Source organism: Paralichthys olivaceus, chromosome 20, assembly GCF_024713975.1.
Source record: "Paralichthys olivaceus isolate ysfri-2021 chromosome 20, ASM2471397v2, whole genome shotgun sequence".
Classification (NCBI taxonomy): domain Eukaryota; kingdom Metazoa; phylum Chordata; class Actinopteri; order Pleuronectiformes; family Paralichthyidae; genus Paralichthys; species Paralichthys olivaceus.
The window spans coordinates 13,442,412-14,012,500 of NC_091112.1; the positions used below are offsets into that span (position 1 = coordinate 13,442,412).

The 570,089-nt window shown below is 41.3% G+C and overlaps 4 protein-coding genes and 2 long non-coding RNA genes across 15 annotated transcripts in view; 2 read left to right on the plus strand and 4 right to left on the minus strand.

Annotated features, from left to right (window-relative positions):
• Positions 1–8,780: 8,780 nt before the first annotated feature.
• Positions 8,781–28,281, plus strand: angpt2b (angiopoietin 2b). The gene is made up of 9 exons (XM_020090571.2): positions 8,781–9,797; positions 15,237–15,392; positions 16,038–16,159; positions 18,121–18,353; positions 18,803–18,927; positions 21,550–21,651; positions 24,155–24,321; positions 27,343–27,473; positions 27,710–28,281. The coding sequence occupies exons 1-9, from the start codon at positions 9,480–9,482 to the stop codon at positions 27,868–27,870; spliced, it is 1,515 nt and encodes a 504-aa protein (XP_019946130.1). The 5' UTR covers positions 8,781–9,479; the 3' UTR covers positions 27,871–28,281.
• A 76,099-nt stretch (positions 28,282–104,380) lies between these two features.
• Positions 104,381–129,469, minus strand: LOC109631700 (uncharacterized). The gene is made up of 3 exons (XR_002202859.2): positions 129,415–129,469; positions 108,626–108,942; positions 104,381–104,425 (listed from the first exon to the last, which is right to left on the minus strand). It is a non-coding gene; the product is annotated as an uncharacterized lncRNA (long non-coding RNA).
• Positions 129,470–144,910: 15,441 nt separating this feature from the next.
• On the minus strand, positions 144,911–148,331 carry LOC109631585 (homeodomain-interacting protein kinase 2-like). The gene is made up of 8 exons (XM_020090432.2): positions 148,024–148,331; positions 147,680–147,871; positions 147,390–147,571; positions 146,410–146,533; positions 146,192–146,305; positions 145,990–146,076; positions 145,695–145,873; positions 144,911–145,529 (listed from the first exon to the last, which is right to left on the minus strand). Exons 1-8 carry the CDS (start codon positions 148,237–148,239, stop codon positions 144,998–145,000), a joined length of 1,626 nt encoding a protein of 541 aa, XP_019945991.2. The 5' UTR covers positions 148,240–148,331; the 3' UTR covers positions 144,911–144,997.
• A 2,520-nt stretch (positions 148,332–150,851) lies between these two features.
• csmd2 (CUB and Sushi multiple domains 2) lies at positions 150,852–386,754 on the minus strand. 2 transcript variants are annotated; one of them, XM_020090893.2, is made up of 72 exons: positions 385,852–386,754; positions 369,277–369,493; positions 348,536–348,648; positions 317,815–318,009; positions 313,023–313,230; positions 277,438–277,550; positions 275,499–275,576; positions 272,094–272,181; positions 270,909–271,033; positions 266,766–266,887; positions 264,095–264,198; positions 261,145–261,257; positions 256,169–256,351; positions 255,106–255,296; positions 254,809–254,944; positions 251,809–252,003; positions 249,750–249,888; positions 248,266–248,453; positions 247,408–247,596; positions 246,721–246,837; positions 246,022–246,237; positions 244,717–244,905; positions 243,207–243,376; positions 242,512–242,668; positions 242,158–242,349; positions 238,005–238,131; positions 229,474–229,676; positions 229,104–229,295; positions 227,208–227,346; positions 226,913–227,100; positions 222,860–223,054; positions 222,072–222,188; positions 219,556–219,669; positions 213,681–213,776; positions 212,869–213,072; positions 212,046–212,170; positions 209,631–209,727; positions 207,916–208,020; positions 207,649–207,767; positions 205,617–205,686; positions 203,777–203,893; positions 203,395–203,604; positions 201,145–201,333; positions 199,230–199,407; positions 197,317–197,462; positions 197,141–197,221; positions 196,422–196,535; positions 187,967–188,155; positions 186,945–187,091; positions 184,568–184,756; positions 183,611–183,796; positions 183,194–183,388; positions 182,729–182,902; positions 182,441–182,614; positions 181,560–181,733; positions 177,568–177,756; positions 177,085–177,258; positions 175,741–175,923; positions 172,631–172,807; positions 170,320–170,499; positions 169,692–169,865; positions 169,379–169,552; positions 167,648–167,721; positions 166,795–166,906; positions 166,301–166,480; positions 164,802–164,867; positions 164,417–164,578; positions 161,880–161,992; positions 161,110–161,197; positions 157,670–157,802; positions 156,334–156,511; positions 150,852–155,968 (listed from the first exon to the last, which is right to left on the minus strand). In XM_020090893.2, exons 1-71 carry the CDS (start codon positions 386,024–386,026, stop codon positions 156,352–156,354), a joined length of 10,806 nt encoding a protein of 3,601 aa, XP_019946452.2. In that variant the 5' UTR covers positions 386,027–386,754; the 3' UTR covers positions 150,852–155,968; positions 156,334–156,351. The 2 variants fall into 2 exon arrangements, with proteins under 2 accessions (XP_019946452.2, XP_069372359.1); XM_069516258.1 differs by lacking the exons at positions 275,499–275,576; positions 277,438–277,550; positions 313,023–313,230; ... (2 more) ...; positions 369,277–369,493; positions 385,852–386,754 and adding an exon at positions 272,565–272,691.
• Positions 386,755–387,690: 936 nt separating this feature from the next.
• LOC109631586 (uncharacterized) lies at positions 387,691–416,329 on the plus strand. 9 transcript variants are annotated; one of them, XM_069516261.1, is made up of 9 exons: positions 387,691–388,012; positions 389,421–389,607; positions 389,763–389,997; positions 391,057–391,189; positions 392,762–392,904; positions 394,130–394,264; positions 395,922–395,968; positions 401,949–402,017; positions 416,190–416,329. In XM_069516261.1, exons 1-9 carry the CDS (start codon positions 387,768–387,770, stop codon positions 416,217–416,219), a joined length of 1,224 nt encoding a protein of 407 aa, XP_069372362.1. In that variant the 5' UTR covers positions 387,691–387,767; the 3' UTR covers positions 416,220–416,329. The 9 variants fall into 9 exon arrangements, with proteins under 9 accessions (XP_069372362.1, XP_069372364.1, XP_069372367.1 ...); XM_069516263.1 differs by having other exon boundaries at positions 389,805–389,997; positions 394,124–394,264; XM_069516260.1 differs by having other exon boundaries at positions 387,692–388,012; positions 391,057–391,191; positions 392,770–392,904; positions 394,124–394,264.
• A 41,665-nt stretch (positions 416,330–457,994) lies between these two features.
• Positions 457,995–570,089, minus strand: part of LOC138405957 (uncharacterized) — a 117,775-nt gene continuing 5,680 nt past the window's right edge. Inside the window, exons 2-3 of the long non-coding RNA XR_011239620.1 lie at positions 513,683–513,809; positions 457,995–458,142 (exon numbers count right to left, since the gene is read on the minus strand). This is a non-coding gene — a long non-coding RNA (uncharacterized lncRNA). The remainder of the gene's footprint in view (positions 458,143–513,682; positions 513,810–570,089) is intronic.

Genomic DNA, 570,089 nt, shown 5'->3' on the forward strand with positions numbered 1-570,089 from the left:
CTCAGGCAGATCTTGTACGATAACACGCTTCAATTTCAAGCTTTAACCTGTAGAGCTGGTGTCCTCTTTTACCCCAGCCAACTTTTTCTTCCTTGTTTGGACCAGTGAACTCTTCGGCTCTGCATCGCTACTTGTCTTCATTTGCGTTATCGCTGACCATCCCCATTTTCTGCCTTCTGTCCAGCTTCATCCATCTCTTTATCTTCCACTCTTTCATTCTTTGTCATTCCTCCCTCTTCTCCCAATAACATTCAACCTTCAGAGCTCCCACACCGTGCATTTGTCACTGACATTTTGGACATGCTGAGTTGCCATGGTTGATTAAAACCCTCTGTGACTAGTGATCCATATTGCTAGCAGCATTTTACTTCAATACTTATATCTGAGGTTGTTCTTCCTTCATATAAAGACCTGGGTGGAGCAGTGACTCCCCTTAGGTGACTAAACTGTGGTATACATGTTTCTTCAACATTGCTGATTTCCTGTGATGTAAAATTCATTAAAAGTCGTATAAGCAGCTGATATAAAATATAAGTTTCTTGTGCACTTTCTAGGAAAATGAACACGATAGTGTAAATTAACTTTTGTTTAAAAACAATCGTAAGGTCTATTCTAACCAGGCTACTCCTGTGTGCAGAAATGAAATCGATAGCATTTAATTTGTCCCTGAATTTAGAAAAGGAAATTGTTCATGATATCAAAACAATTTTATATGACGAAGGTATTTAGTTCTACAGTCTCAAGCAAATCAATATTCAATCAGTGCTGATAAGCTACAAGAGGCTTCATTTCATGTTTGATAGAGGGGCCAGGGTCTATTTCATGGCACAAGTCATTATAATGAGCTTCCATTATAGCACACATTTATGCATGCATATTTAAGGGTTTCAGTGCATAGTTACTTGCTTCTTCTCTGTCTTGTATAGGTAATGCTGACATTGACCTTTCAGTTCATGCAAGTCTTTGGAACCCACGTGATGTTAAGGTCACTGGACTTATAGGGAGCTATAGGGAATAATGAGTGAACAAGAAAAAACAAACCAACACAGGCCATTTTCTCTATCAGAGCAGTCGAGAGCGGTTATCAGTGTAGGAGAGATCTCAAGCCCCCCCTCATAACCATCAATCTGTCTGAATGACTCTGTCTCTGACGCATCTCCACCGCTGATGTTGCTCGTCTATTTCCACCACACGTTTGATCTCCCTCTGGGCCACATCAACACGTCCCTCACTGGCTTTCTCCCTCTGCAATTCCTTTGTTTACAAGCACCCCCACCGTTTTCTTTACCATTCTGCTATTCCTTCTCTCCATTCTTCCATCGCTCTCTCTATCTGCCCTTACCACTAATTCATGTGCATTTCTCCCCATCTCCCCCCGCCCTCCTGTCCCTTGATGAGACTGTTCAATGACTAAGTGAGCCCTGCAGTGATGGATAGCCAAATGGGAACGGAAGGAGCATTAAAACCATAACTCACGCAGACATAATGTTCTAAGGATTTCAGTGAGATCCACTCGAGATGGTCCTGTATGTGTGTTTGTGTCAGAGTGCGATTATCTGTTTTCACTACACACGGCCTTCGATCTGAATAAAGTGTTTGAATGGGCATGGAAAAACCTGATATGTGCTTTGATTAAACACATGTTAGATGTTGTACTTCAGTATCTTATTCAGAAATCACATTAAGAGGAGCATCAGATTTTAGCAAAAGCCACGTCTCATCGAGGCAGGAATTCACCAGCCTCTGCATGTGCCATTACATAAATGATAAAGTGTGATATATAGTTTTTTCACCTATCTGTCTCACAGGCTAGAGGGCCGGCTAGTGGTGAGCCACTAGTCGCCACAACTTACCTTACCCAATCAATAATGCTCTGCTTTACAGGCGTATTTGGATCTAAAAAATACAAATTTGAATACACCAACTTGTTGATATTGCAGCTCATCAACTTGCTGGGAACAAAAAAAAAAAACTAGACATGGTAATAGATAATTAGCTTAACAGTAGCTGTGTCCCAAAATTCAGGGGTTTGAAGACTGCTTGCAGCACGTCTAGGCTTTTAGACGGCTCCTTCAAATGTGTTCTTTCATTCCTCAGCAACTACGGATCCAATGGGTCGATCGTTCTTGGGTTCACCTGTCATAGGATTCAATGAGCACCTCACATGTCAAAGAGGCCAATAATACAATGGTAAGAGTGGGACAAGCTGGTGATGCAAATCCACAGTGGACCAACTCTGAGGCCACACCTTCGTAATATGAGTAGCCTCTGAAATGGGACACAGCTGCTGCAACAGTGATGGTAACTCCTGCAAGTATTGGTGACAATTTTTCATAGAAGACAGCTTTGTATGTGATATGTATAGAAATTTAAAATAATATAAATAATGCTTTTTAAAATTGCTCAAACAGTTTGCAAGAAAAGACCAAAACTGATATCCATTTCTGTGGTTAACTCCTCTTTGCAATTTGAGGAGAGGGCAGTATATTGAACAACATACACATAGAGGCAAACGTTAATTGCACACACAGCCGTACACAAACAACTCTATTAGTGAGGCTATGTCCTGTGAAAGGCAACAAACTAATGAGCTCCAATCAGTGACCATGTTACCGCTTTCAGAACCAGACGCTATGGGCCTGTGCTGTGTACACACACACACACACACACACACACACACACACACACACACACACACACAGACACACACACACAGACACAGACACACACCTATGAACAAATACAAAGGATACCCCCTGGAGTGAAAAAGTGGAAAACTGCACCCAGGTGCTGGTGTCAGGAAAAGGAAATTGTCATACTGAGTGTTTGAGGGGTCTAAGGTCATGTTGCACGTGTTCCATGTGAAACCTAATGTAGGTACAACAAAGCTATATGCAGCTTCTCTCCTAAGCACAGAAAGAAAAACACACACACACACACACATACACACACACACACACACACACACACGGCTGTTTCTTTACTGCAACTTACATCCTGATGCTGCCACTATCTCAAAATAATTCCCTTTCAATAATCCTCAACTGGCAGATTGAAGCATGCATAGCTGTAGGTTCACATTTTTCATTAGCTTGGAGTATAAAAACGACTATTGGTACAAGTGCGGACTTCCTGATACTCAACACACAACAGAGGCCATGTGAAAACAGCTGGGGAAAAAGCAGCTGCTTCCAATATGTGTTTCAACCATAAAATACTTATGTAAAATTACATTGCAAAACAAGAGAGGTGCCTCCTAATCATGCACACACAGCCATTCTCTCTCACCCTCTGCAGTTTGAAATCACATGTGAAGCAGATTACAGGCCTTTATGGTTGTGGAGCCACTGAAAATCCTTTTTTCAAATTTTACCGAAGGGTGGAAAGAGAATGGAAACAGACATGTTAGAGGAGCAAAGGTGACGTGAGCTGTGATTGCATGAAGCAGATGATTTTCCCAGTTGCCCGCAGTTAAGCCTCTGTTGTGACAGGATAATTTAATATATGTGCATTAGCTCATTCGTTGCCATTATCACACCCTCACCCAGCATTACAATCAGTTCTATTATAATTCTGCACAAGTCATCATTAGGCAGGAAGCAGCAGTAGTAAACACACAGCGCATTACAGTGTTCATCGGTCAATTCCTCTAATGAATAGTGCCCAGGCTTCAAACTGGTTCTTGTGGTGTTTTACAAGAGACAGCTTGCTATTAATAACAGTATCTAGACTGCGTAACAGGCAGCTCTCACATAGCAGACTGTATGTGTCACAGATGTATAGGAATAGCAATTTAATGAAATTTACAAAGGGCGAGCTCCAGGAGTGAGTCAGGACGTTTTTCATTCAAGAGAAGTGGATCAAACGGATGAGGAAGGTCGATGAGAGACAGACGTGGATCTGGACCTGCTTTGCCTAATGTTCCCTTTTTTATGAGGGCTGTTAAATTGTCTATGTAGAGTGGTTGGCAAGCCCGACTGCACACTGAGAACCACATTCTCACAACCCCTCACCTGTCTACTTTCAGCATTCGACAAATGCTGGCATTGAATTTGGGAAACCTTTAGTGCTCATTTGTCAACGCCATTTTTTTTTCTGTCTGACTCAGCTTCAGTTAATTTCATAGAACTAAATTTCTTGGTTTTTACTTGCAGATAGGTTTATAGCAGTTTTTTTCCTGCCAGTGCAGGAATTTCCTTTTTGAAATAGCTTGGTTGCTTTGAATATCGGGTCAGGAGAGGTAACTATGCTTTGTTGGGGGGCAGAGGGACACCAGATGCTCTATTTGCTTAGTCTCCATGGAAATGAATGCATATCATTGTGGGTCCATGGATGAATCACTCTCCATGGCATTTGAATTCAGTGAATCACTCTCTTGAATTTAGTCCCCAGCTCTAAAACCTGGAGCTATTTGTTCTGGACATGTCTGTTTGTGATTATGTCGTTTTCAAGCACCTTTAGCCCGAGTGATCTGACCTGCAAGTGAGGGTGATCACATCAGGAGTTTGATTTCGTTGCCCCGCAGAGCCTTTAATGAACGCAGACTACAGCAGGGCTTGTCTCACTCTTTGGTTTGTCAGATGTGGTTCATTCGAGTTCATCTTATTTCCAGTTAAAATTGGCGAAGCTAAACTTTGTTTTCTCCTCTGAACAGCTCCCATGGGCTCCCTGTTGCCTGGATGCTTGGTTCTCTCAGAAACATGCATGAGGGGGGGTAGGAAAGCTATGCGAACATAATCATTGTTATCATAATTGTTATTAACCCACTGCAGTCTGAGCTGGGCACTTCTTACATTTCTCCCATTCTCTCCGAGAACACAGACCTTACACAGATGGTCAGTAGTGACAGCCCGAGTAGATTTAAGTGGATGAGGGTGTTAAGTGTTTCGGACAGGTTTTAAAAGGAGGAACTTTTAAGGGGAATCTGGGGCAGTTATGCTCTCTCTCTGTACTCTTTCCACCCTGCCCAAGAGGAAGGTTTAGATTGCTGTGCGGAGTGATGGGTCCCACTGCGAGAAGCTGCAGTGCAGAGTGGATACGCACAACCACTCCATAAGAATAACAAAAGCTCTACGGATGGATTCCACATTGTGAAAAGTTTGGCAAGTTTGGTTTCTAAAAATAAAACAAAAATTATTCAAGTAATCTCCTTAAAAATAAAACAATTGCTCTCTGATTAGTTTTGTGCAGTTTTGTTTCTGTGGCTTTTATAAGGTTTGCCTCGCGGGACAGGGTTGGGTGACAAGTGGGGCAGATGAGGAAGAAGCTATACCCAGACCAGAGGGAGGGGAGGCTGAATGTCACCTTCAAATCTAGCAGGCGGATTGATTCAGGGCCTTTGGGGAGCTGCGGGAAATACCTTAGCCTGACAGGAGACACTAAACTAAACAACCAACATTCCCCAGGGAGAATGTTTAACTGCAGCTCGCTATGAGTTATGGCCCCGAGGCAATTTCTTTTAACATCATACTTTGTTTTATATGGCAGAAAATGTGTTTATGTTTGAAATGTACATTTCAATAAACACAGCACTTAACCTTATATATTAAATGTTTCCTTTGAATGTCTGTGACAAATTTAAAAACAGTGCAGATGAGTAATGTAAAAATATATCAACAGGCTTTTACTGTGACACATAATGTATCTTGTGAAGAATATTTACAAATGTCTCATAGCAACTTCTATGACGATCATCTGGTATGTAACAATGTTTTTTTTAATTCCATCAGCCATTTTCAAGGTTTTTCACAACAAAAAATGTATATAATTCATGTAATCAGTACATGATAAAGAGAAAAGCCTGTTAAAGCTAGGGTTGGTAATCCTGGAAAAACTAGCATGAGCATGCAACCGACACATCCAACCTACTCTCGTTGTCCCTTTCTGTGACTCACTCGCTAACCTCTGGCTATTGTCTTTGCTTTAGCGGTGTATGTTTCTGAAGAATCCGGTAATTCGGTCCAAAGTAAATGATTAGTTGTGTTATTACAGTCATGCAGGAGCCACAGATGCTATTTTTCTTTTTTTATTGGATGCTTTCAGAATGTGGAAAGGATTTCAACAAATTAGACAGTGTTTTAGAAACATCTTACCAATCCTACCTTTAAATGTTTGCTGCAAACCCGCATATTCAATTATAAATAAAGTAAGTAAGTATGATCTGTGGCTTCATGGTAATTTATCGGCCATCAGACAAAACGAGACAAGGCCAGATAGGGTGTCTTTAAGTTTTTAGCTTTCTGTGCCTGTCATTTGAAGTGTACACGAGAGTGTACTGGGCTCAATAGCCTATCAAACCCAATGTAGTTAATGTGCGTTCATACCCTATAAGTAATCGTAAAATAATCCATACTGGGTTTAGGGTTCTCCCACCTGCCAAATCCCACTTTAACTCCTGCCTGCATGTTTAGATATATTTTATGTGACATACAAAGAGCATTTGAGAATTGGGACGTTGGCGTATTTTATGAGGAGATACTTGTTTTATGAAAGAAAACTGGACCAAAGTCAAACTCCTCTCTGCGCACAGGCACAACCACTTTTCACTCTCACTCCCATTCCGTTGTGTAACTGAAAGCAGACTCTGTTTAATATTTTGCTAATATTTACCGTCATGTTGTGACTGAACACTGGAAACAGACCAATGATACACAGTCTATTTCTGGACACTTAACCGGCAAGAGGCAGTTTGATTGTTTTAGCCATCTCCATGTATAACCAAATCCATATATCGTCCTCCAACTCGACACGCTGAGACTGCCACTCAGTTGATGTCTGCTTGATGCTGTTCTCTGCCAAAAAGATCTAATCCCATCTTCCTCTTGATCCTGTCTTTATATGAAAAATGGAGTGCAATCAAATGTGTGTACTCCTTTTATTCTCCAGAAAGAGGCCACAAGGGGATAAAAAGTCTCCCTTTGGATATTACTTGTCTTGAAGTTTCCAGATTTGCGCAATACTGGGACATCACAGTACACGTACTGACATCTGGTAATTACTCATAGAAAAACAGATTCTGCAGGAAACTTTTCCCGATGTGCACAGTAGTTCTAAGTCAATTAACTTTATCAACATAATGAAATTCAAAAAACATCGTAGTTCGAGGATAAAGTAAAACGTACTTTTGATTTTCTTCTTTTGAAGAACTGGGCAATTATTCCTGTGAAACCATCATTTAAACATTGAGGCTGATTCCGTATGACAATCGGTCAATAAATCGTGCTCAGACAGGTGGGTGCTGTATAGCCACTGCATGCATGTATGCTAAGTGGTGGGGCCACACATTGGGTCTTAAAGCCACCGGGTCATTAAGCGTCCACACAAAAGTGGCAGCGTGGAATGCTTAGGAGATAAGGGTTACGACTCCACAGTGCATGGAAAGTATATGCAAGCTTAAGTGACTTTTATACCCACACCCATCCTCTAATGCAATATCAGCATGGGAACGAATGAAGCAAAACTGAGGAAGGAAGAAAATGTTGAAATTTGAAAGTATAATATGGTTTGTTCCTCTTTGGGAGTATTGATCCCCGGAAGCAAACAAATAGCCTTCAAGCTGGATGTGTGGCAGGACAACTTCCTCCCTTATTATCCTTGGAGAGTGTTATTTTACTTGTTTGAGTCAGTGTGACAGGAAGGTATTGAAAAGAAGCAGGATGTGCTGAAAGCGAGTGTGTTGCCCTGCGGTGACTATGTACATTCAGACTATGATTAAATGGACGATCCGTGCTGTGTGGCCTGAATCTTATATTTCACATTAAGAGATAAGGCTGGTAGGGCCTTTATGTTGCGTCGGCAAACCGCAGCAATATGAATTTTACCATGATTCTGAGTGACCCAAGAGGGCCACTTAGGGGGTAGATATAAAAGTCTTGTCAAAGCAAAAGAAAACACAATGATAGAAATATTTAAGCATCGGAACAGCATGGTGGGTAATGACAGCAGAAGTCAGAACATATATACAAGAAAAACTGGACTCAATCAAAGAAAAAGAATGAATGAGAAGACTATAACTCAAAACCCAACACAACTACTGTAGATGAAGGAAATGGATAGCAGTGTTTTGTCTGACTGTCTGCGTGGATGGTAACAAGTCTTTGTAGAAGATAGAGGTCTTTTGTGTTATTCTTTTTCAGTATGAAACTGTGGTGGAACAGTATTGCAGCTTAGATAGTTAATGGTATGTGAGAGACAGAAGATTGGTGCAGCGCTTGCCGAGCTGAAATTCTAAATGATTTAATTTAACTAAATGGTGGTTTAAAAATAATGAATTCCACATTAACAAACTAAATTATAAAGTGCTTGTATGAGTGAAATAAAACACAATGGGGCAAATCAGCGGCCATCTTTCTACAAGCAGCGAAAATGGCTTCCAGACAGATGTAGGTGTGTGAAAAAGACAATGAGTTTGCAATTTGCAAGGTGTGTTAGCTCTGATGTAATGAGAACACTTTTGTGCCATTAGCTGTGGAAAAATACTTCAACCTCCAGGTTGCCTCAGTACCTTCACTAGCTTTTTCCAGTATATCTCACAGACTTTTAAACAATATGATTAAGAAGCTTTTGAACAGCTAGTAAGTGAAGCCTGAAATACTGAGATAAGAGCATTTAATCACAAACCATTTGCCATCTTTTCTATTTAAGTTCCAAAATATTAGACTTTTATTAGACTTCGAACATGTGTAATACTGGTCATGCCAATAAACCAACAGAGTGGGAGTGAGAGAGAGAGAGAGAAGAGGGGGGAGAGTGAGAATGGGAGGGAGCAGAAAGTTGTCAGAGAAAGTTTTTGCTCTTGTAGTGAGCTGTGTATATTTTTGTAGCTTCCTACTCCAACCCCCGCAAACAGAACAGGAGGGCTACAAGAAGGAGGAAGAAAGTGAAAGAGGGAAGGGTGGTTCAGTGATTATGTGCTGGAGGTGTGTGTGTGTGTGTGTGTGTGTTTAGAAGAACGCCACTCGCTCGCTCTCTCGCTGTGCTTTAAGAGCGTTACCACTTCAGCCAACATCCTGGAGCGGGCCACTCCTCCTCTCCTCTCTCCTCCAGAGCGACGCATGGACTCCAGCAGCTTGAAGAGAAGACAGTGAGGAAAGCAACATTTCAGGAGAGAGATAAATGGTGGGAGGGCAGTCTGCTGTCGGTTTCCTGGACTGAACTGCACGTGCTGGCTAAGTGGTGGAGTCACAACTATTTTTTCCTGTGTGTATATATATATGCAAATATATATATATATATATGTGTGTGTTTTGTGAAGCGCTGGACCACGAACTAGGTTGAAGAAGACTTGTGGATGCAACAGCAAAGAGGACGATAAAACGAAAGAAGTGATAAAACGCAGACAGCAGTGGCAGGGATTAGACTAGGGAGACGGGAGGTTAGCGATAAAGAGGAGGAAAGTAGAAACCCACCATACCTGACACTTGTCTGCTCTGCCAGTTGGAGCAACCTCCTTCTCCCCCTCTCCCTTTCCTCCCCCTGACATGGGCCGCCTGCAGGCCCTGACTCTCGCCTACCTGGCTCACCTGCTGGCCGCCGCCATCGCCTCGGAGCGCCAACAGCACCGCGTACAGCACGGCCCGTGCAGCTACACCTTCGTCCTCCCCGAGGTGGAGCACTGCCATCCCTTGAAGGACTTCCAGGTCACCAACACCCTCCAGAGGGACTCCCCGCCTGAGCCCGAGCCGGACTCGAGCCAATCCAAGCAGGGCAAGGCCCAGAAGGAGAGGTCTTCCTGGCAGGAGAGTAAGCTGGAGAGTCTGGAGAGTGCGATGGAGAATAACACCCAGTGGCTGCAGAAAGTAAGACTCCTGAACTGTTACCTAAAATAACTACTTTCTCCTCTGTCATTTCATCTTTCTTACTCTGAGTTTTGCCTGAGTCCCCTTAGCCTGGTAGGGAAATAAGGACACGACAACTATCTGATGTTCAGTGCTTAGCTTGGATTTCCTGGATGCTTTCTGTATGCACATGTGGCTCCATGACAACGCCTGGTGTACGAGTTTTGATCTGAATTTAAGACTACTGGGATGCCAGAAGTCCCTGTTGCATGCGAGAGGAGAAAAGAAAAGATGAAATAAGTTTACTAATGTGAGGAGATGCCAAATACACCTCACACAGCTCTAAATGATTGCCCCCCCCCCCCCCACACACACACACCCAGGCAATGAGTACACATAAACATCACTCTGGACTCATGTTTCAGTTGATTTGTGAGCGGAAAAAAGAACTAAACTAAAGTTAGTCAAAATAAATATATAACATGTTTCCTCTGTGGGGAAAAAAACCTGTTTATCTTTGGGAGACACATTGCAGCATGTCTCTTTGCTGGGCTGTTGGCCTTTGCAGTTCTATTTAGCTGAGATTATGACTGACTCAAATGAAATGATGCGATTAAAAGTGGCTTCACAATAGTGTTTTCATTGCTAAGGTCATCAGGGCACAAAATCAGTGTTGGGCCATTGTCTAAGACTGACTGACTGACAAGCCACCCCTCTCCACCCATCCCTCTATTCTTCTCTGCATCTCTTTCAGAATATTTATGGCGGACGCTAATCCACGGGTTGATTATGAGCGTAATGTTTAGGTTGGCCGACTGAAAGCAAACTTGCTGATTATATTGCAGAATTTGAAAAATGGCTAAAATGAATGCCACGGCTCTCCTGTGATTTTTTTTCTTTACCTTCCCTTCCCCAGTTCTCCTTTTTTCTTTTGACACTCCATTCCCCTCTATCCATCTCCTTCACTTCTGGACACATCTGGACTGCTCTGCTGCGCCGGGATGATGAATGTCTCTCATCTCACACCTCGACTCATCGAGCATCAGATCTTGAACTCTTTGTCCGTCTTGTTCGTGCTCTCCTGACACGCAGTCTAAGACGCACGTATGAAACCACACACTCAATTCCCCTGTGTGCATTCTGTCTGATGCTCAGCCTGAGAGCTGGAGACCTAGCTTCCACGGGAGGCATCCCAGGAGGCCAAACTGTATGTACATGTGTGATTCAGAGATGGAGACAGACAAGATAAGGGAGAGAGACAACACACACTTCCTCCTGCACACAGTATATTGTTCATGCATAGAGCCTGCAAAGTGGAGGATAAATTGTAGAATAAAAAAGCTTCACATACAGTACTGCACTAATCTTGGGTCTCTTCTCGTGATTAAAACCCTCTTGCCAAACTTCCTCCGCACAACGTTTGGAATGAGCACAAAGTTCATACCTTTCAACGTATTGCCCCCACCAAGCCAAAGTTTTCCATAAGTTATGGCAGTGTAGGTGGGATTTCCACAAAAAACACAGCATCACCTTTCTAACCTTTGACCCTAGATGGCAAAGCCTTTTCAGCACCTTGTGGAGCTCATTAAGCCCATCTGCATAACTGGGGGTGAAATGGGTGACATGCATGCGGAAGAGCTTGAGGCGCGAGTATGTCGGTGAAACTCTGTACGATCCCACTCAGATCTCCTCTGGGATGTTGTGAGGCTTACTGTGAGCCTTCCATCCAAATATAGGAGCACGCACACACACACACACACGCACACGCACACACTAATCCGCCATGTTCCACAGAGGAATCTTCAATTGGATGAAGTGCAACAAGGCTGCATTAATGTTCCATTTAACTTATTTGCTGTTTCCAAGAAAAAATAGGATTTGTTTTCTTCTGAACTAACCCCCAATGCAGCCCCCTCCCCATCTACTCCCTTCCGCCTTCCGATGCCCTGAGGGCTTGGCAAAAGAGAAGTGTGCATGCCTTTGTTGGTACTTTTAAGAGGCTGTGGAGATTATGAGAAAGCAGAAATTTGGGCTTGGCCACCCTTGGTGACCTTTATGTCACCCACATTACTTATGTTACCATTATCTAAACAGTCTTTATTTCCTTTCCTTTTTTTAACAAGTGCCATTTTTTGCCACCTTTAAAAGTCTCAGAATATGACATAGACCTCCTTCTTCACTAGAACCAAACATGATTACTGAGTTACCTCTCTTGATATATTGAAACATGGATACATTTAGCTTTATTCAGCTGAGGTATTGCTTCATCTCTGAACATTTACATTGAAACAACACTCCACCTATGCTAGTGGCTCCGTTGGCCTGTGTGTGGTGACTGCATGCTAACATACTAATATTTAGCTTGACTGAGATGATGTTCATCATGTTCAGTAAATACATAAAAGTTCTTTATATTAGCACAAAGAGTCACAAAGTGCTAGAAATGTTAGTTTAGCAAAGTGACACGAAACACAAAATACATCTGAGGCTGTTGGTAACTATATGACTAACACATGTGGCACATATATTGGTCAAATTGAAATGTTGCAATGATGGTGATGGAAAGTTGAGGTATTAAGAATCTTCCGGAATGACTTTATCAATTCCATCCAGAACCTTCTGATAAATATCAACCAAAACCACAAATGTCTCGTTAAGGTACTAAGAAAAAATTCAGGGGAACTCCAAAGTCATTAGGATTCATGCTTCTGGGCTGAACTGTACTTCCAAAAAATGTGGCCTGTTATTAGCTCTCGATGAGAAGTTAGAGAATTACAAAAATGATAAAAAATCCCTTCAGGATAAGTTCACATGTGAAAAAAAAGACAATCCGTCGAATTTTCCATCGAGCGACATGTTAAAAAGCTGTCTCGACCTTTGGTGGGATCTGATGGGATGAAATTTTCAAACAGCTATGGTTCAGGAGGTTGAGCAGGTCGTCCACTGACCACAAGGTTTGTGGTTCCATTCCCATCTCCCCCACTCCGCATGCTGAAGTTTCCTAAATACTGAACACTGAATTCATACACTTTGCTGATGCATATATTCAGATACAGTCTATGAATAATATGGATGGCAAAACTTTACTTAAAAGCACTTCAAGAGGTCATCAAGACTAGAAAAGTGCTACATAAATACAGACCATTTACCTTTACATGGTTGTCACTCAATTTAAAGGTAAACATGGTAAACATATAGTAACAGCAAGTTTGAAAGTCAAATGTCCTTGACCTAAAACTCTGAGCAATACATGTGCAAAGTCTGAATTTGATCAGATGAGCAGTTGTTGAGAAAATTGAAATACAGAGACAGAGATTTATAGTTCGGGGCCAAAAGAGTGGACTGACTGACATTGCCAAAAATTCACCAGCAACATAATCCAAACAACTGGTGACCTTCTTGGTTTCTCCAGATTTTACCCACAGTCAATGCTGTCAACCATTTTCCCAGAGACAATTTCTCAGACAGAAAAGGAGCTGATTGTGAAAGAAATGAAAACTGCCCACTGTGACATCTGAGGATTGTCCAGAATAATTGAGAGAGAGAGATGTCACTGTTGATTTCTCTGAATGCCATTTCTGCAGGGCTGCCGACACCACAAACAAAATTTTTATCCTCCCTCGTTGAATTGGGTGAAGTTTTCATCAAAAAATGTTAATTCCCGTCCCTCACAATCATTCACATCCCGGTGTGCCTCAGTCCATCAGTCATTTTCCCCACAACACCCGGCAGATGTTTTTTAGCATTTCCTGTAACTGTAGCTGAAAACAAATGTGGCACAACAATTAAAATATAACAACCCTCTCCTCTGTCCCTCATAGACACAATGAAACAGAATTATGCTACATCCCAAATGTGATTTATCTGGCTGCATACTGCAATTGGCAGTGAGAGATGGAGTGTATCAAGACCTTGGGATTGAGCTCTATTACAGACGGTTGTAATGGGAACACTTTGGACAGGCAGCAGATAGTGGTTTCAATACACAAGGCTCAAAATCACGCTGGGATCTTTGGTTCTTCCTTTGGATTTGGCTTTAATCACATTTCATTATTTATTTATTTATTTATTTATTTTTCTACTGCATTAGTTCTCCTAAAGTAGAAAAATGTGAGCGATGGATTTACAGACCATAAGGGAGGAAAGAGGGGAAGTTTGATAGACAAAGAGGGAAATATTACTCGCAGGGCAAACAATTAATTGCTGATTCATCTCTATGTGTCGGCTTGGATTGGTATTTTTATAAAGAAATTGAAACTCTTCACAGTTGATGATCATGATCCCATTCCATTCTGTGATGGATATTTGTACTGGAAAAGAAAAACAGTCTTTGTCTCATTTGAATACTCTGAGATTTCTGTGGATAGCCGCTCATTAGCTGGATAATTTTGAATGCTTTCGCCTCAGAGACTTCATTTTCCAGTCATGTGGTTTAATGAATAAATCCTCATCTTTTCTCTCCCAGAAAAGTCATAAATATTAATGCTCTCCCCGGTTCGATATTCTACTTTCCCTTATTGCAAAGGCCCAGGACCATTGACCGTTAAAACATCAAACAAAATTCCATCGTTCACGGCAGGAAAAGCAGAATTTGTCTTCCTGGTGCCATTTGCTCAAACCGACCACATTAATAAGAAAATCTATTTATTGGAGCAAGATGAATGCCAGCCTATTTTTACTTCTGCTGTAACACATGATGGGTTTTTGCCAATGTGTCTTTCAGTGAGCTTGTGATTGATTCGAGTATAAAAGTGAATATCCCCGAAGTCCAGCACATGAATATAATGATGTCAAAAACCCCAGGATGTAAGATTTCTGCTCCTCTATCGTCACAATGAAATGACTGTATATTGCATCATTTTTATTATTGCCAGTTTGATATTCGCCCGGGGAACACCTGCAGATGGATGGATGGATGGATGGGTGGATAGATGGATGGCAAGGCATTGGCAGTGCCCTGGGGATAATGAATTATATGCCTTTGTCACAGTACCCGAGAAGATTGATGTGACAAATACAGATTAAGCTTACATCTATTTTGGTCCAGACCTTCAGGCTTTTCAGTTTAGTCCAAACAAATCTAACAGGTGAGAAAGGTGCATCGGAACAGGGTCCAGACCAGTGGACTAAAATAAGGTTCGGATCAGAAAGAGATCTCAGTCTAGATCAAACTGAACCATGGTTTGGTTCGTTTGCAGTGTGAAATCACTTTTTTGGATAGTTCAGACTTTCAGACCAACTGCAGGAAGTTGAGACAGCATTAATAATAACAAGCAGGATACTGACTGTAAACAAATTAAAACAACGTGAACCTCGGTCCAGACGTTCCGGTGTGAAAACCCCCTCAGGGTGCTGCATCAAGTTGTGAATCATACAGAGACGTTATCTACTAAAACATGATTATGAGAACAATCTGACATTGTGGTTAATATTCCCAGAGTCTGTTTGTTGTCTTCACAGCTGGAGAACTTCATCCAGGAGAATGTGCGCTCTGGGATGGAGGAAATAAAGAGAACTGCGGTAAACACCCAGACAGCCGCCATGCTCGAGATGGGAACCAACCTCCTCAGCCAATCAGCGGAGCAGACCCGCAAACTGACAGACGTCGAGACTCAGGTGAGCCCATCCGAGGGGAATGGAGTAAAGCTGCGGTTAAGAGCTTGCAGCCAATCCAAACACACCCATACAAAAACAAACACTTACGACATAACTTGGCAAATAGTTAATTAAATCAGATGTATCCTGCTGAGAAGCCATGCCCAAAGGTCGTGACAACAGCTTAACAACAGCTGGTATTTGGTTCTACGGGCTCTGATTGACACAATGAGACAAGCCCGGCATCTGACAACAAGCCAATTAAAACATAAAGCTCGGTAGCACAGCACAGATGTGTCTTCAATCATGCCACAGAGCTGTTATTACAGACCAGGCTTGTTTTGGTCCTCGTGCTTTCTTTTTCTCTCATCAAAGTTGCTATGAAGCGGCAACCTGCACAAATATCTGAGCTGCTTTGTTCAAGTTTTTTGTTTCATCCGCAACTTCAAAACATGTCGCAGGTGCTTGGGAGATGATTCTTCCTAAGTGTTGATACTAACATCAAAAATGAGCTTTATGAGCCGTGTGATGTGCTGTGCAACACTGCTTATCTGCAAGGGTCCTTTTTTTGTGATCCATCCGTCTCTTCATCAGTATTATTCATCACTCCCATCCACCTTTGCTCACTTTGATAAAGTTATTCTTTCTATTTTTAACAATCTGTAGGTGTTGAACCAGACAAGTCGCCTGGAGATCCAGCTGCTCGAGTACTCGCTCTTCACCAACCGGCTGGAGAAACATATTCTGCTGCAGACTCAGGAAATCTCACGGCTCAGCGATAAAAACAGGTGAGGGGGTCACACTCCAAAAAGATTATACAACTACATTGTAGGCACTTGAAAACTTCCAAGGTGATTGTACTGGAAGGTACAGGCACTTTATTTTCAGGCTGCATTAGTGTGTGTTAGCGCAGAAGCTGGTGTAAAGTGGTTTTAATCTTTAGACACTGTGACGTCATGTTATTGCTGCCGTTGTTTATGCTCTTTGCTTCCCAGACATCACCCATTAGTCTAGACCTGTGTCTGCCATGCTTGTGTTTACCTTGGATTCTCTCTTAGAGCTTTAGTGACTGTAGGTGGCGCTATTTTCTTTGCATGTCTAGCTGCTGTATTTTTCTTTCCTGATTGCAAATGAGCTGGTGTGGCTGCTGCAGGAAACATAAAACGCATCGCTTCCTGTGCACTAAACAAAGAATGTATTCTCAGGAAAAAGCTACTTCACGCAACATATCAGAGGGCATCAAAAAAGGGAGGCATATCCCTCTGATACAGTGTGTTGAATGACTGTGACCGACGAGAGCAGCAGGGCACTTAACGACAATATAATGCCTATTGTGTACACGTGTGCATTTTGTGTGTAAGCCCCTGCACGATAGGAGGGGTTTCCCATTCTTCTTTCTAGGAACATGAGGTCATGCAGGGGCCAGCAGAGGTTAAGAACAGGCCGCTCAGCAGTGTGAAAGGGAGTGGGTGTTTTCTATCTTTGTATGTGGTTGTTGATCATTCCATCCATCCGTACCATAGTGTGACCAGGGGAGAACACAGTGCCCCAGCTCCAACACCTGTTGCACATCTGGCCCTGCGTGGCCCCGCTCTGCCCTTTGGCCCTCCTCCTTCAAGTTGGTTACATATGTCTACCATGAATACGTCTTCACGAGGGTAAACACCATGACGGGAGACGTGAAATTAGAAAGGTCATAGTAGATTTGCAGCCAAGCAGCTGTAGAAGAAAAGGGAACGGCGGTGTCTGTCGGGGGCTACTGCTGCTGAGCCTGCAGGGCATGAAGCCTGTTTCTGAACTGCTGCCAAACTCAAAAGAGAGAGTGACATGTTTGTTTTCATAGGAACCACATGTAAAATAATATTGGCAGGAAGTGTAGTGCAGAGACAGCAATATCTGGATACAGTAACAATAAATAGCGCAAGATCATAAGCATGAGGGCTGAACAGCCCAGACTGGACTTGTTTCCAAATATCATATACACCACGCAAAAAAGCTTTGTTTGGGGGGGAACAAATTAATGCACAATTTGTTTGCTCGCTATGCCACATTTATTGAGCGTTCCACCTCAAAGCAAAAAAGGGAAGTGATGATAAAAAATGATTTGAATTGATCCGCTGTTCCTTCCAGGCCACATACCTGGAAGTTGTTGCCCCTTAAGTGGGAGATTGAGGACCCAGGTTTAGTGCGGCAGCCGCATGTGCACGGGCCTGAGAAGTAGCTTGTTCAATCTGGGTCGCTGGATTTGTTTCAATAAATAACGGTTGCAGAGTCATTAGTCAAAGCCATAAAGATCAGGCGGCAGGGATTTATGATCTTCATTTGGGAGTGGGGGTGTGGCAATTGTGCACACACACACACACACACACACACACACACACACACACACACACACACACACACACACACACACACACACACACACACACACACTATGAGATTGTTGCCTCCATGATCAAGAGGCTTAGCATGCAGGCCCATCTGTGAGCACTGCTGCAATACAGGTGTTTATATGGTGTTAGCCCAATGAGGCTGTCGTGCTGATGCCTATTAGTCATCCTCATGTAAATGTGCATATTTATGCAACCTCCACTGTGAAAGCTAAATGCTGAATGAATGGATTCTCCACCTGCACCCTCTCCAACATGCACTTTAGCACTTGATATAATCTCATGTTTTCTTTCTTTTTCTGCAGTGCACTGAAAAGAAGTGAGCAGAATTTTCATTGGAATTGTTTTTTGTTTGACAGTTTTCTGGAACAGAGGCTCTTAGCACTGGAGGCTCGGTACGGGAGGGAGCGGCAGGGCCTGCAGAGCGAGAAGCAGCAGCTTCAAGAGCTCCTCGAGAGGCAGAGTCGACTGGTTGGTCAGCTGCAGGGCGAACTGGGCAGCTCCACGCTCAACAGCACCTTGCTGCAGAGGCAGCAGGCCGTGCTCACCGACACTGTTCAGCAGCTGCTGGCTATGGTCAACCACTGCAATGGTAAAGCTGAGGGATTAATTATATTTGATTGAACAAATTGTTCTGCCAACATAATTAATTTTAAACAAAAGGAACCAATATACATAATAGGAGAAATGTTGTGAAGGGATAGAAGAGATTAACAAATATTGTAAACAGAATTTCTGTTGCATTTCAATGAGGCATTACCTCCTCAGGGCCAGAAAGACTCATTTACAGTATCAATAAACCAACGAAATTCATTAGACAAAGGGAGATTTACACTATTTCAATTAATCAATTTAACTAGAAAATAGCACCTAGAGCAGCATGTAATTCCAATCTCACACACACTATGTACATGCATCCAGTACATACTCTTCCACCGGCTTAGGTTTCCCGAGAGCTTACATATGTGGTCAGGATGTGTGTGCAAAAACCCACAGAGCTGCCTCCTGTAAACACATGGCTGCCTGTTTTTTTCCCCACAGAAATCTCCAGTTCCCCCAAAGAGGAGTCTCTTCATTTCAGGGACTGCACGGAGATCCTGCGATCCGGAGTGACAGAGAGTGGAATATATAGCATACGCCTCCCCAACTCCACCCAGACTGTGAAGGTAGTAAGGCTTTAAAGGTCACTGGCCTTTTCTCGCAAATATCACATAACAGACTGTGACATGAAACTTTTTTTCATCGATTTGTCCTGTGGTATTTAGCACTGGGATCATTTCACCTGTATTAACTTTGGGTTTGGCTCAGACCGCGTAAGGGAAAGCTTGCTCACACACACACGCTTATTGTCACACACACTACATAATGACATTCAGCGGGCTTATATTATGTTTTTGGACTGCAGTAAACAAAGGCAAGGACACGCTAGTCTGAGGTAATGGCAGTTTGCTCTGCTTTTTTGGTACAGAGGTTGATGGAAGTGCCACGCTGAGTTACAGAGATAAAATAATAAGCAACAGGAGCATTATGTCCTGCAGGCTTCACAGTGAGTGAGTGTACGCTGCTGAATGCAAAGTCAGAAAAGCTTAAGAAGAACCGCCGCTGACATGCAGTAGCAAACTCAGCCATGGCATCGAACAGCGGGTCATCCCCTCTATGAATCACAGGGAGCATTCTTGGCTGGGATCTTCACACTCTGAGCTTACCAGGGTAGAAGAAAGATAACAGTAGCATCACTTTCAATCGAGTTTGCTGGTTGGCACCGTCTCCTACTGCTCCTGTTCCCCCCCCCCCCCCCTGTTCTTCCTCTTCATTTCCTGTGGGCAAGGCAGCGATGTATTAGGCACTGGTGCCATGTGTTTCCTGCCAACAAGGGCCAACACACATTTCCTCTGGTGCAAGTTAGCGCTCACCAAATCATTGCTGCTTTCACTCTAATTCATCCGATTCCAGCGAGGCGGACGAGCTGGGTGGCTCGCGATAAAGTGGGGCAGATACATATTGCCCTATTTTCGAAGCAGAGAGAGCGGAGCTTCCTCACTTGGAGCGGAGACAGAAGGCGCACACATGTCTGATCTATTCACGTTATCCACCCTTCCAACCTTTAATTACCACGGATGTGAATAATGACGCCGTTCAGCATCTTTTTACATTTTTTACGACGTGGTTATGCATACTGCATACTAGAACTACACATGCACAGGGCTCATAAAGTGAAACACATTCAGGCTTTTCTCAAAACTGATTATAAAAGTAATTATTTTATCCCCAGGAAGCTGCCTTGAAAAAAAAAAATCACATTATCTTTAAAAATAATAAATAAATAATGCTTAAGTTGTCTGCGTGTTTGAATTTTATTGTAATGGATTTGGCTCGAAATAACTCCTTGCTGGCCAGTAATAAAGTGTGTTTGAAGTATTAAATACAGATCTGGTCTAAATCCGAGTAACAACCACATTTTGGGAAATGACTTGAATTGAGAATTCCATTTCATATCCAGCGTGACACACTTAAGGCCATAACATTGACTTTATGTGCCAGACGATTATCACAACATTTCCAGTCTGCAGTGTTTTCTAAGGTAAAAGTCCCAACTGCCTTTCAACCTTGATACAGCTTTGCTATTCATGGTGAAAAGTGCTGGAAAGTCTCATTTCATTTCAAGCTGAAAATGGCAAAAACAGAGAGACCCTGTGGGATTCTGTCCACGTACCAGCATCAATACTGCACGACTCTTGAGACCGGTCACATGGGTTTGTTTGATGGACGAAATTCAAGCAACCAAGCAAATCGATTTAGGTTCATCAATTATAATCCCCTCCGCAGGTTGTGGCGGTTGTTGAAATGTCAGTGCCAAAATCCATAATCTGAGGTGACAACATTATAGAGACACGCACATATAATAGTCCAGTGCTGAGCTGGGCTAAGTCCATTCACTTGTTTGATTAAAGACAAATCTCGGATACAAAAAGCATCTAATCTTACCACCCGCAGGAGCAATTCACACAGTCATTAAATCACAACACTTCAGGGAAGCTGGAACGTGTCCAGTTTAACACCTCGAATATGTAGAACAAGTCCCTAAACAAGTCTAAATTTCATAAAGTTCATTTTCTGATTCGCTCTTCCAAACAGATCTGCATATGGCAAAATGCTCGGCCAAGAAATAAAGAAAACAGCGTGTGTAACCAAAAACGCAGATGCCTCCTCCTCAACCCCCCCACTCAGGGGGATAAGAGAACATGCTGATATGTTAGTTTTTCCTTCCCACCTGGGTCATATCGTTTTCGTGACACCCTGGACACCCCCCCCTTCAAATAACAGAAACTGTAGTGTGTTTTATTTCTTCTCATCATTCCTTCTTTCGTTAATCAAATTATTAAATCCTGCTACTTTCATCTACAGAACATTTCTAAAATCAAATCAGTTCAAACTCTCCTGACTTAGAAAATCTCCTGCTGTGTTTGTCCAACATAAAGTCCAGAGAATGTCTGGGCCCAATTTTCTTGACTTCATGTGGAGAGGAGCTTTTCAGCAGTAGGTCATACAAAACCAGACTCCAAATCAATTGGATCTGCAGACCATGTACAAATAATATGAAAAAGGTTTGTGATGAAAAGTTAAAAAATATATTTAACATTTTGACACAAAAAAAACAACAGTTTCTGCTGCAAAGTAAAATTATTTCCTGATTTGAAGCCGGAAAAGTCCAAAGAATCAGACCAAGCGTTCAATATTTGAATTATTTATGTTACAGCCGATTTAGTTCTTGTTCCTTATGTTTCCAGGTGTTTTGTGACATGAAGACGAGAGGTGGCGGATGGACGGTGCTGCAGCGTCGGACCAACGGCTCCCTCAACTTCCACCGTGGGTGGAGGGACTACAAAATGGTGGGTTCTTCAGACTGTAGGGTGAGGGTGCATCATTGTCGGTGTATTAGTGGGACAGGAGGTTCCAATAACTATCCACAGGCGGTTTGGCACGGCGAGGCGTGGGAGGCGACTGGCCTGTGATCCCAGGTGACCTGTGGTTGTTGTATTTGGCCGCCCTCATGTTCTCTACCACCCCCCATGTTATTGCACCTGCTCTAACTCCCTCTCCCTGTTAATTCTCCCACACACACACACACACACACACACACACACACACACACACACACACACACACACACACACACACACTGTGTACTTCAGTGACCGCAGAGCACTGGTTGTATCCATTCTTTAGATCTCATTAGCTTTCTTTCAAAAGGAAGTGAGTGTGATGATGACAGTAACATTTCCAAATCGAAAACCTATCAGACTAAACATAAAACATTTATCTTACACGGGAAGTTACTCCAACACAGAATCAAACACACACCTTTAGATTTGTTTCTCATGAGAAAGATTTCTCAATAGAATCAATGTTCCATTGAGCCGCAGAGGAAAACAAACACTTTCAGACTGTGTCATATTACACACACAACAAACGAGCAAGGCCAGTTTGGGTTTTTGATTGAGCGCTGTAGCGATTCATGTCTCACACACACACCGACAAATCAGTTGCCACAGCTTGGATTGGACATGAAAAGCAAAGCGGACTGTGATAAAGAGCGACAAAGAAAACAAAACTCTTTCAAGAACAATATTTGTACAAGTGGATGATAAATATTTGGCTCCAGTTCTGGCGTGGGAGCACAGGGGCCCCCCGTAGATGGCAGATAACATATGAACCAAAATGATTCACTGCCCCGGACCAACAACTCTCCACAGTCCCAGAAAGTCAGTGTTGATCAGACGATAAAAAATGCTCAGAGAGCGTGACAGCGAGACAAAGTGGCTTAGAGGTAAACAAGGACAAAATGTTTCTTTTCATATGATAAATAATTATCCTGCTATGTTACTTCACATAATTGCACTGAATGCTTATAAAGCTATTGACTGTCAGTTACCTTCTCTAATTCATTTGGCCTTCTCACACCGACTTCTTGCATCAGTTTGCGTCGACTGAAGTGTTATTTTGTACTCGACAGCCCTTTGAGATCCATTAATCAATGCCGCATGACGCCCCTCCTCTTAGGCCGCCTCTTTAAATGGAACGCTGCGTGGCATTATCATTTTCCTGAAAGGAAAACATCCATTCCCTCTGTCATAGCCATCACTTCCACTGTACCCGTTTTCATTTAATCCAGCAGTAATTCTTTGTGAAATCATGGTAATCTTGGTATCACTGCACCTTCTACATGTTTGCATCTTTCCAAATCGCAGATCAACAACTCTTGAGCCTTTGAAATTTCTCTGTTATATTCGATCTGCTGAAAACATCTAATACAAATGTAACACATTGATAATGGACTCATCAGAAATCAACTGTGTCACAAACAAGCATTTCAGTCAACAATTCAAATTGCACATTTAATAGTCACTGTCATGTAGTCTTCCACTTACGTTCATGATGACAAACTCCTTTTAAGTCCCACTTTCCAATTAAAGCTAAATATAGTGTCTCTATTGATCCTATCGACATTAATGTTATATAATATAACTTCACAGATCGACACAACAAGCTGCTAATCTCTGAATGTCCACAATCGCCTAATGTACAGACATATTATTGTGACGCTGTATAGACTTACAAGTGAAAGGATGTTTTAACAATCATTGTTGCCGTGGTGGCTGGGGAGGGGATGCACTGTCGAAAGCACTGGAGTAAGAATTTTTCCATGTTCTCCTCATGCAAAAACATTGTCAATTAGGGTATATGTCAACTCTGAATAAGTTTGAATGTGAGGATTTGTTTATACATATCAGCAACGTGATGAGACTGGTGGCCCTCCAGAGGATAAGCTGTGTAGCTGAGGGATGGACGGATGCTGCAATAGCGGTGTTCATATTCTATATCATATCATAACCTATCCGTGTGACCTCCTGCACAATACTGATGTATCTGCATTTCTTTCACCGGCCTGCATCTTTAACCACAACACCACTAAATGTCTGTCTTATTTCCTATATTCTTAATCATGATATTTAGGGATCATTTATTGTAGTTTTTCCTTCGCCAAAAATTTGACAGAAGACCTATTTGACTGCCAAGCTCTGAAGTGAAAAACAAACAGTGGATCGGTCCACAAAGCCAGTTTTTATTTCACTCAAGTGTTGTGGGTCCAGGCGAAGCCATGATGGAATATTAGGCTAAATTAATGTCTCCACTGACCTGCCCCTGTGCTTTGGGAGAGAAATATCAGTTGACTACCTCAGGCCATCAAAATGATAAATGTGGCTTTTTTAAATTGAGGTCCATTTTTATAGTCACTCCAAAAAAACACTTGGCAGGTCTGCGGTAAAATCAGCCCCCCTTGTTAGAGTATGTTCTCCTTCTATTGTTTCCTCGTCTTTGTGTCTAATCCAGGGCTTCGGAGAGCCGTCTGGGGAACACTGGCTGGGAAATGATATCATCCACAAGCTGACGAGCTCCCAGGAATACGGTTTGCACGTCCAGCTGAGAGACAGAGAGGGGAACGAAGCCTTCTCGCATTACGATCGCTTCTACATAGACGGAGAGAACCGCAACTACAGGTAATCACTCAGCCCGACTTCTATTATTTGATTTTTCTCTTCATAACTTTATTTGCAGTATTTGTAATAATGTAATGTTTGGATCAAAATCCACTCCTCTAATTATAAAATTAACTAGTAGGAATGTGAAATATGACAAAATTCTAAAAGAAGAACTTATTACATTCTTCAATTCTTCTACTTTTTCAGAAATCTGAAAATATGAATAGGACGATAATGAGGGTGCTTTATTTCAGATAAGTGTTTTATGAGGAGCTTTCTACTGTGAAAAGTATAATTGCGATGCAATAACTCCCTGTCAGTTGTTTGGGTGTAAGACTCTTAAAATCACGACTTAGATAAGAAACCGTTATTAACATTTCAAACTCCTTTCTTTCCTCCGAAGTGTTCCTATCTCCGAGCACTGAAGTTAGAAGGAACCACTTGGAACGTCTTTAAGAATGTCATTCAAAATAATGAGCTCAGTAAAGGGGCATGCTGCCACTTTTTTCGCCTGCCATCCACAGCTACCACTGCCCCCTGAAAATTCCCCCAAGGGGAGTCACATCCACTGGAATATAACAGAAGTGCTCTGCAATACCTGCTCCTGCCAGGAACTGACAACACAAACAAAGCTCCCCCAGTAAACCTGCAATCATTAACAAGATTATGTGTGGGTGAGCTGAAGCCACGCTACCTCCAAAACAGCTGGGGAAAAAAAAATGGAAACCAAGAATAGTTCCCTGTTTAGATTTCATGTAAATTCACAGGGATCTGCCCTTGAGACTGATGCGCAGAGAGATGACAAATCATAATCATACGTGGGTGTGTGCTTTCCAAGATCCCTAATAGCGCAGCAAATTGCATTAGCCTGAGTTTGTTCCACATAATTAGCACGATGAAACTGAATGTTTCACCATTCTGCTGTGGGCTACACTGTGTGAGGTGAAGCACCTGACTGAATATAATCGCCTGTGTAGCTGCTACCTCTGACATCATGTTCTGCTTAACCAGCTCAAGATGTACCAGCTTTACTAGCGTTCCTAACATGCCGGCTTCTTCCGAGGGTTTCTGTTAATAATCCCGAACCACAACTACGGTGCTGTGAAGCCAGGCGGCTCCTCAGCTGCATCCAGTGCGCTCCCCGCAGCAACACGGAGGTCTTCACCTAAAACTCATTAATATTATTCATTCATTAATCATCGGCATGACAGACCACTTTCCCCTTTGAGTTAGCCAAGAATAGCTGTTGTTAAAGTAAAACAATGGAGAGAATTCCTTTTAACGTAATAGATTTTTTACCGAAGGATAAAATAACAATAAAAAGCGACCGTCACCTTGAGTAGGATTGACCTGTGGTCTGTGGTGTTGGTGGAGTAGCTGAACCAAATCATCTGGAAGTCATCGCTACTGCAAATGTATTGGGGAGTAGAATGAGAATGAGTACAGTCCACAGGCCAAACCTTTCCAATAGGATATCCTGTAGCCCTGTGGTTGCCATGGTGTCTAATTTGATAGCTTTTCATTTTCTGCACAACGCCAATCCATCATGAAAAGAAAAGAAAACGTTCTCAGAGAAAATATCCCTTCCTGTATAATTCCACTCTCTCTGCTCTTCCATCATTATTCCCGTACACCGGTGCTCTCACTCCAGTTACTGTTAGAGTTTATGTCCAGTTGCCCGGCAAATTTACAAATTCAAGATGAGGATTTTTCATTTGAAGGACAGCTTGCCCCCAAGCTACAGAAGGTGGGGGGTGGGGGGTCACATGACTCAGGGAGAGTACTGTCCTAACAAGACAGAACAACTGGGCAGAGGAGAGGAGAGGCCGGACAGCTGGGCTGACCTCCACATCCACTTTCTTCAAACCAACACAGACACACATGGTCAGACAGATGGAAACATATAACGTGTGAGTTGGGGCAAATTAATTTAACGTGGGCAGAGGTTGTTCTCAGACTGTTTGTTGCAAATGGACCAGCAGGGAGGCGAAATAATGACAGGTTCTTAAGGTTAGTTTTGTTTGTTGAAGTTTGGCAGCAGTGAGGAACAATTGGGGGATGGTACCTAGTATTTAAATGTATTTTACGTAACTTAGGCTATGATCTCTGACAATCGTTTACAGGAGGATATAATCTTTTTTTTCAACTCAGCTTTATTTATCTTTGAGAAATAATATAAAAATTAGGGTTGGTTAGATGTTTCAGAAACACTTTTGATCGTATTTGTTAAAATCCTTATCACATTGATAAAAAAACCAAAATTAAATTAATTTAAAAAGCTGGTGTCTGTGGGCCTTGCAGGAATTAACATGACCAATCATTGTCTTTGGACCAAATGAAATGATTGGATGGTGTACCTGTCACATGACCTGAGTCTTCAGCTGAAGAGATGTACACTGCTGGGATTGCAGAGACAATAGCCAAAAAAATGGCAGAGAAAGTGCAGGCAAAATCTCCCAGTTCAATTACACAAAAAACAACTTCCACTGCAAAACCTTACAAGAAAAGTGTGCGTTCATGTTTTGGGGCCTAGCATTGACGAGTGGGCTGATGGGAGGGAGCGGGATGAATTGGTTGTAAATTTGCAGCATGCTCTTGCTAGCTTTTCCAGGATGACCAACCCTAGCTTTAAGATGATTTACTGTTTACCAAAATGACTCGTTACATAAGAATAAGACAAATCAGGAAAAAAACAACGAAGGTTTCCAAACAACACCATGAGCGCCACAGCGACAGAAAGTTGCACTCACTGACTCTCATCCCGCCAGTATCCCGTGGTCTTAAGGACTCGCAGATCAGTCTGTTTGGTAAACACGATTGTGTTGTATTCACTTTACAGCACAACATTAGATGATTTCAGAGACGCTGAAGTTCAAAGAGTTTTCCGGCAGTAACCAATCACTGCCATTTGAAGCTGCCAACAAGCAATGTTTCCCACCACAGCTTTAAATAATGAATAGAACTGCCTGGGGCTGAGTGTTTTTTAGTTTTTTTTTTTTGCTAAAATTCTTTGCACTTTTTCTCCTCCCCGAAAACCAGCCTGCACGCTGAGGGCTTCGGCGGCACAGCTGGACGGACCAGCAGCCTCACCCACTCTGGCACCCAGTTCAGCACCAAGGACAGAGACAACGACCACTGCACCTGCAAGTGTGCACAGTTGGCGTCAGGAGGTACACGGCCTCCCTCCACTCATCCCAGTCTGTCTCTCCCTGTAACCCGCCTTGTTAAACATTTGTAACCACCCCCTTGTAAATCTCCCAGGGTGCGTTTCATTTTCCCTGTGCGCTTGTATAAAGTTACTGCGGACTCACAGCTGTACGTTTGGGTGTTACATTTCATGAGCTCAAATTCGATTACATCTGATTTTTCCCTTGAACTCTCTGGCACGTTTCCCCCTCCTCTCCAGGTTGGTGGTTTGAGGCTTGTGGCCCGTCCAACCTGAATGGCATTTACTACCCTGCCTCGTCCAGCGTGGTTCGCTACAATGGCATCAAATGGTACTATTGGAAGGGTCCAAATCTGATGGCCACTATGACAACCATGATGGTGCGGCCGGCAAACTTCTGATGGCGAAAGCTAACTTGGGATGTCAGTCACCTCAAGTGAATATCAAGGATAATGCCCAGAAAAGTGTATTCTGGGACGAATGAGACAACTTCAGTTTCTGGACATCTTGGATGGGTGTTTTAGCAACTGGTCGGGGACACACAGACTCTCAGCAGAGGACTGTTTGGGAGATTCCAAAAGTGAGGAATTCCACAATAAAAGGTGCCCAGACTATATTTTGATAAGGACTGTTGCTGAGAGTCCTCAGCTAAGAGAAGAAGGATATAAAGTGTATGAGCTTCGCTACAGATGACAACTTATCACAAAAACAAAAATCTAATTCTGCAGTTACACATTACCAGTTACTCAACCAAATCTTTATCCAATTAATAAACTGATTTACCTATTTTGTTATTAAAATATAAAACCTTGTGTTGTGTATTTGTCTATTTGCTGTATAAAGGGTTTTTTTCGGCAACATGTCACCACTGCATATATTCACAGACACCTATGTGCATAGTTAACAGAAAGTTATTTAATTGAAATATATTATCGACAAAAAATCTTAACATCGCACTTGATACTTTATTAACTTTGATATGTAATGTCTGTTTTTAAACCATTATTCTAACTGATTACAGATTTATTCCAAGAGACTGTAAAGTATTTGTACTTTAAATCTGTTCAATTCATACAAAATATAACATTGAATAACCTTCAGTGAGTTAAAGGGTTACCAGTTTTTATAAAACAGCAAAAAGAACAATAACAGGCTTTGCCCTTTGCTGTATCTCCCAAAGGGCTTTTCACAAGGAAACATCCCCGATTCTTTACAGTCACAACTCTCGTAAAACTGGATTTGTGAGAGATTTCGCTCATAAAAGCACATCATACACTCTAACTGGTGTAATCTGCTTTTCAAAAAAGGAAAAATTTGTTATAGCATCTGGGAGCAACAGCTGTAAATTCATTTTTTTGCTTTGATGAAAAAAATAAAAATTACATACAGTGTTTGGTGCCTGTAACCCTGCAGTGCCAGGCGCATGTTTCCATGTAAGTTATGAACTCAAACTTCAACGAGTCCGACTCAGGACCTGCACTGCAACATTGATCTGATGAATCATCCAATAGCACTGGTCCCAGTGGTTCCCATTAGAGAGAAGGTTTCCCCTCAACAAACAGTGACCTGCGTCTGATGGTAAACACTGGCGACAGCAACTGCTGGAAGAAAACACAGGAGTTGACTGGCTATGTGTACAGATAGACTGCAGACAGATATATACGTCAGACATATACAGTAGATGACAGACATATAGACAACAGACGGACTAGATAGACAGATAGACTACAGACATGCAGAGAGACTAGACAGACAGACATGCAGACTATAGATAAACAGACAGATTATAAATAGACAGAGAGGCTAGACAGACAACAGACAGATATAATAGAACTACAGAAATGCAACACTATGTGTAGAAAGAACTGTGAGTCATGCATCTGTGTTTTCAGCATCGCAGATTCTTAAACTATGAGAGAAAAACTATTTTCTGTCTGATTATTGAAAATATATACTACACAGCACTGCGCACGGCTCCATTCGGTTTGTAAAGGACTCATCCAGGCTCTTATGATTTACTACTCTGTTAGGAAACATGCAGTTGCTGCTGAAGATGATAAAACTACTCGAAGGGATAACAGCGCTGCTATAGTGGCCGTCCACATCTCAGTGTGTGTGTGTGTGTGTAAATATATGATGCAATCATGCCACAATCTGTGAGGAAACGACAAATATCATCACAAGTGGACGGTGCACCAGTGGCTATGAATATATGATGCGCTGGTCGTGACGACAGACCTGAGCCACTTATTATGAAAGCACATACACACGCACACGCTCCGCTCGTATGCAGTGACCCCATTGCTAAACAAGTTTATTACGACCTCCAAGGGCTGGAAAGGCGATAGATCACAGCGGGGGAGGCCAGGGGTGAATCCATCAAAGCGACTTTAATAAAGACCACTTGATTTGGCCTGCTGGCTCAACAGATGAAATGGCTGTGTTCAGGTCCAGTGGAGCAGACAGGAGTCTGGGCCGCATTGCATCTCTACTTGTCCCTGTTTATTAGATGGGTTACTTGTCAGCACAGAGGCAGAGAGAGACACAGAGAGATTTAGAGCTGTGTTACAAGAGTCTCGATACTTGTGACTGTATCTTATTATTATTATATATATACCAGCTCTCATGACAGGGGGATTCCTGGAAAAAATGAGGTATCGTTCATTTTGCAACTTTTACTATCCCATAAACATAAAGTATAAAATGACTTTTTTAGCTCTCTTTACACCTTTTGCACAATCTTATACTTACACTACTTTTTGGCAGGTCCATGGCAACAACTCCATGTGGCTTAGTATTGCTCAAACCCAGGCGACTTGACTGAATTCTAGTAATAAACCAATTTTCAAACATCCAACTTATGCTATACAAGTAGAAACCTCTTATTAGATCAAAGTAAACATGTTAAAATCCCTTTTATCAAGATGTTTAAATTTTAAATTATTTATTCAATGTTAGATGACTTGAATGAAGCAATGAAAATCAAGAATAAACATTTTATGCAGTTGCATAAAATATCACTTTTTATTTTTAACTTTCCATTCGTTTGTGGGCGGCTGGACGGGCAGAGGAAGGGTTGGGGCGTGCACACGTCCTTGTATACATTGACCAGGTATGCATATTAGCTGATGTGAACAGAGTGTAACCCAGGGACTTTCTGCCCTGTCGGTGCTTTAAACCTCAGCGGAGGATTTATCATCTGACCCGGTCAGACAGATAGATGCAGAGGAGGAGTGAGAAAAATGTACAGACTGCAGGAGAGGCAGAGCCAAGTGCTCATAAGTCATTGTCTCTCTGTACTTCTGCTCCAGTGTCTTTGATTCATAAGGGGTATGATAGTTGGCCAGGGCAAGGACCAGGTTTGGTGTTTTGGCAGGAGGAGGAGAAGAGGCAGGGCTGGGGGACTGATTTGTAATAGTCGTCCTTGCTGTGTGGTTTACTGTGTCAGCACGCAGCCATTTAACGGTGGTCATCGAAAAAGCAATACCGTACATAAATCAGCTTGTCACGTGAGATACATCAGCTCCTACGTCTCCTGAGTTTTTATAGAAAGAGAAAAGGCAAAGCGGCAGTCGTCATGTCATGTTTGAAAAGGTAAAGTCAGGCGGACAGGAGGGGAGGGGGAAAATGCCACCTCGGGCCACTTGGGGGCACTGGTGGCACAAAGAATCCCTTTCTCTCTTGTCAAAGAGTTGAGGTCTTTCCCCCTCCTCCAATAGCCTGGATTATATAACTATATATTCATCAACACACCTTCTGCCATGTGCTCCTTCCCAGCAGTTGGTTAACTGAAGGCTGTGGAGGAATTAAAGGCTGGGGTGGGCAGCTGGGTGGGTGGGTGCGGAGGGCAACCTCAGGAAAAGCACATTAGGATTGCTCATGAGGAAGAGCCCTTTAATTTTAACTTAACCGATGTTCAATGAGTGCACGTGTTACATTTTATGATGCTTCAAAAAAAAGCGAGACAAACCTTTGCTGTCAAGAAAATGAAGTGTTGCAGTGGGTATACGGCTTAATAACTTTGGTTCTCTTGTTTTGCTTTAAAATAAACACAATGGCTCTTATTGAGGATAGAATCCAATTATAGGCACAAAAAAATGGAGCCGTCTGTTGTCATATCAGCTTGCAGGCGATCTCTCCCTCTGTTTTTCTCTCTCTTCGTCTCTATCTTTCTATCTCTCGGAAAAAAAGAAGAACCTAAATAGTCTCACTTCATTCCCCCCTTTCTAAAGAGCTTATTTTCCCAGACTGAGTGATGTGATAATAAGACATGAGACAGACAAAGTTGAGGGTGTCTGTTTCTGTTCAGCTAAAGGTGGAATGGGAAAGACGTGACACTAAAGTTGCTCAGAGTACGGTGCCTTCATTAAAGACGACGGTGCTTCCGCAATCTGAGAAGCAGCCGTTGTGGAGTTTACAGAGGAGAGGCACGAACGAAGCAAAACAAACAAAAAAAAAAAACACCTGAAAGCGGCAGCAGCTGGGAACCAAAAAGCATCATAGGCGACGGAGGAGAGTGGCAAGGTTTATCTATGTGTTGACAAATGTCGACTCACATTGTAGAGGTGTGATGTGCACAAGGATGTCTCCGAACAAGCACAAGCATCGTAGGTTCCTCTCCCATCAGCTACAACTACGAGATAAAGCTCATGATGTCTGCAAAAGCTGGAAACAAGAAAAATGTCCCAAAAGAAAATCCAGTAACACTTTACATTAGGGAACACACAAAGTGAACATATCCAAGCACTTGATTGTAATTCATGTACAACAACATCCTTATTTACCATCAATAAGCAGTAATTAGGAGGTTATTAAGGGAAAACTGTTAATCAATGGAGTAGTTGCAGAATAAGGTCATGAAGAATAAGGCATTAATAAGTGCTTTATAATGACTAATAAAGAGCCAATATGCCTCTAATATCCAGGCTAATAAGCAACTAGTTAATGGTTGATATGTGTTCCCTAATATGAAGTGTTACCGTCAATCCCATCTCACGGCGTCATCATTTGAAGTGTACTCCCAGGTTATCGCTGACCAAGTTCACACATTTATTTCCACACCATCTAATCAGCATGGGCCGAGATCCCCGTGGAAAGTTTCCAGCTTCTACTCTGAATCAGTGCTGCAAGAAATTCAAGGAAGCTCAAGGGACAAGTAGCAGTTTTAGCCTTCAAAGGAAATACAAAAAAGACCAACAATGTGTGTTTAGCCAAAGCCTTGTATTAACCTGTTGAACCATACAGCTCCACTGTTTAACATTAAAAACACAACCATGATCCACATGGCTGCACTGGCTGACATGATGCGTCATACAATGAAGATGAGCACTGGAGGTAATTAAGCAGTGGAAAAAAAGATTCCCCCAAGCGAACGCACTTAGTGACATTGTTTTAACTTACAACACCAAGCTGCCTTTAGAACATTTAGTTTAGTTTCCAAATAAAAAGTACATATATACAGTATTTATTATTTTCAAATCACAGGGTCAGAGACAAATTACCATTCACACTAACACTCACACCTACAGGCAATATCCTAATCTGTGTCTTTGGACTTTAAATGAGGTTTATATACCAACTAATTTTCCATTTCTTTATTGAAACAACCAGAAAAAAAACCTGGAAAAATATTTCAATTTGTCAGTGCTCTCTTGACCCCTTGAGTTTGGGTGTGAGTTATTAATCAAAACAGGGGCAAAATCAAAATTGAAAGTAATGATTTAATAATTCATAAGGGCGGTCGCCATTTTAATACTGAGCATTCACTGCTCACAGAACAATACTGTGGGCAAATAAGAGCTGAATATTTAACTCAGTTAGATCTTCAGCAATTGCAAGTTCACATACCAGTGTATTAATGTCTCTCAGGATATCTACCATTATAGTCAAGCCATGTATAGATGCACTGTGGATATATGCATATGCATATTCTGCCTTAGTTGGTGAATTTAACCTCGGTGCCACAGTATGTGGGAGCAGCAGCTTGTCTCTCATGCAGCATGATAGTGTGTGTGTGTGTGTGTGTCTGCCCAGGTCATCTAGTATGTGGGCAGAAAACAGACGAGCTGCTTTCTGGAACCATCACACCACTGACAGTGAAAAGAGTCACCGTTGAGAAAACGTGGCACTTTTAGAAAACTGTTTGCTGACGGATTCAGGCTTGAATATATCCAAAAATAGAGTTTCTAACAAGGCCACCAAACATTGTTTTCATACTTAACGCTCCTGCTTCATTTAGATGTTTGTGCTTAGTTACTTTTCTGGTCGGTTTCGATGCATTATGGTTATTATGATTCTGTGTCCCTCACTGTTCAGTACCTGGCCAGACAAATCAGAACAGGTTTCTCTCCCCATACGGCCAAATGCCAAGAGCTCTGCAATTACTGCTGTAATTGGCTTGGATTAGCAATTAGTACTGAGTCAGAGTCCAAAACACAGATCTACAGACAGATGTGAATTCAATCTAACAACCACAGTCCCTCACTAATGCACTGGATAGAATGAAAATGTCAGTCCTCTGTTCTTTCAGCTCAGAACACCTTGAGAGGATACAAAAACAGATGAGATGTTTGTAACTTTAACTGCAGCAAATGTTTTCAGCAAATTTTCCGAGTTAATTAATTAGCTTGACAATCATGGTGGCGCATGTCAAAATTTTAGAATGAATGACTATGGAACAGATTGTCTTATCTTTGCCAGGGTTAATTATTTTCTTTTATTCTATCAACGTGTACTGCCAACAGTCCCAGACAGTCTTCATGATATCTAGCACTTGTAATCTGTCTTGCTGGACGTGCTGGGCAGTTTGTCATCGGTGCTCGGACATAACAGGCGTCAAACTGAGTTGCCCGGGATCGCAGGATTGTTGGTAGTCTTGCGATGCGGTTCTCTAGAATTTTGACGAATGGGCACGAGGCACTCAACAAGTGATCAAAAAAATTTTTTTAAATGGTGATTGCTTTTTTTGAATTACGCAGTATCGACAAGATGTAAAAAAAAAAACTCCATTTACACAAAGCTGGCATCAACATAGTGAAATAGAAAAGAGATGATGCAGTAGACTGGACTTTGAGGACTTTTTATAGAAAACGAAAAACACAGGGACACGGACTCCCTGATGCAAAGCTCTCACAACCTACAACCGCCATGTTGTATCATTTAATTGCAGAGCTGCAGCTCAACCAGTTTGAGACCCGGGGCCATAAATGCATGAATAAATCAGACAACCATGTGAAACTGGCTAACAGCCTAAACAAGCAATGCTTTATTATTTATACCCTGTCTCCTGTTTCATCCCCGCCTTATTATATCACGTGTGGCTCGAGACAACCGTGTGTACTTATGTCTAAAGTGTGTCAGAGGGACACATGTTCTCACTGAATGATTTTCAGTTCTATATAAATACTAGTGTATGTCTGGTAAGTGTTATATACATGGTTTTCATGCTTTCACATTTCTATCTGTGGCTCCTACTCATGAGATTATCTATTGTAAAGATTATTAGTTTCTATTAGTTTGACACAAAGCACATATTCAATAGGTAATATAATTGCAATTACCAGTTTGGACCTAATATGCAGACATAATAAATAAATAAAATAAATTGACTGATACAATAAACTATTTTGATAATAAATCAATTTCATGTTCATTTTAAAGTTGTCATTTAAAAAAAGAATGCTTTCAGTTTCTGTCAGTTTAGTGATATTACCCTGTGCTATAATGATAATTATAATAATAAAGAACATAATAAATGCAGGCTAATGATGGTTCATCAACATATGTAAGCCGCTGTTACAGGCCTGTTCATATTAGCATGAAAATACTGCTATAAAGTGTATTTTTTAACATACGAGTGTGCATGACACTAATAATAACAAACATAAACTAAATGACATGGCATTTGCAGATTGAAGGTTAAATAAGAGGCCATGCTCCATATTAAAAGCAGTAACACTGCATGAGGTTAATTCTGCTAGAGAACAATCCACTTGTGTCTTTTTCGTCCATTTCCTCTGCCATTACACGTTACTTTCCTTATAAATTAAAAAGAAAACCCATTATTGAAAATAATTCACATATTTCCATAATACTGAGCTGTTCGCCAATGAGCCAAGCAGCAGAGACACTGCAGTGTATGATTTACAAGTGCTGGAGCTGCTCCAGAGTCAGTTAATAATAGAACAAATCCTGAGACAGTATGACAGCACCCACTGTGATTTACTGGGCTATAGGAAGATACTCAGATTCAGCCCTACGCTCAAATAAAACTCATTTGAATGTAATATTTCTAAAGTAAAACTTCGATAAAGCCATGGAGCCAGTCACAAGTTCAGTATCGGTGGAGCATTGCCAAAAAGTGTCATGTGGTGACATTCACTAAGTTTACATCGACACCAATATTCCAATATATACCTGATAAAGTCAATAGTCTCACTAAGACACTGCCAAAACCTTAACCCATATAAGGTCATACAGAATGATCAAATTCAGACATGTGGAGTCCGACCTTGAAATTAGTGAAATTATGTAGACATGCATACATCTAAATTGCATTTAAATATCCTGTAGGACCCATACGGGCAGTTTTCATCTGCTGGACGACACATTTGATTGCTGGAGCTACTAAGAAATTCAATTTCTATGGTTCGGGAGTAATCTTAGTTATGCTTTTTAAGGGACATGGACATTATGAAGTGTTTGGATGGACGCAAACATCACAATGAATGGAATATTCTATTAGCAGCATTATAATCAGAATAGGGTTAATATTGGTGTTTCTGTAAACATAGTCAATATCACTTCAGGTTTACCAGTTTAAGAAGAGAGCAGTGTGTGTTTTTGGCCGTTGAACTTTGATTCAAATGTCGCAGCAATGACAAAAAAGGACTTCATATTTAACATTTCACTTAGCAGAGACCACAGTAATAAAAAGATAAAGAATGCAAAAGTTAGAGATGCTAGAATTTCTCAAAAGAACCCACTCTGTCTTTTTCCCTACAGAGAAAAAAACCTTAAACAGCCACAATACTCTCTCATTGTTTACGTCAAGCGACATGAGCACTTTTCTTTCCTTTATCCCTCAGTCTGTTTCTTCAGCCTCTTCTCTCCTTATCTGTATGCCCACTTTTCTCTGCCACACAGACAGCAACACACTACGCACAGAAACCATGAATCACACTACACACTTGTGACTCTTCGCAGAGCTTTATAATGGCTTTGATCAATAATTGATCAAGGGGGGAATCTTCAAACTGTTCAAAGAGTGTAAGGAGCATATGTATGCAAACCATTTTCACTTTCTCCCCGGATCCACGTAAAAAAAACGAGGCCAGTCCGTCACGCTACCACCAGACGTACAAACTGGTTCCACAGTAACAAAAGACAACGTCTGATGCGTCTGACAGCTCGAGGACCTGCCAAGTCATATACATCCGATTCCAGACGAGCGGGCCGCCGCAGCATGTCACCTACAGGGATCTTAAATGTCTCGGGAGCTGAGATTTAAAATGTCAAGGCCTCTGGGTTCAACTGCTTTCTGATAGCAAGGTTTTCTCAGGAAATCTATCCAGGTTCAATGGTTCGTCCGTGCTGCCGCCACTTGACAGCTCTATTTTCTGGCCCATGAAAAGGACAGGTCGTCTCCAATGGTCATTGCTTGCGTGTCGTGTTGTTGTGTGTGCACGGATACAGAAGTGATGCGAATGGCGAATGACAAAAGTGAAAGATTTTTTATAGATTTTTCTTGACTCTCTCTCATCTGTCGATCTTATCTGTGAGACTTTGCTTAGAAAGGATATAATCATCTCTGCTGTCTTCTCCCTTTTAACCACAAAGTAAAGTAATACAAAGGAAACTCTTTCATGAGCGCCGGCTAGGTTAGGTTGCGTGTCTGTTGAAGCAGCAGTGCGAATGTCTGCAACTCCAGTGTGTATTCGCTCCTGCTGTCATGTGAGCAGAAAGGATTCCTCTACATCCCTCTGCCCTCTCTCCACATGCTCGGCCTCGGGGACCGAGAGAAAAAGGAGAGGATGGAGAATTTGAAAAAAAACAAACAAAAAAACCCCACAAACACTGAGAAGTAGAATAGCAAGTGCCATTGTCTAGGAGCTGTTTACTCCATCTTCAGGCTAGATGCTGTGTTTGAGTGAATGTGCATGTGTGTGTGTATGTGGCTCTGTGCTCTTGTGTTCACTCCCCCTGCTTGTGCGGGCACCAGGTGTGCTATCACAGACCGAGCAAGAGACAATACGTGTCAGTGAGAGGACTAGGGAGAGAGAGAAAGAGAGAGTCAGAGCGAGAGAGTGAGATAGAGAGAGAGAGCGAGAGAAAGAGAGAGTTGGCGGAGGGAAGTAAATGAAAAATTCATACGGCTGCAGGTCCCAGAAGCCCTTCTGTCTTTGCCAGGAGTCCTCAGCTTCAAACTGCTGGGCAGGGGCGGAGGGACTCTGCCAAAGAGATGGTGGGAGCGTGCACACACACACACACAAAGTAAAGAAGCTAAGGGGCCAGCAGAGGTGCTATCTAGGAATAGAGAGTAAGCTGAAAGGATAGTAAACAGCACAACAGTCAACATTATCCCTTAACAACAACAGGGTGTTCGGGACAGCATCCTAATAGTCCTCTGGATCTTTTTATAGTGGCAGCCATTACAGCCAAACCCCACTCACTCCTGTCACTGAGTGTGGTGCATTGTGTCTGTCTCCTAACCCATAGTGCGTGCACCGAAATAAAGTTAAGACCTTTGCTCTTTACGACAGACACAAAGAGATTTGATGCAAATTACGCTGAATGAGAAAGTCACTGCTGAGGAAAGTCATAATACAGGCCTACTAAATAAATCACAAGATAAGGATCTTTGTAATTATAAAGACAACATCGAGATGCATAGCAAGGACACAGCCTTGAGCTAACTCACTCAAAATAAAAGACACAAACAGGACGAAAAAAGCAATTGAGGAGGAGAAGAGGAAGAAGAAGCCTCCTCTTCTTTTCTCGCTATACTGCAGCGTTGCCATAGCCACTGCTGCATCCTTAGGATGCCAGGGCAGAGAGAGTTAGGAGGAAGGAAGGAGGGAGAAGTTTTACAGCTTTACCTCTCTCTCACTGTGTGAAAGTGGGTCAACAAACACACACACACACACCCACATGCTGACTCACACACACACAGAGAGTATCCGTCATTTTTCCAAACTCCTCAGCTCTTACTCATCGCTGTGTTCGGATGAAGCACACGCATGAGGTAGGGTCTTGAAGAAATCTGGCTTCTCTCCATGGGCACATGAAACCGAGCAGAGAAGCAGAAGACAGTGTTTGACATGGATTCTCTGACGCCTGTGAGATGTACATGAACAGTAAATCCAATCAGGCTTGTACACACACTCTGCATGAGCATGTTTGATGAATTTTATTTTGTTGCACTATTCAGGAAATCCATTTTTGGAAGGAAATCAATACTTTTGGACCGAAATTGAGTGTCTTGATATATAAAGGCTTTTTAAAAAAAAACAGTTCTGAGCTGCTGTCCTTGTTTTATGTTGTTTAGGCTCAACGGGAAAATCTGGGACCTTACTCTTCTCTATGTTTTCTGCCAAATTGTATGAGAGAGTGTTTTGGTGAAATCTGGTAACTTGAAGAACCAATCATGGTTTAATAAAATAAGAGAAATGGCTCCTTGTGATTTTCTGAGTAATCTGAGAAACAATTTGCTTGTTTTGAGACAGAATAAATACAAGCAAGATTCTGACATGTTATTGTTTGTTTTCTAACCTCTTAGTTTACTCTTGTTTTTTTCAGTCACTGTAAATTAGGAATAAAAAGAGTTCTGTTTTTTGTTCTTTCCTTTGAATTTGTGAAACCATTTGTTTTGTTGTGAATGACAGTTCCAAACCAAAAGGTATTATAAGCATGTTTCATATACAAACTCACATGACTGAAATCAGAGCTGCATCTTACTGAATCTTATTATTCAGTTAACCAAGGCAGCTCAGTCATTCTTTCCATCTGTATTAAACATGTGTCTTTGTTTGTTCTGGGTGTCTACGGGGGTTGTGAGAAAACCCCTGAAACTAGAACTGCACAGTGGATTTGTTTTTGATTTATTTCACTTTCCATCAGGGCACTTTTTGTGCTGCACAACTGAAAGTTGTTCTTTTCTCCCAGGGGGAAAGTAGCTCCAAGAGACAAGTCTGCAGCTCGTGGTTGGGCAGTAACGCACAGTCTTCACAGAAAGCTGTGGGAGATATATACTGGAGCAGGAGGATAATGGATAGCAGGTTAAAGTCAGAGTTAAACTACTTCAATAGCAAATAACAGTAGCTACTGCATATAAGGCACAAATGCACACACAAGCAATTCTTATCTGCAGTTGTGTAGGTGTCTATTCAAAATGAAGAAAATCTAGGGTTTTGGTTATGAAGGGCTTAATGCACATATGGTGATTAGAATGTGGCCAGGGAGGATGAACTGGACTTAAGAACTGGCTAAAATTAAAAAGAAGACAGTCGTGATCTCGTGAAATGTGAAACTCAGATGTCACCACAGGAGCAGTGTGTTTATTTTTCCATTGTTTCTATATGTTTGAAGAAGTATAGCATCGATTGCATTGGATTTTGCTGCACAAGTGCTTTCTGGACTCAAACCCTCACCCACTCCTCCATTGGCATAGTGGTGAGCAGATAATGACTGGATTCTCCCTTTAAAAGGAAAAAAAAAGAAGACAGTGCCCCAATCCATAGGGCACGAGGGTTCACTGAGGAGCTTCATCAGTATGAAAATTATGTGAATCATTTGCCATGACCTCAACCCACTAGAGCTCCAGAGACTTCAGTAGAATCAATACAAAGGCACATGGAGGCTGATCTGACAGCACATGGTGGCCCAATACCTTACTGCCTCACTACACTACTAGCTTTACACTAGAGACAAACTGCAGCAGCAAAGTTGGGGACTGCATTCAACGATGCAGCGAAAGATATCCAACAAAATGTTATTGCATCTGTACTGTGTATCGGCTGATACGCAAAGTCCAGGTATTGTTATCAGGAAGTGAAAAATCAGCCCATCTCCCGTAACGTTTACTTCCGTGACCATCAAATGCTAATTGCTAATATCATAGCTTTTATCTTGAAGAAAATCTGTCTGCAAACACCTGACTTATATATCACACCTGAGGCATGTTTAGATCCGATGTACACTGTGGGTATCGAGCGGTGAAATAAATAAAACCCTGTCCACAGTCTTGCCTCCCCAATACCCAGCACCGATGGTCATATGTAGGTCATGAGGTCCTTCCATCACCTTGAGTGTGGACATCCCTCTGCAAAAGACGAGCGGTTTATCCTCGTGGTCAGGATAGTCATTTCTCTGTCAGAGAGGAATCAAGCCCTGGAGAGCCAGCGGGACCATTTACCAACAGTGTAAGACATATGGCACATAAACGCATGACTACTCTCATGTGCACACACATACATAAACACTCAAGTCATTTGCCAACATGACACAAACACAAGAGTGATGAGGACAGATCCAGATGTGGGTACGTGTGGGTTTATATGTGTGTGTGTGTGTGTGTTCGCAATTCTCCAGCGCCCACATCTCTCTCTCTGTGACATGATGAGCATGTGACCGAAGCAGGGGAGCACTGAACTGAGTCATAGTCTCCAGGGGGTAAGTGTGATGATCAAGAGGACCTTTGGGAGAGCAACTGAAGCTTTCCCTAAACAGCCTTCCACTCGCTCCCACTCATCTCCTTTACCGCTCACTACCACGGCCCCATAAATTCACAGGCCCCGTCCCCGTGGACCCATACTTCTGACGGACGTCCAAGAGAAAAAGTTATCATAGACTGTTCGCCTGGTGGGACCGGTGGAAGGTACATGCATGTGTGATTTCAGGATGTGACACAGAGCCAATATAGGCAAACACATTCTCCTTTGTTCACAATGTTCTTTGTTACTCGCTTTCATTTTCCATCACCCTGTTGCATTCATACGCTCCTGTGGGCTTCCTCTGTTCTATACCACCATCACAGAATCTTCCCCGCTTGCCTCCCATGACCCCCCCCCCCCCCCCCCTCCAGACTCCGGTGCCCACAGTTGCGGCCTAAAGCCCGAAGCGTGCGGCAGGCACAAAGACAGCAGCTGTGCATGACACATGTTCACCACAAACTGCTCTCTTTGCTTCATTTCATCCTCCTCACTCTTCATTTCACTCCTCTTCTTCAAACTCAATGTTTCCTATCTCCACTGGCCCCTACCAGTCCATTCAGAACAGGTGATCCCCCAGAGGGTCAGTTTTACACCCTTCACTAACTCTTCATGCTGCATCCCCCTCCTCCTCCTCCTCCAGCTCCAACTGAAACCCTGTTGTCAGTGACAACCAGAGACATCTGTCCCCAGAGCCGGCAGCACAAATTGAGGAGGATGACTCAAGGAAAGTTCCAAACTCGGTGAAAGAGTGAAAAGAAGCCGAAGGGCAGCTGCAGAGGATGATTCTGTGAAGAAGACAACTTTTATGAAGCATTGCGTTTGTTCATGCAGGACACGGAGTCATGTGGTCAGCTGTCAGCTACCGTTAGGTCTATGGGTGCTCGTCAGTCACCCACCAATCACAGCCCATTCTCTCGTCAAAGCGTTCCCTTTAAATACGACCTCATCCTCACTGATCCCTGCTCAGCTACACTGCCACCCACGCCTGCTGCCGGCAACTTGCCTCCACCACCCCAGCCTCCACCTTTTTAGCACCGAGTCCAAACACTGTTGTGGTAAACGATATTCATCTTAAACAAACGTACATTGCCTGCTACACCCAAGAGGGGGTTCTGCATATGTTCCCTGTTTTATCTTAGCACACTGCTCGGCTAATCCAGGGAATATCCAAAGAATGGAGCCTTCAGTGCCAATCATAACTGTATCCCCATTTGCAACAAATGGGTAAATCTTGACAAAGTGTTCCTGACTGAACAAATGTTATTTGTAGAAAGAGTTTGACAATGTTGTACAGCATGCTACTGGGTCTAAAAACCACACTGCATCTTGAATAACTCTGGATGTGGAGGCACATACTCAATTCAACAGGAAGCAATACATAACACATAATTTTTTTTGAGTCATTAAATTATAAACACATTAAAACTGCTTGATTAAAAAAAATACAACAGTTACTTAACATTTAGAAAAATTGTTTTTGAAAGAAATAATGCTGTTTCCTGGAAATTTGACCAATTAAGGTGAGACATTGCACAGAATACATAGGTGAGGGGTGGAGTTAAAGGACATTGGCACAGGCCTATGAGGCATGTTTCTTTATGTCCCACATGTTCATAGGTTTGGGTTACTGGAATACTCTCCTAAAGCATGAAATTGGGAACTACATTTCCCAAGAAAAGACCAAAACCTACAAAGAGTTTGTTTGTGTTTATACTTTCTCAGCCTGACTCCAATTCAAAGCCAATTTGCTTCCCAATTAAAGCTAAATAATTTCCTAAAACAGCTGGGTGCTGTAGTTTCAGCAAACATTATTCCAACAAGAGTAAACTGTGTATTCATGATGGGCTGTTTTCAGCAGGATCAAGTGCTGTATTGAGCATCAATGGCAGTACCCAGTGTATGTATGACTGATGTTCACTGCAATGATGGAATATGGCAACAGTGTGACTCATTGATTGGTTTTAATCGTATTTGGAAAACAAGATGGGAGGATCAGTTGCTTGATGGGCGTTTTATGGGATTTGTTAACTATAAGTTAAATACAGAAACAGATAAACATTTGCTGTTACTGTTGTGATGGGAATTCATGGAAGAAAGAAACATAAAACAAAACAATTGTAGTTTAGTTCATTTCTATATTACGACTTACATCCTGCCCTTAAACACAGTGAAACCTGCATTCCCTCATGAGCTTCAAGCATCGACGTTATCAACATTCAATTAATGACTTTCAGTATTCCTAACATTTACCATGAATAAATTAATATTTGCTTAATTTGCCAGTAGGGCTGTCACGTTTTCCAAAAATCAAATCTGAACTCAGGACGGCTTTGCTTGCTCGTGTTCCCCCTGTTCATACCATATAACTGTAACACTAAAGACTTACTTTACTTACAGGTCAAGAGGGCATGCAGTAGGTCAAGCTGACAGTGATCGCCCTTCAGATGGTCTGATGAAATTCTAAACTGAATATTTTAAATTTGAACAGGTCATTAAAGTTCAACCCTGAACTTTTCCCCCCATGTTCAACTGAATATTGGGATTTCGAATAGAAAGTGACAGTCCTAGTTGCCAGGACAGGATACTGAGTGGAGATTAATGAAAAAAGTCACATTTTGCAGATGTAGTATGACATTTTACACCGACACCAAGTATGCTGTCACATTTAGTTAGGTTTCCATTTTATGTTTTACACAAAGGTCCTGTTCCTTGCAAATGTCTTTTCCTTATCATGTTGATACATTTAGGAAAAGTCCATTAGTAGTCCATATTCAACCCTGTTTATGATCGACATCACACTTGAGTTGCACAACAGCATAAGGAACGTTTGACTGGGATTCTGTATCAGAGAGCTTCATCAGCCTGAAGGTGCAGAGAAATGAAATCCATCAGGTCTAAATCTAACTTCGATATCTCTCATCACTGGGCCCCTGACTCCAGCAGTTTGTTCCATTACCATTCCAGCGGGTTTATCTAGAATATGCCTTTTCCAGCTCATTATGCCCACTTTAGACTCCCATAAGGTCATTAATCCCAATCACTGTGTTCATTTTCACACATGCCAAACCATTATTCTGCACTCTGCATATCTTTTTACCCTTCTGTAAGACTCTCACTCACACACACACACACACACACACACACACACACACACACACACACACACACACACACACACACACACACACACACACGTATCACCACAGCTTCCCTCTACTTAGACATTCTGTTTGCGTCGCGCTGTCTTTTGATTGCATAAAAACATAAAATACAGTTAGGGAGGGGGATCATAAGATGATAATGATCAGAGGAGATCTTGCCAAATACAGACTTATGGACTTGAAATGTATCTGTGTCGACACGTTGTAGCACGTCTCAATACTCTGAGTTAGATTAGTGAAGCAGATTGTAAATGAGTCGCCCTCATCCAGAATATTTCTCACGTAGAGGAGTTTTACAGCATCAGCGCTCGCTGCCTTGTAGATATTGTTTAGAGAAGCAACGGATGTGTTAGGGCTCTTTCACACAGGGAAACAAAACTATTATTGTTTCTCTATTATCTTTTCACTCAATTGTCCACAAATGTATCTTTAAAAACAATGGGAAGTAATGCTAATAGAGCAATGCCTTATAAATATCACCGGCTATCCTCCACAGCAGCAAATAAAATATTCTAGGTAATGTGAGGCACATGATTGTACTGTATCTTTTTGCATGCTTGTACAAGTCCATGTGCGCATACGTTTATGCCTTTGAGTCTCTGCATTGTTGGAAACCTATATGATCAATGACAGGGTGCTGAGCAGTCCATTGGGGAATCTGTTGCCAGGGGTTGTGGGGATGCTAATGAGCAGAGCAACAGAACGGGGATCAGAACACACAATCAGTGAAGGAAGATAAAGAGGGAAGACGATCAATGAGCGTTATTTAATTTGAGACTTATAAAATACGTGCCAAAGTTCTCCACATGGGGATTCATCTCTCATTCAGGGTGCATTGCAGATGGGGTAGTGGTAGCAAGCAAGCAGAGTGAAGGCTGTAGAGTATTGTCGCTCTTTTAAAGTAGCATGGCAGTCTTATTCAAACCTTATTGTCTTTCTCTCTCTCACACACACACGGACACTGATGCTGGCATTTTAGTATTCACACAGGACCCCGTGGCTGTGGAGGGAATAGCCTTGCAGAGGGTGCAGAAGAAAAGCATAAAAGAAAAACTCATTTGAAGGGAACTCAGAAGCACGGGACCACATTAAGCTCAGCCGCCGGCGTGAATGAAAGATCATGTCGAAGTCATCACGGTGTTTGCTGGTGCGGGGGTCCGCGTTCACTCACACTTGAATGTTGAAGTGGGACCCCCACTGCTTATGTGTGTGTTTGTGCGAGAGAGACTGAGTCAGTGGCTGAATAAAAATAGTAAGAATGTGATATGAAAGAATGAAAATCGAATCAAGGGGTGGAAAAATAAGAGAGTAATGTATTCTACACCGTCCCCTGACTTGAGATTTCCTGGGTGCGTTTTCCATCCTTCATTCAATGGATTTCACAGCTTGCAACTTTTAACAGACAAACTGTTTTCCTGCAGTTTACTCCACAGTTTTAACAGATATTGATTCCTCAGGACAGAAGCATTATGTATTCGGCCCTGGATACAAAAAACTCCTGCTGGATTGTTTTCACTCCAACTTACTTACTTAACTTTTACTTGGCCAGCAACAAAAGTTCTGTGGCTGAGACAGCTCGTGTAAAAGTGAAGTGATACCACACGGCAGATGAAATCTTGTATGCATCACAGTGTCTCAGATCACGATCCGGCTTCTTGCCAGACAATCCCCCATGTGAATGTCTACGTCCTCCGCAACCCTCGGTCAGGGGGGCACAGCCTCCAATTCCACAGAGGGCATTAACCTCCTCTTTTTTCCTTCTGCTTTCTGTCCCTGACCATACAGTCACAGATTTCAGCCCATTTTCTTTTATTTCGTCAAGGTCAGACAGGAGGAACACTTGTGAGATTCACCCTTTAAAAAAAAGATTTGTACTTTATTCTTCACTTCTTCTGTCCCCTTCCTTCAACCCCTATTTAGCCAAGGTCAAGGAGATTTTTGCGGGCACTCCCCTTTTCCCAGTTACTCCACATTTCCTATTGTTTCTGAAATGTCAGAGCAGGGGGTCTCTGAATAAAACATCAACTGTGTCTCACTGGTGCTGAGTGAACTCTATAAAGGGAAATTCTCGTGACACGTCCGCTCTGAAAGTGTCTGACCCTCTCAGTGACTTTTGAAACATACTCAATCACAGTAAGAGCTTCAGCCCAGGGCAGCAATGCAGCTGTAACATGCATTTTACAGCTCACACTGCTCTTTTCAGCTGCTAGTCACACTTCTGCAGAACTGCGACATCTTTCTGAAAAATTTGGTGTACCTGACTCAACCTGACTAAGTATGTTAGATCTGACTGCAAAGAAGTTGGCAATGGGAAGCTTTAATTGATCTGTTCCTTTTTCATTTATTTAATTTATTGAGCTCAACAAATAAAAATATAAACGACCAAACTAAGAAGAAAACCTAAGAAAGAAACAGAAGAGCAGTCACATCAAATCCCAGAGAAATAAATTCAAGTAAGGATGCTCAAAAAGGTAGAACAACAACATATCTTTTTCTGTTTCGAGGATAAGCTTTGTGGTTGATGATTTTCAAAAATGCATTTTTCCAGGTATCTTGTGTGGATAGAAAAATAATTTATGGTCAAATGGTGGAAATGTCATCATGACATTGCTGAAAAATAATAAACATAATACTTTATGTCTTATAGTGTATTAACTTCTGCAACCAGTACAATCGGAGAAACAATATAGTTTATTTTGATGATCACTATATAACTTCATTATGAAATTCCATTATACTAATCTAAAAGTGTTACCATTGCTTGATCGAGGTATTTACAGCACGCTCAGAGTATGCATCGCCCCTCAGATACTTTTATAAGGTTTGTTTGTATTTAGATGTTTTAAGTCAGAAAAATCCTGTGTACCACCGACAACACTAATAATCCACCAAAGTAAAATCTAAACATAATAACCATTGCAGACATCGACCACTTCATTGAGGTGGTGCCTCTCCTGACCAAGAGCGTGTCTAGAATGATGTGTACTGGAAATACTTTTTATAGCAAACCACAAACCCGGGATACATTACCAAGGAACAAAATAAAAAAACAGTGCTGGAGATACAGTGCTATCTGGTGCTTCTCCATTAAAAGAAATAAATCATCTAAAAAGAAAAGCTTTATTTTAAAAACAATAATGCAGAGTACTGAAAAATTAAGTTTACTGTAAATGCACATTGCATCTGAATAAAATAAAATGAGACAGACTTTTGCTCCTAGCAGCCAAAGGAATATGCACCTCTACAGTATTCCAATGTTCACTAATCGATTAGGCTGAGTTCACTGCTGTTACATGTTTTCCCATCCATCCTCTCTCAACAGCTGCTGCTTAAACTAAAATTAGGTCTTAAGGGCGTCTAACCACATGACGTGGAACGAGTTTGAACAATCATTTCCAGTGGTGAGTTTCTATTGAGTTTTAATCAAGATTTCTACTTTGTTCCGTCTTCTCTCACGGTTGCCTGGCCTGCAGATTTTACAGGTCAAGGAACCATTCAGAAAGCTTTAATTAGCTTTCTCAAGCTAATGAGTTCTCAGGCATCATACAAATTGCTCTGTCAAACCCTGACTTTGAGCCAGTTCTTGCCAGCTTGGATTGTTTGGGTGTGAGCTCAACAGAATAAAAGACTTTTAATCATGTTCAAATTCATTACCCTTCAAATGAGTAATGTTTCATTCTCCTCGTTTTGCGCCTTACTCGTGGTTAAAGCTGCCCCTTTGCCCGTGACAGACACCGCCGGCCTGTTTAGTGCGACTTCCATCATCATTACACTGGATGGATCCATCCCCACACATATTTAAGGGGAAGTTGTAATAACAAGTCGAGGCTGATGGACTGAGAGCAGGAAAAGGAGGCGACACAGAAGAAAGGTAATTTCGGACCTGGGAGTAAATTCAAGCAGCGGGTGCCTTCGTGGAGACAGTGGGGCAGCGAGGAATCTCAGACAAAAATATGAGCTTTGGTTTAAAGATGAAATATGGCCCTCTGACCCCATTCCCTTCTCCACAGATCCAATTCAGCTCGGCCTAAATGGGGATGGGTATTGCCTAATCTGATAACTTGCCAGACCTGAAGTGTCTTCTCAAAACCAGTTGCCGCTGGAACTGAATTTCAATCGTGTGTGGCAGTAAATGAGGAGGAGATTTATGTGTCCGCGTGTGGGAAAAAGATCCGTGTGACAAGGCGGCAGCAGCAGCAGTCACTTTGTGCTTTGTCACATTTACAAAGACAGCATTAGGGCTTTGGTCCTCTTCATGCTGCCATAAGAGTCATTCTCCTCATCATTGTCAACTTCAGTCTCAATGTCATATATATATCTATAGATATATATATATATATCTATAGATATATATATATATATCTATAGATATATATATTTTACACCAAGGTTATTATACTACCATTAAGCTTGTGACTTTTTATACTTGTTTTGGATTTCAATGTCCGGGACATATCAAGCTTTTGAGGGGGTTAAAGAAGAGGAGACATACAGCAAAACATCTAGTCGCTGTTTACCTCTCTCCATCTCTTTCTCCCTGTTTCTCATCCCTTTTTCCCCTCACCAGCCTCTGATGTGAGAGTGATAGAGCTTGGAGCACAGCCACTCGCTGTCAGGTCCGGGCTAATGGAATCAACGTGGTTGACGGATAAACCCGCCGAAAATAAGTTGTCAGAGCTGTGGGTCCTTCATCAACCTCACTGCCATATGTGGCACTGCCTTGACCCCTCCCGACGCCACATCAGGGGGGTGTTTTATCTTCGGCACACTGGAATTACATTTCAAGTTTTTATTTATTAATGTATACTTTTTTGTTTTTTGTGACATCAAGAATTGGGTTATGGTTGCACTCGGGGTCAGAGAGATGTTCTATGGGATAGGTTTATGTGACATTTCTCCCCTGAAGACTTGAGTTTAATTATAGAGCTGCAACTACAGATTTGTTGGGAATTAATAGTTTGGGGAATGAACTCATTTGCTTTCTTGCCGCGAGTTAGAGGATAAGTATAATAAAACTAGCCACAGCCAACAGTTGGTTAGCTTAGCTTAGTATGTATAGCTTAAGTATGTCTAACATTGAGAATATCCACCTAACGCCACCCTTATCTCTCACTAGTTTCTGTCTTATACTCTGTTTGATTTGCTCTTAAACAAAGTTAGGGCATCAACTGATTATTTTCATCAACCCTTAGTCTGCCAATTAGTTTCCCAATGAATTAATAAATCTTGGTTTGATTTTATCTGTAAAAAAAGTCTTTGAATGTATTTTCTCCTTTAATCAATTATTTGAAAATGTGCTAAACAGAAAATACAGCAAATGACTAAAATGAAAAACTGTTGCCTTTTATTTTTTGGGGTCAACAGACTAATTGATTAACAAATAGTGACTAATTGTTGCAGGTCTATTGGTTTGACAGCAGCTACGTGCTGGACTCTTTCTTGGCCTGATTTCTTGGTAGCCTGGTCATCAGTGACAGGAATCCAGCAATTTAGTCTTTTGGTTTTGTTCAAATTAAATAAGATGTATAAGATATAATATGTTGATAAGTGAGGTAGGTGGATTTCATTTCCTCAAATGTGCTGTTTCCAAGAGAATGGAATCAAATTTCTCATCAAACTCTCAGTAAGAAAGCGAATAATTGAATTTCCAAAATGAGGAACTTTTCCTTAAACAGTGGGACGTGCTGAGCCAAAAAGTTTCTAAATCCTAACTTTAAATACTCAGTCTGACTTCAGAGAAAAAGATAGCGAGTGTGTTGAAAAATAGAAAGAGAAAAAACAGAGATTTAAGCCAATTCACACGAGGACAAATTTACATGGAAAACTCAAACACAGGTAAGATAAGCAGAGTCAGGCCGAGGTAAACCTGAGTTCAAATACTGAGAGCATAAACAAACAAACCTTGTGTTTGCCCAGTTAAATAATTCTAAGTCTTCAGTGTGTGATGTGTGTCTTTCACCGGGCAGTGCAACATTCTTCAGTCCACCCATGGCCAGAAGAGATAGAGGGACGAGGAGAAAATAGAGACTTCTGAGATACAGAGACATGACGACCTGCTGTGTCCTCTCTCCATAGAATAAAGCAAATGTATAGACAATGCATCTCCCGCAGCTGTCCCCTAGAGACAGTGTCTGCAGTGTTTGTTGCATGTAGCTGCTTACACAAGAAAAGTCCTTCTGGATAGATTTTTTTTTGTTTTAAAAGATCTCTTTTTCCCTCCCAGATCTACAACACGGTATGTTAGACTTTTTCTCTGATGACGCAACCCCTCACCCTGTTGCCAGAATCTATGAAAGCAGTTGTGCTCAGTGCCAGCCTGCCGCTCCGCTCTCTCACTCAGAATCGATGGATCTGGGCTAATCTGTCAAACCGGGGAGGGCGGCTCCAGCCTCCCTCGTCCACCATTCATTTTGAGGAAGGTCTACTAGTTTTCCAAACAAGCACTGATTTGATTAACAAGAGAAGCATGCAAGAAAAAAAAAAAAGGAACTAGGTCAAGGGTTTCACACATTCACTGCATCCCCGAGCGGCTCGGTTCACTTCCTCGGAGCTCCACCAGGAGCCACTGTAGATCCATCCGTGCTGTATAGAGACAGACAGACAGACGGATATGAGTGGGGGGCATGCAGGGATGTAAAAAGAGCTCAATGTATTAGATCAGCCACCCCACTGGCTTTGTATACCAACAGCTGTGCTCTATAACCCACTTGACAAGATTAAAAGTCCAAACATATAAACAAATAGACAATCTGCATCCTGGCTTGGAGAGGCTCAGTCATCGAGCCGGGCCCCCTCCCTCCCTCCCTCCCTCCGTCTTCTTCTCCTGCACCTTGTGAAATGCAGATGAGACGGCGAAGAGTGTTGGCATATAATTTAGGGCTGCTTATGCGATCACAAAATGTGACCCACTTCAATGTTGCGCTGACTAAAAGACGCAAGATTCTAATAATATTTCAGGAGACACTTCATAAATCCTTAATAATATCCCGGGCATGCAGATAGATACAATCCCTAACCCTCCGCGCTCAGCTTGTGCAGTTGTTTGCAGACAGAAAGAGGAAAGAGGATGTTAGATGCAGAGAAATGACTGATGACAGATCCAGCTGCTCAGCAGTACATCTCTAACTACACAGCCGTGCGGCCGATCCTCCTCCGAGCGAGGGCATCCATCCATCCGTCCTCTTGCTCGCTGGCCCTTTGTGTTTTTTGTTTAGTTTGTTCTGACATGTTAATGGGACAGCTGATGGACTGGCAGCCTGATCCAGCTAGAGGGGCAGGGGTTGCTGGGTTTATTTTATTCTGACAGCGAGAGGGAAGGTCAGCCCGCTCATAGCTCACCTGCCTTCTCCTCTCTTTCTCTCTGTCTGCGTTTCTGCTCCCTCCCATCCCTCCAACCCGATTTCTGCCTTTGTCTCATTTGCTTCCATCTCCCACGGTGTGTTTACGGGCTTATCAGTCTCAGCTCATTTTCTCATTCTCTTGTTTTGAGCCCCTCTGAAACATTTCCCCCGATGATTGACCGATGGCTGCGAGGGAAATTGGGACAACAAATTAGGTGAACTTTGATGCAATACTGAAAGTAATACGCTGCAACAAAAGTAAGAGAAGCTCAAATAGCACCTTCTGCAAGGGGGAGAAAAAAAAAAGCTAAAGGCAAGAAAAGCATTATGAAACTCACAGGACTAATCTCTAGAAGAGTTTCTACAGCCTACAGACTGCCAGGAGGAAAAATGTTTTGAAAGTAAGTACACTGAAAGAAAATACAAACCAAACACAGAGAGAAGCAGACACTGGATGTGCACCTGTACTGCTGAGTTTAAAGTTGCTCTCTTGGAATAGTTTAAACCCTTAAAACTCCTAAATCATTCCACAAAATTACATATTTCGAAGTCTTTTTCAACAAAAGAATCCCTCCATGGCCTTTAACATGGTTTGGATGCAACTCTACACCTTTGCATCATTAAGTTAATGTAGATCTATGAATACGCAAATCAGCCCAAGCCTCCACCCGCCCACCCACCGAGCTGCTCATCTGCAGCTCCAACTCCACACATCAAACACTGTTATTCTAGCTTCTGCTTGCTACACAAGGCTAGGTGGGGGAATATAGGAGTAATTGAAGCACACATGTACGAATGACAGATGTATATAAAGATGGACGACATAACGGCTCCTAAAAAGTGAGGCCAAACTCTCTCCATCGGCCCATAATGGCTGGCTGAAGTACAGGCCATAATCCCCACCTCCTCCGTGTTGGACCAAACTAAAAAAGTCCAAAATACACTTACAATATTTTTTAAGCTTTGGTAATGTTGCAGGTTTAAAACAAAGATACTTTTGATTATAACTCTCTGTGCTTTTCATCTATTAAACATAGACCTCTGTCAGAAAATGGGTCAGTATTAATGGCGGAGCAGGCGGTCCTGTGTGCTGCATGCCACCACAGGCCCACATCACATTAGGGTTAGGAGTAGTAGTAGTAGTAGTAATAGCACTTGATGATGTTGAAGGGACTGAACAAAATAAATCGAGATCTAGATAATTCAGTGTGGTTTCATAAAAGGTAGTTGGGCCTTGGTGGAGGTATGTACTCTGCTGAGTGTCCTTCTAGTTTATTATGAGGTATTCATTACTCTTTAATGGTTTAAAATAAACAAGAGTTCTCCTTTTAGTCTTTGATTTACCAGGAAGCACAAACCTTCTGTGGTGTAATATCATGTAATGCTAAAAGATGAAGAAACATCAGAAATATTATATACATTTCGTTACATTACGCATAGGGAGTGGTTCATATATTCTATTTTTATGACTTAATTAGAAATGAAAAGTCTACATTTAGGCTTAATGGTGATTTTAAGCTGATGGTTAATTTACACATTAGGAACATTTAGTTGGGTTTTTGTCAAATGTGTCAATCAAATCTGCACTCAGATATGACTGCAGCTGGTTTTTAAGTAGTAGAAATCGTTAACTAATGATTAAGTTATTGGTTCTATCATAGTGCATATGTTGGACAGTATTTTAGATAGCCAGTAATAAAAGTCTGATTGCTATCCTGGGAATCATGAGGTATTGAGTTTCTGAAAATTTGAAACAAGTCCATAAAAAGAAGAGAAACTGTGCTGTAATGTAGCCATCAACCAGACCATTAGCAGCAGCCAGTAAACTTCAAAGACATGAAGCTCGATCATGTGAAAGAAGCAGAAAAAGTCAATTATAACAATAAACAGGTTTAAGGAAGGAAGAGAGAAAAGGAAGGATGGATGATGGTAAAAACAGAGCAATGGAAAGAGAAAAAATGAAATGAAGAAAATAAAACTGGTTTTCTGCCAATCCTTAATTATCTCTCTCCATGTATTTACTCCCCATTCTTTCTTTTAAGGCCACAGGGCCTTTAACACCCTTAATCAACCTCTCTCCCCAGCAGGGCCTGGAGCCATCTTCACTCGCCTACGTAATTGACTCTTCATGTTTGAGAGGCAATAAAAGTTTATGACTATTAAACATAACATCAAGCGTGCTGTCTTTTTACCAAACTATTAGTGGGGGGAAGGCATGTTGTGAACCAATAATTAATTGCTTACTCTGGGGATGCCTAATTACCAATTGTTGGTAGTATTAGCTGATTAGTGGGTGGATTTGACAGCCCTGAAAGGCTGTCAGTTGACAGAAGAGAGGATAGGGCATCCATTGGTGCTTGGAGGTGCCAACATAATTGGTCTTTAATTTTTGAAGTATGCAGCTTGCACATTCTGATGACGGGCGGAGAAGTGACAGAGCTCTTGTATGAATCCCAAGGCTCTCGGTTGATAAAAAAAAAAAAGAAAAAAAAAAGCTAAAGGATAATTAACTGCTTGCTTAAGCCCCGACGACATGACTCACATGTTAGATTCTTGTGTGAATCGTGAAATAAGTAAGATGTATGGTATGCAAGTTGACATTTATTCAAGTGTTTCCCCCTCATTTCTCCACAGACAAGGACATTCTATATTCGACACAGTCTCAGCCTGGTGACACCGTGAGGTCAGAACATATAGAAACAGACAAAGGGCGCTTTCTTCCCCTCTGTATAATTGAGTGTATTTTTAGGGTTTGGCTTGAAATTGATATGGGAGACAGGGGTGTTGTTCAGTGATCCATCCTTTGGTGCCAACCTTGGTGGCCGCAGTGACAAATTTAGACATAGAGGGTTCTCCTCCACCAAATTAGATCAAGCCAATGGGCCATGAAAAACCTGTCTCCATGTCCCTGAGAAGAAGGAAGCCAGAGCGCTAAAGAAATTAACTTCCCAAGTCAGAAACTAAAGCAAGGCGTCTACACTCAACTATATTATTACAGTTTATAAACCTGTCAAGTAAAGAATGTGGAGCTACGTAAACATGAGTAACTGACACCACACACTTTATCTAGGAAGTTGATTCTATGTTGTTATTCAAGTTAAATGTGTACTAACTTATTTCTGACCCTAACCCACACATTCATACAGAGAGAGCTTACCAGATCTGTGTCTTGGACCACTTCCTTGTTCGCTCACTAACTTCTGCCTGTATAAGTTATTGAGTGCTTATTAATTATCATCAATTTTGGTATAATGGGAATTTGTGAAGGCAAGTATATAAAGTATACAGCACATATATCACTTAGAATTAAAGCGGGTAAAATAAGTATAGTTAATAACTGGTGATTTGCCTAATTTAAAATGAATTCTGTCCAATTCTTTTTTCTTATGACTGTTTGACAAATTATGATAAATAGATAAATGAACATCAAATATACATTTTTGAAAATTCTCATAAACAAATATCAGTGGTACACTTGTGTAAGTTCTGCCACGAAAGCTGAAAAAGATTCATTTAATTTTTAAGGAATGCTTGACATAATGTTATAACTCTGGTTTTTATTTCAATAAAGACATTTGAAGATGTCACCTTGGGCTACATTTTGATGAATTAAATAATTACATGAAACTGAAATTGTATGCATCACACGATTAATCAAGCAAATTAGCTTATGAACTATATATACAAAAAAATAAAATAAATTACAATGTTGCATTCCTTTCCATCACACAGCATTTGCACCAAACTGCTTGGGTTTCACTTCTATCTACTGAAAGAGCAACATTAGCCCTCTCTGAAAGAGATACTCAAGGAAGGAGGGCTGGCAACAACAGGAGAGAAGGATGCAGAGAGAAAATAATCATAGGGTGGGAGACATTACTTTTCCATTTTAGGATTAAGATAAAAATAACTTGTTGCATTACTGAACCAGGGAATAGGAGGTCCTACTAACTGCTACTCTGCTCCGATAGATTTTAGTTGGCAGAAAGAAAGTGGTGAGTCATTCTTTTCTAAATTCAGGAAGGGAGTGAGTGCAGGAATTATTTTTGACAGAGGGATTGGGATCTGACTGAAGCTGCCTTACTATCAGTTAGTTAAACGGGGACAAACCCTATCATTTCAAAGCAGCTAATTTGGCACAGTGGCAGCTTTGATAGAGCAACACTGGGCACGATTCAGAGCAGATTTGGATCACGGATGTCATGTATGCAGCTGGATACAGAATTAAGGTCGAGAGCAATACTTTGTATGTGAGGCAGCTGCATGTTCACATTAGTAATGTTTAAATCATATTACATTTTGATGGTTTTAATAGTTGGGGATTGAAAAAAATTTCATTTTTTAGTACCAATGAACGTTTCAGTGACTTGAAAAATGCCTTTAATATTTATAGCTGCAAGTACAGTCAATAGTGTAAAATGCAGTAGAAATATTCCATTTAAGCTTTGAGGAAAGTGGTCAATATGATCTTCAGCCTGTGTCGTCCTCTGTGTCTGATACAGTATATCAGAAGACGTACATGTCAGGTATTGGTCCCTGACAACGTTGCCTTACTGTTTTCATAGCCTTAGCTGCAGAGCACTGTGAGAATAATTTTAGAGGATGGAATATTGGGATTTTTGTTTCGCATTTGCTCAGTGTCTTTTGAAGGTTATGGTATTTTAAAGATGCAAATATATGCTCACTATCTGAGATAAAAGATTTAATGGTAAGTTCACGGCTTTCAGCATCCTCGCAGATTTTTTTTTCTTCACAACATGTGGTCACCTAATTGGTGCATTTAAGCATCGCAGGTTGAAAGTGTTCTCGATGATCAAGGCATATCTGCCTAGAAAACTTGTTTTTATGATGGTAACAGTTTGCCCTAAGGCAGGGTTAAATACTTCAAATAGGGGTTTCTGGTTTTCAAAGTTTGCTAAATATTGTCTGCTTCTTTTGAAAAAGAAATTGAGGATGCAGAATTCAAAGAAAAGTCAGTTGAGAGCAGAGAGAGAGGTAATTAGGACCTGGACTGGATAGGAACAAGTTTGGATTTTTGTAGCCCTGATAGCCATAAACCAGCAGAGTAGGACTACCTGAGGGAGCCAAAGCCCCAAGGGCCATGTCTCTTCTCAACAACAGTCGCAGTCAAGTTCAATTACCGTTAACTTACAATCAATAAGATGACCTATAACACATGAGTGGAACTTGGCTGACTTTGCTGATGCCTCCATTTTGGCGAAAAAGAAAATCTTCTTCTACTATAGATTTTCCCCTTGTCCTTAGGCTGGTCAATTACATCAATAACTCCCAACAACAATACCAACAGAAAGAAATAAGGTGAAGGAGCTCCTCTGTGAGTTCAGTGGTGCTTCTCTCTTGACGTTCTGCCAGGCAGGTTGTAATTTTTTTTTTTTTTTGTTCTCCTCTGTCCCTTTCACAGCCTTCGTGCAATTTTGTAGCCGTCAGAGCCTGGCAGCATGGCAGTTTTACTGCACTTCCCTCACTGAGTATCACAAGATGGAATCACTGCCTAAAGGTTGGCAGCCAGTGAGACATGGCCTGTATGGTAATAGACAGCATAGAGGGTGGGGGGCATAGGGCTGATGATGGCTATCTATACCCAAACAGGGTTAGCGCCAAGCCCCCATGCCAATGTGAGTAGCAGTTTGTTGAGCAGTGGGAGGTCTCCATGTAATCACCTCACTTTGTATTCAGCAGAAAGTGAAGTCACAGGAAATCAATTTTTAAGTTAAGTTGATGAATCTGAAGTTAAAAGGAAGTGGGTGTGGTGGAGCTGGAGACTCAGAATGGTATCCCATCATTCACAGGGAGCTGTAAAATGTTGGCGTTCCTATTTGTATTAAAACAACCTGCTGCGAGAGTGTGAGGTGTGCTCGTTTTAAAACCTAGAGGTTATGCAAAAGAGCAGGATTAATAAAATCAAACCCATAATCAAGTGCCGCAGAGGTCAGATACCTCAATGGAGGGGGCTTCCCTGCCGTGCCTTATTAGCATCCCTCGTTACTAATCCCTCGATCCTCGCCTCGGTGAAGTTAAAAGGAAACTCTTAAAGCAGCCCACTTTCATTCATCATTGATAATTTCTCCTTTGTGGTTCTTTCGAGATGATTTGCAATTGTTACTAAAGTCAAAGGCTGTGCAGTGCAGAGCTCGGACAAAAGGTTTGTCGGAAAAGTTCAGCCCGACAAAAGACTAAAAGCGCGAATGAGATGAGTGGTGAGAACGTGGTTTGCTGCAAAGAGAGAGACAATGTAAGGTCTACCATGCAAAACAGGGTCTGTCTGTCAGCTCATGAGTTGGAACTAAAACTTGTTCCCCAGACAGGAACATCAGAGGCACAGGGAACTTTCAGGGATATTTGATGATGCAAGTCATGTGGAGAGACACTGGAAAATGCTGTGAACACTTAATGAAACTTGTTATTCCAACCACCTTTGTTTCTGCCTGCCAAGCAATAGAATAGGCAGATAGCTATTGATCAGGCTGTCTGTATGTATCTTAGTTGATAGCACCGACAGCACCGGACTGGGGCCTGTGTAATGAAGCAGCAAGCAAGTCTGAGAATCGTTTGGTAGATATTCAGTCTCATGAAGGTAATAACTAACTGTTCTGTCAACACAGGACTTTATCAAAGATGATGAGCTTTGTGTGGGGAGAAAAAAAAAAAGAGAGATATTCACAAGTCCACTCGGTTAAGGGAAAATATGACCCAAACTCTGACAAGAGTTGGATAAGGTCGTAATGCTACTTTATCAAATCAGGTAGTGCATGGTCTTGTTTTACTGCTACGGGTCTCTGATTCAGTCTGTGTGTTAATATGCTCAGTACCGAGGCAAATTAAAATGAATCAGAGCACATCATGATCACATCTGATCATCTGGGAACCAGCAGTCCATGTTAGAAGTGCATGTTCTGTTGGAATTCAATTACTGAAAAGGATAGAAAATGGACATCTTTGGTCTGTTATATTTGTATAACTGCACAACATACAGCTGTACTTGTTTTTCAAACATGATTTGTCATCAGGCTGCTGCTCTTAGTAACACATGACGGTGGTGGGGGTGTCACCTTCCTGTTGGGGTCTGTTTGGGTCAACCACATTTTGAATCAGGCTTAATGATCCTCAGGCCTCTTTAAAGTTAGACTGTCCTCAGTTGTTCTGTATATTGGTGATTTCTTTTTTTTCCTCTGCATGTCACATTCTGATCCGTTCCAACATCTTGGATCTATGAAAACCTCTAGTTGCTTTTGCATGAAATCTGGAAGGAGGTAAAAACAGAACTGCTGCTCCTCAAAATATCACACCAGACCCTGGGGTAGACCCAGAAGCATGCATCCATCTAGCCTGGAAATGCCTTTCCAGTGGAAGCAGTGGAGGTCTATCAGGGGATTTCTTTGCATAGACTATTGTCTCTGCAGCCAAGACTCCAAACAATGGTGGAAAATGGACTGAGGATTAGGTCGTGCAGAGCCATCATGGCTGCTGGACTATCTATACTTCATATGTCACCAATCACTCCCAAAACAAAACTAATTGGTTGAGCACATGGCTCAAGGATGCTGACCAACTTTTAAGGTAACCTGGTTTCATGTGAACAAGGTTTTCCACTAGTGCATACAATGTCCAGCTGGATGAGAATAGCAGCCAGCTGGTGACGGGGGGTGGGCTCCTGAAGCTGCTGCTCAACAAGGTGAGATACATTTCTCTATCATCACACACGTTTGAGGCCTTATTTTTTTAATTTAAAGGACAGATCGTAATAAACTAATATACCATTTAGATTTACTTGCATTCTAACTTTCAATGAACATTTGATATTCCCTCAGCGATCATTGTTTAGGAGAGGCAGCGGACTGTTAGCTAAGCTGCCACTAACATTAGCAGGAGCTGAATAATACGCAGAGGATTCCGTCACTCCAAAGAACATCGACAGTTTCTCGGACACTCTTGGGCGGACAGAATACAAAAGGAGCGTCTGCAAGAGGAGATGTCTGATGGTTAAGATCCTTCAAGGTTATGAGGTCACAAAAAGTGATGGTGACGACTTAAAACATTAAGAAGGTAGTTGGCTGGAAATACTTTATGTCTGGCAATCAGGACAACAGCCGGGATTTATGGACAACTCTGATGCGAATGTACTGTACTCAGTGTTAACAAAATGAACACTGATTGGAATGATCTAGGAGCTGCGATAAATGCCCCTTTGTGCACGAGAAATGCACTTTACACTCACAAAGTGGTTCATTTTCTCAGTCTCAAAGCCATCAGGATTCAAATGAGAGGGGAATGCTCTCTAAATGCAAACAGTCAACCTGCGATGGTCCCACTGGCTTCCAATCAGCGCAATATCCAAATGAAATGAATGCACGTTATCAAGAGCAGGCAGCGATGCAAGGACAATTCCTCTTGCCTTATGTCAGAGGTGATGAAATGAAACAACGGACATCAGCGGAGCGGATAGATGCTGGCAGACTTGTAAGTGACACACAGTGGAATTATGGAGCTGGCTGGCAGTGGCAAAGAAATGGAGACTGATCTGCAAGCCCAACGATAGATTGTTATCCCCTGACTCAGTTAAACACAACCCTTCATCTATATGATAAACAGCTGAGTTGGAATCCCTGCTCTTGTCTTTTGCTTTCCTTCCATCCTCTCCCATTTAGTGCTTAGCTGTTGCATTATATGTCATCCCTCTATCATGTGTATACCTCTTTCCCACTTTTCTCTCTCTTGGTTTATGTGTCTCCCCGTATCAAATAAGAGTCAGATGGAGAGGGCAGGAACCATATTCAAAACTTACCATCTAATTGGCGTCATGTAGCGCTTGCAGACACTTGAGCTGTGGGTTTCTCTGAGTTTTACTCATGTTAACATGTGGCATGGCCTGTGGGAATGAGAAAAAGTGTGTCATATTTGTGTGCAGATTGTTGGTAGTCATATGAATTTGTGTGTGTCTGCGTGTGTGTGTGTGTGGGTGTGTGTGTGGTGGGGGGGTTCTAATTAACACCGCTATGTAAATTACTATGTCTGCCACACACAGTCCATACCCCATACAAGCACACAGACCACCTCAGGCCATCTCCCGTCGAGTGTAATGTGACCATTGCAGCCCCCTGCACAGTCATGAATAAGATTATATTAAGTTGCATGGAGTCATTTACACACAATGACTAAACTAGACTGCTGTGAAGGTGAAAACACTGACACAATGCCAAATGTGATGGTACTGCCAAAATCTTACTGAAGAACATCCAGGTTCATTCATGTGTGGGTGTATGACTGTGCAAATGTTTTTTTGTCTGTGCGATGAGGGAAAAATAATTAAAATATATTCTCTATTTACTGCCCACTGCAAGCACATTTTTCTTTTTGTTCCTTTACTGTGAACTTTAATAGGCTGACAAATTACATTCTTGCACAGCACTCAAAAGTGCAGAAAAATGTGTCCTGAACCTCTCACCCAGCACAGCTAATGAATCATGAAACACACACAAACACGCACACACACACACACACAGAACATGGTGAAACAGACGAGCTGAGAGAAAAAGTCACATGAAGCACAGTTAGTTCAAGCATTGATTTGAGCCAGTGCAAGATGTGAAAGGATACAGAGGCACAGACACGAACAAAAAAGAGGATAAAGTCACAAATGTGCACACATCAAAGTTGGAGGAGTTCCTAAACCGAGGTCTTGAAGAGTACATTGCGCATGCACTGAAAAAAAAGACTGAAGAAGTTGTACATGTAACACACTGTGATCAAAAGTGATGGGTCACATTTTCAAAATATAAAAACTTCCATTTGGTGTGCCGACTATACCCCCTGCCACCTGCACCCACCCCCACCCACGTCGCCCAGTGGCCCCCAGCCCTTGTGATTTACAAATGCACGGTTGCTTGATGTTGGCTGTTGAAATAATGAGGAGCCTTCTTCCTGCACAGCACCTTTGATATGTTAAAGCACTCAAATTCACCAACTGGTAGCAGCATCTGAGCCGAATATGCTTTACCTTCTGGAGACTAAAAAGGGAAGAGATGGAGAGACATCAACAGAGGGGTGGAGAGAGAGAAGGAGAAAGAAGGAGAGCAAGGTGGAGGAGTGAAATAGGTAAAAGAAAATAAGAGAAACAAAGGGAAACAGGGGAGGAAGGGGCACTAGAAGTACAGTGTACCATTATTTCCTCATTCAAACCCACTCACGGATGATTGACAGTGCCACTAGCATGGAATTAGATTAGAATAGCTACAAAACTCCCGACAGGCAGCTTGGCAGAGGAACTCCCTCTGGGTGAGTAATTGGAGAGGTTAAGTTGAGATCTGGCTCGCTGCCTCACCCAGTAAACCAATACTTGAGGACAAATCACGAAGGTGGACCTCTCTGCTCCTGTGAAACAGAGAGACAAAGCCTGACCCCTGCACTTCCATATTTTTACTCTCTTTCTACATTGTGACAAAGGCAGCACACTTTTACCTTAAGTTATTATTTAACAATGTCTAATCTTGGATCGCCACATATGCTTTTCTTAGAGGAGATAATGAAGCCAGAGGTGCCGCTGCCAGGGGGATGTAATGAGAATATCATCTCATGCTTTTAGCCAAGCAATGTGTTGCCTTTGGCTTAGTCATTTTTAGCTAGTTTTCTGACATTAATCTCCATGATTTTAAAAGATGTAACCACACTGTAAAAAGTGCAAGATGTCAGATGCAAACGATTTGCCTTTTTACTTCTCTGGAAATGGACCTTCCACAGTCGGACCCCAACTGGTGGTGGGAGATTTTTCCGTTATGTGGTTGCAATGGGTGGTTTGCGAATTCCTCAAAATGGTCTCAAGTGATTGTTATCTGCGTTATCTCAAATAAAAACCATAATGGTTGTAGCATTCTTTTTGCACCAGAAATCCACAGCCTCTGTGTTTCACCTCATCATTTTTGGTTGCGTGTGGTGCAAAATATTGAAAACAGAAGAGTAGTGAGAGAAGAGAAAATATGAGCATATCTAAAACCCCCATAATAATTCATATATTCATTCAATATTGTATATATGTTTGTATATTCAGAAATCAATATTTTTTGTTATTCAACGTTTAGTATGATTTCCAGACTTACATGACCGTTTGGCTTAGGTTGTATGAGTTTAGAGATATGAGGCATTTGACGATAGTCCAAAAATGACAACAGTAAGCAAAAATACCAATGTAGGCACTGGAGGACCATTTCTAAGGTCTCAGGGTTTATTATGTGATGAATGCGGATTGATTTCTTCCTATAAAGGCATCTTTTCTACACAATTCAACTGGTAACCTGACGTTCTAAAGCAAATTTAATGCATAAAAGAAAAATGTGATGAAAGTCATAAACTGATGAATACATGTGCCTGTGCGTAAAGAGAGATATCAACAAACAACTTAAAAAAGCATCTTCAAAATTGATGCATTCATTAACATACTTAGGTTTTAAATATACATTTTAGGAAATCTGAAGATGATGATTGCTCATTAGTGCAGCAAGTGGTAAGAGCTTATTTATGCTGCACTTCCCATATATTTAGCTTTAACACCGGGGTGTAGCTGTGGTGGCAATCATATCTGATTACGGCTGTCCTCAGTGAGGCTCAAGTTCCATTAGATGCTTTTAAATCCCGTCTCAAATATATGTTGCACAACACATTTATAATTTAAGTACAGGGTTTTTCAGAACATTTGCAGACTTTAATATAATAACTATATATTAACCAAAGGAACAGGAGGAGAAATATGATGAGAGTTCTGTAACACAAATTCGGACTATTCAAACCTAATAGGCTGAACAGCTGCCCATAAGTTGGTGTTGTGTACCACTGCGAATCTCTCCACATCTACAAAATCTACACTTGTTCCTCGCACTCAACCAGGTAATATCCTAGCTTACAAACCCAATCTCACTAACAAGGCATCAGACAGTTTGCGCCACTACCCGCCCTGGCTGCTGCCGCTATCATCAAATCCGGCTAGCTGGATAGTAGCGTGCATGTATGGGTTAATGTTTCCTACAAATTATTCTTTGACCATTTATTTTTTATAACAAACTTGCAATACCCCCATTTTTTGTGGAAGTCTAATACTAGATTACCATGACCTCTGTCCATATAGTGAACTCTATAGCAATAAACACAAAATTGTGAACAACCCATTTGGTCGTCTCTTTTGACAATTTAGTCTTATATCTGTATTACTACATGATTTAATAAGACGATGAGAGGATTGTGGAGCTGCTCACCATAACACACTGCAGTTAGGGTACTGGCACTTTAGAGGATGTGACACGATATTTCAAATCATGTTTTCGGTTTGAGAAATGTTACACCCATAATGTTGGGAAGTATGAGGAAAAAAATGATGTTCTCTATAGCTATATACTCAAGAGGGTTTGGGGGCGTTAGTCCCTTCAAAATGTCCCAAAATTTATAGCTTAGTGAACTCCCTCTTAACTTGATATTGAAATTACCCTGGTCCTGTAAAAGTGTTATTTTACCTATACATTTGAACAGAAATAAACTCTTGAAAATAATTGCGAATCATCCAACTCTCCCACCACAAATACCACAGAGCTCACACTTTGACTCTTAAATCCCAAAATTTAAAAGAAAAAGTTACACTTTTAATGTGAGGCTCTGAGGACGTGGCCTTGGAAAAACAATGGAGTACACATTCACTCTCTCCCTCTCTTTATTTCCCTGCTTCGTCATCCTGTCTTCCCTCGTTTCTTTCTCCCTTTTTCACCTTTGTTTTCTAATGCTTTGCCCAGGGAAGTGATGAGGAGAGGGAACAAATGATACAAGGAACAGCCGCCCATCTCTTGGCTGATACAGTATTGATCCGAGGCTCCCATCAGGGTGAAAAGTAAAGACCCCTATGTGTGGATTCATGCAGTCCATACACACTGATGGAAAAACATACACGTCCACGTAAATCTGCTCGGGGAAGAGCTGGCACTCTAACAAGCGCACAAGGCTCGACTACTTCCTGTTCAATTATTTTTGGTATACGTGTGACACATTCAGATGATTCTTCTCTGCTTGGTAAAAACATTGTCAATTCCACTCATCGTACTTCATTGTGACAAGTAAGAAACCGTATATACGATATCTATAATACAACTCTGACCAGTGAAAACAATATCTTTGATTCTGTTTAGACGAAAACTAAAATATTTAACTTTACATTTTTCAAACTACTTTTGACATTTATGTGTATGGGATTTCTCATTATAGATATCTACAATTCAGTTGAATAATTAGTATTTTTAATTCAATTCTAGAATTTAATTCTGACTAGACATAATTCAAGGTCATGATATCTCTAGCACCATTCTGACTGCTTCATATTTAATTTAAGGTATCTTGAACTGAAGCAAATTAAAGGTAGCTTGAACCTGAATTATAAGCAGTCAGAATTTCACTGCAGACGCCTGAAACTCATAATTAACTTGCAGATATCTGTAATCCATGTAGAAAGACCATTGCACAGGAAGACAAGCACATTTTTATTTGAAAAAATGCTGGAAAAGATTAAAATGCAGCGTTTGTCTTTTCAATTGATTAATAAAAGACTGAGAAATAATAGAATGAAAAATGGATTATCAAAATAGCTAGCTCTGTTTTAAACTGAACAACATTGGACACCTCTGGGTGCTGGTGAAAACCTCACAACAAAAAGGTCACAAACAAGAGGATGGCTGTGAATGACAGTTGATAATTATATTGAATATGTGGCCATATTGCAAAACCTCTCTAAAGGTCCTCATCCGCAGCCTCTCTGCAGTGGAGTTCATAGACAGAATACTCAGGTTGGTCTGTGACGCAAACAAGTGTGTGAGTGCAGCAGTGAGCAGTATCCATGTGTGTGTGTGTGTGTGCTATCTGAATCTATCCCAAAGATGAAAAAGACAAGGAGTGATGAGTCATATCCACCTCATAAAGTTGGCTGGTGTGTTTGTTTGTCTGTGTAGCCTAAGTGTGTGAATCCTCAACACACACACTGACTTCCTTCTCGCATGGTACAGTGGTTTTGTCACCGTACTGTGTTGTAACCAGCCCGTTGTGACACTTTAATTATGTCTACACGTTCTTATGCTTCCAGTCAGTGCACTGACAGCATTGATTTTAAATGACATAATTCTGAAAGGATGCAATTGCCCTAGTTTTAAAACTCATGGCAGTCGGGCCGATTAAATTTGACTACGGCTGGTTTTATACGTCTGCAGCAGCGGGTGATGACGACTGTTTTGATTTAATCTTAACTCCGAGTGAGGTTATTACTGTTATACTTCAGCTTTGTGGTGTTTTTCCTCAGCGATTCAGTAACTGCAGTTTCTCTCCTGACAATACTACACTTTTTTGCTCTCAGTGACATTATATCTAAAGTGGGTCCAAATGTCAACCTGGTATTCTCAGACTGAGCCCTGCTGTTACCTTCATGTTCTTTCCCTGAAGCTGTTTTTTGTCCAAGCTCTGACAGCAATAGAGTAAAAGCTTATTCTGTTTCTATCCAGGCTGTCGCTGTTGGTGGTGCGTTCATGGATACACTGCAGTCACTGGGAAGAGAAATTAGCAGCACAGCGTAGTAACCATAGACTGTATGGTAGTAACAGATGATTTTAATATTGTAGAAAAAAAACATTTTGGTCTGTCTCTGTCAATTTTTCTTTTCTGTTATTAAAGATGTGGATCATTTTGTTTATCCTTTTATGCTCTTCATCATAGGACAATTATAAAAGGTAAATGTATTTTGTCAAAATGAACAACATTAATAGCTGTTGAGGGTAAATGCTATGTATGACCTAACTATTATTCCAGTTTATTTCAGAATGCGCTTCACTTGGAGGGATCTCAACGTTTTATGGGGGGGTTCTACAGATCTTGTCCTATTCTTACCTCAGATTGCACATTGCTGTTCCTCCAATTTAAAGGGAATCTCTGAACCACACTACTGTAATTTCTACTTTTCTCCTTCTCCCCTCTTAGCGGTCATCTCTCTGTCCAGGGTTTTTTCTTGCAGTGGCCCCCCTCCTCTCTTGTCTCCATGCTCTGTTTCCCCCGCTTCATATCCGTCCACTTCATGACAACTTGATTGGAAAAAAAAAAAAAACGAACTGCTCTCGGAAGGGTCAAGCATCAGATAGGTGAGGTTTGTATGACTCAGTGGATTGCTGTACAGATACGCTATTTTAGTGGTCACTTCAAGTTGACTTATTGTAACACCGACTGGTGAAAGGCACAGCGCTGTATATTTTACAAATCACGCAGCTCATTTCATTATTGTTCAGTCCAAGTCACTGATATATTCTGAAACTTGTTAGACTACTTCACCTTAGTAACATTACTGTTACCTGTCTGAGGATCTTGTGGTTGTGAGCAGGTTGCTCTTCAGAACATGTCATATTACATTTTAGTCCTTGTTTGCACACCTTCAACTTTTCACTATCACTGAAACCTGTCTGTGTGCTACAGAGAAATACTGCAACTGCAGAGGGGGGAAGGTGAGAGCGTGGTTAAACTGTCTTGTCCAGGGAAGATGTCTGTCTATCTCCTACAGATTTTTTTACCCAGTCCTGCCAAACACCCACAGCGGAAGGGATCTTAAAAATCCACCTGCCAGATGTGGGTCTACTGAGACTGGACAACGTGTGATAATTGTAACCGTAGAGGTAAAGACTGACACGGGGAATCATGTAAGAGACACTCTATGCAGCACAGTGAAACTGCATTATAGCTGCACTATCCCATAAACACTGGGGTACTATATCGCAAAACAACCTATTTTGTCATTTAGATATGAGAATTTGAAGATAATAGAGGCACTGGTGTGTGTGTGCAGTAAACGTAGCAGTGGATTGTGTCATTACTTTGGGTCCATCCATTCATCCGTCAACCTCTAGCTCCCATGTAAGATTCTTTCTCTGTGCTCTGGGTTCAGGTGGAATAATGGTGGAAAGGAGCATACAATTCTAGTCTTTCCATTACATGCCCTGGACACACACACACACACACACACACACACACACACACACACACACACACACACACACACACACACACACACACACACTCCTCTTCTTGTTGTAATGGAACTCTGTAAATAGGGCCATTCCGAGTTGAACAAGCTTCAGGATGAATTACACTATATAGGCTCCACAAGTCAAGGCAGCAGTGTAATGGATTTTTCCTCTTTTCATTTTTTTTGTATACCCGTCTCTCTACAGTGTTATGTATTCTGCCAACCAATGCATGTAGTGTATGAAGAGGTTGAGGTGTGGGAACAGAGGATTAGATAAAAAAAAAAAGGGGTCTATTGCTCTGAAGGCTAATAAACTCAGTGTTTCTGTTGGGCAGAGGAGAGATAACTTTGTCCTTGGCTCGCTCATAACCTCATCAGAATCGCTCAATGAATCACAGCGTGCCATAACTCAAGGCAGGGGCAGTTGGGATACAGTTAAAGAATACCCTTGGTAGTGGGGAGAGTCGGGGGTGCACCTCGGGTGAAACTGAGGGAAGAAAACATGTTTGAAGGTACAAATAAAACAAAAGCTTTTATTTCTTTTGCATATTGGTTCTCCGGATCAATTTATGACATGGAAACATACATATACAGTCACATTCAACTAGAGGAAGGCAAGGTGAACAGATGAAAAGTTGATCCTTACATATTTGCACCAATCTCTATGAGGGAGAGATAATACTTTAAATTCAAGCTTGTATTATTATTACCCAGAATTCTAAAAAACTAAATATTAGAGCCCAATAGATTTAGTGACTGGCGAATGATGTGAGCAGGTTCCAGCATTAATATTTGCCAAGATGAAAACTTATTTAGAGAATAAATAGCATTTATTTTTACATTTTATTGTACTAGAATTATTGCTTATTGGCCGCAAAAACCCACATCAGTCAAGCCGTAATTAATTACTCCAAACTTTTGATAGAAAACAATAGGAGACAACAAAAATAATTTAAAATTATCACCTATCACAAGCTATAAAAATAGGTGTGAAGAATTGTAACTTTAATTATTCATCACACATGGCTTAAAAATATATAGCCGCTGACAGTTTACAATTGAACCTCAGTCTTCTGTCATGCCACAGCTCAATTAAAGGCCTAACTGTGTCTGTCCGAAAATAATCTGTTATTCCTGTGCTCAGTACACACTCACACACACACACACACACACAGACACACAGGTAATGTTCCATGTGAAGACTTTCCAGCTTAACTTGTCTCAGACAAACTCAGTAGGGGCTGAGCTCTAGTTGTGGATGAGAACTGTGCGGCAAACAGACTTACATTGTGAATTAACAGGATTAAGTGTTTTAAGAGGCTTGTCAGGTAAACCTGGACCTGCCTGCCTAAAGACTGAGGCTGTCTCTGAGCTACTTTCAGCCACTTTGAAGTCTCAAACTATCTCATCCATGACTGGCATATCAGAGAGCCAGTACAACACAGCTACACAGGTACAGCACTGTGATTTGGCATGCACCAGTATCAGCACAGTGCAGCGAGCAGGAGTGAAGGTGTGCAACAGCACGCTCACACATACACACACTCAGATGAAACACATGCAAACTCGAGGTTTAGATACTCCTAGGATGTTTGACATATTGCCAGGTTTCAGTTGTACAAAGCCAAAGATTTAAATTCTCCCTGAAAAGACAGAAAAAATGTCTACATTTGAGGAAAAAGTAGTTTTAATAACCGGCTGCTACATAAATTAAATTACACTTTTTTTCTTAATCATCAAAATGTAAATAATTTTGTACAAGTGTCACTGCTCACATTCTTCCACGTATCCTTTACATTGGCATGGCTGTTTAGCAATATATCCACTATATGGCAGTGCAGAGCCAAGGCTTTCTGACAACATGTCGACGATGAAGGTTAAGATAATGTTATAACAGATGCAAAAGCAGCAGTTTGTACCTGCGCCCGGGCAAAGCACCATATTCTTCGAAAAGTTATGCCATTGTTGAAATGTCTTCCTCGTTACCCATAGTCCTTTCGCTTGAGCTATTGGCTCTACCCCAATGTTTTTACGGTGGTACTGCTCCATTTTGTTCGTTTTTGTCACTAAGCTTTTAAAAGGTGTGGGCAAAATACAGACAACATGAACACATGAAAGCTCCCTCTGTATATGTATCTAATCCAATACATCAATACCCTACATTACCTACAAATCACATTATCACCAGTAACAAGATAGAATAAGGTAATCGCTCTACTATGTCTGACTTTGATTTTTAGAAGTATGAACCCTGGGATGTAACAGACTGAGAGGTGGATTTCTGGAGGCAATCAGAATCACATGCTGCTAAATTAAATGTAAACTTCAGGGGTCCCAGGTCACATTATTGAGAGAACTGAACATTACTCTGCAGTGGTCTATAATGCTGAGTTCTACCAAAATAGCTTAAATCTCCCACGGTGGTGATGTGTACACAAACTGTTGTCTAACAGCATAATTAAAATGACTATTCCCTCTTGTGCCCTACAACAAACAAAGTTAAGGACATGTGAAGAACACCGAGACCAAATGGCTTTGTTGAACAAACATCATATCGAGTCAGCATCACTTGGTATTTTGCAGATAATTATGACCTGATCTTTCAAATTCTGTCCGACCCAACTCAGCAATCCAATCACTTCTAAAGTCAACGTTGTATTTTATTTGTGAAATCAAGACAAATGTCATTATTTATTAAAAAAAAACTTTTCCCTAATGTTGGCCTGTTTTGTGGAATCACAATCTGAATTTTCACGAGAAAATGTATATATGACATATTTGCCTTATATCATACAACTGTGGGAAAGTGTAAAACAATAATAACAATACAAAAAATCTCTCCCATTCATTAAAGACAAAAGCTACAACAAATGGACAATTTACAACATAATGCCTTAAAAATCTACCTCATCAATTTACAAGAGCAAGAAAGATAGAGGACTTGACTGGGCCTGTTTGACTGACTAGGGCTGAACTCAACATCTCAGCCATCTTGGTGACAGTGTTAACGCAAGTGAGGTTGCCTCAGTTTTCCTCAAATCTTTTAAAAGTGACACATTTGCTCCAACTTCACCTCAAAATGAGAACAAGTAAAAGGTACCCAGATACAAAAGTTTCAAAAAGCAAAACCTGTTTGTTTATCACATTTTGGCCACTTTAAACCTCAGTTATGCATTGCTCATGCAAATACTGTGTGTGTGTTTACTTCTTGTTTTGCACTACAAAACTCTCACACACCAAAAGAGAGAGCATAGAATTATGGTTGCATGCTGGTTTACCCCTATGATGCCACACTGTGGAGGTTTGATTGACAGTTTAGTTGCAAAACAATCAAATGGAAGAAAAAGACATGTAAAAGTTATCTTCATATATTTTTACCCTACCTGTGAGGACACGTTGTCACGCAAGAGCCTCTCAGTTTTAGATTCTGGATAGATGTCCACATATAAGGGGCCATAGTAGTTCATGGATAGAGTAAATCCATGTTTAGTCAAATGACCACAGGCCCATTTAGTTTTACTTTATGCAGAAATAAGTACAGTCAGAGTGGGGGGGGGGGGGGGGGGGGGGGATCAGGAGGCCGAGTATTGTCATAATCTTGGGTCATACAGAGCAAAATACAGAGTTATTCACTAAATTACCACAGTCCCTCATTTTGAAGGACTTCAACATTGAACACCGCAGTCAAAAATATTTTAAATGCTACCGTTACCCATTAAGCTTTGCAACCAGAAGTTAGAGTCTGCAGCAGACTTCGGTAGTTGCTATGGAAGCACATTATGCATGGTTTAAGTATGAATAAAACTAGCCCTGCAAAACTTCACCTTAACTGATTTTCTTGACACATTTTGAATTTCAATCACATAGGGAACCTCACTACTTTGCTTGTGACTGCATGTTATTACTGTCCCTTCCTCCCTTGCATGTTAAAAACTGATCTGCCAACGAAAAAGTTTGAACCTGGATGTACACAGGATATTTCTAACACAAAAGTTTGCAATAAGTCACTCAGCTCAGTGACAAAGTAAACACACTTTTGCTGCTTCACCATAAAAGCCCTTCAGTGAGCGTTAATGGTTACTGACACAGCATTAGAGCTGATTACAGCATGGGAAAGGGGAGCAGGCCAATCAGAGAGCGATGGAGCTGAGGGCAACAAAGAAGCAGGAGCGACAAAACTACTTGAAGTTGAACATAGGGGGCCATTTAAAATACCATCTCTTTAAATAGCCACATATGTTGAGTCAATTTACCGTGATGCTAAAACTGCTTGGATGAGAGCAGGGACCATCAGAGTCTAAAACAGAAATAGGTTTGCTAAAGCATGACATGCAGAAGGAAAACTGCAGTGCAGCCCAAACAGGGACTCTGGCCCCCAGCTGCTCACTGTCACTCCATCACTAAATTGAAATCTAAATGTCCTGGTACAACAGCTGTTTGATCTGTGAAATGTTTCAACTTTACCAATATTAAATGAATTTGGTTTTAAATGACAGTGGGATGTTTCTGATTTGACTGTGACATATTCAGTAGCATACTGTATAATGCTTTTACTCATGCACACAGTGAACTTTTCTTGACTTTACCTGGAGGAGATGAATGTTAATGTGAAAATGGTGACGTCCAACCCAGCTGGACTGGACATTAAACTGACTTTAACCTGTCGGCTCCTTGTACAAAGTCCATTTCATATCCAATTGAGCCTATGGGTCAAGACCAGAGTTAATTTCCATGAAAATACCAACAAAAATGTCTAAAGTTAACTCTTTTTAGAGTTTCTAGTAGATGAAAACATTCTCCTGTTAAGTGATACATGTATGGAAGGGAAATCTGCATGTATCTGCATATGTCCAGAGAGTCAGGCCTCAGTTCACATAAGAAAATGGCTGTACAGTACGAGGGCTTTATATCAGAGCAAACCAGACGTGATCTTCTCTTGTGGTTTAAGAGAAACTCAGCACTGAATCACAAACAGGGGAAAACTGAATTGTGGACTGAATCTGAAATGAACTTCAGTGAAGCCAAAAAAAAAACCTCCTGTATCTAACACACAGAATGAGGCACAGCAGCGTTTTCTCCTCCCTGTGACTTGATGCTGATTTACCCTTTAAAGGCTCAGTATGTAGAATTTAATGACATCTAGTGGTAAAGTTGCATGTTGCAGCTGAATACTCCTCACCTCACCAACCCCGACCAAACATGGAATAGAACTTGTGGAAGCCTTTGTTGTCATAAAAGCTGTTTGTCTGTTTGGGTTGCTGTAAGAACATGGCTGCCTCCGTAGAGAGGACTCGCTCCCGATTTCAATATAAAGTATTCAAATATAAAGTATTTAAATATAAAGGGCCCATTCTAGATAACGAAAACAACAACTCGCACAATTATTTAGTATTAAATGTATGCCAATAGATTCCTTTCACCTTATTCTTACACACTGAACCTTAATGGACATTCTGAGAATAATCTATGAATAACAATACTCTGAAGGGGACATAAACAGTTGTGGGTTGGAGACGAACCCTGTCCCATGCTCACATGACAGTTGAGAGACGCATGAGCCAACAGAGCCATACACAACATTCAACTCATTAAGACCCTAGACTTACCAAATTAAAATCAATAATTGCTTGTGGAAATAAAACAACTATGAACATAGCACGGAACCTTAGAAAAGGTGGTGCTACAGTCGAGCTACAGGGCACAAAGTTAAGAAACTGTCTGGAAAGAAAGTGGCAGCTCAGCCACTGAGATTGAGTTTAAAGATTAAATTTGAATCAAAACACATTATGAAATAATTATTTTTCTTCTTTGAAATTAAATTAAATTAAAGCAGCTCTACATCAAGCGCATGAAGATACATGTACATGGTGAGAAGATGCTGCCTTGTCTGAGAGGTTGCTGTTAAGATGTTCTGGGGTCATAGTTTCCCTGGAGCCCATGATGCACTTTGCTAAAGTTTCAATTAGGATACAGAATAAATTCAAGAACACAGAAACTAATAATACCTGCATTTATACCAGGAACTAGAGCCTGACTGATTTTGGGCAGATGTTGATTCTGATATTATGGAGTGAAACATGGCCGGTTCATTGGCAATGATTCCTAAGAGGTCGTTATCAAACATTTATAACAATGAAATTTGTAAATGGGACTTATATATTTTAAAGTTTCACAATACACTTTGTCATGATTAACTACAAATAACAAGAAAGCACAAATTCAAAAGTATTCAATAACACACATTGATACGGTCTGTGAAAGGCTCATATCAGCTGATTTTTATCGGTCAAGCTCTACAGCTGGACCAGCTGATGCTGTTGCCAGAGTTTTGATTGTTTCACTGCCCAAGACGTCTCCTTGAGCGCCATTACAATTTAGAAGTTAAGTTATCGGAAACACTTTAAATTGGCAGAGGCGTGGAATCATGCCGCAAGGCATCTTTGACTTTCACCCTGAATTTCTCAACAAGCCTCTAAACCCAGAGTGACACAGAATGTTTGGCCGATGATAGGCTGTGTTGATCCAGTAAAGGTGGTCACCTTGCTAAGGCTTTTGGACCCTGATGCTTCTAGTTGAAACAACCTTGTGATCTATGTTATTCGTATTGCCTGAGGAGTGGGTAAGATTTGAAACTAATCCACAGACTGTGATTTCCCTTGGAACTGCTGTTGTAAAGGCGTAGATCACTTCAGAGCAGAAAAATAACAACTTAACAAAGACAAAAGGAAAACTGTTTTCTTTAGAGTGTTACCCTGGGCTTGACCTCATGAAAACAGAGGGTGGGATTTCAAGGTGGGGTAGAAGAGGAGCAGAGTAAATGTGACTGACAGTGACATATAAAATCACTTAAGGACAAGTGAGGAGTATTATTATTGGTATAATACTGAGAAGTTACTAAGCCTGTTACAAGGACGAGTTATAGACACACCCATTTACCTCTGAAGTACAGCAGATCTAGAAGAGAAGAAGAATTATAGGAAGTTGTGACCTCAAATACAACTCAAATGAGGGCTTTATTATACCAGGCTCCCGACTGAGCAATCAAAGAGAATGAGAGTGCTTTTTATTTTCAAATGTTACAACTTATTGCCTGCCTGTGATTTAATGTAGTTCTGCAGCACAGTGTGAGCATTTACAATTTTAAACACCTAAAAGCTGTTTATTCCCACATCTGTTCTAGCGCGTGCCCCCTCTCTGCAGACTGGATCTTGTCTAATTTCTATTCAACTGTATCGCACAACCTCAAACTGCCCGTCCAAGGTATATATTAATGTTAAAAGCAATAAAACGGATCTGAAAATTGCCGTGTCAGCTGCGAATGGAAAATTAGTTTCACCCCATTTCTATTCCAGTCTGATCAGTTGGCAGAACTCTCATATTGCAGCTGCCTGGAGATCAGGTGTCAACAAAAGGCTCCTCTTAAAAGAAGGGATGATATACCTCTACAGTATCTCCCACTGTTCTCTGTATTGTATCACCGTGGCAGGACTGCTTTACTTCTCCTTGTGTTTTGATGTCAGCTGATGACAGAATAACTACCATGTGAAAGATAGCTTTTATATGCCTCTCCGTGCCTCCGGGGAGTCTCAATCGGCAGCATCACCGCAGCTCGGTCAGCTATCAAGAGTGGAGGATGACACTTCAGACACCCAAACTGATTTTGCAGTATATACACTGAGATGACATTATTGATTACTTCAGATTTTACAACGTGTGTCACAGTTGAAGTTTTTATGAGCGAGAGTCTGCGGCTGAAGAAATACGTGGCGAAGCAGAGGTTCAAAGTCGTAACAGTCTGGTAAGACACTTATATTGCCATGTTTTTAATATAGTGATCAACAAATACAATTTTACAAGATTAACAGTTAAGCTTCCATGTTGTATTGGACTTTATATTATAAATCAGGATTTCCCACTGTGGTGGCTCGCTAAGATCAAATTTGTCCCGACACAGTTTCATCATGATCCAAAAGACTTTTTCACACTGAACATAAAAGATTCAACAAGTGTTTTCTGCTGCTGCTTCATTGTTAAATTGTGTGCACCGCCCTTTGCCCCCCTCTCTGATGGACTGTCCTTGGCAGACAGACAGATCTCAGCATAACATCGGTAGCTTCCACTTCATTTAGGTGCAAATAAGAGCGTGCTGCGTTCACTGGACAATCACTGTCATCGACCTGACACCAACCCCAACCCTCCCAGCAACTACTGCCACTTAAGATACGAATGGAATTCTGTGGGAAGCAGCAGATCTGGTTCGAGTTATACAGAGTGTAAAATGTATAAAAGTCCACTTATACTAACAGCAGTAAAGCTGTAGTCAGTATATTAATATCTAAATCCAGATAGTTCATAAATAACTGTATTGGAATATTTCTAAGATATGTTTTTTTTTTTTTAAAACAACAGCCCAAATGGGAACAATTACCGCCACACAAACAAACACACATCGAGGCTAGACAGCCGGGTTGTATCCTTGGGTTCGAGGTAGAAAGGGAGGAAGACAAACTAAAGCAAGAATACCTCTTGCCACCTTAAGGACAACATTATTAGTCACTGGTAGTCGGGGGGAGTCATGCACTGCTGAGTGTTATTTTTCTCCCTCCTATCAGCGGCCTCATCTCTCTGTATCTCACTTCTAACCTGACTCGCTCACTCTTCTCTGGGAACTCGTTATCTCCTAGCAGAGAGGTCTTTGGTCTCACAGAGGCCAAGGAAAGGATCATTGCTTCCAGTAGTGTGTGTGTGTGTGTGTGTGTGTGTGTGTGTGTGTGTGTGTGTGTGTGTGTCATATAAGTGTTTGAAAGGGAGAGGTGTGATGCCATAATAAAAGCATTAGTGGTGAGGTGAGGGTGGAAGGGCTCAGATAGGATGAAATACAATGTCAGGAGAGCCAGAGATGTGTGGAGGAATTCTTTTTTCTACTCCAGCTCCTTGCTTATATATTTTATATCCTCCCCTCCTTCCTCTATGTCCTTCTCTTTCTTCCATCTTATGCATATTTCTCTTCTCCTTCCTCACTGCCCTTCTCTCCTCCCCTAACAAGCCGTTCCTTCGGTCGATCATATTCGGCCTCCTTTTTTTCCCATCTCCCGCTTCTCTCCGCACTGAACCACAGCAGGAAAGCTAAATACATCGAGTGCCAAAGAAAGAACAAATAAGCAGGAGATTATATTCCCATTAAAATCTTGGCTGCACTCATTGTTATTGACATGGCAGAAATCCTTGCTCCTGGAGGACAAACAGGAGAGCTCGTGCATGAATATGCGGACGCACACATTTTTCAGCACGGTGTTGGTTTCAGCGATGGCTGTCTGCTCTGTTCCAATAACACATACACCTACCTAGAAGGTCTGGCTTTGTTGGGCTCGCTTGACAGGCCCCACTATCCCCTTGTGTTCCTATGAAAGTATATCAAAGCTCTGGAGCTCCCTTCGGATCACAGGGAGCCAAGTTGGGATACAGAGGCAGCTGTGTGTACATGTGCACACTGAGACAGTACGATGTAAGTAAATACACCCAGCAGGCGCAAACAAAAAATTGCTGCAAGGACAAAACAAACAAAAAAAAAAAAATAACACACATAATTGCACATAAAGTACTTACAAGCACAAACACACACCGCCTTCACAGCCAGCAGAATTCACCATGAAATGGAATGATGGGCTGCTGTTCCACTCGATGGTCTCGCAGTGTGTGCATGTGGCTTGTGTGTGAGAATGAATGCGGAGTGTTCTTGCACATTTGCATGCAAAATATACACACACATCAACTCATAAAAAGTACGGCGACGCTTCCCTCAGTCTCCTGAACACATTTCGAAACAGCTGGACTTTTAAACTACATTCAATCTGCTCTAAAACATTATGCCTTACTTAACAATAACACGACCAAACCACATGATGCCAATTTTATTCTGACGTGTTTTTATTGTAAGGTAAATAAAAAAGGGGGTCATCTGCTGCCTCTGTCCCATTGTAACTTTTATAATCAGAATAAACACAGATACAACATCTGCTGGTTGAAATCTTTATTCTCTCTGTGAGGTTTGTCACAGTGATGCTTTTAGAAGCTCTAAAATTAGTAATGTTCAACTAACTGGGCAAGTAGAGAGTTTTGCTTTTGATACCAAAAATAAAAAAACATTTCTTATTAATGAATGCTCTAATTTTTCTTTGCCTTTCTTTTCAGGTAGCTGTACAGGCGTGTAAGAAAATAATGGTACACGTGAGAATCGCAGTGTTTTTATCGTACTATTATTCTCAAAAACACTATTAATTTATTTTCAATTGATAGTTTACATGAAAAGATGCATGGCAGATAGTGGTCGATTTTGGGGGGTTCTCGTAAATATATATTCTAACACTCACAGTGAAAAGATGAAGTTGTAAGAAGTACATTGATTTTAGAATACTTCCTAGTTTGTTCCCACTTTTGCTTAATGACAGCACAAGCTCCACAAGCCTGTGTAACACCTGAGTTGACAACATGGCTTCTTGCCATGTCACAGTACGCCCGGCTGTCTCAGTTTTCAAGTGTCCCATAACGATCCAGAGGGTTGAGGTCAGGTGACCTGTGGAGGACACTCAGGTCTCCTGGGTTTTCAAACTGGTCTTGAAGAGCTTTGAGATGTGCTTGGGGTCATTACCTGCTGTGGTGTGAATCTTTCTCCACAATGATGTAAAGCAGAGGGTTCAGTGTTTCTCTAATAACAGAGTCATACTTCTCTCTGGTCAGCGTGGAGTCGAGTCGGCTCAGGTGCCCTTCTCCAGACTTTCTGTCAGGTTGTGTCTAGAGTCTTAGTCGGCCTTGTTTCCAATTCTGAGAAGTGGTTTAGAAACTGCCATCCAACAAGACCACTTTTGGTGCTTTTGCTGATTGGAGTTTTGGGTTCTTTGTATCTGTGATGAAGTTACTTTTCTATCTCTCACGTTAAAAAAGATTGATGTATTGACTCAGGTCACTTTCGGTTTACCTTAATTTGCTTTGGATAAAACGTAAATCTTTCACACATAGTTCCTCTTTGTATAAAATCTTAATTTAGACTTCTGATACTTTTACTTTTCTAATGAACATGAGCATTGATTGAGCTTGAAACTTGAGCTGATCAATGACCCAAACTTGCGACTCATTAATGTTTGATATTGTCTTTACCTGACATCACTTCTGGATGTAGCTTCTGTTAAATATTTGTGGATCCTCAAACTAAAAAAATATTGGAGATCAGCGCTTTGGACCCCACTGCACACGTAAGTTGATTAAAAGTGTTTAATTACTTTGTATTTATCTGGCAAATGTATTTTTTATGATGCAAATATAAATGTATTTCCTCAAATTGCACAGAGAGTAGTGCTATGAAAAATAATAATCTCTAAGGTGAGGTGTCCTTTGTCCTACAACTGTTTCCCTAGATTAAAAGAAAGTATATAGTATATATATAGAATCGTAAACTTTATATCATGACATATATCGTATCGCTAGATTCTTCCCGATATGCAGCTCTGTAGCTATATGGTGTTTATATGTGTGTCTGCTAATCGGTTATGGCTGAGCCTGATAGCATGAAATATTGATTGGAGGAGTCCCACACCATGGCACCTGGGGAGTGTCCAGCCAGGCGGCAAGAGGGCCGACAGGCTTTCAGAGTGAAAAACACTGCATATCGCACTTGTATCCCTGTCTCATTTAGACGGTCCTCAAAGGCCCCATCAGCGCTCCTTTTTATCTCTCTCTTATCGCACCATACGGGCTTTCAGGCTCATTTGTGACAGGGACGCCGCACACTCTTCCTCGCTTTACTCGTTTGTCTACACAGTCTTTGTGTCTGCAGGGAAAAGCTGCAAGTCCACAGCTGTTTTTTTTAGACTTTGGAACTGCAGATGGTAGTTGTATAATAGAGGTCATCCGACTCTCCTGCTACATACAGGATGAAGTTTTATGTTAAATAAACGATCCTAAATTCCATTCATCATGCCGTACTGTTGTCGGCCTGGTTCCTCTCGGACAGAAAAAAGGCAATCAGAGCTGCACTCTTTTCCACACAGACGAGCCAAGTCAAACCAACCTATCAGAATTGGATTTATTTAACTTTAATATTATTGGGCTTCAGTGAGCAGCTACAACTTATGCATACAAGGAGTTTTTAACTGGTTAACGATTTCATTTTAATATCGCCGCCTCTTTATGACCTACAACAGCAAAGGAGATAATCAGGGAGAAAATTGGCTTTTTCTATAAACTATTCACAATGTCTGTGGTTCATTCAGACCACGGGAGCATCATCAAAGCAAAAACATTACAGAAATTACAGAAAAACTAGGAAAAACGAAAAGTGCTGGTAAAAAAGCACGAGCGAAAGGATTAAAAACCAATCCTTAATGGCTTTCTTCCTCCAAAATAGCTATGTCTTATGTTCAGTTTATTTGTGAATTGCAAGATAATGACATCATCACTCTGCATCCAGGCCAGACCGAAGTTTTTCCGACAGAATACAGTGACACTACCGCTTTTGTCCACAGAGGTGCCCAAATCAAGGAAAAAGAAGAATTCCTTGTAGGGGCTTCAAACTGAGTTGTATGAACTAAAATTAAAGCATGCACGTTTTCAGTAGAATTGAAACTAAAATGAGCACTGGTCTGCTTCCTGCCATCTGAATGAGACTTGTTTTTGATTGAATGTGATGATACAGAATTAAGCTTCAATCCTTTTTCAAACACAATTTTTTCCCTGTGCTTCGCCTCTAACTATTATTTCTAAAGTCTGTCCTGTCCTGTGGTCAGTTTGTAGCAAATGTGGAGTATTACATCACGTAACCACCACTCGTGTTTCTCCGAAGCAATAAGAAGAATTGGAGATGAAATGCGTAACACATGTCGGAATTCACGTGGCATAAGTCGTTGACTTTTTATGCTCTCTAGCTCTTAATGACACTTGAAAACTTCACAAAATACACTTGATCTTAAATACACTTGAGCATAAAATGCAGGGACTAGAGAGCACAAAGAAAGTGAGGTGAGGGGGAAGCTTTATAACCCTGCACTCGCCCTCTGTGCCTCCTATACTTTGACAAGACTTCAAAGCAGAGAAAGTGCCCATCTGCCTGGGTGTATCAGCGGCTTCTGGCCTCGTAGGTCCCCACAGAGAGATAACCATGCGTAGCTCTAAACACCCCCAGACAGACCCTTATCCCTCTGGCTTAATGTCCTTGCGGCTAACGGTAATGCAGAGAGATGGATGGCTCCGACCTATCCCTCCACGCCAGGGTCCCTGGCTGTGAGATTGCATGCCTGATACTATCCTCCATCTCTCCGTCTGTGACAACCAAACTCCAGCTCGCCCCCCACGCCCCCACCCCCCCAACCCCCCACCAACCCTCTCCGATCGATGCGGCTCACTGATGTGCCGTCCGTCAAATCCATGGGCTAAGCAATACACCACCTACCTACGAGGAGTGATGTGTGCGAGACAGTGCATGAAATGGAGGTAACAACCACACACACACACAAACACACACGGAAACACACGGACACACACGGACACACACACACACCTATATGTGCCCACCAGTTCCTGAAATGGATCGCTCAATCTGGTGCCAAACGATGAGCATTTTTCCTGGCTGTTCTGCCATCTTTCTCCCTGGCGCTCCGTCCCCCAGCTCTCCCTCTACTCACATCCTTGACATGTCATGATCAAATGGGTGCTTTTAGAGTTCAGCAGTTGACCTGGACTCCAAGAGGCCGCCGTTCCATCACGTCCCCCCCGTCTTCCGACTTGCATTCTTTTATCACTTCATCCCTCCATCACCCCTCCATCACCTTACATCCTTTTCTCCATCAACAAACCCGAACATTTCTCTTCCACTAGGGACGGATAGTTTCCATATCATTCACCTTTATGTGAACGACCACCCCCCCAACTCATCCTCCCATGCTCCACAAGGTATGATAACCGACTGGCTGAGAGGGTAATGGAGAAATGGGAGCGTGGCCACAAGCATGAAATGAAAACATGGGAGATCCACGAAAAGAAATCTATCTTGAACAGATGCCAAGTGGGAGCTGAGCACCGACATTCCACCGCAGAATCCTCAATGTTCCAATTTCACAGAGAGAATTACAAGTTACTATATTTTATGTGTGTATTAATTTTAGAGAGCAAACATTCCCATGAGAAACACAGCATCTAACGCACACTTAAATGTTCTGTGCTGCATTATTGTATTGACCGCAGACTGTGAAAAAGTGAAAGCCTAAGCATCTCTATCACCCCCTGGTGTCTGACTGCGATACAGGAATTTTTCTCAGAGGGTTTCTGTCATTGTAGCTAGTTCTTATCTCGCTAATATTAATTCAAGTGTTTATATTTATGGTAAAATTTTGTTTTAAATATTTATTTGATTTGATTGACAGCTGAGAATGAGCATGTTTGTGTTTTTGATCATAAAAAATAAAGCATAATTTTTCGTATTGGATGTGTTAATACCATGTCAGATTGTCTGGTTATACCAAATAGATACCAAACCATGGTATGGTTATTCAAAGGCAAATTAAAAAGGTTTAAAAATTGGCCAAAAAGCCCAGTACTCATGAAAGTACTTCAGAATATGTGCAGAGCCACTTTATAATAAGAAATAAAAAAATATATAGAGTTGTGTTCCTAATTAGACAACTTCTCCCTATACATACATGCACACACACACGCACGCACGCATACACACAGGCAAGGATAACTTTTTTAATTTCCTTATGTTCCCCAGTCGTCTGTCACTTTAAAAAAAAGCCACCACTGAAAGCAGCATTTAATTTGTATGTGCAAATTGTGGTTAAAGTTCACTCCTCCTCTGAATACAAATTCAACCACTTCAAATGCATGCCATTATTGATGGAAGTGGATGAACAGCAGCAAGAACCAAGGCAAATGACCCTTTTGTTCCACAGATCCTCCCCAGCAGTCGCACTGTGGAGTGAAAATATTATAACTTCACTCCTTCATCCAGATTTTACCTTTTAGAGTTTGTTTGCGGACAACAAAAACTAACAGGACGGCTGCTCTAGTCATCGTACATTTACAATAAACAGAGTTTTACGAGATCCTGCGATTAATGATATGATACACAGGCAGCATGCCTCGTTTAAAGTCGGCGCTGCATATGGCAGGGGACACGAGCTGTGGTTATACGGGCCTCTGGTTGACAGTGGGTGGCCGGACTTATACGTGAGGGGAACCGGTGCAGCAGTGTAAACGCGGGGCCCTGTGTGAGCAATAAAAGATATATTTACTGTAAATCTTTGGCAGCTAGGGGAGCGATAAACATCACAAAACACAATCAGCTGCTGCTTTAGTGCTGCCTACGCATCTGTTCTCCTCCTGAGGAGAAACAGAGTGAAGGAAGCTGAGGAGAGGGAGCTGACTCTGATTGTAGATTGGATCTTACTCAATTGGTCAAATCTGGACTATATCCGATAAACATAGATGTTGAGTCCGGAAGCTAAAGGTTCATTGAATTAAATGTGATCTGAACAGAATCCAAAACAAGTAGCCAATCATTTGATCAGATCATCACAGTCCAAGATGCTGGACTTATTTTAGATCACTATAATTTCACTTAGTTGTCACAGGTTAAGAATATAATCATCTTTTCCTCCACTAATTCATGTACTAGCCACCACACAGTTATCATGATACAGATTAAACTAGAGGAGACATTTTAAATTAACTTAAAACAACTAGTATATTAATTTGATTTTTAAAAATGTGACTGTTTTTGGATTTTGATTGCTGAATTCCTGCCATGTTTTTGATAAGACCTCCTCTACTTCAGTTTTTCAATATGTCATTTTAGACTGTTATCTTTGGAGATTTGGACTGAACTAGATATATTATTTTCTGCATGTCAGATTTGTTTTGTCTAAAGTTTTAATAATGTTTATATTATTTGTCATTTTTTTATGCATTTCTTTTAATCTGTGCTGAATAAAAACTTTCAAATAAGCAAAAAACGAATAACAAAAAATTATTGCATTCGTACTAGTACATATTAAATGGTACTGCAGGCAATACAAATCTCAGGGTCCCTCAGCAGAAAGCTAAATAACATTGCAAGCACCTCAGCCACTTCAGCAGCAGGAAACTAGGCCCGAAATGAGAAAGCAGCAAGGAGTGAGTTGAGCTCACTTACCAGTATTTGGAGACGTCCACCACATTAAATCATGGCACAGTGTTGAATAGCATCATTGTGTTGTGCTCATTTCCAAGTAGAACTGAGGTCCTCCACCTCCACAGGTGTCCACTCTCTCCTCAAGGCCTCCTCCGGTTTCCTGTGAAGCCTCTGCAAGGTGAACAGATTCCATGATGAAGCCCAGCAGCTGCTATTATCCCCAATACTCTCAAAACACTCCCTCTAAAAGATGTTATTACTAGATTCTCCTGTTGTTTGTCGACACATGCAGCAGCTTCCATTGTTGTCAGGGTTTGCCACGAGGTCTGGAGTCGGTGCACTGCCGCCTTTCACCACACAACCTGAGTAGCACTGTTTCACCTTTTTCAAAACACTATAAAACCCCTGAATTGAAATGCATTAAGTGTTTAAAAACAAAAAACAAGCAGACCCAAACAATTAATAGCTTTTGCTGAAAGGGATTTTTTAAAACGTTTCTTATTTATTTCACTAATGATTTAATCATTTCTAAAATAAATAAATAATGAGCTGTAATGACAGTACATTTTATTCAAGCTATTGTTTTTCATAGTAAGAGACCAAAGCATTTGCTTTATTATTCAACATTTAATGAATATATAGGGTGTCATTTAAGCAATCAGAATGTTTTTTTACCATATACCTGAGTGCAGTGTCACCATTTCCAAGACACTATAAAACCCTGAACTGACACTGGACACCAACCTATAACCCTTAAAAAAACAAACAGACCTAATCAATGAATAGTTTGTGCTGATTGTGAGTTTTTTTAGAAATCAGATTTCCACCAATTTTACTGATGGTTATGCTGAGTACAGTTTATCCAAATCATTTTTATAAACTGACTTTGGGGGGTGTCACTTAAGCAATCAGAATTATTTTTCACCATTTCTCACCAAGAAGAAGAAGAAAGAAAGGGTGGGACTCTGTGGGACATGATCAGAGGCTAATATACTTTTTACTCCGTAGTAATCATTATATTTTGTATTACTGGAGATATACTGCAGATATGTGCAGGCTTAATGAATGGAAAAATACCTAATTTACTGCAAACTGTGATGACTGATGCCCTCTAACAGCAAGTTTGCAACGACTTTTGGTTGAAAAAACTTCAACTAAAAACCAATCCAAAGAAACCCTTAAATTTAATAAAAAATTCAAAAGAAATTAATTTTGTAAAATCCGAAAAACAAATATGACACCACATTTGAACCTGTGAAGACTGAGTAGACACACAGCTACTCTATGAACACATGAAGGATGTGCGGAGGTCATGTCAGGCGGCTCTGGTGCCAGGGCAGAGACTGTAAGAATGATGAGAGTGTGCCATCTGTGCGCTCTCACAATTTCTCACCTCACTGATGCACAGCACCTCAACTCTACTCCTTCTCCATTCTACTTCCCACCTTCTCTCTGTCTGCTGTCAAGATGGCCTCCATTCATCTGCAACCAGCCATACGTCACACTCCATCTTGTTGCTCTGCAAATTTGCCTGCACGTGTAATTTCCCTGCACACTGCATACTTACTCAGACGCTGAGAAAAACATCTTGAGGAAAACGAGTAACTGTTGGGTCTCCTAATTGACTAGGAGAGCACTAACATCAGTTGACAGTTCTCTACAGTATCAGAGCTGGAGAAATCACTTTTCAATTTTGCGGCAGATCGAGAGAGAGACATGAGGTGAAGGTGGGGGAGAGAGTGACCTCAGCACAGAATCCCACAATCACTGATAAACATCCCTTATGGCAAAGAAGAGGTCAGCACTCAGGGATGGGCGGTGAGATTTTATCAGGAGAGTAAACCTGTCTAGGAAAGAACTGAGAATTTCCTGAACAGACATCCATTTACCAGAAGCAGTGGAACGGTTAGAGAAAAGTGGAAATGGGCTCAGGCAGACAGAGTGAGGGATTGGGGAGAGAGAAAAGGCAGGAATCAAATGAAGGACATAGAGATTTCACACTGGGTATGGAAGAGTACAGGCAGTCTTATGAGCAGCCGAGTCTTAGAGAGAGGAATAGAACTCGCAGAGGAGACACACTCCAAGATCCTTGACTGACCTAAACAATCCTCCACCAACATTTTGGGAGCGTAGACTGAAAATCTTTAAACCCTTTCCTGTCAGCTACCAATGTTCTCTCCTTACCTGTGTTTAAATGTGAGCTAGAAAGCAGAGTATGAGCAGAAAGCATATAGACTGTATATAAAGATGGACGACGCAGCTCTTCTTCCTCCCATAGAACAAAAAAAAAGCTTAATTATCACAGATACAGAAACACTTAAGCAAACAGTGGTGTACTAATAACTACCTAAAATGACAGGAACCGTCTGTAAGAGAAATGTATCCTATATCATGTCCTGTGATATTTCAGTTTGGTCCATGCACCATCCACTGATGCAAAGGAGGAGGGGTTCGTGACCTATAGTGAAGCCAGCCACCAGGGGGATGATCAAGATGCCTCGGCTTCATTTGTGGGGAAAGGTCATGTCATCCATTTTTATATCCCATTTATGATCTAAACCATACACTAAACATTTTATATGTGCTTCCTCACTAATGAAACTACTTGTTGGGTCTATGGCGACTACTGAGATAACATGTCGGAAAAACAACATTAAATAGGTTGAAAAAAGCTCATCTATCTTCTCTTTAATAGAAGCAACCAATTAAACAACAATAGCGATGTGAGTGAACCACAACATTTAAGTTTTTGAATACAAACAACCTCCAAAAAATGAGCTGCAGAGTCAAGTGAAAGCCTAATTCTCTGTAGGTTCATAAATACGAGTGAAACTTTTCAAGTGAAACTCTTTACACTATCACATTGTTTTCACTTTGTCTCTTCAGTCAGACAATTCACTTTTGAAATGTTTATTGCTGCAGCAGAGGAGAAGAGTTTGGCGTACAGACCCCGACTTCATCACTTCCCCAGATATTAAAAAACAAAGGGAGAGATGGGAAATCTTTGTAGCTTATATTATATTGTGTATTATAGAGGACTGTGGAGAATGAAGAGTGTCAATTGTTTAGAGCACTGCAGCTCGAGCAGACTGATTGAATTAGCTCGCAAGTGTTGCTCTATTTCATCTGGTGTCATTTCCGGGTTGATGACCTTTACCACAGCCAGCCACCAGGGGGGGAAAAGAAATGGTTGGCTTTTAGGATCTGTCATGTCATCCATCTTTATACAGCCTACAGTTTACAGTAGAAGGTTGTCAGCTGATGATCTCTGAGCATAATTATACTGATGAAATGCAGAATGCATCAACAGTATGTGTATTAAAGTGTAACCCCCGATGCTAACTTGTGCCTTGGCTTTCTAAAAGATGCTCTGCAAAGTAAATATTTAACATTTTAAATAAAAACAACAACATGGGGATACACAGAGATCGGAAAGCTTCTCTGTTTAATGACGGCTCTTCAGGCAACAAAACATTTTTGGCTAGAAACGAATAATGGCAGGGGGGCAACTATATTGATTTTGTGTGGGTGTGTCTTTTTTTTGGTTGCATCAGAGCGTGTAACATTGGATCTCTGCTTGTGTAAAGTTACAAAGCCTGAAGCACCCAATTATTGCCAGGCACTGTCAGCGGTGCTCATAGTGTTACATACATATGCTGGGGAAGTTCAAATGAATCAAATGTGCTGTCGCAGAACAAAGACAGTCTCCTTTCCTGTGACCCCTTTCATATGTTTGCATTGTAAGGATCAGTAAGACATCGAAATAGAATATCTATACTGTGATATGCCTTGTTTCTCCTCTGCACTGCACTAACAAGACATGAAGCCGAGCCACAAAACAAGATGTGTTTGTCTCTGAAGTACAGATCAGGAGTACAGAATCCAAGTGTGGCTTCTGATCACTGGATGCCTTCATGTAATGTGAGTTGTTCCTTTACAAACTCCCCACTGAGAAAATAAAATACTGTGCCATCGTTACAAGAGTTTTAGGGATGAAATATTATCCATTTACTCATCAAAACCGACGCAACTTTCTCACCCGGGCAAACGTGCCGTTAATAAATCGCCCAACTCTAACAGGGCATATGAAATGAAACTTTTTCAAAATGTTTTCAAATGATCATAAATCCATCTTTGAACAGCTTTAAAATAATCCAGAGTTGTGGCCAGTGGTTACGAGATAGACATGATTCAACGACCCACAAGCCGGCCTCCCTGCATGTATCTTCAAGGTTACTGCTGAGCCATTTGTTGCACGTTAGATAATTGACTCTTAGATGAGGGATAACCATGATTTATGGACAAAGAGAATACATATTCCTCCATATTTCAGTGGTGATTTATGGCTGGATAGAGCCTCAGTGATGGCCATTTTATCTGATTGTACGTCATGCAAAGTAGTCGATCAAGTTCGTGCCATCAGTCACACCTCGTCCCGGCTAAGATGACAGGGGATGAGAGGCAGGGGCTTCTCTCTCTGGATTTCTTTGGGCTACGTAAAGCTCTTCCAGGCAAGTGATGATATGCATAGCTGGGTAAGCCATGGCCACCTAAATCACACCCACTCCAAACACATACTGACCAGGTGGTGGGATTTATTCCTTGTACGACGGATAGACCTGTGGCATCGGAGTGGCATTCATTTCATGCAGGAACAGTCTGCAAACATATTTGACCTTTTCATGTGCTTATTTTATTTTTCTGCTCTGTAATGTAGCTTATTGGCAATTTTAAATCTTCAAATTCATTTTATATGTGGTTCTCTTTATCATTAATCATCAGGTAGAGGGGCTGTTTCCCAGTGCTTACATCATTTCTTTTTGAGTGGCCAATTCATTCCCGGCTGCAGTAAGCTGACTATTGAGCCCTCTCCGTCTCAGAAACTCAATATTTAATTTGGTCATAAGTAACTGACGAGGAAAAAAAACCTTAACTCCCTCTTGACCTTTTGGATGCAGATCCTTAATACTTGCTCAGACACCGTATGCATGTGCGTGTGTCTCGGACAAGTGTGTCTGTGTGCAAGCGTCGCGCCATCAATTATTAATTCTCTATATCTAATTCAGGATCCTGTCAGGGGAGTGCTCTCCTTGTGTTGGAAAAGAAATGGAACTGTAGGTATAATAAATGCTCGTGTCCTCGTGGAGACGATTCGGTCCAGGTTCCTGTCCTCTCTGATTTAGCAGTGGATTTTTGGCAACCAAATTTAAAGGTTCCATATTGTAGAAAGGGAGATTTTTATTCCTTCCAAAGTTTTGCATCAGGTGCTATGTAAATATGTAAAGTATTAAAACCAATCCACAGAGAAATGCATACGAGCCATATTCAGAAATCAAGGTTGTGATGTCACAATGGTACAGTCCACCTACACTCCCACTTTTGTTGTTGTTGTTGTTGTTTTAAACTCAATGAACAATACAACACAATTCTACAGCGAGCAATGAATCTACAAGACAAATAATAATAATATGAATTATTATTTTTCACAAATATAAAAGAGCTGATATAATTCCAGCCAATAATCAAACATAAATTGTATCTTCCTAACTTAAAGTCCACATCCTCCACTGATTTCGATTTAATCCTACCACCTCTGGCTGTACATCTCTCCAATTATTTGTCATGTGAACCTTTGCCTTCCCTCTGGCTTCCCCCGCCTCTGTCCGTACCCTCACACATTGTTTGTTTGACTTCACTACCTTTGTTTGGTTTATGTGTGTACTTCCCAGATGCAGTACTCCACAGTTAACGATTCCACAATATCCCTAAAGCAGACAAATCCATAATGGATATATCCTTGCTCAAACCCACATTCTCACTGAAATTGGCACATCTGCTCTAGAGGTGACTTCAGTATGTGGTGAGTGATGAGAGGATTCACAGTGGGGGAGCTTACTATTCCCTTTACCATGACAGGTTGTATAAAAGAAAAGCGATGTGATCAAAGTGGACGCAGTGCCTTCATTACTTTTGAGCAAATGGCGGTGGATAGATTACTACATGTCCACACAAGGATCGCGTGGTTCAGCTTGGGTTCACACCGTGTAGTTGTGTGTAGCCCTTGGCTCTTGTCAAGTTCTTCTACTTCCATGTGTTGCAGTTCAGACATGCAATGAAAGGAAGAGAGGAATGAGGTGACAGGGATGTGTTACATTATCCTGGCAAGCTGACAGTCAGTAAAGGATGAAGTAGGATTACACGGAACCTGCTAAAGGGAAGCACCGCTCCCCAATGATTTGGGAAATTCTTCTCCATTGTGGAAACATTTTACCCACAATGTTGCCTGTTCATTCATTTTACTGGACTCTGTGGATTTGACCTGTATATTTGAGATGGGAAAGAAGTTCTGAGTTGCCAAACTAGGAAAAAGCAATGATGAGTTGATACTGATTAATAGTTAGATGGTTTATCATTATGCAATGTATTCAGGCCCTTTGCCAATAGCTTGCTGCAATTTGTGTTTGCCACACATTATGTATTGAATAGAGGAATGTGTTATTGGCTATTTTTAGCCACTTGTTTTTGCGCATGTCTTGGATATACACTTTCAGTTATTCTATTCTAAGGTACTGGATCTTTTTATTTATTTATTTAAAGAAACCGTAAGTGTGTTTTTAAATCAGGCATGTGTCTCTATTTGAAGACATTGTAATTGGAATAAAGTATCAAGGAAGGTCAGGTCAAATCTGCATCTGAACCACTAGTGGTTTTCAGGTGTATTTTAATAGTAACCACTGATATCGCCACAAATAAGTAGACAAGAGGTTTGAGTCTATGAAGCCACCACCATGTAAACCAGCCATTATCCATGAAATAAAAGTTCAACAGAAGGTAACAGTTCATTACAGGTCAGGATGTCCACACTCTCATTCTCCCCTGTTTTGCTTTTCCTCTCTGGCTCCTTATTGACAGGCTTCATATAAATGTTTTACTCTCTCAAGTAAATACTGCAGGGAAGAACGTCACAGTGAGACAGCATCCACAATTTTTAAAACCTTGGCACATAACCTGTGTATACTGGATATATCAACATAAACAAGCAAAGACATGAGCAGTATAAACCTCATGCATACTGTATATATCAAGACCCACAAGGATCGACATGACGACCTGTGCTGAACAATCACATTCTTACCCAATATCCCATGTGCTTCCTCTTGCTCACTGTGATTGACAGTTTTCCAGTCCAAACCCCGGCAGATATCATTTTCTGGTTCGTCTGCCCACATTGTCAAGTTCCAGTGTTGCTGAAACAAGAAATGAGACCTCATAAACCAAAAACCAAAGTATTGGACAAGTGTTGGTAGCACTACATGAGAGGTTAAGGGAATGCCAAAGTTATTGTACATCATCCAAAGGGGAAGGTGAAGTGTGCAGCAAATGTATTGGCAATAAATCCAAAAGATGTGGGTAAGATACTGATAAATACAAATGTCATGTCAAACTCATGGTTGCATTAGAGGAACAGTCACTGAATTACAGTAAGTAGGCAGGATTGATTGTCAAACGAATATTGAATACCTCTTTATTCTGGACCATAGACTGTGTGATGACCCTTATTCATCCCAATAACTAGAAATGAAGCAGGAATAGTCCTTTTACGAAAGCTGCCATTTTGTAAATATGGAGCCGGTAGCGATTGAGGGATGAGGCCAGAGTATTCACCAATCACATGTCAGTCTCAGCTGTCAATCATATACTGTAAATGATTAAAACCAACTGTTACATCAATGTGATAAGAACTAATTGAAATTACTAAACAAAATCTTTCAGAAGAAAAGATTTGATGCATGTCCTTTCCACTAATATGGAGGAGTTAATGACCTATGACTGCAGCCAGCCACCAGGTGGCAATCAAGACACTTTGGCTTCACGATCACATCAGCCACAAACCAGCACAGGATAGTTCCAGGTGTTCGTACGTGTGTGGTTTTTTATGTCAACTCCAAAGACTTGTACGGAAATTACACACTCAACTCAGGCAGCAGTCATGCCTGCGGGCGCCCGAACAAAAGAAGTCCTCGGTCATTTGACATGTTACACTGTTGACTGCTGCCTCACTTTCACTCGGACTCCCATGACCATTATGAGCGGAGACTTGACAGTATCCATCTCTCTGTGCTCCACTGGTGCATTGTTACATTTCAGTGTAACCACTTAGTGCATTCATCTTGAATTGATTCTATTATAACACGAGTTTTAAATCTTACATCCACCATTGTTTCTTTTTGTTAGGATTTACCCCATGAAGTCACTACAGTCTAAGCATTAGAATGTCTAAACACACAACACGGTGTTTTCACACCTGTCGACTTGTTGATAAAGTTCTATGGAATCTGAAATCATAATGGCATGTTGTGAGTATCCTTGCTTGGCCCAGCTCAGTTAAGTGCTTATTTTTAATAATTCATTATGACGCTTATGTAATTATCCCCACTTTATTTTATCCATTAATGACATTTATAAAAACACAATGTGTGGACATGACTAATATGAATCATAATGTGGCTAATAAAAAAATATGTTCAACTTCAGTCTTGATATTGTCTTATAATACCATATGGGTGATGTGCTGAGGAAGAGCTGGGATATTTGAGATGGTCCATGCGTCGGTCTGTCTCCTGTGACTTTTTCTTCAGTGATAAATGTAGATAAAAGTACAGCCGTTCTGCCCAGTGAAGAATAGAAAATAATATTTGAGGACCCCAGGCAACCTTTCATTGAATCCATCTTTTCTTTTGTTGTGACTGCAGCTTTTGTTTTCGTATGAATCATAGGTCTGTGAGTGTTCATTTTATCAGTATATAAGATAAGAATACAGAGGCAGGCCAATTGGTCAAGAAATCTGATACCTGGCTGGGATATTACTGTGTCTTATTTTTTGGAAACTAATACTGCCTGAATATCAAACAGGAAAATAAGATTTGAGAACCATCTGCTAAAAACACACATTCAAATATAAGGGTTTTGCATCAGCCATGAAAATGCCATAGACACATAGGGCAGAGTCACTGCTTTTTGACCTGTGCTGCACTTCTGCCCCCTCAGCTATCATCAAACCGTTATCTTCCACTTCACTGCAAGCAGCAAAAATACTATTGAGGTGACAAAAGTCAGCCAACATTGAAAGTGAGGAGACAGTTTAGTTACCGATTATCTGCCCAAATTATCCTGAAGTGTTTACAAAATGATCTTAATGATTGAGTCTGAGCCTCCCCGATCTCAGATCTTAAATATTAAACATGTTTGATCGGCTCCCGACAGAAACTCACAATGGTGAGAGAGAGCGAGAGAGCAAGAGATCGTGCTAACCAGAAAGTGTCACCAAATAGATGTTGCATACTTGTACAGCTGGGACTAAAAACAACACATTTCCAAACTGTTTCCTACTTATGGCCAGTGTGTGTTGTTTTATAAGATTATAACATTAAATGTTGGTTAAATCTGTAATTATGTTTGTGGCCCTTCCATGTTTTTAAAATTGGTCAAGAGTTTAAATTCCTGGAGTGTGCAGCAGCCCTTAGACAAAGGTGAGACTAAGGGACATGGGACTGCAGGTGCTGAGAATGTGCACTCACACATGCACTCACACAAAAGCACACACACAAACACAAAGCCACCTAAGCCTCATCTGTCAACAAGACGCTACACAGACTTTTTTACTGTGAGTGTTGTGTTTTTGAGACCTCAATTTGAATGGATGCTCCAGAAATGAGTTTCCTGATTGCAATCGTGTCTATGATCCAACAGGTTTTCATTCACAACCTCACGCTTTTGTTAATAAACATAATAATCTAATTATCACAGAATAAACAGTGCAGCCGTCATAACAGCTGTTTAAGTGACAAGCATAATAACTTCAAGTGCTTCATTCAGCTGCTGTAAAAATTAAATGTTCCCTTTTTCCAGTACAAGGCAATTATCCAAAGTTAGACTTTCTAATCGGTACTTGAGTCACACTTAATTGTACTAACTAGCATACATATTAGGAGTGCTAATGTGTTTATATAAATCTTTTTCCTTTTTCTCAGCTATGTGTGTCCACATGACCTTTCTCCCTCATTTTAGTTATTGATTTAGCAGCGAGTTTTGGAGGCCTGTCCTGCACTGTAGACCCGGACCACCCTGCCAGAAGCAATGCTACTGTGAACTGAACTGTTGGTACTGTAGCAGGCGGCAAGTGCTTTCAAGATTTCACAGTTTACTGTGTTTTAGTCAGACAAACTGCACTTTATTGAACTTTCGTCCTCTAGTATCTAGCAGCCAGACAGCTGGATCTGTTAAAGTAACCTCAGACAGACAAAGAAGTACAGTTTTGGATTGTGTGCATCTTTTGGGGGGGCTGTGTGATGCCGTTTAGCAGCACAGATATAGCAAAAAAGTCAAATGAAATGAAAAAAACATGGGAAATTTTTCCTCAGGTTAGATCAACTATTAAATGAACCTCCATCTCCTGCAGAAATAGTGAAATATTTAATCTGTGATGTATAATTGATCCCTCTCTCCTTTAAATACATACCTTGCAAGACCCCACACTGCAGTGAGCTCCCTGAGATTTGTTAAGCCTATCCATGACCTAGTTCTGTGTTCTGTCGGCTATGAATATTTGGCAACATTGGACTCTACCTATATATAAAGTTGGTGACACATACTTTTTTAACTTGTTTTCATTCAGCTGGCAGGAATTTGATGTCCCACAGCAAAAGCTTTTATCTTGTCACTGCAGAATTCTGCATGTGTCGATCATGCTTACTCGGAAAAGAGAATGAAGAGCAATCACATAAAAGAAAGAAATTGACTGTGATACTAAACTGCAGGCTACCTGGAGCTGGGAATTCTCTCAGTTCAAAAAATACAGCTTCACAGTTCTGTTTCATGAATGTGATCACTTTACTTCCAGACTCATATTGTCTTAAAAGCATTCAGAAAAACACAGTTCCTCAAGCATAACCTCCTTTCCATCATTCCTAATTGTGTCCTGACGGCTCCTCATTCTTCCTATCAGCTGTGTGCCACCGGAGGCTTTCAGCATAGGCAAGGTTTACTCAGTGTGATGAGACTGTTTTTCATACTATGCTTCCCCGTAAACAAAATCAAACATTTATGAGAGTTTTATGCAACGCATCAGAAGGACCCCTGTCTGCGGCTGGATGAGGGATATAATTTGCCTCTCCTTACCCCATCCAACCTCCTCCTGCTCTGGGCACTGGGCTGAAAGCAATGATGTCTTGTTAGCTCCCAGCGAGAAGTCAGCAGGTCAGCATGGCTGACAACATACCCCCTCTCCAATACCAACTACTGTGGGGCTGAGTACATCTTTGATCCAAGGAGAGCCTCTCTGCGTCTCTTTCTTTTTATATACGATTCCTGCATCTATGGCAACATTTTTTCATCATCCCATCTTTCCATTTATCTTTCCACCGAGGCTGTTGTGGCCAATACTCAAAAGGCATTTATCTCACAACGCCCAACGTGTCGGAAACAAAACACGAATGTCAGAGTGAAATGATCTGTCCAATGGTCATAAACCACATAATTTAGGTGCTTAACTCCAAAACTGATATCAGCAACCTCAGTCGAAGAGGCTGAGGACACATTCTGTTTTTTGGCACAGATCCTCCGAGTCCAACCAGCTCCAATCCATCCCCTCCTCCGTTGGGCCAAAGTTGATACAGAGCCATCAATTCCATTAAGCACTGGCCTGATACACAAAACTAAAGCTCCCCTTTAGAACAGGTCTCTGAACTCGATAAGAGTTGGCCAGGAAATAGACTGAGTTGTAATTCATGATATGTCACGTCTCAAAGTTTCCCTGCCCACCTTCTCCCAATAGATAACTCCAGACAGTTCTACTTTGTGACTTAATTACAGAATGTGGCCTAAGATAAAGTCATCTTTTACAGGGGGGATTTAGTTTGTCCTAGACTGAAGCACAAAAATAGAAGGTCTGAGCAAATACTTAATGTCCCTATTGATTTCTGCAAATTGTCGTAATAAAAAATACACGGGATTTTCAAGGTTTCTCATCCACTGTTTTTATAAAGGATTTGTCTCAAAGTAGCACACTGAGCCAATTCTCTGTCTCAAATAGTGTTGGTTATGTGAAGAACAGCGTATCTAATACAATCCAGACAGCCTGTTTGCCAACTTGCAGATGCCCTCCTGTAAGTACACTTGTGTTTTGCATCGCAACAAATGTGGAACAGCGTACAATGCTGGCAGACAAAGGCCTGCAGCAGGTTGGCTACTAAAATGTTTTATGATAAAGTTTCAGAAACCTTTTGCATTTCTAAAATCAAAAGAATATTCCCTCTCAGTGTAAATTAGATCAAGATAATGCTGATGACAATCAGGTATTTGCTAACACTCGCTGATCAGCAGTTCATACAAATATACACAAAACTACAGTTGAGGCTTTAACAACATAGCAATAACCTTCAGCTCCCTTTCAGTAGTGTAGTAGAGGAGTTCAAGGTCACCTGACCCAGAGAAGTTCTGCTCTACTGGGATTCTGTGATAGCAAGTTCTCCTCCTTAGGTCAGAACAGGAAGGTAGTGTTGTGCCCAGGAGGATAGGTCAAGGCTGAGGAATAGCATCCTGATGAGCAGTGGATGGGCTGGGCTTGAGAGCAGTTCAATACTGTGTTACTGTAAAAAGAATTCTCAGAAAGCAGGATGGGGGGGGGGGGGGGACTCGGTACAGCAGACTGATGGAGATCTTTAACATGAACGCCTGTAGCAAATTTCAGTGCGGTTTATCCAATTGTTGAGATATTTCACACAAATCAAACCCATGTGGCAGTAGAGGTGAGGTCAGGGATTTATCCTTTGGCAGCAGTGAATATCTGTGGAGTCTAGAATAACAGTTATATGGACGAGGAGAAATACAGAAGTCCCTGCACATTGATCAAAATCAACTTACTTCAGGTAGATATGAACTGTCAGCAACATTAGAGTCAGCCAAGAAAATGTGTCAAGATTACTAAGAACTTTCAGAGTTTAAACCAACAGTTGCCACAAACAGACAATTAAAGGAGTCATATTATATTCATATTCAGTACCATAATTTTGATCTGGGTTATTTCCCTAAAAAGTTTACATGCGCCAATATTCAATAGACACAATACTTTCCTCATACTGCCAATTGCTGCAGCCCCTCTTTTCAGCCACCGTCTGAAATGCTCTGTTTTAGCTCCTGTCTCTTTAAGGCTCCCCTCTCAGTAAAGCCCAGTCTGCTCTGATTGGACAGCTGTTGTCATTAGCCAAATGCTTCAGTGCATGTAGGAAATGTCATTTTGTCAGGGCTGTGCCAGTCTAGCCTTTCAGTGTGCATTATGTAAATGTAGGGCCCAAAGCCCACATTACCATTGAGTCTGGGCTTTTTACTTTGCGGACCTTCTACATACAAACAAAACCTATATAACATACAGGAGGAAAGGGAAAACTGAAAAGACATAATATGTGTCCTTTAAAATTCATTCAAGTCAAAGTGTACATGTAAAATAAAATGTGTTTCTTCAGCAATCCTCATTTTACTATAGTGGATAAAGAAATAAAATCAATCAGGGTACACTTTAGGCTCGAGGCAGAGAAAATAAAAGTACCAAATGCCCAAAATTACTGAAATCACACTGCTTCCTACTTTAAACTTGAACAAGCATGTCACTTTGCAATATCCTTCCATTTCCTGTTCTTTTATCTAAGAAGTCACAAACCTGCAATGAATGTGAGGGAATCATTAGGAATAACATTTCATTTCAGAGTACATACACAAGCTGAAATGTTTTCCGCTCGGTTCTTGAATATATTCATCTGAAAGAACAAGAATCTTTACAAGTAACTGGTGGGAGAGATCACTAAGAAAGACTCAGTAACACCGGCCAGTACAGTACACAGTGCACAGGAGGTTGATCACACTGTAACAAGTACATGACATTACAAGAGGCTGACGAAACAGAAAATAACCTCTTTTCTCTTCTATTCAACAAATACAAACACTTTCCTGTTTTGTTATGGCAGGGCCGCAGTCCAAAGAACTGATTGTTGTCTACTTGAATACTCAGGGAGTTAAGAACTTTAGAGGGGAAATGCTGGTGTTTATGTGTTGTTATGTTTCAAGGTTTGCTGTCAATAGATGCACTCAGAGGAGAGAGAGAGAGAGAACAGGTTGAAGCTGGATGTGGAACACAGTGTTCCCAGCACACAGCACAGAAGTGCATTTGATATTCTCGCTGTTGGAACTTGTGTACAGATTGGTCTGTTGAATAGACAAAATGTACTGCTGCAGAATTTAAATTTAAAATGATGTTCAGCTTTTTAAACTTACCCCACAACATGGAGCCATTGCTTTATTTATCTACTCTGAAATGCAAAAGGAGTAACCCCAGTTAGCTGTATGCTATTTCTTTATTTCTGAAACATGATATTTATGCATGCGCTTTCCAGGAAAGCTCACAAAAAGTTCGGATGTTGCTATTATGTTTTGAAAGGTCAAAAAATTCAAGTACAAAAACGAAAGTGTCTGCTTCCAGTGGCTCATTATATCAGTAATTATGCCAGTAAACAGATTCACACTTGGATGAAAATGGACAGCAACGAAACTGTGTCCAAGTTCACCAAATGTTTTCCCTCACCAGCTTCATCTTGCATTTTTAGTTGTGGGTCAGACACACTTTCCCAGGCCGCCTTTTGCAGATGGTGATTAAATCTTTAATTGTCAAGGGGAGGTGGGACTGTGGAGTGCGAGGAAAAACTGGCAAACAGATTTTTAATTATGGCCCACTAAATTAAGATACCCAGATTCGGTCCCCTATCTCCGGCTGATCTATTCCTCTTCTCCCTCTCCCCCACTCGAATGCCCCATGGCTCTGATTGTATTACTCATTCAGAGAGATCATCAGTCATTTCCAGTCACTGTACAACATGGCCACATATCATAACGGCCCAGGAACGAGAGAGGGAGGGGCAGCGAGAGAGATACAGAGTGAGGGAAATTGGAAATGGCCAAGAAAGAGCAAATATTAAATTCATACCAGGGGATACCTCCTCTGTTGCATCTTGCAAAAGCTCTTGGTTAGATGAGGAGAGTCTTCCAAGAATTACCACGGCTGTGTTTAGCTGAACAATTACACTACAAACAAGACCATGTAAAGTAGACGTAGCACATTTGTTAAGACAATTGTAATTGAATGTTGAGCAAACACTTAGGTCTAGGGCTCATTTATCACTTATTATGGAAAAGAAAAAAGAGTTATTTTAATTCTCTGAACAATGTGCGTTATTTGTTTGAACGTCCATGGCTGCAAAAGTGAGAACTCACTGTGCCTCACTCAACCCCACAGGCTGGATATACAGTAATTACTGAATAGTGTTAAAATATGTGTAAAAATATAATATCCTGAACAGAGTGTTTTCATCATAGACTCTATATAAAGATGTACAACCCATCTTAACTTCCTCTCACTGTGTAAAAACGAAGCCAAAATATCCCAGGTCAGTGCCATCTTGTGCTGGTGATGTCATTTGGAGGCAGGATTTGCACATAAACCCGCTCATCCAGTTAGCCCTCCCAGTTGTCACTCATGATGTTTCACCCCATTTTTATAGTTTAAACTGACTAGAAAAATGAACTTGACAAAAAAATAAATACAGAAAGCATGTTTGAGAAACACATGCATTTTGAATTTTTGGTTTGGCCAATGCCCCATCCACTAACATGGAGGAGGTTGGGTTTAAAACCCACAATGCAACCAGCCACCAGAGGACGATGAAGATAGTTCAGTTTTGTTGTCATCTTTTTATAGTCTTTGCTCCAAACGTGTATATGGTAATGTGTGTGTGAGTTTGCACGGCAAGTCTGGAGATGCACATACACATTCACTTATTTCATAAATGGCAGCAACACAGAGACCACAGAAGTGCAGTATTTAAACTCAAATATAATAATGTTAATCAGTCAACCCTTAGAACTCAAAATCATTTTTCTGAAGAGCAAAAAACAACCATCCTCACATTTATTTAAAAAGAAAAGCCTCTTTGAAAAAGGCATTAGCAACAGGCACCACTTCTAGTTTGAAATCTACAATTTTATGTCTACACTGTCCTATTTTTAAAATGGATTTCTCTTTATTTTATTTTACATGATGTGAATGAAGTTGAATTCCTCGTAAAAACTACATTTGTGAAGCTGGATGGCATCATTATTGCTTGATCTATTTACAATAAACAGAATACTTGTTCACTCATTTTATGACACCCACCTAGAAGTGCAGACAAACAAAATCCACCATTTTGCTCTCAGCTGTCACAGAGGCGGCAGAATACGAGAGGAATAAAATGTTTTAAACAGACAGAGTGAAGACAGGCCGCTGCAGAGTTAGGGCCATCAGCGTGGTCATTAAGCAGACTGTAATGGGCCATGATAGAGGCTCTTCTGCTCTGGTGCCGGGTCGGCGGACCTGCAGATCGCGCCGCCATTATCGGCCGACGGATCGCACCATTATGCCCTTGATGGAGGAAAACTCTGGATGTGGCTGGAGGAGACAGAAAATGGTCCTGGTGGTACGTCTGCAAATCAAGCAGGTGTGAGAGAGGGCACATTCATGTGCATGTGCAGTAACACACTTTTACATGAATCATGTCGACATCCTCTTTATGGAGTTTTGTATCTTCATATGCATTTAGTGAAATGTTGTCAGGATCACACGCCACATATAATTTTGTTATTGTCTGAGAAAGTTATTTTTATTTATTGAAGTGGTGGCTTCTGGCTCCAGCCCATCCTCTCTACAGTTTCATACCTTTGTGTGTGAATTCACTTCCCTTTTTTTCTCCTTATTATTATAATTCATATGGCAATGCTAAAGGTCACGGACATCTGCATGCAGCCTGGAAAAGTTGAACGTGAGGGATCGCGGGAGGGGAACGAAACAAAGATGGTGAGTGAGAGGATGACAGAAATGCATTCACCGCTACACAAGCTAATCACAGTAAATGTCAGCCCAGCCACTCACTTCTGCCATTCCTCCCTTATTTATTTCATTTCCTGCCACACATTTGTCTGTCCGGATGACTTCCTGACAAAATGAAATGCGTCTCTCTTCATTCGTCTACATGACTAATGAGGCAGCCTTCTTAAGACGCCAAGGAATAAAAAATAATAATACAAAATAAAAAAAAAATCGGTGAAACAAGATTGACTCGGGGAAAGAAAATAAACCAGCAACCCTGAGCTGCGGTCTTCTTGTATTCTGGCGTGCTCCATCTGCTCATTATTTCTTTGCCCTAACCAGCATGTGTTGGGTTTCTACTGAAATACCGTGTCCTAGGAAGGAGCATACATGGGTTTTCATGTTTTATAGAAATCAAATGAATACAGAGCACTTTCTTCAGTGACATTCAGACACTGATATTTTCTGTAGGCACAGCTTGAAAAAAACTCTATCCAAAAACTTCAATACACCCGCCCACCCGTCCCCCTCCGCGTCCCTTGAACTTATCTCGTGTCCAAGTTTTTGATGGCCAAGCATGTAGCCAGCAGACATCGCGGCACTCATTAATCTTAGAGTGACTGTCCTGGTGGGAGTTGGGGAATTGTAGCCTGTTATGTATCTCTCTACATCTTACTGAGTGCTCAGTCCCGCTGCCAGCAGTGGTCCGAGGCAGTGAAGAGGAGCAGGAGGAGGAGGCCCGTCTCAGTAGAGAGGAGGGATGTGGGCAGCGTAAACCCACGGTGGCTGTAAAACAACAATCGTGCCGTGCGGCAGTTAGCCAGACAAACAGCGCTTAGAGTTACACTCGCTCAGCTGGTTTTCCAAACTCATGTTCAAGACTCATGGGGGGGGGGGTTAATTAAAAAAATTGGAGTATCAAAACGTGGTTGATTTCAATGTTGGAGATTACTCCTTTCATCCTCCCTTCCCTCGTGCAATCTGCTTCATCTGTTCTCCTCTATGTTTCTCATTGGGTTTTCACAATGTGCACGCAAAATGTTGTTTCTGCCGGCCAACCAATCAGAGCAGGGGGTGTGGACATGCAGCAAATCGTGGTCATTTGGCCAACTCTTCAGCTGGAAGGCAACAGGAAGGAAGTTACTGTTGCAAATATTCAAAGCCACAAAAAAACCTTCCAACTTCATAGACAAGACAAGATAAAGACAAAATATGCAACAAACAGGGATCTTAATGTTAATGTTAAAACCTACAAAATGTAAATAATTGAAAATATTTTCCATAACCTTTAACCTGCAACCCTTATTTCAGGCTTCCCATAGATGTAAATATACATTTAATTTGAAATAAATAAAACAAAACACTCAATATTATTTTCACAAATTTGCACTCGTCGTATAGAAACATTTATCATGCATGTTTCTTTCAGTATTCAGTCACAGTGTTTGATTTGTGCGTCACCAGCAGAGACACTCAAAGGTGAGACAGCACAGTCCCACCATGCTCTGGTTTTGTGACCTTTCAGTCCGTTGCATCGATTACCTCACAAACCTTACAAACGCACATTGCTGCGTGCAGGTATTGTACGCATGCACTCCTATATACATTCTTAACACAAAATGATTAATGATTAGGCCTGGGTGGGTTCACTCCGCTCACATGAACTCTTGTAGGGATGCAATGTTTGCAGAAAAAAAACAGCCTGTGTTGTACTCAAAATGTTCGGCTTGCTGCAGAGTTACACATGGCAGAATAACCCGCAGTCTGATTTTAACATTTTTTGACGTCAGTGGGCAACAAATTATAGAAAACACGTTCGGCTTATGCATGGGTTAGCAAATGTTCCACATGAACACAAATCTTTCACTCTGCTAAAGGAGGAGTCTAAATAATGAGCAACTGAGCAAATGACTGTCATATAAGAATCACTTGTTATGAAGAATCCATTTTGACAGACGTCTATCCAGAAATCACATGGCCAGACATCCCATGCGACCCCGGGGTAGTAACTTTGTCCCTCTGGCTCAGGCTATACTGTTTGCTTCACCTGTGTGTGACGGTTAGGCAGCTATCATGAGACGCTATCTGAGGGGCAGGTCGAGCTTCATGTTTTTGTGTTGGAAGAATGAATGTCTTTGCAATGACTTTGTGTTTTCCCAAAAGGAAAATAAAGCCAAGTTAAGTAGCTTCCCTGCTGATGCATTGCTTTGACCCTTGGAAGTGAGCACACCGTGTGTACTGTGTGCCATATTGCTCATGAAGCGCAATTTGAACTTAACTAGGAATAGAGTAATTAAGAATTAAGACCACTTACACTTAAAGGTAAATACAGATGTTGAGAAATCCAAAGCAGCCTGCTGTGAAAGGCCCACAGTCCGTAAGTGAACCTTCGGAGAGTCTCATCGAGGAAGCCATTAACTGAGCTATGATGCTTGTCACCCTGCATTTGATCAATGCCTGGATTTTAAAGCCTCTTTTAAAATGTCACATCTACTTAATATCACATTATTCACCGGATAGAGTCCAGGCCTTTAAGGTTTTTCATGCCGTCTAAAGCGGTGGCCTATTCCCTCTCTTGTGGAAAATCTGCAGGCAAATGTCACCTGAATGGTAATTTGTATATTGAGCATCAAAGACTTTAAATGCCCATTCAACGCGCTATATGAAAAAAGCTCTTGAGGGTTTTATCCAGGAAAATTGCAGTCGAGCCCCTATGTTGTGTGTCACAGTTTGCATATTCAAAAGATCATATAACTGTTCAGCTAAAATGTGTGGGATACACAAACTGATGCAGTGTGCCGAGTTCTTACAAAACCACACAAACACAATACCGAGCCATTATTTTCTTCTGTTGTTTTATCCTCCTTATCCCAGTACATGAAACTAGCACTTGGCTTAACACTAGAGGGCTCACATGCATTGCCGTACTCTTTGTTTAAGCATTGGGGAGGTTGTTAGAAATCTCCCGCTCTCTCCCACGGATAACTGTCCAATCTATTATTGATTATGCTTTATTGTAGTGAAACAACCCCTTTTTTATGGCTGCGGACAAAAAAGATACTGAGTAGGTTGAGTATAACATAACATCTGAATTCATAAGCAGGACTGCGTCGCATATCATGGCACCGGAGAGCAATATGAGGACAGAGCATAAATCAGACGGAGGAATTTTTTATTTATTTGGTCAGAAATCTAGATGAATTTATAAAGGTGAGAGGAGGGTGAGTGGGTGAGGGTGGAGAGAAGAAACGGGAGGAGAAATCTTAGTGGTGCTTTTTTTTTCGTGTGTGAAAAAGTTTTAGAGTTTGTGCTTCCGTGTGCACGCTCCATCTCACTGCCGAGTAAATCCTGCGTGGCGGCGACGGCACATGCACGAAGCCGTCGCAGGCTGAGCAGCTGGTCTCCCCTGTGGAAGTCATTAGCAGTGAAGCTCATCCTTTTGTCACACACTCCAGTGTCTGTCCCTCACCTCTCAGCCCAACCTCAGGGCCCGTCGTGCACCCCCCACTCTCCTTCCGCGCACCTGCCATTACTTCCTTCTTCTTCTTCTTCTCGCCGACTTCAAGGCTCCCAGGGCTGGCTGCTCCCATAGAAACTGAGCTAGATGAATAGAAAAGAAGGGGAGAGAGAGGGTGAAATAGCAAGATAAAGACATGCCGGGAGAAAACAGGAACACAGCATGAGGGGGGAGAGGAGCCGAGGGAGAGAATGTGGTCTGTCAGCTCTCCGCAACCTTTTATCAGAGTCCTGGAGGATGCCCCCCCCTCCCCAACCTCCCCAAACATACCTTTCCTTGTACACGAGACAAAAAGAGAGTTCCCTCACTCTTTCTTCCTTTGCGCTGGTTCACATGTTATTTTCTTAAAATCCCTCGGCTGCCTCATCCGTCTGTCCTTCTGGACTGCCTGCTTGCCTGACTAGTCTCGCTGAAAGCCTCTTCTGCCCTAATCTCAGCACGGCAGAAAGGCCGGAGCTGGCTTTTGAGTGAGACCCCCCCTCATTTGCTCATAGTGACTGCTGACAGTATTCCAACACACACACTCCACCACCAGCTCCAATGCTTGTCTCCTTTATGGCTCGGTCTTCTGACCCTGCTCAACCTTGCATGTATTCATTAAGATGTAATTCAAATTGTTTGTCAGGCCTTCCTTGTGCGTCAATGTAATACATATTTAAAAAATGCATTGGGGGAAGATAGGGACTATGCATGTGGTTGGAATGTGTTGCAGGAATCAGTCCCCTGCGTCATCGATATCAAGACAGAAAGCGAAGTGCAATTAATTCCAGGGGGAAGAGAAAAAAGCATTTTTTTTCCTGGCAGGCTGCTGACTTGGAAATACTACTGTCATCGCCTGGAATTGAGGAAAATGAACTGGATTCCTAGTCATGCCTGTCTCACTTGGGATGGTTTAGGATTCCTCCCATGAGGACTGAGGCCATCCCTCACCGGATCCAGGCGGAGGTAAGAGCAGATTGGGAATGAACTCCCTTTATGGATTTTCGCTCTGAATAAAGTGGCTCGTTGCCTCCAAATGGCCGTGACCCCGACACAGTTAACCTGGCGATTTGTCATTTTCAAGGGCGTCCACTGGGAGTTTGAGGAAATTGTCCAACTTGTCGTCATCCTTCACTCCCTGATCAGTAATGAAGGCGAGATGATGGGAGCGATTGAGCATAACCCACGCGTAATACCCCTCTTTTTTTCCTCTTCTTGTTGGTCCTTTTCTCTCCTCATTTTGTTTAGATGTTTTTACAGATGGCCTGCAGCCACAGCTTTTTACTTAAGTATCCCTGAATGTGTTCCTTTACCAGCAGTTAATCACAACTGCGTCTACTGCATGTGGAAGCAAAGTGACGTGGGCTCTCCCTGCTGGATAAATGAAAATGCCATTGATTTCCTATGAAGGCACGGTGCCAGTGCACAGGGTGGATCAGGTGTTAATGAATATCAATGTTAATCTAATAAAGGAGCAGAAAAAAAGACAAGAAGAAAGGCAGGCTTTGATCAGACTGTTAAGATGAATCTTGAAAAGTTAGTTGAGAAGGTTAAATAATTGAAGACCTCAGTCAGCTTTACCTGAGGAGAAATTCAACTATATAAGGACATATCTTATATAGTATTATATAGTGTTGTTAGATATTGTTCAATATAAAAGTTGAATGTCTGTTTATAAAATGTTGTATTGTCACTGCATGTTACTTGAGGGGTGGTATAACATCAGTAACTGGATATAAACATATTGTGGAAAAAGAAATTAAAGACTTTTGTAAATGTTACATAAGAAATACAAAAATTTCATAGTTGTCATTTGCTGACGGAATAATAGTTCTTTAAAACTTTTGGGATGGTAGTATTGATCTACATGTGTGCTTGATACTGTAACAGTTGCTTTTTGTGTACTTTTATTTGTGGTACTTTGTAGTTTTTAAAATGTCCCTTTCACATTTTTAAGTATTTTGCTTTGTCAGAGTTTAAAAGTCAAAATACAGGCGAAAAAAAAGTCATCCACTGACTAATGTATGGAGACAGGAGTCCTCCTGCAGAGGACCGGGTTCAGTTGTGACATGGCCCTTAAGCCTCTTTTTGCACTTTTTGTTTATTGCTAATAAAGGCCATTGTGCCTTAAATATAAAAAGAGTAAGTGAGAAAGTAAGAATTGAAAACTGGCCGTTTCAGCAACTTCAGCAGACGAGATTTGGGCTTTATAGCAACCTACTGACGCAGCATGCTTGTTTGAGCATTTGTAGTCATTGTTTTGTTCTAGTCACGACGGAGATGTTTCGTAATAACAAAGGTTTTGAGGACGGAGATATTTTAAGAAACAGAGGGGAAAATATCTGCAGGAGTGTAGACATGGCATAAATGATGACTGACTGAGGATCAGGAGGTACACAGGGTGTGCGTTTAGTCGTGACGAAGCCATGGAGATGATAAGCAGGTAAAAAGGTGGCATTGGTCTTAATAAAGCGTCGATTTTAATGCATCAGACCAAAGCAAGTGTCCCAAATACAGCACACCTGCTGGGTCATGTGACCAACAGGTGCATGCTGTTAGCTACGTTGCACCACATCTTCACTGTTTGTGACGATCCTGTCTTGACTGCGGAGCACAGTGTGACAGGAGAGGCCACCTGGACTGGTTGTATTTTACATGGAGAGAGAAGTTGTCTGAACATGGTTGTTATAACTTACTGTACAGGGCATCAGAAACTGCTGTGTCTCTTTGCAACATAGCTGGTTGTCAGCTGCAGCCACTGTAGAGTTTATTTTCTGCTGTTTTATTCTACAAGAGTTGGCAGCTTTTTGATTTATGAAGGGTATTAATGCCACATAAAGTTTATGGACAGCCACTGTGGTGCCCTGGTGTTACTATTATTTTGTCCACCTCATTTGTATCAATGAAGGTATCGGCCAAATAAAAATCTCTGTATTACATACAAGTAATACTGTATACAACTCAACCACACACACACACACAGTCACTCGATTCAACTCTCTGAAACGAGTTTAATAAAAGATGAACATAAGCTTAATGAACTTGTATGTTGGACCTGCATGCTGGTGACCTATACAGGGGGCACCCACTCTCATGCCCAGTAACCACGAGGATTGGCTCCAACCCACCCATGCAACCCTCAAAAGATAATTGGTATAGGTACAGTCTTCTTTTAATCCCTGTATAAATATAACACATTATTCCACTGTATTATTAATGTAATTCAACTTTCCCACTCCTAATAATCACCTTGTTTTCCCCAGCAACTTTCCCTCTACCCAGATACACAGGATCTTTTTTACTTTATCACAGCCATTCCTTTTTGGCATTATCCCACTCCAGTGGAGCGATTATTGGGCGGCAGGGTGAAGCCTGCTGTCTCACCACACACCGGGTCAAAGCAGACTGTCCTCCCCTTGCTCTACTACCATTGTTAATTCTCTCCTATTTTACACCATTGATCTCCTGCCTCCGAGCCCAAACATCCAGGTCTTTGTGGAGCTGTTAAGCTGCTCCACTACTGGACTTTCTGCCCCCTTGTTGCGAGCAGAATATCGATTTCCAACTCCTCATGAACTGCCAACTGGGTAAAAAAGAAATGAAGGAAAAGTGGGGGGCTCGGGGCGACATGTGGGACAATGTTAATAAAGAACACTGATGGCATTTACAGATAAGGCACAGTTATGTATTTATCTGGTTCACTTTTTCTGAGATATATTAAGTATTTTGCAGAGTGTAATCGATATCCCCCTCAGTTGCTTTTTCTTGTGTGCGAAAACAAAGTCTATCCTGCCCTCGAATAACTTCTTGCCTTGCAAAGACCCCCAAACAAAAACACACACTGACGAATGACAATGTTTGAGAAGCAACACATTTTACAGGATTAGGGAATGGTCACACATAGGCAAATGTTTCTGTGGCGAATTTTCACCTTCTGATAAGAGATTTGTTTCCTGTGCTGAGGCAATAAAACATTGCTTCATAGGTGTACTAGTAATCAACTATAACTTTGTGCAGCATGAATGGAACTAGCTGTGTTTGTTATACATTTTATCCTTGACTTTTGTTCTGTCAGACACTAGATGTTCCTGTTTTCAAAGTCAAAAATGAACCTTCAAGCTGAATGTATTTCATGCTTGTTTTATCCCATTTTAATTTAAATCACCCAGAGGACTGACACAAACGAATAAATATGTGAATACAAATCAAACACTGGTGAACAGACAATAAAGGAGATAAGTGAGTCTTTGTGGAAGTCAGCAACCCTGGAGAGTACTCCATCCCCCCGCTCGACCCTTTCCTACCTGCGTATGCAAGTCAGCGCTGCAGCAGCAACAGGGAAATCAGAGCAGTCCAGACATCGTTCTGCACGGCGACGTCCTTCAGCTGCCTCCTGGGGGACATCCAGGTACTTCCAGGTCAGCTGCGAGATGTCCTTTCTCCAGCGTCTCCTCGTCTGCCCTGGGATCCCCTCCTACTCAATTGCATCCACAGTGCAGTGGAAGGGAGACGGCGGGGAGCCATGCTTACTACCTCATTTGGCTTCTCTCAGTCTGGAGGTGCTTAGAGGTGCTCAGCGGTAATTAAGGTCGGGCCGATCACATCATAGTCTGAGATGAGACTGTAAAATAAGCCCCAGTATTAGTGGACAAATTGACCAGGAGTGTAAACGGTATACTGCTGCTATTAAAGGGTGCTATTACCTATTGGCCTTATGTTAAATTAATAAAGATGGAGGATATCAGAGCTCCCCAAACTGTAGCCAAAAGATGCAATTTGTTGATGTGTGTGCTATCTATCTTTAATTACAGTCTATGATTAACACTAACTAATTCTACCAATCTAATGTTCAGCTGGTCTGCCACGTTAACTGTTTCATTTTAGTCAGTAAACTAACATTTACTGATTTCAACAACAGCTGGAGTAAAAGTAAGACATCACCAAAGTCACCAGAATAAATTCTCTAGGAATCATGAATGTCTGTAAAAAAATTTACGATAATCCATCCAATACTAATTCACTAACTTGACTAAAAGCCAGGGGAACACCAAGTCAGTTGGGTTCATCCTCTGGGGACAATAAATATCAATTGTAAGTTTCTCTTCAAGCCATGAAATCCTGGTACAACATTGTATTAACAACTGAAATCCACCATCACTGCCATATTAATTAACAATAACTAATATCCATCTCCCCCATTCCGCGTGCCAAAGTGTCTTTGGGCAAGATACTGAAGTCCAAATTGCTTCTGACAGCTGTGCCAGCAATGTATGAATGATGTGTCATAGAGAAAGTGCTGCAAATAGATGCATTGTATGTGTCTGTGAAAGGTTGGCAAAACTGTACTGTAAAACACTTTGAGTGGTCATCAAGACTAGAAAAGTGCTTTATAAATACAAACCATTTACCATTTGCCTGTCATGATAGAAGATGTGTGCAGTTTATAATAGAGATCTATCTAAAAAAAACACAATCAACCTCCTAAGTATCAAAGCCTCCACTGACATCTAGCATAATACACACACACACGCACGCACGCATGCACGCTCGCTCGCTCTGTGCTTCACAGATCAGATGTTGCTTTGAACAGATGGCAATTAGGTTGAAATGCATTCTTTTAAAATCTAAGGTTCAAAAAAGTCACTTTAGACATCAGCACAGAACTTGCAAGAGACAAGAGACAAGAGGCCCGGCCTTGTAGCATTGATTAATGCTATGGGTTTAACAAGAGAATCTGTTATCCTGAAAGGCTTCACAGGATTGTTGGTTCATGGAGATGAGGATAGAGAAAAACTGCTGTTGCATCTTTATATATCGCCTCAAATCCTTCATAGTGCCGAGGGACATTTATCAGCATCTAATTTATGAGAGCATGAGATTTTCTATGCTTTACCTTGGCAGCCTGATTTTTATCATTCAATAACAACAGGAGCACTAGCACTGTATATATCTCATCCAGCACAGTTTGTGCTGCAAATCTAAGTTTCCCATTAAAGCTGAAAAACTGTGAGACAGTTTGCAGTAACAATAAATAAATAAAATTGATACACCCAAAAACTCTGAGGTCAATAATTCTATTCTGTACCTCCTACACCCCCTATGCCCCAACGCACATCCACATGTCTGCATTAGCCTAAGCCAAATTCTCCGAGGCGGGTAACATGAGCCTCTGCAGCGCGCCTCATGTTTCATAAAAAGAAAAAAAATCCTAAAAATACCCATTGTGTGTGAATATATTGTCAAGCATGGGGAGAGGTACCTACAGCCTATAAAGTCAGACGTTTTTTAATTCCACCCACAGATGTCTAAGTAAAAGGAAGCAGGATCAGGCACTTTCACACCTTAAAGTGTGGACCATGGTCTGAACCAAGACTTATATCTCTGTAACATTGTTTGCATTTAATCTGGTTAATTTCCATTTCACATTGCACCCCAAAGACTTTCGTATGATATACCTATGTCTTATCATCATCACATTCTGGGGCTGCGTCAACCTACTTGACATTGAGCGATTTGTAGAAGGTCATGCATCTGATGTCGCCTGATGTCATGTTTTCAATTTAGTGATTGTATTTGCTAACTTTTTGCAATAAAGTGCATAGAAAATTGATGAACAGTTTCACTTGGTTCATTTTGTTGCCACTGTAATATCATTATGGTATTAATATTAGCAAAATGAATGTCGTTGTTGATCAAACGCTGTACTGTCAGAGGTGAAGATTTCAAGCAATTATTTAAGTCGTTTCCACACCCTTCTTCTATTGCCATCTCATCATCCTGCAATTTGTCTGAAAGTCCAAACTATCTAAAAAAATGCTGATTAGAACCATGTGTCATTTCATTTGGACAAAGATCACCTCTTTTGATCTGACTCTTTCTTTCGAACCATGGCCCGAGGAATAAGCTAAAATCCGTATCTGGACCAAAAAAGGTTTAGTCAAGCCTAAGGAACGTTTCCTGTGGCAATCTGAGCAATGTCATTGAGTTTGAGCTCTGTATTTTTTCTCTCTCCTTCTACCCACAGAACTTCAGAAGATATCTTCTCTGAAGATTGATCCCTTTTCAAGGTTTATCCTTGAACATGTCAGCTGTTAAACTCTTTATCGTCTCTCGTTACTAGCAAAGTCATCTCTCCAGAAAGTCTATCCAGCCTGAGGTACATTTTAGCCGAATATAACTTTAACGTCTTGCATTGTTCTGTGTGGGATCACGTACTACAGCTTAAGAAGGAGAAATATGTCAACAAGTTTTCTGCTGTCTTGACACATCTTAGATACTGTTGCTAAACAGAAGTTGATCCTTGCAGGGAGGTCTGCCTGCCCCTCTGCACACACAAGGCTGCGGCACAGCGTGGTAAGCTTGTTTGCGTTTCTGTTTTTATCCATGCATGTAGAGTATCAGGAGTACAGCTGAGAGCACACACACACATACAGACTAATTGGGGTGTCTGTTGTCATACTGACTCTTGGGCCAGCAGCTATTGTATGCGCATAACCTTAACTTCCATATAGCTTGTTAGAGAGAATGCTTGAGAAAGGGAGGTGGACTAGGGAATGTTTTGGCTTTGAGCAAGTATTGCTTCTCTCTCTCTACACTTTTAATTTCCCTCACAATATCCAGCACTCCTTCAGTTCCATAAAGAAATCAAATCTTTTAAATGATTAGACAGATGGAACGAGACAATGGAATGAGAAAGGCAACTTAAGTAAGACAACAACCTGGCTTTGTATTTATATATTTGTATTGCACCAGGTGAAACAAGGGTAAGGCGGCAAATCCAACCCAACATTAATAACTCCTTAAAAGTGACTAGACATCAGGATTATCAGCAGCAATCAATAACACAGTGCTGACACTGTTTCCTCACTAGGAAACATCCAATACATTTCCACATCCTTGTAATTGTTATTTCAATTTTTTTAGTATTTTACAGACCCACTGACACAAACAAAAGAATGAAAGAAGTAATGACATATTTGTCCATACATACACACACTGATGAAGAATATTCGTGGATATACACCTGCTTATGTACAAACCTATTCTCAATTATATGAAAAATGTAATCAAAAGCCAATTGTTTTTTTTGACAATGGTCAATTATACTATATTTAAAGGACGCTCCATGTCATCAACCAAGTATTTGTTGTATACAAAACTGCACTGGTCTTTAATTATTATATGTGCCATCACTTCTTTTAACCCCTTGTCTCTAGCATTTGACTTATTGAAGACAGTGTGTTTTGATCAGTGTTATACAATCATAAATATGTATAATGATAACTTAATACAGTCCTTAGGTTGTGTAGGGATGACTATGGTTAGAGAATCTAAGATTGGTATCAATAATTCCCTAAATTATTGATCAAATAATTTGTATAAGTTTCCTTATTTGTCTTGTGATCACTTTTACAAGGGACATAGTCTTATGTGAACTTTTTTCTTTTTAGTTGAAGTTTTCCTAGACAATCTCCATTTTTCTTATCTCCATTATCTCCATAGTTCTGAGCTTTTTGTCGCTGTGTGATAAAAGCAGAATTAAGATTAAGTTTGCGTTCATCCTCCAGGAGTTTAATTTATAATTCAAGCTCCTTTTTTAACTTTTCTTCGCAGATGCATAATGGTTTCACTTCTCTGTAAAGCTTCTTCTCCTCATAAGGTGATCTCATTGATTTCCCCCTGTATCATTTAGTTCAAAGCAGTGTTTCTTTTTTTCTTTAAAGTTTAATTCTTGTTGGGGGGAGTTATTCATTCGCCATATGTTTCCTTTGTTCAAATTGAGCTTTGCCTTTAGGGTAACATTCGCATGATCACACACTGTCCTTGTTCCCATAATACATAGGGTAATAAATGAACATAAAGCAGCTATCCGATCTTCTGTAAGTGAAATGTCTACTAGAGATATGTGTATAATCTTTGGTTTGTGGATGCAGTGCTCCATACATCTATTAGTGCTGTCTCTGGACATATTCTCCTGAGTATTGCTGCTGCCTTACAAGTTCCAGCTGCTGAGTCTACATTTTGACCCATTCAGTTCCCTGCCAATAATAATTATTCCTTTCCCTAGTGTCATAAATTCTGCCTCTTCATCTGCGGTGTAGTAAACATTCATCACAGATAATTAAATTGTCTCTATTTTCCTCACAACTAAGTAAACCCTCCTTTTTCGTCCTGTGTACGATTTCTCTTTTCAGAAGGGAATATGGGTTCTCCCCTTCTCGCTGATCTGTATAAAGATGAAAATACTTGCACATTAACTTTGGCTTTTGAGTCGTTTTTTCTATCAAATTGGTTTCTTGGATAAACACCATATCTCTGTTTTCTTTCATCAACTGTATAAAAACTTTTTTCCTCCTAGTTCTGTTAAGTTTACACATGGCTTATCATAGAAAATAAGGAATATAGTATGTTCAAACTGGTTGGAGTCCACTTTAGCCTGACAGGGAGTTCCAAGTAAAGTCCATGGTCAAACATTTCCTCTTTTAATTTAGAAGTTTGGTTTGAAAGACAAGAATCATGTGTCGTGTATTTCTTGAACAGCTCCTGACTCTGATGGTCCCGGGAGAGCAGACTGATGAGATGAGCTGGACATGGCTGAGTACTGAGCTGAGCAGTACTCAGTTTGAGTATGTTTTCCTTATATACTACTACAAGGAAAACTAACAAAGAACAAGGTTTACTTAATGCACAGGTTGGCCATAGATATACAACTTAATGTGACTGAGAGATCTGGTGAATACAGGGTTGATAAGCCAGAGTTTGAGTGCTGCCAACGGGTGAGCGGTGGATTAGATGATGTGGAACAAGTGCGTAGGAGAGTCTGGTGGGAACCTGACCTGAAACCATGCCCGGACACTGCATATACTTCTATTCATTGTGGATAGCCAAACCAAATCCCTAACCATGGCCAAATTCCTCCCTAACTGTAACCTAACCAAAATTCAGATCTTAACCAAAAGCAGGCCCTCAAAAATGATATATTGCCTCATTAGGACCAGGCTCTGGTCCCCATGACGTCTGCTAGTCTTACTAGGTCAAAGTTTATGCTAAGGGGTCATAAAAGAGGTAACAAAAACAAACCAAACACTACCTTCCAGTTTGGTCCATCCACTCCTCATTGTATGGTAAAGTGTACAAATAAAAGCATTGAGCAACATGCATCACCTCTTCCTGTTAACTCACCTCTTCCTTTTTTTCAAAAGCTAGCTTTAGATGTCTCTTAATTTCTTTTTCTCACCCCCTCTCTCCATCCCTGAGATAGAGACAAAGAGTGAGAGAGAAGCCAAAGTCGATTAGAGCGTTATCAGTCCCTAAGCAGAGATTCTGAATTGGCAGAATATCTCTTAACTGCATAAATTAAAAAAGCAGAGGCAGATTGTGACCAGGCACAGGCTGAGTGGCCACAAACTGCCAATCAAACAAGAAAGGCACAAAAAAAAACCATGGCTAGCAAAAAACTTTTGTTACCGAGAGGTGAGGTGATAATAGGAAACCTTCAAATTAAAACATTATGTCCCATTCATTCATTATTCTCTCAATCTTCCGCCTCTTCTAATCAGCTGATTGTAGGGTGTTTACAGCAATCCAATCAGATTTAGCCATGATCTCAATTAGCCAATCATGTCTTTGCTGCCAACCATTAAATCTGTTCTCTCTGTAGTTGTTAGCGATAATTTCAGCGATTCAGTGACCCAAACACTCTGTTTTATACTATATGTAGACACAGATACACAGAAGCTAGAGTTATTAAAACAAATCTGTAATTGTAATATTCTCTCCCTTTTTTTTTGCATGTAGACGAGAGGAGAAGTTGCAGTGAAAGTGTGTTTTCAATTCTTCACCATTCTCTAGATCCAATCAACCACCACGATTGTCACCAGGGGGTTTTCTCTACTATGCACTGCCTAACCCCACAAGGATCTGACCACCACACAGACTCTCATTTATATCACATCACATTCTTCTTATTGTGCATGGCAATACATTTTGTTTATTTTTCAACTGAAGTCTCTCCTGAGAGACATGACATCTGAAAATTAACAAATACCCCCTTCCCTCTCTTGGGGGGTTATTAGTGCCACTTGTTATTGTCATTCTTCTTCCTTTCAGGCCTCTGGATGCCTCCTCTGGGCCATTGCAGGTTTTAGATCACCCCATCTTAGTTGAACACTTTCAGTATCACTGGAGCGATGGAGCTGATATTTTCCTTCCTGAGTTGGTCCCTAATCGGCTTACACAGGCGTTGCCTCATCCGTTTCACCTTGGTCATAAACTCATTGTCTTCCTGTTAACTGTAACTCCTTCTTTTATCCACGTGGCCTGTGGATTTTTATTTCTTTGTGTCATAGTTCAGGAAGGCAGCTATAATTATAGTCTTGCTTGATCCATGCTCTCCCTGAAGATGCAGTGGGCCTGAGTGATATTAAACCCCTCCGGTAATTACATAATTTTGTCTTCAGCTTTCTGCATATATTCGTCTTCCTTCTGGTCCATTTTGTTTGAGTCGACCAAAAAGCAGACAAAACAGCAGGACAGGTATGGTGTGTGCAAGCAAACTAATGAATAAAAGTCCATAATACAGCAAACAATGAAACAAAACCAGCAAAACTGAAACATGGAGAAATCCAGGAAAGTTAAACAGAAGAAGAGCAAAGGGCAAAGACACCATACACAAAACCAGACAAGGACAGGAAGTCAAACATGAGAGACACAAGCATAAATCTTCAGTCTTCAACTCAGAGTGCAAACAAATATATTAATATCCAGATATTCAACCAAAGTCCAAACACAAGGACATTATAAGTCCAAACTGAAAATCAAATTACCACCGGATGAAAATGTAGTTTAACACAGAGCTTCACAAAAAACGAATGAAACGTCTGCAGGGAAATCAAAAGTCTTTCACCAGGTCCAACAGGCTCTTTTACAGTATTTTACAACACAGTTTACAACACACTTCCACTTTTTACCACACCGTTTTATGTTTGCTTTCCACTTCCTCCTCTTCTTTCAATTTCACATATTTCTTTTCCCTTATTTCCTTATCCTCTTTTACAATGACTTACTCTCTCACTTCTTTTTTTACTGTTCTTCCCGTTTTGTCTTTGTCCACTTTGACATTTTATCTTATTCTTCCTTCACCTTCACCTGCATTTCAGCTTCTTGTATTTTCCTTTCCCCTTCCCCATCTTCGTCTTCATTTCCACTTTATTTTCGATGCCCACTTTTTCTCTGTTCTTCCTCCACTTTCTGAACCTCATTCATTTCTTTGCTTTCAAATTCCATTTCCTTTCCTATAAAATCAGTTCCTTTTACACTATTACTTCCATTCAGCTGATTTTTTCCACTTCCCTGTCTTCACAAACACACACACACAAGATACATATCAGGTTGGGTGAAACACTTCTTACATTCTGCTAGTGGTTGCAGCCTGATAACAAATTATAAAGTTCTGGTTGGCACAAACAAAGCATAGACTTCTGTTTGACAGGAAACAGATTATAACAGCCGGCACAGACTCTTGAACTATTTCCAGTCCGTACGGATCTTCTCCAGACCTTCGTCATTTGGATTTCTATCAAACCAAAGTAGGTTTCGAGCCATCGCTTGCACATCATGCTAAATGGGAAATGGATGGAAAAACATTACCGCCCGCTCGACCTGCCCCTCCAGTCCAGCGTTTCATCTCTCAGTGTGATTAAATGGGAGACATTCACACTTGATTTGTTAATTCATCAAAATGGTACCTTGTGGGATACAAGGGCTGTATTAATCACATTTTGGGCAAATACATGTTGGTTTGCATAAAGCTCAAACAGGCGCACATTACAGATTAGTCTTCTGGAGGAGGTGCCTCGGCAGAGACTCGTCACATTAATATACTGCGCCAGTCAAAAAAGTGTGAAGTGAGGAAAAATGAGAGGGGAGTGACAAAGAGATTCTAAATGTCTATTGCAGTTATACTGTGAATAGAGATGATGATACTTAGAATATCAGCCCAAGATCTATGAAAGTGTTTTTGAGAGGCAAAATCAATTTGAGACACTATAAATGAAGTTAGAGATATGAAACCTGCTGATTTGTGGAGTTTCCTCACAGCCCTGTCCACTTTAAATAGATTGGTTAAGAGTGAATTGTAATCAGATAAAGAAAAGCAGCACTGTGTTTGTAAGGAATACTGTTTAAGGCTTGCAAGGGAAGAGGAGGTGGGCGGTTGCTGGCCATCTTGTTTTCTCTTCCTTTGTCATCTAATTTGTCTCATAAGCACAAGGTTTTATAACAGTCGTTAGAAGGTAAATCCCCTTGGCTCAACCTGCCACAGTAAAGCACTGGCATTCAGAACTTGATAAATGGACACTCAACACTGGTTATTATGATGAATGGGAATTCACAGGGCTAACCGTGCCAGGTATGGAAGGAAAAAAACCCTGAGAAAAAAAAATCCTCTCAAAACTGCTGCCAATGGCAAATTGGAAACTGATGCCTACAGGGTCAGTTGACATTCACAGTATTGGCTTTTATTGGATTGTTGGACTTGCTTGAAGTTAGGCCAGGGTGTAGGAAGGCACTTTGAAAAAACAAGATCCATTTTTTAAAAAAAAGTTTGAAAAAGAAGTTCAATACCTCTAAGGTCAGTTGGGGGGAAAGAAGAGTAAACAAACAGATTATATATTATCATAGTGAATGTAGGTTGGTGATGGTCCACAGTAGTTTCACCATCAGTTCACATTGCTGGGCCTTGTCCTGCAGGCATGGATGTGGCCAACCACTGCATTACAGCAACTGTATTATCATTAAAGAGGTATAAGAAAAAGAGAGGTGTGATGTTGCAAACTACATTCTGCTCAATGGGGTATATGCAGCAGCCGAGAGAGGAGGATGAGATAGAGGGAGCGGCAAGAGGCAGAGGTACAGAACAGGGTGATTTAATCACAACCATCGCGGCTGGATAATAAGAGAGGAGCGGGAGAATATAAATAGTGAGCGAGAGACTAATGGAACTCATTTTAGGAGAGTATTTAACCTATTTCTGAAAGAATCCAGGGTAATCAATTACAAGCGCTTTTAGCCTCGGCCTCAACTTTAATTACTCTTCAAATGTGATTATTCTCTGACATGCTACCTTCGTCCTAGAAATAGATATAATATTAGCTGCATTAAACTGTTGGCTCTTCTAGGTGGCAGCTCACTGTAGAAAATGTAATCAGCATCACTGTGGATTCCTTTTCAAGCCTGATAAAAATTTCCAATGTAAATGAACATATATGCACCCAGCAGTGCACTTTATTATTTCAGCTGCCATGTGTAAGCTCTTTGTATATGTTATATATAGGACTATCTTTTTCCATTTCAAGATCATGTTTGAATAACTTTTTCATTGATAAGTTGATGGACAGTTTGGACAGACTGTTGTGATACGCAATTAGGACAATACTCATTCTGACAACCAAGATATGAGAAATTAAAAAAACTCATCTGCATTTAGATTAGACTTCCTACGTGAAAGGATGTTTTTGATGAGTTTATTTTAATAATATTTTAAAAGAACTTTAGTCCTGTTAACTATTCAATCAACCAATGACTACAACAAAAGTGATTCGGAGCTGATGTTAGGTTGGTCACAAAATAGGCATACACTCAGAACTGCCAACAATTTCAACTGCCTCAACTGCACTTTGTGTTTTTTTAAGATGTCAGCATGCATACAAACTAAACACGGTAAAGAAAACAGTACATCAGCATGTTGATCTTTTCATAGTGAGGGTATTATTGTGCAGATGCTAGTTTTTTAGCTTTTTTAAGAGGGTAGTGCTCTCTGCCCTGATTGACACTGTGCAACTTACTAGCATTTCCCTGATCTGAGGAACATCTCATTAAAAACAGACAAAAATAAAAGAATAACAACCAACATCAATAACCTGTGGGTGCTGTTACAGCCTAAAATCCTCCGTCCTCAGACAGCATCAGCAGTCAGTTAAACCCTTGGCCTACAGGTGTTCAGTCAATATGTGCTCACAGTCCCCATGACACAGAGGAGGTCTGTTAGAGTCACAGTGCCAGTCCAGCAGTAGGCCTGTTTGTTTGACAGTCACCCGAACACTAATCCACTGAATCACTCTCCAAGTGGAGAGGGATAGAAATGGCTGGAGGGCTCCATCCAGAAAATATGCAACTCTGCACTCACATTTAGTTCCAGTGAGACTTAGTGTGATGGGGCTGTTAAAACACACACACACAAAACAGAACAGGGGCTTTGATTTTGAGCTGTTAGCTATGTTAAGCTTCCTGTCATCTGTCAAATCTGATAATGTAAGAACAGAAATCATGCTATGGGGCAGTCCTTCCATTTTTTTTAACAGTTTTCGTGCAAACCCAGCAGGAAGAATGCTCTATATCTGTCACAGAGGACATTAATTGATGGCAAGTGCGAGTGAATATTCACAAAAAACACAATCAGTGTTCCTGATATTGGGTGAGAAGGGAAAAGCTGAAAGGCACGCAGGAATCTTCTTGAGTGCCAAAAGGGGAAAAAAAGATTGAGTAATGGGAACGTATCTATTTCACATGTTAATTCAAAAGGTTTCACAAAAATGTATTAATAACATTTGTATAAACAGTTGGTAACCTTGCATTTTTCCTTTTAAGAGCTTATGTCAATTTATGTTTTTTATCCCTTCTTCAAATGCAGCATTCCGTTAAACAGATGCAGTAACAAGTAACAACACAGCTAAAACCACAAAGTGGCTTAGACAATAGGCTTTTATGACATGTCATTATCAATTAATGCAGCTTTGCAGATAGTTGAGAGCATTAATCGCTGCATAAATATTACAGTGATTAACTTTTGTTGGATTTCTATTAGAGCTTCTATTAGAAATCAAGAGTCCTCGCCTCTCTCCTCTGGTGGCATGGCACGGGGGCTCTGTTGGCAGCATGCCGAGGGTTGGGGTTGGTGGGGTCTACCTCCCTCTCCTAAAATCTCAAAGAGTGTCACTCCTCAATGGACAGACTCCCTCCCAAATGGTCTAGGAGTGGTCAAAGACAGGATGAGGCACTAGATCTGCATGGGCAACACCTTCCTGTGGTCCTGGGGCTCAAAGCAAGATCTCCCCCAAAAGTGAATAGATAAGCAAATAAATAAAGGTAGGCTCACAGCTGGGGGGACAGGTAGGAGGGCCTTTGCTTGGACTCATGCAGACATCACCCGTAGTGGCAGACTGATCAGGGACGCTCCTCGTAGGTGGTTTAATACTGAGATCAACAAAACTAAGTTTTCACAGGAAAAACTCTAGAACCCATTAAAAAGTGATCATCAATCAACAACAGTCAAAGTTAGCGGCTGTTGAAGACATTAGAACATTTCACAGCTAAAAAGACAGATGGTTTCCTCAGGAATTGTTGGACAGAAAAACAGATTGGAGCTGTACTCAGCATGACAAAAACATGACTGGGTAAATTCAATTATATCTTTGTTTCTGCTGGATGGGTACGCGACTTTGAACATTCAGCTTGATATGATAGTGTTGTGAGCAAAATTTCTGCTGCCAACAGAGTGGTCAAAGACTTTTCAATATATAGGTTGAAGCAAACATGGCTTGATGAATCCTGGTATTGACCAGGATGTTCCAGCTGTTTCTGCGTGTTATGAAAATTGGGATTAGGTTAATAGAAGATATTAAATTGATCGTAAATGAGATGATTGTTTGTCTTTATATATTGTCCCTGTGATAGACTGGCGACCTGTCCAGGATGTACCTCACCTCTCCTCTCACCCAATGTCAGCTGCTGACTCCAGTCTCCCTTAGTGAATAGATGGAATAGATAATGGATGGATGGATGAGTAACAGCTACTTTGAGCAAGTCAAGATAAACCATCTAGTGCTGGTTCTACACAAATATCTTTTAGGGGCAAATTGTGTTTATAATGGTTCCATCTATGATGGATGCATGGTTCGCTTGAGCCATTCCATTTTTAAGTGTAGCATGACCTTTTCTTTACCCTCTTTTTTTTAGTCTGCAATCCCTCCAGCTTTGGGTTGGCTCACTAACACTCCTCCTAAATCTGATTCGAGTGAACAACCATAGCTGCAGACTCACAGCTCTCCATACGCATCCCAGTGGATGAGCACTCTGTGACTCAGAAATGGCTCGACAGATGGATTATATCCCTGTTGTCAGTGCCTTGCTGCCGGCCATGAGGCAGAAGTGTTGATAAAGGCATGTCAAAACAGTTGTAGAGTGCTTGGACTATGAAGTCCACACTAGGGGGCCAAGATTATGTCAGCCACTGATAAGTTTCAAGCATGACTTGGAGTATTCAGAGGACAGAGGAGAGAAACATCACATGTATATATCTGCAAGGAATGTTTTTTTTGGGGGGGATTCTAAGAAAGCATAATGGTGGTACTTTACGCGGTGCCTTAGAAAAACATGCTGACTAACTGTTCCTTGGCGACCTTGCATCCAGTTTGAGTGTGTTTGCATGTGTGTGGGGGTGGCAATAAAGAAAGGTGGGGGCGACTATAGACGCCGCGCAGCTTAAGTTTAATTGCTTGTGGTGGCAGTCAAAGTCAATATGCTGGTCAATGGCCCATGCATTCCGCAGGTTCATTTCCCCATAATTACTCTACAAGCGCCCGGCCAATGCATAAGTCTGTCATCATTAAAATAATAAGAATGGGTTGGGCACAGAGGACTGCAGGAGGAATGGAGGAGCAAATACAAAAGAAATGAATGCATCAATACTACAATGAGTCAGTACGAGAGGAGGAGATGTCCTGGCACAGCCGAGGCACAGAATTAAGTGGTGGGCAGATCTGTGGTCTCTCCTACAGACACATAATCACATGCTCACACATGTTCATACAGGACATGCATGATGAAATGTGGCCAATGCAATATTTTGAGCAAACTTTTTAAGTGAGCTTTTAAAATGTAAATCAAATAAAAATGCTAAACAGAAACAAGAAATACATCACTAAGGAAATGGCTTGAATGGAAGAGAGGTTTTTACGATGGCTGGCTAATTCCATAGTCCTTCGATATAATCTGTTAGTGGCTGCATATATTTAAAAGAAATGCATACAGCAAAATTGAAATGCACAAACTAACATCCAAGGCAATAATCATGACTGTAACGGAACATCTGACAGCAGACACTGAATATCAAGGTTATGATAGACTTCTATGTGAAAGCAAACGTTTTCTTTTGTGCAATTGCAGAAATTTGATCAGAATGGCCTTTTCCATTCAGCACTCCTAATTGAATTCATATTTTTGGACCAAAATGTTCCTGGATGGAAATCCAGTTATTGACAGAAACGTAATAAGCTTTACCAGCAGCTCGGCTCATCACCCCCCCCCCCCCCCCTCCCCAACCTGCTGGACTGCAGCGTTACGCAGAACTCATATGAGGTGTGTGTGTGTTTGTGTGCATCTGTGTGTGCGAGGTTGTGTGCGTCCTCTGCGGCGCGGCCATGTGTTCTACAGTTGCTGAGTGTAATCCACGGCCTTTACCAGCTGCCCACAGGTCTCTCAAAAATGTCTTACTCAAATTAAAAACAGGTGGACACAGTTTGATTAGCTTGTTAAAACACACCTGCTACACACACACACGCACACACACACACTTATTGGAGCCTCTGGAGCTGAGGTTATTATTGTAGAAGGAAATATTAGTTGCATTAAAAGCTTTTCACAGGTAAAAAAAAAACCTGCAGTGATCAGCACCCTAATGCCCCTCTGTGAGGAAAATACTAAAAATAGACAAAATGCAGTCGACTGTTCTAGCTCACAATCATTACCTCTTTGTTAGACACTGAAATTATTGGTGCTCATCTTATCCAAAATGGCTTTTCTTTTGAAATATGACGGCCATATAACCCACCGCAGTTCAGTTTTATCGCTCCTTTTTCCTGTTACAAGAGGAATTTGCTTCCAGAATACAAGCTGTCATTGCGTTAGTATGGTTCCGCTGAGAATTAAAGGGAAGAGATAAAACAAATTACACTGACAGTTACAAAGCTTTGAAAAAAACAAACCAACGTTTTGTTTTAAGCAATACAACAGACTTAAAAAGTTACTAAGAAAACTGTAATGCTGTTCTCAGCAAAGCAACATGCATCAATGCAATATCACAAATTGGACTCAGAAGCTCAGATATTTTTCCTGGACATGTTCAATGCTGTTGTTGTCGAGGGAAAAAACCTTTCTATGATAAGCACTGCGTAAAGCTTATTTGGAGTTGAATAAGCCGTTAGAATTTATTTTTGTTACGCTCAATATCCTTTTATGAATTGAGGCTGTTTTTGTGTATTTATTGGACTGTGAAATTTAACTTACTCATTCGCTCCAATTTAACTTTATTTCATAGCCTCCTCATATAGTCTCGACTTTTAATGTGTCCTTAACTGTAACTCAGTAAAATGTGCATTTAGAAACTGCAGGCTTTTGCTGTCGAATGCATCGTAATCTAAACGGCAGACACTGATTTCTCAGAATTGGTGGCATTACAATGCAATAATTAAGCTATTAGACAGCCTAATTATTCAGCAAGTATCTCACAGTTTTATAGTTGAGCTGGGATGTTCCCACTGGCTGCTTTATAAAAGGCACCGGAGACATTCTCTGCAAAAGCATTTCATAGTATGCCAGCAGGTTAACAGCTATTTGAAAGCCCATTGAGTCGCTGTTACATCTAAACACATGAAGCGTTATATCCCTGTGTCAGCCTTTACTTAAGTGACCAGCATGTAAATGTCTCTCAGTGCATGTGTGTGTGTGTGTGTGTGTGTGTGTGTGTGTGTGTGTGTGTGTGTGTGTGTGTGAGAGAGTGTGTGTGTGTGTGTGTGTGTGTGTGTGTGTAAGGGTCAGCTGAGCTTACACAGTATTACGGAATGATTCTCCACCATCACCAATGGGACAAGGCAATCGAACTCTGGCACTTCATGTTTTAAAAGGTCATTTATGCATCAAACGTACCTCTGGTAGATAATAAGACACCATTATAGATTTTTATGAAAATGCATTATGTTGGGAGGGGGGGCTAGTGCATGTGAACCCTCTTCCCTTCCCTCATCTCACCCTTCAACAAATCCCCTCTCCAGCAGCCATGCGCTGGGTCCATAAAAGTTATTCATATGAATATTTAATGTACAACTCATGTAATGCAAATTCGACTTTGTTTTATTTTTCTCCCTGTCCCCTCTATTATTCTGCAAAGCCCCGAGACTCACTGGTGAGAAACCAAAGGCTTCACTCATGTGCCACCATTACCTCCAAGACCTGACTTCAGTGTCCCAATGCAGACCAAACAAGGAGGCTGATTTCATGCATGGTTGAGCATTCTCTGAATTGGTCTGGTGCTAATGGAGACCACATGTATTAATTATCATCTAAATGCTTTTGGGGACGTGGGAAATAGGACAAAGACAGTTGTAGTTTTCAGGAGCAACAGCTGCTCAAATACGAAAGCACATAATAAACACAAGTCCGTCTGTTACGTCTGTGTGACGAATCTGAGTCGTCCAGGTCAGATGACAAATAGTTGGGCCTTTTTAAAGAAAATGGGAATGGTCAACTTCGTTCAAGTCTCATTGCCAACATGGGAGAATTGGTATTGTCATGTATTTAGTTGAAACTTTTAACATCATAAGCATTTTTGGTTTAGAGGCCAAGAAAACGTAACACACTGCAACTTAAACAAAAGCAAATTAAGAAAAAAATAAAAAATGACAAGTTTTGGTTTCCTTGGGAGTTCTGTCCTAGAAATATTTCTTCACCTAGCAACGTCAGGGTGACAGAAAAGCTGTTAGAAAGTCAATGAGTGTGTCTGCTTGTAGTTTTTCTGTCCAGTTTTAATGAAACCATGCGAACTTGCGCCCACTTGATAGGGCTGTCAGTCTGTCATTGCTTTCATCAAATGGAGTCGGCCATTGTTTAATCTAAACTGGGTTAGTACATGCAGCTTGGCCAAGAAATGGCTGTATAATTAATTCCACTCTGCCATTCATCTTGACAACATAATATTGAAAGTGTGGACTCTAGACTGTATCTGAAAGATGGATGACACGCCTCCCCACTCCCTCTCACTATCCAGAAACTAGGTCAAAATAACCTGTGTGAGCTTGAGGCTGTGTGGTGGCAATAGTGGGAAGGTGCGAGATCCTGCCCCCAATCGGTCTCAGCTGTCAATCATGACATTTCCCTAATATGCAAATTAAAACCACATTTATCAGTAAAAATGAACCCTTGAACATACAACAGTGTGATGGGATCAACCCTAAAATTTATCTAGGGAGACGCTTCACTTTTGGGGAGTTTTCATGTCGCCCATCTTTATATACAATCTACTGTGTGGCCGACTGAAAGTGAGGATTTGTTCTACTAATGGTGGATCATAATAAAATCATTTACATTTTCAGTAGCTGATTTGTTCAAGTAAATTAAAGACAAATTCACTCAATGTCACTAAATGTCTCTGAAGGACTCTCTGCTTAATCCCTGCTCCCACTTTGTGTTACATAAACCTACCAACCATCTCTAGATGGATCAGATGTGTTATTTAGGTTTGTTGTTTCTTAAATACGTAGCTTTTTATCATATATCAGACCCTGATGTTTCACATGAAGAGGAAATGTGCCAAAATTACTTGGCAATTAATGATGTAAATACAATTATGCAAATCAATAATCTAGTATTTGAGTTAGTTTTTTGTACTGTCACTGACAAATCAATGACACTGACCGATCAATATATGCTTTGCGAGTGTGGTTTCTAACCTTCTACAATCCACATATATAATTCCATTATCCATAACTCGGAATTTGCAGTCTGCGAGCAGGTGAATGCAAACGACAGAGAGCTTGCATTTATATGCTTGTCTGCTGTTATGGGCTTTGAAACAGCAGATGGGCAAAATGGTGGACCCAGGTCTGTCCAGGCCCCCAACCCTCCCCTTTCCCTTCTGTGCCAGTGTTGCATTGCCAGTTTAAGAGTGCCAGAGTGCTAGCCCCTCTCTCCCCCCTCTAGGGCTGTCTCTGTGTGGGGTGGCAAGGACTTGGCGAGGCAATATGTGAAGCATTTGTAGGAGAGGTCAGCGTGTGCGGTTAGCGCCCCACGGCAAGTCAGCGCTGTATCCAAACCTCTGCCTGTTTTGGCAGAAGAAAAAGAAACGTGACGGTGGGAGGGGGAGGAAACAGGACTGGCTAGAGACTGCAAGAGAGAAAAATACAATTCCTTTCCCAGTAAATAAAACATGCAAATCAGGAAACCTGTTGAGGTTTTTAAAGGGATAGTTAACCCAAGAAAATGCAGTCATTATTCACTCACCACTATGCAGAGGGAGGGGTGAAGTGTTTGAGTCCACAGCGGTGGAGTCTCAGCGTTGCAGCCAAATCCAATACAATTGAAGTAAACAGTGACTTCTTCTTAAAATGTATTGAATGATTTTTTTTTTTTTTAATTGTCTCCATACTGGTCCTTTGGTGTCATCCAAGTGTCATTAAGTGTTTTGTGGATACAGACACTTCACCCACCCCTCCATCGGCAAAGTGGTGAGTAGATAATGAGTGAGTTTTCATTTTTCTGTGAACTATTCCTTTAGCAAAATGAGAATACATAGACACTAACGCTTCCAGCTCAGCCGGTGTCTATGGAAGAGAAAAATGGATTTCATTGTGTTTCATGAATGTATTGATACATTCACTGGAGGAAGCCATCTCTCCGATCTTTCTCCCTCTCCTCTTTTTCCTCATGATCACTTACTGCAAATCTTCAATGAGCAATTAGTGTTTGAAACATAATGTGAACACCACTTGAGGCTAAAGTGCTGGTCATCACTTTGTAGGCACATTTACCTGAATATTTGTATGCATGATTCTGAACCCTACCCCTCCTCCACAATATCCTGCCATCTGCTGCCACTTGGGGCAAAAAAAAAATTCAGCAGGACGCCTGATCTGCTGTGTAATATCTGCAAGACAGTGTGTGTTTGACAGAGGGAGGTGGGGAGAGGATTGATACGACAAGAGCCAGCACCATGTCTGAAATTAGATCTATGCTAGATAGCTTTTCCCTTCACAGCACTATGCAGAGATGCATCAAATGACATTTTAAAACACTTCACATTGCAAATCGTTCCTTGGTTCCCTCTGACTGTTACACTGAGTGCTGTTTGCAGCTTTAACAGATCGGTTTTGTTGCCGGTGGAGATTTAGCAACAATGCTTTTGAAGTTTCCTCCAGCTGCCCTGAATACTGACTTTACTGCAAGAAAAAAGAAGAAAAATCATATAAAAAAACAGTTGTGCTCCATTCCAATTATTCGTAAAGCGAGTATGAATGCTATTTGAAGTATTTGAAGTCATTAGTGTAATGATTTAATTATTTATGAGTGCCTAGGCATAACTTAGGATGGGGAAAAGCTTTCAAGATATTATTGAAATGAAGTGCAAATGGTTTTTTGCTCTGTGCATATAAGGCCTGCAAAATAGGTTTTCAGTCAGCTGTTTCCCCCCTCTAAGATGAGAAGAGATTCTCAGCTTTGTGTACATCCTCCATTGTCCTATTTTTGCTTTTTCAATTTTTAGTTCCCCTCCCTCTTCTCTCCATATCATACTGAAAGCCTGTCTGTGCATTTTCCTGCCACTTCACCTTACCAACGCAGTTCATGTCTGTCTGTACATGCTATGTCTACTAGATTAAAGCAACACGGGACAAATTCAACAAACAGAGCAGGTTGGACAGACGTGAACCTCAGCACAGTGTCAGCATAAGAGAGATTACATTTATTGAAATGCAAAGAGAAGCAGCGACTCTATTATGTCCTTTTGATTTCCACTGTCTCAAGTGGAGTCTTTATCACATGGACAGACACTCTTTGCCTTGTGCTCTTCTCTGATATCATTCAGTTTTGTGCTGTTGCCAGGTACTTTTATTCCCGGGACTATGGTGCATTTACCAGCCAGCCTGTGCGCACGCTGATTCCTTGGTTTTTTAGCCCATTCACGATTGAGCACGGGGCATAATCCTCACAGAGTTTTGCTCCCAGCTCAATCATCTGGAATGACAGAATTAGAGAGGAGGCATAGCAAAGTGCCTGCAGGGAAGAGCAGTTACAGTCATATAACGTTGGCTACACCTGTGTATGAATCTGTTCACCACTCCCTATATCTGACTATCGCCTCTAACTTTTTATTTTCCAAGAATTATAAAGATTTTACCTTTTGGGTAACGCCAGCATAGCTTACTCCATAATTTGCGTTGATTGCCTCAACTACTTCTATGAGTCAAGAGTGGCTGCTCAAAACAAGTTAAGAGCGATGAGGAGGTGAAGCTTGATTTGTGTGGAGGTCAGAGTGTGCACGGTTAATATGACAAATAGCTTAATTTCCACATTTTCCCTTCCTTGTTGTTGGAAATCCTGATGTGAAAATGGGATCTTGAGTACATTTGCATTTAAACTAGACAAAAAAAATGACTGCCTATAAAGTTATTAGCACAAAAGTGGTAGAGAAAGTATTCATAACATTATTTGCTAGTTTTACAACTTGAAAATATAAGAAGCAATATGCAATGTATTATTATATTTGAAATGTAACAGAAGTATTAGCAACCGAAGGTCCTTCAAGGTATTTCAAAGTATGTTACTCATTTCTTGTTTGGTCCGGAACTTCTAAACTTTTTAGTTTAGTCCAAACCTAAAAAAGAGGTGTGAGAGGTCCACAGTCTGGATAAAAGGACCAACATTTAGTCCAGATAAAAGAGGTTGTCTGGGCCTGGATTACACAAACCCTGGTTCAGATTGTTTGCAGGACTTTCAAACAAATTGCGGGACATTGCAAGAGCCTTAAACAACAGATGAAAAATAAGCACTAGGTGATTGTGGCAGCCACATCAACAGCTGCCCACCAGTATTAGTATTTATTTAGATTTGATTACATTATACACCCAAACATTTCAAAATAATGACGCAAAGTCCTTTGTGTTCATATTTAACACTTTTTTTTTTCAGTATGATAGTTTGTTTTCTAATTTTGGTGCACACCATTGCATTAACATTCTGTCACGTGGTCTTTTGGAGTTGTTGCACTTACCTGTTTGTTTGTCTCACTGAGCTCCCCTGGTAAAAAAGCCGGAAGCCTGGCAAAGATGGCCTTTTAAAGACAGCCCACAGGAAGTGGAGGAGGCCATCAGAGAGAGAGGTGGGGGGTGGTACGGCTTTGATTTAAGATTTCTCAAATTCTTTCTTTTTATGGTTTCTTTATCATTTGCTTCACACTAAAATGTCTTTGTAGATAGGTTTCTTTGGATAGATTATTTATGTTTGCACATCTTAAGTTTGTTAGTAGTTGGTACTTCCCCTTTGTGTTTGTCCACGACTAGTCCATGTTTCTAAATCTACATTCTTTATTGCTTAGTTCACCTCTTATTGAGTAACTGCCCTTCATTTCGTAGCTCTTTTCAAGTTTCTTATGTTAAACAGAATTTATTTACTTTTGTAACTTGCTAGTAGTTTTGTAACACTTCCAATAATTTAAACCTTTTACTAGTCCCTGACAGTGCCTGCAGGATTGCTCTGACGATTCCCTGTTTGAGCGATATGAACATAGTAGCTAAATATTGTCTACCTGACTGTAAATTGTACTTAAATCAGGAAAATGCAAAATGACTGAGAGTAAAGTCGTATGTCCCAAGCAAAAAATCTGTTCAAAATTCATGCGGAAGACATTTGAATAATAATAAATATAATTATATTGCAGTGTGATGCTTGTGAGAAAAATACATACAAAGCTAATTAGTTGGGCAAGCTAACGTTTTTGCATTATATGTTAGAGCAATCAAAGATAATGATAAATCCAGTCTTTATGATCTGTCTATCCATATAAACATACACACACACACACACAAACTCACACACACACACACACACACGATATGTATATTAGTTACTGAACACTTCTGGGAATGGCCGTGTGCTGGGCAAATACTCTTGATTATAAGGGAGTGGAAAAGGTCAGGCCATTTGTCACCCACATACCTGGTCATTACGGCAGCACCAGTGGAAACTGTGACAAATGAACCTTTCTCACTTTAATAGACTTGGCATTCTGGTATTCTGAACGCACTCGGGAATCACCAAGCCACATTCATTCACTGCAGCGAGCCGGATCACTGGTAATCTCTTCAGCCAAGAACCAGATAGAGTTAACAAACACCTGCTCAGAAGACGGGATATGTAACGGAGGAGGACGTGGGTGGAAACGGATGAATGAGCGAGCGTTGTGATGTTATGCAACCTTGTTAAAGACACTTTGTGGAAGTAGAGCGTGGGAAGATCCTATACTCCCCTCCTCTGTTTCTGTGTCTTCTTGTCTTAAATGTCCATTGTTGTGTGATTTCGTGCATGTTACTCTGAGTACTGTTGTGTGGGCATCTGGGGATAAGCATGTCTAATGCTTTTCATGCTGCAGAACCACAGAACCCACCTTCACCTAGAAATATTTGAAAATAAAATTAGGCTACTGTAATTTTGGCTACAACTCAAGCTGTTTGCACAATGGGAGTGTTATCAATGAGGGGAGAGAGGAAAGCGGCTCCTCCCGGGACCTTGCATTTTCCCATTGACAGCACACTTTGCTCTCTGGCCGAGCCCCAAACACAAGAGCGAGCCCCCAGTGGCAGTAATTACTGCACCACTCAACCGAAATGACAAATGAACAAATGTCACCATACCACGGCCTGCTCGCTCCCTCTTCGGCTCACAAACACACACACACAGACACACACACACACACAGACACACACACACATTAGAATCCAGAAACCGTCTTTCCCTCTCTTATCCACACACTCGAATAATGAAAGTTTTACTGCAGGAAGACAATCAAACAGAGCAGGTGATGGCTGTGACAGGTGTACACACCCCCTCTGTGGAGACAAACTAAGAGATGGCATGAAAAGGAGAGGAGAGCGAGGATGGGGGCCTGTTAGATAGCCTGTCAGAAAGCGGGCAGCTATGTCTGTAGCTGCAGTGTCGTACACCGAACGCTAATTACATTGATGAATGGCGTTGGCTGCGCGTCCCTCTACCAACGATTTACGGCCTCTGTGACCCTAACTACCACCATACGTGAAGGACAAAGCATGCAGGATGCAGAGAAAAAGAGGGAGAGGAGGGAGAGATAAGCTCCTTCTCTGAAAACCAAAAGATTTGATGCTTGTTGACATTAGAGTCTGTGTGATCACCATTTCATGGCGCTTACAGCACTAATTGAATCTGCCCCTCCACTGTGCACTGTACCCTCTTTACAGCTGGCAGGACCACCATCATGACACTTTTCTGGTCCGACCTCACATTTAAAACATGACTCACTTAAACACACACTGACTTACACACAGAAGATGGAACACACTTGCACGGCTTCATTCCCAGTGTGTGTTGTGTGTGTCACATAGGCAGAACGAGGAAAGAGAGAATATAGAGAATACTAAAAATAAGCAAAAGACTAACATGTGTATGTGTTTGCACGGTTCTCTGTGTGCGTGCTCGCGTTTTTGTGCGGTAGAGTGAGAGCAGGGCTGCCCTGTGATTGATTCTCCCTCCGTTTCCCATTGTACGCATCATCAAAGGGAGACATGGTGATCTTGAATACAATTAGGAAGGCTCAGCCCTGACACTACGGTAATAAAACAGACCTGGGAGAAGGAATGAGGACGTCAACTCTGGCTGCTGCATCTGCACTTTCATCTATTGCCCTTTTCCCATCCTTTTCTGTTGATGCGATGGATGTGTGTACAAAGTGGGTTGGATGACAGGTCGAACTTTTCAGGCCGGAGTCTTCTTGCATCATCTCTGTGCAATACCACTAAAACACGAAGGGTCAGAAATCAAACATTCCGAATGGTTTGCTTTTTGCAAGTTTTGTGAAAGCCATTAAAGTTTATTATATTAATATTAATCTATTATATGTAATTATATATTTAATTATAGCTACGAGCTATTCTTATAATTGAGCAGCTATTAAATATGCAGTAATTTTGGAGACGGGTTATGACAGCTCGTTGAAACATGGCAGTTTAGGTGATATAAAAAATGTGTCATTGTAATAAGGAACTCAAAAAAATGGTGATCCATCTCAGCCCAACATGGGACAGCCTAAAGAAATAAAAGTGACAGTACAGTAATAACACTTTACATGTGAAGAGGAGATTTCACTGCTGGATTCCTTATCTGCGGAAAATCTTTCAATGATATGTATGTATTCTAAATCCTTGAAAACTTGCAAGCTACTTTTACTGTTGAACACAACAAAAGATACACAAGCGGACAAGCTGAAGTTAAAGGGTACTTGGTAAACAATTTGGTGGTCAGAGGGATAGGGTATAATTTGGTTTCTTGGCCATATTTTTGATCAAATACAAAGGGACAAAAGAGTTTGAGAAATCTTGAGATCTGAGGGGTTTCATCTTCAAGTTTTTTGTGGCAGGAATAGTATTGCAAAAATCACAGAGTAGGGTCGACCGTCTACTTCCAAAATCTATCTATGCCACAGAAACCCATTTACAGGACACATTACTGGCTTAAACAATGAGCTGCTCAGGCTTCAACACATTCCAAATAACAGCATGATTGACTTTTACTGCAAGTGAAGAGTAAAATATCACAGAGAGGATATTTAGCAAAATGATCTGCAGGAATACTAATACTAGAGTACAGCTGGCACAAGAGCATTCAGAGAAAACTATTTTTAAATCTATCAGGAGACAATCTTCTTGGCTCCACATGGCCAACATTTACATATGAAAGCTATAGTCCCCTAAAGGAAGACTAGTAAATATTGAAGCATCTATCATGATTAGAACATTTATCTGACAGAAAACAAGGCATGTTTGTTTAAGTCTAAAACTACTGGGAGGTGTAAGATGTTCAAATGAAGCCATATTTAAATTTAGAGGCTCAGAATGAAGAAAATGCCATTATTTTCAGACAAAGGCAAGAAGGTAATTCACAAACAGGGACCCAAACAATGACAAGTTACATGAAATCTGATTACTGCCAGTCACTCCGATGTCAGTTCAAGGTTCAGTGTGTGAGATTTAGGTGAAATGGTTCTATTGGCAGAAATTGAAATAATAATAATCCTAGTGATGTTCTCATTAGTGCGTTTCATCTAAATGGTGCAAATTGTTGTTTTCTTTACCCTAGAATGGGTTTGACATTTCATGTTGCAATCTGTAGGTGTTTTCCTCTTATTACATCCCCAATATTAGCATTAACCACTGTTCAGATCACTTTCTCATCACAAATCACTGCAGTATCCAGTCTGGTCTGAGGAGCGCTGCTCAGAGGTGTAATATGACCCCTTGTCTTACAAGTACAATGATGGTGAAAAATCTTGTCACGTGACCATCACCACCAACTGCTCCTAGCAAGAAACCACATTCAGCAGCAGAAAAAACTTACAGTGCATCCATTAACATGGAGGAGGCAGGATTTGCTGGCTATACTGCAGCTAGCTGCTAGGTGATGATCAAGATGCTGTGGCTTCACTTTTGGGGAGCAGACATGCAAGCCTGTTTAGGACATTCACTGGGCTGCACAAAATACCACAGACTATATAGGCAACAATGAGATGCCGATGCTACTGGGAATCATCTATAGAACCCTCAACAAAAATCCTCCTCAATATACAGGAGGACAGCCACATTAGACACCGTCTGAGATTTCACCACAGTAACAGATTCAGAAGCTCTCTCTTTCCTTTGCAGAAGAAAATCTTTCAGTGGAAAAAGAGACTGTATCTTCATTCACTGACCAAGCAAGAAATAAAGTAAATACCCCACAATCTTTGAGATGTCTTTGCCTTGTCTCTAAACTGCTCATCCAGTCGTTGCTAAAGCACAAGACAGCTAGGCCACATTGGCAAAGTATAGGACATATAAAACAGCAATAATGAATGCATTTAATTATCAACACAAATAGCCACAATTAAATCCTGAGTAATAGATTTGAACATTTAAGACACATTTAAGTTTTCAGAAAACTTGAGAGGTTGTTTCACTGTATAGGTGGACTTTGTGCAGGGTGTGGAAAGTGTGCACATAGCTGCTTACATTATGAGTTTAATAGACAAAAGGAAATGTGCACAGATGCCTCAGCGCAATGCGTTTTAATATGGGACTCTGCTTGTGACTTGTGTAGCTGCTCTGCAGTTTCTGAGAAACCCTTTCAAAGCTCTATTGTTACCATCAAATACATTCAAGCTGCTCTGCTGTAACAACTTGAATGATGACTTGTATTGTTATGAAGAGAAAAAATGAACTTCAGGCCGATATGTAGAGAGTCAAACATGTTAAAGGTTCTCAAACTGCAGACAAAAGATGAAAAACATTTCTTTGAAATTGTACAGCTTTTGTTAACTGAATGCGATATATTACCAGTGTTTCTATCCTTTAATATTTGATTGCAACACATTCAGTTAGACATGTCATGCAGTTCAGCTACGCGTTCCTTCATGCTTCTCCTCAAGGGGAGGCCTGTTGCCAGGCAACAGCCCAGAGTGTATGATTAAAACTTTGATTTCCAATCTATCACCTGAGAGACTGATGTGGCTCCTTTCCTCTGATGCTCTGCAGAGCAGCTGGGATGGACTCATGCACAGCCGCTCCACACAAGCCAAATGAATCTCGGCTGTGAAATGAAACATTTGGTTCACATAGTGTCGGGCCACTTCATCTTAAACCAACCTGACATCGAGCTACACCTTCAGAATGCCATTTTGGACTGCAGGCTAAACTTGTGGCCAACTAACTGCTTTCATTTTAACATTTATTTATTTTTTGAGGGAATTTATTTCCTGCTGCTGCACACAGCCCTTAAAAACCCTGCAGGAAACAAAATTTCGTCAGTGTGGTCTTTTGTCCATCAGCCTCGACTCCAGATAAAAGTAAGGTTGTTAGTGTGTGAAACAGATAAAAGGATGTACAAAAACCTCATTCATGTCTGCTTTGTTGAATGACGACGGCCACACAGACGGAGGTGTTACACCCAGATTTCATCATGATGACTGATTCTAATCTGTCTGAGATGCTCTCATGTTCCGGGTGCCAATTTGAAAGCGGAATGGAGGAAGAGGAAGTAGAGCATAGGTGTGCGTGTGTATGGGTATGTGTATGGGTGTGTGAGACAGAAAAAGAGAGAGCCTTTCTAGGTTCCCAGATGATGAACAGTGTCAAGGCACCTTAACAGTTTGGCTCCAGGCAGTGTAGTGATACATGAATGACATATTTATCCCTGGCAAGGCACGTCTGTCTGTGTGTGTGCGCAGTGTACAGGCGTTGAATATCTATGTGTGTGCTAGCAATGTGAGATTCAACTAAATGCTTCCCTCTGGCATCTGTGGCATCCCAATAGGTAGGAAATCTAATGTACAGGGCAAAGATGATAAGATGGTTGCGCAGAGTTGCAGGAGTGGGATGAAAAAACACAGATGAAATGTTGAGCTAAGAGGAGAAAAAAGAGGGGGGGGGTTAGAGAGAGTCACGAGTTGGAATGGAAGGAAGAAATGTGAAAGATATTTTGTAGCTTCAGGCGACAGATGAAAAAATATAGAGGCCTGAGATTGGAGTGAGGGAGGAGACACGAGGGGACTTGACAATGGCCACCACATTTAAAGCGAAGATAGGGCGAAAAAGGAAAGTGGAGGAGAGATGTTCCGAAAGATGACAAAAACAAGCATCTGTCAGTGTGACGGGCGAACCATGGCGAAAAGAAGCATTTTATGACCTCCAGGTCTTTACCCCGAGGTTAGATATAATGTGCGAGCTGTTTAGACAGCATGTGACATCTCATAAATCAACAAGCGGCTCAATCAAAGCAAACTGATATCAAAAATTTTGAGAAAATAAATATTTCACTACAATTTTCCCATTATAGCTGGACTCTACATGGCAAGTTTTTAGCAGAGTGACGCAACGAGAGAGCTACCACTCACACATTTTCTGGGATGCCTCACCCAGCAGCTATAACATGAAACAACATGGAAGTGTTTGAACAGCAGTGTAAAGGAAACCCTCACAACATAAATATCAGTCCCCCTAGACATGCCTGACTTTGTCATCAGAGCCATGAATTAGCAAAATAAATCTGCCTTCTGATCCAAATCAATGTTCTTCCCTGAGCCATACTGCATCCTTCCACCAAGTTTCATGGTGATCCTGTAATAACAACCACAATGAAAACATGGTGAAGTAATAAAACCTTCAGATTTGTTTTTTGCCTTGCAGTTCCATCCCTTGTCAATAGGGGGTACTGTAGTCCCCTCAGCATCCCCTCTTTTCCAGCATCCCAGAAACCCCCCAGAAATGAAGCCTGAAAACTACAAACAACTTTGTAAGGAACAATATTTATTCACTATTCTGAGATCAGATTAGTGAAGATAATATCAGATACTTCAGGGATTTGTCAAGACCCCTCACAAAAAAGTGTTCCTGTTTTTCACGTTCTGCAGATATGACCTGGTCACACTCCACCTGCAAGAAATATTCTATTTCTATGACCTTTAGAGATCTGAAAACATCTAAAGGCTAAAATGATCTGTTAATTCACAAGAAAGTAACACAGGGAAAACATATAAAAGGCAAGACATGTTTGTTGGAGAAATCTTCTTTCTGCTTCTCTGTGCTGTTAATCATCTTGCAATTCTAATCTATGATAGATCATATCACTGGCTAATAATTAACATTGTCATTTTATCATAGAATATTTTACTCACCTATTTTCTTACGACTTTGTTGTGTAAAATTGTAGTATTTGCAGCCTTAGTTGCAAATGTATTTTAAAATCTAAGTATTCAACTGAACAGCTAACAGTACACATCAACCAAAGAACTTTTTTATATGTAGCTTTGTTGCTAGGCGACAACTGTCATGGCTGGAAAGCTGGTAACGCAATTAGAAGACCAGACTGTCTCATTTTGGTTGGGCCGACACTGTGAATGCTGCTGTTGGAGGATGCAGTCGACATCTGCTGCGTAGACCAGATCCTCTGCTGAATTGAGACATAGCATTTCAAAGATGGTACGTGTTGTCACCATAGAAACCAAGCAGCCGGCCTCACAAAGCAGGATTACTCTGTTACCTGTGTGACTTTGCAAAATACTACCCACAACTTTTTCAAAGCTGAAACACAGGCTCAAGTAAAAAAAAAACTAACACTGCGTTGGAAGAAAGATTGAGTCATATTTTCATTCTTTTAAAGAAAACCTGGAAAATTATGAAATGGTGGTTAGGTCAGTGTGGGCTGTTCAAAAAACAACTGACATTCTGCTTAGTCAGACTGATGACGGCTTTGACCTTGAGAGACAGTATCTGACCAAAAAGTTTTTTCTCCCTTAACAGCTGCACATTGATCTGTCCGACACACAGGGCTGCAAATATAAGTGTGTTGTTTGCTCTTGTGGAACTGAACAATACTCACATTTTACAGGGCTGTAAAATTTATAGATTTTATTTCTGCATGACAACATTTTACACTTTTTGAGTGAATATCCCTTATGAAATCATGCAGGTGTAACCAAAAACTTCTAGAAATCCATAGCACAATATCTGAAGAGGTTTTAGTTGGGACTGGTTAAAGGTCCAGTGTGTAAGATTTAGGTGAAAGGGATCTTTTGGCAGAAATTTAATATAAAATAATACTAGTGATGTTTTCTCTAGTGTGTTTCATCTAAATTGTACAAATTGTTGTTTTCTTAAAATGTTTTTTAAAGTTGCCTTGAGTGGACAAACTTGACACCTTTTGAGTTTTTGTAACAACTGAAGGCTACCACAGGTTCTCTGGTGGAGGGTATTCAGATGCAACATACAACTTCACTGCCAGATGTCACTAAATTCTACACTCTGAATCTTTATATTGAGAGAAGAAGAAGAGTAGGTGGTGGTATGCACCCTGGGGCTGTTTGATAAGCAGCTTTACCCAAATTATAATAATCATCATATACTAAAACAAAACTTATCGTGACACATCAGAGGTAAAACGTAACTTATGTATGTTGCTCTTCGATGTGGGTTTAATTTTCATATGAATCTATGTTGTTAGCATGACGTAGCATGTTCCTCAGTCCTGATGTAGAGTTTGTATGTTTTGTTGATATGCAATTTCGTTGGTGTTTGGTTTAGGTGAAAATGGTTGTTGTGGGAGTTTGAGGAGGCATAGCGTTTCCACATTGACAATACATTACTTGTCATGTTGTAGTTATTTATTTAGTTATATAGTCACAACATGTTGGATGACTTTTTTTTCTGTTGGATTATACATTTAAACCTTTGATTATTTTAGTGTCTATCAATGATACAATGATGAAGCTACGCATGAATTCAGTTTGACGCTTTAGTTTTTATCCAAACATTTTCCCCTTGACGTCTCCTGCCGGGTTGCTGACGGCATTGACAGGCGATGTTAACTCACCTAAACACTAGCAGTTTCATCTTTAGCTGCACAAGCTCCTGCAATGGTCATGCAGTTCTCGGCAGGCAGGCAGAACTTGGCAGATCCCTGACTCTGGAGCTGAGAAGATCAGCCAATGGGAATGACATGCACCCCCTGATGAGGTAATAGCAACTATTACTCCTCAGAGGAGGAGCAAATGTGAACATTTCCACACTTTGCCAGCCAAACAGTGGTCTCCTTCACTCACTTACAGACATTTGCATTTTTAGAGTTGATTACCACTGTTGTGTTGCAGCCAAAAAACATTATTCACAGCAGTACAAGGACCCCATTCTGATTCCAGCTGTAATATATTCCCCTTCATCCACAAGGCATTCTGATCACTGAGGTCAAAGGTTGAGTGTGTGGGTGGTCATAAATATACATTTGCTTGCTTCATCTTAACATCAGGGGCCTTTAGTAAAAATGTGTTTCATGTAAGACCAGCTTAAAGACTTTGATACATCAGATAAACTCCCTCTCTTTGTAGCTGGCAGTCAAGTGAGCAGCCATGTTATCATCCTCTAAGAAACAACTTTATTATATTTATTATTTTGTGCACCTGAAAACTTCCCTTATATGATTTAGAGTCATTGTTTTCCTTATTTGGCGACTCATTGGCAACTTACTTTAACTAATAACAGAAGGATGTCATGTTGCCAGACTAAAATAGAAAAATATCCTTGGAAAGCACAGCAGTTGGTCGTAGTGTTTCTTTACGTGCAGTGAAGTATATAAAGAGAGACTGATGCCTAGCAATAATTTAATGAGGATAGTAAAATACTGCTAGATTAACTTTATACCACTATAATTAAACTGATGAGGATAGTATAATTAAACGTGACTTTAACCAGTGTCTTTGACATCGTATTTCTTCACCCAATAACATGACAGCTCAAAAAGTGAAGCCAAAATATCTTGATTAGCACCCCGCTCGCTGTTTTCAATAAACCCTGCCTCCTCCACGGTAGCAGATGGGACATTGGATATTTGAGGCTATAAAATGGGGTGGGGTGCAACTTCAAGTTTGACAGTTAGAAAGTAAAATCATTGTTACTCTGAGGTAGGACATGATTTTCGTGATTGCGGTTAACATTTCCATGGTAACAGTGCGCTCCACCAATTAGAGATGTCGCTATTAGAAACAAGGATTGTGGGAAGAGTTGTTCTTCTACTTGAAATTCACAAGTAAAACATTTTTCTTTCTCAAAAGGCAGTTGATATCATAAAGACTTCTACAGAAACATGTGACATTGTTTCACAAAACTATTTTGGCTGATATTTAAAATCTCTGTTCAGAAAATGGATGGGACTTTTACTCCTGGAATCAAACTGTTGAGCTCTACATCATACATCATCACTTCTTATTCCTTGATGTTTTGTTTCTGAGGTTTAAAGTTACAGTGTGTAGAATTTTGTGATATCTAGTGTTGAAATTGCATGTTGCAGCTGAACACCCCTCCCCACACCCTCTCCTTCCAAACATGAAAAAGAACCTGTGGCAGCCTTCAATTTTATAAAAACTCAAAAGTTGTTTAGTTTGTGCAGTCTGGACTAATGTAAAAAAACATGGCGGCCTCCGTAGAGAGGGTCCCCTCGATGTCTATATAAAGTATTTAAATATAAAGGGACTTTTCTGGGGTAAAGAAAACTACAATTCATACAATTTAGATGAAATGAACTAGTGAAAACATCATGAGGATTATTCTACATTCAACTTCTGCCAATAGATCCCTTTCACCTAAATCTTACACACTGGACCTTTAATAAAAATATAAAAAGTCATGGTAAGGCGAGAGCTGCCTCACACTGGTCTCAAAATAGATGACATACAACAACAAAGTTGGTGTTTGCTGCTGTGAGAGTGCAGTAAGCCTGGTACAGAGATAAAGAATGATAGAGGGTTTTACAAACCTGTCTACTAGGAACACAGAGGGACGGCTTTCACTCTTGGTCAATCCCTGCATGCGGGGAAAAATCCCTGTGTCTTGAGGCCTTTGCTCAACATTGGTGCAACCACAGCAGTGCTGTTGAAAAAGATTTACAAAGCAAGTGGTGAAAAGGTGTTGATCCATGTGTAGAAAGGCCAAGAAATAAATTTGTGCCGTTTCTCCTTGTATCTACCCCTTCTGCAGACCTGTTGCTTAATAACATTAAGGAATAATAATGATGAAACATGCCTTTACTTTTGAGCATGGCTCGGGTAGAGTGATGGGGTGTTTTCTCACACTTGTTCAGTATTTGAGTGGATGTGCTACTGCTGCTTCATTTATTCCAGGTCTGACCGCTGGCAGAGTATGATTGAAGTGGAGTGACTAATAGTTTGATTTTACAAATACTTGAGGAGCTGAACAAAGCACCATGTCCAGCGGACGTTGCACCCTCTGGGATTGGTGTTTATGTGACCGGGCCCCGTCAGAAGCAGCTGGCTGGGAGCTTTTTCATTATGGAGAGTGTAGTTGATTGCATTTTCTCATGCACTCTTTGTAGTGTCTAAATGGAGCCACTATGCACTCATCGCCTTGCCGCCATCTCAAGAAGCTGCTACAGATCTCAATAAATCCAGTCATTTTGGTCAAGAAATCCCAGAAAATAACGTTGTTCAGACCATCAATTATCTCTTTGACCAGATATGTCCTTGCAAAATGCCATGTTGGTCTTCGCACAGTACTCAATCTGTCATCAACATTTAGATACCTGTGCTACAGCAGAAAAGACAAACACATAATCACAGTTTAAAGGCAGTGGGGAAATAAAGTCTGTGTAGCTTGATTGATGTGGCTATGTGTAAAGAGTGTAAGGACATTAAACTGTCTCTTGAAGTTGCAATACTCAACGGAAAACCAGCTGATTAGATGAATCACAGAGTGAATTGAGAAAAAGAGAGAATGGGGACTTTAGTGGTGGTCAAAAAGTGACCAGGAATACAATCAAGCCATTTTAAAAGCAAAAGAATGAGTGGGGAATGATGGTCTACTCACCCAGTCAACATCAGAGACTTATATAAAGATGGACAACACATCTCCACTTTTGGGGCAATTACAAGACAGTTTCAGCTATCACTCTTGATAACCAGTTGAATAAGCATTAGTGTGATAAGATCTGCTTAAAATTGCATGAAACATTTTTGAAAAAAAAATCATACGATGTCGACATTGTATTTTGGTCCATGTCCCATCCATTACCATAGAGGAGATGGGATATATGGCCCATACTGCAGCCAGCCACCAGATGGCGATCAAGACTTCAAGCTTTGGCGTCACTTTGGGGCGCCTCAATGTCTTTATATAATCCTTTTATTCACTCAATGAGACTGCGAGGAATCAAAGTGATTGAAAAATTCAATCGATATTGTCCATGAGTTGTTGAAAATATAACAACTAAGGTCAAAGAGAGGCTGCATGGGGTAAAATGGCTTTTATAAAACAGAGGCGAACATGTTATTGTACATGCAAACTGCTTTTGTTTTCCACCTTTTTAAATGCTCCCTGCTACTCCTCCTTTATTACAATAACCAAAAATAAACCGTAGCTACAGGGATTTCTGGCAAATACCTTGAATCAGCTAAATTTAATTAGAAGTGTCGCAAATAACCCCTAATCTCCATAAATAAGTACATGTTTTATGGATTGCTCATTCATAATGTATCTTCTCTCCAACTCCAAAGCAGGGGGGGGGGGTTCAAGTGCTGAACAATCCTCTATTAACAATGGGGCTCATCTGATCTTGTTAATGACCCCACACAAAGCTGATTACTTCCCCCTCACACCGTTCTATTTCCGCTAAGTCATGCATTGCATCAGATGATAGGGGTCACAGGATAAAACACTGAGAAGGAAAAAAATAGGTGGAATCAAAGTTTCAGCTGTTTTTATGGTGTCAAGGACTTTAAGGGTAAAGTGTGTAGAATTTAGTAAGATCTAGTGGTGAAGTTGCATGTTGCAGCTAAACACCCCTCACCTCACCCTCCCCTTCCAAACATGAAAAAGAAACTGTGGTAGCCTTTAGTTGTCATAAAACTCAAAAGGTGTTTAGTTTGTCCAGTCTGGACTAATGTAAAAAAACATGGCGGCCTCCGTTGAGAGGACCCCCTCAATGTTAATTTTAGTATTTGAATATAAAGGGCCTTTTCTGGGGTAAAGAAAATTGCAATTCATACAATTAAGATGAAACAAACTAGTGAAACATCATGAGGATTATTCTACATTAACTTTCTGACAATAGTTCCCTTTCACCTAAATCTTACACACTGGACCTTTAAAGCTCTGTCAACGTGAACACACTCTTTGTATTTTGAAGTAGCAAAGAAGTTATATATTTATGTTTTTAGTTTTTTAATAATAATACACCAGAGACTAAAGCAAACAATAATATCTCCTCTATTTTTTATTCTAAATAGTGAATCATAAATACCTCTGTATCAAATTATGTTTGTCTGCCGTGCAGTAAACAAAAGCAGTGATACACTGAACAAGTGTCTCGCTGTGAGCTAGGTGTTGTTTACCTCAGTTCTTGGGTCAGTGTCATTCTTTAGTATTTCCATTAATGCAGAGTGAACACATATCCCAACAAAGTTGCAAACATTGGTGGTATTCGCTAATTTTAAGGTGGGAAAGTTGAGGATGGCTCAGAAACGTGTATTTGATTGAAGAACATAGTTTGTAGGATTGGTAGGAAACATACACAGAAGCTACAGGCCCATTGTGCACACAGAGAAAAACACATGGTATTATATGAATGGAAAAGTATGGAAAGGTCAATCTACCAAAATATGTGACACTGTTAAGATCCAGCTTGTACCTCCAGGAACGTTGCACTAACAGTGGATGACGGTATTGCAGCTTGACATTGGTTGCCACCCGCTAATAAACCGGTCAAAGAAGAATAAAGAGCTTCACCTCGATTTTGATTCATGTAGCTTCATTCTTGACCTCTTAAATTTGTATGACTCTTCTTACACATGACACCTGGTCATTACCTCTAATCTACCTAAAACACCAAGATAAAAAAAAAAGCTGTTTGTTTTGTTGACAATTCTTCAACTTCCATTTATAAGATTCTGATATTTACCACCAGGATTTTTCAACCTCCATACATGTCAGGCTTTATTTCGGGCCACCAGTGAATGCAGCATGGCAGTGTTGTGTGATGTTTCAATTCCTTTGGACTTTAATAATGCCACTCTATTTCTTTTTTCTCCTTCTTCTCCCCCTAAAGGTGTCTCTTAGAACTTAACAGAAGATCGCCAAGCAGAGTGACGTGTGTCTGGTAAACACAAGGAAACTGTTTCATCTGCCATGTAGCAAAGAAAGTCACGGAGAAGTAGAATTGTTTTATCAATGTAGTAACTTCACTTTTCTTACTTAAGAATAGACATAGGCAGACACAAGTAGTTTGTCCTCTCAAAGTAAAAATGTTACAAAACTGCCATAAAAATCAGCAGCGTAAGATCGCTGCTAACGAAATTACGGGACAGAGTGTTTTTGTCACTATGGCAACGTAACTGTGGAAACTCTCTTGTTAGCGGAGCTATTTTTCAATCCGGCAGTGAAGTGGGACTTGGTGGTTTGCAGTGGTGCCTCCATGTCGAGTGCTTATTACCTGACTGAATGAACAGACCCTTGCCATGTCAGAAATGTTAAAAAGAGCATAGCCTTCTGGGTCAAGGGATCTTGTGTCATCAATGAACTCATTCTACTTTCTTGTGATGGCGGACAAATCCATATTAGCAAAGGTTCAAAGGTTTTATTTGTCATCTGCACAACAGATACAGCGTACATGTTGGCAATGACAATCTTAAATCCCAGGCACCTCAAGCAACTCAACATGCAAGTGTCAGAAAATAAGAGTAACTACAAATACAAATACCATACACTAGTGCAAATGAAACAATAAGTACAAATGTCAGTACTTGTGCATGGACCTTAAGTCTGCAGCTGATGGTTTCTGGTGCTGTTGACACTTTTGAGTCTGGAAGATTTCTATAAAGATCCCCTGATGTAAGACATTTTCAGGTTTTCATTCATCATTTTGGAAAGTTAATACTAAGGACAGATTTGGTTTGCAAACCACCCAAGAAGAATCAAGATTTCATGATCATATACGGAGAAAAAATATTTATTGAGATACTGATTCACATTATCCCCTCCATTTTAGTGGTGAAAGTCTTTACCATGAACCATCTTCTTCTAATCAGGACGTACGCCGGGGTGGTGGCTGTATGAACTAACAGCAATCATACAGTCATACATCCGTCCAGTCATACATTTATCAAAAATATTGCAGTAGTGGTGGTTGTAACCAGCCGACCTGCTCCTATATGCATACTGATTGACATTATCCACTCTTTTGTAGTTGTGAGAGCCAGAGTCTTGACAAGAACCCGTCTTCATCTTATTTGAAGGATGCACGCCAGGGTAGTGGTTGTAACCAGCCGGCCTGCTCCTATATGCATACTGATTTATATCATCCACTCTGTTGTAGTAGTGAGAGCCAGAGTCTTGACCAGGACCCATCTTCTTCATATCAGAAGGTTGTACGCAGTGATGTAGGTTGGTGTGGTGGGGCTGCACAAAGTTTCTCTCCTCAACATGAGATGGACCATTCTGCTGGATGGGGTTGTTGGTTCTAAAAGAATTCTGTGACCCACTCCCTGTCTGACTGTCAGAAGGCCCAATGTTTTTCTGACATACCTTCATCATTTCAAAACACGACCAAACACTGCAAGAAAATCAAACCAGTCATCAGCCATGTTTATCATTCATGTTAGATTATTAAGATATATGACATGTTTAATGACCTGAATATGAATTGCACCCATCCACAAATATACAAGCGGAAAAGTTGTGGAAATTATTATATGTTTAAAACTTCACATTGACTTACTGGTGGCTGTGGTAGTATCCATTGGCAATGTGGATCATGCTGATGAAAGGATGCTCCAACACCTGTTGGGGTGTGATCCGTTTCATGGCCTCAAGCTTAAGCATGCCCTTCAGCATGTTCACAAACATCAGTTTATCATACGAGTCGACAGTTTTATTTGGACAACTGATGTCCCCGACCTAAAACATTAATGAAGATAAGGGTTATTTACAGGCACCTCCTGAGTAGATACAAATGTCTCTTGGACATTTTTGCATGTGTAAGCTCATGTGGAATGATCTAAAACAAAACTTACATCCAGGAGGTCATCCAGAGAAGTGAAGAAAAACTTCCTGTTCTCCTTCGGTTGGATCCCTGTGTCATAGCAGTACATTCCTGTTGTCTGTTAAGAAAGTTTTCTTGTTAGCATTAATATTCTCTGTTCAAAAACAGAGAAGGATCTTTAACAGCAAGGCAGAAATGTGAAAATAACTCATCAGGTTGTTGTGGGTACAAACTTTGAGTTTCCAGAAAGTGTTGGTGGAATCTCTCCAGAAAAACGTCCTAGTTTTCAATCCATGGTCGAGCATGGTATCAGGTAGCTGACCCTGAGTTTCCACAATGTACTTTATCTGAAAATACAACACAGCTTATAAAGTCCAAAATTTTAACATAATAATAATTTCAATAAAGCATGAAACCAGATTCTAAAAAGTAATCTTTAAATAATGTGTACTGTTTCATATTCACTCTTCCCAGGGAAGAGTAGGTTGCCGAAGTACAGCGTAGCAGCCATGCAGCCCAGAGCCCACATGTCTATGGCCTCTGTGAAGGGAAGTCCCAAAAGGACCTCTGGAGACCTGAGAGAGAGGAGCAACAACTATGATCACATAACTATTGAATTGGTTTGAAAGACATTCTAACTGTGACTTTTACAGAGTAAAATGCTTCACATTTGTGTGAATGTTATGTTGTATTTCCCTTATTCCCCATATAGCTGCATGTATTTATAAATGTTGTAATAGTTTATTATACTGTTGTGAAAATAACTTCTAATGTTATTTTATACTAATCCTTCAGTGATTACCAATGGATGATCAATATTTCCATTATTCAATTTCTGTCTTACATGGTTTTATCAATTGGTTTTCCATGCAATGAATGTTTATTGGGTCACGGAGGAGATAGAATATGCATCCTCGCCCTTTAAACATTAGGTTTCACAATTAAACAATGCAAAATCACTACTTCACCTCCAAAAGAGAATATCACAGTGTGACCAACCCAGATCCTTTGACGTTCCTGAGGCCTGGGTAATAAGTCAAAGGCTAGTCACACCATCTTTGACTTACCCTTCATCTTCACTTCTTTTACTTAACTCATCTCTCACTATCTTTTCTGCGCAATATTACATTTTTCTTTAAGCCAAATCAACAGCTGCTGATCAGAAAAATACTGGTCCAACACCAACCAATCAAAAATATGCCAACTCCAAGCCTTCACCATCAGTGTGAGATCGAGCGACTGAGAAGACAGTCCAGAGAAGAGCCCTCAAAGGTGTGGCCCCTGGCAGAACTCCCTGCGTATGGAGCATTATTCTTATCTTTATTCAAGAGCCTGGTTTTTAAGTTTGAGAGCATGACTTGTTGAATTCAGCCCAACTTTTCCAACAACTAGTACATCACCAAGAGATATGTTGTGGATCCAGGTACTCACCTGAATGGAATGCTCTGAACACAAGAGCCCAACTTGGCAGCTGACACGTCACGGGCCAGGCCGAAGTCGATCACTTTCACTCTGAAGGGCTCCCGTTGCTGATCAACCAACATCACATTGTCTAACTTGAGGTCTGTATGCATAATCCTGGCATCCTTCAAGTGATTGAGTGCACTGGCGATCTGAAATGTGATATACAAACATTGATATAATTAAAATGCCAACAGCGTTTCACCAGTATATATTTTTACATTGTTTGTTAATGCGGAGAAGAAAGCAGTAGGACACACCTGATGGACAATGGGTCTGATCTCTTTCAGAGGGAGAGGACTGTACTTTCTTTCTTTCATGAAATCATGAAGACTTTTGTCCAGGTGCTCGAACTCCAGGCAAATGTGTTCTTTATCAATGAAAGAACTGTACCACTTAACCAAGTTGCATTTGTCTGGGTCTAGTGATATCATTTTCTTCAGAACAGCCACCTGCAGATACATGACGGGTCAATGACATATTTTATATAAATACATGTAAACTTAAACAAGCCAGTACAAAGGTATAAGTATTTCTCCAAATAAAGAACAACTTTATAAAGCATTTTTTTAAAGATGGTATAACACTCAGACTTGTTTCCTACCTCTTGTTTCGCTATTTCCACATGATTTTTCTTAATCATTTTGATGGCCACAGTCTTACTGTCCTCCATCCTTGTGCATTTTGCAACTTTTCCAAACGTGCCCCGCCCCAGGACACACTCCACCGAGTATTTAGAGTACCTGGAGGAGAGAATGTCTCCTGTGACCAATTGTGCATCTTCGATAGGTTGCTTGAATGTCATTTTGGAAGTCATCATTGGATGAAAAATATTTACTAAAATAAATCTCTTCTTCTTCTCAGGTTATTGTTGGGTGGCAAACAATCTCAAGGTGCATCCACTGGATCTGCCTCTTCTTTGAACCATATATATTATTTGCTATGATCTGTGACAACATTCTAAAGTTGGAAGATCAAAGTAATAGTTCTAAGTGATGTAATACTGAAATGGATGGCTCTAATGTGCATTGATGTTGGTTGCCACAGGCCAACAAACTGCACAGTGATGAAAGCGACGCAGCTAATTGTTGCCACATAAACACATTTAAAGTAACTCTGAGGTCCTGAAAAATATTTCCTCCATTTCTCTTCCATTCTATTCCATTCTTCTCCCTCAGATTTTCGCTCATTGCTGTTAAAATGCCTGAGAGAGGTGTTTGCGTGGCAGAGTAAAATTAGATGTTGATGATTTGATGACCGGCTTCTGCGTACTAATGGGTGTATGTCAGTCAGAATTTAGTTGGGCCGAATTAGCATGTCATCCCATGGGCTCATGGGAGTGATGTCACAGAAACTGCAAACTGATTAGAGGAGTGAAATTCACAGAATGCGACGATGTACATAAAGAGAATTATCGGTGAGCAGTAACTACAGGCAACTTTACAGGAAACCCAAGAGGGGATCCTCACCGCAGCACTCAAGTCGATCTTTGCATTGCCCTCACATGGGGATAAACCATTACGCAGTACATTGGAGCACAATCAGATTGCACATGAGCTGCATTTTCCCAGCAGCTCATGAGTATTTCAAAAAAGAAAAAAGGACTGCGGGGCATGTTCTACTGTCATCATCATTATCAGTCAGCAGCAGCAAAAAAGTGACAACTGAGTGAAGTTCTGGAGGCGTACTTTTATACTGTCACAATACACAAAACATTAAATTATGAACTACAAAGAGGCCCAAGAAGTTTTTGTGACTGTAAAGTTGAGATCAGTGGTGCATTATTTAGTAAATGGCTTAGATTTAAAGTTTTTAAATCAAATATTTTGTACCCTGCTGTTTTCTTTAAAAAGAAAAGCATTTGCTCAAATAAACAGTATGAGCTGTAAAAGACCAACTATAATTACAATATAATATCAACAGATATCTTCTATCTATATGATTTACACCAAATGGAACAATAAAATAATTCAATGAGCTTCAACACGTCACTTTACACTGTGTTGGTCAATTGTACAACTCCAAATCCATTGATACACAATGATTTGATTTAGATTCTTCCATTATGGTTGATTCATACAGGTCTGTGTAGGCAATAAATCATTTATGTAATCTGTATTTCCTATCATCAAGGACTCCCACCATAATTGCACATCCTGGCATAAACACACAATGATACAATAGCCTCATTTATTTCATTAAGAAACTACCATGTTAACCTATATCCAGTCAGGAAGAGTATGTCCTGATTTACCCATTTGTAGCAAATGGGGATACAAAGAATAGAGCCTAATGATTTGGCGTTAGGCTCTATTCTTTGGATGTACCCTGGATTACCCGAGCAGCGTGCTAAGATAAAACAGGGAACATGTGCAGAACCCCCTGTTGGGTGTAGCAGGCAATGTGCCTTTCTTTAGGTTGAATATCGTTTACCAAGACCGTGTTTGGACTCGACAAAAAGGTGGAGGCTGGGGTGGTGGAGGCAAGTTGCCGGCAGCAGGCGTGGGTGGCAGTGTAGGTGAGCAGGAATCATGGAGGATGAGGTCGTATTTAAAGGGGCCGCTTTGGTGAGAGAATGAGCTGTGATTGGTGGGTGGCTGACGAGCACCTGTGACCTATCGGTAGCTGACAGCTGAGCATATGACTCCGTGTCCTGCATGAACTAACGCAAAGCTTCATTATCTGTAAATTCTGCTCCTCATTGGCTATACAACTACGTCAATGGCTTGGTGCTATTACAAACAGGATGAGATCCTTCCTCTCAACACAGACTTACTGACTATTGAACCCTGTGCACAGGACATCAAGCTACTAAGTGGTCAAACAGGGTGTCAGTATTGGGCCGGACAAATAAAGAATTTTAGCATTGTCGACTTCATTGCAAGAAAGTTCCCACTCTGAGACTGTGTGGATTTTGTGGACTCCAAATTGCCCAGAGGTGTGAAAGGTTGTTTATGTGTATGTTGGCCCTATATACGCTCGCAACCTGTCCAGTGTGTACACAGCCTCTCGCTCAATATTCTCTGGGATTGGCTCCATCTCCCCCTGTGACCCTCAAAGGATAAATAGAATAGATAATGGATGGAAACATAAGGATGTTTCTTTTCATCAAACTGCCCATCAAATTTTATACATAAAAAATCCTACAGCTGATGCATTACTAAGGTCTTCACAAGCCAAGGATGTTTGAATCAATAATTATATTTAAAATGGAGGTGCAACGTCCTTGTGTTTAGGTCATTGTGCAAGTTGTTGACCTCGAACTCATAAAGGATACGTTGCTCGTATGTTGTATGGAGGAATAGGAAACACTGGTCATATACAACACTGCTAATTACCCTCAGATCTAAACTGTGCATGTTTAGCTGATGGATTCTGACTTTTAAACACCGGGAAAAAAACTGTGTTCAATAAATTTCCCACGATTGAAAGTAGGTTTTATATTTTATTCCAAAACCTTCAAAATAAGTTTCAAGTTCAAGAAAGTAGAATAAGCTTAGACACAATGCAAAGCATCATATACAGACGGATAAAATACATTTTATATATTGCAGACAAGCCATGGTGGGTCTTACATATGTACAGTATGTATGTAAACTTTTATTTACAAACTTTTTTACATATACAAAAAGCCTTGTTTCTATTTTTCTTTGTATATATTTATATATATATATTTATATATATATAGATTTTCCATATACTCCCCACTAGCATTTGTACTACAATAATGAAAAAGAAAAACATTTACATATATGTCGATCCATTTTTTCTTTTTATATTACAAATGTATTTTCATAAAAATATATCTCTGTACAAAAAAGGTTTTAATTCGTTAACATATTCTCCTTTTCTCAGAGACACTTTCCCTCCGTAGTTGCTCTCTGTAGTATCACACAGTCTGCTCACGTCCACGTTTGACCATTTTCTTTACACGTATCCCTTTTGGTGTACAGCAAGAGAATGACACTCGATCATTGCCTGTTACTGTTTCGTTGGTTTATTGAGGCGTTTAGGGGCCATGTTGATCTTGCTTAGGTGCAATGGGCTGTCATGCCTTTCAGCCTCACATAGTGGAGATCTACTGGATTGGCATGAAATAATATCATGAGAAAGGAAAAGAAGAAAACTCGGGACCTGGCAATATCGTTGTTACCATGACAAACACACAGGAATGTAAAAGTCTCTGGTAATAAAAAGCAGCTCTCTGTAAATATTTTGCTATGTTATACACTATAGATAAATTGGACATTCTGTTTTTATTCCAAGGATGACACATACTGGCATTTTTTTTTCTCCATTACTGCACACAAACAGGGGAGCAGTTGACAGATATTGAACACGGTATAGATAGATAAATTCTGATGCACTCAGTGAAATGAAATACATTCAGTGGTTTTTCCAGCAATAACTCCGGCGACAAATCATTCCAATCCTTTCCATTTATAGAATAAAATTCCTCTAAGCTCCACAGCCTTTCAAAATACACCCCACCCCTCCTTGTGGTTAAGTCCACTAGACACGCTGAAATGGGCAGAATAGTGATGGCAAATTACATTGAATGGGCCTGAAAAACACCGGACAGCGTGGCTGTGATGCTGCAGTCAATAAGCAGTGACAATGACAAAAAAGAAAAGGACGGTAATAAATGATAGTTGATGCATAATATGTCAAACAGCATGACTGATGCATTTCTCTGGTTTTCGGTACATGTGCGATGCAGCCTTTGCTGAGAAGTGAGAGCTGCAGTTGCACAAAGAACCTGGAAGTTTTTGGTCTCGCCCCCCTCAACAGTGAGGAAATTCAGTGAACTCGATGGGAACTAAAAAAGACCATAGCCGTGATGTGTTTCATTATAGAAGAGATGGTGAGCAGGAGAGAACTCCCGAGCTGCGTCGGGCTGATAACGGAAATGAACTTAGGATGAGCGGAGTTTTGCTCTTAAAATATGCAAAGAGAACCGGGAAGTAGCTATCAAGAAAGACCGTCTCCCAGCTCTTACAGCAAGGCTCCATCCAGAACTCACTGATATCCATTTACACAGAACCGGACTTTCTCCGAGAACTTTATGGATTAACCCAGATAGGTTAGAAAAAAGTTTCTATCGGCCCATTAAATGAAAACCACCCACTGAATCAATTCTTAATCTTAATTCTGTTATTTTGTCTAATTCTTATTGGGTTGAATTCAGATTTTCTTGAAAGGGGGGCTCAGTTTTTTGAGTCAATGTGTGTCGGGGTCAGACTGGTGGAGCAGGCAAAACCAATCCAATCTTCATTTTTAATGATTGAATTCTTGAAAAAGAGCCACTGTTGCTGGTCCATCACATCACAGGGTTGTACCAAGGCACTGTAATGAACATAAAGTGCTTATAGGAGACTGGAGGTACAAAAACATGGGGAAAAAGTGTATGAGTCCGATCATTTAAAAACTATTTCTGAAATCTCTCAGCCTGAGCCCTTGTTGATAAAGAACAATCATAGTTGTGTGAATTGTGTTCGTCCAATCCAGTGTTTAAACAGATAGAATCACTTTTATCTAGGGGCCACCATCCCATTTGTTTGTTTAATATTCCACGCAGTTTGAGAAAAGTGTTGCATACTGTGTGTTAAACGATAAAGGAGAAAGACCATGCCAAAGTGGCCTCAACAGACAGGGACTGGAATTAAATGAAGCATACTCATTCTGCTCAAATATCTGGAGCAATTTCAGAATTAAAACAAAAAAATGAAAACGCAACAGGCGCTTAAATAGTGAGAACTGAGCACCGGTGCCTCAAGATGAATGAGTGCAACTGTTCCTCTCTCCTCCGTGAAATCTCCAGGGTAATTCAATCGTTTCCTAACCCATCAATTCACGACCGGAGCGGGCAAATGGCAATATTCTATCTGTAGTGTCGAGATAAGCGAGAGCTTTAAAAGTAATAAAAATGTAAAAGCAATTACCGACCCAGGGCGGAACTGATTGAAGGAACAATAGAGTGATTTGTTTCATTTGTTGAAATTCTGAGAGAAATCATGTACTGTGGGTGATTGTAAGGACTTCATTAAAAAACAGGTGCTGCGGAGGTTGATTCTGACTGTGAAAGACATTTATATCTATATAGATATATCTACTGTATATATATATCTATATAGATAGATATGTATATATGCGTATACATATATGGCAAAAAGTACATGGTAAATGGAGCAGTCTGGGGAGTAGACTGCTTTTTTGGGAGTCGGACATCACGTAATTGAGGTTCTGTCCTGTCAGTGGTAATGGAAAGATGAATTCTGTTTTCGATATGGGTTCGACAATGAAGCAAAGCTAAATTAAAGCAAATTGCATGTAATGTCTCAATTTGCTGCAGTGAAATTCGAGCACTATTCACCCCACTCAGCATCCACAGGATACACAGGTATGGGAAAGTGGTAAATAGCTGGGAGCAGCGTGTTTGAAATCCAGTGGGCTTCCTTCCTTCACACACACATTCTATGCACACATACTCACGTCATTGTGTTGGAGTACGGGTCTGACAACAGCTCCCTCCTGTTTGGCTATTTCAAAACACAATTTTCTTTATATCACTGCCCATTTGCCATAGATTTAAGGAGTGTTAGCATTAGAGGCATACATATCATATTATCATTTCCAGCTAAATGCATGGGTGGTAATCACTGTGGCAACCCTCCACATCATTTTCATGATGAGCAAAGACAAAACAAAGCCACATCACTCTTTTTTCAAAGGTCTGGAGCTGTCAGGAGTTACCTGGGGGGGGGGGGGGGGGGTCCACAGGGAAAACATCACTGTTTCCTTCATTCTTCACACTCCAGACGCCTCCAGGAAAACAGGGACGGAACATGACCGCTCTTTTGATCTTTTGTTTTCCTGAGGCCAAGTTCAGGCAGCTCGCTCTCTGCATCTTGATCCCAGAGACATACAAGCGTGTACCTTCAAGCCGGAGGAACATGTGAAGGGGTGGATCCGGGAGTAAAAGAAACTTGAAATCAGACTTGGAAGTCTAACTTTTGGAAATGAAACCAAAAAAGAAAAGAGTCAGGTACGATGTGGTCCCAAGACATTTGTTTGTCCATTGAGTTATCACAGTTGCCATTCCTGCTCGGACCCAGCTGATGTGTTTTTCTCCTCAGAGCGACAGTGGGTGGTTTTAACAGATGCCTGTGAAGCAAATCTGAAAACATCACCTCTTGATGAACATTCTGAAAAGTTATAGAGGTGGATTTGTGAACACACACATTCTCGTCAGTCTCAAATGTAAAGTGACTGCACTTCAATCACAACACAAGAGGAGGAGGATGAATGTTGAAGAAAGAGGCTGAAGTAGCCTTCAGGTTTTGAGCTCTTGCGGAATCTGTACACTGTCCTCAGTACTTTGTTTTTCATTGACTGGTGTCCAGAGCATCAAGGTAGACATATAGTGAAGCTCCTTAACCCACATCTTTGCATTTCTTAAAGTAAAATGACAAATACAGGAAGAAAAAAGGAAGAGATTTTATCAGATGATCTGACGTGTCTGGTTGAATCTTTGGGGCAACAGACAGGAGATATTTTGGGACAGACTGCAGCCACATGTGCAGAAATACACACACACACACACACATACACACACACACACTCTCTTCCACTCATTCCCTTTCCCGCATATACACGTAAATTCTCTCAACAAATTCTCACTAAGTGCTTTTTCAGCAGCCCTGGCTACCTTTTAACCCCCGCTCTGGACACAGCTGCCTCAGCAAACAGAATTTCATCCCTGCTTCCAAAAAAAAAGGACTGAGTCAGGCTTGAGAAGTAATGACAGAACGTGGTGTATCTTCAACATGGCCTTTGAAACTCACTGAATTTTTTATTCATCCTCAGCCAGAGACCTGGAGCCCCCCGTTGAAACCTCTTAACAACCTCTGGGAGCAGACAGTTGTGTGTGTGGGGGGGGGGGGGACAGGGTTCCAAAGTACTCATAGCAAAAAGCAAGCAGCGTATATAAAAAAGAAAGCAAAAAGAAAGCAAATGGAAAACAGAGATGTATGAATCCAAACAGTCTAGAGAGTCTCTTTCTGACTCGCACAGGCCAATGACTGCCTCACAGTTCACTTGCACGGAGATCTCTTTTAGCTACTGGTCAATTTCTTGACTCAAATTTGACCATTAAATACCCTTTGGGTTTAGGCGGAGGGCGGTGAGAAAAGTCATCACAGCTTTGCTTCCAGCAGGGACTCCTGTCGGCTGCAGTTTCAGGTGGAAGCGTTTCCTTAAAATATGGAACGATTGAGAAAACCATGTAAAAGTGACCAAAAAAAGCATTTTGCTCTTGGCATTTGTTGCAGTTGCTGTTGTCTTCACATGGTTTCTGCTTTTTTTATCTTCCAACCTCCTTCGAGTTAGAGCCTTTTCCACTAGAGATGTTTCTTGAATGTATTTCAGCAAATAAAGTAATCTTTGTCTTGCCCTCTGCTTAAGGAACGATGGATGGCCTCTGTTGGCAGGCAGGCGAAGATGTGGTGCACCTCTCCTCCCCTAAGTGAATCAAGGATGAATGAAAAGATCTAACACAGGATGTGGAAGACATGGTCACAGGGGAGGATCAAGGAAAAGAGTGATGTACATCGAAAATAGACCAAGTGAAAAAAAAAAAGGTAAGCAAAAAAACCCAGAAAGAATGGAGATGATAAAGATGAAAGAAATCACACAGAGGGAAGATAAAAGCATTAATGTGATATTCTCAACAGTATTAAAATAAATTATACATATTCTATATTTTTCAATACAGTATAAACAAACTAAATGAGTCATTTATATGAGAGATATAGATCAAAGGAAACTGCAGCATGAGAAATCCAATCAGATTTTTTTTTATCTGCAGAAAATTGTTGAGGGATTGGTTTGGGAAAGGTTTAGTGAGGATATTTACCTCTGGAGGAAGCAGTTGCTATACAGCTGTGCACACTGTGCTGACTGTGAACTCTGTCTCACTGGCCATGATGTCCGTGGGTTGGATGTTGCGGTCGTACATGGGGTTCTCGAACGTAGCTCGTCCATTAGTGTTCTCATGGCCCACGTAACCATTGAAGGGGACTTTGGGTCTTCTTCTGAAATCAAATGAATCGATATTTTCCACAAATGAGTTGTGTTCACATCAGAGTTGGACAATAAAGCTGTTATATGTACAGTGGAGATACAATATGTGTCACAATATGATGTAATGTTTTTTTTACAGGACAAAAAGCAGTTTTAAACAAAGATGGACATGTGTCGCTTTATCCTCCCGTTGTACAGAAATTACAAAATATCCTGAGCATGGCTGCCACCATCTTGCGCATTTGACCTTATTTGGAGTCTGCACAATAATGATGATGTGGAGCAGCAATATCCTGTCAATAGTCTAAATAACTGTATCATTACCAGAGTGTCTTGCCTGTTATAAAGAATTAAAAAGGAAAATGTATAAATGTAAGAAATAAGCAACTATAGCTATAAATAAAAGTCAAGATAACAATGGTAAATATAATAACAATAAAATGACTGACATAGATAGGGATGCTACATAATACATAATAAGAATTTGTGCACATTTGCAATTAGTGTATTTAAGTCATATGTTAAATATGATATGATATTGCATAATGTTTAAAGGTGACATCTCAGCTGTCAATCATGATGATTCACTATGTTTTTAAAGCATCAAATGACGAACTAAAATGAAACTTAATGGAAAAAAAACAATAATGTGATAAGAAACGAAGAAAGAACAGAATGTTTTATTTGACTTTTTAGTTTTGTCCATGTCCCATCTGCTAACACGGAGGGGGCAGAGTTTATAACCTATTCTGCAGCCAGCCATCAGGGGGTGACAGAGTTGATTTGGCTTCACTTTATGGGGGCTGCCATGTAGTCCATCTTTATATAAAGTCTATTGTTTTAATTGTGACAGTGTTTGGATCACACAAGGGAAGCACTGACTGACTCACTTATTACTGTTTTAATCTATTCCTCTAACTACTTTAATCTGCCTCGATAAGAGAATCACAGATAATAATTTCCTCATTGGGATCAAGAGGTGCCTTATCCAAAAAATCCATATCAGGTGAATGTATTTTGAAGGGCGAATGCAGAAATAAGAAAGAAAGAAATCAAGCAAAATTCCGGTTCTTTGCAGAGGTGATGTAACTCTTGTCTAACAACTATTGCAAAAACTGTTGCTGGCACATGATGTCGCAGTGTGAAAACACCAATGCTGTGACACTTACCTGTGTTTGTAGAGGTACAGAGCGAAGCCTGCAATGATCATGGCTATAAAAGGCACTAGGATGGCTGCCGCCACTGAACTGCTGTTGGAGGCGAAGTTGTAGCCTGGGGGTTCTCTGCTGGGATCTAAACTCTCTGCAAGAAAAACAGATTCGACATCAAGCCTTTGTTTCAGTAAAAAAATGACTGCCGATATAATACAGTATAAATACCCTATAAAATAATACAAAACAAAGTCCAAAACACAAAGTTCACAAAAGTGAAAGTGCAGAGAACTTGACAACCTGACAACAGTTAAAGACAAATAGTCAAGTAAAAACTCCAATTGTTAGAGTTTTACCAGTGTGTTTAAACATTTATTTCCGTGCTTTATTTTAATTTTCCTCCCTTCGAATGCCATTATCCTAACAATGACTCCTAATTACTGGCATCCAGGGCCCACAGCTATTAACTCATTTCAGATTCGTTCTCTAATTCATGGAGGTATGTCTCTGCAGCAGCAGCGACAGTGGAGGAGTGACAGTCCACCTGTTTACCGCAGAGTGCCAAAAAAGCTCCAATAAAGCACGAGTGACAAACAAGACGGAATTCAATTAGTGGGTTTTGCAGCGTTTGCCAATCGACCCCCTGCCGGATGAGCTCCAGCACACAGCACAGATGCACAAACACACTCACGCTTGCAGTCGCACCAGAGTTTAACACAACATGAAAAACGTCGGCAAATTGAGAAGGGTTGTTTCCAAGACGCCCAGCCCACCTCCAACACTCATATCTGTTACCCTGGCACCAGCCCCGGTCCTGTGTTTTAATAAAGAGCTGTTGGCTCAATCAGTGTACTGTGTGAGGGGAGGTGGGGGGTTGGAGGGTTCTGCACCTGCTGTTCAAGTACCTTTCTCATTACACTAGATTTTCACATCCACTTTCATGCAGCTTTCTTGTTGTATAAACACAATTAATCGATGTTAACAGCGCATACCTTCACGCTCAGTTCCAAATTCCTGCTCGTATCGGATCTGTGTTTGCACCGACGCTCCTGCACCTCAGTCTGTCATGCAGCCGAAAAAAAGGAAGCTACCGCAACCGTTGTTTTGTTTTTAAAAAAACAGATTTTGAAAATTACTAATTAGATTGATTTGATAATATAGAATCAATACATAATCTGAACATGAAAGCTTTCAGCAGCATTTGAAGTATAAATTTAGACACATAGTTCAACATGTGTACAGTCCAGGATCCCAAAGGGACTTGAAAACACGAGCACACATTTGATTTAATGTATATCAGATTGCTCTTCACTGAGAAGTGAGATGTAGGTAGAGGTTTATCCAAAAAGTCCAAAACTGATTGTGAAGTTGGAAAAGACTTGATGCCTAGTCAGTGGTGGATGTAGCATTATTCTAACTCAGGGGCCATAAGGGGGCCACAATTAACACAGAGGGGCCCGTTATATGTCCAACATCCATATGCAATTCCTGATTCAGTAAGGTTCACATGTATTTGTTGTTGTAGTTTGTATATTATTAGCAAGCGACAAGTTATTTTTTTAACACTACTGACAGGACAGTGACAGGGGCCAATCAGATTTCAGTTGGTGCCAGTGCCCCCCTGGCCCTGCCCCTTGATCCACCCCTGTCTTCATTACAGCATGGCCTCCTATGCTGATTTGCATTATGTGGTAGATCAAGTACATGTTTTCTTCATACATAGGGCTCCATTGACCTATTTAACATCAGTGTAACAGTGGGTGGCAGCAGTTAACCCGTGTTGTAAATGGTTTGTATTTATATAGCGTTTTTCTAGTCTTGATGACCACTCAAAGCACTTTACAGTACAGTTTTGCCATTCACCCATTCACACACACATTCATACAGTGCAGCACGTTTTGTCCTGTGAGTATAGTTGTGACCTGGCAACAATCATTTCAGAATAAGTACAAACCTCCTATTTTATTTTTGAATAATTACGCTTTAATTACAGCATTTTTATGCAGCAATGAAAAAGTGCATCAACACATGCAGATATAATCTTACACATGCTATAACCCTCCACCATGTGTGCCTTGTTAAGTGACTGTGATTAAAACAGGGCAATGAAAGTCTTTCACACACATATGCGCGCCCCAGGAATCTGGATCCATGGAGTCAGGATGTATGGATTTGCTGAATATATACTATAGCAAGAGGAAAAACCTCAGCGGGGTGGATGACGTGAGTGGGATTTCTAAGTCACAAACATGAAGCAGAATATACGGATAGCTGCAGCTTTGAAAAAAAAAAGTTCTGTACCTATGACAGCATAGTTTAAGTTGCAGAAGGAAGCAGAGAAGAATGGATATTTACTGTATCAAAACAGCGTGATGTGTGGTTACTTGATATTAAAAGCCGCAGATTGGAAAGAGTCTGTGTGGCTGTGCTGTGTGTGTGTGTGGATGTCATTTTATGATTATTAATCCTGTTTGTCATCTGTGTTTGCCTCTTTACGCTGGATTCACATCCTCCAGACGTCTTCTCACATTTGTAAAAGTAAATAAATGACAAATCCAACACTGCAAATCACATGCTGTGAAAGCAATTGGTGCTCCGCTCAAGGACTCCATATTCAGTGCCAACCAAAAGTACTGGCACAGTTACACATATTTTGTAATTCAGGCTCTTTGCTACACACGGAGGCCAAGACTCAGCTTTAACGTGGGTTTACATCATTATATAAATTACTTAGGGGAAGATATTACCTTTTTAACAACCACTGCCCAATTTGCAAGGATTCAAAAATAACTGGACACCTAGCTAGTAAATGATTCTTGTGCAGCTCAGTGGTGGAATAAGTATTCAGTCAAAGTCCAAATTTCAAGACTTTTCTTAAAGGTCCAGTGTGTAAGATTTAGGTGAAAGGGAACTATTGGCAGAAATTTTATGAAGAATAATCCTGATGATGTTTTCACTAGTTCATTTGATCTTAATTGTATGAATTGTAGTTTTCTTTACCCCAGAAAAGAGCCTTTATATTTAAATACTTTATATTTACATGGAGGGGACCCTCTCTACGGAGGCCGCCATGTTTTTTACATTAGTCCAGCTTGGACAAACTAAAACACCTTTTGAGTTTTTATGACAATTAAAGGCTACCACATTTTTCATGTTTGGAAGGAGAGGGTGAGGTGAGGGGTGTTCAGCTGCAACATGCAACTTCAACACTAGATATCACTAAATTCTACACACTGTACCTTTAATTAAAATGTTTTTTTTACAGCTGTAGATTTCTGTAGATGTTAGAGGTTGAGCTCACTTTTTTAACTGTTGGCTGTTCAATGTACTTAGTTACTGTCCACCACTGGTGCAGCTGTGTGTGTTGTCTAGTTCATGCAGTAAGAAGCTGAAACATCACTCCGAGTTGACTGAGGGTTGAGAGTTTGAGGTGGAGTTAAAATGAAGAGTTCACTCACCCAGCCTCTGTAGACCAAACTGGCCAAAGCCTTTGCCTCTGACAAATCCCTGGTACACAAAGGAGTTGGATGAGGAGATGTGGGACACCTGGGGAGAGAGGGGAATGGAAGACAGACACTTTATGTGTCACATCCAGGCTTTACAAAGGAGCGTATCATCTGAGTGTCAGAAGCCAGCGCATGCAGAAAATGAAATATCATGTCAAAGGAGCTGAGAGGTGCTCTTATGGCTGACATTTAATATGACGCCTTTTTCTGCTCAAGAGCACAAACATCAACACACTCAGCTGCACTGACTGCAAGCACACACACACACACACACAAAGCGTGTTACACAAGACGAACGCTCCACTTCGCACCAGATGGGCGTGCACGTACAACACACGCATTAAAATAACACACAAACACATACACAGGCGCGCGTTCACACACATACCCTGACCTGCTTTCTTAATTATATCTGGGGTGTGCGCTCACTGGAGGTGCCGGAGGTTGGGGCATAATACGGGAGAGAGGAGTGGAGGGGGAGGGGGCGGATGTCTGTCGAGTACTGATTACCAGGCAATGATTTAAGTGACATTTTAATTAAAGAGAAAACTCTTGGTGGGCCCTCCATCTCCCTAGAGTGACAAGGTGTATGTGTGCTTGTGCATATTTCACAAAATATGCATGCGTTCCTCTGTGTGTGTGTCTGTGTGTGTGTGATGTAACATCTCTGCAGCTACAAGAGAGAGATGCTGATTTGAGCCCGACCCTGAACATGCACTTACATGTCCGTCCAGGGCCCAGTTGTCTATTTTGAACTTGTTGACGAAGATCTCCACAGGCCCTCTGATCTGGTGGACCTGCAGCAGCAGCTGAGCCTCCTCCTTCTTATATGTACCTGCAACAACAAACAGTGGTTTAGGAGCAACAGTCACAATGACCAGGGTTCAGAGGTCGTCCCAGGCACCCGATTCAAAACTAAAGGTGAGGGTACTTTAGAAGTTGTGACTCTAACACTGTGGAAAACTCTCCCCATTGATTTACACTCTGCACTATCTATTGAAGCATTTCAAAAACAACTGGAAACCCATTTATTCACACTGGCTTTTGTCTCATAAATATAATTAATTTTTAATTCTCAAGGTAACTGTTGAATTTCTTTTTAAATGATTCTTCTTTTATCGTCTTATGTTGCTTTTAAAATGTGTCATGATGCCTTTTATATTTTATAAAGCACTTTGAAATGACTTGATGAAATGTACCGCACAAATTAATTAGCGTCTCCTTTGAATCCACGTGTTTTTATTGTCTTTCATAGTTTTTCATTGCTCATCTAGTGTGTATCACTAAATGTTGGTGTTCGGTTTTTTGTGATAGTTGGATGCAAAAAAAAAATTCTGATTGCTGTTGAAGTGAAAATAATTTTATACTTTGCTTTGTTTATGTTTATTGACATGACTCCACTGGTTTGTCAAATACAACATATGTAAATGAGATTCTTCTTTGAGGTTCATTCATACTTCCTGGTCATGTCACATCACTTGATAATGTTACATCTATCCTACAGTATGTTGGTCATGGTCACTTGACATGTAAACTTTTCTTTTGTTCATGTGAGGAAACAAACAAGTCTACAGTACATTACATGTAATTTTGCTGCTGCTTTTATCCAAAGTGACTTAGTGCATTCAACATTTATGAGGAGCCATTTTGGTGGGGATTCAGCATCTTGCCCAAGGAGACTTCAGCATGGACTGGGGTTTGAGCTACTGACCTTCTGGTTGAAGGACAACTGCTCTACCCCCTCAGTCTCAGCCGCCTCTTCATGAGTTATGTTTCGCCTGTCGTGTGTGTGTGTACTCTATGTAAACACTTCACATGTGCTTGTCTTTGTCCATTTCCTCTTACATGCATGCGAGAGTGAACACTGACCTAGCACAGTATTAAAGTACCTCAACTGAGAATCATTGTCTCTTATTCTCTGATTTTAACCTTCATCATGCAGTAGAACCAAATTTTGTCAGAGATACAACATTGAAGTCTGAGACTATCATTACTCGTATTTTCACAGTTCATTTTCACAGTTCATGATTCTTTGTAGAAAACGTTGGCAGAAGTTCATTGACTGACATGAAACTGTGTTACAAAATGAGCACCAAACATTGACAAATGAATATCAAGAACAGTGACTAAAATGTCTTATTGTACATTGAGAAATGAAGGCTAAGATGAACTGTGGAAGTCCAGATCTCTTAGAGCAAGAAAACTTTCCGAAGAAACTGAGCATCTGCTGTGTAGAGAAGCAAATTAAATCAGCAACGTGACGACAAGGCAGTAGCAGGAAGGTTGAAGTGGTGGATAGAATGAATGTACAGCTGGGGTCTACATAGAAAAATCATTGGCATGAGACCTTACCTGTGACCTCAGCTAACACAAGTCAACATCTGAATAAGCCAGAGTCGTGGAAGTTCTTCTCACTTCCTCTCTCAGGCTTTTAACCCATCGGTGCCTAAACTTCCTGTAAACACCTGGAATGTTGTGTTCTTCTGTGTCTAACAGCCCTTTTGTCCACTCGACTGAAGGTCACATACTACTGCATCTGAACTCGCAACTTTTGTTGACAATTTCACATTGTGGCACTTTGCCAGTAACAAAGAATATACCTCTGCATTTGTTGGGGACTATTTACAGAAATATAGTGTATATATGACTCTAATTAAGCTACAGTCCCCATACTCATGGTAATTGGGCAGCACGTCACCCAGCCACCCTGGCTGATGTCGTTTTAATGGGTTTTGGAATCTGAGATTAAACATTGAAATGTAATGTTTAACTTTACAATAAAGCAACGTGATTTTTTTTTTATACGCACACACAACAATCCAAAGCCTGAATCAGCAACATTACTTCCAGTAGAGAGTGTGGCACTTGGTTTGCAGCCGTAGAAAGTGAGTTTAAATACACCGTAATGAAGATTGATAGCACCCAGGTACAGCGGAGTGAAGTGTCCAAGCCGTTACTGATGCAAATTCTGTCTTAATGATCACAGCTGCACAATGATTATGCCACGGGGGGGGAAAAAATAAAATGTCTGCTGCTCTGTAACAGCGGCAATGATCAGCTCCATGCAGGGAGCACATTCACTCCTTGTCCTCACTTGAATGTGTCTGACAAAAGTCTGTTTGGATAAAAGGCGATACAGGGGGGCTCTCATGTGAGAATGATGTCTAATAAAAATGGAGAAGAGTCATGTAGAGTGTGTGAATGTGTGAGAGGTTTTTTGAAAGGGTTGACTATAACTTCTGGTTCTGAAAAAACCCACCTGCCAGTTTGAGTTCCACTCCGCTGTGGTCGATGAGTGTCCCGTTAACGCGATTGCTGAAGGGCTCAAAGGCAGTGATGCTGAGCATAGCAGGCTGCTTCTTCCCCAGGTACTCGTAGGATCCCCTCCACAGAGAGTTCTTTGCAAATACTCCACCAGGGACTAAAAGAAGGGAGGGAGGTGGGGGGGGTAAGCATTCACTTACATTTTTAGACATATAAAAAAAATGGACATTGATCAAGTACTACATATAACAGCGATCATTTACTATCATTATATACTGTAATAGAGATTAATATAAACCAATTAAAGTTCAGTAATATTCAATTCTTTTTTAAATAATTGCCAGAGCAAACATTTAAAAATGAAAAAGGACCTGTCTCACCTGGTAATTTGGAAGGTGGCTCCTGTACTGTCCCCACTGGGCTCTTACCACTTGGGCGGTTATCAGCTGCAGAGGACAATAACACAACATTAACAAAAGACAATACTTCAACTATTAATCCTTTTAACAGGTGCAGTGTGTTCGAACTTTTTAAAGACAACAGCAGCGGAAGGACGTCACCACCATCAGTACATTTCTCCACACCAAAAATACCCTGTGGTGCCCTGAGTGAGACGTGTCTGGGACAAGTCTTGCCCAGGTGTCCCTGCAGGACTACAGCTAAGTTAGAGACACAGTTTTGTAGCTTCAAGGAAAGTGCTTTAATAATGCCTTACAACTCACAGGGGGGCTGCGCTAGCAAACATACACCCACACGAACAAGCAGTGCAAAAAGAGGGCTTTACACACAACTGCAAGGACGGGGGACACTGATGGTAGTTTGAGCACAAACATCACCTTGGACGAAAGTATACAGACAAACACACACACTCCTCCAGCCTTCCACTTTATTAGCTGCCAGTCTTTTGAGCTGCTCCTCCATCACTGTACCCACAGGCGCCGTTAATGTCCCACACGTGCTAAGGCCAGTTCTCTTTCTTTCCTTTCACTTAATGGCATAGACATCGCCCTCTATATTTCTCTTTAAGCCATTAGCATTCGTCTACCCTAGATAATTGTGTGTCGATGACTCTATTTCTTTCCTATATGTATTTAGGCCAATGCTTAGGGATGTCTTAATGGCAGTCTATTTGTCTGCTAGACCTTGTTAACACCGCCTCGCCATTTATAAGAGGTACTTCTGCTAACCTAATCAATGGGATGCATTGGCCTAATCAGGTTTTGCCCCCTTGTTAATATTTCAAGTCTTGTATGTGTGTGTAGCTCTGATTGTGTGTGTGTGTGTGTGTCCATGCTGTGTAATTGTGTGATGGATGGGGCATTCTACCCTGGCATGTGTCTCAGAATAAGCAAGTGTTAACAGAGCTATTCATCAACATTAGCTGAACCTCCAATTTCCCAACCTGAGTCACCACTGAATTGGGCCCCAGTCGAGATCCCAGTGGTTTCAATGAGAGCTGCTAATAGAAACTGCACGTTGTAAACAAGAGGTGAAACGTTTTAGATTTTTAATACATCCATGTGCTTCCCTGGGAAACTGGGTGGCCGTGTGCACACTTTGTGGTGTGTGTTTCTGCCTGTATGTATGTGTGTGTGTGTTCCCACGCCAGCAGGTCAGACAATTACAACAGGCCTGAGTCAGAACCTTCATCTCCCCAATAAATGTTCACTTCACCCCTTCAGCTCTGTTTGAGTTCACTTTCCTGGATTTTCTCCTAACTCAGATTTTCTTACAATTTAGCTCCATGGCCTTTATCCAACCTACTAATGTTAATACTATTGTTGAAATAGAGCAGCAGCAAACCACAAAAGATGCATGTATAGACATCTCCCATTCTTAATATCAAATATTATGCTCCCATATTGAACCACGTCTGTACCTGCACACAGAGGTGGTTTCCCTGTCCAGCTCCCATCAGACCTGCAGGTTCTGTGCTCTGATCCTCCGGCCAAGTAGAAACCAGGCTGACATGTATAGATGAGCGTGTAGCCAAGGGATGGCAGTTCAATGGCTCTCACATCAGACTGGGCTGGCAGCTCTGGTTGGCTGCAGTGATGAGCTGGAGAGGGGAGAGACGGATTAAAGAGACCAAAGAAGAAGAGCTCGAGGTCTTAGAGAAACAGGTTCAAGTTGGGATGAGGAAACGAGCAGGGGGAGAGGGATCAGAGGCGTAAAAGACAAAAGAGAACAAATGCCGTGAAAGAGAAAAAGTGAAAAAGAGCTTAGAGGGGAAGATGTGGGGTCAAGATGAAGACACAGGATATGTAGGTGCCAGACTTTAAGTAATGCAAACTTTGGCTCAAGGCTTTGTCTCCCACTCTGCTTTATGTACTGTATAGTCTTTTTTGCACTATGAGCATATTGCATGCTCACCAATGCACTCGGGTTGAAAACCACTCCAGGTGAGGTTGGGCAGACAAGTGCGGGAAATGGAGCCCTGCAGTAAGTAGCCCTTCCTGCAGCTGAAGAACACAGTGCTGCTGATCTGTAAGAGGAAATACAGAAGGATGTGGACAATGGATTTATCTAGTGCAAGGTGATTTTGCATACACAGTTTAATGAACACATCATTATCCCACTGGTTCAAAGAAACATATGACCTCGACTTTCTGAGCTGAGGAAATATTATCTTAACTGTAGAGCAACACAACTGAGAGCAGTAAAATATTTGATAAAACGGATGAGTGCTGGTGGCCAATGTTCTTTAATTATTTTCTACATTATGCCTTAGAATTTTAAATACATACAGCACATCAAAAAGGGTTTTTGAGCAGTAAATTAAATTAGATGACAGTTTATATTTGATAAAAAAACAGTAATGCTGGTTTTAAAGTATCATTTATTACCAAATTTGTAAAAAAACTACATTCATGGGTTGAACATGGCTCATAACGCCACCTGGTGTTTTAAACCATCTTGGACACTTCAGGGCAGATGATTACTTAGAGTCAACCATTTGAGATTTCTCCATGTCACAAAAGTTTTATATATTTAGAAAGGTAAATGCTCTCTAATCAAAGGAGGGTTTGACACCCCCGCAACCAGCGACCACTCGTGAGTCAGAATCTGGAAAACTGCTGCTCGGCCTTCTCAATGTAAGGTACAGTGATAAGGGAAAATACCCATGGTAGTACATTGATTAAAAAAAACTTGCAGACTGTATAATTCGTTTTTTTTTTTTTTACAATATTTGAATGAAGTGTCCTTTGTGACCACATATTCATACCTGGTAGCCTTGACTGTTGTTCTGATTCCCAAAGAGAGGAGCGCCAGGGTCTCCACAGGTAGTGTGTGTGGGATCTGAAACAAACACACACACACACACACTTCTTTAATAACTGCATTGACTACTATGTTAAAGCAAGTCCTATTTTTTACACATATCACCAGCGCCTTGAGACATTGTGTGGGAAATATTCACAGGTCAGATGTGAAACACAGAGTACACGCCATAAATAACCCAGCACACACACAAGTACACACACATACAGGACCTGTACAAGTGGACATATGTACACACACACTCACATTCACAAATCCGACAGTCTTTAATTCGTGATCTGAACCTTCACTGAGTCCCTGCTCTGAGAGGCTTACAACACAATGACAAGCTTTCAGGCCTTATCAGTCCACACACCCGCATAATCGTTACATAATTTCCCCCACAACAACAAATGTATTATATTCACCACCTCAGGGTTAATAGTAAATTCTCACTGGCTCTTATTTCCTTTGCAGCCTACAGTGCTTTGGGAGGACAATCAAGGAAGCTTCAAATTCCTAATCATGACAATAAAGCTGTACATATACACCATTATCATTATATTCTAGTTACCAAGGCAGGAAGGACAGGATGAAATGTAACATTTCTCATTACTCAAGGGCTTCGTTTGAATCGAAAGCCCAAACAAGGGAATTTAGAGCTAATAAGAGGTGCTGCAAGAGTTCTATTTGTAATTGATTAAATCTTTAACCTTTCCCACGTGTCAGGATCTACAGTTTTCCATCAGTGTATAAACAAAATGACGCTGATAAATGATGCGTATAGGCAGAGGAATTATCAGTGACCCGAGGCTATAATAAATTAATGTTTAAACTAACTATTATCGGGTCAAAGGTTTGCATGTGTGCATATTTTACACCTTCCTCACTTTAACCCCAAATACCACAACGGACCTAAGGGCTGAAACGATGCATTTATTTTATGTGCGATGGTGTTTTTGTCGACGCAGCGAGATTTCCTTCAGTGCTTCGCCGGAGAGTGCTTCACAAATGATATTACTCTTTAATATTATGTTACAGAGGGCCAAGATGGAAGTATGAAATTTAATACGGGTGCCAGTTTCACAAAAGTGTGTTACAAGCACTTCTTTTATAAAATTCACGAATGGTAGCAAAGTAACGTTTAGTTTTGCAGGTAGGACATTGCAGATTAATCTGTGAGCTCTACAGAGGTTTTGCATGCTCATGCACAGATAGTTTATGTTATCAACTAAAAAATGTTTAAATGCACAGGAGAGGGATTGGTCTCAGTTTGGTGAAATTGGGCCCTTGTGCAACACCACATCATGTCTACATGGTAAAGAAAGATTTGGCTGATCCAGCAGTCATTCTGAAAGCAGCGTTCTAAGCTGTTTTAATTCATTAGACGGATAAATCGTTAAATCTTGTTTGCTGGGTTAAATAGTTTCTGCATGCTTTATTTCTTGATTGCAAAACACTAGGGAGAACATAAAGGGGTCAGAATGTAAGCAAGCTAATGGGGTGTTGGTACTAATAGTGTTGTACACATACAATACTTGATGTTCTTTGCTTTGCTTACAGAGGCCATAAACACTGATGCCAGCAACAGCCATTATCCTTTTGTATCTAATGTCTTCGGTTAATACACGAAATAAAGTATTCTGGCAAATTCAGTATGTTAGCCTCACTGTAAATGGATGCACAAATGACTTACCTATGCAAGAGGGTTGTGTGCCACTCCATGTGCCATCATACTGGCAGTATCTCCTGGTAGAGCCCACCAGGACAAGTGGAGGGTAGCAGGAGAAGGAGACAGAGGAGAGGTAAGTGAATCCTCTGTCCTCTCTCCTCCCCTGGGCTGGCATCCCCGGGTCTCCACAGAACACAGCTGCAAAGATACAGGAGAGAGAAACATATGTGGGGTGATCCACAAACCACATTGTGTTATAGTTGAAAATCTTCCAGGTGGGGGGGGGGTCTTGCATTCATACTGCAGGCCTACATATTATATCATCAATGGCACTTACGGAAGCACTGTGGCTTCTCTCCGCTCCAGTTGCCGGTGCCCTGGCATGTTAACACGGTGGGCAGGGACAGCTGGTAACCTTGGTTGCATGAGTAGCTGATGCTGGAGCCCCAGATGAAATCTGTACCGACGACCTGTCCGTTGGGGATGGCGGGAGGTGCACCACAAACGATCGCTACAAAGAGAGGCAGAGGCATTACAGGACAATGAAGTCATATTATTTTAACAACACAAAGAAAATACAGCAATTTGTGTATATATATATATATATATATATATATATATATATATGTATGTATATAGAGAGAGAAAAGTAGTACACACAGCATTTTCAATTTTTAAAGAATTACTTCACAACCCAGAACTCAGATTTCCCTTGCTTGCACCCCAGCCTACAGGGACGACCCCGTGTGATTTGGAAAACAAACGTTCATAAAATGGCAAGAACCATGGTAAACAGAAAACAAGACAGGAAAACAAACCAAGTGAAAAAAGTTGCAAAACTAAAGTTGATTATTGACCAGATGTACACTGCATTCATATTATTTTACATGGTGTAATCCATTCCAATCATCATAAGTATTAGTGTAATTGAGGATGATATCAGTACCATCCATTCACAGCTTTACCTTTGCAGAGTGGTTTGGTGCCGTTCCAGGTGCGATCCTTGGTGCAGATGAGAGTGGAGGCGCGGTCGGCGTCCATGGTGAAACCAGGAGAGCACTGGAAACTGACTGTTCGGTTGTACGTGAAGTCATTCCCTAACCTCACCCCATTGGCTGGAACTCCAGGATCACCGCAGTTGATTACTGCCAAAAAAATAATAAATAAAATAAAAACAAGTGAGAATAAATTCAACTGGCTAATATAATTGACAATTTTAACAAACTGAAAAGATTGCAACCTTGTCATGTCTCCACATTACCTGATGCTATAATTTCATTTCTACATGTCCCTGTGCTCGGTAAAGCAGGAACTCAACAGCACACACACTTAAGGTTAATACAAACAAGTAAACACACTATTTTAAATTAAACACTGCGTTGAGCTTTAAAGTTAATGATCTGTTATATGTGTTTGACCCAAGCAGTTCACCTCACCAACAAAACTTAATCTAAAAAGCAATGTAGTTGATGTGTCTTCACAGGCAATTAGCACTTCATTTATGGCCCAACCACTTTTGGAAGATAAACTTCTACCCTGTATGAGTTTAAAAATATTACTTAGTATGCAACTGACAGACTTTTCAATCATGATTTAATGCTTTTTATCTAAAAGCAGTGTCCTTGAGTGCTTTGGTAGTCTACAGTTGAGAGCTTTTAGGCTGAACAGAGACTAAATCTTGTGATGGGTATCCCTCTGCAGCCGCTCCCCCCCTGGCTCCACAATGTACCATATTTCTCCTCGGTTATACTTTTACATGCTGCAGGGAAAACAGTGTGACTGAGCAAAATAAGTGAGAATTCCACTGAGTGACTCAGCAGCATCGCAGCTCGGCTCTGCTATAAATGGAAAAGGAGAATCCGGGACAACTTGCACTGAGTTTCTTTGGGACAAACATAAAGACATTATCACTGTAAATGCTTATGACCAGCATTTCAGCATTAAATTCCCAGTAGGGTGAGGCAACTGGGTCTATTGGAACTGTAATGTCTCCCCTTGACCGAGCAAGTACTTGTCTGTCCCACTGGGCTGGTAAGCTGCTACGTCTATCTACCCTACAGGGCTGTGATGCACCGAGACGATAACATTATCACAGATAGTCATTGCCAAACAGTCCTAACCCTACCCCTGATAGTACAGATGCTAAATAAAACTTTTAAGTTAATTTTCCTCATGGTATCTGAAGCTACATACAGAAGTTTGAAAATGGATTAACTCTGCTACAGATATACCTGCAGTCCACACTAGGTTTAGAGCTTCTAGAACTGTGTCTGATGGTCCCATTTTCAGTTAGTGTTTAAATTTGGACAGAAATTGAGATATTTGGAAACAATAGACACAATTGTTTGCTGTTTTTTTTTGGTCATGATGTAGCTTTCGCTGACTCTTAAGAAAGCAGCCGACATCAGCCTCGGCTAACTAACATGGGATAATCAATTACAAGCGTTGCTGACCCTGTAGTCTTTGCAAACAGCTGTTGTGCACTTAAATTCTGCGTTTTACAATAATGCAACTGTTTAAATGTGTAGGAGATGAGCTATTATTCAAGCCCAAGTTACAGCTAACATAGAGAGGAAACTCTAAGTCCAAATCCCTTTTTAGCCTATAATTTTTTCCGGATTAGTAGAAATCATTGAACTAAAAGTGTTCCTATTCACATGTCCCCTAAGGTGTTCCGCTGAAGTGTGTCAACATATATCCTTTCGCTCCCCGTGGAGTGAGTGAGTTCTGAAATCCATAACGGCGCCACTCAGGGTTTTTATCCCCTCCATTGACGAGAAAAAGGTTCTCTATGTGACCTCTATTTGCTCGGGTCTCTCGGCTCTGTACAGCAGCTGTGCGTCTTTTGTGAAACTTGAGGACAAAGCGCTGTCAGTCAGGCCGGAGCCATTTCAGTGTATCATTCCACAAACCACAGCCGTTCATTTTTATAAAAGTAGCAGCTGTTACAAGTGATTAACATGCCCCATGACAGTCACTTGTCCCCTCACATTTCTGGCTTAACATTATATATCTTGCATAATATTATCTACTTAACTTGCACGTCCTGGAAATGTATTCCGATGGTGCTGCCATGTTCAACCAAAGCGTAAACTAGTGTTGCACTACACATAAAGAACAGATGCCATCAGATAAAAAAACCTAGATGCGTTTTAGCCATTAAAACATGAAACTATCCTATAACAGAGCATGAAGAAGTATTTAAATATGCACACAAAATATAAAAACTATATCGAGATGCAGTTTGGTTCCTTTTCTGTAAGAGCTGTTTATTACCTGAGCACTCAGGCATGTTCCCGGTCCAGGTGCCGTTCACGGTGCAGTGTCGGGAGAGCAGGCCGGTGGAGTAATACCCATCCCTGCAAGCGTAGCTGATAGATCTGGAAAACGTCAGGCCGTCGTGGATCAGGATCTGGGCGTTCCGTGGAGTTCCTGGGTTTCCACAGGAGATCACTGAAAACAAGAAAAGAGATGGCAACAGAATACGATGAGGAAATATTTACAGACTAAAGGCTGATTTATTTTGCCTTTATTTTCCAAAAGAGATAACATGAACAGGACATCATTCGACTCGCAAAGTTTTTTCGGAATTGTTTAAATTTCTTCCTCGTGTCCTATGGTTGTCCACTGCCCCCCCATGATCTCCCATGGTACTGTTTGGTTTTGTTCAAATCCCTAGGCTTTCAGAAGACGTGCACAAATGCAGACGGCTCCGTCTATTTCTGTGTAACAATGAGCATAATGTGTGTGTGTGTGTGTGATGTGGATTGGGGAGAACGATCACAGCTGAGTTTTGGAAATGTTCTTGTTTCACTTCTTTTATCCCTTCACTCATTTCTATTTAAATTCATTCTAACAACTTGAATCCCAAAACCATAAAGTTAAATTTTTGAACCTTGCAATGTTATATTCAATAAAGCTGGTTTAACTCATGCATAATTTCTAATGAGAGATCACTAAAGGCAATAAACCACTATAAGAAATATTGTATTGTTCTTCTGAGGGTATTTGAAGAATACCAAAGATTTAGTTTTTTAAAAGGGCTCTTTATCCCATAGTTTATCTTAATATATATTTTAGTATGACTTCCGCGAGCCATATTCTACTTTGTCCCTTTTATACTCCGACACCATGTGTCTGCTTTCCCCCTGTTTTCATCCTTCCACCCAAACACCACCTTTGCCATATTCCCCCGCGTCCTACTTCACAAGTAACTCTGCTTTGATGGACACATCTACTGCTCAGAAAAAATCCCACAGTGTCTGTCTGTCCGCCAGTGATGGTTCTGTTCATTACAGTCTCCAGCTTGCCCTGGGCCCTCAGAGACCCGCGGGCATCGCCCCGCCGTAATGACCAGATGTGGCCTGGCCCTTGAAGTCTGTGCCAACTGAGAACAGGTGGGCAACCTTGGCTGGAAGGCACAGCGCACGCCACAGAGGGAAGGAGACTGAGCGGGGCCATGGAGAGAGGTGGTGCTGGAGTGAGAGGAAGGGGTTATTTGCATGTGCGTTGCAGGGATGTGCTTGGAGCACAAGTGAAAACAGCGTGGGAGATTCTAGAAATAACACTGTATAAAATGAAGCAGAGCAAAGGAGCAATGCATTCAATCAGAATAAGAAAAGGTCAGGAGAAGAATATAATATAATATCACTGGTAGGTATCACCGGATGTAGGACTTGCCAGCTTGAAGGTGTAAAACTGCAACTAAGTTTATGGCTGGTTTTATCATTTTAGTGTTGCTAGGCGATGAGTAAAAACCTGCTGTTCATGCAGTATACCCTGACCTAATATGTTAGTAAAAATGGAAAAGGAACTTGACTATGGAAGCCAAAAAAATTGATCCTAAAAATGTGACAGCTGTGGAAAAAGCATAAAAAATAAGCCATGCATACTGACAGCAAATTACTTGATTATAATCGAAATCAGGCTATATTTAAATTTGTACACTATCACCACCTCAGAAAATATACTCAACAGCCCCTCTTTTATTTTAATGCAAACTATTTACTTGACAATTGAAACAAAAAGAAAAAAACAATTGTACACCAGTCACCACATGTCTAAAAAAGCAGCAAATGATTACACAATAAATGACTGTGAATCCAGTATTAAGCTCTTAAAAAACAAGTTAGCATTCATTCCAAAACATTCACTACGGCCACAGTTAACTAATGACTATTAATGATTTAATTAACCCAAAATTTACAATCTATGTAGAAAAAACAAATACAGTGGGAGTGGTTAAACTTCTAAACACTGTTAAGCACCAGCAATTAATGACGGTACTAGTTTGACTTCCTTTTTTTAAAAGATATTTCTTAAGGCACTTCTGCATTTCACCAATAGTAATGTTTGATTTTGATGTGTTTTTATAATTAATGTTAACTGGTGTTATCTGCTTGCTGTTTTTTTGTGATTCCATAAAGAAGCATTGAACATTTTTAAAAGCTCTATACAAATAAAATGTATTATATTATTATTATCATTATTGTTACTGTTATTCATTTTGCCGTTATTTATGGAACAGTAAGTGTGAAATGGGGAGAGAGAAAATAAAACTAAAACTAAAAATGCATCATTTCTCAGTAACGTGAAGTGAACACATTTTTTTTCTGAATCATTAAAACAGCAGTTTGCCATGTTGCTGTAGCTTAAGTTGCAGCATTTCTCTGATTTTAGCATCAGTGCACTGAAGCTACATTTAATGTAGAGTAACTGTTACTCACTACACATGTCAAGAGCTTTACCAACAATACATCTGAACAAATGAAGTAGAAATGGAAAATAAATCATGCACTGGTTTCCTCCAGCTCCACACTGAGGCCAGATGGGTTGTGTATCTTTTCCATAGTCTTGTGGCTCTGCTGCAGGGTCTCTAGCCGAAGACGTCCAGAATACTTCCAATGCACTCAAGGGGAAATCATCCCGATCAGATTCCTTAACAACTGACTGAGTTCGACGAACAGTTGCATCTGTTTTACTTCAAGCTCTTCCTTAGTATCCAGGACACTCACTGTGTACCCAAAGGGTTTGACTCTATGACAGATTCAACTTCAGCTCCCTTTCATCACAAATGAGTTGATATGGCACACAAGGCTCCTGCTTACATTACTTAGGGACCAAACAGGAACCATTACTCTCATTGCCACCTATTCTAAAAGCCACTACAGCAAGACATGATAGTTTTGACCAGGTGTATGAAAGACATGTGGACGACACCTACAGCCTCTCTGGGTGAGCAGACCAGACTGAAATCTACAATCATTTTCCTTCCAAGCACTTTGGCATTCATGTAAATGCTGAGCGGCCATCCTTCTGTATAAAGAGTGTGCATGACTTTTCAATTTTTTAACATTAGGGTCCTCCACCCCTTCTCCATTCCTTACCATGACACTCAGGTTGGGTTCCCATCCAGGTTCCATTGGCCAGACAGGTTCTCTCCGGGGAACCCTTCAGCATATAGCCGGGCTCACAGCTGAAGCGTACGACACTTGCCACTGTAAACTCTTCTCCTAGACGGATGCCATGCACGGGAACACCTGGATCTCCACACAGCCCGGTGGACTCTCCTGAAACAGCGAGAAGAACATGTATTCATGAATGTGACAAATGTAGCAAGAAAAAAGGCTCATACTTTTGTGGAGAACAGCACAGGTACTCCTGCATGAGTGATGTTTTCTTATTAAAACACAATAATGATAAAGAAAAACCCAGACCCCCTCCCACCCAATTGCCATCCACAACCATACCCCTCTGCCTCTGTAAGGAGTGATTAGCTCAGCAACTACATTAAGTTTCATTATGTCTATTTGTTCAACCAGCAGAAAATAAGCAATACGATTCATCGAGCCGACATATTTTGTGCTTAGCTACATAATTCCTTTTCCTGAATTGAAAACACTCAGACACTGTTTAGTACGGCTGTGTAGCGCTCTGACTCCGTCTTTTAAAAGAAGCTGGCCAACATCACTCTAATAGCGCTTAGCTAAGAAAGTCGGGCAAATCTTTATAAAGATGTTGTGTTTATTGCCCGTTGAAAGAACACTAGCAATCCCCTGGATATATATGAGTGTCATGAATTGTGACATTAAACTGTCAGCATGCTGGTTTATTGTCACACAGCTTATGGGACTGTGCGCACGCTGTAGTTGGTGTGTCTCTGTCATATCTTCGTGAATGTGCTTGTATTTGTGGACACGCGTGTCTGGACAACCCCAGGGCCTTTTGCATGGGAATCATATACACTAGGAATATTGAAGTGAATCGCTCTAAGGGGAGAGGAAGTATGTGGACCAATGTCCATGATGTTATAGTCCTTCATAACCCGGCTGAGGTGTGGACATCCCTAGTGTAATAAGAGGAGATTAAAGCAGTTTTATAGGGGGGACACTGTCTTTGCCCTTGAGGTCTTTGAAACAGACAGGCAGCTCCATCTTTGGTCCACCTACTTTGCTCATTACCTCTAACAGCTGCCAAACAAACAGTTTATTCTCCTGGCCTGGCGTTACGAGATCATCAGTGTGACTGGGTGGTGATATTACATCTGACTTGAGTAAGTGTAAAAGGCAGACAGGGGGAAAGAGGATGACAAGCTGGGCTGTACAGGACATTGCTCCAAATATTAACAACCCAAAGCTGTTTGTTCACAAAAAAGGGTTTTGTGTGCGGGTTATTTTCTCCTTTATTGATCCAAACCCTCAGTCAGTCAATCTGGGTGTAGTTTTCCGTACCAGAGCAGTGTGGCGGCGAGCCGCTCCACTGGCCGTCCAGCTGGCACATTCGCGTTGTGTTGCCGATGATGGTGCGCTGGCCGATACAGCTGTACCGGATGACTGAGCCTACTGTCCGACGGTCGCCGGAGATCTGGGCATAAGGTGGCATGCTAGGGCGGTCGCAAAGCACCACTGTTAGAGACGAGAAGAAGTGAAGGTGAGGGGTGAAAAGGTGATAAATGCAACATACATAGCATGCTGCCATGTTTTAGCACAATTATAGTTTACTGATGTTACATTGGATTTCTGTTTGTTAGAATTAAAGTATTTTGCAAAAATTATTCTTATTTTCAGACCTCATTACTGAAGTGACTGAAAATGTTGCAAATGGAAAACAATATTTCCTACTAAGAAGTCAAACCAGCAGGAGAGGATGCACATCTACGCATAGTAGCTTTGATGCAGAAGCCTGTATTGGGCTTCAGAAGTTGAGGTACTCACACAGGCACTTGGGAAGGGAGCGGTCCCACGTTCCGTCCCCCTGACAGGAGATGGAGCTGGTGCCCAGCAGGTAGTAGCCCGGGTTACAGCGGTACGACACAGTGGTCTGGAAGCTGTAGCGATGCGGCCCGCTGGACAGTACCTGCCTAATGCTGTTCTCCACGTGGCCCGGCTCCGTGCAGTTCACAACTGAAGAGAGGGATGATGAGAGAAAGAGAACAAAAAGGCATCTTGTGTCAGGATTTTAAGTTCAATTGAATGAATTATATGAATGTTCTCTTTGGTTGAAGACTTGTTGTTATGACCCTTTTTTAAAACTATGATGTACTATAGATACACTTCTCACACACATACACACATTTGGGAATGCATCCATGTTATAAGCAGTATTTCTCTTGCATTTACTCCCTTGTGTCTGTTAATTTCCTGATCTACTACTTCCACCCGTCCAGCATCCATCCATCCACCCCAAATGAAGTAGGAGGCAGACTCCGGAAATAAACATTTGCTTCATTAGAGCCAGTCTCCTGCTGGCCGCAGTGGTGCAGAGATGGTGATGGATGGAGAGCTCACAGCAAAAGAGGCACCATGTCAGTTTAGCACCAGATGGGGAGAGTTAGGGAAGACGAGTATGAGGGATGAGTGAGGAGCGAGGGACAGCGAGGGGCGGGTGTGTGTTACAGAGTTAGAGAGGAAGAGACCCTGATGGTGCAGAATATATTAAAATTCATGACAGAATGTCAGGCTGTGACTGCTACCAGCGCCAATCCGTCTCGAGTGTCTCAGATCTGGAGACGCAAAACCAAAAACGTTACATTGGCACAATTAAGTCAGAGTGCAATGAATTACAGTTAATGCTCAGTCTTTTTCTATATTGTGAACAGTCACTAAATGTGTACTATGAGGCCAAAACTCTAATGGCTTCTAAAACCTTCTGAGTCAGAGACTGCCCACGCAGCCATTTTGCCCCAGTTTGCCTTGCCAGTCTTGCCGTCCTCCTCGAGTGTGCCTTTGCCAAAGCCAAAAAGGAACCCATTGTATGCTAATGTGCCTAAAAGCTCTCTCGTTCCATGCTCCCAAGCAGGCAAGCACAGCTAAATCACCCCCAAAATACCTATTATAATGTATTCCTTCCAGTAGAGAGCTGACCCGCGGTGCCATCATTTACAACTCACTGCATAATAACACTATAAAGCGCATTTGAAGAAGTGGAGCTGCTTCAGCACGAGACTTTCCAAGCTCTGAGTTCGGCTTTGAATAAGTGTGCTCGGGCGGCGCGGGCTCAAAAGCGATCCAACAGTCATCTGAAACAACTGACCTTCTGGTAAATTTTTTTTGTTTGCAGCCCAGTGGGCTGTGAGAGAGGAAGCGAGGGGATGAAAGGAAAAGAGAAACAAAAGTGAGAGGCGAAGAAGGGCTGAAGGTAATTCATCTGTGTTCTGCCCAGAAGTGGGGACCCCGGTCGTCCTCTCCTCCTCTTGGTCTCCTGCCAAGTAACGGTACTGTAAGTGGTGTGTCAGAGGGTGTTTTTCCCCCTGTCCTGTGTCTCTTACCTTTTATCTCTGCAAGATAAATAAACACACTCAAGTCGTCCAAACAGGTTGGTGCTGTGGCTCTGTGACTCAAATTGGTAGTGATTAGAGAGGGATAGGGGACTGGCCCGGCTGGTGGTACTCTCCTGCTTCCCTGCATAATTGATGGAGCCCACAGACTCTTGTAGTTAAAATCTAGACGGCAGAAATCATTACCTTTCTCTGATTGACTCCTGCCCTGGCCTCACCTCTCTTCCTACAGTCTGTCTCCCTCTAAAAGAGGAGCTGATGGTTGAGCTTAGCTGAGGCTAAGGTGAGATGGATGAGGCAGACGCCGTCAAAGCGCTCCAAGTTTTCCACTCGAAGGGAGCAAGTACGTGGCAGACAGGAAGCCACGATTCACCAAATATGTCTCGTGTGCTGTAATTAAGGTGATAAATCTGATTGAGGATAAGACCTCTAAGCTACTTATGTCTCCACATCAACAGCGAGGATAATGTGCCATCAAAACAGACGCCCTCACCCACCCACGCAGAGAGTCTCCCGCAAAAATGCATTCCAGAGTCAGCATCTGCATGGAAACAAGGCCGATGCTAATACGATGTTACTACCAGAGCGTGGAGATTTAAGGCGTACGTCTGGGATAAAATCTACATGCTTATGCATGCAGCCGCCACTGAGGAAGGATTCCTGGGAGACCCGTGACCTCCTCATCCTCACGTCTGGAAAAAAAAAAAGCCAAATCCTTTTCTCTCCTCATTTAAAACAAAATTATATGTCAATCCGTCAGTGGTTCTGCCACCGCCTTATCACAATCGGGGCCCGTCCTTGCGAGCAGCCCCTTTTCTGTGCCTGTCATGACGCCTTCAGTTAGTGGGGACAGATGTGGATGTGTTGCTTGTCGCAAAATAACACTGCCAAATTAAAAGTCCTTGCTCTGCTTGTTCAAAGCGGGGCAGGGTACTTCTTATTCTGAGCCAAAGACAAGTCTCTCAAGAATCCTGTGATTGTTTTTTTGGCTGCGTCTGCATGGTTATTAAGCAAGTTTGTTTCCTTGACAGACAGGTGAGCCTCAGAGGCAAAGAGGAAATAACATCATATGTAAATAATATCTGGAACCTCTGAAGACAGTGAGGTTGAGACAGTGGTAATTAAAAAAATCCGCAGTTTTTCATTTCAATTTCTCTCCTAATATGTTTCTTTCAAACTCTTTCCCCCTCTGGGCGTCCATGCGCTTCACTTCTGAGCTTCCTGTGATTGGGGTCATTTGTGGTCAAAGAAGTTCTGACCTTGTACGACACAATAGGTAATTTAATACCTGCCCCAAATAAATGGGAGAGAATACAAAGAGAGCCATACTCCCACAGGCAAGTATATGGAAATGAGCACACGTTTAAAAAATGCTCCAACTCTGCATTTGGTGACGAAGCTTGTGTCATTGGCTTTTTTAGCCCCCCCACAACATGACAACTCTAGAGTTGCTCTGTTATGTCTATATGTTGCTGATGTAGCATCACATGTGTCATGATTCATCATCTCATGCCACTTTCCACTTTATCCCAGTTGCCTGCTCACCTGTCTCCTATACCCAATCACCTGAGGTCCCCTGCCCACCCACACACACCTGTTCCCTCATTTTCCCAGGCAGTGCTTAAACCAGCCATTTCCAGCAGTTTCTAGCCAGATTGCCTGCTTACATCCCAATGTGTTTTCCCATGTGCCCCCTGCCTGCATGTTTCTGTACCTGCCTGCCTGCGAGTTCATCCATTTGTCTGTGAGTCTACTTTGCTTCAAGTAAAGCTCAGTCACTGAACCTGCCGACCAGTGTCTACACCAGGGTCCTCCATGTTTGTGCAGCTACCCTCAGCTGTGACAGAACGATCTGTAGACCGAGCAGACCTTTATGTTTTCTGCAGAGGAACTTAATGAGGTGACTCGCCATATGCATGGTCTTCAACACTTCTGCCAATATGCCTCCAGCGTAAAGCAGAAAAATGCAGCTCTGGCATTGGCACAGAATCTTATGTTGTCGAAAGTCTTGGATGATGAAGAGTCCTTGCCGTCGCAGATTTTGTGGCCTCGGCAACCGCAGTGCTTGCTTCCTCTCGTTCCGGTACATCAACTCTGCCTGCATCCCAGTTGGCTAAAGAGTTTTCTGATAAATTGATGTCTCTCTCTCTCTCTCTCTATCTCTCTCTCTCTCTCCCTGACACACACAGGCACACAACTTTGTTTTCTGAATTCGCTCCTTCGTTAATACAACAAGGACACATCAACAATCCCTCTGAGCATGGTGGAAATCTAACATGTAACTACAATGACTTGATAGTGTCAACTGGATCCACTGGTAAACAGCATCTTGCATCTGTCCTGGTACTCTGCAGTTATCCTTCCGTTCATCTGTAGTCATTAGAGTGTCCAGAAATTAAATGTGCATCGACTGATGTACTTGACACTTACTTTTACACCTGGGGAGGGAGTTACTCCACTGCCCATTGGCCTGGCAGGCAGATTTTACAGCCCCCTGCAGAACGTATCCAGTGTTGCAGACAAAGTGCACGGCATCATTCAAGTTGAATTGGCTTCCTTGGGTCAGGCCAAAGGTAGGATTGCCAGGATGCCCACATGTAATGGCTGAAAAAGACAAAGGAGGAAAAAGAAAATCTCGTAAGTGCATTTGTAGAGCAGTTTGAGGGATTCAGAAGTTTAACGTTCAACATCTGGATAAACAAAGTTCGGATCCGAATAGTTACTGTCATGGCGATGCTTAAATAATTAGTTAAACACTGAAATTGAATGATGATCCAGACTTGACAGGCAGCAGGCTCCACCGTGGCTGAGCATGTCATTTTTCTCACCGCTGTGATTTGATTAATTGTGATTAATTGGATCTTTAGTTAAATGAACGTCTTGTAAAATTAAAGTTATCATAGAGGAACAAAGTCTTATTTTGGAATAATGCCCACATCTTTGAAAAAGTCATGGTAAAACACACTGGCTTCTATAGTTAGATTTTTATGCAGGTGCTTTCTAAAAAAAAACTTCAACTAAATTAAGTAGTGATCAGTGCCAGATGGCTCGAGTCTAATTGCACTAAAGGTCATCCATGGTGATCTTAAAGTAGCCTAATTAGAGCGTCCCTAGGTAATCACTGGAAAATATATTATCTGCAAAGCTATATGAGTGGAAAATATAGTTTTTTTCTGAGTTTTACATATTAGCTTGCTTACCAGTGCTCCATATAAAACACATTGTCTGATCCCCATCTCTGTGAGTGATCTATACTACCCATAGCTATACCAATAAGCTAGTTTTACTGAGCTTCATCACTGGGCACTTACGGACGCAGACAGGCGTGCGTCCTGACCAGCGGTGATCCTGTTCACAGATTCGCACCGACACCCCGATGAGACGAAATCCTGGATTGCACTGGTACACAACGCTGCCTCGATAGTTGTAGTTCTCCCCAATGATCTGTCCATTCACTATGGGATCTGGGGAGCCACAATGTCCAGCTGTGGTTGAATGAAGAAGGAAACAGTCAAGGTTGGACAAAGGTGTTTAAACATTTTGAAGCAAACTACAGGACTTGAGATTAAAATTGTATTTTTTGAAGCTGAAGATCTCACCGAGACATTGGACCTGCGTTCCACTCCAAAGGCCATTTGACATACACTCTCGTACCCGGGAGCCCACCAAGGTATAACCTGTGTTGCAGGAGAAAATAGCAGTGGCTCCATACACAGTCAGTGTTCCAATCTTGTTGCCATTTGGTGGAGTCCCAAGGTCTCCGCAGGAGATGACTGAAATGAGAAAACATGATTATATGAATATTGCAAAAAATTTATAATTTGTCTTGTCTGGGAAAATATTTACTTTAGTTTTCTTTCATTCTGTTTTGGTTATAAGATTCAAGCCTGTTTAGTTATGTTTCCTAATTTCACAGTGGAAATAAGATATATTTGGATGCAATTATATTTCGAGGCTGGTAAATTACTTTTTTGGCTGAGGTTTTTCAATGTTGGGGCAAATGAAGCAGTTAATTAAAACAGTATCAGGAAAATTAGTCGACGTGATTTGCAGTTTTCACTTACTGCCGCAGACTGGGCGTGGATCTGGGTAGTTCCAGCTGCTGTTGGCTTGGCAGCGAATGACCCTTTGACCCGTGTAGTAGTATCCTGGGTCACATATGAGCATCATAATGGCGTCGTATTGGTTTTGAGTTCCATAGATCAGTCTCCATCTCCCATGCTCCACAGCGGAGTGGCCGATATCAGGGCAAGTCACAGCTGAGGGTCAATGGTCAAACCAAGATTATAAGATTATTATACTTAAACTTTATGGTAGCAGTGAGCTGATAAATATCTGGTTAATATTTTATTGATTTATTACTGGATAAGAGTGACTACTTTCAATCTTAAACATCATGGGGACATTTGGAACTGGGGACAAGTAAAGAGATCGTAATAACACTACAGACAAACTGGTAGACAAAGAGGGGAAATACTCACGTATGCATCTGGGTGGGGCCTCAATGGGGCTCCACCTCCCAAATTCCTGACAGATCACTGAGGTGGTTACTGGTCCGGTGAGCAGAAACCCAGGGTTACACTGGTAGGTGGCTCTGGCTCCAAGAGAGAAGTCCTGGCCAACGACGCTGCCATTGACCGGAGGCACTGGCATTCCACAGGACATGACTGGAAGGAAAAAGAAATATCCATCAGGAAGGGACAGCGAGGAAAATGCAGTTGGTAGAATGAGAACAGAGGTAGCAAAGTATATTTTAATTAATATTATTATATACAGAGTGCCCGGCTCACAACAGGCTCCCAGTGCAAACACAAGCCCAGAGCCAGCCTTGATGTGCGGTAAACATTAGCTCGGGCCGCCATCTGCACAATAGTAAACAATCGAGTCCAGAGAGACCACATGCAATTCATGTAGCGATTACACCTGCTGCAGACTTGACCAGACATTGAATGAATGCACTGCCGCTCCCAGTTTTCACTCTCAGCTGATACTGTTGATGAATAAAAGAAGGGAAATCTGAAAGTGAAAAACCGTGAATGATTGTTTTTTTTCGATGGCTTTCAATTTTTTTGATTCATGTTTATTTTCATTTAAAAATACATTCAAACTCTCAATTGATATTTATGATTGTTTTACAGACCATTTCCAAAAACTCTGCGCAGGGACGAGAAAATAACTGTGAGAGCTTCCTTCAAACACTCAGGCTGACGGACTGTTGATGAAGGCACACTCTCAGCTTACTTGAGTCCCAAGTAAATGGATTCACTGATACTTTTTTCAATTAAATTAAGTCAGAAAGATGAAACTAACAAATTTAATTTCAACTGCATAAGAAATATATATATTGAAGTAAGAAAAATACAAAGTTGACTAAGTTTCTGTAACTTTTAACAACTTTCATCCCTTCTCATGACCTGCTGCTATGATGGCGCCCTCACCTTGGCACAGCGGCACTGGAGCGTTCCACTGGTAGATCCCCTGTGCGTTGCGGGTGCAGGTGGCGCTGCTCTGGCCAATAAGCCGGAAGCCCTGGTCACAGGTGAAACGCAGGGTGCTGCCCAGCTTCGTGCCTGTCAGACTGTGCACGGTGCCGTTCACGGGGTTGTTTGGAGGGCTGCAGTAGGCCGCTATGGAAAAAAAAAGGAAAAGAAATCGGTATAGATATAAATATGCATATAATAATGGAATGCAACAAGCATAAAAACCAAGTAATGATGCTGAGGAGGTGAAGGATTAATGTGCCTTTAGCAGCACAGATCCCCACATCTCTCCTGCATCTGTCTTCTACGCCTGGCATAGCAAAGGAGGATATGTATTAATACCAGCGCTACGATACAATCTCTTTAAGGTACAAACTGCAGACGAGAGACAAGAGAAATTGATTAAAGCAAAGTAATGCTCTGCAAAGCGAAACAGGAGTTTGTCAGCAGCCAGCAGAGGAGGATCATAAAAGTGATGGATACATAATAACGGGAGCAAAGTATCTGTTTTTGTTTGTTGGCTAAATTGGTGGCTGCAATAATCGTTCATCATCCGAAATGGCATCGGCAACAGGTCCGTGGTTTCCAAAAAATGGAGAACGCTTGGGCCTAAATTGCATTTCTGCACATCTGCGCAATAACATAGTTACTACAAACACGCTGGAGAGTTTCAGTAAAAGAATGCAGGATGTGGAAACATTTTAAATAATATGTGATGTTAAAGTATGCAGCGTTGGAGGGGAAGTGGACAACGGACACAAAAGACAGTATTATTAATTTACATTGAATTATTATGACCTCATTACATTTCTATAAAAATGCTTATTCCGACACACTGCTCACATGTGGTTATGAGAATTCCCTCACTTTCAAGTAAGTGGGAATTTTGAGCATCGCACGGACAATCAGATAAAGCTCTCTCACACTTAAGCCATGACGATGGTAGAATATTTATTCTGCGTGTATGAGATGAGGCTGCCTCACCTCTATCGCTCCGGCGAGTCAGAGAATTTGACACTTTTCTAGAGAGCTGACAGACGACTTAGTAGCACAGAAAAAATTGACATTGAGGTTCACTAAGAAGTAGATGATACACAGCAGGTGTACTTTTGTGAAGTGTTGCATTCGAGTGTGAAAAGGTTGTCATTGCCACAATCATCAAGGGATGAATGTCCTCCTTGATGCCTACACGAGTCAGGAATAGAACAAACCTGATGTTTAAATCAAATGATACTTAATACGCTCCTCCTGTCAGTCGCTGTGACTGGCGGCTCCTGAGCCAGCATCGAGTTCGATTCTTCACTTCTATCTGAGTCTAAACTCGTTTGCGCCTCTTTCTGTGTTCCTCGCTCTCTCCTTCTCCCTGATGCAGCTTGTCTCATTGCAATCAGCCCTGCAGGGCCAGAGGAATCAGGTCACATGAGCAGGTGACTGCATTGGAATGGATAATAGAGTGGAGAAGGGAGAGAGGGGTGGATGTAGAGAAAGGATGAGACACAAGCTTAAAGAGATAATGGTGAGGAAAATAGTGACAGATTGTAACAAGTGAGAGAGAAAGGTGACATGGATGGAGAGAATGACAAGAAAACTGACAAGGGGAGTTTTCTAGAGGAGAAGTTGGAGATGGAAGAGTGGCCCGTGGAGAGAAAAGATGGATTGATGAAGATTACAGCTGAATACATTGAATCTGCAGGCGCCATCTGTTTCTTCCTCTCCTCCCGTTGAAAGGCAACGCCACACTGACCACGTCAACTTATGGGTTCTAAGCCGTCACTTTGTCCGTCTGTCACTTCGCCCGCTATGGCAAAATCAATCATGGTTAAGAAAAGAGAAAAAAAAGGCAAGACACAAAGAGGGCAGGGAAACGACCGAACATCCGGTTTGGGAGAGACGGAGCGTTCCACAGAGAGGAGGAGGAGAGAGAGACGATTAGTCAATCTGGCTGAGTGGTGTTGATACAGCACGGAGGGAGCCTTTTAAATATTTACACAGTCATAATTCATGGCGAGTTATGCAGGTGTCGTATACTAACAGATCTTTCATGGGAGCGGGACAAAACAGAAAAATAATAAGAAACACCGCTCCGCTAATTCCCAGGCCTGTGCTGCACAGTGAGGAGTGCCGCAGATGCTCGCCGCCCCCGCTAGGTTGTCATGGAGATGGTTCATATTTCGAGCTGGTTCAGCTGCAGTTGGAAACTCAAATGTTGGACTTGTTGACACAGTAAAGTGAGCACGCCTCTGATGAGATCGAATGTACAACATGTCAAATATCAGTTCTTCACAGTGAGTCAACACTAAAAGTAATGAAATCACTTTCTGTAAAGAAGTCCCACCTGAGTAGCGGATCCGGAAGCCTTTGTGGCTGGTGGTGTGATCGAAGGACCAGTGCAGGTAGACTTTGTTACTGGAGCTGGTGATGCTGAGCGGACTGGAGTAGTTGCCACTGAGGGTGATGAGGAGGGGGCTCTGTCGAGATGGGCCTGCATAAAAAATATGGAGAGAAATGAAAAAGATCCGTTTCATGACTTTGTGCAATAGAAAAAAGAAAAATGATCGTGATTATCTTCTATTACTACTGTGTTTTTATTGGTTTTTACGTTATTATTCATTTTTTACTTGCATTTTTTTAATTGTGAAGCACTTAAATTTGTACATTTGTTTTGAGAAGTACATAAAAATAAACAACAATGCAACAGATAATGAAAATGTTTTCTCTATTTGTACAAATTTAATTAAAAAAACATTCAAATATGATGTGAATCCAATTATTCTGACTTATAACATTTAAGGGAAGGTGCAAATCAAGATTTGCTCAGCTTCTGACGGCAGGAAAGGGAAGATTCTGCTTCGTAATTGGCTCATCAGCCCCAAGGTTAGCGAACGCCTGCTCCCCTTCCACTCGGCACGAGATAAAAAGCATTAATCAGCAACACCAGTGTATACGACCGCCATTTTCTCAGAGCAGCCTGGCAGAGTTGCTGACTGTGCCTCTAATCACATGCAAATGTACAAGGCAGAGGGAGATGTTCTGTCACCATGAAAGGGAGCTTGTGTGTGATTTTCCGTTAGTGGATGCCTTGTTAGCGACGGTAAATTTAGCTGTCGTGATCATTTTAGCCCATAATTGTGGATATTTGTGAATAAATGAGTCTTTGAACAGGGGATTATGGGGGATGCCACAGGGAGGGGAGGTCAATAGACTACTGAGATCAGCAATGTCAAGAAAATTAATGGATCAGGATGCCAATTTAAATTAATCAAAAGCTAAAAAGCCAAATTAAAGATAGCTTGGTTGAGCTAAATTGCATGAAACCGTATGTGACCATATGTGCATAAGTGGACTTCAGTGACTCACCATCAAAGATCTCGAGCTCGTCAAACTGGCGGCTGGTCTGGAAGTGTTCAATGGTGAAGGTGATGTTGAAGCCTGGTTCTACTTTGACAACCCAGGAGCAGGACTCGAAATGGGGGAAGCCGTTGCCTGGTGACTGGCTCATGATGACTCCTGTGGAAGCTGTGAGCACCTCGTTCATGGGACAAGTCACTGTTGGGAGAGACAAAAGAGTAATAAGTTAATAATAGCCCATCTATTTTCTGACGTTGGATGAGAGCTGTCTGTAAGACAAAATATTAATGCAGGTTTTTTTTTAAACCAAGGTAAATCTGTGAAGTTGCCAGTAGAGAAGTTTGCCTTTCTGTTTTTGTTTTTTTTCCTGGTGCGCCGTGTTCAACATCACGGATAAGCTGAAACCTGAGGTGCTCTGTCACCTTGTTGTCTTGCCAAATTGGCGCGTTCACCCAGGTGTCACTGTTCCATCACTGCAGATCGGAGCCAGAGCCAATAAAATGTGTCTCCTACGTCTACTGCAGAGTCATCTGACCTGGGAGTGAATTCTGATTGTCTCCACTGTTGACGAAATTCAGATGTAATTGGCTGTAGTGGGATTTTTGACTGGTGGAAAAGGGGCTATATAAGAGACAGACAGATATTCCCACTCACCTTTACACCTATTTGCATAATACAGGCATTTGAGAGTCTCCAGTTATCTTAAGCTGTGTCTTGGAACTGTGGGAGGAAATTGCAAAAACTTGCAAACTCCACACAGAAAGGTTTGAACCCAGAAACTCCTTGCTGTGAGCTGACAGTGCTACTGCCAACCACTGCACCGCCGTGCCGCACTGAGTTGATAATAATAATAATTTAAATAATAATTTGAAGCAATAATGGCTTGTTTGTATTTCTCTTATTTTTTGCTACAACATTTTCTGATAACTTCTAATGGCTGTTCATTCTCTTTTGTGAATTTAATTTACCTTGAGACACATTGGATTGCTTTTATCCATACGGTCGTTGGAGGGTGACTCAATGTGACTAAAAGCAAAACAAAGCTAATTGTCATTCTGGTCCTGATGCTGGTGCAGGAAAGACAGATGTCCATGCTATGACAGTCAAGAAAAAATAATAATATAATATATAACGTTACTGAATTGCCACGAGCACATTGTCTCCTCTTTTCTTGTTGTCAGCTCCCCCTGTGCTTGGTATTATTGTGGGACATCTCTATTACATCCTTTAAAGTTTTATTATTCCAGTTTACACACACACACACACACACTCCTGCATTTTTGCTGCAGTGCTGTGAAGCAGCGTCTGAAGTTGCCTGACGGTTTTGCATACACAGGGAGAAGCGAGCTCCAACATACGAAGAAGACGATGCTGCGACGACCACACAATACAAGTTTCCTGTTCTTTGTGTTGCTCACTTAACAGGTAATGAGCACTGACGACTGTGAGTGAACTGATTCCAGAGCAGAGAGAGATATATATATTTTTTTCTTATATGCCGACACAGTTAAATCAACACCTCTTAATTATAATTTTAACCGAATACTGACCAAGAAAAGTAACCGTGAGGAAGGTAAGATGAAATGCACGATTGCCGGAACTGACTGTATTAGTTTTAGCCTGGTGTTTCTAACTAAACCAGAGATTGTGTATATAAAACAACTCATGGCTTCCTTTATCACGAAAGCCGTTTTTAGGCATGAACTCTGGAAAACGTACAGACCTAATTTTGCCTTTCACATGTGAACAACACAGCAGGAGAATGTCCACATGCGTTCACAACAACAGAACTTGCAGGAGGAAATAACGTGTAAAATCATCTGTGGAAATCACATAATAAGATAATAGAACTTCACTGTTTAATCACTGAAGTCGTATCTGCTGGGAGTCAACCCAACGGCCTTTTAAGAGCTTTGCAATTAACGAAGGTTTTATTTTTGATCACAGCATGAATTAAGAATTAAAAAGAAACACCATAAGATGCTGTAAATGTGACTGAACGAGAAGCTTCCTCCTGCAGAGCCGGAGAGCCCCCACCATTTTAAACGTGTGCATGCGGGAGTCATGGAACCACTGTTTTAGACCTACGCATGTGCCACCAGTTTGACATATATATATATACACACAATGTTTTACCTTCAATAAAAGGTTTGTGGATATTGTTTTTTTTTAATCAACACAAACATTTGTTTAGGTTAAAACAGCCGTATCCCTACATAATAAACATGAATCTTAAACAGCTGTATGTCTACACACATACAAGCACAGACTAATAAACTGTCAGGGGGCACTCCGGCTCTGCAGGTTGATGATATTGGATTGTACGGCCACTTCAAAGTGACCAGGTGCTCTCTGCATGCTCGTGTATTATATGTGTGTGTTTGTCAACCAAGTGCGGCAGAAAGATGTCAAATGTATGTAAATATCCTTGTCGTTTGCTGCAATTTGAATAGCTAACCTGTTCTGCCTCAGGGTTTGGTAGCTCTTGGCACTTGCAGCTTCTACAGTGGAGAAATATTGAATCGCATCAGTTGCTCCTTTGTGGGACAATGTGTGAGTGCGTGCGGGTGTATTTTTCGCGTGCATGGATAAGCTTGTGTGTTTGTGTTAGCGGACAGTTGTGTGTGTGTGTGTGTGTGTGTGTGTGTAATACCGTATTTCGGTGGGTTCATAGGGGAAGAAGTTATTAAATCCGCAGGAGATAGATTATGGCAGACAGCCTGGGTTAAACAGCATTTGCTAAATAATTAGCATTTGTTTTACCTCGCTTCAAGGAGTGTGTTGCCTCGGGAAAGCTCAGATAGTGTCAGGTGAGATGTCACCGACAGTAAGGCATGTTACAATGACTTCAAAAATAGGTTCCTGTCAAAGCTGAACCAAATGTGAAACCACAAAAGGTGAAAAAAAAAAACCACATAATATCTGCACACTTTCATATTGTGTTTTTTTATAAAAGCAAACAGAATACTGTGCTGACTCAAAAACATATAGGCATTTTCCGGAGTTTCGCTTTCACATAGCAAGAAGACAGAAGGAGATTGTTCGGGTCAGAGGTTTTCATGACAACAGGAAATCTCATCTGCATCTTGTACATGTACAACAGCTTTTTTACATCCTGAGGTATTTGTATTCTTTCAGTTTCACATCTGTTACACGTTATAAATGTGATCGACATTAGAACTTGCTTTCGGACATTTTCCTGCTGTATTCTCGCTCTAACATTTTACTAGAGGTCTGGTCGGAAAAAGGTCCACAAAATGTCAGGAGCATTTGCATCCTCACATACACCCTTACTGGAAAATTTCAGGAAAAGTTCAATTCCAATTTCAAAAAAGAATTTCTGGCATCGAGCTTTGGAAAAAAAGTGACAGTAATCTCGTCTGATCCAAGACTTATAGAAGACACTCAGCCAGTTTGTGAAATCACTCACAACCTCAAGCAGCTCGGTGGATGTGAGGCAAAAGGCCTAAATCCATCACTGATAGTGAAACAGATTTTACCTGGACGTAGCAAATAAAATCTAAGAGTAAAGTTCATTAAACGATCAATTGTCGGTGACCTTTCACAGAGCTTAGATGTCTTCAAAACTGCCTCCAGCTTGTCTTGGGGCCGATTAAAAGAGACAGGCAGGAGGGCTCTTATCAATAGGCCGCTACTTATTAAACTAATCCACTTTGAAATGAAGCATCAGTGTGTTTGGCAGCAAACAAAAGGGTATGAGGGGACAAATCCGACATCTGGAAAAAGGCAGCTTGCGGCACACAAGGTGAGATGAGCGGTGATAGAGCTCAAAATGAAATTTCACTTTAATGAGACGAGGAATGGAATAAACGGGGCCGGAGGAATGGCAATCTGTGAGACATCCTTTCTGTTTGTATAGAAATTATTTGTGATATGTAACAACTTCCCGGTGGAAAACAAATGCATTGGAAGACTTCCATGCAAACGAGCACAGATGCACACACATCTGCAGCCGTTCACATTCGTGCTCCCCAGCATACAAGCGTGCACAGTGCATGTGCACATCCACACTGTGTGGTGTTGCAGTATTGTCAATTTACTGTGTGTTTCATGAGCATAAGCAAAGGAGCAATATCTAGCTGATTGAAGGGGGTGGGCCCAAACGAGAGCCTGAGTGAGGATCAGGAACTAACCACTCTAACAAGTCAGGGATGACAATGGAGATGGGGGAAGCATTAATCCATTCTGTGGGATGAAAATAAGTGCTGAGGCAGAAAAAGAAAAAAAAATGTAGAGAACAAATAAAAGAGAGATAGCTGGAGAGGCGAGAGAGAAGAAGAAACTGAGTTGGGAAACTAATGTGATGGGTGATTATGCAGGTTTTAACCAGAAATCTGTCTGGGGGATAAACTCGGGGAATTTGGATCATCAGGACTCATTGTGTTTTATTAATGAATTCATGCAACACTTTCTACCGATGCTGCTGCTGCTGCTTTGTGTGCATGTGTGATGCTGGAGCTCCCTGCAGTCCCAGCAGACAGCAGATGTAGTTAAGGGCTGTGGGTCCAATACAACCCTGTTTAATCAAATGCTTTATATGAATCAACCGGTGGCTCCGATGGCAGGAAACACCACTGAGGCTAAATCCATTTGCCATGGTGTCTAAATGAAATAAAGAAAACAGGAGCGTGTGTGTCTGTTTGTGTGTGTGGTGTTTGCTTTTATGTCTCTGCCTGCAGGTCGGTTTCGAGAGAAAAGGGGGGAAAGACAGAGACAGATTTGGGTATTGATTGACAGTGTGTGAGAACACACCGCTGCGTGTTCTGAAGCGAGAGAGGGGCCAAGTAAAAGAGAACGGAGCGGGAATGAAGATGTTACGTAACAGCAGGAGACTGACGTGAGCGGGGAGGGAAGAAGCGGTGGCTGAGGGAGGGAGGGAGGGAGGGAGGAAGGGAGTGCAGACGGAGGGGAATGCAGAGGAGGAGAGGGGATGCTGGAGCTGGGGGGGGGGGGGGGAGCGAACACTGCAGAGCCCGGCTCCGGTGCTGCCCTCTGGAAGACGATCGCAATGACAAACCGCTTCAGCCGCCGCGCAACCCACACACATGCCTGACCCACGTTTATGTCTAGACTGTATATGCATGGTTGTGTGACTGTGTGCGTTTGTGTGTGTGGTTGTGCTTGTCAGAGCAAGAAGTGGCGATTTGATCGGTGCAGCTGCAGCCACCATGTCCCCTGCATTTCAATGAGCTGTACACATCTTCACCCCCCCAACCCCACCATAGTCTCTTCTTGTCCCCCCCTCGCTTTTTAACTCCTGTCCCACTCTCGCCTTCCTTCTGCTCAGTTAGTAGTCTCTCCTCCGTTCTCCTCCACCATGTGTTTTCAGCTCTTCTCACTCTCTCCATTAAGAATCCTTTATCTCTGACCCTCCTCTCGGTCCCACTTCTCTTCATTTACACTTTGTACCTTTACTTTCCTCTTTCTCACAACTTCCCACAGCTTCTGTTGCGTGAGGCTCTGCTCTCCCTCAGTTTGCTCTGTGTCCCTGTACGAGAAACGTGACAGGTTTGCAGGTAGGAACTTCCGCTGGAGCTGGAGCTGGAACTGTTTGTGCCCAGTCTCCTGGAACAAGGGGAACCAATAACAGGGAAGACGAGCCCTGAGCATTCGTGCAGATTTTCAAAGGGAATGCAGAAGTGGGAAATAACAGAGTAAAAATACTTTGTTACTGTACTTAAATAGATTTTTCAGGTATCCGTACCTTCACAAGTATTTGGGCATTTTATCACTTTATTATATTATTATTATTTTCTCCTCCTTACATTTCAAAACAGGCTCATAACTTTCATTTTAATAGATTTGAAGGGATTATTTTCATTTTGCATGTTCAAGCGCCACCTAATACCAAGATTTTAAACTAAATGGATGTGACAGTAACACAGACAAAACGATTCAGAGGAAGACTCTATATTAATGAGTTTCAGGTTGCTTTGCACAGATACAGTCAGTAAGAATGGCCTTCAAGTGGTTTGTTTTACTTTTATACTTGGACTACATTGCATAGCATGTACTTGTATACTTTTGCTTGAGTAAAGAAGTTGAACCAGTACTTATACTTTTACTTAAGTTTTCTTTAACATGAGTATCTGTGCTTCTACTTAAGTAAAGAATGTGTGCACTGTTGCCACCTCTGCCTAGAAGCAAGATAAAATGTCTGACTGTCACTCACTATCATTAAAATGAATATTTCTAAAGTGCAAAGAAATTCTAACTTTCGCTTGCTCATGTTCAAATGCAAATATCAGCAGGTAAAGTTGAGGCAGTCAAGAGGCAAACATTTGCACACACAGGATTTCCCTTGCTCATAGCTTTTTTTCTGACTTGAATTATGACACTGCCAGGCTCTGCTCTGCCTCTCACTGGGTGTCCTGGGTACTTTGTTCCACATCTTCATTATTGGCCTATTCATAGATCCTCTTCCCCTCTCATTGCCCTCCTTCTTTTGCCTAACTCCTTTTTATCTCTGCTCTTTTTTCATCTCACGCTGAGAGCATTTGCATATTTTTCCTATTTAGCACTCAGAATTATCAAACTTTGCCAACTCCTCCTCATCTACCGCAAAACCCACAAACAGAGTGAGGCACATAAAATGACAACGGCAAAGCAAAATGGAGGGGAAGGGGGGGAGAAGCAGAAGACATTTGAGAAACTTTGAAGCAGAAAAAAACATCGAGACCCCTTTATGCACCCACTTTCTTGCCCAGAGGAGAAGTATTGCACACAACATTCAGTGTTATGATGATGTGTTGGGAACACTGCACTCATTAAGTCCTCTGGGACGATGATATCTCTGCATGTGGAGAGCTCCACAGCAGCCACCCTCAGCCTCGTGGGAATGAAGTATCATGCACGAAGATAGGGAGTGCCACCAAGATTTGTGGCAGCTGCTTCATGACTACAGGCGGAAAAAAGTCCCCACGGGAGGCAGATACAAAAAAAACTGCGACTAGAGTCAGTGATTAGATCAAAAATGATAGTGGCTACTTACAACCCTGCTGGAAATAAAACAGATGAAAGGGATGTGTCACCTGTGTTGTGATGTATGTGTGAAACACTGACTTATCGGTACCCTGTGATAAGATGACGTATCTCAAGAGGCTTATTCTGCAAATAAAAGCATTTATTCACTATGACATTTCATAATGTGCAGCTTAGAGAAGAATTTGTTACTGTTTTTCAAAATGTACGACTTCAGATGGAAATCTTGTGTTATATTTTGTGATATACACCCTGGACAGGTTACCGGCTCATTACAGGGTCAACATACAAACCTAGAGAATCACACCTACAGTCGATAGAGTCTCAGGGTAACCTAACCTCAATCTGCAGAGTTATCGGAGAAAACCTTAGCAAACATTGGGAGAACATGCAAATCACATTTTACAACTTTGCATACTGCTTTCATACTGGTGCAAATTCATCCCCACTGGAAATATTCTGCAGCAGAGATCCACATGGTTACTGTGTCAATTATATACTGCACCATTATGGTGTTGGGTCTAAATGGGCGTCAGTGGAGTTGGAGTGAAGACCAGGCCAAGTTGTTTTAAAACCAAATTAATGTTTTCCTAATTTTTAAGTGTCTTAATGATAATAAAAGCTCTGAAGTTATTCAAATGTTCTTTACATGATGGCAGACCATGACTAAAAGTGATTCATTTTTTAATACTTAATACCAATTTTGCATGAGCTATAAATACTAAATGATTTTTAAAAACTGTAGAAGGGAAAGTATCTGACAATAGTTGCGGAAGAGGAACAACGGCAATAAAAAAAAGTGATACAAATTCATGTTAGTATATATCTGTTTGTTTATATGTATAATATATTAAGCTACCATATTCATACACCAGTATTAATTCCATATCCATCTATTTGGAAGGTCGTAGGTTTGATCCCTGGAAAGACAGAATGAATATGGGTGAAAGAAGTGCACGAGCACTGCTTGACCCTTTCCTCATTATCAGCTCTGAGGAGCTCTGAGCAAACCCTGATCTCCCTCCTCCTCATGTGGAGCTGCTCAGAGGCCAGCGAATCAAAGTGGGGTTGTATTGTGTGGAGTCAGTTTCCAAGTATGAGAACTGTAGACTGTATATAAAGATGGACAAAATGACTGCTCCCTCAACGTGAAGCCAACGTGTCTCAATTGCCACCTGATGGCTGGCTGCCAAAGCGGTCATAAAGCCTGCCTCCTCCATATTGGTGGATGTGACATGGACTAAATTATAAACATAGACTGACACTGACTCCCAATTGGTGGAGCAGATATATCAGCGAGACCTCGCTAAAGTGACTCCATCCCCGAATGGTACTGCGTAAGACAGCAGTGTTCATATCCGGGATATTTTGGCTTCAGGATGTGGAGAAGAGTCGTCCATCTTTATATACAGTCTATGGTGTGAACATGTGTCTCAACTCAAGCCAGAGGAGCTTCACTCACCATCACATGAAGGCGGAGGCCCCTCAAACTCCAAGTGCGTCCCCAACCTGCAGGTCAGGATGCTGTTTCCACTTAACTGGTAGCCCGGAAGACATCTGTAGCGCACTATGTCACCTGAAGGGGGAGATGGAGGATCATGAAGTGAAGTCAGACATGGTGGCCACAAGCCAAATCGTCTTGAGAACTAATAATGATCCATTGTGTTTCAGTGAAAGAAAAAGTTAACAGTGGAGAAAAGTATCACAGTAAATCCCTAGTGCGAGTATTATAGATGAAACACTATGTCTGTGTCATTGCCTTTGAGTCTCTGAATGATAATGAGTCAAGGACGCATACAAATAAACAGATAAGGAGAATTAATCTCCATTGTCTCATACAGGTGAGAATGAAAGCACTTACCCCAAATCCCTCTAGCGTTTTGATTATTTGCCAGAACCATTCATTTATACCACTGCCTCAACTCAATGGGTGATCTAGCATTGGGTGTGCATTCAGACCCACTGACTTATGGGATGTGTAGTGAAGTTGGGGCAATGGAAACTGTCGAAGCTGGAAGGTGAGGTGACAGCCGGATTAACTATTCAGAACGCTGCAATTCCTCAAGTCAGGATGGGACCAGCGTCCCCTTCAACAAAATCAACTGAGCCTTGACAGCAATGATTGCGTGTGTCCGTGTGTTGTGTGTAAATGTGTCTTTTAGTGACAGCGTTCCCACCTACCAATTTTAAACTCTTTGCTTGCCATCAGGATCTCCGCATTAGGAATGATAGGGGGAGGCAGGCAGTGCTGCAGTCTGTACGCTTAATGAGAGAATCAAAGACATGAGGGGAGTCAAAGACAGAATATATATGAGATATCTTGTAGAAATAAGGATCAACTGAGATAATTTACATACCTTGATAGCTGATACGGAACAGTCCCCCCTTCTCTGTGTTGCTCCGGAAACGTATCAGCACCTGATTGGACGTGCTGCTGGGTGGGTCATTGGGCTCGCCATCAGTAAACACCCCTAGTTTCCTGGCTGTCTCCTGTGGACCATCCCTTTAGGAACAAAAGTCACAAGTTAACTATAACTTCAAAAATAACGATACTCTGGAGATGCAGTGATGATAACCACTGGCGCTTTCTGTCAGCCGCCTCCGCTTAAGTGCTCGCTCGGTCTCTAACCATAAAGCACCTTGAGACTATGTGACGCATGTGAGAAAACCAAACAAAGCCACGTGCCAGACTGTTGTCAAGCAGCTTTCTGCAGCAGAGTGTAACCAAGCTGCGTTCACTTCATCGAACCCAACCCAATTACATCGGGCTGCTCTGCTTGATTATGTTGAAATAAGGTAAAAAAAAATTACAGATAAGCGTGAAATGACAGGTTTGGATTGTGCCGTTCCTGCTAACTGCCATCCGAGGAGAGTGTCTCTGAAAGCTGCGGCCCAGGCTTGGCAGTCCCCTGGCGTGGGCATGGCCGATTAAGCCAGCTCCCGGATTCCTGCCACAACCATTCAGCTTAAAAACCATCTGTCTTTGGCTGTCAGACTGGGTATGGGCGATTACAAGCAGCTCTGGAAACGGCTGGCTAGGGACTGCTGCCTGACAGCGCTGTGGCCAAGCCGCCATTACGGGGCCCATTTCCTTGGCTCAGTAGTTCAGTGGATAGATACAAAGCGGTGGTAACTGGAAACTGGGGAACATCATAGTCGCCCATCTTGGCTCTGCAGGGGCTTGCTGAGAAATATCAACACAGTGGGGGCCGTTTACAGAAGAGCAACAATCAATAGGAAGTGGATATTTTGGCTCAGTTGCAATGTCGTCTTAGTGGTTTAAATTCTCCATGGACCAAAATTCTTTACACTGATTTCTATAAGCAGCCAAATCTGCGAAACATAGATGTCACCCCATGCCATGTGCACTTTTCATACGCGTCAAGTTGCCAGGTTGGCTGGCACTGAGATCTCCGGTCTCACTGAGAGCTGGGACCTTTGGAGCGAATCTCGGGGAGAAGGGATCAACTGGGATTGGCAGCCATCATGCATGCAAAATCTTGTCTTTGCTCGCACATATGGCCGGCTCAGGCGTGCATTATGGAGGTGATGAGAGGAAGCTTGACTCCTCTATTCTCAGTCAGGCAAAAAATATGCACACCTACCACATACATGTCCCAATGTAAACATTTCTGCCAGCTAAAACCTACTCTGTCTCCCACTCATGTATTGGAATGAAAGGAGAGGAGGGGGCAGGGGGATTAGAGCCGAGTTAACTGGTCTCTGACTCTTTTCATAACATTAAAGAGATGCTAACATGGTGAAAGGGGCTGCAGGTGTAAAGGGTATGAAAAGAATGAGTGGGCGACAAGGACATCAATGATAAGGCATTATGAGAGTGATAATAACGAGCGATTTACAAATATAAAATAATGAACATGGAAATATTTCAATGAATACAAAGTTCAACATTTTGTCAAGGTGGCCTTTAGACTTAGGTTTGACTGTTTTTGGACACATGACAAGTTATTGGTTCTTTTAAAAAGATTTTGATATTACTCTCTTGAGATGTTAGTTGCAAAGGTTAACATCTTCAAATATATATATATAAATATATATATATATATATATATATAAATATATATATATATATATATATATATGAAGATGTTTTTTTAAACATATTTTTGACCTTTTACTAATCAGCTGCAACAGTTAAGGAGATATGAGTTATAGAGTAATATGGAAGTACAAAATATACACAACATTTCATTAAATGAATTTCCACATTTCCACCTGTCTACAAACCCTGGAAACGGTATTTACTCACCAGACAGTGATGAAGTCATGTGGCCCATGAACCTGCAGCAGGGTGAAGTTGAGTTTGATGCCAAAGCCAGAAGACACGGTGATCAGCCAAGAGCAGTCGGCTGAACTTGGATACTCCTCTGGGTACCCCGGGGAGAAGACAGTCCCGTTGTCGGACGTGATGTTCATACCACAGGGCACTAAGGGAGGGAGGCAGTGTAAAGAGATCAGTGGGCCAAGAATACAACAGGACGTGATGCACAATTCAACTCCAATTGGTGGAAAAATGTTTTTTTATTTTTTATTCTCTCTTCGTCTACTTCCCTTCTCAGTGTCCCATTCCCCCCTCTTCCTCACTCTTCCTCTAGTGCCCAGGCGCTTGTCTGAGCGTAAGATTAGCCAGTAAAGCTTGTTAGCAAGTGGGGACTTGGATAGAGTGTTTTGCTAAGATAAGGCCTCAACCCTTTCCCACTTGGGGGAGAGAGAGAGAGTGCAGAGATGAGTCGAGGGGTTAGTGTGCTCTGGGCTTTTGAGTTGTTTGTGTGCGTGCGTGCGTGCGTGCGTGTGTGTGTGTGCGTGTGTGTGTGTGTGTTATGCCTATAAGGAGTGGATATGCATGAGTAACAGGACAGGTAACAACTGCATGTCTATGTCAAATCTGACAAGATTGGAACCTAACAAGCCCAGACAGGCCTGACATCCTGAGGTACACAAAAAGCCCTGCAATCCCACACAAACACAATAAAACACACACACACACACACACACACACACACACACACACGGGAAAAAAAATACCTTGACCAGCCTCAAATCTGCATGAATAGAAATTGCAACTATACTCCTAACATTCCTGAAGAACTCACCAACTTAACGATTTACCAAGGCTAACACTCCGCTGGCACCCTTAGAGAAAGCTCACATTCACAGCGGTGAGGAAAATCAGGAAGGAGTGGTAAGTAATCGTGCGAGTGCAGGCATCTCAGGCAGACCAGACAGGGCATTCAGCTTGACGGCATTCTCTTGGAACGCCCATGGGTACGAGATCATCAGCAGCAGAGGCAGCGTGTTGTATCCCTGTGTTTCTCACTCAGGTTACATGTGTGTTCATGTCATACAGTTGCCTGTTGTAGCCGTGTAGCTCACTTTTAATGGACATGAGAGGTTGTGTAAGGTAGTGTTAATTAAATACTATATGGCGCTGCAAATGACATCAGCACAGCAGTGGGGAAGCATTGAAACTGCATAGATGATAATATTTATTTTTCTTATATGATTTGCAATTATATATATGCTCCTGTACACACATGAAACACATGGAATGTCACATATAGGGATAATATTCTAGCAGGTCTGTGGCAGTAATACCAAAGGAAATCAGCTATGAGAGAATAAACTCCCTCCTGTTCCCTCTATCATGCTGCCTTTTCACTCTGTTGCTTCCCCTCTCACTCCCACTTATCTCCATTCTTGCCCATTCAAAGTTCCAGTGTCACGGCCATCACCTCCCCCTGTAATTTTGCCCGCCTTATTGAATAATCGGCAGCTGGAGCGTGAGAATGTGGGTCAAGGACGAGGCAAAGAAGAAAGCACACCCATTACTTTTCTCTTCAAATTGGGCCCTATTTAATCCATCTTTTATTTGTCTCCATTCCTCTTTTGCACAGTATTGATTTTCATTGTGGAGTTCCTCGCTTCATTAATGAGGGATGATAATTCACTTTAATTGCATTATTCATAATAGATAATCATTATATCCGTGGCCGGAGTTTGCACTAATGGCGTAATAGCTCAATACATTCTAAACAGGAAGTTATCACGTTATTAGTTCAGTTACGCGTTCATGAGGTCGTTTAGTCTGCAACTAGCTTGTATTTAGTCTTGAGATTATTAAAATTCATTAAAGCAGCTACTAAGATAAATCTCACATCTCTTACCTTCGCAGCGAGGGAAAGGGTGATCCCAGTTGCGGGTGGTGCCATGTTCGCAGGTGAGGATGGAATGTCCCATTAGTTGATACCCAGGCACACACTCAAAGGAGATGGATTGGCCCACGTTGAAGCCGGTGCCCACCACCACCCCATAGCGGAAAGGCTCCGGATCGGGACACTCCTGTAGCTCATACGCTGAGGGAGAGAGAGGAGCGATCAGATGTTAAAATCAGTGTAGATTTCCAATTAGGGCGACAGACACTTTTATTACCTTCGCCAAGGAGGTTGTGATTTCACCCCTGTCTGTTGTTGTCAGTAGGATAACGTAAAAAACACTGAACAGATTACCATGCAATTTGGTGGAGGGATGAGAGATGATCCAATAAATTTTAATTATTCATATAGCCCTGTAAAATGGTACGATAGTTGAGATCTTAATGTAGCATAGACAAACAGCCCCCACTAGCCAATCAGATTTAATTTGAGTTGGGTGGCTTAGATCCTGCCCTCGCATAGACAGACACACAGACACACACACACACACACACACACACACACACACACAATGTTTCAGTGGAGGTCCTTCGTCTCCTATTCACTTCAAATCAGCACCAGTGAGGAGGAGAATAAAACATTTGCTTCCTGCGGCGAGGCAAATCGCAGCATCGCTTCGTGTAGATTTCAACTTTGGTGAACTTTGACATGATTTTCACTTTCCATTAGCTTATGAGTAACTGGGCCCAAAAACACAAATAGAAATAAAAACATTGCAATTTTCATATTAATTTTCAGTTTTTCTATTTAGCTTTTCAAAAATGTGACATTGCTCTGACAGATAAAAAATACAAATTTAGAAAATGTTATTAAATTTCCCAATTTTCCATAGAAAAGACGGCAATAATACGTTTCACACAGATGTAGTTAACTTGGCCATGAAATAATCCAAAAATATAGAAGAGTCTGTATTTTTTTTGCCCACACAACAATAATGTAAATCCAGGGAATGACTGTTTCTAAATTCCTACTGGCGGGATGATCATCCTGGTTGCTGACCACCCTACTCATCCAAAATGCTGTTCCTGCACCAAGCCTGCAAGCAAATCACACAACCACCACTGATGAAAATGTTCTGCCTCCAGAGATCAGCAGCCGGACATCCTCTATTATTACGCTGTCTTTAATTCCCCTTCCCCGTCTTTCTACTGTTCTTCCTCCCACTCACTCTTTCTGCCTCCTTCTCTTCCTCCTCAGATAGGAATTTTTTAGAGATGAAAAAACACAACTGACATGTGCCCGAGGAGTGTGTTCCAGTCATCAGAGGTAGAGTGGGTCAATAATTCTTATGCGTTTTTTTCCCCCTCTATAGATTCAAAAGCCTTACAGAGCCAGGATATATGACAAAAGAAATTGATTTCCTGTTGTCGGAGGTAACTTGTGCAAAAGGGGGAGTCTTATATAATGCAAATGTAACGCCACATTTATATGCTGATATACACATAATAATATAATTGCACAATGCTGCCTTTCGATTTGTCGGCTCGTTTGTTGAATCGCAAAATACAAACTTTGTGCGTCTGTTGCATTCGTGGACGAGGGCAATTTACTCCTCGCAGCCACACTGATACTCACTGACGCCTTTTATTGGCACATAGTGAATAAATCTTTCAGGGGATCAACAGTTTTATATACAGAGATTTATAGATCTGGGGAATTTACTGGCTGTGTGGGCTGATTACTTTGACATAGTCAATTCCGCAGGCTAATTCAGTAATGATATGGCTTTACATGACTACACCTCACAGCGCAGTGGCATTAATAATACATAAGTGAACATGAAGGGGAAAAAGTTAAAACTGCCAGGGATTATATATTATTATGCTTCAACAAGTCATAAATCTTTTCTGTGGCATTGATTCTTATAGTGAATCTGTGATTATAGGTAAATAGCTCTCATCATTACAGTTACATTCACTGAACCACATTTCATCAAAGATCGTTTAAAGCAGCCAAAAAGCTCAAGTCGCACTAAAGTAATTGCTAGTTTGAATATGCTTTGCACAAGAAAAATACTCATAAGACTGATACTGACTCAGCTCTGCAATTAGCCAAATGTAGTCTTGGTGATTATGATATTATTAAAAATATATAATAACAGAGTCTATTTTTTGATCCACAGACGGATCATAATTTCCTGTTTCTATCTCTGCAATCTTTTAAAGGAGCTTCGGGGACACTTTCACACGTTTGGATTCTTACCCTGGTACTCGAACCTGAAACCCGGTTTGTTCTGAGAGTGGTCACTGTGGTAATATACTGTGGTCTCATGGGAGGTCGTGAGGAGGAAGGCTGTAACGTCCTGGCCGCTGAATCTGCCAATCACCGCGCTCGTATCGAGGGGCCCGTTGCGTATCTCAAGGAAATCATGGTTGGCCTCGGTGGAGAAGTTGAGGAACTGAATGTGGGCTCCTGGGAAAGAAAGATAATTAATTGTCCAACCCTTCTTGAAATACCGGGCAACTTCATAATCGGTGCATGAATTTAGCCAGATATATTTTTACAACTGCAAATGCCACAATTCAGGCTACAAGTAGTATAATTAAATGTCTTGAGTGTTACAAGCTCCTCTCATGATGCTCACCGAAACCAACTGGCAGGTAGATTCTCCAGGTGCAGTCGCTGTTGCTAGGATAGTTGCCAGGGAAACCAGGACTGAGAATCATGCCCTCCATCTCCTCACGGATTCCACCACATTGAGCTGGTGGAGGGTGAACAAAACATTGCATTAGCATCTGCAAACAGTCATTCTCTAAGATTAAAATCATTTTCTCAATGCATTGCTTTGTTTAGAGGCAGTGGGAGCGGCCTTGCGACTTTACATGAGACAGAGAATCATAATATAATGTCCGACGGTTCAGTCTTAGACGAAGCAGTTCTGAAATAATGTGTAATTTCTAAGTAAAGCATCAAAGCGTGTAAAAGCAAAGTTGGACACTAAAAAATAAACCTTATTATTTACTTTAAAGGTGGGTTTGCATTGCTTGAAAGTAAGGCGAGACTGCACCAATGCATTTTTTTATGTAATAATAAAAACATATTTAAAAAAGTACTGAATTCTGTGTAAAAGCACAAGTTAAAGAACAATGCTCTTGCTCCTCTACTACTACAAAATTCAGTATGCTGCATCTTGTGCCTTTCAGTTTACATCACTGATGGATAAATTAAATTTTGACTTTTGGAGATACTGAGTGAAAGAGGAGATGGGATCAAGAAAGAAGATCCTGAAAGAGATCCTGACACCAAAATGAGAAAAGATAAAAGGATGCTGAATTATACGTGAGGAAACGAGAAAGTCGGGGCTACTGCAAGAAAAAAACAACAACAGGCAAACACAGGAAGAAAGATTAAAAAACGAAGGGGAGAAACTTTCTACAAGTCAGGGAGAAACCCACAAAGAGGAAAAAAAGCAGGGAGATGTACCATTGTCTTTTCTGTGAGGAATAAATGAGGGGGTTAAATGTTATCCTGTAGCAGCAGAAAAAAAAGAGCCTGAGGTAATCAAGAAACTGCTGATGCTTGTGAATGTGATGAATCTTCCCTCGACTTCAACCAATCACAGCCTGATGTGAACTAACTAGGCAGTAGTAGGTTGTTCCAATTAGCGGAAGCCGTTTGTCAAGGCGCTCGCACGGGCAGGAGGAGAAGGAACCTAACGCTGTTTCCTTTAGCTTCTCACGGAAGAAATAATACATTCAGTTCAAAAGTGACACAGTATAAATCTCCATTTTTTTCTTTATATCACATATATGTGTTTCAGTGTTGACCATAGACTGTATATAAAGATGGACGACATGATCTGTTCCCCAAAAGTGAAGCAGAACCATCTCAATCACAATCTGGTGGCTGGCTGCATTATTGGTCATAAATCCAGCCTCCTCCACGATCGTAGATGGGACATGGACCAAGTCAAAATACATGTTGAATTCTCAAAGATGATTCTTGTCATTTTAAGTATAGTTCTTATCACACCAGTAGTGCAAGTACTTAATTATTTTATGCTATAAAATGTGGAGAAACGTGTGATTAGTCAAGCTTTTGCAACAACAGGATCTTGATACTGTGGCCTAATGCTGTTATGCACATTCTGGTACCAAATTTGCAAGATGGCGGCCTTTGTGTCTGGGACATTTTCTATGTCCATCTTCATATACAGTCCGTGCTGTGAGATAAGAAACAGAAATGGAAAAATAAACATGTCTTTGTCATATGTACCAACTTGGCATTTAAATGATGATTTAATTCATGAAGCCGGTGATAACATGAATGTCAGAAATGACTGTGTGCACTGGGACCTTGGTCTGTGATGCTCTGTGTGATGACTGGAATGCATAGCTGCTGTGTTTGGCAAAGTTAAGAATCCACAAGGGAAAATGGCAGAAAAGAAAAAGGTGACGGGAAGAATGAAGAAGGTGTTTTTTTACCGATGCAGAGAGGAGGAGGGTAGTTCCATCGCCTCACGGTTCCAGGCATACAGGTGATATGAGAGTTCCCCTGTAACGAACATCCGCACACAAACACACAAGACAAAAAGCGCAACAAAGAACACGCAGATTAATTAATTTGTTCTTCCCACTCACTCATCTGTTGCTCTAATTATTTGAACCCGATGGCTGTCTCTACAGGAATTAATATGTCGACTAAATGACTGAATCCATCTGAAGAGACAGAGAACAACAGAGAGGCTGCATCACAGCATTAAGATCATCATTCAGAGGGAGGGAGAGATTACAGAGGAGTTCACTGGTTTTGTTGCTCTGCCAAAATAAGCAACAAAACCGGCATTTACTGAAAGCTCCGGAGTTGACTTTCAACACAATGAAGATTAAAAAGAAATAACATTTTATTTTAAATTCTCCAATAGACAATAATGGACTAACTCAGCTGACCTTTGAAAGTGATAAAATGAGGCAGGAATGGGCCACAAGTTTAGACCAAGTAACATCGTGTGTTGAGCTATTTTAATGTTCTATTTCTGATCAACGGCTAATGCTGCTGCTGTTGCAGTGGTTCATAATGACCTCAGATACTGACAAAGTTGAGGGATGATACTTTAATTTCCTCCTTATCTTATCTACCTATATCTGTGGCCTGACTTTATGTCAGATGTGGCAATTTATCCTGGTAGAATTTCTAGTCGCTGAGTATGAAAAACAAGAAACTGTCATAACAAATATGTAGGAAAAAAAAAGATTTAGCAGTTGGCTTCAAACTTTCCTTTTCGATAAAGCTTGTAAATGGAGCCTGCTCAGGTCTTGGACCAGCTCTTAGTTATACTGCTATAGGCCTAATCTGTGGGGGGGGACATGACACGAGGAGCCTCTCATTCTTTCTTTTGTTCTTCATCACAATAATGTCTCATCAATACGATTACAGACTTGACTTCTTCCCCTGAGTCCTTGTGGATTATGATACCTCTATTGGACTTCAGTCTGTCCTGGGACAAACCATATTTTACTAAATAGGCTTCATGGCTTTGGACAAATATCTGAACATGGAAAAGTAAAGTGGTTTGGTGGTGATGGTTTTGTACTTTCTAGTCTATTGATAATCAAAGTGCTTTACAGTACAGTTTGCCATTTACTCACACATTAATACAGTGCATCTATTAGCAGCACTTTTTTGTTCTGTGAGGGTCAATTCAGGGTTCAGCATCGTGCCCAAGGACACTTCTGCATGCACATGGGAAAGACTGGGGATCGAGCGGCCGACCTTCTGGTTGGAGGATGACCGCTCTACCCCTCAGCCACAGCTGCCCCTAAAACTGGTGAGTGACACCCAGATAATGACAGTGGAGTCACTGGACCACGTGCAGGATACAGTCAAATTTGGGATGCTGAGAATTCTGAGATTCTAAAAACTGGCTCCACATCCCATAAATTATAACCAACATATGGCAGATACCTGTCTAGTTACCCAACCTGTCTTTGGATGAATTTAAGAGGAGCACTGTCACTTATCGTTACATCCAGGGTGGGTGACAAAGTCGAATCGTGACACATCATCCCTTAATCTGTAAAACTGCAATTGACAATTTTTTGCAAAAGAACACTGTGCTCAGCACATGCTCATCTCCTGTCTGGGGTCTATTAGAGCTGAGGTCAGAGTACTGCAAATGTTATTTGCAAATATGTTTACATGGATTTCATCACATTTACATAATCAGAGCATAAAGTTCACTGAGGCTTAAAAATGAAAGGATAACTTCCAAATAAACTTCTCAAGAAGAAGCTGTGCGTTATCTGGCAACGTGCGCCGGCCCATCCAGTTTACCTCAGTTTCTTTGACATTCTGCTTTATTCACTGCCGTAAAAAGGTGATCACCGCTCGAGGAGATAACTGACAAGAAGGAAATGTGGCAGGAGTGGCGGCGACAAAGGCCAGAAAGGGATAAACATCGCTGTGGTTTTTATGGTCACTTACGACTGAAGCGTATCAGCAGGTGGCAGATGTTACCTGTAGAGTGTATCCAGGTTCACACTGGAAAGACACCACATTATTCATCTGAAGACGCTCCCCGACTTTGATGCCATTCATAGGAACCACCGGCTCTGGGCAGTTGGTCAGAGACACAGCTGAGGAGAAAAAGAATATGTGAAAATAAATATTAACTGACTAAATATGACAAAGCACGCTGCACAATGTCGAGAGGGACACATATAAGAGTAGCTCGGGCAGTTCATATTCTTGTATCAGGTGGTTAGGAACCACTTTTTCACTTACTTTTATATTCCAGCCTGAATCCGGCTGCAGACACACTAATATCAGAGAAAAAGTGCAGGTAGAGTTGGTTGGAGGTGCTGTTGAGAAGCGCTGGAACCGTGGTGCCTTAGGGAGAAGAAGATTAATAGTTGAGTTTAGCGATGATATGTCACTGCATCGGCCGGCCACAACCAAGTGTAAAAAACTACTGGCAAACAGCTGAAGAGCTGGTTCTTTTTCTATTTACCGATATAAGTGTGTGTGTGTGTGTGTGTGTGTGTGTGTGCATAGAGAAGATGTATGCATGAATGATTGTGTATAGCTGCATTAGGATATTTGGGGGAGCAGATGCCAAATGGAAAATGGTATGACCTTCTCGGCTTCAAAACAATTCAATTCCATTGTGTGGGTTTGTATTCAGCTGATAATACTAGGCAACACATATCCATCCAAAAAACTGAAAAGAAAACACAATCCCACAATAAAAACCTCATTATACAGATACGACCTAAAATTGGTCGTTTAATCACTCAGTCTTGTGAGCCATCATTTCTCTTTCATGTGTTTACTTCAGGGTTTGTCTAACATCTACTTTTGGTCTGTTTCCAAGAATAAACAAAAAAGCTGAATTCCCTGTTGCCATGTTAGGAATGGGAGTAAGACAGATACTGTGAACAAAATTCTCTTTTTCTACAGTTGGGGAATTGAAATAATGTTTATATTCACATTGTGTTTTGATGATGGTGTTGTGAGCAATATATCTGTTATTCACAGGTGATGTGAGAGGGAAGAAATCAGGATTCACTTCAGTTCTGGATCGTGTCAGGAGAATGAAACAGCTGTTCTGTTTTTGTATATTTACGTGGGTCTGTCCATGAATTATGGGGGCGGCATTTTCTCCTTTCCTTTCATGAAGGATGGTCTAATGTTTCCTTTGCGAAAGGAGATAAGTTTGGAAGCACTGACTGTCCTTCATTCAGAGTATGCAAACAGCTGTTTTCATGGCGGCTGCTGAAATATTTTACTTAGTTAGGAACCTTCCAAAGCAAAATGGACGATTCGAATGCACCCCTAGTTTGATGATGTAGTGAAGCAGAATGGGATCATGGGAGTTATTGTCTCACCATCATTGCAGTTTAAAGTCTACCTGACCGGGACATGTTTCACGGATGAGGTAACATATTCAAATTCTATTAAAATTACACAGCAGGTGGTGTAATCCTGAATAATTGTGATTCAGCTATCACAAGGAAAAAACTTTGGACTGACTAGGAGAGTGTTTTTCCTTCATCATACAATCTGTTACCTTGAAGTTGGTTAGAGAGAAGCGAGGCCATGAGTAAAGCAGATATAACGCAATTAAAAGGCAACCAAAATTAAACTATTGTAAAATTGGGCCTTTCTCTGAGCTTGAACATTGTTTAAAACATTTTGGATATTGTAGGAACATAAGGTCATTTTTATGAAGAATTGTTATATATTATATTTTTAAGCAATCCGAATCTAACCCTGTCTCACTACCGTCACAAATGAGGCTCCCATTTTTCAGCACCATATGCACCAGTTAACGAAATGCAGTGTGAGCTCCACATCCTAGATGCTGCTCTGTGACAGCTGATTGGACTATGAAGTTGCTTTTGGCAGAGAAGCGCTTTTTCAAAATCTGTTTTATGTCTAAGATTAAACACATGCAGGGAAATAAACTCACACAAACAGACGCATACACACGGCAGTACCTGAGAAGCTGCCAAGCATGGTGTCAGTGTTGTCTCCTCCGTCAAACACCTCCAGTGAATCCCAGTTCTGCTCGGTGACAAAGCTGATTACCTGGATCTGAGGAAAGGAAGACACAGAGCGAATGAGGGGACGTAGGAGGAACACAATTAGTGACAAGTTGAGGCAGAAAGAAATTTACAGAAAACATCAGAACCGAAAGAAGGATGGGATTCAGTGAGATTCAACAGTGTGTTTGTTTAGGAAATCCAAAAAATTAGGTTGAACGGTGGAAAAGAACAGTGACTGGGAGAAGACGGTACGTGAAAAAGGGGCCTTGTCTCAACGCTGACAAAACAAACTCCTTGTTAAAATGTTACAAAGTCGACAAAAGATATTTCTGTTTGCAAAACAAAAACAATCTACAGCTATCTTCTAGTTAGTGTTTTACAGAGACAGAGATAGTTAGGAGTGCGTTGGGAGGCTTAAACAACTACACTAACTTTTCTCCTTTTCACAGAAAGAGAGAAACATAAAAATGATCAAAACCACACAGGAATGTGCAAACAGCAAAAGTTTGGAATTCTCGGAGGAATAAAATATAAGTCATTGTGCAACATATGTCTTGCTTTTCTAATGCACCCTTAAAAAGGCTGAGTTTGTGTGGTGGGCACTGGGTTTTGAAATGAAGAAAAATACAGGACAGCAGCAGAGAATGTTAAATATTCTTCAAGGAGTGGCAGGCTCGGACTTTAAAAACAGACTCTAACAAGTGTTTGTGGGAAAAAACTTCTGGAAAATTGGGTCTGCATCTGGACATATTCTTGCTGTTTTTTCATATGGGCTCACTCTGACATTTTTCTGACAATGTACTATGGGCTGGCAGGAAAAGTTGTGGAGAATCTCTAGAGCATTCTCACATACAGCTGGAAAATGTCCGGACTTCAGTGCATGTGTGAAAGCAGCTAGAACAGAGATTGCATAAATGATGGATCTGGTTGGATGGAACTTGTTTTGCTGTTTAACAAAGTAAAGCAAATGTGTGATTGAGGCTACAATGTGTCATCCACTAAATCTCTGTCCTCCGTACTTAGCTACAGTTCATCCACTCTGTATGTGTCCTCTTTTGTTCTTTCACTCTCCCCAAGACTCCCTTTCCGTTTCCTCTCACCATCCAATCCATTCCTCTGCCCTCTCCTCTACCTCTGACGGTAATAGATCGGATACGAGCCAATTAAAGAGGCGGTAGGGGCCCTGGCGCATCCCGGGGAGACGAGGCAGATCACAGATTGATCTTTCATTAGGGGGGCCGTGGCAAATGTGCCAGCGAGGCACCTCGCTCCTCTAAGTTGTCTTCTGGATCATGACACTTTGATCTAATGTGTCTCTGCTTGCTGGTAGAAACAGCGAGGGAGACATAGAGAAAGCAAGGAGTAAGGTGGGAAACAGATGAGGTGGAGGAGGAATAGTAGGGACGAGGAGGATTCATCTGAAAAGAGTATTGACGAAAACAAAAAAACAGCAATACCTCAACGAACACCTTGTATTTAAGCAGCACACGCAGTGACCTCTTTGCAGTGAGGGAATGTGTGTACCTGTGTGTGCAGTCACAAATCATCACCAAACTTTTACCTTCGTCTGGTGTATTACAGTGTTTGCATTTCACAGTATCATCTTACAATCAAATCTCAGTTCCTATTCTTCTGTTTCAACGCCGAGCTGTTGCATTGTGTGTTGTGCAGCATGCTAAGTGCACCTATAGGCCCTCTCGCATATTTGACCTGCAAGGACAGTCATCTGAGGTGGGGAAGCTAATAGCTGAGGGACGCCACTGAGGTCATTAGCCACAGAGGCTGAAGCATAAGCCTCAAACCTTTTCCATCAGGCAGATCCGCAGGGACCCGGAGCAGGTTCCTGGTGCAGTTCCATCACACACGCATCAAAGAATAGGAAAATGCAAACTGAATTAAGTCCCCAGTTCGAAAAAGTAAAGTAATTCAAGAGGCAATTATATACAAATTTATTTCAGGTTGCAATCTTAACTTTCTAGTAAAGTGATCTGCCAAATTAAATTCTGAGCCTCTGTAAAGTGTATAGAACATCATTTAGCAGCTCCCCTGTACCCAGAGAACTGTAAATGCTGTACTTTGACATAATGTCTGTAGCTCCGTTAATTGGACCTCGGTAAGCTGAAAACACTGCACCACACAGGAGCTTTTCTCAAAGACCATGCAGAGCTGTAGTGGAGATGGGTTAAGGTAAATAAAATAAGTTAATTAATTTAACTGTCTGACCAGAGGCTGTTTTAACTCATATATGTTAGAACTGGACCTGAATGCAGACACATGGAGATTAACAGATTTTTTCAAAACCACGTCGTTGCAAAGTTAACGACCAGGAGGTAGAGGTCGGCTGGAATAAAACTCAATGGCGCAAACCTGGATTCCAGATCCTTCGGGAACAGTGATCTTCCACACACAGTTGAGGCTGTTGAGGTAAGGTTCAGGGAAACCAGGAGATAAGATCGTCCCAGTTCGATGGGTTAGATTTCCTCCACATGGAACTGCAAGGAAAAAAAGACGTGAGTTATATTAACAATAGCGCATGTTTTATCTCAGCTGAAGACAGAGAGTACAATTAGTTGCACACATACAAGCACAGATCAGTTTGCACAATGAAATGAATAAATATGTTCACATCATTTAATCTTCAATTTCATTTTCTTCAGTAGATGTTTTCCCAACAGCTTAGAGCACAGAGGAATTTAATTATCCTTACCTGGAACAAAAACTAAACCAAACTTAAATCATTAAATCAGAATAGAAAACCACTTCCTGACTACACACCCCATCTGATCCACCTGTCCGTGCAAGAAACATGCAAAACACGCAGACATCTTCCCAGCTTGTTCTGCACATTTACACATCTGGTGACCGTGTAGGAGCATCTGCCACAGCTGCGTGTCGAGTGTGTGTGAGAAAGTGTGTGTCTCTGCATGTAAATGTGGATCTCACCATATGTGTGTGTGACCCTCAGCAGTGCAGGTGCTACCTATGTGCTGCCTGGCTGAATCTCACTGTGATGCGACAGGCGATGGCTGGCAGCCCACATCTGTCTCAGACTAAGATTCTTATACTCAACAAATCAGATGCAGATATGAGACAATGCAAGAAACGAAGTAGAGAGAGAAAAAAAAAAGACAACTAAACCACTCAGACTTGGGAAGGCTTGTTTGTGTGTGTTTGAGCATTCATGCCCTACCTATGCAGCTGGGTATGGAGCTGTTCCACTGTGCCAAGGCATTGGGAACCGTTAAACATTCGATGGCGCTCGATCCCTCCAGCATATAACCTGGACTGCACTCAAAGCGGATCACGGCTCCGGCGGCAAAGTTGTTTCCCATGCGGCGGCCATTCCGAGGCTCAGGGACTGAGCTGCACTGGGTGGCACTGGTCCGTGGCACAGCTTTGGAGAAACGCAGAGAAAGGCAGGTTGATTTGAGGTGACTTTCAAATATGAAAGGCTGTTTTATAAACTACAGTTCATTCTGCGTAGGGTTTTCTATTAAAAGCACTAATTTATCAGCGTCAGTTTGATCACAGGGTGTGCCAGAAAAATAACACAAAATATGATATTCAGCTTTGCCTTCTGGTTCCTTGAGCTTACTTCCAATAAAATGCGAAAAAACAAATTTATTAATTATTCATTGCCTTCGGATATCTGCAGCAAATGCCATCTCTGGTACAGTTCATTGTTTAAGGAAAATAACAATTCAAGAGAAAAGTCCCTCCGAGGAGAATAAATGAACCAGGGAGTTCAAGCACAACCATATCAAAAGACTGCCGTACTTCTGCAGTGTTAATGCTCCAACGCACTCAGTTCTACACGCACTCAGTTCTACACACACACACACACCGAACCAGTGGAGGAAGGTGAATCTGCCGTAAAATCAGTCAGCAAGTCATTTATTATGGAGAGGAGCTGGGGCTGTTAGAACAGAGGATCTCCAAAAGAAACAAGGCAGCATAGAGTTTGTTTGTTTGTGTGTGTGCTTGTGTGTTTTACACACTTACCCTGGTACACCAAATGAAATCCTCTGGAGCTGGACTGGCCTTTGGAGGTGAAGCGGATAAGGATTTGATTGGAGGTTGCTAATGGCAACGACTCCCCTGAGATGGAGAAAAGTTAGAGACAAAGTTGGTTTCTGTAACAAAGTGCATAACCATTGATGCTGTTAACTAAGAGATATTCTCCTGATCGGCCAAGTTTGATGACATTTGATAATGATGATATCTTTATTGAAACGAACAAGTAGAAGAATAAATAAAGGAATAAATTGAATGAAATCATCATCAAATCAAACTACAATGAGGTCAAATTTACATGTGAGTCACTGATCATTTAGGGACTCAATCTGTGTCCAGCATGAAAATTGAAAAATGCAACAGAGGAAATCGGTGAATGATTGAGTGGCTTTTCAATTCAGCATGCTTATAAGGCATGTAACATGAACAAATTCCAATTTTAAAATGCATAATGGTTATTAGGATAAGTCTTTTTTCTTCATATAAGACCGTATGCTTATCTGACAACAAGTTCCCTCAGCGACATTGTGACTGAAAGTGAAACCTGACCACAGTCAATCTGTAAAAAGTCATGTTTTCTTTTCAAAGCTTTTGCATTTGCTATTTTAAGACTATTGCCACTACTGTCCTTATTAACCAACCATTACAGGAGATTCTGCTGCTGCTGCTTTTAAATGATGCGACAACGCTTCTTAGTGCTGCGGAACTGCCTGCAGAGATCATACCTCCTTTTATTGGGCTTCAATACGTGACATATACGGAATCAAATTCAAGGTTGGGTGTAACACCTGCTGTGTAAGGCTCTCAGCAATCAAGCCTCTGCTTACATTGAGCGGAGCTGTAATAGCAAACTGCACAGACAGGAGTCTGAGGTCACCTGACCGGAGCTTAGTGGCCTCCATCTGTCAAAATTAAAGACCGAGTGCAATCAGCTTTTGTTGCCGCAGCAGTTCAGGGTTTTGGAACAGGCCAATAGTCAGTGAAGCATTCGGGAGTGAATGTTGCTTTAAAGGTCCAGTGTGTAAGATTTAGGTGAGAGGGAACTATTTAATGTAGAATATTCCTCATGAGGTTTTCACTAGTTCATTTCATCTAAATTGTATGAATTGTATTTTTCTTTACCCCAGAAAAGGCCCTTTATATGTAAATACTTTATATTTACATTGAGGGGTTCCTCTGTATGGAGGCCGCCATGTTTTTTACATTAGTCCAGACTGGACAAACTAAAACACCTTTTGAGTTTTGATGACAATTAAAGGCTACCACAGGTTCTTTTTTTATGTTTGGAAGGGGAGGGTGAGGTGAGGGGTGTTCAGCTGCAACATGTAACTTCACCACTAGATATCACTAAATTCTACACACTGTAACTTTAAATGGGATCCGAGAACCTGTTTGCAGACATTATCTTTCAGTAGCGTTTGTTTGATCTGTGTGTGACGTTTGCTTTTGCTACATGATGCTAAATTTATGACAATTTACTGGATAATTTCCTGGTTCAGTGCTTCCATAAAGCACATCTCTGAGCATGAATAAAATATAGAATAGTGCTCGGGGCCTTCGCCAAGGCCCGACAGTCCACTTATGAAACCACATTTAAATTCACAAGATCAAAATTTCTATTTGGATCTGAACCAATTGCACACATTCATAAACATGTCTGATTTCATTTATATCCATGAATTATTCTCTGAGAAACCAATGAAAGTGTTGCAACATTCGCTGTTAAAGGAAAATGAAGTAGTTCCAAAAAAGTGTCATGGAAATCTGCTCAGTTGTTTTTCCTTACAAACAAATAAACAAACCCTCAAACCACCGAAGGAAGAAATGGACAGGGGTGAAACCTCCTTGGCATAGGTTTTAAAATTCTCAGAAAGAGAATAAGTTGTTACTGGCTTATTGTATCTAACGCTGTAAGTCATGTTGAGTCATCTTCTGGGTTATTTATTGGGAGTTGCGTACTTTTTGTGTAACCCAGCTGCTGGTTGGCTCAGCACTTGTGATGCATAACACATCATAGGGAGGACCGGCCCTCCTCTATATTCAGGTTTCTACCCAATGCTGGGTTGAAAACTACCCACTCTGGGTGAGGTGTGACATTACAAATGTCTAATTATCCTAATCAGCATTATTGTGACAGTTTAAGAGTTGAATAAAAAAAAACATGGGATTTTCCATCTTCTGCGGAGGAAAACTATTTGTTGACTGAAGAGGAGCATGATCCAAGGTGTGAGCTTCTCTGTCCTGCTCTCAGTGAGCTGCTGGCTGACTCTGTCTGTACTCTGTTTGCTGTCACACTGTAGTGTGAGTAAATCCAGAGGCAACATCTGTGCATCAGCCTTTGTGTGTCCCCGAATCCATCCCATCCATGCATATATTTTTTTGGTACGTGAATGTGCACATTTTTAAGTGCAGTGTCCTAAGACAGCAACGGCAGCACGTGACGCGTCATCGACAGATTGTTCAGAGTTCTACTGTCGGATCCCCGAGGCATGCTGGGTAGTTTATTAGAGGAAGTCCTTGCTGCGTGCTGTCGTGGTGATAGTGTTTCATAATTTGCTCTGTAGCAGGTATACTCGTCGACGCTGATCAAACACGTGTCAGCGTGTAACTTATCAACCCCTCTGGCCACTCTCCAGCTCTGAGCCACTTTGCCCTTAAATGATCCAACACGCTGACTCACAAGGACGGATTGGAATTCATCGGAGTTCAGCTGCAGTTGTCGGCGTGCATTGATTCACGGAGGGCAGTCACGGGGAGCAGTGCGAGGGATTAACACTCAAGCTGTTAAACCACAGTTTTATAATTTTTTAAAAAGCCCAGCAGGGATTTCAGGAAGTGAATTGTACATTTTATGCGTATACATGTTTTTGCATTTATTCGGCAGCATGCTCACACTGAGACAAAAGTAGCAAATGCAAATTAGCAAGAGAAGTGTTCAAACTTAAATATAGTTGAATGAAAAATGGACTCTACAGTTACTTTTGATGGCAGAGTGAAAATTGCAATTTTTTTCAAATCACTTCAAAAATTAGCATTTAGATAAGTCTCCTTGATTTCTTGATTCAGCCCTTTTGTTCTCTCTGCCTACACACACGCACAGGCACATGCACACACACACACACCTTTTCTTTTCTAATTCGCACCTTTTATAGTGCATTTATTCTGCTCTTCTTTTTCTGTTTGTCTCTCATAATTTACACTCATTTTCTTTTTCTCCTCACTAGACATGGAAGTATTGAAAACATAATGTTGAATGTGATATGCTTTTCAAGGTCAGTGTAAACAACAGACTACATTACTGTGATTTACCGTGTTGTCGAATAATACTGTCGACCACTGAAATGCTCGTTACCTGGCGATATGTTTACTACATGTGATCATAGCTTGTACAATATATTAAGACTGAGTGGGGGATTTTCTTTACAAGCTCACAGACGTGTGTGGAGGTTGATTTATGAGTTTCAATGCGTCTGCACATGATAAAGTATGATGCCTTATCTATGCTAGTTATACCTATGTGCACTTCTTCAGCAACAGTGTCTGTGTGGGCTAAACGTGTTGCTTCCTTTGCCAAAGTGCGCCCGCTCCATGCTGCCATGCCTGGTTAGAGAGCTCTGTGAACCTGCCGCCAGGATTCCACAGTTAATATAGCATCCTGTTTATTGAGCTGTTAACTGGATTTTCTGAGGCCGCTCTGGATACAAACCAAAGTAATCATTTTTGCCTTTGTCGAGCCTCGGGGCTGGGGCGGGCTGTGGTGCAGAGCCGGCCCAAAACTCGCATGCTCTTTAAACACCGAACCTCCCCCCCCTCTAGAGCTACGTCTTTTGTGGCCCAATCGGCACAGTTGTGGAATTTATCACATCCATGCATCCACGATTTTACAACACTGTTGGAACAGAAAGTATTTGCTCTCTGTCACTCTCTCACTTTTGACCTTGCGACTGATACGCTTTTTACTCTTCTCCATCGCCGTACATCAAGTTCATCAAATGTTTGCCAAAGAGGGCAATTTCTGAAGTTTGGATGTTGAAGTTTATCTTTAGGATTACAGAAAAAAACTATCATCAGGATAAGACTCAGTTAAAAGTATGAAATAAGATAATGAGTAAATTTGAAGTTTGGACTTGGAGATATGTCAAGAGTAGTTTTATTTGGTTAATGTTACGCCATCGGGTTGGAAAAGAGATTAGTCAATGGAGTGTTTTTCACTTCTTATCAGCGGTGTGCTCTCGGGATAAGCAAGGGAAGCAGGGCTTGGTCAGTTAAAGCTAGAATAGTAAATTAGTAATTTAAGATACCAAAGTGGATCTAGTTTTTCTCCTCACATCTTAAATCTTGTTGCCTTTTTGCATTCATCTGGTACCTTACTCCCCTCTTGTGGCCACAGAAGTTTCTGGATGCTAGGCGATCTACTCATCTTTACTTCACGTAGCGCAGCACTGCCTCCATCACACACACTCCCACAGTTTCATCTTGTCCGAAGACAACACACAGAATTAGGGAGACTGGAATCAAACCACTGACGCTCTGGTTAGCGGACGACACACATTGACAAAGTCTGGGACTTGACCAGCAGATGTGGGAGCAGCATATTTTGGACTCTTGCCCATTGTAGATAAAACCTGGGATCTCTGACGAATGAACTAGCTATGGACAAATTTTGCTTTTCAAGCTGCCCTGGACTCCACAGCTACGAAATCATGTGCTGAGACTGCATTTGTGCGATGAATAAAAAAGAGAAATACACAAGTTCTCCCCTTGGTCCACATGTATGATGATGGGCAGAGTGGAGGAACTTTATTACTTTTGTTAACCATGTAACAAAATAATTGAACCTTTTAAATTGTTTCTGTGCTTTAGTATATGGAGGCAGGAAATACAGCCTTGTTACTGGAGAGTGGCAATGTCATTTCATTGTTAATATTTTGAAAAGGTGCTTGTCTGTATCTTGTTGTTTGGTCTTCTTTTAATTGCCCTGAACTAAATTGCCTGAAGTTCTGTAGTATTGGATTGTGAAATAATCCTAATGCTCCTTCAGCCCAGGAATGGGTGTGAAAGGTGAAGCTGGTTCTTTGGCTCTTGACTTCCTCTTTGTAAAAGTCACTGAATACCACTTCCACACTCCAATGCTTCCCATGAATATGTCAATGCTCTTCATGGGAAACTGGGATTTCTCATCAAAACTTAGAGTGTTATTATTCACATTTAAAAGTGAGTTTTTAACTGTGAATAATTCATCACCAAAGGGTATAAATGGTTTTATTGTTGTCGTTTATTTTACGTATTGTAACAATTTTGGTATGCGACCCTCTTTTCTGTGCTTATTGTGGTGCTGGCGGAGATTTATGCAGCTGTTTCAGTGTTTCAGTGATGGATTAACAGCTGGAAGCAGAGAACAGTTGAGAAAATGTTATTAATCCGGCACCGATACTTCAAGTTTGTGACTGACCATTTTAATAATGTCACTGTCTCTTGGTGAGAGAGAGGAAATCTGTGTGAGTGTAGTTTTCAGGCGTGTATGCCCTCAGGGTTGACATGTGTGTTTGTGCACCAGTTCGGGTTTATATCAATGCAAATCCTCCGGAGCCTGTCTGCTGGTGTGTTGTCCCTGCGCCTCTGTAAGTTGTTGTCACCGCTGAATTGTTTTACAGCTCTGGAGCTGCCTGGGTCAGCAATTTGTCTCAGAGTTTAACTGGATCCTTACGAGAAGCATAAACAACATTTAATATAGACTCCTGTGGTTAAACTGTGAGAGGGGATTAAATCCTCAAGATTATTTGCTGGTAATGAATATGATAATATGAAGTAAGAAAGTATGTACGAGTGTGTGATTAGGATTATGGGTGGTTTTTTTTAGTACCTGTGTGTGCTCCAGACAGGGAGCTGAGGACACGGGAGTGCTGCGTCGCGCCATCATAAACCTCCACGATGTCATTCAGAGCTGTCTGGAAGAAGGCGAACTGACTGAAGACCACTAGAAAAGACAGATAAGAGAGTGAAGTGAAATTAATTCAAATGACAGACTGCATCACACTCACATCGAAATCTGAAATGTTTCACAGAAAATCACAGAAAAATGTGCTTTGTAGTGTCCACATTCAAAAAAATATTATCATCCCTCTTCCAGTGAGTGTGGATAGTGCCAGCAGTTACGACAACACGGGCGAATAGTGATATTACACAGGGAGATCAGCAGCTCTGTGTGGGTTGGAGGGCCTGTCAGTAAGTGAAAGGCTCCGGTGATGACAACCAATCTGCTCTACAATGTGCAGCCAAAGGTCCACTATGGCGCCTTCATTCCTTTTAACCAACTCTTTCAACGGCTGAAGCCTGGAAATATTCAGCCCTTTCACTTCCCATCAATGTCCAGTAAACTTGAGGTGGATATTTCAGGTTAAAGAGCTGGATGAAGAGGGCAGAGGGGACAGAGGACTGTTGCTCTCCATTAACCGATCCTGACCTCTGAATAAAGCTTATCAGGCTAATGACAAGCAGCAGCAATGGAGCTTTGTGGCTCTGCGCAACAATAGCGTGTTGCCTTGAGCCTCTGTGTCATTTTCTAGGAAAATGCAATTGGTGACTTTAATTATTCCTATTTCATTGCTCGCTATAATGTCATCGAGGTGAAGTATGTTGACGCCAGGATCCAAGGAGACAAAGATGGGTGTCCGTCCATTGACAGAACAGACGTTGTGACCTCTACATTCAAAAGAATGGGGTGAAGTGTGCCCATTCGCCTGCTGCTGCTGCTGTTTGGTGTAATTTAACAATAATGGGATGAGTGCTTTCCCTCAGAGGGCCGCCATGCTGATAAGAGAGCCAGAGGGAGGAGAGAGAAAGACAGAATCACAGAAAAAGACAAAGAAAAGCACCTTTTTAAGACTTCATGAATTAGATTTAATACCTATGAAAAGAAGGACAGATATGAAGGAAAACCAGAGTCCCAGAATTACACAGACTCCCCCATTACTTGGAGGGTCTGTTAACAAATTCTGGGTGAGCTGGACTCCCTTTTCCTCTCATCATTATCTCTCTTCTTAAGACACATCTTTATAAAAAAAGCATGTGATATCTATTGCTTTATTATCTGTATCTTTATTGTCATTATTTTTATTTTATTCTGATAATTCATGAGTTCCGTTTGTTGCAAAGCTATTTGTTACTTGTATTGAAAAGTGCACAAATACACTTATTATTTTCACTATAGACAACTGGGTTCCCCCACAATCCATGAGTGGATTCTGTGAAAGAATACACAAATTCTAGGACATTAAGCAGGACTGCGCTGTCAGGTCTTCTTGACCCTAAACACTCAAACCAATTTATGTATATGTACTTTTAATTTTTATATATTTTTACTTTTGCTCTGTCTCTTCTATTTTATTGTTTTTGTTCTTTCTTTTTCTCTCTGTTATATGTCTCTCTGTTGTATTGTTGTTCTTACTGTGTTACCCTATAAACAGAAACCTAATTTTAAAGTGTGACGCAAGTGGATACATAATTAAGACCTACTTAAATGTCTTTAAGACCTAATCCATGATATATTAATATATTCAAGACTTTTTAAGACCAAAGTTTCAGATTCAACATAATTTCTGATACAAGTTTAACTTGTGGGGAAGGAATTTGAAAAATGTTTGTATATCTTTTTGTGTGTACCACTTCTAGATTGTTTTTTCCTCTCTGTATAATTTGCTGCTTCCAAAGTATTAAATCCCATATTGTAAGCAATCTGTGACCTTTCAGATGGAAATGCCAAAAAGTAGCAAAACTCCTGGCACTGTCTTCCTGACGCTAATTATATTTTGGTGAATGTGTGTGTGAATGTGTGTGTGTGTGTGTGTGTGTGTGTGTGTGTGTCTCAGACAGACATATTGTAAGCCAAGCGTGTAAGACAATAATTGAATAGCTCCACTACAGTAATGTGAAAATTGATGTATGGCAATGAGATAGATGGATGTGGGAACTATCAACCACTGTGCGATGTCAGCACACTGAAGAATGTGCAAAAAACCCCAAAGAAACGCCAATAAACCTCTGACAAAAGCACTAAAGTTGCAATTTAAGTGTGTGTGGGAGTTTTTCACAAACTTGTTTTCTCCTACACACCTGTCACATAATATTCATGTGTGGCAAAAAAACATCGCTTTTCTTCTTTCTTTCATTATTTCAGAGGTGGAAATGTGTAGAATTCAGTGAGGCACTTGAGTTTAAGCCGAATAAGGACATTTTGTGCACTGTAATGGTTGGATCTTAATTAAAGACACATAATTAGCTTCTTTTAGAAACTCAAAAGCCACAAACAAGCATGCACAATTAAAAACCTGCAAAGAAAACGCGGCAAATTCTGTAACACAATGCTCTTCCCTTGCTTACCGTAATCCTTAGGCACAACCACAGAGTACAGGCAGGTTCGTGTGCTGCTGTAGTTGCCAGGGTAACCGGGAGACAGGACCACTCCCTCCAAACCCGTGTACTGTCCTCCACACGGCGCTGCGGAGATGAGACGGAGATGAGACATGAAGAGACAGGGCAAACACAGAAGGAAGGTTTGAAAGCCAATAGTGTAAGATTCCATTTCTTCCTCCACCTCCTGTTTTCCACCTCCTCTGTTCCATCACTACGAAATTACTTTTCTTGTCTGATTGGGCTTTGAGTGGAAGATGTCCCTGGTGTTTGCAACGGTGAAATTGCAATGTTTTCCAAGTGTCCCTCTGGGTTAGGCTGCATGCTGTGAGGCTCGATTCTCCTCTCCTGCTTAACGCCTCCTAAAAATGCTCTGTGCCAAACTTTCATATGTGCATGTGTTATACGTGAAAATGCATTTATTGCTTCACTCTGTCAGAGGCCGATTGGGTCTTTTACCAGCGTGTGTTAGTGGCATCATGGGAATGTCAGGGACGGTCCAGGATGACGCAGGTTTTTTGCCATGAGTGCGCAGAGCAGATATGGAAAATAAACAGAGCTGTCTATCCAACTGCGGATTAAATTAAAGCTGCACACTCACATATATTAACATTAGCAAAACCCACAGAGGTCTACGCACATACCTGTAGGACATAGATCTGTGAGAAAAGCACATAATCACATGTGCATGTTTACATGTGATAAATCTATAAGCACTGCTGTGTGGTTTGTACTCCCGCACCACTGTCTGTGTTTACCAATGCAGATGGGCTTGGGCTTGTTCCAGCTCGGCTTGCCGTCTCCCCCCATGATGCAAGTAAGGGTTGGGTCTCCCTCCAGCGTGTAGCCGCTATCACAGTGGTAGGTGACAGTGGAGCCCAGCTTGAGGTCGGCGCCCGCCCGCGTTCCATTGCGCACCACGCCGGGCTCGAAACACGACTCCCTGGGGTTCTCTGTTGAAAGAAGTAACGCGGTGGAAAATCATCGACAGAAGGGAGCACAAGTTAATGTTCAAAAAGTTGTTTTTTTGCATAAAGCTTGAATGGAAATATGTCTACGGTTCCTCATAATCTCGGTTTTCTTACTTCCCTCCTTTTTTTTTCTTTTTCCTTTTTTACTCTGTGGCTTTCTTCTCTCAGTAAATATATCTCACTGACTGCCACTTTTCCCTCTAATCCTTGACGGTGTCCCCTCATCTGTGGCTGCTGGAGGTATGTATGGCTGCAGAGACAGACAGGCAGCTGATTGAGAGTGGCATTGCTCTGGCCCAAGGTCTGCTGACTGCACACTACTGCTCCTCGCACAACACTTCACTGTGCAGTCAACTAGAGAAGACAATGCACATACGCAAGCTTTCTCTCTCTCACTCGCTCTCTCTCTCTCACCCACCTAAACACACACACACACGCGCGCACACACACACACTGTATCCAACCACATATCAATCACCACTCCTGAGGTCGTAAGGAAGATGTCTCGCTCAATCTACCATCACATTGTTCTTAGGTGGAAAATGTGCATGTGAGAGGGAGCCTGTCAATTTGGCACTTCACACCCTCAGAGCTAAAATAAACATAGGAAAAAACGCCCGGAGCAATTTAATTCAATCTCAAATGTGGCCTCACAGCTAACTTCAATGTTTGATGATTGAATACAAACACACACGCTGTATGAGGCAAGGTGAGTCTAATGTTTTCTTTTGTTTTCTTTTTGTCTGGAAGTAAAACATGTCAAAAGCCTGAACTATCTCAGCATCAACTAGTCAAAAGAAAACTGTGAATAGGTAAGATTTTTAAAACATTCTATCGTATCGACAAAAAAAGCTGTGTCATCTGTTTCAAGGTTGTTCTTTACAAATAGATTAAACGTGATTCATTTCTTACATGTTTATTCATGCCACCATTCAGAGAAAGGTTCAGTTTGTACCATCAACAACACACTCAAGCTTTTTTGCGTTGTTTGAAAGGATCAAATGTCCTTGGTGCTTTTAAAGCAACGCACACATTCCGTGCTAAATCTTTCTGTTTGCATAGTGATTATAACACCGGCTTTGCCTTATGAAAGTTCTCATAATTTATTCACGATGAACACGATGAAGCTTGATGCCTTTAGCTTCTTAAGCTGAGAGCTGGAGACCCGCTGACCGGACAGGATGCTGCCCTTCATGGTTGAGCAGCGTGCTGAGGCCGGCCATGTGGTCACTCTGTCTGTCTGTCACCAAGGGAACCTGCTCCAGACAGGTTGAGCCCTTTCATCAGCTGATTTAAAACTGACCCTCTCCCCGCAGACGCCGACCATTTCACCAGCGCACCTGGCACGAAGCAGCAGAGGCGTGATGGATGTAGCGGGTATTAGCTGCAAACCGGGCCTGGAGACAAGCTAGTTTTGAGAAGGTTGGGTGCCAAGATGAAAATGGCTGATTTAACTATAATGGCACACGGTAGAACACATATGTCCGCCAAAGTCCAACAGTCTCCTTATTAAAGCACATTTAACTTTACCAGTTCAAGATTTTTATTTGGATTCTCACACAAATTGCACACAGTAATATCAGACCTCTAAAAAATGTTTTCATCAATATTGATTAATTATTCTCTCTGAGAAATTAATTAAAAGGATAAAAAAAAACACTGAATCTTGAAACACTGAAGGAGGTGGAAATGGATTTCCCCCGATCCAGATCCACACTTAAAATGAGTTCTTCTCTGATGCATCTCCCACTTTCTTCCACTAAGTTTCATGAAAATCGTTTTAGTAGTTTTTGCGCGAGAAAAACTAGAAAATACATTTCTTCCGCTCTGTGTGGTGAGATCTTTCCTCTGAAATTTTGATAAAGCACAAATTTTCAGCTGCCTGAGATGAAGCGAAAACAAAGTGAGGAATTTTGTTCCATTCATGACTTTGTCTGCTCACAATGTTCTACCATCAAATGAACGTAAGGGGCAGGACAAGGTGACTCTTCTACCTTTTTTTCCCCAACATTTGCTCAGCGAGAGAAAGGAGGGATATTCAGGGAGAAAGAAGGGGACAGAGGAAATAATCACAAGACACAATGGTAAAGAAAAGGGAAAAACACATCTTTCCTGATCTATTCCACATCCTTCAACCAAGTTTTGTTTTTCACAATCCTGCTTATTAACAGACAAACAAACGCAGAGCTAACAAACCTTGCCCTGTGACATCTGCGAGAGTAAACAGACAAGAGACACAAACAGTTTGGGAAAATCCTCAAAGGAGTTTTGATAGTGTAAAGCCGAGGTATCGCTGAAGGTATTGGATTAGCAAGATGTCAGCGTGTGGGCGTCGATGTCTCTGTCTGTGTGTTCAAATGGGGCTCAGGCATGGAACCCTTCTCCCTGCATGTTGCCCACTCAAGCCAGCGACACCGAAACACAAACACATAACAATTGCTTAGTTAAGAGGCTGACGGCACCTCAGGCAGATTGTGTAATGTGATTTTTCAGCGCCGGGCCGACCAAACACCGGCTGTGCCGACTCGTCAACTTGCCGCATCCCTCACCAAACGCAACCGAACCCGCAGCCAAACGCGCTCTTACGCCATGTTGTTTGTCTGAAGCCGAGGAGGTAATTTATGTATTATTTGGTTACGCTTCATTAGTGTGGAGAATTGAAAGCAGGGAGAAGGGGTTTTTTTCTGAGCCACACACTGGGTCCATCTGCTCTACCAGATTGGCCATACAGTATCACACACCGTATCACACATTGCAGTAAATAGTGCTGGGAGTGAGTTAAGGGGTAGACTCTGTAACGCGGCCCCACCAAAAGACTGTGTGTAAATGAATCAGAGGACTGCCGCCCAGGAAGAGGTAGCTTTTTAAAAATCTGTCCAATTGCTTGTGTAGATGAAAACCCATCTGGACACCAGCCAAGAAACAAAGAGCCCGGGGTCGATCTGGAATTGGTTAAACGTCTGATACCTTAAACAGCTCTAATTGAGGCCGGGAGATTTAGGAAGATTTAACAGTGTTCTCTCAAGCAAAAGCCCTTAACGAAGACACTCCGTCTAATTTAGAGCTTGTTGAGCGTCTGTATGTTTGTTAGGAAAAAGGCTTTTAACATACAGGCACTGAGGCCTGAGTGGCTGAAAAAAAAAAGCGCAGATGTCTCAAGCTGCATGCTCTGGCCCTCTATAAATGCCTGTGATCATTCTGTGCCATGTGTGCAGAACAGAGTGCCACATGTAAGCAAATAAATTAGAGTCCCCCCAAACAACATGCTGCGGTCAGCTAAGCTTAGACATGAGACAACAGAACGCTGTTTGCTCTAATTCATCGGAGAAGCCTTTTGTGCCACTGCAAAGCACTAATCAAAGAGCTTAGGCACACATGCTGGCAGCTTTTCATTTTCATAATTCTCCGCGTTAGTCAGCTATGAGAGGAGGCGCGGATCAATAGTGATGGCTGAGCAGGCCATGGCACAAATGGCAGGGCGGCGATCAGGACGCCGCGGCGCAGACACCCCGTTCTTTTCTCTGAAGCAATTTTCACACCACTAATCTCGCTCGCTTTGGACCAGACACAGAACAAAGTTGAAAAAGAAACAATCTGCAAGGTCGATAAGCAGCAGAGGGTAAATCCATTCTAGCCCTGCCAGAGGAAGATTTTTAAAACATGAGTTGCTCAGGGAATAAAACCTCATACACTATTTAAAATTCACAATGGACTCGAGAAAAAACTAGCGATTAAAAATGGAACACATGCAAACACGGACACACAAAATCCTATTTAGTTTTCTCCAACTTAAGTACTCCCATCCCCCAAAAGTCAGTTCTATAAGAAAAAAGAACCCACCTGTGTACTGCAGCACAAATCCATTGCTGCTTAAGGAGGCATCGCTGCGGAAGGCCAAGAAGAGCGTGTTGGAGCTGCTCTCGATGCGCTCAGGAACGTCTGTGCCATAGAAACTACCGAGTAAAGGGCTGAGGGAGTCCGGCCCGTCATAGATATGCAGGAAGTCATAACTGGGCTCCAAGCTGAACCTGGGAACAGACATTACATGACATAATGTAAGAGAGCAGTAATAACCGTATGCATGAAATTATGTATTGTGGTTTGCAGCAGCAATCAAAATGCTATTGAATCTTACTGGTTGAAGCTCAGAGCGATGACATAGTCCTGTGTGACGGTCACTGTCCAGTCACACTCCCTCCCATGTGGGTAAGGTTCAGGATAGTCTGGAGACAGAATCAGCCCACTAGGTCCGGTCAGATTGCCACCACATGGAGCTATAAAACAAAGGCAACTGGTTAGAGTTAATAGTCACACATCCAACATCAAATATGAAAGCTTTTGAAGACCAAGCCAAAAACTTATTGGACTAAAAGTTTTGACTTAAAAGTAGTGATTTTCCTCAGTCTACCTTGTGAATGAATTCTCCCTTTATTTTTACAAATGCAGAGAAGAAGAAACGGGAAATAGGGTGAGAGAGTAGAGTAGTAAATGGTCCACACCGTCAGGAGCATGGGAACCTGGGACCTATTGCTCATTGTAGCATGCACCTTCAACATTCAGCTCTTGAGTCATCCCTTGATTCATTCATTTTTGTGTTCACACCATGACTGTATATAAAGATGGTTGACACTTCCTCCCACTCCTACAGAAATGAAGCCAAAACATCCCGGGTACAAATGCTGCCATGATGCTGTAGTCTGTAGCAGTGATCCAGGGATGAAGCCACCAAATCCAGTTGATACACACTCAACCAATCATGAGTCAGTCTCAGCTGTCAAACAAGTTTCACCCAATTTTTAAAGCAAATATTCAGTTTATTTATTTAAAAGGTCAATTTGAACTGCAGCAGTGTGAACTATTGAAAATGACAGAAACCATCTTTAATAAAGATTTATTTGACGTGTACTTTTACTTTTTAGTTTGGTCCATGTCCCATCCACTAACATGTAGGAGGCTGGGTTCTATTCTGCTTCACTTTTTGGTGCTACCATGTCGTCCATCTTTATACGCAGTCTAAAGTTAAAGTGCACATGCAGCGGGGCTACATCTAAAATGAGCAGATTGAAAACCAACTGCTGATAAAAACAACATAATAAGAAGAAACAATGAAACAACAGGAACAAAAGTGTTTGTGTTGGAAAAAAGTCTTAATTGAACGGCTGGAAAAAATAAAGTTTCCAAATATATGAGAGTAATTAACCCATATTACGATCTCCTGCTGTATGTTGTGTGGTGGCCCTGCAGGAAGTTGTAGTGACAGATGCTTAACTGAGATGGAGCTGATGCCTGTTGTCACTGGTTTAGCACATTCTCAAATGCAAGTATCCGAGCCCTGAAATGCCCGAGCCCGGCACAAAAAGAAATGATCAAACTAATTCTGTTAAGCTCTAATTAAACAAGGCAGATACTTACAAGGCCTTAACTGCCATGGCTAAATACTCAACGTTGTTTTGTAGCGACATGTGAGATTGTGCATATCTATAAATAATATATAGGAGACTAAAAAGAGTCTCTGTCTGAGTGGTCTGTGTTATTAAGGAATCAGGATAATCAGATCTCTGTCTGCTGCAGTGATTGCAAGAAACGTCTGGGGAACACAGCAATCGGGTTTGCCACTTTAGATTCACTTAAGAAGTCTGTTAAGTAATCATGTTAGAAATTAGCACCGTCTTTGGTAAAAGTCAGACCAGCAAGAGAGGTTACACCATTTTCCAGATATAATATAATTTATATAACTTTTACTTTGACACTGTTCTCCTCTGTCTTTGCTCATGATGTAATTTAAAACCTACTGTATAAATTTCATACACACATGATGAGTGAGCTACTTAAGCATCTTGTTATCTTGAAAAAGCAGTGTATTTATTGAACTTCCCCACTTGAACATTTCAAGACCAAAACAAAGTGGAAAACTGAGTGTGTGTGTTTATGTCACAAAGCAGCAGCAGCAGACATGTGACGACATTCAGTTCTGATCAGAATCGAAAGGCACCATGAGCCCCGACTGATGACTGCATGCTGTGTTGAGTACCTGAGCATGTGGGAGGGTCTGGCTGCCAGAAGAAGCGGCCGTTAATCTCAGTGCACGTGATCCTGTTGGCCCCCTGCAGGATGTAGCCAGGATCACACTGGAACACCACATGGTCCCCGGGCTCCCTGCTGTCTCCGCTGCGGGTGCCATTAGTGGGCATGCCCGGGTCATTGCAGGAGGTTGCGGTGGAGACTGAAGGAGGAAGACGGAGCCCAGTCAGTAAAAAAGACATGGAGATGATGCTCAGCTACAAGATAATGAAGGCGTATTATTATCGTAGTTCACATTTAAACCGGCGACTGTCGACTTCTCTCTCTCTCCCTACACAACGTTTCCTTTACCCCCCCCTCCCACCATCTCTCCTCCTCACCAGAGAACTGCAGAGCGAAGCCCTGCTTGCTGGTGAAGAAGTCGGTGGTGAACTGCAGGCTGACAGTGTTGAAGGTGCTGTGGGCGTCCGGCGGCAGCATCGAACCACTCAGCTCCCTCAGCAGGACCCCTCCGTCCTGGGGCCCGTCCCAGATCCGGAGCACGTCGTGTACCTCCTCCGTGTGGAAGACCAGGAAGTGAAGACTGTTGAAAAGACACAGAAGAGACACTTCAGAAGCCATGACAGCTGTAAGATAATACTCCTTCTAATTTAGACTTTAACCCTCATACATGTCCCCTCACAATTTAGCCTTTATAGAGATCAACCTCAGGCAAAGAAAAGCTGTTTGTTTCACCATAGAGAAATTAAAAGTTGGCTCTGAATACCACCTTCATTTTAATTTTTTCAACAAATCTTAGATCCTTTTAATCGAAGCTAATTGTAACCAATAGATTACAGTGTTTCCATAAACAGCTTTATTGAAGAGAAAGATCTAGGCCCCATTTGTTCTGTCACATAACGTTCAACTGGGGATTCAGAGTGTGTTTGCTGTATTTAGAGACTAAAATTAGATATGACGACAACAACAACAGAGGCAGGAGGTAAGAAAAAAAGAAAGTTGTTTAGCAATAGAATTCATAATTTCTCAAATATAAAAAGACATTTGTTAGAGCCAAGATGGGGAAAATGAATGCATTATATAAAACTACTGGGGATTTCAAAAGAATCAATGCATTTAAAAAAAAAAATATATAAAAGGAGACAATAAGAACAGAAAAAACACCAGGTCGAGTATAAAGGAGGGAAACAAACAGCATTTAAAGTGAATCACAGACCATCTATGAACGGATGTTCCACAGTGTCAGTCAAACAGACATGTCTGCCACGGCATTTAATAGTTTCAGTCTAGACGTCAGAAAGATGATGCTGTCAGAGTTTCTTCCCTTCACTTTCTGCAGAGACAGCTGTCAGCCAGCTGGTAGTCCACTGGATGTGAAATGCACTGCAGTTGTGTACGTGTGTGTGTGTTTGTGTGTGTGTTTGTGTGTGTGTGTGTGTGTGTGTGTGTGTGTGTGTGTCAGCCTCGATACAGTGGAGTCCTAATTTATTGCTTGAAGTCTTTTGTGTGAGTTTGTGTAAGTACTCGCTTTAGACAGGCTCAGCAGGACTAAAAGTGGTATTTAAGACTGAGGGTGACGTTGACATGGACTCCTCGAAATAAAGGAAAGATTTCTGAGCTTCTTTGCAAACACATATAAGACATGATACAAAAAAACATTCAAATGACACCTTTGATTTTTTCTTCCCTCTGAAACACAGATCAAGGCAAGTCTTGCATGCCGTCAAAATAAAAGAATACAGTGGAATGCATTGAGATGAGGGTGTGTTCAAAGTAAAGGAAGCACTTTAGTGTGTTGAGCCGAATCTACCTGCCTTACACAGAAATAAAGCATCAATCACAACACGTGTTTGTTTTCCCTTTGAGTTCATAACAGCAAAGATAACTGATGATTCAAATACTCTCCTGACATCTTGTGTGCATTAAGTGAGAAAGTATACCAACACACAGGTATCCAAATAGAATGGTTTGTGTGCTTCCATGATATGAACAATGAGTTCAAATTGAATTAGTAACTCAAAGCATTTTCCTGAAAATCTCCCTCGTGTGTCAATAATTTTAATTTCGATGCAAACATACAGAGATGTTCTTAAGTTAAGTTTAGTAAAATATACCTTAAGTTCATTCTTTTGGATGAGTCTGTAAACCTGTATATTCTAGTGTTGTGTCCACGAGTTCCAGTTCATTAAAAATAAAATAAATAAATAAAACAACATATCCTTTTTTACTTTTAATATTTTTGTACTTATATGTTTGCACTGTAAAGGAGTGGCACTATTATTTCATTGCACACCCTGTTCAATGACAATAAAGGCATTCTTCTTCTTCAGCTTATTATAAATCTATCCAGTGGTCATTTTCTCAGAATAACATTTTAAATTCAATGAGTTGTGGGGCAATCTCTTCATCCAGAGGAAATCATGGCACTTTATGTGCTTTTAGTATCCTCATCGCTCTGCACACATACATACACAGAGCCTTGAGCTACGAATGATGCAGAGAAGAAACAGCAACCCACTGATACGTCAGGTTTTAGCAACACGTTCCCACCGTTTCTGCATAATTGGTGTCAGACTCTGATTTCCATACCGTCTGATGTGTAAGCTGCAGCCAGGGGCTACTCAACAATGTGCTGTGTGTGTGGATACTGTACGTAACCTACTTGACAAGTCCTGTCGCTGTGCTTGTGAGCGAAGTGTGCGGAAAAACAAACAGATGTCGACAGGCGCAGCAGCACATCCACACAAATGTGCACTGATATGTATATTTAAGGGGTGTGATGCATTACACACTCGAACATGATCATCCACGCCCGCAAAGTGGATGAGGGGGCAGACATGCGTGCATTCAGTACCCACATTAACCTCCTTATCTGTGAGAAGCAGCGCATCACATGTTTCCAACCTTCATCATATAAGCGATAGCGTATATCATAATCATATTCATTGTAATCGCCTCCCTGCATACAGCTCTATTGCTATTATCATTCAAAGCTCAGTAAAAGCACAAAATTGCAAATGGAAAGCAAACTAATAAATACAAGATATTGGAGGAGAAAGAAGACAGAGCAGGCTTTATCTATTTACATATCCTGAGTAGGCTGGGGCCCCCACACTTAGAGAATTAATAAGACACACAACTGTGTTTTCTCCAAGGCACAGAGAATCAAACCCTGAAGTTTATGGTCAATTAAAAGTAAGTGAAGACAATCATTTTGTTTGTTTAGAGTGGTTGCAGCATTGAGATTGGATAGAAAATCCACTCAGTGCTTTAAATGCGAAATACAGGTTGTTGTAATCACACGTCATTCACATTCACAGTATCTTGTCCAAGAACACAACAGGGGTTGAACCACTGACACTCTGGCTAGTGGACGACCTGCTCTACCCCCTGAGACACAGCCGCCCCGGTGGAATTTTCTTCACCAACTACTGGTCGTGGTTAACCCTGAAACGCACCAGTAAAAGATAGCGGTTCTTCTTGGCAGCTCCCAAGCACAAGGCACCAAACCTTTTTGTTTTCATCTGGTAGTTTGTTAAATCACATCTATATTATGATACATCAAAACACCTCTTCTTTTCTGGAATGATGTTCTCATGTATTTACACATAATATTTAGAAGACCAATACCAGTATAATGTGAATTATGTATGTGATGGTGAATATTGGTAGAATATTTCACTGAATAGAAGAAAATTGCAGGATTTGACAAAGATGTGTATTATATTATACATTGTAACAATTACATAACATTGAACAACAGGTAATCTGCAGTCCTCATCACAGTCAATATATAAAAAACATAAGAAATAAAAAAAATATATAAGTCCTGTTGAACTACAGTGTCTTATTAGAAACATGATTAAATTCTGATGACAGTTATGGCAGTGACCTCATGTCCAAATTTGTTCCTGCACTTCCACAAAACCAAGGTGACGTTCAAAACCTCCATCCCTGCCACGTAAGCCCCTCAGGCAGTTAGATGCTTGTTATGCAAATGCTGATATGAAACCCTCAGGTGTACAACCCCCTCTTCCTACAGCCCACCTCCCCACACTCTAGACACTGAGGCGTTTCACAGGATTTGCCAGCATGAATAAAACAAAAACAGCTTGTTTTCTAATACATGTACAGGTGTGTACCATCCTGCATAGAATATTAATGTGCCTATGTGCAGACATTGTGCTCATATGAGTGTACGCACACAGCATTGAGGGTATGAGTGAGCATAGAGGATGGATTTGGGAATTTGCATGAACAATGTTTGAGTTGAGCTCCAATCACGTGTTTGGTCGATGCTGACATGCTGAATGGCCTCATGTTCTAATGCAACTTTCATGACTGCCAGACATTGAATGGCATCATGTTGTATTCACAGATTTGAGTGTTGAAAGGAAGATGGGAAAGGTGGCTGGAAAGAGGACGGAGAGCACCGGGGGGGAAGCAGAATGTGAGGGTAGAAAACAAAAAAACAAGCCTGACGTTGATCGCTGCTCAGCCGCCTGAAGATGAGGACGATGGCAGGAGGATAAGAGGTTGATGGAGAGCAGAGGAAGCTCTGAAGCATGGAGGGATTTGTGCTGAGTGGTCGGGGGGATGGGATGGACGTGGGCTGCATGTTGGGATAATTGGTTCCTTTTAAACAAGATCTAAATGGCGTATCTCTCCTTGTCACTTTCCAAGAGCGAAGGCTTGGGAGGGCGGCAGCGGTGAGATGATAAGAGTGAGAGCGGGAGGGTGATAAAAAAAAAAAAAAAAAAAAGATGTGGTATTCTAGCACATATAACTCATATAGGAGATGTCGGATGCACCCAATCCTCTCGGTGGAGATGGAGACCCCGCTGCCATGGCTACCTCTAGATCTTGCGTGGAAGAGAGGGCAAAGTGTGTGCTAAAGCTTACACTTCTTTAAAGTGAAGAAAATGCTTTACGGATTGTCGTCAAACTTCATTTCAGAGGAGCGAGGGAGAGCAGTGAACTCTACCAGTGGGCAAAGTCCATTTAGAGCTAACTTCTGCACTTAAAACAAACGCTTCGGGGGTTGGGGGGGAACACGAGGGATGAATTAAACAACAGGTTTTTGAGGAGGGGAATTATGCACGTCTCACTAAGGAAAAAAGAGATGTGGGTCTCAGTGCTCAGTTAACGTTTTGCGGAATCATAGAAAGCTGTGTTTTGAAGTTTACGGCTGAGGGCTCTCCTTTACACTTGTCCCTCTTTTAATGAGATAAAACAGTTCAATCAAATGTCAGAGGAATCGCTGCAAGGAGGCGGGAAGAGACGGATGGAAGAGATTACTCAGGTCTCTTTTGACTCTGCCCTAACTGTTCTGTATTCATACGAGAGAAATAAAGAGAAATTGGGAGCAACGAGACTCTCTGGTATGAATACAGAGCAGTGGAGCTGCAGTCACGAGTCCTGTGGGGAGTCTTCACAGTAGGTGTGTGTGCGGATATGAAGATGACAAACAAGTGTGTATGTTGGGGTGTGTATGGATGTGTGTGTTTGGGGATAGGAGGGAATGAGGGAGTAGAGTGAGGTTCCCTTGCAGCCGCCTGCTCGGTCGCTACTAATTGAGATTGCGTGTTTGAAGCAAACGTGACGCTGAGAGCCAACCTCATCAATACGTGTGGATGTGGCCTCTGTGGGACCGTCCCTGTGGGATCATTCATCAAGGCTGACTGAGACACACCCACACCACAGGCTTTAAAACACACTGAGCACAGCAGACAGTGTAACTGATGCGCGGAGGGGAGGGGGGGGCACTGTTTCTTTTGACACCTGAATAAAGTTCTGCTCACGGCAGTTTTTTGGTCAGTTCAAGTGCTGAGAGGCACATGATGTAATGTCGTGTAAACTGTGCTATCATACGGATAAAAGACAGTTCACAATTACTTTCAGGCAGCAAGAGGTGTGAAAGTGGAAAATGAATCAGAGGTTAAAGAAACACACACTCATGCATTCACACACACACTTTTCACTAATGAAAACCATCCACCATCCCTTCATCCCAGTCATTCCTAATCTTATCCATCACAATCTTAACTCTTTCTTTATTAAAACCTACCGAACCCCAAGTCCATATTTTTAAAATACCTCCTTCTTAAAAGGTGCAAACAAGCCAGTTAGTAAAACCCCACTGTGTAAAACGAAAATAGAATTCACATTTTGAATCCAAACTTCAATCCACAAGAAGATACATACAGGTCTCCCTTTGCTGCCAAAACAGCCTCTGTTCTTTGGGACATGTTTCTATGTTGAAATTCTGTCAGCTTCATCCATTCTGGCCATTCTTCTCTGAACTCTCATCAACACTTTTTCATCTGTAGAACTGCCACACTAAATGTTTTTGTTTTTCACACCAATATAGGTAAAACTCTAGAGTTTGATGCATGTGAAAATCCCAGGACATCAGCAGCTTCGGAAACACTCTAACCAGCTAATCTGGCACCAACAATTATGCCATGGTCAAAGTCATTTCTCCCCATTCTGATAATTGATGTGAACATTACCTGAATCTCTTGACCTACTCTGTATCTGCAGGATTTCATTGATTGCTGTGCTGCCACATGATTGGCTGATTGGATCCTTGCATGCAGGGGTAAAGGTGTTCCTTAAATAAATGACACCAGTGAGTTTTTGATAATAAATGACCAACAGGTTGAATATTTAAATATGAGTGATAAGTGTAGACTGGATGTATGTGGAGATTAAAATCAGCAAATCAATAAATGAGTATGCAAATCCAGTGTAAGGTACTCTAGAAATAGTTTAACCAAGCACCTTATTACAATGGTCTCCCTGCTCTGCACAAACTGTCTTAGTCCTATTGGTGCCTTGTTAACTGCAGTCAGTATAAACAGCACATGCATTGTAAACCACATTTTATCACCACGTTTTAAAACACTGCTGCTCTCAAATAAGAGGGGATGCTTCTTGCTTAATGATAAATACCAATTTTTAGATGAATAAATATGGCTTCATTGTGCAGTGTACCATGTGCCCTAAATCCCTCATTTGATCTCTGTAGGAGTAGCTACTCAATGTTCCATTGGTGAAATGGCTCATTGCCTCCATTATCTTCCCTATTCCTTTCATCTTGTCATTATCTCTTTATGTCTGCACTCCACTCTCTCCCTCCCACCCATATACTTCTGTCAATAACTCTCAGCAAACCAGTCCATAGGTATTTTAGATGTCTTCTGTCACAAGGCACGACTCCTGGTCTTGTGCAGACCCAGTACGGTTTGATTAGTGTGCTACATTCATCTGCAGCATCTGATTTACAAGGAATCCCTGAGCTAATGCATTGCAAATTCCTCTCAATAATGAATTTGCGTGGGCAGGATCAAAGGCATGGATATGGAGCATACCTTGCAGAGAAATGCCTGGGACCCAAAGGTAGTGAAGGCACTAATGAACCTAAACTAGCACTCTTCAGGGACCTGGGAATGTCAGATGCGCAAGTTATGAGACAACATCCACACTGAAATACATGCAGATAAGCCAACATAAATTTGTCATGGATTCAGAACTATGAGGTGCAGTGGACCAAATACTATATATAGTGCAGTCTTAAAGTATTAGTGCATGCATTGTGACCTAAAAATCACCTGAAACAACCAAATGCTAAAGCTGGACACATTCAAAGCATTAAAAATACTCAAACCAAAAGTGTGCAGATTTCTTTAGACATACAACAAATATTAAATAATTAAATTGGAGAATTATGTCTATAGACACAACATGTATGTTGTGAATACATAATGTTCAATTATGAATGTGAAAGTTAATCCAATTTATAAGAGAAGATATTTATATATAGCCCTCCCACTTAAACCATCTATTGTGTTCTCTGCCTCTTTGACACGTTTCTGCTTCTACACATGTACTCGAGGATTTAACTGCAGTTTCTGCGAGAGCACTGTGCCCTGAGCACAATCCCTTCAAGTACCGTGGGACACACGTCTGTTCTGTCCCCTGGAAACCGCAGGACGGAGCGCACCAAATAAATATTTTCATTCATGAATGGATGCACTACTATTGGTTATTTGATGTATATTGGAAAATGGCATACACAAATGCATGTAGAGGATATGCAAAGAGAGAGCAGGTGGGTAGATCATCTTTCCTGAAATTCAACTATCATCATTAGATATTTAAAGAAAAAGTCCAGTTTTAATCCTGGACTTACTTAAACACATTCTGGGTGATCAGCTGACTGTTACATGAAATGAGCCCATCTTCTCTGAAGGGTGGGATAAAGCAAAACCAACCAGGAATTAACATTGTTGCACAGCTGACAATGACACTCAACAAACTACAATATCTAAAAGTCTTGGAAGCATCCATAGATTCAACAGGATGCAGTTTGGACAAGGGACATTTTGGCTGTTCTGTTGTGATGCCACTGTAACTCTGACTCTCATGAGCAACTAAAGCACCTGAACAAGTCCAACTCAATAGATGAGACAATAAATAAATACAGTGCTGGAGCACAAACTCGAGCAGATTAAATTGCCTAGAAAGGTATCAACCGACACCCTGAGCCAAAAACCATTGCAGGATCTTGCTGGCTTACATTTCATCAAGTTCATGAAAGTAAAGGCTATAACGTCTATAAGCCAGAGTTTACTTGAAGCACTTGAGTTTCTTTGGTGTAGTCTAAAAGCTGGAGGCTCTAATGTGGCATTTCCCCTCACTCAGTAGTAACTCAACTACTGGCCAACCGCAGCTGACTGAAGATTGATTACACAGCAGCCTGTGAAAGTGATGAATACCCCTGCAAAAAGGGGGGCTAAATTGGAAGTATATTGAGAGGTGGTAGATTGAAAGAAAGGCTGGGGGAAAAAACAGTGTAATCAGGAAACTAGAAAGCATGAAAAAGGAAACAAAAGAGTGTTTCTCAAACCTAATAGTGCTCCCAGGCGCGGCCTCAATGCTCCACATACAGTGCAGGTTGTGCTCATAGGGAGCTGGATAGCCCGGAGACAGGATACGACCGGCAGGCTCATCCTTGATGGTGCCCCCACACTCCGCTGGAAAGAGAAGAGACAGAGAGATTTACTGAGGCGAACAAGGAGAGGGAGTGAAAGCAAAATGAAAGCTCATCAATGTTCTCGAAGTCCAATTAATAAGCAAATACAGCAAAGATCACATTCTCAACATACCAGGGATTGCATCCAGTAAAGTGCTTCACTTCGCTTTCCACTCATCATTATTAATTACTGACATAGCAGCCGTACACTCAAACATGATGTGTTCTTCTTTGCATTTGGACGGGAGGGAGAGCAGCCAACTCAATACACTTTAAATATATATCTTTTCTTGGCGCAGAAAAGAAAATCTCAACGATGATCTCATCTTGTTGCCTTTGAAAACTGATGGACTTGTTGACTGAACAACACAACATCCAATATATCAAGTGAGGTTCGGATATTCCAGCGTGTGCGGCATGTGGGTGCAGAACAGATGCACGGTTGCCATAATGGGAGCATTGCTGATATTAGTATCTACTGGGTAATGTGATAGGCAATAGATCATAACAGCACAGATGAGGACTTGTCATGAATCATCAGAGGACACTAAGCATGTTTGCCGGTGTCATTGTAGTACTACTTGTAGTCAAGAGGATGGTTATAGTATCATTTTGTCAAAAACTGTTCAAAGAAGTTTTTTTTTTCAGCCTGAAGTCATGAATTGCCATCAGAAATGATCTGACGCTGAAAAGCAATTGTCAGGCCCCCTTCAATTACCCACCTAGCGCCCTTATCCAAAATGTGAATGAAAAGAAATGAGAGAAAATGTTCTTCGACAACACCAGGTTTGAAGTGTTTTTGTTCACACTTTGAGGCCATCTCAGCTGACAGGAGGAGGGTGAAAGTGTTGCTTTTCTTCGCCCTGAGAGGAAAATAGTTCCCTCAAAAAGGGAGAAGAAACGGAGGTCTATAGGAATCATACTGATGATGATGGTGATGACGACGGCGGTGGAATCCATCTGTGACGAGCGAGCTCTGTTCCCAGACACACACACCCACAGACAGACTGGCAAGAGGGAAGTATAGGAACTAACTGAATTACCATAAAACACAGACAGAGGGTTTGACAGGGACGAGCTTTTGTTTCCGTACACAGACGTAAACATTTTGTAACCTTTCATTTAACACACGCCCGTCCTCGGTCTCTCTTTTGAGTTTCTTCCATTTTTCTCCTCGTCTCTCTTTCTCACCACCATCATTATATGTCTAAACAGCAATAATCACCGGAGTTGGCCTGCGATCATTTTTATTGTCAAAGCATAAACTCCTAAAACCTCACACTTCCCCACACATTGAAAACAGAGTATAAATGCTTTGTTCAGACTATTTCAATCATATTTGCTTTTACTGTCTGAAAAGGAAGAAAAGGGACATAAAGATCGGTGTGTTAAAATTAGCCTCTGAATGATGGCAGGATGAACAAAGGCCTTTAGTCTTAAGGTATTACTTTATAAAGGTGTTTTCTTTATATCTATTTGTTATTTTTCAAGCTGTTTCAACTGAAAATAGCAAATCAGTTTTTAGTTTCTAACTTTTAGCTGTTTAACTGAAACAAATTCATCCGACTTGATTGAATAGTTTTGTTTCCTTAGGATTTAGGAAACTGATTGCCTGAGACCCTTGACAATACTGTGTAATGTTGGTTGGACATTAATATGTGGAAATGTGGGGTTATCTAGAAAAAAAATAAAACCATTTAGATGCAGTTCTTTACACTGTATATGCCAGTTGATTTTAACTGTGAATAAAACACAACCCTGTAAACACCTGAGTGTCCCGCCTGCTCAGGGATTCAACCTTGCAACGTCCCTCCTCAGTGACTTTCAGGATGTGAACTCTCTCCGTTGTTTCAACTCAAATTTCATCCTCCTCCCTCCTCTGAATGCCACACCACCTTTCATCTGTGTTCAGCGTGTCCCTGCTGCTGGGAAATAATCCCACCATTACAAACACAAGCAGTCCCGAATTCACTCTGGCTGCCGGGCTATCATCTGCAGAGAAAGGGGCACGGGGGAGGACAAGCCTGTTCAGAGATATACAGAATGCATGAATGTTGTTTATACCCAGACATGAAATTACCTGTCAGTTTGGGATAAAAGGGGAGCCGAGCAATATTATTCTAATCACCTTGGCGGATGTTACAGGGCACCGTTCTGCTTGCTTTCCTCACTGAGCTCGTGACTGGTTTCTGAGAGTCTCTGTCAAAGATGTCACCCAGGAGAAGATGCAAAAAAATTGCTTTGGGTTTCTTACCATGACACCACATACACTGCGTTCATGTTTTTAATCACTCTGAAAATAAAGCACAGCGTGTGTGAGCTGGCCACATGTGACAGGTTAACAAGAGATGAAGTCTACAAATCAGATGGATGCACCATCTCTTTAACTTTTATGGAGGAATTTTTGATTGAGAGTTAATGTTGAAGTCTGCTCAGCTCAGAGAGGTCAGGGCTAAACACCTGCCCATGAGCCTGGGTGTGTTATTAATATAAGAAATGTCAGTTAAGTAAAAAAAAAAAAAAAAGGGGGAATTTGCCAGTATGATGCAATTTGAATATGATGAGCTACACAGCACACAGTCATTTCTGAGGAGATATTGCACTGAATAAGGTGCTGGGAAAGCAACCAAATGAATATCCCAAAAATAGCAGCGCTAAAACAATCCTCATAGCTCCTTTAAACCTGCAGCAGCTTATTCACATTGTTGTTGGAGAAGGAACTAGGTCAGATGTTTTTTTTCTTAAAAAAAACCCAACTAATAATAACTGGTTTGGATTAGCTGTGTACCAGACAGTAAAGCAACACTAACGGAGACTGTATTATAATGTTATACAACACTGCAATTTTACATAACCTTACATGTTGAAGGACTTTAGCACTATCTCAACGACGAACTTGCCACAGGGGACGAGTCACTTCTGGTCTAGACAGTAGCTATGCAGGCAAAGATGTCATCTTCTGTTTGCCGTACACTGTTGAAGTACAACTATGTTCTCCTATCATGAGGCAAACTTTTCCCCTCCCAAACACAAACAGTGACACAAAAACTCAATTTTATGCTAATTAACACTTCTATTTCCCAAACTTTCTGTGGCAGGTTTAGCTATTAATTAGTTTGACATAAAGATTATTTAAGACAAAATGCCTTATAGAGCTTGATGAGTTGTTCACCATTAAACTACCGACAGAATTGAATCTCCTTGGGTACAAGCTGGCCAGCTGCAAGATTACATTCCTGCCCACTTGTTCATGCATTTTAATCATAACCATAAACATACATTTATACACTTTACAAAGTCTAATATATGTATAAAACACACATATATCCTTTTGAATTTGGGTCATTAATCCATCTGACTGAAATCTAGTTCAAATTGTATCTATGGATATTAGCCTCTCATTGTTGCATTCACTGGGATAACAAAGTAACTCATGCAAGGGCCAATCCCGGAACCCAAAGCAACATTAGCAAATAAACCCGTACTTCAGCCAACAGCAGGGTCACACTTGATGAAAACTCGAGGCCGTTTTCAAACAAGAATATTCATACAATTGGTCAAGGACTTTCTCTGGAGTTTGCCTTTCGCACATGAACAATACACAGGAATCTCCAGAAAGATGAGGGGCGGTGCAGCAGGCAGAGGCTTATGCACTAATTCCACTGCGGACATAACATGTTTTTGTTTACAGCAATTGGCGCCGACCCTTCCCACCAGTGTATGGCACAGCTTTTTATCGGGAGATAATTGTAATCTTTTAGTTTTTTTCACTTTGGCATCTGTCACATGCTAGAAACATCATCAACATGCCCCCTCCTCCAGAAAATCTTTTGCTGTGTTCTTACAGTGGCTCATTCGGACATAATCTGGATTTTTTTAAGGGGCTGGCTGAGAAACTTCAGAGAACGTCGGCAGCCTCTCACTTGGACATTTGCGTTCTCACATACAGCCCAGCCAGAAAATATCAGGAGATTAACCAGAGTTCAGTATATATCAGAAAGCAGCTTTAGAAGAGCACCAGACTCACCAAAGCAGAGCGGGAGGGGGCTGTCCCATGCCCTCCTCTCCCCCCTCAGACAGGTGAGCACTTGGGGACCTTTCAGAGTGTAGCCCGGGTCACAGCTGTACGACACAGAGCTCCCTGCAAAATGACCTTTGTCCTCCTTCTTGTAGCCAAACTGGGGAACACCTGGGTCCTCACATTTCACCAGCTCAAAACCTTGAAAAGAGCGTGGGAGGGGTATGCAAATGAGGAAGAATGCATTAATGGTACATTTATATGGCAGAGGTAACAAGAAGACAACAAAGTATTAGGGCATACAAGATATAAACTGTAAGTAAGGTGGGTGTGTTTGTTTGGAAGGAAGACAATGATACTCACTAGTGAAGTGCAGCTCAAAGCCTTTACTGGTGTTATCTGTGTTGCTGATGAACTCCAGCCACATGGAGCTGGAGGTGGAGTTCAGGGTTACGTCGAGCAGCTCGCTGCCTGTAAACACCCCCAGCAGACGAGCATTATTACTGCTGCCGTCAAAGACCTGTAAGGGAGAGAGGGAGAGGGGGAGAGGGAGAGAGAGTGAGAGTGAGAGGGATTAAAATGATCAGTTATGCACACATAGAAATGCTAACAAGGCTGTTCTCAATTCAGGGGATGTATCCTTTGCGCTCGGCATTTGAAGACCAATTGTGTCACAATTGTGTCCCAACCTACCATCCCAGAGAAGCGAAGGCTCCAATGGTTGGTTCTTTCCCGGACCAAAAAATGCCAGGATTCACTCCGCTGTGTGTTTGAGTATAACACTCCTCCAGTGTTTGAGTATCACACTTTAACTCAACAGAACAGCCAGCGGGACAAATATTTTTTTAAAAATCAAGGGACATTAAAACTTTCTTGTCGTGTCCAAATTTACATCTCTTGCTAGGCAACATCAAGAAAGGCAAGACAAGCTGGTGATGCCTATCATGGAAAGCATGATCATCCCAGACCATCTTATTTAATTTCAGCCTCCCAAGGATGCAGCCCCTGATTTGAGATGCAGCTACAGAGAGAGGGTATATCTCCCCCAACCCGCTCACTTTGAGCATGTCATCCTCCTCCAGTCTGAAGTCCCGCGCCCGTAGCTGGATGCCTTTGCCGGGCTGCGTTTGGATGGAGTAGATGCACTCGTGATTGTTGCCATAGTAGCCGGGGTAGTTGGGTGAGAGCAGCACCCCTTGCATGCCCGTCACGGATGAGCCGCATTCAGCTAGGGGAAAAGAGAGGGAGCGTAGTAAGAGAGAGACAGAAGAAGAGAGAGGAGGAGAGAGGAAGGGAAGAAGAGGTGGTGGTGTTGGAGAGAGCAGAGGACATGTCAATCGCTATATGTTTGAAACTCAGAGGGAACTTATTCATGCTGTCATGCAGAGGGAGACGGGAGAGGTGATGGAGAGAGGGATATGGCCACTGACTGCACCTGAATGTTGAGTGGCACATCATCATAATCACACCGCAATCGGAATATGATTAACAGTGATGTCGGCTCTATCTGAAAATCACCTTTTTCTGAATCAAATCAGGGGGAGGGTGATAAAAAGCAAGGAGGGTGGGGTTCTATAGAAAACATAGATAGAATTTAAATCACCACTATTATGTGCAGAATGTGAACTTCATGAATGCGGCCAGGTAGGAAGGGGGGGGGGGGGGGGGGATTATCAAGTATATAAGGCTGAATATAGTAGATATATGAAAAGGAAGACATGTGCCTTGACTGTCATCCCCAAAAGGTCTGGATTCATCGAAAAAAATGAAGGCTAAAATGCTATCGAGAGCAAAACGAAGCAGTCGAGTGAATGTTAATACATTTTTGACGTTAAATTGATTGACCTACTTCACACGAGCTTAAAAACTGCAAAAAATATCAAATCATATCAGAAATTATTTGGTTTGGATAAAGAAAAATAAATATGACTTAAAAAATGTGTATGTATTAAACTGTAACTATTTTTTTCCGATGCAGTGTTGAAAGCTTAATGCCTACAAATGACTTTCTGAAATTTAAAAAACTAAAAAGAAACGTGGTGAAAATATTCCAATGAAGTAATTAGTAGTAGTTCAGTGTCGTTTCCCATATGTAACTGCTATAAGTGTGTTAATAAGTAGGTCAATCATCATGATAGTCTGTGCTTTACCTACCATAAGTCCCATTAGGATGAATATTTTCCTATCAACGCACACATCCATCGTAGAATCAACACACTGACCTAAATCTTTGCAGTTTGATCCATCATGTTTTCCGAGGCGCCGGCAACAAGCAGCATCGATAATTAACATATTTCAACTGCCTAATGTTGTCCTCATTAGACGTGCTGCTCTGTATAATTTGGACAAAGTCAAAAAGGCTGATTCTGGGAAGCTATCCAATGAGCAGACAAAAAAGTGGGCGTATGGAGGGATAATAATGAGGAGGACTGAAAAGGAAAATCGTCCAAATGCTTTTCTACGTGTCTTAATGAGTGGGTGAGAGTGAGAGGGGCCGGTGTGGTGTTACTGTGATGAAGACCACAGGGGGGAGTGGAAAAAGCCAAAATAAAGCATGTGACCACCTACCAACACACCTTGGCAGAGGGGAACTCCAAACCCGCCTCCTGCCCCCTAAGCACACCACCCTCGCCGGACCCTCCAGACGGTAACCTGGGAAACAGGAGAAGATGAGGGCGTCGCCCACGCCGTACTGCAGGCCCTTCCTGGTGCTGTAAGATGGGATTCCAGGATCCTCACATGGTTCCAAATCATACTCTGAAAGAATAAGGGTAGATACACAGTGTTAGCACATTAATCATAAGAAAATGTATTTGTGTAGCACTTCTCAAAACAGTTACAAAGACGGAACAATAAAAGAGATTAAAAAAACAGTTTAAATGTCAAGCAATCATTAATCAAAAGAAGCCAAATATAAAAAAGACTGAAATAAAGCAAAAGATTATAAAATTATTTAAATAATCAAATAAAATAGGTGTTACAATTATCCCATTTTATAAAATTAGGTGTTATAAGGTGACTTAACCGGTAAACGTCAGTTTAGAGCACAAGATCCATAAATGCACATTTCTAAAAGTTTATAAAGTGTTTTTAGGAGTTAGCCAATCTGATCTCCTCAGGCTCCTCAACAGAAAAAATATAGTCACCCTTGGTCCTCAGTGAGGAAATAGTTATGATGGTTTTTCTTTGTACTTGCTTTTATTACCAAGAGTACATGACACTTCCTATACTGTGTAAATATGTAAATTAACCCAATTACTCCGTCTGTCGTGCTTTAAAAGGTTCCGAAAATGGTTCCACATTTGACCTGGAGGGTAAACCATGTTTAAGTAAGTTGAATTGCCTATAAAACCAATTTCAAGTTTAAAAAAAAAAAAAATCAGGAGACCAAATGTCATTTATTACATTTATTACAGCATGATGTGCCTCCGGGGGGCCGTCTAAGTAATGAAATCTTCACATCATTCAACCTTTCATCTGTTTTACAACTGATTTTTTCATTTGTCCTATAAAGCTAAATATTTCTTTGGGACAAGAGGCATTTTAGTGTCAGCGATGTTATGATATTTGATATATTTTTACTTTATTCAGATGTTTATATCAGGCGACATTAAGTAAAGGACCATTTGTGCTTCATCCTAATTAATTTATGAAAATAGATTCAATTCTCTTGATGTTAACGATTTCATATTTCACTCTCAAGTGAACGTAATAACACACAGACACACATTGAGGATTATTTGTCTCCTTGTCTATGATTGCTTTCTCTTAAGTCTCTAATGTTCTGATCCGTCTTAACCGCGTGTCTCTGCGCTATGACCGGCACCATTCAGCGCTGTCCCTCTGCGTTTTGAGTCTCCAAATCACTCTCACCGGAGAAGGTGATGTTGAATCCCTCGTAGGAGACGGAGAAGTCGGAGAGAAAGCGAATCTGAGCCGTGTAGTTTCCAAACAGGCCCGCGCTGAGGGGCGACGGCAGTGTGGAGCCCGTCAGCCTCCACAGGGGCTGAGAGAAGCTGCCGTTCTCCGTCACCAGCAAATGGTCGTGAGGGCTCTCGAGGTGGAAAGTGTGGAAGGTGAACTGGACACCTGGAGAAGAGTGAGAAGAATGAGCCGTATCAGTACGTTCTTTAATGTTTGTCCTCTGGAAAAGTAAATTGAAAGTTGTTGTGCTTTTCTGTTAATATAAATAGATGCAAATAAATATATTGCTGCATGTCAGAATTTGCCTTCATCATGGATTGATTTATTCAGTTTTAGGCAGTTTCATGTGAAACATTGCATTGATTCCCCTTCTTCCTCTCAGACTTCACATCAAACACATCACACCCACGCCGAGCGAGCATCTGCAAATGAGGCTGCATGAATTCAATGCGAGCGCTCTATCAAAGGTGACATGACCGGAGAGTCGTCTCATGGTGCCTTTGCTCTAGGCCAGGCTCTCAGCCCTCCAGGCACCGGGAGACAATCTTGTCCGACAAAATAAACAGGCCTCTCGGCGAGGGGAAATGACATTGTAACGGAAATTGAATTTGACTGCTGCGTGTGATGACATGGAATTTCACCGCTAACCTTTGCCATGGGAGGTCTCGATTATCCACGTGCAGTTCAGGTTGTGCGGGTAGAAGTCTGGAAAGCCAGGCGACAGGATGGTGCCGACATTGGCCTGGATGTAGCCTCCGCACAATGCTGGCGGGTAGAAGCACGCCGGAGATGGATGAAAGGAGAGAAATGAGAAAGGGGGCGATGGGTAAAATCAGAGACGGCACAGAAGGAGGAAATAAAATCCCAGAAAAAGTTTGTCTGTGCATTTACAGAGAAGTAAAATACACTTTAGAAGGGATGCCCTTCAAAACAGCATAAAAGAAGAGAGTGGTATCATCAATATCATTACAGAGTGGGCAGAAATCAATATCGCCCTTAAATACAAAAGCATTTACAGATGAGGAAAAAGGGAACGATCAAAGGGTAAGCTCACTGCAGCACATATAAAACATTTATGATGAAATGAGGAAGAAACTTTTAAAAGCCAAAAACAAGAGTTGCAGAAAGAAACCCTATCTTCCTCTATAGATTTTATGATAAGTCAGACGTATATAAGGATTTTAACGTGATGCAATATGAAGCAAAGTGCTCAAAACCATTTCTCATGTTGAATCTGTAAAAACATACAATGAATTAGCTTTTAATCCCATTTATGAATGCGGAGGAAATCTGGCAGGCGACTACTCATTTCTGGGTCAACATTATGGAACGTACCATCGCAGCTAGGCAGGGGGCGGCTCCACTGAAAATTGGGTTCACACTCCAAAGGCTCAGTGTCACTGAGTGTGTACCCGGCCTCGCAGCTAAATGTCACCAAAGCGCCCACGTAGAAGTCGTTGCCGTGGCGCTGTCCGTTGACAGGTATTCCGGGATCCACGCAGTGATCCGACTGCAGCTGTAAGGCTGGAGAGGAAGAGATGGACGTTAACAAACAGGAGGGGGGTGAACGCATGATCAACTACACATGTATAAACATAATCCACGTGCCTTCACTGTAATTCAACTTTTATTCTGTGTACTTTTTTGTCTTTTTATTTGTACTTTTTCTTCAGTAAAACGCAGGAGTACTTTGGCAGTTTGCAATCCAATAGCAGCTCCGATCAGTCATTTACATAAATGCACATTTATCAACAAGAATTAACCAGTGGGAATGTTTGTGTGAGCCACACAGGTGGATATCAGGGGAGGATTTGTCTCAAGGGTTGAGCTGCATGAGTGAGGATTGGTGTGTGCGTGTGTCTGAGTGTGCATAAGGCAGTGTGTATATATAATTTTGAGCTTGGCGATGTGTGTCTAGGCATATCTGAGAGAATAATCTCCACCCATTTACTTTCTAATTATAGGTGTTCTAATAAGAATGGCTTCATGGTGAAATTGAGAGCCTGCAGAGATTATATTTACAGCCATGAGATTTTACTGGTACGTTTAACGAGCATCACTTCTTTTCAGTCTCTGATTTAACTTGCATGTGATGGATTCCTCTCTATTAGGGTCTGTGGAGCAGGGGTGAATGAGCTCTTCTTTCGCCGTGTATCTACGCTGTGTCTGAACCTTTGACGTCACAAGACTTACTTTCATAGCGAATGCGGAAGCCGATGTCCGAGTGGCTCTTGTCAGTGGAGAAGAGGAGGTACACGAAGTTGGAGGTGCTGATGAGGAACTGGGGAACCTGGGTGCCTTGGTAACTGCCGATCATAGGCGACGATGGGAATCGCCCGTCCCTCACCTCCAGGACGTCATAGTTGACCTCCGTGCGGAACCTGAGGACAGGAAACGGGCATTATTTAACTTGGCTGCAGCTTCAACTGAGATGATAATAGTTTTTAGGAATGTTCTATATTTATACCTGTAAATATCAATATCTACACAGTGGATGTTGTAAAATAAATTTAGCATGAACTGAGACATGGTGTCTTTTCATTTATGCCCCAGGGCCTCAAAGTGTTTTAATCAAATGTTTGGGTAAATAAAAAAATACATACAATTATTTACAAATCCACCAAATTTAAAACCAACTGGACAGATCCCAAAAAATTGATATGAATATACAGTATATTTATATATATACACATATATTTGTGAAACTGGTGTAAAAGCCTGAAAATAGTGCTCATTACTGAAAATATCCATGACAATAAATAAAGTCAGCTTTGAAGAATATTTTTTTCTTTGTTTATTTATCTGCATGAGCTAAATGATCACGGTGCCTCAGGTTTCTGACGTCTATGCTTGAAGAAAACTTTAAGCTTTTAAACAAACTTGTTAACGTTTTAAAATTAAATTCTTTCCAATTTGCACACGTTTGAGCTCCGGGAAATCCTGAAGACATTTGGCACGCTTTGGTGAGTGCATCTGTGCAAGCGCGTGCGTGTTGGTGTGTGCGCGCGTGAGTGCATCCGTTCGTGCGTCTCTGCCTTTGTTGCCAGAGCCACTTCATCTTCAAAGCAATGAATAAATTGCTTAGTTTCAGAAGCATGTCATCTAAATGAAGCGGTTTGTGATATTTTATTGATGTTACATAAAAATTAAAGAGCAACAAACATTTATGTTGTATTCATTTTGCATGGCGTGCGATCGTGGCGGGGATGACGATGAGATGGGCTCGCAAGGATGAGCCGAAGTGAAACGCTAATGTAGCGTTTGATCCTACGACTGTACGTCTCCCTCTCTGTCAATCGGGACAGAGCACCTCCTCTCCCATATCCTCGTTTTCCCTTGACAGACCATCCCCATTTACATACTTGCAGGTCCTGGTCGGAGTTCTATGTGTGTAGATGTGGAGGTGTGTGCATGAACTCTAAGACTGATCCTCTGGGAGTGGGTATCAAATGAAATACGAATGGGCACTCACTAAATAAAACATAGTGTTTTCCTAATAGGAGATGTATGTTAATGTGCATTTGATCAAGTGCATTACCCACAGTAAGAGAAGACAGATGGGAAGAAATTAAAGCAAGTATAGATAAATACGCACACACGTGTTGAAAACATGAGGAGAGATATTTATACTTTTTTCCGAGGGTGGAAAAAGAAGCGATGCTATCTGGGTGACTCACTTGTCGAAGATGATCTTAATGGGGTAGCCTGGAGGAGCCTCGATGATCCATTCACAGTTAAGGGCCTCCTTATAGAGTTCTGGCCAGCCGGGGGAGAGGATGATCCCACTGGGAGCCTTCAGATCCCCTCCACATGGGGCTAAAGGAGAGAGAAGGTAAAAGAAAAATAAAATAAATAACAGCTGATGACAATGTCCATATATGATCCCATGCATCAGCTGGGGCTCATCCCATTTCTTTAACTGCCGTCTATCTAATGTAAATTGGTGACAGCACTTCAAGGTTAACCATTCCTCCTAAGACCGTGCCTGTTATTGCGTGAGTGCGCACAAACGCCACGCGCATACATTATGTGTTCCGACTGCATGAGGTTCTCCTCCTATGCGCTTTTGTCTCTTTCAAATCTGTCGTTTAACCCCTCCCAGGAAAGGAAAAGGTGTCACTGTCGAATGACAGAACATCTCTGATCATTAGCACCAAAGACACTTGAGCACGTCGACCCCTCATCTCACTTCAGCGTGCGCGTGCCGATCCCCGACCAGAACAGGGCGGACAGCTTAGTGATAGTGCCAGCTCCTCGCTCTCTTTGAAGAGGAATGATTTAATCAGCCAACTCAGCATATTGAAGGACATCTATAAAAACGCATTACCCTACAAACACCGGGGTATGATAGATGGTCTCAGAGGAATACAAAGCTGCTCAGGCACACAGGGGGGAAGTGACATGTTTTAATAACGGTTCCTCCTTTGCAGATGAGTGTTGAACCAGATTAGACCCCTTCAGACTCCTCAACACTCAGTCCAACAACCTACACTGGTTGAGGCTTAGCTTTATCTTAGCTTTATCAGCCATATTAGTCTGCTATGTTTTGTTGGAAATAGTTTATTGACTTGTCAGGAAGTGGTAAATGGAAGGTTCAGCAACATGTATGGAAGTGCAGCTCGTCTTCCATATCGTCACACACCTCAACTCTCCTCGATTTATTTGTCCATTTATTTATATCATAGCTTGTTTTCACTTTTCTTATTATTTTCAGATTATTTTCATTTTAATACATATTTTAAATTACTCACTTTAATACATCTGCTCTCTTAGATTTCAAGATTTGTTCTCTTTTCAAAGTTCTTTCTTTTCTGTTCACATTTGTTTCACTTTTTAGTCTTTTTTAAATTCTGCCTTTAATGTTTCCTTGTCTTTGGTAGTTTGGTGGGGGTGTGTAGACAGCTGGGCTAGCTCGTGTTTCTTGTTTTGTAATTTTTGATGCTCGATCAAGCCCTTGCTTTGTGTGTGTGTGTGTGTGTGTCTGTGTATTTGTGTGTGCAGTGATGTTGTTTTACAAGCTGAAGTGACCATTAAAACAAACAGTCACATAGAAGCTTTAGGAGCGAGCACTCCGCTAATGAGGTGAGAAAATAAAGTTTTACTTCACCACTCAACTGCGGTTGTATGTAAAGATTCAGAGAATTTTGTTGATTATTGACATGAAATGAAGTAAAAACAGCGGCTACATGACGTCTTCACGGTGCCGGGAGGAACGATGCACCACTCCTGTGTTTTACTGTGTCTTTCTGTTGATGTGTAGTTTTATCTGAGCGTCTCTTAGATTTCCAGACCTTATCTTGATTTCTACATTTCATTTTAACTTCCATTTCCCAATGCTGTTCAAGACGGTAAGAATTTCAGGTTGGTCGTAATTTCATGGCTTTTTATAGTCTCCGCTTTTTTGGGGCTTTTTGAGTTGAATAAAAAATATCAATGCATATGTTTGGTGGAGTGGTTGTATTATATTTTCTACAAAAATGTAGTATTCACTCAGGGTTGCCAAGACTTTCATAAGACTGTAACTATGCCAACAGCAGCATAAATCTATCTACATGTATCTGTGTTATATTGTATAAAATATAAGGAATAAAAGTTCACTTGTTATATTTACAACGAATGGTACTTTCCCCTACATCAATGTGTGTCCCTGGCATGAAGCTTCACCTTATGCCACATAATAAAGAATAAAAAATTGGTGGGGTGAAATGTTGCCATGGTAACCCCTCCCTTACCTACCTTCACAACGGGGAACAGCGTTATCCCACACCACGTTGCCATCCTTGAGAATGCAGGAGACCGTTTGAGAGCCGTGGGTCTTCACGAAGCCCTCCTCGCACAGGAATGAGATGGAGCTGCCCAGCTGAAGGTTCTCCCCGAAGCGCTTCCCGTTAACAGGGACTCCTGGGTCTGGACACTCGTTGTGGCGAAACGCTGTTGGAAATAACGCAGAGAGAATATGGAGTCAGTGTGAAGCAGAAGACAGGAGAGTTTCTTTACTAATTCACAAAATCATGCTTTTGTTTTAAAAGAAATGAAACTTGAACACAGTGCCACTCTTTTGAAAATGCTAGAAGAACAGATCACATGTAAGCCTGCTGCCATTAATCTTTGTCAAAGATTACATTTTCACTGCAAGGATACTAATTTCCATGGAGAATCTAAAATAATTACCCAAGTTTCTCTAGCAAACTTTTTCCCTCCACTGTCAGCACTTAGTAATGCCGGCGTTTAACAAGAAGAAATGAGTTTCACTTAGTGAGTCACATTGATTCAACCTGCTGCAGTAATTCTAGCGCGTGGGAAACCACAACGTATGCAAATCATCGGCGCCAGATGACACCGCTGAATGATACGTGGAGCAGACAAACGGGGGAAATTGTTTTCACACGTCTGCAAAACTTTACCTATCAGACTTCTTAATGAGGAGGTACGAGTGAGAAAAGGCCGCGCAGTCGCTATAGAGGAGGCATAACCCCAGAACAAGGCATGTAAACAAATACATCACCTGCGCCTCTATCTCTCTCACATAATTTCTCACTCTTGTACACACACACACGTGGCGAGGTGACACGACGTGTGGGTGTTGATAAATCCCTCTTCTGCAGCCATTGGACCCAAACAGAGCACCAGCCACACCTCATCCATCACGATCATCCTATTTATTAACAGGCTGAAAATCCCCTCAATACAGTTTGGCATGTCCTTAATTAACATGAATGATGGAAGTTGTCTGCTCAGCCCCACAACCCCCACGAACAACCTGCAGTTAGACGCCGCCGTCGCCAGGAACCGACCGTCATCTTCAATTAACTGCTCTTGACATTCATTCGCCATGCAGCATCGGTTATTTATGTGTTCATCTAACTTGCTAATTATTGCATTAGCCGCCACGTGTAGGCCGCACTGTGGCTTTACACAGACACCTGCGCTGAGCTGATGCTGTGTTTAAAAATGAGCTCGAGCCACGACCCAAGAGCATTCTGGGTGAGCTAAGTACAGTATGTTGTTAGTGGGTTTAAGAACAGAAGCAGTCTTGAGGGTATGATGTAATTAAAATTAGATTGTATTGGTTTAAATGAATATACAAATATGAATGAGTAAGCCTCCACCGCTACAATAACAATAATCATTAAAGTGTAACTTCGCCTCTGGGTTTTGGCTGATATTCGAAAAATGCCTTGAGAGCAGAGTGATGGGAGGCTGGGTTAAGGCACCTTCCGCCACTTGCTGAAAGTCAAGACCACGGTCCTCCAGAGCCAATGGAACCACTGGGGCTAAACCTCGTCTGAGGGGCATGGGGGTCCTGAGCCGTTAGAACACTAGCACAGGAGGATGTCTCAGTGTGTGTGTGACAGGAGAGGATGGGTCACATCTCTAAATGTAGACTATGTGCTGGTTGAGCGATTAAGTGTCAAGATACATTTGAAAATGAGCGCTGCTTTCCATTTCCCTCTGATGGGAGGGTGTCATATGTAAAGTGATGATGTAATGAAACCCAAAACAGCTGACATTACGTAAGCATTGGTTCTGAAAGATCCGTGAAGATTTGAAACACTAGACAGCATTAGGAACTGAAGCAAGTATTTCATATAAAATAAAACCAACATTAATTTATTCATCAAAGACCAGTCATATCATTTACAGCTCCAAAAACATCTAAGTGTGCAGGATCTTTTTAATGCTACAACTATGAGATACACATACATAGATGTGGGCGGATCAGACAATGTTGTGTGTATATGCCGGGGTTGTGTGTAACTACAAAGATTAGTAACTGGGACATTTTGTGCAGTTTGTAGACATCCACGGATTAGTGAGATAAAATCTTTATTCTTATTAATTTAGAGATGTTGTAATCTCCGTGAGACTCACCTTGTAGAACAAAGGTTAAAAAGAGCATATATTTTACATACACTCCTTTGGTTGGAGGGAAATGACGTTATTGTATCAGCGAGGTTTCATCACTATAACAGTATTACTGGGGTTTTATAAAAAAGGGCATTGGACACTTCTATGGGCACGACTATAAATACCATGACTACCTAACTAATTACTATTACTACTACTAATATGTTCCCAAGCAGCTACATGCCAGAGTCTTACTGTACTATAGTGAGGTAGACCAAGGGTGAGAAGTACAAACTAGAGGTTTTGAAAACAAACTGTCAAAATAAAAAGAACATTGTATTGCTTGCATGAGACTCACCCTAATCTTTAAGACAAGTCGTATTGAAACAAACCTCCCGACGGCACTGTGACTATTTATGAATGGCTTTGTTTGTTTGTAAGGTTAGAGTTGGACTCTTTGTTCGCAGATGTTTATTTTGGGGTGCGTAAAAAAAAAAAAAAACTTGCAAAGATTAGCCTCATTACACAATAGTGCATATGCATTGAATACAATAATACCGCTGCCAACCCCTCACAGTACAGTATATCCATGAAATGGGCTTACCAGCACGCAGCCAGCATGTACTGTGTACAGAGTATAAAACCCTTTCTGGAATTTCCTCAGAAGTCAGCAGTTACCCAGAATTGAATTTAATGAGCGCTGCCACAATTTGAGTGTCAGGTAAGGGTGCTGCATCTTTGTCTGCGTTCTATTTAAAAGTCAAGTCTCTATTTAGACAACAGTTTTTTTTCTATATAACTGTGCATGTGAGGATGAGGATGGGAGGGAACACAACATCCAGTCCAGTTTGTTACAACCTTTGAAACTTCTGCCAGTGAAGTACTTACTCGTAAACGTGATGTTAAAGCCTCTGTCTGTGTAGGTGTGGTCAGTCAGGAACTCCAAACGTGCCACGTGGGCACTAGTTGTTATGGGAGGAGGCAGGACGTCACCAGAGAAGGTACCGAGGATCGGAGACTCAGCCTGACAGACGGAAAGAAGGGAAGGAAATCTTGTTGAGATCGTACATATTATACAGGCTGCTTTTCCTACTGGGAGCACAGCTACTGATAGACAGGCCAGTAGATGAAGTTGCACAGAGAAATACAAATAACTGAGGACAGCAGCTTATAATTCAACACTACCTTTCCTCCATCTTTGATCGAGAGGAAGTCAAACTGTTTCTCCATGCTGAGATCGTTGAAGGCCAGATTGATTCGGCTCTCGGGGTTGGAGATGATCAGCCACACACAGTGCATGTTGTTTCCGTACTCTTGAGGGTAGTTGGGAGACAGCAGCACCCCGGAAGGAGTGGTGAAGTTGAAGAAACAGGAAACTGTCGGAGTGATGAAGAGTTGAAGAGATGAACAATGAGTATTAAAACATTTGATAAATTTTTCTGAATCTGCATAAATCTACTTCATAAACCACATCAGACATCTAAAGATTCAGGTGTACAATGACAATAACCTTGCAAAAGAGCAAATGTAAAAAAGAATATCTGAATATCCAGATGCGGACGCAAAGTTGATGGCCATGGTTAAAAGGGGGGATTGACATGTTAGGTCTTTAAAACTGCAGTTGGACCCTTCCGCTGTCACTACCAGGTCTGAACATCACCTGAGGGCTGGGGAGGTTTAAACTGGTGTAAAATCCTCCTGTTTACTTGAATGAAGGGGATATGAATAAATATCTCTAATACCTAATGCACACAAACAACCTGGCAATGACAAAGACAAGCCTGCCGCATTGTGTCTACACGACTACAACATTTTGTTAAATGTTAATCAAATAAACATTCTCTCCCTTTATGATGTAGCCAAGCTGACTCTGGTGCCAGGAGCCACTGTCAGTCAGCTCAGTGATGTTTATCTAGATAATGCGGCTTTTTGTCCACCCTATTATCTCATCAATAATACAACAGAGGGTATTATCTGCATGGTCAGCTCTCTTTTACTTTTTGCCCTCATCCTCTAACGCTCTCACGCTCTGTGTTTGTCTTTCATGGCGTTAATTAGCTAATAAGCCCCCCTTTGTTTCAGAATCCGCAGCCTCTGCTCTGCAAACTGTCGGGATAATCTGACCGTTTATTATTTAGCCCTCCCCGCACTGATCGGTACCAATTTATGCACCCACATGAGCAGCGTTGTCGTGTGTGTGTGGGTGCACACGGTGTACAGAGATTGCATAAGACATTCGGGAACTTACAAACACAGCTGGGTTTCTTAGCCGACCACTGGTTGTTCTTCTGACAGGTGATGTTCTTCTTACCGACCAGCTCAAAGGCAGGCAGACACTCGAAGTACAGCCGGTCCCCGTGACGGAAACCTGTCCCCTCCCGTTTGCCATAAGCTGGGATTCCAGGATCTCCGCAGCTGCCTTGGTCGATTTCTGAGTGGTTAGAGACAAGCAGATTACTTACTATGTCAGACATAACGATAATCAGCAATTTCAAGAAGGGAAACATTAACTGTGGGTTGTATAAATAAAGACCTCTCCCTATTACCTGGTGTCGTAGTAGAGATTTAAATTTAAAGGTCACGATTTAATTTGCACTATCCAGCTCCCTAACTGCGCTCACTTTAACTCCTATATTAAATGAAATTGTAATGTCATAGCAAGTTATATTTAACACCATTAATAATCAGGCGGGGGGCCTGTAGCACATGAGAAGAATGTTTTCTCCACTTTCCTTAAAAATATAGATATATATCAAATAGAAGAGGAGGGCTTCTCATCTGAAGGTTATTACTGACTGTTGCCTCCAGCAGATATTGACAAGATGCAGCTGCATAGATAAGAAGTGATCTGGAGATGCAGAATCACACATTCAATCCAAACATATCAAACAGTGACTTCAACTGAACACAACATGTGTCCGTAGAGCACTGATTTTTTTTTAAAACCCTACCCTATGCTGAAACAGAACTTATGTCCTACGATCACACATCTTCCTCCATAAGTAGAGAAACAGAATCAAAATTATTCTCTTACAGGAAGCATCGGACGCCATATAAGAGGAAGAACAGTATGTTCTCTATGGATTATCTGTGCCAGGCATGAAACGAAATACAGCTTTTCAGAAATGTTGCTTCTTCCTCCAATACTTAGACAAATGATCAATCTTCATTTAATATCTAACAAGAAGTAAGGAAACAACATTAAAATGGTTTTATTTAGCTCTTATATCTTCCTTTTAGGAATCTTTACAGTATTGATTCTACTGAAGCTTTTCCAGTCTTATTGACCACTCAAAGCAATTTACAGTACAGCAGTGATCCACACACACACACACACACACACACACACACACACACACACACACACACACACACACCAGTGCTTCTATATGCAGCACTTTTTCTATCACACACCATTCATACACTGTCAGTGCAGCTGTCAGGGGCAGTTTGGGGATCAGTATCTTGCCCAAGGACACTTCAGACCGGAGGAGCCGGGGATTGAACCATCTGGTTAGTGGACGACCCTCTTTACCTCCTGAACCGCAGCCGCCCTGTAGATCCAGTGTCTGTTTTCAGATATATATCAAGTTTTTGGTCCTACAGTTCAGTCTTCAGATGATTTTCACAACTTCTTTGAATTGTGGACACTTCCACTGAAAAAAGACTGCTGCCTCATCTGATGCGCACCAGGTCGTCAGTGCACCAGTTAAATTGGATTATCGACACTATAAACTGTTGTTTTAGGGGAGTGTACCATTACAGTTTCTCTCAATCAGATGTGACGGTTTTGATAACGTTAAAAGTTAGGTATAGTGTAATAAGCAATCTGAGAGTCCTTGCTCTTACGTGCACATGTCCTTAACACTAACTGAAGTTGAGTAATGTGTCCTCAGCTGTACAGTGTCATCAGTCTGGTCCTCAATTCAGTTCCTCCTTGTTTTGCATAAGAGACATTGTTCCTGTCTAGAACCTTAGACCGGATGCATATAACTGAATGGATATTAGCAATTAACTATGACTGACTCAGTGTGCAGGGTCATTACAGGCTGACAGGAGAGACTAGCTTCTATACTTCATGACGATAAAATCAACGTGACGTCTCATCATGGATTTAATTTTTTTTCTCCCTTGACGTTACCTTTACTCCCCCCCCCCCAAAAGAATGTTACTCACTCATCTTGAAAAAAGTGTCCCTTATCTAAATCTCTCTATCTCCCTGCAAATGTATCCCTCCCTTTACTGAGTGTTCTCACTTGCACAGGAAGCTGATGTACGCACTTTCAGACAGAAACCCACACACACGCACCTCCATGACCATCCTTCGCCCTTAAAACCGCACACGCCAATTTCATTATGCCGAGATTTATGCGTGTCATTTCGCTCACTCACTCTTCTTCCTACTTTTCTGAGGATGCAGTTTGCATGTGGGAATGCTGAGGCATCCTATCGAGGCATCCAGATGGGGAAACACAGAGAGCGAATAAGATCATCCATCCAGGAAATGACGGCAGGGCCTAATACGATTTTAAATCGCACCAGGGGTGATGCTGGGTATAAATCCATACCCAGCCCTAATGATGATCATCATTTAGAACACATATTTAGAGCTCACTGCTGTTTGGATGTATGGCTATCCGGAGGCGGCCTCATTCACAAGACAACTCATTGATCTTACACGTGGAAGTCACCTTTAAACGGAGTGGAGCGCTGAGAGCGACTTTTAAGCCGAGCCTGAGGGGACGAGGAATGAAGGGGAATGTATAAGATCCAAAACAAACCAGAACTGGGAGGAGAAACCAGCTACAAGTGAGACACAAGAATACATATGCATGCAAGTGCCAAAAAACACACGCACGCACAATCATACAATCACCTGTTTGACACTGCAACAGATTCACAGAATTAAAGTAGACGTTTAGGGAAAATGGGGGATAAAAAGGAGCGAGGCCTTTGAATTGAAGTCTTTTGTGGACTGTGTTAATCTGCTGTTATACATATGTTCGTGGATGTATCTGCGTCATCGTGAATAAGATGATCTCTCGGGCGCAACATACACAAAGGCAGGAGTGAGCCGAACTGCGTTTGATTGTCATGAATAAGGGAAGAGACGGAACGGTATGTTTGTTGTCGCCCATCTCCTTGACATTCCAGGGTAATCCGAGCGCAGTTATGGTACTCAAACTCACATTACTGTCAACAACTGCGTTGCAATTGCATGAGGCTTAGGGTGACATAAGGACTTTAATAGTCAAGTATATTTGTGTAACACACTATCACGTATAATACCTCGATGGACGTCATATACCTGCATTTCCATTTGGACCTAATTCTATCAGCACCTGCATATCTCATTTGTGGGAATGAGATATATTTGGTATTTTTTTCAACATATTGTAACTCATGGCACAACATGCATCATCATAAACTCTGCACACTGCACTCTACCGACTCTACAGCCCACACTGATGCTGAAGAAAATACTATCAAGGGCCTCCGGTGCCAATCCAAATGACAACGCCGATTTCAGTGCCTCATTTAAGGAATGTGACAATTTAATGAAGCTGACGAAGCACCGGATATTCGGCTCAAGCTATTGATGAAGAGTTTGGAGTATTTTGCTGTGTTAAGAACTGAGGTGAAGTTTAATTCTTTTGTGCGTGATGTAAATTTGTGAAGTGTTTTGCACCTATTTATATTTGTATTCACACTTAACACGGTAAATCTCAACTTCCTATTTGCCTTTGCAATACAAATCTGTTCTTATTGTCGTTTTCTGCTTTTTGTAAGATAGCAGTTTGGAATACACACCAGAATCAGCAAACGTTACACTACCCTATGACCTCTGTGTCCTCCATATTAGAGCCTCCTGTTGGTGCATGCATTCATACATACATTTAAATGTTTTCACATTACACACACTCACAGTGTTGGTAAAAAGCCCTACAGTGGTGCTTCAGCCCTGCACATATTTTCTTTGCAAGCATTACAAATGCAGCTGAAAGATTGAGGCCACTGCGAGAGCATGTGCAAAGATGCTGATGGGTAAAGAGGAAGTATGTGTGTGTACTGGCATGACGACATTTGCAATCACACTTGATGATCAGCCTTAAAATACAAGTAATTGAGAATGCAAATTAGATTTTCGGTTGCTCCAATCTGGGAGGTGAAGTGGTTCAAAGCGCCTCTTCCCCTTCATTAAGTAGAACTCATTGTTTTAATTACACTTCGGTGCAGCACGCTGCTCCACTTTCTCTTTTATTTTTACTGATGAAAAATAAGCATCTGTGGGCAAGAGAGAAGACGCGCTGTGCTTCTGAGATCAAACCTCACAAACAGACAAGACAACACACGCATACACAGATTCGCAGACTCACACCGTTGCTCACTTTTGTCTCATCACGTTTTCAACACAGTATACCAACACATGAATTCACATTTGGTGAAGCGTAGACACATGCACATACACTATCGGATTAGGCAACAGGGCAAATGCATCATCTGTCTGCAGTGACAGATGATTGTTTCTGACCAGTTTATTTTTTAAAGTAACTGCGGCAATTTGTGTATAGTTATTATTGAACTGTCAATTTGGGCTTTCATTTTCGTTGCTCAGAGTCGATCAGAATTTAAAACAGCTCACCTGCAGAGCTCCTTTGTGTTTTTTTTTATTTTCATGGAGATGTCTCTATTCATATGTTTTATGTAAAAGCTTTGTAATCTACCTGCCATGCGGCACACGGCAGGTAACACGGCTTACAGCACCTTGCCTATTTTCGATGACACTTCTAAGGTCCTTTAAGTCTTTCACTAGACAGACGCAGCATCTCTAATCCTTATGTTTTCGAAAGCAAGCAGAGGATGATCAAAATGCAGGGAAGGGCAACAATGTAACAGTCACCTGAAGCAAAATGTGTCAGAGCTCATGATGTCAGGGAGACACAAAAAGACATTTAATTCCACTCGAGGTCGTCTATGAAGCACCTAGACAATATTATCGTTTCCTAACTGACTGTTTCTGTGAAAGTTTGAAATGATGAGGCACCACAGGGTCGTTTGAAAAAGTTCCAAAGACAGAAAAAAGTCACAGGGCCGCCACTTTTACATAACTTTACCTCATTTGATGCTACTTGGGAGTCAGCTGAGACGGGTACCTCAAACAAGTCAAACTATTTTCCTGCGCATCCAACCAAGTGACACCATGGACGTGTGAAGGGTCCTTACCTTCGTAGGAGACCTTGAAGCCGAGGGAGCCGCTGGTGTCGTCCGTTTTGAAGTTGAGCCACATCTGGTGACTGGTGCTGACCACCAGGTCTGGAGTGGTGGTGCCGGACAGGCTTTAAAAAAGAAAACAAATCCCTTTAATGTTGGATCTGAATATACTGGACGTTTGAGCTACATGTAGGTGTGTCAATTATGAAACCAGGATAAGTCATGTTTTAGAATAATTATTATAACATATTAGTGATCATAATATAAGCACTATTTGCACATGTTTCTACTCCATCATCCATCAGCCAGCACAAATAAAACCTGACGTTATAGTGACTCCAGTGAACATTTTAACACATGAATGTGTTGTGGATTTCATGTTAAATGGATAAAACTGCCATACTTGCCCATCAATCTAATTTAAAACATTATTTTGTAAATTTCTTAAAAATGAAAGACTGAAATCCGTCATTTAACCAAAAAAAAATCCTCCTTGCTTTAATTATGCTTGAGATGTCTCTTCTTTGGTTGGAGTTTAACGGTGGCCCAGCCAGAGTCCAGACTTAAAACCCCACTGAAAGTCTGTGGAGAGACCTGAAGCTCATAGTCGCTTCCCATCATTCAGGAGAAGCCTGAGAGGATGTGCCTGAGAAAGTGGGATAAACTGCCCAAATCCAGGTTCTCAAAGCCTGTAAAGACGTTACCCGAGTAGACTAAACGCTAACTACTGCCAGGGGGATTCTTGAAAATACTGAATTCTGGGTCTGAATACTTGAGTACAAGATATCAGTTTAGAACATGGCAACTCTTTCGAGGGTTTTTTTTTTTTTTCCCCGTTATTTTTTTTATTTTTGGTAGTTTTCCCTTAGTCCAGTTGAAGGTGAAGGGCAGAGGATGTGGCACCTTAATAAACCCTATGAGGCAAATCATGGTTTTAGAATACAGGCTTTTTTTAGATTGATTGAATGATGCATTTGCTCAAAGGTATAAAAACATGTTGTCATTCCTTCATAGTTGGTTGTGACTAGGGCTGTCACAATTACAAAAATAAGTATAGGTATTTCTTGTGACATCTCCTAGTTGTCACTGTGGTTGAAAAGGAAACACAGCAATTTTATCCATTAGCAATTCAATCTTAAGCGCAATACAAGATGCAGGAAGTGATGGAGTCTGAGTATTGTAACTGTAAATATTCAACTATCTGACTTCCCCCATCAAAGATAAGTGCTCTAAAACTGTTGCAGGCACTTGCAGGCTGTGAAAACCCTCTAATGCTAAATTGTTGGTGCCAGGAAAGTGGGGAAATGAGGGCAGGATCAGTCAATGCCGCAGACGTAATTTAATCCTATCTGAATAGTAATTCCACCCAACTCTAATTAGTAAGTGCATCGCTGCAGAGTAAGTGATTAAGGGTTCTACTTTTAGTGGCGCTACATGGGAGTAGCAAGGAAGTAGTGTCTGGATAAGTCGGCTCTGTGTTTTTGTCCTTTTGTTAATTCTGTGAGTTTCTGTCAAATCGTCTCTGCACGTGTGGGAGGAAAAAATCAATTATGTAGCGTGTTCATAGAAGCACAACGGTAGAGACTGCATTGCCTTTGACAAAAATATGCTTTTATTAAATGCTTTTCATAGGAAACCTGATGATAACCACACAAGAGGATGAAGATCTGACTAACTGACAAAATTGTATGAACCTAACATCACATTTTCTTTTTCGGAACTATTTTATTATAAACATGGAACTGAATCACACTAGACACTGTGTCATATTTTATCTGCAAGATAATTGTTATAATGCCCATTGTTCTTCTCATTGGCCTATTTCAGGTAATTTTCTTTCTTATTACAATTATGTTCCTCCCTCATTTTCCTGATGGAAATAAAAAAACGTTTGGGGAAGATTCCCACCAAATTGTCCTTTTCCATTATCAGACTGTCACTGGAAAGTGTCTTTCAAGTGAGGGGAAAAGAGGGGACTTGATTGGTTGTGACTCACTGCCTATTAACCACCACATTTATGACTGTGCTGCTGCGGGGGTTACGCGCCTCTGACCGCAAAGTTACAAAAGAAATAATTCCCTTCATTCTGCGCACGCTTGCCTGCACCGCTGATTCACAAAAATATAGTCCCGAGTAAAACTGTGCTGATAGCTGCAGTATATTCTCCGGCTCTAAACTGTCGTGGTTTGTTTGTGCGAGAGAGCACGTCCAATGACAGAATCGCTCGCTCTACTTTCATGTCATAAAAAAGTCCATAACGGCAGAGGTACTCCTTAATTGAATAGATTAGGTCATTTTCAGTTTGTGTGGTGAGGAAAATATTAAAGTGAGAAAAAGCTTCACACATCAACGAACCCCTCCTCCACAAACTTTTCCCTAATTTATTTCCCAACCTCCTCCACTTCCATCCGGGCGAGGCAGCCACGCATAAAAATAGATCTATAAAAACTTTATTAACGTGCTAAATTCCAGCACAATTAATAACAACATCCTGTGAATTGTTAAGGAGCATCTGCTATTGCAAACTCTATTAGTGTGCATCAATATGCAGTTTGCAATGTTGCACCACATGGCTGTGATCTTGTTTTTAACATTGAAAAGAGTGATGATTGACAATGTGGTGCCGCATCTATTTTTCATGCACGACTGCATCAGGTGGTGATGAAATGAAAGAGAAACAGTACAACAGAGAGATAAAGGGCTGGAGGGTAAAGTGGGGAGCGAGGGGTGCTGCTGGGTGCAGGGAAAGTGGAGGAGGAGGAGGAGGAGAGGGATGTGTGCCAAGATGGAAGAAAGGTGAGAAGAAAAGAGAGAGAAAAAGACAGAATATGATTACATGGAACATGAGTCACGAGAATGAAAAGCACTGCTGGAGACGGTGGTGCAGAGTAAAAGCCAGAGGAAGTTAGAGAACAGACGGAAGATTAAGGGCGAAAAGGTGGAGGTTGAAAGAGTCACTCACACGTGGAAGATGGTCTTCTGGTCTCCCACCACCTCGCCGTCTCCCACCGTCAGGGTGTCGTAGCCCCGCTCCAGGTCAAAATCTTCAAATGTCAGCTTGATCACCTGAACAACAGTGGGGACATCGCCAAACCATAAGAGACAGACATGTGAACAGAAGAGAAACCTCTTCCCATCTGTGACTTTCCATCACTCTGTCCATCAGTCTATTATCTCTCAATCTCTTCTGAGTATTTGTCTTGCTCATTACACGCTGTGCATATGGTATCCAACACATCTGTGCGCTATCGTCAATTTTCTTTCTTGCAAATACTCAGGAATCTTCATTAAATATGACTCCAATCAGAATTCAATGCCTTCCCGGTGTGTTTACTTTGCAACATCTGACTTCCAGTCTGGCGATTATAAACTCTCTCCCAATAATCAGATATCTGATTGCCTGCCAGACGCTCTGCATGACCCCTACTCTCTGCTCATCAAATCAGCCGGTTGCAGACACGTTTGTGGCCAATTTAGTCAGACATACAACGACTTTTAAGCACATCAGGGATGTGACAGGGGACTTCAAGTTGTCCACAAGGTGAATATATGCATCGTAAAAGGTCAAATGAAAGTTTTTAAAGATTTAAATATTGGATTTTAAGTTTCAGGAGGAAAAAGATGCATATTAATTTCATTTTATGAGTGTGGGGGAAGGGAGAAAAAGCAAAGAAAAATAATAAATTTGCCCTGGCTGAAGAAAGCAAGGGGTGAGTCCAATAAAGACAGACACATATATAAGATTTCATTATGATAGCACGTAATGTTGACAGATAAAGACAAAAGTGCAGAGTAATATGGCAGACTAAAATATAAATACATTTAAAAAAAAGCAAAAGATGGACTTGCTTTGTCTCCGATTTTAAATTAGCTGCCACTGATTTCCGCCAAATTCCTAATGTTTTCAGAGGGCTGAGAGAGCAAGGCCTAATGAAAAAGCTTATATAAATGCAAATTGCATTCTGTCCTATGTTAAACCCGGTGCCTAATGAAAATTGCCAAGGTGGAGAGGAGAGATGGATGATGTGCAGGAAAAATAGGTCCGATCATTCGATAAATAGAGTTGCATACACCAAACTCATCTCACATCTGCTAGTCAACAGGTGAGGCTCAAAGGCACGGACAAAAAAGCTATTCATATACACACATATATATAGATGCACACTTTCTATTGTTTTCAACCTCTAAAAGTATCTGTGATATTTTCGTCTTTCAGGAACAAGAGACCCCATGTCCCTGAAGATGACGTCTAACGTCAATGAAAACTAAAAATGTCTGCATTCGCTGCCATCAGGACATTATGAAGCAGCAAGAACCCACATTAGTCATGATGTCGCAAGGTGGGATTTAGGTCTAAAAGGGTGGAGTCACACCCCTGCCCATCTCCCCGTGTGCGGTTCCGCCGCGGTCCCCTGCCCGACCCGACATCTCCTCTGGTCCGGGACGGACGGGCAGGAATAGAAGCCCATTACGTGTCTAAACAGAAAGAACAGCCTCGCTCCATCTTCATCTGGACCAGACACGGAGCGAGAGACAGCCCAAAAGTACTATGGTCTGTTTCAGCAGGCTGCCTGCCAGGTATACCCAGGGGTGTCTGTGTGTGTGTGTGTGTGTGTGTGTGTGTGTGTGTGTGTGTGTGTGTGTGTTTCTGTGTGTGTGTGGTGGGGCGGGTGGGGTTGCGCTGCTATCGCACTGCCTCTAACCTCACACGGCCTCTCCGTCACTACTGCAATGAGCGAGCAGATCTGTACAACCATTTTGTTTGACTTCAGAGAAGGATCTTTTGGCAGGAAATAGCAGCAGGGTGGCCTTGAAAACAACTTCAAAGTCAATGGCCTGAACAGAGCAACTATGACACATTTCATGATATCCTCTGAGCATGCACTCAAAACCTCTCCATTAGTCTTCTCTCCGTTCCTACTCTTCTCTTCTCTCCCTCTAACAGCTCTCTTTTGTCTCCTGTCGGCTCAGGTCCAGGGTTTTTCTTTCTTTACCCCTTTCATTAGCCTTATCGTTCACATTTGTCCACGAGTCCGCCTTTGTCACATGGTGGTTTTAACAGACCCCCGAACCTCCTGCAGTAAGCACCTTACCCCTGAGGGTCCACTGGAGTTCCTCCATAACAGTTAATTAATTGTTGATGCAGTTCAACACATCTCTTAAACCGTTTTTCAATCAACCAACTCCTGAGAATGTCCAAACAATTAGGTCTGGAGAATCTCTGGAGTTTGCCTTTCACACATGAATGACGCAGCAGAAGACTCTCTGCTCAGACACACATCTTTGGAGCTTTCAGGTGAGGAGTGGTGCAGCAGGCAGAGGCAGGATGTAACTATTAATTTTGCTGCGGAGATCATGTGGATTTGTTTACAGCACACTGACACCGGTGTCAGCCCTTATTACCAAAAGCTCTCCTGACATCGTCGCTGGTGTATTCTATGTGTGAGGCTCGGCATTTTCATTTTGTTCTCATTTTTGCATCTGTCATGTCAGAAACTTCATCAACACGCCCACTCGCTCTCGCATTACCTGAAATTCAGTGCATGTCTGGAAGTAGCTAGAAAGACATCTCTGGATTATGTGATTAGTTGCTAAACTAAATAGCTGCACTGCTGCTTAACTTTCTTTTTTACCTTAGATGTGTCTGCAGCTGCGATGACCCAGGTGCAGTTGGCGTTGTTGTCGTACTGGACCGGGTAGTTAGGAGATGTGATGACACCGCCTGGTCCCCTCAACTGACCTCCACACATTGGTGCTACAAGAGAGGACACAGAGAGTTTGGTTAATGTTTAAAGACACATTCCTCCTTTAGAATCCACAGAATGAAGCTGCGGGTCAAACCCTGTGTTGGATTTCCTGTCAAATCCACAAGTCATGATGCTGTTCGGCTGCAGAGTCATTCCTCAGCTAAATCAGCCTCAACACCTGTTAATGTTTCTTATCACTCATACTAGCAATTCTATATGTTGGCTTGCATTATGTAGGGCAGATCCAAATGGTGGGGACTGTCAGACCTTGGTAGAGGTATGTATGCACTCTACTGAGTTCCATTCTACTTTAACTTAAAGTGTTTCTGACTAAGCTGTAAGCATCACTTCTGAAAACTGTCAAGTGGTTGCTAATGACATTGTGGCTATTATCAATATATAAACCAAAGAGCAATCTAAATACAATCACCTGCACAGCTCAATTTAAAGACCTGACCTGCCAATTTAATGCGGTGGAATTAAAAAGAGATTTAATCAAAACTATAAATCATCCATCTATCCATCTATTATCTATAATGTTTTACTTTTTAGCATCAGGGTAAAAGGCGGTTGAACCATAAATCACACAGGTCTGAAATGTACTGGAATGAATATTGTCAGGCTAAGAAATGTAGGTATTTTATTATGACAATAAAACTAACGAGAGGATATCAGTCTTTATCATTCTCTGCTATTGTTAAAATGGGTCACAGTACACAAAATCAAAGCATTAATAAGATTGGGTACATCTTAACTTGTGAGTTGGAAAAAAAACTGACATATCATATACATTATAAGTATCACACTTTAATATTCTCACTGAAACTAGTGGGGGAGTCGTTTGGAAACCAAGCTTTTAAGGACAATGTGACTTTTCTTATCAATGCCCGAGGGTGTCTGCATGGCAGAACTATTCAAAAACCCCTTCAAATTAAAACAGAATTCATAATGAGCACATTGAGGGGCATTAGTGTGTACTTGTGTACAAATGTGGGGGATAACCTGAAGTATTTAAAAGGGCCTGAACCAGTTACCCTGATTTTAATGAGTTATGTCTGTAAAACAGGACCTTTGGGTGTTCGAGACCCACTCAGTGGCTCAGTGCTACACCCCTCTCCCACCAAATCACCCCCATTTAAGTGAACAGAGAACTTTGCTGAAGTTAAGGGGAGAATAAAGTAATTAATATGAGTTGTGCTGACAGTGAGGGTGACCTTAATGAAAATAATACAGCACAGAAAAAGCCCAAAGAAGCGATCGCATCCACTCCTATTCCCTTTAATCATGGGGATCACTGTGGCCGACCGGGCCCACCCAGTGTGTTCAGCGACAGGCATATAAGTGCTTTGAGATAACCAGCAATCAAAATCAGTGTGACCAGCAAGAAAGTATGAACAAGAAGGTAACAGTGGCTTTCACATCAAGAGAATAGTTTTGGCAGCAGGAGATTAAGTCTTTTTTTCCAGTGCTAATGATAGTCGGTTCGTTTCCCCCTTTGAAATCATACCAGCGTCAGAACTTGTATAAAACTTCTAAATTTACATTTTTTAAATAAAAAGCATGGCAGCACTTTAGGTATTTTATTGCCCCTACATTGCCCCCTACCGGTCCTGTGTGCAATATCTGCTGCAGGTGCATTGCCACTTATGTACCACTGCACCACGCTTAATCCACAGTTGAATGACTGGAGTTACAAAACATTGGCAAGGTAAATATAACGTACGATGTGGTTTGTAAATGCAACATTTTAATGCATCTAAAAACCGAGCGAACGGCCCAAGATTTGGAGGGATTCAAGATAGCTAATGCTAATTTAGGATGCAGCTCTTCAATTACTCCTGGATGACGTCTGATCTTCATTTCGAGGCAGAACAAAAGTGACAAAGGTTAAATGATGATGATGGAATGTGATATTTTTAAAGGGCAAATTGTGCTGACATTTTTGCAGATGCCATGTCAATCTTCAGTTTTTTCTTTACATGAAAGTGAAAAGCAGCTGATGGTGATAGTTGTGCCCTGCACTCAAAAAAAGGATCTGTCCGTTTTTTGTGTCATTATTTTGGTTTAAAGAAGAACAGACGACAGGTGTGCCAGAACCAGCCCCTCGTCACCGTGTCTCATGTCCAAAAATCATTTTCTTTTTATGACTGATGGTCTTAACTGAGATGAAGCACATTCAAATAATCCCTCTCAAATCATGGCCATCTCTTCTAAGTGCTGCAGTTTAATTCTGGTCAGTCTAAGACAAAAGAGAGAGTGGGGATTCTTTTTAAAGGACAACATTGTTAAAAATGATTGCACAATGATTGAATTGCACAAACCCTGCAGGTAACTACACTATTATCTCACAGAGGTTATGGTGTTCAGAAGCATTCTGAGGGAAACTGGTACAAAAAGGGTCAATGCAGATGAAAAATCACAGTTATGAAACTATTTCGAGGTAAGTACAAGTCAGACTTTACTGTTAATAACCTACTAATATAATCTCATATTTGCTCTTCTTTAAATCTTCTTTCTGATGCTATGATGTATTAATTAATGTCAATCGTGGTGGGTGCAGAATTGTTTGGCTTAATTACTTCAACCTTATATCATTCAGTACTTTGCAATTACGAGACTATTGTGGAGTAATGACAAAGCATTTAGTGCTGTTGGATCAATGAAACAAACAATCAAACAACAGCACATTGCTGTGACTGATTTTCTTTTTTTCACACTTTGGGCAAAAAGTTCATGGTGCAACATTATCAATCATTTCTATTTGGCAAACTGCTAAATCAAAGTTCAATGTTATAAACGTTATAAAATATGTGGCTCCTTAGCAGCTGACTGCGTCTGTCAACCATTCGGTTCATAGCCAGTTGCTGCCTTAAAGCTCTGTACAGCTGAGGAGAGCAACTGCATCACTGTGAATAACCCCTCTGACTTCACCACATTGCTCCCATAACATCATCTCAAGCTTTGATATTAGAAACACATTGATTATAGCTGCTTTAAGGGGGATTGACTAGAAATTGTTGATTTTGTTTGGCTTGTGTTACCTTTTTGAATCTTTCCTTTTTTATTTAAACCCTATGGATCTTTTTTGTGTAATGTGACAACTCTTTCTGTCTGGATTGAGTGTGTTAAGATTAGTATTGACGCGGAGAGCTCTGTTGAATTGAAACTTAAAAGAATGCCCATCTGGACCTTTTTTTTTTGCAATGCATTTTCCAGTTGGAGGTCTAGTTAGTAATGACCGCTATTACTAATACTCTGATGTCATTTATTAAATTAAAGTATTGAATGTAGGATTTATATCAATATACAAGATCCAATATATCAAATTTCCAGGTTGTCCCTTAGAATCTCTGAGGCTTGTGCACAGTTTGTCTGTGTGTGTTAGAGTGTGGATAGCAGAACCCTTCAGGACCAGACGGGTCAGGTCTGGTTTGCAGAAGCATTTTGAAATTATATTCTGGATGGGAATTGTCACATTGGCTGGGCTGTCTATTTGATGTTTTATGCTGAACGTGCCTGTAATCAGGGAAAACATCTGACTGGTTGTGTGTGACTGAGTGTGAGAAGGATGGGGTCACTAGCATACACTGACCATTGTGCATTGTCCCAATAAGGCTTTTCACATTATTTTGGACCGTTATCATTTCAATACTGTTATTTAATTATCATATCTTCATTGCAATGTCTGTCATTTTTCACAGCACAATTAGAACTTTTAGAGAGAATCAATTCCAATCTTTTAAATTCACTTCACTGAAGCTTAGAACTGAAACTGAGGAGAGCATGAACATCAGGAGCACCGTGCAGGGAGCCTGACCACTTTCCCTGCCTGTCACAAAGTGGTCAGAAGGAAGACATGACTGATGGGCAGCGCCGCGCAAGCATGGCTAAACAGCGGGAAGCAAAAGAATGCTGGCCAAAGGTCAAAGTCATGCCAGTCACAAAAAAATAACAGGAGTATGGACATATAAATGGAGGTCATATTGAGAGCGCACACACACACACACACACACACACACACACTCTTACCTCTGCAAATGGGCCGATCGTCACTCCAGCCTACGTAGCTGTCCGTCACTCTGAGACAACTGATGCTCTTTGAGCCCTGGAGTTCATAACCCTCATCGCAGGAGAAATGCACTGTGGCTCCTCGCCTACAGAAAAAGAAATTAACATCAGCACCACAAATCTTTCCTGTAAAAAACAGCATTTGGCATGAGCACAGATGATGCATATGGAACAAGAAAAAAAAAGTACATATAAGCTGACTTCCTGGCTGTGATTTCCAAAAGTGCTGCATTGTGGGAGATGGATGTTCCCCATTTGTCTCAGTTACAGTTGACCACTGACAGAAACAATGGCTCCGACAGGAATGGAACTCTATAATCCCACTGGTAATATCGCCGTCCCGCAGAGGCAGCCTATTAGTGTGCAGCGGCTCAAATGGGAGCATATTCGTTTTAGTGTACACATTTCTCTACCTGGTTTGGTTGCAGTGGTTTTATGGGGCATGACGCTGGATAATGTGCTGTAGCACATTGCAAGATGCAGTTCCCGATTTGGTGATAGTGCCCAGTGAGTCCTCCCAGCGCACTGCTGATTAAAACTCACGTCATTTACAACAAACTAGGAGATCAATTTGGAATAATATTGGAATGTGCCCCTATCAAAATTGACACTGCAAATCTGAGACTTGCTTATTATAATAATTCCCGTTTTAAAAACAATCTTACTTTAAAAAAAATTGTAATTTACGACTTCAAATTAACATTAGAAGTAGGAACAACTTTTTATTTTGTAACACAAAAACAACTGTCACAGGGCACTTGTAGCTGAATGACTGAATAAGAAAATCTTGTGCTGAAGGTTGAAGTTGCTTATTTGAGGAACCTTCATACAAGATACAACACAATCGAGAAGTGAGGCAAATTAATCCAACAACATAAAGAAATGACCTTGATATCTTGTTTCATAAACCATAAATATTTATATTGCATAATAACACTGCATAGCTCATGGAAATATACATTAGTCAAGTTATAAAACTGTCCCTAAAAAAAAGTGAGGACTCAAAGAATTTGATTCATCTGATTGTCTATTATTCATAATGCATCAATCAACCTTTTCTTGTTCAATAATTATTTTATCTATTTAGTTAGAGATGACACTTTATTAAATTAAAGGCTTCTGAAATCATTCTTCACTTTCTTTTACCTGAAGTCTGAGCCTTTTCTTTTCCCTCGATCTGGGATCCCTGGGTCTGGACACATGTTGTGTCCTTGGGCGACACCCATCTGCGACACTAATGGGAAAAGACAGAGAAAAAAGGATTAAGGACAGATTGTGTAACAGTTTGCTGTATTAGAGGAAACTGACATGCATATCAAAATGCCTGGGCAAGTCCTAGCAAGAGGGGATTAAATATCCAGGGGTAGAAGTGTCAAATCCACATTTCCTTGTTTAATGAAAGGAAAGAAAGGTTGTTGCACATGGTACAACTTTTTTTAAAATATGTCTCTGTGGCAGTGGACCATGCCACCGAGTTCCCACCACGACAGCCAGAGACGAACCAGTCGAACCATTTGTCGCTCAGCAACATCTTCATTTAAACTTGAAACACAACTCAACTTAAACGTAAGATGTCCAGCTCTTTCAGCTGGACCTCTCGCTCTGCAGCTCAGTCACCTTGTGAGTCTCTGCGTCTCTTCCCACGTCTCCGCGTTCTCTCAGTGTGTCTCTCCCCTGAGGCAGTTCCGCTGCTGCTTTTTTAAGCATGAGGATCAATCAGCTAACAGCTCTCACCTGTGCTGACTGATCCTCTGTGGTGCAGGTGGAGGTGAAGGGGCTGGGAGAGCCCCTTCACCTCCACAGTCTCTTAATTTCTTACTTTTGCCTATTTTGCCTTTTTGCTACTCTCAGTTTGACTTAGAGCAGATCATCTGTGTTTGCACGTTGTGTGACCTCCTATATGAAGGTGCATAATGAGTCCCTAAAATGATGGTGACCACTGACTTCAGACCAGACACATCTCTTTTCACTAACTCAAGATTGCAGTGCACCCACAATGCACCAGACCATATTAAATACGACCATCACACTCATGGGTGCTCAGATGGGTGCAGGTGCATATATGGAGGCACTGGCATGGACACTTGTTTTGTGCATTGCAACACCTTGCATCAGTTATTATTCAGGGCCCTCATAGTTCTGTTTGTTGTTAACTTCCTGCCCTCTGGTCGCCAATAATCACCTGACGCCGTTTTATCATTACAAAACAAATGTAAGGTACAAAGGCTGATGAGCAGAATCAGTGCTACAGCTCCTATAGTCTTTTGTTATTGTCAAATGAGTGCTTGATATTTGCACTGCACTTGTATATATCATCTCGTTTAGCACACACCTTGACCCGCTTAACATTTCTCATCCAGAACATTTTATCCCAGAGCACAGTCCAGGTGCTGCTCTGTTAAATCATGTCACTGGGTGCAAAAGACTGGAGGGCAACGTGCCAGGAGGAGTCAAATAAACCTGGGCAAGCGGGAGAGCCCATATGACGGACTGGGCGGGGTCACAGGTCCGCGGGGCCAAATCAATGCGACACCTGCTCATTGGACACGGTCCAAGTTTGATGCGAAAGTTGTAAGGGGTTCAAATCTGAGGCTGGTTGCTACTGTCAGGGCGAAAGAAATGGATGAGAGGAAGGACGGCAGAGGGATGAAGTTAACTTTGATTAAAAGATGGAGGAGGAGAATGTTGATTTACATACTGTGGTTTATCAAATCAACAAAACAGATTGAACCCTATATATGATGTGAACATTGTAAGATAATCAATCAATCAATATTTCATCATAGCAGTGGGTTAAAGCAGTGACATTGTGGGAATGTTCCAGTCAGCAGTCAATAGATATAATAAAGTACTATAATTTTGTAATTAATTCTCATTTATGTAATTCATGGAACATGTTGCTTTAGGCATTACGAGATATATATATATATATAAGATTTATTATTCTGAGAGACCCAGGTACAAACTGTGGCTTTTACAGTTTTATAAAAAATTATCCAGGTAAAAAATATTTTTTTTCTTTTCATTAGGGGTCATGGGCAGTCAAATAATGTGGACATTTTATACATAGGGGAGAGCAAAGTGGAGAAAGGTATGAGGAAAATAAAAAGCATTAAGGGACGCAAATGAAAGGAAAGAAGAAAAAGTGATTTTTCTCTGAGAGACACGAGGATTAAAAGCAGAAGATAAAGTGGGAGGAGGAGGTGGATAAAATGATTTAAAAATGGCCTTGAGGCAGGATTACCATTAATGCACCTCTCTTTTTGTTTAACAGGTTGTTCTTAAACCCTCTAACATCCATCTCTGCACGCCGCTCTCGTCAGGTGACTAGCCGCCGTCAAGCTATTAATGTCCCAGATGTTCAAATAATTCTGGATCGGATAACGGTGAGCAGCGAACTCAGACAGGCGGCGAGAGAGGGAGAGAGAGAGAGAGAACAAGGGCAAGGAAGACTGCCATGGTGAAGAGCATCCAATGCAATTACTGCTGTCTATTTACCATTAGAACAGCATCTCCGGCACAGACAGTGCGTCCTTTGTGTTTGTACCTCTTAAAGTCAGTATTTACCCTTTTCTCTGGCCAAGGAGTGAAGGAGGATAAAAAGGAAAAACTTTTAAATAACAAGGAAGTTTGGGAAAGTGAGAAGATGAAAAGGACTCTGGCATCTTCTCTCATAGGAGGACACAAACATTGTGGAGTCGACAGGCATATTCAACGTGTCAGGGTTGTTTTGTTTCCTGTTCAGACGCCTTGAGTTACTTGTACAAGTATTATTTTCCACAGTTAAGTCAGTTAGAGAGTCACATCTGTTCTTTACTGACAACACTGAAACTGAACTGAAGAAACCTCTTGGATTAACTACTTCTATCAAACATTGTAGTTCTCTCTCCCTAAGGAAAAGATAAAATTATAAAAGTATTGTCCTGTCCTAATTCAACCCTTAGCACTTTGCATGTTGCGGTGAAGGGGTAGTGTTGTCCCATTTCTCTACATGATGTAGGGGTAGGGGCCATCTAGACGGAATGGGTAGACATGGGTAGATGGAAATTCCAGAATGCTTTACAAAAATATGGTGACGGCTGTGGGTAACATGCTCATAAATGTAAGTATGAAATAACCGAATATCTTAGTTTATTCCAATAGCAAATGCAAATTTTATTTCATCCCTGTGACAAGCGTTTCAGGAAAATCACTATTCACGCCATCACACCGAGGATGTAAACAGTCTGACTGTAACACACATACATCCTAAGCTTTACCAGATCACAGGTGCATGAAGTCACCAAAGTATCAAATGAACACACGCTCCATCCATGATCATAACTTCTGTACAATTGTTTAGAGTATTTAATGGTGTAAGTCAATCTGCAGACTCTCCTGATGAAGATGCCAAATCAGATGTGTTTAAATCAGCACTTGCAAGAAGTTTTCGTTAAGTTATTCTCTTGTTCTCTCCCATGATAATTCAGTGGCCTCAGTATTGAAAAAGTTTAACAATTATTTTTGGTCCAGCTTATTTGCAAAACACAGCAATTAAAGTGTCCGACTTACACACAGATATCTTGTGGTGGTTGTCTTTGCTGGGCAGCATCTTCACACCTCGCGACTTCAGTTCAGTCATCTTCTTCACTGCGGAGGAAAACAGCACAGACGCACATAAGACGGCAGAAAGCACAATTATGACGCCCACACATTCCTGCAGTGGTAAATATGTGCAGCAGATCAAATATATAATGTGTTGCGCTATACATCCCTGCCCACACCTTCTTCACGGCAACTTTGAGAACTTATTATTGCACTAAAACACAATATTTTAATGCAACGTCCGTCCATTAAGTCCATAAAGGTCATATCTGTATTATGATTTGCACAATTCCCATAGAATATCATGTATTGAAGGGTGAAGGGAATAACATTACTATTTGATATGAGCATTTTTCAGGTGGGGAACAATATGAGCTTTAAATGAGTTTCCTGATAATTGCAAGAGAAAAAAACTAAGTCATCATTGCAAACTAAGCGGCTCCTCTAAATGCATATTTATTCATCAGTTTTAGCAGCACCGTCAGCATGTCTTGTGCACACTCACCCTACTTAATTACTCTGATGCTTCCTGACAATGGAACTTTTAGTTGTTTTGCACAAATGTTTTTGAGCCTTTGCTCGGTTTCAGCAACATTTTAATTCAAAGCTAATCTGAGACATGATTGGGGGGTGGGGGGGGGGAGAGAGAAGAGATGCTTATTTTAGGTTTGAAAGAAAGATCACAATAAAGGATCTTTCTCAGCTCTGTTAGGGTGATTGCAAATAAGAAGAAAAAGATATAATTGTGCTTCTATTGAGCAAACCAAGATAATAGGTTCTGCGTTTGATTGGGGCTGTTTTCTGCGCCATGTTTAAAGGACACAGAAGAAAGAAAAAGACACAAAGCCAATGTAGATATTCAATCACTGTCATTTCGTCAGTGCAGCATGCGGGAGATGTCATGATGAGAATGGCTGGTGGGGGGATGGTACTAGAGATGGAGTTATTGTTTAATCTAATTAAAGTATTAGTCTCCCATTTCTCTCTGATCTTCTAAACATATTTATCTAACACTGAACCTGTAATCCCATGGGCTCACCGCGTTTTCGCTTTCTTTATTTTTCTCTTACCATCATTGCCTCTGAGATTTCCAGCAGCTGGCTAGAGGTGAGATCCTTGGAGATCGCCTTTATTCTGTCGACGGACTAATCCTTTTTCCCAGCTCATCCTTTCTAAAGGTTGACCCCCGAACCCTCCAAGAGCAATGGGATGGAGAAATGGATGTGGTGGAGAGATAGAGGCTTTTCTGCATGTGCATGTATGTGTGTGTGTGTGTGTGTGTGTATTATAATTTACATCGGCTAAAGCATACAGAACATTTACTGGTTTTAAAACTGTGGCGGATCTCTGTGTTTGTATGGTTATGTGTGCATAACAGGAAAAAATAGGAGTCTGTCAATCTTGTTTTTCTGCAAGAAATCTATGCTGCCAAAATACAAAAATAATTTCACCCGCTGCCAGTACAGCTTCACATCCAGCAAATCTAACAACAAGAAAGGTGGTTATCTGGTTACGTGCAGAAATGTTTATTTCCACCAGAAACTAGAAGAAAATGTCAGTCAACCATCATTTTTTCTCTCTACTGGATTTGATAACGTGATGCTTTTTCTGTTCAGTTGTGTTTTGACAGTGAAGCCAAAAAGCAAAGGGGTCACTAACACTTCCCTCCCTTAGGAGCAAGACTGTGGTCAACAAATTCTGGGGCCATCTGCCTCTAAGATCATGAAAAACATTTTGTACAAAGTTCAGATCCTGGCCCGAGGGCAGCATGAGAGGAAAAGTTCATGTCCAAAATGGCAAGACTGTTTCCTCTGGCAAATACAAATGTGCCTAATTTCAGGGCCGAGGGCTTGGTTTTGTTATTTCTTGCATGTGGGTGGAAATCATATTAGTCTGGTTATCTCACCTTGGTACTGGGCGCTGAACCCTCTCAGCTTGTGGTTGCCGTCTGAGGTGAAGTGCAGTCGGAGCCAGTTCTTGCTGCTGATGATGGGTGAGGGAAGGTTGGGGCCAGTGAACCTGTGGAAACAGAGACAGAAGATAAAGTGCCCTCGGTTATTAGCATATCCACAAATAAGTGCTTTGAAAGGCAAATGCGAAGGTAGCAGATTGCAAACGGCAGTAATAATTTGCATATGCTGTATTCTATAATATAAGCACTGATACACTTCCTTTGTACATGACGTCTCTTTCAGGCATTTTCAAAGTCATCTCAGATATTTATTTAGTTTAGGTTGTCAAGGCAGTGATTCCAGTACACCTAAAGTACTAAATGTAACTGTGTTATGTATAATATATACCACTGTACGAATTACTGTAATTGATGCATACATTTTTCCTCTTGCTGCTATTTTGCTCAGTAATTATCTGCAAATAAACATAGAGAAACTAATCTCTCCTTCATTAGTTATTTGCTGTATCATCTGCCACTAGAAGAAAGCAGCTCTGCACCTGTGTCTGTTCTGTGCCACGTTATGCAATCCATCAGATTCCCCATAAAGCCAAGTCCAATGGCAGAACATATATTGTAGAGGCTGGTGGAAGCTGCCAGTCTTCCTGGTGATAGTCTTCTTTGTTCATGATGATTATACTAATGTTTCAAAATGAATGTGGCCATCACTTAGGAGGCGTTAAGATGCTGCACCTTTAAGATCTATTAAAGGGTAATTCAAACACTTAAGAGCAATTTTAATGTCTCTTTACCAAATGGCGACCTAACTAAAAAAAAAAATAAAAAAAAAACAGCGACTGGGAAAGAACACTGGTGGCATTTGCAGAAAAAGGACAATTAAAAGCAATGTAGAATTTGTGTCATCATCACACTCCAGTATGTGCACCTCTACCCTCTTGCACACATTCGAAACCAGTGGGAGCAGTAATTCCACTTCCCCAATAGTAAATTAAATTTCCCCAACTGTGTCCACCTCATCTCCCAAACCGACCTATCTCTGCCTCACTTTATAGAGTAGATATACACTAAAGGTACACCTCCGCCCAGCTCTTATTAATACTGCAGAAAAAAACACAAACAGTAAAAGCAGCAAAGAACAAGAGTACAGTGCAAACCTCCGCCAAGGCCCGACAGTGCCCTTAAATTCAATTGAGCTGCACTAAACTGCACACACTTTTATATGTCAGCCCCTTTAATATTCCAGGTTTTCCGTCAACATCTGCGACTTATTCCATGGGAAGTCAACGGGAATGTTAAAGAGAAGAATATTCTGGATTCACCCCAGGATTTAATGGGTGGATTTAATTTAGACTTCCCTGAACCGTAGGACATCCTTCCACCAAGTTTTGTGGAAAACAGTACTGTGGTTTTTGTGTAATCTTGCTACGAACAAACAAAACAACTGACAAATGGACAGACGGGTGAAAACATAACCTACTTGGCAGAGGTAATAAAGGGAGCTGCTCTGTATGGTAGCAAAATGTATTATTCAAGCTGAACATGGACGCAGGGAAAATCAGAGAGTGGAGAACAGTTTTCGACGGCATATCGGACAAACTGCAAGTGAGAAGAGAGATAATAAGGAAATGATCAAGAAATATGGCTTTCTAAATGTCAGTGATTTAGCCTCACTGCAAGCAGACTCAAAAGAAAGCGGTGACGAGTGTAGAGAAATGATTATGTCGCTGATGAAACCCGAGCATTTCCCTCGGCTCCCGTGGCTGCCTCCATCCCCTCACTTGTAAGTCAGTAAAGCCAATGACCTCAATCCTTGGCTGATTTCCATTGAGGCGAGCTTCACTAATCAAACAGTTATGTTCACATCTCAAAAGGTTAGAGGTTTGGGGTCAGGCGCACGGATGGGGTCGACCCTATTTCCTAACTTGATGAATGAGCTCCGTTTAATACAACGTCAGGCGCTTCGATTAAAAGCCCTGTGTGTTTGGAGAGGGCAAATATGTGTGTGTAAAGACCAGATTAAGGGTGCGGCACTAACTCAATGACAGCAACACTATCAGATTCAGAAGCTTGTTTGCAGATTTTGATGACTCCCTCCAAAAGTCTGCAGCTGAAGTTTGTTGTGCTACACTATCCATTGGTTTTAATCCAATCTTATACACCGTGTCCTCACTGACATTGTATTTCTGCCCTTTCTTTATACTTGTCATAATCAAGGTATTTATCTGATCAGATTATTATTTTCTCATCCTTTCAGTGTGGCCCAGAGGCTGCAGGGAATAATGTATCTCGAGCGGAAACGTAAAGTCATGTTTTATGACACTGGACTTGATTTATAAAGGCAAGGACAAGACTGATAAAGTGAGTCAGCATGTCTCTGGGGATGTTTTATCACTTGACAGCAGGAGGGGGCTCATGTGCTGGACATGTCTGTTTGGAGTAAAGCTACCAGGATTGAGAAAACCACAATCACCTCTGGCTGTGAGTACTTAGCTGGGACCTGTGACAGCTGAATATCCTGGGTAGCAAATCTCCTGCCAATGACTTGCAGTTGGCTATATGACCACTAACCAGGCCCAACACACCAGATCCAGGTTTGTTCGTTGGTTTATCGGGGAGGTGGCAACCAACGTCAAGGTGCATTAACTGGATCTACCACTTCTTCTTCTGTTCACTTGTGTTGAATTAATCCCCCCCTTTTTTAACCAGAGGGATAAATGGAAATGTCCCTTTGAATCAAAGAGCAATTTAAGCTGGAGTCAACTTTCATTATCACGCAACAAAAAAGCTGACGACTGACTTAAGATTCTGAACTGTGGCAGTGACAGAGGATCAGGGACTGATGGATTTGCCATTAAGGATTAGGCGATTAATAAATATGGGATGAGGGATGAAAAGCCACCATAAATAACATTTTGACCCAATGTCACCTCTGCCTTTTCCCATTTTAAAGTCCAATCCCATTTTTTTTCCCTTTTGTTTGACACATTGAAGTTCTAGGGTGAAAGTGACCACGGGGAGCGACGGAAATACTCTGGTGTAGGCTGATGGAGGTCTCTTGAAGGGTGATACTACTAAAGTTCCTTTTCACCTCGTCATCCCTCTCTCTCGCTTTCTCTCTCTCTCTTTCTTGCTGACCATATTACATTTTATGCGGAACTGTCTTGAGAGTGCAGCGCTAAATCAGTTTCCATTTCCAGGCCCCAAAAGCTCCTCAGACCTTTGATGATTGTCCAAGAAAATAATTTTGGGCAGGGCAAGGTGATGGAGGCAGCCGATGGCGCTCCTGACTGAGGGGGCCGGGCTGTAAACCACACAATGTCACACAGTTTTCTGAAAACCAGCTGGGTTTTAATGCAGCTCTTTTATCTGAATCCACACTGTGTTATCATTATTAGCGAGTATCTGAAATCAGATTTGCAAATCCCTGTTGCTTGGACTTGTCTTTTCAATGTTATATTGAGATCGAGGGTCTTGGAAAGACGCAGGAAGAGTCAAAATCCATTTTACGCAACCCTAGCACAGAGACACTTTCCATACTGATGTGATGTGACTCATTAAATTCCTGAATTGAATGCCTTTCAGGATTTTGAACAAAGGTCGTCGTCATCAGGCAGTTCAGCAACCTTTCCTCGGTGAAAGGAGCTTTTTTCTCGCTTCATATTCATCGTTTGATGTCATCTGTTTTCTGTTCAAGGGGCAGGGTGTCAAATGACTCCATGCACAATCAGTAATGGGTGGAGTTTGCGTGTCAAAGGTGGCCGACTCTGCCTAAGGATACAGCACATTAAATCAGATATTCATTGTGATAGAGCATCTGATGACCATACATGTGTTCATGTGTGGGTGTTGGCGTAGGTGTGCTGGGAAATTGGGACGACTGGGAACGTCTGTGTTAGTTGGAGCTACAGTATTTAGGCGCATCAAGCGGAGCTCTGCTCAGCATGCAGGACAAGACTGTGGGTCACAGTGACTTTTGAGCCAAAAGTTTGAGCATTTTAATGAGGCTACATGAATTATAGCACATTCCAGCCTATCCAGATGTATATGCAGACACCCCAGCTAATATATTTTCACTATACAAACACACACTGTATGCAGATATCAATAAATCCTTTCTCCCTGTCTTTTCACAAACACACATGCTCATGGCACATCTTTCTGAGGTAAAACTAATCAGTGTGGAAGACCCTTAAGTCCAGACTCGCATTATTAATGTGCTGGCAGCGGAGCTGTAACTTTGACCTTCAGATGTACCCGAGATCAGACGTACACTGGGGGTTTAAATGAACCACCAGAGTCCCCTGCTCCAAACAACACAGACATATAGAACCCATTCATTTCTTCAAACAACAACCACCCGGGCAGTAAAAACCATCAACCTTACACTATAAGTTAAGGCCAGAGTATTAAGAAAGGCCTTTAGGGCAGTTATGCCTCCTGGGTCTGTGCTGCACCACAAGGCGAAGCTCTTGTGTGCAAAAAAAAAAAAAAAAAAAGAGGCACTGCAGAGGAGGCTGAAACCACCGCTGGCCAAGTCAGTGAAACTGCAGACCCATCAGAGCCAGCATGCCTACTCTTCCTTTAAACTCCATGGTCCAACAGAGCTAAAATGTCTGTTCTTCTTCCTCTTTCAGCCCTCATGTTTTATTCATTCACAGACCTATGGCCCCATCAGAAAGCCTTGTTAAATCTTCTGAGGGATTCCTTTCTTCCTCTTCCCACAACTCATTTCTGCCCTCACAGAACATATAATATGGACACTGATTGAAAGAAATTTTCTTTTGGGAAGAACAACGCAGTGGCCTTCATCTTGCTCCCCCTCCCTTATTCTTTTTTCTTGGCCTGACTAAAAGCTTCCTGCAAATACACTTTTGTATTTCAGTCATTTTAAAAACAATGAATATCCACCTCAAGCTTGGGGATGACTCTGTGGGGACAATCTGCCACAGCACTAAAAATCTTGTATTTCATAACCAGCTGTCACAGAATAATATGCTCCTCAACCTGACTCGGATCTCTTTTTCAAAGACAGGAAAATATGAGGGCAATGGGGGCTTTGATTGATGATGTTCTCTTCTAATTTTAATACCTATGCAAATTAACACAAACCTTATTGGCTGATCTGCCATGCTGTTTCATTTGCACCAAAGAGAAATGCCGAGCAGTCACACAAGAGCAAATCTCTAGCTGCATGAGGTTGAACTGATTTTTTCTTTCTTACAAGGACTTGAGATACACATCAAACAGTGTCAAGTCTGGCGAGAACATTAGGGTAGTTTTAGGCCACGGCAATGATCTGTCACACTGACAGTGAGAGAAGTCTCCGGTGAGGAAAAGGTTCAAGTCAAGGCAGCAACAATTCAGCATGGGGCTGATGAATAAAAGAATGACTTTCTTTGTTTGACTTAGATTGCAGTAATTATATTCTACAGTGTGCATATGAAACTCTGAATATATTGAAGGCTGGCAATAAATTGTCTTCACCAGTTGAATTTCTGGCTAAAAACAAACCCATTTATCAAACCCTACTTCTTTTATAAATCCTAAGTTCTGTTCAGACCTGGTAATATCTGTCCTGAGAGATCAAATCACAACTGGAAAGCATTAAGTTTTTTTCTGTTCACACTTGGTTTTAAAAAGCCTCCTGAATGTGTCTCACTTCACAGCTGTATATGCAAATAAACACCTACGTCATTTGTGTTTGCGAAGACCAAATTTTTTTACGCAGTTTGAGTCCACAGATTTGACAGATGATGATGTTAATGTTTGTATCTGTGCGTTGTTATGAGCGTGAGAGAAGGACAGAGAAAGAGTGTGAGTGGACTGAATGAATGTGCACAATCTATGAAGAAAGAGTTTAACAATTTTAGAAAAACTAAATCTAAATCATCATGGGGTGATCAGAGTTAATATTATGGTGGTGACTACAAATAAATTGAAGTATTGACACAGAAAAAACGTAAAAGTATGTTTACGCAGTTGAGTTCACACAGCAAAAAGAATTTGAATGAGTCCCAGATGTCATTTGAGTGATTGGATTTCAGGACACATTCAGGATGCATTTGGGTGCATTCAGACCAGATCACAGATGTGAAAAGCATGTCTGTACAGGGTCTATGACATTGTGCACTCTTGGATAACATTTCATGGCGATCCATTAAAATGTTAAATTCTGCAAAAACAAGTGACCCACCCCAGAGAAGAGAGCGACCCCATTACTTCATCCATCAAAGTCCAATTTGAGAGAATCTGTCTGGAGAGTTAATCAGTTTCACGCACTATGACCCCGCAAATACAATATATCATATATTGCAGAGAGACATTTTGGTAACAGCCAAAAAAGAGGGGCGAGCGGACAAAATGGGGCAGATGCATAGACTCGAGTGGCTCAAATGATGGAAGAATTTAGTGCCACTTGTTCCTGAATTGATCGCAGCATCAATGTGATTTATAACTTTCACTCAAAACGTCAAGGTAGATGTAAGCAAAGTCACAAAGCGCAAAGGAGAAGTGCTGCTGAATGGACTGTGGAACAATAGTGATGAGCAAACTATTATTTATTCAATGTTTGTTTTCAACAAAATGACCCGCACAGGAACACAATGCTTGTTTGATTAAAATGAAGCCAGCGGCAAGGAGTAGACAAGCTAGTGGCTATTCTCTCCATTTCTCCCCTTCTGTTTAATTCCTTCTCAAACACAGCTGACATTACGCTTCACCTTCACTGCTGAAGACGGTTGCTGAAGACACAAACGCACACATAACAGGTATACACACCACCAATCACACCGCACAACTCAAAACAATATCTACACACTTCTCAATGGATGTAATTGTCCGCCCAAGGTATTGGATCTGTGGTTAACGAGAGAAAAACAAACGAGTTTCCAAGGTCACTCTGGGTGGCTGTGATAATTGAGCCCTCCCTGTGGATCTATCAAACACAACAATAAACAGAGGCCAGTAATATCCTCGGGCCCATTACAAGAACATCATTCCTCTTCTACAGCAGGCTTGAGGAGATAAAGAACTAAAAAAAAAAAAAAAATGAGGGAAGAGAGACCGTCACAGAGTCATCACAGTGTGACAGAGAAAAGTCAATAAGAGAACAGAAAAGATGAGGTAAGAACAAAGAAAACATGGCGAGTATTACTGTAAAACATACGGTCCAATGTTCAACTGCTCCCCTCTATCTAACACGCCATAATCAATGTTATTTGCCTCGGTAACACCAATCAGCCACCACGTTAAAAAAACAGTCGCAGGTTTTAATGTAGTGTTAAAAACATTAAAACCGCTCACAGGTTTTAATGTTGAGTGTTACAGAGTCAGAGGGGCAGTCAGGGGGGAATTCTCGGTTTGGTTTTCTTTTTCAATACTGGTAATAAAGTTGCAACAATGATATATACTGTACCATGCACTTAATTAAGCCACATAGTATTAAAATCAGCTGCTCGTTGTAGATTACAATGACAAAGAAACAATGCTAACTTCAGTAGAAGTACTAAAAAAAACCTTTTAATGCTTCCTCCAATGAAACCAAAATCATCAATGCAACTTCTATTCCTTCTTTGCCTCAACCAGCTCTTATCATGCAGCAGAGTGCTGTTCAAGTGGTGCCATGTTTAGCTGTCTGCGATATTTTTCTTTTATGATATAACCACTAGAGTTTGCCAGCGAGAGCTGTCACTTAAAGTCACCAAAAGATTTTGAATGACAATTCAAATGGTTTTGGAAAAACAGTCTGAGATCTAATACCAAACGCATAAAATGTTTAAACATGATATAAAAAAATATGGGGCACTTTCCAGACATATTGTAATTTTTTTCTTTGATAAATTACTTTTTAAAAGAAAATAGATTGAAATGTTTTTTTGCCTTATTTGCTTTCCTCTGTAACATTTCTTGGTGGGAACCTTCCAAGTTTTCAGTTTAGTTTGAACCAAAATCCAAAACAAACAGACCAATCTTGAGTCTGTTAAGTAAGTTCCTTTGCAGTGTGAAAACACTTCCAGATAGTTTGGACTTACAGACCAACGATAGGAAGCAACAAGGATGTTCATTTGTTTCAACTCGTCAAACACTGCACCTGAAGTTGGTGAAGCTGGTGGTAATAACAATGATATTCAGTGACAACAGAATTAATTAAATGACCCAGTTAATGTATTTTCTTCATTCAAACAGAAAGACTACTACCCTCTGAATTGACGACATACTGATGTCACACACGTCTAAGAAACAATCGATGTCAGGCATAGGTAGACGCAGCCCATATAGGTGATGATGACATCAACAAAGATATTGACCCTTATTTCAGACACTGATTTGTCAGATGAGATGGTCAATACGACTTTGATATTGGTGCGACAGATATGAAGTTACACCTTGCAGCCTTTTAGCTTAGAATGAAGATGGATCAAGGCACGTCAAATTATATCTCTCTCACTTGTTCAAGTAATACAACCAAAGTTTCAATATCAGATCACCTGTCAGTTTAGAATGGACATTTATGCGATGCTGGACACTCACCCTCTCTCTCCCCTTTACTCCGTATCACACTCTCAATCTCTCGCTCTTTGTCTTCCCTTGTGCCTTGTGTGTATGAGCTGTTTTATGAGTCTGGGATGACACAGGATGCGATGAGGCAGGTATAAACACACTAATGATATTGAACCCAGCAACAGTATCAAATCCCCCTAACAGAGTCGACACACCGCATTCCCCGGATACCGGAGCATCCTGAAAGTAATACATTGTTATGGTCTGCTCATCACTCTGTGACTCCATGGCCGAGACCCTCAGCCACACTTTCATCACTACTGTCCAGAGTACCTGTAGGCCTATGTGTTTTGGCATGTGCAGAACTCAGCTGCTGAAGTTCTCACCCAACAAAAGCCAGACACCAAACCACCCACTAACCTAATCCATCCTCAGTGGGATATAGTCAATTCCCGCTTCTATACAAAATCCTCCCCCTCACCTAATAATCCCTCCATGCTCTGGCCCTGCAATACCTGCTTGACCTTCTCCATCTCTGGACCTACAGTCCTCAAGGTCTAGTCCTCTGGACTACATGTTTGCTCAACATCCCCCTGCACCAGCCTGTAAGCCCCCACACTCTTAACGTGCAAATCACAATGCCCCATCCCGGTTCACAAAGACTCTTCTATTATTCTCTGTCCTTGGTTTGTTTTCATGTTATTCTCCTAACTCTGTAAAGCAGCCCTGGGTACCTTGGGAGGTGTTGTGTAAATCCTAGTTATTACATTAGAAAAGGATCTGTTGGAATGTTTCTGCATCTCTCTCTGCGTGTGTGATTGCATGTCCATCCACAGCCCTCACCAACACATCCTGGACAGATTGGCAAACGTATTTGCATAATACATCACTTGAGAAGCAGGACGTCTGATACTTTAATCTGACTTGTCTGATCTATTCAGTAATTATAGTATTCCCATTGTATTGCTGTGTTGTGCAGTATAACTTCAATGAGATGGTATCACTTTGACATGTGTACCAAAGATAAGTGCTGTTGGTTTGAGGAAATCCATGCATGGTTTTTCTTTATTATTATTTCTGGGGTTCGTGTGGATATTTAATGCATGCATGATTTAACAGCAGCCCATTAGCAACAGCAACTTACTGGCAATCATAAAACTAAATGGCATATAAACCTATGTTGCTATACAATCTGCTCTCATGCACTTTTTATAATGAAGGTGCTGAAAAGTGCAGAGTCAGAGTTTTCCCTTTAAAACAATAACCCCCGAGGCACCTGCATATTAAAGAATAGTACAGTAAATAAAGGTCGGCGTTATGTATAAAGCAGAGCTAATTAACAGGTGGGAAAGATATACAAAGAATTGATGACCATTAAAGGCTTTCTTTGCTTGTTTTGAAAGTCTATGGGTTCAGGATTAAAAAGCTCAGGAGTTCACATTCTATTCTTATCATTTGATGGTTATCATTTTATTTTGCCTGGTTTTACTCGACACAGTATGCAAGACCTTAAAAAAACAGTCTGCAGAGAATATGAAAACAGATAGGGGGGGGGGGGGGGGGGGGATTAATGATAGACATGTAAGTGCTTGGGGGAGAAAAACAACAACTTGTATATCTTTTTTGAATTCAATTGCTTCTATCCACACACTTCATATTGATTCTCATTCACCTACTTCAACATACCGCTGCTACTTTACCTCTTATATGTCCTCTGATGGTTCCCTTATCATTTACTGTTGCTATTATCAGTGATTCTTGACTCAATTTCCACTGCACTGCTTCTCCTGGAATCTTTTCAGACAAACTCCAAAGAGGCTCTTACAGAAATAAATCAGACTAAAACTCTATTTCGTGCCAGCGCCAAGTTGTCGATAGCGCAACAACCCGTTGCCATTTTAGTTTTGTCAAGCCCGTATTTTGTGCTTGCACCTGTTCCACAATCCAAGAGCAGAGTAACCAAGGCTGTTGTTATGTAGGTCAGGTGGTTCGGGCATTTTTTTTGGGAACTATTTGGAAGAAAAGAACGTTTTATTTTGATTAAAACCAAAGGACACTTTAACGGTTATCAATACACAGTGTAAAATGCAATTAAATGTAAAGTAAATTTATGATGTAAATGGTCTTTATATCACAAGTGCTTTTCCATTCACATATTCATACAGTGCAGCACTTTCTTTATCGCACACATCACTCACACACTGTTATGGGGAAATTTGGGGTTTTGGACACTTCGGCATGCAGGAAAGAGGAGGCAGGAATCGAACCATTGGAATAAGTTGGTAGATGACTCACTACAACTACTGAGCCACAGCAGCTCAAAAGTGGATGTCCAGCATGTTCTTTTCTTATTTGGAGGTGATGTCCCAGAAGCCATCATAGAGGTTAGAAAATAAATAAATGTTCCATTTACAGTCTACTCCAATTTGTATTCCTAATATGTTTCTTTATACAGGTGAAACGGTGTGAGCTACAAGAAACATTATACTGTACAGTTACTTGAAGTATTTTTTTTTTCTTTCATGTGCACTATATTGGCTCCAGAAATAAAAATCGAACTTAAAAAGGAACATTAATTGCTTTTTGGTTACATATTTGAGGTGTATATTCGTGCCTTTTAACTGTGCCTTCTGAAGTCAGCATGTTCCTGGTTGTATTTTCCGCCTCAGGCATGTGGCAATGAGCCACTGAGATGAGCTGGTAAAGAATCGTGGATGAACCCGGGTGGAAATGCTGGTGTCACAATAACTCCCCTCTTTCATCTCAGCCAGACCCCTCAGTCCCTTGTGGTATTACTCACTCAAAGCCCAGCTGTATTACTGCGCACATCTCTTTCCCTTGTGTTTTTCTAAAGTGTACAGCTTCAGTTTTTCATGATCTTTGAGATCACATAGCATCTCACTTGGATTGTGAGGATTGATGCGAGTTGTGAGAATTCCAGGGCAGAAGAATGTAGGAGGAAGGTGGGAGGAGGAGAGGAGGTATGAACAAGCAAGAGATGAGTAGCTTCCAGGGGACATAGGGAATGAGTCATCCAGGCACCAAGAGCAGAGAAGAAAAAAAAAATCAGACCTCAACTTTCAGTGGCTCTTCCTCCGTACAGGCCCTCTCGCTGTCCACCCACCACATTTCTCAACCCAGGAGCTCCATGCATTTGTTTTCTTTTAATTAGTCAGAGGGTCGCTGACAAAGCCATTCTTTTTTGCAACCATTCAAAAATGAATCCAAATACGTGAACTGAAAAGATGCGAAAAAAAAAGATAGGGCTTTTATTCCACTGTTTTGTTAACTGGCCTTTTGTTCGACTGTTACTCTTGTTTTTTTTGGGAGGGGGATTAGGATTTGTTCTCTGTCTTGTGCCATCACTCACTGTAATCCCTCACTCGGTCTTACTCTGCTGCTTCATCCAACATTTGGGACAATGTGCAATGCAAATGGATGCCATCGTCAATGCACTTGTCTTTTTTTTCTATCTCAAACATGAGAGTCAGAAGGAAAGATGAGCCTGAGAATGAAACAGGCTATATGTCTTGTATTTATGGGCTGTATAAACGGTTTAGGGTAAGAATCATATTCCTTAATCAATATTTACATGGACAATAAGAAGACATTGTTGTTGAACTTCGATTAAATGGTAAATGGACTGTTTCATTATGTATATTCATTTGAATGTGAATCATTCTCACACTGCTGGTACAGCCATCACAGGGAAATTAGGGTTGTGTGTCTTGCCCAGGGAGACTTGGGACAGCAATGTGGACTTGAGGAGCCGGGGATTGAACCACTGACTTTCTGCCCATGAACAGATTAAACAGGTGAACTGACTCCCAACCCTGAATGTAGATGGGTGGCACTGCTGAGAAAGTGATGGAGGTGGTCTGGGACTGATAAGACCACATAGTTGTTCCTGTGTAAACCGCCTACTCAGTTGGCGTCCTGTGACCCACTGCAGGTTCACAATAAATCACAGATGTTTTTCTTCTCAGTTATCATACATTGATTTGTTTGTGACCACCACTTAATGATTTTGGCCTTCAGCATCAAAAATGACGAACGTATGAGATCCAATCACACAGTAGACAAGTTCAGCTCACTCGGGACGGATGTGACTTCCAGGACCAAACAGATCCATAGTCTTTTATAGATAACTAATTATTCAGCTTTAAAACATGTTCATCTCTATTAAGTGTTTGTCCTTTTTTTTATTGTCCTGTCCAGTGTTGAAGGAGGAAGATTGCAGGTAAGTATTAAAGTCATCAATCAACTAAAGTGGAAAGAGAAAGCAGCGTGAGGAGAAGGAAACAGCAAGGATAGAAAAACCTGGAGGTGGAAGAGAAGCTATCTTTTCCACATTACCCATGACCGTGACCGATTTGTTGTAAAACCACCATCCAATTAAAAGAGAACTCTCCATCTGCTTCCTCTTGAGTCAGCGCTGACCTTTCACCCTCCCCCACCTCACCTCAGCTGTGATATATGCACTGCCTCTGCTCATTGCAGGTGTTAGAGGATAGAAAGCACCCAGGAACTACTTGAGTTCATATGAACACCATGCAAGGAAATTTAATTGAAAGCATACTGTAGCATTTCCTCGTTTATATAATCAATCCTCACCACTTTCATGGCAAAAGGAAAATACTGCAATTGCAGTTCAACTGAGGATGGCGGTGTAATTTAAAAGAAGAAGCATTCAATTCATTAAATGTAGTCTTTAACTGTCAGTCTAATTTTTCTAATTACATTCTCAGAGACTCACAGCACTTGACTACATGTTAGATGCACAATTACTAGGAGGTAAATTAAGAGAGTTTATGAAAGCTGCAAGCAAATTATCACGAGGCAATTAATGCATACAAACACACAAATGGTATTAGAGTCCTCTTTACATTGGGAATCTCTGGATCCATCAATTAAAAAAAGGAAACATACATCCACATTCTTAATTAATGTACAGCGCTGGAAAGTCTTGTGCTGAACAGTAGGTCATTTAAAAACAATGCTTCATGTCTCTTGACTGTAATACATTCTGTTTAAAGGTCCAGTGTGTAATGTTTAGGTGAAAGGGATCTATTGGCTGAAATTGAATATTAAATAATCCTAGTGTGTTTCATCTAAAATGTACGAGGTGTTGAGTTTTTACGACAACTGAAGCTACCACAGGTTCTCCTTCATGTTTGGAAGGGGAGGGTGAGGTGAGTGGTATTCAGCTGCAACATGAATCTTTACCACTAGATGTCACAAAATTCTACACATTGAACCTTTAAGAGTATTGTTAAGATAAAAATAATTCACAATATGCAGGTGGCTCTGTCCCTTTAGCTATTTTCTCTCTGGGTTTGTTTAGAGACTTTGATTACGTCATTTTTTTCACTGGTTTGATCGTCTGCGAGTGATGATTAAGATTATAACGATGACGATGACGAAGAGGATAATTACCGTGCACGTATGTGTGATATATGCACTGTGCATGTACTTAAATGGTCGTCACTCATTAGGACGCACTGTACTGTGGGAAACATGTCTAAAATCTGGGTCCATGGAGGACATTGCAGTGGTTGCAGTTCGAAGACACAGACACATTATCCTCATCCTCACTTCCTCATCGTTTGGATTAATGAAGCCTTAATAGCCCATATCATTAGGCTGGGTGGCCACTGACTACACTGCAAAACCCTGGAGATTCTTTCATAATAATATACTGTATAGGCCACTATATAGAAATAGAGTTAAGTGCAGGACCAGGCCACTGCCAACACACGAGTGGACGTGTCAATTTAGGGACGTCTGCCAATCTCTGTGGAAACTTAAAAAGACAATGAAATGGAGCTTTGCTGCTGATACAATGCCACTCAAAAAAGGTGTGAACATGCCTTCATTTCACAACAATTACCCTCTAGTAAGAGTGGATACACATAAATCATTCCCTTGACATGTACAGCACCAACACACAATGATCAGCGCACGTGTACAAAACACACACACACACACACACACACACACACACACACACACACACTCAGTCATTCATGGACAAAAAAACCTGTGCGATGGAGACACATAAACACACAGACAAACGCTCAGTGGAGGTTCTAACTATGTTAAATGAGTAGTATTAATCACCCCGCACTGTCTCTGTGGTGATTATGAACACATTCATCAGCAGCATGTCTGCCAGTCAGGTGTGAGTATGCCAAACAGAACAAGGGATGGGGGAGAATGGAGTGAGGTGGGAGGGATAGGAACTGAAAAGACTGGAGGTGGGGGATGCAGCTCTCTGATCTGAATTCCTGTTGGTCAGTCCAACTATGACGTGTTTAATACCAAAACTGTTACAAAAAGCAAACAACTTTTTAAAATGACAAATGTATGAATGACCCAATAAGCTCATGTGCACTGTGGCAGAATTTAAGCTGCTAAAATAATAAGCTGCGTCTGCATGTAGGGGGTGCATCCTTTGGAGGCTGCATTTGAATAAACTTTTTGAAGGCTCCTTTAAATGGGGCCCATCCAATGAGTGGATCCTTCCTTAGCCTACCTATCCCCCAAGATGCATTGTACTTCAGTGATTAACTGTTTTGCAAAGAGGTAATGGCACTGGCAAGCGATAAGACGTCCAGTGCTTCAGTATCTAGCGGCTGCAGAAATGCCAAATCTAATCATTGCTGCATGTGAATCCTCACGTTAGGATCCAAATGAGACCCTTTCCACAATCAGAAACTGTGTTCTAATAACTGTGTCCAAGTACAAGCACAACTTTTCAAACTCTACAAAATTGGCTTTTTTATTGGTATTTTATGCCAAGTAGGTCTGCTTTAATAGTATTATACATTTGGTCCAAAATTGTTGAATTGATACATGTACAGCCATATTATTGCTGTGTGGCAGTACAAAAATGTGATGTTCAAATATTTCTATTAGTTTGTTCAAATTTAAAACAACACCACGGTAGAATTCTGGCACAGGACCAAAGAACTTTAACCCATGGAAATAGCAGGATGTTTAAAAAGTGCAACAAGAGCAGCTGTTCAAATGTAGACAAGAGGTGCTCTGAGCAATCTGAGCAACCCACATGAACCTTCCCTGGCCCTCAGAAACACTTGTGTTTGAACAATGCTCGCACATCCTGATGATGCCTGACCTCTTCTGCACAACATTAAATATCCAGACTCTAGTGCATTTCCTCCTCAGGAAGGTGAGGCAGTGTTTGGAGTGCACGCAACAAATGGCAAATCGGAACTCACTAACAAAATGGACAACCGCTACAGTCAACAGACCAAAGGCATCAATCTGTGCGTAGACATGCAGAAAATCAACAATGTAGACATCTGCATACATGCACAGGTACAGCTGTAGTTGTTTGGTGACAGCTGCCTGCTCGCTGCCATCGCTCCCCTTCCATTCTCATCACTTTGTATTTTTCATTTTGCAGCAAGCGTTCGTGTCGTCACAGCGTTCCTCTACCAAACAAGCAAACGTTATTAGCCCCCTCACAAAAAAGCTGTGCTCAAAGCGCGCGGTAATTGATATTCATTTCATCCTCAAAATTCAAAATGGTAAAGCATCGGTAATGAGACTGACAGCAGTAACATCACTTAATTGGGACAGGAGCAGCCTAATGGCATGACAATGGCGGCACTGTTGGCATCGTTGTTAATTTCTCTCTCATTAATATTGGAGCCATAAGCGGGAAGCACTTAAGAGGAATGAAATAGGTTGTGGGGGTGGATGCGTGGATGGAGTGGCACAGAGAGAAACTAAATCAGTCTTTTGCTTATAATTCGGCATATAAAAATATATCACTTATTTTGAATTAGAGACAAAAATGTAATATATAACACCATTTAACTCACTATTGTGCAGCAATGTATCCACCAGCTTTTACTATGTGATTCATACAGAGAAAGCTTGCTGTATAATGAAGTGGCATCATCATTATCTATTTTCACAGTATCCAGTCATTAGTATGTGGTAAATGAACCAGCTGACGTCTACATAACCTCTACTTGTCTATTAGCCTCTCACTTGACACCAGACATTCGAGTGAAAGCAAAGGCAAAGGTCAATAACTACTTGTATTATTCTTCCTTCCACTTCTTCTGTGACAACCAGCTAGTTTAAAGCATTGATGAGCATCGTATGTGGAGGCACATGTAGTGCATGGTGTCTCATGGTGTCTCATGGTGTCTCCTGGTGTCTCCTGGTGTCTCATGGTGTCTCATGGTGTCTCATGATCACAATCCACAGAAAAAGCAACTGAGGGGTAATGAGTACCAACCACCCGTGTTATGAATGCTACTGCAGCGTTTCGAAATGTCGAGAAAATCCAATCCTTTCACATATGATGAACGCAGCCGGAGAACGTCCAAGTCAGACATGTTCACAACAACAGGAAAATGAGGGTGGCATCCAGGTGGAGCGTGCAGGAGGAAGGACCTGTTGTTAATATTCAGCAGCGGAAAGCACAGTGTTTATGTTTACAGCACATCAACACCGGTCTCTGCCCTTATCACCAGACCTCCATTTCATCAATGAGCTATTTGTATTCTTTTAGCTTTATTCACCTTTGCGTCTGGCCCGTGTTACATCATCAGACAAGACATGTCCCTGCTTTACTCTCACATGGACTCATATAGATTTTCCCCAATATTTTAATAGGGGGCTGGCGAGAAAAGTTCTGGAAAGTGTCAGGGGCGAGTGCCTCGGACATTTGCATTTTCACATGCAGCATATCTGGAACATTTCTGAACAAACCTCTACACTGTGGCAGTCTGCCATACTTTTCTAATAATAAAACTGTATGCCAGTATACTTGCATTGTTGGCCCATTAAAACATCCAAACATTATTACCAACCTTGGCAAGAAAGCAAAATTTGCAATAAACTGCGCGTTCTTAGCAGGCAGACCTCAGTTTAATAGCAGCCATGTGTGTTTGCACTATGTTGGTGTGCACGGTAAAAAAATGTATTCGAAATATAAATATCTTTTTTCTCTTTTCAGAAAATCTGACTTAAAAACACACAGCAATCTTTTGCATAAAGTGCCACACACTGAAAAACCTCAACCATAGACAGATCCAGTAATTGCTACAGCATGCACTTGAGCTGCTCTATATCACGACTGCATTACGTTTAAAAATACCTCTCATACATTTGGTAGCTCTAGGCCATCAAGGCATCAAAGACCGAGTATGCCTCAGCTCCGCCATGGTGAAAGTGATTACAGTCGCTGCGACAGAGACCTTGTGTTAGCTGTCAATCAGCATCAGTCTTTCCCTGACAGGCAGAGAGCCTGTGGAAATTCAGTCACACGTCATGCTGTACTTTATGTCGCTTTTCTGAGTAAGAGGGACAAGGCCCTGAGGTGGAGCCCTGCCTGCTCTCTGCATTCCTGGAGTGAAAAGGGTCAAAATCACCAGAGAATAATTATCAAGAAGGTGTGAGTTGCTTCTGACAATTGCATTTTCAAACCTATCTACATTGGAATACATTGCAAATATTGAATTGCAGTGATATCTTGTCTGATGAATTTGCATTTCTTTTCCTTCTCTTTTCTTGTAGTTCAACAAGAACTCTGGTATTGAGTGAATGTGTTACAAAAAGGTCACCGACTTTGGCTTTTGCAAAAATCTATGCACTTGAGAAGAAGGTGTACAGATGGTTTCAGACAAATACTGTAAAAAAGATAAGGACACTTCACACGAAAGGGAATAGAAGCATTTTTAGTGTGAATAGAGAGAAGCGTGGAAAGAAAGAATCCTTTAAAGCCACAGTGATGACAATTACTTGCCAGTCATTCCACTTTACTTCTATTGTTTAACACTCAAGTTTCTGTTTTTCAGATTTTGCGAGGATGCCAAACGAGGAAGACAGTCTGTCTATAAACAAGGTATACAGCCAAAATAAATATGCCACCGCCGGCCCATTTGTTTGAACAGAGGTAATCAAAAGGTATTTCATCACTCTGAGCAAAACACAGCGTCTAAGAAAGACAAATGTTACATCTCTAAATGATATGACATCCCAGAAGTAATACCCAGAGCAGATCATTAACCACCACTGACAGACACTGTATTTTAACAGTGGGACTTTAGTTTGAGTTGTCAGGTTAGAATTAAAATCAATGATATTCATTTGCCAATGCCAGACTGTTTTAGAGAAATATGATCATTTATTGTGTACGAAATGAGAAGTGCAGTGTGTTTCTCATCGACTGGAGTGGATAGAGACCGTGGAAACAGACTAGGGCCGACAACAACACTATAGAAGATACAGTACATATGTGTATATTGTATATATTAAATAAGATACATGAATGTACAAAGAAAGTGCTCCGCCTTCCCCATTCCTTCGCCTCATACATAAAACTCAAACACTATAAACAATCCCACCGGACTCAATTAGCCACAGTTAAAGAAATGGCATGATTTTAAAGCCATGCCCGTGAGCACACACATATCTCCTCACTAAGAAATATATCACATGTGGGTGTAGCTGTGTGTAGGTGCATATATGTGTCTCTGTGACTTAATCTTCACACTTCCTGTGTCCTGGGATCTGCCACTGAGCTCCCTGAGCAGCAGTGTGCGCTTGATAATTAGCCTCAAATTCAGCACTTCTGTGAACACACGCCTGGGTTGGCAGAGAGAGTGTTGCCTCAGGGAAGGGTGAATGCTATGAGTGACTATCATCCACTCCCCCGTAACCAGTGACAACTAACAATAAAGTCTTCTCTTCTTGTTTTCCCTCCATCATTCTTTTAAAAAAGCAAACAGAGCAGTGAGGATCAGGCACTACGCTGCCCACACCAGCAACAAGTGGCCAGGAGTTTAACCAGCTAATAGACTGGTTCACACTTTGTTGTGGAATCGAACCACAAACCCAGTGTTTTAAATGTCAAGGCAGATGATTAAAGTGAGCAAGCAGCTGGCTCCTCTTTATTTCCAATCCTACTTTTTCAAATGTTGATTTCAGGAACATTTCCCACAAGAAGTTATATTAAAATAAGAGAAATAAAAACTTTATTTGAGACAAATAGTTGTACTGGAGTCAGGGACCCGTGGGTGTCATTAAAAAGGAGTGAAATAAATGGTAATGCCATAATGCTTTTGTTCTTTATTGTTAAAAGTTGCCTGTTACTACGCCTGTGTTCTCTACTGTTAAAACTTGCCTTATTGTGAACAATTGTCTATCTCTCCTAAATCAAATGAAGTCACTTAAAGCAGATTATAGTTCTTTATAGCTTGGACTGCAGTTTGCAGGTTATAAGAGGTCATGAGTCCAACAATATGATGGAGTAGTGTGCATGAGAGAGCAGAAACTTTTTACTGACAACTTGGTACATGATTTATGTGTTTTGACGTTCAAAACTAAGTGTTGTTATGCTGTCATGTGGAAATATGATAAATGGTCTTTATTTAGATTGAGTTTTTCTAGTCTTGATCACCACTCCAAGCTCTTTATGGTAGTTTCACCCATTCACACACACCTTCACACATCGGCATCTATGTGCAACACTTTTTCTTTCACACATCAATCCCACAGTGACCAGTCAGTATTTTTGCCCAAGGACACTACAGTATGTGGAATTGGGGACCCGAAGATCGAGCCGCCAACCTTATTGTTAGCGGACGACCAGCTCTACCTCCTGAGGCGACCCCAAACGTGATGAAAATGGAGTTGAACTCTCCAACCGGTATCAGTGTTATCTTATAATAAAGGGTAAATGTTAGTTTAATATGTATAATCAGATATTAGCTATATTTCAAAATTGTTCACGTTTATGTTGTTAAATGTTTAGTTTTAGTAGATACATTTATTATGATAATACAATATTATCAAAATCAAACTTATTTTCTTAAACTCTGAAGGTGAACTGCATAAATGAATGCAGGGACACAAACGACTAACGTGACACCTCTGTAGGAACACGCTGCATTGTGCAGAATTTAAAGCTCTTGCAGTGTGCTTGCTGAGACTAAAGTGAAAGCATTTCCTCTTGATGACAGCATATGATCAAGGAGAGGCTATCAGGAAACTATATAATTTATTTCACGACAGTAAAGCGGTCTTCAGTTTCGATATTTTACGCTTTATTTGCTAAATCTTTATATACAATGTGTCTTTCATACTAAAGTGATCAGATTTCCCCACAGGATCATCAATGCTTCATCATCTCTAATCCAGTTTAACTCTGACAAGGAACATCAATTGCTGGGCTCGGGGGAGTGTAATGTACCTCGTGTTTATTTTCCACTGTGTATAGCCCACAAGGCCTGGGTAGAATTGTTAAATGTTAATAATTAATGGACTCTGCTTGGAATCTCCTTGTAGTAAACAATGGTTAGGTTTCACCGTGGCTCTAAACGAGAGGGAAAAATGGTGGCAGAAAAAAAAGTTTACAAAATAAACTTTCAGCATCATTCTCGTAATTGTTTAATTTCCCTTAAGCGTTATTAGATGAGGAAGATCGATGTGATTTGGCTGCTGCAGTAAAATAACTTATGGAATGACGCTGCACAAACTATTTGACCTTGGTGTGATCTGATCTTTTTACTAATGCTCAGCAGACTCTCGGTTTCAGTTGCCCTGCTGTTCTGTGAACCCTCCATCCTCCGCATCTCTTGCTCAGCGTCACTCCACCCCCCCCACCCCCACCCCTCTCACATCGGGTGCCAGTGTTTGTTGTCCCACGTCTCTGCTTCTCTGCCGTTTCCCTCCTCTTCCCTCGCACCTTTGATGTCGGGGCCACGGCTAAAGCCTGAGCTAATCTGCTGTGGGGCTTCCTGAGCTGCAACCGGGCCAAGGGTTGGAATCAAGAACATGGCACAGGGGCACGAAGGAGCAAAAAATGAGGAATCAATGAAGTGAGAGAGGAACACTGCAAAACGATTCACCTAGAAGGTCCCCTTTTTTTAAATGTGTTGTTTTTTAGAAATCAACTCGTTTCATTTCGAAAAAAAACATTATTTACACTCCATTTTTCTGTGTTTGCCATTATTTTTCAAATCGATAATTGGAAATGAATTGTCGATGTCCTGAAATTACCCAGAGAAAGATAGATCACTGCAGTGGCAACGCTCTGTTTATTCCACATCAGCAGTAAAACTTCTTCTTCTTCAAGATTAATAATGTTAAAAATAAAATGACATTCATAGATCTGTTAGAATTGCATATTGTCTATGGTAGACAAAGGGGACAGTTTCCCAGAAAACCTGACTGAGCACTATAGGCAAAGCAGTTTCATTTATTAGGCACCTTTCGTACACAGAGGTAGATTCAAGGTGCAGTACAGGGATATCAAAAACAACATGGAGAGAACAGTTTTTTTCAATTTAAAATCAAAAAGCAGAGTTTGAAACAGATTTCAAGCAAAGTGAAAAGATTAAAAATAGTAGAATAAAAGTGGTTCAGAGATTTAAAGAGGTACAAGAAATAAAATGGAGAAAATCTGTATAAAAAATGTGCAATGATACAAAAAGAATGAAAACAAATGTGTAAAATAAAAATTGAAAAACAATTACGGTGTAAAATACCTTCCTTAAAGGCATTTGTCAATAAAATATTTTTCAGTCTGGATTTTAAAAATTGGGTATAACATTCCATATCATTTAGCTGGTGCTTTAATCCAAAGCCACTTACAATAAGCATTATAGAGAGGGTGTGCAGTGATATAAAGAGTGAATGAAACTGAACTTTAGAGGCATTAATGGACACATAAACACAATGACATGGCTTCCAGCAGGACAATGCAGCATGTGCTCTGTGATGCGAGGCGTTACATGAAGGGTGGAGATGAAAAAAAGATGAGGATGGTCTGAGCTGTGAAGTGCAGGGGAAGAAAATAATAAGAGGAGGAAAAGTCAATGTGTCAGTGAGCTGCATGTAAAAAGGAAGTATGCCAAAGTGGCACAAAATGTATTAGCTGTGGTGTAACCTATAGACAAGTCTCCGCTTCCATCCCCATGGGTTCCACACCAACAGAAGAATCGGCAGAATAATCCCTCGGCAATACCATTTATCTGCCTCGCCCTGATAGTGCTATTTATAGCACATTAAAGAGGTAAATACAGTATGCCTCCGCTCCAATGCCAGACGTAAAAACACCCTTCAAAGTAAAAGCTTCTAACAGGATCAAGTATGTGAGTATAGCAACAAAGGGGAAATAAAGGGAGGGAAAGAATGGAACAACGCAGCAGCTCTCACGGTCAAAGGTTATCCAGAAACATACTGTATTCTTCACATAAAAAACTGACTCTGCTTTATCAGGGAAGACACATTTAAGTTCGGGTCTCATTTTAATTTGCACTGCAAAGAGAATTCATAACCATACGAAGGGATCAAAACGTTTCTACATAACAGGAGCTAATAATGGATACAATAGATGGAATCCAAGAGAACCAACGCCACTGACCCAGTAATTTCACAATAGTATTTTTTTTTAAAGCATATAAATTACACATTTCCCAGAGAAATCCTTGTCCTACATGCAATACATTGAGTGTGTGTTGCTGCTAATAAGCACTTAATCATCAAGGTTTGCTTGTAGAGAGTTGAAGTTCATGAAGGAATTTAGATAGAGGACAAAACTAAGAAAAAAATGCAAAGAAATGGGAACGACAGCACATAATAACTGAAATATAATACACCTTGTGCACATTTTTTTTAACACAGGAAAAGCCACTAGAAAATGTGATCGACTTCTTGCCAGTAGAGGAGTTTGCCATTCTGTCATGTTCAACTTCACAAATGTTCCGGAAAATGTATCTTGACAGTGTTGCATTTTGCACGATAAGAAGAAATAAATTTGCTGTTCCACATTGTTCCCAGGATGTGAAAGACAAGAACAGAAACATTCATGGCTTTTTCCTTGCTCCCAGCAACAGGTTACCATCAGTGCCCATCTGAGCCGGAACCGTTAAAACCCATGTTAACGCTCAAAAAGTAATAATGACTAAAATAAAAAACTTCAGTGATTTGATTAAATAAAGTTCAACTTAATTATACAATGTATATATTTATATATGAGTTTAACTTGATTTAATCAAATAGACTTAATTATAATTTAGGCATAGGCCTACTTGACTCAGAAGTTAAGTCCGATTGAATCAATTCCCAACAATAGGCAGATGTTTTTGACCGGTGTACAAGTTTCAGAGCAGATAGATTCTGGCCAATTAGACTTTAATAAAACCTCCCTGTTACTCCTGTATCTGCAAAATATCTTAAATCCTTCTAGAAAACAGGATTCAAATGCTTATGTGAGGGGAAAATACAGAGATAGCTATTTGTTCGGAGGCTTCAGCTCCAACATCTGACACCAAAGTGCAAGTTAAACACACAATACATGTTGCCAGCCATGCAGACCCACATATCAAACACAGCACTCTCATTATGCAGCATCCCTCACCCAGGGCACGTCTGCAGCAGTAATTAACATGGCAGAGCAGTGTGAGCAAACAGACAGGGGTGAGGATCCCCACACTTGCCTGCAGACATGACTACCCTGCTCCCTCCACCACACTGACCAAGTAAATAATCTGATTTAATGCCCTCTTTCTGTTTATTCATGGCTACACAAAAGACAGTGACACAACAGCGTCTGTGCATCTATTCTTGTGTCGAGCTACAACATAGCCTCCGAACCTGGCCCTCCGTCAAAGAAACAGCTTCATCCCTGATCCATTTCATCCATGCAAACAGCGCACTAATTAGCCATGCTAAGACAAATCGCACAGTTTTTTCCTGGTTCACTGGCCACAGCACCTTCCGTAATCCTCCGTTATCACACAGTTGGGGGAGGATAGTGAAGCTAATAACACCGTGATATTAGCAACACTGATCTGTGAGTGATAGAGGGAGGCGGCCCCAGCCGTTAATTCTGTCTGCATGAGCCCCAGACCAGACTAATCCCTATTTTTAATTATTTTTTATTCTCCTCGCCGCCCTTGCTCCCCTTCTTGTCAATGTTCTCTAATCAGACCATCTAATTAAAAAACAGAATGGCTGTGAGCAGACGGGTGTGATGTCAGTAGTATACAAGGTGCACATGTTGATGCGATGTTGAAAGCCTGTGTTATACGATCAAGTGAATTGCCTGTTTAGCATGTGTAAGCAATGTATCTGTTTCCACTGATTAATTTCAGCATTTATATTCAGAAACATTTGCTATTGACAGAAGAATAACATTAGTGTTTTAGGCTGCATTCATACTACTTTGTTTTTGTTGCAAAACAGCTTTTTCAAACCAAAATGATTCCTGTCCGTGCAAGCAAATTGACTGTACATCAGTTTTAATCTCTGTCCATTCTAACGCAGCTGCTCATGTTCACTGGACATGCACGTGCCTTTTTGGTTGTAAAGGGTTTAAAGAGTTGTATAACTGTAAAATGCAGAAATTACCAGCTGTTAGCAAACAGAACAGGGTAAGTAATTGGTTATCGATGTGTTCTACACAGGTAGACAAGGCTAATGCTGCTTGCTTTCCTCCAGCAGAGTCATGTGATACAAGCCTAAAGAATCAGCTATGTCACGATCTAGAAGAACCAATCAGCAAGAGGTCGTGCGTTTCTACGTCATCCTTTCCAATATATCCGTTTATAGCCGTGCAGACTATAAAACAGAGTTTTCAAACTAAAACAGGGTCTGCAGTGTTTCCAAACTTATCGATTTTAACGGCTCTCCTGAGTGGTATGGACGCCAAGCATATTTAAGTCTGTACTGGACTTCCACTGCACCTTGTGTATTTTCTATTCTTTTTTTGTGTATTATTACATTTTATTTTAATGTATTTTGATATACCTGGCTGCTATGATAATTAACTTTTCCTCCAGGGATCAATAAAGTAATTTATCTATCTATCTATATCTGTAGCAGAGTTCAAGCATTTTCAAACAAAAATGCAGTAGTATGGATGTTGGTCCCCTCACCCCAGAAGTGTTAAAGCTTTGTTGAGATAAGGGTTTTTTCTCTGTCTCTGTCTTTGGTTGTGTCTCATTCTGTCAATGGAGAACGTGGGATTAAGAAAGATTGCAGTGTTGAGAGATCAATATGATGCTGACACCTCTCTGGCACTATCCAAAAACCTCCTACCGAGCAGGGACCCATTTACAGAGGGGGTCTAATGGATCACGCAACTACTGTATAACTACTGTCAGCTTTGACTTTAACCCCTAAAGAAACGCCTGTCGTGTTTGCAAGTATAATTGGATGTTCAAAAACATAATAAAAAAGAATAAATTTACTTTACGCTCTCACAAAGCAACTAAAACACCTGTGCAGAAATTCATAATGAAAAAAAGCTACTAATTATGTCATAAAAATGAAATTAAATCTTAATTCAATATTCAAACTGCAATGCAATAAAAGAGCGGAAAGCATAATGACTTTACCAGTAATGTATTATTATATTTTACAATTATTACAGGTTATTAGGATTTGTTTTTATGTACATTAAATAAATAAACATGTTTCTGAATTATTTTGTGGCAGCAAAAGATATTTGCTTGAAGCACCAAGATAATAATAATTCAAGCTCATAAATTATTATGTTGTTTGTACAGAATAACTTACTAATAACTCTGCAAACTAGCTGACAAAAGTTTAAACGACGACATTTACTGCACCTCTTTCTGAAGTGCAGCTAAGGTGTCTTACGTTAATCGACGCCATTGCCCATCTCCCTTCGCCTCCCCCTTGTTTATCGATGCAGTTGGGAAGAGTTATTATGGAGGCACGCCGTCGGGCCACCTCTAATTGCCGGTCAAGGCACGTTCACCCAAGTTCATAAAGGTTCCTCTGTAAATATAATCAGGTTGGCCGAGTGTCACCTCATACAAAAAAAAAAAAAGGCAACCTCAGTCTGATGAATGGGCAGTGGAGGGGTAGTAATCTTCAAATACATAAACCAAATCAGAGAAGCAAACACACATACACACTGTACCTGTCCAGCTGCTCCAAAGAAGATTAAGATTTATTACAGATTCACACCAGTAAACGCCTCCTTGCTTAATTTCCCCTTCGTTTTCTTCTAATCCCTCTTTTTTTTCTTTTAGTACCGCAGCCACAATTGTGATCCTGAACTACAAGACCATTTCTCGAATGATCGGCCTGTAGAAGAGGAACCCCGCTGTGCGAGTGATGTGTCTCAAAGGTGAGAGTGAGTCAGTCGCTATCATTTCTACCGCCTGCATCAATTGCCTGTGCTCTCCAGGGACCACGGTGACCAATGGCTGGGGTGTGATGTCGTATTCATGTGGGGACATACGTCACTGCAAAACAATCAAACACTTTCATTCTGCCAGGGATTTAGTGGAGACAAGCGACCATGTCTGCAAACAGTGCATCACTCCACTGGTATCAGCACAATGGCGTTTGATTCAACAAAAACAGGCTGATTTGCATTGGAAAGAGGGGGAATTATCGGACGCCCTTGGCTGATGTTGTCACATTAAATTACAAATCAAGACGGCTGGTTTTTCAAAGCGGAGGCTGCGTGTGTGTGTGGTGGTTTTGTTGCCCTTATTTTGAAGTTGCTATGTGAAAAAAAGACAGAGACCAGGGAAGTGTTTTGGTTGAGCAGTGACCCAGATCAGACTGTGACATCTCCGTCCACCCAGGGGACACTCAGGGACAAGATGTTCTGCTGTTACTGCAGCACGGCCAAACTGCAAGCAAGGGTTCACCTTTAAAAGTCAGTTTGTCTTCTATTTGTCTATATATCATATTTTCATCACAAACACATAAGTGATGTGTTGAAATAATGTCACTGATACGGTAAAAGTTTAACAGAATAATTATTGTTATTATTTGTAAAATGATGCATCTTATTTGAAAATGTTTTCTCTCCTTTCCATTCCATTGTGGTTTGCAAGTGTTGAAGCTACACATCTCAGTGGCTAGTAAAGCAGTTATGTTGGAGAAGCGCGTTCAAATGCAGAATTCAGATTACACGACTTTAAAAGATGTGCAGTCACTCAGTAGTTCACTCTACACTACTTGCTTTGTGTGTCTTGCAGTCATTGCGAGTTTGTATCACCAGCTGCAACCAAGTGAAACCCCAGACTAATATGTCCGGCCCCGTAACTACATTTTAAACTACATTATTTGATCACGACAACACACCCAACATTTTTTACTTTACTTTTAAGCCTACTACTAAATTAATTTCTATAGTACTTCAAACAAAAGCATTGTGCAATATTCATGCACTTTGATTGGCTGTAGTTACTGCAGATTCTTTTTTAGATATTTAGCCTTATTGAAATGTGAAGTCAGAGGCTATGTCTTGGCGACCCCACTGAAATACTTCTCACATAGTGATTGGCGATTCAATGCCGATCTGGCTCCGATCTTGCTTTTGTTGCCAACTTCCCGAAAGTCGTCAGCGAGGGAAAAATCTGGAGAAAAACTGGACGGTCACTCTGACATAACACATCCCCAATAAACCACAAAGCATCCACTCTTTTTCAGTTAAAAGGGTTTAATAGACGACAGGTGCCATTAGTCAATATAGTATTTTGCTTTAAAGGACCTGTTGGATATTTCATTTCACTCCTAGAGAACCTTCTCAAGTGCAATGTGAGAGTGTACGCATACACCCACACACACATCCAATTACACAAGCAGATGTAATGCAGTGACTTGGCATTAAAGAGCTGTGTGTACTTGTCCTCCCTGCCCTGCTTTTACAATCTAATTGCTGTATAGCCAGTGTCCTCTAAATCCGACCACCGAGTGCATTGTGCTTTTGGCCAATTGATTTCACATGTTCCTTTTCCTCCTAAGCCTCTACCCCTCAGCCCTCCCTCTTCCTATTAATCCATCTCAGCTAATTGCTGTGATTGATTAATCGAGTGGTGTGACGTCCCTCGCGGTCATGTGAATCTTAAAGGCACAAGAATGTGGCAGGAAACAGGGGATGTTGCCCATGGAAGGCGCTCAAAACAATTCCCACGCAGCCGTTATTCTCTTTTGATAATGCCGTAATAAATAAACCTCTGAAGCGAGCCATTCTTCATTAGGTTAGCACTTGAACTAGGAAGTGAATTAAGGGATCAAAGTGAACAGCGGGATGAAGCATCAGCGGAACCAGGACAACAACTGTTTTCATAAAAGTGATAGATGATGAAAGATGCTGGAAACAGGAAATTAATTGGGGTTTTGAGTATGTTGATCCTTGGACTTTCAATATGAACAGTTCCACATTTTATCTGCTAATATCATTAATCAAATAACATAAGGCGGAAGACAGATGACACTGTTAAGTAAAACGGATAAACAGATCCCATGAACCAATGTCCTAAAGGACAGATTGAAGATTTTGGGGGATTATAGAAACAGATGAAACAGTGAAAACACTTGGATAAGAGGATAATTCACCCCAAAAATATTTTATACCATCATAAATATGAGATGTTCAAATCTGATATGCAAGATATACAAAATGCCACTTTTAGCTTGAGAAACGCTGCATCCCAGAAAAGCCATTCGTAGAACCTGGGCACCAATGTGCAAAGCTACATATGTGTCTCTGTGTACAAATCAAAAGCCATTAGTGCATCTGTGGGACTGTTAAAAAGCGACAGATTGGATCCCAGTGGTGCAGTGCTTGGTAAACACAACTAAAGAGACACCCAGTCAGCGCACATTGATCTGGCCCATTACCTCTAACCTCTGCATGTTCTTTGGTCTCAGTGGGATCACGGGTGAGGTAACACATGGCTAGATATGCTTATCCAGGCTGCCTGCCTTGGGGGAGCTGGTTTATGGGTTACACTAAATATTGCAGAGTAAATTGCCACGCCTGCTGTTTCTTACCATGACACAGACAATCAGTGAATATTATTGTTTTATCATCAAGAAGAGAGTGAATCTGACGTAATTTGTACAATTTAACCAAAAACAGCGACACATTGGCAAAAAAAGGCCTTAAAGGTGTTCATATTATACGTGGGTACGATTTGGCCCGTTCTGCTAACCTTGCTCTCTTCACTCAAAATTCCCTTTTCGTCTCCTGTGACAGAGCTAGTAACAAAGTACGGAGAGCTGGGGTGAGCCAATCTGCAGCACAGCACCAGGTGTTGGAGATAATGTTCCGCCAGAGCATTTCTTGGCGGGTGGCGCAAAGTTCATCATGACTGCAGTTTTTGATGGATGACACGTTGCAGAATGAGTCCTCAACAGAGTGCTGTTGTTAATAAATCCTGACTCAGACAAACATACTTTGAGGGGGTGGGTGTGTGTGTGGGGGGAGGTGGGGTTGCATGGTGGCGAGAATGGCAGCGACAGCTATCGATCCGCTGGTCGCGGATATATATATATATATATATATATATATATATATATATATATATATATAGATAGATTTGTGTGCATATGTATGTATCACAGCTGTTCACCATGGGGGGTAACACATTCATCCCATGCTCTCTCCCAGTGGGACTCCGCAGGGAGCTTTCGGCTGCCAATCATATACTTCCTTTATATATATATATATATATATATGTATCTAACATATATGTATATATAGATATATATACAGTTTATCTGTTTGACAGGAAACCCAACATACTGTATGACTAATAACACCATAAATTAACCTATAGATAGATATTAAATATTATATGGGTGGGGACAGATACAAAATGTACAATGGTGCAAAAATCTCTTCTGTATTTCCCATTTGAAAAATCAAACATTTAACTCTGTTTAACGTCCATAGACGTCTAAAAATATACTGATTGTCGATTGATTTTGATTAAAAACTGATACAAAGCCAAAGAAATCCCAAAAAATGATGGTGACTGCTCAGATTCTGTTAAAGGTCTGAAAGAGGCATCATTCGTGCAATAGAGAACAGTGTCATGCTTACATCATAGATGATGCTGGAAAGTCAGGGAAGAAAGATAGAGAGAAAGGGAAGAGACTCTCGATGCAGCGATACAACACCATCAGGGGGCTCCTTTGTAATGTTGTTTTTGACGTGATGATCTATGACGTGCGTCAGGGCTTCACCACCATCCCTCACATCAGCCATAAAACATTTCCATCTCTACCCAAAGTTTATCTCTGCCGTGAGCTCACTGCAGTGTTAAGTTTGGAGAAGTGAAGTTGTGAGCTTTTAGACATGCACATCATCCCCATTGCAGTAGACATGCAGTGTTAGGGGAATACATGAGTCCTCCGTGACTGTTTGTGAATCCACAAATAAAAGCAGGTCTCCTGACATGCTCTGCACGAACACCTTGGGCTGCGTCTCCGAAATCAGGAAAAACTTTGCCGAATTCAACTCACGCTATTCATTATCCGTAGTTTGCTTTTGTTTTGGGATGATTTGCATGTTGGTATTATGATGAGAGCACCACTTACAGTAAATGACTTCAGAATGTATAATGAAGGACTATAGACTTTCATTAGACAATCAGACCAAACTACCCACTCAGATGCTTTATGACACCCATCTAGCTGGGCGGGGGAGCGAGAGCGAGAGAGACTCCGAAAGAGAAAGAGAAAGAGAGCAAGAAGGAGAGAACTGCCAGAGTCAGACCCTCTTAGACGTGACCCGACTAGTGATGTTGCAGTGAATTACCGGTAAAGCTGCAGAGCGAAACGCTTCCTTTTCTCCGCCAGTCTGAGTTGTGAGAAACAGGCCACAGCAAAGGAAAAAAAACTAATTCAGCATTCAGGCAGAGAATATGCACTCACTCAACTATCACACAGTAAATGTTTGCAAACACATCTATGCTAAGTTACCTCTGCCAATCCTCTGTATTCACAATAACTGCCTTAGTGGCTGAACATGCATTAAATGATGTTCGGGTGGATAGGTGGGTACCCGCCGATTGTTTTGCTGCCAAAAAACATATCTGTCATAAAGTGTTTTGCACAATGACTCTGACTCTTTTATATTTAAAAGGACAGAATATGATTTGCAGCCGATAGCACACCGTGGGAGAGAGCATGGGATGAATGTGTTACCCCCCATGGTGAACAGCTGCGATACATACTATACATATGCACACAAATCTGGAAATGGGTCATCTAAGGGAAATTGTAAGTGATTTTAAGCTGCAGTAAAACCCAAACTTGAATCTCATGAGGCAAAACAAAAACAAAAAACAAAAAATATATATATTGTAAAATAAAAATAGACCAGTCTCTTTGAAAACACAAAAATAAAAGTTGAGGAATTTATCTCCACAAAAAAATGAAACATACTCATATTGTATTGCTGCAACTCCCATCGGAAGCAAGAGAAAACAGCCCCTGGACTTAAAAAGCTGTTCCGAAGACAATTCGCTTACTCTCAGGTGAGTCAACCTAACAGCCAATCAATATATATCCGGTGTTCTGTACTCTGCTCCAACAACTCTTTATCTCTTTTTGTCTCTCTCTCACACACAAACACACACACATACACACACACACATCCTCCATGGTTTGGGACAAGATGACACGTATCAGCGCAGCAGAGATAATCTATATGTTTGCCAAGTGTCAGTATCTCGGGTCCAGTAGGTATAGGGTTGAAAGAGAGAGGAGAAAGGATTGGAAACTACCTGCAGAGATCACAGCTCATTGGACTCTCAGATCTCCAAAACATGAAGAAATAAGTTGCATTTTACCCAGTGGAGCTTTCTTTTGTCAGCGATAGATGCATGGAGGAACAAAAAAAAAAAAAAGATGAAGAAAAGTAAACCCTCACTGGAAATAGAGTTTGCAAAAGTTACTGGAATGAAAAGCGAAGACACAAGTTTTGTTTTTGGAACACTTTGTGTAAAATGGTGTGATCACTGAACCGTGATATGGATTTTTTTCAAAAGAATACAGTTTTATTTTATTTTATTTTTTTAACCAAGGGAGTAATGCCAATATTCAGAGTACTTTCAAGTACAGACTCCGACACTGTATTCTTTCTATTTACAGTATCCAAGGTGCTGCGCGAGAGTACTGCTGGTAGATGAAAATGTATGACGGTGCTTTGCTTAACAATACTGCGCCAAAGAAAATTACAAGTCAAATAGCTGTGAGTTCCACTTAGCAGCAAGCAGGCGAATGAGAATCTGGCAATTGGTGAGCGTCAGGCGTTATTTACATTGCCTCAAAGTGGATGGTGATGGGGAAGAAAATCAATGTGGATACAAACAGTGTAATCGCAGAGTAATATGTTCCCCTGGGCAAGCCGCACTGAAGACGTCCTTTCAGGGTAATGCAGAGTGGAGGTGGAATTTAGTCACTGTTCTCACCAGCTCATCCCACTGCCACATTCAATACGCTTGCACATCTCAGTTCCTGAAGTCGGCCTGTGCTGTCTTTTCCAGCTGTCTTCCCAGAATGCCAACGCTGCAGGGCCGCCAATCAAAATCGCCGGATGGTTCGGTAAACAAGAACCCAAGTGAGCAAAATCAGGTTCACTTATGCAAAGGGGTGATGCTGGTGCTGGTGATTGATGGTGTTTATTCTGGTTCATTTTCCTCCGCTCACAGCACAGACGCAGACACAACGGGAGTGTACATTATGTGGAGCCTGCACACTTGAATCGCTTTCTCTTGAGCTGTTGCAGATCGATCAGCGAAGTGTGGTTTTGACCCTGACCCTTTGCGTATTTTCTTCTACTGGACCAGGCAACCTGTCTGTCAGGTATCAATCAATACTACACCTAAAACTCCCCACAGATTGATGTAAAAGTAACCAGTGGGATGATGGGATGCTTACTCGATACACAGGCTCCAAAGCAACTTTCATTCTGACTGTTTTGTTCAGGTAACATGGATAAATCAGTTCCTGCCTCCGAACCTCAGATAAGAGACATGAACTTAAAAAGAAGAGGGAAAAGAAAAGAAAACAGGTAACTTGTATTTTCTGATGAAAAGTCACGTACAACACCATGTACAATCAAGTTTTAAGAACATTATTTGAATGTAAAGCCAAAGTATAAAGATTAGATAACTTTTCTAAAGAAGGGTTTCTTTCATTTTTGATAGTTCTTGTCACTCTGCCAAGGTACCATCCCATGATAGCTACTGCGCAGAATCTAACTCCAAAAAGATGGTGGCATTTGTATCCGGATTATTTTAATTTCTGGATAATGGGAGGAAATTGCGATGCATCCTCCCTCCCGCCCAGTCCAATTATATGGTGAGAGAAGTAGGAAGTGAGCCCCACAGCCCTCTGCGAGGGCTCACAGTCATTCACAGAGAGGAGGTGAGCTTTAGGTCAGCACCATCATGGCGCTCCACCTGACCTCTCTAATTATCCACCGGTTGGAGGGCCGTAAACCCTCCACCCAATCTATCCAATTCTCCACTTTCATGTCCATCCTCTTTTCCAAAGGTCCTGCCCTCCTCTCCGCTCCTCTCCTCTGGTGTCCTGCTCGTTCTCACTGTTTGACCCTGTCGCCCCCTTCGTCCATCCCAACTGCTCCCTGCTCACTGCCAAATTATAGATACACAGCTACTTAGATGCTTCACTGATAAACTGACTGAGTTGAAAATGGGCTGGTGAGTTTTTATGTTTTTGGACGAGATGTTTTTAAGTCAAACTTTATGCTGGTAAAACCCAAGCCAGCATGTCTGGAAAGAAATGAAACAATAGAGGCGAGCCAGCATGTCTGCACCATGTCCTCTGTTCCCTGGGTTGCCATTTCCTTGCAATGTGCATGATCAACTGTGACTTGCGCTCCGCAACACTTGCCAAAAGCCCTTCTCCCTTCTTTGAGACACTTTTCCCCCCAAAGTTTTCCCTCGCTCCCTAAGACAGTGCAACGCTGCAGGTGTGCTGCCATGGGCGCCCCCGGCAAAAATCACCACAAAAATGACGGCGCCTTTGGAGATTCGGGCATCCCGCAAGACAACTGAGTGCAAATCAAAGTCTGGGACAGAAGCTGATGACATTGTAAAACCGGCAAGAGAAGCATAGTCAGGATGCCGTGTGTGAGATTCCAACCCTCAGTCAGCCGAGCAGACATTCAAAGAGACTTTAATATCAGACTACAAAGCACAATTCTCAGTCAATCAATCAAGTTCTCCTCTGGAAGTGTCATTGCTTAACCGCTGAGTGAAAGAGTGAAAGTGACACGAGTTTCCGTGAGTCACTGTGAGATGACTCCTCACATATTCTTTCTGAGCCTGTTTGCTGTATCAACAGTTCTCCATCCCTCCCCCCCCTCAAGTGTTTAATAGCTCTGCCAGTGCTCTGGCTTGTCCCTTCCAGCCGACTTCCTGTGGCTGTAACTTCAAAGTGTCCTCTGTCCTCCCTTGTTGATCCAAACTGTATATCTACATCAAGATCCTGAAACTAAACCTGCAACTTTTTTTAGTTTTCAATCCAAGACAAGGGCGTTTTTCTCGTGCATTTAAGAGATTGTGTGGAAGAGTCTGTCTGTTTGTGCAAGTTTGAGTGAGAGTCAGGCTAAACATATCAGAGTGTGGCTGAAAGTGCAGATACTTATTTCTATTTGGGCCCGTATGGGCTACTGTGTGTGGGTGAGAGAGAGAGAGTAAGTGTGTGTGATTGTGGGTAAAACGACACTATGTGGCTGGCGGTGGTAATCGAGCTCACTAATTACTTCCTGAGCTGAGAGAGTTGTCAGAGAGAGGAGGAGCTGCCACAGATGGTGAGAGACCCACACTGACGCCAGGACATCCTAGCTCTTCATCATTAGAGCCGAGCACGTGTGTCTGTGTGAGACTGAGTAATTGACAGAATGAGTGAATGACCAAGATTGAGTGTTCAAATTAAACTTGAAAAACCACAGACATGAAACCCTGATGGGGGAAAAAGCCATGGACATATTCTGATGACCCTGATGATGTTTGGATCTATATGTTCCTAATTTCCCTTTGGGGATGAATAAAATAATCTATCTTCTTATTCCTCTTATGTTCCCCACAGACAGCAACAGTCCAGAGGAAGTCACCCTATGTTCTACTTGACACACCCAGCCTTCACCACCATATTTCAACCACCTCGTCCCCTCGTGTAAAAGGGCCTGTGGGCAGGTGGAGTGCCAGTGGACTCCCCTCCCCTTCATGTCCCCAGCTCAGTTCACACTCCAGACGAAATGCTGCAGGCTTCAAACTCACCACTGAGAGGAGCCGTCTGTGCCGCTGACCTCCAGTAGGTCATAATCGTCCTCCAGCTGAAAGTCAGAGAACACCAGGGCGATGGTGTCTCCCGGCTCTGCCAGCACCGTCCAGGTACAGTCGGCGTTGTTGTTGTACTCGGCGGGATAATTGGGAGTAGTGATCACCCCGCTCTGTCCTCGCAGCGTGCCCCCACACCCGTCATCAGCTGCAAGAGAACGGAGGAGAGAGCAAGGATTACTAAAAGAGGGAAAACAAATATAATCAAAGACTTGCGGTGCAGAGGTAATTGAAGGTGTATAAAAATATGGAAACAGTCGGGAAGCGAGGGTGGTAAAGGTTGCAGCTCAAGTCTGACCCATGAAATAGTCAGAGTAAAATCTGTCTTTGTCTCTGGTCTGGTCTACTCCTGTGTTAACGATACCAAGGTGTTTAATATCAGCCAGGACACCTAACACAAGACAGCAGGCAACCTTATTTAAACCCAGTGCTTGGAGTTGCATTGCACACCTCTAAAAGTTACAAAAGACCCACAACACGATGCAACACGAGAGCCACAGGTTAAAGGAAAGACGTGATGTTATAATACCACAAATGTATTATGCAACATTTAATTTAATCCTGTTTTTTACAGAATTGCCATATTAAAATGCAGTAGTATAAAATAAAATTCTATATGGACACGTATAAATTAAGGAAAATTATGATTGAAGCTGATTAAACCCCTTTGAGGACACACTGTCTGGACAGAGATGCTCCAGACTGATAACACTAATGACAGACACAATGATTCAGCAAGAAAAGTCAAACCAAACTGTCAGAGACTTAACTTAGGGGGAACTGTATTAGAGGAAGTTTTGTCAGGAACCCTGTTTGCTTTCTAACATAAAATAAAATATATCTATATTTTTTTTCAGCTACAAATTATGTTTTGTTTTTGCTCAACTGCACATTTTCAAGATCCGGAATTGGAAATTCTGACACAACACTGACTTACAGAATATTTTTCCTTTGTCTGAAATCTTCACCATGGGCCACCGATACGATTTGAAAATGCTCTACGGTGCATTTACAGTCAGCAGGGAAGGATGCGTGACGCAACCCAATGCAACATGCAGGGAGGTGATTAAGTTCTGATTAATTCATATTTTTGTTAATCAAAGCAACTCCAACTGCCTCCTCGAGACCATTTTCAGGAGAACATTAAATAATGAAGCGTGGATTTAATGTTGTGCCAGGATGATTCTCCTGCCCAGTTTCTGATATGTTCATTATAGATTTCTACAACATCGCATCATGTGAGCTGTGGTCCGCGATTCCTCTTGATCACTACAGGGTGTGCTGGTAAACAGAAGGGATCCATCAAAGTAAGTTTTGAATGACACCCCCTGAATGTGTGTGCGTGTGCCAGGGGTGGTGTGGGATTCATTAGTGGCCAGCTAGTGGGGTGTTTCAAAGAGGGGAGGAGGAGCTTGGGGGCGCCGGGCCCTGTCTATCATCCATCCTACCTGTCACTGCGGCAACCCCCCTGAGGGAGGGCAAGGGAGTGTACGGACGAGCAGGAACCTGTGAGGTGTGAACTTGAATAGGAGGGAAACCACAACAGAAGGGCGAGAAGACTGGGGGATGAGGAGGATGACAGGTGACAAGCGGGGATGGGCGAGAGGAAAGTGCGGAGGGAGGTCGGACAATGGAGAGAGAGGGAGATGGCGAGAGGGGTGACAGGTGATTGTTGCAGTGGGAGTGACAGGAAGTGGAAGGCAGACAGAAGAAAGGATGAGGAAGTGCATTGGTATTCTACACGAGGCAATTTCTTCACACTTGAAGGGAAGTATCTGACTCTCCTAACTCCCCCCTTCACCTTGACTCACTCCTTCGTTCTCTGCATTTTGTGCCGGCTGCTGCTGGCCGATGCAAGATCCCTGCCCCGAAGGAAAACTAACAATGGCTATAGCTCTGACCACATGAAACCAAAAATTACTATTGAACCCTTCATTGTGTGAGGTGTTCTCCCTCAGTCATAGTTTTTTAGACTGTCATGGTTTCCATTAAGGAGCCACTTCAATTCGAGTTTCATGGTTACCAAGTTAAGGAAGCGAGAAAGTCATTAGAATATTAAAAAAAAAAAAAAAAAAAAGAATCTTCACTCAATTGTAGATATTGAGAAGCTTTTTATTGCATTTCTTTGTCAGTGTAAAGAGCCACTTTGATTCCTTTGAGTGTCATGGATACCAAGTTATGGGGAAGCATGGGCAATTCATGCAACATCTTAAATCATTCACTTTCATACGTTGAAAAAAATGTATGTTCTTCAGTCAGCTACATAGATGAAGTAGCTTTCCACTGATGAAGAGGACATGGTGTATTTATATGCTGGCACAGCGTACGGAGCCACTTCAATTTCTTTAAGTGTCATGAGAAACAACTTAGGGTTAATGCATGCAGGCTGTAAAATTAGATATATGTTTACTCGGCATCAAAAAAAAGCATGTTCTTCAGTCAGCTGCATATTTTAAGACACATTCTACGGTTGAACAGCACAGAGTTCATCTGGAGGCTGTCTGTGTAAGGAGCCCCTTCGATTCCAGTGTCATGGGAACTAAGTTATGGGTGATGCTTGCAAGAGATAAAATCACTCATGTTTGCTATGCATTGAAAAAATATATATTTAGATATTGTAGGTAGTTATTATCTATGGCCTGGCAGTGCTGGCACACAGGCCTACTCCTCGGTCCAGAAAGGTGAATGTGCCAAAATGTTCTCCATGGCTCCCACAGAAGAGTTCTGCTTTTTGACAAATAGGTTTATAATAATAGGAGGAACAATGACAATGCACTTATGCATCATGAAGGAGCACTCAGGTGTATACATTGATTTTTTTATTGGGCACTGAAGACCTCATTTGATCGCAGGCACGACTGTCAGCTTGAAAAAACGTATTGGCACGTTATCTGTTGTCGATATACATGTCAATGTTGCACATTGGTGGGGCACAACATCTTTAACATCGCTTCTTTCAATGATTTCCTTGATTTCTCAGGGAATAATTCAAGAATCATGATGAACAAACTGATATTTGTGAGTGTTTGGTGAAGATCCAAACGCACATTCTAATGAAGTTGATTTTATGTGGCTTCATAAGGGGACTGCAGGGGCTTGGTAGAGGTATATTTCTAGTTGCTACTGAAAAAGTGGCATAATCACATCCTCAAGTGCATTGGCGTTTTCCTCTCTTGGCAGGGGCCAGAGTGGGCAAAGAGTCAGTGGATCATGGAGAAAACATGGAAGGAAGAAGGAAGACAGAGCTCTTGAAAGTTTTCATGCATGAAATTGTGTTAAATGAGATGACGAAACGCACACATAATGATTTCACATTCAGCTGGACAGTGCAGCATGTACAACATGTGATTGGGTGGGAGGGGAGTGTGTTGGCACATGTTGCCCAGCCATGTGTGCTCCTATGTGGGCTTCCTGACTCCCAGCCTTGTTGCAGATGGCACAGTGTCTCAGCGCTCCGCTCAGCAGGCACACTGACACAAGCCATTGGCCACACGGACACACAGAAAGACAAACGTGCACGTGTGTGACGCACATGCTTTTAATTATGGACAGATTCAGTTTCACACAAAGTGAAATCCTGTGAAACGATACACAATGATATCACCTTTGCCTTGAGTGAACTATTTTCCAAAGCTATGTCATGTTGAGTCAGACAACACACACTGGCAGGTGTCGCTGCCGCAGGGGTGCTCGCTAACGGTGAGGGGAGGACAACTGGCACGAGCACCTGACTGCAGGCGAACACATGTGGTCCTGTCATGGTAAATAAGATATCAGTGTAACTGCAGAAAACCTTGTTAGGTCATATGATGGCAAGTGTAAATAAAGGTGTGTAGGCTATGAGATGTGGTGAATTAAGAGTATCTAATCAAGTTTGACTCGTCTTCATCAATTCAAAATCAGTTGTAGGTTGTTTTATGGTTTTTAGGGCAACAGATAGAATGTTGACTTTCATGTTCCAGTTGAAGATTTGTATAACCCTTTAGCAGATAATCAGCTGAAGTATATACTGTATGTGACAGTATATGTGCTTTCACATACATTAGTCATACATTGTACTTCATGGAATTATATTTGATGATGTACTGCTTGCTACTTGCATAAAAAGGCAACAAGTGATGTCACGTTTGTTTGATCCAAAACTGGCAACAATGATGTATGTACAAGTCTCCCTCAGTGGATGGACAGTGAAAATTAAGTTAATTCATATATTTTCTAGATGAGGAACGCTTAGTGACAAGATATTAGTTTTTTAATAGGTCACCTATAATAGGGGAAGAAGTAGCATAATCTATCTTGCATGTATGTGTAACATACATTGATTGCAATGATACTAATAATACTTGAATCATCAAATTAATAAGGGTCAAAACTGTATTTTAAAAACGTTGATTTAGCCTCTGCAAGGCCCCCATCTTGTTTCAGGAGCCCAAATACACAGGGCAGGCCCTGATTCTGATGTTCATTTACCCAGACTTTACAGCTGAGTTCAACTTTTCTTTGTGATATTTATCCATTTGTATCATTAGTCACAATTTATTTGATATTTATCAGATGTTTGATCATCCGTGGGATATCTCTGAGCTAACTGACGGTCTTTGGGCTTACAAATATTCCCTACCAAGCCATTTATACTGAGTAAAATTAAAATGTTGACCTTGTGGACCAAAATATTGCAAGATTAAAACCTTAAGTACTGTTATGACAGATTTCAATTGTCTCTCTTGCATACCTCTGCAGTAGGGGAGGGGGAAATCCCAGGCAGCAGTACCCACTGAGGTGGCAAGGCAGGAGAGGGTGGTGTGACCTTCCAGCACATAGCCCGGGCTGCAGCTGTAGCGGATTTTGTCCCCGATGTTGAACGTGGACCCCTGCTGGTGGCCATTGAGTAGCTGTCCAGGATTACCACAAGTGTAGCTGGGCAAAGCTGAGTAGAGAGAGGGAGAGAAGGACAGTTAATGAGTCAATTTGTGGTCGAGTCTGTGGTACTGCGTCACGTTAGTGCTGACAAGAGCCAGAAAATGAGAGAAAAGTTCAGAAAGCATCTGGTGACACATACTCAACTACACATACATTCTTGTATTTATATCTTAGTGAGGGCAGTAATTGGCATAATGCATTCACTAGACCCTTTCTCTGATCGTAACCATCACAAATAAATGAATGATGAATGAATGATGAATGAAGATTGGTCAAAATGTCCTCACTCTGTAAGGTTAATGCAGAAAGTGGTCCTCACAAAGATATAAACACACACACACACACACACACACACACACACACACACACACACACACACACACACACACACAAGCCATCTGCTCACCACATACAGTCCAGACCATAACTATTTGGGCCCTTTTTGTTCTTCAGGCTCTCTGCTTCAGCACATTCAATTTAAATTAAAACAACATACACTTCATTAAAATATGAACCGAGTCTCGATGTTTGAGTGAGTATGTTTGCATTAATATTGTATAACTGTGTGAGATGGAGCTCTATTAACACAGTGCCCAAATAGCACGGCTTCTCGGGTCATTGGATGTTTGGCTACTGAATGTTTCATGGGCAGCTGCACACTTGAAACTCTTATGGATAAGCAGAAATTAATTTGCATGAAGAAAACCCCTTTTTAAGACTGCAGCGGATGATTAGAATGCTCTCCAGGATGTAAGCGAATTGCTCTTTTATCATCGGTCAAAAGAAGACTTAATGAGCATAACCTCTGAGGACTCATCAAAAGATGTGTAACTCTTGATAAGACAATAATGGGAAAATGAGAATTGGAAGAAAATAAAGGAACATCTCCTGACCCAAAGCCATCTGAGGAACATGGCGATGGTTCTGTTGTGACTTGTGTTTGTAGGACAGCTGCCAAAGGAACTGGCACACTGGCTTTTACTGATGGTTTCACTGCTGACAGAAGCAGCAGGATCCAGTCAGAGGGACAAACGATCATTCTGTTCCCAGATTCAGACAAATTCATCAAAACTCATTGGATGACATTTCATAACAGCAGGACGAGGACCCAACACATACAACCAAATCAACCAAAGAGCTTCTCAGGGCAAAGAGGTTGATTAATCTCAGTCTGACTGAACAATGTCCCACTTGGTAAAGAGCAGACTGAAGTCAGAGAGATCTCACAGCAGCCTGAAGAAGCTGAAGGAGGCTGCAGTGAAGGACTGGAGCAACAGAGAAGCTAGAGGATGCTGATGTCTGTGGATCCGAGACTTCAGATGGTCATTGTCTGCCAAGAAGCTTCCACAAATTATTAAATATGGTGATTTTATTTGACTTCATGTGCATTTGTTAAATTAGCTAAAGCGCTATGTGCTCAAAGGTCTCCCACACAGTGCTCTCGATATTGATGCACACCTTACTCTTATTAAAGCTTAGACTTGGCACTTAAATGAAATATCCATTATTTTATTTCAGACGCCAAGTGCTGAAGCACAGAGCCTGAGGACCAGAGAATGTGTATCTGACCCAAAATGCACGATCTCTATTATATCTGGCCCAACAACAAAAAGACTTTAAAGAGAACTACATTTTCTTCTTTTCCAACTAACGTGCTTCAGAAAACCACTGCTGTCACAACACTTAGCGATGCCATGTTGAACATTGCTGCTTATCCTGACATGTACTTGCATTCAAATAAGCATTCGCATTGTCTAATTGTGTTTCATAATGTAAATCAAGTTCAAGTTAAGTTCAGCCAATCTCTCGCTCCTCTTGTTCTCTTTCTTCTGTTGTTACGTTCCAGTAAATGTCACATGATTGCGTTCTCTCCTTGATGACACGCAGTGTGTGGGTAACCCCCCTAAAAGATCTCTAGCTAAAATACTGTATAGGTGTGCATCTCACACACACATGCACCCTGGCATCCAGCTTAGTCGCCCCCAACCCACTCAGAGAGGGGAGCTGGCCAGAGCATGTGCTGGACTTTGGATGAAACTCGGTCTCTCCACGGGGATCGGGCTTAGATCCAGAGAGGACCGAGTGGCTCCTATACAGCACCACAGCTCACTGGCACCTTCCCATCACACTCTTATGTGCACTCTATGTTTCTATGGCCGATCAAATGAAATGTCTGCAGCTTCACAATGCATTTCAAACGATTTTAACATTTCAAAGGAAAACGGCTTATTTTTTTCAGCTCAGGCAAAATATAATGTTGACAAGTCCAATCCATTTGGAATTTATTTTAAGACTGACTGAATAAGGTTAAACAAGAATAAATAAGATTCTTGGAATTGAGAGACTATAATTCCATTTTCTTTTTCAGCAGTTATATTTCCACATGTCACTCAAAACTAGTAGATTTAGAATTGATATTTAATGTAGAGCCCAAAATTATATTTTGTTTGTTTCCTCTTTCTGGCCCACTAAGACTCCTTAGAGCAAGGTTTAACAAGGACAGTTTTTACCCAACATTGCGTCCCAGAGCTTGAGCTGTGGAAGTAACTGGCTGGTAAATAAACAGACTGCACACAGCCTGTGCCCAGTCCACCCATCACACAACAAACACGACCTCTGAGGACTCAACTTCAAACATCACAAAAGGTAAACTCAGCTATAACACAGTGAGACAGCGGGAGCCTTATTGACGCTATCACAGCTTGGACATGAACTGTCAACTGTTTGTGTTTGCCCATGTCCGGCAATAAGGTGGTTGACAAATGAAACAAAGGTATGGGTCTTATGTTGGAGATGGCATCCTTGATTGACAGAATACAAACTTCATTAATCTCTTACAATACAAAAATATGTATTTATCTCTATACATTTTGGGTTAGTATCAGAACCGCCCTCAGACACAAACAAACTTACATGTTTACAGGCATTTAATCCATTACATTTTGACCAGCACCTTAAAATATACGTTCCTGTTCAGAAATCCAGTATCAGCACTGTTGGCCGGCAGCAAAACACATCAGCCAAATCCTTGTCGTCCCCCGCAACATTTCCATTTCTTTTAAGAGGCTGTAAAAAGGTTAAAATCAGCCTCGGTTCGCTTCGGGCAGAAAACTGCAGCTGCACGTTGCTCTTCATGCTACATCCCAAGCATTGATTTCACAGCAGGTGTTTTCTGTCACCTGCTGAAGGCGGAACACCTGCTCAGATGCTGACGATTCTGCCCTAAATGACTCGCTGCTGAATTACCTTTTAAAATACCTGTTAAGTGCTTGGGTACTCGCCCTCCGGCCTAATCCCAGAGTCTGATGGTGGACTGACTTGTCGCTTTCAGGCTCCACTGTGCCATAGCCTCTATTTTGACTTGCCAAGGCCGCCTTATTACAGCTTCCTTTCCATCACTACCAGATTAGCATATGCACAAGGCCTGATTAGCATTCTCGCCACCGGGACTTCGGATTTAGTGCTGCAGCATGGCCGCAGGGGGCCCTGATGGCACGCAGGTAACTGCTTCCCCCCCTGCAGTCGTGGCCATGTAAGCTGGATCACTTGTGTCAGAAAAGTTTGAGGAATATTCAAGAAAATGAAGGGGAAGGAGGGTCACATTGAGTAACGAGCAGGGTGTAGGGATAGAGCACTTTCTCACAGTCAGACATTTTGACTTGTCAAAAGCACATGTAACTAAAACACATTAACACTGGCTGCATTTCACTGAGATGCGCCGGTGCCAGCGCCCTGATATTCTACATGCTGGTGTTCTGGCACAGATTACTGGCACCGTGAAATAGAACAGAGACATCATTAATGCTATTAGTTACACCTATGCGTTTCACACTATGACAAGTCAAAATGTTGCCGTGAGAGGATCTATTTCAGGTTGTAGAGGGAGACAAAATATGAAGGAAGATGGCAGCTGCATGCGAAAGGCTGTGAGAGTTACAGGGGAAAAAGTATGAGTGTGAGCGAGTGACAGAGAGATGAACAAGATGACTGATTTCATAGCTCTGGAGCTGATTGAGAGGGCACAACACCGAGCGCCGGTGTGTGTGCATGCACTTTATATTTGTGTGTGAGATTTTCTCATCACACCCTCCATTTCAGGTTATTAGTTTGGGCAGTAAATTAAGTCTAATAGTTCCATTACTGGTGCAATCCCCAGAACAGGGCTATGCCTGGAGCACTGAAGTGGCAAATACCTTTTTTTTTTTAACATGAATCAGAATCATCAATACTGTCTTTATTCCTGCAAGGTGAATTTATGTGTCACCTATGAACATTAATACTAAAAAACAGACAGTATTTAATACGGAGCATCGACACAGAAACATTCATCGTTCACAATACTATTGAAAATCACCTGGATTTGTTCTGATGGATTTGCTCTCCCACTAAAGCAGGTATAATTTTTTTCTAGTCAACAAAAATACAATATGAGCAAAGGTAATGTCTCTTTTTAAATACAATAAAGCTGGAGAACCCTGCTGAGTTTCCATGTAGCCAAAGTCTGCAAAATAAATAAAAAACAGCCTTTCTTCCTTTGTTTTTCTTTGTGTGTGCTTTAAACTAATTTATCACAACCTATTCCATTTATTCCTGCAGGCTAAACCCTAAACAGGGAGGGAGTATGAAAAAGATGCTGAGCGAGGAACACAAAAACCCACACGGAGGAGCTTGAGAGAAATAATGAGAAAACAATTTTGAAATATTTAGCGACATGACTGCGTATTGCTCTCCATTAATTTCCACCACCTGCGCACACTTTCATCATCAGAAATATTTCCCAAATTATTCCAGCAGATTCAGAGCCTCCAGAGAGAGATCCACATTGCATTTCAGGGATCCACCATCCACAACAGCAGCACTTAGGTGTTTTGTCATGGCAGGTCCATCAGTCACCAGGATGGGAGAGTGTGACACGGCCCGTCCCTGGGGCCAAGATGCTTTGAGCTCTTCCATTGCTGAAATGGCAAAGGATGCTCCTCGTCCATCAATGCATCCCCCTCTACAGTGCACACCAGCTAACAACAGAGTCGTATGCATAAGCTCGACACACACACACACACACACACTGAGAGCAAGCAGCCCCACCATCCATCACGCCATCCGTCCTTTACATCATCTGCTTGTATTCCTTTATTCCCTCCCTTTTCCTGCTCACCCCCCTCTCATCCCTGCACGGTGACTGGAGGAAACAGGACAGTGTATAAGGAGTAGGTATGAAGCTCATCTCCTCTGGGATGACCTTTGACCCTAATAAGACTGGTGCTCTCTCTTCCTGGGTGTCTTTAAGCCATGCTCCTCAATTTGTCATCCTCCCTTCCCGAGGCAAAGGGGACTGGCTACATACCCGTGGATACTGTAGAAAACATTTGTCACAAAACAGCTCTAGAACAAAAAAAAGCTAATGCTGCAAAATATAAGACATTGTGTAACATGAGGCTTTGTATCAGGAAGTGTTTCCAATTTTATTAGATGTATGGACACAGTAGCTCGAAATGGTGGTTGGTGAGATTGAAGTTCAATTTCAGTTCATATTGTATGAATAAATCATCTGCAATGGAAAAGCAACACGTACGATTTATGTTCTCACACTGTTTGGTTTGAACATCAAGCCACAACCTCACCACTCATACTGTGCATTATGTGTTGGCCCCTCAGGACCAGTCTGGCTATTGTCAAAGACGAAGAAGTTGTTTGCTATGCATATATCTCCACCGGGGCCTGCCAACAGTCCTGTTTCATTCAATCAAGCCACATTTGGACACTGGTAAGAATTAGAATGATTCATCAAGATCCATGAATTAGTCCGTGGGAAAATGTAAAACACCCTATTAGGCGATGTTTGAGGAAGTGAAAAAATAATAATTTTGGATCCACCCACTGATCCCGATGAGCATCAACATTTTAAAATGAATGTTGGGTACTTCCCTTCCATCAGGTTTCTTGCTAATCTTGCTTACTAACAAACCGACAAACAAATAGATAGGGGTTAAAACATCAACCTCATTGGCGGAGGTAACACAGGAAAGATGTGCTGCCTTGACCACATGTGCCATTCTTTTCCATTTGTCACTGGCATGTCGGCCATGACGGGAGGAGGAGGAGGAGGAAAGATCAAACACGCAGGTATGTTGTTCCCACAACTTGCAGGCTTGGCCTCCATGTTTTAAAACAATCACGTACAAGCGCAGTGGTCGACCTACATTTTTTACATGTCAGAAATGCATCCGACCGTCTGATTGTCGGTCACGAATATCTGCTCGCTCCTCGCTGCCCCTTGTGCACTGCGTGACAAACTCCGCAAGACACAGCTTAAATCCAGTCAGACTCTAAAATGAGTCATCTCAGAAATTGGGACAAAAGCAGGTTTGTGTCCGCCCAGATTGAGACAGATTTGTTTATTGTGACTCTGAAGTTATAAAGAGCTTAGCTGAGTGAGACACCTCCCTGAAGTAAGTGAGAAGTAATATACTGAGGAAAAGAGCAAAACAAGTGACAAACGTGAAAACAACAGCTGGGTGGACAAGCCTATCTCAGTGCAGTTGACACAAGTGCAATCACCTTGTCTGCCAGGGATAAAAACTGAAAAAAAGACTAATGATTGACAGAGAAACCTGGCAGGGAAAGTATGTACACACGTAAATGTGTCGAGAGAGTTACCGTGGAAGTTGACAATAAAACCAGAGACTGACTCATACTTGAAAGGGAGGGAGGGAGGGAGAGAGAGAGAGAGGTACAAATAGACAGATGGCAAAAAAAATAGTTGCAGCCTTATCATCGGTAGGAAGGAGCTACATCCTGCAGCACCTGGGCCTAAATTAGAAAGAAGGACACAGATTTGTTTGCCGTGAATAGCTGGAGTTTAAAAAGCCAAACCTGGTTTTGTGAAGATTAAAAGTTGGCCTCAGAACATCTTACTCCACTCTTTCTCCCATCCTCCTTTCTCATTCCCTCCTCGTTTTCTATCCCTCTTCCTTTCCGCTCTGTCTTCCTACTGTGTATTTGGAAGTGACATCGCAAAATCGATCCCAACACACAGGTACATTAGCTCAATAAGCCGTTTCTGCTTTGTCAAGCAGCGATTCAATCAATGCCTCCTGTTCCCCACACATGGGCCGGACAAAGACGGGCAACTCCCATCACTTTAGGTTAGAGAGGCTGAGGAATGCAAAAAGGAACTCAGCTGAGTGTGTGTGCATCTGGGTAATATGTGCATTATATAACAGAGAACAAATAGGCATAGGCTATATAAATACGTATATCAGACTTGTTTTAAATGCAGCAAGACAGATGCATATGTTAGTTTAAAGTGTTGGAACACAGTGAGTTTTTGAAGACAGTTGTTGTTGATGTGCATCATTGTTGCCACAATGTATCTTTCCTATAGTGTGTATGCATATGCATTAACAGACAACATGAATGCAACAGTGTAAACACGAATCACAAGCCACAGCAGTACTACAAAAGCTACACAACCCTTATGGCCATATAGCCATCGCCTAGCAACAAAGCCGCGGGTGAAAAATGCTTAATTAAGTTTAATTAAAAAGGTTCAAAACATGTTTTTAACGTGTCCCATTAGCTGTTTAGTTGAGTACTTAGTTTTAAAAATGTATTCTTCTGATGTTTTCTTGAAAAACAGTTTGTGAATGCGGCTCAATGAATCGTGGGATATGTTGGACTGGGAAGGATCCCTCCGGTGGGGCCTCTGTTGCTCGTGGTGGGGGGGGGGGGGACATGTGTTTGTGACATTTGGAGGAGCCTTCGAATTGGAACAGCCTAGTTGCGCCTCTGTGATTGGTCTACAAATACGGCTTCTGAAGGATGTGGCCCCCAAATTGGGACGCAGCTACAGTCTATGCACTGTCCTCATGTTATTACTAAAGGACATTACTGTCCCAATACTCCCAAAGAATGTCATCATAATTCTATCGTTTCATTACTGTGTTGTGTTTTTTCGGCAGCACTATTTTCCTGCAATGCTTATTTTAATGTTGAGGCAGTGGAGAGAGACATTTATCCCAGCCACCTTAGATGTAGATCGGCTGAGGGAAAGCGAGTCACTGCCTGAATGGTTTGGGGCTACAGATCCAACTTTGAAAATCCCTGTCTGACTTAGAGCTCAGCTTTATGTAAAGCTTCTCTAACTTGACAAGGCAAAGTTCTAAAGTGAGTATAAGGGGTTTGTGCCTCTGAAGACACACACACAAACACACACACAATCAAACACAAAAAATACACACAAATACAGACGGAATGAACTCCAGATATCCTCATTTCCCATGCACACAATAGAAGGTACAGTAAAAAGGGCCGGTTGCTGTGTGCGAGGTGGCTAGGTGTGTAGAGAGAGCTCATACAGATTTGATGGCTGCCGACAATGCCTGCAAAACAGAATAATGTGCCATTCAGTGGCCATTCACTATATATGAGACTAAACTAAGAGGGATCAGGGTGCATGGGAGACCTCGAGGAAAGCCAGAAGACATATGAGAGGCCTGGCTGGAGGAGCGGAGAGGAGAGATCGACACATCTGTGTGCAGCCTTCACTCTGTCTGGCTTGAAGCATCTAGATCCCCCCGGCTCTCAGGACGAATCTCTCAACTGACATAACTCTTGCAAACAAAAATCAAAGAAATCCAGAGTTCACGTGTGAAAGTTCAAGTGCACACATGGACACGTTTGTCCACAATCAAGAACATGTGAACACTCACTGCACCGGTTTACCACAAAAGCTGCCCATTAATGACTGAGTCAGCTAATTGCTGGCGATACTCAACTATCGCAGTGTGACGTTAATGGAAATGAAGCTTTACTAATTCAGTAGATTATGTCTGTACACTGCAAGAAGTTGTTGTATATTCAATACAACACCTGAATACAACTCTATCCACTACATCAGAGAGAAAAAACAACAACGTCCCACAAACAAGGTAACCAGTATTCAATTATACAATTTCAGAGAATGAGGTGATTAAAACATTCTGCAGGGATGTAGCTACAGCTATGCCAATTACATTGCATGCAGGGATCTAAAATGTATTTTACACTCAGTGAGATTTGCATGTTGTGTATTTAATCAGTGGTTGATTCTTATTTCAGAATTAGTTAAACGTTTGGAAAATTGGGATCAGTGTATCCTTGCTTTCTTAGATTTTCTAATATAAACATTTCCATTTATTCTTTGAAAGTGAATATTTCCACTTAATGGTGATGCTAGAGGACATGCCACGTTCATGAAAACTATTATCATTCATCCTCTGGGGAAAATATAAACAAACAAACACCAAATTACATGGTAATCGGGTCAGTAGCTGTTGACACATGTGCAACACACATGTATGATGCAGAGGCAGTCGACTACACATCATCATACTTAGGTCTCGATGTAGGAGCGACAAACCAGAAGCCAACTATTCGCTATATTTTGTCTCCCCTAAGCCAATCCTCTCTCCCTTGCTCTGCAGGTTGCCTTGGAAACAGTAAAGGCCCACCAGAGAGGATTTAGTGGAAGGGGAAGTGTTGATGCGAAAATATGCAGGTTTGTGGGGAATATGACAAAACAAACATCTTTTCGCTTACAGAGCAGTACATCTGTGAATCTTTATCATGTGAACATATCCAGGTCATCTTCCAACCTAGATCCACATGTTAATATATTATATATTTATGTATATAACACAAACACTGCTGTCCCCTCCACGTCAATGCCACTTCAGACTGACGTCCGACTGACCAAGTGCCCTTCAGTCCTCTTTCATTTCCCATCAGTTTTGTTATCTGACTTTTGCAGAGAATAGAGAAAGTGATGGCTTGATGAAGCAAAGGTGCACTGGAAAGATTAATCGATACTTTCATTTAACCTTGGCTTTTCCCCTAAACCTCTCACTTGCTCTCTTTCAATTCAATTCAAAGGGTGCTTTATTGGCAGGAAGGAAAACAATGTTGCCAAGGCATCAAATTACAATTTAGCAAAGTACACAATGACAAAAAAAGAACAAAACAAGAACAACCAGACATCACCAAAATCAATACACATACATATATTAATTATATATTAACACTGTGTGTGTGTGTGTTTGTGTGTGTGTGTGGGTCATTGACTGTCCCTCAGGCTGTGATATTTTGACACATACATATATTAATTATATATTAACTGTGTGTGTTTGTGTGTTTGTGTGTTTGTGTGTGTGTGTGTGTGTGTGTGTGTGTGAGTGTGGGGCGGGGGGGAGGGGGGAGGGTATTGACTGTCCCTCAGGCTGTGATATTTTGACTCTTACATATGCCCCGTCACCTTGTCATTGGAGCTTTGTCAATTTTGAGGACTCATTGAGATCGATGAAATTTTGACTGAAAAATTTGCATTATTTACATTTTATTGTTAATGTTGTCTCCATCCAACACATATACTATATATTAAGATGGACAATGTGTCTCCACTTCCTCTCACTGTCTGGAGGCACAAATGATCGGGCATATGAATGCTGCCATCTTGCACATTTGGAGTCTGCACAGTAGTGATTAGAGGATGGAGTCGCAAATAATCAAGACTCGAACAAACAGTGTGATAAGAATTACCTAAAATAACATAAACCATCTTAGACAAAATGTATTTAATGTGTGTGTATATATACATATATATATTTATATATATGAATGATCTATAATCCCCTGTTGATCTCTCTCTCTCTCTCATTTCCAGGGATTTCCAGATTCTCTACACTTCAAACCCCGCAAAAATATCCCTTTGATCCAGACCCACTGGCCTTGGAATCAAAAGCTTATCCAGCAGTGATGCAGTGCTGTGTGTTCTGAGGTTGATATTGACATCTGGTAATTTCCTGCTGGTCGTCATATTGTGTGTACTATATTATATAACTATTAAATACACAATATCCAGTAACTTTATCCAGACAGACACTGTTAATGTTGTATTGATGCTATATTTTAAAGATCACAAGTGGGACAAGTAAGATGCCAATGCAGTTGGCACCAGCACCAGCAGTTAAAATAATGTTTAGTTTCAGGTTTGCAAAGCTAAAACTGCAGCTCGGAGTTCTTACAAATACATGGCATGTCATGTGATTCTGATTGAAGACTGATGCACAGCCGGACGTAATCCTGCCACTGTCGCTTGGTAAATCTCATCAACTAATAGTGAGTCAATTAGTGCTGAAATGAGCCAAGCAGGTGCTGCGGTATTTTGAAGATGGTCTATAACATTTGTCCTTGGGACGGCTGTCCGAGCTCCTTTGACATGTATCCGTAATGTAGCTTGATAGCTCAGCGATATAATGACTACTTAGTGTTGTGTTATGAAAAAGAAAAAAAAAAAAAGTAAAGCAATGGTTCAAAGTGGGCGACATCAGAAAGTCCTTGAGTGTGTTTCTACATGGATTGTTAAGATATTCACCGTCTTTATATATTTACTTTGACCTGCTGTATAATCAAAAAAGCCAATGCTTCTACAATATGACTCACTTTAATATGTCATCGTTACTCAGCTCCTGCATTGTGTGCTGTTTTGCTCATGTTGCTCAGTGTGCAGCCACATACACCTCCACCACCAATGGAGCAAAAAACCACAAATCTCCACATTTCTTCTCATCTCTTATTTTGGTAGCCTATAGTATAATCAATATGACAAATCATATTTGTTACAGCATAGTAGGGCGGATTAAATAAAATAGGGTCCTGTAATTGTATTATCCCAACAGGATAATTGTGAACAAAGTCAACATTATGGTTGTTATTGTAAGAAGAAATAAAGGGAAAAACATGTATTTTTGCTATTATGAGCTCTGAAGGGCTCAGTTCTCAGTTCCAAAGATCTGGCAACTCTTTAAATGATCAAAACAACATCATCATTTAAAGAACACTTTTTTGTGTTTTTGGACAAAAAGGTAGGCAGAAGTATTTTAGTCCTACAGAGCGAGTATCCTGTGCCAGAATGAAGCCTCTTTACTCCATGCTGCTCTGCATTTGGCACAACTCTAACTCACAGTGCTGCCTTCGCTCTGTACGCTCCGCTTCACCACTCAAATCATCCTGTCATCTTCATTTCTTACGGTCACATTTTTGTAAACCAAGGGCCTGCTTCTGCTTGTGTGGCAGCTGGCAATAGATAACAGCCTTTTTCTCACAGAGCAGGAGTGTTGGTTGCCCACGCCACCATCGCACTAGATGAGGTGTGTGAAAACCCCCTAAGAAAGATTTGTTGGTCTTACCATAAATTCCCAATCCGAGTACACTGCTCTACCTGTAATCTTAGTGGTTCGACTGGTTATATTTCGATCATCATGCATTTCAAGAGCAGGAACCTTTTGTGATTCTATAATAAACATTTGGCCGATTATTGAACTGTGCTTATATGCGGTGAGTCATGCAATCATAACATCAATTAAATCACAGTTTGTTTTGCTCCATTGCAAATGGAAATGTCTTCATTTTGACTGACTTTGAATAAAAACTTTCCTCTGCACCACTTTACCTTTTCCCCTCCAAACATAAGGACACTGCCTCATTTCATATGGTGTATACACTGCCTGGCCAAAAACGAAGTTGCCACCTGGATTTGGCAGATGAAGTGATGCACCCATCATGCCTAGTGCCTACTGTACAAGCCCGTGGGGGGCAGTGCAATGATCTGGGGTTGCTGCAGTTGGTCAGGTCTAGGTTCAGCAACATTATGTGTCCAAAGAATGAGGTCAGCTGAATACCTGAATATACTGAATGACCAAGGTATTCTATCAATGGAATTTTTCTTCCCTGATGGCATGGGCATATTCCCAGATGACAATGCCAGGATTCATCGGGCTCAAATTGTGATAGAGTGGTTCAGGGAGCATGAGACATCGTTTTCACACAAATATTGACCACCGCAGAGTCCAGACCTTAACCCCATTGAGAATCTTTGGGATGTGCTGGAGAAGGCTTTGCGCAGTGGTCCGACTCTCCCATCATCAGTATAAGATCTTGGTGAAAAATGAATGCAACACTGGACGGAAATAAATCTTGTGACATTGCAGAAGCTTATCGAAACAATGCCACAGCGAAGGCGTGCCGTAATCAAAGCTAAAGGCGGTCCAACTAAATATTAGAGGGTGTGACCTTTTTTTGGGGTGGCCACTAAACATCTCATCGACCTTCTCTGTATTGTTCCTTTTCTGCCTTTACATCCAGCCCCAAAAGAAACTGGGTGAGTTGTGTAACAAACACCAACACATGTGTTCCAGGTGGAAAAACAACAATCGAATGCATTATTCAGACCTATCAATAGCCTGTGAAAATGATCAGAGATGAAAATCAACGCATTCCTTTGTGGCAATGTTTAAAGAAAGCTCCATGTTCATGCTGAAGCTGAATCAAAGGGCATTTGGAATCAAGCTCATGAATAAACCATGTGATCATCTTTTTGTCACTCACATTGTTCAAAAGCTTATACACAGTGGATGTAAAGCGAGACACCACATTCAGCTGACACAAAGGGACGCCAATGTTACTTACTGGGTCTCCCCCAAACATCCCCAAGTCCCTTCTCCCTTTGAAACAACACCTCAGCTTGTTCCCAGTCCTCGCATCATTACACCAAACAACAACTGTGAATTAAGGCCTCAAATAGAGCAGGTAGCGATGCCACATGACGGGTGAGAGAGAAACACAAAACAAACAGGTGTGTCTTCACTTTACGCTTCAGTGATGGCGCATTTGCACCACGAGCTTCGGCGTAATGCTCGTCAGGGGCACACAAAGAGCCCAGCGTCTGTGTGGCTATAAGTGAAGATATTCGTCTTGTTTGTTTCTCTTCGACACCTCACCGCTGTCTATCCTCCGTCAAGTAAATCAACCTGAAACAGCTCGGGCTGTTTTCCCTACCGCTGCCATCAAAACAATGGAAATGCGACAGAGTTCGGCAAGCATCGACTCTCTACAAGTGAAGATGAACTAGAACAAACACAGCTGACCCATGTGATTGTGTTGAGGGAAGGATAAGTGTGTGTGTGTATTTCTGTCCACATTTTCTCCTGGCTTATGAGTCTATGTGTGCAATTTGTAAAGCTGCTGCACAGCGATTTATCACTGTATACACTGAATTATTCACTACCCAATACGGGACAATTAACAGACCATGTAACCCAGTAACCGTGATTTCACATGGTACTTTAAGTAACTGTGAATACTGACAACTTTAAAAATATCCTCAAAGTAAATCTATGATAACACTAAGTCAACAAAGGCGCAACTACTATCACAACTTCCCTGAACAAACGCACAAGACCTTAAATTTGACCTCTGACATTCAGGTGGCTAACAAGTGAAGACTCGACAGTCGATAAGGTCTGAAAGGGATGAGTGGAGGGAATTGGTAATGGCAGATCGATAAGTCTGGTCTGATGAATGGCTGTGCATTGCAGCGGCCTAGTAAATGGAGGAATGATTAAACCCAGCAGCCAAGAAGGAGCTACTTGATTGATATCAATTAAAGTGATGAGCGAGGGAATGCACTGGTTACTCTTTATAACCCTCACTGGGTATTTCATCATGGATGGTAACATGCGTGGAGGGCAACCGTAATGTTTTTGATTACACAGCTGCTTGACAATAAACGTGAGGAAATTGATTATGACTGTGTGCCGTCTTTCGGAATAACTTTTATACCCAACAGTTGAACATTTTCTGGATCGATAAGAAGAGTAAATAAGCCATTAAATAACGGGCTGTCACAAACAATAGATGAGAAGTCTGATATTGCATTGCCTGGAATTTCTTGTGCATCTCCACAGCTGCAGACCTCGCTCTGCCTCCCACCTGTTGTACCGATGCCTCCTTTAACCCATTCTGACCGAGCACGCCAACACCCTTGAAACATTTGAACAACCACAAGGGTTTCCTGAGGAGCTGACATACTTACCAATGTTAACAACATTTGGCTTTTGCCATTTTTCAAAAAAAGCAATGAAGCCAGCAAATTCTTCCTCCTCCTCAAAACATGTCCCTTACCAACTAAACTTTGAACAGCAGTTCAGCAGTCTGGGTCTAAAGCTGCTTCATTGTCACTGCTGTTTTCGTCAGTAAAACTTTGCTGTAATCCACTTCAATATCGCTCCCCTCATTTAGATCATCAGCCATTGTCTGAAATGCTACTTAAAAATAATTTGGCTGGGTAACACTCGGGCCAAACAGGCTGTGTGAGCAGCGCCTCTGCGGCACGTGTGCCACGCTGCAAAAGACACTTCCTGTACCTGTTTCAAAGTAAAAGCACACCAACATTTCTGAATCCATTCATTTGTTTTAACAATTGTTTTAATTGTTATGGCAGGACCAGAGGATGCACAGCTTCATACTGGCATTTAGTTGAGTACATAGGCCTATTTTTATTGGAGCAAATACAGTACCAGAAACCTCAAGTAGCAGCTCCGCTACAGACACGCAGCAGACACGCTCCCTGTGTGAACAACAGATGCCTGTGAGACGTTGCAGATCTGCAGCGCTAACAAACATAATACATTCACCATAAAGTATTTTTCCCATGAGCATTTCAGCGATTCAGAATATATTTCATCATGTCCTGAAAAAGATGACATTGTGGATGAGACGCCCACATCTCATCCGGCTCTTAAGGCAGAAGCACACAGACATCACACCCGGTCTTAAAAGTACATGCATATGTTGTATCTGATCTAATCTAGTTTATAGCTTTACTTATAGCTATACTCTCCCTCCCCTCTTCCTCTCTAAGCATCTGTGATAAGAGACTAACGATGACATGAAAACAAGCACATTGGGATTTCCTGGCGTCTGAGCTCAATGACCTGAGCCTCCTGAGTCGACACAACTGAGTCGACACAACTTCTCTGTTTCCCTCACAGCTTTGCAGCACCTACTCTGTGCTGCATCAACAAATGCCAATTAGATAAACACGAAAAAGGCCAAATACAGTATGACACAGAGACACTACAAAGTGTTCTACTTTGAGCTGTGAAGCTCTGTGTAGAAAAGATGATTCATCACCTAAGTCTCAAATGTGGATATTGAACATACTGTACACACACACACACACACACCCATATGTATTCAGAAACACGTCTCTACCTCATCCCGGCTCAGAAACAATGACACCCTAATCCGAGGACAATATAGGCACTAATCCACACAAAAAAGGGATTGTACAGAGAGACAAACGTAGGAGCGAAGGGGGGGGAAAAAAGAGCAAGCACGCTAACAAGCAAAGGAGACTAATCCTGATGAGAGATACAGGCCGGGAGAGGAGGATAAAAATGACTGGTAGGGAGGGCAAGACAGAAGGAGGGGGTGGGGGAGGAAGCAGGAGAATAAAAGTTTGAGAAAGAGAGAGAGGGTCGTCTACCTGCTGTCTTTGTCTGTATGTGGAATGCATATCTTGCAAACCTTTAATCTAATTGGCTTTGTACTTGATATGTGTGTTGTAAAGGGCCCAGCATATCAGACTGAGACAGACCCAGACAGAGTGACCAATGACGGGTACAGACCTTAGTCATCGCAAGAACGTTCGCAGAATCACTTCCTGTTGGGCCCTCTGTCTCTTTTAAGTAAAAGCATAATGATAAGTTTGTTGCTGCAATGTTTTCAATCGAGCTGAATTACATAGCTTTTATTTATTGCTTAACAGACCTGTGAAATAGCCGACACAGAAAATTAAACATCGACTACAAATTATTCACCACAGATAAACCAGGAAGAATGAACACACAGTTTTCTGACCCTTTTCAGCACCACAGACTGTTTATAAAAAGCTGTGCACACAACGTCCAGCACACAAACAATAAAAAGTGACAGTGTATTGTGGAACTGTCTGAGGAGGACTCCCTAATGACAAGGAATAATTCTGACAACCCATTCCTAACAGGCACTGCACTAGTTTAACTGACAGATACTTTTATTTAGAGTTTGAAACAGCTAATAAAATTCACTGATGACAAGGCTACCAAAAAATAAAGCCAACAATACGCCTCTCCACTTTTCCACTTTTTACATTCAAGGTGACTTCTCAAGACTTCTCTTTCTTCAATTTAATTGGCTTTTGCAGTGCCAGCATCCAAACCTCAAACTCCAGCCTAAGTAATTAAATTCCACTGTAACTTAAGCATGTCATTTAGATCACTGGCTCACTTACTGTCGTTGAGGTTACTGAGCACTTTGTACACAGAATAAGATTGATCCCAACACCCTCCATTGAAAAGAGGGCACATTTTCAAAAGGTGAACTTTCACCTTTACTTACAGCAAGCTGGCTGATGTGAGAGGGGTTATCTCGGGCTGGAATTAATTACACCAAAGTCTATCATCCAGAGGGCTGAGCAGATGACATTTACAGGAGGCCAACCAAGGTGCTTAATTACACACTTTCATAAAGTGGCGGAATTAGTGTGCCAGACTGGTGCCAGATATAAACAGCAGAGGAATAACAACACCAGCAACCTTTCGGAGGAGTCAAACAAAACAGAAAGAGGGGCAGGAGAGTTGCGGGGTGACATTTTATGCAGTCAAAACCCAATAACAAAGTGCTCTGTCAGAGAAGCGAGAGCACTCCAGGTTCTTCATGCTTTTTTGAAGGAGATGAGCTCACGGACTAAAAAATGCATGGCTGTGGAGTGTGTAGCGGCGCAGTAAATGTGCCATGTGAAGTTCCCTGTGTTCTTCTGACCTCCTTTTCATGAGGCATCTCCAACAGGCAGGAGGAAGAACATGTTCATCCATTACCTCTCCGTTTTGAGAGCACCCTGGTCTATCTCTTAAATCACTGTGCCTCTCTTTCTTTTTTTCTCATCCAATTTTTATACTTTGGTAATCATTTTCTGAAAGATCTACGGCACAACAAACAAACAAGATTAAAAGTAAAGTTACCATTAAAACAAAATGAAAAACTTTAACTTTTTGTGGGAGCAAACTGATTCCTGATTAGTAAAACTCTTTAAAAAACAGCTTCATATTCAAACTGTTGGGACACTTGACTCATAATTACGAGGATAACGGGTCCTGAAAATAGAGTCTTGCTAAATGCTAGTGAGCTGCTAAAACTGCCAGAATCATCCCCAGCACCATTGAGAGCAATGCAGATCAGTTAAAAAGACTTAAAAGTCCTAGAGACAACATCATCTCTGATATTCAGTTCAAGATATAAACAATTCCAAACAGACTTTGCAGTGTGGGTTACAGTGACAGCACTGTAGTTAAGCATTCAGTCGTGTTTCAGTTCTGTGAGTGGCACTACACAGTCCAAGTTCCGGTCAAGTGATTGATAAGCTTTGTGTTCTGTATCTGAAAACAGCTTAACCGACAGAACACATTACATGTAGCAGCAGATTACACTGTTGTTCACCCAAAAATTAAAAAATGTCATACACCGCCCAAAGTTATGTGTCACTCAGTAATGTCATCTCATGTTACCTGCCCTTGAAAAAAATGAATTATGGATTAAATTCAAAACCACTCAGAGTTTAGTCAAGAGGCAGCAACAAAACAGATGAGAGAAGCTATGAACTAGAAGGGCACTCAGAGAGAGAGCATACCGCTGCCAAGGCCCTGCAGTCCCCTCATGAAGCCACATTTAAATTCACGAGATCCATAATTTTTTTTTGATCTGCACTAAATTGCTCGTAATTATCAGTCCCCATGAAACATTCTCGGAGAAATCCAGGAAATGTTGAAAAAGCCCTATGTCACAATGTTAAAGAAAGTGGGAAACTGCCCCGTGATCTGCACAAACATTCGATGGGTTGTTTTCTGATACATACCACTTCCTTCTACCAGGTTATGTCTGAATCCGTCCAGTTCGACCAGTACGTTAGAGAACCAGAGAGAATACCCAGCCCACCAATGACTCGGTGCTCTGCAGTGAACAGCTCAGGAAGCTGCGGCGATGCCAGGTTAATAGAAACGACTGAACTGGATCAGATTAGAGCGTGGCTCTGTTCAAACAGAGTAGGTACACTGGTAACTGGACTTACTGGAGTGAGTCTGTCTGTGCGACTGCAGAGCTGAGTCACAAGGGCACCATGCAAGACACGCCTGTAACCATGGTGATTCTACACGATGATGCCATCATGACACTCACAACAACGAGACTCAAACTAACAAAAATACAAATCACCCAAATGAAAACACATTTTTGTCAAATGACATGTCAGTTTGAACTTAATCAGAATTCTGCTGCCAAACTTAACCTTGTTATACTCTCTACCTTTTGATCTCCCCCTCACTTCTTTCTATGGCTAACCACCTCTCCACCAGCTGATGTCTCTTTTCCTCTGGCTCCCCCTCGTCTCCCTCTCTCTTTGTTTAGATGCAGAGAGGGTAGGCCCTGTCAGTGTGTATTCTGTCAGTGTGAAAACAGCAGGGAGCGCAGAGGGCCTTTCACAGAAGCCAAACAAAGACAGGCATCCGAGAAACACCTCAATGTTCACTCTCCCTGACTGCACACAGACAACCATCCACAGCCGGTATGTGCAGTATAGAAATGCACAAGAAAACACACAAACAGATGCACAATACTGCCAACGCAGCCCGCCCACTGGCCGAGCGTCAGTCTGGCTGTCAGTCCCTGCCACTGTCACACGGCTCATGCCTCAGTCCCTTCCCGACTTCTCCACCGACATGTGTTCAACCCATTACAAATCCCACTCATACGCACTCTCATGAATGCACAACACACACACACACACACACACACACACACACACACACACACACACACACACACACACACACACACACACACACACACACACAACCAGGCTTGCTGCAGTCACTCTGTCAAACATCCCCAAATCCCACAGTGTGAGGAAACATGGGTGAGTGTTCAGTTTTCTGTAGCTGTAACTTTGTCACTTTAAATGTGAGCTTACTTGTGTCATTCTCATTTAAAGTGTTGCCAAAATACAATATACACAAAAGAGGCAGAGAGACGACTCAGGCTTGAGAGATGCTGGATTGAGGTCCACTCCAACGACGCTCAGCACCAGGGAAAAGTGAAAAGCTGCAGCTTTACACTGCATTGCTGATAAAGGTACCAGACCTCTAACCTGTCTAGTATACACAACACAATTTTTAGGCCTAGACCAATTTTGGAAAAGTCAAATTGGGGTTCGATTAACAGCTGCCAATGAGTGCAATGCAATGTGTGAATTCTTCAAGGTTCAGGTTTCTAGAAAGTTAAAGAATGAGCGGAATCAACCGCAACTACAGCCAATCAGAGCCGACCAGACCTACTAGTCAGGGGTTTCCCCTTGTGAAAGATTGTGTGATCGCCCTAGACTGTTTTATCAACTGGGCTGAGATCAGGAGACTTTCAAAGCTGTGTTTGTCTGAACTGGACATAAACTAATGCTTTTTCACATACATATGACACGTGTAACCACAATCACAATGGCCAAATACTAATAAAGCAGCAAGTAACTTCTCTATAATTCAGAAGCCATGTTCATACCTTCTGTTAAAATGCATATTGGGTGATCTGATCACAAGTGGACAGGGGTACCTGAGACGTATTGAGAGCCTACACAAGGGACGTCCTCTGTGAAAGAGGATGTACGTGAATTCCTACAAATTAAACTGGTTCTCAAATTGTGGAAGCTGGCTGTCCATGGTGAATGAACATTTTGAAATGTGCGGCATACACCTCGGGTGACTTGGTTTGTCTGGAAAACACAAAGCAAGAGTTTTCTCTTTTTTATTTGTTATTCTTATTCTTGTCGGACTAGACACAGAAAACAAGTTTGCAGACGGAAATGATCCCTGTGTTTGGGAATGAAGAAGGTAAGTGAGATCAGATCGTGTGTGGTCACTGGAGAAGCACATGCTGATGCCCGGTATGAACAGGGCTTATGTTTTGTGGATGAGCAGACATTGATTGTTGTATACTGTCTCCTCCCCGGTGAGGAGCAGACATGAATCCACCCATGCAGGCAGTTATGGAGAACTGGTGTTTTAGATGGACGTATGCACACGCTTCTCTAGCTGCTCGGAGGCTGTGCAAACAAACTCACCCAAAGCCACAGGTTCACAGAGATGGATGACCTTTCTGTTCATGCTCTGCTGAGCAGCAGATAGATCGTGCTATGTATGAGGGTGCACTCCTGTGACCACTTGTGCGAATGGGTGTGCTTGGCTGTGTACTGTGCAAATATGTCCGTGTGTGCGTGTGCAACTCCGCTGTGGAGGTGTTGTTGTTCCTTCCGCTATCTGGAAAGCAAAACAACAACTTGTCCTGACCACAGACTAGACCCTGTCTTGCCGCCCACTCACCCAGAAAACAAATAGAGGGCAAGAAGGAATGAGGGTAGAGACCCAAAAAAAATTAGTGCATCTCGCAGCACTGCAGCAGAGCAAACGTGCCTGGCAATGACTTGCGGGGCAATGGGAACTGTCAAGAGCTCTCTTAGCTCATGTTAGTTTTATAAAAAGAGGGAACAGAATAAAGAAAATATGAAAAAAATCCCAGAAAGACTCAGATGTGGGATCTAGTATCAAATATTAACATTACGTGGAGCAGGGAAAGAAACAGCTGCAAACGTTTTAAACAACTACATAACTCTCTTAACTCCAACCGCAGCAGTCATTTTAAGTTAAGAACAATCTGACGCATGATTACACTTGAAGTAAAGTGGAAGGAGCTGCTGTTGAACGTCACCTTTCTGACGAGTGCACAAATAATTTAGATTGTTCAGTCAGAAACATTTTACTGAGTCCACAGAGAAAACAAGATACAGAGACGTAGAGAAATAGAACCAGAATTTGTATTTTTTCTTATATTATTTTTTCAATATATATATTTCCTGGAATATAAAAAGAAATATTCCAAAATATATAGATGACTCATACTGAATGCACTGTGGGAAAGTTGTTCAAAATGTATCAACATTGTCAATTTTTTCTAGAACATTGACATATGTGTTATATTGATGTGTGTTTGCAAAAGTCAGTGTGAATGCATGATGAAGTAGTGTGTGTGTGTGTGTGTGTGTGTGTGTGTGTGTATGTGTGTGTGTATGTGTGTGTGTGTAGGAAAGCTCCAAAACAGTCTTCATTAGGCTGCCGGAGAACTGCCGCTCAACAATCACAATTAATTAAGTGTCAGAAGCACTTAGCGGTCAAACACACTGGCAGCCCGTTCTCATGGCAGACGCTAACAACAGCTACAATCTGCTCACATGGACGTGCCAGACACACCAAGATTTTCCAAGAAAGTAAGTGAATACAGTCAGGGACTTAGCAGCCGCAACAGCTGGGCTTCCATTTAACTTAAACTAAGTTCAGGTTTCTGAGGCACATTCAAATGTGAAGCACTTGTTCTTGGCTTCTTCTTCCTCTCACAGCGTTTATGTCACAGTGTCTATCTCTGCAGCGAAAGATCCACGTGAACATCCAAGATACCACGAAAGAGCCAATTGTTGCTCTGAGCTGTTTTTCATTTGTGCCGCTCACCTCATCGGACCCGCCATCTCCACGACAAAATTAGAATGGCGCTCTGCTCTTGTGAGGCCAGGTGTGTAATTAACAATCGCCAGGTCTTTTTTTGTGTCATGTCCTGTGGAATCAATTGCGGCAACTGCAGTGACATTTAAATGTTTTCCAGAAGCTTGTGTGTTCAAGAGAACTGTAACAACACGCAGCAAAGCCTCAGAGGAAATTAAAGATGGCAGCATTTTAAAAAGAAATTGGAAAGCAAACACTGTTTTGTTGGAGGGTTTAATTGAAAAGTTGCAAAGCTACACTGTTGAATTAGTTCTCCAAAAAAAATATATTTAGGGAAGTGATGAACATGTTTCACAAGGCCGGGGTTTTGCTTTCTGTAAAGCAGAAAAAATAACGAATCGAGATGATCTGGACCTGGTTGGTCACTGAGGGCATGTAAACACACGTACACAGTTTCGTTTGCAGGAAGTTCAAGTGAGGATATTGTGAGGAAAACAGTATGGTAATAACAGAGTCAATGCTTGCAGGAGTGCAGGTATAAGTAAACAAAAAACTGAATCTTAACACGCCTGAAGCCACACAAACACTGGACTGTGGCCATGACTGGAGGCCTCTTAATGTCCCTGATGTCTTACAGTAGGTTTCTGTTCAAGGCGGTAACAGACTCTTACACAGTTTCCATCTGCAAACCTATATTTCACTGCTTCCTGTGGAGCTATTAAATCACCAACCAATGAGCGGAGGAATTAAGTCTACAATATTTGCATAGGGATTCGTTTTATGATCCTGCTGAAAAGAAAATTGCCTCGTTGCTGTATCCCTTTTGAACTCCCGGCATAATTAGAGGTTGAGTTGTCATGACAGCACAACATGCCAATATTATGCCATGCTTATCTCAAAACTCTAAATTAGAATTAGTCATATTATCATTGTTTGTATTATATCCCAGCATCATTAGGCCTCAATGGAATCATTGAGGCAAATGGGGAGAGGCCCCTTTGAAAATCTTGTTACTGTGTGAGACAGTAAGAGGAAGACAGAGGGAGTGATTAGCATGAAGGCATCTGACGCCTTGATTTCAGAGCAGAGAGGCTGCTGTGCATATGTGCATGTTTATATTAACACACACACACACACACACACACACACCCACACACACAGTGCATTCAGAACCTGCTACATGGTGCAACTCTTCTGTATTTCTTCACATTCCAGTACAACAGGTTCAAGTTTCAGTTTGATTTGATCAATGATCCGGATCAATGAGCATTAGAGCCCTCGTCACTCGAGGTGCTTTCTACCGTTTCCACCGACACAGAGTTCTCGTGAGACAGTTAAGGTGAAGTGACACTAAGTGAAAGACAAAGACCATGAGAGAGGCAGCTTCAAACAGCAGTGTATGAATCATCAATTCATCCATTCATTCATTCACTGTTATTTGAAAATGATTCCATTGCATTCATATATTATATTGTCTACCGTGGCTACATTCTGTGCAATTTGAAATTTTTAATTGTCATTGCACTAAAAAGATAATTACGTCTTAAATGGTTTCTTTATGTAATTCAATTACATATTAGATTCCAATGTAACTGTATTACATACATTCAGTGTTAAAGGTCATTTTTAATTAAGTGCTTTATATCATGTTAAGTTAGTATGAATAAACCTAGTATGCCTAACCTGAGAGTGATTTGATTTAATAAATTGTGTTTTATGTTTATATTTCACTTCATTTAATATGTAATTGAAATACATAAAGTCACACTTATTCGTTGAGTAGCAATGTACATAAGAAAAGCCGCATTGTTAAGTGTCCCAATAAAATAGGCCCCGTGTGACGGTTTCCCAGCAAAATACCTGGAGCCTGAAATGGAAGCTCAATTTAATATTATCATCATCTGTGCTTTTACTACTGTGACATATCACAACGTGTGCTGAGAGACAGGCCTAGAAGCTGATGTGCTGCTACCATGAAAACTATCTTTCTATAAATGTCATGACCACGTTTAGTAGTCCAATTACAAAATAATTAAATATAATTAACAGTTAAATATTTATGTATGTATTATAGTTTATAAAAAGCAACATTATAAACAGGACCAGTAATTTACTTCAATCCAATCAACCCAGTTTAGTTCCATTGCAGCTGAACCTGTGCCTGTTTCGACATAACAAGAACAACATGACAATAGCCTTCGACTGTTATCCTATGGTAGCACCTATCTCACATTGAACCAATGGTGTCAACACAACCATGCATGCATGTATGTGCAGGCATTCTTATTTGAATGTATTCAATGAGCGTGCATACATTACAGATATAAGACATTAGCAATCTGCAACCGGCCTGGTGATATCTTTGAAATATTATGATGCTTTGTTTACATGTTGTATGCATGTTCTTTATGTTTGTTCATATTTTTATTTTACATCAATGATTATATTCTGCTGGTGGAGACTGGTCACATTTAAGCTAAAAGTAGTTTGCACAATATAATCTCTAAAAAGCAAACTGCCTTGCTAATATTGCGAGAAAGCAATATGCTAATCAAAATCATTTAATCAATCAGTGTGAATTGCATTTTGGCAAACAATCGCTTTTGTGAATTGCTCCTAATCGGAGCCAATTCTACCAAAGCAAGCAGCAACAGGGAAGTATCACTTAGACGCTCAGCAGGTTATAAAACCCCTCAACCCCTCCCTGCAAATTATACACACAAACAGGGCCATATTACACCCGCTTAGTTAGAATGTGTGTAATTCCCTGTGGAGGGACTTCAGGACGTATTTAAACCAGGTTTAAACTGAGCTCTCACCTTCATCATTGCACGTTCATTTGGCCAACTTAAGGGGAGAGGCCTCATTTTTCAATTAACCAATAGACTCATTCATGCTTCGCTGCTCTTTCATTGCACTCATCAGCTCAGCCCCCCTCCTTCCCCTCTCTCTCTCTCTCTCTCTCGCGCCCGGTATGAGAGCGAGGCAGCGGCAGTGGTTGAGGGTGAGTAGATAGAGAAGCTATTGTAGTTCTGTACCGATGGATGCAGGAGAAGGCGATGCTCCTGTGGTGACTTGACTTGTTCACCATATATTCATTGATTGACTGACTTTTGTTCCATTCTATATTCTATTTCTCCTCTTTGAAGCCTCCATCTGCATTATACATTACTAGGAATACATAGAATACAACACATTTATAATTCATGTCATATTCAGAACTTACGTATACTGTAAGGGAAAAACATGTCAATTCCTAATCCCCCCCCCATTTTAAACACCTGCAGTGACTTTAACTAAGGAGGCAGACTGCTCGAGTGTTGCTGCAGGGCTGGCTGTGTTTCTTCTTTCGGCTGACCCAGTTGGGAGGCTCATTGACTATGCAACTAAGACACAGACGGAAGAGAAACTTGGCAACACATGACTTGATAATCATCACGGTACTTTAATATTCAAGAGAGAGAGCCAGAGCGAGTGATAACATTAGGGAGAAGGCAACAAAACATGGGAGGCACTGAGGTTGAGGTTCGAGGTTTAGGCAGGAACAGGGACAGAAGGGGAATAAGGAAGGAGAGAGACAAAGATGGAGAGAAAACAGTGCAATGGTGGAGAGCAAGGAACGCAGTAAAACATGAAGGGATAAGACTTCTATTCCCAGCAGATATTTTCAGAAGCTCAGCGCGTGTTTCTAATTCCCTTTGCCTCTGTTAGACTTCTTCTCTGTAGCTACAGATTAAACATGAATAAAGAGTTTGCAAAAGAAGATGGTGAGGAGGAGAAAGAGAAGAATAAGACTGAAAAGAGGGAGTCTGGTGGTTACCATGGCGACGAGAGGGGAGAGATTCCAGAGTGGTCTCAGCCATTACGCAGTGTGTTGGGAAGATGGACTATGCAGCACTTAGGCTTATTGCAGTGTGGGCTGGAAATGAACAGATATCTAATATAGGCGAGATGGGGCTTGCAACCAAAATGGTGGATGGTGAGCACAGTCCTAATAAAGAGAGGCTGTAGAATACAGAGGTTTTACAGCAAAATGATGTGCTGAGAGACGCCAGGCAGGCTGACGGAAAAAATGACATTAATCCTATTTGAGAAACTGGACGGACATCTAGTGAGTAAAATCCAGACACACATACTCAGTGACTTTCACACAGAGGGTGCACAGACAACGCATGTATGTGCACAGAAACTTAATTAGAGCTAGATTCCTCCTCCCCCTCTACAGCCAAGTGCAACCACTCTATTTCTACAAAGCCAAGACAAACAGCTGTTGTCTTTGGCCGAGCAGCGGGCTCACATGTAATGATCAGGCACAGCAGCTAAAGATAGGACAGTGGACAACTAATAGACTCAATTTCAAGCTTGTCCCTGTAAAAACCCACAATTAATGACAGATGGTTCCTTGAGGAGTAGAGGATTAATTTGTGTGCAATTTCTCCAGCAATGGCAGTAGACTGCTTAATAAATAATTCAAGATAAGTATATCTTTGATAAGAAAACCAGAAATATCCATGAAAGTATGCGGATTAACATCAATTTGCAATAAGAGATTAGTTCATATTTACCAGAGGTGTGGTTCTGATATTACTAGGGAGTGTATCTCCAGGTGATTGGAGCAAATCGGTTGGGTGATGGGATGATTGCTGTGAGAACATGCACAGTGAAAGAATCATCTTCAGCTTGTGCTGAGTTACAGAATCCACAGACAAGCCCAGCACAAGACCATAAAAGAAACATCACAGAGTCCAGAACGCTGCAGCCAATGGCTGTGGTTCAGGAGGAAAGATGTTAGGGACACACAAACTTGGTGGTTTGTGATTAAAAGGCTGAAACACCCGTTAACATCAAGTGTTTTGGGCTTGCAATCAATGATAAGGGCCGAACTTGAGGGTACGCTGAGGCTAAAGGTAAAACTGACTGGCTACTGGCTTGTATGGCAGTACTATGAAAGCTATGTGGCCCGCTCAGTAGATCAGACATCATAACCTCTATGCCAATCTGACTGACAAGGAGAGCGGGGCAGAGCACTGTCTTTCTGTTCTTGTTGATGCATTCAGTGTCAATTTTCTTTTTTCTTTTTTTTCAGGTCTTGCAATTTCATTACCAGCACTAGGCTATGCCATTAAATACTTAGGCAGATGACGCATTAGCATCATCGACCGTGACGCAACCAAGCTGTGTTCTGCGTGAGGCCAAATAAACACAGACAGCACTCATCAGGACATTATTCTAAAGTTTGCTTTCCTGCGAGGTACTGTAAATATTACACTTGGACTTGAACGCCGTTACGTGTGGAGAAAAGAAACAAACCTGACAACTGAGAATATGTCCTGCAAATAGCATTAAAAAAAGTAAAATTAAAGGAAAACAAAGATCCACTGATACAAACATAATTTGACAAGCTGTTTATGGTACAACTTGGTCCATTAAGGACTATCTAGCTACACTAAGGAGGAGTTATTGACATGCAGCAATAAGCTTTGCTTACTGTCAGACAATAAAACCATATTATTTACAGTAGAATTCCATTAAGCTTATAGACTTGTGGTTTCCCCAATCACATTTTATTGCTATAAAACATGGCAACGTGCAGTTAGAAGCGAGGGAAAAGACTGGCCATGAGCTGAGATATTTGTTTATGAGTATCTTTGTCTCAAAGAGTGAAACAAACTGTTAGATATAAAAAAAACAATTGTGGAGACAGAGGAAAGTAAATGGGCAAGCAGAGCTCATGCTACATGGAAGACTGTGAGGAATGACTGAGGGAGTAAATACAGGAAAAAGACTGTCGGTTTCAACATGGATATAATTCCAAATTACCACCTGAGGAAGAACAGATAGCGATAACGTCCTGAGACGATACACAGCCTGTTCTCTGATTATGTACAATGTGTGGTTGTTACTTGTTCCCTGCTGATCATCGTGGTCCATTTCTAACTGCAAACTTATCAAGTCAAAGCACAACAGTGGTCAAACTAACTACACAAAGTGGCACGCCCGCTTCTGTGACATCTGCCTGGTGTTCCACAAGTTCAGTCGCACGGAAAAGCTATTTGAAACTTCAAATGGTTTGTGCTGACAGCAGGTAAGAGTCTGTCCTTTCACACAAACCAGAAGAAAGATTTAAAGTGAAAATGGATAGGGCGAATTTTAATTTAAATCTTTAAAGAAGACATATTATGCTCATATTCAGGTTTATAATTTTTATTTGGGTTATTACTTTACAAAAGGTTTCTCCTCTGATGTTCTTACTCATCTGTCCATAGCTGCAGCTTCTTTTTTTTTACTAAGTTTTACTGTGGGCATTAGTCGCAAATAGTTTTTAATTGTTTGTTGTCTTATTATCATATTCTCAATCTTATGTGAAGCACTGAATTGCACTAATCTGCATGAAAGGTGCTAAATAAATAAAGTTTGATTGATTGAATGATGCCTTTGTTGGAGGGTGTGCACGACTGGGTTGGCGTCAATTTTGCGAATGTCGACGTGATATCATGATGTTCTGTGAGAGAAAGGAGCTGACGATTTTTTACATGCACACAAAAATACCTTTATAAGACATCAGAGAAAAAAATGGGAAAAGCATAATACATCATTATTCAATCTTATATACTGACATATTTATATATTTACTTTGGTCGGCATGGAAGATACCCATAATGCCGCTCTTCCCATCCTGCTGATTTTAGGCTTTGTGTTAATCTAATCAGTAACCAGATGTAACAGGTCTATCTCCAGTGGAGTGGGATTCCAATGGCACAGAGAGGTTCAAGAAGCGATGTGTGCCATGAGGAAATTGTCAAAGTGCTTCAAAGGAAGCAGAGAATAGAATATAACAGAGTGGGATGAAGGGAAGCAGAAAATGGCCAGGGTGTTGCTTTATCTGTCGATTGAGGAAAAGTGTGCTACGACTCATCTATGTGCATATCCTGTGTAAAAGAAAAGCTATCTGTGGGAGTCCCCCTCCCCCACCCTCCCAACAATGAATTCGCACTGTGCTCTGCATATCTCCCGTGATCTCCAGGGCAGTATTACCTGTCAGCACAGCAGGGGGCCGCTCTCCTTCCCCATGAGACACGGGTCATTGCGGTTGGTCTCGCCAGTGTCATGTGAGGTGGTTGACAAGTAATTATGGCTTTGTACACGTTTCTCATGGTGCTCAACATGCTTGATATCCCTCATCCTGTCTCCTTGGTAACAATATCCCCGCAAGATTTAAGATTGCATTACTCTCTTAGCTTCGTTGATGTATGAGCATGTCAAAGACTTGAGCATATGACTGCAAGTTGTGTTAAAACTACCGATATGAATAATTTAGAAATACTTGCAGCTCCCGACAACGGCATCATTCAAGGTCAGAACGTATACAAGCCAGTTTTGTTTCTAGTGATGAGTGATAAAGGAACAACGCCCCACTTCCCTCCCAGTAGAGTTAACAAACAGCCTCTTTCTTCCTTTATCTTTCAGTTTTATCTCGTCACGCAATGTGGTCTTAGGCCTCCTGAGTCGCCTGACGTTGCTCCATCGAGCCACATCCCCGCATTCGTAATATCTCAAAAAGACTGACAGACCCCTGTCAGGTAATTAGCCTAATTAGTCACTGGCTTGTATTTCCTTCCCTCCCCACTCATCAGGCTCGCTTTTTTCCCCCTGCGTGGGCTTGAAGCGTTAAATCATTAATATCATCCCGCCACGGGTCATAAAGCATTCCACGTCACCGCGATAAAGGTTCCTGTCCTGGCCTGGCAAGGGCGAGACGATAACCTACCTGGCTTTTAATGTAGTCATCTGAGGAGGATGCAATGAGTTCAGTGCACAGTGCTACCTTTGCTGTGCAGATTTTTGCTCCTGTTCCCTTGAACCAGCAACAGGAGCGACTGAATGATCTTATCATATTTTAAATTATTGCCATAAATTACTGACATGAGAGCAATGAGTCACAAATCTGAGACGGAGCTTATGTGCCTCATTGCATAAGTCATTTGACATTTGTGTTAAATGTTTCACATCCACATTTTTTTGCAGGAAAGAAAAGAATAAAGCAATAACAATGTTTTTCTAAAACCAAAAGAGAAGTTGTGTTACCTTCATAGACGGCTTTAAATCCCTGCCCGCTGACTGCGTAGTCAGACAGCAGCCACAGTGTGAGCCTGGAGCCTGTGCTCACAATGGGTGAAGGCAGCTGGAATCCTGTTAACCTGAGAACAAATGGACAGAAGGAAAATAATGATCAGTCAGGACAGAAAAAAGGTCCAATCAACAGCTGAGTTGGTCGCAAGGTCAGGTACGAAGTACGCTCGCTTCCATCAAGCCAGCTGTTCCCTCAGGCATTCAGGGATAACGCTATGTGTAACAAGGCTCTGAATCATCCACAAATTATTGAAATGCCAGGACCTCGACAGAGTTCTCTCCCTCAGTGAAGAAAGAGGAACTGCAATCTTATATCCACAGAATGAATTACAAACACTGTGGGAAGGAAGCGACAGATGAACAAACAACAAACATAAAACTGTCAGACTCTGAGTCAACAGACATTTCTAATAACCAACCAGTAGTTTTCAGATGTGGAATCAGCTATGAACAGGACATATTTGCTATTTGTAGCTGTGGTGTTGACTTTGCAACTTCAGTGCTCCATTTTCTTTTCATTTCAAAATCTTATCATTAGTCCAACACAGCTTCTTGTAAATAAATATTTCAGTCGCACTACAGTATGTTAATGATATGATATACAATACCTGCTGTTTTCAGTTTTTAAAAATATTGAAAATGAATACTTTAAAATGTATTACTAGCTTTTACATGGCCAAACATGTGTTTGGAAAGGGAATGTAATTTTTACCTCTGTCAAGGACGTTAGGTTTCCGTCTGTGTTTGTTTGATTGGTTTTTCTGATTCATATAGGTAAAAGCAGACAGACTCACTTAGTTTAGAGACGCTTTACAAAACACTGTAACAAGTTAACAGCCTCTGAGGGATTATTAACAAGTGTACCAAAATGAAGATATATACCTTTGAGTAATGAGTTTTGTATTATTAGCTTTTAACAGCAGGTTTCATATGTTGCCAGATTCTTCTGTGCATAGATATGAATGTGTATCTCGATTTACAGATTCGAATAAAATGCTGGTCACTTCACTTTCGTCCTTGAATGTACCCTTCCCAAGTGTCACTTCAATTTTCTGCTACCACCTGTGTTCTCTCAATCCCTGTGTATACCCCCCCCCCCACACACACACCCTTTCATCTCTTAGTGTTAAGAGAGGCCACTGTGTTTCACTTATTCACATTAAGTATCACATTGGAGGTGGGGGAGAAAAACACCAGTGTGGGAAAGATGAATTGGATGAAAAGGAGAAGAGGACTTTAATATATGCACGATTTCACTCTCTCTGTCAGATTGTCACGGTGGGATATCAGCTAAACGATGGAACACATGTTCATGCAAATAGCCCCTTCCCTGACCGCAAATTGAGTTGGAAGGCAGCCATCTTGGTTCAGCAATGCACTGCAGGGAAGGCAGGGTTGATAAAGGGTGTGCTGGAGGGGCTGAATAAGGGGGGGGTGGGGTTCTACAAACTAGATCCCTACTAGTTTGTAGAACCCTTGCCGCATCCAAATCATGATCATCTGTCAAAAACCAGATACGAGCCCAGTTGGGTGAGAACAAAATGGATATCTCCAGACAACACTAAGGAACAGGCCTCACATGTGCGAGGAGATTAAATTTTGTCATGTGATACAGACTGTGGCGAGCTCTGCAGCCGGCGTTGTGAAGAGAGAGGGAAAAAAAAGCAGACTGGGGGATTGCCCGCTATCAAGAAAAAGATGCGAGATATGATTGCAGCTGAGCGACACAAAAGAGTGGATATGCAGCACAGGTGTTTCAAGTGAGTGGTAAACTGATATTGGGAGGAGGAGAGCGAATGACAGACAGGAAGAGAGAGAGCGAGAGTTAAGAAAAAAAAACACAGTTATTGGAAATCATCAGGTGGTTGTAGTCTTGGGAAAGCTGAGTAATCTCAGATACAAGCGCCTCTAAGGAGAAGAAAAGGTGTGTGTGTGTGTGTGTGTGTGTGTGTGTGTGTGTGTGTGTGTGTGTGTGCATGGCTGCAAACACACTGATGAGTATATGGTGTATGTGTGTTAGTGTTTGCAAAAGAGCATGTGTCTGCACGTGTGTGTGTGTGTGTATAGAGAGGGAGCAAAGGTCTATTAAGAGGGCTTTCCACCTGACTGGCCTCAGCATCATCTCAACGAAGACCCTCTGCTTCCAATTATCCAACCACTGCCCATGGGAACAAGAGAGGGGGTGAGACAGACAGGTGGGGGAGGGCAGAGTATATTTGAAGAAAGATGGCTGCATGGGAACGGACTGGAGATATTGTAATGAGGAGAGATGGCAGCGGTGAAGAGCAGGTGGAGGGAGGGTGGAGTATGGAAAGCAGGGAGGTGAGGGAGACGTGTATAAACTCCAACCATGAGGCTATTCTGAGTGAGGATGAGTCATGGTGAGAAACTCCTTCATTAGGCTTCAAAGCTACTCAGGGATTCATGCTCATGACGTCACACACACACACACACACACACACACTCATTTCATTTGAACATTTTCAAGCATGTGTGTTTGTGACAGCTCCACCCCTGCCCCTCGAATGTGTTTTCCGCCGGTCATTCATCCTTTAAGCTCAGTTCAGTGTGTGTATGAATGTGTGTGTGTGGGTGTGTGCATGTGTGTGTGTGTACTTGGGGTGGAGGATAAGCACAGTGCTGATACAGCCGATTTTCCCACAGAAGGAGGGATGGAGATGCGGGGAAAAAAAGATATAGCAGCAATATTTTGATGGCTGAGGAGAGGGGAGACATTAGCCCATAAATGATGGGTGCTAAGCGAGAGACAGGGAGGGAGAGGGAGTTGAAGTGCAGAGCGAGGAACAATGTGTGTAGGATCTGTGTATTTGTTTAAGAGTGTGTATGTGTGTGTGTGTGTGTGTGTGTGTGTGTTTGTGTGTGTGTGTTTGTCTCTCTTTCTTTATGAGACCCTACTCAGCTATAACTTGTCAGCGGTCAAGACAGGAGCCTGACACGTGGTTGAGCTCCAGCATATTTGTTCCTATAACACACACACACACAGAAACAAACACAAACATGTGACACATCTGATCACACCCATAAATGGTTCCTGTTCCAGCATTTCAAGTTTTTGGCAAAATTTGTTTTAAAACGACTAAAACATAATAAATATCAAACTGTTTCTAGGCTCTTTGTGTGTGTGAGTCATCACTGGCTATCCCCCACCAGTAGAAAAAAAAAAGCTGACCATGTAGCCTAGCAGAGGTCAAGATGGCACTCCATTCCCACACACACATGATTTAATTCCTCCAGTTAATAGGAAGAGTTTCACAAGCAATTAGACTGTATCTCTATCAGCCTTCTTATCCGTTCTCTTCGGGTAAGCTGTAATGTACCACATCACTTCTCTGGAGGCTGTGATCTCGCCTTGATAGAGTTTCATAGTTAGCCTTCAGCGTTCTCCATTTCAGTTAGAACTCGTGGTTTTAAATCCGAATGCCTGCAGTCATGTCAGCAGTAATCAGAGGGTTTTAGTACTTTTGCTTGAGTACGGGGATTGCAACATCTAAAATGTTCACCCTTGTAAAAGTGGATGATAAAACATGCCTCTTTTTTAGTCTGTATGAATGGATTTCTGCTTGTTTTGGATTCATCACATTACATTGTCCAGCAAGGACACAGCTCCACCACCACAGGTGAAACTAGCTCGAGGGGGCAACTGTTTGTAACTCTCATACGCAGCCCTTCACGGAACCCACACGCCATCAATAATTCAAACAAGACAGGCATCCTCCTGAATGAAACGGGCTAACCACCCGGCCTTCCTCCTGAAACGAGGTGCGATGTGGCATGCGAGCGCTTGTTAATATTCAGACGTGTGCGACATCACAAGGTATTTGCGCATCAGGGTTGAACAGCGAGGGTGGGAGAGTCTCTCTCAGATGTTTCTGACACTGAATGCTGATGCTGAGATAATCAACCGCAGTCAGCGCCAACTGAGAGACAAACCGCAGTGAAGTCATTAACAAACCAGGGTCTCTGGAGGAGGAGAGGGTGAGGAGGTGGGGGAGGGGGGAGGGCAGCTGACATAAGCGGAAGGAGCCAACAAAGTGAGGGGGGACGGAGAGGGGAGTGGGAGAGAAGTTGGTGAAAAAAAGTGAAAACTTAAATGGCAGAATGATTTAACAGCTATCAATGGATCAGTCAATCATTCTTTGTTTATACAGCACTTTTCATAAGAACAAAATGAGACACAAAGCTTCAATCAACCCACTGAAGTACACACAAAGACAAACAAACATGCACGCACACACGCACTGATGCAGACAGACCAATAGCAAGTACTTAATAGAGCACAAAGAAAAAATTGACAGAAGCATTGGGGGTTCCCAGGCATATAACCTCTGTCGGTCTTTAAATATGTTACTACCCACCAGTCAGCTTGTACCAAAGAAGCCCCATGGACAAGAAACAAAAGCAACCCCCGTCTCCCACCTGTTCAACCACCGAACATACCAATGAGGAGACAATAGAGGCAGAGTTTAGAATATACTTAAATACAAATCTAATTTAATTTACTATTATAATAAATTGGATAGAACAGAAGTAAATAGAAAGATATATATAATAGAAATAAATAATTAAATCCTAAGAGAAAAGAGATCAAAAAAATAAGGAAAATATTCTGAAAATAATAAAGTGATGTGATTTAAAAAAATATATATGTATATAAATAGACAAATATACATTTACACAATGAACATTTCAAACATGAACGTCGGGTGAAAGAGAAATGTAAAGAAGTGATCATTTACAGAGGCACAACAGTGATTGAATGTATCACTCTGCAGATGTGTTCACGTCCGGGCAGTGAAAATACACAGGGCGGCAACACAGGACTGATTAGTTGTCATTTGCTGTTCAGAACGACTCAAGTCATCAGCAGTTCAACTCAATGATGTGTGCATATGAATGAGTGGAGGAGTTATAGAGCACTGTACCAGCGTCTTTACGACTGATAAGTGCTCTGTACTCTTGAATTGCATCTATTCCTTCAATCTAATTCTACCAAAGGGTTGGTATATGCAGTTTAGTCTGACACACTCACACACACATGCACACACACACACACACACAGATTTACTTCCCCTGGAGTGCCCACCGGTCAGCAAGTGAGTGAGTGATGTGACTGCTTTATCTCCAGGCTATCTGCACTCCATTAACAGTGCATTACATTGTCCTGATGCTATCTGCATCTGCCCACCAACATAGACACCTGTGAGGCAAGACAGTGGGCTGCACTCTCCCGCTCGTTATACATTACTCACAGCACAATCGGCAGATAAAGGAAAATGGAAAAGGCCGTGCATGATTTCTACAACTTTGTAAAACGTTGCTTGTTTTGTAAATACATGTACACAAATGCACATGAGACGTGAAATAAAGGAATAGTGCTCACAGATATGCATTTAAGGAAACAATACATAAAATAAAATTGATGATTACAAGCACTGGTGTAGAAAACTTGACTGAATCATGGCTCAGTAGAGGAGAAAAAGAATTGCATCCTCTGTTCATTTGTTGCCCGTGTAGAGGAATAAGTCAATTACACTTACAGCAAACAAATCAAGGCTGACAAATGAAACAAGGTGACGTTCACGCGTCCACTGTGTTTTACTCTGCTCCGCACAAATCGCTTTGCAATAATCCTCAGGCAGAAAAGAATTAGCGGTGAAAAAAAAAAACAGACTAATTCAATGTCGTGCCACTCTCGCCCTTAGGAGAGTTACAAAGCTAAGTGGTAGCCATGAGATGCTATTGTTTACTCGCCAGTGCCAGAGTGCAGGACTGTGTGTGTGTGTGTGTGTGCGTGTGTGTGTGTGCATGAGTGGATAAAGCAATTATGACAACTGAGGATGAAGGAAATGATGACGGAGAAAATTAGGAGGGACATAACAGACCCAATTACAAGAGAACAGATGTAAAAGGTAAATAAATCCTGAGCACAAACACTATAAAGCTATATATCTGGTTATATATATACTGTATGGAAGGTTATAAATATATATCTATTTTGATTTGATCAAGCACTCTTAAGTCTATTATCTGATTCTATAATCTACAATTTCATACATTGAGCACAGAACATAGACTGTAAACAAGGATGGGCAATGCATCTCCACTAACTCCCACTGCAAAATATATGATAGCTGCCATTTTACGCCAATGATGTCATTCATTTAGTTTTTAGTTTGGCCCATATCCCATCTGCTAACATGGAGGAGTCACGGTTAAGGCAATCAAGCTGCTTTGACCTCACTTTTTGGAAGCTGTCATCTTGTCCAGCTTTACATACAGTCTAGGGGCATGGTCACATTTACGTCACTGAGGTTGAACTCCATTCAAAGCCACGCTGCAATTTGCCTCGCCGCAGGAAGCAACCATTACATTTTCCACCTCGCCCCCGCAAAGATTGCAAAGAGGCGGAGGTTCTTCACTGAAACATTTGCGTACGTGTGACCGGCCCGGTCGGTTCAGACTCATCTATTTGAAAATGATTCTACAGTTTTTCTCTAAATAAAACACAAAGCTCAACGAAGACCAAATAATGCTTTGATGAGTCAGCGTTTCTCTCAGGTTTAACAGACAGAGCTGGCTAAGTGCAGTGATGCAGAGAAATGGGAATGTAAGTGATGGCAAACACACAAAAACCACTAATGTACACAATCATGGCTGCTCTTCTCAGAAATCTCCTGGATTAAAAAAAATATGATGCAGCTACTTGCAGCTTAGCGCAGCACACTCGAGCCTTACATTAGTTCACTGTATGTTTCTCCTTCTGTCTTTGATTCATCGTCTGTCTCTGACCTCGTCTTCAGTGTCGTATCCGCACAAAACCATGTGGACTCCTGTTTGTTTACTCTTGTTGTGCAGGGCTGCTTTTCATCAGCCTGGCAGACAGACTCTGCTTCATCCATTCATTCAGCCTGATACTGCACTACTGTTATTTTATGAGCACGTCTTCTTACCCCCCCCACTAATCAATAATGGGTGGTGCACCAATCTCCCACCAGTGCCATGTTCTGTCGACATAGTAGCTGCAGAGATGGTTACTAGGATCAGTAAATGTTTTATCAGAGTCAACCTTCTGCAAACCTCAACCACACTTATTTTTGATGCCATTTTTCTGTAGCTACTACTCCACATGTGTAATGTTTAATTACAGTTTGATGAGTATTCTACTGTCTGTTTGGGGATTAGGGTTTCAACATGATAGTCCCGCCATGCCCATAGAGATATGGTTTTCTGACTTTTGGGCACAAAGACTAGCCTGGTAATGAACTTAAGACAAACCTCGTTGACCATCATTCAGTGCCCAAGTTCACACCACACTACATCCTGCTCCACTCAAACCCCATGAGCATTATGGCTTTTTTCTGTCCCAACCTGACCCGAGCTGCACTTGTTCTGTGTCACCCTGTCCCCTTATGGTTATTGCTTGATTTCCCCAATTACAGACATGCTGTGTAAAAACATCTAGGGGGCACCCCACCACGACATACACCTTCACCCACCTTCAGCTCTGATTGGCTGAAGGTGGTTGAAGTTGCTGCAGGCTGGAAATCTAATCAGCAAACTTCTCTAATCGTGTCTTTGAAGAGGTCGCACATAAAGATTGGCGACCACTGATCGGGAGCCAATCTGACATTTGTTGCTGAGTTGCAAAAAACATTGGCTACTGGCAAAACAGGCTGAAATGGTGTGAACTCAGCTTAATGCTCTAGTGGCTCAATAGGAGTAAATCCCTGCACCCAGGTTTTAAAGTCTATAAAGAGTAGAAGGCTAAAAGCATTATATAAATGCCCACTGTGTTGAAATCAGACATCTTGCCTGCACACATGTATTGATGCAAGTCTAAAACACTGACGTTTTGCCTTTGCTCGGTGGAGGTTTGCCACTAATAAACCCCCAAAACAAGGTTGGGCAGAAGATCTGATTAGCCAGTGAGGCTAATAGAGACACGGTGACCGATGGTGCGCCCAACCAACGCCATTTACTTTCCACCCGTCGCTCTCCTTTCGTTCCTGTGGCAGGGATGATCAAAGAGCAGCAGAGGGAAGGAGACAGCGAGGAGGAAAAGAGAGGGGTGGGGGGGTGGGGGTGTTTGTGTAAAAAAGAAAAAGCACTGGTTCTGATCTCCAAGTAGCTGCAGGCTCTCGCAAACTGTGATGTACCCAGTTGCCATTCATCTTGTGTCTGTGTTGTTGTTGACAGTCTCTCTTTCCGTCCCTCTCTGCCTGTAGAACTTACCATGAATGTCCTCCATCTCTTCACTATGCAGCCATCAACATATCTGCACTGCAATTTATGTACTTTCTGTATAGACCAACAGATCACTGCAACTTCCCTGACATCTAAATAAGCACAAATGCAACTGGCCCCAAAAAGCATAGCATGCCGTGTGTGTTTGTTTGTGTGTGTTTGTGTGTGTGTGTGTGTGTGTGTGTGTGTGTGTGTGTGTGTGTGTGTGTGTGTGTGTGTGTGTGTGTACGTGCATGCCCCTTTCATCCATTATCACATTTCACAAGGTGTTTGGATAACTAATTAGACTGTTATACTCAGTGTCTCCGAGGGATGAAAAGAGAAAACAAAGGGATAGGATGAAATCAAAGAAGGAAAATATAACCGCGGCAGCACAGAGGAAAAAAAGAAAAAAAAAAACAAAGAAATAAAGAAAGAAAATGCAAAATCAACAGAGGCTGGAAAAGTATGCCAGGGATTTGCCTAAGCTGGGAAACAAATGGCGTGACAGTGTTTCACAGTCCCACAGATTACAGCTAAAGGGAATGTATTTCCTCTGTTTTTAGCAGTGGGGTTTTAGGAGGGGGGGGCAATTACCCACAGTTCCATGCCCCCATATTGTTGTTCGTTTCTTCTTCTTTTCTTAGTATTTCAACTTTATTCTAGTAAATGCACATATTTCCCCCTCATAATATTGCTTTACTCTCTTAATTGTTCAAATGTATTAGCGTAATTGCACGTCTATCTTCTCAGTATTACGTTAAATCTCTTTTTAAGTGGCCCTTAAACTCAGTCGGAGGCTGCATCGCACAGCTGAGTAATCTATTGGATTCTCACCATGGCTGGCGAACACACCTGCAGCTTATTCAATAGTCGTATGCAGTTTTTGTCTCCCTATTTGACTGTGACATATTAGACATTGGAGATACAAACAGGAGGTGGGCTGCAGGTCTGCAGCTTTTCATCCAAACAGGATTGAAATAGCTCAGCAGGCAGAGGTGTCCTCATTGTGGGCTTCACCTGTGTTTGCTGTGCTCTGCTCACATGTCTAAAGTTGATTTGGATCATTCCTCATGGAGGCAAACACAATTTAAACCAGACAGATTTGTAGTTTCTTCTCAAAGGAACGTTTGAGTAACAACATGCATGACGACAAATGGCAGAACATACAATCTTACAGCATCAGTGACACAAAGATAAAGTGTTACAGCAGTGTGTATAACTGTATGTCTGTGTGCTGTGGGAATGCATGTGCAGAGCTCTTAGCACTGTCATTATCCCAACGTTTTAAGGCTGCAGGGGTTTTATTGCATTTTTTGAAAGAGCTTGAGATCATGTACAACAGCACAAGCACATCGTCTCCGACTTTAGCTTAAAGCTTTCAATATCGAAATAAAAGTCACTGCAGAAATAGACCTTTGAACTGATGAAACCGATTCTGGCAGAAAGCAATGGTTAAAAGACTTTTGGGCATTATCATCCATGGAGAGAGAGAAGCCACAGATGCACAAGAATCTGTATCAATCTCATCCACACAAGGAATGAATATCTATTCCCTGAGTTCCTTTGATAAACAGTCACCTGGTTTTGCAAAATAGCCGTTGACTTGCAGGTGCCGACCTGCTCCTTCAACCATTAGTGCCCTGCAGTAATGTGACGTCAGCTAAAATCAGGCTGACCATGCAGAATAGGTTGAACAGAGTTTATACTGGAGGTGAATCCAGCTGCAGCACCGTAACATTTAGAGCGATGGAAGTGGTGTTGCTCTCAATAGTAGATTGTTTCCACTGATTTGTCTTCAATAAAATGTGAAAAATTGCACTTAGTGTTTCATCCAAATACAATTTCACCAAGACACAGCTGATGCATTGTTTCCTAAGAGATGCAACAGACATAGTCCCCCACAAGAAATTATTATTATTATGAAAAAATGAAAAAGGATCCTCCGCTACAGTTTGATAAATCTAAAATTAGTGCAAACAAGAGAAGTAATGCCGGCAGTGAAATGAGCTATGACACAAACCCTGCCTGCTCTTCCCACTTCTCCAACACGCTGCACATGTTAAACCTGCCGCGCTGTGCCTCAGGAATTGTAAGTGGAAAAAATTGTGACCAACGTGATTTGCATAAGTTGTCACGCAAATCAAAACAATGAATTCCCTGCAGTGAAAAACGCAGAACATCTGCCTCCCACCATCCCTTTGTTAGGTGCTTTTTATCAATTTGTATCATGAAGTTCGTGTATAAATCGTTGTCAGATAATATGTAAATACTCTGTACGTTGGTGTTGTATGTGCTCATCAAGATTCAAAATTAATTACAAACATTTACATGTAAACAATGCATGTATATTTGCGGGATTTGTAAACGCGACTAACTGGAATAGATTCATTTCTATTATATAGTTGTAGATGACAACATTTTCAAATCTAAATTTCGAAATATTTCACATTAGTATTTTCAATTTCTCTGCTGCTGTGCTTTGCATCAACAATAAGAAAACCCATTATTTTCCAACAATTTCTGGAAAAACAATTAAACTTATTCAACCTTATTTTGATTTTATCCCATTTTTTTAAATACTTGCATTCAAAATTTTAATAACTGGGGCAAAATGAAAAATAATCATTTTCACTCTTGGAGACTAAAAACTCTCAACAGGCCAGCCTGCAAAAAAATAAGCAGGTGTATTCCCACAACACAAAAGAATATGAGTGAGTAGAAGAGGGCTGAGAATGACACAAATCTTTTTGAAGGGGTGCGCTGCGTATTTAATCGTTTATCTCGGCAGGAAAACATTTCATTTCATGCTGCTGGTGAAGTGTTTCCTGTTAAGAACATTGATAGGCCCAGGGATAGGAGAATGTCAATAGCAATGCACACGATGAGTGATACGCAGGATGTGGGGTATAAATTCACAGCCATCTAGTTGATTATTTCTCTAATCTGGGGTTACGGGGCCTAATAATTCTGCCTCACAGGTGAGCAGATGCCATAAATCTCCACATCATTTCACTTTTTTTCCCTGGCGCAAGATGATGAAAAACAAACTATCACTCTTCCCCCTGTTTTTAGCAGTCTGTCGTTAAAGCTGGCGTTGATAAGTGGCAGTCTCTGCATTAACAGCCCAGATTCAGAGGAACCATAAATCCAACTGTGTGTGTGTTTGTGTGTGTGTTCATTTGTGTGTGTGCTTGCATATGTCTGGGGGTGTGTATGAAAAAAAATCTACCTACATAGATTACATGGATGTGTACGTGGAAGGTGTTGAATAAGATGCATAATCACGACCACTGCAAACAAGTAAAATCATGTAGCCTTGAAGCCATATTTCTCTAAAACACACACACACAGCATCAAACACTCCTCTTCCTCCTCATGTAGATACACAAAAGACTCATTGAGTAGATGTTGCACAACATGTTAACATACAGGCATGTGGAGCTCGGGTTGAACGCACAAAGAATAAACGTGTGCTTGTGTGTGTGTGTGTGTGTGTGTGCGTGTTTATGCAACAACACATGTTGGCGTGCTGGAGTCATTTTCCAAAGTATGTGCAGCACAACTGATTGATGGTCAAGGCCTTCACAGAAGAAGAATTACTGCTATGGTGAGCACTCTCCGGCAGGAGGTACCTCTGTACGTCAACCACTCTCACCCTGACCTGCAGACACTTGCACTTTACAAGCTTTTCTCATTGACTAACATTATGCCCGTTCACACATACAGCAGGAGACGCGGAGACATACTAACACACCACTATATAGAGTATATATAACAATCACTACCATTTATATATATTTATATATGTCTGCTATATGACTAGCAGTAACGTAGAAGTCATAAAATAGGACATTATCGCTGCTTTAAAGCTAAATGCATGCAAACACATCTCTTTTTGTGTATAAGCAGCTGGTGTCATTGAGGAGAAATATGATAGAAAAATAATGCAGCTGATCCACAAGATGATAAAAAAACCTGTTACGGCCTTTAGTCATTAAAGAGCCTGCAGCTGTATTAAGTAAAACTGCAATAAATCATGTGTGGAGTTTTATGTTTACAGCTGTAACAAACAATATTTTCTGTTCTTTAGTAACTAAGAGGTTTTTTTTTTTTTTTTAAAGCAGCTTCTTCTGAAAGGCTTCACTCGTAGTGACAAACCCACAAAGAACTAAGGCACAGATAAGCATGTACATCCGCCAAACCATCCTACACATTATTGTCTGGTTCTTATAGTGGACATATTACAGGAAGTGATCCGGGAACCTAAATATATAATTTATCCGTCCTAAAGCAGTTAAATAAAGTGAGAAAATCTCCCTGGATCTGTCCCTTAAAACGCATCTGCACCAAAATTGATATATGTTCCAAGACCCAGGCTCCACATTTCTAGTTAGGTGTAGATCGGTTCATAGTTTTAGCGTAACGACAAACAAACCAACAAACTAAACAAACCAATTATCACCTGACCCAGTAGTTCCCCTCAGTCTCCATCATCTTTCAGGACTATAACTTCACTGTTCAGTCTCATCGCTCTCGTTAATGTTGCTTGTGGAGGCATCAGGCAGCTATTTTGAGCAAGAAAAGCTCTACAACCCAACTGAACTCCGTTAGCACAGCAGCCAACAGCAGACAACTGCTCTACCTGGTGAGCATAGTGCAGCATTTAGCAGCTGAAAAGCAACAGAGCTTAAAGGAGAGTGGCTATTGGACTGAAAGACGTCATTCTGAATGATTGCTTCATATCTGACACATGTACTGGAAAGTTTATTAAAGGTACAGTGTGTAGAATTTTGTGATATCTAGTGTTGAAGTTGCATGTTGCAGCTGAAAACCCCTCACATCACCCTCTCTTTCCCAACCTGAAAAAGAAACTGTGGAAACCTTCAGTGTTTTAGTTTGTCCAGTCTGGACTAATGTAAAAAACATGGCGGCCTCTGTAGAGAGGGTCCCCCCCATGTAAATATAAAGTATTTAAATATAAATAGTCTTTCTGGGGTAAAGAAAACTACAATTCATTTATTTTAGATGAAAAAAACTTGTGAAAACATAATGAGGATATTTTTACATAAAATTTCTGCCTATAGATCCCTTTCACTTAAATCTTACACACTGGACCTTTAACTAGTAATAAGTATTTTAAGTAATTTCCTGCCGCTATGGGTTTCTCAACCAAAACAACAACAAAAGATGGAGTTTGGTGACATCGTCAAGTAGTGAGGGATTGTGGGAGTTTTTGTCATCGCCGTGGTTATCATTGCCATCATCTTATGTGACCATTCCTTCAGTAGTCCTCATTCAAAAGCTGTTTGAATGAGACATACATTATCCATAGAGGTTTCCTTCATTCTAAACAAATGGCAATTCAATCTGGTGCTGGTTCTTTGTCTCAGAGCGGCTGCGAGTCGACCTTTGCACCAGACTTCAGATGAGTAAACTCATTTGGTCGACATATATTAAATCTAACCAAGATGTAAAGGGGAACTTGAGCCTCAGATTGAATTTTAAAAAGTCACAACGTCACTGATGCAGGCACAGTATGACGCCACAGAGAGGTGTAAATGATCAAGTGACCAATAAGCGTGAAAAACATTTGTTCGTTTTCATGGTCGGTTTTAAAGAACAGATTTGTGAAGCTCAAATATAAAAACAGAAGCCATATAAAAGCACAAGCATAATCCTTTCATTTTTTTCTCATTCAGACACTGTGCTTTCAAATTCTTGCTTAAAAGAAAAAACATCTCTAAAACCTCTGTGTCTCTGAGAAATTACAGGGTTAACACTTTTCCAGCCCACTGCTGTTTACTCTGTGCTTAGAAGTGTGTGTCTGAAGGCAGAGTGGGGTTCTTTTTTGTGAGTTTGCGAGTGTGGTGTTCATTTTATCTCTATTCCAATAAAACTTCATTTTGTGGACACTAAATCAGTTTGCTCAGATGGGCTTTATACCAGCCTTGATCTCCCTTTGTAAGCACAGTCTAGCCCTACACAGACACATGCACAAACACAGAGAGAGTCGTGTCTCCATGACTTAAGCTGTTTACAGATAAGTCTGGACATTTTCCTGAAATTTTGTGAAGGGGCTGCATGTGAGAATATCAAGTCGGTTGTCAGGTAATGGCAGCAAATCTGTGTGAAAACAAATATCGCAGGATGAAAAAGAGCTATACACGTAGGAGAGAAGAAAGACGAGAACATTCAAGAGCCTTTGACGTTAAGAGCTTACGCTGGTGTCAATGTGGCGTAGACAAACACAATTTGCTTTCTGCAGCAGGATTGACACGTCATGTCCAACCTCCTGCTGCTCTGGCCATTTTCCTGTTGCTATGAGCGCGTCTGACGATCTCCTGCTGCGTTCTTCATATGTGAAAGGCAAACTCCAGAGAAAGTCCGGACTCAATTTTCCAGACATTTTCCGGAGTTCATTTGTGAAAACTAGTTTTATAATTGTTTCCTGTAAACCTAGTCTAACCTTTAACAGCCTAAAATCTATCCTCAAAACATGTCTTCACCTTTGAATCTTAAGATACAAGGTCTCCATCACTTGACTTTGTAAACACATTCTGAACACACACAAGCTGGTATCGTGACACTCCAACCCCACAGCCCCGAGGCCTGACTCTAGTGTTACTGCCACTCCCAGCACCATGCACTAGTGCTCCTTATTTAGGTCCTATCGAGCCCGCAGGCTGAAAATCTGTCTCTTCCCTGCTCCTCCTCTCTCACACCCTCCTGCCCCTGCCAGACTGCCAGGCCTTAAGTCCTTCCATCACTCCATCACGGAGAGGGAGGCATGTGGCGAGAGACGCCTTCGCACACCCCAGTAGCTTTCTCCCTCTGCTGAAATGTACTCAGCGTTCCCCAGTTGGCAGTTACAAGGTGAAATGTGACACAAAAGTGAAAAAAGACTGCTTTTTACAAGCAAGAAATGTGCACTCGGAGTGACAGTGAGTGAGCTGGTGAGGGTTCCGTGTTTTTCGCTTTAGGTCAAATTGGCTGTTGCTTCAGTCATGTGAAGGACTATGTGACTACTGTGCTTACAACACCACGGGCTCTGTTTAACTCTGGACATGGGGTCGCTGGGGGTCACGGGACACGTTCCATAACCATTTCATTACAAAAAAAAAATAATTTGACTGCAGATAAATGACCACACGATTTATCATTCTGCTGCATTCATTAACAGCAATTAACCATGGTACACACAGTTTTGGCAGCAGACATGAGGATATTAGGGAAAAGGGAATTAAAATGGAGATGGAGAAACGTTTTTTGGCCATGTGGTAATGCAGCTGCACCCTTTTCAAAAGTGTGCATCCAGCTGATGTATAGTAAGTGCTCCTTCATCACAGAGTTGAGGGCCAGATGTTGTAAACACTCAAAACCATAAACTATGTTGTTGTAAAATCATTCCCTGTCAACAAGAAATAAGCAATAACACTGATTTTGTGAAATTATGATCCCGGTTGTGTGATGTACTGTCATGTGGCTCTGAGTTTTTCTTATGTTAACAAAGTTCAGCTGAAACACCAGCTCTGGTTTGTTTCATCCCGTGATGGTTGTGTAACAACACAATGCAGGTGATAACTCTGAAGGAGGACATTATGTAAAACTAATTGAAAGATGGCTAGAGATGATCCAATACCATTTTTCCACTTCTTGATACAGACTGTGATACTTGGACCTCGTGTATTCCAAGCACCAGTGCATTTGAAACAATAAGTTATTCAGTGTTTGTTATGATACATACAGAGAATGAATCAAAGCCATAGAACTGTAGCATCTAGTTTGAAAGTCAAGAAAATAAATACATCTGTGGAAACGCAACGATGAATTCAACAAGTTTGTTGATTTTCTTTCTTGCTTTGGTGTCGTCTTCATCAAATTTGTTGTGTAAAAAGCATTTCATAAGTTTGCTGCTGTGGTTTGTCTTTTGTTCCCTTTGCGTTGGTGAACTCCTCGTGTGCTCTTTAGTCTGATGGTTCTTCAAATACTTTATGAGATTGCTAGGATTGTAATAGGCAACACTAGTGCAACCCTTCAAAAGTCTTGCATATGGCAAACATCAGCAACTTGTGGGACTTTCCACACAGCAGACACTGTAGCTGTACTGGCTAACGATACAGTACCAAAAATCAATTTTTTATTCGCCATTCTAAAACTGCAGTTTTATCTGGAACAATCTAATATATTTTAAAGACGTGACATCGGATCACTGCATAGATTTGTGTCCTCGCCGACGCCCGACCCGGGGTCAGGGATGCTGGTGCTGATGCTAGTATCGTATCAGAACATCTCTGGTGATGTCATTGTAATTTTGATACTGTAAAATATTGAACACTTAATTTAATTGATCCCTGTAAGAATCATTCTACAAAGGAAAAATCTTAAAAATACTTTCAGGTTATTATGATATTGTGGTGGGACAGAGGACCTGTGTTTGCTCACGGCTGGAAGAATGTGGTAACATGCGTCCAAGACTATCTCTGAAAGTGACCAGATCTTAGATGCATCCTCAGTGCACACCTGTACCTGTCACCAAAGACCCAAATGTTTCACCAAGCGTGAACAGAGCCTATGACGTTACTATGGTACTTGCAGAGAGAAATACTAAAACTGTTCAGCAACACTAAGGCAACCCACACTTTAATCATTTTTTCATCTCACAATAGTGGAAGTTTTCCAAGTATTTGTACTTAATAACAAGGTTTAAACATTCCAAGACAATCTAATGGTATTTTCTTAAATTAATTTCAAAATGTAATACATCTGCTACCATATTAATGCTGTTGATATAAAGTCACACTCTGTGAAACTGTAAATTAATAAATTCTAACTATTTTTTTCAGCCACGTTTGAGCTACTTTAGTCTGCAAAACTGATTTTTCCTTGATTTCACTTTTTCACTTCATTTTGTCCCTGTGTGAAGCTACTGACAACCTCGAGGCCATCGAATGCACTTAACCACCTAATCACAATACATCTCTGAATATTCATGAGCTTTTTCTTCCCCCTTTCAAACTAAACAAAACTTCCATCCTATTCTCTCTCCGCTTCTCAGGTGTCACTCGGGATCTGGAGTTTAATGAAGTGCTGCAGCAACAGACTGACTCATGCGTGCATTTCCTAAGGACTGAGCGTGACTCATAAAGAATCTGCAGCAGGAATAAGCACACTCACACGTCGGTGAGAATACACTGTGTACTTAAACACATGAGTACACATTCTGTATGAAGCCAGACTGATTTGTGGGCTGGCATTCCAAAAATAATTGAATTAATAAATAAACAATTTCATCAGCTTTTCGCTGACAGCAGTGGACAAATCTAAAGGAAAGTGACTGCTTTGAGAGACGAAATCAAAAGTGATCAATTGAATATGAAGTGATGCAAAACATTCATTTTTGATGACGAGTTGAGATTAAAGGAGCACTTCTCCGAGCACCAAACAACATATAGCGTGGTATACATGAAAGGCTGATGAAATTCAGAGAATGCAGTGTGCAGGAGACAAAATGGAGAACTGGCAGAAGAGATAAGATATTACAAAATAGGTGAGAAGGAAATGAGAGAAGCGAGGGAGAAATTGGAGGGAGAGGGGCGAGAGAGATGGAGAGAAAATTACATTTGACACAAGCGGGAGATGAGAGCAAAGGGAGGCCTGAATTATCAAACATGCATCTTTGTGTGTGTGTATGTGTGTGTGTGTGTGTGTGTGTGTGTGTGTTTGTGAGGTTAAGTCCTTTACTGTTTTTGAGTGCAATACACATGCATGTTCTGTCGGACTGCAGCTGACTGGGGAGAGCTGCCTCTTCCCAGCTTTTCCAAACTCACGAGCAGATAAAGCTTCAAGTCTCACTTTTACAAAACGCCTCCTCTGAAAGTTAAGAGCGTCTGGTCAAAAACAGAACAGGCAGAATCTAAAGAAGAACCATTTTCCCAATGAAATCCCAAAACTGCTGCAGCTTCTCCACCCCTCTCATCTTTTCTCTCCTTTCCCAAAAACCTTTTCCCTCTTTATTTTCTTCCCAGATTTCCTCCTCTAGTGGAACACATACCCTCCGCCCCACATCAATACACAACAGAGCCCAGAGGTCCAAACAGGAGAAAAGGCTGAGGAGCCCAACACCGATCCATAACGGATTTTCTTCTTCTTCTTCTCCTCACAGAATGAGAGGCGCAGCGAGGGGAAGTGAGGGCATGTGGACTAGGTGAGGTAGTGGGTTATTGACAGGGAGAATCAGAGAAGGCCGAGTCTCAGAACAGTGTCAGTGACAAAAGGCCCTCATGAATGTTTCTGTCATCCGTCTCTCTGCAGGGCTTGCATAACTTTAAAGTATTTGCGAGGTTAAGCTCATAGCGGAAGGTGACAGGAATTAAAAGAAGCTCTGATGTGGCGCCAACTGATCAGATGCATAAATTGTTACTAATGGATTTAGCGTGTGAGGAGAACACATCAGTGAGTCGCAGCTCTCTGGCTGTATCTAATTATTTCAGCTAATATAAAAGATAGAGTGGCTATTTTGATAGCAAATTCAGGCTAAAGATATTTATTTCCACAGCCTAAACTCAATGAGCAGGAAACTGCAAACCAGTGAAACAATATTTCAGACCTACTCCACTTTAAATGGAGGTTTTCCTTTGCATGTTGACCTTTCTGAAACACACAAACCGGGTTCAGGTGAAAAACAGATCTTTTGATTTTTAAGTAAGTATTTAATTATTCTTCTATGATAAATCATTTATACATTAATGGGGAAATCTGTAATCACACCCTAGTAGGTAGCCTTTCACTATTTTGAGCGTAATTCATTTACGGACAGGGGTGAAAACATAACTTCCTTGACAGAGGCTATACTGACTGATCGCAGAATTATTGGTATTAAATCACTTTCTATACAAAAAAATGTATATATGATTATATTGTTATCAATTCCATGTGATGAAAATTTGATATTGTGACAAGCTTAGTTTAAATGTACAGTTCCTCTGACACTATGTTGAGGAACAGCCATCAGGACGCTCTACAACTGCTACATCCACGGTTTTCACCACTTCTTATTGGCCAGCATGTCTTTATGTGTAGGTCATACCACCACCTGTTGCATCGGCATATTCTTGACAACGATATCTTATCTCTTCTCGAATAAACATTTATTTGTTTTTGCAGACATGATTTATTTTTAAGATTGAAGAAGAAATGCCCCTGTTTTAATAAACACCAGTATATGTGGTGACTACGACTCAGTTTGGAAAGTTAGCACAAAGCAGCACTCTGCCTGGCTGCTCAATTGCTGGTTGCATGGGGTGGAGAATGACGCTGCTAATTCAGAAGTTGTTTTTTTGAGTCTTCACACACCCAAGTGGTCTTTATTTAATTTTGCTGGGAGCTCTGAAGAGCAAAATGTGCCCAGAATTCCAGCGAGTAAACTCTGATGCAGTCACCGTCTCCACAGAGAAAGTCTTGTATTAGTCACAAGAGGCTCTGCCCAAACTGCCAGTGATTATAGTCTTTATTGTAATTTCACCTGTTCCACTTTCCAGTCCGCTGCCTTTATCAATATCTCCAAGTCCAAATGAGTCTTTAAAGGACACTTGTAAAGCTCTGGGTTTCATTTCAATGGTTTCTGCCATTTTAGTAATTGCTCACAATCGTGTTGTAGCTACACCAGTTATTGCTGTAATCAGAGGAAATGGTAACATCAGCACAACAAAATCTGATGATGCAAAGGATACGTGGTTGGGTGAGTAGATATGTTGTGAACAAGAGTCCAGCCAGCAGCAATGCAGAAGGATGCGGATCCCTCGAATTGAGACATAGCCTGTATGTGTGCAGCTACTCTAAATCACAGTGGAATGGAGATATTGGCCTATAAATAGTGGTGGAGCTTTACTGTGGACAATAAACAACAGTTTATCGGGATCTCTTCCAAATGAAAAAATAAAAGGGATTTTTTGGGGTTTTACAATATTACAGATCTCAGCTCTTTATTCCCAACTATTCCACTGTTCACTGTGGCTCAGGAGGTCGTCCACTAACCAGAAGGTCAGTGTTTCAATCTTCCCCATTCTGTGTACGATCTGTCCTCGGCTACATACTGAATTCCAAAATTGCTTCTGACGGCTGTGCCAGCAGTATGTGATTGATGTGAGACAGAGAAAATGCTGTAAAGCGCTTTGAGTCGACACTACATGCTCATGGACTGCAAGTACCTTCCACAAACATGTAAATGATCAAGTAGATAAGATATGTTTAAAAAGACTAAACACTTACAACAGGAATTACAGTTAAGTATTAACACAGCGTCTCTCTACCTTCTTTTCATTCAGGCTGTGTAATAAACATACTATGCAATCTTCCAACAGTAACTTTATGGACAAAGTGTCATGTTACCAAAATCAATGACTTCTTAAACCAAAACACATGCGCACATTAAACACTGAGTCCAACTTTACCTTGTCCGCAGGTTCCCTGGGCTGGACGGCCCATCATATACAGACAAGAGGTCAAAGTCCTCCTCCAGGGCGAAGCCTTGAAACACCAGCTGTATCCGGTTGTGCTCCGCCGCCACAATCACCCATGTACAGTTGGCGTAGTTAGGATAACCGTAAGGGTAGCCGGGGCTCTCTATCGTCCCATTGGGACTGTTTAGTGTGTAACTGCAGTTTTGACCTGTGGAGAGAAAAAAGAAAAAGACGGTTATTTATCAAAAGGGGGTAAGACCTGTTAGAATAGTTTGCACTGTGCAGAAATTATGAGTTTAAAAAAAAACAAATTATAAAAAAAAAAAACACCCCTCCAGGTCCTAGAATAGAAATAATACAAAATACACACAAAAATGCACACCCACAGTCAAGTGCTGCAACATCCATTATCACCTACAGCGTGCAGCACAAGCCATTAATACAGCGGTGCTAAATGGCTCACAACTCTCCCATCTTTTGCCATCTCCATCAGCACACACTTGTTCACTCACCACATTAGTAATAGGTTCCCACATTAATACAAGAAAGAGCTGGAGGAGAGAAGATGGGGGGTAACAGGGGAGGACACACATACACACACACACACACATTCACACACACTTGAATACCACAATAATAGTACTCATCTTGCATGTTTCTTCACATCCACTCAAACTTCCTGCAATCTAAAACCTTAATTGCATGTGTTGCCATTCATCACTACTGAGTGTGGGGTGGGAGTGTGGCATGTGAGCTCCGAGAATGTATGTGTGTTATTGGACTCAACCGTCTCCCACAGATGTGAGCACAGCCCGGACTTTTACTCAATGTTCATCGCAGGCATTTAGGTGAAATTCATTACTAATGTGGACTGATGTGTGATCGCACATGAAAATCGTGCAGCCCTGTGTGTTTTCAGTTTGGATTCTCAGGGCTGATGCACAAATGAATATGGGTTTCATGGGTAACGAATGAAACACATGGCTATCTCCTCCAATCAAAACAGGTTGATGTGGAAGCTGATCTCTTCTCTTCAGTCGGTCGTTAGTCTGTCATACACAGATGACAAGATTAACAAGCCGGACAAGAGCTGGAGCTTGTGCCCTAAGACTGCAGGAATACACAGAATTATTAACCTAAGCTGAGTTAAGGTCACACAAAAGGAGCTTGGATAAATGAACGTCCTCACAAAGGTACTAAATTAGATTGTCATGCAAGAACACATTCTATTTATACAAACAATTTGTATTTTCCCTTTGTTTGCTCCAGCCACGAACCTGAATCATAATGTAGCCTGATTAAAATGTAATTAAGAGGATATAATTGGAGGACATCTGTTATCAGCATATCCCACATTATTCAAGAACACAAACTATGCAGCGGTAGATGTACATTTTTGTTCTGTTCATTTGTATTTCTACTTACAACTGTGCAAATGTCTATAGCAAATCGATGCAATGGAAACGAGCTAAACTACCTGAGGGCATTAAATAAGAGGAATCTTCAGTAAACACACTGCAGCTTTGAAACATGTAAAAGTGAAGCCTGCTTTGTTGCATCCCTCAAGGGGAAATGTGAGAATCATTGAATAATTGAAAGCTTGTGAAACACACAGATTCTGTGCTACTTTGTGTGCGCCACTCTCTGATTGGACGAAACAAGTCCCAAAGATCAAAAATCCCTCCATCACGTCTGGATAAAACCAACAGTGATTTACAGGTTAAGGAAAGTAATTTCCATTCCCTTCAGTCTTACAACACAACTAAAATAAATAAAGGTTCTTTTTTGTGGGGGGGTTAAGAAAGTACAAAGAGAAAAAGAAATTACAAAAAAAAACATTACAGTGTGAACACGGATAATCCCTGGTTAGCCAGATGAGCGAACGCTGGATTTGTTTTTCGAAGCAATAATAAAAAGATTTCAGGGGCTATGTGGCACATCAGGGTGTTTATGAATCCTGAAATACGAAACCAACAAACAAATCTGACAGACACACACATTTGTTGGGGTGGGGGAAAGGGGAGATCCAGATTGTCTGAAAGGCATCAGCATCAGAATTAGCAGAAGGAGGATGATATCATCCATCATGCCACTGTTGACTCCCCGGGGCCCGTCTCAGCAAAAAAACCTGGCCGGGGCCTCTCACTCGTCACTTTTCAGCACTTCATACATGCTTGACCTCTTCCAGAAGATGCTAACGTGCGCACACTTGAACCCCGGACACTTGAATACATTTAAGCCAGTTGTTGCATTGAGAGTTCAGCTCTTTTGTTTGGTGTTGAGATTTGTGCGGTGGATTTTTTAAGATGAAAACGAACAACACCATGTAAAATAAGATTAACAGTACATGTATTAAATATTATAGGGTGCTAAAAATAACATCATCACAGTGTGTGCTCACATTTCTTCTCTTCACCTCCCTCGTCTTTAACCAGCGACGAACACAATAAGACCGGAGCGAGTGCTTTCGCCCTCAGATCTTGCATAAAAGCCTTTAAATAGGCCAAACGAGAGCATCCACACCTGCCATTATCAGCAGGTCAATACTAATATCCAAGTAAAACCTCCACATCCATACCTCCTACCTGATTTTCATGTACACAGCCTTGTCAATAATCTCCTCATCATCTCCTTCATTAACGGGCCTCTATCAGACAAATGCCAATCAATGGCTCACGATGGCAGAGCTTGATAGGGGTCAGAGTGGACTGTGAACCGCTTGTACATAGGTAATGAGTTGGGTTGGTGTGGGCCAGGCTGGATTACAAAACAATACCAGTGAGGTTAAAATGGCTGAACTGTTATTGTTATGATAAATATCATTAGTCTCGGGATTTAATTGAAATGCTACGGTTAAGAAGTTCCTCTTCGACACTTCAGACAAACTCTTGGTGTTCAAAATGAATGTTTTTAGATTGTAATCGACCCAGTGAGTTTCAGCAGCAGAAGTGAAAACGCCAGAGTTCATGTGTTAGTAGGCGATGGAACATATTGATATACGACAGGTGATCAACCAAGCAGCGGAGCAGTTACTGTGTTTTATGGGTACAATTAAGCGGAGCCGAAAAATAAATAAATAAAAATCATGACAAAGAATCTACTGAGTCTGCCAGAGCTCGGCCAAATGCTATTTCGAAGTGTGCCCACCTGTGCCAAGTGACCGACTCTAAAATCGATAATGACGCACGCAATCTGGGATGAAAGACGAAGATGGCGCTTTCAGAGAGGTTTTTTTTGGGTGGGGGCTACGACCTGACACGTTTTATCCTCGCTGAAAATAACGGGATACTCAGAAAAAAAACAGACACATCAAAGTTCACTAGAGAACTCACATTTGCGGACATTAGGGACTGATTTACAGCATCATCAAGTTTTAATTTCCACATTACGCAGTGATAACGGGGATGTTAGCCAGATGTTTGTCTGCTCCACTGTAGAGTCACACTGATTCATATTCTCCTTGGGTCTTCGCACCAGTGACTCACAAAACAGTTTACCATCATATAAGATACACGTGTGGTGGAGGTAAACCGAGGAACATAAATCTCTTCTTTGAAAACCCAGAGACTTTGATTAAGTAGATCCAGCACTCGGAGCCTGGTTGAATTATTTAAGCCTCGCCCAGGGTGCATTATGAAATTAGCTGCTGGGAGCTGGTGACCTACTCTGAAGCCCCTCAGTGTAAATCTATAGGGAAGAGCCCATCCTGCAGTTGACCCCAGTGACACACAATAAAGACCCTATAAACAGACTGCTGGCAGTGCCGTTTTAGCCCAGTTAGACCACCGGCATGGTAGAAGGTCATATTCTCTCAAGTTGTGTGACTTCAGCTGAACCTTTATGAGCGTGGTACAGGAACTGTGTCAGTGTGATGGCTCAGCAAAACTGAAAACTGGTTCTCTAGTGGTTGGTGTATTGGGGTATTTGCATTGCCTTGTACTGGAATGTTAAACTATATGCTCCACAGTTATGGATGTTCAACAGATAAGTTGTCCACTGCTTAGCCCCACTGTGCCACTGGCAGCGTCCGCCTGGCAACTCTGGCGAGCGTGCTGCCAAATGAGTGTGTGACCTTGCTGGGGCAGCACTCCAGGTGTGTGTGTCTGTGTGTGTGTGTGTGGAGGTGCAGGTGCTATTGTGTGCTTTGCCAGGGCAGTTGTTTAGTAGCAGTCCCACGGAGCTGCTGCAGTGCGCCGTGACACTTTGATGAATCGATGGTCACTGTGCTGTGCTCAGGCAGGACAGCAAACCCCTCAGAGCGGAGGAGGGGGACAGGGAGAGAGCGAAGGAGAAAGAGGGAGAGGTGGCAGCGACTTAGACTGAGAGACGTGGCGTCGACTGACTGACTCTATGGATCTTTAAGAAAAGCTGTGAGCCATGATGTGAGAAATAATAATAATAATAACAGAAGCAAAGGTGAGGTGAGGGACAAACTAGGGGGGAAATGATAAGAAAATAGCGGCGGAAAAGGGAGAGAGGGAAAGAAAGTGCTTCTCAGAAGGTCAACGAGAGGAAGAGCAATAGCCAGGGGGCGTAAATGAGTTGGAAAGAGGAGGAAGGCTATATCGGAGTTGTTTTTTTTCCCAGCTATTTTTTGCATCTTGTTGCTCTTGTGTGCCGAGGTCACAGGCAGCCAGTGTGACATTCATAGCAAGATCGAGCTTAATCTGCACCGTGAGCTAAAGCTAGAGGTCTACTGGGGGATGCTTCATCAGTGTGTGTGTGTGTGTTTGTGTGTGTGTTTCTGTGACTGTAAAGTGAGGTGAGTGTGAACACATTTCTGTACACAGAGGTATTGGTTGTCTGCACATGTATGAGTGTAATCCCTATACCCTGACTGAGTACAGTGTCACATATCCTCATGTAACTGCTCTGCTGAGATACAATTACACCGACTACAGTGACACTCAACGGGAGGAAATTATATCTTGGCGAACATAATCCAAACGTTGCATTCACATAATGCCGCAAAAGACACAAACAATAGAGGCAATACAGAACTACAAATCTCCTTTCTGGGCCTCGTCCTCTTTTTTTTCCCCCTTGTTGCTTTATTCATCCCCGCTTCTGTCTCGTCCCCTCATCTGCAATTCAAGTTTGCTTTTGGACAAAAGACAATTTTGCAGGGAGCGTCCCGTTCCTGCAGTCAATAATAGAAACGACTTACGTTAAAGCCGTGCATGAGGGGATACAGCTTAGCAGAAAGTTATTGTTTAGAGTTAAAGAGAGGTCCCTTGGAAATTCACACAGTGGGTCTGTGACACTTGCCATTAAATGTAAAGCTGTGATTTCTAAAACACAAAAGAAAATATGAAAAATGATAAATCAAACGCAACAGGACATAATTGTTACACTGTCTTGATAAGTGCAGTATATCTTAATTAAATTGTAGCACCTGGAAGTATCACTACTATTATTATCAGTCTGACAATCAACTCGTCAAGCAGTTTATTTCATGTCCACTTTCACAGTGTTTGCACATTTTCGCAATCGTGAGATATAATATTGTAACTGCCTTGGCTTCATATAATGCATGTTCTGATTTGGCGCTGTAAAAATAAAATTACATTGCTGAAATACAGAGTTCAGCTCTTCCTAATTCTCAAGAGGAACCATTAAGTTTTAATATATGTGGTCCATCAGGAGCCCTATCCATAGCAGGAGCATCCCATGGGAGCAAACATGGAGTAATTTCAAACCACACAAGTGAATCCCAGAGGGTTTATTGAGTAACAAAGCTGTCCAATATCACATCCAACTTACCCCATGAGTAAACTTCAAACAGCCAAATGTGTGTGTGTGTGTGTGTGTGTGTGTGTGTGTGTGTGTGTGTGTGTGTGTGTGTGTGTGTCAATAACTGCCTCCCTGCTGTGAAGATAAACCCTTCCGCCCCATAGATCCTCTCAGCACCACTATTTATCTCTTGACGTGTCAGCGCGTATGTGCGCCTTGACCGCATCATATCCAAATTAACCTCTAGATGGCCGCCATTAAAATTGAAATAGGCGAGCTCAGCGATCCTGCTCGCCTCAATACATTAGGCTAATGTCCGGGCCAGTATCACAATGTCTGCCATTACAGACAAGCCAAATGCAGTGGAAGGCGCTAGTGATAGGCTTCCTCCCACTTAGTCGCCCCCTCCACCACCACTCTGAGGTCGTTACCACTGGGCTAAATGGTAAATGTTGTTTTGTTAAAGAGGCAGGAAAGCTTGGGCCTCTATAATGGTGCACATGCTGAGCTCGTGACGGTCTCCTGCATGAATGTGAGATTATCTGTGCAAACCCACAGAGAGTATTCAAGCAAACATATGTGGAATTGTCAGAATACACTCAACTGTAAATTAGGGAACACAAATCTATGCCACAGTGACAATGCGGCTGCTTTCGATGTGGTGTTGCCCCAGTTGTGGCACTCACATCTTAGACTGTGGCTTTTATTTTTTTCAAGATCTGTTGACGCCTATGGCAACACGTAGTTAATACACACGCATTTACAAAAACTCGAACGCACATTGTCACAACAACATAGCTGGAGGGTGACATGTGTGGGGTAAGGACATAAACAACACCCACGTGCAAAGTTTAAGCCTCAAAGAAAATGTCTGTATGCTGAAACACAGTAAAGGCAAGCATGCAGAAAAGCACAGTGGAGAGAGTGCATGCGCACACTGCTGCCTGGCGAAAGAAGCACAATGGAGCATGTGTTCTCTCAGACAGAGAGGAAGAGGAGGGGAGAGGCAGGCAGTTCCTTCCAGCTGGGTCATATTTAACCAGTGGTATTATCATGCCAGCCAAAAGGACTTGCAACGTAGCCACCCACCCAGCAGAAAGAAAAAACAGCCACCCACATACTTTGACACAATTTTAACCCATCCTCTCAAACTAAACATTACACCCTGTTCCAACACTGGTTCAACCGAGAAAAAACTGTGTGAATTCTACATGTTTCTTCCTCAGTCCTTCTCATCAATAAATTCAAATCGCCCTGTGGTAAGTTGGGGTTATTGTGAACAATGCAGAGCCTCATCCACCCACGAGGTTTCAAACTGATCAATAGAAAATAACCCCTTCAGAGTCAGAGGCATGTTACAGTTGATGTTCCTCCCTTTCAGAAAGACCCCCTTGTTTACAGCAGAGGTTATTCAGCTCTGATAACGATGGGCCTCCCACACAAAACACAGTGAGGCGGGATGCCTGGAGAAATGTGTGTGCGTGTTCACTCATTTGTATTGATGAGGAACAGATGAGGGTTTTTTTAAAGAACAAAAGGAGGAGGAGATAAGTGCAGTTCAAAGAGTCTCATTCACATTCGTGTCACATAAGTTTCAATGTTGTTTCCATGACAACGGGGATACAGGAGAACCCTTATGAAGACAAATCGCTTTCCTAAATTACTTATTATTGCTCGAGACTGCCTTAACACTTACTCTTCCACATGCACGTAATCCCCACACAGTCGTGCACAATACAGAGTGTCCAAACACACACACATGCAGAGACATGGTACTGTACATGCCTCTAACAATTTCCATTTCCTCTTCCTGTCTCCCTGCCACTTATAGAAAAAAGCACAATAATGTGTGACGCTAATTTGCGACACAGCGAAAGTCAATTATCACCTCATTTTCATTCCCGTCACATCTGACAGCCAGGCTCTCTGAGGTACTTTTGAATCAGCCTATGCTGGAGAGCCATTCTTTTTCTCAAGTCTTTAAATTGCACTTAAAGATATACGTTCTTGACTCAAGTATCCATCTTACCTGTACATTCCTGGACGGTTCATCTTGTCTAAGGACCCAAGGAAGTGCAGTGTTTAATTTGGTTCAATTTGTGCAAATGATAAGTTTAATATCAATAAAAAATGAATTAACAGACAAACAATGCTTTGCAGTCAGTGGGGGGAGGGAGGGGGCGGCCCTAATTATTTTTTCATTTTTATTTTGCCATATCATATCCGGTGCTTATCTCTGTCATGGCAAAAACATTCATATTATTACATCCTCTTGAGCAATTTGTTTTCAAAGTAAAAGCATAGTATTCACTTGTTATTTTGAGCTGAACTGCAGAGGTTTTATTCTGAAAAGTTGTGAACTTGGGTCTGAAGACTGGGTCGAATTAACCGACATGACAAAAAATCTGCAGTTGAGTCAATTATTCAAACTTATATTTAAACCACACATGTGAACAGAAATAAAAAACGTTCTGTTTCATTTTTATGAAAGACATTGACTTTAAAATCACAGATAAACCAGGTAGAATGAACACAATGTTTATGAACATCAATTTGCACCATAGACTGTTTATAAAAAGCTCTGCTCACAAAAACCAGCACACGAACAATGAAAAGTTAACAGGCACTGCACTAGTAGCATCAACAGGAGTCAGGTCATGCAGTGTTTAATATATGTGGCTGTGATCCTGACTCCTTATTGATATGCAAGAATTGAGTAATTCACTGACCCATGATGAATGTGCACTTTGATCTTCATTACATTAAATTAGGTAAGTTTACAGAATATCTGCCAAATTGTATTTAAAGACAAGTGATCTGTAGTGAAAAACGTTTTTCAGTAAGACTCCTCAACCTACCTATCAGTGTTTGTTTATGTGCATGTGTGTGTTCATGAACATCTGATCCTCTATCAGCAGTGTGTATTAAACCTGAGAGGAAGCACTGATCCAGGGGTCAGGTCGTGATCATCTCAGCAGGATCATCTATGAGACAATCAATCAGCCTCATTTCCACTAACTTTAGATAAACTTTGACCTTTCAACTCAGAACCTAACTGCTCCCCAAGGAATACTCCGGTGTCAACTGAAGACCACAGTCAAAATGAATGGGCTTGCATGCTTCACTCTCAGGGCATGGTCATTTATTTTAAATAGTAATAATAGTTACTGCTACCCATAATGTTTTTATGACATTGAATTTACACACTGCTAGCAGCCTTGGATGTGAAAAACTTGAATTAGTAATGTGCGTGTTTACTGAAGTCAATCAATATATTTTTATTAAACACATATTGGCTTGTATCAAATAAGCAATGACCTCTATGATGATTACTTAAGATAATACGCTCAATAACGTCCTGAGAGGTCAGATCCCAAGTGGACAGCTGAAAGCTCTCATCTGTTCACACCTGGTATTGAAATGCATCCAAATGTGTCTCCTGTGACCACTTCTGATTGGATCTCTCTTCCCCGCTGTATATACGCATATAATAAGGACGGTTTGCAAATTCCATCATTCATCATTCATTTATGTGTTGGTCAGTGTTAATATTGTGGTGGTAGCTACAAACAAATCAACATATGGACACTGAGAGGCATAAATATACATTTCAACTGTAGGAGGTCAGAAGACATGAGTCAGTGGTCCTCTCTTTGTGGCCCAGGAGACATTTCTGTTCAAACAGCAGAAAGAAAGTTGTCCGAATGTGTCCAAGACCACCTCTGGATGTAATCTGAGTGATCTAATCTGGGTGCGTTCAGAATTGCCCAGTTGTAATTGAATAACTCAAGACGTTGTGTAAAAACCAGGTCTGAACAGGATATTTTGCTGAATGTATCCAAGAGATTAGCAAGCTTTTGTAAATGTAACTTCACTTTAGCTTCTTTCTCTCTCTCTCTGCTCTGACAGATACTCTGTCCAGTCCGTTTCTGCAGTAATGACGTCAGATGCTTTCCACTCACTTCTGCTTATTAGGAATTTATATCCTCCGTGGCAGCAACACATATAAGATTGGCCAACACACATATGCTAACATCAGATTAACATCTCTTAGTAATGACTATAACATACCAGTGTTGATCCTAATAAACTAAAATTTTAATATAAGTCAGAATAGATACGAATGAAAACACAAATGTTTTCAATCCAAAACTAAAAATGGACCTGACAAGTGTAGAAATATAGGCTCCCCACCTCCCATTTTATCCACCCATACATGACGACTCTACCTCTTTCCCAGAGAGAGAGAGAGACCACTGACAGATTACCTATACATGGAATAGAGAAGGATGTGGTACAGGAAAAGGTGGGGGGGAAAAGTCAAGGACGGGGACAAGATACCTCCTGCCCAGGATCTAATCTTCAATCTCTGGGATCACTGATACCTGATAAGAACAGTGTAAATCAGGAAGCTGAAGAATCCCTGGTCTGAGTGTTGTGTCTATATAAGACAGATGGGGCATCTACACCCGTCTCGCAGGTTTTGGGGATTTACAGTAACTGGAGCAAATTCCTATGTCTGATAACAAAGAACGGAAATCTGAATCAAGACTGAGACTTTGATCTCCTACCCTGGCTCAGGGGGGTGTAAACTCTGGATTTTTTGTTGTATTATTGGGTCATCCAGGGAAGATTGACAAAGCACATATGTTCCTTTCCTGACACGTCTGACAGCAGTTACAGTGCGTGCGCATCTACGAGCTGACCAGTACAAATGAAGCTGGTACAGGGAAAAAGATATATTAGAATAAGGGAAAGTTAAATGGAAATCACGTTTGCCTTAAGAATCACAGATCCTGGGAAGGCACTTTGCTATAACCTTCCATCCAGCGTCTTTAAAGGAGCTGGAAATGCTAATAGGAGATAGCTGCTGTTAAACAGAACGACTCACGGGAGTGTGTTTTGAATGTGAAGCAGGAGCACTGCCAGAACAGAGCAACGGTGCTAGATTTATATTCCCTGGATAAGCAAAGCAGCCAAAATATACATTTATTAATTTGATGCCGAGCTCAGGGACACGCTAGGAGTGATATTTGAAGAAAACAAGAGTATTTCTCATTTGTTTTCCAACAAGATGTTTCACTGCTTGTGTTCCATTGGAGCTGCTGACTTTACAACCAGAGTCCCTGGATATATAAATGCCTCGGATTGAATGTGATGCCTCATATGTAATGAAAGCAATCCTTCTGGTAATACCAAGGGTTATGCTGTTAAGTCCAATGCATTCTACTTCTCAACTCATCACATACACAAACACCTTTCAATGTGCAGGGTACACTACAGAAATATTCAACTTACAAACACTTATGTGTAGGCACTGAGGGTGCTTGGTTAGAGCTGTCTCTCACTTCAAGGGCTGCATCCCTCTGAGGCTGCATTTGAGGGCTGTCCCATTCCGCAGGCTCCTTCAAATGTGGCTGACAAATGGGCTTCCATCCCGAAGGAAACAAAAGCTCTAACAAGTCTAAACTGCCCAGCCTATCCCAGGATGTAATGCACTTCATTGATGAACTGTTTCTTCAATAGGTAATAGAGCCTGCAAGGGATGAGGCGTCCATTGCTTGAGTATCATGCTTCAACTGAACAGCTAATGGTACACAAACCAAAGGGCATTAAAATCTTCTCATCGTGTCCAAATTCAGCTCTGTTGCTCGGCAACAGCATTAAGGGCACAATGACCCGGTCACGCCGATCACAGAAATCTTCTGTACACCGGGCTTCGCATTCTACGCAACCCAGGAAATCAGTGGTCCCCGTCGGCCGGGTACACAGAGTCCTCCGCAGCTATGTTTTTATCATTTAATCAGGTTTCCGAAACTTAAATAAAGCGGTCTCACCGCTTATCAGCAGACAACAGTCTGTGGTCTGCTTGACTCATGTGTCAACTTTAAACTTGCAGCAGAGAACAATGGACATCAATCAGACCCCCCCCTGCACATTGAAACATGATGCAATGGTACCCAATAAGTTAAAAAGGGAAGGACGCCAAAGGGTTTCAAACAAAGCACAGTGACGCTGTGGGAGAGAGAGTGTTTGTGTTTACTAGGTGAGACAGCAGAGGAAGCAACTGCACTTTAGTAAAAAAAATTTGGATGTTCCTCATCATCTCACTGAGTGCCTCTTTAATCAAGGAATTCTGCACACGTGCATCCTTCTAAGTTCACGAGGTCTAATGATTCATTTTGTGTTATGTGCATGTCTGACTGCGTGTATGTGAGTGTACGTGTGTCAGCGGTGTGGCTGTGATCAGTGTGACGAAGCACAGTGACAGAGCTCTGGCCATCTGGAGACAGATGACAGTGTGAATCACCAGAGATAGGGTGGGGGGGGAGGAGGTGGTGATGGGATGGAGGGAGGGAGGAGAACAGGAGAAGATAGGAGGGGAAGACAGAGAGAAGAGAAGCATGACGCATCAGCAGGTAGGAGGGGAAACAAGGGGAGCTGACGAGGACGAAGCGCTTGTATCATCTGAAAGCTGCACACACACACACACACACACACACACACACACACACACACACACACACACACACACACACACACACACAACACACACACACACACACACTCCGTCTCTCAGTGGCCCCTTTTGAGCTCACTAATGACCTGCTTGTCAACACTTTAGTCTAATCATCCTGGAGTGAATGGGGGTGGCAACTCATCCAAACACACCCATACATGTGCCCACAAGCTCACTTACATGCTGGTAGATGTTGAAATAGGAGTCTGCTTGATGCCTGATAAGAAATTGAGCCGTCCAAATAGGACATTTACTAAAGTGAGGAAAATCGCCCGGCACTCAAAAGGCACAGAAACACAGGGCCCAGATTATCTCCCAGCTGGTGTAAGCTTATCACCACTGTACTTCCACAGTTGTCTTCTTCCTCTGCTTCTTATTACCTCTCCCAGTCAGTTCCTTCCCTACTGCTCATCTGTTTTCTTCCTCTCTGCTCCTCTATGTTTCCATCGTCTTCTTCACCACCACTCACTCCAATACACACCAACTTTGGATCCTGCACATCCCTCAGTTTTGAGTAAATAGATAAAGTCATCTGATTCTGAGCTCCCCATCACCTCCTTTATTGCTCAACGGTGAATATGGAGAGCAGATGGGAGACGGGAAGAAATGGAGCGTGCAGGTAGTTGAGAATTTGAGATTGAGAGTTTCAGGCAGGTGGGAGCGGGAGATGATGGGAAAAAAGGGAAGTGAGGTACTATTATAGACAGAATTATAACACATATGAGGTACTTAGGACATGCAGACTGATTAGTGTGAAGGTTTGGCTATACTAGGGTGCTATAAGACACAAGATCACTGAACTAACTCCAGTTTAGCTACCAAGCATTGTTGTGAAGGAGGTGATTTACAGTAAGTTTGGGATCTTCATGGATCTTAGAGCGAAGATCCGTCTGACAAATTTAAATATTAAGGATGAATATCAACTGAGCCACATTGTGAAGGTGGCTGATGAGGTCATGGGCATTCCACACCCACATAGCAAATTTGTTTTGGCTCAGATTTTGCCCACACTGTCACACTGTCGCAGTGTCATCCAGCCCACATATCACGTGGGATACTGGCACCCGCTCCTGTTTGCCAAAAATGTCCCACATTTGTTTTGAGATATTTGGTCCACATTTCCTATTTTACAAGTGGGCAACCTTTAGGCTTCCATCTGTTTTGTCCGGGCCAAATCAAAGCAAGAGGTGCCGTTTCATTGCCGGAAGTGGCCCACATCCATGTGCTATCTGGGCAGGGCCCTGTGATGATGATCCTTGAGCAATTCAAGCTGTACTTTTGAATTCAAGTATGTTATTAGTTGTCTTTTGCACCTCACTGAAAGTTAAATTTCCCACCTGAGAAAATAAACGACTGAACTGCTTTCCTCCAGAGCCACTTGACACCTACAGATTCCTTGTGTTTTTCAAAGACGAGACAATGGATGAATGGAAAGCAGCGAATCTTCGCATTCGAGAGGCTGGAGCTGTATGTAACAGCCTCTTTGGCATTTTTTTACTCTATCATTCTTTGTTGAAACAAGCAGACACGTCATGATGTGAGGATGTGAATCTGCCTGTGAAGGTTTAAATGAGGCCGATGAGCAGCTGCTACCGAGGCTGTTGGCTGCGGGAGCTGTCCGTGGTGCTGAACATTGGCAAACTCAGCAGCGCCTGTCGCTGTCCAGGTTGCTGAAGGTGTCACCACACAGTGTTTGTAGAGTTTCACTAGAACCTCTTCTTCTATTTCTACACAAACACACGAGATCATTCATTTTCCACTAGTAAGAACTGGGTTTTTTTTATTTATGAAATTCCAAATAATTGATTTGCCGAGGTTTTTCTCGCTGCGTCATTGACTAGAAACGCACAGACGCCTGCGCGCACACACACACACAAACACACACCCTCTTTCCATCTCTTCCCCCAGAAGCCTCACGACTGCAGGAACACAAGCGAATGTCATGAAGTAAAAAAAATAAAAAAATTACAGAGATAAAAAGAAACTCGACATCGTGCCCTCCAGTCCTCATAACATTTCTGCAAGTTTCATCATGAGCACAACACGGTGCCTCTACATAAAGAAGAGCGTGGCCGAGGGGACAGGATCATGCACGAAGCGTGATCGTGCCTGTGAACGGACACGCTGAGCGACTGTCTCATGCGCCGCTAACGAATGATCTAATGCAGTCTAGCCGAAACGCGCACGGAGGAAAGACTCGCCATCCCCTCTTGCTCGACCTTTCCTTCCCCACCTTTTCCTCCCCCAGGCCTTTTGCATGCTCTCCTCTGTACGTTTAATAGAATAGAGGTTGATTAACGCTTATTGAGAGACGACTCCACTGGGACAGCTGGGTTTGATCCCATGGAGACTGCGCGCTGCTTTCCTCTGATCTCCCTTTTACAAGCCTCTCACACATCTCTATCATTGTCTGCGTGGCCCTTGGGAACGATAATAAGGTGACGGGGGAGTCTAGAGAATCGTTTAAAGTGAGACTGGTTGACAAATGACGACGGTGCAATAAAAAAGGCGCGCGGGCCTCTTGTGATGCGTATCAAACGCAGCCAGGGAAGGAGGGCTTCGTTTCAGGCAAAGGCGCAACATGTATCAACCATAGCTGGTCAATTCATTGTCCGGCCTCGCTTTGGAGCGTGGAAGTGGAGACATGCCACGAAACCCACCGTCTCCTCTTCCCTCCCCGCTCCGCCTCTCAGCATAGCGTGAGGCTCTGGTGCCGCTCAATGGGAGGATGGGGCAACTGCTGGTGGCAGCAGCGAGGGACGCGCCGGACCACCTCAGTGCCACGGTGTGTGATACACTCAACATATTCATTGGCACCGTTTAAAGTAAACGCAGTTACTATAGGAGAGTCATCCGGACATTGCTCACAGCAGATGAATTAGAGTCGGCTCCAAAATTAGGCTCAGGCGCCAGGAGAGTGCGCAGCGATAAAAATGATTTTTTTTTTTTAAAAAAGCTCCCTAAGCGCAAATAAAGCAAGCAGCCTCCCACGGCCACAGCCGCAGTGGGATTTACTCCACAAGAGTGAAAGTCAAGAGAGTTGGTTTCATGTGGACAGAGCTGAGTGTGTGATAAACCCACATCTCACCCAAAAACCGTGTGGGTGGTTGACGACGCAAGTTTGAAGAGTAAGGCACCAGCTTGAATCCACGCACACGCAGCAGCGATGAGCTGAGTATACGGCCCACTGTGCTGATAAAAACGTGCCTGTCCCCCCCCCCCCCCCCCCACTCACTCGCTCTCGGACTGTGTTCTCCAACCAAAAAGGTGCGAGTGGGCGAACAGAGCAATGCCTCGCTGTCAAATCCACACTGTGGTCGTGGCAGTATTCTTGGCTTTTGCTAAAAATAGTTCCCATTCCGCGGGTGTGGAGCCAAGACAATGATAGAACGGTTGGCTCTCTGTGCCAAAGGACCTGTGCAGGATGACAAAAACCGTTGCGGCGCTTCCCCCCTGAAAAAGCCACGGGCTCTAAATCACGACACACATGAGTGATGAAACTGAGTTTATAGACAACAAAAAAGACAGAACAAATCATGGATCAGTAACTTAAGAGTCATCTTTTAGCAACACGTCAGGATTAGAAGTACATTGTCGTGATAATCTGTTGAATGTTGCCTGAGATTTCCATTTGCAATTAATCAAGGACAGAAAGCCAAGAGTCAGTTAATTAGGTCTCTCTCTCTCACACACACACACACACACACACACACACTTTGATAAAGAGGGGGACAAAATACACACTTTTATTCGAGGTGTTTAGGGAAAGTGGGGAATATAAAGAGGAGTCTTATTTTATGGGGAAATGCAGAACTCACATTCTGTCACTGACACGCACAATCTCACACGCACGCTCACACACACTTGGACTGAACAGCATCATCCACCGCCTGTCCCTGCACCTCAGGGGGAGCAGAGCAGGACAGGCTGCTGCGCTGTATAACGTCTCACCTGCGTTTCGGAGGCAACATCCACACATTCACAGCAGCTCGTTTAACCCGGTTCTGCCCCACACAACCGCCTTTAACGCGCGGTGCTGTAATGACACGCCTGACCCAAGTCGGGGATATATAGACAGAAAGCCCGGTCCCCCAAAATAACCACCTCTTTCTCTATTAACAACTTTGGGTGCTTGGACATCGAGGAGAGGCTGATCCAAAATACGCCTGTATAGGATGGATGTGTGTGTGTGGTTGTGTGTTGCTGAAGCTTATTTGCATTCAGTCAGGGATCGGGGAGGGTGGGCGCAGGAGCGTGGGGGCAAACCTGCTGCATTTTGCATCTCCTCAAGCTGCACAGACGCGGGGACTTACCCTTCACCGAGGCGGCCAGTAGCCCCATGTATAAGAACAGCAGCCGGCTCCAGCGGTGCGCCTGCACTCCCGCCTTCATCAGAGCAAAAATCCGTATTCCGTCCCCTCTCCTGCATGCGCATTCCGCTCTCCTCGCAAGTCCCGCTGCTCTGTCCCGATTTGAAGCGGCGGTCATGGCAGGGGCTTCTGGTTCTCCTCTCTGTTGTGGCAGGGGCGCACGGTAGTTTCTCAGATGGTCAGAAAGGGGAGATTCACTCGGTGTCGGCGCTGAGAAAAATCCCAATGCATGGAGGAGGCTCGGATCTCGCAGCTGGACTGAACCATGTCATGCGGGGACCGAGGGGTTCAGAGTCTGTGTCTGAAGAAGATAGATTTCACACCTAAAGGAGAGGATGGGGAGAAAGGAGGGAGGGCGACCAAAACGGGGGAGACGTGATTCAAGTGGTCACTGAGCTACCTCACATGCGTAAAGAGGAGAGAAAAAAAACACGAAAATCCCTCGTCCGCTCCACATATGCAACTGATAGAACCAGAGAGCAACCAGGAGATCCCTCCTTCCAGTTAACCCACAGCTTCTATGTCCTTCTCCTTAATGTATCTCCACTTAGTAAGAGCAGCATCTGTGGTGCCGATAATCCACGTTTGGAGATTCGGAGGAACGAAGGAGACGCACAGAGGCAGCAGGAAGGTTTATCCGGATCCGAGATTAAAATAACCTTCTTTCAGAAGTTCTCCACCGACGCTGGGTGCGCGGTCAGTGATGTTATTGTGCGGAGGGAACGATGCGCTACTGCGTGTATTCCCGGTATCACTGCGCCTCGCCACCGCGTCGTCTCGGGTCTGCGCGACGCCAAGATTCAGACTGCAGCCCCGCTCCCTCTCTCTCTCTCCCTCTCTCTCTATCTCACCCACTCGCTCTATTCCTCCCTCCCTCCCTCTCCCTCCAGTCACATCATATGCCCACATTTTATAAAGTGTTGTGGTAAATCGCAAACTTACACCACTCACAAGTGATTAAGATGAACAGTGTGGGAGTTGAAAGGTCAAAACCCGCCCCATCAAGCTAGATAAACTGTCCTTTCTCTATTAAATCACCAGCAATAATAATAATAGTAAAAATATTAAGGATAATAGTAATGATAGGCTAATAAGAATAAAAATTATAATGAATGGTGAGATGGGTTTTAATTTAATTCAACCATTTGTTGTGGTAAGATTTGGGCCATTTGTGTCCATCCATTTGGACCAATCATGGGGCTGCCCAGCACTTTAACACAGACGTCCACTTCCTGCTCACTACACGTGAAATTGATGCTTAACAGGCTGGAACCCCTCGCCCGTAAATCTGAATGTCATCTCCACTTCTGCATATGACCGGTATAATTAGTTTTACGCAATGCACCGTACGTGGAAACAGTCGGGATAATGAAATGTGTGCTCCCCCCTGACCCTTACATGCAGGAAGATGGAGATCATAAAGAGTCTTCCATGCAACATTACATGAAACCACAGGGCAGATCCAGGGTCCTTCTTCCAGGACATAACCCGATGCTGCATGTTTACGGGTTAAAGAATCAGATTTTCTGTATACTCAAAATCTAATACTATATGGCCTATTATTTGGATTTATGTGCATGTAGGCAACAGTCCATCCCATCTCCATGCAATATGATCAGACCTATATTAGCAACAGTCACTCATACACTGTGCATTAGATGTAAATATTTAAATAATAACAGAAGGAATCATCATAGAGATCATGACCTATAAACAGCTGACTTAGCATTCTTAGCATTTCAAACGGTTGCCATGAGAACCTGTCAGGATACTAGTTTTTTCAAATAATGGGGTTAAAACAAACAGTTGCTTGTGGCAAGAAGACTGACCACACGTGTTTATGAACATCACTGAGGAAAATGAAAAAATCTGTGTTACCACCAGTTGATAGCAAGACAACTACTCCAGTACATTTCTTGGATGCACATGCGCCCTTTCCACGCTCCATCTGGATTCATCCACATGCTCCCTACGATGACTATGATTGTGTCTGCAAAACCATCTGTAGCAGGGCAACGGAGGAGGACTGCGCCGGAGGTCAGAGACCCCCGGAGACACTGCAGTTCGAAGACCCTGCACCACTGGAAAGCATGCAGAGTCACCGGTAAGACAGAATCAGGCACACAGACAGTCTGGCAGCCCCATTATACACAATGAAAAACACAAAAGCTGTAGTGCACCTTAATGAAGACCCGTATTAATCACCTTGTAATTATTCATTCACTGCAAAATGAGTTTATGTAACATGTGTATAGTGAACTTGTCTTTTTTACATTAGTCTCATTCACCTGTGTAGGTTTATTCATCAATTTAGTTCATTCTCAGTATAACCTTCTCATCATCCTCTCCAAGACAAGTGCAGCTTATGTAATCATGGATTTATTAACGCTAAATGAATGTTAAAGTAAATTCATTAATAACATAAATATATTGTTTACTATGCATTTTTTAAATGTCAGTTCTGAGCGATTCATAAGAAAAGGTGGTGTTTATACTTGTGTGTTTGGTTTAGTAAAGCAGTTAAAATGATGGCAATCCATTGATAACGGTTCCTCACTTTCTAATTATCCATAATGTCTGTAATTACAAGTGGGACTATAAGATAACTAATCTATATTGGCTAATGGGTTTTTATTATAACTGGTTAGCAGTCCATCAGGAGGGGGGGTCATCCTAAAGTGTGAATTTAAAATGTATTGTCTACACAAGCAGGCCTACAGTGTGATTTTATTGTGAATCAATGGATGAATAGGGGAGAGTATGTGGGAGAAGTTAGGCCTGTTTCTAACCTGGATGCCATCATTGCAGTGTAGATCAGGTGGGCTGCAGTGCAGTCATTGACCCACTAATGTTAATGTACACCATCTGCTCAGCTGCCACCAGGAGCGTCCATGACATCTCTGTTATCATAAGTGTCCCGGGCCTCACCGGACCGGGTGTCACGCATCACGGTTCGACAGTCGACAGGCTGGTTACTAAAGAATAGCCTCATTAAAGAGTCATGGTTTGAAGTGGGTGCTGCACCACATGTACAGCACGGCGAGCCATGGACCCAGTGATACATCCTCTTTTCAAAATGTTAAGCTCAGCACTGAGTCCAGTCAAATTTGGCAGTAAAATGACAGCATACTCTTTTAACTAATTGACCTCTAGGCTTATTGGTTAACCAGTTCGTTTAGAAGGATGTGAAATACTCTTATAATAGGATACTATGAACTAGAATGGCACCCGGTGGAGTATATCTTCCATCAAGGTAAAACATGGGGACATATTCATATTACAAATGATCCTGTCTTTATACTACACACTCATCACAGCGATAGGAGTCTTAAATGTCAGCTGCTTCAAACCACTCCCAAAAAACATGTCCTCACTCATGAAATTCACTAACACATTAGATTTTTCTTATTGAAATAGGTTGAAAAATGATAGCATGAGGATGTTAACCTTGTGATGGAGATGTGCTTGAAACAGCTACACCATCTCATGTCTGTCTCTCTCCGTGTCTGCAGGGCTGAGGAGCAGCAGAAGGTGACTGATGATTTGGGTCCGAAACACCAAACAGAGTTCACCCCTCCTCGCCCTTATCTCTTGGACCGCAGACATCCACACGTTGCCGAGCCTGCGCGGGTACTGAGCCCTGTGATGGAGCCAGAGATTAAACCAGATCAGGGAGAGACAGAGAAGAAAAGAAAAGAGGTAAGCACAGTGACTTTGGTGGCTAAAGTTGTGTTTGCTGAAGTCAATTTACGCACTGCTTTCCAAGCAATAATTTAATCCAATCAGTTATATTCTATTCAAAACCTCTTAATTAAACAATACCACTGTTTTCTGTTTTTTTTGCTGTCATTCAGGGGAAACGTGGGAAAATAAAAATAAAGTACATCCCATTACAGCTTTGTGACAACACAACTATCCCTTGGGTAAAGCCAGAAGTTCCAAAGCAGCGGGAAGATTATGAACTGGAGGCTGACTTCCCACCTCTCGTCCCAGCAATGGTTCTCTTACCACCAGTGCCTCCCATTCAGAGGAGGATGGACAAGTTGCCCGATGAGGTCTCCATCTGCAACAACCAGCCGCTTACTACGGGTAATAAACCAGCCGTGTGTCTCTGTCCAGCTTTGCTCTTCACATACATCTCCCATGTCTGACTTAAAAGTCTTAAGTGTTACATAAACAGAAGCTCATGCAAAAGTTATTTTAGCAAAATGTATTATACACATTAGTTACATCTTCATACTTGGTTAATAAAGGCAGGTGAGCAGCAGCAGAACCTGCCACAGGAGGAAACAATGCCTTTAAATCCAGCTCACAAACTTTTTAAAAATTTTTTTTACAACTCATTTAATCAGTTCTTTTGTTTATTTTGATGGTTTGTTTTTTTGGGGGGCAGTACTCTGTGCTAATAATAATCCCGGACAAGCGTACCCTGCCTGCCCACATGCACTGATGCACACATGCAAACACTGCATGGCTCCGTGTAGGTGTTGAAATGCTGCGACTCCGCATCACAGTTGCAGAAAAGTAGTTCCTCGGTTGGATGACTCAGTGGGTAAATGTTTCCATAATGACGGGATTATTGTGCAGTGGCAGAGTAAATTACACGGTGAGCCTTCCATACCGGCTGCTGATGCAGAACATAGCAGTGGTCACAGATATGAATAAAGTCAAAAACAACTCTAAAGCACAGTGTTAATTTTGGAAAGGAGCATGGCTTGCACAGTACCAACACTCTGCAGTGGTATCATACCTTTGCTCCGATGCTCTAACACTCTATCTACCTGTATATATTTCTGTTTGAAATCCTTTCTGCTTCAATCAGGTGCATGGCGGTCGCTGAAAGCTGCTCGGCTCTCCTCATGCATGTGCATATGTGATACATACTTCTGGTACTCCTCCAGCACTTCAGTCAGTGCTGATATGACAGAATTCACCCTCTGATAACACAGTCCTGTTGATTCAATAGCACTTCGCTGAACTCCTGAAGGGGGCGACTACCTCTGCAAACACCAATGCAACGGAAGAAGAGCACATTTCGATTAAGCTTGCCCTGTGCATCCCACTTGACATCGCACGGCCCAGACAAGACAGTGCACATGTGAAATGTATACAGCACTGATCCTCTCCTCCCTTGCTGTGTTGTTGCAGGTACAGATGGCTCGGGTGTAAATGTCAGGACCTGGAGTAGTGTTGTCAAACAAAGCACGAGGCAAACAGCTGCCCCTCAGGAGAATGCCAGACCATGCACCTTTCAGCAGATAGATCCAAACAACAGAGCCAGTGGTAAGTTTATACCTTGGCGTCTTTATCCAGTGCAAGTGTGCCGAGAGCTCTGCGTTCAGGGGAGCAGGTATCACGTTTCACGGTGGGCTGCATAAAGAATTCATCATGATCGTCACTTGTTGAGCATAGATTTATTTTGCAATGCTTGCTAAGCTGAAGCGCAGGCTGTGCATGTCAGTTACACCAACACATTGACTTTGCAACACGGGGACACAACACACTGGACCTGGTCTACACAACACTGAGAGGAGCATACAAGGCCTCACCCCTCCCCCATCTCTAAGCTTCAGACCACATCACTGTTATGCTAATACCAGCATACAGGCCAAAGGTCAAAGTCACCAGACCGTTCCAGAAGCAGGTACGGTGTGGCCAGAGGGTGCCTCCTCAGCACTCCAGGACTGTTTTAACACCACAGACTGGGACATGTTTAAGCAGGCAGCCACCTACAACCACCAGATCAACATCCAGGAGTATTCAGACACTGTTACAGCCTACATCACCAAATGCATTGATGATGTCACCGACACAAAGACCATCACAGTTCGGGCCAACCAGAAACCATGGCTGACGGGGGAAGTCCATCAGTTACTGAGAGCCCGGAACGCTGCTTTCAGAGCAGATGATGAGGCTGGTCTGAGATCAGCACGAGCCAACATGTCCCGTGGCATCAGACTAGCAAAGAGGCAGTACAGTAGCAGGATAACCCACCACTTCAGCGACAGCAGAGACACAAGGAGCCTGTGGCAGGGATACAGACCATCACGGACTATAAACCTCGACCACAGACCTGTGACAATGACACCACTCTGCTGAACAGTCTGAGCAAGTTCTTTGGACGGTTTGAAGCTGACAACAGCACCCCTGCACAGAAGACAACACTCCCTCCAGATGACCAGGTGTTGTCCCTGTCTCCAGACAGCGTGAGGAGGTCCCTCTCCAGGATCAATGCTCCCAAAGCTGCAGGACCTGACAACATTCCTGGTCGTGTGCTTAAGGACTGTGCAGAGGAGCTCACAGACGTCCTCAGACATCTTCAACACCTCCCTGAGCCAAGCTGTTGTCCCCACCTGCTTCAAGAGCACCACCATTGTCCCTGTTCCAAAGAAGGCATCTCCATCGTGCTTCAACGTCTACCGCCCTGTGGCACTGATCCCCCAAAAGCACTCAGCATTTTTGGAAAGGAGCCCGACGCTCTAACACTCTATCTACCTGTATATATTTCTGTTTGAAATCCTTTCTGCTTCAATCAGGTGCATGACGGTCGCTGAAAGCTGCTCGGCTCTGCTCATTCATCTGCGTATGTGATACATACTTCTGGTACTCCTCCAGCACTTCAGTCAGTGCTGATATGACAGAATTCACCCTCTGATAACACAGTCCTGTTGATTCAATAGCACTTGCTGAACTCCTGAAGGGGGCGACTACCTCTGCAAACACCAATGCAACGGAAGAAGAGCACATTTCGATTAAGCTTGCCCTGTGCATCCCACTTGACATGACACGGCCCAGACAAGACAGTGCACATGTGAAATGTATACAGCACTGATCCTCTCCTCCCTTGCTGTGTTGTTGCAGGTACAGATGGCGCGGGTGTAAATGCCAGGACCTGGAGTAGCGTTGTCAAACAAAGCACGAGGCAAACAGCTGCCCCTCAGGAGAATGCCAGACCTCGCACCTTTCAGCAGATAGATCCAAACAACAGAGCCAGTGGTAAGTTTATACCTTGGCGTCTTTATCCAGTGCAAGTGCACCGAGAGCTCTGCGTTCAGGAGAGCAGGTATGACGTTTCACGGTGGGCTGCATAAAGAATTCATCATGATCGTCACTTGTTGAGCCAAGCTGTTGTCCCCACCTGCTTCAAGAGCACCACCATTGTCCCTGTTCCAAAGAAGGCATCTCCATCGTGCTTCAACGACTACCGCCCTGTGGCACTGACCCCCATCATTATGAAGTGCTTCGAGCAGTTAGCAATGCAGCACATCAAATCCATCCTCCCTCCCTCCCTGGACCCCTACCAGTTTGCATATCGGGCCAACCGGTCCACCAATGATGCAATCTCCACCGCCCTCTACTCAGCTCTCACTCACCTGGACACTAAGGACTCTTACGTAAGCTGCTGTTCATAGACTTTAGTTCAGCTTTCAACACTATCATCTCCCAGCAGCTGATACAGAAAGTGGACTGTGTAGGACTGAACACCTCACTCTGTAACTGGTTTCTGGACTTTCTGACCGGAAGACCACAGGCAGTCCGGGTCGGTAGCAACGCATCCAGCACCATCACACTGAACACAGGGGCCCCCCAAGGATGCGTGTTCAGCCCCTTACTCTTCACCCTGCTGACCCACGACTGCACACCAACACACAATAGCAACCTACTCATCAAGTTTGCGGACAACACTACTGTGGTAGGACTCATCAACAACAACGATGAGTCAAACTAAAGGGACGAGGTGAGCCAACTGGCCACTCGGTGCAGAGGCAACAATCTCTCTCTTAATGTGGAGAAGACGAAGGAGATTGTTGTCGACTTCACCCAGCACCCTCCACTGACCATCAGCGGTGCTGCTGTGGAGAGAGTGAGCAGCACCAAGTTCGTGGGTGTGCACATCAGTGAGGACCTCTCCTGGAGCAGCAACACCACATCACTGGCCAGAAAAGCTCAGCAGCCCCCCCCCTTCCTTCTCTGCCCTCTGCCCCCACAAACACTGGACACTGACACTTGACTTGACTTGAAACGCTGCGCCTCGGCATCACAGTTGCAGAAAAGTAGTTCCTCGGTTGGATGACTCAGTGGGTAAATGTTTCCATAATGACGGGATTATTGTGCAGTGGCAGAGTAAATTACACGGTGACATGACACAGCCCAGACAAGACAGTGCACATGTGAAATGTATACAGCACTGATCCTCTCCTCCCTTGCTATGCAGTTGCAGGTACAGATGGCGCGGGTGTAAATGTCAGGACCTGGAGTAGCGTTGTCAAACAAAGCATGAGGCAAGAAGCTGCCCCTCAGGAGAATGCCAGACCTCACACCTTTCAGCAGATAGATCCAAACAACAGAGCCAGTGGTAAGTTTATACCTTGGCGTCTTTATCCAGTGCAAGTGCACCGAGAGCTCTGCGTTCAGGAGAGCAGGTATGTCGTTTCATGGTGGGCTGCATAAAGAATTCATCATGATCGCCACTTGTCGAGCATATATTTATTTTGCAATGCTTGCTAAGCTGAAGCGCAGGCTGTGCATGTCGCATTTTGAAACATGAATATATTTCTGTCAAATCAATTATGATATCATGGAACCAGATGGAAACGAGGCTGCACTTGACTGGTGGTCTGCCTCACTGTCGCTGTCTGTGACGTCAATTAATTTGTCCCTTTTATTCAGATCAACACTGACACATTTCTGGCAAAGTCAGGGGACTGATAATGATAGAAATCAAAAAGTGACATTTTAACAATATAGAAAATTGATTGATGCAGATTTAAACCAGAGATCCAACATACATGTAAATATGAGGAAATGGTGTAGTTACTTTTATTAAATCCCTCTGTTTTCTGTTTAGAACAATTGATTTCTAACTCAAGCAGACCCACATTCTTATTCATGACTAAATATATTTTGCTTTCAGACTTGTCACTTGTCTAATTTGGCTCGACGTACTTCTCAGAGATTGTAAATGTGGACAATCACTCTGTCAAATTGTGCTTTCAGGTTTGCCAGGTCAAATTTGCATGTCTGTATGTACTGACACCTGAACTGAATTGCCTCCTGCATGGGAGAGGTTTAGACTTTTGTAGTAATATCTTAGCCACTGTGAGAACAAAGTGTTTTTGGAAAATAAAACATCCCCACGAAACTCTCACTGAATTCATGCAAATTCCTCAGAGTGAAAATTAGAAAGCTACTGATGCTGCTGAATGTAAAGTGTACATGACTGTGCATAATCAAAGTAAAAACTCTATTTTAAATTCTTATGCTTGTACTTAAAATATCAGCATTGCAAGCAGACTAGTAGCAACTGTAAAAATTGTATCAAGACAGCAGGTGGAGTGTTCAGATTATTTTACACAACCATTAAAACATAACAGCTCACTTTATTTCATTTTCTCCATTGTCGTTTCAAAAAATCTTTATAAAAACAGTCTTAAGCCTGGAACCAGGCCGGCCAGCCACAAGATGATTCGTGACCGTAAAACATTTGAGAAAAAGTGGAAAATGGAAAAATAAATGCAAAAGTACAAAACTGTGCATAATATTTTGAAGAGTGAAGGAGCTACACATCCCATAAACCATTGCAAATTATCCTTTTCCAACTTTTAAGGCTTCTTCTTGAATTTAACTTTCCACCCATTTCTTTTCCTCATCTCTGAAAAAACCCACAGGAAATCATGTTCTGAGGTAAACGTATTGTAACGCTCGATGTTCCGATTGCAGCCGACATGATTTTTGCTTTTTGTGGTAACCATTCAGATGCTCTGCTTTAACACCTGAAGATTGTGGGTAGTGGAAAATTTCTCCTTGACATTGCGAAATAAAACATGTTGCTTTTAAAATGCAGTTTATATCATACGTACTTGTGGCTTCTAAAGGATCATATAACATTGTTTTACAACCTTGTAGCTTATGGTTACAATATTATGACTGTTAATGAAAATCTCTGCACCCATACAGTTGAGCTCTATTCCTCTTTTCCCTTTAAGCCTTGACTTCTTTTTCTCTTTTTACAGCCAGGTTTTGTGGTCCTACAATCCCAGTTAGGCCTGCCCACGCTCAGGTAATTACTAATATACTAATATAATATATTATACAGATGTAACTGATACACACTTTTCTCTGTGGGCTGATGTGTGCAGTGTCACGTTGCAATTTACTCATGAATAGTTATAATGGCTAAATATCCAATAGTTTACTGGTTATATGCATTTTTAAAAGTGCTCCAGAGTTCAGATGTTAAAGTAATAGTTCACCCAAAAATAAAAATTTACTCATTATCTACTCACCACTATGCGATGGAAGGGTGGGTAAAATGATTGAGCCCACAAGACAAGTTTGGAATTTCAGGGGTAAACAGCATTGCAGCAAAATCTAATACAATTGAAGTAACTGGGGATCACTTCTTCAAATGGAAAAAAACTACAGAAAAAAAAACATAAAATGCCTCAATACTGCTCCTGTGATACTCGCAGTTACTGCAGCAGTAATAAAAAAAATAGACTTTATATTCACAATATAGTTACCTTGTCCATTTTATGCCTCTTCTGTGCCATTACCTCCACTGCTGTGAATTAATTAGTTTAATATTTTGTCTTAGTTTGTCTATGTGAACAATATGTATCTCTAAAAAAGAAAACAGCTTCAAATCCAATGATATGAGTGTCCCAGAGGCCTGTCCTCAATCAAACCTGTGAAAATAGCCTCTCTGTGCCTGCCTCATGGCAAACGGTTTGTGTCACACTGTAAAAATACCCATCCAGCTTCACAAGGTGATATAAAATGCGTATGAGTAAGGAGCTTAAACAATCTGACCCACTACTACACACATTGCTGCAGTTGAGATATGACGTTCCACTTCAATCCAGTATAACACCAAACCTGAAGCACTTATTAGGATTTAGCTTTTTTCATGACTTTTTTTTTTTTACTTTGACCCATGATGGGAAAGTTGTTTCCACCATACTTTAAGCTAAGCTAACAGACACTTTGCTCTTGATAAATGTGGATCGTACAGACAGCAGAGTGGTGCTGACCTCCTTATCCAACTTGCAGCAAGACGGTTGATGTATTATATCGAGGTCTACCTTATGGGATCAATTACTGACCAGGAAAAGCCTTCAACATGAGTTTCCGAACAGAACGTGAGGAAGAGTGCATATTGCAGTTTGGAGTATTTTGAAATTCTGCTCCGTCTCTCGTTTCCCAGCATCACATCTGTGAACACAGAGCTGACATGCTAAGTAGGAGGTGCTTTGGAGGTTTATCCCTGACAGTGTTTTCTGCACAAATAGTTCTAATCAGATCACAAGTATGAGGAGGTATTAACAACCGTCTGTTCAGTGTCATTTCCTGTTGTTGTTTAAGCTCCATCTTGGTCTCGATTCTGTTGAGAGTTTGCAGAAAGGCTCCCAAGAATGTTCTTTTTTTCTACATAGTTACACATCCCATCTTCTTCCTCTCCATCCCTCCCCACCCTACCCTGCCTGCCTATGACCTACATGTATTTAAATTTGGGTGGCATTTCCTTTTACCATATGCTGCAGTGACAGTGAGGCCCGCTGCACTCTGAGGCACGTCCCTTTGGCCTCGGCACTTCCAATCCAACAGGATAATTACTGAAGCTGCAATGCACATTCCCCCTGGGTGAGAGTGGCAATCTGGGGGTCTCTCAGTGTCAGCTGAGAAATGTGATGCAAGGAGAGAGAGAGAAAGAGAGGGAGAGAGGGAGAGAGGGAGAGAGAGGGAGGCTGTAAAATATGTGACGTGATGGAAAGAAACATTATAATAGATTTACTTTTAGCAAAAAACAGCTGATGCAGAGATGCAAGTACATGTTTATAGAGTGTGAAAATGTTATGATGAATTATTTTAGACAATGAAATTGTTCTCTCTCTGTCTTTGTTTCTCTCTCTCACACACACACACACACACACACACTTACTTACTTACTTACTTACTTACTTACTTACAAGCCAGCTCTGACAAACACACCCCTACCTGTTCTTGCTCCATAACCATAATATTATGAATTCAAAGGTTTGATAGAAAACCCCAAAAGCTGTTTTTTATAAAAAGAAAATCAATCTTAAGTGTATAAATGAGGATGTGCAGTGAATAAAACTACAAACACTGAGGCCACTCAAGCACGATCCAGGTCTTACACGTGTCTGAATCTGAGTGTCTCAGCCAGCCAAACAATTATTCAGCATTGATTCAAATCTCTGCTGCCCCAGTACTCATATCCACAACATTACATCCTCCCTTTAAGAGAGAGCAATTAAGTTTAGCTCTTTCATAGTGTTGGAGAGTTGGCATAGCTTAGGTGCCATGGCATCCAAACTATAAAAAAAAAAAAAAAAATAGAGCAAGAAATTGACAATTAAGAATGCCTGCCCCCCCCTTTGGCAGACGGAGAAAAAGAAGTGAGCAGCCAAATGGTTTGGTTGTGCAGCCTGATCGATGGGCTGCTCCGATAGTGAGATGGTCAGACACGAGGCCCGTTTGGAGGGTACGTGAGAGAGAAGGGGTTTTGCGGGACTGAGGCTTGTGCGTTTGAGCCTGTGCCCTCTTCGGTTTGTGTAAGTGCGCGAGTGGCAGAGACACGTGCTAAAGTTTTTCCCCCTCTCGCGTTCCTCGCTCTTTATCCAGCTAATAAGCCTGTCTCCGAGCTGTTGCTAGGCTACACTGGTCTGTTGTTATTCTCTGGCAGGTGCCCTTTCTCTTTCTTCAATTCTACAAGTGTGTGTTTGTGGATAAATTATTTGATGTCAAAACAGAGAAATGCAAGAAGGTGACAGGAAGCTGAAACTAAGATCAGGAAATGGAGATTTCAGGAGAGTTTGACACATCGATAACATTACTTGTGCCTCTTCACCACAAACTCTTAAATTTTTTCTATCAGACCACTAAAAGGATTATTTTCTCTTGTGTGCATTGGTGTTATAATTAACCCATTCATGCTGGGGATGCATCCGTATATGTGTTGCCCTGAGTCTTTTGATAGCAGCATGTCCATTTGATCGTGGATGTTATTGATTCTGCTTATGTGAACTAATTTGGCAGAGGCAATCTTTATAGTAAAAAGGCAGAAAAATCTTGTAACTAGGCAACAAAATAAGGCTTTACACGTCATGATAGGTGCTGTAAAGGGAAATACTTCAGAAGCCCCCCAAAGAATATGATTGACTGTCCCTCCAGTAGCTGTTTTCATGGGGGTGGAAATCGAACCTCGAGCACAGCAGGGCTAATAGTCTCCAAGAGGTAGAGAGAGGTCTTCAAAGATTGGTTTTGAGGTGGGCATGTGAGCCACATACTTGGTTATATGTTCAATCAATGTGTTTGTTCATAATCAGGAAATCTGTTCTCTGCCTCTTGCTTCTCCAGCCCCTGCATGTTAACCCCTTTAGTCCCCCGGTGAAGATTCCTTGGACCTTCCTGAGCTTCATACATATAAAATATTAATGGAGAGAAAAAAGAAAAAAAAAAACAGAAAAAGGTAAAACAGTTAATGACGGAACAAGAAGAATTTCCACTTCAAGTGACCAGAGTGCTTAGTGGTGACTCAAGGAATACTGCCGTGAGTTTCAGACCCTAAGCCTAACCCCCCCCCATGCTAACGTCATGGCATTTTCGAACCCTCTAAAATGCAGGATGGTGCTAAGAGTACGTGCCTGGCATCACCATATGTTTTACTCTGTAAGACAAATGCAACTGGCAAAGCATTATCATTAGAATTATTATTACTAAATCACACTACTTTGATTTGTAAAGAATTACCTGTTTGAGGGAATCTTCAACTGGATCTCTGCTCTAATTAGCTAATTTTGCTTATCACTATTGTGGAATTATGAATTCATGAAAAATGACAATAATTTAGATCTCTCTATCTCTCTATCTATAGATATAGATAGATATATATGATACAAATGCATAATAAGCCTTTATTTGATAAGAATGATTAAACGTTATACTTATTTTTCTTAATATAATGATGTGTTGATACAGCTCTGTAAAAACAGTAAGTCATTGACTACTGTTGCTGCTGTGCTCATGGTTTATGAATAGTTGTCAGAACAGCATACAAGTGTGTTGTTCTGGTGAAAACAAAGGCAAACTGCATTTTTAATGAGTCCAAAGGAAATTAAGTCCCTCCACTGAAATCTCAATTTTATGTGTTTGTTTTTTTTAAATAAACAAAGTCCTGGGAATCCTCAATACAGACGAATGAACATGATGAGTACCTGATTCTTATGGTTCTTTGTGAACTAAATATATTTATATACACAGTGGTAATATATACAAATAGTGATAGTTAATTTGACTTGGACCACATCTTACATAAAATAGTGTCACTGAGATGGAAGGATCCAACCCCATCGACATACAGAAATCCACTTCTGCCATTTTAGGTCATCAAATTATATTTTCAACTACACTGAGTGAAGGTTTTTGTTTGCATGTTAATTATTGACAGAAAGGGTTTAACGATAGACTATAAGAAAATACTATATTAAACAGGAATTTTAATTATTCTCTCTTTTTGTGTTAGAAAATGTAAGCTAAAATAATACTTGCCCTGGCTGACTGTTGAATGTTGCATCAGTTGAATGGAACCGAAAAACAGTGATTACTCAGCTGGTTTCCTGTGTGTGGCTGCTGAAATTATACAGATCTAACAAACTATTTCAAAGCTAGAGAGTTTTCCACAAACAAAGTACCTGATTAACCTGATTTTGAGAAAATCGTGAATTAATGGTACATTCCCCAATTGTTATGCAAATGTTACAAGTTGGTTTATTGGGAAAAACAGCTGGTGGCGCCAATTTTCCAGCCAGATACCATTAAAACACTGAAGAAGGAGATAATGGAATGAAAAGAGCTCTAGTTACATTGCAAACAGTGAAAAACAATAGAGACAAATGTGACACTCTTCTCATTGCTCCACACAAATGTTCCTCAGGGGACATTTAAGTCTCATGTCTCATGTACTGTATGTCATGATATATTCTCCATATTGTCTGAACCAGGTTGGGTACCTGCGGGTACTCAAAATGATTGTGTAGTATTTTTAATGTCTAAATCAGCTTAAATTAAACCTAGTCAGAAAGTTTTATTGATAAAACCTACGACACCACCTTTGACCCTATCACACACCGCTGAGATAACTGGCACTATGGACATTGAACTAGCAAGGACAGTACAATGGATCACAGGACAAAAGTAGGTTCAGGTTTGGGCGGGTCCGAATTTTAATTGTGAGTAGGGGGCCAATTCTGGCACAGACTTTTGCAGGTGTCAGTGGGTGTAAAAAATTGGACCCTTCCCAGGACTGACTGTCGGTTTTTGAAACGCAAGACGGCTCTCGTAAGGAACTGGCTTGGCACTGGTACAAAAAGAAGTGCTAGAGATCACATATGTAAAAGATTTCTGCATGGAAAAAAAAAACCACTTAGAGATTAGCAGTACTTAATAGATAGTTGTCATAGATACTGATTTATCAGCAAAAATACATTCACTTCAACTCTAACATGGTTCCATAGAAGACATAGCACCTTTGAATACAGACTGTTCAGCTATAAAGCAGTATGCCCACACTCTCCTGACAACTTTATAGGACTTTTCCGCACCATTGGCAGTTCTGTGATATTGCAGTGAAGGTGTTTTGTTACCTTTTCCAATGGAAACCCTCCAAAGCAATTTGTCCTGATTGTTTTCCTGAAAATATTGCTGCATCTTTGAACTTCACTTCCATTGTATTTCCTGAAATATTACACACAGACAGTTCACTGAACTCATCTCTTTACATATTCATTTGGTTTGCCAAGGCAATGCTGCCCAACCTGGTGAGACTGTTTATCCACGAAGAAATACCTCAGACCTGCTGCCCATTGACACTTTCTTGGCTTTCAGACTAGTTAAACATTGATTCCTCCTTTCACATCCTCAGGCATATTCTTAATCTGTCTTTTCTCCCCCTCCACCTTTCTTTCTCTCACTCTCCACCCTTTAATCACTTATTTAATCTCCTTCTCCTCCTACAGCGCCACGGAGCCCCGGCACACCGAGCCAACTCTCCTCCAGGATTCAGATATCGTTTTCCTTTCAAACAGGTGAGGCTGCTAACAATCTCATTTCCTCCATGTCCCTGAAGTTTGGAGCCAGTTCTAATCTGCGTCCCTGAATTTATGTCCAACTGTAATTTACGTGGGAGTCTGTGTCGGCACGCCGCAGCTGCGACTCAGCTCTCCATTGATTCTCACTTTATTTCATGAAACTGCCACCTTGTTACATATAAAGGCGCAGACATCGTACAATAAATCTTCCTCAAGAGGGATTAAACATTCTTCTGCAAGGATGATGGTAAATATAAGTCACATTAGACAACACATGGATATGTGCATGTATGCTCAAGTGTTGTTTATGCCTCTATGCAAAGGAGTGCATGTGTGTGCAGACTAGCTCAATGCTCTGTAATTGAATATAGGGAAAAAGGGTTTTATTTGTCCGGGTGTCACTCCTGATGGATGCTCCTCATAAGACGAGCACAATCAGGCATCATTCCTCATCTTTCCTCCCACTCCTCATCCTTCTTCTCCATCATATTTTATTCCCTTGAGCCCAACACTTGCTCCCCCCCTTCTCTTTGTTGGCACTGGTAGCTCATGGTGTCACAGTGAATTTCATGCTGCCACATGTTGTGTCTGCTGAGTCCTAATTGAGGAGGAGGCAGGCTGTCTTTAATGATTCGTATGGCCATCATAAGGCGATGCAAAATGGCAGAGCTATAGAAACGACAGCTTTTCCCCGCGCTCTGCCATCATATATACATAATTTTCCACTGTAATGACAATGTATTCTGCATGGGGAGGATGAGCGAGGAGGTTTTTTAAGGCCACATTACTATTTCATCAGTTTTCAGTGGTTTGGATACAGTTGGTGAATTATTTTTTCCTCCATACTTTGCATGTCATGTTTTGGATGTGAGCCAGTGTGGGTGCTGCCACAAGCTCTCCAGATCTCTCACATTGTGTGCACAGCTTCACAAGTTGTTAAAGTTATATTCGTTCCAATGGAGGGGGAATGTGGAACAGTACCAGGCTAGTGCTCCCTGTGGCTATTGTTGGAACCTCTCACTAATCGGGAAAACTAATTTCTAACTGCAAATACATTTTGAAGGAAAAAGTTAATGTTACCAGATAACATTTTCTATCAAACTAATGAAAATAGGTTGTGAATTTATTTAAGTCACATTATCAGTAAAACTTTCATATACAAGGTATTATTTAACCAAAGTATCCAATCTTGAAGTACAATAACCACTGATCTTGACTCCAGCATTAAGCTTCTTCACAGTTATAATTAGGAATTTGAAGCTTCCGGTTAAGGCTAGGAAAATATGGTGGTCTGGTTTGAAACAGAAAAAGTTCACAGTGCCTTTAGACACAATGCATTTATTTAACTTTTTAAAAAAACACAATTTACTCTAAATTTAACTAAAGCGCATTTGTTACAAAAACATCTCCAGTCCAGTCAGTGGTGTGAGAGTTGTGCACTTCACACACCCATCATTCTCTGATTAATTTAACATTTTACTGCACGTCCTACTGTCACTGCAGTTGTATCACAAAGGAGCAGTCATAAACACTTGCAGACCTGTCGCTGGGATGTCAAAGAAGGCTGTGTTTAAAAATGGCCTTAACAAGTGTGTAACCTGCGGGGGTTTGGAAGTAGAGAAGTGGGTAAACAAGTTCAAGATTTGCTTTAATTTAATTGTTGCATAAGAAGAATGTCTTCTCAAGTTATAAGTTGAAGAAATACACAAAGTTTTGCATTTGTCTAACAACATTATAAATACTGAAGGTGAAGGGGTGTGCACACCCATAGCTGCTCTGTGTTGGCATCCACTATCATTCTGTGAATAATGAGGAGTTGGTTCGTTTGAAAAAGCATCTGGTGGCACTATTTTTCCAGTTGGTGGCCAATAAACCTTCTGCAAATTAAAAAAAAGGCAGAAAATAGGGCGATGGGGCCCCACTTGTTAAATGACCTAAAACAAATGTCTCCATTAGACCATGATCAAAATGAACAAATGCATCTTTTTTCTTAATTAGGTGTGCGAAAAATAAAAATAAAAACAAGCGGAAACATATATTCATACTGTTGATTGACATCCACAGCCAGGAGCATCATCATGCCTGAAGCTAAATTAGGAGGTGGCCAGGATCATAGACTAAGGTGCTTATCACTAGTCTGTAACATTTAATATTTATAGATTCAACACTTTTTTTCTGGCTTGTTAGTTGTGACAGAGGAGGTGAAAAAATTATCACAGCCATCACCGACTTTACCACAGTTTCTCATGCTGTTAAATTGCCAGCTTATCAGCTTGCAACAGGACAAAGATGACACTCTCATTAATGTGGCTGAGCACCAATACTGAGTGCATATCTTTGAGTCGGTTTATTTTCTGCGGAGTGCCGTATGTATGTGGGTTCGGCGGCCTCCGCCTTCAAAGCCACCGCACGACAATGGTTCTTTAAATGATGACTCCTCTCAGAAAAGTGTGACCTAGCTATAGTCATCTGTATTCATCACATGTAATTACTGATCCACAGTGGGCTGTGCTGTCTGTGTGTGCGACAGTGTCTGTAAGTGTCTGCTTGTGATTCATCATACATCTGAAAGGTGGGAAGAAAGAAGTTAGAAGGAACTCAAACGCTGGCCTCATTCACCTTGTGTGGTGAGCAGCCGTTGCCGGAGGGGCTCGTCTCTCAGTTAGCTTCAAACAGACAGTCAAATAGCTGTTCAAAGGACACGCGCGTCTCACGCTGCCTTCTTTTTCTTCTCCTCTCTTGTATAGTCGGCCAGAAATAAGCCTTGTTGTGGCGAAATGAGTAAAGATTTGACTGAGTCGATGAAACCCACGATTAATATTTAACAAAGCTATTTAAACTTGCATGGCACCATTGCTTTGTTGAATCAGAAGTGAGGGAAAATGAACAACACGGAAATAAATGAATGGGGGAAAATGAGAAAGGAAAAGAGCCTGATCCTCAAGGAGAGGCTTTCAGTTTTCTGGCTACGGCGGTTGGAGTTTTTGGCCTTTAAGACACTCAGGCACACTCGAAATAATGATGATACATGTTCATTTTCCATATTTAGTGCCTTTGTATGGGGATACACGAGTTCTCTGTGGGTCATGTAGTCCCTTTAATGTCATCACTTAGTTGATGAGAGGGTGACGGTTCATCCCCCTCATGTCTTGACATACTAAATGAGAAAACATGCTCCCCATGGTGCATGGAGGCGCACGGAGCAGAGCGAAACCTAGCGGAACCCTCCACCCACCGTTTTTGTACAAGAGGAGGAGATGAAGGCGCAGGAAGAGAGCGTGATGGGGTACGTGAGAGGAAAAAAAGGCAGAGGAGAGGAGGAAGAGAAGGGGGTGGGATGCTTCATATTTAATTCCAAAGTGTTCAGTGTGTTTATCTGATGCTCTGATTTAGGTTATCTTAAGCAGAGTGGAACTGCAGTCTGAATCTTTAAAAAGTTGGCACCAAAGATTCTATTATCAAACTTTTCATTTGATTCCTTCCTCATGTTCTTCATATCTCACCTTCATTGATAATCAGATGGAACCTAAAGGCCACAGATGAGACCAGATCTAGAAATGTGGAGGTCCCAGATCTTTATACCGCAGGATAGCATACCAATGTCTGTTAATTGTAAATTTGGTGACATTTGTGAGCAAAGTACTTTTTTCTCATCTCCCAGGATATGATCTGGTTGCAAATGACACGTTATCATTTAATTTAGAACTGGGCTAATACACTGAATCATCAGAACTGAATCCTTAAAGCTGCAGCCGGTAGTATTTCGAACACAGAGGAGACGTAAAGTGTGTTGAGTGACTTTGTTTTTCCAAATGGACCAAGATGGCTTCATTCACCTCAAACCATTCGTCCTTTCTGGACAGAATGTGTACAAATATCTACAAACGACCTCAAATACTTGCATATGTATACTTATACAACTCCTGAAGATACAATGAATGAGAGAGAATCTTTACAGGCACATGAGAATTTTAACGAATAAAACGTCCAGAATCCTCCCTCGCTTTTCACTGAGCTCCAAATCCGCCTCCATAGTCCCTCCCTGCTCTGCCGAACATACGCCAGTAACAGTTATAATTGAAAACAAGCTAATATTTCTGACTACATATAGTATCTACAGGGGCTAAACACATGGGGGACACAATAACTATGAATATCAAGTGTGACTGGTCAAATCCAGCTAGTTGTGTTCTCTCCGACAGGTTTCTGATGCCAGTGAAGATTGTTGACAGTGACAACGATGTTAAAGAAATCAGTGGCAACACACACAGCATTTTAACACAGTAGATGAGGCAAAGCAGGTTCAGCAAGTGCACGGAGCAGTCTCCTGTATTTAATAATGAGACAAAGTGGACTGTCCCACCGTCATTGGGCCATGAATGAAACAATGTAAACATGTTTACTGTAGGGGAATATGATTAAAGCAGGACACAGCTTGATAATAAACAGTCCGTCTGGGGTTGCGGTAGCGTGATCAATCTGAGGCTATAAATAAATCCATAAATCAAAACCTGTGCTGTAGCCTTCAGCAGCGGAGCTCGAGTTAACCCCTCGTTTCAAGTAGGAGCCCCAGATTGTGTCTACTTTAAAATTTCGTTCAAACTAATGAATTTTTTACATTTGAAAAAGCGAACTAAAAATGAAGCTGTTGTTCCTTGGAGTTGACAGAAACACACCACCTGATCACGTGAGGTGGTATGTAATTCCATTCCCCCATTCCCCTGTGAAGACCATATATAAACTGTACATAACAAATATATAAAAGACTGTATATAAAGATGGAGGGCATGACAGCCCCCAAAAAGTGAAGCCAAAGTATATCTATCGCCACCTGGAGGGTACCTGCAGTATTGGTCATTAATCTGGCCTCCTCCAGGTTAGTGGCCAGGACATGACCAAACTGAATAATCTAAGTACACGTCAGATATATGTTTCTCTAAGATGGTTTTACATACGTTGTCATCACACTAATGTAAAGTACATTCAAGTGTTACTTTAAGGTACGTCCGGTTTTACTTTTACGTAGTTATTTGATTAGTTATGTCATGATTGACAGATGAAACTAGGGACCACAGCATGTATTCATCCCTCCATCGTCATAATACGCAGAATCCGGCTTCAGATAGGCAACATGGCAGTGTTCGTATCCGGGATATTTTGGCTTGATTTCTGGATAGTGGGAAGAAGTGGAGACGTGTTGACCCTCTCCATATTCAGTGTAGCGATATCAGCATATTCAGATTTTTTTATGCATCTTTAAAAACCTAAAATGGGCATAAAAAATATTGGCAAAGTTAGACTGGACAACCTGTATAAGTGGCAGTTGCTGCTTTGGTAGACTGATGCTCATACACACTTTTGCTCTTGCATTCTTTACATTAGCAAATGTGAAAGACTTTCATGATCCAAGCCATAAGTTAATCACTTAAAGTACCAATCAATCGACGAAAAGGAAGCACAAGTTAGATTAGTGCTTATAGATGAAGGAAAGAGAAAGAAGAGGCCAGGAGGCACAATGTCCAATTCATTGTGTTTTGATCGAACATTAGTTTAGAAGCAGCGTTATTTGCAGCAGACGGACGATTCATGAGAAAAAGGAACTCTGTGATTCAATTCTGTTTTCTATCATCAAGCTCCTTTCAGCTGCACCAAAGGCAGAGAACAAAAAAAAAAGTATTTGAAATGAAACAGTGCAAGCTCTTCCAATCCCTCTTAAATTCCTCACTGCTTTTCATCAACGGTTGTTCCGTGCCACTCTATTTTCCCCGTATTTCAAATGCCATTTTCCGTCAGCCGCCTTTTGTGCGCCTCCAGTGAGCATGTGGGATTGAGGCAGACTGCAGCAGCCGTTGATAACCGGAACCCGGCAACAAACGGCGAGGGCGACTACGGGTGTCAAAGTGTCGCAACCTGATCTGTGTTAGACACAAGGCAGGGCGGGAGGTGAGCGCTGCAGCATTTTATGGTTCAGCAGTGTCATTTTGGGAACACAAGGAAGAAGAAAGAAAATACAAAGAGGAAGATGGTTTTTTACAGGTACTAGATCCTTTCCAGACTCACTGTCTTTTTTTTTTTCTGCCACCATTTCTGCTGCTGCTCACCTCATGTGACCTCCCTATTTATCTCCCTCACAGCTTTCCCACATTGTCTCCCTTCTGTCCCTTACCCCAACACCATGTGCACCTCAGTCTCTGCATCGGTGCTTTTTATTTTTTAATTTCTCCTCAAATAACATGCCATCACCATATAATCAAGTTAACCAATAACAATGTGCGTATGGAAATCTACAGCTTGGTTCAACTTTCAAATTTCTTTCAAGTGAATTATGAGCGTTATAACACCATTTACTAAAAGCAAGTATTCAAACCCCTTCACTTTTTTCATATTCTGTTAAATTACAGCCTTCTGCTATAATTGAGATCATTTGATTTTTTTTTTTTTTTGGTGAATGGTGTGGATGATCTCCTGCTGTGTTCTCATATGGGCTCATTCAGACATTATGCAGAAATTTTAATGGGGGAATGTCAGTAGAAAGTCCAGAGTTTCTCACTTGGACATTTGTGTTCCCACACACAGAGGAGATGCTCCAGATTTCAATGCATGTCTGAAAGCAGCAGAGGCTGAATATATTCAAATCAGTTATTTATTATGTGTAGCTGTGTCTGTTTAGTTATTTTACACTAAAAATGGGGTGAAACATCGTAACTGACTGATAGGATTGACTTACAATTGGTGCCACATCTGTATTTGCAGGACCTAACTGGCTCCAGGTGCACAAGATGGCGGAGTTCATATTCAGGATACTTTGGCTTCATTTCTGGGTAGTGAGAGGAAGTAGAGATGCGTTGTCCATCTTTATATCCAGTCTTCAGTATCACGCCAGATTTTTGTTTGTTTTCTGTCTTCAGAAGATAATCTCAATTTCTATATTTTTAGTTGAGTGCAGTTGAGTTAATTAGACGAGTTTATTCCACATATCCCTCTGGCAGCTACAGAAATATCCCCTCGTACAAGAGATATTTGGGAATCATTGGCTGTGATTATAAAAGGATGAGAGGATACGGATATAGAAAGTCGAGAGATTTTATTCTTGATGCCTGATTTTGTTGGAGAGAGGTGGGTTTTTGGCAAAAGAGCTTGTGAAAAACAGTGTGGGATTATTGTCTGTGAAGAAGTAAGAACAAAAAAAAGGGAAGGAATAGTTTTTCTTTTCCTCATTGACCGTCAAACTGACAGCAAAAAAGTCGGATAACTGCCAATATTTTCCTGTCATCCAAACAGCATCCAAATGTTATCCTTGCCTTGATATTTCTTTACTTGAATTACATTGCTTGGACATGAGCGAAAAAGACACAAAGACGCACACACGGTGCGGCTAGCACACAGAGTGACGTGGACACATGCAGACACAGTGACGTGGACGTGTGCAGACACGCACATATGCATATTTATGGGATCTCTCCGTCTCTACTTCACACTCACACAGTCACACACCAGCCGTCCTCTTAGGCAAGTGCTTGCGGTTAATCACGCCCACAGAAACGTGCACGGAAGTGTGCGCAGCCCTTACACTACAGCACAAACTGGGATCAGTGAGGACAATCAATCAGTAATACAGCATCTTCTGACAGCTCCCACGTATCTTCCCTTTGCCCTCTAGTGTCTTAAATATTTAGACTGTTTGACATCAAATGCATACATGAATGCCAATGTGGCAGATCTCAGTCCCTTTATCACACACACATGCACAAGGAAAAAAAAAGTGCTTCGAAAAGCAGCAGGCTGCAGTCAGAAACAACTAGTTTCAGAAACCAAAGATGGGCAGAGCCCTTTGTAGTTTGCAGCTTGGTTATTGTACAGTCAAGCACCATTTTAAACCGCTTGATTCGGGATAGGTAGAGGAGAGCTTGTGGTCACTGTGCAGGCTGTGAGAGTGATCTTCTGATTGTTACTTCAGGAAAATTGTCTCTCTCGTCTTTGACACACAAGAGGGGCCGAGGCAGTGTAAAGCATCCTTTTATGGCAGGGTCTTATTCTCCTAGAAAGTGAAACCAGTAATAAGGCAGTCTGAACACAGCCCTCTGAAATGCCTGTCTATCAAGTTACTCATCTGAGGAAAAGTCAGTTCCTCTGCACCTCAGAAGGTAACATCCACCTCGGTTTACTGTGCAGTGGCCATGATGCTCTGACACAAACACGACCATCTTTAACAGCTGATTAATGTGAGGTTTATTCCCTGTGGCATTTTGATTATGCCAAGCCTCGCAAATTGGCTTATTTCAAAATGGCATCAAGTCCACATATTCCAACCTTGTCCATCCTCAGACCCGACTTACAGACCCGGAGATGCATCGAAACATTTCCAACAAAACGGGCATGATAAATGAGCTGCTACAAATGAGGCTAAACAGAGAAATAACAAATGTTAATGCTGGCACTGAGGAGGACGCAGGAGAAACTCTGAATGATGTTTAGGGAGGTGGCTGAGAGCCAGCCCTTTTTGTGTTTAAGTTTCCGATGGAAAATCAATTTGCTAGTTGCCAAATCATTTATGCGCTCAGTACCTTCTGTGTTTCCATTGCGCTCCTGTGGTTATTAAATCTGTCTGTTATTTGCAGTGAAATATTTTAATCTCTCCAATCACTCAGGCCGAGTATAAACATTCTGCAACTCATGAATCCATTGATGCCTTTCAGAAGGCAGCCTGCGTGGCACTGGGTCGTGGGCCGCTCCTTTTTGCACAACTGCTGCGTTTGAAAGTGGCTTTTGTGTCACAAATCGCTCATTTCATTTCATCTCGGGTGTGTCTGTGGGGTTCGCCTGTGACACGCTGTGTCTTCACACCTGTAGAAAACAGCAAATTAAAGATTTTATGAAAATAAATGCAAAAACTATCACCTTGACTCCAGACATCTCAGGGAACTCCAAACAGCGCACACTTTTATTTGGGTGTCAGGGAGATGCAGAGTTTAAGTCAGGCAGCGAGGAGTCATCCTTGTAAAACATTGAGTAGTGCACTTTAGGAAACTGGTCCCTTTAAAGAGAGACGTACCCAGGATAGACACGCTACATCAAATTATACTCCTCCCTGCACGCTGCCTTGATGAAAGCGTTTGTTTGAGCCTAGAGCCTTTCATTGTTTGCGCTACCCACGGTTTAGCACTGAGCTGCATATACAAGTCCACAGCAAACACTGAAGCCTGTGCCAACCAAAGCCAGCCTCCTCCTGTTGCAATTACTTTTTTAAATTCCTGTCCAAAAGATTTGTGTGCAAATATCAACCTGTTGGAAGCGGTGCCGCTTTAACGCCAAACACCTTGGTGTCTTAGAAATGTGTGTAGTATGTCAACATCTATTTGTAGTAATGTCAGCACATTTGCCACTTTAGGTTCGGTAATTAAAGTGCTTGGTGGTTTAAAAACCTTGTGAAATAGAGAATGAAAAAAAAAAAAGAGAAAAAAATCCAATCTCATTTACTTCCTGACACAACATATTATGTGCAATCATCACATTAGGCAGCAACAGTTGCAGTGAATAAGGTTTTCAACCTCCGACCTCTGGCATTCAGAGCACTGTGGGTATATATATATCAAGTCAATTACTATCTATTAAGCACTCATTACTCACTGCAGGTGAAAAAAAACATCTTAAGTAAATCTAGCCTTCAACTGAATTTCCATTGATGATTCATTTTCATAGTAACTATTCACAAAAACTATGCTTGTTATTGTATGAAAACCAAATGTAAAAAGGGACTAACTGTAATTTCCCCGTGGCTTATGACGAAGAGAATTGAATATCCTGTATTATCCTTTTCATTTTACCCAGATGTTTGTCTTCAGACTTGTATTTTGTCGGGGCTAGTTGCTACTTTCATGTTGCTTTATTGCTTATCATGACCCTTTGTTGTATTATGTCTAACAAAAACACCCTTTTCACAGAGGAACCAGTCAAATATATAAATGATAAACCAGTTCATGAACTGGACCATATTCCGGTGTTTAACAGATTTCTTTCCCAGAAGCTTTTTAAATAAATGCATTTAATAGTTTTCCGGACATTGTTGGGGCAGCACCTTAGAGACAGAGATCTGATTGGTCCCTGAAGTGTCCCTGTCGTGTCAGTCATCTCCCTTATTCACTTCCTGACAATAAAACAACAAACATATGCTTGGAAAAGGAACAACTTTTAAAATATTCAAATATTTGTGGTCAAAGCTAAAGGACAGTAAAAAAGAAACAACGTAAATAACCCAGGAACTGTGCATTGTTCACCACAGGTTGTCTTTCATGTTGGGAAGGGGAGGGTGAAATGAGGAGTATTCAGCTGCAACATGAAACTTCACCTCTAGATGTCCCCAAATTCTACACACTGAACCTTTAATGTGGCCTCTTTATGGCTCTCATTCTACTCTTAGAGACTCTAGGAACCACACGTAAGCCTGTATTTAAAGAGCGAAGTGCTCAATTGGGATAATGCGATGCTATGAGCTCTGGTCATTAAGGGCTTTGTACGTAAAAAGAAGGATTTTGAATTTGACTCTTTTAAAGGGAGCCATTGCAGAGAAGCTAGTGTGGGAAAAGTATGATCCTCCTCTCCACGTTCCTGTCAGCATTTGTGCTGCGAAATTTTGGATCAACTGGAGGCTTTACACAGAAATTCTGATAAAAAGGAATTACAGCAGTCTAGTCTAGAAGTAACAAGTGCATGGACTAGTTTATCAGCATCCCTTTGAGGGAGGATGTTTCTGAAGTTTGCTTGTGCTGTGATAATGCTGGTTACAGCTTTCTTTCTGAAACTGTAAAAGTGACCTGAAGTTGTTGAGCTGCGTTGAGTAGAGACCTGCTGCTGGACTCTGAAGCTGCTCCGCCGCTGCTTCACAAAGAGCTGTTCCCCTGTTTATTCAAAGTTTAGTGGAGCTCGAACCCTAAACGGGAGAATCAGTCATAAACGTGCCCATTGTCATTATCGAAAATAGCTCTTATGTTGATGAGTCCCAGTCTGCTGCAGATCGCTGGTCACCTGTTTATCCAATCTTTATTATTATTGAAAAAATTGCTTGTCCAAATCACACCGAATTAATCACTGTACTTCCTTTGGTCCTATAGATTCTTAAGATATATGAGCCACAGACTTAAGCCTGGTGCACGCTAGAGGATTGTCAACTCTTGAGGGAAAACTAAAAATGATTAACTATGGCTCAGAAGGTGAAATTGGCTTATACATTTTGCAGTGCAGGCTGGAGGTTAGTTGGAAATGTATGGTTGTTTTTAGTCGCGGCTGTACAAATATGCAACATCCAAGTGGCAACACTTCCCTGTCAGCTCGCTCTCATTGGCTATAGCAGGTTCCGACTTAATCTGTAGCATTAAGATTATTTCGCCAACCCCTCACACTCAGAAGATCGGCATGGGCTGACCTCATGTCAGGAACGTCCAATCAAGTCCAATTGAGTCCAAAAGTGGGCAGATGTGTACAACAGCCTTTGGATTGTGTGGGTAGAAGAAGAATATCTGAGAGACTTGCGTTCTTTACGAGACAGAGGACAAGTCCCAGTCAAACATACCTCCAAGCATTCTTACAGTAGAACTGGAGGAACAATAATGCAGTACATATATGATCATATAATGTCTGTGGTGCTTTGGGTCGAATAAGATAACTTCCACCTCTTCTGATTCATGGGAGCAACAGTGTTGAGTGTCGTACGCAGCAAGATTATCAACTGTGTGGGAGTAAAGTTGTGATGGCAGTGCAGTAACTAACAGCAGAATTATTTTCTTATACTTGGTCACATCATTAGATATACACAGACTGTGGGATTCTTCGTGGTCCGTTATTATCAATTCAAATGTAAGTTAAACTGCTCAGACAGTGGAGGGTTGGGGGAAATATTATTAAATGTTTGATATCTCTGCCAGATGTCAGAACAAGATGGAGGGTAGTGATTAAAAACAGCAGAGTGGGTTCATTTACATGTGGAGAGAAGCCAATTGAGTCTAATAGTGAATTCAATACAGAACTGAGGCTGTTACTGTCAACATCTATGAACGTTGAAATCACCCGCTGTAATTACTTTATCTGTGCTAAGCGCGAACTCCGATAACAAGTCTGGAAATTCAGATAAATATTCGGAGTAAGGGGTAAAGGAAGATGATTTACAGTGAGCAGCAGAATTGGTTTTTGAGTTGGAAGGCTTTTAAATGAGCTATGACAAAATTTTGGTCTAGGGCTGATTAATAACTGTGACCCCTCCTGTGCTTCGAGGAATGTGAAAGTTAGCAGGCGCTGATTCATTATATATATACCGACATTTATATTATATATATTTATATAGTCCTCTGTCTGCAAACAGGTCTCAATAACAGAGAATCAATCAATGTGATGTGTTATCAGTAATAACACATCACATTTGGTAATAACTTATTACCAATAGTATATAGTCATTGAGATGATAATGATCGAATATTTAATAGTCCATGTTGAAATGCACTGTTTGTATTCATCCTTATTAGATTTCAAAGTGCGACGCCTCTCCTGAGAGCATTTTTCATTTATTTGAGGAAAAAAATCTGTTCTGCTTTTTTCTGATTAAACATGATTATTTTCTCAGTCATGTTATTAGTTTGGCAACTTGGGATTGTTCAGATGGAAATGACAAGGACTGTGATCTAGTTAATTAAGAAAAACAGAGCCGGTTCTTTTGAAACATGAAAACAGGAAATAGTCTTGTTAATTCAGAAAAACAGATCGGAATTACTTTTTTCTGAAAATAGAAAAATAATCTAAATTTTTGTTTTAATAAAACAAGTACAACTTCATTTCTCATTGAGAGAAAATAATCTTGTTAATTTTAATAAAACAAGTTGTTGTGTTTCTCATATAAATTCTTCTTCTTCATCTTTCGGCTGCTCCCTTTTCGGGGTCATCTGCCAATATATCCACTACCCCTCCTATTTGTGATCCGCATGTTTGTTTTGGCACAAGTTTTACGCCGGATGCCCTTCCTGATGCAACCCTCACCATTTATCCGGGCTTGGGACCGGCACTAGAACTACCCAAAAGAGTATCCCTAGTGGCTGGTTTGTGTTTCTCATATAAATAATCTTGTTAATTCAGAAAAACAGACCTGAATTACTTTTTCTAAAATACAAAATTATCTTATAAATATGTTTTAATAAAACAAGTCGATGTTTTCTCATTTTAACAGAAAATCCTCTTTTAAATTTTAATAAAACAAGTAGTTGTGTTCCTCATATAAATAACCTATTTACCTAAATTATTTTCTTATGAAAACAGTAAGTAAAATAGCAGAGAATTTATTTTCTCAAGTGAATATGCAATATGCTTATACGTTCACTTTTGATTTAATGGATTAAGGTGGTCTGGGGACGGGTAGGTGACTGCTTTAATAGAAGCCCAGAGAAGCGTATTAGACTGAAACTCTATCTCCTGATCCGAACTCTGGCCTGTCATGACTTTGGCTGTCTAATAAACTTGCTCAGACATGAAAGCCGTCTCGCCTAATCAGACCTGGTCTTCCCCCAGAAAGTCCGCCAATTATCTACAAAGCCCACAATGTTTGCTGGTTACCAACTGAACCTGCAGTGATGTGGATGACACAAAACTAATCATGGTCAAATGATGGTCACTGCATTTAGAAGAAGTTTGACATTGTTTTTGTACATATCCCCTAACCAGAAAATAGACATTTATTTAACTGCAACATGCCAGTATGACATCGTGACAGTGATATGGGATGCACAACCAAGAATCAGAGATCATGATGTAACAGATATAAAAATAATGAAAACTCGATGTTTCTTTTGCCTGCTGCATGTTTGGCAAGTGTGAAATACACAGGAGAAAGTTTTTTTAGGCTAATAAAAGTTGCGTAGTGTTGTTGTTAAGGTGCATTGGGGAAGCAGGGCCCAAGCCAGTTATATGACAAATAAATAAGTAAAGTATATAATATACAATATTGTATATTATTTTTTATTATTGTCTTTTACGTCCAACTGCTGAGTATGAAATATAATGGTCTATAAAGTTTACCTGAAGTTCAAAAATACACAAGAGACAGTATTAAGATCACAGTCTGTATCTGTGTATAAAACAAATTACGTTGAATTTCATATTCCTTTAAAATGTCTGTCTTTCTCTGTTTTTCAGCGCGGAGGTAAATCATCCAAACACAAGTAGATGAGACGACAACCGCTGTGACGCTGCATGGGACGTAGCTGGACTGTATAAAAAGTCCCTACCCTCTGTCTTTGGTCCCTGTTTGCAGCCTAATAAACATTTGCATCATACAGCTATAGTTCACTTTTCTATGTAACCTACTACTCTTCTGGGGCTGGACCACAGTGTTTGTCAAGTGCAAGCAAAGGACACATCCCAGTCAGTGTTTTAATTCATTAGCGAGCATCTGTATGCTGTGCACACACGAGTTAGGCCCTAAATACAAAATGCATACTGTATGCACTTTCCAAATGAATTGAGCGATGCGTAGTAAAAACAAAATCTCATTGTGCCGTGGTGATAGTGAAATGGCGATTATTCAGCAGAGCAGTGTCATTTTCGCCAGCGGACCGTCTCATACATAATGCATCCAAATCATTGCATTTTCCTCCATTCTGGGCTACAATGCATATTTCATCAAGTCAGTGAAATATTAAGCACTCTTATGATTTGATATTCTCTTCCAAGGGGGATTTCAGTTTATATATTTTCCTCACATCACTCGAGCCTCCTCTGGGAGCAAACTTCCGGGGATGTCTTTATTCAGCGGGTTTGTTTACTGGAGAGATGTTTGATTGGTTAATGCAGGAGTAATGATCAATGAGGCAACCAATCAATTTGAGAGATTATCAAGGCTCAGAGGCCATTGATCCATGAGAGGGTTCAGTGCTGAATGGCAGATTGGGCTCATTCCAACCCCAATTTGATTGAAATTAGAGAAGGTAGAAAACTGTGAGGCTCCTCTTCCCCCCCCCCCCGCCCTCCCATTGCAAATGCCAGCCATTATTAAGGTGAAGGAGGCTGATGAGAAAATGGAGGGGAAGAGGCGTCGGGGGCATCAAGTCAAAAAATATGGAAGCAAAAGGATCATAAGGTTTCGTATGTGTTGGAATGAAAAGGATATGTGTGTGTTGGACCTGGTTCTACAACATTGCATCATTGTATCGCCACTATCTCAGAGGTGCCGTGCTTTATCTTCATGGCACCATCTTGTCATAAATTAATGTTCAACTAATAATCTTCACCCAAATGTCAAAAGTTATTCTTTGCTCAATATGAAAAGGTTTGCTGGTTATAAAGGTTTAAGGGGATGTGGTAAAAATCTGACATTTGACTCAAATGTTTTTGTCATTTAGAAAGAAACCACCCTCTGGCTGATGAGCTAGTGATGTTACCTTCAGCACCTTTAAGACGCGCAGTTAAGAGAAGTGATTTCAGGCCCACTGGAGGGAGGATTCAGGGCGATATGTGCCATTGAGACTACATTCATAAATAATTGCCACCACAACTTATATGAAAAACTGCATTATTACTGCAGTATCCTATTTAATTAGAATAATAATTTGGACATTTGTGGTCACTGTGTGGATTGTGTTCCGTATGTTCCGTGTGTGCTCCGTTCACATGGATGGGTTAAATACAGAGGTCAAATTTCCCCATGTTGCATGCTGTGTGTGGGACCATAAAGAGGAATCTTAACCTTATCTTAATTAATCTTAATCTTAATTGATCTTAATCTTAAATACGCTTGTTCACTTTCTTGCCAAGACTTAGATCAAAACACGCCCTCTCTTCTGCAGGCCTAATATGAAGCACTTAGCATAAAGAACTAGAGGAGTGCTAATCTGACACTATATTAAAAAAACACCAACCACCAGAGAATGACGCCTAAACCTTATTAGTGAGGTTTAGGCATCTCTAAACCTCACTAATAATAAGAATAATTACAAAGAGCTACTTGTACAGCACATTTCATAGTATGAAAAAAGTATATATAATTATTATGTCTGGAATATGGATTTATATCATAGACTTTAAATAAAGATGGACGACATGACTGCTTTACAAAAGTGAAGATGCAGCACCTCGATTGCCTCCAGGTGGCAGGCTGAAGCATCGTTCCTAAACCCCGCCTTCTCTGTGGCAGAAAAAAACAGTATACGTCAAATGAATAATTCTTGAAGACGGTTTCCGTGATTTTAAGGTAGATTGAATCACACCGACCATCTCATTTTCAGGTAGGTTCGGTTTTAATTTGCTATTTGAGGCTATAAAAACAGGGTGAGATTGAGGGATGAGACCGACTCAATTGGTCGGCAGGACCTCGCTAATACTGCTCCACCCCTTGATCACAACTGAGCAGATATTGGCTCCAAATGATATCATCGGTGCAGAGCTTATTTCAGGGATAGTTAATATATATATATTGTCTTCATTTCTGGATAGTCAGAAATAGACAGGCGTCTTTCATCTTCAAATAAAGTCCACGGTTGATATTTTCACCCCAATGTTAAGCAAAATCATCAGGTGTTATGAAACTCAAACAATAAAAGTGCCAAGATGAAGCATCCTTCTATATTTTAAGAAATTCTGCTCAGGTATGCAGGACACTAACCAAATCAAACTTTAAAATGTTGCTCTTTAATTAGTGACAGCCTTATTACTAGAATGTGCTATAACAGCAGCACTCAGAGCTGATACATCATCCCTGTAAGCTTCATTAAATCCAGTCCTGTGATGCCTGTGATGTCACCTGAGATATGATGTCTGATGGTCCATTAACACAGCCGCTTACTTCATTGTGCGGCGGACAATGATCTATTGTGATATTCAATCTGTTCTTTTGTATAGCCTTTGTCACATATGCATCATTACCGCCTGTCATGAAGAGGAAGTTATGTCATCTAAAAACCAGAAGTTGCTTTTTTAATACGGCTTCTAGACAGCAAAGTTTGATTTCTGAGGATGAAGGGGGACCAAGTTACAAGAGTCCATTAGTAACCATCAGAAAGAATGCCTGACACTTTCTGATTGACCTCATTGTGCCAATTAGGCTGGCGACCAATCTCCATAATAAAATCTGTACTTTCTGAGTAAGCGCCTGACAAATTGTCTTCCGTCTTGGCAATATCCATTTCATTACAGTGACACTCATATTTGAATACCAACAAGGCTGCTGTTGTCTCACAAACTGGGGTGCCAGCGTGGCAGGTGTTCAAATTGATAATATTGGCCCAGGTGCAGCTGAACCGAAGAAAAACAACAATTGTGACTGAAGCAGCATAACACTGAACTGCTCTTTCTGTAAAGATAGGAATAACAAGTGATAGATACAGGAGTCTTATGCAATGGGGTTTTCTGCACATTTTTGTACAAACTAAACAAACCCTTTCTGCAACCTTTAAATAACACTTTAGACAATTATACTCACAAGGTCAAAATTTGAACTGCTATTAAAAAAGCAAAAAGGTTTCTAACTTATGTTTTGTTATTTAATTTGAGCAACTTATGGATTGTTGGGTGGTAACCACCATCTTATCTGACTGCTCTGCCAAAAAATATGTAATAAAATGTAAGTTGCTATAGCAATAAAAGAGATGGTCTGATCATTCACTTAAATAGTAAAGTAAAAATAGGAATACCACTCTGTTAAAACAAAAAAAGTTGACTCTGCTATAACAATGTACATCTGCAAAAAGTGTATTGCTGATTTGTAAATTATTTTTTAATATTAGTACCATTTACTGCTTAATAGCAACTCTCAGAGATCCGGCTTGCTCTGATTAATCAGGGACAGGGCCCCCCCGGAAGAACCCATTACATTTTGGTGCAGGTCAGATTAATCAATCGATTTTTTTCTCACTTTCCAAACTTCCCCATCATATAATGTATAAATAACATACATATCACATATCATGTTGAAATATGGCATAATACAATTTGACAAACTTTAGTTTTCTGTTAGATAAGCAGGATATAGTTGTCTGATAAGTTATTTAATTTGGATTCTTTAATGTTAATGCTCTAGTTAATTTCCTTATATAAGACTGTGACAAAGTTTAAGATTAAGGCTCTGCACGGAAATGTGTCTTTTGAATAAAATGCATATTCTGACTTTCTTATCGTCCGCCTCTGTATTTCTGTCACTCCCGCACCTAGTTGACTTGTGATGCAATTGCAGTTCTCTCTCTTGAGAGATCGATTTGCTGAGACACTCACAGCTGGTAAGTGTCTAACAAGCTCTAAGCCAATGTTCCATTTTGTTTCTGAATACTTGTTGCATAACAGCTGTGTCGACGTATGCTAAATAATAAATCTTGGATTGAATACATGGATTAAATCTCTCGTTTTTTAATGGCTACAACTGAAGCCTTTGATCAGTGGCATGGTTGAGTGGTGACAAATTGACTGATCTGTATGATGGAGACGAGGCAAACCGACAAGTTGCTGATGAGATGGTGGAAGCTGGCAGGATGTTTTAGAGCCTTCAAAGCATGGAAGATATTAACAATGAAATTGGGAAGATTTGTATTATAATGCCTCATATGATGTGTTGATACGGACAATATTTTTCGCATTGTCGTCTACCAGCTGTGATTTGTGCGACCATCCCTGAATATTCTGTCACAAAACTGAAAATAAAATCATATAGTCCACTAGTTCCACTATACCCCACTAATCCAAGCATTCAGTGTCCATTTACTGTATATGAAGATGGATGACATGACTGCTCCTCAAACGTAAAGCCAAATGGTCTCTATCACCACCTGGTGGCTGGGTGCAGTATAGGTAATTAATCCCACCTCCTCTGTGTTAGTGGATGGGACATGGGAGGCAAAAGTCGCAGGAAATTTCAAATATTTTTTTCTCAAAGATGGTGTCTGTTAGGTTGTTCTTATCGCACTGACAGAGGTTGAAGTATTTTTCCAGTAAGTTTGGTTGAATTAGTCATTTGATGATATAAAAACATCAAGTGTCAGTGAGACTTCTGTGTCTCCATCAGCTCTAAATGTGAAAGATGGCAGCGTTCGTATCCATGATGTTTTGGCTTCATTTCTGAATAGTGTGAGGAAGTGGAGATGGGTCGTCCATCTTTACATACAGTCTATGACAGTAACCAGCAGACTGTTTGAATTACATAAGCAAACAGTAAAAAAAAAGAAGCCTCGGTTGTGCTGATTGGCACCAAACGCTTTGAAAGTTATCACAACAAAACATTATTTGTCATGGTCAAATAAATTCATGAATAAAACTCAACTTTCATAAAGTCTAACATTAGAATCACTGAGTACAAAATGACAAGGACACTGTTTATGATAACGAATGTCCTTGCACATACTGTGGAAGCAGAAGATTAATAGCTGTGACCTGCAGCGAGTCAGATGACTCATTGAGAGACAAATTGAGAACAAAAAAAATATGCGTGACTACATACAAGAAACAAAAGCAACAAAAATAAGAATGAAAGCAGTTAACTAGCTTAGCTTGTAGCTAACAGTATGTGTCTTCAGTAAATACTATAGAGGCGGTAAGCCTGGCATATCCAGCACCAGCTTCTCACCATGATAATGTTGTCATAGCTTACTGATGGTTTGCAGTGGCTTCCCTCAGAAAAGGAAGCAAACCAACAAGAAGAAAGAAAAGTCAGTATTTAAGTTGCAGGAGTCACTCATCCGGCCTCTGTTTTCCATCCCCCCATCAGTGTATATATGCATATATGTATGCCGCATGTATGTACTGTGTGTGTATATTTCTAAGTGTGACCCTGAGGCCTCATAAGACGTGTGGCACATAAAAGAACCTTTATCCATCACCGGCCATCAGCGTCCTACCGCACAAACAAGAGTGCAGGGGGGGGAAGGTAGGCTGGGGGAGTTCAGAACATGACTGCATAAAAAGCATTCAATTAAGACATGAACTGCTGGGTTCATTAAGCATGAGCATGCCGATGAAAATGACCGTCCATCAAGAGAGAGAGTGTGTGGCAGCCCAGCTCGCACAGGCATGCACTCATACAACACGCTCAACCACTATGTAAAAAAACCCTCATCCGTGCCTGATGTAAGTAGAATGTAAACTAAACTGGTCTAAACAGATGGGAGTCATATACAGATGTGATATCTCAGTACTCTCAACCACGAATGGCTAAAGTACCTGTTGGCTCTTATTTCATCTGCAACAACAGCATCCAGCAAGTGCTGCTGCGGGATAAGAGGGTGGTTCTGAAAATGTGTTGCTTCTCTGCAGCTGTCTGTGAATGGCTCTTTAATACTGGTCTATTTAAGTTTTGAAGAGCATATAAAACCGAGTGTTGAAGAACGAAAATGAAAAGCACCAAAGACGAATCTGTCCATCCCAGCTCCGATCACCTTTTTGTGTACTGCACAGCAAATACCAGAGGACACGCGATGTGAGACATGAAACGCTTTGTGAAATGGAACATGAAATACCTTGCCAAAGAAACCCAATGCTCTCAGATTAAAACTGACGTTACAGCAGATATAATTGTGAGGGGAGATACGTGAAATATGAAAATATAAGTCTTTTATTCCAGGTTTTACCAGGCCCTGTCAACACTTTCTCAGCACCTATAGGGTGCACACGCATACATGCGAGAGACTGCAGAGCTGCGATGTGCCATCTGCCCTTTCAGAATGTATTCATGCCCTCCTTCAGCTTCTTTGTTTGTGGCGGGACTCAGAACATATGTGTGCATATGGTGCGTGGAGGTATGCCGAGCAGAGATGTAAATCACTGAGGACAGCGAGCAGTAACGACGCCTTGTATATGCACTTATGTACTTAGAGGTGGCTGCAGGTGCTTTCTTCATAATAATTAAATATGTTTGTAAGTGGCATTGCCTTTAAAAAAAACCCCTCTTTTTAACTCTCTCTGTTGTGATTAATTGTGCACACTGCTGTTTGTTCAGGAGCACACAGTGAAGCACTCTTCTTGCAAAATTATACCACGCGTACAACTCCTTCAATTTAAAATATCACATGCTGTAAGCCCCCCCCCCCCGCAGGGCGTAGCGGACATCTCTAGTCACGGTAATAAGAAACACATGGGATTGTGTAACAATCACAGTTCGGTTGTGTTAAGGAAAGGATTGTGGTTTGGGTTAAAAATAGCTTTTATCTGATCTTAAAATTCATGCATGTAAAAACGACGCTCCTGCATATGATACGTGAGCACTGAACAGTATCTGCAAGCGGAGAGGCATATACAGTCAATTAAGTCGCAGCTACGTCAGGGAGAGCTGCCAGTCATTATTTCCTCCAATTACGACATTTCCCCGGATATATTCTTGTTTCTATTCTGCTGCCAAGAAGCGGGTGAGAAGGTCAGAGATAGGCAGGGAACTGGAGTGTTTAAAGTGACCAATCGAAGGCATGTGTGGGGCAAATGCGAGCACATGCGAGTTTGCGCTTGTCTCAGCTCCGTGCTCGCAGAACCACAGTCGTGCACGCGGGCGAATACTGCTCTGTGCATTTCCCTAATATGTGGTGTGGTTTTGACGTGCATGAATTCTGAAACTGAATGAACCCCATAGTTAAAATAAGAATTTTTCTTTACATGAGGATATTTTCACATTCTCTTGATGCTCTTTTTGAGACCTTTTGGAATGAGGTACTGTGACTAGATGGATCTTGGTTGCAATCTCAGTACAGTCAAAAGTGCATCTGCAGTGCATCTTCCAGCACATTGTGTTTGTACGTGGATGTTTTTTTTTTTTGCTCTTGCATTTGTGTGCTAGGTTGTCTGTGTCATATCGCTGTGCACTCGGTGGGAGAAAGATTCATCCTCTGACTGCAAGCGAAAAGAATTTGCTGTAGACGGAGCATTTATTTTCCATTACTCCCCTCAGTCTTAGTACGGGATCATGTGGCTTTTAACAATGCTGCACCCCTGCTCAGTGAAAATCCGTTTTCATAACCAAGACAAAAACTCTGGGGTGGAACAAGTTTCAGCCTCAACTCAGTGTTAACTGTGAGCTGAGTTGTTGCAGCCTGGTGACCTGCCTGCAACCTGACTGGATAAATCCACTTTGATTCTTAAACATTTTGACCTTTACCTTAAGTTTCTCTTAAACTAGATTAAAATAACAATGATGCACACATCCTACGAATTGAATTTAAACTAGATGACTCTGCAGGTCGTGATTCACATATAGTGACAACATTTAGTGCCAAACCGAGACGTACTGTGCCCTTTATGTGGGAAGATGGAAATTAAGGGTGAGGAAGTCAAGGCTCTGGTGGTGAAGCGCACCTTACTCAAATGTGGATGACTACAGTTGTTCTCCAAATTTATGTTTGCAGAGTTTTTTTAACGCTACCCATGGTGCCTTTTCACCTAAACAAAACCTGCAACGGAGAGATACTGTAGGAAACATTTCTAATCATTGGAAAATATGTAGTTTTGTGGAATCATGCAAATATTTAGGATCAGGTGTACCGTGTGCTCTGTATCGGCTTGTTGCACAATTTCTCATATCTGAAATTGTCAAAGATAAGATGTTTTTATGGCTGCACTGTATCAAATTGTTGCTGTCATGGGGATGTGTCTAAACATAATTTTCTAATGCCCTGTTTTTATTGTTGTGATGATGTATTAACAGCATCAACTACTCCCACAGGTTTTTAAAAGTTTTTTACATGTTAAAGAATAATGAAATAATTTGTAACATTAAAAATAACCTTATTTGAATATACTGTACATGTTTCAATGAACTGTAACCTGTATTCTTGACTTGACAGACCTGCTATCATAATGCATAACAGTTAAGAATGAAAGTGTTGAGGTGTTCCTGAAAGTTAATCACAACCCTGTTGGATTATGCTGATTTTAATATCAAACACTACTTCAGATGATTTCAGTGATCACTCAGCCTTCAGCTGGGAAAAAGCTTTTGATCCGACCTTTGATTGGAATGACATCTTGCACAACCCCAGCTCTCAGAGGCAAGCTGTGGCTAATTCCTGCTTTTTACTTGATTATTGATTCAAATATGCCTCTGCGTGTCAGCTTCAATAAAGATGATTCACACTGTTACTTCCTTCTGACATACTTGTCCTTTTAACACAATGAAACCTTGGCAATGGATGAACAGATTATTGCCTCTATGGTTTTGAACTTTTAGCTTAATAGATTGGATTAATTATAGTGTCCTCAATTGAAAAAATATAAACAGCAAATCGGCAAATCTGTGGCTACCTTGTTTTTTGCATGACGTCTGTGGCATTTGCATTTTAATTGGCTGGCAGAGCTAATGATAAAAGACTGCTGCTAAATGTGACTGGGAACCCAGGCACAGCAATTAGTATTCTCTAAATGTCAAGTCTTTGTATCTGGATGCATAATACACAAAATGTATTAGTCGCTCTGTGGTTGCACACTGGGACCATTACACAGTGTAGGCACACCTTGGGTACCTGTGCTCCACCACAATTCCCTCAATTGCAGCGCCACGGTATATCACTTGAAGCAAAAACCAACAATCCCAAATGTGTTTGCTTTCAAAGGCGACATATTCACACGGGGAGTTAGAAGAGTGCATAAGAGCTCTATTTTCTTCTCTCGCTCAGCGAGTTCCAATATATATTCACCTAAAAGAGAACATGACTACAGATAGGCAGGACGGGCACCATTTCCTTAAAAGCCTCTATAAAATTATTTGCAAAAACTAGATCTGTTCAAATGATTCCATTTGCAAAGAAAACATCATTATTAATGGAAGAGTAAACAAGTTTAAAGACTCTATTTGGGCCCTTGTTGCTTTTGCTTAGGATTCAACCATTGAGCCATTGATGTGAGATTAGTTTTTCATGGCAAATTTTAATGGATTGGGAAAAGGAATGAATAATTTAAAATGTAACTGTCATAATTACAAAAAGGAGCTGAGATGACTGACAGATGAGCGCTCGGCCGTCATACTCAGCAAAATCCTTGATGATGAATGGAAAGATAAACATCAAAGACGAAAGAAGGAGGGAAAATGAGAACCAAACAAAGTGCCTCAGAGTGGGGCTGGAGAACGTAGTGCAGGTGGTTGCTGTTCATTTGAGAAACAAAACTCTCAATGTTACCTTCTAAAAGCATTCTGGGTCTATACTTAGCTCAAGTACTTCAAATCTAACATTTGCAGCAGAGGTAAACAAGATCAGAATGTCACGAGTTTAAATAACACTCCCAGTCATCCCAAAGGTAATTACACAGAGGTCAATGAGCAGAGGATGACCCAAAAAAATAAATGGGCATCCGAAATCAATATTTCACGCCTACACGCAAACACACATTGACAGACACATGCTTGCACACTTGTAGGCGTCGTCTCTGCCAGGGCTCATCTGTACACTCCACCACTCTGCTCGAACAGAACACAAGGACCAAATTACATTTTAATGGCCTTTCTCTCTTATTAGTGCCGCAGCATCTTTGTGCGCACAAGAACAAAATGAAGCTTTCAACCTTCCCCATCCCTGTGTCATTTTGCCTGATGTGATCAAGGCTTCCTGTTGATGTACCCGCAGCTTTTTGCCCATTTACAGTTGTATTAAACATTAAGCCTAATAATTGAACGCATTAACCCCACAGTACTTGTACAACAGTTATCACAGTATATGTTTCTAACATAGCATTGGCTGATATATATATATACATCTAGCATGGTGTGAGATACATATATGTATATTTACATATGCACAAGACGATATCTGCCTACTTAACTTGTTGTAGTGTTCATCAGTTTCAAATTATTTTCTTTTTACAAATTTTAAAAATTGAATGTATAAAACAGACGTCAATTACATCACTACATTTGCCTTTGGCATTATATGCAGGAAAAAAAAATATGTTTAAAGCTTAGCCACTACCAGTACAAATGAATGTTCTCATTGCTACACAATAGAGGAATTGATTTATCCAGATCAGATACTGTGTACATCGTAAAACTGTCCTCTTCTTATGTACAGTTAAATTAGACCACACAGCAACACATGTATTAATTACTTCAACTGCTATAAGGATATTACTTAATGGTGAAAGCCTTAACTTTTGCACAAATGACTGTCTGTGGACACTAAACTAGCTAGTGCATTTAAACAATCAGATAAAGACAAAAATAGCCAGACACAACTCAACTACCACAAGGGGAGAGGGAGGAGGCCATAATCCATTTAAAGTGAGTGACTGTGAATGGAGTCTGTGTGTTTAATCACTGATGGCAGGTCAAGTCATGGGTCATATATCAGTGGATTAGGGTTATTGGAAATGATAGCAGGTAAATGTTGGCGTGCGTTGTGGAGCTTTATGGGTGCGGTTTGAAGAAATGGTTGTGCACAGGAATCTAATCATGTGATTCAGGCAGTGTTTTACCGTAAGCTACATTAGCCATGTTGAACAGAAAATCCATAGGTTAAACAAAAATCATTTCATGCAAATAAAGGGAATGTCACCCAAAAGGAAAGAAAATTCTGGATCCATGTCATTGCTCATCATCTTAAATTGTCTTGCACCTAATATAACACAGTAGGTTGTAGAATGTCACTCTGTTTACGTCCAGCTGTTTTTGGAAAACTAAAAGACATTTTCTCACCATCTTTAATTCAAAGTTTTACTTAACCCCAGACACCCTGAACAAACTCAAACATAAAGTTTAAGTATTCTGCAAAGTTTCTACATTTCCCAACCATACATTTGAGAGAGACTCATTTATTATTTGTGTGACATTTCAACATGTCTACATAGCAAAAGCAGCTCACTTGACATTTTCTGTTCTGCATTTCATATTAATGCCCGCACAATCTCAGCTGGGGAACATCAGCCTATAGTGGCCAACACCTTTCTGCAAACACACATGGGACTTTGCTCCACAGTCGACACCACTCTATATACAACTCCTCTTTCATTTCCAGCATGGGTTGCTGCATGAAGCCACTATAACCCAACCAGTACAAACATTGCAGAGGTGGGAACAGAGATGTACTTGTGTCGGATTGAAGTACATTTAAAGAGTGATGTGGCCATAATTGGTGTATGTACTTAAGAGTATTTTGCATGAGTATGCATTTATAAACAATTAAACACACTGAAGTGCATTTCAATGGTGATGCATTCGCTAACCCGTGTACCTACCAAAGAACATTTTAACAGTGGTGCGTTCACTTACATAAAGACGTACTGAAGTACATTTCAACGACAATGGATTTGCTTATTAGTGTACATGATGAAGTATCTTTGAAAATGATACATTCATGTACTTATTTTAATCAACTGAATAACCAGCAACAGATTGAATGATTGCAGAAACACACTTCCTTATATGTATAATTTATGTACCTAGCCTAGTGAATTACTGGTGTATATTTGGTGGTGCTTTCAAACTGTTAATACTGCTGACGTTCTTCCTTAAGTGAATTTGAAGAAATGTGTGTTATGTGTTTTTCCTCACAGGGATAATGCACTAACTGATGTCAGGAGTGCTTTCAAAACTCACATACACTTTAAACTCTCTTGCCACTTGTTATTCAAAAGCATTACTAAGTGCTATGTTCTGGCAACCTATATGAAAATATTGCCATCGCCATGTGTGTGCCCATCCAAAAAATGATTTGTGTCCATTCCCCTTAGAAAATGTAGCATAACAACTGTTCAACCCTCACCCCCTAAAATTAAAAACAGCCATCCTGTCTCAGCTTGAACCCATGCGTCATCAAGAGTTTGCTAACCGCTGTATGTCGATGTCCCACGATGCTGTGAAATAATGCCATTAAGAAATATATACATATGGAACATAATGCAACTAAGGTCGCAATACTTGTTGTGATTATATATCAAGTATATGACCTTATGTGGGTTGAGGTCATCAGAAGTTTTTAAAGATAATGTAAAATCATCTGTTAATGAGAATTGCACAGATTTTTTTTACTCTGGTGGGCGAGTGACAAATCAAGATGATAAATGAATCAGGTGCTGAGTGTAAATGATCAATGATCCACCGTATCTGTTATGGAACCCATTGAACCAATGACATTGATTGTTAAAGCTCCCACCTCTGACCTCAGCATGAGCTGCAGCCTAAATAATTATTCATTATGACTGCAGCTGCATATTCCTTTCAACATAGAGTTTGCTGGTGAGACTTATTTTATTATACTGTGTAGTATCTCTTTTTCATAGTCTCTCTTGTGTACCGTTTCCAACTCTAAAGTTTGCTGAGTCATGCTGTTCTGTGCGTCAAAATTATATGTTATCCACCCCTTTGACAGCCAGCCTCATCTGTAGCTTTCCACTGACAATGATTGATTCACAACCAAGACAAAGATTAAAGAGGACAAGGACAGCAGAGAAGGAAAAGGAAGGGAGGACATACACTAAGAAGAAAAACAGCACTGGAATACGAGTCCAAACTCCAATTTTACCTTCACTGGCTGCTGCTGTGCTTTTCCCAGGCCTCTGCCAGGCCTGGTGTTCTAACGACAGGGAGTAACACTTATTATGAGAGGAGGAATATTATCACCCCTCTGTCACCAGCAATCAGTGGAAAGATGAGGGCTCTAATCAGAGAGCTGCTTGACTGCAGAAAAGCCTCTCAGAGTGATTCAAAATGTTTCTGATGCTGAGATGGGTAGATAGGTTTGGCATGTCAATGGGGAAGTTTGCCTCGCTGAGCTGGAGTGAACGTCATCGACTGTGAGGGTCTTAAAGGTCTTTTTATTCTTACATTCTGCAGTTTAGTCGGAGACGGAAATAAATGGTTCAGTAAATTATTCTACACAAAAAGAATCTGTTGATACCAAACGGTAACCGACCGACACATCACCCATTTTGGTCACATTTTGGTCAGTGCCATCTGAGTATAGAAACTGACGACAACCAGTGGAAACGCCCCCTGTTGGTCATTGAGAGATTACAGGTTTCAGGTACTTCCACATTGGCTTCACTCTCTGGCCCTGGAGTGTACGTCCATTTAATATATCTGGTCTGTCATTACGTTAAATGAGGAGACTGGCAGGAACATTTTCCACCTTAATGCGAATTTGATTTGCTTTGCAACATGAAAAAGTTCATATTGCAAAAGGGTCAAAAACAATGCAAACAGCTTTTCATTGAGCATTGATTTCTACAAAATCACTTTTTCGAACATCATCAGTGTGGGATGAATGTGTGCTGCTAAGATACACATACATTCCATCCTCTCACGATTAGTCCTCAAAAACAATACATGTTTTGGCTGTATAGATTTTATTTGACATTTCACTTAATGTATTTTTGGTTGAAAAACTTCTCCACAGCTGTTTGTCCCGCCCGTAACAACTGACGTGTCTCTGTTCGAAGCTTTCATTTGGAGCAACCTCCGGGCAAGAATCTGCTCAGCCAAATCCTCAACTGAAGCGCCACATAAAGATCTCTGATCAAAATGGAAAATCCCAGTGAGAAGACAAGGCAGCATCTGTGAATGATTTCATTGTGATTCAAAAAGGTTTCGTAAAAGACATCAAATCCTCTGATGACAACAGCATCGGGATAAACACTCTAAACTTCCATTTGTCTTCCCTGGTTCTTTCTTCTATCCATGTTTAGTAATGAAGCAGACGTACAGTGAAAGAGAAAATTGTTGGCTAATCAGTGTCAACTGAAACTGTCATCACTTCTTCACAACTGTCAGATACAGTGTTTAGCTTCAGGGCACTGGAGGAGATTGTTGTATCCAGATATTTTTTAATGCTGTAATCAGCGAAGGTTGATGGCAGGAACGGTCACATGAACGGTTCCTCAGATATCAGAGGAGCAGATGGGAAATTTTGCCTCATTTAGATAATTACTTCATTTCATGGCCATCCATCCCAAACTGCACACTGATCAAATCTATTTCCTAAGATCCAATTTGTGTGTGTGTGTGTGTGTGTGTGTGTGTGTTATAAGTGTGTGTGTTTACAGGGGTAAATAAAAACAAACACATTGCCTGAAGTAATAATGTTTGAAACACGGAGGAGCCTTTTATTACTCATTAAGGAAATCATTTTTTCGGTTGGTATACGAGACTGAAGTGTAATATTATTGTAGCATTCACAGGCTGGAAAAAAAAAACAGCCATGTGCTGTTTGTCTTCAGTTTGAGAGGGTACCATCTGTGTTCATTCCCAGGTCAAATGACTCTGCTGTAGTCATGGATATTTACGGCCTCCAGCTCCGATCCGCCATGATGGAAACATGGAACCTGGGTGGACAGGCTAATTCTCCTCCCCTTTCTGGTGCAGGGCTTTCACATCTCTGACACAAATTCCACCCATCTTCATTAAAGTAAAGCTCAGAAATTATTTGTCGAGGTGAATGCCATCAGAACGTCACTGGCCTCTAAGCTGCTTTCTACTCTTCTTTGATACTGTTTTCTGGCCTGTTTGTGGCAGATTGGTTTTGAGTTACAGCTCAGACAATATTTATGGGAATAACTTGGACACTGAAGAAGGTGGTGTGAGACGTTGACCAGCCAGATGTTTACAGAAGTAACATCTGAAGTGACACTGAAGTCATAGTTTATATCTAATTTAAAAAACTATACCACCTAATTCTGAACAAAAATGAGTTTGTGAGGATATATAATTTCATGCATGAGTTTTCTGAGCTGTTGCTAGGGCTATCACACCAGTTCGACTTCCTATCCACATGACGACAGAAACAAATAAATCGAAGGCAGTTAAATGATGACAAACAGAAAAAAGAAAACAGCAAAGTGTGTTGTACGGTATTCCTCATTAAACACATGAAATCCTTAACTAGCTTGTCTTGATTAACTGAAAAAACAGCAATTAGCACCAGCGGGCATCACAACACAACACATCACCCGAGAAACAGAAAAGTGGGATGTTTGGTGTCTTGTTCCTCACTCAGTCGATGCAGCATGATTCATCCGATCAATACAATAATAAAACCATTCCATGCTTTTATTACTGGAATAACCTAGTGAGCATGGCGAGGACGGCGGGCGTTGATCCTGCTACCATTCCCTTGTAAATCAGTCTTCCATTGTACTGATTACAAATATGTATTCGGAACGCTGCATGTTGACCCTGAACCACCCCCCTTCACACACACTGCAAACACACACACACATGCACACTAATCGATGGCGGCCGTCTCTACAGTTGTTTAAACCGCCTGCTTCTCCCTCTTGAGCGTGGAGCAGGTGACACATCGCATTAATGAATAAATAAGCAGGGGAGAGTAAAGCACTCATCACAGTGCCAAAGATGGTCCAATTATCTCATGGCAAACAACGCTCTGCCATCATCATCCACAATCGAAGGAATCAATAGGGCTCGGAGCAGTGATGGGAAAAGGGAGGGGGGGAGAGGGCATGGCAGAAAAACAGAGGTGAGGCAGAGAGAAGAGCGAGGGAAGAAAAGTAACACTGAAACATGCGCACATGGTGATGTAACAGACCCTCTGGTGGCCATATTGGAAGTCACAATGCTTGCTTATGATTCATACAAAGTAATTAATTAATCTCTTATAATTAAATAGTATGCTAATTGTACTAAATACTTTCACTTAACTACTGATACAACTGGTTGCTGGTCAAGCTAGACTCAACTCAAGGTCAATTTTCATCCGTGCACGAGAGTAGATGCTTTCGTCAGTTAATGACGCTGGATATAATTATGGAGTAGATGATATAATGGGAAATGCTTGTGACAGCTGGAAAATCACAGTATTGTAAGACAGATTGCATTTACCACAGAAATTGTAAATAGATTTTTATTGGCTTAATCAAGTCAAAGGAGGCATATTATGCGTTTTGTTATTTACTCTTGCATACAGACTTTTGTGATGTTGGTTCCAAACCTTAAAAAAAAGCCTTGTGCTCAGAAACTGTTTCAAACATCTATCAGTTTTTATCAGCTGTTATCAGTCTTTGTTTTCAGCGTAAAGCAATATCAAAAATTGGATCTCAATCGTTGATGGTTTCACCTGAGTAAAAAGCTGGATGTGGCCCACATTATATTCTGCTACACTAAACGTATTGATGTGACCTTTTTGTCTATAGATATACAAAACCCTAAGACCAGAGTTTCTGGTATGAATAATGTACTTCCTCAGATAAAAGTAGGTCTATGCACTGAACTTAAGGCTGGGACTCTTTGGTGTAGTCATGCATCTTACTGTGCTACAATAACAAACACAAACTAACAGATGGATGGATTCAGTTAATAGAAATGCTTGAGTGCTTTTACTTTAAAACACAAACAGGAAGTGTTGCTCAACAGTTTCTGACACATTTAACAGAAGGACATTGAAACTGTAGTGAACTGCTGTGGTAAAAATAATAGATGAGACCCCCGAAATGAAAAGCCCCTCCATGACGCACATGTGCACATCTGTATTCAGGACCTGTTTAGCAAAGTTACATGTATATATATTTTACTGAAACCACCTCTGCAGACAGTTTCAGGAAGTATCTTGTGTGGATGAAGTCCCCCAGTGGATATCATATCTAAAATATAAACACCTCTTCAGTTTTAAAGGCAGAACATTTGCTTTAGAGACAAGACCTCTTCAGTGTTTCAGTGTGAATCAGCCTGAGCCTTTTCACTCGTAATATTACTCAGCTAACCCTACACCCACACTCCAGTGAGACGTATTACTCTGTTAGAAATACAACCGTTGTTTCCACAAAGTAAGAGGAAGTACAGGATGACGCCCACTGCAGTTGCTGTGTGACACAACTGTAAAGCTTCTATACACACACCACCGTAACTGCACACTATATAGGGTATAGAGGGAAAGATTAACAAAGAGCAGGGGCGTGACAGGGAGAAACAGATCAGAGAGGAGAAGGAGGGGAATTTGAAAGATGGCGGTTCAAACATAAACAGGGATGCTGGGTCGAGGCTGAGAGACAGACTGACTAACAAAGAGAATATCTTAACATTGTGCTCACCACAAACCATAATCATCTTGGTAGGTTTTACGCGCTTGTAGCCGCGGGCGGACTTTAATCCAGTTTTGATGACGATGGAGGGACAGTTTTACAGGTTTCTGTTTGTTATAAATGGCTTCAGGTTGGGAACAACAGTGTGTAACAGGCCATTTTTTTCATTAGGGCCATTGGGTGATTGTCCCTCCTTTATTCTCTTCACAGGAGAACTTGGCTCTGATGAAGCTGAATTGTTATTTTGTCCCCTTTCACTGTTGCTTCCAGTTTATTTTCATGAACTCATAACATATCTTGTTTCCAGCAAGCTGGAAGGAAGCAGTTAATAGTCATTAGGGAAAGTGTTCAACGCACCAGAGTGCATATTTCAGTAAAATTGGCACTGTGTTCCAATACATGGTCGCAAGCTGCCAAGATTATTATTACTCTTTGCAGTATAACACAGGGTGACAACATGTGTGGTAATGATAAAAGGGCATATTAAAGTTGAGTATAAGGTTCCTGTGTCAGGGGACGAATCACCAATCCTCCGGTCTCCAATTGGTGACCACTGACTCCTCGAGGCCTCATGCTGGAGTGTCCTTGGGCAAGACAGTAAACTGTAAATTGCCCTTGATGGCTGTGAATGGTGTGTAATAGAGAAAGCTCTGTGTATGCACGAATGATAATTAATTAATAAGTCTCGCGCTGTATAGACACATTCAATTAATAGCTTTATACAGGATATATTATTATTAAGTAAAAACAAGCGCACAAAGCCCCTTACTGACAAAAGCATAATACACATTTTTAGTGAGGGGGTTCAACTCTTATGACCCAACAGTTGACAGCCAGCCTTTATTGTTAATTTGATATTGATAAAAGCTTAAATTAAAGCTGCAGACTCAGTACTTGAGTATGCATTCTCAAAGTCAGGCTGATGAGCCGTGAGGACTTGTCATTGTAATGAGCGAGCCTCATTATGAACAAAATCACCCTGTTCTCTTAGGAATTCAGCATGAAGAGCACTCTTTTAGGTAATTAATCCACCACAGTGGTTTATAAATGCTGCTACCGCTACACACACATTATTGTATAGGGCTTCATCCGCTCATCACCTCAGTGCAGGGTCAAGAATATGTTAAATGAGACATGATCGGCAGCTCCTACAGGTTTTAACATTTAAAGACCGGAGCTACTGGAATTTCATATCAATTGTTACAAATGAAGTGAAGGAAGGAAATGCATCACAGAATGGACTAAAGAAAGATTGTATGGGAGGACACACTTGACAAAACCAGGGACATGGAGCATCATTCATTGTATTTTAGAATAAACATATGTACCCGTAAGAAGAATACAAAATATCTAAGTGTCAAGCAGGAGGCATGTCACTTTCCAAACATCCATTTTAACTTCTCCCATGCTGCGCCAAATCAGGGTATCATTCGAGCTGTCTTGTTTTGTTTACTCCTCCATGCTTGCCAGTTCCAATGACAAACAAGTGACACGCTGGAAAAGGAGCGCTGGGAAAAAATCTCTGCTCTGGGAAAGCTGTCATCCAGAGTGCCGATGTAACAGTCACGCAGGACAGAGGGGATTGTTACATGTTACGATAACAGCCGCATTTACTCCCAACATCAATGTTTAATGTGCAAGAGCTATGGCCACTTCGACTCCACTTTAGATTTAATTATTAACACAACAGGGCTGCCGGCAGCCCGGCTTCCTGTCAGATGTTGGGAAGAAAAGACTGACGCGAGATGGAAAGGATTTTAAAGTCACAGCCCTCAAGTTATCTGATCTTATGCAAACTGTGTGTGTGCGTAAATGGACGCACACCAGAGTGTGTTTAGATGAGGCTGATGACTGTGCTTGATGTGGTGGCATCTCGACACCTGCGCTACCATCTGTGCCCGTGCACCACCTGTGACCGCTGTGCCTCCTGGCACACGGCAAGTGTCGCACAGAAACTGTGATGAACACATCTCACTCCCGTCCTCTGGAAGGAAGAGACAAAGACTTTTTCATGTGGTTTGATATAAAACAAACGAGCAAAAATCAAGAAAGAAGGAATCTTTTTTTTTTTATAGTTTAGCCAAAACTTCAAGGCTTAGATAAGAAGCAAAAAACTTTGTATGAAGGTAACAGAATCCACCTCACAGCAGCTCTGCAGATCGCTAATTAACACATTATATCTAATGTCTCATATCCATTTTAGGGTTTGTCACATGCTGGACCACTGTCAGCAGGACATTTTTGCAGTGTCACCTTATTTTCTTTTTTGATGGATTAAAGAGATTACAAAAAAAGAATAACTGAACTTTAGAGTTGTTAGCATGTGGAACCCCAGGATGACACCCATGCAGTAGAAAACCAAATGCTTGCTGCCTAAACTGCCGAGTTTATGCTGAATCCTGACTGCCAAACAGAGACGGTAAAATCTTTTTGGATTTTTTAACAGTCAACGTTGCAGGTAGGATTTCTCCCTGTGCTGCTGATGGTCAATATGACTTTGACAGACAGTGTGTTTGTGTGCAAGAGACAGGGAGATTGAGGCTGAGAGCAGTTTCCTCCCTTTCTTTTAGATGCCATTCATTCTTTAAAATGAAACTGCAGATCCGACAGATGCTCATCTGCACACACACAGTCTCTATCTGCACAAAGAGCACCCTCTCTCAAAGAGGATGACAAAGGCCTAGACAAAGAAAGGTTAAAAAAAAAGAGAAAGTGGAGAAAAATAAGCAAGGAGAGAAACTGAAAAGAAGTTAATTCTGCTGGTATACATTTATTTAATATTTTCTATGAAAGTGGTAGAGACAGAAAAAAAAACTTAATTAGACAAACACACACACACACACACACACACACACACACACACACACAAACAATGACAACACAGGCATCTCAAGCAGTGCCACCTTTACTGTCACTACCAGCCGCACTGTTCCATCAGCGCGACGTGGTGTCCTCCATGCACGCCTTGAGGAACATGGAGGGACATGGCTGCAGTGTTTAGAGCACTGCTCACATCCACAATAGCAACGAGAGCCACCAGAGAGGGCTGCCACCCCCTGAGGGCCACTATGCACCTCCTAAGTGGATCACTCTGCGTTGTCACAACGTTTTCACCAAGCTCAGTGGGACGGGGCCGTGTACTCCTTTCATCACCAGCAAACCTAAATGAGCTTTGTCAGGCTCGCTAATGCATGCTGGTGGCTCTGCAACTTTCGCTGAGCGTCTGCACACGTTTGTGTATGTGTGTATCATCCCTATACTCTGTATCTGCTCTGTATGAGGAGGATGGGGGAGAAGAAAGGCTGTAAATATTCACCTTCGCACGGTACTTACATATGAGGCTAACGCCAGGTTTCTTCCCCCACTGTTTGTTTTGCAGTGCGGTTCACAGTGTGGTCAGAGCTGGTCAAGGGCAGAGTTGGACACTAACTCAGCAGGTCAGCGGCAGTAATTGCTTCTTGCCATTGGTTAAATGATCCCCCCCGTTTCCCTTGCACACCGAATGGGGACATTATAATGACGAGGGTGAAAGACGAAGAGAGGAGGGGGGGGGACAATGGCAAAAGGGAAGGAGGGAGTTGAGGCAGCGAGGAGGTTAAAGCGAGGGAGAGGGAAGATCATCATCTGAGAGGCAACAGAGATAGTTGTGAGTTAAAGAAGAGAGGGATGAAGATAGTTTACGAGGTTGAGGGTCACAAGTTCACATGTCCTGCAAAAAGCAATTGTTCTTTTAAGGAATTTCGTCCTCTCCGTGCATAAAAGCATCAGCTTAATGTGTGTAATGTAGATGACTGTGATGAAGACTGGTGAGGAAGTAAAAAGGGTTGGGATGGGGCTGATAACGAGGCAGACCCAAAATACTGAGGGTAATTATAACGATGGCTCCCATGCTTTCACTTTCAGCCGCCGCTGCTCTGGTCTTTGAGGTTTCCTGAGGTTGACACAAATCTCTCCGACTGAGTGCTTTAGTCTCCGCAAAGCTTCGCATTAAGCCATTTTATTTTTTTCTTCCTCCCTTATTCTAATCTGCAGCCTCATTACAATATGAAAGTGTTAAAGGAAGCCCAATGTGGATATTTGCTGTGATGTCAGTTTCTTCGGCAGTGGGGGAGTGGGAAGTTACAACAACAACCCAGGGATACAGTGATTAAGGCTAATGTTAAGGCTTTGAAGTCTTGTACCTGAGTCTGAGATGGCCCATATAAAACCCCTATACAACATTTTTACACATACATGTCTGTCTATTATTTGATGTTACATACTCAGCTATGCAAAACAGATTTTGTATTTGTATTTTAAGTTGAAACCATTTTTAATAACCACTTTGTCTTATGATATTTTCTTTTCCCCCTCTATAAAAACCAGCCCTCCTCTCTTATTCTGTTTCTCTCACTCACACAGCAGCGCACATTCACACACTCTATCCCGCGCTCTTTTTTCTGGCTCTCACTGATATCCATCTCTGCAGGCTCTCTCCTGGTGGGTGATTAGACGTTAATCCCCTCCCGGTGTCTGGGTGTGATCGTTCCCACCACGCTGCACCCTCGACCCCTCAGCGTAGACTTGCATCCTTCACATGAACTTACATGCATTCCCAGTGCACGCAAGGACACATGCACGAACACACACACACACAGAGACACACACAGTGCTCTGCTCCTCCTCTTGGCTGCCTTCTTTACACACCGCTCTTTCCTATCCTCCAAATCTTCTCATTTCCACTCCTTCTCCCTCTCTCCACTTCTATTATGATACCCTCTCCCTTTTCCAGTTTCTGTTCCCTGCTCTGACCCTAAAACTCACAGCTGAAATCACTATTTAAGACCTTAGAAACATATTAAAATGTCTTGAATGTAGTTATTAGAGATCTTATTTCTCCACACTCAGTGACAGGATTCTTTGTGCTGCATACTTCCAACTGTACAAAACAGGATTAGCCCACAATGTGGATCTTATCTGTGTTATTGGTGTTACAGCACAATTTGTACTTTATCTGCTTTATTAAATACAATTGGACATTCTCACTGTAAAGTGTCCACTGCATTAAAACTGCAAAGCATCATTTTATTCCTTCATCATATGATTAGTCTATATTATATGGTTCTTTATTGAGCCACAAATCTGGTGCAGCCCGAGCCAATGTACCACAATAACAGCATAAAGCATTTTTGGACAATCCCCTGCCTGCTTCAGCCAAGTTTGCAACCTCACAGTATCTGTGGAGAGTTGTCTGCATTAAGTACATTATGTTTTCAGCAGTCATCCTCGCCAGACTGTATTGAAATTTGGGGGTATATGGAGAGGTTGTGGGGATTCAACAGATCGATATCTTTTCATCAACAACATCCTTTCCATAAGGACAAGCAAGGGAAGCAATAATTGACACCGGGCTATTGTCTCTGGATGCTAGCTTGATTACCTGGGTTAGTGGGTGTGACCCATTGGCATAGGCAACTTGTTTTTTTGATGGGATTGCAAAAAAGTGACTGGGTCCTCTTTTCCCACAAACAGGACTTTAAAATACCTACAAAGTCTCAAAGACCAATGAACTTCCAATGGCTTCTTTAAATAGTTCCCTTTTATTCAGAAGTTTCCATAGATTTATTTCCTTAAATACTTTTAGAATAAAAATGCATTCTGATCTGAAGTTGGCAGGATGGGTCAGTGACCCATTACTGGCTACGTGTGTGGTGAGATCGTATCCATGTTTGGAGAAATCTTGGGACCTCTGATGGGTGAATCATCTACAGCTGTCTTGAGAGAAGTGTGCTTGTCAAGCTTCCTTTGACTTCTACTTTTATCAAATATTGCATACATTATTACACCCATGTGCAGATGCATGCAGAAACCCATTTTACGCATTCAACAAAAAACATTTTTTTCTCCTATATTTAATATATTTCCCTGTAAGAGGAACTTCACTTTTTATTATGATAATCATGATGATCATCACCATTATAAAGTCTCTCACTTTCAAACCATACCTGCAAACCCCCTCCACCCCTTCATCCTGCAGCACTGCAACAGAGAGCGACAGCAGAAGGACGAGTGCAGAAACAAAACAGAGGCCGCCAGTCACACACGTTAGACCCAGTGCACATCTAAATATAGCGCAACCATCTTTGTGTACAATGAGTTTAACTTTCGCAAACAGGACATCTGGCATGTTCACTGAAGGCATGTAGAAACTAGGCTGTCTGTTGGCATGTTTTCCTGATGAGGATTTACACATGTTTTATGTATTTACACATACTTAGTGAGTTTGTGTGTGTGAGTCCATATGTGTCCTTACCTGTGCATGATAATGTGGCTTAAGGGAATACTTGAGCAGCAAGCGAGTGTGTGTGTGTTTGTGTATAAAGACAAAGCGAAAGATAAGAAGGACTTCACTGCAAATCCCTGCAATGTCATTCTAATTGAAACACCGGATGATTTATGATCTTGGATGTAAGCATATGTACGTTTTGAAGGAAAGGTCATATGCAAACACTCATATTTACAATTTCTCAAACCATGTCCAAGAATAGTCTTATACATAAATTCCCTAAATAACACTTTCCTCAATGCCTCACCAACTCGTTTCATGACAAAAACAAATGTTTTACAATGATCCATTAAACAGCTGCAGCTCCTCAGCATCAAATCTGCAGACTGTGCCCGACTCTTCTGTTTTGACAACACACACACACGCAGAGTGACGGTCACACGCAAATGCACCAGAAGATGAAAACCAGCGGGTATAGAACAACAATAGGCAGGTACAGAGTCACACTGAACTGTCACACAGCTCCTGTCAGTCTATAACTAGGCCGCCGCACTGAGCCCGCCTCACACACAGCCGGTGGGTAATTTTAGCAGACAAAAGCGCAGAGCGTCTACGTCTTAATGCACCCTGACACAAACGAGCGGCCTCGGCACAATACCTTTTCGATCACAATGTGTTTGTGTTTGCGTAAGCTCTCCCCCTTCAATCAAGGCGTCTTTGTCTGTCTCCTTGCCACGTTGTCAGCTCTCAGGAGGCTTCAGCAGAGCGGTCATAAAGACATTCAGTGTAACAACTTGAGACAATTTCATAAATGAGCTTGGTACCATGCAAGTGACTTTTCTATGTAGTTAAACTTCCAAAATACACAGTAGGAAATGAAGAGTGACTCATTTTTTCAATTGTTGCTGCAAATTTCTGTAAATATTCTCTTTTTCTTCCATTAGTACAGTACCTGCCCGTTTGTTAGTTGCAGCTGTTTTCTGAAATTGTAAAGAAAACTATTCCAAATGTATTAAGACAAATCCCTTGAGATTTAACATCTTGTTTAATGTCCTCTTTGTTGGAAATTTGGAGACTTTAATTACATTTAGTCCCAGCTGCCGCAGTTCCAGAGCACTTCTTGCCCGTTTATTTAAGTTCATTAACATTGAACGTATCAAGCGTCAAAATCACTTCTGATTTGACACTGTACTTCCTTGGGCCCTTAATGCAAGTGTCAAGCTGATCAGAGGAACGGTTCTCCGGATATATGTGTTTCACATACGGACAGACTTGTGGACTAGAGCAATAGAAGATAGATAGATTGAATAGAAGATATATCAATGATTAATGTATACGCAAAAATAAAAAACCCTCTCTATGCATGTATGTACATACACACATGAACACACATACAGGCTTTGCAGATACTTGGCTTCTGACAAACTGCTTGCACACCTCTGTGAGTGCCAATGCCTTGAGCCGAATTATCCAACACTCATACAGCGAGCACTTACACAACTCTCTCCCCACGGGGGCCACACTGAAGGTGTCCTTTTGCTAACAACACTGGATGGACACACACCTACACGTGTACTCTCACACACACACACGCATTCCTGAACACTCGCACCCATACGCGCGCCTGTGTGCACACCAGTGGAGTAATTACAGACATTTTAATCACTGAACTCCACTCCTGTGGGGCACAGCAGACATAGCAGGGAGCGGGCAGAAGTGGAGGCCCTTGACTGATTTCAACCTTGGCTTAATGATCGCTGTTTGAGCCTGAACGCTTTACTGCAGCTATAGCAGCAGATGCCCCCACTTTTCAGGGAGACGTGGAAGAATCAAGGATAGTATGTCATGAGCAAGGATATGCTTTTGATGTGCAGAATGGATTTAAATGAATTGAATGCATTGTTGTCTTATTCTGGGGAATAAATAGAGACACTCAGGGACATTATATAGTCCTGGGTATTTAGATGGATGGATTTAGAGCATGACAATCATTGCTGGTGCTTCACAAGCTTTAGCAGAAAGCCTTGGGCATTATGACAAGATTGAATTTAAAAAAAGAACAAATGGTACATTTCATTTGTCTATGTCTATATTTTATTAAAAGCAATTGTACTTTTTGAATTGTTAACCTCCTAATCACAATAGTGAAATAGCTTAATCCAGATAAAACCAAAACCAAACCTCCAGCTATAACTTTTCTGCTTTTGGGTGTAGGTGCATAAATACAAATCAAGAGGTGGATATTGCAGGAAAAATTTATGAAGCCCTAAATGACTTAGTTTAATAAATATATAACAGAGAGACTCACACTTCACCACTTCCTTGCACACTGCACACAGCTCTAACTTTTCCAAACTGCCTTATCTAAGCCGACATACTGATACTATGGTAAAACAACAGGGCCAGCTTCATATCACCGGCATTTTGTTCCACATTGGTGGACGAAGAGGAGTACAAAAAGCCAGGGAGTGTGTTTTAGATTGCTGGGCTGAGCACCCTGAGAGGACGGGGCCTCTCCTTGACCCCCCCTATGCCTTGCTGTTCAGTAGATTAGCTGGAGCACAACAGAGGCCAGTGCTATCGCCAGCTTGCAGCCTCCTCATCCCCACTGGCCACACAAGATATCGCTTGCGCACACGCACGCAAAGACACACAAATGCACACACAACACACAAACCTGTGCACTACTTGCTGCCGCGCATCTTTGGCCCCCATCCCTGTCACTGTGCCTGAAGGTTCATTAGTGACACTGAGGCCACTTCAATAGGAGCAGCACTTTCAGAGCACACCCCCCACACACACTAACTCAGACACGGTTTGCTGCTTCTATATGAGAACACACATCTTCATGTCCATACTGTATGTACATGCCTTTGAGTTAACATACGGCGATAAAAGCATCTGTGTCTCTCTGACCCCCTAATCACAGAGTCCATGTGACTGCGGTGGCGTGGCGCGTCTCTGAACTCGCACCAACCTGCAGGACTTCGCACTGCAAGAATAACTGATGTCAGGATCAACAATTCACTACCTAATTACTTCAAGGTCAATTATAGCGCTACTCTGCTTTGAAGTTTCGCAATGCAACATCAAAGGTGTTTTTTTTTTTCCACCTCAGGATTTCAAAGCAGCGAGATGCCACGGAGTAAAAAAAAAAACGAAGGGATGTGAAAATGAGGGTAGACGTCATGGTTACATGATTTGGATGCAAGGACAGGGAGCGGGGAACATGAGACAGAGGGAGCATTTGTCATATTTCTTTCATAAGATATTGCGTGGGCCTTGTACATGATGTATGAGGTATGTATTATGTTCGCACTCTGGTTTGGGACATAATCTCCTTAACAAGTGTGAGGTAAATGCCATGATGCTAGAAAAGAGTTACAACACAGGCTGAAAGAATCTGGCTGAAGTTAGGGGCTGTGAATAAGCCAACTCTGGTCAAACATCACACGTCTTCTGTAATTGCCATTTTCTTTTAGTCTTCTGGCCTATTTGTCTTTCTCTAATGATGTCTAGCAGTTGACTTTGAAAAGCACATTGTCAACCTCACAATTTAGAATATTATTAATAAAACCTCTTTACTGAGCTATGCATATTACTGTGATTTGGAGAAGAAAGAAATTACTGGAGAGCTATTAGAGGTTTAAATTTGATCGAGTATTCGACTTTAAACATTTCATTTCGATAAAATTGTAATTTGACAAACTATATGTCAAAGAGAGACTATTCCTGCAGTGAGAGTAAGCTACAGTTAGAAGTGCAGCTTCTGGTGCATACGATTATGATACTTTGCAGTGTAGCAAGACGGGTTTTGATAATGAATGGGAAATGAGACATATCACACGAGCATCTGATGACAGAGGTCGCTATCCTTGCAACCTGAATTTCAATGTGTAATATTCGATTCTCGTGTCCGCGGAGGGCCCCGAAAATAATTGCACATCCCTGACATCTGTGCGCTCCTGACATTTCACATCTTCTCTTGCAGCGGCTCATCTGCCAGGCTTCATGAAAAATGCCGGCCTAATGTGCGCTAAATTGCTGCTGGTGTCTCACGATATAACATCAAAAATGAAGAGACCCAACTTTGCTCAAGAGGCACACAATGTGCTGCAAGATCAAAACCATGGAAACAAAAAGAAAAAAACCCAAAAACACCAGAAGGCACATGGACCTGTAATTAGATGGTTTTATGAACATGAAGCCATTTGAACATCAGGGCCAAACACATATTTATTCACATGGACAGAGTTGGAAAACAGAGGACTGTCTGATAGGAGGCGACCTGCACACAATAGGACTCTTAAACATGAATGAGAAATAAGGCTCCATTATTACAGCAGCAGCGATCCATACCAAATTCTGTGTGAAATCCATTAAATATCAATAAGCCTTCAAAAGCCGCTCAAGTAACCGTGCGTCATTTTGTGTGAACCACTGCTCTCCTGCTCGCTGGTTTATGTTCCCAAGTCATTGACTCCTGCAAACCATTCAATTTGCGAAACGCCCTTGTAGCGTTTCTGGTGCAGAACTTGGAATAAAAATGTTATAAAAAAAAAATCTGAGGCGAACCACCACTTGATAAGCTTTAAATCACGCAGCAGTGCAGCGTTTCAAACTAATTTGTCATTTTGCACCACATGTATGGACCATGAATGGATATACATGTATGTATGCAATTGATTGATAAACTCTGAGTATCTCCAGAGGAGTTCATTTAACATGCCGTCCTCCATCCTTAGCCCGTCTCCTCCTTCCCTCTGTCTAAAATCCACCAATCACACCATTGGATTGATGAGTCAGTACCACTGCTTGCATGTGTGTGTGCATGGTGGAGCAAAAAGTGGGTGGGTGGGTGGTTGTGGGTTCGGGGGCAGATTGGTGGGTGTGTATGATGAATCCGTCTCCCTGCACCTCTCTGCATTAGCATTGCTAATGTGAGTAAGTGGTTTAGGAGTGGTGCCATGAGGAATACCAAGTCAATCTGGCCACAGCTGAATGTGTAGGGATTGTCTGTAGTTGGATGTAGACAGATTCACGCTCTCTCTCTCTCACTCTCACACACACACACACACACACACACACACACACACACACACACACACACACACACACACACACGCACGCTACCCTGAATGTCAATGAAGAACCGCCAACTACTGTGGTACTCCTTCATCAGGGGTCACTCAGAGAGAGGGAGCTAGCAGCAGTGTGTGATGGAGTGTGAGTCTGGCAGGGTGTGAGTATGCATGCTCGGTCATGCACATACTGTTTGTGTATGTCTGCGTTTTTGTGCGTGCAAGATAGTGTGCTGCTGTTTTTGGAAGGAGGCTCCTAAATAGATCTGGTGGGGTGAATATAAGGAAGGCTACAGAGGAGACTCGATGGAAGCCAGCAGTGCTGCACTGATATTCCCCTCTTGCCCTTGAAGCAGGAAGCCTTCGCGTTCCCTCAGCACTTGCTATCCCACCTGGGCATTGTGACACGGTCCCAGAAAGCCCAGATTGTCACCCCTCTGTCCCGACAGCCCCTGAGCTTTTCAGCATCCATCACCCCTGACCCCCGCATCTTCCCACAATGCAGCACGGCAAGATGAATGAGCGTATGTCGTGGCACTCCGCAGGGTGGCTGATGATCCCATGAGCAGCCACACTCAGGCTAAGCAACTTCTGGACCGCAATGGCCTGGAACTTCTAAAGTGATATATGAGATCTAAATACTGTGTGCTCTGCATATCGCTACAGAGGCACAAACTTTGCATAGTGTAGATGTCACGCTGGGTGACTTTCATAAACTGAATTAAAAATGAGTCGGAAAAGGTGACTTTTGAGAAATAAAGTAGCTTACATCAGTAAGTTTGCAATCTCTGTAACATAAAGCACTTTGACGAGTAGAAAGTGTATAAGGAAGCATTTAATACACCCTTGCACAAAGGATTCCCCAAAGGGGATTGAGTCCTATACTCTTCAGTATGTTCTGCACATGCACACTGTCTAAATTGCAGAGCAGACATGTTTCAACATCCTTTCAAAATCAAACGGAGGCATGGCCTATGTTCAAATACATGATTATGGTAATCTTGAGGATAAAACATGTGAAAGCAGTGGTGCCTTGCTCACGTCTGACAGCCTCTTTGCAGTGAGAGGTATCCAAGTCGTAATCACCGTTTCACACCGTTCCCAAAGGACAAGAGAGACGTGAAGTAAGAGAGAAGCAGAGAGACGTAGAGAAAGTGTACGTGAGTGAGAGGCCGGGAAGAAAGGAACATCTGAACCTTAATCTCTCCTGTCTGCCATTGTTCAGAATGGTCTGTCTGAGACTTACACCAGAACACTATAACAAGTGAAGGAGGCTTAAAGTTAACCTATTGTACTGCACACCTACACATTTTTCTGTATTAAGCATGATATATCTCAAACTACTTAAATCAGTACTTTTCAGCACAAGAGCCGTATCTATATGCTCAGTGACAGCGTACATCTACACATTTACATGTCTGCCTCCATATACGTTGACCTTCTCTCACCATGTGGAGTGTAAGTACAAGTGATGGCTAGATACGACGGCGAAGCTGTCAGGAGGAGTCAGGGAGGTGACCAGTCTGCATGCATTATTTAACAGAGAGGGGCAGGGAGGCGGACAGCAGGTCAGGACCTGCCGGAGGAAGACCCGGTGCTCTGTGAGGCCTCGGCTCGGCGCCAGAAGTCGCCCTCCTCTGGCCAGAATCAGAAATGTGGCAGTTCATCCCTCTTTTTTTTTGTTTTAAAGTCTGAAATAAAACTTTGGATTTGAAGCTCAGAGTGCTCTCACACATGACATTTTAGTATTCAGAATCCACATCAGCCTGAATATGAAGTTATATTAAGGAGGACGTTATTTTAAATTAAAAATATCTCATTAAAAAGTAAAAATGTGGATCCTCCAAAAAATTTGGGTAATTGGTATTTCTTTTTAATGCTATATGAATGATTTAATCTCACATGTATATGCGAGTAGATAGAGATTGGATAGATCCCCCCCCGACTTTCTAGCAACCAAAGTATTTTAGGCATTTTTACAAATTTTATGGGTGGTCATCCAGAAATCATTGACCCATAGTTACAGACGTAACTCACTTTAATGAAGTCTCCACCTTCACTGACCCTTCAGATGGTGGTTGACTGGTTTTAGCTGAGTGAGACTCCAGCAGATGTAGCAGAGCAACCCTGACTCCTATATATAAAGTTTATGTGCAACTGATTTATAAACGTACGGCAAACAAATATAATAATATTGCTTGTATAATTTAGGGCGCATTAATCAACAAATCTGACAAGGTCAATATATATATGTAAATTGTTTACTCACAACACATCCTAATAGGGTTCATAAAATATCACGTTGCAATATAAACTCATACAGCAAGTTTATCATGATATAAAGCGAAGACTGGTCTCTAATATTTACCCCAAGCACTAGAATACTGATCAATCATTGGAAACTATGAACTTACTAGTTGCAGTATTAGTGGTAGTTGTAGTATTTCTGCTTCTACAATATTCAGGTCCATGCTCTTTTTAAGGACAGACATCCATACGACTATGTTTTCATTTTAAAATACGTGAACTCTGCTACAGTTTCGTTTGAAAACTCCAGGGCTACATTTTAGTCTGGCCGGGCAGAAACAGAGACATTTGGAAATGTAGAAGCTCACAACCGTTTATTGGGTCTTTTTAGTCACATCATAGCCTTCGCTGATTCATCAGGCTACTATCACATGACACCTTCTAGAGGAAAACAACCGGTATAAATCTCAGCTACCAATATAGAACGTAAGATGGATAACCAATAACAAACGTTTCTGACCCTGTTGTCTTTGCTAACGGATCTTGTGCAGTTAAATTCTGCATTTTACAATGACACAACATGCGTAGGAATCTTTTGTCCAGCGAGACGCACATGCCCTCCTGTTTATGCTGGTAAGCGCATAGCCCAGTGCACCAGTGTGGTCATGTGATGTGTTTTCAGGTGTGTTAGTATGGAGTTATTATGGGGATCAAAGCTGATATAGCGCCAAAACGCTCATATGGACAGATATTGTTTTAGTTTGAAAATGTAGTGGTATGGATGTCGCCCCAAAAATGCATATTTTCTACAATGATGGCAGTTGATTTCTGTCTTTATACGAATTTTGAAGTTTTCACTTTCTATAAAAAAGTCATTAAAATTCATTTAAAAAAACCTTTTAAAATAAAATGTATTTATGTGTTAATGGCAATCATACAGTTGGTGTATTTAATATATTCCTCTTGTTTTAATAATTTAAATTGAAGAGGAGCAGATGCTGAAATCACACCCACATTAACTGATGAGTTACATGCATAAGTCACCACAGTGAATATGCTGCAGGACTCTACAGCATCTGCACCTGTTGAAATCACCCAATGTACTTAAAATTGAATAAATTAGGTCTGCATATTGCTTCCACATGCTGCAGACCATGTACCAAGTCAGGAAATGAGCACTATCCTCATATTCGAGCTCCGAAGTTTCCAACACAACTATTACCAAGTGGGAGGGAAAGTAGAATCTGTGTGCCCACCAATGATAGAGGACGAGACAGCAAAGTGAGGCAGGAATATTCGTGCTCAGGGTGGACTCGCAGAAACTGATGGAGGATAAGAAAGAGAGAGGGCAGAATCAGAAATGAGGAGGAAGAGTTAGAGCAGAGGTGCACAGTGGCAGGAGGGCAAGAGGGGACGAGCCAGGAGGAAGTATGTAAGAGAGGAAAAGTAATGGGGGAGACGAAGAAGAGGTGGAAGAGACACGGGGTTGGTTTGCGGGAAGGTTGGAGGGCCTCGGGGGTTGTTAGCTTTAATTGGGCTTCAGGCTCCGGGACACGCAGCGACAACATCAAAGGTCAGATATACATCAAGCACTGCTGGGAAATGTCGGCCCACGTGGAGAAGGGCCGCAGGGCAGAGAGGAAGGAGAGACAGAGAGGCCGGGAAAGGCCATCAGTAGCAGATAAATTTGAGAGGGAAACAAAACAACTTTTCTCGACTTTAAGAGATGTTCTGCAGCAGGAGAGAGATGTGTGACTGGTGATATTACAGATATCTGCTATCACCCACAAAAACACATTGACAGAACACAAAGGCATCGGTGAACTAATCTCACTAATGATTATCACAATGCCTGTGCAATGGTGCTCCATTGTTGTCTACCCCTGTGGGAAGCTTTTGCTGAAAACTCAGCTGAAACTACTTAACCTTTTTTAAAAGCGAAACTTTACTTGTGAGACATCGTAAAAGATTTACGTCTGCCTGCAAAAGACATGACAGGGATGTCTTCAAGTTTCAAGATGAATCAAAAGCACCAATGTTCTCCAACCGGAGTGCTCGTTGGATTGTAGAGGAACTTGCGTCCAACAATTTCTGCTACTTTTCAAAAAAGTGAGCAGAGGTGAAAAAGGAAGCAGGGTTTGAACTTCTCTCTCAAGCTTTGTCTTTTATTTATTACATAACAATTGCACTCGTGTTCCTTCTAGCAGAGACTGTATGAAAGTAAGCTCTGTTATACCTTTACATGAATGATCATCGCATCTTGCCCTTCTCTATGATGGCCCTGCTCTCAACTCATGTCTTGTGATAAAGGACAACTATAAACCTTCCCACTTGGTGAGATGACGTCCATACTAACTAGTTCTTTCCAAGCATAGTTCATTTTTCTGTTTTTGTTTGGGGGGGTGAGATTTGATGGCAAAAGGAAGGATCTAAAATAAAGCATTATTCTTTAAAATCTAGGAGAATCTTTATATTTGAGAGTTTGTTTGGCAAAAAACATTTACCCATAATTCCACCAGCATATCTAAAATAGAGACAAACCTTATGCTCCTCCTGACATTGGGAGAGCCTTGTATTTAAAACAATTATTAACTGTGTGTCATAGTTGTAATGATGGAAGCGGTGACAGGTTAGCTGCTGTCAGGGAGATAGAGAAACAGTGCTTAATTTAAAGTGGCTTCCACAATCACGCTAATGTCAAACTAATGTCAAGGAGGGACAGGTATGTGTGTGGTACTTATTGAGTGGGGACCTACACGTGTGTTCCATGGGGACAAAAGGCAAGTCTGCATAATTGATTTTAAGAAAAATATTTCAAGGTTAGTGTCAGTAAAAATTCATGATTAGGTTTTGAGTTAGTCAATGTAATGACTTCTGAAGTCACAGAGATACGTGTGTGTCTGTTTGTATGTGTGTGTGTGTGTGTGTTGTACATTGACAGGATAACTTCAGGATTAACCCAAACTGACACCTTCTGATAGACTTGATGTCAGCCTCATCCTCTGCTTCATTACTCCCACTGACGTACACATAGAAATGCACAAACGCAAACACACCCACACGCTCACTCCCTGCTGATGTCGACCGTGTTGCTTTGTGGATTGGCAGAGCGAGCGCAGCAGAAAGAGGTGCAGGGGTTGTGAGAAACACACAGTCGAGGCTGATTCTGCCTTTTATCCGCTGCGATGAAATCAATCATTGCTCCCGCATGGGCCTGTGATTTATGATTAGTGAAGGATTTGGATTGTGTATATGATAGAAGTGCATGTTCTACACAATCCCATGGTGCAGTTTGTGACAGTGACATACTGTATTGTCAGTTGTGTAACGTGACATTGACGGGCTCTAGTGTAAACAGTTTTTTTTCTGGGTCCCTCACTACATCATATGTACTTTCTCAGTAAGACATAAATCTGAAGGTGTATTTGTAGGGTCACATAAAGTATTTCTGATTCTGATAAAGCATACCTACAAATATGTCATGTCACGTCAATTTTCAGTCAATTAAAGACAGACTTTGTTTGTAAAGGAACAGTGGTATATTTGCTAAAGGCAAATCACGTATTTATTTATTTTTTAGGAGAACAGAAGTAAAACCTTGCAGCAAACAGCCTTTGAAATTAGCACTGCTTAAAATGTTAATAGGGAGTTTTGTATTCAACTGTAGATATATTTGGCATTTCTTATTTGCAAAGTTTATCAGTTTTGGCAGCACTACTGTGGCCGAACAGATAAGAGTCCTGCAAATGTTTGATTACGGATGCACTTTTTAATGACCTAATTAAGCAGATCATTAAATCAAAATTATTACGTAGTTATAATGTCATTACGTAGCTCGGCCTGGCTGTATCCAGTCAAAACAGCTGTAATCAGCATGAACTTTGTCTTTTCCTTGCATTAGATAAGAATATGACAGTGTGTTTATGAGGTTAATGCATGAGAATGACGCAACTTTATAAACTTCATACACCGTACAAATGAAAGGTTCATGAGCTAAAATCCTAGGTTTGGTATTGAAGTCAGCAGCAGAGGGATAAAATCAGTCCACATATACTTATTGTAGGATCTGGGTACTGCTCAGTAAAGAATAGACACATCCCAAGTTCAACATCCCTAAGGGATGAAAAGGCAAAGTGTCTCACCCTGAGAGACCGACCTAAATTTTATCTTGACAAGTCCTGGTGCTGTGATGGTACATGTGGCATCAGTGAGAAAGAAGCTTATGTCTAGGGAGGATTTCTGTCATTCTCTGCATCTAAATAAGAGATACTGCAGTAACACAATTATTAACTTCACTCATTACACACTTTACAATCCTGTCACTGGGTAAATTGAAATTAACCAACAAAAAAGCCCACATATACAGAAGATAGTTTACATGCTACACACTTTTTACAGCCACACTAATTTGTGTGTGGTTTAATGACTCATGAACACCGACATTAACATTCAACCTACTCACAGACCATGGTTTATTTTCATTTTAAAAATTACTGGATCAAAGTTTTGCATTCAACCAGTAAACCACCACATATTAGAAAACTGGCACAGCATTATTACCAGTTATAGCCAATTACACATCTCAGTGGACAAAAGTGACATGTGGAGTTCCCCAAGGCTCCATTTTCGGGACTTCTGTTAAACATCTGCATGCTAGCTCAGATTGTGGAAAACAAAAAAATATATAACAGATTTTTCAGATGACATAACTTCGCAAAACCACGGGCCAATGATTCCATACAAGAGCTGAGCATCGAAATGAATCACCAATTGTATGTGAGAGAATTATCTTTAATTAAAGAAAAAATAAAACTGATTTTTGTTGACAAGGCACATTAAGACCACATAAGTCAGCAAGATTTGGAAGATGTGTCTTTTTCATCAAGTTAATTAATGTTATGTGTTCAAAGGTGCCGATCAGACAACTGCAGCTGTTTTGGACCACTGCTGCTCGATGACCAAGAAGGTGCATCGCAGCTTTCTTTTCATGTCTTGATTTACAAAGCACTGAATGGTTTACATGTGAAGCTGTGCTCAGTTGCTCAAGGTCTGCTGCAACTCACTGTTCTTCCTCCATCTGCCACAGCCTTTTATTAAATCAAATTACTAATTTCTTACACTGTTACTTTTACTATTGGATGTTATTTTTTATTTTCCATTCAAGTCTTTTTAAAGTTATATCCAAATGCTTTTTATATTGCCTTATGTTGCTTTTATATTTTGTCTTGATGCCTTTATATTTTATGTTAAGCACTTAGACTATCCTTGTTGGTAAAATGTGCTGTACAGATAAACTTTTCTTGCCTCATGCCCTTAATAAAGCATGCATTATGAGGATGGGAGAAGCTTAAGTGGGCAACACATAGAGAAACAGATGTGGGGTGTGACGACTGAGAATATTTGACCGTGTTTACTCCCGAGCAGCCTATGCAGCATCCCTGAAGATCAAAAGTAGCATTCTGTGTATAAATGTGTGCAGGAATCATGACTGAAGGTGCTCAAGGTTACATACTTGCCAATGAGATATCTTAACGAGCAGCTAATTTCAGGTCATTACCTACATCAGCCATTAACACGCCATAAACAAACAGACCACTGACATGAAGAGGAGTGACTTAATCGTTAAGAGATAACATCAACAGTATAAATGCTGACACAACAGCTGCAGTAATTTGTTCAGCTTGTATTAAGAGAGTGTAAATAATTAATATTGAAGTCCCACTCTCAGAGAGCACGGTGCAGTTTCCTAGGTGCAGGAGAGCGGTCGTGATTTCTTGACCTGGAAGGGATAAAGACAGGACTGCAGGCAGGGTGAACAATGGAGGGCATGGAACCATCCATTTATACTGGAGTGTGTGTCTGTTGAGTCGAGTTTGAATTCACCTGTTTATCTCCTCAGGCTGTAAAGTATACACTGGAGCGAAAGATCAAATCAATTGAGTAGTAACCCATTGTAACCAGGCTACAGAGACAGTAAGGATCGCTTTCATTTCCTTACATTCTTAAAATACTAATATAATTGAATATCCTCAGCTCAAGAATTTGTGCTATACATTGAGCCCTTTAAAAGGCCATTGACATGTAATAGCAGCATCTTAAAAGAATAACAGCTGAGGAGAACAATGTTCTTGAAACATGTATGACTGTGTGAGAGTGGAGCTGTAAATACTGCAGACACATGATCTTGTTGCATTTCTCTGACTCGGTAAAACAAAATGTCGCTTTCAGTGAAAACAAAGACCAGCTCACAAGAAGGGGTCTGTCTGGATGGACAAACGGAAGCATTTGTGAAATGTCAGAGCACACGTTGTGTGTTAATTCCAGTGAAATGTGGGTGTTAATGGATGTCATGGCTTGATGGAGTGCACGGTGTGAAAGCAACACTACCGAATCTGTTATAGAAAGAGTTAAAGGAGCTTTTGACGGAGGGCAGACGGACACCATCCACTGATGGTGGATCATCGAATAAAATTGGCACAGGCGGCTTCAAGGAGTTCAAGACCTTCAAAACCTCCAGAAAGCTAACACCAACAGCTGGATCTAACCGATCAGAATACAGTGTGCAATGCAAATGTTACAAAAGCCGAAATGTCCCATGTGAATGCTGCCAGTGTCTAGTGAGCCAGACTCATTAACACATGATAACTTAATCCAGCAGTGATAATTCATGTGCTAATTAATTGCAGAAGCACTGCAGATACAGACCACCCATGAAGCACAAACGCCATATTGGCATCAGTTTCAATAATTGAAATGAATTATATATTCTTTTTTTTTTCAGGACTGGATGTTAAATTTTTAATATTGTGACTTCATGATGAAGTGCAAGAGGAGGAATGTGAAATGCTTTTGAATATGAATCGCAATATTTTTAAAACTCATGCAGAGTTTGTCCTCTAGATTCTAATTAGAATTCCACTTTCATTTTACAGCAGAAACTTAAACAGTCTTAGTGTTTTATAGACTCAAAGGTTTAGTATCTCACTGCCCCCTTCACACATAAGTTGGTCAGAACACTGTTGGTCACCTGAGTACAGAGTGTTGCACACACAGAGGCATCGTGGTTCTGCTTAGGCAACAAACACATTAGTTGTGATCCAGCCAGTAACAATTCAATTATGAAAAATGTGTTCAAAACCACACGAGGGGAGAAGTTCCTCTGCACAGATGCAGGTGAACACTGATGTTAGCACTGTGTGGCAACTATACAAATAAAGACGCACAAATTACACGCCTTCTAATACCTGACAGTCACGTCATCCATAGATGGTTTTATGACATCAATTATTATACCTATTCAATCATATCCAAGAAAGAGGCAGTAAAATCTTACACTGGCTGCATCTCCACAGAAACTCAACTGAACCTGAAAGTCAGTCAGTGTGTGACTGACTTTAAGATTGATAGATGAACACTGTCCTGAAGTCAGTGAAGTGTCTCTGAAGTGTTCTTGCAAATGTGTTTCTCTACTTTTGGGGGGTTTTCATTGTGGAACTGTAGACTCAATAGTATTTTGAAATAACTTGAGCATTAAAATATTCTGATACCGAACTGAACAGAACTTTTGAGGGGAGTCTTTAAGATTGTTTTTTTTTTTTGGTGATTTAACATTAGAGTCTAAGCACAATCTGTATTATTTTAAACACTTTGGGTATTTGTGATCCAAAACAAGTCTCATTTCATTTGTGCAATAAATAGTCTTCAATTGCGCTGACATTCAAGAATTAGTTCCTGTCTTTGTAATGGTCACAGTCATGTTTTTGTGGGTTTGATGTGTTATTGAGTTGACATTTTCTACAGTATGTCAAGGGAACTTTTATATATCGTGTCAAAATGTGTCATCAACCTCCCAAAATAACTCTAGAGCAGAAACGAAAAATTATAACATTAAAAAATGTAGCACATGGATTTTTCCATGAACACATTCAGAGACTGTGGATTTAATACAAAAGACAGATTTCCGATAAGCTCATAAAACACAGTGTTAAGTGTTAAAATTTAAACTACCCAACAACATAAAGAGTAGTTAAACACCTACAGCACTAAAATGCATTTTACAGCTTACTGCCTCATTAATCCGACACTGAAAGCTATAATGCTTTTAATAAGTGCAACACTATATTGTCCGATTTAAATACAAGATTCCAGTGCTTTTACCCACCACTGCTACTATATGAAGAGAGCATGAACGTCACCATGTAGTGGCCGAGGAGACAACTTGGGCCACATGAGGATGGGTATAATAAACAAGACGATATTCAAGGTAAAGACGATAAGAAGAAAGAGATGTGAAAAAAACTACATTTCGATAATTCTGTTATTTTTATGTCATCATCTCAAACTGACAGACATTTGCAGGTGCTGATGTCTGTCATGTCCATCATGTCCACACCATTCATAGAACCACTTCCTCTTCAGCAACTTATTTTCAAAGTAATCACACAACATTCACATTCAAACTTACATACACACGTGATCAGCAATAATGCAAATTCAGTTTCATTTGATGTTAAATGTTAAAACAGAGCAAAACAAAAAAGATCCAGTCTATCGTGGACGCACAACAGCTTCACTGCAAATGAACCAGGTAGGATGAACACAAAGTTTACTGACATCACTCTTAATCATAGACTGTTTATAAAAAGCTCTGCACACAGAGTCCAGCACACAAACAATAAAAGGTGACAGTGTATTGTCAAACTGTTTGAGGAGGACTCACTAATGATGAGGAATAATTCTGAAGTAGCTCCTGAGCATTATTTGCTTGCAAAGTGTCTCTCAACATCCAATAATTACTCAAAATGTTATTTGACTAAAGTCTAAAAGTCTGAAAAGACAGTAATAGAGAGCAATGTTTTCCTACAAGCAAGTTCTACCATCTTCCGCTATAATATGAATTCATGAACCAGTCCTCTGCATCCATCTGGTGCACTACACGCATATGTAAATTTGATAGAGACATAATAAACTGCTTGTCTATACATGGCCCTGACACCGACATCTCACATACAAGGCGTTCACACAACCTCGGCTTGGTTGACTGTTTTATAGGAAAGACACTCAGCAGCTCCCTCGGCACATGGACTCTGTTGCTGTAGGGACGGACTGGCAGCGGGCAGAGAAAGATGATCATAGCTCATACACAGCCTCTCTTCCTCACAGTTTCTTTTAAGGTCGGATTTGGGAAAGATTTAGAAGGATTGCAGAGTGGACACTAAGAGATCTGGCTGTCCTCGGGGTTTGTTTGAAAAATGCTCTTTTCTGGGGACTGGCACTGGTTTGTTTTGGTTCACATTCTCCCTCCCCTACGTTCTACACACTCCAGCCTCCTTCAATAGTTTGTTTTATTCCTCTTTTTGATGTAAAAAAAATGTGCCTAAAATGTTTCTTTGGTTGAAAATCAGACAACAAGATGGGTTCTGTAAAAGATGTGCGTATGTGCCCACCTAAGAGCCAGGTGGTTGGTTAGACAAAAACATGTCCGAAAATTTTGGACTACAACTTTGTACAGATTCATGGTGCTCAGTGGATGAACCGCTGTGATTTTAGGTGATTCCCTAACTCAGTGGTTCTCAAACTTTTTCTGACACGCCCCCTTTTGGAGGAAGAAGAATCTCTCTCTGTCTGTCTCTCCGTGTCTCTCTCTCTCTGTCCCTCCATGTCTCTCTCTCTGTCTGTCTCTGTCTCTCCGTCTCTCTCTCTCTCTCTCTCTCTCTCTCTGTGAGTGAAAAATGAGTCCAGGTAAAACATTAGGTTGACTCTCTTTTTGAGGGGATGAACGAACAGAATGAGGATGCAAATCTGCAGCTTCTATTGGTTTTAACATTTAAATAGCAAGTAACTCATTCTTTAGTTCTCTAGCCCACAACTTCTTCAATATAAATTAATCCTAGTGATGTTTTCACTGGTGTGCTTCATCTAAATTGTATGAATTGTTGTTTTCTCCACCATAGAATGGATCCTTCCTCTCTGTGGAGGCCGCCATGTTTTTTACTGTCGTCCAAACCGGACAAACTAAAACCATTTGAGTTTTCATGACAACTGAAGTTCACCACAGGTTCTCTTTAATGTTTTGAAGGGGAGGGTGAGATGAGGAGTATCCAGCTGCGACATGAAAGTTCACCACTAGATGTCACTAAATTCTACACACCGAACTTTTAATCTTTAACCCCACAGATGGTCAAGAAACTGTCACAACAAGTGTCTCAACGTGATGGAATAGTGGTCTAACCTTAAGTGTGTATTTGTTTCAACAGAATTAAATTGCCTTCTCAAATATTAAATTGCATAAATGATACTATGACTCGTAAGTGTGAAATAAAGCTCCTCTCACATTTTATACAACTTAAAGGAGGCCTACCAGCACAGACTACAAATGAAAGGCGAGTTCAGCTGAGTCTGGTTATCGCTGTGTAACAACCTTACCTGTCGTCTTTCCTGCTCCATGATCCCCCCTCCTCTTCTTCCACTTTCTTCACACACGGCCTGGTTTCCCCTCTTTTCCTGTTGTTTCTTCCATGGTTCCACAGCGCTGATCCTCTTTTCCCATTTTGTCCATCACTCTTCATTGAGCACGTGTCTGTGGAAGGTCAATTGATCGGGTTTGGGACTGCTGGAAATGTTTCAAGTGATTGTTCATGACACACACACACACACACACACACATCCCACAGTGTGCGCACACACACACAGAAAATGGGCCCTTCACTTTATCAAGGGCGGAAGATAAACAACTCGGGATAGGGTGAGAGGCAAGGTGGGGATGTTAAATGTGCTGCTCTAAATGTCTTCACACGCCGCCTGTTAACTGATGCTGAATAAGGGCATCTGTCCTTCTCAGGAAGATCCTGGGCAGTGTGTGTGTGTGTGTGTGTGTGTATATGTGTGTGTGTGTGTGTGTGTGTGTGTGTGTGTGTGTGTGTGTGTGTGCGCTCCTATCTACGTACTGTCCGACCGGTGTAAACCTGCTGTGTTTGCAGTCCCTTTCTTTGCAGCACAAATGGCCAATTAATCAAGAGGTCAATTGCACAGTTTATTACAGCAATTGGGAATGTTTGATCTGAGTTGGAATAACAGTGAGCAACATTTTAAAAATGGACAAAGATGTATATAGTGTATGATTTAATAACATGTAACGAACCACAGTACTGCAATTGCTCATATTAGTTTGAATCATACACAGAGACTCTGCCCTATCAATGTGGAGACTAGAGATGAAACGCTGTGAAAGTGTTCTGATCACTTCATCAGTATTATTGCTGTATTGTTGCTGAAAATGTTCCAAAACCACTAATACACAAACAGAAGTAAATTACAGTATTCCCAATACACATATTAACCATTTATAAAATGAATACACATATAAAATTTGCCCAAAATATCAGTGTTTCATTAAATGCACGTAATACTAAAAGTTAATCAAAATGTTTTTACTACATGTAAAATCTACGTTGCTGTGTCTTAATGATGCTTTTTTTTAGGGCTGGACAGTTTCAACCAAGTTACCACTGTAATCATGGTAAGTTTGACACAGTGCTACTAACCATCAAGGACTTAACCATGGTTTACTGTGTGACTGGTGACTTGTGACCGTTACATCCCCAATAGGTACACAGTGACAGAGTTTGGAAAACAGAGGATGGCACTCGTGATAATGTCATTCTGGCTAAACTGGTATCAGATTGCTTCGTCAGTGCACTGAAAGCACAATTATGACGTCACAATTTGTGACATCAGCCAACTTGCGTGGCTTATCGATAGAATGAATAGCACATGAGCATGACTAAGGATCACTATTTAGTTTCTGACTGTGCCTCACATTTGCACAGAGGACGAATGTTGAGTCACAAAACAACAAAAACAAAACAAATGCAGAATAAAGGTGGAAACTGTGTTGGAGGTTATTGAAATTCTAAGGATTGAGGAGCAATGATGAATGTGAAGATCCTTGCAGTCGCCTGCAGCCTAACCCTGCCCTTTACTCAGTCATTTTAACAGAAGTATTGGTATTAGTCCTTGCCATGGCAGCAGGAGTAAAAATAATAGTGCAGTAGGTCTTGTACTTTTAGTATTTTCCATCGGCCCGCTCTGCAGTATTTTGGTCCTGCTCGGTACCAGGTACAAATGGCAGGGCTGCAAGTAATCATTATTTTGATTACTGTTTAAGTTTAAGATTTTACTCCTGTTAGTTTTTTTTGCTTCGTTTGTTTGTAAAATGAGGCAATTACCAAAGTACCACCGAACTTGTTGGAAGAGAATGATATGGGCCAGGAAAGAACCCAGACAATGCAGATCCTAATTTCACTAAATCACTTACTTCAGTATTGTGAGATTGGGCCATTTTTGGTTTGGACATTTTCAGCAATTTCCTACAGAATAATTGAGGGATCTTGATGAAAAAATTGGGCATATATAGGGGACTGATATCTATGAGTGTGTGAAATTTGGTGCAGCTTGATTGAATTTAAGGAGAATATAGGTCCTTGGGGGAAGTGTGCGCTCTACTGAGTGCCATTCTAGTTATCTTTTTCTCTTTCTTTTTGGATCAATCACTATGTCTATAAAGCCTATTATTATTTATGAGTCAGCAGGATTATGCAGAAAATACTGAACCGCTCAGCACCAAATTTTTGGGTAGGGGAATGGGCCATTACTTTTTTTGTGAATACAATTAAGACAGCTGACCCCGTATTATTTATTTTCTTTATAATGTTCCTTAACTTTGCTAGATGTTCATAAATCTGTCTGTATGCATGAATCCTGTGAAGTTACCAGCGAAGAGTGCCATTTCCTAGAGGATCATATTACTGAGGGATAATTAAAAGAGATATTATTTTGAGAAATGATGAAAGAAGCAGTAGCCAATTGTTGAAATTGAAAAAGAGATGTTTTCAGTTTTTTTCTGTCCTATGGTGTGTTTTATTGGTTTCTTTAACAGCTGTGCCAACTTGAAAAACACAAAGTCAGTGGTGAAGAGAGCTCCTTTCCCTCACAGACAATCATTAATGCTCCTGAAACACACATCATTGTGATGTCACAGCCCCACATTTGCACAATGAACTTATTTTAAATAATCAGCAGGGCTGGCTGGCTAACCTGCTGTCACCACTGAGTAAAAACATTTCAGAGAATAGTAAATAAAAGAGTTACAGTGAAATTTAGTGCCAGATGCTTACTGTTATAGCAGTGGTTCGATGATAATCACAGCAGTCAAAGCAGAGCACGAACAGATAGTTCAGATATAATGTTGAGTTTGTTTCTGAAAGTCGAGTTTTCATTTTAATGAACATGCAGGTAGTGGAGCAGAGCGGCAGGAGAGGCAGGTGGACCCACAGGGTCGCAGGTAACATCCTAGTGATAAGAGTGATGATGGTTTTTGTTAGAAACTCTCTGTGTTTTCATTATGTTTAATTTTATTAGCTGCAAACAAACAGTGAGTTGGAGACAGAGGACACAGCAGGCTGTGCCACCATGTTGGGGGACAGGGCCAGGTGTCTCTGCTATGTTTGTTTTCTCATCTGAAAGTCTATATGATACACTATAAGACATACTGTATGAGTTTGGGTTATTTAGATTTATGTTGAATAAAATAATTATAAAAACCTATTTTAGATAAACCCACCAGCTATTAGACATTGTGTGTGCTGTTGTATAGCTTTCCATTATTAAACCTTAACATTGAGACTATTGTTGAATAGACTGTGGTATGTAGAAGCTTTTAGGATTTGTCTTTTACATACATCTCAGGATCCAATTGATGTTGTTAAAATTAAACTTTTAAGGATAAGGCCATAAGATTGTGAAACGCATCGTGCCCCAATGGTAATATTTGTTGTAGCAGCGGCTGAATCATTAGTAGTCACATCTGTAGTTCCTCTAGGGAGGGACGAGAGATGGGACATGAGGAAGTTAAAGTGGGGAAAAACTGACAGAGAAGGTCGGAGACAGAACAAGAGGAGAGGATATCTGAGGATGCAGGAGGAGGACGGGTTAGGGGTGCACAAGGACAGAGCAAGGACTCTGTGTGTGTGTGTGTGTGTGTGTGTGTGTGTGCACTCTTCTGCTGTACATTTAAAAAGTGTCTAGCTTTAAGGTGCCCTCTGCCACACACATACAGAGATAGAGACAGAATGGATATAGATGGATGGTTTCATGGCCTTTGCTGTACACTAACCTGCAGGTTGGGGCAAGTTTTTTTTGGTGCGACAGAAAGAAGGCTGCCCTGCTTCAGAGGGAAAACAGGGTCATCTTAAGAAAACAAAACAAACTCTGCATTATTGGCTCGCTAAGTGACTTAGTTACCTTGAGAATGCTCATACTTCATTACAAAAATATGATTAAAAACACATTAAAAACTATCAAGCAATCTATGATTTCTTATGTAGTGACAGAAAAAATGTAATTTGATCATTTGCATAAATCAGATATATCCAATACAGTGAAAACTGTGATATGGCATGGAGAGGGAGGGCTTTTGGTTTGAAAATACAAATTACTTCAAATAAGTTTATTGCTGCAGCTGACAACCAGAGTAAGTTGAGAGCTATTTGAGATGAATTACTGTAGAGTGTTAATGGTATTAGTTATTCAATCTCTGAATTTAATATTGTAATCATATTAATTTCTGAAAAACAAAACTGCAATCACCAGCCATTGTTATCCTCCACCAATGCAGCTCTAGTCCATCCAGGGGTTCCTGGGAAATTGCATCTACAGTTATATGAAGTGATATGATCTGTGAGGCCACCGTGTTTGATCCCCCCAATCTGAATCAGTTAATCAGTTTATTCTATATGGATGTTCCTGGTAAATCGCATTCGCAAGAAAAATGGTCACAGTGAACATGACCTTTAACCTTAGACCACCAAAATCAAAACAATTCACCTTTGAGTCATGAATGTTTGTACTGAATTTAAGGTGTTTCTAAGATGTTGCGCTCACAAGGCCAAACACCTTTGAACCGTAAATTCTAATCAATTCATGTGTGAATCCAACTAAACCTTTGGACCAAATTTGAAGAAATTTTCTCAACGCCTTCTTGAGATATCGTGTTCACAAGAATGGAGAGCTGGACGGCCGCTGGTGCAGAGGCATAAAAATCAAACCACTGATGTGTTACCAAGTAGTGCACTATTGCCCAACACTGTTGATAACAGAAGCTCCATGTTTCCCGTGAGTGGCAGGTGAAAGACTTCTGATCTACAACCTCTCGACATATTTTCAGTGATTCCAAAAGCAAGACACAGCAGTCCAGGTACTTCTTTCCCTCTGTCTACAATCTTTATTCTGAACACACTGCTCACGTCCTGCTGAACACCAGTTCCATTAAGCAATATTATAATACAAACATTAAATCTCGTGGCTACCTGTGATGTGAAGGTTTTCAAAGAGGAGTTAAGCCCAGTGAAACTCATCATCCCCGTCTGCGGGTCTAAGCAGTTTTCACTCACTTTCCAGACATTGTTCCATTTGTTATTTTAAGTCCTTCTCTGTTGCGATGAGTTTTGTTTTTGTGTTCTTGTGCTTAATTCAACTTTATCTGTAAAACAAAACAACACGAGTTCTGCATTGCTCAGGCGTTGCCAAGGCCGAGTATTCTCCTGAGAGCCGACATTTCTCACATTCTGCATTTCTCTCTCTCTCTCACTCTCTCTTCATCTTATTGGCTTGTCCTCATATCACTCCTTTCCTTGCTCCAAACCAACAAAGGGTTTTCGAGAGACTCATCATGCAGATGCTCTCACCTCCTACATGCAGAGTTCAGTAGTCTGTAGATAACAATCCGAAGGGTCAGAGCTCACCTGATTGTTGAGCCTCTTTTTATGTCTCAACATTTACGTAATTGATATTTCATATATGCATAAAAGTACAAATATATGCATACACATTTTCATATATTTATCTTTAATACTTAGGTCCTCACTTGCTTTGTCTTAACTTTCCGAATGCTCAATTTTGTGCTATCTGCAAATATGCAACATGCCCTGCTGTGCTAAACAGATTACCAAACTTTCTCATGCACTTCCATCATCCACCTCTCTTCTGACTATAATGGACATTGTATGCTTTTAAAATACTATATAGGATAACCACAATACAACCAAGTGTGCACAGCTGAACAAGACATTCTGTGCCTTTGTACAGATTCAAACCTGTTAAATAGGAGAAATAATAAAGGAGAGGAAACTTGCTGCCAGACAGCAAGCTTACAAAAGCTAAGTCATCAAGGCAGTGCCAACATGGCAACACCCTCTGCTGCCTGTATTAGTATGAATACTGTAGATTTAATATGAGGGCCTGGGAGGGCTATCATCTGGATATAAATGATGCATATACAATATTATACATTGCACTGAATTCCACTAAAAAGTCACAACGCCAGGGGCATGATTCAAAAGGGTTTTCCTTAGTCTCCGAATAAATCAGTGGTGTGTTTTGGTCATTACATGAAATGGACCGATTGAGTGCTGTCTCCCATTCCTTTAGAGTCAGGTGGTTCAGGTGTTCAGATTGTTATTGTGATATTACGATTATAAGTGTGGAAGTTGTATATGACCATCTTGATAATGTGCCTTTAAAATTACAGTCAAATACCGCACCACTGACTTCAAATTTTGTTTGCTTTTGTTGGTTAAAAGTACCACTGCTGTCTGCTCCCTCAAAATAGCAATGTGACAATAATGCGCCTGATTGCACCTAATTTCTAGATCTAAAACACCCATGGGCACACAAATGCATTTACTATCCAAACAACATGGGCACTGGACAAGAAAATAAAAACTGCCTGAGTCTGAACCAAGCACAGACTAATGAGTCATTCCTGCCGCCACTTTGCGCTGAGTGTAAGATAGGGCCACATATTTTGTGTCAGTCACATTGGCATTATCTAACAGTTTTGAAAACTTCCTCTGAAGGCTGAGGGAGAAGAAAAGAGGAAGAGGAGATGCAGACTTAAAGGGATAGTTCACCAAAAAAGGAAAAGAGTCTGGTAGTGGACATTTAGAGTAAAACAATAGTGTAAAAGCCAGATTTGTAGTCAAATTAGAATGTCAGGGCTTATGGACCCCTCAATTGTATTGAATTTGGCTGCCCCTGAAACTCCAAAAGTGTTTTTCTGTGAACTTTCCCTTTAAGACAACAGCAAAATCATGTTACATAAGGAATGCAAAAATCAGATGATGTGAAATACACAACTTTGCAATTTATAACAATGCTCAGCTCAAAGGTAGGGAAACTGTCCAAATCCACAAGTATAGATATCAAAGGGGTGAGTAGATTTACTGGTCTGTACACATGGTAAACTGACCATTTCCTATACTATTGATGCATAAATCAAACAAAAGTTCAGATTTAAAGAGATGCTGGGGTGGAGGCAGGGAAATGCCATTTGCATTTTTATTATCTAGATATATAGATATGACGAAGAAAGACAAAACAGGGACAAGATGTAAAAAGTAGAACCAGGACACATTGGGATGAGTTCTCACTATCCGTCAGCTTATGGTTTACACAGGATTTTCTAATGCATCAGTGAGCTCAGTCTGGCATAGCTTAGCGACGTGCTTGCCCTTAAACATATGAAAATCGCCTCCCTTCAAGCGTGCAAATCAGCATTTTTAGAACGCACACGCAGGGAGACATGGACGCATGGACACACACACACACACACACACACACACACATACACACACACACAAATAAGACATTTCAGCATTAAAGAGATGCACATTTACACACTTGTCAACATTACAATCCATGCGTGTACGCAGACACACACTCTGAAAGTCACATTGTGATGCCTTTAACTGCCTCTTATGCAGATTGAATACAAGCCCTCCGCTGATCAGAATTTGATATGTAACTGAATGGAGCAATGTCATTCAAGCTGTGCAAGAGCACCTGTCAGCTCACACAGCTGCCACTGCTGCCAACGCTGGGAAAACCAATTGACTTTCATCCTGTCTGAGGATGTTATTTACTCCACGTGTGTGTACATTCCCTACATGTCTGTGCTTGTATTCATACATAGTGAGAGATGAATCCTCCAAAGTTAAAGCATTAGTGCAGTGCAATTATGCATGTTTGGGTTTAACTAACATCCTCATACTGATGCACACACACACACACACACACAAACACACTTGGTATCTCCTATTTCCAGATAGAGATGACATTTGCTGGCACCCTGACCTCTACAGCTCGTCCCACGGCAACAGATGTTGCACATGTGACCCAGCACAGTCATGCACATCCACGCCCTCCACGACAAGCCCTACGCAGCAAATATGCAGTTTACTTGCGTGTTAAGACCCTCTTTGATATTCCGTGCATGACTGCTGAGTGAGGTTAGCAAGCAGATCACATCTATTACCTTGCTAATTCTACAGCTTGGCCTTTGCTAATAAGATGCATTTTCTCTGGGAGAGCGAGTGAAAGAGGAGAAAAAAGGAGGAGAGAGGGAGAGGAGGAGAGAAAATAAGACAGGATGAGCAATCAAAACATGTTGGCAATGACTTAATGAACGAGCCTCGCCACTGTAATATCGGCGTCAGATGGTAATTGAGTTAACAAAAGTGTTGTTCACTGCACAGACTCCCATCTGATGACAATTTTAATGTTTCCACTAATTTGAACAATCCTTGACTGATATATTTACACCCCTCCTGCATGTAACAAACATAATTATATCACAGAAACAGGTTTCCTGTTCACAATTGGTATGTGTGGGTTGATTTTTCAAGATTGATTCATTAAATTCTGTTTCTGCTTTCTTGAAAAAAATCTATCAATGATGGTTTTCTGAACTGAGTGCAGCAAAACAAGAACTTGTGACTAAATTGAGTGAAAATCAAATGCTTCTCTTAATAAGAAGAGATTAATCCCAAATTGTACATGCACCCATGAACACGAGTGTCTGGAAATCCAGAGGACCACCAGTTTTTTATGCTTCATGAATCATCCTAGAGAATGACCAAGAGAAACAAACTCATGCTACGATGTAGTGACGAGTGATCTTAGTAACCTGAGCTCTCCTGTAAACTAGGTACCTGTTTCCATCATTTATTCTGATCACAGTCTCAATGCCAGGTACATGAACAGCAGCTCAAATGTATTTTTACTCAGATAATTCCTTCAGCTCCTCTTGAGGGGAAACCCAAGTGTCCCCAGGCCAGCTGCGAGATGTGGTCCCTCCAGCACCCCCCTGGTGTAACCTTGGGTTTCCTCCCAGTCATTAAAAGGATAGAGAGCAGGAATCATCCCTCTACCTCCTCAACCTCAAATGTCAAGTATCACCATCTCCACCAAAATAGCAACAGTGACCCTCATTTAAGCTGCTTTACTAAGCTGCTTGACAGCTGGATAAGGGTTGGTGCTCTCTTATTTCAAAAACGTTAGCATGTAACCACAGGTCAGTCTCTCCATTCTTGTTGTCGTCACCTGTTAAAACACCCGCCCCCTTTCCCTTGGAATAAATGATTTGAATTGGTATCATAATTAAGAAATAAAGATTTCAGAATAAATCGGTGAACATGATACTGAGCTTCATCCAGATCGACAGAAAACATGAGCCTGGACCATATATTTAACACAAGACGGACACATCATAGCTCCTTAAAGGTAAAGCTTGTGATCGCTGCATTATATTATATAACATATAAATAAATGCCTGCTCCATGTAAGTGAATGGGACATGAGACAAATTGTCAAAGTACATGTTCAATACATTTTAATACTGGTGTATATACAAGTGCACATTTTTTGAAATTGGTTTTGGTTTTGGTGAAAAGTCTTGATGGACGGCTGAGACTGACTCGCAATTGGTCGAGCATGTGTATCGGCGGGGCCTTGATACTGCAGCTCCGTCCACTGATTTCTACTGCTCAGACTCTGGCTCCAAAAGACGCCATTGCCGCATGATGGTAGTGTTTGTATCTGGGATATTTTTAATTCATTACTATGAGATGATAAGAAGCTGGAACATTTTCCACGCAGGACAAAATCAACAATTATCTTTCAGTCTCCCGGTGGGACCTTTGCACACAGTAGGTTTCCCCAATGAAAGTTCACACGTTAATTCCACATTAGTTGGGAGAAGCCCCCTCCAGTTAATTCAATGGAAAACAGGTTACACCAAACCCTCCAAGGACAGTGCTGCCATCCCTTTAGCATGAGAACCCAACAACACCTGAAGTCTTTATCTGGTCAGAGTAGTGGTTATTTCGGTATCTGTAATAATGTTAATATATAAAACAAGAGTACAACATGAATATGTATGTTTAAGTGACAGTGACACTATTTGGCAGGCATGCTTCCTGGTTGGGTTGCTATGGCTGTAATAGGATCTTCTTTGTTCTTTATGCACGTATCACGTTACTGTCGCTTGGATGCATATGCACACATCAAACCAGTGCTCCATTTCCTCATTATAGAATGTCCTTTAGTGGAGTGTACTCCAGCCTCCCATCAGCTTCACATTACAGTCGATTACAGTCTAATTAACTCTTGGTTACCACAGATACCGTACCCCATTGTTTGCTGGTACCTAACAGAGTAGTCCTCACTGAGGTCAACTCATCCTCTGTGTTCCATCACAAGATGAATGAATGGAAAATCACTGTTTAAACAGCTTAGTGTTTCATGTCTTTTCTTTTTTTTTCATTTTAAAAATACTTTCTCTGTGAAGTGTGTCACGACTGACCCCCCTTCACACTGCATGGTCAGAAACAAATGCAAAGCTGAACAGCTTTACAGTCAAAGCAGGGACAAAGACAGAATAACTCTTGGATGGTGAAAGGTAAGAGTTACCAGACAAGCAAGGCTGCTGAAGTGGAACACCTTTTTTTGCAGGGGAAATAAAGAGAGTCTGAGTGACTGAAGAAGGAAGAGAACCACAATGGAGAGGTTTCAAATGTGTGCACAGTATGTCTGATATGGTGCGTTCAATTGCATCCTCAATAGCTTACACAGAGGGCCTCGTTTGAGCACTGCAGTCTGGACTACATGTCTCAGAGGAATTTGTGAAGGAGCAAGGGAATGTGGATGTTGGCTCTATTGTAATGCCTAGCCTCAACACCCGCTCAGTTTGTAAGCATGATCCATTCTGTATGATGAAATCCTTGGAGAGGAAAAAAAAACTTTAGTAGCAAATGAAAATTTCATGCCCCAGTGCTTCCACAGCTGCCCGGGTAGCGCTTCCATTTCATGTTCCCACCCCCTTGGTAACATTTTTTACCACCCTCTTTCATTCTGCCTCAGACACACACACAGAAACACACAATGATCCTTAACAACCTCAAACAAAATGAATGATACATCCCTTTACCGTTTATTGTCAACAAAGATGCTTGACTCCGTACTATACTGTGCATTCCTCAAGCACACAAGAGTTAAAGAGAAAAAGGGACTTGTTCTAAACAGCCGTATGTTATTTTTATTTAAATGAATCAAACAAATGTTAAAAGTCATGGTTTGACTTAACACTGGAAGGCAGAGTGCACACAGAAATAAATAACAGCAAGTCTGAGTGAGTTAAAAGAGGGACATTCCCAGAGAAGAAGAGAGAAGAAAATAGTGACAGAGGACATGGACAATGTAGGAATAATTCTGAGAAGAGACTAAATGAATGTAAATGCTGTCAGCTGCTCTCTTTTATTTTTACTCTAAATAGTGCGATCACTTATTGTGTCCAACACAGGAAAACTTTATTCTTACACACGCACACAGCAGCCATTAATCAAACCTTACTGACAGACGAGAATACCAAGTAATATGTAAAACACCTTTTTTTTTCCTAACGTTTAATTCCACTGGAAGCAAACTGATATTTTCTGTCATATCCGCTCACAGGCATTTTTCAACCTATATGTGAACATCCTTAAGGCTAACTACTTCTGCCTCTACTAAGAACAGCCTGTAACCCTTTAATTTCAATTAAATTGTATTTGTATTGGGCCAAATCATAACATATAGTGAGGTCAAGACCTAAAATGATCATACCATCACTGCCCACATATTCCCATGTGTCTTTTACGTTTGCATGGTTTTATGCAAAACATCCATTTCTTTTTACTTGTGTCTTCTGGTAGTCTTGCTTTGAATATTGACTACACTGCCCCCCATGATTTCAGGTGGTACTACTCCGTTTCAATCTATATACGACACAATTAGAGACACAGACAGATGGCTCCAATCATTTCCATATACATGTTTAATGTTAAACATAATGGAGCATTTACAGCTAGATGTCAATGTTTGATTACTCGGGTTTGGTACCAACTGAATTACGTCTGTGCTACCGGTTACCAATTCACGTTAAATCAATCGGCGCCAAATTTTCGTGCCTGTGAGCGCATCTGGGTGAGAGAGTCGGTATACGTGAGTGAGAGTGAAAAAAATGTTAAAAAAGAGAGAGAGTGGGACCATGTGACTCACCCCTGGAACGTGATCAAGCCAAGCTCATTTCTGATCAGTGCACACAATCAGAACAATGGCGAGTCAATGGCGCAGACACCCAGGGGGCACCATGCACCGCGTCATGGCACAGACTCAGGAACAGTCAGAGTGTGCACAGCCCGGCCACAGCACCACCCAGGGGGCCATGCACAGCTCTACTAAGTTCTCTTACAGTGTTCAATTGAATCTTTTTATACATGTTTGGATTGAAAAATTTTACTTTATTTACTGTTAGATTTTAATTTAATCATTTACTGCTCCTCTCAGTGTCTGTGTCTCTACAGGAGCAATCCCCCACCCCCCAACCGTCCATACATTGCCTAAGTAAACAAATTCTGTTGTTTTTACCCAGTCTGAGTTTAAACATGTTTGTGTGTGAGAGTGTGTGTCGGCGCAAGAGATAAAACAGATTAAATCAGCCAGAGTCTGTGATTTCAAAAACCTAAAAAACCAATCCAACTTGTGTGTGTGGGGTGGGGGCTCAGCAAATGGAAAAAGCCTCCTCAACTGTAGCTGAGCTGTAAGGTTGGGAAGACGGGGAGCAGGAGAAGGGCCATTTTAGATCTCTGTCGCAAAATGACGAAGGAAGGTGTACAGCCATTTTAAGGCCATGAGTCCAATTTTTTTAGAACAGAACATCTAAGTATTTTTGAGGCATAAAGAAGAGTTTCAGGTTTGAGAGGTTTTTAAATTAGATAGTCTGGTCATACCAGTGTAACGTGTTTTGAAAGAGATCATTCTGAAACTTCGGTAATCCGCTTTATATCTTTTTGTAGTTTTAAATATGCCCCATGGCTTTATGGCTTCACCAATGGAAATCCAATGTTTGGGTCTCAGTTTATGCATGAGTACATGTGGATAAACCACACACTTAATGTCCGTAGATGGAAGTATGAATGCAGCCACATAGAAGGCTTAGCAATCTACATGGGGTTTACTGGCAGCTGTAGAGGACAGAGGAGGCTGAGCGCATAAACAGGACTAAGAAGAGAAGACAAAGGAGACATGTCAAACACGTGAACCAAAGCATAAAGGCTACTGCTTAATCCCATCAAGACCTCACAAAAGCAAAAGAGGACACAAAAAGTGTTAGAAGGCCTTATGTAAATATATTCATATTTTACTGAAGTATATGTTTGTCAATATGTACAAATAATGCATAGTGAGAAAGTCAAGGATTCAGAATCCTACTCTATCTTAAATCATCCCCTCCCACAGCATAATCAGGTTAACTGCAGCAGAGTCATGCTTTTGTCCTTGACTTATCAAGGGAGGCTGACTGATTCCAAGCAATCATTGGCTCCTATTGATCACATTGATTTGACGCTCACCTCACTTGCGTCCTGTGACCTCTTCGCAGTTTTACCCTGAGCTTCCTGTCTGCTTCTATAACTGCCTCTCTGCAAGAGGCGCTGCTAGTCACCTACAGCCGCGAAGCCCTCGCAGCGATCCTGACTACAGCAGGAAGCAGCGGGAGACGTGTGGTGTCACTTTGTCGGCCCTCGTCTTTTACGTCTCTGTTCTTCTGTTTAAGAGGGGAAAAAAACGCTAATAGGCAGGAAAAAAGGACGACATGGGGAGAGGAACACTGACTGCACAAGTGACAAAAGGCTAACAAAAGAAGACAAGACATGACAAGAGAAGGGAACAGTAAAAGAGAAACTGAGAGGGTAAGACGGTCTGCAAGAACAAATCAATTCAGATCTCCTCGTTGTGTCTTTTAAAGCCAGCTGAATCTCTACAGTGAGGCGAGCACAGGATATCAGGGAGACAGACACAGTGATCAGCTCAGCTTGAAAATGACCAGCGAGACAGTCCTGACAAAACCAGTCAAACACAAAGACTCAGTGTGGAGCCAACTGAACGTGATACTGATGTTTAGGCTGAGGGGGGGAAGTGAAATGCACCACAGAGATGGACAGAATGAGGGACCACTCCTCAACCTGCTGCTCTGTATGTTTTTTGCTTTCCTCCACTAACAACATCCTCCATTACCTCTTCAATTCAATTCTATTTGTACTGCGGAATTAACAACGTGCATTAGATATTGAGGCACTGTAACAATAAAGCAACAAATAGAGAAATGTCTCAAGAGTAATTCCTGGAGGGGACACATTTATATATACAGTATACGGCAATAGGATCCTTATGATGTGCTGGGCCCCTGGTTAGATTCAAGACTCAACTGTGAGGTAAAACAAACAATATGCAGCCTGGTTAAATGAAAATGTGTTTTATTCTATTGAGTATAAAGCCACATGTCTGACACATCCTTTGTTTCAGGGCAAAGACTCATACAGGAAGTCAGTAAATATTGAGATTGCATCGCTCTGAGAGAGAGACGGAGAGAGCGAGGGGGGGAAGCCGTGGAGCAAATCAATGTGTGGCAAGGAGAGGGAGGGATAAATCTGTCAAAGTTTAAGAATGTTTTAGTTTGCATCTATCATTAGTGAACATGTGTTCACTGTACATTGTATTACTATTTAAAATGATGTAGGAACTATCATTACTTATGTTTGCAATGATATTGACCATATTGGGTCTGGACCCCCTGTCCCCCCCTGGGAAATCCGCCCCCTGCATGCATTTAATTAGAGAAAACAACAGAGTCGTTTTGGGCACAGAAAGGTTCTGGTCGGGTTTGGCTCATTTTCACTTGATAAAATTTTAGTCTGATCCGTTCACTATATTTTACACACCCTCCTTAGCAAACCCCAAGCAAGACCTAAATGAGCAGCATTAACCTACCACAGGAGTTTTCAAAGTTTGACCGACTCCACTCACCCACCTATAGTGCTGCTATTAGCAGTTCCTGTTTAAAGAGTACGGACAGTTGTAGAGACCATCAGCACTGGAGTACAGTAAGTAAAAACTACAAATACGATTTACAGGAAAATTATGTATATGGTGAGGGTGTTTTACAATAATGTCTACACAGATTTTTTTACAGGTTGTATGAGGATTTTCTTGGAGAGTTTGAGTCACACTGAATATAAAAACATGTGTGTTTGAGTCCAGTTGTACACTGGCAAAATTTCCACAGCTGCTGTCCTTTGCAAATCCTTTTAAAATTCTAAGATCTTGAGAAGTTCCCTGCGTCTTTAAATTAAGCACATTTTGATTAGATGTTTTGGTGGCAAATAATGAGCGACGCAGGGACCTAGAGGTTTAGCTGCACTGTGTGAAGCCCCTCTGTGAAACTGCTTAACGGGAAGAAATAGCTCGGGAAATTTGGATAGATGGAGGGAAACAGTTCACTTCTACAGAGTCACCCAACCACTGTATCATTACAACATGAAAAGCGAGGGCCTTGTTAAAGGTTGCCGCCTGCCACATGCCCCACCAGTCGTTGGTGCCATTTAATCCCCCCTGCTGGGCTAGTAAATTCCCCTTTAATTAGAATGCAAATACCACTAATACGATTAACATACCAAGACTTCTTTTCCTATGACCGTGGCAAAGAATGGAAGGGAAATTAAATGATCCCAAGAAATTGAGTAGAGGTTCACAAATGTCGCATATAAGGCAGGAGTGGATGTGTGTGGCTGTCTCTTTAATGTCAACAATCCGCCTCTATTGTGCTCTTATGGGAGATTAAAGTGAGGGCAACAAAGATGGAGACCATGAAAGGCACAACAACGGGAAGAGAAAAGAGAAATTTGAACATCAGTCATGATTAGAGGCAATAAAACCAATAGTCGTCCATCAGCAGCAAAATAAAGCCCGAAGGACGGTTACACTCATATTATTCTGTGTGTATGTCTGCACACATACGAGTGTTTATACGAGTGGTTAGTCTTAACACTATTGATTTTCCTTACTGAGAATAAAGGCTCATCAGGCTCCTGAAATGTGATGGGATGTCATATGAGAATGTCTTGGTGCAGATGGAAGGGGCCGGGGGGAGGGCCTGGGAAGCGCTGATGGGAGGAGAGAAAGTTTTAAGTGGCGCTTTAAGACCCATTATGGACTGTTTGCTGGAGGAAATATGGGCAGCACAAGTATAAGCAGATTGTCAATGAAGTGGAGTGGACGACCGCGGGAAAACACCGACTCAGGGCTCATTGTGAGGCTCATGGAGGAACAATTGCACAGAAATCGCTGAAACGGAATGCGTAGTGCCACAAGGTTACTTTCAGCTTCATGAAACTTTAAGGAGGCATCAATGTTTAAAATTTGTTTTCACAGCGAGCGATTGCCTCCAAACAAATGCAAGGCTTTGTCAGCCAAATGTTGCGCCAATCAAAGCTAATGTCGTTAGGTTGCCAGATTGTTTCCCCCTCATAACCCTTTTGTCTGCTTGACACTTTTCCCAGATTGATGTGTGTGTTGCAAGGTAATATCTTTTAATCGTGGGTCGGATATATAACCCGGCAAATTCTTTTTTTATTTTTTTTTATTTGATATCCTTGTCATGATTGATAGATACCATCAAAATTAAAGGCTCAACTTTGAGGTCAGGAAGAGTGATTTGCTGTCAGCGGTTCTTTAATAGTGAAAGGAGAGCCGGCGAGTCGTTTCTCTTTGGGGACAGTGAGAGAAAGGAGATGAGGAGGAGGAGGAGGAGGACGGGGAGAGGAGGAGGAGGAAAGGGAGGGTGGTGTTGGTGTAAAGGGAGAGAAGCGTGGAGGAGAGCGTCTTATGAGGTTATTAGGTTTTAATCAATATGGTGTATGGCCAGAAGAGAATTGGAAAACAAACCTAATCTAAGAAGCAATACGTCTCTCATTCATCTCCCAGACTGTCGCCCCCAGTGGATCTGCCAGGCTCCTTTCGCCACCTTTTTTTTTTTTTTCCCATCCCATACACATCACAGCAAATATCAGCTTCCTGTACATAACAACCAACTGAGCAAGGCAAAGAAGGTGAGCACCTCGCAAGTTATGTGAACTTGTCCGTCTAGATTATTTTTAAATCTACATAAAACGCTTATGGGGTTCATCTTGGGCTAAATGTATTCAGGTGTCTGCAGACACATCAAACCGGCACGCCACAGCAGATTTACTGTTTACGTCATTTAACCAAGTACCTGAAAGGTACATCTCTCACAAACGATTGGTGGCTAATCCAGTGAATTTACCAAACTCATGTTATTTTTCTAAATCTTTTAAATCCTCTTCCTTTTGCTAACTGACCAAGAGTATTCTTTGCATTTATGCTACATTCATAAGAAAGCTGTCAGGGTGACACAGAGCTTGAAGAGCATGTGATTTGGTGTCGCATCTGTTGTTTGTGAATGATGTCCTCCCGGCTTCATTAGACTTGTCCTTGAGTCAGATGATTTGAGACTGTCCATTAGTCAGTTAGCCACAGAAACAAACGTCAGCCTTTAGACATCTAAATCTTTGTGAACAAGATGCTAATAAGCACATTGACCAAAGAAATAAATTATATATTATATGCATGAAGACATTTCACCAACCAATGGACGGGTGAAAAAATAACCTCCTTGGCAGAGTTAAGAAATCTTTACCGGAACAAGACAAACTGAAGAACTGGAAACATTATTGATTATCATCGATTGGTTTGTAGACGTGTAGGAGTGCATCTGATGTTGGTGAGTTGGTGGTGTGTTGAAGTTTGAGTGGAGAAAATTAATGGACGAGTCCGCTTTGGTAATTTTGTTTTCCTTGGGATTTCATGATACGATTACAAATTGAACATCCATGTTATTCCATCGATCTATGGTCTGAGGCGAAGTCCACAGGCTTCTTCCTCTTTTTTGTCTTCTATTGTTTAATTTTGTCACAACTTCCTGCTAATGATCTGAGAAAAATTCACACTGCAAAAGAAGCCATGGTTTAGCTTGATCTGGACGGAGACCACCTCTTTCGGCACCTTTCAAACCGGTTGGTTTGGTTTTGCACTGAAGTGCATGTTAAACCCTTAATCATATGAACAAACAACTGATTTCTTACCAGGAGCACACCAACTAAAAAAGTCATATAGATGCCATGCATGGTTCACAATTATCAATGATTTTTGATTAATATTTAATATTGTGTCTGAAGCTTGACATTTTCACCTTCTTCTATGTACTGCATAATGGCTGGTGATGAGGCCCTTCACACTCTGTATTTCCCGGTGAGGAGCTCTGCTGATAAGTACAGTATGACCCCCAGTACATCCCTCTGGATGTGTAGTGGGCATGACCAGCTGGGAAACCCCCCGGAGCAGATCCAGGGCACACTGCAGGGACTACATCTCCCTCCTGGTCAGAGAGCACTCCCGGTGTCCCCCAGTTGTCAGTAATTGCTTTGGAAATGATGTCTGGGCTGTTCTGCTCACCTTTTTTTTTTTTAGCATCTGTGACCTATAATAAATATTCAACATGTATAATCAAGTAGAAGTAGAAATTGCTAACAAAGTTATAATGTTGACACCTTTGACACTCATGTACGCAGAAACACTTGTGTCCGATTACCAATAACATGCAGAGATGTGTTACAGTTCAATTTTAACACTAGTGTGTGAATCTCTATGGAAAACTGTTTATTTAGCTATACGATATGGAGTCAAGCTGCTGTAGTTATTATAGAGATTTGACTGCTTTCAATGTTGGGGGTTTTATTCAATAACCCCCACATCCAGTTGGCTATTAGATCTGCTACATTCATGCACATACACACACACTCCAGATGATAGAGTAACTCATGCATAAAGGCAGCGGACACTGCTGCATGTACATTAAATCAGTTTTGCTCCTTCCATCTTTTCATCTACAGGCCTGTAGATCACTCAACATGTATTTCTGCACAGCATGAAATGGCATCATGTTGTACATGCCATTGGGGGATTTGTAGAATGCATAATGCACAACTGTGTGTGTGTGCTTTAACATTAATTTTTCTGGTCCGGTGGGCTAAACACACAAGCTGTTTGGTATCAACATTCTGCTTTAAATAAATGCAGTCATGCCCATTCGCACCTGGCTGGTATAATAAGTGCCTTGCCTGAGGGCACCTCAGTGGGGGTTGTTTAGTGTCGATAACTTTAACCCTGCTGTTTTCCCACCTGAAGATCAGCGTGTTACATCAGCATGTTATTGTGCACAGATGCGGATGCAACAGTGCCCTTTCCCTTACAAACTGCCACCACACCACCCTTTGGTCTCTCCACATCGCAACAGAGCCCAAGAGAGTGATGCTGCAACCGAGCATGTCTAAATATTTCAGCAGAGCAGATGGCCAGGACTTTGTCAGTACTCATGGCAAAATGCAAGAATATCCAGACACTGGGGTGCTCAGCTCCCGGTAACTTTTGACAAACAATTACGATATAGCTGACATTTGTATTAGATGGTAGATATATTCGATATTTTATTTCAATTGCATGGGATGACAGCCACTCGTGGGGGAACAATTTGGATGACGTGACAACAAGCAGTTTGAAATGAAAATGTGTCTTGTGCTAAGCTGTTCTAGGTGACTTACTTGTAACCCACTCCCCATGGGATGCGCTGTTGAGTGCAAGAATTTAAATATTAGAAATTGTTAAAATATTGTAACAATGACTTCAGACAAAAGCTCTGAGAATATCCGGTGCAGGCGTGAATCCACTTCAGCAAACCTTTCAATGTAGCTCAATTAGTCCGTTCAAATTGCTGAATTGTAAAAGTTTCCAGCTGACTCATTTTAAAAGCAAGAACCTTGAATATATGTATTGATTGCCATCAGTTGATAAAAAACTAAAACGACATTTTCAGACAAATAGTCTGCATCCTCACAAGTTTATAATCCATGAAGAAATCATGGATTACATTTTGTATTTCTGTATAGCTATTAAGTTCTAGTATATAGCTCATTTAGCTTAATGCATCTTTAATTTATAACATTATGGAAAATTATATTAGTATAAATACTAATGCGTTACACAAAACTTTTTTTGGGGGGGGGCATAAATAACCCCAAATTCAATTAAAAGCAGGACGGAGTCTCTAACATGATCATACAGTCATAAAATCCAGGACCAGCTTCCACAGTGGTAAAATACTACACAGTAATTTTATGAAAATGTCTCTGTCCTCTAACCCTGAAAAAACTCTGCAGTATGAAATGTTCTTTGGAAATACTGGTAGTGTACCACTGTAGGTACAAAGAGTATTTTTGCTTCTGCCATTAACCACTGCTAAACCTTGACGGGATGATTACTATTCCAGAGAGGTTCTAGCAAATGGTCAGTTGTTTGATCGTCTTCTATTGATGTCAACAAAAATACCTCTATCCCATGCAAATGTAAAATGTGAGCTAAGCCAGACCAGAGTGAGTGATGAGACCACTGAGACGACAGCCCACTGGCCTTGCAGCACTAGTTAATGGTAATGAACAATCATAAAAAAAACACACTTTTTTTAACACACTTTCTGTTAGCAGAAATACAGAGTATCAAATATGGTTCCATATTTGCCTACATATGCCTCGTTCTGCACCTGATCCTGTTCTGGATGGGAGGTACACACGTGTTTTAGTAATTTGCATCATATATCCAATGACTTCTTGATGCCCAGCCAATTGAACCGAAAATGAAATGTCCATTACATAAACACATGACCTCTTTTACTCATCTCAAAGCACTGAATGATGAGTATGTAGAGAGGCAATTAGTATATTATAGAGCTAAAGCCATGATTCAGCATTGAGCTGAAAGCATACTTAGTATTGCAGGAGGAAAACAATAGGACAAAGAAAGTGGCTTGTACCCAGCTGTGGTCGAGATCAAGCTTGCACAATAGAAGGGAAATCTGCATTGTGCGAGAACATCTTGCAATAGTGACGATATGAAACGCAATAAATATCGATGTATGGATGTACATTCGCTTTGTAGTCCTCAGCCATCGTGCTAGCTAGCATCTCCACCGATCAAAGAGGCAGCTGACCACCAGCCGGGGCTTCATCTGATTGGCTAAAAAGTGTGACTGCATGGCCCCTGTTAACAAGTTTCTGGAGGCCTTGTGTTGAGGGAGCAGCAGTGAGGCAGTCTGAGTTCCCTCATCAAGGTGTCACCCCATAATGTTATATTCATCTTTTCAATACAGTATATTGCATCTGGCTTTTTGTTCATGCTCATATTATCTTATTACTTTTAAAAAGAATAAAAATTTGAACCAGATCAGGGTGAACAGAAATAGTTTCTCGAGCAGTAACAATATTTGACGCAGCAAACCGACAGGATATAAACTTAATATTTAGGTGGAAACAAGTATAAAGTAAATTAATTAAATATTATTCTTGACATGAAATGTGAGCTGAGTGAAGCTGAATAAAGAACACAAGTTGTAAAAGCTGCTAAAATGTGGGCGGCTGCAGTCTCAGCATGCAGCTACAAATTGAAAACAATCTGACACATCTGAAGCTAAATCAGTCTACAAACAGAAAACTTTAATTTCAGCTTTTTCAGTAACAATTTACTTTTGGAGTAAGAAGTGTACTGTGGAAAATATATCACAAAATATAATTTTACTGTTGAAGCTTTTGGAACAGGTATGTGAAAAAAGGACCCTTACTGGCTTTTTACTGATTACACTTATAACTAGGGCTGGGTTTAAAAAAATCGATTCATGATTAAAATCGATCTTCATTTAAATGGTAACATCGATTCATAAAAAGGTCGAATGGATCTTTTAATATCTGCCTTTTCCCATGAGCGACCTTTTTACATAAGAACAGCTGTAACATTTTTATGAGTTGCATCATTCATCTCATCTGTGTCTGAAGACAGAGCGAGACAGAATTTACGCACACACACACACACACACACACACACACACACACACACACACACACACACACACACACACACACACACACACACACACACACACACACACACACACGGGAGGACACTCAGTTAGGAGAATCCGACATGGTAAACGACGACCTGACCTTTAAAGGGATAGTTATATATCCACAAACATTAATGTGATTATATATATAGTGTATATTACATTGTATCTGTACACCATTAAGAGAGGAGTGCCTGTATAATTGCACAGATACTCCCCTCTCTCTCTAAGCAGTAGACAAGGTCAGGTTATAGATAAAGGACCAACCATCAGTGCATTGTAGTGTCTATGCTTAGGGACTTTCATATCTAACTCAGTGGCCCCCCAAAAATACCACGGATACATTTCCAACAGGACAATTACAGGGATTAAAAATAAAATACAAAATAGGCATTTTCATGACAACTATAACAAGACAACACTACCATAAAGCGTATTAGTGCTTCTAGCTTAAAGTGTTATCCGTGGAAAGAATCAAACTGTCAGTGGTTGTATATTGTTTCACCTTCTGGTCTCCTTGATGCATCAAGTCTACGTTAAAATCTTCTGCATAAGACATCAGCTGCTGCCTGAGTTCTCCTTTCACCAGCTTCCAGAAAACTTCCATAACACATACAATGTTTTTACTCACCACTATGCCAATGGAGTGTTTGAGTCAACAAAACACTTTTGGAGTTTCATGGTTATAACTAATTTAAGTAAGTGGTGACCACTTTTTCAAATTTTAAAAATATAAGGTGCCTCCATACTGCTCCTGTGGTGTCATCTATATGTCCGTAAGCCCCAACATTCAAATTCAAATCAAAACAACGTCATTTACACCATTTTTAGCCTCAATGTCCTATCCTCCTCCGGAGCCGCGTTTGTGCATGGATCACCCCTAAGACTCCAAAAGTCAAAACATCCACCATCGGCATAGTGGTGAGTAGATAATGAGTGAACTTTTATTTTTGGGTGAACTATCCCTTTAGTGTGCATCTGTCCTGTTGGACATGGAGCGGTGAGACATCACTTTTAGTGATGTCCCACCGATTATGTTCCATCTCTGCATTGATGCAGAGTCGCCCACTTCCACATCACGATGCTTCTAAGAATCAAGACATTTCCCCACCTCTATTTCACACCTATGTTGTCAACATTAGAAGTAGGGAATTTATCATGCATTATTATTTTGATTAGTAACTTCTTGCATACCAGATTCAATCTGAAGGAGGACAGCATTTTAATGGCTTACTGTAAAATGCTGCATTGGCTTTATTGGACAAAATGACTGATGATTCTGTGCAATACAGGACAAAAGAAAACTTGGAGCAAATTGTTACCACTTTTGTGTATGATGCCAAAATTCATAATGCATCATCCTCATTGGCAGAGATAGATCTATAATACATTAGCGTTAGGCAGGGGGTCAATGAATCATAAATAAGACTTTGAAGATCAGAATCACCAAGAGGGATCTGTCTGTTTGCCACCATCTCTTCCCCTCTCTCTTTATCTCACTCAAAAGAAGCCCACACAAAACATCTCTATCTTCCACTTTTAAGAGATGTACTGGATAGCACTGGGAGGACGAAGGAGGATGAGAAGCAGCAACTGTCTCAGTGGCAGGATAGAAAAGGATACAAGCAGAGAGAGATGTTAATAGAGAAAAGATAGAGACAGAAAGAGAGATGGGGAGGAGGAGTTAATAAAACTGCATTAACCTTACTGTAATGCTGCTATACACCCGAATGGGCACCTCTTTACCTTGACACATTTATGTTCTAATTATCTGCATCATTGAGGTTGATTGATTGGGCTAATATGATATGCATGGTACCAATTTAGCAAAGAAACCAATCTGGGACAGCTTTTGTTGGCACTTGAATCCTCCTTCACCACGTTAGAACCTCTGTTTATGTCTTACGTTCAAAGTCAGTTTGACTCGAGCCAACTTGTGCTGTTTATGAGTGCTAGTGACTGAACATCATCAATCACGAATATATCTTGGAAGTACTTCGTTTTTTTTATTTTTTTAAGGATGAACAATGATACAATTTGTAGCAGTAATTAATGGCAACGAGACAATTTATTAGAGGAGAAGGGACTTTAGTGGTGTTCATTTGAGTGTGAAGTGATCTCCCGTTCGCTGCGTTCATTTGGGGTTGATTAACAATAGGTGACAGGAATCAAATGGCAGACGTTTGTGATTACATGGGAGCATGCCAGTTTTGTTTTGTTTCCATCTTAATAACAGTATGGAGAATTTCGAAAATTCCGGAATGCACATCATAGCTATCAAGGACAACACGACAAACAGTGCATAATAACGCAAATCAAGACCAACTACTATGTATAATACTGTATACGTGTGGAAGTATGGTGACTTGCCCCAAGAGAGAGGACTGAGACTATAAGTTGGTCTGACCTAGGTTACACTTGTTCATAACCTGAGCCAAACTAATGGGTAAATTCAATGACACCCATCTAAATGGATGTAGCGTGCGACTATAGGCTGCAGGAGAATGTGTATTTTGTATTTCCACCACATCCCAGTCGCCCTCTACAAACTCTCTACGGAAACTCATCACATTGCAGCACATTACATGAAGGTTGCATCCAGCATACTGCAAGCCTAAACAGCCAATCATTTGCATTAGATGTACCATATACCTGGGATCACGCCAAAGTGACCTTCGCCAGAAGAAATTACTGGAAGTATGTTTAAATTCATGGAAGCAAATGCGTAAATAAGCACGTACGTGCACAGGCACCTGCTCGTTGGCACACATGCACATGCCTGGAAAGACACATCTGAGTGAGCACCAGTCACCTGCAGAGAATGAACCACTTTACAGGCGATCAACACCGCCATAAAACACAAGGAGCATGTGTACCTCAACACCCAACCTTTACAACAACGCAAAGGGCAAACGGGTCACAGATCACCTCCAGAGACCAATGATACGTGTTAACAGCAACGAAACAAGCCTTTGTGACTTCTTCACTGGACACAGTAGCATAAGAGACTTCATCGCCCCGCTCAGCCAAGATTGACGACAAACATGAAAATATATCTGCAGTGATTCTGTTAGCAGTAAAAATGCTTTGTGAAAATAAAGCAAAGCGCTTGTACAGCAGTTCTTCGGCAGCTGGAGAGAGAGACATTGAATGAAGTAGACATGTGGTCATGCACGGAGGAGGGCCAGTCTTGAGAGACCTCGCCACTGGAGAGTAAATCATTTGCGGACGCAGACACATACTCAAACATGTTCAGGGTAAAGGGTAGAGAAAGGGAGTCTGAGAGGGCAGGGAGGAAGAAGAGCATACAAAACTGAGACCTCAGAAGGAGTTTCAAGCATATGGTGACAGATCACGTAAAATAGCATAAACATCCAAAATTTATTTTGTAGGAATACATGGACATGAGCAAAAACTTGTGTGTGCTGGTCTGAAGATGATATATGGTAGTACTGAGTTCCAGTCTTACCTATTTGAACCTAAATGTATCGTATCTTCCAAAAATCTAAAATAATGGAAAAGTGGAGTGATCAAAACTGACAACAAGTATATCAGAGAACTTGATCCAAAGAGTGGTCTTCAAAATCTGAAAATAATAATATAGCTTACCAAAAAGCTTCACATTCTGCTATAAAGAAAAAAGCAAAACAAGAATATCTCTGTCAGCAACTGTCATGCTGTTACAGTTTAATACCAAAAATCCCCTTACAAAACAAAGTCCTATTTGTATTAATTTAGTCCTTAAGGGTCAACTGATTAATAGAAATAAAAATTGTGTAGTATTCCAAGTTGCGAATATTGTTGTGTGATGTGCAAACACACACACAAGTTTCCTGGATATAAAAAGCTTTCAGTTGATGTTTTGGAGAGGTTCAGATATTTCATTCAGATCTAGAATTCATTTCAAGTAGTCACTGCCAGCCTGAATGCAAATCAATGTGTCCTGAGGTTTGATCATTCAAACCAGATTGGGAGGAGTTGTGTGACACATGTGGCCACATTCTATTTGCTGTGTGAATGCAAATTCGTCCTGGGACTCATATGAAGAACCACCTACTCAGCTGAATTCCTCTGACCCAAATCAAATATATTTTTACACTTCTCAGTGTTCATAAGTTGATTTGTTTATGACCAACGCCACAACGTCAACACTGAAAACCACATGATTTATAATTTCTCTCTCTCTCTCTCACATGCTCATTCTGACACACAGATGCACAGTCACAAACACAGTGACATTGAACGCATCTGCACATTCAGACTGGGTAAAAAGAAGAACATCTGGTCTTGACAAACACAAAGCAGCAGGAACGTGAGATCAGATCTCACAAGTGGTCACGTGGTCACTTCAAGGCACATTTTTACCAGGTGTGACTGTGAACACACTGTCTTAGAGTGTTCAATTGTGATCTGATCTCTCAGGACAAATGTCAATACCAGGTCTGAACAGGGTCAGAGACAGCGGTGACACCGACAACCCAAAAGCCCAAGGCTCTGATAAGGTTGAGCCTATATACCTGAAAAGTCATGCACGCTTTTTTCTAAACAAAGATTGAAAAAAGGATATGGGGAGTTTCATAGTTACGTCATATGGTATGTCATCCAACCAGAAGGTCAGCAGCTCGAGGATGTTGGAATATGATGTATCATTTAGGGGCCATAATTTATTATCATATATTATAATAACTTCTTAGAATCATTTAAAAATTGATATATTAAAGCTTTTTGTGAATAACTTAATTTGATTCAACAGCTAGTGAGAGGGCGGCTGAGGGACAATGTGAGAGAGACAAGCTTCTGGTAACTGCTTACAACGACTGATGCAAGCAGCCCTCCAACAGTTGAATTTGTTTTATCTGTCTGTGTGATTTGGTGCCAGGCGCAGCACGCCCGGTGAACAGGTGGGAGGAGAGGAACAAACAGGTGTGGTTCGGCTGAAGCAGCGGAAAGCGACTTGTTGATGTTGCTGCGCTGAGAATAGACCTCTCAGATCCACGTCTGTTTCTGAAGCCCAGCTACTCAGCTGGCACTTTGCTGATTTTTAGAGCAAAATATTTTATCAAGCAAAACTTTTCTGATGCTGAGACTGTTGTGTTGTCGACAACAGCTGTGCAGATCAGAGAAGCTTCTCCTTCAGGTCATTAAATCCCTCCAGTAATGTGAAGGCAGCAGGACTCATGTTAATGAATCTGCAGCCTGTTCAGACCGACCAATTAAAACTCACCTTTTTTGAATTACCCATGCTCCTGTGTGTCATGAAATGGATTTCAAAATTTTGCATGCAAAATAGCAGTTCATGTTATTCAGCAGTTCAATGCAAATGTTGCTATTAAAAAGCCTCATCAAAGTTTTTTTGATCCAATTAATAGAAAACTAATATAATGAGTGTTGTGACTTGACATTGTCCCGTTCCTCAACATCCGAACAACATCTGAATGCCCAGGCTCCTCCTGACGATATATAATAATAACAATAATGCATTTTATTTTGAGGCACTCAGGGTTACCTTACAAGGCAGAGATAATAAAATATATGTACAAACATTATTATTCCGACTTTTATATTTTATAAATGTGGTGGACAAAACACCATTATGCTTAACAAAAGGTTGAACTGGGATTAACAATCTAACCCTAGAGCTGTGCACCATTTTGGTTTATACCCACAGACTGAAGGACTAAAATACTGAGCAATATAACATTGTTCCCATTAAATTTAGGATTGACTATGCATATTTGTTTATATGCATACACATGCATGCATGCAAACAAATAAGTTGTGGCTTATTGTGAATACTGTGTCAAACTATGTTGGCAAGTTTACATAGATTAGTCAACTGTAAAGCCATTTTCAGACATGACCTGCGCGAAAGTCTGAAGAATTGGCAACAGAGTTTACCCAAAGTTTGCCTTTCACACATGCACAACACAGTGGGAGGTTCTCTGCACTTTTTTAAATGAGAGATATTTGTTTTTTTAATTTTTGTGTCTGCTACACGTTAGAAGCATCATCACAACAAAATTGGACTTCCCCTGGATTTCCATGGACATTATACTAGGAGGCCAGGCGGTGAAAGCCCCGTGAATTAAATGTCAGACTGACTCTATGATTAATTCAATAATGTTGATAATATTACACGACAGTCGGTCAAACATCTAGTGAAGAAGTAAAACACAACACCATGGATGTTGCAGATAATTAGCATGACATAGGCAGTACAGGTGAATGAACAATAAAGCCGCACAGGAAATATCCATCCAGTTCAAGCTAAACTAAAAGGCTGTGATAAAAACATAGCTAAGCTAGCTTTCATTTCCAGCAGGCATTGTGGAAGTAGCACAAGCTGTTCAAATTCAGAAGAGTGAATAATGAATGAGAGGATGTTCTTCTGCCTTTTTCATCTGTACAAGTCATCATTAGCCAGGTGCAAAAACATAACTGATTCACTGTGCTGCTGGAAGGCTACTGACTGCTACAGGTAATGCTGGGGGTGGAATGTTTTCTTACATGTGGTGAATGCATTGACATTGTGAATAAATCAATAGACCTTAAATATCAATATGAAAACATTGACAAATTCCTCTTGCATGACCTACACATTATTGATTATGTCAAGTGCTTACATCAAAATGTATATATGTATATATGAAGTTCAGATTACGGAAAATGCGAATGTTTTCTCACTTGGAGTTTAAAAATGGCTTGTGAGCTGCAGCAGCAAACAACTAAGGCCCATTAAAACAACCGGCAAATAAATGATCAAGATTCAGACCAGCTCACATTGTCACTCCCTGCATTCACACACACCGTCAACTCAGCATTGCTTTGCTTGGTGCCATCTTCTCACCCTCAGACCCTCTCAGTCAGGGAACGATTTTCTGACCTCATGAAACATTCCTTCCACTCTTTTCCAGTACAGACCAGAAGCATATTCATGATTCTACAGTATATTAGTCCCACACAGCCTATCCTCGATCTAACTCCACCATGGTTTGTGTAATGGTCAGTTCAAGGAGAGCAAAGTTAAATATAGTCTCACGAAGCACTTTAATAGGAACATCTGAACACCTCCTTATTCATGCACTTATCTAATCAGCCCATCAGGAGAAAGCCTATTGATGCATGCTAATGTAAAGGTTAGAGGAGAATGGTCAGACTGGTTGAAGCTCACACAAAGGTTACAGGAACTCAGATAGCCACTCTTTACAAACTGCAGGGAGCAGAAGAGGATTTAAATGGAAAACCCTTCAAATCTGTTTATGTTCAACTCCTGTCAACAGCAGAAAAAAAGGGGCTGCAGTGGACAGAGTAGAAAGTGTAGCCTGATCATGAGAAACTGATAGTAATTGTTATAATTTTAGGGCAGTGAACTGTTTACCACACATTCACACGGAGAACTGAAGACAACAGACCAGACTGCACTACTTGTCAAATCAAAAACTCTTACTTGAAGTAGAAATGTGTCTTTAACTTGCATGACAGCCAACATCAGATGTTACATTGAAGATAAATAATAGCACTATATCATAAACTACGTTGTAAAGAAGCAAGAAATAATTTACTTTAAGCTATTTGAAATTATTTAAAATAATAATTATAGGATAGTTGGTTTTATGTGAAACTTAGAAATATCAGTGCTTGTGTTATTTATGCATTGCAACTTTTGATAGCATGTCTTTTCAAATTTGATGCCGCACAGAAACGCAGGCAGGCAGGCAAAATGAAAAAGACTGTAAAATGCAAAGTGAAAACAGCTGAGCAGAAATACCAGAGCCAAACAGCATATCTAAACAACTTGCTGAGACCTGTTGAAAATCTAAAAACCTCTTCTCTTCATGTTTGTTTTCAAAAAACTGTCTAAGAAGCTATTTTTGAGGGTTACAAATACTTTGTTTGTTTAAATCTGAAGGATTAATCAGATGGACAGAAATGTAGGGCAGGCATGTATAAGCATCTTGCTTCTGCCTGTGCTTTTTTAGTCACCTTATACATAGACTGTTGACTATGTGTATAATATGAATAATGTTTTAATGACTGAATAAAAAGAAACTGCTACTACTAGAATATAAATCTGGTTATCCAGTGTGCAGTATGTGAAACACAATACATTCATCCACCCCAATGCTGAGCAGTCTCAACATCCCAACAGAAAAATGTGTCATGTGAATATTTGATAAGATAAATTGCATTTCAGTTTAGAATCATAGACCTGTGGCAGACGCCAACATGAATAAGAACAAACATAACAATATGACATGGCACACTGCTTAATTAAAGACAGTGTGCCTTTAATTTGCAAACTGTGCAGATTTGTGACCTTGTGTGACAGCAGACTACTACTAGTCATTTTTTTCTCTTCAAACAGATTTTTTAATTCAATATTTGATAATTAACATTGAATTAGATGAAGGAACAGTGTGAACAAAGTGGGTCCTAGTCACAAGCTGCTAGAGTGAATTATTTTACGCTTCTGGAACACATAAATCCTATGTATGCACAGCTGGTTTGCTTTGGTTGCAACTTTTCAAACTTCCTTTGTGTTTTTATGTTTATCCGTCTGTAATGCGTGATGGCGGACTGGGGCGAATACAGATTTGCAGTATTGAAATGGATGGAAATCTGACCATTTACATCAAAAACTGCATTACTTATCAATAGATTCACACAGTTGACTCACTTAATCTTTTTTTACACAATGCCAAAAAAGCAAGAGCCTGATTTCTGCATTAACTTATGTTTTGTTCAGATCTCCCTGTAGAGCTCCAGCCGATGTAACCAAGTAATTATCAAACTCCGAGGATCAAGGGCTATGAGCTCACATGGAGACTACTCTGAGCTGACAGAGAAAGCATTTCTGCTCGAGCAATAGGCTCTCCATCGCCCCCCTGCTGCCTCTTAGTTTCATGCCGATCATTCTTCTTCAAAAGACTGGGACATTTGCTAATTGGCTACCTGTTTACTACTCAGAACCAAAATATCTTAATGCATTTTGACTCAGATGACAGCATACTGCTAAGAATTAATGGTAGAGGTCCATCCATCCATTAGCTTAAGCACTTATCCTTTGAGGGTCACTGGGGGGCGGGAGCCAATCCCATCTGACATTGGGCGGGAGGCGGGGTACACCCTGGACAGGTCTCCAGTCTATCACAGCGACTGACATACGGTAAAAGTAGGAAAGCCAAAATCCAATGTGGTCATGATTATAACTGACTGCAAAGGGATAATGATAATTACTATATACTTAAAAAGTCAAAGAAACAATCATTCTTCACACATTCTTTTCTTCCCCATCATGCACTAGCTTTATAATGGAGAGCAGGAGCCTTCCATATACTTCTCTAGAACCCTGGTGCTAAGATTTAGTCATGTCAACTTCATGAATCCAACAATAAATTCTGGAATCTCTGACTTTGTTAATACAATTCCAACTGATTGATCTTGAGAAAGTTTCAAACATCATGTTTCTACATGTTGGTTTACTTGAAGAAAAATGCAGAATTACACCACTGGGGCAGTTCAGTACTCGGACAATTTACAGCACAGACATTGCGTAATTTAAGAAAGGTGGTGCCCAACTGCACTGCCACAACATATATGCCACCAGAGCCTAGAAGTTAAGCACGGCAGTAAGAAAGGTGTGGTGTGGAGTGTCAAGTTGTTTGGATGATGCTACCAAGAAAAAAAAATGGATTCATTCAGGCAAGCAGTCCGCCACTGCTCATTTTAAATGGACACTTTAATAGTACCACAAATCACAAATGTGATACTGATAAGTATAGGATACAACACCTTCCGTCCTTACACCTTCAGTTCAGATGTTGAAAATGAATTATTAAGAAAAGCATAAGTATTTGAATAGCCAACAGAAAAGGTTGAGAGACGAAGATAGTCATAAAGGGAGGTGTAAAGGAAAATATAAAATCCCCAAGCATACACAGTATAATCTCTAAAATACTTCCAACAACCTGATCTCAGTGCCTGGGAGACTTTCTGCACATCAGCTGCTTTGAATTACATCTAAAGATATAGACCTAAACTAGTGTTTGCTTTTACTCTACCACAAGAGGGACAGCCACGGCCAGAAGCATTATGTCCATCTGTCCACAATTCCGACCTGTTGAATCTCAGGAATGTCAGGAAAGAATTTCACAAAATAGCAACAATCAACTTGGACTCAAGGATTAACTGAGAGGGATGTGATGATTGAAGGTCAAGGTCACTGTGACAACACAAATCATTTCTGGTCATTAACTCAAGATGGGATAAAATTAATGATGAAATTTGACACAAAGGTCAAAGGCTGACTTGTTAGAAATTCTCTAATGTTCAGCAACAACACTTTTCTGGCTGTCCTTCAACACCAAACTCTGGAACAAAAGGGGAGATGTGAACGTATTCCCTGTAACCTGATTGGTGAGTTGAGTTGAAAACTACAAATCAGCAATTCAAGTTTAATTAGTGAGTTGTACTGTAGTAATGGACCATTTTACAGCTGCCATTTTGACTAGAAATCATTGGTGAACACAGGTGATAATGTCATTAACAAATATTCCATTCGATCTGGAACGTTTATTAACACACTGTGTTTACATAAGATTTTTTATCAAAATGGCTGCTGGAAAATCTCTAATAACGTTGTACACATGGTAATGTTATAATGTGGCAAAGCTAATGATTAATTACACATATCTAGAAATTGTATATTATATTTGGGTCTATACTGTTAACGTGTCTGTGCCATGACTGCACCGCATCTGTTGATTCATTATTGACTGATTATTAGGCAGATTAGCACACATTCACATGAGGAGATGAACCAACACTGAGAAAAGGGATTGTGTTATAACAAATGAATAATCAATACACAATAAAAAAAATCCTCTGATGTTTATGCGTTTTCAATAGGATCCCATCATTATTATCTCTCTAATCAGAAACTACAAACAGAAAGTAATTTGAAGCAAATGGCAAATCACTCATTCCCCGTCTTCCTCCTGATTGGAAGGTGAGGCAGCTACTGTCTGCCGGCAGATGATAAGATATTGATCAACGTCATATCTCTGTCACTCGGACTATTGGGCCTGTGATGAAAGTTCGAATAGATAACAGGAAGGGATTATTACGACGGGTGATAAAATTTTATTAACAATTAATCTTTGCCTGTGTTGCTCTTTGCAGGAAAACTTTCCAGTGAGAGATGTGAGAGTAACAGAGCGGTACATGTTTAACAGTAAGACAGAGAGAAAGAAATTCTCTTTGTTGGAAGTTCTAGACAGGCATTGGTGTTTAACATCCATGACAGCAACAGGGACAGAGCACTGGGAGTGTTTTGTCTCTCTGCCAGTGTCCTCCCTCCATTCAGCTTGTTAAGAAGCCCCATGTAAGCGCCCCACCAGCCTGTTATAGAGGAGGATAATAAAGTAATCCATAGTCATTACTCAACCATCACCCTTGGTGTGCACAGGCCGCCATGGACCACTTAGCTGGAGGTGCGTCAGTGTGTGTATGTGTGTGTGAGCGTGAAGGAAGGCATCCAGTCAACACATTTGTAATGAAGAGGGTCACAGGAGGTCGGCATGGGACACAGAGACAATGTCCACAGGGTCTGTAGAAAGAACTGGTGAGGGGACAGGCAGGGTGTAATAATGGCTGTTGTGTTGTATTTTAATTATAACTGAGGGATAATTTGAGCAGTTATTGATCCCCCTGCTACGGCGAGGGAGGAGAATTTCTCTTGGCTGTTATGACCTGATGGCCCAGGGGGGAGGCATGGGTGAGGAGGGTGGAAGAAGAAGGGAGAGTCCAGGAGGACAATAGGACAATAGGTGGAGGTGGTGGCAGCCAGGGCGAGGAGGCTTTTATGTCACCATAAAGCTCAATATTATCATCCTGACCAGCAGTCCGGGGCCAGAACGTGTAAATAAGCAGGGCAGCACATGCTACATTCCTAAGGATGCTGATTTAAGACTATTTGTTTTGTCCGCCTATTTATTTTGCATGACGGCACAATTTACAAGAGTCAAGCAGGGCAAGGCAGCAGGCCTGATACAACATCTAACACAACAGCATGACTCACAGCCTCACCCAAAGCCAATTCCCAGGTATTAGAGTGCTTTAAGTTTTATGATCCCCTATCACCAAACCTAATATAATTACCCTGCAAGGGCACTCTGTCTTTCAGCTACGGGGGCGAAATGGGATGCTTGAAGAAAGGGGCTGGATGCAAGTGGGTGACAGCGGCGAGCGGATGAGTGGCAATGAAGAGAGGGTCTATAAAGAGAAGCGATACACATCATGTGCAGGGCTTCTTTTTTATGCATCCCAAAGCCCCTCACCAACACACATATGCATGTATTACACACCCCGAGTCTCTCGGCTGGCGTTAAGTGGTAGTCGCCATCGTATGGGCAGTGACCTTAGCCGTGTTGTTATTAATTGCCTCATTATTTTAATTAAGAAGTAACACCCAGTGTGAAGTGGAATTGACAGATCCCCCTAAGAATGTTGTTTAATTAATAGAGTCAATTCTGAAGGTCAATCCTTAGAGCATCTGTAAGGATCAAGACTTGTGTGTGTGTGTGTGTGTGTGTGTGTGGTTTCCCCTCTCTGCTATTTTATCATCCTGCATGTTGTTGTATGAGAATAGTATGATTAGCTCCTGTCCCACCGACCCATAAGTCATTCCCCTCGTGACGCCTCAATCTCTGCTCGCTCTGCTGAAATGCGAAATGTGTCACTGTGGCCACAAGTGATATACGCTGCCATTATGAATAAAATAACCATCGTTAGGATGTCCAATACTGCATTATCTCTGTCCCAGCCCCTTGCACTTGCAATGTAGGACTCCAGCCCCATAGCCACAAGGTCAATATGGGATTTCCGAGTTTATGTTGTGCCCTGTGTTCATCCTCCAGAGGTCAAGCAGCAGTTGCGGCAATTGTTATATTACTCATTCCCCCTGGCTGGAAATTGGAGTGTCCCTCACCTCTCCATCATCTTGTGTTTTTCACGGCTTTCGAACTTGTTCCGGCCACGTTTGTCTACCTTGCAGCTTGAGGCTGACATGTGAGGGACACATAAAATATTCATGCCGAGGTAGAGCCACCAAGATAGACAGGAGCACGATGTCTGGGAGAGTGACGGGCAGAGATGGAGAGAGAAGGTTAATATGGCGGCTTAAGGATTCACAAATGAGAAAGTCTGAGACAAAGCGTGTATGACACATGAAGGATGTTGAGCCAGACTAAGCAGCAGAAGTGAATGCTGGGGGAACCATGTAAACAGTTAATGGCTGGACGGCATTCTTCTTTTAAAAGGTTAATTACGTCTTATCTGCACACGAGAAGCTATGTCAGAGAAAGAGACATTAATAAGGCATGACAAGGCAGAGGAGCAGGTAGGGCAGCAATCTGGGGGTTGAAGGGATAGACAGACACTGCTATCCACTCTAGCTATACCAGCCAGCTAACAGGAGTGGATAAAATGTCTAATCAGTCATTAGAAAGAAGAGAAAGAGAGATGGAGAGAGGGAAGTTGACGAGAGATGAGGGATGGAGAGGGTTGCTATTAGTTATATAATTGCAACTCTTGCTTACCTGTATGCAAATACTATCTCTAAATTAAAGAATATCTGCATTACCAAGACAATCTTCTGTAACAAAGACAAATTTGTCTTTGAAACATCTAACTCGATTCCAAGTACCTTCTCTGAAAAGACAGCCATCTGATAATACGGCATCCCTTTGGGGAAAATGTTGCGAGGAAGTGAAACCCAAGAAAAGAACGCTGAAAATAATCTCTTAGAAAAATCAAAGCAAAGTGGGAACAAAGGAGTCGGTGCTCCAACCCTGAGTTAACGCAGGAATGAACTTTTTGTACATATAAGAAGACTTCTTTCAATGTTAACGCAGCATCTGAGCACTCAAGGACCTCGACGTAGATCCGTGCATCCCAACAAAACCAGCAAGCGCAGCAAGACCTGGTTCTGTCAGCGTCACAGAGTCAAGTCTTATATCAAAGAAAACAAGATCTGTGCTATCTGCTCCATGGTGAGGCTTTGTTTAACTTCAGACAGAGAGTGAAAGTGATGGGTGTGAGACAACAGCAGCGAGTCTGCTCTCTGCGGAGACACTAATCCTCGTGATGGCATTATCATCCGCACATCAGCCCACTATAGAGTAGGCAGGCATGGGTGTAGGATGTGCCGCTCACTGTGACAGCTGGGGTCTTTATGCTTGGGAGGGAGGAACAGCTCATTACTGGAGATGTTTTCCACTGTTTTGATGGGTAAATAGAAAAACTGCTATCAAAAGCCGCCGCTGACAGCCACCGCATTGCCTCCCACTTAATCTGGATGCGCATGAATGAGAAAAAAGATAATATCATCAGCATACTGTCATATTTTTTTTTTTTGTTTTTTTTTTTTTATAAAGGGAAGAGAAAATATCAGCTGTCTCTTTTTTCAATCAGTGATTTGTGTATCAATGGGCAGCTGTCAATGGGGGGTACTTTGCAGTGGCAGTTGGGAGATAAGGATTATTATTAGACTGCGAGGAGGTGAATGGAGATGCAGGTAAGGAGAGGCCGTCGACGCGAAAGAGGAGCACGCTCCTCTTTCGCTCGTCACTTTAAAGATGGAGATGAGAAATCAGTGGGTGTAAAAGTCAATTGCCTCCAACAAAACTTGTGGCGGATGATTGCGATCTAACTGTGGTGCAGTGATTGCGTTTTATTGTCCAAGTGCTTCGGCCCTAATAAGTCCCTGTGTCATCAGCTGGCAACTCACCCCTGTAGCCCTTGCAGATGGTCCCAGCAAATTCATTGCTCATCAATCCATCACGAGCCTTTTTATTTGCCTTTTTATTTGCAGAAGCATTCAGGGGAGGGGAAGGTATCGTGTTGTTTTTTCCTCCCTCCCAACGTTTCGAATAAGAGGGAAGGACTCGATCTCTCTCCACTCAGACATGCAGAGGAGAAACTGTTGATTTGATAAAGCTTTTGTTGATTTTGCATTGTATTATCTATAGAGTATTTTCAATGTGCTTACGACATAACACTGATATGCTGGGTGAATTTATAATGAGTAATTATGTATTTTTCTTTCTTGCATCTTAGCCAGTTAAAAAGTTGTCTGTATCAAATCTAAAAAGTTGTTTGAAACTTAAATTATCATTTAAAGACACTGATTGAAAGTAACCTCATTTCTTTGTATCTAATATGAAACAACTAATGGGACAAAATCCTGAGCAGGACATTTAGAACTTTTACAAAAATGAATCACTCGACTTGTCATCTCTGACTGACTGAGCCACCATCACCGAAGATTTGAGGAAAAGCCAACGAGCAGCAAAGTCACGGCTGCCCTTTCATATGGGGCGACCCCCAGAGGCTTGATTAGGCTCATCCTCATCGGCTGAAGAGAATGAAGCAGATTTGGGTTTGCAGACACACATGCCTGGAGGCCAGACATCCCTCATTAAAAAGTAAAGCCTGTGTGGATTTTTTCTGAGACTTTGTGTGTTTAAGGCTGAATTACTGCTACATAAAAAAGAAGGTAGGTGAACTTTAAAAAACACTGACACAATCCTTGTACCTTGTAAGTCTAAGCATACGTGTTTGTAGGTCTGTGTGTGTGTCTGTGCGTTCTCTGTACACACATTGTGACTTTTGTTACTTGGCAACCGAGCTTTGGTCGGATCAGGCTTGACAATGTGCACTATGTTCTTGGCTGAATGACAGAGACCCCATTTGCTGGACACAAATTAGGAGCATTGTCAGTGCTCCTAATGCAGCGTAGCTCCTCTTCCTTTAATAAGTGTGGCTTTTTACAAAACTGTTAATAGATGGGTAGTTCTCCATAGGGGAATTGATCCTATTGTGGGTAAGAATGAGTAATGCCGCTAAAAGTAAGTTCCACTCAAGTGGGTGCACATGAACTTTAACTCACACACTGTAGTGTCGACTCATGAAACTGTAACTCATTTTGAAAAGCCAGTTGCCAGCAAATGTGAATGGCCTCATACGGATACAATCAATTTACTTCCTGGCAAAGAGGAGATATGCAACAAAGAAGCAAAAATCAGCCAATGAAACAAAACAGACAGGCTGCAGTGTCTTTCTGTTGAGTAATCAAATAACTACCTAAAAGCAGGGATAATGTATACGTATAATGTCCAAATCCAGAGAACGAACAAATGGGAGCTATAACCCAACTTAGAAAAAGGTTCACCACAGCAGATTTCTGCAGATCTCAACTGAGTTGTTGCAAAAATAAATCTTGGAGACAGCACATCAGTAAGAAATAACCCATATTCATTTGCAAGGCAAATTTCTTTCCCTCTAGAGAGGTAGCCTAATGTACAGTACAGAAACGTGATGCTTTTTTGTTCCAAGTGAAAAATGACACACCTAAAAGCTGCTGCAGGCTTCAGACAAAGTGCAGCTCGAAATGTTGGATGGCTTTAAATTTGTATTACAAATTGCTACATTTTATGTTTTTTTATTTACTGGCACACACGACTGTCGTCTGTCATTTTCTTGCTGTTGTTCGCTGTACTGACTTCAGACATCCCGTGTATCGTTTGGCTTTTCTCATTTGTTTCATATTATGTAGCATATAAACTCATGTTACCTGATTTTATTCATTTATTCTCTTTACCCTTACATTTCACGGGTTTCCTACAGGATGACGAGCCAGATGGTGCAAAAGCAAGAGTGGAAACCATCACTGTTTGGCTGCATTTTAAAACACTATGACATCAGGGTCTTAATAGTTATCTGTTGCTTTGGGGCAGGTCAGTAGATAAAGTGTATAATCAGAGCTTGGCTGTGTGTCCGGTGGAGATGAAGCATTTGTCTGCAAACTATCAAACACTTAAAGGTGTAAACTTAAATTAAGAGGAGCCAGGAAACAATCTGTGTACATGTATTGACTTTTGGCTGACTAAATCCAATTCATTTACACCCCCGTCATGTATGTGAGGCACTTTTGAATCAAACTAGAGTCGTGGAAGGACGGAGGATCAGGTTTAATGGAGACGGACTTTGTCCAATCTTATGGCCATAATCCCCAGGGAACAAGTACTTGGCGAGTACCACAATACGGTTTTTCTTTCCTCTTACAGTTTTGTCACACATGCCACCAACACATTAACAGAAGCACACGTGGTGTTTCTTGTTGCAGTGACAGGTGTGACATATTGGGTACGGCTTACATGAAAAAGGCAGAGCGATACTGCGGGAACATGGGTCCATTCACTGTGCTTGATGTGCTGCTGGCGTTACTTCTGCCATGATGGATAGCTTCCCACACCTTCCCCTTTATGAGACGTGTTGCTGCAGCTTTAATAGAACACTTGATGTTGAGTTGATCTCATTTCGCTGCCTCTAAAAGGCAGCAGTGAGCAGGGGTAATTACTGATGATATATTTTTACATGAAACTCTCATGGTGTTGTTTCGATTGTGTAACATTGAACATTAAACGTTTGTTTACCATTCATACCTCATGAGCAGTCAGCCTCATGTGGTTTTAAATCTGAAGTCGATTGAATGTTTAATACTCTGTAATTGATTAGATGGTTTAAAACGCAGCATGAGTCTATTCTACCGCAAGCTCTCTTGCCAAACAACATTTTCATATGCGCCTACTGTGCCCCCCCCCCTGTTGTTTAAACAGATGTGTACTGTAGAAATCAATTTTAATTTGGATGTAATTCAGCATGTCAAAAATATCAAATACATGCACTGACATACATTAAAGCTGGCTTAATGCATATTCATGTGGGTCAATGCACAGGGGTTTAACAATCGGTGGTGAGGCTGGGTGGTTTCCTTCGAATGCGCACATGACAGCAAGTCACACAAAGCATCAGCCAGGCTGCCTCTCTGTTATTTCTCAGTTGGGGTGGAGAAATAGGCTGAATACGCTAAAACCTTGCCTGCTCCCCACAGGCAGCACATGTCAACCATCTTCTGGGGCCTTGTCAGCAGCCAAAAGGTTTTAATGGAACTGTGTTTTGGGATTTGCACATGTCGTCGGTCTTGTTCGAGAGACAGAGGGTGTCAGGGGGAAAAGGGAGAGGAGAGACCTCTTTGCGTATCAAGCTGCTGAAAGGAGACATGGTATCCGGCGAGAGAATCGCTGCTGCGGTCCTCAAACTCATCGTCGGCTCCTCACCCAGAGATGTTTTCCATGTGCGTCTAAGTTAGAGATAGGCCTGGGTGCTGGGTGATTGAACTGCCGGGCGCCTATTCTGCACTACACATCTTCATTTAGCCAGAGTGAAGACCTCCTGAGATTGGGATGTGATTCAGTGTTGTGTGCTTGCTTCTCTGCTTCTACTACCTGTGAGCCAAACTTCGATTCTGAGGGGTTTTTCCATCAAGACATTTCATTGGAAGCACATTTAAAACAGCTTGTTTACCACTCTCATTGACATTTAAGTGAGATTAATTTAAAATGTCACGATTAAATTGTGAAGTATTGAATGGAAATGCATCCACATATGTTTATATTCCCCTAATAGCATCTGCTAATGTCTGTCCCCCCTGCCCTGCTGACACTTGTGTCATTAAAGCTGAATTATAACATTTCTGCAAACTACCTACTGGAAAAACAGCTGTTTATTCTATATGGTACATTTGTCATGAAGCCTGTCTTTAACTTTGTTTAATCATTTAAGCAGAACTCACACTGAGAGTTAACTGAGCAAAAAGCAACATTTGAAAATGTATTTTAAGAGAATCAAACACCATGGTTCTCATGCAATCTTTTATTGTAAAATCTCATATTCTATTTTAGCAATTACTGTTTTTGTTATGAAGCTAATTGTGGATATCCTTGACAGATTATCAATTCCACATTGTGAAATAAATTAATACTGATTTACAATTACAAATGTCTCTATTTGTATCTCCTCCTCTCTTGTTCTTACTCACATTCTGTTCACTCCAGTAAAGCTGAGTCACAGACACAACAAATGACCCTGCATTGTTTTAAGTTCATGAAACTTGCAAGAGGAAGACAGACACCCCAACCGTATTTGAATCCAGAGGATATTAATTGCTGAGCAGATTAACAACAGGAGTGTCCTGTGTTGGCCATCAGACCTCTGCAGAGAATGTCCGTGGGTCACATTGTAAACATAACACAAGTTAATCAACTCAGCATGATCATAATGAATTATTATGTCCACCCTGTTTTCCAAGGACAATATTTAGGTGTGACACCCTTTAAGGAGCAGAAACTTCAACTATATGTATATTTCGCCTAAAATGATTAAGTACTGTGAATAATTGAAAATAATTAATTTCTCATCACTGAATAATCAAAGATCATCTAATTGTTGCTGAGTGGATGACTGTTTATACTGCTGTTGTTTGAAAGAGACCTATTATGCTTGTTTTTGGGTTCATTATCTTAATTTGGGGCACTACTTGAAAATGTTTACAAGCTCCAAAGGTCAGAAAATTCCACTCCAAAAGGCGTAATTTACACCATGTTTTAAGCCTCTGATATCGTGCATGGATCACAGCGGACATTTAGGCTAAAATGTTCATTTTAGGGTGAACTATCCTTTTCATTAAAAACGCTGCTCCCTCTTCCTCCCTCCTCACGGCCCAGCTTAGTGACCTGCGTTGTGACGTAGACGCGAAGCAGACTCTTTTGAAAAATCAAAGATGAGGCGTTTCAGCAGCCTCCAGTGTTTACTGTGGGAGAGAAGATCTCCTTCTGCTGCAGACTTTGGCAAGCATAATGGGTCTCCTGTAATAGCTTTTCAATGTGGTCATTGTCACCCCAAGGATTTAGTGTCATTAACACAATGTTATTCTTTAAATATAATTCAATTAAATGACATCTACTTCCACAACATACATAATTAAGGGCACTTAGTCAGGGCGTGTCCTTACAACAGTGCAGAGAGAATCCAGTCCTCACAATAAACCTGCTCTTGTCAAAAGTACAAAGTAATGAGACATCAAATACCATCTAGGGCAGTGTCCATGTACTATGTGAATGCAGTACATTTAATACACAAATATAACCCTGACATTTGATTATTATCATTAAGGCTGTGCCCGAGATCACCCACCCACTCACATCATCTTTTCTCTGCACCTCTCCTGTTGTAGTGTCAGCAAATATTTGGACAACCATTGTCCCCAGAGCATCGGCCCTACTGTTTTTGCTGACCTCCTGACTTTTCCTCTGGCAAAACCATCAAACCAGTAAATATTGGTCTGTCCCCAACCTCAGAGGGAGCTCACATACTTAATGCTCCAGCACCAAGCCTCCCGCAAAAATCAGAGACGCTTACTCAACTTAATGTCATAATCCCTTCCACTTCATCAGGGCTGCAGAACTACCACCATGACGGTTCGGCTCACTTACCCCGTGGAGAGAACACTCAACCATCCAGCCTCATCAAGTCTATTTATCAGAATGATCTCTTTAAAGTCACAGTCCCCATCCCGTCGCCCTACTTAAAGCCACGTCGTGTTAGCGCCCATAGATCGTCTCCCTCATTCACGTCGTCACATCACTGTGCTTATTCTCTCATTACAGAGAGTGGGGCACCAACCCCGTCTTCGCTAGGATTAATGTAACTGGATACTTTGTCAACATGTATGAACATCTCCACTGGAGAAACTTCACTGTCATTACATAACCCTCATTTATCAAGTAAGGGGACTTTTCTGCACTGAAAATGGGGTTAAAATGATTTTGCAATTTCCAATCCATCTCTGATACATCTGTCAAAACTGTTTCTTAAAAGTGCTCAGGCTGATTTAATAATGGTTTATTGTCAGTTGTACTAAATGTTCCTCAGTTCTGACTTGTGTTAGACCGTGACTTTCAATTCATTTGCCGCCCATGTGACTACGTTGTCCCTTGACAAAACCCTTTAGCCTCTCCTGTTCTTTCAGCCCCAGACATTCCTAAATGTATTCCCACAATCCTGTTTCACTCAATCCGCCTAATTACTCTCCCAGAGGATGCTAGTCCTCGGATGAACCATGGTTTTCTTCTTGTGCTTGTTAAACGTGCTTTTCCACATGGGAGAAATCCACAGTATTTTGGAAGACTAAGAAAAAGAGAACACCAGTGATCCTTTAAAATCCTACATTGAAAGGAAGGCACTGTCCCATATAAATATGCTCTTTTGCTGTTGCTGAATTTCAGCTTTACTTATTGTAGCATATTGATTCCTAGTAAAAGTATTCTAGGGCCATGCATTTGTTCCTCCATTTGCTTTCTATCAAGAAAAATAGGGGACTGAAAATAGTATGCTGTGCGTTTGAGACATTACATAATACTGATTTTTTTCATGTATGTTTACCATTTTTATGTATACAAATTCTATTCAATACAAGCGAAAAGACTAAAGACTGGTGAGATCTGTTGATATGCGTTTGGTCTCCCACGTTTTTTTTATAATCAAATAAGATTTGAAAATCCTCTCATGTGCAGCAGGCATTTAAGGGAACCATACAGAGGGTTTTTTTATGCTAAAAAGGTGTTGGCAATGTCAGACCAAAATCTATATGGGCAGCTATGTCTTTGCATAAATTCATGCAATTATCAGGAAATGGAAATATCAATGTTCTTAGTAGTGGTGTGCTAAGGACCAAGTCAAAGAAACCCTCTTTCCCTCTACAGCTGGAGATAAAACAAGTCAAATGTATGTCAGACACTCGTATAGTGAAATATGGAGGTAATGCATTTTTTCCTGAATCAATTCTTTGTTCCAAACGGTTTGGAGGAACTCCAGTGCAACCGGATTTGCACTTGAATGGCTTGAATTACTGAAATCCTTCCAATTAAGCAGATTTGTAGCATTTGAACTGAATAGGGAACAGTTAAATCTCCCCTAAGCAGACTTCACGCATTTAAATTACAGCTACTGCTGTTCTTGACCAGTCAGGTACCAGTGCTGTACTGTAGCATCTCAGTGGTCCCCACATCTGTGGTATTACTATAAATTATTGCTACTAACTTCATCACTTCTGCTTTTGTTTCTATTTTTTTTAAATAAATACATTTCTTACACAACAGTAAGTTAGCATTGCAATTAAACAATTGTTGGTAGAGTTTATAATTATTATATTTTTGTAAAATGTTTGCATTGATACAGATCTGTCAACTGCAAAAAATTTATTACAGCAAAGTATCGTTAATGTCTGTTAACTAGGGGTGTAATGGTACATGTATCCAAACCGAATATTTCCGGGATGGGCCGTTTGGTTCGGTACTGTACGTATACTGGACGAATGCAGCGAGTCCATGTGCGGAACTTATTTGTTTACATAAGGGTTTCAAAGTACGAGGAACAACTTTAGCGCAGGACCGAATGAGCTGTAGGCTTGTGGTCATGGCGACCGCAGACAAACAGGAGTGTGATCCCTCAAAGCATCATTAAAGTCTGCTGTGTGGGAACACTTCAGTTTCACAGTCAACTATTTCGATTCAGGACAAAGACGAGTGGATTGTACAAAAGTCGACATTGCACAACTGCTATCGGATATGTAGCTGCTAGCACATCGAACTTGCCAAATCATTTAAAACGGCATCACCAGAGTGATGTCCACTAACATTGGGAAAAACACTAACATTAGTGGGACAAGGAAAAACTATTTCAGTGCAAACCCAGCTCCCCACGGCATTAAATCTGCCGCTTGCAAATAATTCAGACTGTGTCAAAGCAATAACAAGTAACAGATGTTTTTATAGCAGCGGCCGGACCGTTCTCTCTTGTTGAGAACGCAGGGTTCAAACACACACTGAATGTATCAAGCTCTGTTACGAAGTTCCCTCTCGTCCGCATTTCAGTCAGCAAGTCACACCAGCCCTTTATAACCCTCTATCCCTAGGGTCGGAGTGTTCTCCACAACCGAGACATTGTTAGTGTTAGCGCGGCATCAAACCCTCTCTGCAAACTATGTGGTGGTAGTTAATTACTTTGTGGAAAAGGATAAAGAAAATACATATATTTAATAATGATTTATTTATTCATTTGGGTGAATGTTTATTTTGTTATTTTACTTTTGTAAAATGTACTTAGGTGAGAAAGACAGTCATAATATGTTCAGTTAACCAGGGTTGAATAGAAATCATTAAAAAATCGTTTGGCAGACCTTCCGAACATCATGAACATAAAAATATTCTTCATTAACACCCTGTAAATGGAGCAACTTAAAAAAAAATCCTAGCCTATCATTGAGTCAACACACTGAGGCCTTCATGTTTTTTTAAGTGTGAAAAAAATAAACACAATTTTCACTGCGGTTAGGAAATGGGTAATTTCCTAAATAGAGCTTATCCAACCAGCTCATTTATTAAACATTGCTGCTTAAATGATGTGATGCTGCTTCTCTGTAACTACGGGGTAAGATACAGTTGGAGCTGCGTCACAAGCCGCTACATGTGCCAGAGCTAATCATCCACTCTGAGACTGAGGGGTCAGAGGTCTGAGGGCAGAGATCACACACACACACACGTGCCAACCACAATCCCCACTTCACTTTTACACACTCTGTTTCTTACCCCTCCCACTCTCACCCCCACTGCACCCCAATACCCACCCACCCACCCACCCTCGACCCTCAGCACCACATCCTACAAATGTGCTGCTGCTTTCTGCAGATGCCTATCCCTGCTGCTCCAGCAGGCCTGGGGTGCCAAAGCCATCATCAGAAATTCAAATGACTTTACCCCATGATGCACCACAGTGAGTTGCTCTATTGGTGTGCCTCTACTGTGACCAACTTTCAGCTTCTTTTTCATTTCAAGTTAATAATTTCTTTTCACACACATACACACACATGATGGCACACATGCACAGATTAGGGCTGGGGGATATGAAATAAATTATATTTTTGCATATTTGTGTTTATGTACAATATTCGTTTAATGTACAAAAGTTTCTTCTTATGCACAAAACAGATTTTTACTGTATTACTTGCTCGTACAATCATCTTGTGCCACTGCACTTAACATTTCATACAAACCACTACAGTGAAAGGAATCTCTGCGGCTGTATGGTATGTTATGTTATGGGATGGCGAAATACATGTAGATTTAGTGCCTAAACTGTGATTGTTCCATAAGTTTAAAACCATGTTTGTTATTGTATGATGATGGTTTGCTATGTGGGACACCGAACACTGGAGGCACTCCTGATGGTCATTGTAGAGAATGTGTATCCTATGTTACCAATATGGTGATTGAAGTGGCAGGAGATGACAAAGGGACCCAACTACACGTTTGCTCATGGGAAATCTAGTCGAGGACGATTCTTCAAGTTTAGTATGTTTTTTTTTTGTCAGAGGTTGGTGAACTTCTGGGGACCAAAATGTCTAGCTGCAGAGTTAGTGCAAGGAGTCCACAATGGGTACAGGTATCTGCAGATGCTGGAGCCAGGGTGAGTCTGGGTGATAAAGAGGCCACTGCCAGATCAGGCAACCCGAAAACATGCTTCCGGCAACTGGCTGTCAAAGGTAAATGAACTTAATTACTTTCCACCACTGGATTTAACATTCCTCCTTTTTGCAGCAGCTTTCTCCACAACAATTTAACAGAGCTCTAAGAGCATAAAACTTTACTGGGCGCATTAAGTTGCTGCTAGATTAACCAGGTTGAAGATACTGGAAAGCTGTCATGAGAACATGTTCCCCTCTCTGAGCTTTGACTACATTTCCCTCAATACTAAAGTACTAACATGAATTATGCAAATAAGCAGCAGAGAGATAATAGAGTAAAAATCAATTATGAGCATGTGGGTGTGCCTTGGGTAGATTGACAGCTTTTGGCTTGTAACTCTGTCTGGGAAAGGCACTTCAGACTTTCCTCTAATTCCACTTAACATAAGACAATGCCATTACCCTTGTAAAACAATGGCAGACCAAGCGCTCAGATTTATAGCCCAACCCAAAGCCTACCTGTGTCTATTTGTTAAATCAGTGTTGCAGAAACAGAAAGGTTTTCTCAGCTGTGTTATTCCTTCTAAATTATCATGGAAACACAAGGAAAATTGATTCATTGTATCATGATTTTATCAAATTGGTTACATAGGCTGAATACACACCTCTCCAGTATCAATACAATTATAAGTTATTACAAATTAGGTTAATTTAATAAAATTGTATTTGCTTTTAGCCAGATCCCAGTTGAACATTTTTACAAATTAAACAATAATGAAAAGTCCATTAAAAAATCAAACTGCACCAAAAGCCAATGAGATAAGTGTTGTTGCATTATTTTAATTCCCATAACATTTTATATGTGCCCATTGACTTTTGATCACAGATTTGCTTCCTCCAGTTTTACATCAATCTGGGGAGATGGTTTGTCATTCATCACAGACGATTCTTCATAGAACTGGGAAGATCATTCAGGCTGTGTCCAAATCCGCTTTTGCCAGTTCAACAGCAGTAAGATGCAATAAACCAATGAGAGTGCCATCTCCATTCCCCTTTACAAGTCAGATGTGCCTGCCGATTGCTGGACTGTAACTATAATGCTGGATTAAAGCGGAGAGAATGTGTCTCTGCAGAGAGACAGGTCTGCGTAAATATACTGTGCTATACTGTACTACACATATACATTGATCAAATAATTAATCAGTTACACTTACTGCTGTGTGGCCCTGTGCTTTACAACAAGCGGAGAGTGTGTGCGTTGTGCTATGTTGGTGTGACTTTTACTTTTTCTTTTTAAGATGAGCCCTAATTACAATGAAATACTGCACCATTGACTTCAGATCCTGTTTTTATTGGTCAATAACTCTCATACTGCCCATCAATGCAGCCGACCACACTTCACAAGTGCAAGTTGTTATCAATGGATGTGGGCACAAAAACGATGACTGTGTTGATCTTAAAATAGCAAAAACATGCTGGGAGCAAGAGGGGGCCCCAAAATGCCTTGTGTCGGATTCAAGTCAGGGGACGTATTTATTCAGAAAACAGTTTTCTCTTTTTTCTTCTTAACAAATCTCTTTGATTATGGTGTTCATGGGTAGTTTTATAATCTTGTCCATGCAAATAGGCTTCACTATAATCCCTTACAGGTAACCTTACTTTAGTTGCATTGACTTTGTACTTTGGGGCCTGTTTTTTATCAACATGTTTTTAATGTGAGTTTTTTGGGGCATTTTGCCTTTATTGATAATTCAGCACAATTGTGAAATGGAGAGAAACACAGGATGGGGGAAGGCAAGCAGCAAAAAGCCACGTCCAAACCCAACCCGTAGCAGGAGGACTAAAGCCTCTGTGGTACCCACACTACCAGGTGAGCCGGCTTGGGGGACGCCCCGAGGCCCGTGTTTTAAATGTAGTCTACCTAACCTGTCTTTAATTATACATAGGACCAAATGCCACTTTAACCTAAAATAATATTTTTTTTATAAGATGGTGCAATTTTAAATCATTTAATATTTCAGTGATACTGCATGAGGGTTTCCTCAGTTTTGTTTATACTGTAGTATCCTGAATGGAGAAGGCAAAGCAGTCCACACAACAGTGTAGTTTGTGCAGTGTAGCACGAAACATTTACTACGGTTGAAACTATTTATATTTGTTAAATATTGACAGTGGAATAACAAAGTACTACCCGCATGTTTTTAACTTTTATATTGATCCCTGTATGTGAACAAATAACAGGAAAACAAACGGACCATTTGTTCAAATTAGACACTAAAGACGCGCTTTGATCTTTAGATTTTTTTAAACTTTGAATGAAAACTAAAAGTCGGCATCCTGACAGCACTACTCAACATCAAATGGACATTATGAGGACGGTGAGCCACGCACTTCTTTTGAAAAACTTTGGTGATTCTGACAAGCACACAACACAAAACATCTTATTATTCTCCCTGCACTGAGGAGATCCACCTGAACAGCCCACACTAAACAGTTGTTTGGTTTCACCCAGTGTTCCCACTGAACAAAAACACAATCAAAGGCAGCAAATGCTTTGCCCGAGTCTTTTTTTTTCTGTCTGCTCTCACATTTTTTCAATCATACATTTTGCTGTGGGCGAGTTCATGGATCATAAATGTAGAACATCTTATTCATACTGTATAAGAGCCCACGTTGGAGCCATTCATTGCTGGTTGGAAGAGCTCTGTTAAGAACAGGAGCATGGCTTCTGTATAGTTACACCATCACATACACTGGAGACGTGCTAGCTGGAAGCTGATGGAAGCTATCTCTACAGGACAAATGGAGTGGCAGTGAATTATTCAAAGGAAAACAGTCATTTTGTGGAAGAGGGGAGTAATAAAAACACAACTTTCACAACAGAATCTACAGTGTGAGTGTGAGTGTGGTAGGTGGCCAGAATACTTGCCTGCTTTAAAAGCCAATATCCTGCAGGAATAGACAGGTTCACTGTGAAATAAAGGGGTTGTTAAACTACCCAGAAAATTCTTACCCACTGGGCAAGGATAGCATTATGTTCTATGGAAAAGAAATGTTCAGAAAGAAAGAGGAAATGGAAAAAAAAATGGAAAGAGAGTGAAGTGGAAAATACATGGCAAAGTTTTTTGTCCCCAAAGCCACAGCATTACAGAATAAAATAACTGTACCTTGTAATTTTCTTGGTGTAGTTTAAAGTAAAACACTAAAAACCACCCAGACCTGCCCAGGTTATAAGCTAGGAATAATGATCCAAAGCATTTGTATTAAGCGGCTAGAAATCAAACTCTGAGACCAGCATATGGCTGAAAAATCCAAAGCATTCGGCAAAAATGTATTTATCAAGTAAGAAGGAATTAAAGTCTGTTATTTTAAATCAATTGGAATGGTGTATTTCTGACCATTAATGATGAGAGGTAAAAGCCACAGTCCACTGGGTACTAAGTATTGGGTTTCCAAGGGCATGATGGGATTAAAACGTCTGGTGGTGCACAGACTGTTCTGAACTGATGGTTCAACCATCAGGGGGTTTGCGGTTCAGTATGTTGCCCGAGGACACTTCGACATGTGGACTGGAGAAGCTGGGGATCAAACCACTGACCTTCCAGGTAGTGGACGACCAACTCTACCTCTTAGCCACAGCTGACCCCCTCAGCGACCACTTGCAGTATTGTTGTTAGTTGTTAAACCACAGTGTAGTCCGTGTCCAACTTCTTTGGCGTAGGGACCATGTAGTGGCCTTACATCACAACTATAATTCAATCTAATTGAACTTTTCAAGTTTCAGCAATTGTACACCACAGAGAACAAGATGACAGAAACCCTGGTTAATCACTCATTGGCATTCTTAACGGTCTAATGGCAACTCTCGTAAAAAGTCTGCGAAGTAGGAAGCCAGCATCATTCACGATGGATGACATTTTTACTAGGGTTCAGGAAAAGAGGAATGAGGATACCAAGAAAAACACAGACTAAGGAAAGTGGCTGAAAGACATTGTTCAGGGTTTGGTGTGATTCACGTAATAATCACAAACCAGAGGACATTTTTAATCATGTCTCTAAAGACTAAGGAAACTAAAAGATCCAACAAGACTGATGTGCTGGTATATATAATATTGATGCAGACACTGAAACGCTGCAGGCTCACTCAATAAGGTGGTGTTTACTGAGCGCTTGCTGTAATCAAAATATCCCGGTCACTGATATAACATCCTCCATGTCTTCAATTGACTCCCCATTAACAGCATAAGTTCAGTATTTATCACTGCAGTTTTTTTTTCTGTATCGCAAATATTGGCTTTCTGAATGTCATGGCAAAATGCCACGCAGTCAATGGAAGTGCACACGACACAGAGAGCAGCACATGGATAACTATTAAGTCATTGCATGTGGCCTGAGTGTGTGATAGGTAATATTTTCCTTTTGACTTGTTCGAATGATTTTCTGATTTGGTGGAAAATACAGACGGAGAAAATGTCAGACTTTTCCGATACCTGCCCCGAGGAACTGTGCGAATAAAACAGCCGCCGCAGTATATCGTCAGATGACTGTGACACGCTGTGGGTTAGTGCAAGGGTAGAGAGACACAAATTGAGACATGATGGGAATTATCACCATAATCTTACACAATATAGGAGGGATCCCTGAACTCACAGATGGGCCATGAGAGGTTGACATTTGAAAACTGTCTTGAGGGAGGACCCATTGCCTCTCGCAGTGGGAAGCCTTGTAGACATCCTTGGCTGCTTTAATGATCCTTATTCATCTTTACCTGCTCACCCACAAAGACTCTCTCTCTCTCTCTCTCTCTCTCTCTCTCTCTCTCTCTGCCTCACACACACACACACACACACACACACACGTTCCTGCACATTTTACCTCAACTTCAGTCACATATCTGTCGGCTCTGTATGTAGCATGGCACACAAATTATATAAGACAAGTTCCATGTGAGTTGCAAGTTGTATTCTCCATTCTTCCATTGTGCTACACTCAGGCTCTTCATTCATATTTTGTCTTCACGTGAGTGGGATACAAGTTGTACTTCACTGCCTTCGAGAGCAGGAAGATAAGTGGAGATGTGCACCTCTTTATTTCCATGTCAGGATCCTCTTTTTCTCCACTTGACCGGCCTTTCATCACACAGCATGTGGTGCAGACAATGAGGCAACAGGAAGTGGAATGGGATGCACTGGACGGGAGATGTATCTCGGACAGTGGATGAGGGGAGGGATGAAGCCTGACTGCTGATGATCTTTGATGAAGCGTCTCACAAGACACAAAAGGATGAGTCAAACTGAAACCCTGAATGTGGATTCACATGATGAATTCAAGATGATAAGAAAGGAGAAGGGAGGAGAGAGAAAAAACTAAAACTCATCACCAACTGCCTGCCATCAGTTTCCTTTCATTTGTTTCCCAGAATGAGCCAAATCGGAAAAACCTCCATGTGGAAAACACTGCCTTTCTTTGTCTTTTCTTCCTTCTTGTCTTTACTGTGCTTGTTGTTAAGACTGTTCGAAAAATAAAATGGCTCCTAAAACAAGCCTAAAGCCTCATATATATTCAGGTGATCTACTTTGATACCGCATTATGGCAAAGTTACAGATAGGCTCCTCCTTCATGTGACCAACTTTCTGTGTCAACAGTGTGAGGAGAAAAATCAAAATGCAGAAAGTTGGAGGAGTGGGCATGGCGGCTTATTATGACTCCCACAGGAGGATGTTCAAAAGAGCTGTGCTCTGACACCCAATGGTTTGATGCTTTCTGTTTTAATCTAGCCAAAAGATATATGTTTATCAAAGTGAATTTTCAGTGTCTGTTTTCAGGGCTTTGCTGAAGCTTTCAAATCACCCAGAATTCAAAGGAGCAGGGCAGAATATGAAATGATGAGCACATTGCCGGTGCAAAGTCACCGATATGGAGCAGACAGTGCAACAGCAAATCGCTATAGTAATGAGAGTAATGACTGTATGTCTGTGTGTTGATGTGAAGGCCAATGTGAACAAACTGAGAATGCTGAGATAACAACGTTGGTGCATAATGCAGGTTCTCTAAGGAGTGTGTGAAAATGAAACGAAGGCTGAGTGCAGTGTCTGCATTTTTTCCTCAAAAAAATAAGTGAGTTCTTTGGCAATTATTTTTTGGGTGAAAGAATCTGCCAAAAACTGTTAAAATGAAAGCATTATAAACCATTTGTTTTACAGTTCGGCCAGAAAAAACTTAACACAATGTCTTCTTTGGGCAGATGAGAAGCAACACAACCAACTTAAAGATGCACTAAAGCCACAGAGGATGTTCCCGTCTGTAGTCGCCTGAAGTGGGCATCACCGTGGTGGAAGATCATAGTTCCTGAGCGATAATAAAGCAACATACTAACTACTTACTACATATTAACTCTGATAATTAACATGAGCTGCAGCTAACCACATTAGCACTGACAACATCAGCAACACATGCACTCTACTTTCCCCCTACATCACACACAAAATACCCACAAGGCCACCTTCTTACAGGGCCAGGCTTAGCTCACACAGTGAGTCACATCCCCATGCACTCCTGTAACTTTCACCAGCAGAATAACAAAAGAGTGGTGGAGTTATGAGCCATGTTCCATCCATGAAATGGGATTTTTTTATAAATTGGTGCAGTGCAGTCAAAAAACACATTTAAAGGTACAGTGTGTAGAATTTTGTGATATCTAGTGTTGAAATTGCATGTTGCAGCTGAACACCCCTCACCTCACCCTCTCCTTCCAGACATGAAAAAGAACCTGTGGTAGCTTCAGTTGTCATAAAAACTCAGTGGGTTTTAGTTTGTCCAGTCTGGACTAATGTAAAAAACATGGCGGCCTCCGTAGAGAGGGTCCCCTCGATGTAAATAAAAAATAAAATTTCTGCCAATATTTCCCTTTCACCTAAATCTTACACACTGGACCTTTAAGTGTGCAGCATCTCTTTTCATACTGTAGACTTTTGTGTATTACCAGCAACCCAACAAATAGTGTGACATCATCTCCTGTGCTATACAGCAAACAGTAAAGATCAACATCAGCAGTTTCTCTTCTACATGTATGTCAAGTCAACTGACTGCAGCAGCTACAAACAGCCACTTCAGAGCAACAAGTTAAAAGAGGTGAAATTGCACTGTAGAGGAAGGTTTGGGGAATTTTCTTCAGATTTTTACAGCAGGAGTCACAATTTTTATAGGATAATGAAAACATATTGTTTAGTGCCACTTTTACAAATTTCAAATTGTATACAGCAAGATTTAGTAACTGATGTGTGACTGTTAAAGTTTAGGAAGACCTCAGGATCCCTGTGGAGGACATGACTGTGCTGAAGTACATCTGCAGCACTTTGCTCAGTCTGCTGTTAATGAGACCTGTGCTACTGCTGGGACGCAACTCAGAAAAACAACGGCAGCAAGTTAGATGGTGCTTTGACCTTAAGGTATCATGGACAGTGACTTTAAATTTAGACATCACCATTCAAGACCATTTTGACTTTTACAACTTGGGTCTTTGGTTTGTTGGTGTTTTTTTTACATAAATTATTCAAATATGTCCCAGTTCATCTGTTGAGATTTCTCCTGAAGAAATAAACAATGTTAACTTCCAAAAAAGTTTTATTGTACGTCTTGGTCCACACAATTAGCCGAATCTTTTCACCAGTGATACCACAGTATACAGTACACGCTATTTGTAGAGTTCCCAGGTGGTTCCCAGCCTTGTTTGGTTAACTTTCATTTCTTGATTTTGTACTTATGATCTATAATGAGATTCATGTCTTTGTCTCTGGAATTTGAAGTTCAAAAGAGAAGACAAACATGAGGGTGAGAGTGGGATAGTATGAAGAAAAGGATTTCTCCAGAGCTGGATTCTAATCTAAACAGAAGAGGAAAGAAGAAAAGTAAAATTGATTCATCTTTATAGTTTTTCATGGTTTCCAGTGTGTGTTTACTTTTTTAAACACTGACATGTGTTGTCGAATGGTTTGTTGTCACTAAAGCCCAGCTGACTGTGGTTTCTCTTTGTGTTTTTAACCTCACTTTAACTCACAAGAAAACATGTCACGGAGAACATGTTGCAGGTGGCACGTCAATAATGTTATTAATAATTTCCTGCTCGGTGCAGATAGACGCAATGAGAGAAAACCACAAGGAAATGTGGTGGTTTTAAATCTTCCAGCTGAAACCAGAGTCAAGTCAGTCTACCAGCTGGAAAAGGTTTATTGCAGGGTATTAAAAGAGGAGGGAATTACAGTATATTAGAGTGGTCCACTAGAAAAGCATCAGTGAGTGCACACCTCCAACAACACTAATGCCCTCGCTTTGTTAAACACAACAATCCTGGATTTGCCCGTTTCTCTCGATCTTCTGCAAAATTTAATTTGTTCACCTTGGGTCACGCTCCACCTCTCCGTGTTTGTTAAATTCGACTCAGACTGCATCATGTTCACCATGTTTTTAGCCTAAATGTCTGCTACTGGAAAATCCGAACATCCGAGGAGCATATCAGAGGACATTTGGGCTAAAAACAAGAATCAGTCTGCCACGCTGATAACACCTGAGGTTCCAAAAGTGTTTTGTGGACTCAGACACTTCACCCACCCCTTCATCAGCATACTGGTGAGAAGATAATGAGTGAATTGAAATTTTTTGATGAACTTTCCCTCCTGGTTGTTGAATGAGGCCCAATGTTCATGCACTTGCAGATGCACCCATGCTACTGCCATAGAATGAAATTATCTTGTAGGAAATGCTGCAGAGAAAGTGAAACAAAAATTCCTGATGCGCCCATTTATTCAGATTTAATGGAGTCTTTCCTGACCAATACATCATCACCGCCAAGTTTCATGCTAAATCTAGCTAAATAACAGAGAGATGAACAAAACAAAAACATAACCTCTTTGGCAGAGGTTGAATGTAGAATGAATGACCAATTTCTCAGTAAACTATTACATTTGACTGGATAGTAGAATTAACTATGTTGATGCCAGAAGCCAGTAAAGAGCATAAATCTAAGTAAAAAACACTGAATAAAAATAAAGGACTACTTGAACAATAAATGCAATCAAAACCAATATTACATTTGTTGTATAAGCAGCATAGCGAGGTGCTGATTCAACTGTAGGATCAAATTTTAAAAACATTTCGTTTTTCAATGGGAGTTTTGTATGGGACAGTCAGCAGGCCGGCATGAAGTGAGCTTTTTTTAGTTTTAAATTAATGCAGCAAATAACTTTCAATTACTTAATTAATTATTCAGTTCATTTAGCTCACATTTGAAACAAACTCATGCAAATATTTTGTAATTTTTTTGGAGGGTGAGTGCTGCTAACCCAGTTTTTCATACATGGTATTGTCATTTTCTATGGTAGCAAATACTGTTAAACAATGTGAGTGTGAAGAGTTAAGTGCCTCTAACACTGCAGAGGATTTCAGAGGAGTGCTTTGGGAACCTCTTACCGTGTTGCTCCAGCCACTTGACCCCTAACGCCGCAGACGAAACACATCGGTTAGGAGCTGCCATGGCAACAGGGAACCACCTCTTTCTGGCGAAGCCCTTGGGATGGGATGACTCAGGGGCAGGACTCTGAAAGAGAAGAGGGAGCGTGGCAGGAACATTTTAATGAGAAAGTTTTAATTGCCACATTTGTTTGACAGCGAAGTAATGAAAGAGAATAAAGCAAAATAATGTAGCACTTGCACACACACACTCAGGGGAAGCAGAGCAGCGAAAAGCGAAGGAGAGAAAAAAACACGGAGCCTGTTGGAAAGGCCATGAAGAAGAAAGAGGAGCAAGATTGAAGAGCAGACAGTAGGAGTCCAAGGGAGAAATGGCTGCCGTGCGTGGTATCTGCTCCTTATGGGAAATGATAACGAAGTGAGATGCTATCTAATTATATCTCGCTTACCAAATCGATTGGAGCCAAAAACTGCAGCAGGAGCAACAGGCGAGAAATCTATTCCCAGCATTGTGCGGAGCGTAAAGGAATCACACGGCAAAATTGAAATCATCAATGACCGTCAGTGAGAGCGGATGGCGGCGTGGCTACTGTCAGCTCAGTAGTGATCAGAGTCTTATCCACACATCTGCTCGACACCAATCCTGTGCAAAAAAAAACCTGGAAGCACTCCCAGTACCTCAGACTGTGAGAGTTTGAGGGTAGCAGCAAAACAAAACCACAGCTAATCCATTATCTCACACCAGGTTTCGCAGCAGTTTACTTTCTTTGGAAGTCTGAAGAACAAAAAAATAAGTTAGATTTTTCGATACATGAAAAACTAGAATTACTGCACTGCGGTTGTATGCCTCTTCCAACCAGTGCAAGTTCATGTATATATTTCTATATAATTTCCAGATTCATGTAAAGGTCACTGAAATATCACATTCGAGGGCAAAAACATGTTTTTTGACCTTTAACCACTGAAATCTAATCATTTCATCATTGAGTCCAAGTTAATTGTGCCAGATGTAATGAAATTCCTTACGTGTAGTCCGAATATGTTCCATTCACATTAACATGAGGTCACTTTGACCTTGACCTTTGACTTCCATGCACTAATATCTAATCAGTTCATCTTTGAGTCAAAGATAATATTTGTAACAAAATATCAGCAAATTCCCTCAAAGTATTCTTGAGATATAGCAATCACAGGAATGGGACAGACAGACAACCTGAAACATAATGCCACTGGGATCGGTGCGTATACGTTTAAGGCTGAGAAAAAACTTCTCTAATTAACTAAACCCTTCTGACATCAGAGCACTGATAAACACAGGTAATATCCAGACTTCCCTTTAAAGAAATATAGAAGTAATCAATGGAAGTCAACCTTGTCTACCTGCCAGGTCTACAGGAAAATATTTATATACACAGTGCTGAGCTGAGGATGCATCAGATTTAGAAAATCCTCGAGATGTTCTGTTCAGGTCAATAAAGTCAGCTTCATGTGCCAAACATGTATCAGATATGAAATGCAGTCCCTCCGCTAAGCTGTGCCAAGAGGCCAGTGTGAGCTGCGACAGCTGCCTGTGAACTGCCGCTGATGTTTTATTCATTTTCTTTGTAGCTTGTAAAAGTGTCTTTTAGAGCTATGGGAACATGAACCCCTGTGTCCCACAGTGCATAAGTATATGAAATGAAAGGTTGAGCCAAGTTGTGGATGGATTGCATATGTCAACTTTTCTAGTGCCAGTAATGAGCGTTTTACACTCAACTTGATGTAGAAAGTTGTGTTAAAATGGTTCAATCTGATAATTGGATACACGGGACGTCGCTTCTTCTGCAACAATAAAGTTAAACTCCTGTGTAAGTGTGTGTGTGTGTGTGTGTCTCCTCGTCTCTGTCGCTCTTCACACAATTATTTTGTTACGATCTATGATATCGCATCATGAATCCAGATTGTTCCGGTCACTTTAACCCTGATTTTCAATGTGTGTCTCAAACTGTAGAGCGAATTAAACACAAAATAAACTTCAATTCCTGCACGTGTCCTGAAAACTTCTGATTAGTGATGGTGTTTATTGTTAAAGAATAAAGTGAGCGCAGGCCAGCGGGGGAGTGAAGAGGCAGGGAGGACATGAGGCATGTTACAATAATATGCAGGTTTTCACACATGATATTCATAAAACATAAAGCACCTAAGTGCCCTGGTAGCATTGTGGTTAACGTGTAAACCAAATAAGGGCAACGTGACCAAAACAACTGAAAAAAATTGGTATCAACTATAATATAATCTCAAACATCATCAGGCGTAACATTCTTATTTCATATAGACATCTTCTTTTGTCTTTTCATCAAAGAGAATAATGCATCATGGGTAATAGTCATGCAGTAAGTATAAATAGCCTCTAAACTTTCTCTGGATATTCAGACATGATGTAGAAGTCCCACAATATACCACGGTCAAATCCAATTCTTATTTTACCTGTTGCAGTCTAACCTGAAGTGCCCATTAGGGTAAAAAATAAAACTTTTTCTTTTGTCTCTTAGTTGGGGAAAGAGTCTCGCCCTGATGGTTTATAGTGTCGGTATATTCTAATACCTGATGCTAAAAATAGATACCTAAATTCAGAAGCATCACAAACAGATGCATCTCAAGAGACACATTAGGAGTTGCTATAAAAGGCCTTAAAATAACAACTGACGTTGGCTCCTCAGTTTCCAGAGACCGTGGAGTCATCAGTCTGTGTTGGAGGATGCATTTGTTTCACCGAGAGACCTTCTGTCTGCCCACTGAAATGGCATTGAGCGGTAATTAGGGCCACATTAACAAGTTAGTATTCATAGAGGGGGCGGCGGCGGTGAGATAAAGCGCAACGAGAGACAAGGAAGATAAGTGTGGATTGAGGAAAACGAAGAAAATTCACTCCATTTGAGCGATGAAAGGGGGTGAAGGGTAAGAGACAGAGCGAGGTGGGGAAAGATGGCAGGAAGAGAGGACCCGCCGCTGATAGCAGACTGCTGATGATGAAAAGCCTCGTTCGTTGTGCAAGTGTAGACCCGTTAATGAAAGGGAAACAGCGGCATGCGTTCCTATCGTTAGCCCTCATTAGCCCCCTCTCTGGGGGGTCTGTTGTGAACGCACCGAGGAGGCGGCTGGATGGAGGGAGACGCAGCACAGACGGAGAGATGAAGGCGTGGAAGCAAAGGAAAACAAAAGAGGAGGGTGGGGGTTGCAGGTTATTTCAGCTTTGTAGTTGTCAATGCATGTATGTTTAGATAATCGCTGTCTCATATGCATATACTGTGTTTGGCTGCTTTGATTTCAGAGCACAGACTATGTCTCCCAATGCTAATATTGTGTGTGTGTGTGTGTGTTGTCCAGGTATTGCTACTAAATCTGTTTACATAGTCACATTATGGGGACTTGTCTTTGCATGTCCCATAACTAATTACATTTTAAGATGAAGACGTGTTTTAAGGTTAAGCTTGTACTAACTATGGTTAGAGTAAGTCTCATCAATGTAAGTCGATGTAATGTCTAATCTCTGAGGTCATGGAGACACAACTCGTGTGTGTGTGTGTGTGTGTGTGTGTGTGTGTGTGTGTGTGTGTGCGTGTGTGCGTGCGTGCGTGAGAGAGAGTGAGTATGTATGAGCCAAGTGAATGAAGAACAAAATCTTACAGTGTATTGTTTTGTATTGTAGTACATATAGTACACACACACAAATGTACACTTGTATTATATATAGTATTATATGTATGAGACATCCTGGTACAGTAGCGTGACTAATTATCTACTGAAACACTGTATTAGTTGCATGATTACCGAGCTCCTCTATAGCTAATTACATATCCTGCTCTTGCCTGACCTCTGCCAGCATGATACATTGCTCTAATTCTCCATCTCCCACTCCTCCACGCCCTTTCCTTTTTTCATCTTTTTAAAAAGTTCACTCCAACTCCCTTTGAAAATCTGACCTTTTTATACCTTATCTTAACTACCCATAAAATATGCCCATAAAACATAGAAAGGAACGTTTTAAGCCCTGAAGTCAAAATCAGCATAACCCACTACCCCAGTTAATTAAATGAACTGCGTTATAACGCACAACGTTTTTTACCTGCTGTCGTTTATTGAAACCAAGATCTATCGTACAAGATTTTAGGGCAGGCAGTGATATAAATGGTATTAAGAGGATATTTCAAATTTGCACTAAATAAGCAGCTTTGTTCTTATAACTCTCATAAAACTTCAATTCAATGCACGCAATTGATTCAAATCCAATTTCTTATTTGTTTATAGCCAAGGGGGAACTTAGTGTGAGTCACTGATGTATTAAAGACAAAAAAAGTGTATTAGTATTCCAGCAGGGTGGGTAAAGCATCAACCAAGGATGGGTCTCTTTTGTTCACCCTCTCACAAGGGTCCACTGCTTATTTCCATCCCACTGTCAGATGTATTGATGTCACCTTTACCAACACTTGGTTTGCAAAAACCTCATGGATTTAACAGGTTTGCCCAAAGTCTGGTGTGGCAGAGGAGGTAAACTATTAAAAGGCTGTCATGCCTTGCCTACTTCCAAGAGGGGGTTTGGTTTTTCTATTTGAGGACACTGCCTGAGATTTCACCTCGGAAACATAAAGGGTTTCTGGAGCTTTCGAAAAGTTAAATTTAAACTTTTTTAGACCTTTCTCCCAATCAGTTATCAGTTCCACGTTGATCTGGTTTGTGGTATTATTACAGATTAATAGTATCTGTATCGCTGTCACTATGCACAAAGCCTGAATATTTCTCTTTAAATTTTAGTGATTTAAAGTGGCCGAGCTGATTTGACATTCCCTGATTGATGCTCGGCCTTAACACATCCACAGACCCTGAACTCACCCTACAAACTGAGGCGCTAAAGTGGCACACTATTGACTGCTAATGAAATTGGTAGCCATTTAGTTTACGTGATCAGCCATTTGTCGTCTACCTCCTAAGCTGCAAACGGATAAAAAAAAAAGGTGGCTCGTCTTTTATTTACCACTTCTCCTTCGACTCATTCTGCCAATCTTTCTCTTCTATAAAGCTCTATTCCCTTCACGAGCTTAGTGGCTTTGGCTTCAGCCGCGCTGTGCGATTTTATCGCGTAAAAGGAGGAGAGATTTTCTTCTTCTAGTTTTCACAGGTCTCAGGTATAAAAAGGTTTGAAGTGAAGGAGGGAAGAATATGGGGTCTCAGACAGACGGGCAGTGACAGAGGAAATTATCCTGAGGAGTCAAATGGGATGAAGTGGAGGTAAAATAGAGATTCCCAAGGGTGGGTCAGAACATGAAATGGTGTGTGGACTACATGTACTTGGCGGAATGTAATTAGCATGTAGTGTGGTGTATGTGAAGGAGGTTATGGAAAAGAGACAGAGAGACAAAAGAGAACGAAAGAATAATGGAAATCCCTGCAGGTACGTGAAGCCACCCGGGACCATCGCCTGGAGGAGAGAGGATAAAAAAGAGGGTGATTGATATTCACTCTAATCCATAACCTGCCACATGTCAGCCAATTTTTGACACCTGAAACACAGAAAAGGAGCCAAAGAGTAACAGGCACACAATGAAAGTGGACAGGTGGGAGCACACAGGAAGGAAGAGGCAAAGAGAGAGAGATTTAATTCCACAGACTGGATGACATACAAAGAGAAATTGAAGGAGACAAGAGAGACTTCAGACTGTTTGGCATTTGATGCGTCGAGCAGCACATGGAAACAACACGAGCTGAGGACAAAAAAAAAGTAACGACGAGGAGGTGGAAGTCAACAAAGACCAAAATAAGAACGGCAAACTACTGGTTACAGTGCCGCTAAAGACCAGTTCAGCCCGTTGTGCAGCGTAATTACTCGGCTGCCATTGATGCCAACGCTATCGGAGCGACTCCATTGTGTTTAATTAAGAACATCAGAGAGCAAATAGGAGGCGTCCTGCTGATGCTGTAGATAAACCTCCTAGGAAAACATAAGGAGTGGGACTCCATTAATGGTTCATCTAAAATAATGAGAAATTAAAGTGACACCCCAGGTCAAAACTGAGGGTTTACCCAAATCAGCCGTCACAGATTTACATCAGAGGCTGAGAAATAGCACATATGCTGCAAGTCAGTGTTTTATAAGCTTCTGTGTTTAAATGTTGTGCAGCCAAACAACATCCCCACATACAACAACAAGCAGTCAACTGCTGCTTTAGTAAACAGGGCACTATGACTAATGGTAGCCTTGTGTTGCCCATTAATGTTTTACCTTAACTTTTACCTGTACACTTCCCCGTATGGCTCCACCATAAATTTTTCATACAGTGTGATGTCCTCTCTCCAATGCTTTTTGCTTTTATATACATACAGTGAAGAAAACTCTTCAACTAAAAGCTGAGACAGAAAATGTTTACCGGTGAACATGCCCAGAGTCTATACTGACCGAGTGAGAATAAGGGCAAAGGTGAATGTAGTTGGTTCTGTAAGTGAGCTGGTCATTACTCCATTTTCTTACATTAAGGAAGATTTGAGCCTCATCAAAAAAAGGATAAAAATCAATCTTGAAGGATTCTTGCATTTCTTTCAGCTGAATGTGTTTTGTTACGTTACAATGGAAACACACCCTCTCTTTTTTCTCTCCCACTCTTTCAGTGGTGACCCTTGTTGCAGATGCTTTTTCTCTAATTAAAAGAGGAGAGAAGCTGCCAAGCAACTGTGGTGAGACTGCAGACTGCCTGAGCTTTCAAGATGCGCGCGCGCGCGCGCACACACACACACACACACACACGCACGCAACAGATTGACGCCCTCAAACAATTCTGTTTCCAGGAGATGTTGCCCCTGACAAATCACTTCAGAGCCGACCTGTCTGCATACCCTATATGCACTGTATGTCCTATGGAGAAGACTGATAAGATTTGAATTCCATCACTGTTTCCTCCTTGCCTCAGGCAGCGTGGCCATGGCGAATTCTGCTCTGTTTTATCTTGTTAGCAAGTTATCTCCATCTGCAACCAGTGCTAAACACGTTAGACAGCCACTGTACAGTACAGTAGCAACAATAGACCGTATGCAAAGAGGATGCTGTGGTTAAAGTGAGACGCATCGAAACTGGATTATCTGGATTTTTTCTGCATTTATATATTATATATTATTTGACAGCCAATCAATTTCTACCAGAAACCAGATATCCATCCATCCATTATTTGAAGCGCTTATCCTTTGAGGGAGGTGGTGGGGGTTGAATGCAATCCCAGCTGACACTGGGTGAGAGGTGGAGCCCAGTGCATCACAGTGCAAACTAACCAAGACAAACAACGACTCATGCTCACATTTAAACCTACAGAACAATAAAGCTGAGGACTCTATTTAACAAATGAACACAAACCCTTCAGGACACAGATTACAACTGTTGGGATGATTATAGAAATCGGATAAAGTTTGCCATATCCTGTTCCATTCAGATACCCTGTGCATACCTGAGCACTGAAGCTGTTATTTTGTGTTAGATGAATATAGTTTTGCACTTCTTTAGATTTGAATAGTTACAACTAGTATCGGCAAAAAAAAAAAAACAATACATAAATCATGATTCAAAAATAAAAAGACTGTAAACTACATTTACTGAGATGATATAAAAGTACAACGTGGTTTTTCAGTGGTGTTAGAGACAGTCCTCTCACATCTTTAACAAGGACTGACAGCAAAGTGTGGAGACCAACAACAAACAAGTTTTATATAGGCCGTCCATCAAGTTGCTCGGTTAGCGTTGATATGATGCACCGCCATCACGTTTGTAGGATTAACCTGTGACAGTGACGCCCTGCACCAGATAAAGATGACTGTTCCCGACTAATTCCAATTATGTTTGCTAATCACCCTCCTATGTCACCGTCCATATTTCACTTACCTCACTGTTACATGTCAGCATCGCTCAACCCTAGTCAATAATTGGTGATGATTTATAGAACAGCATTCATGTCAGCTGACAATTAAAACTGAGATGCTTTTGCACAAAAATATTTATTATGTTTGTGGTAATGTAGTGTTCAGATTTACCACCGGAGATCCCTTACAATTTAGATTTGACCCTTTACTGTAAATTCTTCAGTTACCAAATTTAATAGACCCTCATCTAAAGCACTTGGCTAATAAATCATTATCTCGACTCAATTTCTTTAAACTCTCCATCATTGCATGGACACTGACCTAAAAAATTTAAATAATTTAAAAAAAGAATCAAAAGGCACAGACACAAATATATCAAACAACATGTAAAGCATCATTTAAGTAAAAAAAGGGAGAAGTGTCACAAGACTTTAGTGGCTGGCGAATCCAGAGATACGGATGATTATAATAATGCGTTGAGCACCCGTCAGTGAGGGGAAGTAGTGACATCTGATTAAAGACTGGCCTGGATTTGAGCTGAATTATTTAGATGAACATGCTGACGGAAGGAGACAGCGAGAGACTGAGACACAGACAGGAAGAGAGAGGGTGAGAGAAAAAAAAAAGGGAAAAAATGTTCAGCAAAGAATCATCTGTGTCACTGCACAGTCACCCAAGGGACAACAACCATATAACAGCTCTGTGGAAATGTGTGGGAGTGTGTGTGGGGTCAGTCACACATGTAGGACCATTCTTTATTCTATTTATCCGCGGCTTGTTTAACGAAGCAAGCGTGAGTCCTGGACACTGATTATTTGGAACCAAGTAAAGAAATGGTCTCATCTGCTCGGCACTGGTCAGTCATGTCAACGGTGCCGATGTCTCACAGATTAAAGGACCCTCCAGAAAGGCAGTTTTCCACACTGACTATTTTGGGGGACAAACTAATCCCTGTAAATCTTATCAAGGATATGTGAGAAACCCAAACATATGTGCAGGAGATTAGTGTGGAGTTTTTGGCATTTTCTCGATTTTCTCACTTCAGATAACGGCGGCTATCGGACACACACACATGCCTTAAAGTGCACGCACGAACACACACTCGCACAAAATCAATTTCCACATTCACCATTGTTTTCTTTGAAACTTTGAAGGGTGATAACAAAATCCTTATCAATCCTCAGCATTGAACCGGGCTCTCTGGAGCCGAAATGCTTTCCCATGCAAACAAACACACTCACACGTTTACTGCAGCACACTGTGCTACTTAGCGTAGCGTCTCATCGAGCCCACTCCCCAAGCTTTGCCTGGTGAGACGGACAAAGTTGTGGTTGCTCTCTGAGTCTCAGTGTGTCATCCCTCATTACCTCCGAATGCCAATGAAAAAAAAAAGAATCCAATCTTCTGACGCCTTTTGAAGTATAGAAATGGAAAAACTGAGCTTTGGTACAAAGAGACAAAAGAGGAGCCAAAGAATGAGGAGTGAGGGAAAAGCAGCAGACAGGCAGACGAGTGGAGGAAAAGAGAGAAAAGAAGATGAAGCTCGGGGAGAGATGTATGGCGTGTGCAGTGGACTGTTTGAAAATGAGACAAAAAGGAGGCAGCTGAGAAGTAGATTATGGGTGTTCCGATTTGATTTCTATGGCAGATTATAATGATGGTTAGTTTTCTATTCATCTTCCTGGCTCAGTGGGAGCACAGTAGGCAAATCAAGTTTTAGGATCTGGCCAGTGGGCAATAAGGAGGGCTATTAAAGGATCATTACCATCTCCTGCCATTACGGGGCTGTTGCTCCTGAGGAATAAACTTAGTAATGAGACCAACCTGAAACCAACTGCTTGTGGCAATCCTGACGTGCATTATGTCGGAACACTGTGACAGATAAAAATTTCAGGGACACACGCAGCTTAAATTGATAGAGCTTGCTGTTCATTTCCCCACTTATTCATGACAACATATCGGTGCGAGTGCTCGTCCATGCCTGTGCCAGTTAATTGTTGAGAGGGTGCACCCAAGGCTAATAAATCCTGTCGACAGGTTCTTGTTTATCTGTTTGAATTATCAGGACTTGTCTTCAATATCATTTGCGTTCCTCTCACCACTCATGTGTGTCCACACATTTGCTCCCTTTAACAAGTTGAACTGTCACTGTGATTCCTGTGTGCACCGCTGAGCAACGGGCAGTCATTAGCCTGAAATACCATCTTTGAGACACATACACTTTACTGAGAGCAGCGAAAGCTTTTTGCAGTTGTTCCACTCTGCAATGGAAGGTGAGAGGGCAACAACTTAAGTGGTCGACTTCATACTACCTCACGATGAAAAGTAATGCTGTGACAAGATTTTTAAAAGAAACCAAATCAAGTCTCTGCAAAATTATTTAAATAAGTATCTATTTTTTCCTTGTTCTCTTAAATTTATCCTTAAAAGTCCGAACTATTTTAGAGTTTATTTAGTATGTATGTGTAATGGCCACAAACATTTTAATTCATTCCTCAGTTAGTTCTTTAAGTTTTTATTGTTGATTATTGGACACCCAGCCGAGTTTGTCAGGACCTGTCAGGTTGGTCTCTAGGTCTCGACCAACTTTTTTTAATGATATTTAGGTTCAGGTCGGGTTTGGTCACGTTGGCTGGTCTATCTCAGTGTTTCCCTCTATCTTGACTGTAATTCTAATAATTAATGAGCCTTGGGTCAGGTTTGGACACACATCAGAATACTTAACTGATTCTTGTCAGGCTTGGCTAAATTCTCTTCTGGCTTAATTGGGTTTGATCAAAAAATTGTGGCCCAAGTTCACTAATCTACAATTCTGAATTGATGTCTCTGCTTATCATGTTGATTTGATGCATTTCAGGTTTTTTGGTTCTAATTTTTTTTTTTTTGCAAAACCTGAATCAGCAAGGAAATTCCTTGGCACGTCAGGTTGGCAAGGAATAGCAGTTATGTTGATTAGTGTTCCAATAATGCAAAGTTTTCATAGTGGGAAAATTATCAAAATGTCCACAGATACCACTCACATCGACCCAGCATGATAAAGTCCTTCTGTAATTGTGTGTAAAGTGAGTACGCTTCAAACAATAATTGTCCAGTTAAGAATCAAAGCTAAAATATATAGTTTTGAAGAAACAGCACTTTTTACTGCTGTACAGACTTGTCATCATTGAAATCAAATACATTTTGATCACATCTGCGTTACGTAAGACAAGAGTGAGCCTAGAGGGTGACAAGTGTTTGATATTGGGTGGAAGATCACTTTAATCACATGACAGACACTGTGCCTTTATCATCTTGGTATGACATGACACATTCACTTCAGAGGCACAGGGTTGGATGCGCGAGCAATTCTGAAAACTCAAATAATTTTATAAAAATAGCTTCTGGAACCTGAGCTCCTGTAACAATCAACTTAACATATAGGGTGCACACATACACTAATACTTGCTGTACCTTTCCAAGGGCAGAGCCCATTCCAGCTTTACGACGGACCTAAAGACACGCTGGAAGCAGCGAAGGCTTTGGCCAAAAAGACTTTATAGCATCATAAACACAGTTATTCGCCATCTCACCAACATAAATACATGTTGGAGAGTAACCAAGAGAACAGCTTGAAGTCATGCCTGCTCTCAGAGGTGGAAGATGATGTTCCGTTGAGCAAATCAAGAGGAGAAGTTGGATGGTACAGTAGTGAGCTGGAGCAGCAGCAATTAAATTAGTCTCAAAATAGTCCCATTACCCTTAAAAATTTAATCTGCTGTTCATTTGACTTCAAGTTTTAAATATCCCGTCATTATCTCTTGCTCTGTTTTTTTGAAGCCCTTCCTGAATGGCACTACATCTGTTCTTCATTGTCTCTCTGTGCCACCTCAGGGCTGAGTAATCTAAATATACTTGCACTGCCATATGAGGAACAATGGCCAATGAAAAGAGAGCGGTGATGGATACCCTGTGTGTGCTGTATACACCCCTATCAGGCAATACTAACTTTTTTCTATTGGTTAGTAATTTATAATGACGTCACCATCTAGTTCTTTATACCATATATTGACTAATGACTGCTTGATCTAAATAAGGTTAAGATCATGTCTCTGATCTTATTGGTTGCAATTCGGATAAATTGTGCTTGAGCTTGTTCAGTAAAGGCCATTGCTGTTTTTCAAATTGAGGACGCTCCCTGTGAAAACAGGGTGTTGAGCAGAATTTAGATTCTCAGCTAAAAGACTGAGAGTTAAAGCAAAGGGCAGTTTCTTAAGTGGAGGTAGACACCAATCTGTGGTACAGAGCATCGGTCTGAATATGCAAGATGAGCCATTTAAAAGGGGAACGAAGTTAACATTCAGAATAACATCACAAAAATAATACCCATCACAATTTATCTGAAGTCAAAGGGATATCTTCAAACAAGCACAACAATCAGATAAATGAAGCAATGAGTGGCATTTTGTTTGATACATTTCTTGACTTTTAATAAGAGTGACAGCTCCGTCTGTCATTTCACCACAAATCGGGATGGACATTATAGAGATCTGTTTCTACAGCTGTAAACATTTACAGTTCAAGGCTTTGATTTACATTAAATCTGCTTTGGGACCAACTTAAAGGTACAGTGTGTAGAATTTAGTGACATCGAGTGGTGAAACTGCATGTTGCAGCTGAACACCCCTCACCTCACCCTCTCCTTCCAAGCATGAAAAAGAACCTGAGGTAGCCTTCAAAAGGTGTTTAGTTTGTCCAGTCTGGACTACTGTTAAAAACATGGCAGCCCTGTACAGAGGAACCCCTTGATGCAAATATAAAGTATTTAAATATAAAGGGCGTTTTCTAAGTTAAAGAAAAAACTACACTTTATAAAATTTTGATGAAACACACTCGTGAAAACATCATGAGGATTATTTTATATTCAATTTGTTCCAATAGATCCCTTTCATCTAAATCTTACACACTGGACCTTTAAGTCCATGTGCAAAAAAAAAAGGGGGAAGCAGAGCCTAATGAAGGAATCTACAGTCTGACCTGGATTTGGCTTCTCTTACATAAGCTTTGCTCATTTTCTCTCCGTCACCGGCTCTGTCTGTCTGCTCCGCTCTCTCTTCATGAGATACACTAACACTTGGAGATTTGTATACACAGACTGGGAGAAAGGGATTGGGGTGTGAGAGCAGAGTGGAGGGAGGTTCCATTGCTGCTCAGAAGCAGCCTGAGATCACCAGTCTGTCAGTGTGAGACCAGCCATTTAGTCTGAGAGGTGTCAGGCATGATAATCCCGAAGGAGGACGGAGATGTGTGTGTATGTGCGCATATGTGTGAAGAAGGGATGAATAAAAAAAAAAAGGGTGAGTGCAATCTAGTCTGCAGACAGGTTTATGAGATTATGAGAGTATGCATATGCAGTGTGTGGGGAAAATTATATCCGCACGTGAGACATGCAGGTCAAAGCCTGAATATAATTAGTTTGGTGAGTGTATACACAGTGTGTGTGTGTGTGTGTGTTGGCATGTGTCTCCCTGTTTGCATGCATTAATCTGGCAGATAGTAGTTTGTAACCAGTGTGAAAGTCTGCAAATACGGATATGAGGTTGCACAGGTTGAGAATGCACTGTGCGTCTAACGGCACGTCGTGTGATTTGTGCAAGATGTTGCTTCACACCGAGCCAGCGAGGCAGAGAGTGAAAAACCTCACAACATCAGCTTAATCCACCAACACTCTCCTCAACTTTTCAGGAAGTAATATTTTAAGTTTCTAAGCCCCTTGCTCCGCAACGCACTAGTGGTATGGATCTAGAGAGAGAAATTGGATTTCTGTAGTGCTTATGAATTCAAGTGAACATGACCAGCTTATACATCTCCAAGAGCCCTCAAGAGTGTGGCTGATGGATGCTCGCTATAGTCAAAAATAAACAGAAATAAAAAGTCACCTGGTGTGTCTGTACTGGGAGATGTCCCGGTGAATATCTCCTCTCTTGCCTCACAAGTGAAGAGCAGGTGTGTTGTACTGCACAAACATGAGAGAGCGCCGTGAAGCGTCGAGGTGCACATTGTTTGCTCTCTCACTCCCCGTGCCTTGCAGCCATGCAGATAGTGAGTCCCCCATGATGGCAGGAGAAGCAGAAGGTTGTTTGTGACATAAACACTGAGCCGCACTGCCATCAGCCCAGCCTCCCTCTTGCTTTAAGCTCCGAGTCTCCTTTACTCTTCCCTCTGTTTTACCTCCGGCCTCTTTCGGCTTCTGTTGTGTCATTACATAGCAGATTGTTTGGATTGCATCCGATGACTCCCAGCGTGCCAACATGACATTGGTGCTGTGGTTGAATTTGAAAATATTAGGGTGTATTGTAGGGTCGAACAACAAATTATGTTATGTTACGTTTATCACTTATACCATTAAAAAAAAAAAGTCAAACATCTGTGTCCTCTAAAGGACGTCGCTGGCTTTATTTTTATGGAAATGGAAAGATTTTCTTTAAAGCCTTAAATTCTGCAGGCTCTTCACACAGATCTGATAAAGATGATTCAAGCATTTTCAAGCAAACCTGCATGCAAACATTTGATCTACCTCACTTTGTAGTTTCACGTAAGATTTGCTTGGATGAGAATTTCAGTACAAGGTGAGACTGTAAGGATTATCTTCACTTGCCTGCTTAGGGAAAGTGGGAACAGTGCCATCTAGTGAGATGTATGCATTTGCATGGTGTTTAAAAGGATCTCTAACCCTTTTTTTGTTGTTGAATTTATCTGCTTCAAAAGGGATCACTGAATGTTGAAATATATAGATACCTAAAAGTATTTCCTCATACTTAGATCCTTTACAAATACTAATGGAGCAGACAGTGAGGAGAAAAGCACTCACAGCCGTAAAGGGGTACTAAACGCAGCCTAGCAACAGTTGCCCTGGAGCCAAACATCCCAGTGAGACTTGATCCAGACATAATGTTGACAATGTGAGTTTCTTAGTAATCTGATTGCCCTGCTGACCCAGACGCCCTCATTCCTACCCTGTTACTGCTTCAGCAAAGCCCGTCAGGGTAGTGCATCCTTAAGGTCACTTTACTGATCCAATAATGACACGATTATTTCGTCTTGACCCCCGACCTCTGATTGATTGCTCAAAGTATCAGGCTCCCCTTTTGATCGAAAGTGTTCTCATCAATAACTCTGACAGGCAGCCAGTCTGCTTTTTTGGGGGGAGGGGGGCTGAACCTGACACCGACCAATAAATTATTTCAGCAGAAACATTGTTTGCTCTTGAATTAGTGAGAAACGATACAGACTAGTTGTGAAGAAGTCACCTGCAGGGCAAAACCATGTTCTTCTTAGTGAGCGGGTGTTGAGGAGTAAGAGGAGAAGAGAGAGGAGAGAGCGATGAGGGTGTGCAGGGTCAAGGATGGATATTTGTGGCGTGCCAGCCTGGGTGTGGATAATGGCTAGTGAGAAGTCAAGAACCATTTAACTTGCTCTCCCATTTGCCTAATTTAAGACCTCCATTTATATTTTGTCTTTTGGGGCCACTTAAAATCATTCTCCAGTAATTGTAATGGGCCGCATCAAATTGAAAACCTATAAAAATCTTTAGGAAATGATACATCCCAAATACACCACACAGGTGACTATTGAGTAGCACCTACAAAGGGATATGATACCTTTTTAACTGAACATCATCTGCTGAGATAGATGAGTGATAAGGTTTCTTGGAGTCAGCAAGATTAACAGCCATGATTACATGAGACTGACAAAACGAAATATCCATTAACTATGTCTGAAATGAGCCCAAAAAGATCCAGACAAAAAAAAGATGGTTATCAATGAGATAAACTGATGCATAGCTTCTCTGTATCTGTCATGATTCCAGTATGAGACACAAATTGCCAAAACATCAAATGTGACTTTTAGATAAGATGTGCATCTTGAGAAATATCAAATAAAACATGACCCTTTCAGAGATTTTCCAATCTGTGAGGTTTTTACCCTTAATCAGTTTGCATTTTGAGTAACCAAAGTTAAACGATTCAAGGGGACCAAAACCTTTTGTATTCTGAGAAAATATTGTATATGTGGGCTTTAAGGCTGCAGCTCTTACACCAGGAGGTGCATTCCACAATGTTTGATTCTCAGTGAGAGGGAAGTGGTTCACAGTGTCAACTCACTTGAAAACTCGTAGAGACTGAAGGCCTTGGTTTTCACATAAAGCGCAATGTGTAGACAGCCAGTGCTAAGGATTACTGACAGAAGGAGATAAAAACAAGTGTATTATTCGCTCTCTGTGTGTGTGTGTGTGTGTGTGTGTGTGTGTGTGTGTGTGTGTGTGTGTGTGTGTGTGTGTACCTGATACAACCAAACTGGCCTCGACTCACTAATGTCCAATTCAAGCTGGCAGCAGCGATATGAGTAATGCCCACTATCACAGAGGAGCAGGGAGTGGAACAACTGGACTTGTCGAATAAGAGCCACTTGACAACTTCTCAAAGAAGATCAATTATGGTCAGTGTCTGGATCAAAGTGCCAACACAAGTGTGGCCATGTGGCACGCTGCATTCAAAGCCGTGCTTACCCACGCATGTTAAAGTGCTCTAATAGTCTCAGTCTTGGTTGTTTTATGCTCTCAACGACCACCACTGATTGCATGACAAATCATTTAATGACATGATGTGCATGTTATACGAGTGAAGCTACTTAACCCTCTGCTGAAAAAACACAATTACACCTGGGCTGATGTGGCAGGAAATGGAGGGAGGGAACGTCCTGTAATAACACAATGGGTGAATTCCAAATTAGGGGGGAAGACATTTGAAAGAGCGGTTCTGTAGTGCAATGATACTGAGTTACAGCCCTCGACCTCCCTCTCCCCCACAAGCTATCCTCATGCCCAGGTAGATGAGGCTGGCACCATAGTGTGACAGCATTACAGGCAGGAGATGTGATTACCAGATCTTAATCGGCTGTAATTCACCCGTCATCTCTGTCCTTAATATGCGGCTGCTGTGCTCCATTGAACCCAGACACAGAATGACACCGGCTCCTCCGCTCGCTGACAGCGTTTGATCCAGCTCATGGACATTGATGTATCTTAATTATGGAGACAATGGAGTGGGGAGAGAAAACGAGCTAATGGGGAAAATAGTAGCCGGCCAGGTTAATTTGGGGTTCATCGAATTAGGGTGTGCGAATTAGTGCAATGTTGTAAATTACGACAGAGCGGTAATGAAGGTTTGGGAACTCTGAGAAAAAGGGAAGCTTTCTGCAGCACCAGCAGAATATATACTTCCTCCCAGATAATTAAATAAAAGGCACAACCCACAAATTAGGAAGCCCTTTCTTTTCTGAGAAGGGAGGCTATTCTGTGGGCTGTTAAAATGGGAATGACCTGCCTGTGGCCTGGAGGGGAAGAGAGGGAAAGGACAGATCTCCGCTGTGTAAACCTGTGAACACTCGGAGAGAGCCGGGCAAAGACGTAAAGAAAAAGAGAGAGAGAGAGAAAGCGGTCACACACCAACACAAAAGAGTCGGTAAATGGAGGACAACAGTAGGGCATATTTTATTGGAAAGTTAACGCCGGCAGAGGCGAAGGGAAAGTGATAACGATAAGCTAAAGAACGCAGGGAGAAGTGTGAGAGTGGGGGGAGGGTGAGCAGGGGTGAGACAAATTTCACTGCACCCCATTTCTCTCCCGACATCCCTCAGCCCATCTCTCGAGCCCATCCATCTTGGATGACAATAGCGCCCTGATTTGCATACCAAAAACGCTTTCCGATACGCGCCTTCCAAGTCGTTGCGAGAGATTAAAAAATATTGACAATTATTGACCAAAGCCAAAGGCGTGGGCAAAATTCCATCTGGAGGATTGCATCTACAATTTTATCCTCCCTTTTGGTCTTTTTCTTCCTTCTTATGAGGCAGCGCTACTGACGGGAGTATCTGCCGCTGCTCAGGCATGAGAGCAGAGCTGGGGGGATGCGCAGCGTAGACTTGCTGTAGAAGTGGCTGCTGCCTGGGTGGGAGGTCATGTTGTTATTGCTTGTTTGTGCAGTAGACTTTAATTAAGATAATCATCAAAGTGGCACCCGCATGGCTCGACAGTGGGGTTCTGTGTAGATTAAGGCTCTGTGAAAACCCAGAGTGATCAGTTATTCTGCTCGCAGAAAAAAACCCTGGTGATTACAGTGATAAATACATGACATAAAAGAGGGGACGGGGATGGAGCAGAGTGAGCCAGAATTAAAGGACCGTGGAACAATTGCTGAGATATTAAGGAGCGTCATCAGTTCAGAACTCGTGCAGAGTTGTGAGGGAAATGAATGCAATTAATTGAATAAGGCAGACACCATCAGGGAAGTCAGTTATTAAAAATCCTTACACATAAACACGCAACACACACACACACCAGCATGGAGCAAATTGGGAGAATACCTTTCTTTGTTATCAAGGAAAATATTCAGGACAATAATAATAGGTTTCAAAGAGGCCATGTGTATGAATAGCAATGGCACAGAGCAGTATAATTAATTTCCTTCATGTCCTTTTCCATCGCTTCAAGCTCCTCTCTGTCAGGGCAAAGATCTTATTTAGAGGCAGAGAATCTCCTCACTACCACCACAGAACAATCTCCGGTCACAGGGTAATTAAGTTTCCTGTGTCCCAGCTATTTGTTGTTGCTTAATGAGAGCACTCTGCACCTCTTGTGTCCTATACTGTAATTAATGGACAATGGGAAGATGAGGAGGTGGAGAATAAAGCGCAGGAAGAAGGTAAAGTGGAAACTCGTCCTGTCTGATGACCTGTCGGTCGACCTTAAGAGGCGCACTCTTCCTCCTTCTGCCTCTGTTACCCTCTCTCCATCTCTCCATCTCTCTCTCCCTCCGTCTTTGTATTCCTCTCCTGACTTGCTGCTCTTTTTTTTTTTTTTCCAGTGGGCTGTTTGACAAGCTGCCAGTTCCAATGCCCTCAATGCAATGTCCCTTGTCAGCTCCCATAAACTCTTATATCTATCAGAGTTTCCTCTTAACAAAAAAAGAAGCTTCCATTATCAAAGTGATTAAAAATGATCTTTAATTTCGGGGACAGCCAAGGGTACGTTGAGTTTAGACAAAGAGCCAATGGCAATGGTCCACATCTGCATATCTTTATTACGTTCTTCTGTCTTAACCTGCGTCTTTGCTTTTACTCTCGTCTTCTGTATCACTGTAACGCTTTCTCTCTGCGTCTCCCTTTGTCTCCTCCTCATCAATGACAAGTGTTAAGTGTTGCTACAGTAGTGTACACAGATAAATTGATCACCTTGACAGCCACACTTAAATGCTTTTGTTAGATAATGGCTTGTATAGCACTCCAATCTATCACATGTTTTGTTTTTGTTAATGTTCAGATCATCTACTTCTGATTACCTTACATTAATATATGTAATTATATAATGTACAGACTCAGAGATCCAATGTAAGTCATCAATAGTCATAATGCTAATTAAAATAGCAAATTAGATTGGATAACATCTGATTAGATTGCCCTCACTTCAGTTATTGCATTCAAATGAGTATAGAAAAGATGCAATGTCCTCATCTCTGAAAGCCCCAACCAAGGTGAGACAAAACAGCAGGGGAAATAAATGTGATATAGTGCAATGAATAAAAGTTGTGACGATGGCGCAATACCTTAAGAGCATAACTCCGCTATGCATCAAAAACACACACTGTAGAACTTACTAATTTAATCACCTAAGTTGTGCGGAGGATGTTGGAATGGCTAAGGAGGAAGTTAGTCTCTGTGCCAGCGGAGGCCACCGGCGTGTCAGCGGCCTCCTCTCACTCGCTTCCTCGCATCTTTGCGTGGTTTCACTGCCAGGCCGAAAGGCAAGCACTGCCTCAATTATATTTCCATGGTGTTCGCAGTAAGGGGTGTGAAGATGGAAAGGAAGTGAACAGGGAGTGAACACAGGTATTAAAAAAGAGTGGGTGTCAGATAGAAGAGAGAGAAATGGCTTCTGGTTCTGGAGTTTCGTGCAGGAGAGATAAATGCGCCAGGACAAGCTTTCATTAGGACCATTACAGTTTTGCCATAAAGGGTTCAGAGGACTGTCCGTCCATCACCGCTACTACACGACTAATGCAAACCCCACAAATGAATGCTAATTTTCAATGCCAAGACATAAAGAAGGGAGGGGGTTGTAAAGAGTATCGTCTGACACAAACAAGAAGTGGCAAGGTGCAGCTCGAATGCGACGCCAAGCAAATACAAATGACAATTTTTCAGATGGCCCTTCAGATGGCAAACTGATCAGGTAGATAAATGCGTGCGGGACATGGAGGGATACGGGAAGGGAAGATGGAGGACTGGGTGTTGTTGTTTACTTTCAGGGTGTGCTGGAGAGATGAGAGCAGGGGACAGGACGGAACAGGACGTGACGAATTCTCCTAAAAAGCAGCACAGCACGTCAGACTGATAATGTGATGAGGCACAAAGGCCTCTGAGCGCATATCAAACAGATGATTTCAGCCTGAGGGATGTTGTCTTGGCATTATCGACTATAGTGAGACTGAATGATAATGCCGGCGGCTGAAGAGCAGGACAGGTTAAGAAGAAGTGCTTGGACAAATCTACGGCCGCGTGTTTAATGCATACCAAAATCTGTGGTCTGCATCGCGTTCCACTTTCTCGATCCACACTCACTTGGCTTGCAGCACTCTGTCGCACTCTGCGTTATCACACCCGTTTGACTGAGTGCCAACCTCAGGTGGTTCACAGAATTTGTTCGGTATCATCTGGTGCTGCATCGGCGCCCTCTGAAGTACTGTGACTCTACAGTTTTAACTTCCTGTTCAACTCCAATGTAAACAGAGTTATTTTTTTAATAACAGATATTCTGAAATTTAACACGGCAGCTGAAAGCTCACTTTACATGTAGGGGGGAGGAGAATGGTAAATCCAGATTTCTTAGGAAATGACAAAGTAGGGGGATGTGATATTTAAGCACATAACATACAATATATTCAATCTGATCAAAAGCGATTAATCTGTGTCATCACTGCAACTGTAAGACACCCTGCCACTCAACTACACTGCAATAACTTGCTCATCAAACTCTGAAGGAGACACAACAACTGGTTTCTGTTTATGACAATATTATGCAAAGAGTGTCATTTTAGAAAGAAATGACAACACCAGGCTGAGAGACAGTGTTTATTCCAATGAGGAGATTATGTTTTCACCAGAATTTAGTTGTTTGGTGGCGGTATTACACAAAAACTACTGGATGGATTACCACAAAACTTGGTAGAAAGCTGTATGTGTCAGGGAAGCACCCTTAAAATGTTTAAGTGTGGATCCAGATCAGCAGACAGAGCCAGAATGATTGTGTGACTTTCTTTAATATTTGCAAAACATTTTTCAGTATTTATAATTACATAATACTGAGAACTTAATGACAAAAATCTGAAATTTTATGGGAAGGGCTTATGTGATCTTAAGAGTTGTAGTTAGTAATACAAATAACTGTTAGTCAAGGCCCTGATTTCACTCTGATGAGGATAACAAAGCACTTTGTTTTGGTAGAAACTACTATTTCAGTGAGTACGGTGTTCGTGACATTGCATGTTATTCACTGGAAAGGAGAAACAATGAAATGAGTATAGCTTGCATACTAACTTATCAAAATTAAAAACAATTAGTGTCATTTGCATCTTCTTCAGGTCTTAAATATTTAAAATTGGCTAGCACATGCTTATACTGTGTCCTGACAGGTGGTCTAGTTTTACATGAGGTTAGCCATCCAACATACTCAGATGTTATCACCCGGCACCACAGCACTCACCATAAAGCCTCTTGGTATAAACAAAGTCTGTAATGGGGGGTGCTCAGGTTGAGCACATAACCGTTGAGTGCACCACACTGTGTCGCCTTTAGGGGCTCCATGTAAATGTGGATTTTCAATCTGATAAATTTAATGCCTAATCCACACTAATATGAAAATTTTGCAAAAGGAACTTTTTCCTCGTGTTTTTTTTCCATCGTCCACACAAACTGCAATTTAAGTCAAGTAAACTGAAACCCCTTCCAAGTGCAAGTTTACAAAAACAATGATTTCTCTTTATCCGTGTGTACATGTACAAAGGAGCTTTTGGGTAATGATGACATCAGAGCTTACATTGTGCTTGCCCACTGAAAAAACTGCAATGTAGGCTATAAACCAGTTTCTCTATGGTTGGTTAGCACCACTAGGTCAATTACAAGTTTACAGCTAAATGTGTCAGCACTGCATCACCTTATTTGCATTTACAGGCGTCTGCATCGCCCAGTATTACTTCATACACAGGCCTCTTCTTTGGTATTTGAGGAATCGTTTATATAGACTTTGTCGCCACCTGCTGGCCAAGCATACTTTAGTTTTATCTGGCGTAGTGTAGAGGAGCCATCGTGTCTTTAAGTTTGATTTGTGGATTTTAGGGTCGGTATGCAGACATTACCTGCATGTCTGTAAAATTAGGTTATTTTTAAGTTGTAGCTTCTTACACGAAAACTCACGTGCCAAGTCTAAGATTTTAATTGGTTGATATTTGCTGTGTCTTTAACCAATAAGGCTCACATTAGGGTTTGGAATCGGTTTGCAAATATAAAAACTACCCATTTTGCCTTCTTTTATAACAGTCATGGTTGCTCATCATTTATTTTGTGCGCTTGTTTTTCTCAACATAGTGAATGTGCAAGATCTCAAAAAAACAGGAGGATGAAATGCCCAAGTGTATGATTTGCACTGTCCAAAATAGTTTATTTTTACATTAAAATCTGACCAGCTTGTATCTTTAGAGATGACTGACTAACCAGTACTTTAACAAGCCGCAGTAGTAAACCATGTTGCAGAGTTTATGGACTCTCTTTGCTGTAGTTTCAAACCCCACCCAGGAGACATGTTATGAAGCTGATGGGTTCTGTTTGTGCCTCTAGGCTGCTCATTGCTCGTGTCTGGGTAAGTGGACTTCCATGTCTCCTGTCAATGTTCCTACTCGGTGAAACATAAGAGCAGCAAAGTGATTTGGCACAAAAAGTCAACAGCGGACTGACAGGGCGGCGAGGAGAATGACGCGAGTTAGTGAGTGAAGAACAGGTGGCAGTGAGAGTGTGACATGGGAAATGGAAAAAAAAAAAAGGAAGGAAATTGAGGACCTCTGTGGTGGGGAAGAGTCATCACGTTGCAAGAGAATGAGAGGGTCTCGGCACAGGAAGAAGTATAAAAAGAGAGGGAGAGTAGGAGTGAGAGAGAGGAAAAATGGCCATATAGCTCTGCAGCCTGTCACATAGCTGCTGTGGCATTCTCACTTTAACAATAGCAGATTGAGTTGGACAGGGTTCACAGGCCTGAATACTAGTCAGACAGACAAAGCTATTGAGTGGCTCGTCTGCGTTATCTGGCCTGCTGCTGAATACTCCCCACCTTCCTACAGAGGTGAGCAGGCTCAGGTTACAGCGTTGGCTGATGGGCTTTAGTCCATCAAGCTGTCCCCTCTGCAGAGCAGCAACCACGGACACAGCCACCACGATCATGCACTGCGATCCGGCGACGTCAGCACAAGGAGAGGGGAGCGCTTGTCGCTGACGGACACAGATCTTCCAAAGAAACCGGCAGCGCAGTTTTAAGTGAAACATTAATAGGAATTCCCTTCAGCCTTTGCTGTCATTAGACATCACCCACATCTCCACGCAACGACAATAGCTGCAGCTTAATCTATTGTTAGCCTTTTTGTTTTGCGTCTGATATACAGATTTGTCCTCTGCATTGTCATTGACCCAAGCATTTTCTAATTATCGGATTCACTAAGGACATCATAACAGCTAACTGCAGTACATGATCCCCATTATTTTTCCATGAGATGTCATGTTTATAATTGGAAGTATTATCTCATTGATCACAGCTGCTATTGTTTCCATCATAATTACCACTACAGTGTCATTTAGATGGTAATTTGGGCATTTCTTTGTGAACGTCAAGTTATTAATCATATTCATAGCGTCCTATGGGACTGCTCTTTGTTCTTGAAGATAAACAGAGCTTGATGAGACTTATTGTTCTTGTAGCATGATCTTAGGTGTCAGTACTGTAGTGGAACATTTTGGAATAAAGGATTTACACCGGGTTGACCTTTTGTCCAAGGCTCTTCTTGTTTCTGGCCCTGCCTCTATCTGCCGAGTGACTCTTGTCATGAAGAAGGTCTTATAAATATGGATGCCCTCTTCTCGAGGCTGTGATGCAATTTCAGAAATAGGATTTTTTTTTTTACAGGGGGGTAGAAACGTTCAGTTGGGTTGCAAAAATTGAACATACAGCCTTGCCCAAGGTTGCTTCTTTATATTTTTCATCTTGAAAGGTGGCACTTTTCAGTTTTTTTTATTTATTTCTGCCACCGCTTGTGTCACTTTGGTGTGGAGAAATCTGATGGAAGTGTATAAAAAGAGAATTAAGGATTTTTACTTTCTACATAGCAGCTGTTTCTATATGGATAAACAAAAAACCTTTAAAAAATATAGTTATTCCTTCTTAATGCAGGAGATTGGGCCTGTGCTGCAGCTACAAAGATCATTGTCAGTATGTATACTCTGTTAAGGAGGATGTTTCCTGACTGGTACATTGAATTTTTGTTTAGCCAAGGTAATGGCCAGGAAGTACAAGGAGTGAAAGGCTAAATAGTGACACGCCAAAGGATACGAATACAGTACCCTTTGCCCTGTCGACGCCCATAGCCACTTAATGTACAGCACTGACGTCAGTAACATGGGTTCATGATTCAAAAACTGATCTGACCATATTTCAAAAGCATGCCAACGATTAAGAAAATTATGGACCATAAGATCCAACATTCGTGTCATGATCATCTGCAAAGAAATTGCAATTAGAGAAAAATGTCCAAACATTACAATCCTCTCATCTGCTCACTGTGCGTCAGCTGAGTCCGGGAATTTACCAGTACGCTGTTCTAGTTAAGGTCTCAAGTGTAATTATCTATTAAAATCTCTGACAAGAAGAGTGTCATTGTGTCCTATATGTCTTTTAAGCAAGAATGGCATCACTACATTACTCACCTCCAGTTCTCTTGTCTCTTCTATACCCTCAACTTATACTTTCAGGAGCACATGGTCTCTCTCTCATACTTACACACTTACACACACACACACTTACACACACACACACTTACACACACACACACACACACACACACACACACACACACTTACACACACACACACACACACACACACACACACACACACACAGCTATTTTATTAAAGTTTTGCTACCGTGCACATCTTATTTAGGGCATTTTGAATACGAAGTACAGAACATCACGGTGCAGAACTCATCAAGAGGAACAGATGTCATTATCAACAGAGATAAAGAATCATTACTTTGACAGCTTTACAAACAGCTCTGTCACCCCGAGTGTGGAAGACAAATGACGGGATGTTGTCCTGTGATGATCTGAGCTGTGATTTTTGTGCAAGCCCAAGCACATATAGCGGAGGCAGTCGTTATTTTCAGAATGTCGCCTATAACTAGCATTAGTGATACCCTTCATGCAGTTGGAAGCACGTCCTTGGCAGCGATACCGATCGGGGGAAGAGGGAAAGAGCGAGAATGAGAGAGGCAGGCAGGAACTTAAAAATAGAAAGAGAGAGAGGGCGAAGGTATATTGTCGTAGTTTACAACAGCATAGGAAACCACTGGATATATTCAACGAGACGATGAAACTAAAAAGCATGATGGCAAATAAAATAAATTAAAAAATAAAGAAACACAACACACTCATGTAATGGGATTGAACAAGCTTGCAACGAGGAATTATACAAGCCCTCCTTCCTCTAGCGGCACACAGTTACTCAACATTAATGAACCGTAATGGGGCTAGATTTGAATAAGGAGATTACCTGCTTAACTTTACTGTTGATTTGCGGTGGCAAATATATAAATAATATCTCCACTAAGCACAATTGCATCATCCTTGCAATTAGGGAGAAAATGAAGTGGATCTTGTTACTGTTGTGAAATGAGGGTCAGAGAACTAGACTTCCAGCTTTTTTTCAAAATCACCTTATCAAGTGATACGATACATGCAAAAGTGGTTTCTTGCACGTTACATAAATTCTAATATGTAGGCAACAGTTTAAAATTAAAAAGGGGGGTAATTGTATTTAGTAAATGAAAGACTGTCAAACATGCACATGATGTGCACGTTTATAACTGGTATCACCAAAGTCATTAGAATTCATGATCTGAGGCCTCAACCAAATTCCATCAATCAATCCAAAAGATCTTTCAGTCTGGACCAACCAAACCACACCAACATCCTTGGAGCCCCATCGTTGTTGTGTAGTTTACTTTTGGAACCAACAAGCACAAAACAGCTTTTTGTTCAATTCTGTAAAACCACAGTTTTGCTCTGACTGCAAAGTAGAATGAAATCCATTACACGAGGTAAATTAAGTTTAATTACAGGGCTGGGGTATTTATTGCCTACTCTCTCCTACTGTTTTGGTTTCTCCTTCTACATATTAATGTGCTTTCCAAACATTTTTGGATGCCTGGCCTGCATAATTATATTCTGTGTATGGAATCATATTATGGTCTGGGTGGTTGTTTTGTGACATTGTTTTCCTGACACCATATGAGAAATCTAAAATCTTTGCACTTGACATTGGTGCCAAGAATTAGTACATACTCAAACTTTAACGGTGACTATATTAACAACACTATAGTAATAATGGGCTTTAGCTGCAGTTCTTCTTGGGATGGATCCCCAAGAAGTCAACTTATCTTAGAGACTGTGCTCCATGTTAAAAAGAACTGCACCACATGATTTCTGCAGATTTTGCAACTGCACATTCGTCCTGTCATTCTTCTGTTCTACCACATCCCAAAGGTTTTCTACTAAATTCACATCTGGCAACTATCGAGGCCACTGAAATTCACTGAACCCATTGACGTGTTCATGAGACTTTTGCTTTGCGACACAGTGTGTTATTGTGCAGGAAGCAGCAATTGGAAGTTGGTAAATTGAGGCCATTCAAACCATGATTGATTGGTATTAAGGGCCCAAAGTCTGTCAAGAAATCCTTGCTCACACCATCACACCCCCACCAACAGCCTGGACTGTGGCCACAAGGCAGGTTTCCTCCATGGATTTATGCTGTTGAAGCCAAATTCTGACTCCACCATCTGCAGCCTCAGCAGATTCATCAGACCAGGCTACACTTTTCCAGTCTTCAACTGTCCAGTTTTGGCGAATCACTCCCTGCTGCAGCCCCAGATTGATGTTCTTGACAAGAGTTGATCCTAACATGGACTTCTCCTATTGTAGATCTGCCTAAATGTTGACATGTTCTTTCTGACATTGTTCCACTCACCAGCTGTAAACAGTGGTTACCTGATTCACCAAACCCCTTCTTTCACCTTTGACCTCACTTATCAACAGGAGGGTTCCATCTACAGAACTGCTGCATGCTAGATGTGTTAGATATGTTAGCACTATGAGATAGCATGAGTTAAAGGTGCAATATGCTTGTCTTATGTAGATATTTATTAGATTTCATTGAAGTCTGCAGACATTGAGAAAAGAGTGTTATCATACAGTTTATAATGAATGGGTAATAGCTGATAATATTCACTATGAGATGTTATATTCTCATATCAGTAAAATTGAATTTGTTTAATTCAATTTGTTCACTTATAGCTTTGCAACAGTTACTTGGCAGATACATGGTGTAAATATTTAATGCCAATCTGCTCACAAGAGCTACATTTTGAGATGTAAGCCATTAGGGTATTATTCACTACTAGACTACACTATTACAGGGATAGTTCACCCTAGTTCACCCAAAAAACGAAAATTCACTTCACAATCATCTCACCACTATGCCGCTGCAGGGGCAGCCTTAATCTCCACTAAGAACATCATGTTTATGATGCAGTTTCAATTTGAATTTGAATGCCGGGCTTACAGACACTTGGATGACACCAAAGGAGCAGCACGGTGGCATTTTATGTCATTTTTCTGATGTTCTTCTACGTTTGAAGATTTGAGATTCCATAAGTGTTTTTGTGGACTAAAACACTTCCACCACCCCTCCATCGGTAGAGTGGTGAGTAGATTATGAGTTCATATTCATTTCGGGGAAAACTATACCTTCAAGTTTGTACTGGTGAACAACTTGGTGCAAACAGCTCCAGTGTTGTTGACACTATTTAGCCACCAACTGCACAGCTACAGTTTAAAGTTGGCACTTGAACTTACTGTTTATTCTTTCATTTCAAATCCAATATGTAGGCAATCAATACATTCTATATCACTGCATCACAACCGTTCTGACTGCACTCTACAAGCCCAGAATGGCAAACTATATTGGATAACATGCCCCCATTCTGTAGTTGGAAGCTTGTCACAAATATAAAGCTATATTGTCATGCTAAATCTGTGCTTCTCCCCCTCTGCCTCTCCCACACCCACTCATTTTGCCCTGACATGGTGTAATAAAGTTCTGATTAGGCCGTACGGCAGAATTTCATTACTGAGAAATCAGTGCAAGCCAAGGGAGGATGGAAGTTTCAGCAAATGTATTTCCTGGCAACTCAATCATCCCTGTGTCTCTAAAACTGGATTTAGATGTTTCTGTGGTTTCCATTTGATCAGTTTGATTGTTTATTCATCATCAGCTGGTTAATGCTTGATGCAAGAACATTACACAATGTGTCCATGTTCAAAATGACAAAACTGCCTTCATAATGCTTTTGACCCTGTTTATATGAGCAGAAAGATACTGAATGAGTCTCACAGGATTCAGAGGCAGTTCTGGACCATTTGTTGTGGCCAGTTGATATTTTAGATGCACGGATTTAATTGGGCCTGAAAATTAAAGCCTTCAGCGCACACATGCATGCACACAGTGGCACTTGCATCTTGTTAGTATTGTTTAACACAAAGTGTTTTTTAGGTCTAAGCAACAATGAGGTAAAAACAATGAAAGAAAAAAAACCACAAGTTTCAAATTTTATATTTGCGAACAAGAGTTGTTCAATGTTGCCATTTTTATGTATAAAAAACAACAAAAATAATAATATTTGCAAAGGATACAAAAATATAATGGACATTCTGTGGTCGTACTGACTTTACTGATGAAAATCTGGTACGTACATACAGATGCCACCTTCACATCTGGGCCAATTCTGGCGCCTGGCTGACAATCGATTTGATAAATTTAGTCTTTCATCGAGAATTGATTTGAGACACAAAGGTCCAAATCATGTCCTTGACAGTTTTGCCAGACAATGGGATGGTTTTCACTTCATCCACTATCTGTGGGCTACACAGCATCGACAATTTCCAGGCAGGTGGGTCTGATTTGCTGCTCTCTATTATGATGAGCAATCAAACAACGCCTCTGGCCTCGTGTAAATCACTGCCTGCTCTTTTAGGTAATTTTTCTAGTTTCTATAGATCTTTTCTGATCGAGCTGACTGCTTTCTCCTGCTAAAGAATTTCTCCCCTACAATAACAAGAGTCTGGTTGTGCTTTGTTTGCTGAAGTTGCTTCATTTGACACATCCTGGCAGTTTTCGCTCATTTTTCACCAAGATAAAAGTTCAAAGTAACTTTTGAGGTATAGCTTTATTTTCTTTTTTTGATACAGCTGAGTCATCGCTACATTTTCATTTCTTTCATAAAATAGTGAAGCTCCTGCTGCAGGAAAAACAAGCAGGAGCTGGGATCATGTTACGATACAAAACAGATTGAGAGTGTGGCTCACAGAGGTAGACAGGTAATAAAGATGTGACATTAATTTTTTGAGAGTAAAAAAAATGCCTTTTAAATACTTTTGGTGATCTAATAAGTGTGTAGTTAAAATTGTGGCAACCTCAAATAAATAAAACCTCGGGTGCTTCAGACCTTTAGCCCCAGGTGGGGGACCATGGCTTCTGAGTTGGGCACATGAAGTAAATATGGCTGACTAAAGATAACTCTCATACCTAGGTGTTTGGATTACAAAATGTACACTGTTCCTTTTCATTAATACACATTTATTTAAAGCATCTATGATCATTGTGAAATCTGACGACAATATATTTTCAAGCAAAGCACTTGAGACAAAATAACCACATCATACATCCACAACAGCCCTTGGTGCATGTGTATTACTCATTATTTCCAAATGACATGCAGTCATATGTTTCTCACAACAATAGGTAAAGAGTGAATGAATGAGTATAATCTCATTAATTAAAATAGACAGATTAACACTGTACTGTTACTGCAGCCTACTTTACAGTAGTCAATTTGAAATTTATTTATGTCACACAAATAAAATTCTTATTGCAGAGGAGTAAAAATGCTGAATTACATTTTGAGCAGATTCCGTCCAGGTAACTGATATGATTAGTGATGACTACTACACTACAGTAAAAATTGTATGCATGACAAATTAAACAATTTGGCCTTTTTATTACCATGATAACATCAATGTGAATAACAGGGATGTCCTGGTTTACCCTGGCGTTCAGGATAAGATGCAAATTTATTTTAGGACCATGTTGTATGAGAATCCAGAATGAGTTACTGACTCGTAGTCGACCCACAACCAGAACCACTACTATTGGGTTTTCTATTGCATGGTCCTGGAATTCATACATAATGTTGCTTTACTTTGTCAGATACAATATGTGTATTACATGGGGTTTATAAGATTTAAGCAAATAGCAATGCGATATTTAAATGCCATATTTTTTATTACATGTATGTAGTGCTGTTTAAGTTGAGTTTATTCTATTATTTACTGTCAATTACATGGTTGATTTAAGGTGAACATTTAGCCCATGATAAAGTGGGTTCTACAAATGCACATATTCTATATGTTCTAATAAATGTATATATGTATAAGTTCTATTGTGTTAAGATACAGAATGCATGCACATACATACACAAGTTATACTTTGAAGCCCTCATTTAACATGGAAGATATGAAGAGAATTTAACCAGGACATTACCTTAAACAGGGTATTTTTGTAGTTTTTATGGCAGACAGGATGAATGTTCTATTATGCTAATTTCCCTTCTTTTTCATCTATCCATCCATTCATCCATTAGCTATACCACTTATCCTTTGAGGGTCGCAAGGGGGCTGGAGCCAATCCCAGCTGACATTGGGCAAGAGGCGGGGAACATACTTCCCATCACAGGTAATGTTACTACCCATAGGACATGCTTCTAAGATCAGTTAATAGAGGAACGATTAAATCTCATAATTAACTTTAAGTACTATAACGTAATAATGCCACATAGATTAAATCGTAGTTAACAATAAAAAACCCTTTTGAAAGAAAGAGGGCTGAAGTCAACTGGCTACAGAAACAAAGTGAACATTTAATTGTTTTTTACTACTGCCTTCATGACTGAATACTGGCACACTAAAATATAGTCTTTCAAATAGTGCGGTTGTCATTTTGGTCATTTTTAACTTGAAGGAAAGTCCAAAAAATCGAAGCAACATTTTCCATTAACAGTAGGGGGTGTGAAAGTAATCAGCTTTTCGATTGCACCCACAGAGTTGCCTAAAATTCTAGCAGCACATGGTGTCAGGGTCAAAGTCTGGACGGGTAAATCTCCAGCAAAAGTCAACCCTACACGACTTGGCAACAAAAATCTCTATATGGTAAAAATTTCTAGGTTTCTCGTAACAAACAACACAAAAAAAAAGTCGAAGTCTTTGCACCTCATGCCTCTCATTAGCTGAACTGAAGCACAGGGGGCTGATTGTCTGGAGCAGCAATGTTTGCTAATCTGACCATGTTTGTGTTTGCAGCCGAGTAAACAAGCTGAAAATGTGAGCCAGACCTTGCTTGTCCTCTTCAGTACTACAACCCAACACACACACGAGCATCAGCCTCTTCTCCGGGGCTAAATAATGAAGAACGGAGGCACATCGCTTAGGTGATTAATTATCCTTGTCACCAGATGGGACGATGAGCAAAAAAAAAAAAAAAAGAAAAAGTCAAATTTTCTTTTTTTGCCCCTAAATGTGTTTCAGAGTTAGGATTCGATTGGTGTAATGACAGCCATATGTTGATGGATGACCACAGGCTAGTATTAATCAGAAATACAGATACGGGATGTTACCGGGACAGAGGACTGGATGTGTGTTTGTGTACGTGCTTGTGTGTGTCTGTGCATGTGTGTGTCTGTCTATAACTCCATAGTGTTTTTTTATGAGAAGAAGAAACAGCTTATGTATCTAAGTCATTCGATTATGTGTAGTCCTTTTAAAAAAATACGTTTTGGACTCTTTACCAAACTGTTTTGAATCCATTCACGAACGCAGCAGCTAATCTATCACATTCACTTCACATGTGAGTTTTATAGTCAATTACACAATGTATTTTTTCTCAGTTTTCACGTTGATGCTGATCTAGAGTGAATGTGGTTCACAGCCAATTTGAAGAGAACTTAAAAGAGATGCATGATACTGATTTTATATCAACACATCATTTTGGATTTGGGTAATTAGTTGAAAATGTTTACATGCTCAGAAACGAATCACTTTCCACTGTCCATAGCTGCATCTCTGATTGGCCAGGTAGCCCTCTCTGTTGTGATTGTTTACCTCCTCCAGCAAGTGCTCTCACTTTACTTTGGCTTTGTTAGGGGACAAACCTTATGTCATGTGACATCACGATTCCCTGGAAGTATCAGCCGGACTGACGAGGTGTTTGATGGTTTTCTATAGAACAATATATCTCAAAAAGCCAAAGGACACTGGACACTAATACAATGGGTGAAATTTTGACATTTATACCACTTGGTCATTTGGTCTAATTGCCAAATGTTGAAATACAGTAGAAATGTCTAGAGCCAAGAAAATGTGTTGGGTTTTATGAATGGGTCGTCCATTTTTGTCTCTGACAAGCTGTGGCTGAAAAGCCAGAAACCGAGGGGATACGGGCTCTTTGCCTCAGGGATGGTAGATACACACTGGGGCCCACTTACTTGGTCAGCAAAGAGAGTGGTTCAAATCATTTTATCCCTCATTACATGAGTACACATGTCAAATGTCTGCACCCGGGGGCAGCAACATTTTTCCTTTAAAGCCAGTTTGCAAAACTGAGCCAAAATCCTTAACACAGTCACTGTAATATAACTGCGGGAAGTAAGTAGAAGAGGACGAAGTTTATTGCCACATTGGGTTAAGAGGATGGTTGACCTCCACAGAGTGTTACATACATTGCAGCAATGCTACTTTAAAACTGGTGCAGCAGTCGACCTTGCCTGCATTTTCATATTAAAATTTCATGTCAAGTGTTGTATTTCAAAACTCAGGCTGTACAGTTTAAGTTGGGTGAAGGGCACAATATGGCATTTAGTTGTAGACAACCACTCTTCAAATGAAGAAAGCCGCCATGCATAAAAATAATAAAATTAATGATAATAGTAAGTTCAAATAGTTGTTTTACAAATAACAGTAAACTACTTTTTCTATTACAATAAAAAAAGCAGTAATCAGAGAAGTTCAGTGACACTGACTGATCGAAAACTGGAGCACCACTGGTTCACTCTATGCTGACGTCTGCAGCGTTTCCCACCGAAAGAGAAGTTTAATGTTAGTGGCTGAAAATCAGTTGTGATCCAAAAATAACACTGAAGACGTGTTATGCATATGAGGTAGAAAATGAAATTCAGCCGGGTGGCAGGAAGAGTGACCTCTTCACCTATTGATTCCAATCTGTCTGAATGGCAGATCATCAGTGTGTGAGAAGAACATTAATTTGAAAAGTGTTAAGGCAGCTTCCTTTGGCAAAGTTTGGAATCCGCTTACACATGCTGAGATTTTCTATTTTGTACGAGGCTATTTTAAGAATGCACATCTTGTGCAACAATGTGTGCATTGCATTGCGGTGGTTGAAAACCTAACTGTAAAAACTCACAGTACATGTACCATTATGTGGTTGTGTAAAACATATTCTGACAGCAACTTTCACCCCTGAGATATTTAGTACTATTAAGTGAACCACTTAAACCGTGTGGAGTTCAGATTCAGGTCGAGCGGCGGAGCCAGTACTGTTTGGAACAAGTACAACGGAAAGACGGTGAATGAAAATGTTAGGTTGTCATATGCTTTACAGTTTAAAAAGTCTTAGTGGTTTTAATTATAATGATAAACTTAATCTTGAGGTTGACAATTAAAACCAATTACATATTTTACCTACTTACCATATACCAATGCACAAGCAATATATCAAACTTTTGTTGTATTGCTATTGATGAAAACTATATTGCCAGAAATATTGTTGTCTAATCACCCACCAGCAAATGCATATTAGCTACATCAGCTAACTCAACAGTTGTGGTTTTATTCGTCTCTCTCCCGTGAGGGGTGATGTATTACATGTCATTAGCTTCTGTGTGAACACAGTCATGGAGTCATTGGCTCTGCAGAGCTGTGGCCATTTTGTGCCATTGTGCAAGGAAAAAAAATGACTTATTGTTACAGTGACATCTCTCCGGAAGCAGCGTATGAATGAATTATGGACAAATAAAGCCCAATGGGCTCACTGTGTTCTTACTGTGTACTCTGCGTAACATTACTCATGTGACTCTCAAGCAGCTTTACAATGGCCCTGATAACTGAGGTGTTCACACTATGTCTGCAGAAAAATAACTTGAAAAGAAAAGGCAGTGGAAAAACTTAAGTTTCATTGTTTCACAATATCATGGTGACTTGATTGAACTGATGCTTTGCCGGCAAAATAAACTGATTGTAATTGTATAAATTCCTGAAGAAATGTGTGTAGAAGTGAAAGCAATCATGGTTCCAGTGTTTATTTGGATTAAAGTCAAGCAGCTGGAAGAATAGATAAATGTCTGAGAGAAGGACAAGTGTGGCGTGCTGGATTTCTGTCTGACAGCCACAACAATAGCAGCTTTTGTTTGTTCTCTTGTCACTTACTGTAGCTGACAAGTTGTTCAGAAATAAACACTAACGACGCAAGACTGCTGCTCGCATGCTGCTGCGCTCACTTCAAAGCCTTTTCCCAGCCTTGACATCATCATCATCAGACACACACACACTACTTAATACACACAGAAATACGTGTAGAGAACATTTGTGACGTTTATTACATGAAAAGACTGTTTATATGAAATATTTACTTCCATATCTTCTGTTCAGTGTGATGGATGTGATTCATCATCATCTACAGATAAACTGGCAAAACACTGTGAGGATTGTAGGAACTTTGGTTGTTCCGATCAGGATTATTGGGGCTGATCACTGATCGTTAGTAGTATCGGCCACGATATGTCCGATTAACATGCTTCCTGGGTGATCTAAGGGACCACTTGCGATCGTTTTTTCTCTTCCCCCGCTCTATATGCAAATAAATATTACTCTGTATTTTTGTTTGCTGATATGCGCGGATATGAAAACTTTTATTTTACAAAATAAACAATGCAAAATGGACATGCATGTTTGTGTCCCTTCTAGTCAAGAGAGAGAGTAAACCAGGTAAGACAGGCCCTGAATTTAAAATATATTCTTTGCCACTATTTTGCCGCAGTAGCTTTAGTTGGAGGCATTTCCTTCACTTTGTCTCAAGTCAGCAGACACTTCTTATCAGGGTTTCCATAACCCACAGCTAATTTTATGCAAGTCTGTTTTTCTGTTATTTGTTTCCCGTTTTACACATAAATACCCACAGTGAGGGGGTTCTGAGTGCTGCCATGATGTGAGTGACCTACATGTGGCACTGTGCCCTAAATGTATCCTGTAAAGACACTGACAGACAGCTAAAGCTGCTGCTGCAGCTCTGCTAACATGCTGCTTTCACCCTGCAGGAAGTGAAGGCATTGTGTAATAGTTGTTGAGATATTTCAAACAGACCAACAAACTTATATTGCCCAACATGTCAACCAGTTCACCCCTGCATTTAAAAGCGTCATCATGTGTTGGGTAAAGGGATGGTGGCGAGGGATAGGAAAACCTGTACCATACAGGGAGTAGAGAGAAGTAGAACAATTAATAAGTCTATGTGATGGCTGGAGGAGCAGTAAAAAAACAAAACACTTTGTTCTATTTATATTATTTATGTTTTGTTCATTTGGATTCTTAGCAGGTTTTATTGTCCTTTAACTTCAGCCGCTGCTCAAACTCGCTCCCCAAGCTAATGATATAAAAGCCATTTCTATTTGTTTACATAATTTTATTTGGACAGAAAAGTCAGCAAACGTCTGCTTTTTTTGTTTTTTCACTTCTCAGTGATGATGTTATTGTTCTTGCACGGGTTTCTGAGGACACACATGGTGAATCATTCACTGAAAAGGCCCTTATTTCCGTGCAGAGCCACTGTGCGGAATAAGATCTGAGCGAGACAAAAACGGGCTGAATTTATTTGTGCCTGCAGCATTAAAAGTAAATGAGGGAGTAAAATAATAATAATAATGATGATAGCAGCAGAGCACTGGGAGGCATGCATTGTCTGTGGAGTGAATCCAGAGTCTCAGATGTGGACGCGAAGTATTCAAATTCCAGGAAAAGAGCAAAAGCCTGTCTCCGAGACTGATCTGGTTCATTGACTCTTTTCACAATAACTTTGTCTCGCCATCATAGATTTAATGCATATAAGTGATTTGCAACAAGAGTGGGTGCACTGTGAAATATAAATACACAGTTAAAATTCACAACACATCAACCCAATTGAATATGTATATAAAGTGTAAAATCAGAACAGAGGTTATCTCAGGGTACTAAATCACACACTTAAATATATATCCATATATATTATTCTCAGAGACCCAACATTTGGTTTAAAGTAGGCTAATCAAAAAAATCAGCAGCAAAAGCATTTGATTGAGAAGACAACCTGCTGCCTTTGCCATCAGCCGTGTCATTTGTTGAGGTTCCCTAATGAACAGTAATGGCTGAGTTTGCAGTAATTCCCCTGAACGCAAGTAACAGCCGCATTATGTTGAAGAGGAGGGCAGACAGCTCTGTCTTTTCTTTTTAGAAACTATTCTGCACTACCAGAGCCAAGAATCATCACTTCCATACAGGGTCAGTAGAATACAGCTGTTAATGTTGCACTGGTATCAAATCCGTGCTCTGTATCGACCGATGAGCAAAGTCCAGGTACTGGAATAATTATCGGGAATACATAATAATGACAGAACGACCATTATAACAACCAGATCAATGTCAACAATGAAGACAGCAATACTAATGCAGATTCATGGTTAACTATTCGCCAAAGAGAAAACAGCAACTGTGACTTGATGTGAGTAATGTTACAGCAAACACCCTATGTGATGTCTTTCTATGAAATAAACAACATTTTACACATCCACATACAACTGTGGTGGATATTTCTGGTCTGGCATCGGTCACAAGCCAGTACATTTTGATCCTATGACCACAGTCCACTCCTCCTCTCTTGCTCAATATTAAACCATTTGGGACAGGGAGGAGGAACAGGGGACGCTTCTCTTCCAAAACCATCAGAGAGATGGATGACCAGTCCACAGGTCAAAAGGATATAAAGCAAATGGGATTAATCAAGTAAAACCATCACAGACTCACTGTAACTTCTACTCAGGACTCGTCTCTTATTAATTTTTGACTGTTATTACTCTAAGAGGAACAAACATGAGAGGACTTTAATTATCACTGGAGTGTAAGCCGTCTTTTCACAGCACAGACACTCACTGAAATTACAGACACTGCATCATCGCTCTTCTCCACTTTTCTCAGTCCTCAGAGGTGTTCCACATTACAGTTAGTATGTGTGTGTGTCTCTATACCAGTTTTTATACGTGCAATGAACTCTGAAGGATTCTGAAATTTACGAGAGAAGCTGTATGAAAGAATGAAACTTTTCCTGCTAGCCCCGGGTAAAACTTCTGGGAAATGTCCAAGTGAGCTCGTGTGAGAACACCGCAGGAACATGTCCAGAAGATTCACAGCGAGTGAGTGGGTGTGCAGATATGAAAGTGGAAGAATACAAATATCTCAGGATGAAAGAGAGATGCCACACACGTAGAATATGCAGAAGATGATGTCAATTTGCAAAGACGACAAGAATCGGGAGCTTTTGGTGATAAGTGGCAGCCCCGCTGTGGAATTTACGTATTATGTCCTGTCTACTGCTTGTTCTACCCAGGCGCCACCTCTTGTCTTAATGTTTCTGACATTTTCCAGTTGTTGTGAAAGCATCTGACTCAGACAACCTCCTGCTGCTTTCTTCATATGTGAAAGTCAAACTTCTGGACATTTTCCAGAGTTCATGTCGACAACCGCTTGTGTGTCTGTCACAGATGAGAGATGAGATATTTCAGTTGGAACCATCAACCAATTGACCTAAAGATATGTCTCCAGTGTTCCTGAAAAAGTTGCTTACACTTGTGTTATTAAGTTGTTGCTTAGGACACAATTCATTTGCAAATGAAGCAGATACAACTGCAGGAGTTTTGGTTTTAGTCATCATTCTCTCTACAACCCATTTCTTATAATCGCCATCATTTCCTTCCAGTTAGCACATGTGATAAACCAGTAAAACCAGTTACCTGTTGTAACGCTGTGGTTCACACTTGTGTTATCGCTGTGAAAGACAACAGGTCTGCTACAGCAAAACAATGAGAGAAAAAAAACTGGAAGCACTTGTGCAGAGGTGGTATGAGTAATGGTTGTACCTGACTGGGGTCAATGTGGCATTTTCAAGCTGAACATACCCACCATAAGCCGGTGCCAGAGGGTCCCTACAAGCCCCCCCACACACTATTAACCCACTCACAGGGCCACTCAGCTGGGGAAATGGGGAATATATGGAGATTTAGCCCAGAAGAAAACCTCAGTGTGTGTGTGTGTGAACCATAAATATGCGGGGGCAGATAAGTGTGAGACTTTGTTGGTTTCTGCACGTGGAGCATGCAAGCATGATTGTGGTTCTGTTTCCACATCAGCACAGGCGTAGTCCTGCCTGGAATGTGCTCACACATGCAGTAAGATGAATGAAGCTGAGGGGTCGGAGTTGAGCTGTGACAGTGGCAGCTGTCAGCGCTGTGGTGTGTATGATGTATGAGCTCATCCGTCACACTGAGCCCTCTCTCTGCACAGGGGGTAGGGTGTAGTGATCCGACATCATTTCCAATTTTTCCCTCAGTCAATTCTTATCTTGAAGTCTATCCATGTTTATTCTTTCTTGTTCAGTTTAATTTCCATTTTCTTTATTTTTTTCCATGTTTATGTTTGCACAGATGCGTGAGATCGGATAAATAATGGTAGTTTCTTCTTTGGCGTTGTCTGTTTTTGTGAGTATTATGTTTGCCACACAAGTGAGAAAAACATGGCCATGCAATCACAAGATTAAAAGTGGAAAACACATAACTTCAAATCCACGAATCATTGAAACTTTGGCTGTATTTTTGCAGATGCTTACAATAAATATATTTAGACTTTAATAAATAAGAGTTCCTCAGCTCATTCATCCGAGTCAGACAAATGACAAACACACATATTACACAAACACTCCTTGGCCCGTGTGGATCCTTCAGGGACTCCAGAGACTGAATACCTGGGGACACACTGCATGGTGCCGCAACACCAACATGCCGCCAGTCGGCCACACCTAATTCCAAAACAACAGATGGTGAGCCGCAGCTGCAGAGCAGAGACACTATGGCACGCATATGTTGTGTATTTGCATTTGTGTACGAGAGAGTGGGCGAGAGGAGGGCCGTGTGTTTGCGTAAAAGAATGAGATGAAACCCAGGGGAGATAATAAGGGAAAGAAATGCTGACAAAAAGAGCTCAAAACATCTCAAAATAACAGATATATTCCTTGCAGGCCAAAGTTGCTGATGCTCTGTGTACTTAATGCCATTCTGATCTATACCCTTATGTCACGATTAGTAGGTGGTTAAAATAGATCTGCACAGTGGATGGAAAAATAAAAAAGTTTCTCACATCAGTGCTGCTCACTGACGGCACAGTCGGTAATGATACTCTCTCACCCTGCAGATACCCACAGTGTCTGATTCTCTGTGCAGGAAATATTAAAAGCCTTGTGTACTGTATGTCTTTGAGATAAAGTGCAAAAGTAGGAGATGTGTTACCTCATGTCCCTTTACTAACTCCCCCTAGGGCCCACTGTAGCACATTGAGCTGCCATCACTGAAATCCCTTTATGGTTGTCCATTCTGTCCTTATGAATTACATCCAACATAATTTCCACCTTTGTTCATGCACGGCGGTGCCAAAAGCCCTGCCTCTGACACGCGTATAAATCAAAGAGCAGTTCACCACTTGGATTAAGGTTTCCAGATACGAGCTGGGGATGGAGTCATGCTGTAAAGTAGGGATATAAGCGTTGTCCGTATACGCCGTGCCAAGAACACATGCAGGGCCAATCACAAGGCCCGACAAGAGCACATAAGCATGCTTTATATTGCAAGTTTTATGCCTCACGATGTTGACATCAATCATGTTTGAGGGGAACGTGTCCTTCAACAACGGTGCGCTGTGGATGTCCTTACAGCGAGGCCAGATGAAGACAGGTTTCCTCAGGTTTAACTAAACCTCCAGAAATGCTACAGCTGTGATGCAAAGTAAAAAGAAACAAACAAATGGGCATATAAATCATTTGCACTCAATCTCTTCCTCTTGTTGTGAAAATGTGCTTGTGTTGTTTTCTTTGTCCTCTGCTGAAGGTTTTGTGTCATCCTTTGGGGTTCCACTGAGCCAAGTGATAGAGCACTTGGTTTTTGGGTTGCCTTTAGAGGGCTATGGAAAAATACCACCCACACTGGCTGTGAGTCATGCTGCAAACACATGTTTGCATAACTCAAAATAATTGCAACGCATCTATCTCCAAAAATCCAGTTACTGTATGCCCTTCTCTCCCTTTCCCCCCTCTCACAGTGAAAGACACAAACAAGAAAACCAATAAAGTGCAGGACTCTCAGATGGAAACAACAGAGCTACACGTCATGAAAGCATATTAACAGCACCACCTGATTTTCTATGAGGCAACGAAGCTTATTATGCACAACAACCAACCTGCCACTTATAGGGAGAAGAGAATAGAAACCAAAGGTCACTATCTATATAGAAGCCTGTGGGATCTGCAGGATCTTGAAGGATGCCCCCTAATTAACTGTACCCTCCTCTAAGAAATGATATTTGTTTGTGAAAGTGCAGCTTCCCTTTCTTGATCTAGCTTTCCACACATTACGGTCTTTTCATGCAACTGGCTTAATGGCGAGCAGCAGTGTGGTCACCTTGATCCTCTCAGGACCGTCTCTTCATTATCAATGGTTAATGGGACGTTGCCAATAGCAACATAAGCAACAGTGTTGCTTATGTCTCTATTGCATAGAAATGGAAAAAAAAAGAAAATTGTGGATCTGCACGAGCTAAATTGGATGTGGCAAGGAAGTGCCGCTGCTGTCAAGTGTAGGTGTGAATTTGTCTATTCTTTTGAACAAGATATGTTTGTTGAAGGCCGAGTCATAGAGTGCACCAAGATCCCAAAGGCCATGTAGTGAATTTTACTGTCAGTCCAGCGTGGCTGAATTCATTATTTTTTGGATCCTCCAGGCTTGTCTGTGTCCTTATCACTGTCTTGCGCAAGGCTGATGGTCTCTGAGGCAGCGAGAATCTGTGTTAATGCATCACCAGCACTTGTCAGGCCTGTTGGAATAGATTTTGAAGAGGATGTGAGAGGACACAAAGCTGGAGGAAATGAAGAACCCAAGGCTTACACCATGGCCTTATTGACAGACTGAACTAACCCTTCACAAAATCTCTAACTCTCACCCTCGCAATCTCTCTTCCAGTGTTGCTGTAAATATTAAATTAATAGCAGAAATCTCAGTTTTAACCTAGTTTAACCTAGCTGCAGGAGTTGTTTGGCTGTAGAAGCCCAAATGCTAAAGCCTATGGCACAATTAACTGCCACTATTCCTCAAATATTCCTCTTTGTCCAGTCAGAAAAACAAAACGCTGAGAGTGCTACCCGGGTTTGGTGAGCAATGTCCCTCTGGTGCTGGTTCAGTTAGGGGATCCAAAAAGTTTGAAGGGATCTGAGGCACTCAGGACGAGGGTAAGTTAAAAAGCCTTTGATATCTCATGTCTAGTGAATCGTATCAACAGTTGAAATCGGTCATGTGACTTGTCTGCATTAATCATATGACCACCAGGTATAAAAAAGCCCAAGGCTATTTTGTGCTCGCCCTGATGAAAGCCTTAATGACTGAATTCCTCTTCATTATCCCATATTTTGATGAGTTTGTCTAATTGTCTAATTGTTAACATGTAGTGAATTACTAGGCGATTTTGAATGTTAAGTAGAAATAGCATCTGACATTACAGCTAAATACTGTTTCTAAAGGTGACGTTCACAACAACATAGTCACAATTAACTCAATAATGTTCCCCTGAAAACATCAATAATGTAAAATAATGTAAATGCCTTGGTGGGTTTAAGAAAGAATGAAGAACTGAGAGTGGGGTGTTGTCTCATACGGTACATCTACGATAATTTGCCAATTTTCTGCCCCCTGGTAAACACTCCAGATAATGTCCGAATGAGCCGATATGTGAAAACAACAGGGGATCCACTGTAGGATTGCAAGAAAATGCCAAAAAATAAATGAACACAGACCATTTGGTGTTTCTCTAATATAATACTGTCTGAAACAAAAGTCTGATGCCTTCTGCCCTCTTGAGGTAAATAAAGACTCCGGCATTGTTGTGTAAAGACAGACAGAAATTTTGTGCTGTAGTTATGGACATAGAAAGAATTGAAGGATTTCTGTCTAAAATCAGACAGCTGCAGCCAGAGACCTCTCCAAAAACAAGAACGCAGAGACCTAACCTATAGATCACTGTACTGGATAGATTTAACATCCTTTTTTTTTTTCCATAAAACACTAAATGGCCTAAATACATATTGTTCTTTTACAGAAAGCATCCAAACCCCTCAGGTCACGTGGGACTGGTTTACTGTTTCCAGAACCAGCTCTGAGTTTCAAAGCCCTCCAGCCGTGAAAAGGTTTTCTGAATAACTGAGGTCAAACTCTCAGTTTGTTTAAATCAGGCCTTAAAATACTATTGTTTCCTGGGAATTATCAATATGTAACAAACATAACATCTTTTACATTTTTAACATGTATTTATTGTTTTTATTTAGTTTTTTTATTGATTATTTTAATGTTATTTTAATGTCTTCTTCTGACTTTATTTTTATTGTTTTTTTTATTGTTTAATGCTTCTGAATTGCCTTGTTTTATTATCTTAATGACTTAATTTGAATGTCTTAGACGTCTATTTTATCGTATTTCCATGGCTTTGTAAAGCAATTTCAATGGCCTTGTGTCTGAACGGTGCTTCATAAATAAACGTGCCCTGCCTTGGAATGGCCCTGGCATTAAATCTGCATATAGCCATAAAAATCTGAATTATTAACCCTCGTGCAGCGTTCCTTAAAAAACATTCTCCGTGATTTTCGGCTCAAAATTCACTAATGACACAGACAAATTGTCAGGTAAAATAAGCTGTGAAACGCAGTAACTTGGGTTATCAGCCTGAATTGCTACACTTTATTAAATAATAATAAAGTTAGTGCCTATAAACTGTGCAGCTTCCCGATCAGACAGGTGTGGAGAAAGTTTGACCAAAAAAGGATGATATGACCTTTGAAAATCCCAAGGCAGTCATTTGATTGGCTATGGATCCCCACCCCCATTTAATGGTTAATGTAAAAGGCCATTTACTGAGTCAAAAGTAACTAAACATCATTTTAGGTTTATGTTTTTTTTGGTAGTTGGGTTGATCTTAAAAGTTTGCCACTAAATCCCATTTTAAATTATCTAAAAGTTTGAAAGATATTTTTTTTTACTTCACTACTTTCGAGATATCTCAAAATTCGGCACATTTTTCTCCATCACCCTCAGCTGTTTCCCCTGTTTCTTTCTTTAGCTTTTCTCATCTTTCACCAAGGCCTTTTGTTTTCCTGTCCTCCTCTTTCTCACCATTTTTATTGTTTTCACCAAGCCTCATCCTCTCCTCATTCCTCTCTCTTCAATGGTTCAGAGGCTTTGTTCCCTCTCCTCGTTTCCCATCTCACTTCTCAATTTGAATCAATTCAGTTCTTTTCCTGCGTCCTATTTCCACTCCCTTCAAATCCCTATACATTCATACCCTCTGTCTTTCCTTCTACAGTCAGTCTCATGCACTTCTTCAAAGTCTCCATTCCATTTATAGTCAAATTTCTTTTTCAAGCTCTTGTTTAGTCTTTACTTTTGAACTTCAGTGTGCTCCTTAACAGCTCACTAGGGTCTAATGCCACCAGATAAAAGAGCTTATTGTATTTTTGGAAGTTCAAGTTCTAACCTGCATGTAGCCTTTTGATGCCGACACATACAAATATTTCCATTAAACTAAAATGGCACCAGAATGAGTTGATCAAAAGAATGGCTTCATGTTTTAACTGTGCAAAGCCAAATAAATCCACTTTTTACTCAAACCAGCCTCAACTCTTCAAATATGAGCTTTGTGGAACTTTGAGAGAAATGTATCCAACATCCAACAGTGATTTGATTCAAGGTTCATTAAATTTATCCAAGAAGAAAGAAAAGATTCAACCCTAACTGAGTCACAACAGTTTTAACCTTGATGATAGAGCTTGTTCTACAACAAGCTATTTCTTCACTTTAGAGTGACCACTGTGTTGACAAGGCTGTGGTTCTGATGCAGAGGGTGTCAGCAAAAGAGTTTACTGTGGCTCGTCTTTGCTGGAGCACACTGTTTTTATCAATCTGCTTAGAAATGCCAGTGGTCAAATGATATACAAGTTTATGCTCCACGTTACCTCTGGCATGAATCACTTCATTGTACAGTTAAATGAAGCCAAATCACCTGCCCCCTGGTGGCTGGCTGCAGTTTAAGTAATAAACCAGTCTTCTGCCATGTTAGTGGATTGGAAATGGAAAAAGTTAGATTAAAGTCAAAGAACATGTTAAAAAAAGTTTAGGTAGCTCCTATCACACGAATGTATGTCTGTGGGACCACAGGACCTTGATACCACGGCACCACACAGAAATCTCTACTGCATGGATCTAAATGGCATTAAAAGCTCAACATGCTAGCTCCTGTATCCAGGATATTTGGCTGAATTTTTGTACAATGAAAGAAAGTGGAGGCGCAACGGCCATCTTTATATACAATGTATGGATTTACCAGTAAAGCCCTTTGCTGGAACCTTGAATGCTCCCAATATAACTGCCCAGTTTCCCCATTAGACATCATCCGGATCACTTAGCATCAGTTTGTGACCTCAAACACATTAGGTCCACTTATTACATGAGGAGGGTGATCCTGAGATTTACAGAAACAACAATGACACCAACCAAGTTTGCTCTAATCACACCGAATTCAAAACCAGCTCAGTAAATACATTGTTTACAATTTAAAAAAATACTTTTTGCTATAATCAAACTCTTATATTAACCATGGATGACGAGTGTATGTGAAAGACGTCACTGATAGTGACAAATCCACAGCACTCCGGGCTCTGCAGTTCCCCTCAGCTCTACTAAGTTTTTCAGGTAACTGTTCTGGTATTCCAGCTGGTATATTTACTTCTTCAGTTTTATCTCTCATCAGCTTTGTTTTCAGAATGGTTTCAGCTGTTATCAGTGGAAAAAGCTCTAAAAGCAACCATATGCCTGACACCAGCGAATAAACATACATACAGCTCCTTCTCTCTTTGGTCTGTTTCACTTCTTTTTCCCTTTTTTTTTTTTATCTAATCCTTTATTGAAAATGCATGAAAATAATTGACATTTATAGTAAATTATGACGTGTCACCCAGACACACTGATCTCTCTCTAACTCTCAAAACTTTTTTTTTTTTTTTTTTAAATACTGGGTTTTAAATTTTTCAGCTGCAACTATTTGATTATTGAACAATTGTATCATGTGTTTAGTGAATAACAACTCTGTTTTAATTAATTATAAAGTCAAATTACAAAGTTTAATACCCACTCACCACAAACTCTGCACAAGTGCTTCAGGGGAGATGCTCTTATGCATGATGCATCACTGCATATGATGATATTCAGCTCTTTAATTATGACTGAAGGTTTTGTTGTGTTATTTGTAAATCACTCCATCTGTGACACACACACACACACACACACCTTTGACTTTGTTTGCAGAAAATGTTAACCAAGGTCTATAGTCTTTTAAAAAAAAAATGGTTGAACTTGGGTTTTACATTCATTTGTAGATGAAAGGGAACATGTGATGCATGATCTCTTCTGAGTCAATTCTTACTTTCTTACAATTTCTCAACCTTGGGAGCTCTATTTTGCTTTAGTGATACTTATGAGCAGCACAAGGACACAGTAACACATTTAAGGTTACATATCTTGCTTCCGTTCACCGAAAGTTACAGTAACAGAAAAAGAGTTTCAGAGCACTTCAACTAATCAACAGTAATTTATTTAAAATGTGGGAACTCTCATATCTGACCTGACCCTTACTGAAGATGTTCACAGGAAAAACGACGCTGAAAACGTGTTGAGGCCAAAGAGTTTCAGAACATATACTAGGGCTGGGCGATATGACTTCAGATCAATATCACGATTATTTCAAACTTTTACCTCAATTATAATTAATGAATGATTCTTTTATAATATATATGGCCCTCACTAACACTACATTCTAGTACATGACCATCTTTGGACTTGAACATAAAGAAACGCTGAGCGATTACATCATAACCAACATGATTTTCACAGTTGTGGTAAGTATTTCCATGGTAACACCAATCAGAGATGTAATGTGGTACTTCTCCTTGACATGGCAAATAGATTTGATGGTTTTAGTACGAAGGCTGAAAATCAAAAAATCGCAGTGACATTAGATCTTTGAAGCCATCTACACGGATGAGACATGGTGGATGAGACATGGTGACTAAGACAGGTGACTGACCCTCTCTCTGCTGCATAAAGGGAGACAGAGGAGCTTTGACTTGTTTGAGTTATAGGCACTTGTTGGTTGTTTAGCCCTGTGGCCAATTTCTTTCTTGCAATTTACCAATTCACGCCTACACTGCTTCACATGCCTTGGCTCCCGGTAGAATTGCCAAAAATAACTTTCTGGTAGCAGTGTGTATACGCCCCCCCACACACACACACAAACCCACATTAACTAAATGGTTCTCCAACCTCGCTCCTGTGATAGTGCAGTGCAGATGTTAGTGATTAGCCTTGTAATGATGATAACCTGAAACGCTCTGCCTAACCCTCCATCTCTTGTACACACATACATACACACACAAACACACATTTGTAGTTCTATCTTAGTGAGGACACTCATTGGCATAATGCATTCCTTAGCCCCTTACCATCATTCAAACCCTAAAGCTAAGTCTTAACCCCCAAATAGTCCATTAAATGTGGGTCAGAAAGTGAGGACCGGTCAAAATGTCCTCAATTTCCAATAATGTCACCACTCAGTAGGTTGTAGGCTCAAACTGGTCCTCACAAAGAAGCTGTACAACACACACACACACTCACGCGTGCACACACACACGCACACACACACACAGCAGGCCTAGCCACCTTTTATGTTGTTGCTAGGTCACGTCATGTGTTGGAGTCTCTCCAGCCGTGGGGTTCAGCTCGAATTAGCTTTGTTCCCTACCAGAGGATGGGCTATTTAAACGTGTTGCCAGGTACTTAAGTGCTTGTGTGACATTGGGGTTTGTGGTGATGTCAGAGGAGGAAGGGAAAGGTTGCTGTTGGTCAAAGGCAAAGGTTTTTTTATGCCCCTCTCCATCTGTTCTTTCTTTTGCTTCTTATACCCACTGGTTTGTAGAAACAAACAAATCACAACGGTGTCCTTAGAACTGATGTTCAGAGAAGTTTTGCTATAAAACCCATTCTTAGCACAGACAGAGTGAGTTCCTCAACAAAATGATCCAGAACATTGGTATCTCAGCTTGGCAGATTTGGCGTTGTGATCATTGTGATATAGAGTTTGAACCATTACTGGAGCCTTGTGAGCTTGAAACTTCTGTAGAACAACACATTAGCAGACTGGGATTGACGCTGGTTCAGCCACCATTGGACGAGCAATTCTGAAGGGTCATATTAGATGGTACATGTGTGGTAACACGCAAACAAAGCAGAAACATAAACACTGGCATCTTCCAGAGGCAGCTATGTCTTTCATTAGATTTTAAGAGCTTACTGGAAATTAATTTTGATTCATCTTATTGAATCCAAATCCCTGATCAACACATAATCAAATCTAATTAGAAGTAACGCCTCTCGATATTTGCAAGTGACTTAAACTATGAATAACAAGAACTCAGATCAGGTTTCTAGAAAATGGAGGAAATTGCTGTTTGGAAATTTTGTTGACCTACAAAATACACACTTTCTACAACACCACAATGATATAACAGATTTTTGTTCAGAAACGGGGAGTGGATTAATTTAACAATAAATCTTATTATGATGCAAGGAATCTTGCTAGGGGACCAGGGAAGTGCAATGGCAATGACAAAGGTTTGTGAAACATTCAATACTCTGTGTTAACAGCGCGTTCATGACAATGACAACTGATTCTCCTGCATACTGAGTCAGGCTTGGTGCACAGTTTCAGGTCTCTGTGGTCTGTCCTCACCAAGTCCACAACCGCTCTTTACTTGCAGCAGCTATATTACTGCAGGTAATTACCTTTCGAGAAAACTGCAACCAGCAACACCAGCGGCTCATTCCCAATATGCATGTTTAGAATAGACAGTGCATTAGTGAACATCAATTAGCTACAGCTGACATGGTCTGCTGCTGATCTTGAGGGTTATTTTAACACACAAAAGCAATAGGTATGGCCCGCTAAACATTTCAGAAGCCTTTAATCTTAGAGTTTGCATCGCTTGTTTATTTATTGAAATAAAGAGAAGATAGAAAAAGCTAATTCTTTAGCACCAAATTGGTTAACAAATCCAGGTATTTCATTGACCAAAAACCAAAATCAAAGCTGCAGAATCCAACCAGAGTAAAATTGCTAATTGGTGTCTTGCAATACTCAAGATGAAGAACTTTATGTGTGCCCCATGGTTAAGCAACTGAAAGCCTATTTACTGCAGAGAGGGCCATTTAAAACCAAGACTTTACTTCAGCCCATAATTGTGGTTCCTGCACTGCTGTTGAGCCTCAATATGATTCAAATCAATACAGGAGCAATTACAAAATGTTTGAGTTATGCAAAAAATTGCAAGGGACTATACATTCAGAATAGACTCTACCATTACAGTTACTGTTTTCTACAGTGGGTTGTTTTAATGATTTGGTCAAACAGAATGCTGGATTAACAATCACAAACCTGTTTGTTCATAAAAATATTATTTGACTGGCCTTCGATAGTGCATTCACAAATACAGGCAGTCTATGAAAAAGAACATTGATTACTAAATTTTTTACAATGAATCTGGCTTCTGGGGGGTGCATTAGAGCAACCACAGATTCTCTTGTAGCCATGTTCCCTGAGCCAAAGTGGTTTTTATCTCCTTTGTTGAGTGTTTTGAGAATGATGGAGGACACGGGTAACTAATCAAATATCTGAGCACAAATCTACAAAACAAATAATTTCAAGACAGGCTGGATGTTATAGTTAGAGAAGTGCTGGACATTATGGACCTTATTAATATCAAGACTGCATCACCACACAGCAGTTGTTAGCCTCTGAAAACCACTGTGACCTTTGACCACTGAAATGTAAACACATTATCTTTGAGAGATTCAAGAGGCCAAGAATGTTTTTTTAACCCAATGAGACCTTGAACTTTGACCTTTGACGACCCAAAACTGTTAAACAGTGAGTCAAAGTAAACACTTGATCTTTGGCCACCTAATTCTATTCAGTTTGTCCTTGAGTCCAAGTGAATGTTTCTACCAAATGTAATGAAATTCCCCTCAGGCATTCCTGATGTATATATCTATGTATATATACACGGTGTAAATGACGTTGTTTTGAGTGGAATATAAATGTCGGGGCTTGCAGACACTTGGATGACACCACATGAGCAGTATGGAGGCATGTTATGTTTTTACTGCTCTTTTATTACGTCTTAAGAACCTTTTAACCACAAAGTCACCATTGACTTCAACTGTATTGGATTCTGCTCTAACACTGTTGACCCCTGAGACTCCTAAAGTGTTTTGTGGACTCAAACACCTCACCCAATTAATGAGTGAATTTTCATTTCTGGGTGAGCTATCCCTTTTAGATATCACGTTCATGAAAAACATACTTTGTGAGGCCAAAGCAACCTTGACCATTGGCCGTGCTGAGGCATAATAAATATTTTCCTATCAGTCACTGTAAAGTTTAAAGACCGATTTCTGCTCCTGAGTGAAGGTTGGATTTAAACTCCTATATGAGCAGAGATTGCAAAACACTTGATGAACAACTTGAAATGTTAAAACTCCTCACTGTGCATAATCAATAGCTATATTGCTATTGATGAAAATTATATTGCAGAATGTTTTATTTCTCAGACCTAGTTTAGAGACCAGTAAAGTACCCACCACTGTCTTTTCCATGTTATCTATCCCTCATCTTGCTTCACTGCACCTTATTCAATGCACATAGTCAGTCCCCTGTCATGTAATCCATCTTTTGTAGAAACATAAATGTTTGTGTCAACATCTTAACGCTGATTAAGAGCATTGCAAAGAAGTGAAGTGTCTTTGAATGCGTGCATGTGTGTATGGAGACTTCACAGAGTAAATTAGACATGTTTCATTTGGTTTCAGTACCATTTTGATTACCCTGTCACTCCATTCTTTTTCCACACACACACGCACACCCCTCACGTCACCTCACATGAGTGGCAGACCCCATGCCAGCTCCCTGGGGCACTGCGCTCCTTTTATTAGAAATGTATTCTATCAGTGCTTTTAATGTAAAAACGCAATAAAGTCATTTCACGCCATGTTGAGCAACTTTGCCACATTATTGTTAGGTCTCTGTGGCTTTCCACGGTAGGACAAGAAGACCCACATCTACACACACACACACAAATATGCTCCACATGTACCTCCTCTGTGACAGGTAGAGGACTCGAAATGAACAGATGAATAGCACAGTAAATCTCTGTGTACACGAGAGTTGCAGTAGAATCGGCAGTGAGGGAATTAGTGTTGTTGAGCCTTGTGAAGGTCTACCGACGGATTTGAGTGGAATGTCACAGTATTCAGATGACTGCACATAGTGAGTTTCAGTCCGTGGTGTTTACACAAAACGACAAAAACATCACAATCTCATTGATGGGAAATACAGATGCGTGATAAAAGGAGAAACCTGAATAAATGAGTGGACAGATGTAATGAATGCAGAGGCTTACACATGGGTGCATTTCATGGCACAATTCAGTGATTAAGCTCCAATCGTGATGCGGCATGTACGAAAATGCTCAGACTAGACTGATTTGATGGACAGAGGGAATTATATAAGTTACTTTGAAAAAGGATTCATTGTTGAGGCACTAATTGCAACAGCTTCAGTCACGAAGAGTCATCTGGCTGGTGCTTCAATCAGGGTTTGGAACCGAAATCCGTTGCCAATCAGGCTCCAGTTCCTAGATTAGCAGCACGTAATGTTGCCTACATGTTGTTGCCTTATGTTGCCTACAGTTGGCTGATAAAATAAAATTGACACAAAAACAAAATGCCTAAAGCATCATGGGATCTACATACATGTTCTGAATGTTTACAAGGACTGACAGAGGATCAGAAGATATGAGAAGCAGCTGTGGAGTTTGTTGTTTTACACTATACTGCTGTTGTTATCCTGTGGGGCAACAATTTGATTTATGAAGTGTACTACTATAACATTAGGTCTATGGACAGCCACTGTGGTGCCATGATGTTACTATTATTTTGTCCTACTCATTTGTGCCAATGAATGTACAGCTCAACAGGAACACACACACACACACACACACACACACACACACACACACACACACACACACACACACACACACACAGACTCTAGTTTAATAAAACTGAAGATTATAACCTTCGTGAAGAGTCATTTACTGCAAGACTGTTGTATTATTCTGCATTAGTTTTTGCTAAATGTACCGAGTAAACTCGTAGAATAGAGAGTATGAGTGGAATCTATCTTTTGCTTTTGGTGCACTTCACACATGGACACAGTGTATATACATTGCAATACCACAATATAAAGATATCATTTGATTTAATAGTTTTATCATGTTTATCATACTGTAGTATTATCACCCCACCTTTAAATTGTTACATAGTAATCTTTACTCAGAGTACATTTTTACATGAATAAATGTACTTCTACTTGAGGACAATTTCACAGTCACATATTTTTACTTCAGTACAAATTTCCAGTCGTCTTTTCAGCCCTGGTGGTGTCCTCCAGGATGATGATCCCCCCATCAACAGGGCACAAGGGCTCCCTGAATGGTTTATGAGTTAGAAAATGACTCATATGCTATGGCCTTTAAAGTCAATATATCTTAAAATAATTGAAAACCTATGGACACTTTTGGACTGACAGCCCTCTCCACCAGCACAACACCAAATGAACTAGAATATAACTCAGTAGAGTGCATACCTCAGCCAAGGCTCAACAGTCCCCTTAAATTCAATGCATCAAATTTCACACGCGCATTGTTATCAGTTTCCTAAACGTTCCTGATCCTTTTCCATTGATTCTTTTTCCAGGAAAACAGTGAAAGTGTTGAAAAACTCCAGTAATCTTCACCCTTAAAGCAAAATAAAAACACATCTCATCCACCTTGAAGGGGACCGGCATGCAGATGTTGCATATGGCTGAAAGTTATTTTAAAAAATCCTCAATCCTTCTTCAAAAATTGCTTTCAAATAAATCTTAAACATTTGCCACAGGACATATGTGACAAGCTTGGTAACAGCTCTGTGCTGCTGTTCTTATGTAAAATGGGGTCACTCCTGGGAAAATATTAAAATATCGATTCCTCCTTTTTATGAATCAGTATCGCATCATTTAAATGAAGATCCATTTTAATCAGAGAATCCATTTTTTAAACCCAGCCCTATTCTCTATCCCAACCTTTCACCCATCGAGGTGTTTCATGTGTGACAAACCCTTCCTGACACATTCAGACTTGGCATTGAGTTAACATCGCACAAAAACAACTAAAACTTCTGCTTAGAAACTTTGCACAGCAGGTGCTCGAGGGAGAAGAAAAGACAGTGGTGAAAGCTGATGAGTTATGCAATCAAACCAGTCAGGGGAATGCTCATTACTGTGTGTTTTTGGTTTGCGTGTTTGTTTGTTTGTTTAGCTCTTCCCATTCTTTCTCTCCCATTTATCTCTCGGTGGCAAACTGTGTTGTGTCATCTGAGGGCTGCTCAGCTTTCCGTGATATTGCACTCCTCCTCCATTAGATATGCATACCCAGCTAGCTGCTTCAAAATGTTCTACACAGTCGCCAACAGTGACATGGCAACTTATAAATGAATTGCCGAGGCTCCATCCTCTCTGTCCCCCATTTATCTGGCTGCTTTGTCAGAAGCCATTTTCTTGTGTGACTCAACAGGCACTGAAGGTAGGAAAGACAAAAAAATGAAATAGAAATGTGAACCTCATGATGTAATTTGTTTACAGAGAATGTTCAACAATGCCTCAAGAACTATTGATGTATTTGTGCTTGGCACTTTCTCTTTGGCTCATAAATCTATGTCTGTTATTCAGGAGGAACTCTTTGACCACTCTGCCACTAATGTGGAATAATGGCAGCCGGGTCCTTCTGAGAACGAAACCTTCAGACTCTTTCAAAACAAGGTTCTACATTATTCCTGCACTGTCTCTGCACAATCATGGTAGAGATTGACTGACACAACTTGCTCTGCAACCAGCTGCTATTTTGCTCTGCTAAGTCACTTTAGTATTTTCATGCCCAGTGAACAGGATAAAGTTCGATGATGAGAAGAGAGACACAAAAAGATGGGAGATCATGCAGATGAGGCAGTGCCAACAGAGGTGAATTGAGTGAAATAAGGTTATTTGAAATTGCATAGAGAAGACAAGTAAAGCTGCAGAATAAAAAAATCTATCGAGATTATTATATAAGCAAGTGTTTTGATAATAAATCAATTGTTTTAGGGTTGTTTTTTTTTAGCAAAGCTGCCAAGTTTGCTGCTTCCAGCTTCTCAAATGTGATGAAACCAGTTTAAGATTGTTAGTTGGATAAATCAAACCATTTCAAAGAGTGAACAGTTGTCACATTGATCAAAACTATATGTCACAGCCCTAAATAAAAGCACCAGATCTGTTTTCTCAGTGATCGACATATTTGAATGCATTCCTCCACCAAGGCCACTTAACCACATTCAAATTCACTAGATCTGGATTTGGATCTGCACTAAATTTCACTCATAAATATCAGTTCCCTGAACTTGCCTGATGATTTTTTTCATCAAACTCCATAATTATTCTCTGAGAAATCAACAGCAATGTTGAAAAACAATCTTGCAATGTTGAAAAAGCTGCCCCCTGATCTGGATCCTCACTTCTTGGGGTATATCATGGAAATCAGCAAAGTAGTTTTTTGCGTAATCCTGAAAAACACACAGACAAAACATAGCCTCCTTGGTGGAGCTGAAAATGCTCATGAATAAAATAAACAAACTCGAACTTGTAAAGATTTGGTTCAATGCTAGTTAGAGCTTCAGTCGCACCATTTAGACAGAATAGGAATAAAAGGGTGTTTCACCCACTGTGGTCACATCTGATAAACAACCTAAATCTGTAGCAGTTCACCACCAAGTGACCAGATACCAACAACAAAGTAAAGAGCCCTTATAAAATGAGCTGAATGGATTTTATTAGTCAATGCCGGACTTTATTTTGAAGTATCTGCCAGTGGTGGTGCGTGTGTGCTGCCAGCTGTTTGTCGATGTGTCTAGTCTAGGTTTGAATTAAAAGACACCTGAAGGCATCATCTGTCTTCAATGCAATCATGCTGCTCAAGAGTAAACCCACGAATGTGTCTGTGTCTCTGCACACATCAAACTGACTATTGTCCTGATGTGTGTGAAACAACCTGGATACAGTCCAAACAGCTCACAATGAAGATTTAGTTTTAATGTGGTGGAGCAGAATTATGATGGCTGGACTGACTTGTTTTGGCAAATCACAGTGACTCATAAACTCTGGATGTGGAGAGTCATGAAACAGGATTAAAAAAACTTTGTCAATTAATGCAATGATAATCAGCTTAGACAAACTGCTTCACTTAATTTTGGCATCAGTCACATTTAAAATGTAGCCAAATTAAATGCTACTGTATTAGTTTGAGTACAACTACTTACTTTTATCACACTTTCCATATCTTTATAGCAAAGCCAGGAATTGATCATGACAAATACAGTGTGGATGAATCTGGGAGCAAGTGTTGACCTCAATTCCATCTGAAGCACACGTGGGCGTGGCCCATTCATCATTATCTGCCATCTCGCACTTGAACAAGCTGGAGACATCAAAACCAGAAGAGTAACTACAAATCCTGTGCACATAAAAATATGATCCCACTGTCAAATCAGCCCTGATGACACTATCATCAATCTCTCAACCTGATATTTATCTCTGCCAAAGAGGTTATGCTTTCACTGCTGATTGTTTGTTGTGATATTTAAAAACTACTGAAATTACTTCCAATCATTTTTGAGAAGGGGTCTGACTAACCCTAACCCAAAATTAAAGTTCGGAGCAGATCAGAATAAACAAGTGGATCTGGCAACTCTTTTTTTCACTTTCTCTGACATGGAGACATTAGAGGTATGCGCTCACAGAGAGCCCTTCTTTTTCGATTTTTTTATTATTTAGATTTTTTGAGTTGTTTTTGTCAGTTCTCTCTAGGGGATAAAACAGCAGTTGCTGAAGCCTTTCGTTCGATCGATGCTCGAGCGCGACTTGGAGAAGAAGTTCTCTCAATTAGGTGAGTTGTCAGGAATCTTTCGGTGTTAAAAACAAATGAAACTAGTAACAGGACAAGCTGAAAGGATAACTATCAATTACAAAGCACATATATATTCCATCTCACCTAGTGCTTTGGAACAGAGTCGTCAGTGTATGAATAAAAGAGGAGTTGAGCTTGAGTTCATTCTCATTGACCTTGGGTTAATGACCAAATGCTTCAGAGTGCTCTTTCCAATAGCAGCATTACAATAGTGCTATCTTTGTCTCTTAAAGGACGTCAATGCCTTAACAGCAATGGACAAGATAACAAATGCATGATTGTCTGCATGCCTCAGATGTATTTTAAGAGCCCACACTTATTTACACATCTTCGTTACACAAACATCGACCCTTACATCTGTGATTGTACACAACCGTGTCGTGTGTGGATGCGTTCGAGTCCACGTGTGTGCTGCTGCTGCAGTGCTGTGATTGTCCTGACCTAGAAAAGCAGTGAGACAGAGAGCTGAGGCGCT

Coding starts and splice junctions, on each gene's coding strand:
- LOC109631585 (XM_020090432.2), bottom strand. CDS start 148,239: ATGATGACTTCCAAAATGACATTCAAGCAACCTATCGAAGATGCACAA. Junction 146,306..146,409: donor GGAAGAGTGAATATGAAACA/GTACACATTATT, acceptor TTGTATTTTCAG/ATAAAGTACATTGTGGAAAC. Junction 146,077..146,191: donor ACACTTTCTGGAAACTCAAA/GTTTGTACCCAC, acceptor CTTTCTTAACAG/ACAACAGGAATGTACTGCTA.
- angpt2b (XM_020090571.2), top strand. CDS start 9,480: ATGGGCCGCCTGCAGGCCCTGACTCTCGCCTACCTGGCTCACCTGCTG. Junction 9,798..15,236: donor ACACCCAGTGGCTGCAGAAA/GTAAGACTCCTG, acceptor TTGTCTTCACAG/CTGGAGAACTTCATCCAGGA. Junction 18,354..18,802: donor TATGGTCAACCACTGCAATG/GTAAAGCTGAGG, acceptor TTTTCCCCACAG/AAATCTCCAGTTCCCCCAAA.
- csmd2 (XM_020090893.2), bottom strand. CDS start 386,026: ATGACCGCCGCTTCAAATCGGGACAGAGCAGCGGGACTTGCGAGGAGA. Junction 227,101..227,207: donor ATCGCTCTGAGCTTCAACCA/GTAAGATTCAAT, acceptor GTCTGTTCCCAG/GTTCAGCTTGGAGCCCAGTT. Junction 205,687..207,648: donor AACCTGGATACACTCTACAG/GTAACATCTGCC, acceptor TGTTCGTTACAG/GGGAACTCTCATATCACCTG.
- LOC109631586 (XM_069516259.1), top strand. CDS start 387,768: ATGAAAAAATCTGTGTTACCACCAGTTGATAGCAAGACAACTACTCCA. Junction 389,998..391,056: donor CAACCAGCCGCTTACTACGG/GTAATAAACCAG, acceptor GTGTTGTTGCAG/GTACAGATGGCTCGGGTGTA. Junction 395,969..401,948: donor TTAGGCCTGCCCACGCTCAG/GTAATTACTAAT, acceptor CTCCTCCTACAG/CGCCACGGAGCCCCGGCACA.